The 445995-nt window shown below is 46.2% G+C and overlaps 11 protein-coding genes and 1 non-coding gene across 22 annotated transcripts; 3 read left to right on the top strand and 9 right to left on the bottom strand.

Moving 5' to 3' along the window:
• Window positions 1-12264: 12264 nt before the first annotated feature.
• Window positions 12265-52242, bottom strand: CD151 (CD151 molecule (Raph blood group)). 3 transcript variants are annotated; one of them, XM_065635021.1, is made up of 9 exons: window positions 52120-52242; window positions 33391-33510; window positions 26887-26990; window positions 25530-25721; window positions 20791-20865; window positions 18038-18142; window positions 16962-17117; window positions 15064-15150; window positions 12265-14283 (listed from the first exon to the last, which is right to left on the bottom strand). In XM_065635021.1, exons 3-9 carry the CDS (start codon window positions 26968-26970, stop codon window positions 14224-14226), a joined length of 759 nt encoding a protein of 252 aa, XP_065491093.1. In that variant the 5' UTR covers window positions 26971-26990; window positions 33391-33510; window positions 52120-52242; the 3' UTR covers window positions 12265-14223. The 3 variants fall into 3 exon arrangements, with proteins under 3 accessions (XP_065491093.1, XP_065491094.1, XP_065491095.1); XM_065635022.1 differs by having other exon boundaries at window positions 52130-52242; XM_065635023.1 differs by lacking the exon at window positions 52120-52242 and adding an exon at window positions 42693-42822.
• A 5148-nt stretch (window positions 52243-57390) lies between these two features.
• Window positions 57391-105959, bottom strand: CRACR2B (calcium release activated channel regulator 2B). The gene is made up of 18 exons (XM_065635024.1): window positions 105892-105959; window positions 85840-86092; window positions 84185-84296; window positions 81028-81199; window positions 78721-78867; window positions 76370-76460; window positions 76147-76239; window positions 72506-72693; window positions 71731-71802; window positions 71261-71315; window positions 67056-67135; window positions 64143-64434; window positions 63828-63969; window positions 63520-63601; window positions 61166-61280; window positions 59395-59502; window positions 58577-58653; window positions 57391-57552 (listed from the first exon to the last, which is right to left on the bottom strand). The coding sequence occupies exons 2-18, from the start codon at window positions 86047-86049 to the stop codon at window positions 57468-57470; spliced, it is 2121 nt and encodes a 706-aa protein (XP_065491096.1). The 5' UTR covers window positions 86050-86092; window positions 105892-105959; the 3' UTR covers window positions 57391-57467.
• Window positions 105960-107038: 1079 nt separating this feature from the next.
• PNPLA2 (patatin like phospholipase domain containing 2) lies at window positions 107039-139299 on the bottom strand. The gene is made up of 9 exons (XM_065635090.1): window positions 138914-139299; window positions 122482-122714; window positions 122248-122313; window positions 117933-118142; window positions 116936-116996; window positions 114678-114845; window positions 114098-114230; window positions 113329-113451; window positions 107039-112479 (listed from the first exon to the last, which is right to left on the bottom strand). The coding sequence occupies exons 1-9, from the start codon at window positions 139098-139100 to the stop codon at window positions 112215-112217; spliced, it is 1446 nt and encodes a 481-aa protein (XP_065491162.1). The 5' UTR covers window positions 139101-139299; the 3' UTR covers window positions 107039-112214.
• A 5738-nt stretch (window positions 139300-145037) lies between these two features.
• RPLP2 (ribosomal protein lateral stalk subunit P2) lies at window positions 145038-171640 on the bottom strand. Of its 2 annotated transcripts, none has more exons than XM_065636760.1 (5): window positions 171636-171640; window positions 149096-149219; window positions 147313-147361; window positions 145572-145670; window positions 145038-145155 (listed from the first exon to the last, which is right to left on the bottom strand). In XM_065636760.1, the coding sequence occupies exons 2-5, from the start codon at window positions 149216-149218 to the stop codon at window positions 145079-145081; spliced, it is 348 nt and encodes a 115-aa protein (XP_065492832.1). In that variant the 5' UTR covers window position 149219; window positions 171636-171640; the 3' UTR covers window positions 145038-145078. The 2 variants fall into 2 exon arrangements, with proteins under 2 accessions (XP_065492832.1, XP_065492830.1); XM_065636758.1 differs by lacking the exon at window positions 171636-171640 and adding an exon at window positions 149773-149869.
• LOC135989963 (small nucleolar RNA SNORA52) lies at window positions 147026-147158 on the bottom strand. Its single transcript, XR_010606355.1, has one exon. It is a non-coding gene; the product is annotated as a small nucleolar RNA SNORA52 (small nucleolar RNA).
• On the top strand, window positions 151200-170658 carry PIDD1 (p53-induced death domain protein 1). The gene is made up of 16 exons (XM_065635770.1): window positions 151200-151294; window positions 153035-153406; window positions 155153-155566; window positions 156258-156461; window positions 157314-157368; window positions 157573-157774; window positions 158445-158573; window positions 158889-159068; window positions 160433-160580; window positions 161595-161730; window positions 161962-162112; window positions 163653-163776; window positions 164946-165064; window positions 165463-165570; window positions 166491-166696; window positions 167428-170658. The coding sequence occupies exons 2-16, from the start codon at window positions 153133-153135 to the stop codon at window positions 167651-167653; spliced, it is 2676 nt and encodes an 891-aa protein (XP_065491842.1). The 5' UTR covers window positions 151200-151294; window positions 153035-153132; the 3' UTR covers window positions 167654-170658.
• Window positions 171641-176297: 4657 nt separating the features above from the next.
• On the top strand, window positions 176298-232501 carry SLC25A22 (solute carrier family 25 member 22). 3 transcript variants are annotated; one of them, XM_065635696.1, is made up of 10 exons: window positions 176298-176381; window positions 201540-201655; window positions 205716-205841; window positions 208930-208985; window positions 214792-214882; window positions 225453-225571; window positions 227414-227585; window positions 228400-228554; window positions 229416-229491; window positions 230389-232501. In XM_065635696.1, exons 2-10 carry the CDS (start codon window positions 201636-201638, stop codon window positions 230540-230542), a joined length of 969 nt encoding a protein of 322 aa, XP_065491768.1. In that variant the 5' UTR covers window positions 176298-176381; window positions 201540-201635; the 3' UTR covers window positions 230543-232501. The 3 variants fall into 3 exon arrangements, with proteins under 3 accessions (XP_065491768.1, XP_065491769.1, XP_065491770.1); XM_065635697.1 differs by having other exon boundaries at window positions 176338-176381; window positions 201544-201655; XM_065635698.1 differs by lacking the exons at window positions 176298-176381; window positions 201540-201655; window positions 205716-205841 and adding an exon at window positions 208708-208717.
• A 2657-nt stretch (window positions 232502-235158) lies between these two features.
• Window positions 235159-238830, top strand: IRF7 (interferon regulatory factor 7). 2 transcript variants are annotated; one of them, XM_065636185.1, is made up of 11 exons: window positions 235159-235269; window positions 235363-235525; window positions 235631-235790; window positions 235881-235948; window positions 236132-236177; window positions 236281-236394; window positions 236476-236634; window positions 236794-236904; window positions 237051-237431; window positions 237544-237662; window positions 238326-238830. In XM_065636185.1, the coding sequence occupies exons 1-11, from the start codon at window positions 235247-235249 to the stop codon at window positions 238470-238472; spliced, it is 1491 nt and encodes a 496-aa protein (XP_065492257.1). In that variant the 5' UTR covers window positions 235159-235246; the 3' UTR covers window positions 238473-238830. The 2 variants fall into 2 exon arrangements, with proteins under 2 accessions (XP_065492257.1, XP_065492256.1); XM_065636184.1 differs by having other exon boundaries at window positions 236281-236634.
• A 215-nt stretch (window positions 238831-239045) lies between these two features.
• On the bottom strand, window positions 239046-246864 carry LOC135989740 (malignant fibrous histiocytoma-amplified sequence 1 homolog). Its single transcript, XM_065636773.1, has 11 exons — window positions 246846-246864; window positions 244951-245830; window positions 244071-244362; window positions 243448-243634; window positions 242068-242258; window positions 241477-241964; window positions 240704-240861; window positions 240064-240223; window positions 239544-239614; window positions 239331-239437; window positions 239046-239100 (listed from the first exon to the last, which is right to left on the bottom strand). The coding sequence occupies exons 1-11, from the start codon at window positions 246862-246864 to the stop codon at window positions 239083-239085; spliced, it is 2571 nt and encodes an 856-aa protein (XP_065492845.1). The 3' UTR covers window positions 239046-239082.
• A 2148-nt stretch (window positions 246865-249012) lies between these two features.
• PHRF1 (PHD and ring finger domains 1) lies at window positions 249013-281339 on the bottom strand. Of its 2 annotated transcripts, none has more exons than XM_065636103.1 (18): window positions 281258-281339; window positions 275190-275304; window positions 274738-274860; window positions 272982-273208; window positions 272172-272255; window positions 271042-271169; window positions 266989-267086; window positions 266265-266437; window positions 262251-262380; window positions 261752-261891; window positions 260744-260931; window positions 259829-259948; window positions 257728-257882; window positions 254072-256867; window positions 253297-253373; window positions 252418-252678; window positions 251175-251303; window positions 249013-249975 (listed from the first exon to the last, which is right to left on the bottom strand). In XM_065636103.1, exons 2-18 carry the CDS (start codon window positions 275278-275280, stop codon window positions 249841-249843), a joined length of 5055 nt encoding a protein of 1684 aa, XP_065492175.1. In that variant the 5' UTR covers window positions 275281-275304; window positions 281258-281339; the 3' UTR covers window positions 249013-249840. The 2 variants fall into 2 exon arrangements, with proteins under 2 accessions (XP_065492175.1, XP_065492174.1); XM_065636102.1 differs by having other exon boundaries at window positions 281188-281287.
• A 10916-nt stretch (window positions 281340-292255) lies between these two features.
• On the bottom strand, window positions 292256-311969 carry RASSF7 (Ras association domain family member 7). Of its 2 annotated transcripts, XM_065636487.1 has the most exons (6): window positions 311876-311969; window positions 297840-297993; window positions 296708-297612; window positions 295540-295708; window positions 294808-294918; window positions 292256-292466 (listed from the first exon to the last, which is right to left on the bottom strand). In XM_065636487.1, exons 2-6 carry the CDS (start codon window positions 297940-297942, stop codon window positions 292435-292437), a joined length of 1320 nt encoding a protein of 439 aa, XP_065492559.1. In that variant the 5' UTR covers window positions 297943-297993; window positions 311876-311969; the 3' UTR covers window positions 292256-292434. The 2 variants fall into 2 exon arrangements, with proteins under 2 accessions (XP_065492559.1, XP_065492560.1); XM_065636488.1 differs by lacking the exon at window positions 295540-295708.
• Window positions 311970-358231: 46262 nt separating this feature from the next.
• On the bottom strand, window positions 358232-426561 carry LRRC56 (leucine rich repeat containing 56). Of its 3 annotated transcripts, none has more exons than XM_065636207.1 (14): window positions 426500-426561; window positions 425069-425222; window positions 414333-414497; window positions 402404-402491; window positions 394892-394952; window positions 373301-373397; window positions 372700-372897; window positions 369217-369394; window positions 366918-367106; window positions 365383-365447; window positions 364103-364236; window positions 363186-363379; window positions 360244-360610; window positions 358232-359507 (listed from the first exon to the last, which is right to left on the bottom strand). In XM_065636207.1, exons 3-14 carry the CDS (start codon window positions 414486-414488, stop codon window positions 359315-359317), a joined length of 1920 nt encoding a protein of 639 aa, XP_065492279.1. In that variant the 5' UTR covers window positions 414489-414497; window positions 425069-425222; window positions 426500-426561; the 3' UTR covers window positions 358232-359314. The 3 variants fall into 3 exon arrangements, with proteins under 3 accessions (XP_065492279.1, XP_065492280.1, XP_065492281.1); XM_065636208.1 differs by having other exon boundaries at window positions 425069-425225; window positions 426500-426534; XM_065636209.1 differs by lacking the exons at window positions 402404-402491; window positions 425069-425222; window positions 426500-426561 and having other exon boundaries at window positions 414333-414407.
• Between the last annotated feature and the right edge of the window lie 19434 nt (window positions 426562-445995).

Below are 445995 nucleotides of genomic sequence, written 5' to 3'. Positions count from 1 at the left end.
CCCCAGATTATATCCTCCCGCCTGGAAACATTCAAGACCAGGCTGGACGGGGCTCTGAGCAACCTGATCTAATTGAAGATGCCTGTGCTCACTGCACAAGTGTTGGACTCAATGACTTTTGAAGGTCCATTCCAACCAAAACTATTCGATGATTCTATGCTTCTAGCTTTGCTCCTGCCTGTAATAAACCCAGAGGCTAGCAGCAAGTGGTCTTGCCCAGGAGACAACAAGCATCCTTGAATCCTCTGTCCAGGAAGGACTCTGAATCCAACAGAATTGAAACAAGAGTCACCTTTGGAAAGTCAGACTCCAGACAAGCTCCAAGGCCAAAAAGGGACACCCCAGCCTGGGAGAGGGGCCAAAGCAGGTACCTGAGGCGGCACAACAATAGCCACAGATGGGCCCAGCGCATCTGGGGCTACAACTCCTCGAGACATAGGAGAGGGCAGCAGAGCAGAGCTCGAGATGCTGCTCGCGACGCGGGCCGAGCTCCAAGGCTCAAATGGGACATCCCGCCTGGTGTGGGATGTGCTTGCAGTGTGCGGGGGGGAGCCAGGGAAAGGGTGTCCCTGGGGCAGGGAGGTGCTGGCTGCTGCGGGGGTCCCTGCAGGTGAGACAGGCTGCTGCCCCGTTCCTGCTTGTCAGCACCTGCCACAGGGACATGTAAGGTGCCTTGATCATTATCTGCTCTCTCAGCCCTTCCTCTTAGGAGAGGTGCTTCAGTCCACTCAGCATCCCTGTGGCCTTGTGTTGGACTCGCTCTAGTATGGGCACATCTCTCTTGGACCAGGGAGCCCAGCACCAAACACAGTACTATTGCCAAACAAGGCTTTCTTTCCTCCCTGCGGCTTGTGTCTTCTGGGGGTGATCCCCGAAAGCCATGTGATGTCACCAGAGAGCCACGGTGACCCCCCAGGGACATCGGTCCTTTTGAGGTGTGGGGCAGCCCTGAAGGGCCACAGTGCTGTCCTGGAGCATGGGGGACAGCCGTCTGCAGGTGGGGGGACAAAGAAACCCCATCCCATGGGCTTCCAGCCGAGGGCGCAGAGAGGATTTGCTGGACGGGGACAACGGCAGGGCCCCGGGGCACCAGTCCCGACCTGCTCTACATGCATCCTTGTCCCACCCTGCCTGAGAGGCCAGGAGCCGCTTTCCTGCCTTCCCGGTTCCTGCCTACACGTGTCGCAGAGGTCAATCACCAGCCTGCCCTGAGAGCAGGAGCACACAGAGATGCCCCTGGCGCCACTCACCTGCCCCGGGACGGGCCCTGGCATGTGCGGCAGCACAAGCACAGCCCTGGGGCAGAGCAGGCACCTCTTTAGCATCTTGGCTGCTTCCTGCAGGTTGCGTCTCCAGCACAGGTCATGAGCTTTGTATCTCTTTCTTTTGCAGCGTGAGATGGTGTTGGAGGAGGACTTGGCAGAAGAGGGCACCTCTTCCCTTGCAGCCAGCACCAGCCAGGTGTGTGAGGCTGTGCTGCTGGATGCCTCTGAGGACTCAAACTGCCCAATCTGCCTGGACGCCATTGACAACGAAGCCTCCGTGAGCTGGTGCAGGCACCGTTTCTGTCTTGCTTGCATACAGCAGTGGGCCCGCATAACACCCATGTGCCCCCTCTGCCGGGGATCTTTTCAGCACATCTTCTGCAAGCTGGGACCCCTCAAATATGAGGTACACGAAGTCATGCATTGCGATGACAGGAGGAGATCTCAATGCCGCTCTCTACAAAGGAGATGGCGTCGTTTCCCCGGCCGCCAGCATCGCAGCTCTTCCAGCAGAGGTGGTGGTGGCCATGCCAGGGCTCCAGAGAGGGGCCAGAGCAGGTCCCTGGGGCAGCACCATGATGGACACAGGCAGGGTCAGCATGCCCAGAGCTACGACTCCTCAAGAAGCAGGAGGCAGCAGCGGAGCGGGGCTTGGGTTGCTGCTCATGACGAGGGCCGAGATCCAAGACCCAAACAGGACGTCACGGCCTCCTCGGGAAGGAGCAAGCACCACCAGCAGGCAGACCGAGGTTCCTCCCAGGACAGCCATGCCACAAGGAGCCGATCCTGGCAGAGGTCCCTCAGCACGCGAGGCCGAGCTTGGTGGAAGCACTCTGGGGCCCACCACAGCAGGCAGCGGCGGCGGAGCAGGGACAGGGAGCATCCCCGTGCCTGGGATAGGCAGTGGAGCAGGTCCTCCAGGCGAGGCTGGGAAGTCCACACGGGTCACCCACGCACCACAGCCCATGACCCTCTGCAAGGCAGAGGCAGTGGAGCAGCGGGGATCCTGACGAGGGGCAAGCTCTAAGCCCCGAACGGGACACCCCCTATGCCTCTGGGAGAAGACAGTGCCATCAGCGGGGAGGCCGCGCTTCCTCCAGAGAAGGGCGTGCAGCCAGGAGCCGATCCCGGCAGAGGTCCCTTCTTACCTGCTGCCTTCCTTGCACACACAACTCCTTGCAGTAAAACTGTTTGGATCTCTGCCCTTTGCAGTAGGGATTGCATGTGTCGTAGTTTAACCCCAGCTGGCAACTAACCACAGAACTGTTCACTCACTCCCCGCAGTGAGGTGGGAGAAAGAATCAGAAGGGTAAAAGTGAGAAAACTTGTGTGTTGAGATAAAGACACTTTAATAGGTAAGCACAAGCCACCCACACAAGTAAAGCAAAACAAGGAAGTTATTCACTCCTTTCCATCAGCAGGCTGGTGTTCAGCCACCTCTGGGAAAGTAGAGCGTCATCCCACGTAACAGTGACTTCAGAAGACAAATGCCATGACTCCAAACATCCCTGCCTTTCCTTCTTCTTTCCCCACATTTATATACCGAGCATGACAACATATGGGACGGAAAATTCCTTTGGTCAGCTGGGGTGATCTGTCATGGCTGTGTCTCCTCCCAGCTCTTTGTGCACTCCCTGCCTTCTCATTGGCAGGCCAGTATGAGAAGCTGGAAAGTCCATGACTGCTCAGCAACAACTAAGACATCAGTGTGTTATCAACATTATTCTTGTCCTAAATCCAAAACACAGCACTATACCAGCTAGTAGGAAGAAAATGGACTCTATCACAGCCAAAACCGGGACAGCACGTCATTGGGCACTACTCTACTGTCTGCCACAAGCAGATTGGAGCTCCAGCTTTCGTCATAGTACAGACCACTCGGTGGACATTGCTGAAGATACTGAGCAAGTATGGATAGCTGTTTACCTTCCAGACAATATAGCTCTATGAACTAATGAAAAGTGGTGTCTTTGGTTCTCTAGCAATGTAAACATATATCCAATCTAAACCTACTCTTGGACTCGAGGCAGGATGACCCTTTTGAGCCTTGGAGCTCAGCCCTCATCATGAGCAGTGTCCGAGCTCTGCTCCACTGCCTCCTCCTCCGTCTTGAGGAGTCATAGCTCTGGACATGGTGGGCCCGTCTGTGGCTATCATGGAGACCTGCTTTGACCCCTCTCCCAGGCAGGGACATCCCTTTCAGGTCTCGGAGCTCATCTGGATCCCAGCTTTCAGGAGGTGGCCTGTAGCCAGAGACAGAGAGCTGTGCCACAGGGCCCAGGTCCCGCACCACTTCTTTGCCCGCCATCGCACCTGGGGAAGGGGAGTGGCAAGACAGCAGAGAGGCTGAGGGTCCCCACCACATCATCCTGGGGCACACAGGAGCTTGGTGCTGAGCTCTGGAGTTTGCATTCCAAGGTGGGCATTGATCCTATCTGTCCACATCATACTCTGTTAGAGACACTTCTTTGCTTAATCAAGTTTGTTTTTCTTCCACAGAAACCTGCTTCCAACAGACCTTGAATTTACCCAATTATCCTCAAAGTTGGGCTCTTGCTACTGAAAACTCCCCTGGAGGACCATAAACACAGCATCAGGTGAGAGGAGGAGGTAGCTTTTAGAACATTTGACATCCATGCACATGAATAGAGCCATCATATCTCGTTTTCCCTGTATAAACTTTTTTTTTTAAATGCAAAACATCCCATCTGGTATAAGTTGATGTTCGTTTATGTCCTATTCCAGAAAATCCACGCTCTCAACAAGGCAGCATCTTTGCACATGGTGCCAGGGACCTGGAAATGCTGGGATTTTCCCACCTAAACGCACACACACAAACTTTTCATTAGAAAATCCCAGGAAATATACAGGACAACATTCTTTGTGGATATATGTTTGTTCCAAAGCTGTATTTCCACTATTTTAGCATAACAGTGAATAACAAGAGATTAAAACAATTTATGCTGAAATTACAAAAAAAAAAAAAAGTCTTAGAGAAGTGCAAATAAGTCGAAATACTCTCAAGGAAGAGTGAGCACATTTGGCCAGTGGTGGTCTGAAAAAGGTCAACTGTCCAAAAGCTGTGGCAATTTGCAAATTTAAGAGGACTTTGCAAAAAACAGCATCTCTGCAAGGCCAGCAGAGTAATTTCTGAGGATGGTCTCTCTGTCAAACACACAGGCAGTGTTGGTGTCCGTCCTCCAGGCAGGTAGATACCTCTCCATGTTTACCCTTTTTCTGTTATTGGGGCAAACAAGACCTGCAGTGAAAAAAAGAAAGAAAAAAGAAATTTAGCACTTGGAGGATTAACCAGGACATACCACTAGCTGCACCAAGCAAACCATGAGGCTGAAGGGACAAGCAAGCAATGACAGAGAAGATCAGGAAGTCTGGCTCACAGCTTGAGAGTATCCATCCATGCAAGCAGGAGAGGCCAAAGTTGGTAAGTGCAAGGCTTCCTGAAGTGCGGTGAGAAAAGATGATGCAGTGGCCTTCATTTGACTGGGACTGGGATCATCCATACCTGCAGTGGCGCATGGAGAGCAGAAGTTATTTGCATTCACCTTCCAGAAACCTCTGCCTGCAAGAGCAGAATCAAATTTACTTGAAGGTCCAGGCCATGCAAAACTAGACAAAAATTCTGATGCTAAACCAGAGGCTGCAGTTTGACACCAATTTGAATTTCTTATTGTTGGTTTTGGAAAAGGAGTGCCACCAGAGTTCAGTGGTTTTGTAGGGTCATAACTCCTTTGGAGCAATACTTTTATTTTTACTTAGATTACAGGCAGAATTCAGTGGTGCAGCTGCAACCAGGGCTGCATGGAGCTTGGCACAGCTTGTACACACACTAAAAGGAAGTTTTCAACCTAAGAAGACAAGGAAAAGGAAATATGATTAGAGGGGGAAAAAAAAGCCCTGATAGGAATGAATTTGTCTGCTGTGCTTAGCAGCTTCTGGCAGCAGCATTGCAGGTGCAGAGGAGCTCAGCTCTCACTCAGGCAGGCTCAGGATGGACTTCTGTGCTGCTGTGTGCTCATCTGCTCCTGTCCAGCACCAGCACCAGTAACATCTGAGTATCTGGTTGCTTTGCTACAGCGGTCATTGAGCTCTGCCAAAAACCCCAATGTAGGAGGCAAACTGGGGATGCAACATCAAGCTCCTGTATTCCCCGTCAGAACCTTAACTATACCCCCAGCAACCCACTGCTCTGCTTGGGAAATGCTGCCTCTTTCTTGCCCACGTTTGTTTAAATTCAGTTCATTTCCAGAAGGCACCGTTGTTTATTGGTTTTGGTTTTTGTGGTTTGCTTTTTTTGTTCGTTTGGATGGTTTGGGGTTTTTCTTTGTTTGTGGGTTGCGATTTTTTTTGTTTGGTTGATTTGGTTTGGTTTTGGTTTTGTGTTTTTTTGTTTAGTTTTGTTTGTTTGGTTTGGTTTTTTGCAAAAATGGCACCAAGAGCCCACATTTGTTGGGAATGTGATTATAATAACTCCATCCAGTGCTATTAACTATTGTAAGTGAACATTTGGCTTTGGGGTTTTTGTGGGGTTGAAAAAAAATGTAATACATACACAGCCTTCTTTTCTGTCCTATAATCTAGAGCTCCATTCCATGTTCTGGGGTTCAGGATTCTTCAACTTGGTAGTGCGGGCAAACCTCAGAAATGTTTGTTTAGTGTAATTCTGCCACAGTTGCCAGCTAGAGCCTAAACAACTGAATCATTCATGAGCCCATCCACAGAGCACGAGGCATTCAGCAAAGGAAAGAGAAGGTCAGCCTTCAACTGACTGCTATTAAAAACATTAATGAAAGTCCTGGAAGAGAGCAGTGGGAGAGGGAGAAAGGAGGAAAAGGAAATAAATTATAACGTTGATCACATCTGTTGATTGATGGAGGAGGAGCAATGGAATACACAAGGAAGAACAAAATGTGAATTTGCCTGGGATATCTTAGAGAGTCATGCATGTTTAAATGGGCCAAGATTTAATTTATATAAACATAAAATAGTACCTGACAATGCTCAGCACATAACAGAGGAATAACATAAAAGAGAGGTGCTGTAAGAGCTGGGTGTGGAGGAATGTGCCTTTAGATGTCATTTTGTAGTTATATTAACTGTTATTTTGGTCTAGGGGCAACTGAGCTGACATCCTCCAGGTATGGAGATATCAGTTGAAGTTCTAGTCCCAAACCCCGAGCCTGGTGCCTCACATATCAGGCCATCATTGCTTAACATTACATCCCAGAAAGGGCAGCAAGAAATCGAAATGTGTAAAACAACCTGGGAAAACAACTAGTCAGTGACGACTGCACAGGAGGGTTGAAAGCCATTAAATTGGAAGCTCTCTCAGGAAAGAGGAGGCTTTGCCAATGCTTAATATGTGCTCCGTGTACAGTGTGCTACTGAATGGCACAGGCAGCTTCATGCCATAGGTCCCCCCAGCATCCATCACACACTTGCTGTATGAGTGTGGATGAAACAGTTTCTCCTGTAAAACAAAGCAAGCACCTTAAACTTTTTGGTAGTGCCCTGTGTTCCCCCGAGGATGATGGCCATGCACTGATGCAGGCATCTGCCTCTTGCCATCAGCCAGGTGCTGTTATGCAGACACCTGTTTATTTATAGCCAGTGGCAGGCAGAAGACATGCAGCCGAATGTTGGTGGGGCACTGCTTGATTAGCAAGAAAGCCATTTGCTGTGTGGTACAAGAGTTTGCTTTGATCCCTTGCTAATCCGGGGCTGGGGAGCCCTTTAGAAGAGGGGAGGCCAAGTCTGTGACTGCTGGCAGGTAGGGAGCACCCCTGGCTGCAGGCTGGCCTGGCAGGGAGAAGACGTCCCTGCCCTGGGAAAGGAGTGGGACCATGACTCTGGAAGAACCAAGCACACTTCTATGGTGGCAGGTTTATGGGGTGAAGGGGTTCCAGCATTTCTAAGCAAAAAAAGAAGCAGAAACCTCACCTGTAAATGTTCCTGCAGGCAGTGGAAATCCTCCAGCATGGCAGAAGGAGATATATAGATATAGCTATATGTACATACAGACATGGTCAAAGTTGTGTGAGCCAACACAGGCAGGTCACAAGAACAACCAGAGGCCACGAATGCATTGCAAAGAGCAAATTTATTTTTGTTACCTTGCTACTGGGGGATCTCCAAAACAGCACCTAAGCTCCTGGGCAGAGGGGACACAAGCGGAGACACAGGCACTGCAGAATTCAGCCCTGGTAGAAGATCACTGAGCCCGCTCATTTCAGCCTGTATATAGGGGTTCACACAAGGGCAGTTTACCACACTGCTTTGATCTTTGCCTGCAGCAATCTCAAGGAAGTATAAGGTGCCTTTACAACTCTTTTCACAGGCCTGTTATCTAAACACAGAAGTTCTACTTGTGATTTATGTGTTTTTCTACACCCCAGCTGCAGTCGCTTGAGTGTATTTACAATTATCCTCCTCGCTATTCTTGCGCTATTCCCACACAGTTGTGAAGCGTTGCTCCGCGCAGCCTGCACCCTAGAGTCAATGCCTGGTTCGGGTTGGCCTCTAACCACAGAGGCTAAAAGGGGCTCAGTGTGACCCTCATGCTGCCCCCATAGCTGCCGGAGACACATGCTGCAGCCGTGGAAGCCACCTCTGGGACTGCAAGGGGGAAGGGGTGGGTTTTGCTGTCCCAATGTGGGGACACAGCAACTGTTGGCAGGATCAGACCCTGCTAGGGCACTGGGCTCTCTCTACGCTCTGTGTAGGCAGAAACCGCTCTTCCCTTGTCAGCAAGACAGTTCACTATTCAAAAAAATGAAGCTTGGAAATGCCTGATGTTCAGCACCTCCTCTTCTGCTGGCAGGAGCAGCAATCAGGAGAAAGCTGCTGATCCTGATGGCCTCAGCACGTATAGCATCCTCTCTGCTAATGCAGGCAGCAGAGAAAGCAGGAGGAGCAGCCTCCTTTGCGGGGAGTAAAATGACTGCAAAAACTTGGTGCGCCTGATGATGTGCTGTGCTGGAATGAGTCACTGAATGAATTTGGTGACCACCAGCACCCCTGCTGTTCATGTGATTATAGCTCATTTGAGAGCATCATGCTCTCTCCCTACAAGGAACTTGTCATTTCTGAAGGCACCACAGAAACCTGCTCCTTTTTGCCTCCTTGGCCAGCTGGGTGGTGCCACTGGTGCAAGCGCCACCCCTCCTCCTGACCAGACCTTGGCACAGAGAAGCAGCAGGCAGACGTGTTCCTCCTGCAGAAGCAGCTTTCCAGGGAGACAGAGAGCAGCAGGGCCAGCAGCCCAAAGAGCCACTCTTTAATAGCACAGGACCAAGCCCATGACTCCCACAGCAAAACCAGCCACTGCAGAAGAAGCTGTCAGTCTCTGTTCACGCACCCATGCCCAAATCAGCAACAGTGCTGTTTGAGGCATCTCTCGTCACTGCTCAGTGCTGTGTGATTAAGAATATACAGAGCACCCATCATCTTCTCTCAGGGGTGCAAGCACACACAAACACATGGCAACTGGGGAGGTTTCATGGCAGGAAAGGAGAGAGCATTCCCCTTTGCAATTTCCCAAGCAGGGTGTGTTTGTTGTAGCTTGCCAGGGAGGAGAATATCACTGCCTGCTCCTCGTCTTGCTCTCTCCACTGCTGCAGCCCTGCTCAGCCCCAGCCCAGCAGGAAAAAAATGTGTATTGAGTTTGCATAGAAAGATTGTGGTAGCAGGGGGGCTACAGAGGTGCCTTCTGTGAGAAGCTGCTAGAAGCTTCCCCTATGCCTGATAGAGCCAATGCCACTGGCTCCAAGACGGACCAGTTGCTGGCCAAGGCCAAGCCCATCAGCAACAGTGGTATCGCCTCTGGGGTACCATATTTAAAAAGGGGAAAAAACCTGCACACATACAGCTGAAGAGAGGAGTGAGAATATGTGAGAGAAACGAGTCTGTGGACGCCAAGGTCAGTGAAGGAGAGGGAGGAGGTGCTGCAGGTGCTGGAGTAGAGACTCCCCTGCAGCCTCTGGTGCAGACCATGGTGAGGCCAGCTGTACCCCCGTAGACCATGGAGGTCCATGGTGGAGCAGATATCAACCTGCAGCCCATGGAGCCCACACTAGAGCAGGTGGATGCCCAAAAGAGGCTGTGATCTGGGAAGCCCACACTGGTACAGGCTCCTGGCAGGACCTGTGGCCCTGTGGATAGAGAATCCCAGGCTGAAGCAGATCCGCTGGCAGGACTTGTGACCCCATGGGGGACACACACTGGAGCAGTCTGTTCCTGAAGGACTGCACCCCACAGAAAGGACCCCTGCGGACCAGTTCATGAAGAACTGTAACCCATGTGATGGACTCACATTGGAGAAGTTAATGGAGGACTCTCTCCCATGGGAGGGACCCCACGCTGGAGAAGGAAGAGTGTGAGGAGTCCTCCCTGAGGAGGAAGGAGCAGCAGAGAGAATATGTGATGAACTTACCTCAACCCCTGTTCCTCATCCCCTTGCACTGCTGTGGGGGAGGAGGTAGAGAAAATTGTGAGTAAAGTTGAACTCAGGAATAAGGGAGGGGTGCGGAGAAGGTGTTTTAAGATTTGGTTTTATTTCTCATTACCCTACTCTGATTTGATTGGTAATAAATTAACCTAATTTCCTCGAGTCTGGCTTGCCTGTGACAGTAAATGGTGAGTGATCTCTCCCTGTCCTTATCTTGATCCACAAGCTTTTATTTTTGTCTCCCCTGCTAAGCTGCAGAAAAGGAGAGAGCGAGCATCTTGGTGTGCGCCTGGCATCCAGCCAGGTTCAACCCACCACACAAGAACATGACAACTGCAGCCAAAGGGAGGCTTTATAAATGGGCAAAGGAAGGACCAAGGCCTCCCTGGGGGGAAACTCCTCTCAGTTAAAGGGCAGGAGCATTTTTGTGAACTGATTTAGGGTTAGAAGGAGCCCTGCAGGGGAGCATGAAATACTTGTGCCTTGTTTGAAACTGCAGGAATAGGGTGACTGCCCCAAAGCTAGACCCCTGCAGAAACTATTTACTGCTACATCTTCTTTTCCTTTTATTCCTGAGCAAAGTGTACTGACCATCTGGGCACCCCAAGAGAGCAGACCACCAGCTGAGCTAATAGCTACAAAAGACACTTAGCACAGCCCAAAACTTCAGGTCCAGAGAGGGAGAAGTCCATGATCCTACCTCGAGAAAGGCAGCAGCACCCCAAGACCTGAGGCTGTGCAGTCTGTGGGGATGCTGTAAGATGGTAATTGCACCCTGATCACAGACACTGCGAAAGAAGCCAATTCAAACAAGAGAAATTGCTTTTAAGCAATTGCTTCATGCTGAAAGACACTGTGTTACAGATTTCATGGACTCAACCCCATGACAGTCTTGCAGAAGCGGGGGGCTAATCTTCCCTTGAGAGTAGGAAAGTGTGACTGGAGCCACACTGCACCCCTAGTGACACAGAGCGGAACTGGACGAGCCACGAGGTAGGGAGTTGCAGCCATTCCTTTCTGCCAAGGCAGAACAGGCAAGGCAGCCTCATGGCTGTTTGGAACACAGTGTTAACATGGAGCCATCCATGCCACCTCCCGCGCCTCCACTGCAAGCGTGCGGTCAGAAGCCCAGCCTGCCCCACTGGTCCAGACGCGCCTCTGCAAACAGCCCTCCAGGACAAGCCGTCCCTTCTTCCTTCATGCTCCACCTTCAACTCACCGCTCCTGAAAGCAGGCAGCCAGAGCTGCACGCAGGTCCTGGGACAAGGTCTCATGAACGGATGTGACTCCACACCTGTCTTACACAGTGCATCTCAGGAGTGCTTCTGCCCTCCCACAGTGGTACTGTAGCAGCAGCTGGCCCTCCACTGAGCCACCCAAGTTTGTCTGCTCAGCATATGCCAAGACACTTGTGGGGGTTTTTTAGCAAGAGACCCTGCCCTGAACTGAGTGCAGGCCAGGTCAAGCCCTCAGCCTCAGTCCTGCATGATTAGTGCCCTGCTGCAGTGTGAAAATCAGGCACATTTTCAGGGCTGGAAGGAGCGACCTGTACTGCGCTTCCCTGGGGCTTGGTGACACGGTGGCCTTGCTGCCCACAGCCAAACAGCTTTAATCAGGCTCACTTGCATTAGAACAGCTGAATTCACAGCACACTCTCCTGAGCCCCAAGAGCCATCAAGTGGCCGTGCCCACTAGCTGCAGGCAGGTATTTCCATCTGGCCGGACAAAGGCATATTTGAAATTTGTATCATTTTCAACCTTAAATCCCAAAGTGTAATTAAAAAAGGGACAAATCTGCTCCCTCTTGTTTGTGATGCAAGGTGGCTACAAGCTACTCTACATAACAGAGAGCAAATACTCAGCACACACCAGCACATAGCACCCACACCCCATTATCCCAGTGGGAGAAAGAGGCAGCCCCCTCCAGTAGCCCATCTTTATAGACAAGATGGAAAGGGGAAACATTTCCACTATCTTTGGGGAAAGTGTGGGAGACCACAACAGAGCCCTGAGCTGATTTGTGCCCTCAACTGGTTGTATTAAGCAGATCTGATTGGTAATCACAGGCAGCAGCTGGGCCAGCAAGGTGAACATAACTCACCTGATGGCAAAGGCCCTGTTCTGGCTGCTTCAGCACTCTGTATGCAATGAGAAAGTGCAGCCTGCGTGACAAGGCAAAGAGAGGTCACTAAGTACCCCAGTGAGTGCAGCTCGGTGTACCACAGACCCTGGAGCAGCACTGACTGCGCACACCCCCATGCACAGACCATGGCTGACGTGCCACACCTCGTACCCTGAGGTTCTGCAACTTCAGCTCTCAGGGTGCCACACAGAGGAGCGGTCCACAGCAGCAGGTCATAACCAGGCTGGCAAGATCAGGGATGTGAAGTAGATTCTTCCCCAACTTCCTTCTCAGCCTGGTGCCTCAGACCAGCTTCTTCTTGAGGAACTGGCTCCTCAGCAGCAGGATCTGCAGAATCCATATAACCCATCCAGCCCACGGTATCCCTTCAATTTTGCTACACGGAGTAAGTATAGAATCTTAAGCTTTATTTTTCTATTGGCCAGCAACTGGGTTAAAAAAAAAGGCAATGTATATTATTACACAGAGAAAAAGTATAAAACAACAGACAAAAGCCAACTTACTGTTCATATCTCATTCTTCCTGGCCTCTCCCAACCCTGTACAATGTATCTGAAGGAAATGGGTAAAGGCAGCTACGAAGATATACTTAAGAAACTAGAAATATTGCTTCAAGCAACATGCTCAATATTTTCCTCTTAGTTAGTAGTCAATACTTGTCAGGAACTTGACTATAAAAGAAGAAATAATTTAGAAATTTCTCCTTTAGATCATTACACAATAATTTAGATTTCCCCTCTTTCCTACTGCTGTGGAACCAAGGATACACCTCGGTTCCTCCAACACTCCTTCTGCATTAGTTAAGGATTATTTTCTGGGGCTGATGTTGATGGGGGAGTTTCAGATTGACCTGCTCTGAATTTTAACTTGTCACCCTTTAGTGCCAGTCTAAGATTTCTGCTCTGTGAACTAAAAACCCCATGATGCTGCAAGACCCTTCAGGGGTCTGGGTGATTTTGCTCATGTTAACTGTCTGCTGCCAAGGGACATGGCTCAGCCAGCACCACTAAATGGCCAGGAGAGGGAATAAATTTGTTTATAAAAGGGTTTGTCTTCATTGCTTAAAAACACCAAAACCCCACAGCCCTTTCTGTTTCATGGGTGGAATAGGCATATCAGGAAGGTGAGAACAAGAAAAGAGGCACACAAGATTCTATGAATCAGGCTAAGCCCCTGTTGGCATCATGATGGCACTAAGTCCACAGCAACGGGGATGTCTTTGTCCTGTATGTATTCAGGATCCCAATGCAGAAAGAATATTTAATTAAAACCTATTCCTCTGCAGCAAACAGGCAGTTAACCCAACAGTACCATTTACCAGGTACACTGTGGCAGCTAGTTGAAGCTGACTCTCCTGACCTTCTCAGCAGTAACCAGCAAAGTGGGCTTCCAGACTTCAATAAAGTCAGAAAACCCTCAGCTGATTAGTGAGCTCTTTGGAGGCTAATAAAACATTTGTATGTATTCACTTCTTGTCCAAGAGAGACAAACCTAGATCAGCTCTTCCTCAAACCTCAGCAGGCGATACTTAAGAGGAAACAAAGTCTTCTCATTCATACTGGAAGCCACTCAATAAAACAGACCAGACCCAAAAGAATTAGAAAGTAGCACATCATCTTTGCTCCAGAATCGCTAGGAGCCAAAAGGCCTCCTGGGGCTCCTAATGGCACTGTGCTGGGGGAAGCTTCAAGAAGAGGAAGGATTGCTGAGAAATCCTAAGGCACCCACATCTTGGCAACATCAGAGTGATGACAAGATTTCAACTGCACCAAGTTGTGCTCTCAATCAGCAGGGAGAGTAGGTCCTGACCCACGTAACCAGGCAGACATCCTCTTAGGTGGGAACAGCTGTGTTAGGACATTGGTGCACACCTTGGGAGGAGGGAGAGAGATCTTCCACATATGAGAGACTCAGCTCTGGCTCCAGCTCAGCAGAGAAATGCCATCTGTCCTCAGAGTCAATGCCTGCTACTCCTGAGCCACTTCTCAGAGACCAAACCATGGTTCTTGTATAGCATCCTGATACCTTCATGTTGGCTCAGGAGAAATGGCTCTGGATAAATCTTGCTTTGTAGTTATATCAAGGGACTGTTTAACTAAAGTTTCTAGCAGCAGATCAACAACTCTTGTTTCTTGACAAGGGAGAGAACCTGCTGAACTCCTGGTGCCTTGTACACATCAAGGAGGGTGACTTTCCCCTAGAGGGGCAGGTAAAGTGGTGCATGGTTTGAGAGGCATTTAATTACAGAGCCAAGTCCTCAGGTTACAGACAGTTCTGTGGTGGTGGTAGTGAGTGGTCAGGTTGGCAGGCATAAGGGAAGTGGCAGAGGGTGAGCAAGAGTTCCTGCAGCTATTAATATGGTTCTGGCTTTAAACTCTTGTACAAGCAGCAGGTGAAAATCATCCCGAAGATCTACAGGGTGTAAAGAGAAGAGAGAAATGCATGAAAAACCAGAACAGAAGCAGTGGAGGCAGCAGCTTGCAAACCAGCAGTCTGGACCCAGACTGTGGTGCCAGCTAGCTCCTACCTGGACATACTGCACTCCATGTTGCAAAAAGCAGCAGGAGAGAACATAATCTGTGCTAATCCTCGTAATTAATTACCAGCATCTTCTCTGGGGTGTAATTTGGCTACTTGCCAGAGACATCTGCATCTGGAAGAAAATCCTGTGCCCTCCCCTCTAAAATAGGAGTCGGGGGACATCCATATCCTACCCCTTTATTCATCACCCTCTCCCAAATCATTTGCAGACCCACAGTGCCATTCTTCAGCATGACACAGCTGAGGGAGAAATGACGGATGATTTAAAATAATCCTAACAAACTGGGATAGATAACTCCTTCAGACCCACCCTTCAGCTGTGCAAGCAACCATGGCACATTCCCACAAGAGGTCTCTCTCAGGTTGCCAAATGGCTGGCCATGGCCAGCACTGCCTCTCCCACAGCTGGGGAGCAGAAGTCTCTCCCCCCGGCCCAGCTGGTTGCACTCCTTCACGAGAAGCAAATTTTACAGACTGGCAGAAGAGACTTTTGCTTTGGAGCTAGTGAATCCTCAGGTCCCTGAAGTACAGGGCGACTTCTCTTTGCCAGGTAGGGAAGAACCTAAACCATTTGATTTCTCTCCATCCTGCAGTTCTGGGGTTCCTTTAATTTCTGCCCAGCAGCTCCAAAATGCCTCTCAGCCCTTTTACCTGCACACAAGCAATGCTGATCCCCACTGCCCCGATAATTTTCAGATGCTCTTGAATGAAGTTTTCCAGTTTGGTAATGCAACCGCTCTGCAAGGTGAAAGGAAGAACATAGAAAATCAACTTCATTTTAACCTCTTGTTCACTTTAATCCAATGGTTGTGACCCTTGAAAGCAATGCTATAAAAAGCAGTGTCTGTGAGCAATCTCTTCACCCAGCATCACTGGAAAACCTACACAGATGATGTAAGCAGGATCATGTTTTGTAGTGCTCTGGACCTACTGGCTCAGGAGCCACTGAACAAATCCAAGGTGGCTGCTAGCTGGGCAGGAGAAATGCAGAAGAAGAACCAGCCACATCACACAGGAGTGTGTAACTTTTCTCTGAGATAAGTGGAGAAAGGTTCCCTCACTCACTGCCTAGCACATGCCTGGAGAGGGTGTTTACTCCCATCAGGCCAAAAGGCCAAGGAAATGCTGCTGAGTGGATCCAGTACCAAGAACTCCAGCATGACAGGACCCTTTTAATAGTAAATTCCTCTCACTACTATTTATGACAGTAATGAGTTTCAGTACGAAACTGGAAAGCCAGGCTCTACCTGCCTCTGCCTTGCTACTACATCCTTGGCTGGCAACATGACCTTTCCCTCCCTGTTTCAGGCCCAAGTTTTTGTTGTCATAAGGCAAAAATAAATCACTAAGAGTATTTTCTGTTGGCGTTGTGTTTGGGTTTTTGTTTGTTTTTTAAGAGTTCGCTTTAAATAATTAAACTCTTGAATCCATTGAAGCAGGTTTTCCATGGTAACATCTGGGCATTTATTGTGTAGGCTACTGTAGTGCCCCAAGGGTGCTGGGCACACTCCTGCCCCAGGAGTTTAGAGTGAACACAGACACCTATGCACGTACAGGCAGAGGGAAGGACTGAGCACACAGCCCTCCAGGGAGGGACAGCAAAGGCCTCACTTTTCCCATGACAGCACTGGGTTTTATAGTCAGCCCCAGCTACCCTGATATGAAATGAGTTACTCCTGTTCCCTGATCTGACCCTTTTCTAGCTTTTTCTTCCCCAAAGCTACTAAAATCCTTTCTGAACTCTGAGACCTCATATCATGATATGCAGCATCTGGCTGTGGATCTAAACCTCCCCTTACAGCTCCAGCTACTGCTCTCCAGGCTGAATACAGCCAGCCAAGGTGCTGGTTCCACTAATGAGAAAAAGGACTATGCTACCCCATAGAGAACATCACAGTGAGCAAGTTAAAGCCAGGTGACAGGACTAGATGGTGCCAAAATAAATGCAAGAACTTTTACCAGCCTTACACAAACTGGATGAATAAATGGTCTGAGAGCTACCTGTTTACACACTCAGCCAGTCTGGCATTCAGTTTGCTTCTAGAAAAGAGATAAATCCCTTTATCTCAACTTCAGCCTTTTTTTCAGCCCAAACTGCAGCCCACTGGAACTGGCCAAATTTGTCTGCTACAGGGCCCTCTTTCTTCCTCATATGCTGTTTCTTCATGCTGTAGGTCAAATCCCACTATCTCAATCAAGGGCCAGAAGTATCTCCATTTGTACCTCAACAAGTAATTCCAGCAACAGGAAGCTGCGTCAAATGTACAGCTCACATCCAAGTCTCTTGCCAGATTCCAATAACCTCTCCCACTTTCCCCATCACTAGCATACTCTGCGGTAATAATATATTATTTTTCTCTATATCCACAATAAAAAAACCAGCCTAGATGGCCGAATGCTGAACCAGAGAAATGAATTCTGCCTTCTAAGGAATCCTACTGACTTTGAAGCATACCGACAGTTTGCAGTAATAACCCAACACCCACACACCCTGCCCACCTCCTTTACATATGTTGTGACAGCAGCTCTGAAGCCCTTTTGCTCTTTACCTCCTTGTAGATGTTGGAAGGATGGTCTCTTCGGCCACACAGGTCGGTTATCGTCTTACAGCAGCTGTCTGGGACTTTCCGTCCATTGGCCTCCGGAGATTTGATCCACTGGCTGTCAGCCCAGTCTGTGTAGTTGTTGCTCCCACAGCACTTGAACTGCATGCACAAAGAGCAAAGGCTGAGCCTGGCAGCACTGCAACCTCCTTCTCCCTCCAGCCTCCCACACCAAGCCCTGGGCTTCACTCTCTTTTGCAGAAAGACTCCAGCTATCTCATGGGTTTTTGATTGGGGTTGTTTTGGGCTACTATAACTATTGTTGTGTGTTGGTTTAGGCTACTAGAACTACTTTTGTGTTAAAGTGCCCAAAAAGGCCATTAAATAGCAGCTTCATCTATCTTTCAGCTGCTGTGACTTTTGGTTACTGTTGGGATGAACTGTAATCAAAAGCACACCTGCAGTTGCCTCAGCTCTTAATCACTGGATGGAGAGTGTTAATGTTGGTAGCCAGGTAAGTTTAATTACCAGTTACTACCACAATTGCACCTGCTATAGCGGTACACACATAGTAGGCCCCATGTTTTGGAAGTGTCTGTGCACAAGGGTCTTTTCTGTGGGAAAACCTGTCAGAACTGCAGCAGCCCTAACTTGAACCACCTCTGAGCCAGGCACAGCTAGCAACAGCGGCAGGAAGGCTCTTCCATGACATCTTGCTCTCTAGAGTACTGATGAGCTTAATGAAACATGTTAGCAATTTCTCCAGAGCTTTGAAGCAGGAAGTAAAAATGGCTGTGAAAGTGATTTGACAGCTCCAGTTCACTCTGGGAGTAATTCAGATGTTGTTTCCCCAGTGATATTGGGCATGCAATTCAGAGATCATACCGTGCAATGCTGCCAGTTGCATGGCCCAGGCCCTGCACCTCACCCAACCTTGTTCTGAATCAGAAGCAGCAGAACATACACTCAACATACAGAGGAAACTTCTGTATGTTGGATCTCTAGAGCTCACGATACCTTTTCTGTGTTTGATTTTAAGCCCTGCAACTGCATTAATTCTCCCTGCCTCTAGAGATACCCGCCTCCTGCTGCAGTTTGTCTACTGCGCTGGTAACACTCTCTTCTCCCGCCTTCCGGTACTTCTGGGTCATGGTGTTCTTCAAATTTTGCTTCAGCTCCATGCTCAGCTGAATGGAAGAGACAAACAGGATAAAATCACAAGGCAAACTTACTCCTCAGTGACCCAGAACCCTGCACATGTTTTATTGCCTTTGCTCCAAGAGACAAGTAGAGAGCACACAAAGCACACCTGCAGTTGCCTCAGCTCTTAATCACTGGATGGAGAGTGTTAATGGTGGTAACCAGGTAAGTTTAATTACCAGTTACTACCACAAGTGCACCTGCTATAGCAGTACACACATAGTAGGCCCCATGCTTTGGAAGTGCCTGTGACCCAGAACCCTGCACATGTTTTATTGCCTTTGCTCCAAGAGAAAAGCAGAGACCCTAGTGGAAGCTACAGCTTCCTTCAAGATCATCCTCCAAGGCTGGACTGGACAGGCTTATTTCCAACTGATTACAGATCATGCCTCCATTTTAATAACTGGAAGAAGGTGCTTCAGGACCAAAGTTCAGACATATGAGTCCTCACCTTGAATACATAAAATTGCCAAGACGTGCCTGTATCAAAAAAGAACACAAAACTGTGCCTGCTTAAATATGAATATGCCTATGAGACCATGTGCAGTCTTTTCCTCCTGAAGCCTGTGACAAAATACTAAAAAATATATCACTCTGTCCAGGAGCAGGAAGAAATCAGAGCCCTGGGCATGGTGGACTGAGGCCACATATTCTGAATAGCTCTTGTATCAGCACCAATAAGGGTGCCAGAGGAGGGAATTAAGTGTGTGATTGCAAAAGTACTGTGAGGCCTTTCTTGATAACAGTCACAGAGAGATGAAATCTGAATTTGCAAGTACAAAATTTCTGGAAGCATCATCATAAACCACTGGCATGTTCAGATTATTTGATTCAAACATTTATTCCTGTGGAGACCCTTTCAATCTACCTGAATTCATCTCACCCATCCAGGTGACAGCCAAAATGCAACAGAGCTGCATCTTTTTCTTGTCATCCTGGTTCATATAGCAACACTGCTTTAGTCCAACACTTGTGAAATTCAAGTTTCCTATACCAGCTAACAATGTCAACAGGCATTTTAGATAGGGTTAATGAATGAAACAGGTGGGTAGCCTCTCTATACACCTTTTACTCTACACAGTAAGTAGTAAATGAGAGGTCAAAAACATCTGGTTATGCTGAACTGTGCAAAATACAGTCTGCAGTTTACTGTCCCTTTGAAACACTGTTTTTTCCAACCCCATGCATCCAATGGGGACACCCACCTCACAGAGATTATATGAGGCTTCATTCATTAATATTTGCAAAATACTTTGAGATCCTGGGCTGGGAAGCTCTACAGAAGTGCAAAAGACTTAGTGTAATAAAAAGAAAGGAAAAGGTTCGGCAGCTGAGAGGAATCAGAGGCAAATAAAGAGGAGAGTCCATTAGCAGAATTATTGCTTGGGAGAAAAGCAGTTACCTGCGGGCTCACGGGGAAGAACTGCAGCATGGAATAGAGACATCAAAAGAAACAGTTTAGACACACACACACAAGCCTTAGACACCAAAGCAACGGCTGAAATAAAAACAGTGGCAAACAGAGCAAGCAGCCTGCAACCAAGAAAGATGGGGGATTTGTCAGCCAGAGGGCAAGGGGAAGCACAGCTATTATCAAGAGACGCCCTCAAGTGATCTAAGGCACTCAAGGGTACAGCTCTGAATATGTTGTCCCTTATTTCAACCTAAGGATCAGCTCCTCTTCGTCATCATTTATGAACCTCATGCCTTTGCATGGAGGGATGAACTGACCCTGGCTTCCTGCCAGGATAGATACTTCCCTGTTAAATACGCACACTCATAGCACTGATCCCTCCTGGTAGGAGCCAGCATGGTTATTTGGCTCCTCGCAAAACCACCAGTGCCCATTTTAGGGAGGCAAAGCACAGGCGGCCTAAGAGGAAAAGGAATGGCAAGGTATTCTGGCAGTGAAGCCAACAAGACGAGATGTCCAGCTGCTTTTCAGACTACCGCTTGACAACAATCCTGATTTGCCATTTCAAATCAATTTCTAGACATGAGAGCAACTTTGCAGGCTGTTTGTGCCTTGGTGGGTAAACTCCCACTGAAAACAAAGTGATGACTTAAGCCTCTGTTCTCTGCAACTGCAAAAAGTGCCAAGCTAGAACTGCAGCTGTTGGGAGCCCCCCAGCTGGAGTACAGGTTCTTAATCTGAAAGGACCTCTTAGCTGGACCATTCATTACCTTTCCCAGTTGAAAAGTATAGCAGCTAGTTTGCTGGATGCAGCAGGAACTGTTCCTATGTCATGAATATACTAAGTGGCACTAACATGATTTCAGTTGCTTGCACTATGCCTTGAAGTGTGTTAGGAGAGTTCCTATATCTACACAGCCTCAAAAATTATCTTCTACAAAGTTCTTCAGAAAAACAGTGCAGAAAGGTGAACCACAGGAACAAGCTGAGCAGCAAGGCTGATCAGCCTCCCTAGAGTAACCACCACCACTTTGTCAAAAACAGTAAATAATCTAAGGTCTTCTGTATGGGGAGGGAAGTGAGTACAGACATGTGGAAAGGTGCACCACAACCAGACTCTAGGTCTCATGCCCCCAAACCCAATTCTGGCTGGAGAAATGGGATGATAACCAGCTGTTTCCTCTCCCTGGTTTGAGTCTCTAAGGACCAATGTCCACTCACCTGCTGGTAATAGATATAGGCCAGGATTCCAGCAATGATCTCCAGGAGAAAGATGCACAGTAACAATATGAAGTACTGTAAAATAATGGGAAAAGGAGGACATTAGAACAGAACGTAAAGAGATGCCAGGAGCCAGCTTTTCATTAGCAGGTAAAATGTATGACTCTGTCTTCATCAATGCTTTTCTGCAGCAGTATTCAAAGGCAAAGGCTGGGATTAATACCTCAATAGGGTAGGAAAGGAACAATCCCACAGGTTAAAAAAACCCCACCAAACCACAGGATAACTGAAGACAAGCAGCAGCAAGTGTGAGTTTAACTCAGAGTGCCAGAGGGATGTAGAAAATGGAAAAGTGCAGGCAACTGAGATAAGATCACTGGACAAAAGAAAGTGGTTGCTGGATAACCTGATGACTACGCTCAATATCATAGAAAACATCTGATTCTGACATCAATACAAAAAAAATTTAAACTTTTTGTTTTGATACTGGTTAAGGCATGTCACCAAGTTACGAAGGAGCAACGTATGTTGTAATGATGATTCAGTAAAGCAAAAAAGGGCTCATTTCACCAAGGATATAGTACACCAGCATAAACCACAGATTTATGTTCCCAGTGACTTCCATGGGGCTCAACCACAGGCTGAAGGACACTACTGAAGCAGATAGACTTTAGCACTGATTCACACTCAGGATTGTGACTATATGTTCTGCTGAACTAGGATCTAGAGGGAAATGCTTGGTATCTCAAAATCAAAGTGAGAAGAGCTCTTAGAAAACTAAGAGGAGAATACAACTATTTCTTAAAAGGGCTTAATGGCAGTGAAATGGAACGGGATGTGCTCTGCTTACCACAAGGAGAATCAAATGGAAAGTACATAAAACTGTTTGGGGGCACTGTTCCTATACATAAACACGAAGGGAAGCGAAACCTATGAGGAGGAACATGTGTACTAGATTAAAAGGACTAGGCAGACTTGAAGATAGAGGGTGATGTGGCCACTTCCTTGTTGGGGTCAAAGAGAGCTTTTCAGGTAGAACTCCTGTCCTGACACACAGCCCCTGCCTTGCTCCTGGTCAGTAATGAACAGTTTCTTTAGAGATCCAGGCTGTTCTATGACTGCTATTAAATTCATCTTTCTGTAGACAAAGCTGAAGAGACACCCATTCCAGCCATAACAAGGACATCATGCTAAGTCCCTGTAAGTGCTGGCCTCCCCAGGACAGAACAAACAAAATATCTCCTATTTTCTGTTCTACTCCTGACTTTAAGAAATGGCTCCTCCCAAGGGACAACACAAATGGCTCCCTACAAACGTAACTGGATATCAAACCATCTCTCTCTGGCACAAATAAAGAGAGTGAAGACCTGGACACTGCAATGTGACCTACACAGCACAGATGCCTTTCGTTTGCACAAGGGTTACACTCCCACTGTGCACCCTTCTTCACTAGGTATTTCCAAGCCCCTTTGCAGAAGTAAAATGATACAAACACTCAGGCTTCCCCTTTCGCCCCTGTTGGGACTCAGCAGCTGTGAAGGATGAACAGCTGGGTTTTATCTGCAGACCAGGCTTTAATCTGAGCACACAATCTCAGGCTTTTACTCCCCAGGACCACATCCTCCCCCACTGCCGAACACTGATGGTCTCTGCAGATGCCTGTACAAGGTACCCATTCATACCAGGGCAATGAGTCACTCAGCGGTGTGTCAGACAGCTAAAGGCTGGTCCCAACACTTGCAGGAGGTTGAAAGGGAACAAGAAATGATTGACAAGCCTTGACACAAAGGCTGGCTTTCTTTTGTTGTGACCTAGTTATGACCTAACTGCTCTGACATCATTTCTCTCTATAAAGGCGGGGGGGGGGGCGGGGAGAAGGGTGGCAGGATGCTGAGAACAACCAATGAACTAGAAAGTTTATTTTATTTATTTTTTCCTTGCTCTATGTCATCATGTCAGAGGCATTCAGGTAGAGCTAAGTTGTGTCACCATAGCTTGGCTTGTTGCGCTGGCTTATGGTGTTGACAGAACCATGAATCCAGCAGACCTTACACAATTTGAGTCACACGGCCTTTGTAAAACCTTGTAAGGGAGGTTAGTGCATCTGCCACCCACACATCCAACCTGTCTCTGCTGATACACTGCATCATTATCCTATCCAGTCTCATCATTCCCTCAGGGCTACTTTCAAGTATCATGCTGACATAAGGGGGCAGCAGCTTTCACTCTGGACACACACAGAGCAGAGGGTTGCTCTCCTTGGTTCTCGTTAGGAGTTGCAGAGGTGCTCCGGGAGCAGGAGGCCAGCTCTGGCATGGAGCTGCAGGGACATGCCCTACTCGCTTCCCAAGAGGCAGCAAAATAATCAGAAATGTGGCATCACCCAACAGCCTGTAGTAGACACATGCCTGGACCTGGGTGGGTTCTGCGCAAAATTTACTCTTACTCTGGCTCCAAGCCAGGGTCAGGGCTATCTGGTGTCTCCTCAAGACTTACAGGATCCAGATTTCTTCCATCCAACTTCAAGTGTTTGACTGAAGCACCAAGCATTAGTGTGTTTTCTCTGAATAAGGCAAAGAACAGTTCAATCTGTCTATGATCCAAATCGCTCTCTGGAGAGATCCTTCTACTACTTGAAGAAGAGATATGTAACAACTATACGGCTAGGTCAGCAATCTCACTTCAGTGGGAGGGCTCCAGACTAAAATGCTGCAGGAACAGAAATCATAACCCATTTGTGTTCCCTTCTCCCTGTCCAAGGTAGCTAGCTAGCTGGAGTGGCAGTGTGAGAGGTCAAGCCTGAAGAAAGTCACCTTCTTTCTTTACATGTAAGGTTTTCTATTTGATCGGTCCTTTCCTGAGACTCCTGCTTGCATACTTTTATGTACGAAGGCATGCACCTCGACCAAAGTATAATATAGTAGTGGTATATGTGCTTGTGAAGAGCTGGACTGTAGCATCACAGCCAGCCAGGCTGCAGATCCACTGCCACGTCTGTTCATGCAGCCAGAGAAACTCCACATCTGCTGCCCAAGCCTCAGCGCATCACCTGGCTAAGGAGGCACACAGGAAAGTAAATAAGCAATGACAAAAAAAAAAAGCATAGCTGTGGGTGATGAGCAATGAAATACTATGAAAAGCCTTGAAGTGGGCCCATAAAACTCATAGTTAAATAGAAAGGTAGCAAAAAATTTCACAGCTTCCTGAATCTTCAACAGAAAAACAAACTCAAAACCAGATATGAATTTTACGAACAGCAGCCAAAGCTGTCAATAATTGATTTTTAAAAGCACCAAGGAAGCACTGGCAAGAGCGGATAGCGCTGCTTATGGTGCTTCCTCACATATTTACATAGGCCTCTGGTACAGACAGAAATTGGGACAGGCTGGCAGAGACCCCAGGGCATGAACCGTGAAAGCTGTCAGGACTACTGTCTGAGCTCAAAGCTGGCAAAGGACTCCAGCCAGGCCCACCCAGCCCTATCTCTAGTGCAGATTACTCACTGGCACTCAAAGCAGAGCACAAGCAAGAAGAAACAATAGGCCTGTCACAACCAGCCACTCCGAAAGGATGCGTGGTGTAAAGAGACAGAGTGACCTTTTGTTCCCAAGGGACAATTATTATTTTTCCATGGCAGAATAACTAAGAAAACCCCACCAGATTTTCATCCATAGCTTCTGGCTGAGGCAAAAAGAAAACGGGAGATCTTTCTAGAACAGAGGGTAAGTAAAGCAAGGCCAAAACAGACTGCTACAGACCAGGAGGCTAATGAACAAGCACAGCAATGCACTCACTGTGTCCTCTGTGTTTTATTCTCCCCTCCTGGCCCTACTCTGCCTCTCACGGGGATTACCAGGCCTTGCTCACAACTCCTATTTCTCCTCCTCTATCCAAACAAAAGAGGGGAAATGGGACAGGTGAACAAGGATTTGCAAAGGAAGGACCTGGTGAAGAGTTGCTGAAGTATCCTTTTCTGTAACTGTGAAAGCAAAGAGCCACTGATTGTTATTTCAGTCACTGCACTCACCACAGTAGACCAGATACTGAAAGGGACTACTGCCACACTCCAGACTGAAAGGGAAATTTGAGAGGGAGGAAGCAGAATAGAATCCCTAGGGCTGGTCGAACACTTCAGTGTAGGTGGGTGAGCAGGAAGTAACACAGGGAAAGGCACGCAAAAAAGTAGCAGATTATCGAAACAGTGTGGCTTCTTTTGTGGAAGCAAAACTAAAATTTTTGCAACTGAAGAACATACTCACTGGAAATGTTCTGATTTTTGACAAGCAAGTGAAAAAGCATGTTAATTTGGCTTGAACCTACTGTCATTAAAAGCCAGTTTTGTCTCTCATATTTTCCTCTCTCTTCCAGTTTTCCAGAAGAGAATATGGGATGGGCAGGAAGAAGGAAGAGACAAAAGCCACAGCATCTTATTTTGAATAGTTTCAAATAGACGTTCTTACACAAAGTATAGGTATTACGACTACACTTTGTACTTTTGAACCATGCTGTGGTAAGCACATTCTTTGGGTAGATGAAAGGAAATGCTCTCCAGTAGAACCTGTCCCCTAGGACAAGGACAGCACTGCTGTTCAGAGCTGGAGGCCTTAGTGGTATTTACTCTAGGACAAAAAAATAAGGTCGGTGCAGAACACAACCAAGATGTTTCCCTCCTTTCCAGCATGGTTCAAGAGAAAACGGGGTGAATCCTCCCCCAAACAAAATAACCAAGCAAAACTTACCACTCTTAGCAAATTCCGACGCTCTTTGAAGGTAGCACAGCAACCAAGGATACCGGTAACCATGACAACCACTCCAGCCACCACCAGAATATAAGCAGTTGCCGAATATGTGCTGGAGGAGAGCAGGCTGATGTAGTCACTCTTCTCAGCAAGGGTCCAGGCACCCACGGCCATCACAGCCCCGCCAGCCAGCTGGGTAGAGAGAATAGCAAGCAAATGAAGAGCATTTGATGCATGAACTTGCTCACCTCCTAGAGGGACTGGACTGGGATACCAGAATGTGCCTCAGCTCTGTAAGCAGAACCAAAGACTATCCACACTAAAGGCACGACTCCCAGGGGTCTCGCAGGGACAAGGAGCAGGCCCCAGTGCTCTGGGAGGGGCTGGGCTTCAAGGCCACCAACTGAGCACCCCAGGCATCCCGAGATGAAAACTCTCTGAAGCATCTACCTCTTCATAGCAATTCGTACTTGGACCAGAGTCTTTCCAAATGTAGCGACACTGTTATCTGGGCAAATATGAAAAAATGTCAAATCTATTGGGGCGCCTCCTAGCAGCAGAGGGCAAGAAAACAGCTTTACATCAGCAAGCTTTCCACTGTTTGTCAGGCAGCAATACTACCCATAAATGACAACCACGCTCATTATCTCCTTCCTAGACTATACATCTGGGGAGAAAGCAGTCAAGGAGCTAAACAGCCTGGCTGGTTAACTCTAGCCCTTGCAGCAAACTAACAGGGAGAAGCCAATCAGACTCCTAGCAGTCCCTACTCTCTTTGCAAGTCTTGTGTTTCTAGAGGGTTTTATGCAGCTTCTAGTAAGTTCAGACAGTTCTCCTTAAAGGTCTGACCTGGACACTCCAATGCTCTGTCCCAGGCAGCAAAGGAAAGAACAATCCCTTGGTATCAGTAACTTTCTGATGGAAAGCACAACTCTAGAAAGCTCTAGCATGGACCCAGCTGCAAGAAGGTGTTTGTCATCCTTGCTCTAGCTGTCCCACTCCATTGCCAGGACTCCCTCTGTCATTTTGACAGCAGGAATGGCAAGACAATGGAGTCCTAAGGCTCCCTGAAAAAGCGAGCCAGGTGAAAAAACAAAGCATGTTTTCAGGCTCCCTATTATTTTCTATAGTTGGCAACATAACCTAGAAACAGCCAGAAACTACAGTGCCAAGCCATAACTTCTGCAGCCTGGGCAGGCAAGCCCAAGGGATGAGATTTCACCCCACAGGATGAAATTTGTGTCCTACTGACATCAGCGCTTTTTGCCAAAGAATTAATCAAGCCCAAGATTTCTGCACCCAACACCAAAACTACAGTGCCATCTCAGTGCCTCTGAAATAGACTGAAGTTTCTTACCCAGAAAAAGAAGTTGAAGATGAAGAGCAGGTACTTGAGACAGATGGCCCCACATGTTTCCTTCTTTTCCGTATACTCACGCATCTTTCTGGCTCAGCAAGTTCCTGAAAAAAAAATCAGAAAAGCCTGAGTCAGTCAGTCATCGCACCCTTTCTCCCAAAAGGCCAGCATTACTACCCTCCTCCTGCAAGAACTCACACTTCTGACCTTTTGCTGAAGTAAGCCAGTGAGCAAGCCATTCAACTGACTTCAGGGATGCTAGACAGTGCTTGCTTAGATAACGAGCTCTTGCACCCATTTAGGTGACCTACACAGCACAAGACCTCGCACAGTGTGAAAGGGAGGCAGATGGTACCAGCATGTGGCCTTCCTGTACTGCCTTCACCCTCCTCTCTCCCCATCTTGCTGTCACTTTTGGAGACTCATTTTCCTTTAGATCAGTACTTGCACTGGAGGGATCAGACCTATCGTAGTAGTAGTCAAGCCAAAACCATGAATTGTGATCAATGTTATGTGAGGAAACTTCAGTATAGTTCATTCTCACTTCTTCCTATTTGAACTCAAATAAACGAAATCCCAAACCTGTTATCCAGAAAATCCCAATATCTGGCTCCTGTCTGCAGCCTGTAAATGCTGCGTCTGAAGGCAGCAACAGAAACCTCTGTCTTTGACATTTACGGATAATCTGTCTCCAATGAATATTCTTTACTCACTGGCATTAGTTACCACTGCCTTAAATAGACCCCTCTGTAAGTTTGGGTTATTTTTAATCTTTACAGCTGTAGCTGGGAATGTACTTGTTATCCACTCAAATGCCCTATCCTTTTTGAACTGCAGCAATATGTTGTAGTAATTAATTCTCTTCATTCTCCTTTTTTCTCATGGCCATTCCACTGGCCAGCTGTCTTCCCTGCTAAGTGGAAGAAACATAACCATTGGCTTCAGATGACCTGACACAGTAAAACACCACTGCAGATACACAGCAAATGGGAGTTTGTTGTGGTTGTGCTGGTTTGACTGAAAATCAGTTCGTTTTCTTCATGCAGTTAGAAACCTTTATTTTTCATAGCTAGCACGCTCATTATTTGAATTTAGTTTGAGAACAAGCAGATAACACCCCAGCACAGAGGTAATGTTTTTAATTGCTCTGGTCTGAGAGCCAAGGACACTCTGAGTGCTCTGCCCACAGGTGTGAGGCATCAAGGAAGGGGGGCATGGGTGGGGCAGAGCTTGACTGACATCCTGACTGATCAATGAGAGTATTCCATCCCATTGCATCATGATTCAGATATGAGGAGACTTGGGCCTTCCACTTGCTCTCTTGGGCACTTTCTCTTGCGTGCATTATTTTTTTTTCTTCGCTCTTTTTTGTTGGAGCCAGGGGAGTTTTTAGCCCGGCCTCTTGCCATTTTGCAGAGGCCTCTGGGCTTTTCTGCCTTTTTCCTCTCTTCTCTCTCTCTGGGATCAGATTTGGGACCAGGTGTGGCTTGCTGGGACTGGCTGCTCAGTTGTGGACAGAGCTCATGAAGAATTGTCTTGAGTATCTTTTATTTCTATTTTATATATATATTTACTAGTAATGTATTAGTATTCTGTTATTTTATTAAACTGTGTTTATCTCAATCCAAGTTTCTCCTTTCCCTTGCAATTTCTCTCCCCTGTTGGGGGGGATGGGGAGGGGGTGAGTGAGTGGCTATCATGGTTGTATTGCTAGCTCGGGTTTAACCACGACAGTGGGTCACTCCTAGTGCAGCGTTATAGATCTGCTACACTCTTGAGCAGGTTTCTCAGAAGTAGGTCCGCAGCAAGTGCAGCTCCATGTCACTTCACTGCCTCCTGTTGATGCCAGAAGGTCTGAACCTCTCAAAAAAATTCTCACCACTGACTGACCAGGCAGACGGGATAACGGCACTGCCCAGAGCATCACTGCCAGCATCATCTGTGTGAGGGAGTTTGCAGAATTGCAACCAAATCCACACCACCTCTCCTGCATTCACTTAAAAAAATCATCCCTTTTCTCCCCACTACCAGCCAGCAGGGAACGATGCAAATATCTTGCACCCATATCAGAGCAAAATGTTTTCCCAAAGCAGCAATTTCCCTGGAAGCAAGGAGGCAAACAGCCTCTCCCCTTTTCCAGAGGCATTCAGTTCATGCTCACTTAGATTACGAAACTTCTTCCCGCAAGTGATGCGAGCTTCCTCTGGGGACCCACTGCAGTTGCAACCCAGCCATGCAGTACAGACGCTCATCTACTTTGGTAAGCCCACTGCAAAACACCTGACAGTAAAGAAAGTGAGCAATGGGTACGCACAGCCAGGCTGCACATCAAGTGCCTCTCAGGCTGAATCAGTCAGTATTATCTTTGCTGCTACATTGCTAACATATGGCTTTAGAGCTGGATGAACCAAGACTGGGAACAGCAGCTGCTCATTCTGCAGCATAATTGTATTTTATTTGCAAGGGAACTGTTTCTTTTTGCTTCATGCCAGCCCGCTCAAAAACCCCAGCCAGGCCTGTGCTTTAGAAACTAATAAATGAAGCTAACAGGGAAGGCAAGGGTGAGAGTATGCCAGCAGTCCCACTCATGTCTGTCCCCCACCACCATTTCACAAGAAAACATTTTTCTCTAGAATAACATCTGGCAACAACAGTTGGCAGCAGAAGGCTGTTTCACTGGCAAAGGGAGCAGCTCTGAGATGATGGCATCTATCAAGGAGAATTACTCTTCAGAATTATCTTCAGAAGAGATCAGAACCTCCAGCAATGCTCAGATTAATTACCATGTTGCAGCACAAAAAGGCCCAGGGCAGCAGGGAGGAATGGATGCTGGTGGTCTGCTGAGTAGACAGCCTGTGAATGCAACATTCATCGAAGGTGACAAATTTACAGCTCCCAGAGGCTTCATTTAGCCACAGAACAGGAATGGCAGCAGCAATGCAGGCTCTCACAGCCACACACACGTGCAGAACCCAACATAGGTACCTCAGCCCAGACCTGAGAGATGTGTTCCAGTAACAGACTCTAAGGGCTACACTTGGCTTTTTGCCCACCCCTTCTAGCATCAGGGCCGTATGCAGAGGAAAATGCGCCACAGGTTTGCTGAGACTGACTCTGGTTCAATATCACTGACAGCCAGGAGATGGTAACAATGCTTATTGCCCTTGTGTTGGTTCCATGGCCCAGTTTCCCTCTTGCTCCAGAGAATTTCAAGAACCTTTCCCATCCCCCTGCTCAAAAAATAGCCACTACAGGTATTTCCATGTATCACCATTCAGCAGGTGCTGGGCCCTAGCAAGGGATGCTAACTTGTCCTTCCTTCCAATCTGAGAGCTCAGAAATCACAGACGAAGCTGCACCTTGTTCTGGGTGAGGACTGGGCAGACACACATCTGAGACCACACTTGCACTGATGACAGTCAGTCTGAAACCCCCCCAGAACGCACGTCCTGCTCTGCCGAGCATCGCGTACAGGCCTTTCAGGCAGCTTGGCTTTGCTGCTGGGAGGAGAGGATCTGTCTGTTCCCAGAAAGCTGGCAGAGAACAGCTGCACGTTTATAAAGCACAGAGATTCATGCTGGGACGGCAGGCCATGAATCAGAAAGCAATCAGGGCTGTCTCCTGTTTGATCTGTCCTTCCCTGCCAGGAGCAGAGCTGATGGCACTGGCTGCCTCTGCATGCTTATTGACCCACCCAGCAAGCTATTTGGGGAAAGGCAGCTCTCTCCAGATCCTCTTTTTGGAAGTTGTATGTTTGTGCTCCTTGCCTCACACAGGGTGGCTTGCTGCCTCCCGTCACCTGCAAAGACTGGGTCAGGCTTTAGGGAGCTACGCTGGTCATCAGGGAAAGCAAGTGAGGGCAGGAGACAGCGGTGAAATGCCTCTGCCAAAGAGCCCAGGCAGTGGAGAGGGGAGCCACAACCTGCCTCGCAGGCTAAGGGTGACTTTAGGCTCTGAGCCTCGTGGTCCCAAAAAGCACAAAGGTGTTGATATGTGCCACAACACCGGGATGAACAATGGGGAGGCCTCATCCCAAATTCACTGGCGTGACCAGGGTCTCTTGGCTTTAGTCATCTTCATAACAGACCCTCACAAGTACACGAATCGCTCTTGAAACCAGACAAGAAGCAGCAATGTTAATTAACACACACGGTTATATTCTAGAACACCAAGGCAAAGGTCTTATTGATAATTACGAACAAGCTCTCCAGTGGACAGAAAACTGCAAGCTATGCCACAGAGCTGTATTTACAAATGCATAAAAAAATATTAATTAGACATGAGCTTCATAATGGGAAGCACTTTACTAACTGAAAAAGTGGTTAGAAGACCAAAAGCATCTCCAAAAGGAAGTTCTCTTGGTTCAGTCCAATAGACAGTAGCTTCATCAGCAAGTTAAATTTAAGCAAGCAATCATAGGATACAAGCTGTGAAACTTAGTCATACAATGAAGAGAGGTATTTTTATGTAATTTGCCAGAAATCAACAGCAGGTTCCTGCTATGCCCACACATACTGCAATATAAGCAACAAGGAGAAATAATGCTCTAACTAAAACAAAATACACAAAGAAGCGAGTAAAAACAAACTCAGTGTGACAGAACTCAGACAAACTCAGTGTAACAGTTTGAAGATTAATTCAAGAAAGTGGAGGTTGAACAGTTTGAATCCAGTTCTCCACTCTGACACAGACTTTGTGCATTGCCCTGGGCAAGTCCCTTAGTCTGCCCCTTGCCTCTGCTCTTCTTCCCCAACACAGTACCCTCATCTTTCTCTAAACCCAGTGATGCTGTAAGGATCTTCACTGAGTACCCCTGCTGACAGGAATGCCAGCTGTGAGGCATGACAGGCTCCAGGTGATTGGTGTATTGGCAAAAGCCCTACGCAACTCAATTGCACTGCCTCAAAAGCGCCTTTGCCAGTATAGGCTACTCTGGCCAGTGAACTGGAATAACCTATTTTGGGGTTAGTAAAATTCACACTTACAATGACAGGATTGTCTGGTAAAGTGATTCTGGCAACCATTTAGGAGCCATGCTGGCTAAAATACTTCAAAGATTGCAAGACGCTAGTAATGAAGTAGGAAAGAATGGAGCAATACTGAAGCACCTACTTGACAAGCAAGAAGAAAAGGATGACCCACCTATACGAACATCGAGAAGGAGAGAAGAAGGAGAGAAGGAGAGAAGAAGAAAAAAAAAAAGTGAACTCCTCCTGCTCTGACTGCAAGCCACAATCTCCCAGCTGGGTAAGAACACACGGTGCATGACTATCAGGCAAGGCAGGGGTCACTCCAAAAGTGAAAACATTCCATCCCATTTTCTTGGGCTCTCATCCTACTGAGACCCCCTAAGGACAAACGGGACAACAGGAACGTAACGGAAGTTGAGCAGTTTGGCTCCAGTTCCCAATGGTGAAGACCTGGGAAGACAAGCACTGCACAAACAGCTGCTTCATTGTGCTGAGCCACCTAAAATCTCAATGGTAGGACTTGGTCTGGTTATCCCACATCAGACCACTGTATTTTTATTTGCAGGCCCGAAGGCATATACAGGCACACACCCACATCCCAGCTCAGAAAGCACGTGGCATGCACAAACACACACACTCCTGCTGGCTAGACATTCATTGAGTCATCACAAACGTTGCTTGGTACATTTGCCTCAACTTGCACAGTAACAGTACTTAATTAAACAGCACAGAAAGCCAGGCCTGCAGGCTTTTTCTGCACTACCTGCCCGAAAGCAGCATCTGATGGATGGGAAGAAACAATGCCAAAGCAAATGAAATAGCTCCCAGTCCATTAAAAGCATCATTATTTTTAAGTACTGAATTTTTAATCCAATGCATCACTGATGTCTATTTCTTAGATAACTTGTATGCCAGAAGTGAGATAACTTCTAACATCTTTGCCAACACACACCAGAAAGACAAGCTGCAGGAAATTCTGCTGCAGCTATGCTGCTATGAAAGTGCAGCTCCCAAAGGGCTGCAAGTCCAACATCGTCAGCCCGCTGCCAGTACAGCCACCTCACGCACCCAGTGGGCACACTACTGGCCTGGAGGGCAAGGTTTGGCTACACTGCAGTCTGAGCTAGGCCAGACAACCCTGACCCTGAGGCAGCTCTTAGCAAACAAAGCAAGGAGATGTATGTGGTATCTGCAACGCAGGTGTGGGCCAATCACCTATTATCTTCAGCAAACTGACTGAAAACCTCGTTCTCCAGCAAGGCTAAAGTCCGATCTTTGAAAGCATGACCTCTCTAAGTTTCCCCTCTGTAAGATGAAAATACTACCACAACCACTTTACCTGCCCCACTGAACATCCTCAGAAAAGGCTTTCAGCTACTTATCAACTTGCCAGCACACCTCATACAGCCCAGAAAGCAGCCAGAATTCATTAAGTAAAGCCTTCCCAGGAGAGGACCTCTGATTTACGCAAGTACTGAGTGCCTTATCCACCTCAAACCGATGGCCAACTTGGGTCAACACCCTTCACACTAACCTTTCACCACCAAAGCAGCTCACAGCACCAATGCAAATGTTCAGTCCTCTTCAAGTGCTTTCTTCCACCCCTCTCTTCTTGCTGTCTCTGGTCCTCTGCTGGATTCAGGAAAGCGGAAAGCTGAAAAAGAAAAGAGATGCAGAAAATCATGAATCATAGAATAGTTCGGGTTGGAAGAGGGCTTCAAAAGTCATCTAGTCCAACCCCCCTGCAATCAGCAGGGACATCTTCAACCAGATCAGGTTGCTCGGAGCCCCGTCCAGCCTGGCCTTGAATGTCTCCAGGGATGGGGCATCTACCACTTCTACAGGCAACCCATTCCAGTATTTTACTACCTTCACTGTACAAAATTTCTTTCTCAAGTCCAGCCTGAATCTCCCCTCCTTTAGTTTAAAACCGTTACCCTATCCTAACAGGCTCTGCTAAGAAGCCTCTCCTCACCTTTGAACTATGTCAAAGATTATTCTGGAAATCAATATTTGATAATACGCTTTGCCATCAAGTCCTCCTTTTAACAGAGTGTGCACGATTTCAGAATACAACTTAATGAATGCATTTAATGAAACTGTGCACTGGATAACAGGGGAGAGCCAAACTGTAGCAGAGGGGAGTGTGAAGACCTTATGATAACAAGCTGTCAGAACACATTTATATTCACTGCTGCATACTGCAAATGCTGCTATCATTTCTGTCAAGGCTGTGTACGCACCACAACAACAGCTCATTCTGGCGCAAAAGGCCTGAAAGTAACCCCATGAGAAAGCTCAGAAAGAAGACCCTCTGTGCAGTGTGAAGCTGCACTAGCTGCTATCAGTACCTCCAAGTGATCTTTGCTCCGAGCCCTCCCATGGGAGCTTGCAGGGAAGAGGCAAGAGGTGGCCAGAGAGTACCAGAACTCAATGGATACATCCATCCTCTGCTCCCAGGGCTTACAAGCCCCAGGATATAAAGCACAAACCAGAGCAGGGCCCCTGCAGAGAAAAAGCACACTAGGAAGTCATTGTGTTCTTCAGCCTCTATCCCTGGTGAAGCATAATTAAGACACAGGTTCTAAGCACCACAGCAAGCTCTTCTGGAGAACAGCTCCCCTGAATCCATTGTCACTGCCAGCCCTCCTAGAGCAAGGCTTCAACCTTCCAGTGTAAATGCACAATACTTGCCTCAGATAAGCAAGAAGCCACAGGAATGTGCCTTCAAACTTAAGAGGAGTTATTTCTCTGCAACCTTACTACATTTATCATAGAATGGTTTGGTTTGGAAGGGACCTTTAAAAGTCATCTAATACAACCCCCCTGCAACAAACAGGAACACCTTCAACTAGATCAGGTTGCCAAATCCAACCTAACTTTGAATGTTTCCAGGGACAGGGCATCTTCCATTTCTCTGGGCAATCTGTTCCAGTGTTTCACTACCCTCATTGAAAAAAATTCTTCCTTATATCTAGCCTGAACCTACGCTCTTTCAGGCTCTACTAAAAAGTCTGTCCCCATGTTTCTTACAGGCCTCGATCAAGTACTGAAAGGCTGCAATAAGGTCTCCCCAGAGTCTTCTCTCTTCTCCAGGCTGAACAGCCTCAACTCTCTCAGCCTGTCCTCACAGGAGAGGTGTTCCAGGACACTGATCATCTTGGTGGCCTCCTCTGGACTCTCTCCAACAGGTCCATGTCTTTCCTGTACTGAGGGCTCCAGAGCTGGATGCAGTACCCCAGGTGGCATCTCACCAGAGCAGAGTAGAGGGGCAGAATCACCTCCCTTGACCTGCTGGCCACACTCCTTTTGATGCAGCCCAAGATACCATTGGCCTTCTGGGCAGCAAGTGCACATTGCTGGGTCATGTCCAGCTTTCCATCCACCAGTACCCTCAAGTCCTTCTCTCCACATGACTGCTCGCAATACCTTCAACCCCTAGGCTGTACTGATACCTGGGGTTGCCCTGACTCAGGTGCAGGACATGCTGCTTGGCTTTTTTGAACCTCGTGGGGTTCACACAGGCCCAGTTCTCGAGCTTGTCCAGGTCCCTCTGGATGGCATCTTGTCCCTCAGGCCTGTGAACTGCACCACTCAGCTTGGTGTCATCTGCAAACTTGCTGAGGGTGTGCTCAATCCCACTGTCCATGTCATTGATGAAGATACTCAACAGTAGTGGTCCCAGTACAGACCGCTGAGGGACACCACTTGTCACTGATCTCCACCCGGACCCCGAGCCATTGACCACTACTCTCTGAATGCGACCATCCAGCTAATTCCTTATCCACCAAACAGTCCATCTGTCAAATCCATATCTCTCCAATTTAGAGATAATATAATGTGGAGGGCTGTGCCAAAGGCTTTACAGAAGTCCAGACAGATGACATCCACAGCTCTTCCCTTGTCTACTGATGTAGTCATGCCACCATAGAAGCCCACTAAATTGGTCAGGCAACACTTGCCCTTGGTGAAGTGTGGGGGACTACGGTGGGTCCGTGGATTCCCTGACGGAGGGTATGGGAACAGAGATCAGCCTTGAAGATATTAAGGCCTACCCATGAGAAAGACGGGAGTAAAGGAGTATCCAGAGATATTAAGGTGTACCCGTGAGAGAAAAGGGGGTAGAAGAGTAACACTGATGACAGCAAAATTAGCCAATGAAATGTTACTGCTGTAACTTGTAACCAATAGTGAAGAGACACATGAATTGGTAAAACTGTATAAAAATGCACTTGTGGCAATAAATGGCATCTACTACTTTCATCCTGGAAGAACTTGGTCTATGTCGTTCGTCCGTCTCAACCGCGACAGTGAAGCCATGCTGGCTATCTCAAATCACCTCCCTGTTCTCCATGTCCCTTAACATAGCTTGTAAGAGGATCTGTTCCACAATCTTCCCATGCACAGAGATGAGGCTGACAGGTCAGTAGTTCCCAGGGTCCTTCTTTCTACCCTTTTTTAAAAATGCGTGTGATGTTTCCATTTTTCCAGTCACTGGGGACTTCACCTGACTGCCATGACTTTTTGAATATCATGGAGAGTGGCTTGGCCAACTGCATCAGCCAATTCCGTGAGGACTTTGGGAAGCATCTTATCGGGTCCCAAAGACTTACGTATGTTCAGGTTCCTCAGGTGGTCATGAACCTGATCTTCACTTACAGTGGGAGGGACTCTGCTCCCGCAGTCCCTGCCTTGAGGTCCATCCACTTGAGAGACGTAGGAAGAGAGCTTGCCAGTGAAGACTGAGGCAAATAAGTTGTTGAGTATCTCACCCTTCTCCTTGTCCGTTGTTACCACTTTGCCAGTCTTGCTCATCAGCAGTGTGGGGTACACGATTTTTGACCTTCCTTTTCTGGCAGACAAATAGAAGCCCTTCTTATTATTCTTTGCGTCCCTGGCCAAGTTCAGCTCCAGCTGTGCCTTGGCCTTCCTGATGCCATCCCTACACAACCAGGCAGTGTCCCAAGATATCTTCCCGGGATACCCAGCCCTTCTTCCACTGCCTGTGCATTTCCTTCTTGCCCTTTAGTTTGACCAGCAGATCTTGACTCATTCGTGCTCATCTCTTGCTGTCTTTTCCCTGTTGGCTCCTATTACCTCAGGAGCCTCTGACTCATCTCTGTAAGACTTAAGTGTGCTCTAGCACACCCACCACATCACAGAGCAACAGCCTGAGGGCCCTTGCTAGCACTTCGTCCCTCTAACCTTGGCTTGTTGTCCCATGGCTTGTCATTTCTATGGAGGCAGCTAGGCTGCATAAGGCTGCTGTACTGGAAAATGGCCTCAAATATCCACTCCGTCCCCTGATATTCTAAGACAGAGAGTTCCAAACTTTTTGTAATTGTTTGTACTGCCACATCATCAGCCATCTCACCCTCATCCCACAGCAGGCAGGTTCAATCCTCCCTGCAATCTGTTTCCATTGCAATTGCAGGCAACAGGATGGCAAGAGGAAGAGAATAGTAATTCTTCCTCCCTAACATGTCTGTTGGGATACTGAACTAATGATCACTTGACCTACACCCTGACACTAACTTAGTTCACAGCCTAAGGCTTAAACTCTTATCTATTGCCTGTACCAGGGTGTGGAAGCAGTAATACTTCCTGACTTGCCTGGGTGGCATAATGGGGTATTTACAAACCATCTGGGAAGAGAAAAAAGTCACTTTTTATTAGTGGATCAAATCTAACGCAATTCATAACCATTTTAACTTCCTGTTATCTTTAAGGGGAGGTTCCTTGCAGGCCTTTACATAGCATAGTATTGATGACACACCTTCATTTATAATCAGCTTGGATTAGCCCTGCTTCTATTCACTATGGAAAGGAATGCTCTGGTAAGAGCTAGAAACGTGTTGATTCACATTACTATGTAGCCTCTAGACCATAAAAACACCTCTTGAGAGAAACAGTGGAAATCCCAGCACTTGAGCCATTGAGAAGCAGGCCAAACAACGTCCTGGAGACACCAATTAAAGATCAGACAAGGGGCCTTTCTGAGTAACTGGAGAGAGGAGGGAAGGCACAGGCAGTGTGGTCACCTGCAAAGCAAGCAATAGCTCTGAAGCATCTTCAGACCCAAAGGCTGGGCCCAAATTCTTCTCAAGCAGCCCCTGTGCCCTACCATTTATCCATCTGCTTCATGTTGCTCCCATACTCTTCTCCTTTCAGAAGAGGAGGCGGAACCAGAATGCAAAGCTCAACACTTTGCCTTCCACCTCAGCATGTCTGAATGTGCTGGAAAGTCAGAGTACTTGTGCATCTATGGCTGGGGAGATGGCGAAACACAAGCCAGACATCCAGCGAGGCAAGGAAGCTGTTTCTCAGGAATCATCATTTACATTTGGGGCGGGGCAGCCACACAGAACAGATTTTGGTCCAAAACCCTCCTCCTTGACCGGTCACATGGAAGTTGAAATGATTTGGCACTGCTGAATGAGATTCCCCAGACCACAGATTGGAAACTGCCTTTATCTTCTTCTGCCTGTTGTCTAAACTGATTACATGCTCCTGAGGGCATGGAGTCATCTTCCTTGACTGTACAGTACCTAGTACAAAAGAAACTTGCCCCAAGCATTTTAGGGGCTGCTGAGGAGCGAAGAATACAAAGCAATGTTTTCCAGCCACTACACCTACTCCTACCAGGAACGTGCAAGATGGTTCTAGGAGAGGTGGAGACAACTTAGAAAGCCACCTACATTCAACAAAAAGATCTCTTGGCCATCTTTGGCAGACCCTGCTTGGCTCTACCTCTCAACTGGGAGAGGACCTTTCTGAAAAACTTAAGAGAGGATAGGCCAAGATCCCATCCTGGGTGTTTAGGAGGGTCTCACCTCAACACCCTCTGGGTCTAGGCATCATCTCCACAGGTGTATCACAATCCTGCATCGCCCCTCAGGACGCTTGCCAAATCCCTCCTTTCTTCTACCCTGTCTCAAGCTGCTGTGTTTTGAATAGACCCCTCAAGAGCGATGCAGACCCTTAACTCCTGCTAATTTTGATGATAGTCAGGTATCCAGTGAGGAACAGTTTGCCTAATACACCTGAGGAGCCGGCTGCTCTTTGAGACAAGAGCTGTCTCTCAGGAGAAGAGTACTTAGGCTTTCTGCTCATTTTTTGTGACTGCTTACTCTCCAGGGGAAGGACTTACTGAAATGAACATAAATTTCAAACTCGGCAAGGATTTACATGTTTAGCATAACACACATGCCTGCAAATTAAGTGTTTTATGAGAGGGTTAGTCAAACCTGGGTGAGGTGACGGCTGGCTTAGGGATCCTCGAGGATAAAAGGGACTTTAGTGTAGAACCAGCTTCACAACCATTAAGAAAAAAAAGGCATGAGAGAGAAAGAAAGAGGGATCAAGCACGCCCAAGACTGCATATGTGTGTGTGTGTGTGTGTGTTCTAGCACTGTTCCACTACAAAGCAAACAAAAAACCCTTCACAAGGCTTGCTGGTCCTAACAAAATATACACAGCCAGCCACCTCCTGAAAGCAGAAAGCCCGGGAACACTGCTCCCAGAAGTGGTATGTCAGGAAAGCAAAGGGCCGCTCCAAGCACCCGGTCCCCACTGGGAGCTGGAATGCAGCCAGAGACCAGCACACACTGCAACCAACGGGAACTCCGTCAAACAACATCCTCTTGTATCTCATAAAGGCCTCCTTTATCCTGAAGGATCCCAAAGTGCTTTACACTATTTATATACAGGAACCACTTCGCTAGTCATTGAACCGAGGAGAGGAACAATAATCATCTCTTTTCTCCCACTCAGAGCACCAGAAATCAGTGCCTGGTGTGTGTTTCCAGAGAGCTCACAGCAATGAGGGTTTGCCATGACGAGGAACAATAATTCAGATATGTCAGGGTTAGCCAACAGACAAGACAAACTCTTCAGTGCAGCCTGCTATTAGTATTTTAAATTCTATTTTACCAACTCTGTTCATGGGCATTGCAGGGTTTATAGATGTTTGGTGTTTTTACCCATTTTGGTTTTTTTTTAAAGCAAGGCTTTGTCTGCACTGGAGAACTTACCAGTAGTATTAAACCACATTTCTAAACAAAACAGTTTGTGCAGAATCAGCTTTCTGCCTGATCCCTTCCTATTCATTACATTCATTTTCAGTTCAGCTCTCAGAAAAGCAGCCACTGCATCCTCAGTGTTTTCAGGGAGCGCTCACAAAACTCCTTGCCCTGTTGCCATGCCAGGCCAACAAGCACTAAAAGTCCTGTGACGATAAAAATCCTCCCAGCCTCCACAAAGCCTATCCAGGTAATTCTGCACATGAATTCAAAGTGCTTTCCAAATAATGCAGCAGTGTTAACCATTTATTCACTCCCTACAAATAGCTGGGTTTTTACACAGTGGTTTGAGCTTAGGGAAAGATTAACCTAAGAACACGCTCTGTGTTGTAGCTGGCGCACAGTCACTCAAAATTTGACTGCAGTCTCACTGCAGAGGTACTTCCAGCTTCATTCCCTACAAAACTCTGCAGGGAAAAGGTAACTAGGTAAAAGGGAGCAGATTTTCTACCTACCCAGAGTATCAGGTGCATATCCCATGGCAAGCCAAGATCTTCACCCCACTGAGCTCACGAACAAATCACAGGACGTTAAATCTGTCAAAAACATGTGCCGCAGTTTTTGGAAGACAGGGCAGGCAGCTGGTGTGTCACCATGTCGTGGTTAACTGGAGCTAGCAATATAACCACGATAGCCATTCGCTCACTCCCTCCACCCCCAAATAGGGGAGAGAATTGAAAAGGGAGAAACTCGTGGACTGAGATAAGCACAGTTTAATAAAACAATACTACCATGCTACTAGTAATAATAATGTATATAAAATGGAAAATAGAATATAAAGTAAAAGATACTCAATGCAATTCCTCACAAACTCTGTCTGCAGTGAGCAGCAAGTCCCAGGAAGAGAGAACGCTGTGTTACAGGGAACTAACAATTAAAGGGTTAACCATGTAGCAAGGGCCTAGAGTTTTGTGTACTATGTTAAGACACAGAGCCTCATTGAATGCAAAGATAAGAAGTTTTACAGAACCCAGATGTAACCTGGAGGAGACGAGACAACAAAGATTTACAGCAGAAAGGAGGGCATCAATCTGGTTTCAACTGACTTGGCAATTTAGGTTTAAGTCAATTCAGCATACCAAACCAAAGGTAAAAAGTTCACAGTGATGAAGCTGAAGGAGCCTTCATCCAAAGACCCTTCCTCAGTGATGAAGCTGAAGGAGCCTTCATCCAAAGACTCCTCCTCAAGACCACCAGGCGACACTGCGCAGGCGCAACAGGGAGGGGTCAAGGAGGGGACTATGGAAATGATTTCCTGGGACTCATTTTAATAAGAACCGCCTTCTCGGGGAAAGGTTATGAATATGTATAGCCGTACCTGGGTTTACTATGAATATGTAACACCTTGCTGTATATAAGCACACCTTCTATTGTTAGAAGGTGCGTGCAACATTAAAGGAATGATCCTTCATGCACCCGACGTCGAATAAACATACCACTTTATAACCTTGCAAGTTGTAAAGTTTTATGACTTTATAGGTTGTAAAGTTGTTTCCGCACGTCAGCTGGTCCTGAACAGCCAATCCCGGAGGAAGAAGGAAAAAGGCAGAAAGGCCCAGAGGCCTCTACAAAACAGCAGGATGGCAACAGGCCGAACCAAAAGAACTCCTGAACAGAACTCCACTGAAATGGAGCAGAAGCGGAAGGGGGTTGGTTCTGTAGCCAGAAAAACCAACTCTCCTTGAATATGAAGCATGACTGAAATGGCATGGCATATTCTCATTGATCAGCCTGGATGTCGGTCAAGGCCTGTCCCATCCATGCCCCCTTCCCAGCTGCCTCGAGGCACAGGGGCCAGAAAGACCTTGGCTCCCAGGCAACACCTAAGTTCTTACATTATCTTTGTTCCAACTCAAAGACACTGGCAAGGTACTTGAAGAAAAACATTAACTCTGTCCCAGGGTGCTATCTTAATGTTCTCAAACTAAATCAAAACAAAGATCATGCTAGCTACAAAAAAGAAAGGTGTCTACCTGCATGAAGAAAATTAACTCGCTTTCAATCAAACCAGCACACACCATGGAGTACATTTCTAGCCTCTAAATGACACAATGTTCTGCAATCTCACTGCCTGAAAGATCCTTTGCCTCCTCGAAGCATCCCAACAAAGAAAAGAATATATCATATTATAATACAAGCACAAAGAGATCAAGTGACTCTCCCAGCAGAGAAGGAGTGGATTCGCTCTCCTCACATCTCAACATCCATCCTCCATCAGCTGAGCTGTTCTGTCCTCTGGAATAACATTGCAGAACACAAAGCTATAAAATGCCAAGTTTTCTAGCTACTTGTTAGCACTGCCCTGTCTGTGCCTCAGACAGATAGCACAAAGCAAGAAGTGCACAAAAAGATGGCACCAGCTTTACCTTTGTACAAAACTTGTTTTGCTTTGAATAGGCTGTTCCTGTTCCCACTTCCTGAGGTGTAAACAAGCAAAGTAAAAGTCACTGGACTCAGCCCACTGATCTCTCCCAGGCAGGCTGACTCAGTTTCAACTCCACAAAGATCACATTTTAAAAGCAGCTGAGAAGGGATTTGACCATGGAAAATAAGGTTAGTGGTCTTATCGTGTCAGCCATGTTGCTGATCAGCTCAAGACTGGAGCCAGCCACGCCAGAGAAATCCTCTCAGTGTGTCAGTAACGGAGCTGGTACCTGCGGTCCTAGGAATGGGGCAACATACTCTGCAGCGCCCCAGTGCATGGACAGAAAAGGGACCATCATGCAGCCACAGAACGGGCGACAGCAGCTCTTACCTCAGCATGGCAGATAGAGAGATACCGGTGACATCTTCAGGAGCCTTCCTTCCTCCCCAGGACAGCCACCTCATGTGGGAACACTCGCACCTGGAATTACCCTCTTCACTAACAGCAGTGCCGGGAATGGCCAAGAGGTCTCTTCTGACCATCAGTCCTTATATATCCCTGACATCCGTGTCTCCAAGCGTGTTTTGGAGTCATCATTGAACGCTTTGAGGAATTATATTCCTCTCCAGAGCTAAAAACACTTTACTAGAGTCAGATCAAATATCAAGCATAGTCAAGGGCAAATTAAATGACATTTCATTTCCCAGAGCTGTAAGTCCAAGTTCACAGGAGCTGTCTCTTTCCTGTTGCTACAGGAGCAATGCTGGAAACAACACTCAATCCATGCTGCTTAAGGCTGCCTTGAAAAGGATCATTCTTCCAGTAAAAATCAACCCCCCAGCCAAAAATAAAGCATTCCTCCCCCTTTCCCCTTGCTCTTGTGTAGCAGGTTTTAATGACTCTGCTAAAACCATTTACACAGCTGTTTTTAGACTAGCCTGCAAATGTGACAGGGAGGCACCAGCATGTGAATAAATAACTAGGAGGCAAGGGCTGTCTCAAGGGAATTATGTGCTGGCCCTTTGCCAAGACTGGGGGCAGGGGAAAAGATAAAAAGGAGTCCCTGAGGCCAACCAACGAGCTCTAAAAAATCCCACAGCCCCAGGCCATCAACCACTTCCCTGAAACACCTCGCTCCACTGGTCTGCATGCAGAGGCACTGGGAGCTGGGCTTGCTCAGGTCCCCTCCACCGCTTCAAACAAACAGAGGCAAAGGGCAGCTCTCCACAAAGGGTACAGAGCTATAACCAGTACAGAAACTTTGGCAAGTTTGTCTCAGAGTATCATCCACTCCACTTTGAGCTGGCAAGAATAAATAACTGGAAAAGGGTTCCTTTAACAGATGTCAGCATAAACCAGTTTGACTTCAAAGGAAGCCAGGAAATCCTGCAGGGTATTTCTCCACCAACCCACCCTCAGGTTACCCTAGCACTACCTGAACAAACTTCACTAAAGGAAAACCTGAAAGGAGTTTGAAACTTAAGCCTTCCCACACCCCCTAACCTGCCCTGGAGGTCAATTTTCAAGTCAAGAGGGACCATACCATCTCATCTGGTCTCCTGTTATTTTAAAGGTTAAAATTTTAAAGGCTAAAAGTAGTTCATTCTACAACTCTGGGAAACCCTAGATTAACCCTCACGCATCAGGAAGGCTCAAGATGACTTCAGGCGATGGGACACACCACATACTTTGTTCCCTCCAGAGCCTCTCCAAACATTACTGGCACGTAATGGCTCAGTATTGAGACTACTTTGAGCTCAGCAGAAAGCAGCAAAGCATTTTGCTCTGCATCTAAGAGACAGAGACACGGCAAACATCTGGCTTTGAGCAGACCCATGCATCCCATGCCATTAGTGAGCAGGAGGGGAAAAGCAGTCCACAACAAGGTGTGCTTGTAGGTTAAGACACTCATTAAGTTCTTAAATATTAAAAGAAAAAAATACTCAGGGAAAATCCAGGAACAACACAGCCAAAAGTTTCTGAAGAAACTGAATACCTTCACTTTGACCTGAGTTTCACCAAATACTAAATGACCACTGTGAAAATCAGGTCCCTCTAGGATATCAAGGGATAGAGGAACCCAGAAAACAAAAGTCACTTACTGCTTTTGAAGAATTTAGATAAAACTAAAATTAATGCTGGAAGTAGCCAGGGCAATTCTGGCACAGAAAATAATCCTCCTGGTAATGACCTCAGACAAAAGTGTGTTTCAGCACTGACCACTCTGGTTGTCAGGACCACCTTCCTGACACCCAGAAAACCCCTCACTGCAGTGGTATATTTGCATCCAGCAGCAGCATCTGCCTTGATAACCACTACCATGTGCACAGACACAGGAAAATAAAAAGGACTATTTGGTCAGGGTGATGCAGGGAGAGGGACCTGGGCTGACCAGACATGGTTATCAATGTCAAAAATTGGGAGGATACTGCTGATCTGCAGCAGTTATGCCCTTCATACACAGGGAAACCAGCTTCCCACTTACACATATATAAATATACTGTTGATAAGAATTACGTTGATATAACTACAATAATTTAATTTGGATACTCTCACTGCTCTCATCTAAGTTGGCTTCTCTCTCCCTTTTTCCTAAAAATTTGTTGAAGTTCCTGATGAAATAGCAAAGAATAAAACTCATTTTTTATACAAGGGAGTTTTATTCCACAGGGAGACAGATGAAGCCAAAGTAAAGCTAGTGACATCAGTGAAAGAGTTTTTCCTCTGCAACTGTGCTTGCTTTTTCCTCCTTCCAGGCTTCTTGCAGCACACCTGTGATTCAGGACCCACACTTCCCCTGTGTCTGATGAACTGTGAGAGCAAAAGGCTCAGGGACATCAGCAACCAGGATTTTTTGCTGGTGTAAGCATAGTGGTCTAAATTCCGTTTCCTATTTCAAGATACACTGCACACACGGGAGGTAAGGCCTGGGGAGTGCACAATGGACAGAGCAGGCTTTTGTTTGCCTCTCCAGAGCCCATCTCTGAGGCTGAGCGCAGCCCCATTCCCCAGGTACTGCACAGGAGCGCAGCTGGGTGCTTATACTCTTTCCCTGCTCAGGAGGAGGAAAAAAAACCCAGCAAACTGGGACTTAAAGGTGCAGAAACCAGCCTGACAGTTCCTCCTCCTCAAATACAGGAAGTCCTCCCCATAACAGGAAATTTGTACCTCCAAAAACCCTCCAAGTGGACAAGGTAAAATGGACATCACATCAAATCTCTCATCTTGGCTCTGGCAGACCTTTCACCTAAGCCAAGTCTCCCACAAAGATGGGACAGGGCTACTCCATATAACAAGGCAGGACCTGCAACTAATCACAGCTTCCAGCTCACTGGCAGCTCCACTCCTCAGCAAGTTGTACTTCCACACAGGACTGGACTCATTCCTTCCATGCTACAATTGCCAAACCCACAAGCACAAATTCCAACACTTTCCCATATACACAGCACTGAACACACACCTGAGGTCTCTTCTTGCTCCAGAGGTGGCTGCTCCAAGGCAGCACCTGCCACACACACGTCTGTGTGCCTGCAGCTATGCTGGCCGTACACCGCTGTGACCGCACACACAGCACCCCACCATCTCCCTGGGAGCTCTGCGTGCAGCTTACAGCCACCACGGAGAAAAATAACAAATCACCTCTGTTTCCAGGGAAAGGTGTGGGAGCAGATATGGGACATGAATTCCTCCCTTCTGGATTACACCCAAGCTAGGAAGACATAACTGACATTCACAAGCTGTGACTCACGCCTGCCTCGTCCGGCACTCCGTAAGTCCCACTCACTGGCTGGCATGCAAAAAATGCCAGCATGGCTGGCATCTGCCTGCTGGCTCTGTTAGAGTATAAATTTGACCAAAACTGTCCTTCCCCTTTATTTCCTTTATTGCTGTAGTGTGGTGGTCACTGAGGATCAGAGCACTCCCTGAAAACACAACCACGCAGGCATCACGGCTGTTGCTCTGGCAGATAACAGGTCAGCGAGGCCCAAAACATGATACACTTCACACAAAACAGAAACATCTCCCCAGAAGTTACTGCCACTCTCAGTCCCAGTTTTAACTGGATTTCATCAGTGAAGGAGCCTAAGAATTCTTTGTTCATACTCCAGCTACGCTGCTCAGTCATACACTTGTACTGAAAAAACTGCCAAGGACCCCTTCATTAACCTTCACAGAGCGTAACTCCTGACTGCCCCTCCTTCTTCCACTAGACCAGTTTCCTGCCCCTACTAGCAGCTACTCATGCTTACGCCCTTCTATAGGAGCCAGCTACACTTTCAGTCCCGTATAAAACTTAGTCCACTACTGTCTGAAATGCACCTACCAAGCTGTACAGCACTTTTCCAGATCAGATGGGAGAGCTTTAACCACCCCACAAGCAAGAAGAACTAAGGTTGGAAACATGGACAAAGCTGATAATACCTAAACATGGCCCAGCTCCCAAAATACATCTCTTACTCTGCTGTGCAACATCAGGAATGCAACATAGTAATTACCTGCTTGGTCCTTCTCCTGTCTGCTTTGGGGCAAAAGCCTTCCAGGGCAAGGTACCAGGACATATTTTCACCTTACTCATTGGTACAGCACAGCCAGATCTTTCTCCCACAAAATTTCCAGGTTATGTTTGTTTCTCTCAACCTGTCCCTGTCCTATAGTGGCAAAGAAATTTGGGAAACGCATTGCAGATTTCAGCCTAACTCCACAGCTTCTTAGGAGCATGCACCTTCCACTTTGCGGCTACAGGGACAAACTCCACTGCAGCATGGGCACTTAGGTAGAACCTCACAACACTTTCCACTGCCCCAGATCCCCACTGCTCTGTTTAAAAGCAGCTCACTGCTGCTCTGTTTCCTTTTCTACAAAAGGAAAGAGAACCTGAGTTGGAAAAATGAACTTTGCTCCTTTTGTGTTCAGATCCGGTACCAGCAATAGATAAGAAACAACGGTCAGTGCCAAACATTTTATGTCACCTATTTATGGCTCAGTTTTTCCTTACAAAGCCTCTTTACTGCTGCCAGGAACACGTGGGTCTGAGCAATATCCCCTCTTGCACCTCCCACATGCCTCATTTCTACCTCTCTTCAGACACCGTGCCACATCCCACCTCTTCCATGCTCCCTCACTCCCTCTCATGCACTCACCTCTTACACACATGCTCAGCAGGTAGAAAAAGCAATGCACACTGGGCAACTCCCTGTGCAACTAAAACCACATTTGGTTAGCTAGACCCTGACAACAGCAGCTGTGGGTCAACACCCAAATCAATTTAAATAGTTGTCAAAGGCCCCTTTGTTAACCTTCACAGAATGTAGTTCCTGATGTCATTCCTCATCCCACTAAACCTGTGTCCTGCCTCCACTAGTGTCCAGCACTGCTGGCATCAAAACTACGCATGAAATAAACACAAATATATATATATATATAACACAAATATATCATTGTGGTTTAACCCCAGTCAGCAAATAAGCACCACAGAGCCACTCGCTCACTCACCCAAAGTGGGATGGGGGCGAGAAACAGAAAAGTGAGAAAACCCATGGGTTGATATAAAGACCGTTTAATAGGCAAAGCAAAAGTTGCACAAAAGCAAAGCACACCATGGAATTCCTTCAATACTTCCCATCAGCAGGCAGGTGTTCAGCCATCTCCAGGAAAGCAGCATTCCACCACACGTAACGATTACTTGGGAAGACAAATGCCATGACTCCGAACACCACCCCCCCCCCGCCCCCATCCTTCTTCCCCCAGCTTATGTACTGAGCATGACATCACGCGGTATGGAATATCCCTTTGCCCAGTTTGGGTCAGCTGTCCTGGCTGTGCCCCCTCCCGGCTTCTTGTGCACCTGACATGGTGTGAGAAGCTGAAAAGACCTTGACTACTTCACACCAACTAAAACATCAGTGTTTTATCAACATTATTGTCATTCTAAATCTAGTCCACAGCACTACACCAGCTACTAAGAAAATTATCCCAGTCGAAATGAGGACATATAGTTATATATTGATAAATCAATACCAATAACTTTCTGAAAACCCCAGCTGGCATGTGTCATGGCAGCTACTCATGTTTACATCCTTCTATAGGAACCAGTTACACTTTCAGCAGGTCATACCCAAATGTGGCCCAGACTCCAAAACACACCTCTTATTCTGACATGCAATACCAGGAATGCAAAATTGTAATTATCCTCCTGCTCACATGGCCCAGTTTTTACTGTCCAGCAGCCAGGACAGAGGACTAATAAGGCTGATTGAATTAATTCCCTGGGATGCCAGCCTGTTGAGATCACAAGCAGAGGAGTCTGGCAGGCGGGACAGAGCAGAGCACTGGCAGTGCTGCTATTACAGTGCTGATCATTGCCATGAGGACCTGGCAGTGAATGTTTTTTGTGCCATGGGGAGGGATGGTATGAGGTGCTCTCCACAGAAGTGACAAAACACCTCATCTCCATCCTGCAGCCCTGCTGTTCCTCGCTTCTCCCTGCACCCTCTGGCTTCAGGCATAGGGTGCCAGGGAAAAGCACATTTCTCACAGATTGGGAAGACTGGCACCATCCCGGGATAAAGCTCTGCCAAAGTGCATGTACAAAAAAGAATGGGAAAAGGGGGCTATTTTACAAACAATGACACTGTTCATTTTGGCTTTGCTGAGGCAAAAGTAAAATAATATTCAGGGTCTGGAAGGAAGGATGAGCAGGTGAGACAGAAGACTTGGCCTTCAACTTCAGCATCTTGAAGGTTTTTGAACAACAATGGAGACTACGGTTTCTGTTCCTCACAGCCTGTAATTTCCAGGAGTCACCCTCCCTCAGGCTTTCCATGGGCTTAGCTGTCGGTGTACATGCTCAGGGAGAGCTGGAGATAACCCAGTGTCCCACCCAGAAGCAGAGAGCAGAGGTGGGGCATAGGAGAGCATCTTCTCAGGAGGTTTCAAGAGCAAGACTGACTAGGCCACTGGGGATGGTAGTAGTAGACTGGGACAAGAAAAATCAAAGCTCTCCCTTTTTCAGAGTCAGTCCATCCACCTTTTATCTTTCTAAGCTTCTGTCTTAAACAGAAGGCACGAGAAAAACAGAGTTGCTTTATAAGTGGCCAAATCACCTGGAAACATAAACCAGGATAGTTTGCCACATACAGGCATACATTGTGATAGTTACATGTACAAATAAATGTATAAATGTATTTTCCTCCTATGCATAAGAAGTAGCCCAATGCACTCCTTGAAACAGAAGCCAAACTTTGTAGAAGCAACAAGTGAATTTACCTGTGGGACAACCCAACTAGAAGAGACACAGCTCAGCAGTCAATCCCTTCAGGGCTGTCTCATGAGGAAGGGAGTTGTTGCTTGATCTGTGTATGTGCAATGGGAACAGCCAGAGTGGCACTACAACTTTTATTAGCTGGGAATAATATAATAAGCCTGCTGGAAACTTCCTAAAGGGGATAGATAGCACTCCATCAGCCACTCCCACCTAGTGTTTTTGCTTGACAAGGGAATACCAGCAGCTTTCTTCCACCCCCTTGCTGAAGAATCTCTCACACCCATTGACACAAATTTTCAGGGGCTGCACTGAAAATACCTTTTGCAGAGCCAAGATTTCGGCTGTCTGTGCCCTACTGTACTTCAAGAGAAGCCTCAGTGTGCTGCCCACTTCCAAACTGGCATAAGACTTCCTTTCTGCACAATGGGGCTAGGAAGCTAAAGCATCGGAGAAAAATCTTCTTGGGTTGGTACTCGCTGCTAACTCTTCTGATGATTTTTGTATTAGATCCAAGAGAGCCACAGCCCCAACTGGATTGTCAAAGTTCCTCTTACTCAGTGCTATGCTCTCTGCACTAAGAACAAACCCTCCTTTAACACACTTGCCTTGAGCCAGTAGAAAGAAAACTTGACTGTTAAGCTCCCACAAAACATACCACTGGACAGACTCCCTCCCTCAGACTCCAGAGTAAAATGAGATGTCATATACGGCACATTATCTCAAGCACATAGAAAAGGCATGTTCTTATTGTTTACTGGAGTCAACATACAGCAGGGACTGCCAGGACTTTGACCAGGCAACTGGGGGAATCATTCTTCTCCGCTGCAGAAGGACTCCACCAAGAAGATAAGTCATTATTTAAAAAACCAAAACAAAACAAAGCCACTGGACAATTGATATATGCAACAGTTTGGAATAAAACATGCTTTTTACAGAAATACAGCATATAGACAGAAAGATAACCAGGTCGGGAACTCAAAGACATCATCGATAAACTACAGAGCAAGGATGTGATCTCAGGATAGTTCTGTAGAGGAGCTCAAAAGCTGCCGACTCCTCTGACTCACAACCCAAGCTTTCAGCAAGGATATCTGACTCAAAGTACTGGCACCTAAGAGCAGTTCTAGCAAACCAGAGACAAAACCCACCTATGCAAGCCAGCATTATGCCTTTGAGAGGGACCTGTCACCAGATGCCTCGGGTAAAGCACAAGCGATGCTGCCCCCAACATACCTACACTGAAACTTCTGCACCAACTTTTCTAGTTTCAATTGAGCTCAGTCACCTTTGGCAGCAGTGAGAGTCGCACAGGAGGACTGGGATGGACCTTTGTCTGACTAATGACACAACAAGAGATTCTTCAGCTTCAACAATACCAAGCGGCAGATATCTCAGCACACCAGAAACTTCCCTAAGAACCTCGGCGATGGCCTTGCCGATGGCAAAGGAAATGCATTTTGGCGGAAGATATCTTTTTCAAAACTGTTTCAACAAAATGGCCACCACTGGGCATTATCTCTGACAGGTGATGCCATTTTAATTAACCCTTATTCTAGCAGACACCATGTGAACTCTAAGAGCAAGCCAGGAAGTGCTGCAGGACAATGAAAGAACTGAAGCAGCATAATTTAGTGGATGCTATAGAGCAGCCTGGAATAAAGATATGTCATTGCTAAAATTCATCAGGATACTGCAAGAGGTTGATTACAGAAGCCCTCAGGAAATGTCAGGACTTTTTAAATTTACAACAGTTTACGTTCATGAGATGACACGGAGCAAAGGCTACTGGGAAAGATTCCCGATGGCAAGTAACACCATGGTGCAACAATAACCCATCACCTTCAGCTTCCCATCTGATCCAGCTTCCAGAAAATGAAAGAATTTGCAGTAAACAAGGGCTTGCTCTGCCCCTCCTCTGCCTCACATGGTCCTAGAAGCCCAACATAAACACCAAGTCTCACTGGTGCAACAGGGAGACTTAACTGAACAAAAAGGCAGAAGGAGATAAATATCATTTCACAAAACTACGGAAACATTCAGAACACCTTTCCTAAGGCATGCACAAGGCAAAGCTTCTGACACCACCCATCAACCCCCGCCCGCCTGCAACAGGTTAAAACACTTTAAAAAAAATGCAAAAGCCAAGCCCTGTGAAGTTGTACAGTGCCACTGGGAGCTGACGGGGAAGCGAAGCAGCGCTGCAGTCGAGCTGCCCTTCGGTGACTGCGGCCAGGTACGGCCGGGCCGCCTCAAGGCCCAGCGCGCCGCTCGGGAGGCAGCGGCGGGCGAGGAGAGCGCCAGAGCCCAGCTGCAACAAACGGGGCCCTGGGGCAGCACTCAACCTGCCCCCGCCCCGGCCGGGCTGCCGGCAGCACCCACGGCCACTCCACGCCGCCCTCAGCCCCTTCTCCCGCCGCGCCACAGCCCCTGCGGCCGCGTTCGCGCCTCGCCAACGGCCGCGTAGGGGCCCGCCCGCCCCGCCAACGGCCGCCCGCGCCCCCCGCCCGCCCTGCCCCCCCGGTCGGCCGCCATTGTGGGGGCGCCCCGCCTCACCCCTCCGCACCGAGCCGTGCCAGACCGGAGCTCTCAGAGCCGACTCACGCCCCAACCTGCCGCGCTCTGAGGGAGGGAAGGCACCGAGAGATGGCAGGCGGCACGGCCCGCCCAGCCCGGCCCGGCCCGGGACGCCCCGCGGGGCGGTGCCTCGGCGGGGGGCGCCTCCCTCCGGCACGGCCCGGCCCGCGCCTGGCGCGGCGTGGCCTCGTGCCTCGTGCTTTTTTTCGTTTCCTGCAAAACAAAACGCCCCGAAATCCGGCGGTTTGCGAGGTCTGCGGGCTCGGCGGTGCCCGCGGCAGGGTGGCGGAGCGCTTGGCGTTGCCGGAGCTGTGCACGGCTGCCAAACCATGCCTTGGGTAGCACCCCCGGCTCCCACCACCTGGGCCTCACGCTGGCATTTCCATTGCCGCAGGCAGCGCATTACAGCTTTTTTTTAGGCACCAGACCTGCTTGTTAAAAGAGTTTTCCATGAAACATCGTGTAAATCTAGCTCAAGCCCTGACTGGCACATTGCCTCATACATCCATTACCTCATTTTAACTTCAGCCCAAATACATCTGTGCTACACAATGGTCCCCCCCCCACAGGCTGGGATCAGGAGAAAGCCCCTCGCCTGCTTCCTCCGCAGGTGAGCAGCTGTGCATGCTTTTTTTAGAGTTGGGTGGGAAGAGAGGAAGGGAAAAGGACAGTTTAGTACATTCTGGGTGTTTGCTTCAAATATTACACTTAACCTCTCCTGCCCACACACCCAACTCAAAAATCAGATCATCCTTCCCAACTCCTCTCTCCTCAGCCTTCAGGGTTCCTACCTAAACTTTAGCTTAGAGTTCCTGCAGAGCCAAGTGATTAAAAAGAGCCTTAGGGGACCAGCTTGCACACATTGAGAGGTTTCTTGCAGTGTGTGGCAGAGCCAGGAGGCAAAAAAAAGAGACACAGGGGCCGCCACGTCTGCAGATTTCATGTACAAACAGGAAAGAGCATAACCTCCCACCCTGGCAGATTTGGGTCAGCAAATGGGCATGATTAGACACAACTGCTGCCTGTGCAGCAGTCGCATTCCTGGGAAAGCCTGCAGGTAAAGGTGAAATATGCCACAGGACCCTTTGCACCCCAGTCCTCGGCTTATTACTGGAGTAATATATATTTACTGTACATACATGTTTACCTCAGAAAAACTAATTTTATGTGGTCAGGTCTCCTGTGAACTAGTTGTTTCAGAAGAAGCACACAGCTACGCTTGTGTTTGCAGGATCAGGGCCTGTTTACTGCTTGGCTTGATAAGCATATAAATCATGCCTTGCAGGCCTGAAGAGTCTGGAGCTGGATTATTGTAGCTGTGCCAACCAAAATTTCTGTGTGATTCATAAAACAGCCAGATAAGTAATGAGCAGACTGACACTGGCTCAAAGAGTTGATGAAGCTCTGAAGTGCAGGACTGCAGATTTATTGGTGCTGAGCCGAAGATTTCCAAATAAAGCATTTAAAGGTATATAGCATGAACTATGAGATGCATTTATACTTGGAGCTTAAGTACTTGTCAATATATTTACAGACTAAGCAATAAACAAGTAAAAAGAGCAAGAAAAGACACAAACTGAAGAAGGTGACAGGACAGAAAATAAAGCATGAAAAACTGCATGATCCCCGTAGCAGGAACTGATTAAATCAATGTAAATGAAAACTGTCCCTTGGAGTTCAGGCTGCTGGAATAAAGAAAACCAACATCCCAAACTTTTGCAATTCCTGCATTTATCCTGTGGAAAGCTTTCAACTTAACTCTTCAGCCCTGTTTGAATTTTCAAAGAGATGCGGTCGAGCTAACCCTGTTATGCTTATCCTCAGCATATTAACATAAAAGAGACAAGTGAAATGCAAGGCAGAGTGGGGTCCCTTTTTGCCTGTGTGCCGAGTTTTGTGGGACTGTGGCTGCTTATCAGAGCAGCTGATTTTTTTTACCTTTGCCCCATGGTCTGATTCTATACACAACTGCACTGCTGCATATGCCAGGATAGGCTTCCTAGGCTGTAAGAGAGGTACTTTCTTGTGATACAATTCCAAAATGCCTTACAGATACATGCAAAGAGTCACTTGCTCACTAAGAGACTGCAGCCGATACAGCACAGGAATAAGCCCTCAGGCAGAATCTATTTTGCATCCTTCCTCATCTCATGCAACCTCAGGATATGCCCATTATTTGATTTTTATTTATGCTGCAGTTTCTAGCAGTTGCTTGCAGAGGGTGGCTGCTCCCAGGCCTTCCATTTAGAAGCAGGAGAGATTCTGACAAATAGGTCTTCCAACGGGGCTTTTAAATATTGTGCAAAGAGACAAAGACCATCCAGTAATAAAACCCATCCTGGTGCTTACTGTCATCCAAGCGTGACCTGCACAAATTCTGTGCAACTTTGTCATGGTTGAAATAGAAGTCCACCCTGTTCCTGCTGAAACAGAGATGTTACAGTGAACTATTTCCAGTGCTATCAATTTATAGCAGAGGAAATGAGTAATAATTTCTTTGGTGAAAGCTGCAGAGAGATTAGTTCTCTAATGCACAAACATACCACCTGGAGTCATGCCAGGGCATGAAGATTAAAAACAACCAAATTCCTGACTCTGGTGAATTGGGACATTACTAAAATGTTTAGTTCTACAAATCTAGGTACAAGGTGACAACATGTCCTCTCTGACAGCATTTCCCATCCCCAGACACTGGGGAAGCATTTCCCATTTTTCTCCTCCCTGCTCTGCCTTCTCTGATCAGCCAGACTCTGGCTGCTTCAAAGAGGAAAAAAAAAAAAAAAAGACTAAAGATGAATTGCTCCTGTGCTGCCCCCAAAACGTGGGATCCTGATCAACTGACTCTCTAATAGTAAACCTCCCATTTGTACCACCATGTGGGACAGGCTTCTCAGCACTTCCTGCGCAGCGAGGAGGAGAGGTCATGCTACAGAGACTGAACAAAGGAGGCTGAATCTCCTGCAATGTCTGAAAAAATATCAACACAACCATTTGTAAGACAGCATTTCTTTATTGGCTGTACTGTGCACACTAAGAAAACATGCTTAAGGTTGTACATTAAAAAAATGCATGGTAGTTCTTGCCGTTGCAAAATGACAGCACTGATGAAGGTAATACATAGACTGGTCTGTTATTCTGTCAGCTGTATTTCACACCTTTCTTTCATGTGCTCTGTACACAGTGTGGGAGATGCGCATCCTGACCATATTAGCAGATAGAATACTGCTCTCTCATCCTTCTGCAGTGACTTCCCAAATCCTGCTGCTGCTGGCAAGTAAATGTAAGCATTACTGATGTGTCCTGACCAAAGATTCCAGTTCTTAGTCAGCGCCACTCCTAATTAACCTGCAAGTGGAGCATGATGCAGAGGAATCATTGACAGCAGCTCCCCCAACTCAGGTAGTGGGTTTGACCTATTCAATTGGTGATAATGTCTGTGCTCCTTCGCAGCCACATTGGCTAGAAAGCCAGAAAGCCATGTCTGTGTTCAGGTGACACGTGCTTTCTGAAAACAGAGAGGGTTTCCCCTTCCCAAACATCACTTCTTGCAAACACAAGCAGTTTCACTGGCAGCACGGCTGGTGTTAACTCTAGACTCCACACCAGCAGCCCTGGTTCTTTCAGGACTGCTTCTAACTTTCTGATTCCTAGTCTCTGGAAGGTGTTACTGCAGTTAAACACTGTGAGAAGCACAGCCAGCCAGCAGTAAGGACTGAACAAGAGCTTATTACTTTTAGCTATTCCTCTTAGTCAGGAATCCTGTACTTCCAGAGAAAAGCTTCCTCTTTCAGGAGTGAATGGCACTGGGAGGAACCACAGAAATTCTTTGTAACAGTGATGGGCTGTAGGTGACTCGGAGCACTTTTCCTGCATATTCCCAGGTAAATCTGTGTAATAAACACACAGACTAATTGCCTTATCCCAGGAGAGGAAAGACAGTGGATAAACATAGGCCTTCCCTGTGCTGCAAGGCTGGGCAGACTGCTTCACAGCTGCAGTATCACATCTTGCACCTAAAATGTCAAAGTGACGTACAGAAACAGGCTCAAAGAAGAAAAGGAACAGGGCTTTAAGAGCAACTGAGCTACAAAACAGAAGGCATCACACCCCAGAGAACAGCAGAGACTTCGTGCCCCAGCACAGCAGCAGCAATAAGAGGCACACTTTTGGGGCCAGCTCCTACCTCAGCCTGTGCCTCCTCTCACCCTGCTTTGCCCAACTCCTTCATAACAAGAAGGCCCCTTCCCAATGGCAACAGGTTCAGTCCTGCTCTGAGGCACTTCACCAGGAAAGTGACATTATTGCACAAGGTGACCACAAGAAAAAAAGCTTCACTAGGTATGTTTCACACAGGCAGCTGCCTTGTGCTTCCAGCACATGTACGTTAAAGTACTGTACTCAAGCTAGCAGGGTGGGATCTTTCAGTACTTCAGAAGAGTCACTTCCTAATTGCTGGAGATTTTTCAGGAAAGGATAAGAGAATGTGAGGAAACAGGCAGCCTTAGAACAGGCTATATATGGCCACCTTACTATGTACAGCACAGTTTCTGCAAAAGGTTATGAATCAGCAGCATGAGCCAGCGCCTGCGAGTTCTATGGCAACTGCTCTGTGTTCTGTAAACAGGAAGAGAGGGACAGTGACAAGGTCCGTTAGGGTAACAAAGTGAAGAAATCCATTGGGATGGCTTATCAGTTCATACTATTTCCACATATGGCATCAGTTAACTACAATATTGGCAAGTCAAACCAAATTTTGATGTAAATACAGGGCCTGATCCAGATCTAACAAGAACTTATGGAGGATTTCCTGCTGACCACAGCAGGCTTTCAGCTGGGCTTTGCTGTTACAGAACTGAGAGGAGATACTGCTCTTTGAGACAGATGGATCACTACCTAGAGTTAGCCCAAATTTAAAAAAAAAATTCTCTCTTACACTAAAGGTCTATTTAATACAGCACCCAATGTGTCCTCCACTCTCTGCTGCTAGACCACTTCTTTGCCAGAAGAAAAAGGAACAAGACTTTTAGAGGGAAGCAACCTCTCCAGAGAGAAGGCCCAGTTTGTGCTATTAGCCAAGACCAGCTGAATTCCCCCAAAGAACCAGAGGCATCCAGAGACTAGGGCTGCATGCAGAGTTGGGAAACTGAACAGCACGAATCATATGTACATTTTGGTCTGATTTAGTGCCTTGAAATTCCCAGATGGGGAAAAGCTGCAGCTTCCCCAAGTCTCTGCAGAGCTGATACCATCAGATTTGGCTTGCTCAGAAAGAACCCCAGCTTCATGGAACAGTGTTGGCACGTCTCTTTCTGACACATTGATGTACATTATGTGCAGCACCCTTTCCTCCTGCTGACATCTTCCAGCTGCAGGGCATTCTCTCTCTGCCTGTCTTCTTGTGCTGTCAGCAACCTGGAACAAGCAGCACAGATGAACAACACAACCTGCTTACTGAGATCTTCCTGCCAAGGCATTTGGCTCAGCCTTTTGCTCCCCATCAGCCAGGGACACTTAGAGTTGTAAAAAGTGACTGGCTCAAAGACAGGACCTCTCTGGAAGTTGGGCTAGATAAAACCACACATAGAAAATGAGCACGAATTTCCAGGGAACAAGGAAAGAAACTGGACACATACAATAGGGGACAGCATGGCTTAGTAGTCAGAGCACCAGACTGGGGCGTGAGTGGCCTATGCCTTATTCCCAAGGTCCCACACTGATGGCAGAATCTCAGCTGTTTGCTTCACCTGTCAGACCATCTCTGGCAGCGGCATGGTAATAAAACACACTGAAGGCATATGCTATGGCAGACATGATTTACCTACCAAGTAAGTAAATCATCCCAGCTAAGTCCTGCTGTGAATTTAACAGAGATGATGCACCAGGAGGTAAAAAAGATAAAAGAAAACAAGAGGATATTCTCCTTGCAAAATTTCAAAGACTTTTTTCAAAACTACTTGTTTTCTTAAAAACTAAAAATCTTAGAGCAAACTTCTTTCAGCCTTACAAAATGTCAGATCTCCATTTAAAAATATTGCCACCAAAATATCACATTCTGTATAATGCTTAATAAGATAAGGAAGATAACCCTTAGAAATGCATGCAGTCTTCAAACTGGAAATGCCAACTTAAATTCTGGGATAGTGCACAAAGTTTTTTGCAATGAAATATTCAAATTAAACTCCCAATATTTCAATAGCCAGCTCTGACAGATGAAGCTTTGCAGGCAATAACGTCCCATCTACACTTGGTGCTCTCCTGGAACAGGAGACAAGGACTTGGAGTCAGGGGGAAGAGCACGTTGCTCCATGTCTTTCTTGTGACATGGCAGAAAGCCTGTCTCTGACAACCTCCTCTTCTTGCCCATTCCTCAGGAGACCCCACACCAGTCACCTACAGCTGGGGAAATACCCCGGGGCAACTGTTCCCATGCACTGACCTGGCCATGTGCAGCATGGGCTCCATGATGTTATAGCCAGTCATCGCGCTGCACTCATAGAAGACAGCCTTGTATTCCTGTCAGAGCACAGCAAGCATCCATGTTGGCTGCCAGCTCTCGTCCCGCTTCATCCACAGCCCTGGGAGCGGGGCCACCCCCACCGCCAGGAACTCTGCCGAGAGCAGCTGGGTCCAGGAGGGTGGCTGTTACCGCCCTGCTGGGGCACACACCCTGCTCACCAGCCTGGGCAAAGGAGATGCTTTTTCAGCATTGGGGGCCCAGCCAGAGTGTCCAAAAGGAAATGCTGGGGGAGTTATTCGTGAAGAGAAAACGCCTGCCCAGGGTACTTGGATTGCCTTACCGTTGTGCTGTGCAGTCCAGAAGATGGGGAACACCTCTGACACCCTGCTTTCTCCCACCCAGAGGCCAAGGTACTAGTAAGCATGCAGGTGCAGAGAGTGAGGAAGGAGGCAGGATGGTTTTGCAGAGCATGCCTTAGGGAAGTCCTCAAATAGGAAAACAGCCATGCATCCTCTCCTCAGAAAGAGTGAACATCATGGTTAAGGAGGCATCAAGCCTCAAGAGAGACGTAAGCATGCCTCAAGGGCCACTATCTCCCACATGCTGGCCACAGCCTCATCCTCCCTGGTACCAGAAGGACCTCAATACATGTCTGCATTGGAGAAATGAGGGGCGGGGAGAGGGAAGGTACCATAATGGGAAATAGCTCCCAGAAGGGCTTCCTGCCAGCAGGCTGCCCTCCTCACAGCTGGAGGGAGGCTGCAGAGTAGGTCGAGCAGCAGAGCACAGAGTCACACCTTCGCCAGCCTTTCTCCCTCCACCTTGGGCACATTTCGGGTCTCTCTTTGCACAGCATCCATTTTATTTCCAAGCAGAAAGACCACTGCTCCATCATCGATACCTTCCTGCAAAAAGAAACAGAGTAAAGCACCCTAGAGGTGCTCCCTCAGCTGAGGGAGGAAAAGATCTTGGAGCAGATCCTGTTCCAGCTCATGCAAACAAGACCTTCAGTAGCAGCAGGATCAGGCCCTTTAGCTCATTAAAGGGCCATTTCTCAAATAGCCCCAGGGATTTTTGGAAGAAAACTTAAACTATGGGAATGTATTTCAAATGTTTGGTATGTACAGCTGGCATACTGAGAGAGGCGAGACAGGACATAAGTTCCTCTCTGGGAAATAACAAGCCCAAAGAAAGGAGTTTGTCCCACAGACTGTTGAGAATTTAAGTTCAGTCAGAGCCTCTTATTAAGTTCAATTATTTTTATGTGTATGTGCAGTACTATTTGCCTGATGTGCTGTCCTAAACTCAGCCATCCCTTGCTGCAAATCTACTGGCCAAGCAAGCTAAGAAACTTTCAACTCTTGTATAGGATGTCTGTAGGAACTGTTATTCCTAGGCGATTCCTGGAGCCCATTACCTTTTCTAAAACTCCCTCTAGTTCTACTGACTCACTGGAACATCACCAGAGTAAGAATTACAGAACAGGGCTCAAAGTCATTTCCACACTTGACTGCACTGGGTGACTTAGAGTACGTGAACGGCTTCAAAGCAAGATAAATACTAAGAGGGGGAAAGGAAAAGAAGATCAATTATTAAAAGTTACAGATGTTGGGTGCTTTGATTTTCTTCTTCTTAACCTTCCTGAAAGGAGCCTGATTTTCAGAGGATGGTTAGTTTTGAAAATCTTAACCCTGGATCTTTTAGGGTCCAAAGAAATAGCTAAGTGGGTTTTTTTTACCCCCAAGAGGCCTGTGGAAGCTAATAATATTAGAAACTTCCAAACTATGCTTATTCATTTCACTTAGATCTTCATTTTTGAGACTTAGCACAACCAAAACAAAACCACCCTTGACAATTTCCCTTCAGCTCTGAGTCACCTATATGCAATTTATTTAAATTATACAGACAGGTATTTTCGTCTCCCCTCTCAGGTAAAAGCCTCTCTTTTATCAAGAATTTGGAAATAAAAATCAGGGGAAGAGACTACAGTATTAATATATAGTGACCAAATAAAGAAGAAAGGAGAAAAAAAAAATCAACTGGTAAAGTTGAAGCAAATGAGGAAAAAAAAAATAAGGTATTACTAATATTTCAGTTTCATCTAGAAATCTCGAAGCAGAGTCAAGATGTGATCGTGTGAAGCACTGTGTGTGCCTGCTGCAAGTCTGAGCCTAAACGCATGAGGGCCATCTCCCTTTCAGTGCACAGGCTAGACACCAGGAAATCTCCTTGCCTGAGTGCAGGTGTGACATGACCACATTTGGGAGATGCTGCTTAATAACATACGCTACTGTTTTGGCAGGTCCCACCACCTTCTGCCATAAAAACAGCTGTCCCTCATTTAATGAGCTACCACAGGCTTTGGTATGTTCAACGAGAAGCCCCTGGTCCCAAACTGACTACCGCAGGCAGTACCCATAGCATCTGCTTTGATAATTCATCTTCCAAAGGTCAATAGGACCTCCCAGGGCATCACAGAATATCACTTCCAGACCAACTGTTGGATCTGGTCTGGAGTAAGGCAGCGGCAGCACCACCAGCCTTAGAGAGCCGAGGCCCCACTCTTACCTGGACGCTGCTCATCCAGTTCCGCACCGCCATGAAGGAGCATTCAGCTGTAATGTCGTACATCACAAGAATCCCATCCGCCTTCCGGAAATACTGCTTGGTAATGCTCCGAAACCTGAGCCCAAACAAAACCAAAGGCACTCTCAGAACCATAGCTGTGACAAAAACCAGAATGGGATTATCTGTTTTTTAGTGCAGGCTCTCTGCAAGGCCTGGCAGCCCCTGTGTGCAAGATATGTCCCCTGGGGCTGGTGTGTACAGACTGGTGACAGACAGGTCTAGTACTTGCACCTTTGAGGCAGGCCTGGCAGCCATGAGTAAGCAGGAGTCATTCCAAATGCATGGTGCTGAGAAAGCAGAAAGGAAGACAATTGCAGGTCAGGAGGAAGGAAACAGAAGAGTCCATTTTGGTGGGATAGAAAAAGGTAATTGCCTGTAACAAGGGAAATGGATGGGAAAACCATGACCATTCTCTAGAGTCTGGAAGAATCTGCAGACTAAGCTGCACCACAATATAAACTAGGCATGCATAAAGTCTGCCCCACTGCTGCCAAAACAGCAATTAAGATCTCAGCATCAATACAGTGTGTTTCCACTTTTAAATCTAAAAAGCAATGCCATCATACATAAAATCAGCAGTTAGACACAATTTCCAGAAGAAACTCCCACCAGACATCTACTTTGCCCTGTGGGTACCAGTTAGAATCACAGACTTGCATTTTGGGAATAAATTCCAACCAAAAACAAACAAGCAAACAACGTTAAAATTTGTAAGCAGTTTGCGACAAGGCCATGATATAACCACATGGATGGCAAACTGATGGAGTTAAATGCAACACGAGTACTGAGATCTCATTAGAGAGCTGTGTATTTCAGCCCTGCACAGGATAACAAGCTCTCCTATTAAGAGGCAAGAAACCTACAGGAAGTAGTGATCCTCTTGAACTCTTCAGATGATTGCCTGAAGCCTGTTCTTTCTCACTACAATAGCAGCATGGCATTCAGGCAACTACCCAACTGACAAAGCACAGACTCTGGCAGTCAGGGTGCACCTCTGGAACTACAGGACAGGCTAGATGCTCCAAAAGAAACCACAAACGTAGCATGCACTGGTCTCAGGGAAGTCACCAAGGAGTTCTCCTTGCACATTCCAAGTGGTTTCTCTCTCTCTTCCATAGGATATTCATAGTTGGACACCTCCAGTTAGAAGTAATTAATATTTCTTGAGGGGTAAGAAAAGCTTTTGCTTATTCCCAGGTCTCCTATTCCGTATCAGCATTCAGCCAAGTTCTTTCTTGCAAGTACCAGGTCTGCACGGTCTAGCTGACTGATGTAGACAGCATCATTACTCTGTTGGCACAGTTCAGGATTATAATATTCCCATGGCCTTGGCTGCCTCCTGAAGGCCTGCCCCCATAACATATTTAGCTCAAAATACCCAGTACTTATTTTTGCCAAGCTCTTGAGATGAACAGCCCCCTTGAAAGAGCTTTTCCTCTTCAGCTTCAAAGTGCATGCTAAATAACGTCTAATTTACATGGAGGCAGTGGTGGGCCTTCATCTCGAGCAGCAGATGAGGGTCAAGTGTGATCTCTGCTACTCTGATCCTCACCAACAGTGCTGGTAACATCTAGTGATGGCCCAGGCTTTTGAAACTAGAGGCCTTCAAATGCAGAACCTGTATTCACTGACACAAAAAGTTACACTGCCCCTCTACCAAGGATTATCACTTCCATGAATCTGCCAGCAGAAGGGACAGTGGAAGGGGCCAATAACCTCACTGAAAGAGTCCAGCAGGGTAGTTGAAATCACCTTCCCCACAGGCCAAGCTAATTCAGCTGGCTTTGTCTAAATCAGACTTTCCACTCTCTGAATAGCAACTGGTGGTGAACCGCTGGGGACAGCAGGAGCACAACCGAATCTGAGAACAGTGTGTCTATCCAGAGCCTTTATTTTTACTCTAATCTGCAGCCCTGTCCTGCAGCTTTTCCCAGAAGCAGGCTGATGCAGGAGAGCTTTGAGAGCTAGAGAAACTTCAAACCTCACACCATACAGTAGTTTATAGATAGACTACCTGAAACCACAAGCATGCAGGTCAGATATATGGAAAACTAATTTTCCGTCAGTCCTCACAGCAATCTCCTGAGGCCCTGCTTCACAGCCACAGCTTCTAGAAATCTCTGAAACAGACCTTTGCTGCAGGTTCAGCACTGGATTAGCTGCTGTGACCTCTCTGGTCCTTCTGAAGCTAACAGTCTTCCCAAAGACAGAAATGAGGTGCACACACTCCTTCCCTTTCCTCCTGTTTCCTATGCTGAGCCTGGCAGTAGGGCATCCTCAAAGAAATTGCTTACCTTTCTTGTCCAGCTGTATCCCACAGCTGTAAGGCAACCTGGGTGTTATCCACCATAAGACTCTTCACCTGATAATCAATACCTGTCAGGAAGGTAACAATGGTCATAAAACAGGATGGGGAGAGAACAGGTTGCCATTGCAATGGCCAGAATCAACACTATTTAATTCAGGGACATTGCAAGATTGATTTGAAATTGAGAGGGAACATCTTTACCTTTAGTTGGGCTAAAATATGGGCAAAGAGCATGTGTCCAGGCTGCCTTTCCCACCCTTCTTAGCCAGATGAGTCAGGAACTCTGTTACTCACCAATGGTTGCATTGAGTTCAGCCAAAAACCTGTCATAGCAGAAGCGGTGGATGAAGGAACTCTTCCCAACGCCTGAGTTCCCTATAAACACCACTTTAAAAATGCAGTCTGGGAAACAGCTGGCTGGTTCCAGTGCCTGGAGCTACAACGGGAGAAAGGGATGCAGTTTTGAAAAGCCCAGCTGCAGACTGTGCTTGGATTTAGTAATTGCACCCCTGAACTATAAACCTATGGAGCTGGAGTTAGGAAAAGAATCAGAAACTCTCAGGTCCTTGATAGCAGGTGTTTGAGGGAACCCCAAGTAATTACACTCACCCTGGTTTCAGTGCCAACAGGCTGTTCTCTAGGAGGCAACAAAGCATCATCTAATCCATCTGTATTTTTTCTGTCAGCATCACCCTTCAAAGTCATCTTCAACCACTCAGCATCTGCTGCCAATGACCATCTCTCCTTGTCTCTGCTCTTCTCTCCGAAGTTTGTGCTGCCTCCTTCTCCTGTCTTCAGCCTTGTCCTGTTGCCTGGGAAGTATTTATAGTTCTTCCTGTTGGGTTCTTCCACAGCCGCATCCACTGGGAAGGTGAAGGGAAGGTCCACAGAGGCCAGTTGTCTGTGTTAAAGCCCATAGGCACCACAAATAGGGTGGGAGAGAAGGGGGCAAGGGGAAGAGGAGGAGGTTGCAAATTCCCAAAACAACCAATGTGATCCAGTTAGTGCATATGCAGTGCTTGCAGGAACTCTACTTCATACATACACTCCCCATACTCCCTGTGACTGAGGCATCAGCAGCACCTCTAGGGAAAGAGAAACAGCTCACCTAAGCTACACTGTACTCACATGTGCCGACATATATTTCATTAATTTTAATAAAAATTCCCACATTCCATATTTTTCAAGGATTCTTTGCCTCCCATTTCCCCCAGTACTGAAAAATGAGGCAAAGCATACCAAGGCAGCAACAGGAAAAACCTTTTTTTTTAAAAAAAAAAACACCACCCCCACCACCCTCCCCATTTTCTTACCAAATCCAACACCAAAAGGTAACAAAGGTTTTGAGGTTAGCAAGAAGGGTTTTGACTGCATGCTGGGTGGGCAGGGCTGGCTAATGGTCATTGGGAAGCCACACGCAGTGTGCACGCATGTTACTGCCCTTTGCTGAAGGCACACAGCCATGCTTCAGGGAACAAGCCCATCACTTCCAAACACTGCTGTAGCAGAGTCTTGCTGAGTTTAGGCAGCAGAAACCTGCTACAAGTGTGCAAAGTGCAGTGAACATGCTCACACCAGGGTCACTTTGCCTGGTGTCGGCTCTGCTCTGGCCTGCATCTGCACCTAGCCTGAGGTAAGGGAGCCAGGACGTTTATTTTTGCAAGCTTCTAACCAGCTGTGGTAGTGTGGAGTAGGTGTTGCACTGACTGTACCTACACAAAAGCAGGCTGATGCACTTTGCTCATGGGGGTAGAGCTGACATGGTTAAGTGGAAGAATAATCTTCAAAACAACAGCTAGAATAACCAATTTAAACTACTGGAATCATTGCTGAGAAGCAAGACAGCATCTTAGCTCTACCTTGGCTTTCCATAGTTAAAGAACTAGACAAAGGGAGTGAGAAAGCTTAGAACTCAACTGAATGGCTTTATCCACCACAGATATCTACATTGCCTTAATTGGCCAACAGATTGCATTTGGAAGCAAATTAGAGAGGCTTACTACAGTCAATCTCTTCAGAGGCAGCACATCCCACCTCTCTCTGCAACATTTTTCTCTTGCTACTAGTGCAGGAATCAAGGCAACAACTCTTCTCACTCCTCCAAATACACCCCATCAGGGCTGCAAAACTCACCCATGCCTAAACTTTTTCCATGAAAGGGAGCTCACATTCCTGGTCGTCATCCCTGCATCTACCCCAAATGCCAGCCCAGAGCCAGGCCAGCTGGAACCTCTCTCCATGCAAAATAGACACATCCTCCCAGTCTCAGGCTCTGGGGAACAGCCTCCAGCTCTCAGGGCTGGCAGGAGTCACAGCAATGAGGGGCTGAGATTCAAAGGCATCTTTGAGAAAGTGGGAGGCAAGGGACAAACACAAAACTTTCTGAACAGTGACTTCAGATCTAATGGATTCTATTCATGTTTCTCAAGCAATGTGGTGTGACACAGCACTGGGACAGAGACAGGATCAACAAATACCTCTCTCCTTTTCACATAACCCTCTCTGCCAGACTTCTCCACCTGTTAAGCCTTTCCAGTGGGTTTATGCCAGCAGCAGCTAGCAGAATCTTTGCAAGAAGTAGCTGATGGGGCAACTTGATTGTCTGATCCCATGGACAGAATGTCTGCTAGTCACACAGCTATGACAGAGCTCTGCCTCAGACCTATCTAAGCAACCTCCCAGCCTGGGCTCAAGAATCAGCCCTGTTCCACAGTTTACCTGGTTTTCCATCAGTCCATGAGCCAGGCTTTTGGCCACTACTGATGTGCTGGTCACACAACCAGTTTGCAAGGACTGATTCTTAATGCCAGCACAGTTCAGGCAAGCAGGCGTACATGAGTATTGAAACCACTGTGCAGTCTGCATGTAGGGTGAAAAAAAAAAAAAAAAGGTCTTGGTCACACAGACATGTTCACCTGCCTTGGCTGAAGGGGAGGCCTGGTGTGCCAGGTAAGCATCTGCATAGGTGTGGAAGGAGAAGGGTAGGATGAACCCACCTGGAGCCGCGCCCTCTCCTTGTGGCTTTCAGCTGCCAGAGAGAACACTAGCCTTGTGCAACTCCTGCCCTCTCCCATGACCCAGGGATATGGGCTCTGGCACAGGATGCCAGTGGACAGGATTGCTGGCCAAGGAGGAACTGGCACACTTGGGAGATGATCCAGTCATTTTAATGGAGCTGCCTGACTCGATCAGAGGCAGCCTTTGTGACTCCCACGCTATGAATGCTCCCATCGCTTTTGATGGCATTTCGGTTTGCTCCCCCATTGCTACATGTAGAAGCAGCCCAGAGGGGAGCCACCCTGCTGTGGAAATTAGCTAGCAGTATCCTCAGCTTCTCACTGAGCCAACACCACCTGATACCAAGAGACAGCTAGAGCCACAGTCAAGCTGCACCCCCCACCATGCTCCCAAAACCAGCCAGCACCAAGGTGGGAAAACCAGACACAGGGCACAGCTTGACTGACAGGATACTCCAGTGGGCACAGACTGACACCACAAACACAACACAGATGCCCATCTAACCGTCTGACCGGCTTGTCATCCAGCAGGTAACTGCCTAGCACTGACCCTTTCTTCAACAGGAGCTTTCTGCTCTGAGGTGCCTGGAATTTGAAGAGAAAAGGAATGAAGAATGTGATTAGGATCCAGGAACCTGACTAGCCCCAGTTCAACCACTTGCCACCCATGCAGATTGCTTCAGGAAGGCAATACCAGAGCCCTGGCAGCCCCACACCATGCAGCAGTGCCCTGCTGGCAGGCTTGAACAGAGGTGAGCACAGGGCTTGCTTTTCTCAGTTCAGCTCATTTAACTCATGCAAGAAGGCATCACTATTGCTGCTTTCCCATTTGCAACAAAATCCAACAAAACTCATGGTGCCCCAAACTGAACTCTTCCTTTAGCCAGCCAGAGCTTTTATTTCTGTGGCTTGTTCTCCACTTGGTCTCACAGCTGAATCTCTTATTTCCCCACCTGCCTTCTTACTATGCTGATGTTTTGTGGGACAGACCAATTGCTCCTTCCTCAGAAGGCACTAGTACCCTCCTCCGCCACTGGTACTCACCCAGAGGTGCACATGGACCATAAGAAAGGAAGACCACCTCTCTGCAAAGGCCAATGCACATGCTCCGCTATACATGAATGTCCCTCTCCAAGCTTTCCTCCCACTTACCTCAGACTACACACTTCCTACAACAGTGTTTAACAGCTCCCCAGAAAAGCAGAAAGCAGGACAACTCCCCTTGCAACTCTCTTTCTCCCCTACAGCAGCTTTGTCATCCCCAGCAGAGTCAAAGATGAGCAACTTGCCTGAGATCATGCAGGAGACCCTGTGGCAGAGAGAGGATTGACCTGCCAGCTCCTCCAAATGCCACGCTAAAGTCTAGCCCTCCCCACTCCCAAATGGACTAATTGCTCTGGCTGCACACACAAAATACGAAGTGAGAGACAACATGGCAAGGTACCCACCACCTCAGCCTTGAAGGAAACGGAGGTGTACTAGCTCAGTAAGTCTGGAGATTTCTGACACATCCACACAAGTTATTTGTGGGGGTAAAGGTGGGAAAAGAAGTGTTTGTAGCCTGCCAGATCTGCCTCTGGCAGCAGTTTTGAACTGACCACGTGCAGACAGATCTGGACAGCTCTTCCTTTGTGCTGCCCACAGCCCAGGGGAGGACTACGAAGACTATTTATTTAATAACCCCTGGCTTATTTTAAAAGGCAAAAAATTTAAAAGCTGGTCTGTTGGAGAAAACTCCCAGGACACCTTTACCATAACAAAGCCTAACAAAAGGAGACACTCTGGATTCCACAAAGGACCTCACCCAACTAGGAACTTTGAGGTAAAAAAACAAACAAACTTTTTTTATTTATAAAACTGGTGTTCAGGAGACACTCTAGCCACAGAAGCAATCCAACACTGAGAGGCTCACAACTGTGGAGCGCATGTCTTCCAAGGCAAAGGACTGCCGAGTGCATACTGACTCTTTGGTCAACACTGACATCAGGCTGTGGTTCAGCCAACCAGTGGTTCTCCAGCGAGAATGGAGGAGGCAGTTTGCAGGGTTTGAGCAGGTTCACTCAAGGGCTCTCTCTAGACACACGGGAACAAGGAAATTGTGTTATAGCCCATGGGAACTGAGGCATGACCTTCAAGTCACCTGCAGTGCAAAGGGCCTTCCAGGCAATCTGCTATGGAACCACCCTACCGGGGGAGGAAACAGCCTGCAGAGTACGTACCTGGATAAGAAAGGAGAAACAACGGGGCATGTTTTGCCATTGGTTCTGCCATGCTTTATTGGCCTGCCACGTTTGTGTAACATTTGGCTTTTCACTGGGATGGTAAAGAGACAGACATGACATCACAGCTGTAAAACACAGTGGCAAGGATTCCACAACAGCAGCACACATACGAGCATTTTGGATGGGGAAGTTTCTAGTTTATCAGTGAAATACAAATACATGTGCAATGCAGTCAAACTCCCAAAACACTCTTCATGGTGAGCAGACATGAAATTTGCACTGTCAACATACAGCATGCAAGCATAACTCCATAGCTAGATGGGTCATGGGTGTGAAACTGAATCCGCTACCCCTGGGTTTTAAAAACACCCAGCAGTAGTTTGCACACAGGCAGAAACAGCCACACATTGTTATCTGACTCTGACACTGTGGCAAAACAGTGCCCCACAGTGCAGTGGGGCTAGGGTCTGTCCACCCTGGCAAGACCAAAGCTCTTATGAAGAGCAAGGTATTACGCTGGGCACTGAGAAGTGCAAAGGAGCAGCAGCTGGGTTGCTATCAGCTGCGTACAGCCCAACTCCTCCTTCCAAGCTATGAAAGAACCACTGTTCATCACACCTTCATTTCACGGAAATAACTAACACTAATAACTAGCACTAACAGAGGGTATCAAGGCCTTGGGTTTCTTTTTAAGCCTATAAAAGCAGTGATAGCCTCTGGCAGAGAGAGTGTCACACACTAAGGATCCCCATCAGAAGGCTAGACTCTTCTTTTTGCTGCTGCTGGGAAGCGTTGCTATTTTCTCTACCCCTTACAGTGGGACAGGCTGGACAGCAGATCTTCTGCAGGTGTATGATGATAGCAGCATCTCTGCAATCCCCTGGAGCCCTGCTTTCCTGCGGACTGAAATGGGAGTGGCCAACAAGATGTCCTGGCTGACCCAGGAAAACACCTTATTGCAATACAGGCTTCATCTGCTCAGCATGACCCAGGCTTGCCAGATGAGCAATGATGGTAGGAGGAGTTCACCCCGCTGCCCCCTCCCTACTGCCTGCACAGAGAGAAGAAAGTGGCTCCTCCGTACTGTGACTCTCTCTGCTAGGCTCCAAAGAGAGCAACTGCAACTGTCATGTTTCAGAGCAGCCCTGAGCAGGTCCTAGTGGGGTAAAAGGAGAGGAGAACAGAGTAGAAGCAGATAAGCTTTGCACGCCCAGAGGCACATACCTGAACCGTGGTCTCCACAGGCCACCCATCCCACCCACAGGAACCCAGAAGCTGATGAAGCACTACACACAGAAAGCAGAGAACAAACCACTTTCTTTGCCTGCTTGCACTGGACTCTGCTACAGAGTGACTGTGTTTATTATTTTTCTATGAGGGAGCAGGGAGCTCTGGTGCACACACACACCTAGCAGCTTTAAAATATATATATATATATATATATATATATATATATATATATATAAAAAAGTCTTCCTTCAGATTTCAGAAACACACACAGCAAGGCACACACACACCCCTCATCTCCATCCAAAACAGTTATTGAACTTATTTTACACAGTTGCTAGTCCACTTGGAGAACTCCAGCCTCTCCCCTAGCAAGGTATCTCATCCCCTAGCTGGGCACCATCCATGTGCTTCCTTCCATGTTCTCTTATGCACCAGCCAGAAAATCTCTCACAGCCTACCACTGCTTACCCTCACTGCAAGACAGCTACTTCCAGATCTTCAAGTGGGGCATGGTGGCAGAGCAGGGAAAGACACACGGTGGCAGGGAGGGGTCCAAGAATAGTGCAGAGCAGCCTTGCCACTGACATTTGGCAACACAAAGACTTTTTCATGAAAAAAGAATAAGATCACATATTCATACTTATCTTGGAGACTGGGGAAGGCCAGAGATGGAGTTGACTATTCCAGATGTCAGAGGCCCCCTGCTTTCTCCTAGCCCTTTGACACAAGGCTCACTGCTGCACCTCCACCCCAGCAGAGTTCACAGGAATGGGGAGCTGCCCCACATGAACATCTGAAAACATCTGCTACAAACTCAGAGAAACTCTGAAACCCTCCTATGCCCCTCCATGCCCCGTCAGCTGGCAGCACATCTGGGAATCCATCTTCTTCCTCACCACCCAGCTCCAGGGATGCATGCAGCTTCACTCCCCTCCTTGCATGTGCCCGGTGTCTGTCACAACGCACAGACCCCATGTGTGCAGCAGGCAGCACTCACTGCAGCCCTGCACGGGGCTGCGTGACAGTCACAAGCTAACACGCCTTGGGTTAAACCCAGGTAGCTGGCCACAGCAACCAGAGCAGCTCGTCTCTAGCACGGGCAGAGAGGTGCTGTGAAGTCTGTATTAAGCACCACATCAGGCCTCGTGAGCTCAGGTCATTGTCCCCCGTGGAAGTGACAGGCCCCTGAGTGGTAACAGCAACAGCAGCAGATGAAAGGAGGGTGGCTGGGAATTAGGATTTTCTTTCTTAGACTAACCAGCTTCTTGGCTTCAAAAGCATCTCGCTCATCTCGAAGTTTCTTGTTCATCTCTCTGTTCCAAAGGAAGACACAGGAGAGACACAATGAAGTACTCATTCAGAAATAAAGACCAACATTTGAAAGCTAGAACAGAAAAGGAGCTTGGGACACAGAAAAAGATGTTATTTATTGCCAGACATGTTGGGATTTCCATGTAACACAGCTCAGATAATGGGCTCCACATGGTCTCCTTAGCAGGAAGGACTAAATTCCTCCAGTGGAGGGATTACTTGGTGAAATAACACAGCCTGTACTCTGCCAGAGTTGGCCAGATTGCACAACTCTGTCTGGACCTAGAAAAACAAGCAGTGTCTGAGCACAGCTTGAATACACTCCTATAGCTTTCTGTGGGAGAAACAAACACAGTGCTTAAACCTCAGCCCCTTACGTGCATAAAAGCTCAGCACCTCCCCCAGCTCTGTTCGTACCTGAGGAGCTCCAGCTGCCGAAGGAGGCTTTGTTTCTCCTTCCGCATGTTCTTGGAGACTCTATACACATCCCTGGGCATAGGGGATTTTAAAAGGGGAAATAAATTAATAGGAGAGGAAATACTAAGATCCCTTTCTCAGAGACACTCCTCGTATTCTCAAAGGTAAGGGCCTGCTCTGTGCTAGGAGGATTCAGAGGAAGCAGCACGGCCACAGGAGCTGGGTTGGCTGGGTTGTACTCCAGCTCTCCCACTCTCCTCCAACGTGAGGGCAGGCAACTCATTTTCTCCTTTCACACTCCAGTTTCCACAGCTTCTAGAGATGGGAAGGATGCTCACTGCGATCTGGATCTGAAACATCCCAGTGTTTCAGCTAAGTATTGTTAGATTAAACCCAAAACCAGGAATGCAAGTGATTAGAAGAGTATCTGCAGGAACTTCATGGAGGCAATGGCGAACTGGAAAACACATGGAGCAGAAGCCTCCTTAACGCTGAGGAATACCTGTATTTTTTACAGTGCTTTTACAGCCAAATATCAATGAACATATTCACTTCCCACTAAAAGCAGGTGGGAGGTAACAATATCACTCCCTGTTTAGGCCCATAAGACCACTAGGGTGCTATTTCTTTTCCTCAAGAAGAGACAAGCAATCCTCTGATGAGACCAAGGTTCTAATTAGAGATCCTTTTTCATCAACTACTTGCCCACCTTTCCTCTTGCCCACTCTTCCTCTTCACCCTTGCCCACCCCGCCTGGGTCCCTGCCCATTCCCACCTGTCCTTCTGCTCTTGCTCAAGCTGGGCCTCTTTCTGGAGCTTCTGTAATTGCCCCTTTACTACCTCCAGCTCCCATCTGCTTTTCTCCAGCTCTTCCAGCAGGTTTTCATTCAGGTGTCGGAGCCTTTCATTCTGCACACGGGTCTCCAGTTGCTCTGAGTTCAGAGACTGTAGCTGATGTTCCAGCTGCAACAGAGAGAAGGAGGGGTTAAACACAAGAGAGGAAGGGGTTTGTGCTACAGTCATGCCTGTAAAAACAGGCTGAAAAGGCAGATGTAAACAATGAGGTGGAAGGGAGGTAAACACAACTGAGGTCTACAGGACCACCAGTGGCATCGAGAAAGTGAACTGGAAGCAATTATTTCTCATCATGCCAGTAGTGGAGAGCAAGCAATGCAATTAGGCATAGCTGAGGAAGCGCTTCAGGCAGCATGAGGAGCTTGCTGCTATCAGGCACTGTAGAGATCAGAGTACAAATGAGGGTCAAAGGAGGACTGGAAAAATTTGGGTAGAAGCAGGGGTGTGTCTGTTGGGACTTATTAAGCAGAGTTGTTGAAATGTATCCTTTAGTTTGGGAGCTTCCTGAGCCCATGGCAGCTGAAAGAGGGATATATTGAGGTGCTGGGGGTATCTCACACTACATCTAGAAAGTCAGGTGATTGGGTGGCCTTTACTACCATTGGAGACAGGACCTCAGGCTAGAGATGCTGTTTAAATGCCATTGGGGCACAGTTGCACTCTAGACAGCCCAATTCCAGCACAACTAACAAGCCTGATTTGGGAAGTTCAAAGCCTGCTGTCATGTACTCAACCAGTGACGTGATTCCTCACAAATGTTTGGTGTAGTCTGGGAAAGAGTCAAAGACAGATGCAGCAGTCGAACCTGGCCATCTCAGATGACAAGTAGGGCATCTCAAGAAGGATCATACTGACACTTCAGTATCTAGCCAGCCATACCAGCTAACCAAGGCCCTATGCTGAAGCTGGTGCTATGCAGAAATTGTGGTAACCACCTGAGAACTTACATCACCAAAATGAAATTATACAATCCATGCTTCCAACCAGAGGAGAGCACCAGGAGCCAGTTCTGACCAGCATAATAGGTAGCAGGGTCAGCTTCCACAAGGTTCAAGGCTAGATGGCTGTGTTAGAGACAGCAGCACAAGCAGAACACAGGACAGGAGATCACAATTCCTAAAAGTCCCCGAAAGTGTTGAGTACAGAGGCAAGGTTAGCCCTTTAAATACCATGTGTGACAACTTCTTGCCACCAGCGACAAGGCTGGTGAGGGGCCTGGAGCACAAGTCTTATGAGGAGCAGCTGAGCGAACTGGGGCTGTTTGGCCTGGAGAAAAGGAGGCTGAGGGGAGACCTTATCGCTGTCTACAACTGTCTGAAAGGAGGTTGTAGCATGGAGGGTGTTGGTCTCTTTTCCCAAGCAGCAGTTGATAGGACGAGAGGAAACGGCCTCAGGTTGCACCAGAGAAGGTTCAGATTGGACATTAGCAAAAATTTCTTCACAGAAAGGGTTGTGAAGCAGCGGAACAGGCTGCCCAGGGAAGTGGTGGAGTCACCACCCCTGGAGGTGTTTAAAAGGCATATAGATGAGGCTCTGAGGGACATGGTTTAGTGATAGATTTAGGTTATAGTTGGACTTGATGATCTTAAGGATCTCTTCCAACCAAAATGATTCTATGCTTCTATTCTGCACCTTCAGATAGACTCTCAAAGAGAAAGTAAAGCAGGACACTGTGGCACAAGATGAAGTGCGTTTTTTTCTTGCTACCCTGCCCTCTGCCAGCACACGCATACAACAGTCATGAGCAGGAGTGAACAGAGCTGACCTTTCCTAGGTTTCTTGAAACACAAGCCCCACGTCTCTCCTCGCTGAGGCTACAAGCACAAGTCACATCCAGCTTTGTCTGCAGACTTCCAGTCCTTCGGACATCAGGGAAAATTTGAGCGTGACCACATATGTTGAGAAGTGGAGTTGAGACTAAAAACCAGAAATGTCTGCCCACAGCCCTTGGATCTTTCAATAAGCCAGGGGACAGGCTTCAAGTAAAGCACACATGCCCCTCCTTAAGAAATCTCTATCACAGCTTTTTGTTTGTTGTCTGTACTTGAAAGCAATACCATAGAATAGCATGATCACAGTACTGGTCTTACACCACAAGAGGGACCTGATTATCCATGTAACTCTGAGGCTTGTACTAAGCTAAGAATATCAGAAATGGCCATTCAAGTAAGAATAAGTGTCCGTGTAGCTCAGTACTCTGCCTTCGCCCATGACAAGAGGAGATGCTACGTAGGAAGAGCATGCCTGGACACCTAACTATGGTCCATTCCTTTCATACATCCCCAGCATCGATGGTCCCCAGACTAGGGATGATAGAGGCCACATCCCTGACTGTTCCTCCTTTTAATAAACATTTGCAAGCCTGTTGTCCATTTTTTTTGTCCAATCTGTTTTTGAACTGCTCAGCACTAATCTCTGTGTAAAGAAGTATGTTCTTCTATTTAAAATTCATACTGGTCTCATTGAGTGTCCCTCATCTTTGCTGTTGCAGGATTTAGGGAATAACAGTTCTATATGGACCTTATCCACTACCTTCCCAAGTCCATAAAGCTCACTTATATCTTCCTTCAGTCTCTTCCTCTGCAAAATCAAGTCTAAGCTTTCCTAGTTTCTCTTCCTAAGGTAGATGCTCCATTTCCTTAATCATATTCGTTCTCTATAACTTCATACTCAAGAAGGACACAGTGGAGTTAGAGGAGACCAGAACTGCACACATCAATTGAGGCATATCAAGGGTGTGGGCAGCAGGAAAATTACATCCTCTGTCTTATTCTCAATATCCTTCCTGATGGCACCTAAGTTTTGCTGGCTTTTCCAGCTGCTGCACAACGAGCTGATGATTTTGGAGAAGTGCTGTTTCATCTACATCACAGCTAGGTATCCAACTTGGATCCACCCAGTCACCAGCATCTTACAGGTACCTCCCATGACTTGTTTCTGTGGGGGTCTCAGTTCTTCAGACAAAAAGGAAAAAGACATCCAGAATCGACAATCCCATACAAACATCCATGCCAGGGCCAGCAGGCTAAAGGGAAGTTTCCGCTTTGTTCGTTTCTGTGACTGGTTAATCAGTATGCCATTAGGTGCTGAAATGCAAATATACAGTAGGTACAGCTCTAAGTGTCACAGAACTGCTCACTCTGGGTTATTTTGGAGCAGTCAGAAAACACAAATTAGAGAAATTTGGCTCTTTTATGTCCATAGGCAGCTTTCTTACACACCACAAAAGGTTCCAAACTCAAAACTTCCGAATTTTTACTCCATCTTCCTTGCCAAATAGTTATTGTAAAACTGATAGGAAGATTGTGCCAAAAGAAAACACAGGAGATAAGAAAATGCACGGCCAAAACATTCACATGAAGACATTACAGTTGAAGACAAACCAATCACTTGACAAACCACTTCAATACCTTCAGAGACAGGAGAAAGCTAGACTGACTAGTACCAGATTTGCTAGTACCAACCCTCAGCAGATGAAAACCATTCTCTGTCAGAAAGGACCTTAGCAGAAAGACAGTAGAAAGAGACGTGCTTCTATAGAAAGGATTTGGGTCCTGTTACCTTCTTCTGGTGGGAGAGGATTTTCTCCAGGTCCTGCTCTTTGCTGCGCAGTTCCTTCTGGAGCAGGTTACTCCTGTCACGTCTCAGTGCTTCCTGCAGAGGTAAAGATACACAGCTGTGCATGCAGCACCCAGCATGGTAAGAGCTGTTCTTTAGCCACATGAGTCACTACCTCTGCTTCAGACCAGAGAAAGTTTGACTTCAACCAAGAGAGATGAAGTACCTGGCAGATCAGCCTCTCCCTTTCTGCTTTGATCTGTTGCTCCATTTCTTCATAAAGGCACCTGACTTCTCGGTCATGGTCTGTCTCCTTCCTACAAAAGGCAGAGTGCACACAGGTCAGGAGAGAGAAAAAGAATACAGAAAGAAAACAGGAGAGGAGGGTGGAAACAGATTCCCACTAACAACCATAAGGCATTGTCGTAGTTTAGCCCCAGCTCTCCCCAGCCAGCAACTATTATAAAACCACATACCTCTCACTCACCCCTGCCCCATCCCCAGTGGGATGGGGAGAAGAATCAGGAAATCAGTGCGGGGGAAGGTCATGGAACAGATCATCCTGAGTGCCATCATGTGGCACACACAAGACAACCAAGCAATCAGGCCCAGTCAGCATGGGTTTATGAAAGGCAGGTCCTGCTTGACCAGCCTAATCTCCTTCTATAATGAGGTGACCCACTTAGTGGATGAGGGAAAGGCTGTGGATGTTTTGTACTTAGACTTCAGTAAAGCCTTTGATGCCATTTCCCACGGCATTCTCCTGGAGAAGCTGGCAGCTCATGGCCTGGATGGGCGTACTCTGCGATGGAGAAAGAACTGGGTGGATGGCCAGGCCCAAAGAGTTGTGGTGAACAGAGTCAAATCCAGTTGGCGGCCGATCACAAGTGGTGTTCCCCAGGGCTCAGTATTGGGGCCAGTTCTGTTTAATCTCTTTATCAGTGATCTGGATGAAGGGATTGAGTGCACCCTCAGTAAGTCTCCAGACGACACCAGATTGGGTGGGAGTGTTGATCTGTTGGAGGGTAGGAAGGCTCAGGATCCCAGAGGGATCTGGACCAGCTGGATAGTTGGGCTGAGGCCAATTGTATGAGGTTCAACAAGGCCAATTGTATGAGGTTCAACAAGGCCAAGTGCCAGGTCCTGCACTTGGGTCACAACAACCCCAGGCAGCATTACAGGCTTGGAGAAGAGTGGCTGGAAAGCTGCCTGGAGGAAGAGGACCTGGGGGTGTTGAACAACAGCTGACTGAACATGAGCCAGCAGTGTGCCCAGGTGGCCAAAAGGGCCAACAGCATCCTGGCTTGTATCAGGAATAGTGTGGCCAGCAGGACTAGGAAAGTGACTGTGCCACTGTACTCGGTGCTGGTGAGACTGCACCTAGAATCCTGTGTTCAGTTTTGGGCCCCTCATCATAAGAAGGACATTGAGGTGCTAGAGAGAGTGCAGAGGAGGGCAACGAAGCTGATGAGGGGCCTGGAGCATGAGTCATATGAGAGCAGCTGAGGGAACTAGGACTGTTTCCCCGGAGAAAAGGAGGCTGAGGGGAGACCTTATCGCTCTCTACAACTATCTGAAAGGAGCATGGCGGGTGTTGGTCTCTTCTCCCACGTAGCAAGAGACAGGATGAGAGGAAATGGCCTCAAGTTGCACCAGGGAACGTTCAGACTGGATATTAGTAAAAAATTCTTCATGGAAAGGGTTGTCAGGCATTGGAACAGGCTGTCCAGGGAAGTGGTGGAGTCACCATCCCTGGAGGTGTTTAAAAGGTGCATAGGTGAGGTTCTTAGGGACACAATTTAGTGCTAGATTTAGGTTATGGCTGGACTTGATGATCTTGAGGGTGTCTTCCAACTAGAATGATTCTATGATTCCACGAAAAGGCAAAACTCGTGGGTTGGGTTAAGAACAGCTTAACAGAACAGCAAATAAAGGGAAACGAACAAACACCACAATAACAATAATATTGAAAGAATATACAAAGCAATAGATACACAGTGCAGTCTCTCACCACGTGGTAATCATCCACCCAGTATCATCATTCGCCTTTTCTGAAGCAGCAATTGTGCATTCCCGACCACAGCCCATGCAGTAACCTTCTCCCCCTCCCCCACCCCGGACAACAGCTCATGCCTGACCCACAACAGCCCCGAACCACACAGTCCAGAGAGAACCGAGAGGGTTCCAGACAGCCCCGCCCCCAGCAGCAAGAAAGACAGAAGGTCCCACTGGCCAGCCTCCCTTTTATAACTGAGCATGACCTTCTATGGTATGGAATACCCCTTTTGATAGTTTTGGGTCAGCTGTCCTGGCTGTGTCATCCCCCCAGCTACCTGTGGACATTAACCCTATCTCAGCTGACCCAGCACAGGCTTTGAGTGGGATTTTAACCAGAACAAATGTTATGAGTGGGAACTGAAGCAAAACAAACCCATGGGGATCAGATCAAGATAAAGAGTCATTTTAATACAGCAAGAAAAATCTGTGTGTCCTGTAACCCACTCTCTCCTTGGATTTGAGGTAGCATCCAAGCACCAGCTGGTTCCTGAGAGCAAATGGCCGTGATGTTCTCCTTACCGCTTCAATGCCTGTTCCATAGACTCCTTCTCATGATTGACCTCCCTTACGTATGATGAAACACGCAACAGAAACTCTTCAAAATTAGATAAGAGCTCCGGACGCTCCTTTCGTAGCCGAGCCCAGAGGTCCCGAATCTCACGTGGACTGGAGCAAGCATATAAGAGAGAAGGAAAGCAAATGAGATTCTATGTCATCTTACGGACTGATATACCAACTCCAACATGGACTTGGGACAGACAAACTGCCCTTCTCCTGTGATGACCTCCATTACACCATCATAGGAAACAGGGAAATTGGATGGTGACAGAGCGTGCATGTGGAGTCAGATCTACTGCAAGGTTAAAATAAAGGAAGCCACCTGAAAGAGGAAAAGAAAAGTAATATAGGAAGCAAATCTGGAATGATTATTTTCCAAGTATTCAGCAATAACACATTTGGTGTCTAAACCAAGATTCAAACTGATGAACCTTCAGCAAATTTGCTGTGAGCTATGCTCAGGCAGAAAAATGTTATGGCCCAGAGATTTTAGCACACATCAGATAGGTGGTGTTCTCACATCAGGACTGTACTGGTGGTTTCTACTGTCCACCTCATTTATTTATTTGACAGGTTTGGAAGCTGAGACACAAAAAAAGAAGCAAATTTGCCCAGGCATTGCATCAGGATAATAATGGAGGAAGCCCTTGAAACCCAAAGTCTTCTTTTTCTTAACCTGCAATAATGATCACTGTTTTGGCATTTAATTTGTCACAACGTGAACACAGCATTTATAAGCTTACACTTTCCCAAAGAGACTTATAAGCCTGCAGACATCACTTCATGTTTCTTTTTAGAGAAGAGCTTTTTTTGTTTTGTTTTTAAACCCATGAGGTACTTTGGAGGAACTGCCTTGAAATATACAGAATCATTATGCCTATAGACCCTACAGACATTATCCAAATAGATATTTTTCTTTATCTATGTATTTGTTTCGCTTAATATTCTTTATGAAAAAAAAAAAAAGCTCTTCATTCCTCCTGCCACCATTGCGTAATAGCCTCCTTTTCCTGTCCCAAGTTGAAAAAGTTGCTAGCACTTCATCAAAAGTTTGTGGTTTAGATAAAAGAACATATTGAGTTCCGTTAAGAAACAAATCCATTTCTTTCTAGCAAAAACGGTGAAGATAGTTCAGATGCTTGCTCTGACCCCAATTAGGTTCTGTTATATATTACTTCTTTACAACAGCTGGTGTGGCGCAAAAGCACGACATGAAGTAGCTACCGAACTCATTGCATAAAACTGCAAGTAAGCGGTCAAAATAAAACACAGGATAACTCCACTTTAAGAACTGATGTTTCTCAAAGTAGAGTTATATACAGCAGAGACTGTTTTTCCAGAACAGTAATATGGCTTTTCACAGCGTCATCCTGTTATTTGAGGCATAACAGCTTTCCAGAATTTTTCAGGACAGGAGAAATTGTTTAGCATTAAAAGAAACATGCAGGTGCTTTGCATCACAATGCAAAAACATCTGTTTCAAGATAGATGCAGCTCTGAAAGCAGCAAACTCCTTCCCTCTCAGCTTCTGTCTCCAATCCTGTGCACCTCCTGCCCCTACCTTGGCTGTTCCCGGCAAACTGGCAACACTGTTGGACTACAATGCCTGAAAAAAGGCTGCCACAGATGCTGTTGGGCAGCCCAGCCCCAGCAGATGTGCATCAGTAAGAACCAGTTATGCATAACACTTCACTTGGGAAGGCCCTAAAAAAGGCTGGATGACACTGGGGCCACATGCAAGAGCATTAATATCAAGTTTCAAGGCTCAGGTGAGCAACCCTTTCCCAGTTTAGCCTTTCACATTCTTCAAGATCAGATCAGTCCCAAGCAGCCCCTTGAGCACAGATCTTTCACAGAGACTCTTAGAAATAAGATTGCCTGAACATAAGTGAACAGTCACACACCATTTTGGAACAGCCAGCACACTCATCCTCCTTACCTTGTCTAACCCTCACATGCTTCTTTTTATTTGCTGTGTGCAGATGGGCTTTCATGCTACTGTTGTATTTTACAGCTGTGGTATGAACTCTAGTTTGGGAAACTCCTTGAGAAAAGCACTGTACTAAAAGTAACTGATGAGAAAACCCAGACTTCACTCCATTTGTTACCAAGCATAAGAAAACCCAAGACAGCAGTACAGAAAGCCCAAGCAGTGCTTCAAATAGCAAGCAGCTCCATTCACCTCTTTGGTCTTTGCTGGTACTTTGAAGCTTGGTATTACAAGATTAAAAAAGGGTAGAAGTAATGCCATGCAGCTCCCCTACTTACTCTTCAAACATCTGGGCTGCTCCAAGCTGCTCCATCATGGAACAGAATCGTTTATCTTCATCGTCATCTGCTGGGTCCAAGTCATCTGACCAGCCTGACTCAAAGGTCTCCTCATGTCTGGAGTGATCCATTCTCCCAGCCCCTTGACACAATTCAATCCCTATTAACTTTCCTGGTGGAAGGAGAAGGAAAGAAGGAGAATAAAGAAAAGTCAAACTGAATACCATTTAATAAGCTGCTATTTAAATGGCAGCCCGACAGAGCTCCATGAGAAGCTACCTGCATGCTACTGATGTAGAATACAGCTCCCAGACAGTAAAGAGCCTCTGTTCTGATGTCCTGAGTGACGTTAGCATCCAGTCTGCAATGCTGGGACTGAAACTGGCTCCCAGCCCAACAACAGGCTGTTAGGGCTCTGCTCACATCTGCATGAAGATGATCTACCACCCACGGCCTTGGATTCTCAGCATATGAAGCATGTGGCATTAGGACACTTCACTCCCATGGCGCAGCACTGTGGGTTCAGTTGCCACTGATCCCACAATCTCCCTCTGGGACTGCAAGCCTGGCACTGAACAGCACCGTGCCTCAGGTCCCCAGCTTAAAAAAAAGCGAGGAGGAGATCATTACCCCTCCCTTCTCATGTGCTACATCTGTTCTGATTCAAGTACTCCAGGACAAGGACCGCCTCTTGCTACAATTGTGTAGCATCTGAACAAAATGAACTCACCCTCTGAGAACGCCCTCCCACCCCATCCCACATAGAAATGGCTTCCAGCTATCTGGATCCTGCTTCATGCTGAGACACTAATGCTATGAGAACTTCATGCTACGCAAGACATAACAAATAATGGTGTTGGGAACAAATTCTTCTCAGAGAAACAAATCGAGTAATCCTATCCAAAACGCAGGCTCCCCATTCTGTATACAGAGGTCAGACCTCTATCAGCAGCCACTCTTCCTTTCTAAAACATATCTGCTAGGTTCAAAAGGCAGAAATGACATCCCAGCTGCAAGGCCAGGAGCCAAGGATGTTCAGAGCACAGATGAGAACATGAAGCTGCTCTAAGGGGGAAAATATCCACTATTTGTGTAGCTCAAGTGACTTAACCACTTCTTAGCTCCATATGTCCAGAACCTAACCACTTCTCTCCCACTCTTAAAATGTGCTGTAAAATAACTTAAAGTGTGAAGATATAGGCTCTACTCAGATTAATGCCTGAGGCTCAGACAGTTAGTTAAGAAGGTAGGCTTAGATTAGGCACTTTGGATTTAAAGAAAATCATCGTGTCTCATTATCTCTCTTTTACAGCTGGGAAAATTGAGGTAGAGAATGATCTGAAGATTGTTTTGACATCCTAGCAGGATCTCAGATTGCTTTAAATAGAACATTTTAAACATATGCTCTTTTGTCAGTTGTGCAGATGCACCCTTTAACCTCTCAGAGACAATGCAAAGAGCCTCTCACAAAAAGCAGACTTGATCGCAGCTTGAACCGCTTCTCTTGATTTCCCCCCTGCACACTCCAGAGGGAAGACAACAGTATGTCAGGCCAAACTCTTGAGTTAGGGGCAAAGTCTGAAAATGGTTTTAATGAAGTCATACACAAAGAATGACCATAAAGAAAGGTAGAAAGGAAGTGGTATGCTTAGACTAGAGCAAGTCCCATGGAGCCAGGCTGCCAACACAGCATGGTACCTGACAACTGGTGGCTGACACAAAGAGAAATCTTGTGTACCTCTGTCAGCAATGGCACTGAGGCAGGTACCCTCATGATGCCCTCTATGGCTATAACTGGGACAAATAGCTCAAATAAGGAGATTTGGGAATAACCAAGTCATAACACAGATGACACTGTGGATGCCAAGGTGCCCAAATGGTGCCTTTTCACCTTCTACACAGTGCTAGGCAAGAAAGCCCACACTCCCAAGGTGACTCTTGTTTCTGGTCAAGGCAGCAGAACCAGCCAACAAGGCTTCAACCCCCACAGGCAGGGGCACAAGGCAGAAACAGGCATAGGCAGCAGGCACTTAATGGGTTAACACATTTCCCTGAACAGGCTGGCCCAAGATACAACTTCCCATGTTTATTTTGAGGAAATCTTTGCGGCTTCTCTTTTCAGTGGTAGCTGTTTCTTGCCCTTCAAACTGAAGCACCAAAAAGGATGACCCTCTCCAAGTTGTGTGAAAGCCATGAGCAGCCACAATTTGAGCAATCAGGACACTGCAATTCAGGAGCCTCCTCAATCACTTCTGGAAACCCTAGACCATCTGTGTTCACTTGCTTTGACCTGCTCCAATTAACACCTCTACATGTTCAAGGAAGGTGCTAACTGGGTGCAGATTTTCTAAGAATTCACAACCAGCTAAGGCAACCCACGTGGATGCATTCCTGTGCAATCTGCTCTAGGTGAACCTGCTTTAGCAGGTGGGTTGGACTAGATCAGGGGTGTCAATCTCATTTTCACCAGGGGCCACACCAGCCTTGCAGTTGCCTTCAAAAGGCCAAATGAAATCTTAGGACTGTATAAATGTAGGTGTAGTCTCCACAGGTCCCTTCCAACCCCAACCACTGTGATTCTGTAACTAAGCACCTATGGCAAAGGTTATTAGTTCTATGGTCTTTCCTCCTTCTTAACACCTCTGCACTGCTTATGCTGCTGTATGACAACTCTGGTATAGAATTAGCATTCTCCTAGTGTTTAGAAAATACAACAGTAAGAGGAAAACAAAAGCATATTTGCCTGCTAACAGGACTCCTACTAATATCCTTGAACAGCACTGCATAAACCAGCTGGAGACAGTTGCCAAGAGGCATGTTTCTGTTCCCTCATCCAACAAGGGCCCTTATCCAGATGATTGTGGATCACATGGCCAGATACAGGCTGCAGCATGTACTGTCTCCAGTAGGAGATGTTCAGAGCTGGCTCTACCAGGTAGGCAGGTAACAGTTGAGGAAGAAGGCAACACAAGGCCTCAGGAAGGGGGATAGCAGTATTGCACACCTACCTTCTCCAATGATATTCACATAAGCATGGGGCATTGCCCTGCATAGCTGGTACAGTTTCATCAGAATCACTGCACTTTCTTTCTTACCAACATAAAACATCGTGTCATAGGTGGGCATTCTCCTTCTTCTGCCTCTGTGCAGTCCTTACCTAGTCCCATGCTGAACTCCACAGGCGTCAGGTATCCGTTATTGTTCTGTTCCAAGCTCTCGAAAACAGTTTCCAGCTGCTCAAGGGTTAGGGGGAGTTCACTCTGGAGCCGCTGCAGCAACAAAAGAACAAACAAAATTAAGACATGACTCAAGTCTTCCCTGTGACTAGCTCCTGTCCCTGCCATCCTCAGCACTGGCCCACAGCAGTGTGCCCTTGCAGCACGGCATCCTGGCTAGGATGCAACAGTCTGCCAGTACAACTGAGTGATGCCACAAACGCCTGTTTGGACCCACTGATATGGCAACACTTTCCATTAGTGAATGATTCAACCAGGACTGCAGAGAGGGAACTTCGGGTCATTTTGTTTGGAAGGAGCTCAACCCTCTTCCTCCTCCACTTCAAAACAACTGCCTCTAGTCCACTGCTTGCCTCATCCCTCCACCCCTGCCCAAAGGTGGCTGTCCCCAGGGCACTGCCAGCCTCCTGTGACCACTGCTGCTCCCAGGAGAGCTCTCTATGGGCACATAAGGTACCAGCTCTGTCTCTTTGGCCAGTGAGAGAGGACAGACTTGTGCATGTCTGGATTCAGTTCCCGGCTCTTGCAGGAAGTCTTGCAGATCATTAACTTTCTGTTATGGACTGAACATTTTGTTTGCTTTCTTCTGTCAACTTCTGCCTGTTGGGACCGTATCATGATTCCCACAACATAGGCAAGGAGCAGAGAGATTGCCCTTCACAATACATGCACAGAGCACCTAGTGTGAAGGGGCACCCAAAGAAGCTTCCAAACACGAGATGTAAGTTAAAACTTCATTACTGTCTGTTAAACGTGTAGCTTAGATAAAACTGAATAAATATTTTTTCATGTAACTATACAAAATTAGGCATCACGCAACCCAAAACAAAGTCAAATAATTAAACCGCCATGGACCTGCCAAGTGTTAATTATAGATGGAGGGAGAGATAGGACAGCAGAAAAACAATCCACATGTAAGCTTCCTGATAAACTATTCAAACAAAGGTCACAAAGATCTATAGAGATTCTGTTAACAAATGCTGTTTTTAAACAGAAAGCAGCAAAAAATTATTCTAGGCAAAAGTTATAGTTCAGGCCTAAAGTGATTTTTTGAAATCAGGCTTTAGCTATGATTGAGGCAAAAACAGTTATACAGCTTTTTTTGCTGAGAAGTTAGTGGAATTTTTTCACTGTTGATTGTTTTGTGGGGGTGGTGGGGGTTTTGTTTGGTTGGTTGTTGTGTGTGTGGGGTTTTTTGCTTTTTGTTTTTCTTTTTTGTTGTTGTTTTGTTTTTAATTAAACCAAAGATCCGCTCAGCTCCCCAGTTTCCCATCCACTGCATTAAGAGTTAAGAGTTTTTAGGAACTGTTGCAATTTTTGTTATTTTATGCATTCCTTCAAAATTTTGAATTGCAGTCCCACTTGTCCCAGGAATTCCCTAGAGGTCCAAGACTCTCCTGGGATTTTCAGTTTCTAGAAGCTGGCTGTGGCAGAGCTGGGCTCCCAGAAATCTGAATAAGAGCCCACGTGCATACCCACACTTATCAAAAGTAAAGACATGCCACATTCTCTTCTCTTCTGCCAGCCATGACTTTTACAGCTTCTCCCAGGAAAGGGGAGGGATTTTTTCCCTCACCTGCATGTCCACCTTGGTGATAAAACCCTTCTCATCCTTGTCACACAGCTGGAAGAGCTCCCTTGCCCTCTCGAGCATCTCCACCTGCACATCTTCCAGTTTGCTCATTTGACTAGAAGGAGAAGCACCAGGAGCCACCCCATCCTCCTCATGCCCTTCCTCTTCTTCCCAGTGGACATATCCCAAGAGTGCTCCCCTCTGGTTCTCCATCTTCTCAAAGTCTTTTACTCCAGGGCAGGGCCAAATGGAAGAGCTGCGGGGCAGGAAAAAGAGAAACCCCAGTCAAATACGACCCTTCACTTCCACTCCACACATCAAGTTACATGCCTTGTTGGTTCAAAAGAACAATATTCAGCATCCTTATCTGGACTAGATGACCTTTAAAGGCCCCTTCCAACCCAAACTATTCTATGACTCTATGATCTGTTACTGAGGGGAGGAGAGGGATGAAGGGAGGAAGTTTGTGTCAGAGGTACACACCATACGTAGGTACACACTGTACACAATATGGGTGTAACCAAACCTACCACACAGCCAAAACCCTCCACATTGATGGGCTCCAGACCCTGCACCAAGCAAGGATGCTCTTTCACCATCTCTCCTCCTCTGGCTCAGATCTACAGGGCAGTCACAGTTCTCTGCTGGTGAATTCCAGGTGCCAAGGGAAGGTTTCAGTGGAGACAAGAGGACAGGAAGGGAATATTAAAGTGTGCAGATAAATCTGCAGGGAAACACAGTGACAGTCCCACATTAGCTGAGACAGGAGCCTTGAACACCATGAGCAGGGCCAGCTCCCAGCTCTTGTCCAGCTCTCTGGATGCCCTGACCAGCTTGTTTCTCTCTGGTCTTGGTTCCTCTGATAATAACACGTGCTTTTTCTCCTCCTGTTGCTTTTCTGCACCACCTTTCAACACCAAACCTGCATCTCAACTGCAAGAACCCAGAGCAGGACAAAGGCAGATAGGAGGAAGATCTGTGCAAGTGACAGAGGAAAGAAGGAATGTCTCTCCCCATTCCTCTCCTACCCAGGTCCCCTGGCTGGCCTTCCATCTCTGACATTCTCTTGTTAATGCTTCCCAAATAGTAACTCCATCTCCTTTCATGTTATTACAGCGCAAAGAAAGGTCACACAATTCCTACACTGGGAAAAATTTAATAAGCTGGGCACTCCTGTCCCCCTTGCCTTCCAGCCTCTGTTTTGAGAGCTCATAAGCTGCCAAACAGAATTTTAATCTGAAATGTTCACCTTTATAGGAAGGAAACCACACAACTGTGGAGGCATTGCAGAGGCCAAAGAAAATAATTCCCATTACTTACAAGTACCTAAACCAAAAAGGCTAGGAATGAGAGCACCCCTTTAAGGACAGCACTGTCATTGTAAAGATGCACACAACATATCCCTACCCCAACCCACCTTCCAACTTACTGATGCCACATAACGTCTTCCAGACAGCTCTTCTTCAGCAACACCACCACATTTTTAAAGCCTCGTTGCACTGATTGCTTTAGACTTCTCCTTCTGCAGATGTGTGTTCTGCATTGCAGGGCAGAAGTGAGCTGCGCAAGCTGGCTGTGCAAGCAGGCTGAGAACAGATTTAAACAATGCTAGACAAAGAGGGCTTGAAGGTTGGGTTCTTTTTGATCCCCAAGAAATTAAAAGCCATGTACAGATGCCGTGATAACAAACAAGTTAATTCTGTTTGCACTCTTAGTACAATGAGTGAATAAAGAGTGTGATGGCCAGGAAGAATGTCACATGCAACAACTATATGAAGCTGACACAAAAGGAGAAGGGAATTATGCACCATGCTATTTGACTCCATTTATTACTGCTGGTTTGTGAGCCAGAGGGTGGTTCTGCTTCAGCAAACAAGCAGAACACTTTGCTCCCCTTTTCAAATCAGTGTTTTTTCAGGGCACCTCCGTTTAGTGTCACTTGCGAAGATATGTATTTGAAACTTTGCAGAAGACTGCCTATAAATGAGTACTATTATATGTTTCTAGTCAAGGAGACCTCCCTGGCAAGCAATGGACACAGACCTGGACCCAGGCTTTGGGAAAGGAGGAAAGAAAGCATGAAAAGCAAGAAAGCGGGGGTATCTTTCTCTCTTGCTCTTTTTCAAACAGATCCTTCTATCAATCTTTTTACAGCACAATTTGGAGACTAAAGCTTGATTTTATCCATTAGCTGGACAGTCAGCTTGCTTCTGATGGCAAGTCTGTACGTGTTAGTAGTAAAGAAGTCAGAAAGAACCCCAGCTTACTTTTCACATTCAAGTAAAAGTTGCAAATCTGGCCTTGAAAAAAAGAAAAAGACCCAAATATCTTATGCTGCATATACTTTACAGGTGATTACGGTGAGGAATCGCATAGCCACACTGATGAATGATAATTATTGGCTGCTACAGGCCACCTTGCTGAAGCTTTTTGCCAAACACGTTCCTTCTGCAAAGACAGAGTCTCAGCACAAGCAGCACCCTGTACCAGACGGTGAGTGCAGGTGGCAGCACAGGAGGAAACGACATGGGAGTTCAAAGCAAGAGCCATGACAGGATTGCAGAAAACATCCAGAATAAGAAAAAGTGCAAATAAGAAATGTGTTTTCTGAAACAACCCTCTAGCTGCCTAAGAGACACTGAGATTCCCAGAAGTAAAGATCTTACTTTCTTATTGTCAGTTTCATTTCTATTTCAACAGCCACAGAAGCCGGTGCTGCTGCAGCAAACAAAAGGTTGTAGGAGGACGATGTTCTGTTCTCTCTCTCAGACACATTTGCAAGCCGAAATCAGATGTATTACTTCCCTACCTCTAGCACCTCCTCATTTTATCAAAAGCCCAGCTGTACTGTAGCTCTCAAACACTGGCTGAGCTAAAAGCTTCTTAATTAGAAGAGCTGGGAGCCTGACATGGACAAGAGTATGAAAGGATTTCACTCACATGTAAAAATATCAAGCCCATTAATTCAGCGTTCAGAGCACAGTGTTTCTTGTTCAAGCTGCTTCTAGTGGCTTCAAGCCAGATGTGGCTCCTTCAATGGCAAGACAGCACTTGTAGAGGAACAAAGCAGCGAATAAGAGAGAGCCTAAGTAAGCAAAATACACTGCAGCTCTGGTGGACTTCTCTCCCAGAGGCCTTTGACTAAGAAGCTCTTCATCTCCATCCCCGTTTGTAAGGGCATTGAATGGTACAAATGCAGATGAGGTGCAAAGCAGATCTCAGTCTAACAACTGCTGTCATACCTTCCCCACTTACAGATCATCATTGCAAACTACTGGGGAAGCGGCTTCATCAGCAAGATGCAGAACAAAACTGAAGGACAACTTTAAAAGAGGATGAGGCCACTAGAGTACTAAAACTGTGGACTGGTTCCCAAAAGTGAGGCCAGCAGAGCTGGCTTGGGTGCAGAAAGATCAGCTTGGGAAGAGCCATGCTTGCCTGACATAAGTGGAAAAGGCAGAGAATATAGGTAGAGGCAGCTAATGCTTTTGGTCGGGCAAACCTGCCAGGATCCCCCAGCAAGACGTAGCCAAGCCACCTCCAGTGACAAAGGCAGGGAGTGTTACTAAAACTTCCTGACAGGATTGATTTTTCCAGGTCTCTCCTGGCAGGACAAGGAACTGATTGAGTCAGCGCCAGTTCAGAATCAATTTCCACACCTAGCCTGGAGTGAGGACAATCTTTGTATCTTGGGCTGTTGATTTCCATCATAAGAACATCTGCAATGGGTCACGGCAGAGTTCATCTAGCCCAGCATCTTGCCCTCTATAGGAGCCATGAATGGCTGGTAAGGGAGCACGGTAAGCACAGAGAAGACTTCCCCACAGAGATCTGTCAGCTTCCAGCCACTGTCAGCCTGAGGCAATTCCTGAGCCACATGGTTCTTCCCTCATTTTCCCAGACACTTGTCCAGCCTCCCTTTAATCTGCATGAAAACATTCACTGTTCACATGCATATACTGATAAAACAGGGTGCCTGCTGCAATCAGTGGGTTCTGACAGCACTCAACAGGACTATTCCAGTTTTCTGGGTACATGGTTTGACCAGCACCCCCTCCATAAAAGATGGAGTCCCTGCTTCAGCTCAAAGAAGTGTTTCCTGCCACCTTCACATCTGGGAACCATGGCAGAGACCAAAACCTCCTCTCCCAAGGCCTGGGACATCTACCAGGAAGATGGAAGTGCCAGGGACACAGAGGCACCAACAGGTTCCAATCGCCCTGGCCAGACTCTGTGTGTGATGTTCCTCTGCAGCCCCCTCTTCCTCCATCCCAGAGGTTTGGCTACCTGTGCTCAAGGTCAGCTCTGATATTGCACAGTCCAGATCTGGACTGTGTCCAGCATCTGAACAAGCTGATACAGGGCTCGAGAGAAAGCCAGTCTTCCGGACCTGTGGATTACACCAGGTATCTCCTGCCACGCAGTATGCTGGGGCCCAGCAAGCAAAAATTCACCTGCTCCTGCAAGACAACTTTCCCAGAGCCTGGAAAGCACACACAGATCTCAGACATAGCACAGAATAGGAAATTAAATGGCCAGTAAAGACAGCTAACACCATGTCTTGTATTTCTACACAGAGGTAACTCAAGACAAGTCTTACGTGCATATTTTAAGCACCTGAAGCATAAACTACAGTTTGTCCTGAGCAAAGCTGTGTCAGAAAGTCAGAGGGATCCCATGGGCATAGCATTCTTTGGGGAAATCATAAGGCCTGAATTTTTATCCTGATTCAGCTTGCCATATGGCCCTGGATAAGTCACATCACCTGCCTATGCTTATAGATTGTCAGCTCCTCCAATTTCATTCTGATGCTTGTGACAGCTGGCACTTTTATTTTAAGACTCAGTTCCTGGAGACTGATGATTACATGTGAAACTCAAGCATCAAAATGCTTTCAAAGACTCAAAGCTGAAGAATGAAAAACTCGAACACAGAACTTGAATAAACTGTAAATTTCAACAAATAGAACAGACCCAAGGTGCTTTTCCTGCAAAGACGAGATACTACTTTCAAGGTAGTTTTACAGGGTCATGGTTTCCAATTTATTGTCTCAGAAAGCTTCTTATTGTAGCAGTAAGCGGTGTTAAAGAGGTAAAGTCATGGCTAAAATGCTATCAACAGCCAAGCCCTTTATCTATGTGACAGGGACCACCATGTGCACATAACAACTTTGGGTTGTTGGTGGTTTTTCTTGGTCGTGTGTTTTGTTGTTGTGTTGTTTTAGTTTGTTTTTCCACAGCCTGATGACAAGGAGGAAAGTGGGGAGTGCAGCCAGATTTTCCACAGCTGGTTCTTAGATGACCCCAGTCACCACAGGGCATTGCGCACACACTGAATACACAACATTCCTAGCAGTCCTGCCCCAACACAAGACAATGAATCAACAATTAAGGAAGGAAGAAAAAAACTAAGCAAAACTGGCTAAATGGCTTACCCAGGATTACAGAGCAAGTCCAGTCTTTGAGTCCTGTATGGCTATAAGGGACAGCAGGTTTTTGCTTTCCTGTACCACTAAATGTTTGGTGATGTGGTGGTAGAAGGGAATATTAAAGAAGAATCATTATAGATACATAGTAGTTGTCCAAGGTGCACCAAAAACTAAAGTGGTCAAATACTTGCTAGGAAGTTTCCTAAGACATGCTCCTGTAGCTCCGCCTAAGACAATATTATCAGAAACAAGAATACCTCCATACTAAAGCTAAATATTTAAGCCATTTATTTAAACAGATCAGAAGAACACACACCCTTTCCTTTCTACTGCTGGTGTGGCAAAAGAGTCTTAGAATTTTAAAGGAAGGCATTCACTGAGTCTTTAGGTGTGCATTGATCACGCTCTTTGACACACACGCTGGATGAGACAGGTTTGATCCCATGCACAAGACGACATCACACAAAGAGAAGGAGATGAAGGACTGGGGTAAGAGATCCCTGCAGCAGAAGTCCATTGCTTTAGCACAGCAAAAGCATGCCAAGATGTACTAGTACAAAGCATTTGTTTCTTGCTCATGGAATGGAAGCATCGCTCAGAAGCAGCTGAGTAACAGGTATGTTTTACAAGAAAAGGGCAATAAAAGCTTCACAGGTCCTTATACAATTTTATATCAAACACATGCCACTTGCTCTGTTTGTTCTACCTTTCTTTCCCTCCCAATATTTTGAGAGCCAGTTATTACTATAAAAACTGCTCATTGTAGGACACGGTTGCATCTACACATCCCAAATTTTATAGTACTGTGAAAATCAGTGATTAAATTCAAATATTTATAGTTATTACCCTAGCTGCATGAAAAAAGCCCATATTCTAAATGTATTGACAAAATTACAGCCATACAAATCTGACCAGATGAAGGTAAAGGACAGGTCTTGCCAGTGAATTACACTGACCCCCATGTCAAACTGGCTTTCACACAGGCTGAATTTCCAAAAGCTGGTCAAAGGAACTGGTGGCACTCATTTGGTGGAAATTATTTTAAAAGACTCTGCTGTGATGCCTGAAAAGGCTCGGAGGAGAGCAGAAAGAAAATAGTTATTTCTCAGTGTACTTTGTTCAAAGTTAATTTTGCTCTTTTCTTTCTCTAGGAAATTTGTTTCCGTTGTTTGGAATTTGTTTGGGTGGTTGTTGGGTTCTCCCTTCCCACAGGGAACAGCAGGAAAAGAAATACACGCTAAAAAATTAGGAAAGCATCAATTGTTTTGCAAGGGCTTTTTTTCTTCTAAAAAACCTAAGAAACCCATACACACCCTGGGCAGAGAGCCTGCAGTCAGGTGTATTCAGTCTAGAGCTACACTTCACTCACTCTCTCTTTCTTTTAATTGCCTGCACTCGATTGTACCCCGTTAAGGAAACAGGAACAAATCCAGGAACCTTTCTGTTGTTTACTCAGCAGGAGATTAGCCCTGCTTGATGGCCCTGAGCTAACCCATGCTGCAGTATTGACGGATGACTTCATCGTGAGATATGCCAGTACCATACAGAGATACCCTAGAAACATGAACAGCTGTAAGGGGCTCTGTCATTCTGAATAACATCTTTAAAAAGGTGCTCTGCTGCCAATTCACCATTTCTCTCACCGAAGTTCAAAGCAGAACACTTTTTTACAACTTATCACACCAACTTCTTGATCTTTGCTAAAAAAATCTTGCCACAGATAAACTTGTTTAATGCAGATTCTATGCTCCTATTGGCAAGAAACTTGAGATTGGTAACAGTTCTCTTATTTCAAGAGGTGAACAAATAAATTTCTTAAAACTGCACTCGCTGATGCTTCCCAATTCAACAGCACAACAGAAAGCACCAATATGTGCCAAGAACCACCAATATAATAAGCCTTCAACACAGATTGGTATCCACAACATACTAAACTAATATTATTTCTCCCAGAAATTGCCACAAATCCTCCATTACACCCACACGCCCTTCCCCAGCTATACCCATTGCAAGCCAGTGACACTTTGCAGCTCTCTCACATTGGCACAGTGTCACAGCATTGGCACTGCAAACACCAAGGGCGCATGTTTGCACTGGAACCACTTCTACTAATTGAGGTTTTGGCTTTGTTGAGTTGTTTTGCTTGGGGAGTGGAAAGAGAAAGCATCAGTTTTTCCTCTAATGATATTAAGTCCAAGAGTTAATTCTCAGCAGTTAAAAACAAAATCCAAACCGCATTTTTTCCATAAACAGCTAATGGTCTTGGATCTGTCAATGTAACTAGCACATGCCTGATTTTTCAGAAAATGAAGCGCATCATTGCAATAAGACATGACAAATAGCAAATGCTAGTTTAAAAACAACTAATTTTTACAAATTCTTTCACTTTATAAAGGCTTACAAGTTTCCTGAAACTTTCTTTTTTAAAAGAGACAGAATAGAACGTTGCAACATCTCATACAATGCAACATAAGGATTCATCCTGTGTACCACCGCAGCAGAGGAATGGAAAAACCAGCAATATTGTACCCTTTCAGTTCAAGAAGAGGAATTCGTTGTATCTTCATAGGTTAGAGACCATGCTGCACATCCACAAAGGACATGGTTAGCCAGGAGTAAGTAAATATCATTCACTTAGTCAAGTAGAGAAAGCCTTGAGCAGTATCAAGTTCTCCACTGATACCACTGCTGTTAATGTTCTACCACAAACACACGGTTGTTAGAGGACAGAGACAATCAGCGGAATAATATAAATAAGAAAGACAGGATATTTCAGCTGTGAAGAGATAATACAGCCTTTATTCACATTAGCTGAACACAGCTAACAGTGTTGCGAAGTTGGAGGCAGATGCTGCTTTGAGTTCAGGCATCAGTAGGCAGATTATGCCTGCGTAACACCAAACATGTCGACCAGAGCGCAAGTACTCTGCTGCTGATACCTACAGGACAGGCAGGTAGGCAGCAGGCAAACAAACTTTCTTTGCCAGCCCAGATGTGGTAAAAGGAGGAGAGAAGACAGAGGACTTTGCACTTGACATCAGACACGCTGGATCATTTTTGATTCAAAATAAAAGCCAAGCACTGGAAGCCCAGGCAAAGGAGATCCCTGTTCTCTTCTGTTTCTCTTTTCCAAGGGCTGGCATGGCAGGCATGAATGCCCCCTAAGGAAAACAAACTCCAGACCTAAGCTGGCATTTAAAGCTCTTCAAATAGTATTTACAGGAAATTACATAAATCCAGGGCAGCTCCTCAACTTGTTTAATTGAACATCACTGGCAATTTCCTCTGCTTTACTTGCCCCTTTAGCAAAGAGAGCACTTATGTGCAGAGCAGGTTGTACCAGAGACAACAACCAGAATTCAGCATGCTTCTGCTGGGCTCATGCCTCTAGTTATTGAACAGCTAAGATGTTGTGCTGGTTTGACTGAAAATGAGTTAATTTTCTTCATGCAGTTAGAAACCTTTCTTTTTCGTAGCTAGCATGACCATTGTTTGGACTGAGTTTGAGAACAAGAAGATAACACCCCAGGACAGAGCTAATGTTTTTAATTGTTCTGGTCTGAGAGCCTAGGTCTCTGAGCTCTGCCCACAGGTGTGAGGCAGCTTGGAAAGGGGTACAGATGGGGCAGACCTTGACTGACATCCAGACTGATCAATAAGAATATTCCACAGCATCATACTTCATATTTAAGGAGAGTCAGAGCTGGGATAGAAACCTGTTCAAGAGAGTTCTGTTTGGGACTTTATTTAATTCGGCCTTTTGCCATCCTGCTGTTTTGCAGAGGCTTCTGGACATTTCTGCCTTTTTCTCTCTTCTCCAGGATTGGCTTTTCCAGACCAGGGAATCATCAGCTGTTCTCTCTTCCCAGGACTGGCTGCTTGGAGTGGATGGAGTTCGTGAGGAATTGCGTTGAGTATCTTTTATTTTATATTCTATTTCCATTTTATATATATTATTACTACTAGTAGTATATTAGTGTTATTTAGTTATTGTATTAAACTGTGTATCTACAAGTTTCTCACTTCTCTTTCAATTCTCTCCCCTATTCAGGGTGGGTATTGGGGGGAAGTGAGTGAGCAGCTACCAGGGTTATATTGCTAGCTCAGGTTAAACCACAACAGATGTCATCTAGGAAAACTCAACACATGACGAGCACCACCTTGGCTGCTGCAGCTCAGCGAGGACATGTCAGCAGAAATGCTGCTGCAGAGCCTCCTTTAACACCCTGAGAGCAGCAGAGGCACCAGTACACAAGGTTCTTCCTCAGCCCTCAGGAATGCAACCATGCTTGGTGTCCTGCAGAGAAAATTCAGGCTGAAAGGAGGCACACCTCAGTCCTGTGCTGGTGGAAAGCTAGAAACACTCCATCAGTGCCCTTGAAGTACTTCAAGGGCAAAATTATATTACACAGAAACAGCCTTTTGTTGAATAAATGGATAAAAGGTTCTAATGGATACACAAAGCTTCAAATGTAAAAAATTGGGTTTTGTGGAGTTGCCTGCGTAACTGCTTCCTGAATGGCAGAGATGATTAGTTGTCCACAGTCACTGTCTTCTTTAGAAAAATAATCCAGAAGCCTCAGATAAAACTGGGTGGTGGCAGGTGCACATCAAACAGGATGAAGCACTTCTCTGCAAACCATCATAGCGTGGGACTCCCTGACACAGGATGCTGAGGATGTCACAGGCATCCACGGGCTGCAGAAGTGGCTGTTTTTTTCTTCCCTGAGTTTGTCAAAAATATCTGTTTTGGTGAAAATTTTATGAGCCACAAAGAGCCAAAAGAGTATACTAGGAAAGTATCATTACACATTTATGCTGGGAAGAATGAAAGTATCTGCCATTAACTGCTGTTGGAGATGTATTGCTTGGTTAAGCCTGGCCATTCCTCAGCATGAATAGAGGCTGCTTTCCCATCAGCAGGAACCACCCTCGAAGTACAGTCTCTCACCAAAAGATTCTCAGCATTTGCTGCATTTTCACGAAGGACAGTGCTATGAACTAGGCTTGGTACTCCAACAGCCAAAGGTCAGGCCTCACCAGAGCCATAACTTGGGTGCCAAACTCAACTCAGACCTCCCTTTGAGTCCTCAGGTTCTAGCTCTCTGTATAGTACCAGAACAAAGACTTTCCTTTCCAACAACAAGCTGAATCTTGTCTTAGCTCAGCAGGAGCTCTCCTGGACTGCTTTATCCATGCACGCTCATCCAGTAATCACTGTTTAAGTCAGTTACCCTCTCTAGGCATCTTTTCACTTGTTCTCACCTCTGTTGTAAGAGAGAGAAACAACTGGTGTTAGCTTCATGGAAGATGATCTTTCTGCCACCCAACCTCAGGATGCTGAACAAGAAAGCGGTTGACTGCTGCCTCTAGTTGGCTCCCATTTTTTTTCTGTCATGGCTTAATTAAATTTCCCAACAGCCACCTACTGTCCTGAGAAGAAGCCCCTCCTGGCCAGCTGCAAGTTTTCCTTAGCCACTTCAGGGTCTTCATTGCACAAAGGCTAAAATCCTGTGACAATCACATCTCTTCTGGAGTACCGCAGGTGTAAGCTCACAGAAGTGGGCAAGCGCCTTATCTTTGTTGATCAGGATCCTTGATCTTGAAATCAGCCTCATGCAAACAAAAATTCATAGCCTTATGCTGTCCTCAAACAGCTACCCCTCCACCCCCAATAAAATATCAAACCAGAACATCAGATCGCCCAATCCCCCTTCAAAGGAGAAACTTCTTTCTGGTAAAGCACCCACTCACAGTGCTTACTGAATGCATGTGATGGACTGATTTCTTCTCCAGCTGAGACAAGTTCTCTGCAGCACTTGAAATGTGCTTATCCAGAGAGCTGTAACTGTAGGGGGATGCATGAAGTTCAAGCATCTTTTCCTCATCCCAGGAAATTCACCTCCAGTATCTTGACAACTGGACATGGTGATCTCATCCCCATAATCTTTTCTGGGCTGTATGTTAGCAATGGGACCAGGGTGAGAAGCTTTACCTCACTACTCTGAATCTGCAAGATGCACTTAAAGGACAAAAGCAGTTTGCAAAGATTAACAAGTAGGATGAGTATGTAGAGGATTTCTACAGCACCACAACTCCCTGGAGAAAGCTTTCTATGGCTAGTACTGTATTGGTTTTGCCCAGGAGCAATATATAGGACCCATGGACAGTTTGACCTTTCTGCAAATGCTATTAAAACAACAGAGCTGAGGCAGCTGGGTGAAGTCAATTTCCAAGACGACAGTTAATGCATTTTCTGCCTCACAGAGATGAAAATGGCCATATGCACAGGTGAATAACACTTGGTTACCTCTCAGCTAAGAATCTACCCTAATAACAGTGGGTGTAAAGTACAATTGTTCTGGGAAAGATAAAATTACTGGGGAGGGAGGAATATTCTCCTCTTTGCCAAAGGCTGCCACTGAGTCAGAAGCTCACAGCAGCAACACTGGTGTAGGACTACAGAAAAGGGCAGAGGGGAGTGGGGAAGGTAGACAGGTGTGCTTATGAGAGACAGTGGAAAGTTTCCTGACAAATGTTTTTAAAGAAAAATTTCTAAGTCTTCACAAAGTATGTAGTAGAAAATACTGAGCTTTTAATCTAACCATCTCAAGACATTGATTTCATAAGAAAACATCACAATCCCACATATTCTAAGCATGTAGTTTTTCCTCTTTACTTCTGAAAACGTAACCATTGCGACTTTTACTCTAAATCAGCAGTTTCCCAAATCAATGAGTCACTAGAATTAGTTAAGCAACCTGCAGAACCACATCAGAAATAAGAGCGAGTTTCTTCAGTTCAACATTTGCAAAGACCTTGCGTGATCCAAAGTGAAGCATTAACCATCTGTTAATTAAGCACCACCAACTCTGGAAAACCAATCAATGAATTTTCCTCTGTCCATCATGGGAATAACGACCATTTTCTGCAGTGATATACAATGCTACTGCACTCAGCGAGTTCTACGCTCCTGCTTTAAACCAAAAGCAGGAAGTCAGAACAGAAAGTTCCTTGGGAGAAACTCTGCTGAGACACAGCAACTCACAAGCTTGTTCAGACTTCCTTCTCAAATAATTCCTTGCCTAAATGAGAGACTTCCCTCCCCTCCACCCCGTTCCACAACCCTATTTCCTCTCTCTGCAAGTGTCCCCAAATACCTCGAGTGGCAGGACAGTATTGCTCCCCTTCCCTGGAACCGTCAGTATATTCCACAGCAAAAAGCCAGCAGAGAGTGAACACTGCCACTGTAGAGTATCAGAGCAGGGCCACGCTAGGAGGTGTGGTTTGCAATGTTCCCTACGCATCTCATCCCCTTTCTAGCATAGGCTTGTAGCCATCAGTTCAGAAAGCAGCTATTAAGCTCCCAAGGTAAATTCCTTGTAGTCCTTCCTTATGCACAGCTGTGAAGGAGAAGGGCTTGTTTCTGAGCTGCCTTAGGCAAGAGGGAAAGAAGTGGTAAGCAGACAATCCCTTGTCTCATGCTGAACTTCCCTGAGAAACTCTAGCTGTGCTCGTAGGTAGCTTGCTGCCTACCTCCCATCTGATTTCAGCAACGGCAGGGCTGGAAACTACCCGTGAATCCTGCCTCAAGCTTAATTCCACTTTTAGATAGCTGGCAAACTGTTTCACAAAGAGAAATGCAGAGAGCTTAGGAAAAAAAGAAAGGCAAAGCATAAGATGACAGTGCAAGGAACATCCTTCCAAAGTACCTTAAAACACACTCCAGAGGTGGTGTGTACACCCCAGAACTTCCTCACTAAAGCAGCCGAAGATGCCACCCTCTATCCTGCCTCCGACCAAAGCACCTCTCTCTCTCACAGCACCACCAAAATGAAGTAAAGCCACACCTGGCTGCTGACAGCTGGATATGCTGATGGGGATTTATCGCTCAGTGGCAGCTCCAGGGCCTCCAGGCACCATGAAGTTGCCCTAGGCTGTGTCAGGTCCCACTAGTTAAGCCTGAGGACCTCTTGGAAAGTGACAAAGAAAAAAAAAAAAAGCATGTTGAGACCCTGGCAGGCTGGCTCTTCATCACCTGGTATGGCTTTGTCCTCTTTGCTCACCCTTGCCCCAAATGCTTGTGTCAGCCCTCAAGGATAATATTTGCCCAGCAAATAAGCCTTGCCATACAAGCCAGAAGTGGGCAAGCCCAGCCTCTACAGAGAGCAAAAAACACTCTTCCACCAGTTCCACTGAGAAGACTCCAGCTGGTATCTGAACAGCAGAGACCTCATGAACCTGCAAACAGAGGAGCTCCAAATAGCTCCAACCTCCCAGCAGCAAACAATAATGGAACCTGCAGAAAGCAAAGGTAAAGGCAGGTCCTTCTCCATGTATTTTAAGATTGTCATTTCAAAACCCAGACTAAAAAATGTACATGAAGACTACTATAAATGATCACATTTGTCTTTAATACAGGTTTAACAGGGCCAGCAAGCTCCCCTGAGCCATCGGGGTGGGGGGGTGTGGGGTGCTCTGAGCTGCCAGAGGGTGACTCTGCTCCATTCAGGTCAGGATGATCACCTGTCAGGATGATCACCTCTCCTCACCGGCTCAGCTTTTCCTCAGCCCCAGGACCACACATCCCTTTGGAACAAGCTCTAGCACTGTAGGTGAGGCAAAAAAACCCAAATAAGCCCATAACAAGCAAGGTACCTGCCTCTGAACAGAAGAGTTTACTCACCATTTTGTTTATCATTGCTGCAGAGGTGATGCTTATCGCTGAAGCATGGTCTTGGCTGGGATGCTGCTAGAACAGCACAAGAAAGGGAGCAAGCTGCTCTTCTACACCACAGCCTGTACTGTCTCTAATCTCCTCCTGGGGTCCTTTATAAAGCTTCTCTTAGTATTGACCAGAACAAAAATGCTTATCAAACACAAAAAAATAGCATTTTGGAGCCACATGAAAGAATCCTTAACATTACATGGAAAAGGTCAGGAAATACAAGAAGATACGGTTCCCATAGTAATGCTAATTCAACCATACTGCACATCCTGTGTATTCAGTGGTACCTGTTGAAAAGAAAAAGGCTTCATGCACTGATCCCGAAAAGGTTTTTGATTTAGTAAAGACACTTGAATACCACCCTCCACACACATAATTTATTGTTCAGAGAAGTGGATTTTCAGATTGAATTGGATTAAACCAATCTAAGCATCATTACAGCTCCCCATTTCTAGGGCAACAGCAAGAGCTCTCAAGCATGATTACAGACTGAACGTTATTTGCCCAACCTGAATAGAGGAAAGGGATCCAGGCATCAGAATGAGTTGACTCGCCAAATTGCAGTCAGCACCAATTCTGCACTTGGATGCAGCAGGGAGGTGGTAAGGAGAGAGGGGAGAGAATAACCGACCAGTCCCCACACACCCATAACTAGTAAATGTTAATCCATTTCTATAAATGCTTGTTTATTTGATACTGGCAGCTTGAAAGATTCCCCTGCCTGGTATCCCACCTCACGAGTCTGGAAACAGGTTGCGAATGAATTACAGCCATGCTGACCTCTCTCCAGCGCAAATCTGTGTGTTGCTCTGCTCTCTGAGCTCTTATCTTCATGCTTTACATAAAGCCCACACCGCTTTTCCTGGAGGGAACAAGTGGTCCACTTGCATTTAGCAGCTTCGCCTGATTTGCATTGGAAGCAAAAGACTCTTTTTGTACCATAGGAAACACATTAAATCAAAGGGGTTTGTGCATCTGTACTGGAGCAGAGGATTACTCCTCTGGCTATGTGTCTGGGAGGAAGGAAAGGTAGAGCAGAGACCTTGCAAACTCCTTTAAGAGGCAAAGAGAGTGGGGAAGAGGGAAGGCAGCTCTCAAGCCCAGGAGCTAAGTGTGCAATAGAAAAAATATGTCCATTTGTGGGGGTATTTGCATGTGTCCTTTTTCCCCTCCCATAAATCTGAATTGTTTTCCTAGTTCCCATAATCTCAGACAGAAGGACAACAGACATCTTTGAACTCACAAGTGAAGAAAGGATCTGGCAGCGCTGCTGCTGAAGAGGTCCTCAGCCCTGCTAGACATCAAGGCACCCACACAGCCCTGCTCAAAGGACATCGAGCAGATGGAACTGCTCATGCAGCAACATCAACCCCAGAGTCCACAGCAGGACACAGGTATAAGAACATACAGCAGAAATCCTTCTGCACACAAGGTTGCTGGGTGACTCTTCCTTCACTCACATCCCTCAGGCCCTTGCTGTCACATTCCCTTGGGGTGCACCCACCTTCCCTTTTGGGCTCCAGCATCAAGTCTCCATGTTAAAGACACTTTGCAACCCTGCCCACAGTTGCAATGCCTGGCTATTCCTTGGAGCTGCACAAATTCCAGCCGGCATTTAGCTGCACCTGCCAAGGGTAACAAGGATTTGTTCATGCTTTATCTTATCTAAGCAACGACGACACTCGTCCTTCTTGGGCAAAGCTCAACAGCTCTGCACCTGCCAAGGAGGAGAGCTGGGCAGGGGCCAGGAGCTTCAGCCTGCAGTGATTCACAGCAGGGCGGGATGGCTCTGCTGCCCTGCCTGTTCCACCCCACAAACAATTGGGCACCTAGTCCACAAGGAAGAGTTATGAGGAAAATAAGACTCAGCAATATTTACACATCTCATCCCACCTCCACCTCAGCTGCTGGCATGGGGCATACAGCTTACCTTGCCTAGACACAGTACAGCCACACTAGTCCTTGCCAATACATAAGCCAGTTGATTTTACTTTAGGAGTTAGACCATTTGTCCAGAGAGAAGACTTCAACATCCATCGTGCTGTCAACCTACAGGTCACCTACAGCTTAAATTCCCAACTGGAGATGAGTTCAGTTTCCTCCTCCTTATTTTACAGAGAAGAAACTGAGACAGATAAAAGCACTACTCTTACTCACAGATGTTTTGCTGAATAAGATGAAGAAGCATTCAGCTACTATAACAGTGAGGGCCACAAGGTTTTCCTGTATTACATTTCATATGTGCCTCCCTGCACCTCTCCCAGGCTCCCACTATACCCAGCCAAGGAATTACAGGTAGCCTGTGAGCCTGCAGTCTGCTTCTAACCCTCCTTTTCGAGAGGCTGGACTCACCTAGCTACGCCTAGACATAGCTGGGTTTTTCCCATAAGGTTTGCTTTCCATAGCCAAAAATGGCATATTTAGACATACCACAATTCTATTTTTACCACCACACAGCTACCAGTTCTACTCCTCCAAAGGTCCGCAGATACCCTGCTTGTTATTCTTGTGAAGAACTTGAGACAGGAATGAATAAACAGCTAGATACTGTTACCTTGATGGCACAGCTGGAACAACTGACCTGGACATTTTCTAAGCCTTCGCTGCATTGCTTTAGCCTTCATCCACCACATGTGCTAAAGGCTAATTCTTTTCAAAAAGCTGCAGGAGAGGTCTTAAGAGGTCTCCCCTTATTCATACTCATCTCCTTTTCAAAAATGCAAGCTGCCTCAGCCCATGATACATCATCTGCTGTGAACAGTGACATCTTTGCATCTGCCAGGATCTTACCAGCATCAAAAGCTTGGGCCAGCTCCATGCCCAGATGGCACTGGACCACCACAGCAGATCTCAGGAGATTCAGAACTCCCCATCACATTTTTTAGAGGTCTCCTGCCATCCTCAGAACAACAAGGTGCAAGTAATCCTCAAACGTTCTTCTGAAGCAGGCAGTCCCTTCCACATAGATGGGGCCATTAACTGGTGCAGAAAAGTGATACAAAGTCTTGTACCAGTACAGAGATTAAAACTACAGATGCAGGGACAACAGCTCCTCCTGCAGATGACATCTCTGCTAAATTAACTGCAGTCACACACTTCATTAGATAGAAAGCTGGGATGTTGTAAGACTCTGCTCTCAACCTTATTACTTGACAGATTTTCCTCCAGCTATGCCAACCAGATGAGAGCAGTGTACCCTTCCAGAGCATTGTATCATACTCCATTTCCTCCAAAACAAACCTAGGATTAAAGTCTCAGTCTCTAAGAGCACAAGACAGTATTTGTTTCTGCTTTAATTTTCTATGACACATGGTTAAGAGAAAAACACTTGGTTAAAAAGCCCATAGTGCTTTCCAATCATGTTACCCCAACCTAAATGAAGCACAGAAGGGCCCGCCATGGCTCCAGACTTCATTTGAAAGTTCACAGTACCACAATCTATGCACAACCCACAACAGCTATTAACCTGAGGTTTGGCATTTCATTTGTTATTCCACTTGAGGCCCCTCAGTCCTGCAATCAATTGAAAAACTGAGATTCAAGCATTCCTTGTGGCTTAAACAGACATGCAGAAATCTCCAAGACAATCAGAAATCAGCATGAGAAAGCAAATTAAAAACATCTTTTTAAAAAAAACCCCAAACACGTATGTCATCCCATAGCACTTTTTCTTTTTAAAGTGTCTGGCTGACGTTTTTTAAAAGGTACGGGCTGACAAACCTTTTGAACATACGGCCTGAGAAGCGCACATTGTGCTCCTTGCCACAGCAGAAGCACACAGGAACACTTAGTGAATCCACCCCAGTGCTCCTTGCATGGCTGCAGAGGTCAGGTTTGCTAACCAAAATGTGCAATTAAGTCCCTGCCTAGGGAAATCCTCCTCAGCATCAGCCAAAAGATCAAAGCTTTAGGATGCAAGATGGGGAAAAGAGGACACTGCTTGAAAAGTATTAAGAGGGGTAATCAAAATATCAACAGCATCTCCCTTTCAAGCTGCTGGGCTATCCATACCTCAAAGGATACCAGTGACAAAGGACAAAAAGCCTTACTAATTGTAGTAATTCTGCTCTTGTGATGCAACAACAAAATGGATCATTCCAGTAAAGGAAGTATTTCCACCTTAGACTTTATATGAACATCAAGCAAAGGAACCGGGACAATGCTGCTCCACTCAGTGGAACATTTGCTACAGCTGAAGTTTCTTGTCATTGTCTTTATATCCCAGATGAGCTCCTGCGAGCAGGTGAAGAGAGGCAGAAGGATTTGGTCCCCAGAGCAGCCTTATCAAATAAAAAAGATTTAGACCAGGGGTGTCAAACCCCTTTTCACCCATGGCCACGTCAGTCTTGCGGTTGTCCTAAAACTACATCCGGCCCTCTGAAGGTAACTGCGAGGCTGACATGGCCCCGGGTGAAAAGGGATTTGACACCCCTGGTTTAGACAGCTAGTAACATGTGGGCTGTATTATGGAAAACCAAACCTAGTTTATAAGGATCAATATCTGAAAAGCTCTCTGACCATGAAGAACATTGTGCATGGAGCTATGCTCATATGATGCGTGTTATTGTCAATTGTCCTCATTCCCTTAGTTCATTCTCTGAGGCTGCCTGGCAAAGCCACGAGTAACAGCAGGCCTCCAGCACTGTCTGTGTGTTGCTAAAGACAGCCCCACACGGAGTCCTCCTTTGCAATACAATCTTCAGATCAGTAGATGGTAGGGTCTTGATTCATTAGCTGCATCAAATATGGGTGGGGGGAGAAATTTTCCTATTTGAAAATTAGATGCAATTTCCGCTGAACCTGGGTAGGGCAAGGCTAGAAGTTACCCGTTTTCTGAGAGCCCCTTAATGCAGACCAGCCATCATCTCCATCAGAATAAGCAAGGACTCAACAGGTCACATCTAAACAAGCAAGCTGTTTGGATTATCCTGCCTTCTCAGGACATTCCTGAGCACGGCCATCTCCCTGTGTCTGAGGCTGGCAATGGCTGTCCTCTTTTCCCCTCGGCTGTTTTCAGGAAGTCCTACAGGAAGGACCTGAGGTTCAACACACAAGTTCACTGAAGTGCATCACATGTGCACGGGATGTTAAAGAGAAAGACGCTGCAGTCTCAGGAGAGGGAAAGTTTTGGAATTTTTCCCTTCAAAGAGAAGGAGAAGCAGCACTAACACAGGTACTACAGGGTCCCACAGTATCTTTACTGCACAGTGTCATCTGCACCTCAATTGTGGCAAGAAAGAACATTCCCTGAGCAGAAGATGCTGAAAAAAAGCAAAAAGAAATTTAAAAAATCTCCATGCAGGTCCACCATGCAAAACCAAAGCCCCTAGACCTCATCCCGAAGGAGTCTGCAGGCTTCAGAGCAACAGAGGGCAGAAGGTGGAGGGGATGGCAGCTCCCTCACCCGCACCGGAGCAGGGCAGTGCTCCTACCCACAGCCACAGCTACGCCTCAGGAGCAGAGCGTGGTAGAGGACGTGGCTTTGCACAGGAACGTGGATCCTCTATACCTGTCCTTCGCCAGCAAGGGACCACCAACAGCTGAGGACGAGGCAGGTATGATGCTCTGGAGAGGCAGGACCCCCGCAGCACACAGAGCCCCCCCAGCCCTCCGCTCTCCTCTCCCCACAGCCGCAGCGGAGGGACGAAGGAGGCCGACGAGGGGCAGCCGCTCCCCAACACCTCGCCTGCTGCGTCCTCGCCGGCTCCCCGCTGCGGGCTCGGGCCCCTGAGGGGTCCTGCCCGGCGGCCCGGGCACCAAGGGCCGCACAAAATGGCGGGGGGCGGCCGCCCCGGTGAGAAGACCCGTCCCCAGGGGCAGCGCGCCCTCAGCCCGCCCACCCCGCTGCTGCCGGTGCCGCCGGCGCCGCCCGCCCCAGGGAGCCCCTCACACCACTTACCTGCTCCTGGAGAGCGGAGCGACGCGGGCACCTGCGGCCGCCCTGCCTGGGGGAGCGGGCGAGCGGAGCCGCCGTTAGCGCTACAGGCGGCCCCGACCCGGAAATGAGCGGGGCGGCGGGCGGGCAAGGGAAAACCGGCCGTACGGCCGGGCCGGGGCGAGGGGCGCCCGGGGACAGCTCCCAGCCGCCTCCTCCTGCCCCTCGAAATGAGCGGCAACCCCCACCCACAACCATCGCCCACAAGACACGAAACCCGCAGGCTGGGGCTGGCGCACCCAGCCCTGCTCGCAGCTGCTCCCCCGGCAGAGCCGGAGGCATCGCCCGGCGCCCGGGCTGATTTATGGAAGAAAGATCAATTCGGCGATTAAAGGCACCAAGTTGGGACGTTTGGGTATTTTGCTGTCCTCAGAAGTGAAAAAGCTGTTTGCTTTATCAGCTGAATGATTTATTAATTACAGCACTTGCACCTGTCCTGTGATAGCACATAACAAAGTATCTTTGTACAGTTCACTGCTGTCAAAAGACTAGAAAAATAATTTTTTTAAAAAAGAGCACAAGCCCCACGGCACCTAACAGACACCTGCAGCAACAAACCCCAACCCATGTGGTGGTATTTTCCCTGTCCCCAGGGTCCCCAGCCCCAGAACCGGAGGAGCGATGCTCATTTCCCAGAGCCTGCAGGCTTCCCCGAGCCCCAGCTGGAGGGAACTAGGGCAGCCCTTGCATCTAACTGAAATGCATCACAAGCCAGTATCATCCACTTCACCAACTGGTAAACAGGCATAAGGGACAGGGTTCAATTTCCCCAAGAACTGAAGAAGTTTTTCCCTGCATTGAGAAAGTTTCAAATTTTGAATGATTTTCTACTAACCCTTTCACAGGTGCCAACCACCTGCAATTCCTACAAGATGTTGCTTAATTCCCCTTGGAAACTAGGGTCTACACAGAAGCTCCAACAAAAAAAAAAAAGAGGCTAATATCATTTGGGGCATTTTGGCTTGTGGAAGTAAGAATTGGGCCAAAATGCACCAGTTTTTCACTTCTAGGTCAATGCCCCATTCATCGCATGCTGAAGCATGTTTACCCTGAGCGAATTTTGAATGGGATGAACAGGATAGGGCCCAGCAAAACAAACCCACATCATACAGTGCATTCAAAAAAATCTTTAATAAACCTTTAAATGGCAAGGCAAGCAACCTACCACAGCCAGGTAAATATATTGAGAAAGTTTTTATTAGAAGGTATCTTTCTGCCAAAATAAATAGTTACATTTTCTTCAGCAAAATATTAGAAAAAAAGAAACAGAAGGAAAAAAAAAAATCAACAATTTAATACTGAACTTTTAAAGTGACTGTGAACACTACTTAGTGACATTGCCATGTAAATACATAACTTGCGTATGCTGTTGCTGCTAATTGCTGCTCTGACATCAGTAATTGCTGCTGTCTAGTTGCTGCTCTGACATCAGTGATTTCCACAGGATCTCCACATGCATTGTGTGCTTAAGGGTCTTCTCAAACTCAGCAACAGCAGCAGAGTCCCAGCACACATTTAGCTCGAAGAGCTGCTTTAGATGCTGTTTTCAAGAGCAAGAGAAAACCTCAACCAAAAGAGGTATTTATTTCAAAGTTACATTTCTAAGTCTTCTGTTTGGAACTAGAGGATTCACCTCCCTGTGCAGGAGGGCTGATGTGGATTCACACAATGAGATGGATGCAGTTAAGAGACTGCCCCAGTGGAGCTGCCTGCAGATTGGAGACAGAGAGTGTCCCACAAGTAGGCAAGGGGCAGGAGGGAGAGGAGGTGGGAACAAGTCCTGCTGCACTCACTGCAGGGACACGGAGGGCATTCAGGCCAGACCCCACTGTAAAGGCACACAGTGTGTTTGGCACAAACAAACTGGCTAACATGGCAGCCAGGTGAGGTGGTCCATTTTCTCATTGACTTAAGGAGAAGATAGAAACAAAGCTTGAGAAAACTGCTGGCAAGGCCCTCTGACTTTGGCAGCGCTCAGCTCTGCCACCCACCACATCTAGCATGCGTTTAGCAGAAATGGACCCCTACGAGAAACACACAGACAGGTTTCAGCTCTTCTCTCAGAGGAAGGCGTGAATTACTAGATTCATTTTTTAAAATCAACAAAAACTCTGGGGAATATGCAAGTAGTAGGGACACTCCAGGGCTGGCAGACAGCAGATCCTCTTTTACTCTCTGGTCTGAGTGTTGCAGGTACACAGGCCCCCAAAAAGTCATGAGAAAACAACTCCTAGGTCCTACAGATAGTGGTCAGAAGTGAAGTATTTTCTCCTATCCCTTGAAAATCAGCTTACAACAGTATTAACAGTAGGGCACGCAGCAAACTAAACCCAACATACCACACACACATTGTGGCTTACAGAGCATGTAATAGATATGGACTGTTGTATACAACAAAAAACAGCTCTACAGTGTTGTACAGATTAGGGTCTAGTTAGATGCACAAGAAGTTCACCATTAGCCTTGTTAAAAGCAGCAAGTAGTACCTGTATCATAGGAAGAAGGGGAAAAAAAAAAAAAGTGGATTCCTGAATGCACAGACCCTTCATGTGAAACAGTCAAACAGCAAAGGTTGGGACCCTTGCAGAGTTCAAGTGAATGCTATAAGAACAATTGGACATGGACTGCAAGATGAACTTTTGGTCCAGGAACCTGACGTCTCAACTATGACATACTGGAGAGCGGACAGGCCCTGGAAACTACCCACTGAGCAGCTCAGCCACACATTTTGGTAGAGATTATTACCTTGTTTCTATGAACTTGACAAGCACAGTCTAATCAGCAGCCGCTGCCCAGAGGACAACACAAGCCATGAAGTACACCTAGAACAAAGACTTGAAGAATTCCAGTTATCTATCACAGTAAACTCCTCCATATCCAGTCCAGAGCCTATCAAGAGATTTCCAGGGACTTCAAAGGAGTGGGGTCTGATCTAGACAAGACAGTATTGCATAACAAAAAAGCTATTCTTCAAAAACAGCCACAGCCCTTTTTGTGGATCAGTGAGCAAGAAGATCTTCCCTACTTTCTTCATCCTCTCCAATCTGTGATGAATGAGCGGAAAGAATTTCAAGCAAATGCATGAAACCTCTTACAGAAGAGGAGGGTAGTCTGAGGTATTTTTGACAGATCTGCAATTTCTTTAGAAGAGGTTAAATCTATAAAGCCAATGAGCAATCACACAACAGCCATAGCATTACTTGGGGAATAAACACAGGCAAAGAAAGGGTTAATATGAAGTGGTGCTTTCCCAGTATCTGTTCACACTCTGCAAATTAGCATAGGGAAAACAGGAGTTTCCTCCCTGAAGAGTTAGACCTTTATATTTAAAGCCAGACTTTGGTTTGTGGTTACAGTTTGAAGTGTACAAAAGATTCTCTTTGAGAGGTTAATGTAATAAACTGAGACAAATGAAGTGAAACACAGAATGAAACTCAGGCCTTTTACCAGAAACTGTGGTTAGTCTCTTGAAATACATGGACCACAACCAACAAACCTTCTGGATCACAGCACTGGAAGACAGTCGCACCAGCCCAGTCAGTTCTGATGCAGAGGAGATCTGAGAAGAGAGGAAATCCAGGGGACAAGGGTGCCAAGCTGCAATTTCTTAGCACACTCTGTTGCCAAGATAATTTTGTTTCATAGTTTAGTGGTTTATATAATCATTTGGTGGTTTTACCAGTCCAGGAAGAAGGGATAATAAAAATAGTTGCGTCATTTTCTCCACCTGTATATTAAACAAGGCAGAGTCAAAAGGGCAGCAGCTTCTAAGCACAAGATTTTTCTTATCCAGCTTTGCCACCCACAGATGTTTTGCTTCTGGATGAAATGCCTTCATTACTTGCCACTAAATATCTTCATGTTCTTGTCAATTGCTCTGTGTGCATGAGGGACAAGAGACATGCATTTGACAAACTAAGTAGCTGTGCATGTGGTATTCCCACAAAGAAGGCAGCCCAAAGCAGTAGAAGAAATCCCACATCAAACCACAAAATAAACACCTTTTCTCAGTTCCAATTTTCATCAAATTAATCATGCTCCCACTGACAGTAGCTGGTTGCTGGTTTGATTAGAGTTATACCATCTAGCAGTAAGCTTTTTCTGCAGGCTTTAGACAATCACAAGATTGACTTGTTTTACAACCCAATATTCCTATTCTGGTTTCAGAATCCTCCAATTTTTTTCTCTTCTTATAGCGACTTCCCTGTTCCCTAACTGCCTTAACTACATGAAGCTTAAGACTAAATCTGACTGCGTAAGTGCAGGCCTGCTTCATAAGCTGTGCAGGCCCTTGTGTTAAATAGGTAGGTTATATCCAGGAAGGGCAGTGGGGTGACACCCTAAGCCACAAATTCATATTTGCACTTGCATCTCTCGGACAGGTGGTTAGCACCACAGCTGTCCAGTCTATTGCCTCCCAGTTTGCAATGGCCACTACAGAAGAGTCCTGATACTTATCACAGTCTCCACGACAAACACTCAAACCCATGCCCAGTGCACAATCATGCTGGTAGGAAAAGGCACCCACCACCTCACCCACACTCGTCATACAGATGTGATCAAGCGGATTCACTATTTTCTCCAGCCATTAGTAGAACTTCTGGGGTTACTTTCCCTTTCTAAATCAAAGGTACAAAAGAGAATCTATTATAAACCACTATTCCACATATAGGCTATGTAATCAACTTTAGATACCCTGTCCTGCTCCCCAGCAAAGACAGCGCATGTTTGCTTTGGCCAGTTGCATACTGTTTGTGCTAGGAGAGGTAGGAGATGGCTCATAGAGCTAGACACACTGCAGAAAAAGATACAAGGAGCTGGTTTTGTGTCAGTGTGAGGACTTAAGTACATGCAATCCCCACAGGAAGCCATGTCTCTCACCCTGTGAAGAACAGAGTTCATGCTTCTGCACGGCAAGTCACAACCAGACCGCCACTGAGAAGGCGGTACCTTACAAGGCAGAATGCTGCACTGCTACAGACCCACTAGCTCTGGTCTTTGGAGGGACAAGACTAAAGCAGTCTGTTCCAAGCAGGCTGCTTGTGCACCAATGCTCTGAACTTCACTTCTACTTCTCATGCTCCTGCTATTGCCAGCTGCAGAATTGTACTTGTGAGCCACAACGTGAGACAGGCAAACTGTGAGGATGGTATAGCTACAAGCTTACAACCTTCTCACTCCAAAGCCTCAATGTCCAAACTATTTGAGCGAAAGAGCCAAGCCTCAGTTCGGCAGGAGATCCCTTCTGAATCACCCACTTGAAATTTTCTTCACTTGTACTGTCCCTTAAGGAACACAGCCCTGTCAGAGGCAGCCACTTCCCCAGCACTTGATATGACACTCCACCACAAGCCACTCAAAAAATAACATGCTCTGCACAATCTCACCTTCCTACAAGCACTTCACATTGCTTCAGCTGCTAAGCTGATCCCAAGATAGTCAGGCTGAACTTTTCCAGGGCAACCCCACACTAATTCCATTCACAGTGACAGGAATGGGTCTGAAATTCAATGTTTCCCTGGAAAAAAAAATCTGTCTAAATTACTTCTTTAAAATAAGCTCAATGACTTACTTAACACTCATGAGTTCAAGCTGCAGCAGTTCCACAAGGACAAAAATAAAAAAGGGAGAGACTATGACAACAAGAATCAGGGTAAATACATAAGTCTTCTACACTTATTCAGTCCCAGTGCAGTCTGCAGCAGGGCCAGCTCTGGCTTCCAATGGGGATGCAGTTAAGGGACAGGGGAAAGGACATAGCTTCAGCAAAGAAGAAAGTCAAGAGGAGATTGGGAAGCCACGAGAAAAATTGGTTTGGCAAGAAGCTACTCCATCTTTCAGTAGTACAAAAAGCTAAGGGATGTCAAATGATTTAAGAAAAAACAAGATTCGTGCTCTAAAAACCGAAGGAAGCTAAAAGCTGTATGAACTCGAAAGCATAATCTACATCCTAATTATTTGGCGGTAAAAAGCCAACAGTAATTCAAAGTGCATTATTTGAGAGAGCCCAGCTGGGTGAGCATCAGCCTGGCCACGGGCAATGGCCAGGCCTCAACACAAGTCTAGAGCAAGGTATCAGCCCACATGTGTTTGTGAACACAGAGATCCCTTGCCTAGCCCCATGGGCTGCAGATGGCTAGAGTCAATTCCACCAGTCTCTATCCCAGGGAAATCCCCTTTGCAGCATATTCAGGAGCACAGGGCAGCCTGCCACTAAGGGATAAGCCTGGTCCCACCCTATATCCACTCCCCTTCCCACCCACCCTCATCCCCTCACGGCAGCAGGCTCAGAAGAGTGGCAGGCACTCTCTTGCACAGTCTAGAGATGGAAGCTTTATCTGAAACCCTTCCCGAGGGAAGAGGGAGGCCTGCATGTCCACATTGATGCAGAGTAAGCTCAGCATGAGCTGGCGCTGGTACTCCTCCCACTTCATCATGACATCAGATAGGGAACGGTTGCTTCTTATCCACATAGGCAGTGCTTCACCACAAGCTGATGCAGAAGAAATCGGCAGGCTCTTGGGCCCTCCAAGTTCAAGGTGATAGTAAAGCCTGAAAGGCAAACACATGCAAAGAATCAGTACACAGAAAGACTCAAGCAGGTCACCAGACCAGAGCTCCAGAACCACAGAGATATTTTGTTCAACCACTGACTGCATGATCTTAGCCAGAAGTCTCTCTGTGTGCCCATTTTCCGCCTCGCATCTCTTGATTACTCAGACCACGAGCTCTTGTGGTAAGAATCACCTCCTTGTACTAAGATCCGAATGACAGCTGAGACCCTCTGCCTACTACTGTAACACAGTTTCCACTTCTCATCCAAGCAACACAGTCTTGCCTCAGCCTCAAGCCCTGGCCTACTACAGGGGTTCCAGTTCAGAAGCACAGGCACACACACAGACCCAAAGCACTCTGTCTCATTTGGAAACCCTCTGGTGTTTCCTGGCCACCCTAGTGCCTCGCCACCCTAAACCAGGCCTAGATCAAGGCAGAACAGTAATTTGAACACAAATACCTCTTGGAAGGAACTTTTAGGGGACACTGGGCCAGAAAATGCCACACAGACAAGCACCTCTGTCTTATACAGGTAGCATGGAATAAGGTGGCATGTTGTTTTAATAAGATCTACATCATCTGCCCTATTGCTACAGAAACAGCTTCATTACAGGGTCTGCCCTGTAATGTGAAGAGGGAAGGAGACCATGTGCTGAGTCTATCCAACAGTTAAAGAATACAAGAGACCATGGACAAGATTTGCATTTTAGGTTGGGCAGTAAATCCTTCTGGTCAATTTGTGCCTTACTTGCTCTGCTGCAATGGAATAGAGTCTGTAGACATCAAAGGTAAAAGTGGAAATGGAGGGCTCCTCCAGAACAGTGCTGTGGAGAAAAGCGGCCATACCTGGCTGAAAGATGGCTACCAAGTTTTTTCTTGGCTTTCTTCACAAGATAGTTGTAGATTTCAGTCATCTGCTCCCTCATCCATCTGATATCCTCAGGGATATCTGGGAGCCATTCCAGCAACCTGGGAAGAGACAGGAGATGAACATCAGCTGGGCCACACAAAGGATTGGATGGAAAGAATGCCAGTTTTGCATCCTATCAATGGTTACTCATTATTTTAAGCAACAAATGCATTAAAAGCCATTTACACCACCATTCACAGCATTAAGGGAGAGAAGCTGTGAAGGATGAGAACAGTCCAGGAAGTTTTTCTTTACATTTTGTAATGATAAGACTTTCCATATTTTTCATCCATTTTCATATTTTGAAAGTGTTTTTCCCTAAGCCTTTCTATCACAAACTATCCCCTTCCAGAAACTTTTCATAGGATACAAGTTTGACCTGTCTTCCCAGCCATTTAAGCATAGTGCGGGAAATGGCCGGGACTACTCTACCCCCAGAAGTCTCTCTCTGGGCTCCAAAATTTATCACCATTTTCTAGGGCAAGTTACAGTACACAGCCATCTTCCTTCAAGCTGGAAGTTTTGGCTGTAGCTAAATGCCACATGCAGACAGAAAAAGTTTGGTTTTTTCACACTTCTGGTAAGTGGCAGGAACTCCTTTCCCAGGAAGGCTGGCACTGCAGAGTTAGAGGTTCCTACTCTCTGTCCATTCATGCTCCACTGCACTGGGAAGAAAATGACTGAGGGAACCAGCTGAAAGCCTACCTGACAGTGAAGGAAATTGCAGACTCCAGAGGCAGCATATAGGGGACCATCATTGCTGTGGCCACACGTATAGGCAGCATGTTGGTGATATCAGTCAAGAAGCTTCTTCTTTCAGCACAAGCCTCCAGAAGAGCTGGAGACAGAAGAGAATATGGCTGAATCCCCTCAGTGGGACTATCCCTTTCCTCGCCATACCCCAGAAGCTACCCAGACTGAGGTCTCCCCTCTCCACCCTCCACTTCTTAAGGAAGTCTTGCTCAGGGTAGCACTTCTCTGACCACTCCTGAGAACAGCAGCTTTTAGCTTTGTCAGACTCCCAAAGCAGTGAGCAACAAGATCCCCTCCTCTCCTTACCATGCAGAACACTGTCAAATGAGTCACCCTCTCCCAATTCAGCCTCCACAGGGCCAGCCACATCTTTATCTAAGAGGCTCCAACTCCTCCTAACCATTAGTGGGTGCCACTTAAATCCCTGAGTATGGCCAAGCTCAGCCACAGGCAATACCCACATCCCAGTAATCCTCTGAATGGACCAGGCAGCACAGGAAGACTGTTTGGGCTCTCTCCCTTTGGGTCATACCTTGGTTCAGTTTGGGAGGCAAATGTTCAAAGATGTGCTCCTCAACAACAGCAAGAGCAGTATTGTCATCTAGTTGGTCTTCAGCTTCTGTTTCTTCCTCTTTCTTATCTCCTGCAGGGGCTTCTATGGCAAGGAGAGAACGGGCAGGACTTGGAGGATGAAGGAGACCTGAAAAGAGAAGTCATACAACAAGGATGATACAAACTAGCTAGCTAGCCTTGCCTCACCTTTAGAGTGTTACCTCTCACTTAACCTTAACTCCCCTCAAACAGACAGCATACCCAGCCTCTTTGGTTTACATCTATTGTAATGTTTACCATAACAAGTTAGAAACTTTGCTGCTTGAAGATCATCCTCTCCCCACCAGAGATTCTAACTTTTCCTCTTTAAGTACCACAGGGTGCTGACTGGCAGTGTTTTATTGCTGTAATCTGCCAATCACCAGTCTTGCAGGCAAGATTTCCCTCCTGCAGCTTAATCCAGATACACAACTGCATGACTGCTCTTCTCCCAGTAAGGTATACCTTGGTCTACCTTGACTTCAGCAAAGCATTTGACACCGCTTCCCACAGCATCCTCACGGCAAAACTGAGGAAGTGTGGACTGGATGATCGGGTAGTGAGGTGGACTGCAAACTGGCTGAAGGAGAGAAGCCAGAGAGTCGTGGTCAATGGGGCGGAGTCTGGTTGGAGGCCTGTATCTAGTGGAGTGCCTCAAGGGTCAGTTCTGGGACCAATACTGTTCAATATATTCATCAATGACTTGGATGAGGGAATTGAGTGTACTATCAGCAAGTTTGCTGATGACACCAAGCTGGGAGGAGTGGCTGACACGCCAGAGGGCTGTGCTGCCATCCAGCGAGATCTGGACAGGCTAGAGAGTTGGGCGGGAAAAAATTTAATGAAATATAACAAGGGGAAATGTAGAGTCTTGCATCTGGGCAGGAACAACCCCAGGTTCCAGTACAGGTTGGGGAATGACCTATTAGAGAGCAGTGTAGGGGAAAGGGACCTGGGGGTCCTGGTGGACAGCAGGATGACCGTGAGCCAGCACTGTGCCCTTGCGGCCAAGAAGGCCAATGGCATCCTGGGGTGTATTAGAAGCGGGGTGGTTAGTAGGTCGAGAGAGGTTCTCCTTCCCCTCTACTCTGCCCTGGTGAGACCTCATCTGGAATATTGTGTCCAGTTCTGGGCCCCTCAGTTCAAGAAGGATAGGGAACTGCTGGAGAGAGTCCAGCGCAGGGCCACAAAGATGATTAAGGGAGTGGAGCATCTCCCTTATGAGGAAAGGCTGAGGGAGCTGGGTCTCTTTAGCTTGGAGAAGAGGAGACTGAGGGGTGACCTCATCAATGTTTATAAATATATAAAGGGTGGGTGTCACGAGGATGGAGCCAGGCTCTTCTCGGTGACAACCAACAGTAAGACAAGGGGTAATGGGTTCAAGCTGGAACACAAGAGGTTCCACTGAAATTTGAGAAGAAACTTCTTCTCAGTGAGGGTGACGGAACACTGGAACAGGCTGCCCAGGGGGGCTGTGGATTCTCCTTCTCTGGAGACATTCAAAACCCGCCTGGACGCCTTCCTGTGTAACCTCACCTAGGTGTTCCTGCTCTGGCAGGGGGATTGGACTAGATGATCTTTCGAGGTCCCTTCCAATCCCTAACATTCTGTGATTCTGTGGTATACATCACAGAGCAAACAAATGTGCTCGATCTGCTGTAAATTGACACTAGGTGGCATTAAACACAAACTCAACCTGCTACAATGGTTGGGAGGCAAGTCCAGCACTCGCAGGTAGAAGAGTGAAACAGTAGTGTCAAACTACCAGGCATAGGGGGCTGCTGAGGGCATGCCTGCCCTCTTCACTACTGTGCCACATTAGGCAGACCCTAGCTGCACATAAAAAGGAGCAGGGAATCTCCAGGGGTCCAAACAGCACTGATGCCTAACAACTGTGTTGGTATAGCACTGAGCATGTACTAAGTAGCTTCAACACCCAGTTGTGCCAAAACTACTGCTCTGGTATCAGAGTGGTTAGAGTCCTTCTGCTTTTCACTGGAAGTGTGTCCACTCCACCTCTGCTTCCTGAAGTGCTAAATTAGACTTATTAAATGGAAATTCCATATTTCGATATCTGACACACAGGTCAGTTCTGCCTTCCCAGCTTTTATACGGATCATTGAGTATCCACAAAGCCAAGCCAACCAGCCTGGCATAGAGAAGCAAGTCAGTGCACCATACATGCATTCAGTGCCTTACCATTCTTCTTCAGGAAGTGCAGTGCATCCCGATAGCCCTGCTTGCACATATCCCGCAGCACCTGTGGGCAGAGGAAGGCAAGAGCAAGTCATCTGGAGATTGCCTGGCTGAGCAGAGCAAACAACCAGCTCACTGCTGGCTTGAGAGGAATTCTCCCAACTCCTGAGCTACCTCAAGGCCAAGTCTCATCCCTGCCAGACTCCCCAGGCTTTGAGCAGGAATGGGAGATATGATATAAATACATTGGATATGGGAATCACAAGGTAATTCAGATTAAAAGGGACACCTGGAGTCCTACCCTACCAGCTTAGAGCTGCAGCCACCTCATTTCCCCATCTAGAGCTGATGCTGCTGTGGGCAGCCTTCAGCAAGTCACTCTGACAAGCAGCCCAGAATATATCCAGCAGATGCCAGGAAGAGCCACTGTGTTTGCAGATAAAGCCAGCTAAGACAAGAGAAGGGGCAGAAAAAAAAACTTGTCCAAGTAATTCAGCGCATGAATGCATGCTTATTATGCCCAAATGCCAATGCTATCTGAGGCTGCATTTGCTCAGAATTATGCAAAGCTGTTTGCAGTACCACCTGCTCTACTAGCACTTTTCTAGGAGACAGTCAATGTCTTCAGGCTGGCACCTCAAACCTGACCTTAAAACACTCAAGAGCACATCGGTTCTGATGGCTGATACACCCTTGTTTACAAGTGAGCCTGACTTCCTGGCAAACACTACTCTAAAGAGAGCAACACAGGAATACTTTCCAAGCAACTGCTACCATCTAAACTCCAGATCTTCCAGCAGTGAAAGAAAGCCAAGCCACATATACAACCTTGTGCAGATGGCCAAGATTTGCCAAGTCACTGGGTTGATAATGTCAAGGTTAAAAAACAGACAAACGAGATACAAAACTAGCAGTTCCTGGAATCTTCTTCTGCTAAAGTGCACAGTATAGCCAGTGCCTATCTACTGTCCCCAAGTTCTGATGCTGCCAGAAAACTCACGTGCGGCTCTGGAGGAAACAGGGCCTTTGAGAGGCGGTACAGGTTGCGAAGGTTGAACTGGATGCTTGTATTGGTGACTCTTAGCTCATGCATATTTGTGGAACCGTCCCGTGGACAAATATCACTCTCTCCTGAGAATGGAGACACCGTGATTGTGTTCTTCAGCTCATATCGTGGCAAGTTGTCAGAAATCCCTCCATCGACATACCTCTGAAATCAAGACAAATTAAGCACTCAGTATTCTTAACTGATCAAGCAGCTTTTTTACTGTGCCGCTGTTCATATTTATGCCAACAACTTCGGAAGAGAATGGAGTACACCCAGCAGCACTGGAGAAGTCAAACCCAGTGATAGCACAGCGATCTTGTCTATAATCTCCTTTTGCTATGTGCCTTTCTTCCTACGGCCAAGTTTTGTTGGTCACAAGTGTTCAATGAGAAAGGCATATTCATTCACTTGTCTGACTGCTGACTTACATCTCCTATGGGGTTTGACTGCTGTCCAGTTAAATAATAAGACACATCAACAGCTACCTGCAGTGCAAATTAGAACTGATCTAAGCTGTCACACTGTGACAATGTGCAATTTTTCGCTTGTGTTTAAAATGAATAAACTCAGACACAAGTTGTCACTGGCAGAAGATTTGCTAACCAAAAGCAAAACCAGCTGATTTGTTGCTAGCAGCAATCCCAACACATGCATACGCATTTGGAATCTACTTGCTGTGGTGTGATAACAGAGTACAAGGGACTTGGGTTTTGCTTCTAACAGGTACCCTCTTATCAGAGAATGTTCTATATCTATGTACCATAATCACAATTGTGTCACCCTTGCAGAAAAGGCAACCCTAGCAGAATGTACTCAATTCAAAGCATTCGTTGAAATACTAAAATTGCACAAGGAGCTGAGCAAGACAATCTCTATCACAGGCCTTTGGCAGAGCAAGCAACATGCAGAAGATAAAAAGAAGGTCAAGCCAAAAGAACAGGAAGTTTGAGACCTTTAAGAGCAACAATGCAGGCTCTTGTGAACTCAGTTACAGAAGACTGTTGCTAATTTTGTATCAGGGTTGATCCTGCCATTAGCTGCCCGAAACCCATCCTTTTGGATGGGTTCACATGCAAATCTTCATACAGGAGTTACACGGCCTCATAAGCAGCAGCTGTAACATCTTCCAGCTCTCTGCTGGGTGAGGAGCTGACCTAGTGGAGCCTGAACCCAGGCAGACCATGGAAATGCTGATCAGAAGAGGAGTTGCTCCATTCTGCAACATGCTTTGCTTTGTCTCACAGGGAGACTGACCATCAACATCACTCTTTCGATACACAATACCTAGGAAAATGCCAGCTGCTTTGCCTGGAGGGTGCTTTGCACTTTGTTCTCTCATGAAAGATGGCAAACAGGCAGAGACCTCTTCAAGGAGCTCCTCTGAGACTAGGGAACAATTCATAGGCTCTTAGGCTGAAAGCAATCAAATTCAGCTGTAAGAACCCAGCTCCCATTGAGGCAACAGGGTCAGGGTGCACTGCACAGCAGGTTTCTTGGGGACAAACTAAACCTTGGGAATACCTCTGAATACAGCCTACAGGTTCAAGGGAAATGGCTTGTGATTACAGTGTAGAATACAGCAGCACTAACTCATAGCATAAGGCATTTTATCCTCATGTCAGGCCTCGTTCATTAAACACAATATCAAGACACACATAGTTCAGAGACTCCACCACCTACCTGGGTTTGGGCACTGAAAAAAGAGGAAGGATAGGATAGATTAATCTCAGGGAGAAGTATACCCTGTTGGAAAGAGGAACACTCAGCTTGCTTAAGGGTTGCTTTCTAGACAATGAGGTGCAAAAAATCAGTTGAATGCTTCCTCCCTTTTAAAGTGGGCATTAATTTTCCCTAAGCCAAAAGCAATCATATAGCAAACTGTGATTGTGGTCATCTCCCCAAAGCTGTTCTACTGAAAGCCATACTAGGTGCAGCTAGAGTTGAAGATGGCTGACTCTGTCTGCAAGGACGAGACCATGACAGGCTGAGTGGGAAGAGGACAGAGGCAGGCAGGTAGCACCCACTTGGTACAAAGAAGATGGAGATAAGATTTTTGGCCACTTAGTTCTAAGACAATACTAGCATTACAGTAAGGATGCAGAAACATACATTTACCTAAGGGTGGCAGCATGAGTGCAGGGATGCCATTAGAAAGAAGGCTTAACTACAATAAGGCTGTCAGGCAAAGACTTCTCACTGCATGAAAATCTTGGAATACATGTGCAGACCCCGCTCTCTGGTCCACTATTCCCCAAGCAATGCCAATTACTATTCCTTACTAAAGATCTGCTGCCACTTCTTTGTATTTGCCCAAACCTCCAGCAAACCAAGCCTAACCACTTCCCAACCTCCTGCAAAGCCTCTAACAGCACAGAGCCAGAGGCTGGAGGCCCCAGCTGCTTGCAGGCATGAGCAGCTGCAGCTTTTGGGAATGGTTCATGGGCTGGGGTATTTTCTAGGGTGCCCAGTTCTATTCCCTTATCGTGTCCTCCCATGCACAGGGCCCCTTATTCACATGAGCTGACAATTAGCTTTTTGATGCTTGTTAGGGGTTCATCTCACCCATATGCTACAGTTCACAGCTAGAGTGTGTGTTGACAGCTCAGTTATTGACCCTTCCATTTCCTGGTATTTGAGGTCCTTCTCAACCAACTTGATCACCTTCTATAACAAGGTGACCCACTTAGTGGATGAGGGAAAGGCTGTGGATGTTGTGTACTTAGACTTCAGTAAAGCCTTTGACACCATTTCCCACGGCATTCTCCTGCTCATAAGCTTCAGCAGCTCATGGCTTGGATGGGTGTACTCTGCGATGGATAAAGAACTGGCTGGATGGCTGGGCCTAAAGAGTTATGAATGGAGTCAAATCCAGTTGGGATGAGGCCAATTGTGTGAGGTTCAACAAGGCCAAGTGCCGGGTCCTGCACTTGGGTCACAACAACCCCAGGCAGCGCTACAGGCTCAGGGAAGAGTGGCTGGAAAGCTGCCTGGTAGAAAGGGATCTGGGGGTGTTGATTGACAGCTGGCTGAACATGAGCCAGCAGTGTGCCCAGGTGGCCAAAAAGGCCAACAGCATCCTGGCTTGTATCAGGAATAGTGTGGCCAGCAGGACTAGGGCAGTGATCGTCCCCCTGTGATCAGTGCTGGTGAGGTCCCACCTTGAATACTGTGTTCAGTTTTGGGACCCTCACAACAAGAAAGACACTGAGGTGCTGGAGCAAGTTCAAAGAAGGGAAATAAGGCCGGTGAAGGGTCTGAAGTACAAGTCCTATGAGGAGCAGCTGAAGGAACTGGGGCTGTTTAGCCTGGAGAAAGGGAGGCTGAAGGGAGACCTTATTGCTGTCTACAACTACCTGAAAGGAGGTTGTAGCATGGAGGGTGTTGGTCTCTTCTCCCAAGTAGCAAGAGACAGGACGAGAGGAAATGGCCTCAAGTTGCACCAGAGGAGGTTCAGATTGGATATTAGGAAAAAAAATCTTCACAGAAAGGGTTGTCAAGCACTGGAACTGGCTGCCCAGGGAAATGGTTGAATCACCATCCCTAGAGGTGTTTAAAAGACATATGCATGAGGTTTTTAGGGACATGGTTTAGTGCCAGAGTTAGGTTATGGTTGGACTTGATGATCTCGAGGGCCTCTTCCAACCAAAGTGATTCTACAGTTCTATTTACTTGCAAACAAACTGCCTTTTAACATACACATTAATCTATGTAGCACAAGGGGAGTCCAAGCTCAGCTGAGGCCCCTAAGCATGACTGCAATATTCAGAGACGCTCCAGCTCTGCACAGCCTTCAAATGTTTTCATGCAAACACAGAAGGGAGAAATTGATCAGGCAGCTTTGGGCAGGATGTTAAAAAAAGCTCTAGCAGGCAGCAGAAAGTATCAGGCATGTAGGAGAGGGACTACACTCATTATTTCTATTCTGAATGCAAGTTCTTTCCACACGCAGAGTTGGAGCCTCAGTGACAGAGAACATTGTACCAAGAAGGCAGGAAAACCATCTGCTAAGTCAGCCAGCATTTGCCCAGATTGTTACTATCATGTTAAATCCTCTAGTCTTCAGGACATTTATAGCCAACTGCAGACAGTAGTGGAAAGAAGACACACTCACTGTTGGAAGCCATTACCTGGGAATTTCTTGTGCCTCTTCAGGCTAATTGCTGCCAGCAGACAGACAATAAGACTGCCAAAACTGAGTACCAGCATTTCTGCCATCTTATTCCTTAGTACATGATTTAATGAAGGAGCATCTTAGAGTCTTACTTACCACTCCACGCAAGGTTGGAGGTATCAGCCCACAGTAGACAGGAATAAAGGTGCTGCAGACACAGGCCTGAGGGAGAAAGAGATCCAGAATATAAGAAGATGATCATACCCTACTGAACTTCTCAGAACACCACACTGGCATGTGCTGACAGTTATACTCCAGTACTTGGGGACCAAGGCAAAACAAAACTGTATGCAGTTCTTGTCTAGCCCTGTGCAGTAATTTTCCATTCACCTGGATCAGCTCCTCCTTGGAATTGAAGTCTGACAGTATCACATTTTCTCCATCAGAGACTCGCGTCAGAGAAATACCCAAACGTCCCGCTGCAACCTCATGCCCATTCTCTGGCACAGTTTTGGACAGGCACATCCGAATGGTCTTCACCAAGTTGAAAGATGGGTGGAGTGGGCCCAAGAACCTCTTCCGGGCTTCTTTTGACACTCGAATAATGCTGGCACCAGCCTCACCTGCAACAAGAGAAAGAAAAATGCACCATTGAAACCCTAGTAAAACCAGCCTCCTTTACAAAATAAGGCACAGAAAAACCTCATTCACAGCTTTACTCAGAGGTTTCTCCCCACTCGCTGATATATAACTCAAGACGAGAAGCTATTGTGGGCAGTGTTATACAAGTCATGAAAGTTTGCTATCTTGGCCTTCACACTGCTCCACTGCAAAGAGCTACCGTCATCTCACATATGTTTTATAAAGGAAAAGACCACATGCAACTGGTCAAGGCCTCACACTTTTTCTTAGATCCTGTTTCACTGGCCAACGCAGGGCTGATAAAAACACAGGCTAACAAAGAAAACAAGAAAGATGCTTTAACAGCTTTGAGCTTATGGCTAAATTCACTTCAAAACATCTTCCACTAAAACTTTTCTAGTAAGCATCTTCTTTTTTCTGACATGAAAAAACATCATCTGCCTGTAAGCAAAAGTGCCAGTAAACAGGAATGTTGGTGCTTTCCAGCTAAGTGATCCCAGCTCTGCTGTGAACGTCAGCCACATCTCAGGTGAGCAAGTCAGACACTATACTCCATTAGGGAATCAGTGACTTAGTGCCACCTAGAGAGTCTTTGGCATCCCATCCCTTCTGTGTCTGATTCCACAGTGCTAAACTGGTGGCAAGCGGGACTCACGAAGGCATGTCTGCTTTACCCTTTCACACAGTGACCCAGCTGGGTTTGGAGGAGAGGAGACATCCCATCTGCACAAAAAGGAAGGCATCTGTTAAGCCCATTATCTCACAGTCACTAGGAGCTGGCTCTGGCAAGAACATCAGAGCTCTCCAGTGGGAAAGCAGGGAGGGGAGAAAACAAAACAAAAACATCAACCCAAGCCAAACCCTCAGCACCCAGCATGCTGCCCTTTGCACACACTGGCTGCTGCTTCCACACACATCTAGCCATGGTGAGATACATGACAACAGTTCCTTTAAGTACCAGCCAATCGCAGCATTCCCATGGGCATCAGGAATATATGTGCGAGAAGAATGTGAGGGGATGAATTAAAGAAACCAGGAGAAAAGAGATGTGTTTTCACAACTTCAGACTTCTCTCCAATCAAACTGAAGTTCAGTCCCTGGAGAAAGATGAAAGACTATCAGTTCAAGCCAACTTGAAATCCCTCTATTTTGCTTTTGCATCTGGTCTTGCAATTGCAGAAAGGAGGTAGCAGAACCCAAGTTAGACCCAGGCTAATAAATACAATGGAGATAAGAGCAACAACATTCTCAATGCTATGTTGACACATCCCACTCTTTTGCAATACACATGTGCCAGCAACATGTTTTCTATGAACACAGCCTGTGAACGTGGTTCTGTGCTTAGGAAACCCATTAACACCAGTAGCTCAAGCACACACAGAACTGGACCCTTGAAGATAAACCATGACTCTGGGGACAGGACTTTAGGCACTGTGAGGCAGCAACTTAGAAGAAAATCTAAGTTCTCCTCTCTGGAGCAATTTTTAGCACTATAATCCCAGTCTTTTGCTCTGTCCTAGAGCAATGTTTAGCAGTCTAATTCTGATCTTATTTACTCAATTAGCAGTAAGCCATTGAGCCCAGCCTGTTACAGATAGTAGCCACATGGTTCAACATCCTTCCCAAAATGAAGTCAGCCTCCCAGAAATTACATTTTATCAGCACCAAGATATTAGCACTCATAATGCTTCCTAAGATACCTTCACATCTGACAACGGGAGGAAACGCACACAAAGAAACTGCAGAAGAGCCAAAACCTGAATGAATCCCAGCCCAGCCCCTTGGTCGGATGACCCCAGGAAACTCCACCGAGTACACTGCAGGGAGTTCCTGACTTAGCTGAAAAACCCAGTGGGAAGGTAGGTGTTGAGCCAAGGGGAGACACTCTGTGGGCACGGGCCATGCTGGGGGGGTGTCACCCTAGAGATGGTGTTTAGCGAATGATCCTTTCAGACTTGGCATCTCAATGCGCAGAAAGATTTGACAGCAATACTGAAAATAACTGCAATTAAATTGAGCTTATGACTGTTTGAACTAAAATGTGAGCTAGAAGTTGCTTAAGAAAAACAAAACAGCTAAGTCCCCAATATGCCAGGAAACAGACTGTTTCAGCATTTGAGGAGAGACTTCAGTTGCAGCTGCCTGCTCTATCACTATTTCACAGCCAAGTGGGGTGGGAGGCACAGAAGAGAATAGAAGAAAAAAAATAATTATTGCTAAATAGCTGTTTTGGTCTTTGAATACTTTCTGGGTGTTCGTTGTTGTTTGTGGTGGGTTGTTGTTTGTGGGGTTTGGGTGTGGGGTTTTTTTTAATACACATGTGAATACTGGTCAACATACAGGAGCTTCTGATGTATTTCAATTTAAGGGCAGCTGTGGTTTTGTTGGACTTGCTGGCTCACTTGCACTAAAGCTGAGTGCAGAATGGCTCTGTGGGAAGAGACAGGCACAGGGCGATCTGAAGAACCACCACTTTCCTGGAAACAAGGCCAGCTAAGACTTCAGCCAAAGGAGTCACATTTATGCAGCTAGATCTATGACAGACAACAAGCCCTCTTGGAAATACATTTGGGAGGAGAGAGAAGAGGTGAAAGTGTTTTAATCCTGTAACTACCAGAAGTGCTATTCCAGGAAAACCAGCTCAAATTCTGCTCATAGCATGCCAGAGGGAGCAGCTGAGTGAGAGGTGTTCAAGAGAGACGAGTCCTATAGAGGTCACCTACAAGCTGTTAATTATTACTAGGGCTAGTCCTGTGCCAATTCCAGTCCTCAGAAAAGTTTCCCATGGTTTTTGATGGATCTAGTGATTCAGAACACAGGGTCATGTGAAAAAGCTAAATTAAGTTCCTCTTCACTTACTGAGGTATGTACTGAGGAGCAGAGACAGTCTCTAATAGTTGGTATTCCTTTCTGGGAAAACACTTCATTCTTCTCCCACCAACCAGTACATTCAACACTTCTCCCTGTACAGATTTACTACACCTTTTCCTCTAAAATTGTATTAATATGTGGAATATTCCACTTTCATTAGAAAAGCAATATTCCCCTTCTTCTCTGCCCCCACCACTGCCCCAATGGGTGTTGAACCCAAGTACCGCAGGGCCATCATCCTCATCTGACTTTCAGCTGTGATGACACAAAGGAGCACCAGATAGTTGTGTCCTGAAACACCCCAACATGTTCCTTGCCAGACAAGGGAGGCCAACTGCTCCACCTCTGCTGGTTCATCTGTGATCCTTCTACAGCAGCTACAAGAGGCAAATTACTGTTGCCTATGGGAAAAGACCTGAAGGCAGTTACTAGTTTGCATTTCATTTTTAAGCTATGTCAAGCTAGCTTCACATTAGCTTATTGGCATAGCAAGATCGTTCCCTTGAAGAACTGTCTTTCACCCCCACCAGTCATGCTCAACTCCAAAATAACCCAGTATCTATGTCTACTGCCTCACATGCCTTAAACTGCCCTTCTCTAACCTGAAAAGCAATCAAGCAACATGTGCTATTTATAACTGTATTCAAACACCTCCAGCCACAGCAGCCTGGTGCTACTCTGACTCTGGAAAAGGAGAAGAGCTGAAGATAAATCACTAAAATCCATGTCTGCCAGGCTGCTGAGAAGACCCTTAACTGCAGCCAAGAGTTCCCAAACGAAACAGAAAGGCTACTTCAAGTCTGTGCAATGCATAAGGATGAGGACCATTGCAAAGCTTAAACACCCCACAGCAGAAGGAGTGACTAGTAGGGAAGAAGGGCCTCTTTGGACCCATATCTGCAGGGCTTTTGCACCAAGAGTACCATGATGCTCACCTGTTATTGTTCGACCACATTGATATCCATCTGCCAAACAGCAAAGGCATGGTTGACCCATAAAGTATTTCAACTGGGAAAAAAAAAGAAGCCTAATACACAAGCAAAAATAGCAGAGCAGGCTGAAGAGGGAGAAGGGCATTCTGGACATTCCATCCAGCAGCTCTTGTGACTATGGCTCACCCGTGACACTACAGCTCCCTCTGGAAGAGCTCCACGTTGACACAAAGATCACCCTCTGTGCCAGGGACATTCCTGCTCCCTGGCTAGGGCAGCAGTAAACAGGATGCAAGCTTAAAGGAAAGGCTCTCCAACAGGGATGGAGAACAGAGGACAGCACAGACAGTGGGTGGGTGTAGGGATAGCATCTCCTGTCCCTGCCAGCAGGAGGCACAGACAAAGGTCACACCCCAGACTGCAGATGTCATACCTCAGCTGGACTACTGGGGCAGGCAGAGAACTGTGCAGATCCTTGCTAAACCTGCTTCTCACTCCACATCAACAGGAATTCAAATGGACTCCTTTCTACACATCAGCAACACAAGAGGCACTGCTACTCTCTCCTCAGTCCCATTAACCAGCTACAGCTCCAGACTGGCCAGACACACCAATACAAAAAGATCTGAAAGGAAGCCAGCTAGCAGAAGGAAGTTCAGGTGCTTTTGACATTCCTCCAACACCCTGAAAGCCCAACGCATGTTAGTCTGGGATGGCACGACCAAGCTATTTTGACTGCAAGGTTTTCAGGACAAGAGCCAGCTCCTGTGTACTGTAACCAGGGACCTCATTCTGGAGCTGCTTAAGTTCTGCTTAGCTATCTGTTTGAGTGATGTTTGTGTGATGCTCAGCACGGATGCTCCCTGCAAGAGTCCCCAGCTACAATCTTCACATCATTTTCAACTCAGATGGTTGCTGAGCATTACTGGAGTTCTCATGTTTCCCATTAGTAGATCCCAGTCCAGCTCTGAATTTAGGAATAGCATGAGTCAGAAGAAATTGACTAGCATGATCTCCCTCAAGGTTAATTTAGCTTGGTTGCCTGTCCCTTGCTAATTCAGCTGTGCCTGTACCTCATCCATAGAAGAGCTAAAAGCCAGTCTCTAATGGCAAGCATGGGTTTACAGAGAGCTGTCCCACTTTCTTGCTGGGCACAAATCCCCAGGCTGCTCCAGCTCAGCACACACAGCTCCTGCACCTGCCTCTTCTCTGAACATCGAGAGAAAGCAATGCACATACTTTACCTGCCTGGTCTCTCCCAGGAGATTATACAGTCCTATTATAACACAGTCCTGTTACCAGCACACAAACATAAAGCTGTAAACAAGAGGCACCAAAACAAAAGTTTGCAAGCTGACATCTAGAAAATAATTACCAGAGAACTTTTTGGATGTTTCCTCACAGTTAGCTCAGACCGCCAGAAAGTGCTCATTTGTTCACCCCAGGGAGCAACGCATAACAACGTGTCCATGACCCAAGGACAACCCCAGTTCTTGTGGGCAGTGACCTCAGTTTGTGAAAGATCCCACTGCTCGGCTGGACTTCTGTTCCCCTTCCCCCACTCTAACGCTGAAGCAACCTGGTTTCCACTCATTGTCCCAGAGGAGCAAAAACCAGACAGACCTTCAGCTGAGCTAAGCTAAACAAGGGTTGACTTGTGCTGAATGGGAACCTGACCCAAGATGTTCTCTGACTATCAGCAAGGCTGGATGGATGTCAAAGGGGGGCCCAAAGACAAATTAATGCCAGCAGGAAATAAAGTGAGAGCAATGTCTTATGATCTGCCCTTATAAGCTATTTCCAGGTGATAGGTGTACCCTACAGCTGGTGATAGCTCTTTAGTTTCAGTGTGTGTGGAAAAGATATCTATCCCTCACTTGCCAAAAGTTGTATAACCCCTACTATTTAACACTAAGAAAAAACATCCATTTTTAAATATTTGAGGCTGGAAGATGGCAGCTGGCAATGGAGCCTCTAAAGGCACCAGTTCTTTCCACATCTGTACACATCTTCCTATAAGCAAGTAACACTGAGAAACTCTGTGTACCAAAACAAGCTGTTCTTCTGGGACTTTCCTAACTTTGGTTGTTCTGATGTATATTTATTTTATGGTCTTCTCTCAATTCTTCTACTATTTTGCCATCAGATAGGAAACAGCTCAGCTGAATGGGCTCCAGATAAGAGATACAAGAAGGAAGCTTTTCTGGTTTTTTTGGTGATACATAAATAGCAAACAACTCCTCCACCAAGACACATCCACTAGGTCTGCAGACAGCCCTACTGCTTGACCAGCTGTTCCTGTAGCAGGCAACCCTTCCCAACAGGGTTGGGATTTAACCCGAACTCAACAAGCAAATTATTTTGCACAGGAGATTGCTTAGAAAGCCTGGCCACTGGCTGTAAATAATGGTCTTTCTCCCCCTTCACTCAAGAGGGCATTGATATATAGGAGTAACTCCTAGGGATCCCTACGGTAAGCAACACCTATTCTGACCTTACAGGTGAGGCAGGTGGAAACACCAAGAGGAAGAGACGGCTTTTCAAGCACTTCCAGGTCTCACAGCCAGAGACAGATGCTGAAGGAAGGGCTCAGCCCACAACACTTTCTGGCTCAGATTCTCAGTGCTCAGCATTGCAAAGTCTAGACACAAACAGTGCCAAGACGCAGCCTGTGGCAGGAGGGATAAGTAAGCCAGATCATCTGCAACTGCTTCAGAGCCAGAAGCCTCCTTCTTAACATTTTTGTCCCCAAGATGTTTACTTCTCCATTTCAAGTAAAATTTGGGGAAAAAAGTAAAAAGCTGTTGGTCACTTCATCTGTTCAAATAAAGCCAAACCAAAAGGAGCCATTTTTCCCCTTTGAGCCAAAAGCAATGGTTATTTTGTGTGCTCTGGATACCAGTTAATAGATGAACCAGAACTATTGCCACGTCCTGGATGTGGGGAGCATACGGAGAAGATCTACATTTAAGTTGCCCCAGTTTTTTCCCTCTTGCACAGAGCAGCTCACCATGCAACCCACAGTGACTGTTACTTGCCTGTCCACCCACTGGTACCTACAGGGTAGTAACCTTGTGCAAGCCAAAGTGCAAGATGCACAATTCATATCCCATCTCACCTTAAGGTAGGTTGCTCTGCTTTGTACAGAAGCAAAACGGTTTTGCGAGAACAGGCACAGGAGCTGCCAGGCCTGATTATGTCTCTAAGCTAAACCTTTGCACTGAACTCAATAGTGTTGGCACACCAAAGCCTCACCAGGCAACTGATGTTCTGCAAGCTGAGGCCCACTTTGTTTCTGCAGCCAGGACTGGAGCATTTACTCTTGCAACACAAATCACAAAACAGCGCAGCTGCTACTGTGAAACAGTCAATAGGAAGGCCAAGAGGCAGCTCAGTTCAGGCAGGCAGCCACGATCGTTCTCTGTCACAACCACAACAGCAATCCCCACTAGCTTAATCTTTCTTCACTGTAATTTCCTAATATGAGGCTTAATGCCTCTGTTCATTGCATTAGAGGGAAATTAAATGGCATAACAGCATGAAAAGTCACTCAGGACCCCAGTTGTACTGAAAGCCATGTCCTGTCCTCATCCATCCATCAATCCGTGCAAATGCTACAGTGCAACGCAAACTGCATGAGGTGAAAAGAAATGGGGATTCATAGAGTAAGAGAAGGTGCAGCTCAGACCCCTGCTGCTCATTCTGACCCAGAGCAATGCTGGGTTTTAAGTCACTTTTTAAAAGCAAGTATTCGGCAAGAAAAAGCTAGTGAGGGGAGAAACATGCTGTAATAAAGCAAAATTGCCTTTTTCCTCTGCCCTGCATAGAGGCAGAAGTGGAACCACATCCAATTCTTGCTTTATTCATCTGATTGAAAACCACTAACACAAAGCCTCCAGTGGTTGTTATTCTGAACAGGAACTGGAGCAGAAGGATTAAGCCTAGCCTACACACACAATGTTACACATGCCCCCTCCATACTCATTTCTCAGGGTAAGTCTGCAGGATGGTACCACACACCTAGAGAAAAGGCGCAGTTTCCACTTCACAGCGGAAGTATCACTAGAGAGGCAAGATGCTTTGGAAGAAGAGAGACCAGTGCTACAGGACAGTAGATACCTTTGCCGGGCACCTGCACCACAGACTGATGAAGACAAAGTGGAGTGAGCAGTCATCATTTCTGTTTCCAGAGCCTGAAGAAATAGTTGCCATGTCAGCATCACTTCAGCTTTATCACACAAGAGCTATTACTCTCAGCTGGCTCATCAACACCAAAGCAAGGCCCATATATAGCTTTTGGTGGCTTTCAGTCTAACACCTGCAAAATGCCCTCCTGCATGCTTGCAGGTGGCAATTGTTTTGTGTTCACCAGAGTTGTTACCAGAGACATGGCTGGCTCTGTCATGCAGAAAAGAGGTGTCCATCTCCCTTCTCCCCTGTCCTTTCTCATTGTACACTTGTGTGGCTGCTACAGCACTGTCTTGCTCTGACACAGAATAAAAGGAATAGCTCTGCAGTCCTCCACAGGCCCTCAGCCTGCATCATGCCCAGTTCCCTCATGCTTGCGGTTAGCCAGCTGCTCCAGTCTGTGCCAAGTACCTCATCATGCACCTGTGAGTACACTGCTTGCTGTGTCCTTCCATCTTATATAGGCATGCTAAGTGTCACCTTACACCCCTGAACTTTTCCCCACTAGCCATGGCATGAGCATAGCCTGCTACCAGCAAGGAAGCAAGAATGAGAAGCTTCGTTCCAAAGCAGTCCTCAGAAAAGGCACGGGCATTTTGTTCTAGAAGGAATCTAATTTTGATGAAGAAGCTTATTTGGGAAGCATCTTCAGTCAGACCACAAGGCAGGATGCATTCCTTGGGAGCCATGATACAAGAATATCTGGAGATTGACATTACCTTTCTTCCATGGACGTCAGCAGCAGTCTCCCAACCACAACTCCCAGGCATCAAGATGATTCCAGTTCTGGAAGCAGTCATGTGAGCAGGACAGGAGCTGCTCACAGAGGGTTGCACAAACCCCTGCAAGGGACGAGCCTCTGCTCAACCCTTCCTGCAAGGCTGAGCAAGTAGAGCAAGCAAGTAGAGCAGCAAGACAGATGTAGCAATGTCCACCTGAAGATCACACACGCAGAATGAGCTCTCTGTGTGCAGAAGTATAGCTAGTAGTTAAGTGGTTAGTTTGTTCCCATAAAGAAGTTTTTACCAGTTCTACTATGTAAGAACACTGGACTAGATAAATTAATGGAACTCCCTCTATGCTGACAGCCCACTCCGAAACAGGCCTCTAACTTTCTCCGTGCCTGACATAACTATGGCAGCCTGAATCCACAGCCTGCTTTCATGATACACTGGAATAACATTCTTGCCACGTCCAGCCCTTAATCAGCGTTCAATGAAGCCAGCAAGAGCAGCTCTTGTAATTAACATACATTAAAGGCTCCTGGATTTATTTACACCCTCAGATGCCACCTCATCTACTTCAGGATGCTAAATTACACAAGCCACAAGAGTGGCAGCTCAAAGACACCGCCAGAGCCTCCAACACTAAAATGGTACTCAGTCCTTTAAATCCTAACCCAAAAGGCTTCCAAAAACCAGTATCCATCCAAACAAACCACACCGTACGAAGACGAAGGTCCACTCTCAGAAGAAATCCTCCAGGCGCAACATAGCCAAAAGCCTGGGAAACAGCTGCTGAAGACACTTCACGAAGCTTGCTCATTCCAGAGGACTTGTCAGACAAAAGCCACCAATATAGATTTGGCCTAACAATAGAGATTTATCTACACCAGAAAGCACCATAGTTTCAGGTTTTGGCAAGTGCCGGAGGGCAGCACAAAGCCCTGGGTTCTACTAAAACTACCAGCTTCTACACCTGACGTATCCCAAACAGTGAGAACAAAATGCACACCACCCACCTGGACACATCATGGAGCTTGGCTTGTTCTGAGCCTTTCAGCTGCAGAGAGTCCCCTTCTCCAGGAACACTGAGGACAGATCTTCCAGGCACACTGTACCACAGATCAGCACAACCCTAGGGACAGTATCAGGCCTGCCACAAGCAGCAATTGTATCACAAGTGTCAAACTCTCCCCTCCCTTCCTCCAGCCTTTGCAGCTAAAACAGGTAGAGCCACAACAATCTCCAGCATCTTTTCTACACTCTCAGGCTCACCAGTGCCCTCCCTTCTACGTGCTCCTTGGAAGGGATTTTCTACTACCCCAGGCCCTATCACCTCCAGGACACATACTGCCTTTTCCCAAGGAGATGGCCTTCTACATGGATGGAATCACTTCCTCTACCCCTCCTTTTCATCAGCTCATACTCTCTCTGATGCCTTATGCCTGTTTGACAAGGAAGATGGCCCAAGGCAAATATACATACCTGGGATCCCTTGATTGCTAGATTTTTGAAGACACATCCTGACTTTCACCTTAAGTCCAGAAAGAAACAGACTGAGTATTCGAGCTGGGCAATGGAAGTGCAGAAGTGCAGAAAATTCAATGAGAAAGTGGTGGCCAGTTTGGAATTCAAACAGCAGCAGTGTCTGCCTTGTGGAGAGCGTGGTGGACAGGAATTACCCACCCACATTGCTCCTCAGACTGGGGGACTTCTGAGCTTTTGCAAAAGGCCCTAGAATTAGGAGGCTTGTCCATTCCCAACTCTGGAAAGAAGGAATGCTGAACAAATTATCATTTCTACAGCCCTTGCATGGTCCTCTTCAAGTACAATACAAAGCAAGCACAGCAGAGTTGAAAATCCACCCAACCAGGCCAGTGAATATTTCACCCCTGCTTCATGGAGGCCACAGAGGGAAATGTGTGGAAGCCAAAAGCAAGCAGGGGGCTGGCAGCAGAGTACAGTCACTCCAACAGGCAGGAAACAAACACCATAAGCTACTGGACACACAGACAAAGCTCTTCTAATCACTACTAGCAGCAGGAGTTTGGAACTGAAAAACAGATCAAGGAATCTGAGGGAGGTTTTTGATTTATCAGGACTAAACTTAACTTGCAAACATAATCAATAACTGTACACAGGCCCCTGAAGAACACATGACAGCTTCTCATGTTTTATAGGGAAGACTTGCAGGTGCCTTTAAGAGTTTTGGGAGATGAGAGACAGAAAGAAGTAGAACAGCCTGGACATGCTACAAGTTCAAGAGAGAAGCTGAAATCATGGGTCAGAAGAATGACCATGCAAAGACCACTTGTGCTGTTGCCACTGACTCTGCACAGCTGCTGTGGCAGCTGATGGAGCAAGGCTGGGCACCAAGCTGTTCTGCACACCTACTGTCCACGTGGGCTGACAAAAGAATAAACACATGCATTACTATGGCTATGTTTTTTGCTAAGAGTGGCTGCTTGGCTTCCCTTGCACTCATCCAATGAGATGCCTGCAAGAGCACCTTTCCACACAGGAACTTCTTCATTAGAGCCAGGCAGACAGCAGGAACAAGCTCCTTCCTTCCCAGCAAAAGCTATTGCAGGCTACTTGGCTGCTAGCTTACTCATCTAGACACCCAAGCCTGCAGCACTGTGACTGCTGATGACACTGATCCAGGCACAGCAGCTTCTCCAACAAGCCAGTGAACATTTCTGACTATGTCAGCACATGACATCCTCCCACCCACCTCTATTTTCCACCAGAGAAAGAAGCAGTAACTTTACTGCTTCCAGGTAGTACCAGGAGGTTCCAAATGAATTACACCCAAGTATATACATAAGGGTGCCTCTCCTTCCATTGATTGGGCTGGGGCTGCTGAGCTCAACAACTTTTCCCACAGCTACGGCCTTTGCAGGAGATGCAAATGACAATCTCTTGTGCAGGGAAGGACCTGAGTTTTGAGAGGCCACAGATGCTATGAAGCTTTTCTTTGTGTACCTGGGGAGACCTATAGATGTCTCCACACAGCCAGGCAAAACAGCACCACGTATACTTCCCCTAGGATAAGCTTCATGATTCACGCTCTGGCCAGCACAAAGTGGCATTGCTCTGAGGATTCCATAGAGACTAAGCTGATTTATTTCCCTCTCTCAATCTAGGATTTGGTGTTAGACTGCACACACACAAAGAAAAATAACCTCTGTGACCAGTCCTTAAGCCTTTGCATGCACATAATCAAATTTCAGGAGCACAACATTCAAGATGCTGCTATTATTCATCATCTCAGTTTCAAAAAGTAAAAAGAAGGTTTGTTAGATTGTTTCTCTTCCTGCTACCCAATGGAAAATCTCTGCAGGTCAGCAGCATATTTCCTGGTAGTCATATGGTGACAGCTGTCAAGCAAACCTGAATGTCAAATAACTGTTACTTCATCTCAAGTCGAGCCTGAGACAGAGTCCTGGCTAAGATACTAGTTAAAAACAAACAAACAAACAAAAAACCCCAACACCACCACCACGCACAAACAAATCAACTAAAAAAACCCAAACACCCTCCTTTCTACATTCTTAGTACTAGAAGCATCCCCTCAGCTTGCTTTACTAGTTTCTGCTGACATCACCATGCTTTAGGGTAACAGCTAACTCCCAGAGATGGGGGTTTGATATCCAGCTTTGCCTCTCACAGCAGAACCTACCTTTTCCCCCTGAAAAAGCAGCAATTCAGCAGTTCCAACCCACCCTCAGATGAGAGCTATATAGGACAATACTCACGTGCTACACAGACAATAGAGATGCTGTTGGTTAACTGAGTCACAACTACAATCTGGGACCTTAGCATCAGCTCAAAACCAGCTTTTCAGCGATTACAGATTCACATCCCATCATTCATCCAGGCTGCTATGCTTCAAAACAGGCACACCAAACCCCATACAGCTCACCAGAGTGAGATGATTCAAGACCCTTAACAAAAATATATCACCTACCCTGTATTAAAGGTTTAAGAATCCAACGTCGGCTGCATTTTAATATTACTTGTGAATGAAAAAAAGGACAGCCTCATCATATCATAAAAGCCAGTTTAACTCATCCAGGCCCAGTAACTTCAGGATTTATTCAGACAGGAAAGCATCCTCAGAGGTCCAGGCCTAGAGTTTGTGAAAATCTGCAAGATTTAAGGTATGCATAAGCAGAAGACTGCAACTTCTCAGTTGCTTGGCATATAAAGGTGCATTTCCTGCTGTGCTAAACTCCAACAGCCTCAAGAGAAGACACAGGTATGTCAGAAAGCCACTTCCCAGAAAACCATCAGGACAAGAAGTGATTCATGCTACAACACTGCAGTATGCACAATCAAATAACTTGTAAACACGTGAGACTTTGCCTGACGCACCTTTGATAGCCACGCAGACTATTCTAGTGGAAAAATAGCAATGCTTTTTCATGCCAGTGAACAGAAGAATGTCCAAGCTGCAGAGAGTGCTTCAGATGTAGGACAATACCACCATTGTAGTCCTGAAGAATAAATCCAAGATCCCTACAACTTACTGGTAAAGTGCTTAAGAAGAACTAGGCGAGATCATTTCAGACCATAAATACCTCCTGGCCTCTTATTTAGAAATAAGGTCCTCTCTCTAGCTAATACAGGTGCCCAATATTGTTTTATTTGGTATTCTCAAGTTCAAAGTGAACTCTCAGGGCTGCAGATCATTTGGTCAGGGCTTTCAGTTCAGTGTTAGCCCATAGCAAAGCCTTACTGACATACAAAAGTTATGACAATGTGGTCTTAATTCAGGGAGAATGCAGAATCAGCTCAAAGGCAAGCTAAACAGATGCAAAGTCCAGAAGGGAAAAGCTGGAAAAGAAACCATTAAGTGGGGTCTTACCCTCTGAAGTCCAGAAAAATTTATGTTCTCTCCGATCAGGGTCTCAAAGGATTGGAATAAAAGAAAAACCCCAAAGTAAGAGGTTTTTTCATTTCTCCCCAGGAAGAATTTATCTTTGCATAGTAGAAACTCATTGAGTTCAGAACCAAGTACACATGTGTAAAGGCACTAACCTTAATCTACACACAGTCAAATAAGCAAGGCTTCTGCAAAATTTCCCTCTGCCTGTCATCCATCAAGGGACAGTATTTAGCATTCCAATTTGACTAACATGGCAACAGACAGTGCAGGGCAACAATTGCCATAAGATTCAAAGCCCACGGGCTATTACACCTACTCTCAGGCAGAAACAAGCTGCACAACAAACACATATGCAGGATCCTACACCAGACTGTACTAGGATGAACTGCTCTCCTAGTACAGGTTGCAGCTGTACCTTCTGCCCCATCCCCTTCTTCCCTATGATTTCATCCAAACCCTTGAACCTCAGCCTGGAGTATGCATTGCCTGGAGGTTTTATGACAAGGACAAAGTGCAGAATTACCATGCCCCACTCCAGCCAAGCACCCTGTTTGCTTTTACTTTCAGAAGTCAGCTCTGTTGCCTTAGAGCTGCTCTCTAACCAAGATACATGCCAGCCATACAGGCCGAGTCAAAAGAAAACTATCCCAGAGAAGTGAAACTTAAGACAGAATTTGAACACACAAGATCAAAGCCTTGGCTGGCTTTAAACAGTATGGCTTGCCCTCTTTCAGGAGCGGGGTGAATCCTGCCTAGAAGGTGGCCCCTAACTCAGGCCTCTTTATCCTGCCTCTCCTGGTACCTCATAGGAAGTGGGAAAACCTACTCCTGATTCACAGAAAACTCTCTACCAGGCTGTGTAACACCCTGATGGCAACACCAAGCACACCATGGATGCTCTGGACATACAAATAGCAAGAACAAGGTAGACATGATAATCAAATGGCATCTGTGCAAGGCAAAGGATTTGTGCACTACCACCAGCCTGTCTCATGTTCACACCACACTTCCAAGTAGAACAGGGACCACCCAGGCAGGAAACTAATTGTGCGGTCACCTCTTCAACAGAAGCAGCAGCAAGCAAGGTATCAAAAATCCATGATAGCTATCACCAAATGGATCCCTGCAGAAGGGATTAGAGGAGGCTTTTTCCCTTGTCCATGACAAAAGCTGGCACCATGGCATGACTACTACCTTTGAGATCCCAGACTGGGGTTCGTACAGCTGCTAAGAGCTTCCCATGGAGCTCCAGAAGCAACGGTTACACTTCATTAGGCATTTCAGTAAACAAAATGCTTAAGGAGGGGAAAACTTCAAATCTACCTACACAGAAAAAGCTAACTTTTGCTGCATGAAGGCTATATCTCTAAACTCTGCCTGTCCTCAAAGAACAGGGAGTGCCATGGAAAGACACCTGTGATCAAGGCGAGAAGAGTTCAAGCAGTAAACAGCTCTGGTTTCACTTGGCTCTAGGAGAGGTTTGTAATTCTCGGAGACTAAATAGATATACCTGATTCTCTCACACCACATTCGCCTTCCAAGTTTAAGATAGTTTTCTGCATTTGTTATTCTCAAAGTAAAAGCTTCCAAATACAGACTCTAGCATGTGTTTGTTGACTTTCCCCCCATATCCAAAACAGCTGAACTTCCAGACAGCAAAAAAACAGGAGGCACCACACACACCATTCTCTTCAGCGGCTCCCCAGACACGACCTAAGCAGGAACAGACTACATTGTGTGCCTGCTTCAGAGATAACTTTTTAAGGCTTTTTCTGTAACTTGAAAACAGAGATCTAGCTCTTGCAGATACCAAGAAAATTCCCCAGTGCGCTACACCCCCAGGAATAAACCCTCATCCAGAAGATGCTAAGAAAGAATAAAGCGAGTTTTCCTAGTTACTCAGAGATGCTTTTCAACTCTAATTTGAACATGCAACAACACACTGATGTGTCTATCTCCAGCTGCTTTGCCTCCCATTTGCAGCCACGAAGCTGGTGCCTCCTGTCACAGGCTGGCTCCACTCCTCACACACAGCCCGGCCAGACCTACATTCAAGCAAGCCAGACCCAAGAACTGAGCCCTCACAAGTCCACGTTAGTATGGCAGGCGTCAAAACCAGGACCCCTGCATTGACTTCCTAGTATCGGGTGCCTTCTTGACGTGTGGCTCCAGTTCCCCCTGCAGACACCTGCTCTGTGGGGTGCAGCGACACCCACCCGCCATCACACAGGGATCAGGGGCCCATTTTGGACACGAGCTTCACCACCTCACAGGGCTGAGGTCCCTCCAACACCCCCTCGGGCCTCAGCTCGAGGCATGCAGCCATGAGAAACTGGGCCGGGGAAGGTGTGTGTGAATACCGAGGTAAAGGCCTTAAAAACAAAGCGCCACACGCACTTCAGAAGAACGGCGAGGAGGGCGGCACGATATTTCCATCCCCCCATTCTGTTGTAATCACAACAGGGAAGGGAAGACTCGAAGGAGCGCTCGGCCCCGGAGGCCGGCTGGCCTCGCTGTGACAGCGCCGGCAGCTCCGCCCGCCGCCGCCGAGGGCTCCGCGCCCGCCCCGCGCTTACCAAGGCAGGCGCCGCTGACGAGGGCGGTGGCGGTGAGCGCCCCGGCCGAGGCGCCGTAGACCTTCCTGGCGTTGGCGACGAGGAAGGGGGCATGTTCCTGCAGGCAGCTGGCTACTCCGACGTGGTAGACCCCCAGGAAGCCGCAGCCGGCGAAGGAGATATTCCAGGTGGAGTCCGGGGGGAACATGGCCTCCGTGCCCCGCTGGAGACGGGGGGACGCGTGGGGAAGAAGCAGCCGCGACGGGGAGGGGAAACCGCGGGGCTCCTCTCACATCACACCGCCCCTGGGCGGGTAGGACGAAAGACGAGAGCCGGGGGACGCTGCTGCCACAACCAGACCCTGGCACACCAGGATTCGCCGCTGGGTTATGGGCGGCAGTCGCCGAGCTTATATGAAGCGGCCCGGCCCCCAGGCCCGCCCTCGGAGCGGCCGAGCCAGGGGGCGGCGGTGCCGGCCTTGGGCGGGAAGCACCCGGCCCCTCCTTCCAACCCTTCCCCCGGTGAACCCCCGGTCTGTGCCCAGGGAGCCCGGCCCCCGTGGGCATTGCGGTTATTCGCCGCCTGTTGAGCCATGGCAGCCGTACCAGCGCTTCGCTCCAGCGTGTGAGGCTAAGCCGGTTCCTTCAAGGAGGAGGGAGAGGAGAGGATCACTGCTCCTTGCAGCGCCCCAAACCTTGCCGTCTGCCGGGGCAGCAACCCGTCATTCCCACACAAAACATGCTGTTTCTTAGAGGCCTCTGCTCCAAGATCTTGGTGTTTCCTGCAGGTACAGTCCTTCGGGTTTGGTTTTTTTTTTTCAGATAGGCAAGAAACATGAGAGGAAGGGAAAAGCTTTGCCGTTTCATAAAAATCTGAGGAGCCAGAGGGAGGCAAGGCTCAGCACAGCCACAGCACAAGAACAAAGGAAAGACAACCCCTCTCTCTTGACAGCTCTCTGCCTCTAAACTCACCAGAACACACACAGGTGCTTACCTTTGCTAACCTTCTCTTAGGCATTTTCTCTAGATGCCTCTAAGCTCACCAAAATGCTTACCTTTGGTCAGGGCAACCGCAATTTCCAGTAGTGCTTCTGCACAACCTTTTAGCACTGGTAAGCCCATGGCATATCAGGTTGCCACAGAACAGCACTGGGTGGGAGGCCAGTGCTATTAGATCAAAATAGATTTCAGAAGCTGGAAAGATATCCTTGTCATAAACAATACAGACTATAGTCATTCAAACAATTAGATAAGTCTGAAAGTTTACGGTGACATCAAAAGGATCACCATAGTGAGAGAAGCAGCTGTTCAAAGCAAGGAAGCAAAATCTGCAGGAGGGAGATTTGGGAAGTACAAACCAAATAGCATCAGTAGTTTTTTAGTAGAATCAACAAGGGATGAAAGCACTTTCTACCAAAGTTTAAAAAAAATACTTAATTCATCCCGGCATAAGTCTGTTTGCATTAGTTTTCTTATAACTGGTCAGAAGTTTCTCAGTTGGGACACTGTTATACCTGTCCTTAACAGCTCTCAGACTACGCAAAGTTAAGCCTTCCTCCCCAGAGGAGTTTCACGAGTTATATTAGCTGAGGTCGTCCAAGCAGCCCCTCTCCTGTTCCTTCCATTCCAAATGTCCTTGCAGAGGATACAAGAGAAGCTGGTACCCTCCTCATAGAGGGGCCATCCAGGTTGTAAGAACACCTGTCTACTGCCTCGATCAGCTGACCAAAGCAACCAAACTCAGCAGGTAACCCATATATAAATCCAATATTCGAGGTCAAGATAGGCCTCAGACTCCAACTGCTACAAACAGAGTGCTTTTTTTATTAAGTGTTTGCACTTTCCTTCCATCAGACTGGCAGGAGTCCAGCTTTACCTTTCTTCTAGGCCCTACCCTGGAGCCCACCACCTCACCTAACAGCCAGGAAGTACCCTTGATATGTATTAGCTCTATCCTGGAGCACCTAAAGAATTAACCCTACTTATCTCAAGTTCTCTGTTTATGCCTTATACCCACCCTTCTTTCTCTTCCTCTTGTAGCTCTCCTTGCTTTTGTAATTTCCTTCCTACCTTGCATTTGATACGGTTCCATAACCTTTGTTAGCCTTCATCTCCTCCACCTGAAGAGGTAAGCCTTGGTGCACCTGAGCCTTGACCCTCTTAAAGGCCCTTCACATCAAGATGATCATAGTCCTTTCACTCCATGCTTCTGGTGATATGGAAAGGTATTTCCATGTAGCCAAACTCAAATAAAATGTTGTGTCTTGCATTTTCCAGAACAGGGATTGTACTGCAGAAGAACTAGTCAATGGGCTATAATTTCAGCAAAAATGTGTGGCAAAACTGAATACTGAACCTGGTTTGCAGATACTTCCCTAACACTTGTAACCACAAGAACAGCCTCATTCTGGAGCCACCACTGCTTCCTGTTTCTTCAGCATTTCACAAACGTTAAGGTTCCTACTATGTCTGGAAAATAGAAACAACAGTGCTGCAACAATGCTGCAGTTAGTTTCACTTGATTTCTCAACAGCAGTCTCATCCTGAGTTGTTTATATCACTATGCCTTGGCTCTCAAGGTTACCCATTAGAGGAGGTTAATGAAAAAAATAATGTGACGAGTGCTGCCTGGGTACTGGCACTAGCAGTCTGGTAAACAACTGCGTTTTTCTGAAAAAAAAATTTTCCCCCAAACTAATGTTTTTCTCCACAATAAGAAAGTACTGCCATAATCCTGCACTTGCTCATAATCGTGCAAGAAGCCGGGCCAGCATGATTTACATGGGAGCTTTTCATGTGTATCAAACTCCTATCAGAACACCGCAAGTTCAGTCATGTCCTTACATGTTGTGATGGCACTGAGACACCTTCCCATGCTATTTCTCTTTGTTGCATTTGTTTTCTAGTCTAATGAATGGTGAGCAGCTAGTACATATAATAATGTTCAAGCAAACGATGTTTTTTCAGGTAAGACCTTGGTTTTTGGCAGCCAACTGAATTAATTTTAAAGGGAATCTGAGGGGCAGTCTGTTACACTGTTGTCTACAGCATGTCATTGTTCATTGTTGCCTGTAGTCAGCTAGACTAGGGCACTGGTCATGAAGTCCAACCCAAGTGCTGTTAACATTGCCGGAAAGCCTGACTTCAATGTCTTTTTCTTACCTATGATGTTTGTATATATCAGACAATTCCATGGCAAACACTTGGGACTTGATTCATAGGAGCATCTCCTGAGGCAATGGAGCAGTGCCCTTGTCCTGCTCTCTTGGGATTAAATTTTCGAAAGCTAATACAGCTGTCTCTGTCCTACATAGTTCAAACCTACTGAGTTCAGCAGGGCTGCCTGTGTGTTAGTAGCTTGCAAAACTGGGCCTTAGTAAGAGTGAAACTAGTTAATTTGACAGGGGCCCCAGGGAGCTATTGCTTATTGCTTTCCAGTAGTGTCCAGTACGTTCTCCCTGCTTTCCAAGTAGTGAAGATGTCACGTCACTCTCTGTGCCCCATGGTGTTTGTAAGGAATGATTTTCAGTTAGAACTGGTTTGAGATGGCACAGCATTTGTGTCCCAGTGAGGAAAACTTGTGTGTTTCAACGTCAGGCCTATGACTAAATCACTATCCCTTACTGTCATTTTAACAATGATGAGTTAGCAGTGTAATCTCCAGGCACAAGGCTATCCTTTCCTTTCCCTTCAATGCCTTTGAGCCTTTCTTTATGAAGGAGTCAGGAAAAATCTGTTCTAGCTAAAATTGATTCTGCAAGAAGAGAGACTAGACCACTGCTCCAAGTGTTTGCAGGCACTAGTTTTCTCTGAGAGCACCATGGAATGCAATGCATCCACCCCACCACTACCCTTGCCTTTGGAAATCATTGCTAAGTCTGAAAAGGCATCAGTGACACCTGAAAATTCAGAATAGTGTCCACAGGGTAGGAGAATGGATCCCAGCTCCTTCACAGCTGAAGCTCATGGAGATCAGCAGAACAGAGAGTGGTGAACTCCATCCAGAGCACCGAGCAAGTCTGCAACAGACTTACAGGCACATCACTGCTCATGTACAAAGCCATCAGGTGACAACTGTTTTGTAAGTAGGTACAGGGCGAGAAAGCTTAACATACTTTGATTTTGCATTTGGAATAAAATTTTACTGTGCAGAAGTTTTAGCAAATTCTGTAAAACGCATGTGAAACCTTGGAGCAGACCTATCCTCTAACCTTCACATGGAGTACCTACAAGGTAGTTACGTAAATTAATTGGCTCCCTGTGACAGTGTAACAAATGCTGTATTTTCAGCACTTTCTCAGAAAGCTGCCCGCAAAAGTTTATTCTCTAAACAGGTTACCAAATGAGCCATCCTCCTCTTTGATCAAAACAGATTGAGTGACCAGAGTTTTCATCAACATGCTGAACTTCAAGAAGGAATTTAAAGGTGATAAGGGGACATCTAGCACAGGATCAAGTCTTTAACTCATTGGAAAAAGATGGAGAAAAATAGGGAAAGAACTTGGTCTAGTTGTAGCTGTAATCTCCCTCACAGTAGCCAGCAGCTGGCACCACAGGTTTCAGTCTCATCCCACAGGCCTGGGCACACCAAAACTCATGGAATAGCTCAGTGCCACTGAAACAAATTCCTTAGTGCATGAAAAACCCCTGCTGAGTGGTGACAGGGCAGTTCCTTCCTGTGAAAACATTGATTTTGTTACTGCAGCAGCCAAGCAAGGCAATACTGCAAGGTTGGGGGAGGGGGTACCTCTCAGTTTAAACCACATCCAAGAACTACTCTTTTTCAGTGATCTGAGATGGAGAAATCAGCAAGGACAGAAACACAGCTATATACCCCCACCCCTTCCAGTGCAAAACTGCAGCCATTACAAGTCTGACAGAGAACTGGTGCAAAGACAAGCAGTTTTTGTTGCTACCAGAAAGATCACCACGCTAGGACTTAAGAGACAAAGTAGATGAAAGGTATTGGCAGTATGCCTGTTACTTTCTTATAGCAGGCACAGAAGGGCAGCAAGGGTTAGTTGCTTAAATCATGGCCATTTTGAAGCCTGAGGATCTAACTTTAAACTGCCCTCTCCCTTGGCTGCTCTGAAATAATGGGCGTTTTCTCTCAGGGTACCACAAGGAGATAAGTTTTTCCTACTTGCATTTCACCCGTCTCAGAAGTACTTGCCATGCTTTGTCCAATGACTCATAACCAACATAGCTCTATCAGCTATGACAGTTTTGGGTTTTTTTTCTAAAACAACACTATCTGTGAAGACTTGGCATGGGAAGATCATCACATGTGCTAATTGTACTCTACCTACATGTAGTGACAGCCAAAGACCACTGCAGAAGTCAGGGGAAGTTGCCTGCCAGAACTATCTCCCAGCAGAAGAGTTTATAAAAGCAAAATTTACTGTCCTCCCAAACTGATGCATTCTGCACACACAAGAAATCGGTTTCAGATCTCCAAAAATACCATTCTCCTCATAAAAGTTTATTTCTGTTCAGATCAAGGTGATTTATGTCCTGATAAGTTCAGCTACCCCCAGAACAGCCATTTGGTATGAAGAGCACCTTTGTATTGATCTCAGTGTCCCAGCAGGATGCAGGGGTTTTTTTTTGTTACCAATTCTATGTAACATAAAATCCAAGCACAGTCAAGCATTTTATGGTGTTGTTGCCAGATCTTGGAAATCTGATGCAGCAATGAAATTGGTGCTTTTGGATATTTACAAAAACTAATTACTGCAACTAGTTCTGAAATCATACTACTTCTGGACTAATTCAAACCTGCTGTCCATTCAATTTCATGTGTTTTGGAATTGATTAAAATAGATCCTTTTATTGCTCAATAGATGGGACTCTCTCCTAGTCACTGAACAGCAAATAGTACGAAGAAGGTGAACTTCCATTCACATCAGGTAGATTCAGCTTCTATATACTGTTTAAAAAATAGGAGTGTCATAACAAGCATCCAGGTTCACAGAAGCTTAGCTATTCCCTAAGTACTTTAACATGGTTGAGTCCCATGGCTTGTAATAAAATTCACATACCTGTTTTAGACAGAGATAAAAATCAAAGCTTTACCAGAGCTATTTTAAGAACAGCTGTCTCAACCCAACAGCACTTGTATGGTTATAATAATAAACTCAAAAAAATTTAAACCAAAGAATTTTAATAATTTCTCTACAACTAATAATTAATCAAATAGGCCGAATCCCATGTCATCGTCAGATTCTTCAGATTCCTCCTTCTTCTCTTCTTTCTTCTCCTCAGCTGAAGGAACAAAATTACAAAGCCAATGGTTAGTATGTACATTTTTTGCACCACAGATTTTTAAGACACACGTTTTGGTGTTCTCAGCTCCTGTATTATTGGTATTTCAGCCTCCGTGGTTCACCTCATTCTTTTTCAATAGCCAAATACAAACACTGAGGGGACACAGTTGTTGAAGGGATGTGCTTTAACACAGTGAAGTTAGTTTGATTTTATATTTTAAGGCAGACCAATCTTAAGGTGGATAAAGAGCAAATGCCTCTGATTGCCCAAAGGAAAAGTAACTGTTCAGTTTACATTTCAATCACATAGTGAACTGCTGAAGTGGAAAAGCCTTGCAATTTGGACTCAACTGTTAAGATTTTAACAGAGAAAACTGAACTGCCCTGTAACAATGCCTCTCTGCCCATACTCACCAGCAGCAGGGGCAGCAGCAGCAGCGGGAGCAGCAGAGCCCCCTCCAGCAGAGACTGCCACAGCTCCTCCAGCTGGCATGCTGGCAAGTTTTCCATTACCTGAGTGGAACAGAAGAGGAAGTATTTACATGCTCATCACAAGCAAAGAGATAAGCTGAAAAGGAAGACAGAGCGCAGAAAAAGAGATACTATACCTCATGGACTGAACCTGTCACTATTAGCTGAAAGGACCAAGAGGCTGCACCCATAACAAGTATAAACTGTTCTGTGAAAAACACCTCAACAGTTTCAGATTCACAAAGGCTTATCCTGAGAACACTGACTGCACATTATTAGTAATTTTTCTTCTGTACACAAAGTCCTGTATTTTTTTCCCAAAACTGTCATATAAAAATAACTGCAAACACATCCAATTTCACATATACAGAAAAAACTGTATGTTTTCTCAGTACAGCATAATAGCCCAGAAATTGATAATACACCTAAAAAATAACATACAGCCAGGGCTGGCTTCCTCCACCACCTTTTTAAACAGTATAGAGAACTGTGAGGGCATGACTAGATTATACTTACAGGAGAGAAGGGGATGGGGACAAAAATGTATTTATGGGAAAGAGTACAGTATTTTAAACAAATTCTCTAGCACCCTACTGCATCTCCTCTGAGATTAACAAACTGACTTCTGATTTATACTCATCTTAGGAAAGCAAGCTAATTCTCTGGCATCTGCCTTTCACATACCAAGGCTCCCTTGGCATTCAGAGGTCATGTACACAGCATGTTTGCCTGTATTCCAATTTCTGGGAATCAGTTTCTAAATAATTCTGTTACTTCAAGCTCTAATAAACTAGCCAAGTAAACAAACATGTCTCATACGCATGTCAGTATGTTCTAGGAAACAGTTTATTTAAAGAAAAAGTATTACAGAAAGATAGCATAAGTGTGTTAAGCACATGCGTAATGACTCTCTTAGGTCTTCAGACCACATGGACAGAAATGTCCAGTTACTGCTTGTAACAGCAAGGTCAGGCAAAGTCCTGGCAACCTTTAAGCAAATATATGCCTAAGAGCTCCCTTGTGCCTATGCAGTGGCAAAAAAATAGAAATTAATCAGTCAGAAACCTTTGCTCTACCTCAGCTCTGTTTTATTTCAGCCCTACAGCCGAGTCAATGTTAAAAGTTCCAGTTCTGGTAAGAGCCAGCAGTTAAGAGCACAAGCTTCTACAGAAGTCAGCACTCAGAGTCCTGTCTTAGGGAAAAGGAAACGCCAGAACTGGGGAGCTCTAGAAGAGGTGTGTACTAGAGAGGCTTGTATTAATTGCAGAAGGTGTAACTGACACCAATTCACATTTAAGTCTGTTCTTCCTCTTTTACATAATTGGTGCATCCAAGTGGGTAAACACAAAGAAAAAAATCTCCCTGAGAACTTAAGGACAGCTTATTTTCTCTGAACAACATGTCCAGAAAACTACATAATGAGCAGACTACCAGTAAGCTCACACATGCTTAAGTTTTCCAGTTTAATGTGGTCCACAAGCGAAACCCAGCAGGTACTGGCACCAACCTGCAAGGAATTAGAATGGACCTGGACTTCAGTCATTTCAGTTGAGAGCCAGCATCAAAGTCCTCAACTGCAAAGCTAAACTGATGAATAATCAGAGAGTTGGCAGCAATTCTACTCTCAGGTCTAAGTTATCAAAGTAGCAGAGGCAATGATCTGTGACACTCAGAGACTACTTACCCTGAGCAATTACATCCTCAATGTTTTTTCCATTCAGCTCACTAATAACCTGTGTAAATTAAGTTTAGAATGTTAATAGTTCCAAAACAGCAGGAATATAAGCTACATTTAAACAAGTACTGATTAATTATCATGTCCAATGCCTCCATCCTGCTGATTATACAGCCTCAAAGGAAGGAACAGAACATTGAAATGAAAACTTCAGATGAATCTTTAACACTTTTCTGTGAAAGCTTTTTCCATGAAATCTGTTACAATTAACTCATAATGAATCCAAGAACCTTGCAGAAAGGATACACACATATTGTGGAGCCAATTAGGAAATCCCACTAATGGTCTGTTAGTCACTGAGGGACTGTTAACATATCTTGCTTAATACCCACTGGGAGGCTCTGAAGCACCAGGCCCCAGACCAAAAACCACAGGGTCCTGTTCCCAGCCTTACCAAATGTTACAGCCAAGCTGGCTATTGTATCCTTGCACTGGAACAGAGAGTCCCAACTTCAATGTTATTACCATTGTTGTATAACCAGGGATGAGGGGGGAAAAAAAAAAAAAAAAAAAAAAAGAGAATGCCACAAACCTTACTGGTGAGTCTCTGCTACCTGGAGTCAGTGCTGAGCACTGCAGAGTAGAGCAAAGCCAAAGGGCTTTAACCCAAGAGATTTTCAACTGGCACCTCCTGGTTACAGTGTGACCTGTGAAATGCCGTGCCTGTGTGCTTGCCTCACCCAGAAGGAAGGTTTTTAAGACTTCACTAGATTTACACTGACGTAAGATACAGCAAATGCAAATAGAAATGAACTAATTAATCACGACCAAAAGAAATTCCAGAGAAGCTTTCTAGATACTGGAGGATCAGAGAAAACAACTAATTTATGAAGGTATTAAACAGCTGTAAACAAGCCAAAGCTGAAATAACTGGTGTTTAAAAAGGAGCACCACAAGTTAAAACCAACATCCCAAAGCATGATAAGGATGCTGTCAGTTTAGTCAACCCATTGTTTGTTTGGGCCTATAATAAAACACTGTCTCCACGTGGGAAAGTAACTTCTTTCCTCCACCTCTCTGGAAACACTCTGCATACAAGTATGAGCCAGGTGATAACACCTTTTTTTTTAATGGCCATTTATTTTTAAGTCCAAGAAACATCCCAATTATGATACTCTCTTCTTAAAAAGCCTGTTTTTCAACACTTTTTCAGTATTAATTTCCAAAAACTTCCTACATATTATTACTGAATACATATATATTGAATAACTTTAACAACCATGTTATAATTTCCCTGTGTTTCTTGGTGAAGGAACAAATGCTTCTTTGCAGTACACTACATAAGAATTTATTACTGAATATCAGGCCTTCAAAAGTGTTAGCTTTGAATCAATACTGACCAAAAGCCAAAACAAAACATTAACCGTAAACTAAAAATTATGTCATAACAGAACTTATTTTCAATACATACTTATCTGTAGCCACCATCCCACTGAAAATTCTCAGACTGAGTAGTCAGAAGTCAGCAACAACTGACAGATGTCTTTGCAGAGGACGTGTTAAATAAGAAAGCCCGACTTCCACAAAAACATTGTAAAACTAGTTCTGACTGGTTAAACAGTGTTTTAGAAATCACACAAGCAACGATAAGTTAACATATCAACAAAATAAGGCTAGATCACCTTGCTAGATCACCAGCAAAGCAAATAAAGAAACACTGAAGCCAAGGAAACAGCTCCAATGTCTGGTGCTGACTGGGATGTGACTATCTGGCATTAGGAGGCAATACCACCTTGTTCATGCGTTCATCGTCTGTCTCAATGCCAACGCTGTCGAGGATCTTCTTCAAGTCCTTTGATGTGGGAGACTCATTGCCACCGAGGACTGCTAGAAGGTAAGCTGCGACGTAACGCATCCTGGAAAACAGAATTAATGGGGTCTTCAGTGTTAACGATCTAGTTACACGATCAGGGAAGCTTCTCTCCTCACTGCGGGAAGCCAAACTCATCCTCCCGGCTACTACTGCTTTGCTCTACTTCAGAATGAAAACCCACGACCTGCGAGGCCGCGAACCGGCCCCGCACACGGCAGCCCGTTACGCACGGCGGAGCCGCAGCGACCCCCGCCCCGCGCCGGGCTCTGCTGTCTGCAGGCCCTGGCAGCCAGGCGGCCTGACACCGCCGCCACCGCGCACCGCTCCCGGCCGAACGCGGCATCGCGGCCTGCCGAACAGCTCTTCGCGCCCCAGGCAGCATCCCCGCCCCGGCTCCCCGCGGCGTTCGCCTGCACCTGTCCCGTTCCTCCACAAGTCCAGGCCTGGGCCCAGGAGGGGAGAGCACATGGCCGCCACCTCCCGCCCCCCTCCCGCCCAAAGTGGTCTCGCCCAAGGCCCGCTGGCGGCAGCGGGTGGAGGTGTCGGGAGCGACCATTCCCGCGGGAAAGGGGAAAATGGGACCGCCGCGCACTTACTTGAGAGGAGGTGGCGGCGCGGGAGACAGGCCTGAGACGTGCACTCGCGATGGCACCTCGGCAGCGAAAAGGAAGGGGCAGTACGTCAGCAACGCCTTCTTCCCGTCACCCCTCAACAACGTGCGCTGCCATTGGGCCAGACCGGGGACGAGTGGGCAAGCCAATGGGGAGCTGCGGACTTTCCTGCTACTGCCGCGCGAACAGACGCCGCGCAGGCAGTGGCGCATGCGCAGAGCGGGGCTGGCGGGGTCGCGGGCGCTCAGTGTCCGTGGCCAGAGCTTTCTTGTTCCACGCGAACTGCCGCTCCGGGCGGCGCCACTCGCTGTGCCCTGCCGGGGTCGGCGTGGCCTCCCGGGACGCCCAGGCCCCTCCGCAGAGGAAAAGCTGCGCACAGGAGGGAGCGGGCAGCCCGCCCTGTCCCGGGGAGGCCGGGGGTTAGAAACCCAGCGGCAAGGGCTCGCCGTGGGATTAACGGAGTTACAGGCCGCGCTTGGTTTGCTTGGTTTCTTCCTGGACTAGGGAAATGAATAAAAGTGAAAAGTCGATGTTGTACCAAAATGAACTGGACCCAAATAAAGCAGAACTGCGGTGTTTGGGCCGCGAGGAGCTTTGGCTATGGCCGCCGTGCTGCCCTGGGGGCTCCGCAGTAGCCGCCTGCGTGGGTGACAGCGCTCTGCTGCTCTGGTCGCTTTGGTGCCATCACAAAATGACCAGGCTCACAGTTCCAGAAGTGAAGCAGTCAGCAGTTAGTGTTTACTCCCTGTGAGAATAGATATTTCTGTCGGGGCGCTGTGGAGCTTGTGTTCAGTTTTAAGCAAGGGGCACTTCTCCAGGGCATTAACGCGGCAGCACCGCCATGGCACAGTGTTGTGGCACCAGCCAGAAACTCATTGTTACAGAAAACCCCAGCTTTGCCCTTCTGACCAAAATGGAGAGCAGCACAAATGCTGTGGGGCCTCACCAGGAGGCAGTGTTAGACTAAATGGCATCCCGTGCTGCGAGGCAGCTAGCTGGAGGCCTGTGCCGTCCTGGAGCCCAGCCATGGCAGAGCCCTGTGGCTCTGGCTGGACCGAGGGCTGGATCTGCAGCACCCAGCACTGTGCCCTTCCAGCCTTGCAGCTCCAGCTTCCGCTACATTTCTCTCCTCGAATTTGCAGGGAATGTGCACAAGACCAGGAGCTGCCTGTACCTCCCGCTCCCTGCAGGCTGAGCTCAGGTTTGAGCCCAGGGGAGCCACACCAGGGCCAGCTAGGGTTCCAGGCAGTGTTAGGAAAATATCATTTAGTGCCATTTTTGTGACAGTGGGATGCCTGGGCCTCGTCACCCAGAGCCGCCTGCCCCATGTCTCACTGCGTCTGGCACCTCCTCCGGCTTGTCCCGCCCCGGCAGCACTGCTCGCCCGCAAACTTTGCAGGAAGTGCCTGAGCTGAGCCGAGCTGTGCCGCGCTAAGCCGAGCCAAACGGAGCACGGCCGGGCTTTCGGGACCCAGGTGTTGTGTGCCAGGGACCACGTGCAGAGGGGGTGAGATACGCGCAGCCGTGCTCAGCAGAGCGTGGTGCATGTGGCCTGGCTGCCCTGCTGTCCGTCCTGCTGGCGGGGGATCCTTGGGGGCTGAGCCTCGGCTCAGGGGCCCTGGGGGGTGTGGGGTAGTGGGGGCCTGGAGTCGCCAGAGCTGGTGACAGGGCAGGCAAGGACAGCAGGGGCCAGTGTGTGTGTGCATGTGCATGTGCACCTGTGCACGTGTGCATGTGTGCATGCCTGCGTGCCTGTGCACAAAGGTGCCTGCCCATGTCCTGTATGCAGCTGATCCTGCGTTTGTGGTCTCCGAGCCTCTCCAACCTGGCCGGTTCAGAGCTGCTCTCTGGTTCTTTCACCATCAATAGCTTTACAAAGCTATAGCAGATGGTCTTTTTGCCTACACGCATCTGTAAGAAAGCTGTGTATCTGTTGTGTACAGCCTTTTTAAAAGAAATGCTCACCTTTTTATTCAAGCAATAGTTTCCATTTACCTGTTGTTGCTGTCCTTACATGTCTGTAAGATTTCTGCTCTTTCAGGGACCCAGGTGTGACGCCTCCCCCCAGACTGTGCTTCAGGAACATCAGTGTTGCTGTGTTCCACAGGTTGACAGTAAAAAGTACTGCTCCTCAGAGTGTTGCAAAGACATTAGCTTGCTTCTTCTGGCCTTAAACATTAGAGCTGTTACAAGTTTTCTGTAGTTCTGCATCACTCACTCAAAAGAAACTTCTATTCACCTATTTGATCCATGGCAGGGTTTCAAAAGAACCATACGCTCATTTAATTGCCAAGTTCAGGACGAGTTGCAAAAAAAAAATGGAAAGATCAGGAAACGGGCTGCTTGGAAGTATGGACTAATGGTATAAGAACAAGTGTGGTGCCTCTCTACATTCAGTACCCGTGTGCTATGATGATAGTGGCTGATTTTGAAAGTCCTAGGTGGATAGAGGCTTCTTCACACTAAGAAGGCAGAGGAATAATTAATTTCTTCAAATTCCATACCTCTGCTCCTTTAGGTTTAAATCCTTCGTAGCATGCACTATGTGATATCTACTTTTCCCTTTTCCGTCAAGGGTGCTGTGAGGGGAGGAAACAAAGACTAGCTCGTATCTAGCTGGCCATGGCTTTGTGCCCAGTTTGCTGCATTAGAGCATCCCTACAGAGGCCAATCTGCAAGACCCCTAGTCTCACTGCACAGGCCAGTGCTCCTGTCCCATCGATGTGCCTTTTCTATCCCCTTCCCTGGCCTTGCCATGTTTGCTCTGCTGCCCTTTGCCTGTTTTCACCTATGCTCACTTTTATCCCATTGGCACCTGGTGTCAAAACTGTGTTCAATGAACACCCATCGCAACCTGTAAGCAGACTCTGGGCTCTGCTTCTGGCTTGGCTCTCCCTGCCCCAGTTTCCCCCTCCGCTTGCAAAGCTTCTTGCTAAGGTCCTTTGAAATCTGCATAAGGCATAGGAATTTACATTTGTATCTTTTAAAGTTAATGTTGCTATTTATTCTGATGGCGGGTAATTGCTCCATTCCCTGCTGAGTTGTTGGCTGGGAAAACTCAGAGGTTTTCCCTAGGAGGAGAAGCATCCGTGGCATCTGTCACCCTGCATTTCTGTGCTCTCTGCCCACAAAGCTTTCAGTAACACGCGTGTAATCCCTCCTGCCCTCTTGCTGTGATTATAAACTACTTCCAGCCACACTGGGCTGGGGCAGGAGGCCTTCATCATGCACTTGTGTTCTCTTTCAGAGCCATCTTTCTGCCTCCTCCTTGTCCCGGCTGCCTTGTGGTGCCGCTGGTGCCTGCCTGCCTGGCAAGTCAGAGCATGTCCAGACCCCGTGGACAAGATGCAGAAGATGGCAGAGCTGCTGGGGCTTGGGGACGAGTGCGGGGAGGGGGCTCCGGGGGCTCCTGCTCTTGCTGGCTCCTGCCTTGCAGACAACAGACTGAACCTGGATGTTTATCCTGATGGCTGCCGCTGGTTCCTCCAGCTGTTCGAGAGGCGACGGGGAGAGGTGGTCCAGGTGGAGTTCCTCCGTCTCAGCAGCAACGATCACCTCCTTGGCACTACCCTGGGCATCCTTCCTCATCTGAAGCACCTGAAATCCCTGGTGCTCAAAGGTAAATTCCAGGGCCTGTCACCATCCAACTTTTCTAGGCTCAGCTTTTTTTTTTTTTTATCCTTCTGTCCACATCTGCAGGACAAACTGCCCTTGGTTTTGTTTTGTCCTAGTGCCCCTTACTATAGCTTTGTCTCTTAGCCTTCCTCAGAGCTGTATGCAGATTTCAACAAGATCCAGCTTCCTTCCTTTGTTTCTACAGTTGCCTGGGGACTAGTTTTTGAAGTCTGGTTGGGTTGATGCTGCAACATTTTCTTTAGCCATCCTCTAGAAGAAGAGCATTTTCTGCACAGTTATACAAGGAGAGGGGGATTGAAAGGTGTTGGATTTTTTGGTAAATGTTCAGCCTCTCTTTCATTTTTGGGAGTATAATGAGGTGTTTTTGCTGCCTTTCCATCTGAATCAATCCTAGCTTAGTCCTTGCTTAGTGTCAGTGAGTGTAGGTTTAGCAGAGTTCAAGACAGACCAGAAGAGGCTACTCAGCATTTTATCAAAAGTATGACTCAGAGCGTACACATAATTTGGCAAGCTGTAATAACAGTGAGACCTATAAATATTAGATCATTCTTTGAGTTTCTCATCTTTTTATTGTAGGAGGATCTCAATATAAGTGGTGTCATTTCTGTATCAGACTGAATCATTTGCTCTTTGGGAGGTGGAATTTTAAAAAGAAATGAGAGAAAAAGGGGGAGTTTGTGGCCATAATTCAGGGTTCTAGCTAAAAACTGAAAAGGTTGAGGTTTGTTTCTATATCTGCCACAGATTTCTTATGTGAATTATTTCATTTGTCTTTTCCCACTTTAGTAAGGTGAGGAGAATGGCAATACCTTTTACCAGGCTTGTTTTGTGAGATGTACACACAAACAACCTGAGCATCCTGAAGTGCAATAAAATAGTCACTAAGATTTTCTTATGTATGAAGTGTGATGTGTCTGTTAGTTTGATCTTATTTTTTACCATTATGCAGCATAAAAAATGTTTGGTGCCCTCTGCTGTATGTATATACAAATAGACAACAGTGGAAGGGGAGTAGGAAAAGGTGAAGAAATGGAGTTTTGGAAGTTTCCTTTTGTTTGCTTCACTTATTTTCCATGGGTGCAGCCCTTCTCCCATTCCAGTGTCACAGGCTGGGAGGGGGACTTGCACCATTCCCTCTCTGTGCTATCTGGCCTACACAGTACTGAATTATCTGCTTTTTTCCCCCCACATTTTCACTGCTTTCCTCATGTCTGCTCTGCAGTCTTGCAAGGGCAGGTCTCAGTCCTCAGGGCTGTTTGTCTCTCAACAGCATGGAGAAAGCATGGAGAAAGCCTGGAGGCTGAGGAATGTCTTCTTAGTCCATAAAGTGTTGTGTGTTGGCCACTGGTGCTGGTAGGGAAGAGGTGGGGAAGGAGAGTGAGAGGCTTGGAGGGGTATGGGCGAACCTGCTGAAGGATTTGTAGATGTGTGGAGTGGCCTGGCTCTTTCTGAGCTTTGACTTGAGATGTCTTTAGCAGAGCTCTACTGGTTGACTGTGGCATCTCTTGATTTCATAACAGGTCTTCACCATTATACTCCTTTCACTGATCGGGAAACTGAGGCAAGGAGCAGAAACCCCACTTGTCTATGAGTACTTTGTAATCAAAACTGCTCACTATGATCAGTAGCTCCCCATCTTCTGGGTTTCTGTGCTAAGGCATCTCATGTGAGGCTGGTGAGGTATCCCTGTAGCATATTGACCTCTTCCTCCACTTACCTCCACACCTAGGTGGCCATGCCAGGGATGAGTTTGGTTCATGTCAGCATGGCTCCCTGACAAGCTTGCCACCAGATGTTGGGAACCTGAGGTGTCTCACCCACCTGGATCTCAGCTTCAACAGTCTCTCTACCTTGCCCAGCTGCATCCTCCACCTCCCTAGCCTCTGTGTGCTTGTGGTGAGCCACAACAGCCTGGTGGCACTCCCCAAGAACTTTGGCTCTCTGAGCAAGCTGACTTTCTTCTCTGCTATGAAAAATCAGCTGAAGGACTTACCTCAGAGCATTGGGGAGCTGGCAGTGCTGCAGGACCTGGATCTCTCAGAAAATGCTTTGGAATTCCTTCCTGAAGAAGTTGGGAATCTGCACAACTGCACAGAGCTGGATCTCTCTGGGAATCGTTTATCGAGCATCCCAGATTCCTTAGGTAAGTATTTTCTAGCGAAAAAGGACATAGGCTTGCCAAGCTTTTGGTACAGTCTAGGATCCCTGAGGTCTCTGCCCCCAGAGCTGTTAGCACAAACCATCTATTACATTAGAGATAAGTGGAAGGAATATCCAGAAGAAACATACTTGGTTCAGTCAGTCCCTTTGAGCATTACTGACACTCTGGACCCCACTTTCTGCTTCTGTGGGTCAGCAAGACTGCTAAGGTTTCAATAACATTTACAATAGCCAACCATCTGACCTGGCTCGTTTTGGGTAGCACCCAGGACTGGAAACAGAAGAGCTGGGGTTTAATGGGGTGCAAATCTGGACTTGAAATCTCGCTGACCAGTGTGGATCAGTCAATGGAACCAGGCTCTGACTTCTGCTGCCCAGCTTCCTGGCTCTTGGGTCCTGTATTTGTGCCCAGGGTTTTTACTGATGCTGTTACAGAAGCATCTTTTATTCATTCTCATAGCTGAGCACTGAAAAGCAGAGGACAGAGGAGGCTGCATTGCCTCTCAGCTAATTCCCTGGACCCTTTTATTTTGTGAGCTAAAGAGATGTTGGGCTCTTGTGCTTTTCCCTTATTGTGTGTACATGTGATGAGGGGAGTGGTGGGGGAGCTTAGAGCTGATGTGCGATGCAATTAACAGCATGGATGGGGGGTCACTTCTTGTTCTAACCTGCAGCCAATTTGAAGTCTCTGCGGCGCCTGCATCTCCACAGCAATCTCCTGGTGACAGTCCCTGCCTCGCTTGCCAGCCTGCCCAACTTGTCTAGACTTGATCTGCAGAACAATTGCCTCCGTGCTGTCCCCCCTGAGATCCAGACCTCACCATTCGTGCACCTCCGAGGCAATCCCTTAGGAGAAACTGAGCCATCCCCACAGGCTGGTAATTGCAATGCTTCTGCTGCTGCAGGTTCTGCCCAGCTGTTCCCTCACTCAGCCCAGCATGGTGTGGATGGATTTGGATTAGCGAAAACAAGCAGAGGGGAATCAGATCAGTATTTACTTGTCTGGAATAATTATTAGGTTGTAAGGATACAGACAGTATTAGTTCTGTTTTTATGAGCCCAAGCCTGGCCTGAAGGGCTCAGTGGTCCCTGGAACTGGGCTTGCTAGGAAAAGTTTTATAGTGTAAGTGAAATTGGGATTCACAGGAAATGGATCAGAAGAGGCCCCTGAAGGGGTCCAGCCTTTTTAGCAGAGGCGAGCACCAGTTCTTGGACTTGCTGCATGGCCCTGAGTCTGCAGTGGCTCATGCTAGAAGCACAGAGAGCAATAAGAGGTTATTCTGCTGTGCAGTTACCTCCTGCTTTCCTGTGGTTCCCAGGAGCAGCTTTTTGTCCAAGATGAAGGTGATGAATGAGCAGAAATCTGAGCAGGGTTTCCCAATGGTGCCCACGTGCACAAGAGCAATCTCTGATTTCCAGGGGTGGCCCCAGGTGATCAAACATGGCCCTGAGAGCTGTAGGGGTGGTAGGTTGAAACATTTTCTAATTTTCCCTGCTTCTGAGTTTTCCTGGGAGAGAGTCAGCATTTCCAGTGTTTGCTGGGACCTGTAGGCCTCTTCACATCCTCCTGCTGCTTGATCTGAAGCCTGCTGAAGTGTGAGCAAGGTTCTGTTAGTGACTTCTGTCAGATTAGGATTAAGCCAAACCTGAAATGCAAGTTCAGCCTTTCTTGTCTACCCTCATTTAAGTAACCTCTGTATCCTCCTACCCAAACCTTCTTATTGCATCAGATGAATCCAGTGCTGGAGGGCTACGAAGACTTTTCCTTGCATCAGGAGAGGACAGGTAAACCTCTGTTATTGAGAACTTACATTACAGTGGTGTAACAAGGTCCCAAGCAAGACTGGGGCATGGTGGGTATTGCATGGTTGTGTAGGAGCATGTGGCCTCAACAGACCAGTCAAACACAGGGTAGGAGGTTCTTCTGTTGGTTTTTGGAGTGCTGAAGTCATTGCACAGTGTCATACATTCACGTATTTCTTCTGGAAGGTTTACTGTCACCTCTGAAGGCTGCAAAGTGGTCCTGGCCTGTGGCATCCGTTTCTACTTTCCACCGGGGGCTGCCTCTGACCCTCTACAGATTTACTTCCGAACCTTGGCACCAGACCCTCAGTGCGTAAAGCTGAGACACCATGATGTCCTGCTAAGTAGAGTCCTGGAGCTGCAGCCTCACGGTGTCAAATTCCAGCAGGTGAGGACACATCCAGGCCACCTCCTCATCAATCTGCTTCTGCAATAGCTCAGCAGAGTCTTCTTAGAGAGTCTTTTGGGACTTTTGAGACAGCTATCCCAATCACCGGTGCTTTTGAGTACCTGCAGGACTGCCTTTCAAACAAGTCCTGCTGCAAAGACTCAGAAAGGACACAGCCAGTTTCTCTAGCACTGTGCTGGTTTGGCTCCTTTGCCTGCCCCACTGCTCCTGCTTGAGCTGAGCTCTAACCTTACTTGCTCGCAACCCTCCTCCTGTGCCAGAGTTGTTCCAGCATTTGGTCTTAGCCTGCAAGGAGAATGGTTTGCATCCTTCTCTAAAAGTCTGATTGTGTGTTTTTTATTCAAGCTGGTGAGTACTTACACCATCAGCCCTATCGTGGCTGACAGCAACTCACTGCAGAAGTTTCTTTGCCCTTTCTGCCCACAAGCTGCTGAACTTTTCCTGCCGTTACACTACATAGTGGACCTGATATCTCTTGTCACCTCCCTGGAGGCTGCAGGACAGAGCAGGTTCCTATCTCCTCCTCCACTCCCTTCGTACAGGCCGTGCTTTGCCCTTCCCATTCTTGTCTGCACAGGAAGTCACAGAGCAGAGCTAGGCTTGGCTTTATCCTTTCTATTGGTATCTCATGGGAATGCTTTTTTGCCAGAAGGTGCAGATCTGGATGCCATATGCCTCCCCTCAAACCCTTCACCAGCGTGAGGTGGTAGTTCGGACCTTTAGTGGGCAGAACTGGAGTGATCTGAGCACGAGAGTGAAGCAGAAGAGAAAATCAAAGGTAAGCAGATTGGAACGACCAGTGACATGCATTGTTCCTGCTCCCCTCTTTGATTTTGCCCAGCCAAGAGTGAGCCCATTTGAAACATCTAATGAGATGTGTTTTGACTAGCTGCTCTAAAATGTAGCGGATTTCAGCTCCAGGTTTCCTCTGTCATGGAGGGGTGTCTCCTGAAGGTGATGAGTTGAAGCCTGCCATGCTTCATCCCCATTCTAGTGCTTTCATCTGCTTGGCTGTTATTGTCACTTATTTTCCTGCCTTTATTGTATTATGTTATATGCTTATATGTTTTCTCTTCTCTGTCTTTTGTGACAGAAGCATGTGGCTCACTGTAGTGTCCTTCACTTCTCTTGGTTCCTCGTTGTGTCTCGACTTGTGCAAAATGAATGCAAAGTGCCAACAGAGGGGACGTTGCTCTTTTCCAGTGTGGATCCAAACATCAAAGTGATCTTTCCTCCTGGAGTCACTGAAGAGACTCGCAATGTCAAGCTGCAGGTATGCATGCTTTCAAAAACAAGCTTTGGTAAGCCCTAGTGCAGGTGTTGTCCCATGCCAAGTGGTGCAGCTGAAGGTGAGATGTCCACCCTAGAATAATTAATGTCTGACATGGATGCTTCATGGGCTGACCCATCTCAGATCACCTTCTGTCTTAGCTTCCCTGCCTGCAAAATGGGCTGTGCTCCAAGCTGCCCTGTGTGGGAAAGGGATCACCTCGCAGCTCTGCCAGTGCTCCCTCCATCAGATCAGCAGGTAGCTGCTGTGAAAGGAACGCAAGGAGATTTTGCCTCTTGTTCCCTTGCAAAATCATAGAATCATTTTGGTTGGAAGGGATCCTCAGGATCATCGAGTCCAACCATAACCTAACTCTAGCACTAAACCATGTCCCTAAGAACCTTGTCTAAATGCCTTTTAAACACCTCCAGGGATGGTGACTCCACCACTTCCCTGCACAGCCTGTTCCAATGCCTGACAACCCTTTCCGTGAAGAATTTTTTACTGATATCCAATCCAAACCTGCCCTGGTGCAACTTGAGGCCATTTCCTCTCGTCCTGTCTCTTGCTGCTTTGGAGAAGAGACCAACACCCTCCATGCTACAAACTCCTTTCAGGTAGCTGTAGACAGCGATAAGGTCTCTCCTCAGCCTCCTTTTCTCCAGGCTAAACAGCCCCAACTCCCTCAGCCGCTCCTCATCAGACTTGTGTTCCAGGCCCCTCGCCAGCTTTGTCGCCCTCCTCTGCACTCTCTCTAGTATTTCAATGTCTTTCTTATGATGAGGGTCCCAAAACTGAACACAGTATTTAAGGTGTGGCCTCACCAGCACCGAGTACAGGAGGATGATCACTTCCCTGGTCCTGCTGGCCACACTATTCCTGATACAAGCCAGGATGCTGTTGGCCTTTTTGGCCACCTGGGCACACTGCTGGCTCATGTTCAGCTGGCTGTCCATCAACAACCCCAGATCCCTTTCTGCCAGGCAGCTTTCCAGCCCCTCTTCCCTGAGCCTGTAGCCCTGCCTGGGGTTGTTGTGACCCAAAGATATTGAGCCTGAGCTCAGTGAGTGAGACTTGAGGGAGGTTATTTACATGGATCTAATTCTAAAGCCACCCCACTAAAATTAGTTGTTTTGTAGAGTTGCTAGATAGTGCTAAATGCTTTTTTAATACCTTGACTTGTCCCAGCTTGCCAGGTTGACACCAGTATTAGAGTAGACTTCAACCAAAGTGCACTGTCCTTCCATTTCTCACCAGGCCCTGAGCAAAGAGCAGCATTTGCCTGCTGGGTGCTGGGGAACTGAGTGAGCAATGCATGAATTTGGGTGCCTGACTGTTCTGCTCACCATGCTGTCTTCCACATCCAGGTGCTGCCCATCTCTGCAGAAGAGATTGAGGAAATCACAGCCGATGCAGGGTGCAGAGCCAGTCCCTTGCTCCGCCTCTCCCAGGACTCCCTGGTGGATTTTCTCAGGCCAGTGAGAATTCAGCTGCCCCTCCCACCTGGGGTCACAGGTCAGTTTATTCTGATGACTCGCAAAAAGAAACGCCATATGTGGAAAAGCACAAATGGCAAGCTGGGAATTTTGTTTGCCTCTCCTGTTAATAATAAAGCTTGCTGCTTTACCTGCAGGAAGAGCAAGGTGTGTCTGCTGAGTGAGTAGTGGTGCAGGGTGGTGGAGCTGACGGTAGTTCAGGTCCACAGACCAGCGCTGGGCTTCACAGACCAGCAGCACAAGCTGGGCCTTGGCACATGAATTTCTCTGCTGAACTGCATGTGTATTTAGACTGCTGGGGTTGATATGATGGGTTGGGGAGGCACTCCTTCCAACTGAGGAGATATAAAAGGGATTTGATTCATGATTGGGAATAGCTTGAAGCAGGTAATGAAGATGCTGCCTCCAGGGGTCTGCCTTCTCTCTTACTTCCTTGCTCGTGAGTCAGGTGCTGAGCCACTGCAGTTAAAAGTGTGCGATCACACACTAAGCAGTCTCCCACTCTGAATACTGCTATAAACAGCCTCAGCCTTGACAGGTATTCATCTGTTTGGGTGTTGAGTACCCTGTATCTCCTAATTCTTATTTTCTTTGACCTTTCCTGGCTTTCTTGTGAAGAAGTAAAATCTTTCTGGGTAGGGCTTGGCCTTCATTGTAACACTGCCTGGTATTTGTATGTCTAAAGTACATCAGGACTGGAAAGTCTGTGGCATGTACATTTAGAAAGAGATAGAACTTAATAACCCTAGATATTGCTGATGGGAATTGTCTAATGAATCTTGGTGGAAATCAGCTCACTATCAGTTTAAGTCTGCATGTTCTGCCCGAATAGCCTCGAAGCATTAGGGTAGCCTCATTCTTTTATTGCTGCTCTTCTTTCACCAAAGTTCAGTCCTGGATGGTGAAGAGAAGGCCACGAGCCTTAATTTGGTGCTTTTAAAAAGTGAATCACCCCAAACTGTGGCTGGGTTTGTAAAACCATGAATAAAGGCTTCCGCTGCATATAGCATCTCTTGATCATTGCTGTCTTTAGGGCTAAATTTGGATCAGTCAAGGCTGCATCTTCTCCGTGGCGACCTGGAGGGCAAAACCTGGGATGACATTACCAGTCAGGTGGTGCTGGAATTCACTCATCTTTATGCAATATTTGAAGTCACTCACTTCTCATGGTAAGTGCAGGATTAGTCCTGAGGAGAAGATGGGATGTTCCTCTGCCTTGCTTTTCCCACTCTCTGACCAGGGGTCATGCAATTAACCCTACCTGTTCCCTTTTCTCTTTGCAAGTCAGGCCCAGGTAAGCACTTTGTCTCTACTCATCATTTTTTACAGTCTTGTGGGTGTGACACTGGCTCCTCTTGCAAGGCAGGATCCCTCCTTTTTCTTAATTCCTTGTCTGGCAGGTACTGGCTGTGGTACACCACCAAGACCTACATTGGAGGCATTGCCAAGAAAGTCTATGAGCGGCTGCGTATGTACCAGGTGAACTTCATTGCGCTGCAGAGGAAGAAGGACCCCGAGCAAGTCCTACTACAGTGTGTCCCCAAGCACAAGGTCTGATCTGTGTTGCATTGCCTTGCTTCTGAGCTTCCTTGGGCCTCCCTTTGCAAGATGCAAGGGCAACAGTGCACCAAATGGTCCTGTTCACTGCCCCAGGGTCACAGCTGGGGTATGCTGTCACCACACTGGGTTGGTAGTGTGATACTGGCTCACTGGGAGCTGGGGGAAGAAGGCAAATTCATTCTACGCAATGTTGGATGCCATGCAGTGCTTTCCACTCCTGCAAACCTTGAGGACTGGGCTGCTAAAATCAGATGAGCCACAATAACTGGCCATGTGTGTGCTGTTAGCATCCAGCAAACATGAGGCAAAACATCTGGCTTAAACTTCAGTCAAATATATTAAAGTTAACATGTAACTTGTCTGACATGGGCTAGTAGTGTGGGCAGAAACACTACTTTGATTTCAGCTGGAGTGGTTAGAAATGGTACTCTTCCTGATGTTCCTTACTGTTTACAGTTCAAGCAGTGGAACACAACATATGAGCCCTCCTTAATCTGCTTCAGTGCAACATCAGATTAGTTTGTGCTATTAGTTTGAGCTAATCTGGCTGATTTTGTACAGAAGGGGAGGGGAAGGAGATGGGAGGTGCTCACACATTCTCTTCTGCCACCTCTGCCCTAGGGGTATCAGCCTTCATCAGTGTTGCTTCAGATTTTAGCGAAGTAAGCGTGCATCTCTGCTTGTAGAATGTGTGTCTTGACAGACAGTGCAGCTCGGTGATGTGAGGGTCATTTTATCAGACTGCCAGAAGTGGGCTGCATATCTAACTCTGCATAATCCTCTGGTCTGCTTGATCCTTTTTTTCTTTATTTGTTCTGCTGTATTGAAATGACCTATGGGCATAACATCTGTAAGGATTCTATGTATCTTGGGTTCTGGGCTAAAGTTGTTTCCAGAGGAGGCAGCAATGGCACTCACAGTGAGATGGAGACTTGGGGGTGTCTGCCAGGGATGGTCATGGAGTGAGACAGAAGGTTTACTGTTACAAAGAGAAAGAAGAATAGACACCTCTGCTCTAGGCTGACTCTTGCACAGCTTCTGAGACCCGAGGTCTGACAGTGTGATCACAGGCTGCAAAACCAAAATGCACTTCCTGGTGTTCTCAGCTGTGTGCTATTGTAGCATGTGGGGTTTTTTGCAGAGAAAATGTATTTTAATGGCATACTGTGAATGGGATAAAGTAGCAAGTAAATCCCTCCCTGTCTTTTGTCTTTACTGACCTGTTAAAAAAATAGAGACATTGCTGAAAATGCATTTTTAATGGCAGTTTTGGGGTGGCCTATCTTTTTCTGCTTTTTACTTGAGAAGAGAAATAGGGAAGACACAAAACTCAGAGCATCACTTCCTTGTCTGTAGTGAATGTACCTGGGATAGGAGGGGGTGTTTGTTCATTTGTTTGCATCCTTTCCATGTAAAATAGACTTTCCCTGTTGAAGACGAGTGAGAGGAACATCATGGGTGTAGAGACATGGGTCAAGGGACAGACATGCTTCACACCAAACATGGGGTGCTGTGTTGTGTTCCTCATCAGGTTGATCCAGTGCTGAAGAAGCTTCAGGACCGCTATCGAGGACCTGAGCCATCCGACATGGTGGAGATGTTTGAGGGAGAGCAATTTTTTGCAGCTTTTGAGCGAGGCATCAGCATCGATATGGGTATGTTAGTACTGGGCTCATTTCTGCTCCTACCTCTTGTGCTTGTCTAGCCCTACGGGTGTTTCTGCTGGGGGCTGTACTCCTCCATGGCATTCCTCTCTGTCTTCAGCTTGCCCACTACTCACAGCAGCCAGCCCATGGACTTGTGACATTCTCTGGTCACCCAACTTTTGTGTCTACTTTCCCTATTAAAGTGCTGTTTGCAGGCTGTCATTTCCTCTCATGCTGTTGTAGCCTGCAGAGGGCAATAGTCAAGTGTGTTTGTTTTATGACTGATCTGCTTCTTCAGCCAGCTATGCCCTGGCATCTTAGACTGGAATGCCCATGGTGATCTAACTAATGGTGCCCATTTCTGAGAGAACACATACAAAGATTTTGTTTTTTAAAGGTATTTCTGAAATAATCCAGACCAAAGAATTCCTCCTATTGGAGCCATTAGAAGAGAACGAAAGAGGGAGCAGGACCAAAACTCAAGATTATGTTTTATGCCTCAATGTGTCTGGACCTGTTACAGCTGCAAACAGAGCCATTTTCTGCAAAACCTGAATGTACAGTTTTATTGGTGTAAATTAAGCACAACTCTATGGAGAATAATAAAGTGCACTGGTCTTTCAGTGGAGTTCATGAGGCCAGAGTCTGTCCCTCTGTCCTTAAGTTAGGCTGGACTCTAACTTAATTTCTAGATAACTACGTATATGAATGTTGTACCTGATTATATTTTATGCCCTTTAGCTCTATTCTTCTTTCTGCACCCAGTGCAGAAATGGTGAAGAGATAGGTGACCTATTTTTGTGCATTATAGGATGCTAGTGCAGCTGATTCTACCCTCCAAGAGGCAGAATGGACCCAGGATGGAAGGGAAGTGCCAAGGCTGGACTTGACTCCATCTGAATGTCTTGCCCTGCCTTGCCTTCCATTCTTGAACTTGATCTCCAACTTGTGGCCATTCTCCTTTTTTACCTGTAGGACCTGCTTTCTCCACAGCCAGTGTTTTCTGCTTTCCTGTGTCACCCAGCGAGGAAGTGGGGGTTACAATCTTTGAGGCATGAGTAGAAGGAATAGATAGTATTATAGCGTGGAGGCTGCTAGTGCATGACGGGCTGTTGGCCAGGCTTGAAAAGCTGCACACTTTTCTGCACAAGTTGAGTGTTTGCCGCTTCTCTGCACAGATCGCCCTGACTGTGTGGATGGACGTCTCTCGTTTATTTTTTACTCCCACTTGAAGAACATGAAGGAAATCTATGTGACCTCCCCTGTAGACAGGAAAGGCCAAGCTGTAAAAGGCCAGGTGAGCAAACAGTTACACTGACTTCTTGTTTCCTCCTTCATCAAGATCATTGCTCTCTGAGTGCCAGGCATGACTCTTTTTCTCCCTTCTTTCCCTGGGCTTTGCATTCCACTGACTAAATTCTGAATAAACAAGAAGAGTAGTCTGGAAGGATCACTCGTCACTTAGCTCTCTGACTTACATTCCTGCATTAACTCTTTGGGTGTTGGCAGTGGGTCCAGCCTTTACGGCAGAAACTCAGTGCTCTTCCCAGTTGCACTTGAGAATCCATATTTATGGACTGAGAATAGGTCACAAATGCTAAATTCATTGTTTCCCAGACAGAAAAGGCATAGTGCAAACAGGCTTGGCCATTGTGCTTGAATCTGAGCCTCACTGCATGCTTTCTGTTTGTAAAGGTCTCTTTCTACCGAGGGGCAGTTCCTGACAGCATCCCTGAAGATGCCAGCAGGAGGAGGAAAGGACCAGACTCCCTCTGGCTTGCTACCTTGCCCATCAAACTGCCTGTGAGTTGTTTTGTCTCCTACTAAAAAATGAATCTAGATAGAGTAAAAGCACAGCCTTCCTGCTCAGCTAATTTTGTCTTCCTCCATGAGAACGGATGCAATGAATGACTGCAAGAAATGGCTGCTCCACCTCATCATGGTGGAGAGTTCCTACTCCCCTGAGCTCTCCTGAAAAGAGAAACATGAATAGCTGGGAGTGGTCTCCATCTCTCCTGCTCATCTAGCCAGACTTGTTGGATGGGTGGTCAGAGAGGGTGGATCCTTTGAATGAAAGAGGGATGTAGAACAGGAGGAAGCTCTCTGTAATTAAGGGAAGCGTTTGTTTTGTTCATAAATTTCTTAGTCACACAGCTCACATAGCAGGAAAAAGGAAAGATCTAGGATGGGGTAGTTAGGCTGGATTTGAATACAGGTGTTGACTATAAGTATTCTGGTGTGAGCCACTGGCCTTTAAGGCTAGGCTGTATGTTACAGTGGGAAATGCAACTTTTGTTTATTGAATTTAACTGATTTTTGAGAAGCTTAAAACAATAAATACCTTTGTAGGCTGAATGCTTCCCTTCAGATGTTCCATGATCTCACATCCCTTTCTGACACATGTAACCTCAACTACAAATCTAGACGTAAGTGCTCTCTTACAGCTGAGGCAACTATGCTTTGGGGAAGTGGCTCATTGAAAAATGCTCTGTAAAGACAAGAAAGGAAATTTCCAGTGTGAGCTATGACTGTGAACACTATGATTTGATATTTTTCAGAGGCAGTGTGAGTGCTCCTTGCTTCTTACAGCCTGACTCTTCAGCCCCAAGATCTTCCTCCCCAAGAGAAAGGAAATTTCAGCGTGGAGACTGAATAGCCAGATGCTGTCTTCTACAAAAACAATTTGTTTAGCGTGTTCTCTCTCTCCCTTCTCTGTGATACAGCGATTGAAACCCCGCTGGGGTGAGAACCTAGGTCCCCCGAATGGCTTCTCCTTCCCTCCCTTGAACCTGGGCAACGCTGAGACTGGCTACCTGACACAGACAAACCTGCTGAGCATTGCCAGGCGTGTAGGAGCTGACTGGCAGACCATCGGCCTGAACCTCGGCTTGACATACCAGCAGATTGAACGCATAGGATACAATAACAGGTCAGATAGGACACAGAGATCAATAGTGATGCGTTATGTCCATCTGGCTATCTATCTATCTGCAGTGTAATAGTATAAATTAATGATTGAGTGGTTTAAAGTTTTCTCACTGGAATTTTTTCACTGCATAAAGGATGGGTTGACTATTTTTTCTTCTCAAAATATTACCTTATTTATGGAAAACTGATTGTTTTCTCATGCCGTTATAAAACAAAGCTTTATGTTTGAAAACAAAATTGGGAAATAACAAACTCGATGAGCTCTGTAGTTCAAATGAGCTGCATTCCTGTTTTGTTCTGTGATCTGGATTCCTGGCCAGACTCCATCTCTGACAATGAGCAGTAGTCTATGGCATTAATTTTGAATATAATCTTTATTCAAAAAGAGCTTGTGGTGCATCATGGGACATTCCATCTGACCAAAACCCAGAGCAGCAGGAGAGAATGAGACTTGTTATGACCAAACTACTGTTCCTATGGGGAATTTACATTCAAAAGCAGAATGCTTTCATTTGATATTTCAATTAGGAAAAAAAAAATCTAGAGAGATTCTAGTGCAGGAACTGCAACTCTTGTGTGATGGGTGGGGAAAAGGCAGGCCCACTGAGTGCTTTTTGTGTCTGGATGTCTTCTTTGGGGCTCCAGTCATGGGCTAGGGCTCAGGCAAGGCCTCTTTGGGTTTCCAGTCAGGAAGCGTGTGTTTGTTACTTCTGTGTTTCACCCTTTCTTCAGAGAGGACCTTGATAAGCAGATCCTGGACATGCTTTTCTCATGGGCTCAGCAAAACTCAGAGGATCCTGACTGTGTGAGCAAGCTGATTACAGCCATGAAAGAGAGTGGCCGCCAGGATATCGCTGATGAGGTTGAAACCATCATTGAGCTGGGACAGCAGAAATACAGGGAGTCCATCCGCCGGGTGGGCTTGGAGCAGGAGAGCAGCACTGAGGACTCTGCATGATGTAGCACCTAGCAGAAAGAACTGGGTTTCGTACAGGATCCCTCTACGTACCTGGAGTGACACTGTCTTGGGGCTGCTCCCAGCTCAAGGACCAGTGTCTTCCTGAGGAGCTGGACGTTGATTTAATTGTGAGCAAACTACAGAAGTCTCTTGAGTCTATACTCACACGCTATGTCCGCCAAGCCCAGCCAGTTTAGAGTGCATTTATGAGCCTTTTTTGTGCTTCTGCTTCTTGACCTTGAGCTTTAAATTTCAGAAATACAGAGAAATTCAGAGGCTGAAGTGTCTGTCAGTTGAGTAGTGGCTAAAGTGGCCTTTAATGAATTAATACTCTTGTTTGTTATGTGTATTTATTTATAACTTAGCACTGAAACCGTGTTCTGCTAGAAATACTGGATGTGAGTATTTGGGTCTGTTTATGCTCCAGTGCTTGATGGGAAAGTGGAGGTGCAGTCGTGTTATGAAGGCCTGTGGTGCGGTGGAGAGTATTCAGCTATTTCTGTTAATGATGTGTTTTGCTCACATGAAAATGTGAACTATATTTCCCATGAAAATGTTTTCTATTTTCTGCCAAATCTCTTCCGGTTCCCCCAAGCCCCAAACAAAAGCTAAGTATTCATGGGGGAAAAATAAGAAACTAATTTATAGCAAAACTGCTCCTGCTTTTTGGTTTTGCTCCAAAAGCTATTTTGGAACAAATAAAATCTCACATTGTCCCTAGGCTGCTGCACCTGCCAGGCTTTTTAGATGAGAGCTACATGCTGCTGGTCTTTGACAGAGTTCCAGTTTTATTTTACAAATAAGCAAAAATCCATAACCCTGCTGTTCTGGGAGAGACTAATTGAAGTGAAACTAAAATTCCCTTGCAGTTTCAAAGGGATATTCCTCACATCCTTCCAGTGAAATATGCCTGTGTAGTAGTGAAGGTGTGACACCTTGTGAAGTTTGGTGGAAAGCATGACTTAAATTTGCATTTAAAAAACTGGTCTGACCAGCTGTGAAATAGGCACTGTTGTGGGATTGGCATGAACTGCGCTGAGCTAACCTCGCGGTTTTGCAGTCTGAACATCTCGTATAAGGCTGGAAGTGTTTATTGCTTTTTAATTGCACAATCATTGACTACTGAGGTGCCCTTCTCTTCCAGCTCCCTATCTCATAATGGGCCTCAGCTAATGACCCACAAATGCCAGTGGGAAATTTCATGCAAGATTTTTGAAAGGCTACTGTCATCTACATAAATTCAACTCTTGAAAGACAGGTTTGGATTTCAGTATATGCCACACTCTAAGCAATATTTAAAGGGCTGATCTCAGTCTGGAAAACAAAAATCTTTATAGAAATGCCAAGTTGCAAACACTCAAAGTCAACCTGCAGCTGCAGGTCTGAGAAACCCTGATGTTCCCCCTGTGAGGAATCACCTGTGGTTTCCCTGATGCTGTGTTTCAGACATACCATCAGTACTATTGAAAGAATGGTATAAAATCATTCTGCCTGTTTGTTTGGTTTTTGGTTTATTTGTTTTTAAGGCTATTCTAACATCTCAGGCCACAAAGTGATTAGTGTCCAGTTCAGAGCACTGGACAAGGACCTGCAGACTTAAGTTGTTGCCTTAGCCCTAGGGACTTCCTCAGATCTGATTTCTTAGGCCGAGCTGCCCCTCAAGTCTCATGTTGTGTTCAAGTCAGCAATTCTCTATTGAATGTATGTTTTCTCTGGTAGTCTGTGTCCTATGTTCTTGTCTGTAATTTTGATGCATACCAATGAGGTATGTGTTCCTTCCTTCAGTTTTGGAGAGATGCATCTGGGCATATTGCTCTCACTGGGAATAAAATAAGCACTTAACTGTTTCACAGCATAGTCTGCTAGTCCATAAATGCTTCAAGGTATTAAACTGAGACAGGTCCCTTTAAACCTGCTGGCAGAAAGACATGGGTGAATTTGGCCATGCTGCACAGAAATGGGAAAAGAGCTCTTGTTTGGGTACTGCTGACTGCAAAGCACAGGACAGATTGCAGCTGAGTTCATGATATCCCTGTAGCTTGGCTTTGCTGCAGTGGGGCTAATCTGGGAAACTCAACATTCGGGCATGGGTTTGACTAGCTGAGCGTATGACTAGAGGTCAGGTGGGGTAGGTCTAAGGAGCAACAAGGTTAGTCTAGAGGTGACAGTGCATAGGCTTAGCTTGGCCCCCGGCAAAGGTGCAGGAGGCTTTTGGCTAGGCAAAACTAGGCTAAGGAAGTCTACAGGTAGCATAAGATAGCATCCACAGCTACAACAGGATGAAGCTAAGCTGCACTTAGCTTTCTGTTTGTGACGGCCATGCAACAGCTCAGTTAGGCAATGCCCAAATAAGGGTTGGTGGGCTGGGCTCTGTGGAAGGCTCATCCAGGCATCAGCAGAGCTACAGCTCTTCCAGGTAACAGACTGGACTAGGAGAGAGGGAGGTTAGTACTAAGGTGTTTAGCTTACTCTAGGTATGGGCTACAACTAGGGCAGGCGACAGGAGATACCAAACCGTAAACAGCATCATCATTAGAACAGCTCTTCAGGATTTGGGCTGATAACTTAAGTAACTACCACAGAAAAGTATTGTTATCTCCAGTCTTTTGCTGCCTAGTGCCAGCCACTGGGCTGGGCTGCCTTTCTGGCATCTGTTTTTCTCCTTGCAGTGACACCAGAGCAAGCACCTAGCTGAGGATACAGAGGTGCTGGTGGGCAATCAGAGCAACAACCTGACTGCTTTTTCCTTCAGCTGACTTGGCAGCAAATATCTGAGCTGGATGAGAGTCAACGGAAAGCATGTTATTTTCAGGTGTATTATCTTTATCAATAAACTCTTTGAGGCACAGTAACTCCTTTGTAAGCCTGTAGTTGCTATGGCTAGGAAACACTGATTACAGTTGCAGTAGATGGTTGAAGCAGCAAAAAAACACACAACATGGCATTTATCTTTTGAATCAAAGTAATGCTTTCCTTTCTGGCTTCTTTCACGATGTTTAGTGACTGATGTGGGAAAACAGCAAGTTAATATTCCTTATCTTTTAGTTGCTCAAGCTGCCGTAAGTTTCCAGGCAAGTTGCTCAAGCTGCCGTAAGTTTCCACCCTGTCAGCCCTCTGCTTGAACCAGCAAGAGTAAACTTTGGTATTTCTAATAAAAACACAAATAGCTTGAGAAATTTTTGAGTTTTCTTCCTTCCTAATGCAGAAAACCTTTTTTCCTGATAAAAAAGGTGCCAGAGTGCTGCAGTTCCACCCATTGGATGGCTCCAAGGCAAGCACCAAGAGCTCAGACCTTTGGGTATGATCAGGAGATGGCAATACACAGCGATCTCAGTAACCACAGATGTGTCCCAGCCAAGCCAGCTCTGCCAGGTCTCTGCCATGGGCCAGACCTGGTCTTCTGGAGGTGTTTAGCATCACCAGGTTCTGAAACAGCAAATCTGCATGTCCAGCAGAGAGTGAGGCTCATGCAGGGAGTGGCTGCAGCCCTTATGGAGATGCCCATTTCTCCCCACCATGTGAAGAAGGGACCTGGCTGATGAACCTGGGTGCTTAGGCTGCTGATTTTGCTTTGCTGGGCTGATGAAGAGAAGCTTTAGATTACAGTGAGAAGTAGGACAGGAGAGCTGGCTGAGGGAAGGTGGTAACAGGATAGCTGGGGGAGGACATGAGCTTAGGTATGAATCTTCACCTTTCTGTTTCTTCAGCCCAGTCCTCAGAGGATTTCACTCCTGGAAGCAGCAACAGCTCGGGACAAATGTTTTCAGTTTTCTTTCCTCCACTTTGGAGGAAAAGGAAATCCCCGTGATTCTTAGCTTTTCCCCAAGGCCAGAGCTGAGAACAAGCACAGATTGTGATGCTGGTTGTAGCTGCTCCCTCCCAAGACTGCAGGTTACTGGCTCCTGGGGCCCAGCACATCCTTCATGTGCTGCAGGAGCATCAGGCTGAGCGACAATCCCAGTGAGGCTTTCATCCTGCTGCATTGAGAGGAGTGAGAAAACAGTGTCTCCCTCTCAAAAATACCTTACATCAGATGATTTGGTCACAGCCCAGGCAGGGAAAAGAGGATCCTGCTCCTTAGACAGGCTATTTTGTGACAACTGCTGTGCATCAACGATGGCTGGAGGGCAGAAGCAGTCACAAATGGATCCATCAGCTTTTTGCGGTCCCAAAATAACATGGTCCTGAAGGAGCTGGCAGCAGCTTTTGGTGAGGCAGTGACACTGGGAAGCTGTGACTCTCCCTGTGAGTCAGGCCATTTCATTTTCACCCATGGCAGGATGGCATTGTCCTCAGCGTCCACTCCACCCTCCAGCCTGGCGGCATGGAGCCATCTCACGTTCCTGCTCCTGAGAAGCAGCAAAGCAGGTTAATGTGGCTGCAGATTTCCCTTAGTTGTTTGCCAGTGCTGCAAGGGCAGATGAATGAAGGAGCTGTGGAGAGTGGGGAACACTGTAAAATCCTGGAGCAAATGGCACTGTTTGGCATTGCTCAGCCACATACTCCAGGGAAGGAGAGTGGTGCTCCCTGTCCTGCAATGCCCATAAATCCGATGCCATCTCTCTATGAGGGCAGATGTGGATGGTGGGATGCTGTGGGGTAGTTTCTCCCTGGCATGAGGGGATAAGCCCTGCCAAAAGGCTCCCGTGGCAATAGGTGACTGCAGCTGCAGGCTCCATACCAGCAGCTGTGCCTGAAGTGGGATCTGGAGGCCGATCTCGCAGCCAAGACAGCACCATTCATCAGCACTCAATAAACAGAAGTGACTTGCTGTTTTATCTGGGAGATAAGCACACAGGGCATGAGATTGCTTTCCCTTGCACTTTCTGTGCTGAGCGTGGGAGCCTGTGTTGGTTGCCAAAGGAGCCAGGGCACCCCTGCTGGGGGACACGCTGCAGATGGGTACACAGGAACAGGGGCTGCTGGAGGCCAGGCAGCCCTGAGGCTGGAGCCCCACAGGTGCTAGGCATGACGAGATGCTGGTGCTTACTGGAGGTTGCCAGCCCTGTGGGGCATGTTGCATGAGCTGGGTCATTTTGCAAGCCAGCTCATTACATATTACCTGTTAGCACTCCTGCAGCTCTAAAAGTCACTTACAAAGGGAAGAAAATGGTACTTTTATGTCTTTTTGGCTTTTTGATAATCAATGATGGAAGCCTGGAAGCTTTTTTTTTCTTTTTTTTTCTTTTTAGAGACTAACATTGCTAAGCCTTGATTTCCCTGTTTTTGCTGGAGAAAAGTGGCTGGAGAGTTTGCTGGTGGGAGAGGAACATTTGCGTGCCTAGAATGTCAGGGACTTCCCTCTCACTATTTGCTAGGCATTTGAACCAAACAGCCACTAAGAAGATGTCTGCAGCCTCCTTCCAAGGAGTGATGGCCAGGAGGGACAGACAGACCATGTATGCTGGTTCACCTGTGTGATCTTGCAGCCTTGAGCTCTCAAGGACAACCGAGCTGGGCTTGGGGTAGAGCTGTCCCCTTCCTGCACCCCCTTCACTCTTCAGCTGCATCCACATCCCCTCTCACTTCTGCAATGTCAAGTATCCGCACAGAAAATGAAATGAGACCTGCTGGGTCAGTGGTTTCTGGGTGATTCCTGGCATCCAAGTCAACGGCCAGCTGTGAATCTGTTCATTTTATTCATACTGTTTAGTTGTACTCTCAGCAGCCAGATGCTGGATGCCTCCTCTGCTATCACCTCTGTGCCATTACCTTTGGCAACCCATGCTGTAGTTGCAATGGAGAATGAGATCAGGCTCAGTTGAGATTGATTTTTCTAGAAAACTACGTCGAGTGGTGCTAATTGTATGTTACTGCCTCTTCAATCTTTATCAGTTAAATCACCTACCAGCGCTCTGATAATCACATCGACGATGGCTGCCAGGGCAAGGGAGCAGTGACCAAGCTTGCACGATTTGGCTTTTTTAAGTGTTGGTTTAATATCCACACTCATCAGGCACTTGGGGATTTCATCAGCACTCCACGATTTATTAAAACAGAAAGTAATGCAAATGGGGAAGGAAGCTGAAAAATGCAGCCTTGCAAAAGCCTGTTTCTTTGCCAGCAGGCTGAACTTGACCTGTGTCCTTGGCGAGGCTAGATCAGCCCATGGCCCCTCTGACAGCCAGGCTGAAAGCAGCCCAGGATTTTGAGATTCTTGCAGGGGGAGCTTTGTGACAAGCTGAGCACAAACCTGGTGTAATGCTCCCTTGTGTGCCATGATGATAAAATTGCCTCGTAGGTCCTGAGCTCTGTTCTTCACCTTGTGTTAGATGCAGACATTGCTGCTTTTGAAGCTCCACTGTGTACCAAATGGTTTTAAATCTGTCTTGTGTCTGTCAGAAGAAAAAAAATCATGTCTGAGAGCAGAGGAAACCTTGACAACCTGGCACTCTCTGAATGCGAAGTTTCTTCCTCTGCTTTTTTTTAATCCCCTTTCTTAAAGGCTGCCGGAAGAAACGGGTCCTTTGCGCTGTGCAAGTTACAAAGAGCAGTTGTTTTTGTGCAGTAGAAGCAAAAATAAAAGTAGGTGATTGCAGTCCTCATAACACTCAGTGCAAAGCTGGATAACATGAACCTCTTCATTGGCAAGGGACAGTACAGTCCTACTGGGACATCTATGGGATGGCACCTTATCAGTGCAGTGAAACTCACCAAAGCCTTGGCAAAACCAGGCAAAGCAGGGACCTGCCACCACCAAGGAAAGGGGCGGGAAGGAGTTTCACAGCTAGGGAGTGGGAAGGGGATGACCACAGCTCCCACATGCTTTGTTTCCCTGTTCCCCAAACTGAGGGGGCCCCATGTCAGTGCCCACCAGCATTTTCCCAAGGATGTGGTAGAGACAAGAAAATGGCTGTGGTACAGAAGTCTCCTTCCTTGGTCAGGCACCACCCTTCTGGAGTGAGATTTGTTACCTCCTGTGCTGTATTTTCTCATGCTTTGCCCAGCCCAGGATGGAAGTGCACAAGCCCTTTTTGACTTACATCCAACTCATCAGCATTGCCTTCTGATGCTTCGCTGACCTCTGGTTTACATTTTCTCACCTTGGGTTAAGGGTCCCTGACTGTGATAACAAGTTCCTCTTGTTTTCAGGTGCGTGCCCAACTCTGATGTTTCTGGGCTGCTCATCATGACTCCATGTAATTGTTGCTCCTGTGCACAAAATGTCCTCATGACACACTCCACCATCCTTGTAGCAGCTCTTCTCTGATCATCTCTGATTCATTGCACAGGCTTGGTGCATACATGCTCTGCCAGCTCCTGTGAGCCTTTGGTGCAGAGCTGGTAACTGCTCACCACGTCTGTTATAGTGTAGTGCCTGATGCACGTGAACAGTGAGGGATGCTCTTATATATGTATTCCCCTGGAGACCTTTCCCTTTTTCCTTGGTGGTGTCACACCTGTGGGTGTTATCCCAAGAGGTGCAGAGATCTGGCTGTCCTCCTCACCTTCTTGCTTAGCTTCCAAAGCCCACTGAAATGATCTCCATGGATGTTTTTGTGCTAGGACTCAGATGCCGTTATGTACCTGAAACCACGACAGAGCCTATTAAACACAAAAGCAATGCCCATCTGTGGCCTGGAGGCTTTCCAGTGGAGCAGCAGGCAACACATGGTGACCCAACCTACCACAACCAGCTTTGTCTTTATTTTGAAGGGAATGACAGATTTGTGCAATTGCAGCCCAGGCGGTCAGTCGTATCCTGGGCTGCATCAAAAGGAGCGTGGCCAGCAGGTCGAGGAAGGTCATTCTGCCCCTCTGCTCCGCTCTGGTGAGACTCCACCTGGGGTACTGTGTCCAGCTCTGGAGCCCTCAGTACAGGAAAGACATGGACCTGTTGGAGAGGGGCCAGAGGAGGGACATGAAAATGATCAGAGTGCTGGAACACCTCTCCTGTGAGGAAAGGCTGAGAGAGTTGGGGTTGTTCAGCCTGGAGAAGAGAGAAGACTTCAGGGAGATCTTGTTGCAGCCTTTCAGTACTTAAAAGGGACCTATAATAAGAATGGGGACAGACATTTTAGAAGGACGCATTATGAAAGGACACTGGGTAATGGTTTTAAACTAAAGGAAGGGAGATTCAGGCTAGACACGACCAATTAATTTTTTTACAGTGAGGATGGTAAAATACTAGAACAGGTTGCCCAGAGAGGTGGTAGGTGCCCCATCCCTGGAGACATGCAGGGCTAGGCTGGACGGGGCTCTGAGCAACCTGACCTACCTGAACGTGTCCCTCTCATTGCAGGGGGGTTGGGCTAGATGACCTTTGAAGGTCCCTTTCAACCCAAACTATTCTATGATTTATTATTTTTCCCCCATTTTCACTTGTTCAGTTGTTCCCCCCTGCCCTGTGTGCTGCCTCTCCAGGTGGCTGCAAGATGGCTGACGGGTGGGGTGAGGGAGAGCGCACCTCGCCCTTTCGGAGGGGAGGGCAGGACTGGGCACAGCAGGACACCTTCCCGTTCCCGCCGTGGCTCTCGTCGCCCGGGGACGCTTCAGCGCGGCTGTGGCCCAGGCCGGGGAAGGCCGCGGCGAGGCCTAGCCGCTCCCGCCCGCGTTGCCATAGCGACGCGGCGGCCGCCCGGCGGGGAGGACTCGGCGGCAGCTGTTCCTGCACCGAGCGCGGCCGGAGGGGGCAGAGCTGAGCCGGGCCGGGCCGCGCCGAGGAGCTTCTCACCCTGCGCCGCACCGGCCTCCGGCCCCGCCGGGAACCCGCCGCCGCCCCGGACCGGTAAGTGCGGGCGCGGCTCCTCCCCGGCCTTCGGGGGCGCCGCCGGGGGGCCCAGCGCGCCTCCCGCTGCCCATCCGCGGCTCGTCTCGCCTCCCCCGGCCTGGCCCCTTCTGCATGGGCCTCTTTCTCTTTCGGACCGACCCCGCATCCCAGGGGGGTGCCGGGCCCCCTTCGTGCACCCCTGGTTCCTGGGGGGCCAGCCCCTTACCCCGGGGGCTGCGGGCTCCTCTAGCCCCCCCATGTATCCTCCCCGCCCCGGGAGCAGGCTCCCCCGCTCTCCCACTTCCCACCCCAGGGGTTGTAAGCCATCCCGGCCCCCCACCTGCCCCCCGCACCCTGGGAAGTGCTGGTTCCCCCAGCCGCTCCTCTCATCCCAGGGGGTGAGGGTTCCCCTGCCCGAATTTGGGGCTGGAGGCGCAGCTGCCCGTGTGTCAAAGCCGAGCCTGAGGGAGATCACCCCGTGCTCCCCGCGGTGCTGGGGTTGCCCTTGCCGGGCATGAGGGGCCGTAGCAGCGTCGCTTTTCCTTCCCCTGCCCGTGCTGGGGAAATTGCGGTGACACGTGTGTGGTTTCAGCCGTGCCCCTTAGTGTCCCGGAGCTGCTGCTTTGTATAGCAAAAGAGATTTTTATGTTTCTCGGGGGTTTCTAATTTCTGGGGTGATTTGTAGGATTGTGGCCTCCAGGTGCCCCAGTCACAGGGCAGGGTCCTGCATCTAAACCCCTTCGAGCTCCTTCCAGGCGCTCCTAAGCCAGATCTTCGCCTCTTTGAGGTAGGTCAAGGTTGTTGTGCTCTTTCTCCCCTGGATGGGGAACGTGGAAATGTGCATAGGCTGTGGGATTTCCTCAATGTCACACTGGGAATTGAACCTGAAGCATCCTCTCCTCTCTTGCTGCACCCTCTGGAGCTGCTGGGCTCCTGCTGGGTGAGAGTGCAGCTGTGGAAATCAAATCTTCTAGTGTCCCGGGCCTCTTTCCTGCAGGGCTTCTCAGCTTTTAGTTTCTACACCTTGCCAGGCTGTCAGAGTTAACAAATGTCAGAGTGCGATCCCAGCTATATGTATTTGGCCTTGTATATTTTCAATATTAGATGTTTACAGTTAAAGACTGGGTGTTTTTACCATAGCATGTAATCTCTGAGAGTCTTGCTGTCATTAGGATCTGAGCTCTTGTGGTGCAGCTGCTGCTCTTGGGTTTGTATCTGCAGTGACTTTGATCACTGCAAGTCACTGTGGCTTTGCCTCTCAAGAACTCGCTTCTTGGCAATGGCAAGTAGAAGGCAATTGAACTGGAGTGGTACTGATAACGATGTATTGTGTGGGACTTGGATGGCAGCTGTCTTGTCCTTGCCTTGTGTTTTGCTTTCTAGGCTGTTCTAAATAAAGGTATAGATGAGGTCTAATAGATGGAGTTACACTAACCTCTTCACCAAAAAATAAACACCAGTATTTAATGATTTACCCTTTTGAATGTCTTGCCTGTAGGATTTTTAACTGTGTCCTACTACTTGTCATGCACACAGGTACAATTTTTCTCCTGATGTTGTGCCCTTGGGCTCATTTATACACTGAGTGCCCGTCGTAGTAAGGAGTGTTATGTTTTGAAGGCAATGGTGACTGGTGGCAGAGATGGATGGCCAAGTTGGAACAGCAAATCTGTGTCACAAGTTGGGGCCCAACATTACTCTGGAAGAAAGTCTCCAGTCTTGTTTGATGCCCAGCAATCTTGTTAATGTCTTACTAAGATGCCAGGGCTGTAGCAGATCCTCCTGCTGCCATTTTAAGAAGGGCTAGTGTGCTGTATTAAGTTACTGGGAGTTAGAAATCACTGTCAGCTTGTCATTTGCTCCCCTTTTGCTGCCAAGATTTAAATTAGCGGGCAAGACAGGGGGAAATCTCAACCTGGCTGGCCAAGGTGACAGCAGCATACACACATGGAAGCAGTGCCCCCACTTTCTTGTGTGTCATGTTTTGTGTTGTAGGTCTCTAGCAGGGCAAAGGTGTGATGAAGAAAAGGGACTGAGGTGCAGTAGCTGGGATTTGGTGTGTCTCACAGCCTGGGAGCTGTGAGGATTTGGAGCTGTGCTCTGATGAGGGTGTTATAATATGCAAAGTCTCCCTTAGGAACTGTAAGCATTCCATGTGACTATACTGTTGTTCTTGCATAACTGTTGTTATATTGAGAATTGTGAAATAGTAGGAGGGAGAGATTTTCTGGAGTAGGGCAGCAGCGTTTTCAGGTGGGAAAACATTGTGCTGTGTTTAGCTAGAGTAAAACACATCTAGATCCAGCATCCCTCACCAGCGGCCCAGTTTTGCACATTTCCCTAAGCAGAGCTTTTCCATGAGTGGTAAAACTTGATCTAGGAAACACCCTCATTGCAGCATATGTGATGACCATGCAGTGCTGTGAAAATAGTTACTTATCCCTGGCACTCTAGGTTTTATCTGAATAACCTGCAGCCGGGAGGCTGTAAGACAAGTGATTGATGGAGTTGCTGCTTCTCCCTCAGCAAGGAGTGCCTAAGTATGGTGCATCATTCCCATCTCCAGTCCTCTAAAGTCCTGGACTTTGGGTTTCCTGCTGGGCTGGGGGTTACTTGTTTTACAGTTGTTGGCAAACCTCTGGATTCTCTTTCACCCCACTGTGGAAATAAAATGCCAAATTCACACTAGCTGCTGGAAGGTGGTATGTCCTTGTGAAATTTGAGAGGTGAAAGGCTTGTGTGGCAAGAAGAAAAGTTCAGCTGTGTTGAAAGTAGATGCGAACGGACACATGTCTTTTGGTGCTCTTGCAACACATCTGCCTTCTTTTAGCATGATGCTTTCCTTTGTCACTTGATCCTTGGGCTCACCTGGGGGCAGGGAAATGCCAGTGTTTTGCCATGTCAACTTTACAGTGCCAGCAAGATGCCCTATACGGGGTGTATCTCATAATGGGCTGTTTCTATCTGCCTAAAATCATATTGTGCTGCCATAATATATTATGCTGCCATAAAAGAGCTTGAAACTAGGCCCCAAGGGGGAAAGAAAAGGCTGGGAAAATGCAAAATATTTTTGTTTGATTGTTAGGAGATTCTGCACTGGCAAGATGATGTGCAGTCAAACCAGGTTTGGAATGGCTGGGACAAATTAGTTTCCTTGTGATCCTGAGTGCTGCAGTTCATGTGTATTACAGTAGGATGCTAATGCCCTGTGAAGGGAGTTTCTACAATTTCCTGTTTTCTAGGCTATTTCAGAACAGAGAGGCTTTCCTTGTTCTTGGCTGTTCTTTTTCAGAGTGGATCTTTCTCCTGTGTTTTTTTGTTTTGTTTGTTTGTTTGTTTGTTTTGTTTTTCCCCAGAATGAAGTTTCTACACAGCTGCTGGCAGGTCAGCAGTGTCCCAGAGCTGTGCACTTTGGCCCTTGACTGAAGTAAGCTGATGTAGCTCTGCAGAGCAAATTAGGTTTGCACCAGCTGAGGCTGGGCCATCATGTGGGAGCCCTCGAGCCACAGGAAGAGCCTGGGCACACAGCCTTTTAGCTTGTCACTTACAAGTTTGTTAACATCCTGTTAAGCTTCCAGTTGGACACACTTATCTCCCAGCTGCCTCTGCTCCATTGTTTAAATCTGCAATACTGTGTAAAGACCAGTGCCTGTGTTGTTCCTTCAGCAGCAGTGCAGGATGGGGAAGGATCTGCCCAGTCACAGTATCCTGCCTTCTGCTACTGCAGGTACATAAGGGCTGGTTATTATTCCTTTTACATCTGTGTATATGTTCATCTAAATCCTTAACTGTGTTTTCAGGAAATGCAAAAGCCTGCTTTGATGCCCACATTTGCACATTTGGGCATTCTTAGAAGTACCCAAACAGCTGCACTACCAGAAAGTCAGGAGAGTTGGAATTACCAGTTACTTATCATGGGAAATGAGCTATCGATACTGCCTAAGCAAGCCAGTGCATTGTTTTTATTTTTTTACTTTTGAACATGTCATACACACTGTGTGATGTTTCATTGTGCGTTTCTCATAAATGAGTGCATGATGGACTCCAGCCTTGCTGGAGCCAGTTGCCTTGTCTGTCTGCAGTGAGACAGCGAGATGTGACTGCAAGCACCTTTTCTCCTCTGCTGAAGAAGTGCCTGAGGTCTAACAGGATAGTGTGTTTTGGCTTCCCTGGCACTATGATTTGATGAAGCCTGCCTTCTTCTGCAAGGCTGAGTCCTCTGGCCTGTGCCTGATTGGAGTGGGAATTGTCATTTGGCCATATGCAGCTAACAGCACGGCGGGTTGCTAGAGCTAATGCTGTGTTGCTCCAACTAATCCTAACAGCAGATAAATAATTTTTTCATGTCCTCTTCTGTTTGCCTTCCAGTGCAGCAATAGCAGGAAGGATGGGTGGACTGAGCTGTCCAATGCAAAACTGGGTGTTACAGTACTGATTGCTGGTTAGTTGCGGTTGTGAAGATAAAGTAACAGAGGGTACAAAAACTTCAGGAAACAGGGCAAAACACCACAGAAACCCAGGGAAGAGACCTTGTCACTCTGGGTGGTTTGAATTTCTGTCTGGCAGTTTCCTCTTACATATCTGCAAATATAAAAGCTTTGAATGCTTACTGTCTTAGGAGGGCTGCCCACATGGAGATTATTTGCTTGGGGAAGGGAAAGGCACCTGGGCAGCAATGCTTGTTCTGTATCATGAGAAATGTGATGGGATACCATTTTTTTTATTTGTGGGGTCTCTGTTGCTCCTGATTTAATGCAGCCTGTGGTGAGCTGCTCACAGGAATGCAGTCTTATGTTTATTTTGTTAAACCTTTTCATAACTGATTCTCATTTTGGTGGTGCTGTTGTGGGTGGGTGGCTATGTGCTGTCAAACCTCCATGTGCCCTGCTCATTCCTTTGGTGCTGATGCTAGCATGTGGTTTATCAGGAGAGCTGTCCAGATTTTTTTTTTTTTTCCTGGGTCTGCAACCTTTGTCCAGAGGCCGGGAGGAGAGACGTTAATCTTGATCCAGCTGAGTTTCACAGAACAGCATGAATTTGAGCAGCTAGAGATGACTGAAGTCCCATCAAAGACTGTGCACGCCCCACTTGGAGTTTGGCTCCAAGGTTGGGGCTCATGCTCTCAATTTAAAGGCTGTCCGAGCTATGAGGAGCTTCATGGACAAAGTGGAGAGGAGGAAGGAGAAGAAAAACTTCCCCTCTTACACAGGACAGTGGTGCTGCTGCACTGAGTGACTGTCTTGGAGAAGGCCATTGGGAAGAGAGAAGGTGTGTGCTTTTCTATTAGAGCACAAAGATATGGGACTTCCAGCAAGTCATTTTAGTAGGAGAGAGATACTGTGCAGGTGAGCTCTTAGTCTGGATCAAGCCAGAAGCCAGTCCAGTAGCCATGATCCTTCATTTCTGAATTCAGCTGCAGCTTCCAGTGAATCCTTTTTGCTTCAACAAGGGGCTGTGCTATGTGATGTGAAAGCTCCTAGCCAGGGTGAGCACTGGCTTTGCATAGAGAAACGTGTGGAAGGAGGTGGTAGCATGTGGTGTGCTTAGCCTGGACAAGCACATCTATCATTTCTGTTGCTACTGAGTAGTGTGTCCTTGTCATTGGTGTGTCTGACCTCTTGCTGCCTTTAACAGCTGTGCTGCCTGTGTGTGTTGGCAGAGGAGACAAGGGCAGTTCCCTGTTGCCTGCTGGGTAGGAGGCGATGGAAATGCCTTCTCCAAGGCCATGTGCAGACTGGGAGCTTGTTTGGGGCCCTGTTCAGTGCTGTGCTCTTTGCTCTGTGATTGTTAGGGATTTATAAGAAAAGAAAAAAGAAGGGAGCGTGTTTTAGGGTCAGGATATGTCAGGGCTAACTGTGAATTTGGGTGCTGCTTTCTCCTTTGCCACAGATTCAGAACACAACCTTGGATAAGCAGTAAAATGTCTGTTTCTGACCCTGTTCCTTACAGCCAAGTAGGGACATAGGGACAGCAGCATTTCCAGGGTTTTTCCATGTGTATGCAGTAGCAATGGCAGCTGTTGCAGAAGGTGTTATCTGATGTAGTAAATGGTCTCTCCTTCTGGGGGCTTCATTTTCCTTTTTCATTTCATGTTGTCTTTCTCAAGGATGGGGTTAGCTTTCTCTTCCATGCTCTGGGTAAGCTGAGCTCTTCTCTGTAAGGCAACAGTAGTACCGTTGGTTCATCTCATCCTTTGGGAGCAGCTGTCGTTCATGAAGGCTATTTTCTAAGGGTACTATTTCTTTTAAAGGATATAAACCACGTTGTGTTGGCCTGACCCCCTTCCCCTGAACTGTCCCATTCACTTCGTTAGCAGCTGTGTACATGAACTGAGCAGCTGTTTTCTTTTTTATGCCTTTTTTTTTTTTTCCCAGAAACTTACACTGGAGATTCATTGGTGCCCCACTCTGGTTCTTCAAAACTAATGGAGAGCTTGAAGGAAATATCTTGGATACTAAAATGATAAGTGCTATGGAAATGCCAGACGCTATATAAACAACTAAACTCAGCCCCCGGCCCTTCCTGAAAGAGGGGTGATTTGCAGAAATACTTCAACAAATGGTCTAAATTTGGTTTTGGAAAGGGGGGAAGAAATGCCTGGCTGCTGCTGAGTTGTGTGTGGGCGTGTGCCCGAGTGCGCTGTGCGGTGTGCTGCCTGCCAGCACGCTCCCGAGGAGGCTGAGCAGGCTGCTCCCGCTGCCTCTGCATGCTCAGGAGGCATCTGCGCGCCGCTGACTCAGGCTCTGCAGCTCTGCCAGGTCCCTGGCGTGGAGCGAGCTCCCACTTCCCTTGCGGTGAGGTTCGGCTGCGCCTGCTTGCAGGGCTATTCTGGTGGAGATGAGCTGTGGCCAGTTTGCAGAGGTGCAGGGTCAGCTTGTGGGTGTGCAGCTTGTGAGATGTTGCTTGGCACGTTGGTGAGATTGTGGGAAGGCCGTGGCATGATCTAACACCGGGTTGTCTCTCATGTTGGTACAGTTACCTGGACCTGGGGCAGTGCAAACTGAGGTAGTCTGAAGCTGGAAGCAAACAGATCAGCCATGACAAAGGGCATGTGCTATTTGGACAGACCTGTGCATATATATGAGGTGACAAACATGCTAGTAGCCTGAAAAGACATGGGAGAGCATTTACATGTCATGGTCAGGGACCCTGATGAACTCTGGCAGAGCTGGCTGCTGTGGCCAGCCTTCCCTCTTCCCCTCCACTTACGAGGTTGCTGCTCTTGCAGGGGAAGGAGAACATTGTTTCCCCAGCTGGTGCCAGACCTGGGGACCTAACATCAGCTGTGGCAGCAACAGAGTGCTGCAAGACCTCTTGTGTGGGCTTTGCTGCTGCACAAGCAGGTTCCCATGTCAGTAGCCACAGCTGACTCAAATGGATGGTGGATTGGAGCCCAGAAGCCCTTGTTAGAGGACCTCTGGAACAGAGCAGTGTGTCTGGTTCCTGCATTGCCAAACCATTGTTAGTCTCCCAACACAAAGCACCTGTTACACTGCTCACTGGCATGACAATTTGTTGTCTCTAATGCTATTTGCCATTCCTGCCATGCATTCTTTGGCAAGACAGTGTTGGTTGGTAGTTAGAGCAGGGCTGTGAGGTGTGATGATTATTCAGTGGTGACTTTTTTTTTTTTGAGAACTTTCTGAAAACAGGTCAAATTCTTAAGCAATGCAATATGAATTGCTTTTCTGAGGATGCTTAATGTGTCAGGTAAATTCTTGTGGATCCATCTTGTAGGTACCAGCATTGCACTGTGTGTGCAGAGTAGCCAGGTAAGACATTTAGTGTCCAGAGAATGACTTTCTAAATTTGACTTTTTCACTTTTTTCCTCTCTTTTTCCTTTCTTGAGTTATCCATCTCCTTTTGCTCTGTTTAGGTGAGCAGAACTGTATGTGATATCATTTGCCTGTAGCCTCCTAAATACATTGTTTTCCTGCTGGGAGTGCCTTACCTGCCTTGCAGCCCACTGATTGACAGCACTCTGGGTGAGCAGGAGCGGGTGGATGGATTACGCCACAGACTCCCAAGCCATCAGACGGTGGTTTCAGTCCCCTTGAAAATTTTTCCACTTGTCACAGAGCACGTATGAGTTTCCCTGGAGGAGCTGCTACCTTCTTTGGCAGTAACATGACCTGTGTGGGGGCGCTGACGTCTGTTTAGCAAAGAACCATTTTGCCGTGATCTGAACAGCTTTGGCGTAAGTGAACAGCTGAGCTGGGAGGAGAGAAATGCTGTTTGTGATGCAGGAGCGGAGCAGGTACATTCATGTACTCCCACAGCAAAGGGACTGGCAGCAGCAGTGTCCTGTGTCACCATTCCTGTTGCTGAAAGGCAAGGGATATTGATTAACGTGACATTTAACTGGCATTTCCTCTAGTGTACTGGGAGCATTAGTCAAATTTTGCCTTCAGCAATGGTAAGTAATGAGATAAGCTTCCTTCCTTGGTAAGGTCTCTACCTGCTGTTGCAAAGCATTTGGGAGGCTGGGAGATGCCCTTTTGTTATTGTGTCTGCTCTTCCTGTCTGGTCTCTTGTACAAAAGGCACCTGAAATAGAGTCTTGGGTCTAGCAGTTGAGGTTGCAGCCTGTACACCAGTGATTGCACACCTACATGGTGGCTCCTGCTTGATGCTTCTCTGTCACATTGCCTTAGGTGGAACCCAGCTCCTAGCTCCAGAGGTTGACACAGGAAGGTTTACATCCTTTCAGACCCTGGGGTTCTGTTTCATTAACCTACAATATTTTAGTGTTGGCACCCACATTGGCAGCTGGCTGTCTTGGGACACTGTGGCCTCGCTACAGGGGCAGGGTGGGGGGTTGCTGGACGCATTGCTGTTCCAGCTGGGCTTGTGCAGTCAATCTTTGGGACTCCAAGTGACAGCTATCAGTTGATGTACAGCCTCACAGGGCTCTGGATTTCCAAGTCTTTAAAATTGTTTGTTCAGGGCCAGAAGCCCTTATCTCCCAAGCATCCCTGGAGGGATTCTTGTTCTATTTTATCACTGTCCGTTGTTTATTTTGTTTTGTTTTTCCAGTGCCCGCAGCAGTCAGGCTACAGGCTGCTGCTGAGAGGGGCAGCCCTGCTTCTCACTCCCGCCTCTCCTTGTGCTGGCCAAAGCATTTGTGTGTTCACAGCTATGCACTGACCTGGGAATAGGCCTGGTCCAAAATAAGTTCCTGTAGTTGCTGTGGGAAGGAAAAGCTCCCTCCTTTTTGGCAGTAGCCTGAAGTTATGCTGGACTAGTGGTTAAGTAACCACAGTGTCTGCTGGGAAGCAGAATCATGTGTCTTAAGAGAGGTGCAATTTCCAGGAGCTAAAAATCCCTAATATGGTTTTCTTCATGAAAATATTTGCATCTTCTCTGCCAACCCACTGTCAAGACTGCATTGAGCCTGTACCAATGCCTCTTTGTGCAGGACAAACTGCATTGTACTATCATTCCGCAACCTGGGGTCTTGCCTGGTGCCTGATTTTTGAGGGGAAAAGTCAGCATCATGTCTTTAAAACACCCTGCAATTCACATGGCATAGTCCTTGCTGCCAGGGAAAGGTGATTGCTTTTCAGGCTGCCTAAGGATGACCCTGTATATTGCCAGATGCACACTGTATGGGAAGAAGTGGAAACAGAGTGGAAAAAACCCCCCCGCCTTTGCTTTGCTCTGGCACAGTCCCCTAGTGTTCACAGGAAAAAGCGCATGCTGCAGAGAGTGCTTGGTGAGCACGTGTCCTTGGAGATGCAAAGAAATACAATCAACTTCCTCTCCTCTTCCTCTTCCTCTCTCTCCCTTGCATGCCAGGAGGCGGTGGCAGCGCCCAGCAGACACCCTTATTGTGAGCACAGCTGATGCTGAGGAAGGCTCCTTGCCAGGGGTGGCAGAGGTGAGGGATCTGGTTACCCTTGAGCTGGAGAGATGGGAGGCTCCTCTCTGAGTGTATCTGAACATTGCTGGAGTTGTGTCTCTCTCTTTTCCTGCTATTCTTTTGCTTGTCCCTGCCACAGTCTGTCCCTTACCGTTTCTGAAGGCTCTGTTCTCATTTTGACATGGGAAGTGCTCATGGTCCTACCTGCCTGCCCCCATTGCCAGGTAGGTGTAGGGAGCCAGTTGGGATTTCCTAACGTGGTTGAGCTCCCACTGCAGGTTCCACGTGCTGCCTGTCTGGCCGAGCTGTCCCCGGCTGACTTTGTGGATGTGGAGGAGACAGGGCCACGTGAGGAGCGGTGTGTGGCAGGATGCTGTGTGACTTGCAGCCCCTGGTGCTGCTCTGTGGCTGGAGGCTGCCAGTGCCATGTCATCCCAGTGGGAAAGGGGGTGCCAGCGGGGTCCCAGGCTCACGGTCACTAAGCAACAGGGTGTCATCCCAAGGCCTGTGATGTGCTCTGGACCACAGAGGTGGGAAGGGACAAGCCAGCTAGCCCTTTGGAGAGGAGATCCCGTGTCTATCATTACACCAAGCACTAGGTGAACAAGCAAGGCTTTTTGCACGTTAAGCAGGCAGCGGGGCTGAGGCGAGCTGTGGGGTGAAAGCTGCAGCGCTTGTGTACTTCTCTGAAAGCCGTGTCAAGGCAAGTACTTTCCTCTCTCACACAGCTATTATGAAAGAGCCAGGGTTTACTGCACCCTTCTCTCCCTTTGCCCTCAGGGCATGCTGGGCTTGTTTGAATTAATGTAATTAGCACATGCCTTATTAGCTCACTAAGGCACAAAGAACTCATGTATATTTGTAGCCAGGTTAAGCAGCTCCTATTAATTTAATAACCGTGTCCTCCTCAGTGCATGGCAACAGTTAATCACTGGTGGTGACTCAGGATCAGCCAGTATGGAGGGAATATGGGCAAGGTATATACGTGTGCGGTTCTCTTTTATTGCATTGTATTTTTATTAATGAGCAGAGCTGTGGATAGAATTAGCAACAGGCACAGTAGACAGCAGGAAGCTTTCAGGGTAGGTTTGCTAAATAGCCAGCCCTGGATATTTCCTGCGCTCTACACTATCTGTAGAAAAGGATCTATAGAATGAATCAGTGTGATATGACACAGACTGGGAGGCAGAAATATACAGAAATAAACTTTAGCAACCTGTGCTTGAACTCTGCTCCAATTGGGTTATGAACTAGGTACTGATAGTGATTTTGCTTAAGTTGTCTACCCTGTTTCCCCTCAGTGAATCCTGGGGCAGAGGAAGTGGTGCTATATTCTGGTACTGCTTGTAACTGAGACTGCGAAGTTCTCGTGAAAGGACATGAAACAGTTGCAAACAGTTTCATTCTCTGCAGTGCTGTGATCCTCCGTCCTTTTTGCTGGTCTGGTTCTTGCCGTGCACAGAGCTTAGCCAGGTCCCATGGGATGCTGCCAGGATGCTTGCCACCAGGTGTGGTTGTGGTTTTGGGTTTTTTTTGGTGTGTGTGGGTTTAGTTTGTTTGTTTTTGTTGTGAGTTTTTTGGGTTTTGTTTGTGTGCGTGTGGGTTTTTTTGTTGTTGTTTTTGTCTTGTTTTTGTTTGATGTTTTATTTTGTGGGCTTTTGTGTGTGTGGTATGTTTTTTGTTGTTGTTGCATTTTCATTTTTTCTTTTCAGAAGATGCAGGTTATGGGGGTAAATGCCAGTTTGTGCTCCACCACCCTGGAATGGTGCAGCCTGTGAGTCCAGGATGGTGGCATCTCTTCCTGTAGTCCTGCACCTGGGATAATAAGATCGTGTACTGCTTCTAAAACTAGTGAGTTATGCATTTCGGAGGCTTTTTTCAGCCAAGATCACTACACATGCAAAGGAGGCTTCCTGCTTTTCTTCTCCCCCTTCCTGTAATAATCATAGGTCATGCTCTTTGCAGTGAGCATGAGCTGGAAAGAGCAGCTGGAAGAGTAGTGCTGGAAAGCAGCTGATGTGATTGCACAGTTTTGGTCAGGTTTTCTGCAGGTAGCTGTTGGGGTGAGATATAGGTATCCTGCCTGGTCCCCCTCCCTCTTTTTCCTTTTCTCATTTGCTCTTTCTCCTCCTTGCCAAATAAGCTTGGGCTGTCAAGGCCTGAACTGTTCTTCGTCATCATGAGTTTATGCAGGAATGTCATTGAGAAGAAGAGGCTGTTACAGGCAGACAGGCAAGGAAACCCTGTGAAATTGGACAGAAGTGTGTATGTGTGTGTAATAATGTACGCTATCGCTGCAGCTGGTGGGGGAACAAGTCAGAGAGGCTCCAGCAGAGACAATGAGCTCTTCTGGCTTGTATCTGCTGAGGACCTGGCCCTCCTGGGAGGCATTGCAGGAAAATAAAAGTCTCTGTGAGATCTCCATGGAGTGACAGGGGATGCACATGAGTTGGTCTGCAGCAGGTTGGAGCAGATAAATTTATTTCTTCTTTTTTAGAGCCTGTTCCTGGAACAGCCCAATGCTTGGCTGAAGGCACTGCGAGTGGTTAGTGGGGTGAGGAGCTGCAATGGTACATATTGTACTGGGAAGGGGAAAAAAAAATTTTAAAGTCTATGGGAAGAGAAATGGTTGCTGAGGCACCTCAGATGCTTGCTGGAGGTGGGGATTTGTTTTTTGGTGGTTTTGGTTGTTTGGTTTTTCCTCCTTTTTTTTTTTTTTCTTCCTGTTTCAGAGGCAGGGAGGGATGCTGCTTGGCTTTGGGTAGGAGGCTTTGTGTGCTGAATCAGAGCAGCCTGCTGGCTCAGAGCTGTGGGCTGCTTGGCACCCACCAAGATGGGGCATTTTCCAGGCCACCTTTTTTAGCCAGTGAGATTTGTTTTTTTTTTTTTTTCCTCTCTCTTATCATTGTCTGTTCACTGGCTTGGACAAGTTTGGAGAAGGAAGGAGCAGCCTTGATGTGGTGGAGCTTAACCCAACTACTTCATTGGTCTTCCCTCGTGCTGTTCTGGTGTGTGTCTTGTTCTACATCTGCCTGAAGGAACATGACATGGGGGAATCAAACTTGGATTTGTGAGTTGTTTTTCTTTTTAAAAGAAGAACAGTTTGTATTTCCCCCCCCGGGCTCCTTTCAGAGAGAAAAAGCCTTTTCTAGGGCTGTAGGCAACATTCTGAGAAAAACATACTCATCTTGTGACACTGTCATGGTTTGATTGCGGGGTGACAATAAAACTGTGGCAGATGTATTGTTAACCCTCTCTTCTCCCTTCCCACTTCAGCCCCTCCCTCTCCCCCCTTCCCACTAAGGACAGGCGATTGGAAGGGAAAGAAGGACAGAGAGAAGAGAGTTGGAAAAATTAAAAATGTTTTACTAATGCTACTAATAGAAATAGGGAAAATAATACAAAATATACAAAACCAATCTTGAAAGTCCCGGCAACTGCTCCGGCAGGTGTAGGGCCGGCACCCGAAGTCCTGGACTGGACTCTGCAGCCAACCGGAACTGGATTCAGTCTGTCACTAGGCCTCAGTTCACAGGGACAACTCGCAAGGTCCTCTCCCAATGTCGGCCGTAAGGAAAAGGGACGAGATCCTCGTGATCCCCCACTTTTATAGGAAGTATGACGTGAATGGGATGGAATACTTTAGTTGGTCAATTTACAGTTCACCTCCTGCTTGCACATCTCGCAGGATGCATCATTATCAATGACCTTGCATTCCATCGCTATGTCTACCAAAACATGTATCTAACTTCCAGGAAAACTGCAGTTAGTAAGAAGGCCTTAGCTGACAGGGAAATTCACTAAAAGAGAAACTTGTTTTTAACAAAACCAGGACAGACACAAAGGTGGTGGTCATCCGTAACAGTCGGTCCTTGACCCAGCTGCTGCCAAACTCTCTGACTTGGGCCATTACCAGGGTTCTGAAGACTTTGAATTGCATCATGTCCATCCTGTGTGCCCCATGCTAGCCCCGGGGCAGGACGGCCAGCTCACAGCAGGGGCTCACAGTGGGCACAGCACTGATATGTACTGGCAGTCCTTTCCCTCTGCAGCATCAGGTCTGGCTGCAGCAAGCCGGTGCTGTCCCAGGAGGACGCACTTCAAGGCATCTAACAGGAACAGCTCTGTGGGTGTTTGCGTGTTGCTCTGGTGAGGTACTGCTACAATTTGGCCTGAAAAAGATGCTTATTCCTACCAGCAGGGCCACTGCCACTCCTTTCTTTCAGAGGAGATTGGTCTGCTGAGAACCAGGAGCCCTGGTTTTGTTGCTTGTGGGGAATGAATGGTCGCTTTCATGCCCCAATACCTCAGCTCAGTGCTCTGTCTCATTCCTGCCAAGTGAACTAGAATCCAACCGTTGCTTTCTCTTGGGTTTCTTAGTTGGTCGGTTTTAATTACTGCTTTATATGTGGTGATTATTTTAAATTGGGAGGGGGGAACCTTTTTTCTACTCTGCTGGTCTCTTGGCAGAGCACCAGAGTGAGGAATTTGCACCATTCATTTTCTTGGTGGTAAGTCCTTCCAGATCAAAGGGTTGGCTCTGCCTTTTCTCGACCACCACAGATTATTGAAGATGAAATACTGTATATAAGTTCTCGTTTGTCTGTCTCCCATCTGCCAGACTCCAACTTCCCAGTGAAGCTGTCTTCTTTCTCCAGCTAATGGTGCATGTCTCTGAAACTGTAATTTCATAAAAACTGGTATAGAGAACTGATCCAGAAGAAGGTGGGTTTAAAAATAGCATCACACCAGTTCGATGTGCGACTATATGATTTCTTAAGTGACATTTGGAAAGGGGCATCATTGACAATAAGCACCCACTTATGTTGAGCAAAGATGTCCAAGCTGCAAACTTTCTTGTACACCAGCATGATCATGTGTGGGCAGTTTTACTATCTGTCAGTTAGCCTGTGCTTTCACTGGCTCTTCAGCTGCAAAATAACGTAGGCCATTATAAACTTAATTTAAATAATCATTTTCTCTAGAACCTGCCACATATATTTAGTTAATTGTATTTGCATATGGATTAGTTGTTCTGTAGCTAGTTTTTACAGATCCTTTTGAATTGGTGCAGGGACTTCCAGGTCAGTATAGACCAAAGGCTGGGGCCCACCACTGTTTTCAAGCAAAATGCTGGGCCTGAATTTTTGCTGCAGCCGTTTTGTGACCTTGTACACTGTATTGCTAAAGATTTTATAAGAGACACATGGAATTTCTGAGTTTTTGGCCCTCTGGCTCCGATACCTCTTGGTCCATGTTTCTGTAGAAGCCATGAAGAACCAAGACTGAGTTTGCCTTTGAGCATGAGTAGTTCCCCATAATTTAGAGGCTTGTTACTTGCCTTGTGAGTGTTCAGAGAAATGAGAGGGGTGTGGGACTGTAGCGTGCTTGATATGGCATTTGTGCAGGGCAGAGGAGCCAGGTCTCTTGAGACTCTTCCACTAGACCAAATTGCCTCTTTGAGAACTTAGAGGAGGCAGGTTGAGATGGAAAGAGCACCAGCAGCTCCCATGGGTTTCCTTTGCTCCCCTCAGTCTTGCCAGAGGTGCTGAGGGCACTTTTAGACCTGTTGTGTCTCTCTCTTGTGAGGGAAGGTACTGCAGTTACTGCCTTGTGAGAGTTTTATTGTGTTGCCCTCCTATGGAGCAGGACTCTGCTATGTGTTCTTAGTGAGACGACTGCAAGCTCATTTGTCCTGCTGAAACCTTCCCTCTGGCTCCTTCAACTTGGCAGCCCCGATGTCTTGGACAGCAAGACTTGCCATGTGAGCCCTGGATGAATGACTTCTAATGGCTGTCCTCACTCATCCCACCTTGCAATTCAGCTGCAGAACCTCCAGGACTGTCCTTGACTGAAGGTCTGTGCAGCCCCTGAAATAGCAGATCCCAGATCTTGATCAAGGCCTCTTGGTGTGCTGCAGTGCCGATACCCAAGCCCAGTTTCAAGATGAGCATCAGCTTTCTGGCTCTTGATCCAGGGCAGTTTCCCAAGACATGCAAAGTCAAAGGGCATATCTGGCATTTGTTCCAGATCAGCACAGGCCTGCTCCTCCAGTCTTTCTATCTGACTTGAGTGCAGATGGCTTAACATCAAGCAGTTGACCTTTGCAAACCTTTGTGCCCAGCCAAAGTGGGATATGGTCTGGTAACTGCAGTGTGATCTTGTTTTAGGACCTGTGAACTGGACTCTGGTTCCTTAGCTGTCCTGGAGTAGAGCTGAGGGTAGGAGACTTGTCAGGGAGAGATTGTGTTGATGCAAGGAGAGGCCTCTGTGGGACTCCTCTTTTAAGCAATAGGGCAAACAGCTTCTGCACTAATCTAAGCAAGTTGCCGGTTGTTTGGCCTGGAGAAGCTTTCCCGATCAGGAAGGCACTTCTCTTGCTGCTCACAGTGCCTTTTGGAGGCCTTTCTCCAAGCCTTAGCTATCACAGAAGTAACGTAAGATGCTTGTTGTCTTAATGCTTAAGGTCTCTCAGCCAAGCAAAGTTGCATGATGCTGTACTGGGAGTGGGGAGCCAGCCTGTCGCTTCCAGCAGGATGCAGAGCCCAGAGAAGAGAGCATGGGAAAATTGGGTGTGTTCCTCCTGCTCCTACTGTGCGGAAGCAGAAGGATTCCCACCTCCTTCCCTGCTCTTTTATCCTCTTCCTTTCCAGTAATATCTGCTGCTCTACTCACTCCTATCCTTGCTTTGGAGTCGGCAGCTAGGTTGGCTTTTACCAGTGCGGCTGAGGCCAAGCAGACAGAGGGTCTGTTGCTAGGTGCAATGTAGTGTCTGATGTCTTTGGTAACTCTTTTGCTTTGCGTTGAGGTGGCCCTGGTGACTGAGGCCAGCAGGCAAATCTGGAGAGAGAGAGCTGCCTCCAGCACATGATGGGACTTTTGTCCCTGAGGTGGGAGTGTTGCTCAAAAAAAGCTCTTGAGTGCTGAGCCCTCCCCATCCTTGGAAAGTGGTGGAGGTCGCATTTCCAAGGTCAGTATCTGCTGTCTCTATTTTGTTTTCTTGACTGCTGCTTGTGAAGGTAACTGAGGCCTCTGAATTTCCTGTAGTCTCAAATCAATCTTGGAAAATATAGTTGCAACACTGTGCATGCAGTATCAGAATATTAGGACATTGCTGTAGTCCCAGGGGATTGCAGGATTGCCCCTTGTGACACTTGCACCACGGCCCTGTTGTGTCTCTGCTCCTATCACAACATTATGGGTAACTACAGTGGTCTGGATAGGTAAAGAATGTGGTGCACAAGTACCGTTGCTAAGATGCGGGACTTTTGTTCATGCCTTGTTTTTTCCTAAGCTGGAATGTTGTAACGGGAGGGTGTGGGTGTTCCTCAGACTGCCAGTTGTGGCTGGAAATCCTGTCTGAAGGTGAAGACCAAGTTGGTGACAAAGCTGGAATGAGAGCTGAGGAGCCTTTGCTGCTAATCAGTAGTTTTGGTCCTCTTTTTTTGCCCTCTGTGGGCATCTAGGTAAATCTATACTGGCACTACATGTGTTTTGCAAAGCCAAGTGCCTCTATAACATGTCTTCAGCCTGAGAACAGTCCTGCACCTCCAGGGATCTTGCCTATTTGTGGCATGAGGGAGATGTTTTGAGGCATTCTTCTATCATCACAAGGTCTCACAACATGGAGAGTTAAGGCTCCGCAGACCGAGGCCAGTTTGCAGATACAGAAACAAAGTTTACCTGCTGTTCTGCAAGGATGCCAACCCAACTGTTGTCACCGTGAATGTGCTCTGGCATTTTTGGCTGTAGATAGGAGAGTGTTGGGCGGGGACACCCATCCTGAGCAGGCAGCAGGAAGCTACACAAGGCAGAGGTGAGTCATGGAGGATGGAAGGGGCTGCAGGAGCTGAGAGCTCTTGCGAGGGGCTGTCAGGAAGGAGGAGTGAGTGCCCTGCATGCTGAGGCTCAGCATTCCCACTGGCTTACAAGCTGAGTAGGCACTGTGCCATGGAGCCTGTCCCCACAGGGGTTCGAGCAGCCAGTAGTGCAGGCAGGTGGTGTAGCACCTCCTCAGTGAGCCTTTGGCCTTTTTCCACCTGAGGCAAGGGGAGGACCTGCCCTGGGTTTGGTGCTTTCAAAGCCCAGTGTCATATGGGGACAGTCAGACACTGACCACAAAGCAGGTGAGTTTGTGTCTGCAGCCCCAGGGCTTCTGCCTGATGGCAGAATGGTACGAAGGGGCCATGTTGTCATGCTGTGCACCCTGAGAGGTGATGCTTTGTGACAGTGGAGGAGTGTCCGCCAGTGTGTTTGAGAACTACTTTGCTTTATTGAGAACTAATGCCCTGCCTGGTGGTGCAAGGAAATTCATAGCAGTTTCTGCTTTTGAGAGCCTAATGGCAAGCAAGCAGCAGAGATGAACCTCCCACTGATTCCCTCCATCCCCTCTATCCTGAAATGTCCTGAGCAGGCAAGAGCCAAGTCTACAGCTTGTCCCTGGATGAGATGTCCTGGTGCTGACTCCCTCATGTGCTTTGTGACCAGCACACACGCATGGCCTCCTTAGAGTTAAACCTGGCGAGAGGGGTCAAGGACAACAGGAAGAGGTTCTTCAAATACATGGCAGATAAAACTAACACCAGAGGCAATGTAGGCCCACTGATGAACGGGGTGGGTGCCCTGGTGACAGAAGATACAGAGAAGGCAGAATTACTGAATGCCTTCTTTGTCTCTGTCTACTCTGCCAGAGGCTGTCCTGAGGAGCCCCGTACCCCTGAGGCCCCAGAGGAAGGCAGGGCAATGGAGGAGTCTGCCTTAGTTGATGAGGACTGGGTTAGGGAGCAATTAAGCAATCTGGACATCCATAAATCCATGGGTCCAGATGGGATGCACCCGCGGGTGCTGAGGGAGCTGGCTGAAGTCATTGCTGGACCGCTCTCCATCATCTTTGCCAAGTCTTGGGAAACGGGAGGGGTGCCTGAGGACTGGAGGAAAGCAAATGTCACTCCGGTCTTCAAAAAGGGCAAGAAGGAGGCCCCGGGTAACTATAGACCAGTCGGCCTCACCTCCATCCCTGGGAAAGTGATGGAACACCTTATCCTTGGTGCCATCTTAAGACATATCAAGGATAAGAGGGTCATCAGGGACAGTCAACATGGCTTCACCAAGGGGAAGTCGTGTTTGACCAACCTCATAGCCTTTTATGAAGACGTAACAAGGTGGATTGACGATGGCAGAGCAGTGGATGTGGTCTACCTTGACTTCAGCAAAGCATTTGACACCGTCTCCCACAGCATCCTCACGGCAAAACTGAGGAAGAGTGGACTGCATGATCGGGTAGTGAGGTGGACTGCAAACTGGCTGAAGGAGAGAAGCCAGAGAGTTGTGATCAATGGGGCGGAGTCTGGTTGGAGGCCTGTATCTAGTGGAGTGCCTCGAGGGTCAGTTCTGGGACCAATACTGTTCAATATATTCATCAATGACTTGGATGAGGGAATTGAGTGTACTATCAGCAAGTTTGCTGATGACACCAAGCTGGGAGGAGTGGCTGACACGCCAGAGGGCTGTGCTGCCATCCAGCGAGATCTGGACAGGCTGGAGAGTTGGGCGGGGAAAAATTTAATGAAATATAACAAGGGGAAATGTAGAGTCTTGCATCTGGGCAGGAACAACCCCAGGTTCCAGTACAGGTTGGGGAATGACCTGTTGGAGAGCAGTGTAGGGGAAAGGGACCTGGGGGTCCTGGTGGACAGCAGGATGACCATGAGCCAGCACTGTGCCCTTGTGGCCAAGAAGGCCAATGGCATCCTGGGGTGTATTAGAAGGGGGGTGGTTAGTAGGTCCAGAGAGGTTCTCCTTCCCCTCTACTCTGCCCTGGTGAGACCTCATCTGGAATATTGTGTCCAGTTCTGGGCCCCTCAGTTCAAGAAGGACAGGGAACTGCTGGAGAGAGTCCAGCGCAGGGCCACAAAGATGATTAAGGGAGTGGAGCATCTCCCTTATGAGGAAAGGCTGAGGGAGCTGGGTCTCTTTAGCTTGGAGAAGAGGAGACTGAGGGGTGACCTCATCAATGTTTATAAATATATCAAGGGTGGGTGTCACGAGGATGGAGCCAGGCTCTTCTCAGTGACAACCAACAGTAAGACAAGGGGTAATGGGTTCAAGCTGGAACACAAGAGGTTCCACTTAAATGTGAGAAGAAACTTCTTCTCAGTGAGGGTGTCGGAACACTGGAACAGGCTGCCCAGGGGGGTTGTGGATTCTCCTTCTCTGGAGACATTCAAAACCCACCTGGACGCCTTCCTGTGTAACCTCACCTAGGTGTTCCTGCTCTGGCAGGGGGATTGGACTAGATGATCTTTCGAGGTCCCTTCCAATCCCTAACATTCTGTGATTCTGTGTGATTCTGTGATCTAGAAAACAGCTTTTCTTAGGAAGTATTTGCAGTTCAGTTGGCACTCCTTAAACCTCATTGTTGCGATGGCAGCTTTGCTTCAGTCCTTAGCAAAACTTGGCAGGGTATGCACACCTTCAAATATGTTCACACTGTGAAAGAAAGCGGTGTGCTGATCCCAGAAAGTTTCTCCTGTTCCAGCAGGTCAGAGTTGCTGATTGCTTGTCCCCCCGCCCCGCCCCACCCCCCCCTCCTTGACTGTGAGTGGTCACATGGATGTGTCCTTTTGACACAGGGGATACTGGCATGGCTTTGCTCCTTCCTCTCAACCTCTGAGCCCTGCTTCTTGATATTGGCTTCTCTGTCTGGGGCACTGATTTTGTCTGCTCTCAAAACAAATGGAAATATGTGGAAGGGAATCCTGTCTTTTCCTTCTGCTGTTTGTTTTCGAATCGAGGTTGTAGTTTGAATGTTTGCTTTCAGTGACAGCTCCAGCATGTGCTGGCCTCCAGTTCTGTCTCATCCCTGCCTGACCGCTCTGCACAAATGTTTGCACTGGCACGAAAACAGGTATGGGAACGCATGTTCCGGTGTAGGGAGGGGATGGGATTGCTTCTTTCGGCCACAGTGCCAGCTGATGTTGGCTAAAGGTCTTAACGTCAAAATGGCAGCCTGTGTGCACTCAGATAAATTGGCATGTCTGACGGTCTGCACCCGAGAGGAGGGGAGAGCCTGGAAATGGGAGAGCTGGCAGAGGGCAGAAGCAAAGAGGTGGCCTCTGTGGGGGGCTGATGGCAGGATTTGGGGGAACTGGTGGACTGGGAGCCCGTGGCTAGCTTGCAGGATGCCAGTGGTGGCTCTGGCAGAGGGAGAGCAGGAAGAGAAGGGTGCTGAGCTGTGGGGACCCCCAGGGTCAGACTGCAGGCTGAGCAGTGGCATCTAGGGGTAGAGGTGGTGACCCACAGCTGTTGGCAGTGCAGTGGCAATAAATGCGATGCGCATGGTCGAAGAGGTGTGGGTAAGCTTAACCAGTTCCTCCTTCTGTGATGTCTCGTCATGTGGAGATGTTAGGTGCCTGTATCTCCATTCAAGCTTGCCAGCAGCACACAGGGCATGTGATGAGACTGTGTGCTCCTCTCCATGCCCCAGTCTGGGCTGTGATCTTCTGGTAAGCACTTTTCCTTCAGGTGATAAGATGAGAACCAAAGGTTGTGAGTCCAGCCCTGTGCCTCAGGCTGATCAGGAGTAGGCAGGTCTGCAGGAGGCAAAGGCTGGCCATCCTGCAGAAAACCTTACTGACTGGATCGTGTAGCTGGATGAGTGTCTGTGATGTGTGGTAAGGCAGGGGAGCAAAATAGCCCCATTTTACCAAGGGCTTGGGCTATGAGGACCACATACATCCACAGCTGGCTAGGTTTGCATTGTGGTACCCCCAGTCTGTTCTGTTGTGTTGCTTTCTGATGCTGGATTTTGGGAGCTGGGAAAAGAGAGAGGCTGGGTTGGGGAAGCTCCTGCGCTATCTGTGTGCAGCAACATGAGCTTCAGGCCATTCACACTGCTTATCTGCCTAGCAGAGAGGTGGTTCCCCGTGCTGCGGTGTGTGAGTTGCTCTGAAACTAATTTGCTTGATGATTTTAATAAATGTAGAAGGGACATCCTGGTGTGTGAGTAATGGGGCATTAATCCATGCCTAGCTGTGTTAACAGCACTCTAGGAAGGAATTAACTCCACATAATGCATTGCCCGTGCAGCTCTCACTTTCTTAATTATGGGATGTTCGATTTAGGACCTCCATTCCATGAGGACTGCTCAGCCTTTTCAACTTTGAAGTGGGTCTCTGGCAGCTCTCATTTCCTCTGCCGACCCGCTACTAGTTTCCTCTTTGCTCCTCTGCTCCTCATGCCATGCAGGTTCCCAGTTCCAGCAGTGCTGTTGCCCGCCAGGCCATGGAGCTTAACCATACGAAGGCTTTCTGAGGCATTGGCATGTTTGGGTGCTTCTGGCTTGTCTGCTGCCTTGGTGCAGGTGCTGATGGGAGGTTTCCTGGGAAGATGCAAGCCCTGCTCCCTGACCCTGCTCCCATAGGAAGCCCTGGAGCTACACCCTGCTTGGCTGCAGAAGTTTTGCTTGCCTGCTTTTATTTGCATTTTTCGGCTCCTGAGAGCACCGTGTTCCTAGGGGGGTACATAGGACCTTTCTTAATCTCTTTCCTTTCTAGGTTAAACGTATAATGTTGTTCTGGATTTGTTTTTTAAATATCCTATAAAATTACCAGCATTCTCTTCCCAGCCAGTGTTTTTCCTCCTCCCAGACTGCAGGACAGCAGCAGCTATTTTCCTGCCCTTGGAGGGACTGGGGTCTGGCTCCATGGCCAGGACACTGGAGGTTTCATCATTCACCATCTTTTAAGGAACTCAAAGTTCTGTAGATTACGGCAAAGTGCTCAGGTAGAGTTTGCAGTGACTTTGGGTTTGTTTTGCAATTGGTCATTCGCTGGAGTTCTGTTTAAAGAGGGCTCAAATAAGCTTTCCACTTCAGTGCATTAAAATCCCTTAATGCATTAAAATCCCCAGCCACAGACATTCAGGCCTCTGCTGTGCCAGATGCTGTGTAAACAGTTATCAAGTGCTGGTGTCTGCTGTAAAATGATCACATTGTTCACTTCCCCTCGCTTGTCTGTGAGTTGAGTAGCTTTTGTTAGGGGAGATGATACTAGTCCTGGCATTTGCCATACAGCCAGTACTAAGGAAACCTGTAACTTTGCCCAGTTTTAAACCCAGGAAGATTTTTTTTTTTTCTTTACTCCTTCCTGCTGTGCAGTAGCATCTGTTCCCTGGTGGGAAGCAGCAGCAGTTTTCCAGCTGGGTCAGACAGCTGGAGAGGGCTTTGCAGTTACTGGGCAGGTGGAGAGCTGAAGCCAAAAGAAAGAGAGAGCTGAAGTCAAAAGAAAAGAAGAGAGAGCTAAATCCAGCTGTCCCAAATCTCTCTCGGTGCAGTAGCATCTTCTCCAACCCCCATCATCTTAACTTGTGTCAGCAGGTAAGGAACAACCTTGTGATACATTTGTGTGTCTGTCTCAATCTCTCACTCTTTCAGCTGCCTGTCAGTGGTGAATATGAGCAGCCTTGCTGTCTTCTCTTGTGTTGCCCTTTGCAATGGGTGCCAGGCCCCCTGGGTGCCCGGCCCCCTGGGTGCCCCTCTGCAGGGAAGGGTGCAGCAGAGGCAACAAGGAGGGAGTTTGCCAGAGCTTGTAGTGGGGTGTAAGGACTGCTTGGTGCATGTATTTTGTCAGAGCTGCTGCCTCAAACAGAAATATCCTATTGAGAGTATAGACATTATTGAGTAAGTTTTCATGGTTCAGGGCTTGTTTATTCCAGGGTCATGGGCTTTCAGCAGCTAGTCTCGCTATATTTTTATATTTTGGTCTTATTCTGGTTAAATTGATGAAGAATTAGATTAACTTGAAAGAAACTACTCTTGTGAACATGCATGTGAAAGCACATGCAGCAAAAGATGTAAGCAGTTTTCACTCGGAAAGTGCGGTCATAGTTGATCTGGAGATTTTCAAGGTCTGCTTCCATGGATTAGTCAAGATCAGGTAAACTGTCTGAAGAGGGGTCATGGAAGGGATAGAAGGTGTAATATTCTAGTGTAGTGGGTGAGGTTCATGGCAGTGTTTTGGAGAGGAGCCCTTTTCCTTAGTGAGCTCCATGTGCTGGTCTCTCATGGTTTTGGCTGAATGTGGGACTCCAGAAAAGGTGGTTTTAGCCTCATGTTGTTCAAGTGTGGGACTGTGCAAGTGCTTTTGTGGTGCCCTGTCCTTCGCATTTGATACAACAGGGAGGGGGGCAGGGTAGTGCTGAATTTTGTGTAACCTCACCCCCTCTCCTTCCCGTACTGTTTGTACTATTACCAGTTCTTTGTGCTTTCAGGGACCTTTTATTCTCAAGAGCGCCTCTGGCCCTCAGGTTGTATCTCCAGAACAGAAACGTTACCCTGAAAGCCACCTTGTTGGATGTGAGATTCTATGTGGCTTAGGAAATTTGCAGTTAAGGGTCAAATTCCATTCCAGAGGGAAAGGGCAAAGGTATCTCCTCTGCTTCTGGCTTGCTACACAGGTGGCAGCTGGAAGGGGAGAGGGAGGAGAGTGGCTGAGTACTGCTGAGATGCCTGCTGAAAGCATGAGGAACCTGATTCCTAGGTTGGAGGGAAGCAGAGGACAAGGACACCTACAGAAAGCTGAAGGTTGTGGCCACTTCTGAAATTTTCTCCAGCATCCAGGTTTCTTTGTGTGGTGACTTCTGCCAGCTCTCATTAAACAGTAGCAATTAGGAGTCCTCTGAAAACCATTTCCTTCAGACTTGGACCTTCAGTGCTGTGCCAGTAGGAGTGGTCCGAAAGGCAAAGTCACATCAATAGCTTGGGGAGGGGGAGGCACTACTTAAAAGACAATGTTGGCACAAGACTGAGCATGGGCTCTCCATGTGGGCTGGGAAATAGAGGAAGGATTGTAACCACTGGAGAATCAGGTTTTTGAAGACTGTCCTTTAGAAACAGCATGCATGTGTTGGAGGGAAGTGCTGAACAGGTCTTGTGATGGCACATGATTGTCTTGGAGTGGCTGGGTGAGCCTGCAGAAGGTTGGGGGTCCACATGGTGTGGTATGAAATGCTCCTTGGAGTTCGAGAGAGTTGTGATGGGTACTGCTGTCCTGGATGCTGCCCTTCCTCATGTGCTGCTGGAGCCTGATGACTCTGGCAGCTTTTCCCTCCATATGTGCTAGTATATTTACATACACACACACATTTATAAGGCTCCCTCTGGAGCTCAGTCTCCTGTCTGAGGAGACAAGGTGCTCCCTTAAATCACTTGTTTCTCAGCTGGCCTAACCCTGCAGCCTGCTCAGTAGGGCCTGAGTTTCAGGAAGAGTGTGTGTATCTCAACTTTCTCTCCTTGGTGTCTTTCTCTCCTTTCCTAGGAAGAAACTGAAGTGAAAAAGAAGTGACTGAAAAAGAAATTAAGGAACGGTTTGAAGGAACAGGTTCATTTCTTAACAAGATCAAATTTGAATTAAATGGCTGATAAACAGATCAGGTAACTGTTTTGAAAATTTTTGAGTTTTTGGTTGTGCTTCAGATTTTTGTTTTAAAGTCTTTCAAACTTAATCCCTTTTGTGATACAGGAGGTTGGAAGAAATCACCTGATTATCTCTTCTGGCCTTAAACAGTTCTGATTCTTTCTCTGTTCCTTTCTTACCTGCTTTTTCTCAAACTTCTCCTGTTTTCTGTCTTTGCTATGTTGTCATATCTCTGCTTTCTGCAGTTCTTTTTTCTCACTGCCTTTTTCTTTTTACCCCTGTATGTCTGTTCCTTTTTGCTTCCTCTTTCAACGGTCAGCTTGACCTGCTGACTTCAGCTTGCTGACATGAAGGGAGCAAAGCCAGCTCCTTGACCAACATAGGATACAGTGCTTGTAATTACGAAGTCCACATAGATGCAGTCTTGTGCCCTTCTTCTAAAGCCAGTCAGCACTTGGCTGATCACAGGAATATGAAGTACCAACAAGAGTGACACTTAAGTGCACAGCAGGAATTTAAGAGCGTTAGTCCTGGCATATGCAAAAGCTAGATTTGAGTCCTTCCTGGAAATGAATGGGGATACATTTTCTGGAAAGATAGAGTTGTATCCTTAGCTTCTCAAGAACTGTGTCAGGTGGATCTGCACAGTCCTGCGCGTGGGTTTAACTTTCTGCTGCTTGTAAAGTTGCCCCAGATAAATGACTCCTATATGCTGTGGGATTCCTGTGGAGTTTTTTGTGGTCCTTTTCTAACATTTTCTTTTCCAGGTTACCAGCTCAAGACAGGAGGGGTGAGTGAGTGAATGAGACTTGGTGACAGAGAACCAGGACTTGGCAATGCCTGAATGCTGCAGACAAGAAGGCTGCCCATTCTTAGCATTTGTGGTGATTAGGATATCTTTCTCTGAGCCTACCTTCTGCAAATGAAAACAGTCCTGAGCTGCACTGATAACAAGACAGCATTGTGGACTGTTTATGTGCCTAGATCTGCCTGTCATCAGTTACCCAGTTTGGAGAGTGCTTGGCACTCTTTACACCCCTGAAGGGCACGCTGAGATTCACTTCCATGGAGCCTGACGGGTGTATGTCCCTGACAGTTTAAGTGGAGCAAAAGAACCAGATATCTGTGGCCATTTTAAGCTTAGGATTTTGAAGAAAGGGCAGATGCATCCTCCAAGATCTTCCCCAGCCCCTCTGACTGGAATAACTTTCCCTTCCCATGTTAAACTGAGCAAATGGCTTTATTTGTATGTTAGTCTGTGGTGTCCCCGTTTCACTGAGTGTTGCACACCTAGGTAGTGAGAGGCAGTAGCTGTGCAGAAGCAAAATAGGACAGAGAAACTAGGCACAGTGAATTCTCATCCCATGAGAGAGCAGGGAGCACTGAGGTGAAAAGTGGGATGACTTAGTCACAAGGCAAAAAGCTTTTGATTCAGATGTGGTGCCCTCTGTCTCAGGTTGTTCTCTGTGCTCCAAATCCCTCACCTCTCCTCCTTAGGTCATCTCTCCCCCATCTATGTAACCGCAAGTCTGCAGTGATCACAGGCAGCCAAGCCAATGAGATCTGTTTAAGCTTGGAGGATCTACCAAACCACTCTTCCCCTGTAGTGTGCATCTGCCATCCCTTAGCAAAACAAGATTGATACCAAAAGGCTAAAATCCACAGCAGTGGTTTGTGCCAAGGTGAGATCAAGGGCATTGCATTTCTGCAGTGGTGCACGTGGAACTTGATCTCAGCATCTCACCAGATACTGCTGCATAGTCTGTCTTTACCAGTCTCCCCCCACAGTGCACATGGGGGAACCTGGATGATTGGATTCAGGTGAGATGGGAGTGTTGAGCAAGGGTTTCTCACTCACAGAGTGAGAGGTTCTCTGCAGCCCATGTTGCCCAAATTTTTGGCTTGCCCAGGCATATCAGACTGTTCCCCTTTATTGCTGGCATCTGTGCTGAAATCTTTTGCACTTACAGTGCCAGCAGGCAAGATGTTTGCTACATGTCCCTGTCTCTCTCCCACTTGATATAAACCCTGTGATGATTTCAGTGTTGGAGCAGATTTCAAGAGGCAAGTGTCTGCCTGCCCTGGGTGTTTCAGGGACACTTAGAGAAGTGATGACAGTGTTGAGGCTAGAAAGGGGCAGTGGTTGTGCCTTGCAGTCTGTGACCTGCCAGCAGTGACTTTGGAGCTGAATTTGGGGAGGCTGATGTGATCCTGTCTTGAAAAACCCTCCTTCTCAGTGGTGCCTCCATCTTGACATGCTTTTGTCTGGTTTCTAACCTCCTCTTTCAGTGTGACTATGGTTTAAATAAGGAGAGAGAGATGATGCGAAGCTTACTGTTTGAAATTTTCCCATGTCCTGAGAACAAGTTGAGCATAGAAGTTTGCAGGCAAATCTATTCACTTCTCAAACTGTGGTGCAAAGGTCCGTGAGGCAACAGAGTTTTGAGCTGGTGAGATCTTGCATTCTGGCCCTTGAGTTGAGCTCATGCACTGATTTGGGCCTGCCTTCCTAACATGCTGCACTTGATTTGCCCTTGGTCAGCACAGTCTTGTTTGGGGATGTGGGCTGAGCTCAGGTCTGTCTGCCTGTCCTTTGCGCCTGTTCTTCCAGCTTTGCCAGCCCTGGGGCTGCGTGTGTGTGTTGTATCAGTGTGGCTGTTGAGGAGGGAGGAGCTCTGGCTGCAGGAGAGCAGAGGCTGAAAGGAGTTTCCGGGAGTGTCCAGGACATGCTTAGCACCTGTGGGCAAAAACTTCTAATTTTTTTCCACCCCTTTTTTAACTGCTTCCAACAGGGAGACCTCAAGTTGAAACTCTGAGTCTCCATATCCTGCCTTTCCCTGGAGCTGAGAGGCAGCTATTTCAGCATGGCCACTTGTTGATTCTCTCTGCAATTGCCCCTTGATGCACAGTGCTCTGCAATGCTGCTGGAGGAGAAGGTGTTTGCAGAACTTCACCCCACCATGCCATGGCGAGCCTCAGTGCTACTGCTTCTAGTGGATAATGTGGTCTCTGTTCCCATCCAGAGCATCATGTCACTGTCATGAAAGGCAGCGTGTCTGTTCCCTTTGTAGGAGGACTCAGCCTCACTGGCTCACTCAGCTGTAGTCTAGGACTGCTGTCAGCCATCAATTTAATATCTGACACATCCTGTGTCAGGGAGCCGTATCCTGGGCTATATTGGAGGGAGCTGACTCAAACAGGCTTCCTTTGTCTCTGTGTGTAGTGGTTTATTGAGCATATAAGTGCTGGACATTTTTCATAATTGAATTTGCAGGGAGCTCTTGTTTAGCTGATCTGGCTTTCACTCAGCACCACTTGCCAGAATTCCCAGTGTGGAGCACGAGGGTGAGCAGAAAAAGCCCTACACTTTGGAAGTACATGCTGCCAGCTAGGTTTTTATTTCTCTGAGAGGCATGAGCTCACATCTCTTTATCTGCGGCCCTGCAGGCTGCCAGTCCAGTGGTTTCGCTGAGCTATTGGTTTGTGTGTGTTCCCTTCGCCCCAGGCGGTGGCTCTGGAAACAGTTTCCTGGAGCTGCAGCCGTCTGCTCCTTGGCTGCCAGCTGGGCGCTTCTGCTGGGCTTGTTCCCACATGATGGTAGCAGCTGACGTGTCACGAACCTCTCATTAGATTCATATCTGATTGCGGTGCTGAAAAGCATTTGCCAGTAAACCTGCTGGCTTGGATGCTGTCAGGCCCTAAATGAAGTCTGTCCACGTTGTAGATGGACAGTGTCCAGCACTCTGTCTGTTCTCCTCTAGGGACAACAGAAACGCTCGGGTCCTGGGTAACAGGGTTTTTTCCTGCTCTTAGTGATGTGTGGCTTAGCTGTTTGGCTCCACTCATCAGCAGTTTGTCTTGATGCTATGAGCTGCTTTCCCCTCCTCCCTGGTGTGTACAGCAAGGGCCAAGTTTTGCCTTGAGGCAGAGCTGCCTTCATGCTGTGGGGAACAGCCTTGTTGCACAGTGATGTGTTAACTCTGTTCATGCAAAAGAGCTCCATTCATTCCTCTTTCCATCCTCTGACGTTATCCCAGTGCTAAGACATCTGTTTCTCTGCATCTCATTGCCTTACAGTTTACCTGCCAAGCTGATCAATGGAGGGATAGCTGGGCTGATTGGGGTCACCTGTGTATTTCCCATCGACTTGGCGAAAACTCGCCTGCAGAACCAGCAGAATGGCCAGCGGATGTACACCAGCATGTGAGTACCACCCGCATGGGCAGCATCCCCCAGGGTTTTTGGCAGGTAATCCTTCCACTTTCTTACCTCCTTCAGGTGAGTTCAGCATTTCTAGGAACTGGGCAGTCCCCAGGAAAGCCAGGGAACAATCTTGAACCAAGCTATACTAGAGCAGATAAAGCAAATAAAGCAGCTGTTCAGGCTCCTGAGCCCAGCAGGTGAGATGTCTGCACATCTGGTTGCATCCCTTGCTTGGGAGCAGTGTGTTTGCTGCTATCAGAACTCAGGACCAAAATGCAAGGAGCCCTGTTTGGTGCTCTGCTGGGCCACAATAAGGTGCATGAGGGTATTTCTGCCTCTCTTCTGTTTCCATGACACTCATATTGGAGGTTACTACCCCTTTCTTTGCTGTGTCAGTTTTGATAAGAGGAAGCAGTCACTCATTCCCTGGCTAGAGCACTACATGCAGACCTTTTGAAGGATCACAGGTTGACACATGCTGTAGTCACCCCAGCAGTCCGTCCTATGTCCAAAATAATCAAGTGGCAATAGGAAGGAAATGCTCTCTATGTTGATGGTTTTAGTCTCCAGGCTTCCTTGCTCTTGCTGATGACATGTAATTATGCATGAACTTAGGTTGTAGGCTCTGGCATACCGCAGCAGACTGGTGCTTCCCTCGACACTTACAATGCTCTCTGTTCCCTGTGTTGCTTGTGTGCCTAGGCATGCTGGCAGGACACAGCCTCTTGTCTTGCCTTGCCTCTCTATTTTGTTGTGTCCTGCTCCTGCCACTGCTGTGGATTGCTTCTTCCCCCGGAGGATCACTTCTCCCCCTGACCTGACAGATGACAGCAACAGGAGTTGCTGTTCCCTTGGGAATGCATGCTAGGATGCCTCATCTCTGCAAGAGAGCTCAATAGGAGAGAGGCTTTTAACCTTCAGCAGTCAAGTGCAGATCTGCTCCATAGCCAGGAGTTGTTGTGGGATGAGGTGCTGTTAAGGAATACACAGGATTTACCCTTTTTATTTGAGCTGGACCCTACTAGGGTCTGTGACAAAGCCTGAATGTGCATGAGTAATGCTGGAGGTGTTCCTCTGGCATTGGAAGTAACTATAGGGAAGGTGAGCTTGGGCTGGTGGAGATAAATGAAAGGGTCTTTTGGAGGTTGAGGGGACAGCAGGAACAAGGAAGTGATAGGGATAACATCCTCCAGATAACATCAGGCCATCCTGTGTCCTACCTAAGCAAACAAGGGAAAGCCACTAAGAGGATGCTGTTACCATGTCTTCAAAGACAACCTTATGTTAGCTAGGGATTTGAGAGGGCTTGTCTGAGGTCATCGGTTACAGAAGCTTAGTTTTTGGGAAATACTGCATGCCCATCAGTACCAGATCTCCAAGGTATCTGCTGAACACTCAGGAAGGCAGCAAGTCAATTTAAAAGTTTGGCTGTCTTGCTTCAAGATAGCATGCCTTGCTTCAGCTCAGCTTGAGAGACCTTTGGTGTTAGGGAAATGTTTCACTTGAGAAAGCCAAAGACACTTTGGGACATCGCTGAGGGCTGGAGAGATACGGGCTTTTGGGATGTGCTGCCCCAGGTATGTTATGTATGATTTTAGTTGGCTGTTGGCTCCCTTTTTCCAGGGTGAGAAAGGAGCTGGACCTGGCTCTGGCTCCATCTGCTGCAGCTTGAGGGGCTGGGAGTGATGTGCAAGCCTTATGGTGAGGCGGCAGGGCTTCATGAGCATGGTGGGGAGCAACTTTTCCTGCTCCCCTCTTTGCTGCAGCTTGTTCAAAGCAGCACCACTGGCTTGAGGAAAATGCCTTGCCTCCAGCATTGCGGTGGGATAGGAGAAAAATACCCAAGATTTCTGGGACTTGCAAATGTGTTGGGGGCACTGCTCCCAAGGAGATGGGTGTGTGCAAGCTGCAGGAGCTGAGGTGAGGTGTATGAAAGATGGGGTCCCAAAGGATGTGGGGAGTCCCAGCAGAGAGTTGAAACTCATTGCTGTGACTGGCAGCAATGCAAGATGGGCTCCTCACAAATAACGCGAGGTAGCCTAGAGCAGTCTTGTCCCAGGTCAGGCCATAAAGCCCTTGAGGAAACTCTGTATTTCCTTCTCTCTTACCTCAGCACTACTACAGAGTGGAGACGAAGTTTACTCCTTGTGTTGCCAGATCCCTTAGAAATGTGTTCTTGTTTTCATCAGTTACACTTCCCTTATTACTAAGAGCCTTTTGTTCCTTTATTATGTACACATGCATGCATGTGCACCTCTCCCTTCCCCTATGGCCATGGAAGTGCCAGTCCCTTCCCAAAGACCCCAGTGCCCAGGCTTCAGGCAGCCATGGTCCAGAGTGGAAACTGCCAGGGGATCTGTGCGCTGCCTTCCTGAACTGCACATCTGGATTCGTTAGGTGTGTGTCTATGCCTTTCAAAGGCTTTGAGCCATTCTGGCACTCTGTACAGTTTTCCCATTTGCAGTAAACATAGTTGAAACAAAGAAGGCAACACTTTTCCCCTTGGAGTGGACCTTTGTGGCTCCCTGACACGCTCTCCCCAGGGCAGGAGCCTGAGTGCTCCCTGCCTGCTGTGGGACCCGATGTGTTAAAAGTGTGTGCTTTAAGCTGTGTGGGAGGTCACAGATGACTGAGTGTTCAGGTCATCTAGTGTTTGTATGCCTTGTGTCAAATTTCATGCAATAAGTCAAGCAAGTCAGTACTGGGGGTTTTGACCCCGCTTATTTCCCTTCCAGATCTGGATTTAAAAACATGTGCCTGGGGATCTGCTTGTTAGAGCATCTCATGTACATTTGCCACAGAGGAGCCTGGATAAACAGCCCTTGCAGTGACACTTCTCCCTTTTGTGTTTCCAGAAAGCAGACAGCATGTGCGGGGTGAGCTGGGGGTTTCAAAGCCCCTGTGAATTAGGGACTGAAATTGAACTCAGTTCTGAACAATGGCACATTCAGTGGCTGACGCAGTTCCCTTCTCAGCTCAGGATTTTGCTGACAGATTGTAAATGAAAACCACTGCAAAAGATTTGATTTGTTTTTCTCTGTTCTGACCCACCTTTGAGCTTTTGTGGCTTATCTCTCTGTGTTCGCAGGTCTGACTGCCTCATTAAAACAATTCGGTCAGAAGGCTACTTTGGCATGTACAGAGGTAAGTAAAGCTGAGTCAAGCGCGACGCAGCTTTTACACTGGAAGCACTGGTGCATAAGTGGGAGGAAAATCCCATGTTCTCTGGCTTATAAATTGATAACCTAGCAATATCTTAAGAAGTTAAAAGGTGCGGCTGTTTCTGAAAATAAATTCCTCCACGTCAGATGTCTGCTCAGCTCTCCACCATTGAGGGCGTGAGTCATCCCTGTGGCTGTTTTGGTGTTAAACTTCACCGTTTACTGGAGTTCGTCTTTACTAGGAGTTTAAGTGAAGCTGCTGGACTTGGTTTCAGGACTTTATGTGTACATTTCTCAGCTTGGGCATGGTAACTTTCATCAGAGGGGCAGTAGAAAACCTCTTGAAGTGCCTTATTTGTGGTTGATGATTGAATTTATGTCAAAGCCCGTCACCAATGTGGTCAGGCCTGCTGTCCCATCTAAATGGTAGCTTGTCTCCAAAACTAGCTGTCTCTGAAACATACCCGAGTTCAAATATTAAGACAAGATGCAATTAAAAAAAAATAACCTGCCCCCAGAAGAAACTTAGGATGGTAAGACAGTCAGAGGTTGGCTCATGGTGGAGGTTCAGCTGTTTGGCCGTTGTGCGCTAACCTGCTAGAAGTCTCAATGAAGTCGCACAAATATGGATCATTCTTTTCAGTTGCCAGTTTGTGCAGCTCCAACAGTGGCTGGTTCACGTTCTTCTCCATGTTCTGTTGCAGCAGTGACTTCCTCAGTTGTCACTGTACCTTTTCTAGTTTAAAAACTTCCAAGGATTTTGTGTTTAAAGATTTTGAAGAGAGAGGAATAGCAGGCCAAATTCTGACTTAACTCACAGCAGAAGAAAATGTGGAATGCCTTCCTGGCTTTCAGGACAGTCCAACTGGCTTAGTTGACACTGAACTCCAGTTCATTTTATATACTGGTATTCAACTGCCTGAATATGCAGTTTTTATCTGAGGCATTCAGACAGCATTCTTTGTGGCACTCATTCACTGATAAAGCCTGATTAAAGTACTGCTTTAAGTGAATCCTCGCTCTTTGTTTTTTCAAGCAGGAGTCCGGAGATGCTGGCACCTTGCTTTTGGCAGCAGTAGCATCTCTTGCTGCTTCTTCCGTACCCCCTAAGGAAACACAGAGGCTGCAGCCAGCCGTCGTGGGAGGAGGCACTGGCTGTTGAGGCAGTGTCTCTTGCCCTACTTGCTGGTGGGCGTTCCAGGGGAGTGCGGTGGATGCCGGGGGTGGATTGGCTGCTTTGCGCCAGCTCCCAGGAAAGGGAGCAAGCAACAGGACAAATAACCCTGAGGAACCCTGGCAAGCTCCATCTTCAATGCTAGCAGTGATGTGTTTCCCCTTGATTTTTCCCAAGAGCTGGCTGCTTCTGTGTGCCTAGCCAGGAATGGAGCCTGCATTAGCTTTGTCTGTAACTATGCAGTGGCAGGCTGATTGCTGGGGAGCAGAAGGAAGAAGCTGCTCCTGGAAAGTTACAGGGGAGACTCTAGGACCTGTCAGGGCTTTTGGGAGAGACAGCTCAGTCCTGTGAGGCTTAGGATGGTAGAGAGGATGTGTATCTCCATGCCGCTTTTCACTCTCAAGCAGAAATCTCGAAAGGTGTAGAGGGTTTTGCATAGTTTTTGCTTTTCCCAGCCATAGCGAGTCTGGTCAGCTTGGTCCATGTCCCACTAACTTTGTACCCACTATATTCAGGGAACTGATAGTGGCTTGAATTTACTTGTCACCTCTGGCTATTAAATGAGAAACTGGGTTTGGAGAGGGCTTTTGTGAATAGCTCCAGCTCCTTCTAGAAATTTGTAGATATTTCAGCATGGCTGGAGTGCAAAAGTGAGTCCTCCAAGTCCTGGTTTCTGTGCCTCAGTTCTGTGAGCTGACATTAGCAGCCCCTCCCTCTCAGGGAAAGGATGAGCGGGTAAAATACATCACAAGATTCGTGAAGAACGTGAGTACTTTTCTGGGAAGAAGGTAAAGAGATGGCTCAGCCTTGCAGACAGGAGAAGATGGAAATCAGATGGTGGGATTGGTTCCTGCTCCCTCCATCTGTCCCAGTTCCCCAGCAGAAGCTGCTGTATGACTCACAAGCTCTTTATTTTCAGCCTTTAAGGTGAAATTTGGAGGATTATGTGTTAATATGCTGAAGTGGCAGCTGCTGTGCCCCATGGAGGAGCCAGAATCACGTCAATTGTCCCTGCAGGGCACTTTGCTTCTGTTGGAGAACAGAAAGGTTCTGTTTGGGTGTAGCCATTCCTACTGTGTCACTTCAGGTTTCCTTAATGTGTGAATCATAGCTCCTCAGTGCAGACAGGAGAGAGGCTTGAGCTTGTAAGGTGCATTTCTACAAATCATCTCTTAAAGGGGTGCATGTGGGCAGTCCTTGTTCTGTATGAGTAGCCCATAGTGAATTGTGTGATGTACAAGGCAATCCCAACATTTCCTTGGAGTTCTTCCCCAAAAGTTACAGGGATTCTTGGGTTTGTTTGAGGGAGGAAGAACAGGAGGTTATTTTCTCATGTTTTTTTTCTGTAAGATCTATGTAGCAGTAGTGCCTCAAAGCTGGGTAATGCTGTCTAGCCCTGTCTGTGCTCAAGGGATGACAGTGTGCTACTTTCAGACATGATGTCAAGTGAATGAATCCATGGTACCTGTAGGCTCCTGGAGCATCTGGACACCAGTGGAAGGGGACCTTGGAGAGGTGCTCTCTCTGTTCCCTGCTACAGTCTATCCAGAAGCGACCTGTACATCGCAGCATGTGTACTGGGAAGTTCCAGTGCTGTTTACAGACCAGCCATTTGGCCAAGCTGGTGGGAGCCAAAGGCCTAGATCAGGCTGGGGAAATGCCCTTTGCTATTGATGATGTTTGGACGGTAGCTGCAGTTTAGCTGCAGTAGTGTGTCAGTATTCCCTGGGCTCTGCTGATAGTACCTCCCACATGCACCAATGCTGCACTGGGGGTGACTCAATCCTCCTGTTATGTCCTGCATGCTGGTGGTGTATAAGGGCTTCTGTAATAAGTGTGTTTTAATAACAAAACCCAAGGCTTGGTGACAAGAGGGTGCTTACAAGTTCAGTTGGCAAACAACTGGTTTTGTCTCTACTGGATTTTGTTCTTTGTAGTGCTTCCTTACTTCTTTTCAAAATTCTATTTTTAATGATTGCAATTTATTTTTGCATTCTGTTTGTCTGTCATTGCTTCTGGTACATGTAGCACTGCCTGTAGGCCAATGTTAGGATTAATCTAGGAAATAGAGTCATTGGCATAGAGTATTGGCATAGCTAGAATTGAAGATTTTGTAAAAAAGTAGAAAACACTGTGAAAAGCAGACAGCCAGCAGCTGAAGTATCTGATTTCTCCTACTGCAGTGGATTGAAGCTGTTACAGATTACTGAGGACAGGGATTATACATTCTCTGCTAAGCAGCTTTGCTGAAAATATCAAAGATGTAGGAGAAAACCCGGGTTCATTAACTTTTCTCTGTATATTTTGTGGTTTTACCCTTTACTTTATTGGCAGTTGAAGGAGGAATTGCTGTGAAAGCCTCTTGGTTCCTGGAGGAGGTCAGCACATGGAAGCGTACTTCTTGCTTATCTTTCTTACTTGATGGTTTGGAGTTTGTTTCCTTTCTTTCAATATATTCTTTGCACTGGTGTTAGAGTAGCAGGTTTATTCTTTTTTTCTTTCTCTTCTTGTTTTTCCAAGGAAATGGTTATTCATGCTGCATGTCAGTAATGTACAAGTGTTTTACTTTCCAGCTGTTAGGAGTGGGGTTGAGGCTGTCTTCAACTTGGCATTCAAGAAAACACTTCATGGGTAGCCACTTCCACTTAAAAATAAGGCTGTGTGGATTTGCTTTGTAGATCCTGATATGACTGACATTAAATGGTAGAGGTAGAGCATGAGAGTCATGGCCACGTGACTTCCCCTGCCATGGCTCTTGCATGTGATGAGGACATGATGTGTAGGAAGCACATCAAGCTGAAGAAGAGCAATTACTGGTACACTTAGAAGTTTGCAAAAACCCAAGAGTATGAGAATGCTGCCCTTCTGCCTGGCTAGTTAATTTGGCTTCTGCAAAAGATGAAGGCATTTGTTGGATGTCATGGCCAGTGTGGAATGAATGCATTGGCTTAGCTTGCTGCTTGCAGTTCAGCATTACTCTGTATTTTCTGAAAAATCTGAACATGGCAGTTGGAAGGAGGGAAAATGTGTTGGGCTGCCCAGCCCTGCTCAGCAAAGGCTGTCTGTTTTCTTGCTGTGATTTCCCACATAATGGACATGTGTCCTCTGAGCAGAGGATGTGGAACCAAGGATTCCTGTGTCCTGGTCCCAGAAGTCCTAGTTACGACTTTGCTTCCTAATCTGAGGAAAGTCCCCCTAAACCTATGTCTTTCTATGTTTAATTTAGGAATTCTTTAATAATTTTTGGAGGGAGTGGAGTCCATCCTGATGAACAGAGGACTGAGTTGCCTCTCTAGCTGTGTTGAGCACTTACAGATCCTGTCAACTTGTGTTCAAACCTGAAAATGAACCCTGCCACATCTTCAGAGCGTAGCGTGAGTGCAGGCTTTTATGTCTGCTTCTCTTTGGAAAACTGAGCTTTGGGACAAGTTGTTTAATCTCTACAGCAAGCATAAATGCAAAAGGTATACCCTAGTATTTGTGTTGTCCTTGCAAGCCATTAGCAAGTCTCAAGCGAAGCTCCTCTGGAGGGCCTGGGGCTCACTAGGCTTCAGTGCAGGTAGGAAGAGCTTGCAGTCATCTACTGGAGGACTTTCTTAGCCGTAAGATTGAAAGGGAAGAGAATATTCTAGAGCATTAATGGTGCAAACCCCGTATACTCAGAAGGGACTAACCCTCCCCTCACTCCATTTCCCCCAGGACAGCTTGAAAGCTGCCTCCAGGCTGCTGTGTTGCACCAATGCTGTTGTCCATGGCCCACAGCAGCTGGCTGGGCCACTCAGACCTTTCATTGTGGCAGGCGCAATACAAGGATTTACTATTTGCTCCTGACAAAAGGGCACTCCAGCGGGTGGTGGGGCAGTCAAGGCTTGTTTACACCTCAGATCCCCCAGCAAGCCTTGCCACGGTGCTCAGAGAGGAATTTCTGCATCCTGCAGCTTGTGGTGGACAAAAAGCCACTTCAACGGTGGCTGTTCTGAGAGTGACATCCAGTGGTGACACACAAGTGAAGCCACTTAACTCCCAGGGTTGGTCTAGAGCTGGCTGACTTCTGTGCAGATGAGCCAGTTGATTTCAACCAGCCTCCAGGTCTTTAAATGGCTCTGCCTTTTCTGGGCTGCCTGATAAGCAAGCTGCTCTGCTTTTGGTGGTGGTGGGGAAGGGGTACTAGCAAGAAGGTGGGCAGGGGACTTCTGCTTCTCAGCATCACAAAATATTTGCAGAGGAGTTGGGACTGGTTATTAATCCAACTTGTACTCCTATCTCGAAGGTCTGATCTGCATCCTGGATTCATAGGAGTGCATCCTCGGGTGAGAGAAAAGGATGTATGTATGCATGGTGGGAGGTAGTAGTGAAGCTAAAGAAATTACAAAAAACATTGCAAATGGTGTAGAAACACATCAGGGGATGTTTTAAAAATCCCACGATGTTGGGAGGAAGAAATCCTATTAATTTCCAGTGGTGTTTCAAGTTTCTAAACCCTTTTTTTGCACTGGGAGGTCTCCTTCATCAGTCCTTGGTTTTGAGCAGGAGTTATAACACATTCCTGAAAGATACAGTTAACAGTTCTTTTATTCTTATTCTGCAATGGCCTTTTCATCTTTTCCTTGTTCAGGGGCTGCAGTGAACCTGACTCTAGTGACACCAGAAAAGGCTATCAAACTGGCAGCCAATGACTTCTTCCGGCATCACCTCTCCAAAGATGGGTGAGTAGGGGGTGCAGACCTTTTGTGTTCAGCTTAAAAGACACCAGCTCTTGGGCTGAGTCTGGTGAGATGTCAGAGCAAAGGTGGAATGGGGTGATGTAATGACTGAAATACAAGTTTACCTTGAACAGCTCAACAGTGATTACATGTGAGCTAAGGATGTAATGTCTAAAATGGGAAGTAAAAAGGACTCCACAGCATGACTGCTTTTATTCAAGCTTCTAAAAATAGTCCGAGATCTAGGTTAGCAGGTTAGCCAAGGTTAGCAGATCCAGAATTTGCAGGCGGAACCAAATGCCACTGATCACTGCTCAAACAGCTGCTGGGAAGACCCTTGTTCTCAGCATCCTATTGGATGCTGTTATGCTCTTTCTGGCTTGAACACATGGCAAGTCAAGTTCTGTAGCCCCCAAACTTAGCATCCCTCTTGTCCTTTTGTAGCTTGAAAATAGTTTTAAACAGGTGATGAATCTGAATTGACAAAAGGCACTTGCAGTCTTGCCTAGCAGCTGCCCTGCAAATAAATGCTGAAGAAATAAAATTATCTGTTTAGCTTGCAAGTGGGGGTTGGTACATGTGAATTAAATGTAAGTAAAGACACTAGCTGATCAGCTGAGAGGGGCTGGACCCTGAATATTTAATGCTGTTTTCACCAGCACTTGCAATTCAGAGAACACTTGTGTCTCCCTTCAGACTGAGACCTTTCTCCAGAGACAGCCAGTGAAGGTCACTGTCCCCACTCCTCAATGACAATAGTTAGAAAACAGCCTGCTTGCGATATGATCCTGACTTATCTCCTCAGCAGTGATGTGATGTGGTGGAGGCTCACTGAAAATGCAAAGCTCTGCCATGATTACTTGGTTTAACAACTTCCCATAAAGTACCACATCAGTCTCGGCTGCTGCAGATCCGCAGCTCAACAACTTCAGTGGAGATTGTGGACTGACACAGGTTGAGGATCTAATTTTTTTTGTGTACCTAATTTTTTTGTTCTGGAGTCTTTTAAAGTAAGCAACAGACATATGCCTGTGTGACTCATCGGCTCACAGCTGTTCGTGATTTTCTGTCTCTTCAAATAGTGCTCAGACAGTGGGAGGTAATCATGTCCTCCTTGCTTCTGCCAAGCAGTGGGTCTGATCCCTGCAGCAGACAACACAGCAGGTCGTGGCGTACTGCAGTAGACAGGAGCACAGCTAGCTCTTTGCCACCACCTACAAAGTGAGGGCTTAGTAGGTCATACAGGGAAGACCAAGCTGCCAAGCTGCCGTGCCTTGTACCATCACTGAGAAAGTGGCCCATGGAAGAAATCACACCAGCGTTGCAACATATTTAATGTTCTGTGAGAGTAATCGCTGCCGTGATGTTCAAGCTGTTAAAACATGATATACCTGTCAGTAGATGTCCTGCACCAGGACAAATGCGTGTATCTGCCTCTAACTGCTGAGGCAGGCTTTGATCAGGTATTTGGGTAAGTGGGATGCAGCTATTTCCATGAGCAGCTGAGGTTGTCACCCAGACCTCTTCCAGCTTGACTTCTGGGTTCTGCCTGATCCATACATGATGTGCATGATATGCTGTGCTTGATTCAGAATAAAGGAGCTAGAGAGTTTTGCCAAAAGAAGACAGCCTGTTGTCCTAAAACATGTGCACTGATGGGACTGATACTACAATCACCTGGAGCAGGAGTGTGATACCACTCAGGTAGTGGGGAACCTTTATGTCTTGACACAAAACATTTTTAATTCCCTTAGAGAAAGTTTGGGCCACAGTTAGGTGACAAGAGCTTGGCAGCATGTGGAATCAGGATCACTTAACTCATTTGACCACCATGGGGTCCTGGATTAATGAAATCTGGTTAGCTCTGCTCATAAGCATTAGCCAGCATGAGCTGGACAGAGAGGCAGAGCCTTAGTACTGCTGTGATAGATGGTTTAAGTTGTTTCTAACTAGAAATGTCACTCCAAGATAGATGAGAGAGAAAATTACTTGCAGGTTGGCTGTGGCTGGTATAGGCTGGGAACCTGGGATCTAGCTGAAAGGTCTGGTGCATGCTGTGACCTGGCCTAGTACATGGGGATCAGGGGGTGATGGAAAAGGCCATGATATTACCAGTGAGGATAAGGGCCCTTAGAAACTGCAGGGCAGCTGCTTATTGTGGGATACTTTTCCTTCATGCTAGGGAAATCCGAGGCCTGAGAATGGAATATGTAACCTGCCAGAGGGGTTGTACCTGGCTGTGCTGCAGTCATTGCATGCTACCTTGCCTTTGGCAGTTCACAGGATCTTTTCCCACATGTAGCAAGCGTGGCAAATAGGAGTGATGGTGAGGAGCCGTTTCATTGACTCACAAAGCTGTGTGTCCCCCAAGGGTTTGCCTTGATCTTGCTCCCTCTTTCCAACCCATTTGCAGTCTGCAGATTTCTCACTTGAGATGCTTCCGTGCCCTCCTCTCCAGTTGTCTTTGTAAAACAGGATTAGCAGTGCTGGAATCCAAACACCTGTCCTACCCAGGGCAAACAAGGTACATAACTGCTAGCAATTGCAAGGATGGGCCACCTATTTCACAACTCCAGTCAAAGCCTAGGTATGAACAAAAAAAATAGCCCAGGGTTAGAAAGGTAAAGATTGAAGCTGCCTGGAATGTCAGTGTGGTTTCATTTCTGGATATGTAAATTGCAACAGTCAAGGTGTTACATGGTGTAAAGTGCAGCTGAGCGAGTCAGGCTCAATGTAAGGCTGGGGATTGGTTTTTCATGATGAGCCACCAAGATCTTCATTCAGCTCCACTAAAGTCCTTCTTTGTACAAGCCAGACTATCCGCTATGAATTCATAGTATGCTGTGCTCTTACACCAGCATCCCAAAGGAATCTCTCGTGCTATTCTGACTCAGAGCTGCAAGTCTTCTAGACCTGTTTGACATTTAATGCCTTTGTTGCTAAGTTTCTAGCACTCGTCTTTCTTGAAATGTGTTGTGTGAACTGGAGATCCTTGTGTAATAAAATGTGCATGTTCTATCAGTATTTACTGATTAAAATATGCTGAGTGTGTCCTCTATGTGCAAGTGGAAGAAGTGTGTGTGGACCAGTGAGAGTGTGGCAAATCTAGCATGACCCAAAATAGCCTAAAGTTGCACAACTTTTAGTGTGCATTAATTATTTTTTATCCTTTGAAAAACTTAGTGTTGACATGAACTTGCTTTTCAACTGTGTCATGGTTTAACCCCAGCCATCAACTAGGACATGCAGCTGCTTGCTCGCAGACCCTGCTCAGCCCCTCGCTGCCAAGTGGGATTGGGGAGAGGATTGGAAAGGGAAAAAAAAAAACCTCATGGGTTGAGATAAAAACAGTTTAATAGGACAGCAAACAAAGAGAAAATGATAATAATAATAGAATATACAAAACAAGCGTGTGCAATTCAGTTGCTCACTGCCTGCAACACCAATAGCCCATACGTTCCTGAGCAGCAGTATTTTCCCCCCCAGCCAACTCCAGTTTATATACCGAGTATGACATCATATGGTATGGAATATCCCCTTGGCTGGCTTCAATCAATGCTCCCTCTCAGCTTCCTGTGCACCTGGTAGAGCATGCGAAGCCAACATTCTTCTGGTACTAAATACAAAGCACAGCTACTAGAAAGAAAATTCACTCTATCTGGGCCCAAACCTGGACAAACTGCTAGGAAAAAAAGTGGCTGTGCTCTTGGATGTTGCTGGAGATAGCATACCAGGGCAGCAGGACCTCATGGGACCTCATGCTCTTGTTGGTGCACCCATATCCTTGGGCCTGAAGATGTCTATTCCTGCAGCCTTGTCCACCCTGGGACTAGCTCAGGGGGGCACTCCTGCCCCTATGATGATTTTCCTATCATTTTGGTGCAGGAAGGATGTGTGCTCACAGACTAGGGGACTTGATTTCTGCTTCTTTGCCTGTTTCGATTTTGATGTTGAGACTGATATGAGGGCCTACTGCTACAACTTCTTGTTTCATGAGGAAACAAAACTGCGTTGGTCTTCCCAAGCTGTCCTGGGCATTTACCAACAAGGGGGGCCTGTGTGAGTTGCATGAGTGCTGGAAACCCCCTTAGTATGCCATGGAGGAAAGGAGGAAAACAAAGATACTGAAAAACCTGAAGAGCACCCTATGTTCCTCCTTGAGAAAGGCAATAAGAGTCAAACATTGTCCTGTGATGATTTTGGCCTGAGGGCCTCTGCGGTTCCCAGGAGAAGAGGTGACCAACAGAAGAGTCTTCAGGCAGGTCCTTGTTCCTGTGGCACTCTGTGCTGGCTGGACCACATGGCTGGGAAGGCAGGACGCGAGAGAGAGGGGAAAATTCCAGCCTTCAGGCTGCTGGAAACTGATGGGATTTTTTTTTTTCTCTGGATTTCTGAAGCTGGATGTGTTGCGAGACCCGTAATCTCAGAGCTGCTGTTAAAATAGCAGCAGCTTCATTGTCCAGAACAGATAATGTGAGAAGAGGAGTTACTAGGGCTAAGTGAAGCACTTGGGTATGAAAGCAACCTAAATCAGTAGTATACCAGCATGCATTTAAAGTACATTGTTAATTTTGAGGTGCTCAGTGTATGAGGCCTCTTTGATAGATGTGTTGCCTACTTTTTATGTCCTCTTTTAATTTGGATGTTAAACACTTCATAAAAACCAGTCCCTTTAAAGTGTCTTGCAGGGTTTCATGTTTATCTCCAAAGTGCTGAGCACCAGACAGCTGTTGTGTTTGGCATATGTTTGCCAGGTTCCATTGTTTATTTTTCAGGTTCTTGGTTAAATACTTTGCCTTGGCTGTGGTGGAAGGTGTCTCATGGCTTCTTATAAAAGCAATTCCTTGCTCATAAAAACTCTGCAGTGTCCCTAGATGATTATCCTGCTGCTCTTCTCAAGGGAGTGTTATTCCCGTACATCTTCTGTCCTCTTTTTAGTCTTGACCTTCATTTTGTTTGCTGTTCTGGAGCAAAGACTGGCAATCTGCTGACTTAGAAGCTCAGATTCCTAGGAAGACCAGCAAGATTGCATTGACTGTGTCCTTGCTGATGTCAGCAAATGTTCTTCCTTTCTGCTTCCTCCTTACTTGTATTAGGTTGGTGCAGAAGTAATTGCAGTTTCAGACTGTGAATTTTAAATCATTATAACTAAGCTCAAACACATCTTTATTAGTCAAATTAGGAACCATTACAATCAACATATTTTTGCCAACAATAAATAAGTTTGTTTATTCCTGTAGCATAAAAATCTGTGCTTCGGGATTTGACGAACTCTTAGAAAGCATTTTCTTCATCCTGCTGGTTGTGGAAGCATTTTCCCTGCAAAAAGTTGTCAAGATGCTTGAAGAAGTGGTAGTCGGTTAGCAAGAGGTCAGGTGAATACGGCAGATGAGGCAAAACTTCGTAGCCAAATTTGTTCAACTTTTGAAGCGTTGGTTGTGCAACATGCGGTCGGGTGTTGTTGTGGAGAAGAGTTGGGCCCTTTCTGTTGACGAATGCTGGATGCAGGCATTGCAGTTTTTGCTGTATCTCGTTGATTTGCTGGGCAGACTTCTCAGATGTAATGGTTTTGCCGGAATTCAGAAAGGCGGAGTGGATCAGACCACCAAAACAGTGACCATAACCTTTTTTTGGTGCAAGTTTGGCTTTGGGAAGTGCTTTGGAGGTTCTTCTCAGTACAGCCACTGAGCTGCTCCTTGCTGGTTGTCGTATACAATCCACTTCTCATTGCACATCACAATCTGATCGAGAAATGGTTTGCTGTTGTTGCATAGAAGAGAAGACGACACTTTAAAATGGTGGTTTCTTTGATTTTCAGTCAGCTCCGGAGGCACCCACTTGTTGAGCTTTTTCACCTTTCCAATTTGCTTCAACTGCCAAACGACCATAGAATGGTTGATGTTGAGTTCTTTGGCAACTTCTTGTGTAGTTGTAAGAGGATCAGCTTCGATGGTTGCTCTCAACTGGTTGCTGTGAACTTGCGATGGCCACCACTACACTCCTCATCTCAAGGCTCTTGTCTCCTTTGTGAAATTTCTTGAACCACCACTGACTGTACGTTCACCAGCAGTTCCTGGGCCAAATGCGTTGCTGATGTTGCAAGTGGTCTCCACTGCTTTACGAACTCTAATAAGAAAAACACTCAAATTTGCTTTTTGTCTACCATCATTTCCAAAGTCTAAAGTAAATATAAAATAAACAGCAAATAATCATTAGCAAAAAAAACATAAAGTGAGAAAAGCACATTGAAATGATGTATAACCTAACCGTGTATATTTAAGAATCTGTCCAATATGAAACAGCAAATTTCAACAATGCAAAAACTGCAGTTACTTTTGCACCAACCTAATAGCTTTGCTCAGAGGAGAGAAATAGCCAGCTGTAATCCTGAAAGAAGCAAGGCACTTCTCCTTCTCTCCCATGCAGATGGGGAGACTGGAGCTTGTTCTCCATTGCCTTCTCAGCTGATATGTCTCCCCAGGGCTCCTTCCTTCATCTTCTCCTCTTTCAGGCTCTCCTAAAATACTTGGACCATCTCGTCTGTGGAATTTGTTTAAGTTGTCATTGCATGGCCTGGTTGATCCTTGAGCTGCAAAATGCTCATAAACAGGCTGTAAAGTGATGCTCTTGATTTAGGAAGGAGGAATGCTGCTGCTAGTCCTGGTGCTGAGCTGCTGTGTCACCTTGTGTCACCCACTGTACTTTGGTCATTGGCTCAACAGGAACCCTTGTGGGCCAAGGCATCCTCTCCTGTAGCTATCCACTGGATGTCCAAACACTTAATGCAGATAACCCTCATCCAGCCCACTGGGACTTGTAGGTCAATCCAGCCCTTCCCCTAGAGAAAGAGTCAGCTAAGACCTGATAATCTCACTGTGCCCATGCAGGGATAGCTGCTGGGAGGGGGCACTTCTGTTTAGCACACAAAGGCTCAGGGAACTGCAGTGGGTTGAAGTTGTAGACATCAAAGTTCAGCCGGAAAGTAAATGCACTTTCAGCTGTTAATCTAAAGGGAGCTAGAGACGGGGTGTTTAGTCACAGAATACACACCTGAGAGGAGCGTTGCCCTTGTCTCCATTGCCAGTGCATGTCTTGGGACAAAACACAGGTTGTGCCTGTGCTCAGTGTGTCCAGACCTGTTGCCCTGTCCATTGTTCACTTCCTCAGACATTTGTACTGGAACAAAACACTTAGGATCTCACGCCAGGGCAAACCTGATGTAATGTGTGCCCGCACAGAGTCACCATCCTCGTGATGTAGTCAAAACGTGCAACACAGAGCTCCTGCAGCCAGAGTTGTACTGTATCTGTAGTAATGTCTGCCAGAGCAATGTTTAATCTACTTTGAGGTAGATCTGGCTTACATGAGTTCTTTGTTTTGCTTGTCTGAGGCATTTTTGAGCTGGCACTAGAAGCAAGAGGGAGTTTGTAATGGGAACTTTCTTGCTTTTATATTTCCCAGCATCATAGCTCCAGCTTTTCTGAAGTGTGATTGCAATAACTTGTTCTCTCTTGGAAGATCAGGGGTTGAGTTAAAGGGACTGACTGGCAGTTTGTGTGCATGTCCCTGTGTGGCTGTGGCAGACAGGTTGCCCTCCCTTTGAAGGACGACTTCTGTATATTGATCTCCTGATCCATATCACAGACCCACTATTTAAATTGTTTGAAAGCAGCTGACTCTGGTTTGAAACTCTTGGGGAGCTTTCTACAATCTGTTGGGTTGGCAGACTGGAGGCAGAAGTTATTTTATGTGTGAGGAAAGTGACGTCCAAGCTGATGACAGTAGCTTCTTAGGTAGCAAATAGAAACATGGCGTTGTATGGATGTTTTCATAGTTCAAAGATTTCTTGTCTTTGGAAATCTTGTCATTCTTATTCCAGAATGTCTGGTTTTGGTCCCTGCCCAAGCACAGTCAATTCCTACATGGTCGAGATTTTTCAGAAACTTGAAAAAAATCCTGTTCTGCTCCCATGTGACATCAATATACCAATGCTTTCAGAGATTCTGACTTTGGACTGATGCATTACTCTTGAAAAGGCCTCCATAAACCTTTAATTCCTGCTTTTTTACTTTCTTACTTTTCAGCTCTAGTTTGAAAGTTTAATTTTGATTGAGCATGAATCTTCTCCCCTTCCCGTTTGACATTGTTGATTTGGCACTAATAAATTGCATGTCAGTTAAAAAAGGGGAACAACTGATTTCTGCCAGTACAGAATTTGGGGCTGTTGTGTATATGTTATGTTTAACATCCTCTTGCTGTGATAAAAGATGGTTTCTGCTTTTATAGGACCAGATCCTTGCTGGTGTTGCAGCTTTTGAAGTTAGTTGAGACGTGCCAGTTTTTAAACCACTGAGGATAAGGCCTGTGGTGCCTTAAATATTTAAACCCCTTTGTCATTTAGAGATGAACTGTTTTCAAGCTCCTCTTATATGAAGACTGGTGAGATTTTGCAAAGGGAGTTTGACCCCTTTATTGCAAATTTTAAACCTGACAAAAGAGTTGCTTATCTTAGGTTATTTTTTTTGTTGGACTCCCCCCATTTCCCAGGATATGCAAAATACAAGCTGAAAGCTCTAGTTCTAGGTGCTTTTGATGTACCCATTTGACATCTCTAAAATACACCCATACACATAAATCCTTTGCTGGGTCACACTGGCATAGCTCCATGGAGTTCAGTCAAGCCAGACTGACTTTTGTTGGCCTGGATAATGGTCCACAGATAAACATGGTGTCAAAGTGGTCGCCCCGAATGAAAGCTGGGAGACATGTACTCCAGGGATGCTCCAGGGCTCTTGCTGAAGTGGGAGATGTTCTGCTGTGCTGTAGAGGGCACTGGCAGCCAGCTCCTTTGGGTGATTTGCTTCCTTCCATGGCTGGGCTAGGGATTGTGCAGCCTTGCTGCTGACTGTATTGAGCCGTGCAGAGACTGGCACTGTGTGTCAGGCTGCCCAGGATGCGCAAGTGGGCCACCTCCAGGTGTCAGTGCCGGGAGGACCTCTGGATTTCCACACCCTGATACCTGCATGCCTCCAGGAAAGCTTGCTGTGCACACTTCAGTGCCTATGTGGGTAACTCCACAGGAGGGATTGTTTTTTGCAGCTTCTCATCTATGGGGGAATTTGGAAAAGGGAGACTGTAAAATGTTCCTCTGTTTAGCCTCATGGGAGAGCTCTATATTTAGTCACTGGTAATCTCTTTCATGGCTCTGTGCCTCTAATCCCCTGCTCTCATACCCTCCCTGGAGAAGATGAGAGGTGGTGAAGTCAGCCCAGCTGACATGGTGGGCTGGCAGGATTTCGGTACATCTCCCCTCCCTTTCCTATAGGGCTGGCATTGAAATTTCTTTGCTGGCCCACAGTGCCACAGCTGTGCTCTGTGTGTGTCTGCATATGAAAACCCTGGTAAGGGAGCATGGGTTGGTTTTTGAAGGGAATAGGGTATATAATTGTGGGACTGCTTTTGCCGTAGCCTGGGAACTTGCCTTGAGTAGGTTAAGATGCGGTATTGCTGCAGGAGCAGAGATGGAGGGAGTAAAAATAGTACTTGTATTTCAAACAGAAAAAAGAGGAGGCCATTTCCCTCTGGATGTGTGATTTATAAATGCTTCTTTTCCCCATCCTTTTGGAAAATAGCAGATCAAAGGCACTTTTCTTTTTAATCAAGTCAGTATTTTCTGGTGCAAAGGGTTGACATATACTACAGGGTGAAAACTCGGTTTCTGAAAATTGAGGCTTTCCGAGCATTTGCATCCTAAGTTCCTCTTTTTAGTCTTAGCTGGGCTGTTTCATGGCTTTGGGATTGGGGGAGCTATGAAATCCTGTGTTTCATTAGGCAAGAACATGTCGCCGATAATCCCTGCTCTCTAGTGAAGAGGATGCACAAAGTTGCGGTGCTGGGGGTCCATCCCATCCCTTGTCCCTCAGGCAGGACCAGTTTAGTGCCAAAGCTACTTTTTAAGGTTTGGAAAGGCTGGTGAGGCGAAGAATCACCTAACCACGGGGAAGCTGCCTCCCTGACTCTCATGTTCACTGTTTATTTATTTTGCTTTTGTCAGAGAACTCCAAAGCAGCAACTCAAATGTTTTCCTCCCTTGATTCTTGCTCTGTTCTCTCTGTTTGTTTTCGGGGACGTTGACAGTGTCTAAAGGACTAGGCTAGCAGAAGGAAAGCAGCTTATGCCCCTTAATGCTCAGGTCCTCTGCTGCCCTCTGAAGCTATACCCCCCTGATTGGGGGCAATGCCAGGCTGGAAGAAAGCTGCAGCCCTCTGTTTTGGGATGAATAGAATTGTGTGCTCCTGGCTGGGGCTGTTCTGGCTGGGCTTGTGGCTTTTCCTGAATGTTCTGTTTCTGGGGCCAAAATGGGTCTTTCCCTCCAGATCAGGTGATGCTGGCACCAGTGCCAAGCCTGGTATATGCTGAACTGTCAAGCCTAGCAGGTTTTCCCCGTCCTCTGGGCTGCCTCTCCTGTAACCCCCAAGGTCAGAGGTGTGCCCCGAGTCCCTTCACTCAGCTGTCCCGGTGTTACTTCAGGCCATCTCCTGTGACTGACTCTTTCGCTCTTTTCTCTGGGCAGGAAAAAGCTGACACTGCTGAGGGAGATGCTGGCAGGCTGCGGTGCAGGTACCTGCCAGGTCATTGTCACCACTCCCATGGAGATGCTCAAAATCCAGCTGCAGGATGCGGGGCGAATTGGTATGTGGTTTTCTCTTCCCTGTGCACTGGGCAGGCAGGGGGGAAATGGCTAGGTCTGGGCTGTCATGGCAGCGGGGGAGGGAATGAGCAGAGAAAACCCTTTTTCTTCTCCCTGCTCTCCCAGGTCAGAGCTATCTCAGGTTGTAGCAGAGTTTCTCCTCCCCTTCCTAGCTCATTTCCCCCCACCCTCACCTGGCTTTTGTCCTGGTTTTGGATAGGATAGAATTAATTTTTTTTTCCTAATAGCTGGTATATTATTATTATCTCTTTCCTTGCTGTCCTGTTAAACTGTCTTTATCTCAACCTACGAGTTTTACTTTTTTTCCATCCTCCTCCTCATCCCACTGGGGAAGGGGGCGTGTTGAGTGAGTGGCTGTATGGTGCTTAATTGCCAGCTGGAGTTAAACCACAACATGTTGCAGAGGCCCTTGCAGCTGCAAAAGGTGATGATTTTTTTCGCTCAAAGCAATAGGCTTGGCAAGTGAAATGGCAAATACTGCTGGTGGACAGAGAGAGACAGGAGAGATGACTGGATGGTTAACTTGTGCGTGATTAAAACTTGTTAGTTACTGTGCACCCAAGAAGGAATTGGCATCCTTCAGTGCTCTATGTTTTCTGATACCTATTTTCTCTCTTCTACCTGCCTGTAGCATCTCCCTAAAAGCTTCCCAAGGGGATGTGTCCTTTCCAAGTGACTCATCTCCCCTCTTACTCTCTCTTTTTTGCTTCCTGACAAAAGCAGCAGTTGTCTTGGCTGAAACAGTAGATAAAATTCTCCCAGTGTGCTGGATTTGGAAGAGCTTTGGGGTCAGACTCTCAGGACTGTGGGCAGGAGCTGGCAAGCAGAAGCAGGAGGGAGTGTGAGCCTTTTGTCTGAAACACTGTGGGGCATATCTGGTAAGAATGGACACCAGAGTCTGGCATGGAGGGAAAGAGCAGTTTGCTGTCACCTTAATCTCTTCCAGAGGTCAGCCCGGGCTATGGTCTCATTCCCCAGGAGCCCTGCATGACATCATTAGATACCATGTTTGTGGCCCTTCCTGGAATATGGGCTGATTGGTTCTGTAATCTCTCCTTTGATGTGGCATTCCTGAATAATCACAGATTTACTTTTGCTTTCCTCTGTTTACTGTTTTTAATGCAGATCTTATCCTCTTTGTGCATATTATTTTAAAATGTTTGAAGGAATTAAGCCATGGTTTGAGGGTTCAGAAGAGGTTTTTGCTGCTCTGAACAGCCTGTTCTCTGTGTGCCAAGAGACCTGTGGTGTGCCGGTGGCAGCCAGAGGATTGCCTCCACCTTCTGGCCGAAGAGCAGAAATACATCAGTTTGGAAAGGTTGGGAGAAACCAGGTTGCATTTATAAATGTGACTGAGGAACTCCCCAGTTTAATGATTGCTTTCAATGGAAGGAAACACAGAACAGAACTGTTGAACCTATTTCATTTATGAATATCTTTAGCTTGTCCTACAGGCAACTCAGGGATGTAGCTGGATGCAGGTATGTCACCTGCCTGCTCACAGTAGCTCCTTCTCTCTGCACCGCGGAGGTCATACATGACAGACTGCTCCTGCTTAGGTAAAACCACTCAGTAGGAGAGTTCAGCAGACAGTGTTGTGGTGTGGCAGCTGCCAGCTCTGAGACTGGGATAAGCTGAGTTGTCTCAGGCTGAGGGAGATGGACAGGCTGGGAGCAACATCTTGTGAGGCACCTGGCTGGCCTCAGTCTGCATGTTTCGGTGCACCTGGAGATCTGCCTCTTCCTCCTTGTCCCATGGCACCAGGCAGCAAGAGGCTGTTGTTGAGCATCCTGCAGACCAGTGCTCTCTCTGCTCCTTCCCAGCGGCACAGAAGAAGCTCATGGCAGCACAGACCCAGCTCTCCTCTTCCTCTGCGGCGGGGTCAGCAGAGCCGGTGGTGGAAACGCGCACCACAGCAACACAGATAACAAGGGAGCTGCTGAGGAGCAAAGGCATCACAGGACTCTACAAGGGCCTGGGAGCCACGCTGCTAAGGTAAGATGGCATGGGCTTGAGTGCAGGGCACCAGTGTTCCAAATCTTGAATCTAAAGCACCAGCCATCCAGGAAATGGGCCTGCAAAGGAAGTGTTGGCTTTGGGGCATGTGGGTTTGATTTGGTTTGGTTTACATGCACAGGTTTTGTGCATTGAAGAAGGGAAGGTCAGGGAAGCAAGAGAGGCTACCTTATTGTCACTGAAGGATTTAATTCTGCTTCTTTTTATGGAAAATTTTTGTCTCTCTAATGGTCTGTATTTTAGTGCTGTAGAGAAGTCCTTGTGAGCTAGCAAAGCAAAACTGTCAGCCTAAGTCTTCAGAGTGTGAAATGGGTTCTGGCCCGTGGAGCACATTGGATGCAAGGACCAGTGCCTGCTCTGACACACTTTACCTGGGATTTCAGAGAGTGACTGTCCTCTATCTTTAACAAAGGCAGAGCTAAAACAATGCCCGGTGGGATGTGGGGGCAGGATGCAAACCTCTTGTAATTAACAAAAGTGGACAAAAGATTGACCTTTGAATGTGCTGGGGTCTTCAGTTTGCATGTTGAAAAATCAGGGGGAGGCCACTGACTCTGCAGGGCTGCATGCTTCCTGTGGACCCATTGTCCTTTGTGCAGTCAGTTTTGCCCCTGCTGAGTTTCAGCTCCTGTCTGCATTGCAATCACAGAACTGGGATATCTGCATTGCACTTGTGGCTGTGCTGCCAACCTGTAATGCTTGCAGCCATTCCCTTGCTCAGTTTGCTGGTGTCGCACTCTGGCTTGACTCATCCTTGTTCTTCTTTCTTCACCTTTGTTCCTCTCCACTGCAGGGATGTCCCATTCTCCATTGTTTACTTCCCGCTGTTTGCAAACCTGAACAAGCTGGGCCAGAAAGACCCTAATGTCAAGGCTCCATTCTATGTGTCCTTCCTCTCCGGATGTGTGGCTGGCAGTACGGCCGCGGTGGCTGTCAATCCTTGCGATGGTGAGTCCTGAGTAGCCTGTGCTGGTGGCCTGCTGCCGAGTGGCAGGAGTCAGAGGCCCACAAGCGGGCTAGGTGAGGAGGAAGGTGACCGTGGTGGCCTCTTCACAGCACAAGCACACAGAGGGAGATCTCTGCTGTCTGAGCTGCCACCAGTTCAGGTGATATTTCCTTCAGCTGAGCTATACCTTTCGCCACAGGTTACACAGAGGTTTGCAGTACTCACTAGGTAAGTCAGGAAGAGGGCATCATTCATTTCAGTCATTCTTCACAGGAATGACTATGAATATTCCCCTGGAAAGACACGTTACCATGTGGAGTCATAGTATGCAGACCATTTACATGCATATGGTCATGGACAGCCATGGGGACCCTCAGATCTGGGCCTTTTCTCCTGCTCCACAGCACCCGCCTAAAATACACCTCGGCTTCTCTGCTTTGAAAAACACCAGAAAGTAACTTCTCTCTCCCAAATATTGCACATGCTCCAAGGTGTGAAAAAGTGTAAGACCAGCATTGTATATTTTAGATAGGTGTTCCAGAAGGAGCTGAGTATTTGAAAATCAGTTTCTACTTTGCAGAAAGATATCTGAATTTGAAAGCGTTTAAAGCTTAAGTCAGCCTTGGAAACGTTGGTCACAGCAGGGGAAGGGGGTTGTTTTTTGGGTGGCTCTGTCTTTCTTTTATTCGTTTTTAAAGGAATAGGTTTGTTTTCCCATTTTGCTGATTAAATATATGAAAATGGTCTGTGTTCTTGGTGATCTTCTTTTGGCTGTGTTTCAAAGACATTACTCTCAAGGTGGTTTTTACCTGCTGAAGAACATGCTACATTCCCAGTGCTCACCACTGTCTCTCTCTCCCCAGTGATCAAAACACGGCTGCAGTCCTTGCAGAGAGGAGTGAATGAGGACACCTACTCAGGAATCCTGGACTGCACCAAGTAAGGCTCCTTGTGAAGCAGGCACCACATCAGATGTACGGCATCTGCTACTGCCCACTGCCAGCCAGTCAGTGCAGCTTCTAGATGCAACCAGTAGCTTCTTTGTTGCAGGTTCTCTCCAAACCTGTGCTTTTATCTGCCTATCTGTATGGAGAGATACATAGATATATGACCAGATGTATACTGTTCATATATATAGCTATGTAAAAGAGAACAACTTCCTACTTTGAGCAAGATAAAGATAGCATTTATATTTAGATGCTTCTGTCCAAACCCCAGCAGTCAAAACACCGAGATTTGATTTATGCAAAGGGAGGCAATGCTGTGGTTGTTTCTCACAGGGCCCTGTTGTCTGAAAATCCTACAGCATTAGGTCTCATATTCCTCCCGGGACTGCCCTGAACAGCGACTGTGGGAGTGCTGTCAGAGGTGGGCTGTCCCTACCTGCTCTCTCCTCTGACCCTTTGCTAAACTGTGGTCTGGCTGCTTTAAAACATGAAGGGTGTTTCAAAACACAAGCACTCTGCTTTTGTATTGCTGTTGTAGCCTGAGTCTCTTGCCAACTGGATCTGCCCCATACCGAGGCTGGAGTTGGCCCCGACTTTTGAATGGGAGGACATCTTGATGCAAGCATAGTGTCATCTTAGCTGTACATTCAGACCCCGGCAGGCACTCCTGCTCCTGACCAGACATAGCGATGGGGCATGTTCCTGCATGGCCATTCACAGAGCACATGGGGGATGGTGGATGATCTGCTGTGGAGGTTGTGCCAAGTGACAGTGCTTGCCTGGATTTAGTCTCTGTAGGGAGGCAGAAAGCCAGGGCATGACCAGAGGCTCTCCTGGCATGGTGGAGGGGTGGAATGGACACTTACCTGTCTCTGCCATTTCTCCCCAGGAAGATCTGGCAGAATGAAGGGCCCATGGCCTTCCTGAAAGGGGCATACTGCCGAGCCCTGGTCATCGCACCTCTCTTCGGCATCGCTCAAGTCGTCTACTTCATTGGCATTGCAGAGTTCCTGTTGGACATGCTCCCCAAGCACCGGGCCTAGCCTTGGTGCACCTGTGTGCACCCTCCCGCCCTCTGCAACACTGAGTTCATCCCTGTGTTCGTCATCCATGTCAATAGATGTCAGAGTAACAGCACAAAGGGTTTGCATAGGGACGCCATGGAGATGTGATCTACAGACGAGCAGATGCAAGGAGGGAGAGAGTCCCTTTTCTGTCTTGGTCTGGAACCTGTCTCCTCCTACTCCTTCCATGGATAATACCTAATTTTGCCCTTTTTTTCTTTTTTTGGGGGGGGTTGGTTTTTAGTTTGTTTGGGTTTTTCGTTTTGATTTTAGTTTGGTTTGGTTTTAGATTGTCATTCTTAGGGACTGGTAAGCACAGACTGGGCTTGCAGACCCAGAAGTCTCCTCCCAGCCCTGTGGAAGAAGAGGGATGGGAAAGAAAGAACCTGAATCCTCATCCACTGCAGTCTCCCTCTTTCTTCCTGGAGTTGCTAGCTGTCTGAGGTGGAGCTGGAGGGGAAGCTGTGTCCTCTCAGCCGCTCCTTGTCTCTGCTGGCCTCAGGTGGAGAGCAGGCACTGCATAAAGGGGCCTCATCTCATTGCTGCTGGAGGCACAGCAGGGGGGATGCTGGATCTGACAAGTTCCTTGGCCTGGAAACCTTCACCCCTCCCTTCTCCCATTCTCAAAGATGAGTTGGGCTTAAATGGACAACTTGTAGATCAGAGGAAGGGAAAGGAGATCATTACTGTTGATTTTGTAATTAAATTTTAAAGCAAAGGGATGTCACTTCTAAGCAGGTGTCACAGGCACATGCAGGTGAGGTGCAGAGACAAGATGTCTGCTCTGCAGGGAACATGTCTGTGGGATCACACGAATGTCCAAAAGTGCTTCACTGCTTGGTGACAGGCAGGAGAAGGAGAGGAACTTGGGATCAAGTTATTTTTGTTCAGGGTTTGGTTGATTGGTTTTGTCTTATTGTTTGATGGTGGGGGTTTTTTGGTGTGTTTTTATTTTGTGGTTTTGTTTGTTTGTTGGGTGTTTTTTTAAATACAGAGGTTGTGGGAAGGGAAAGCCAGTCAACAAAAACCCACTTACATTCCTTCAGCCTGCCCACCCCTGGGATGATAAAGTGGTGGTTGCAGGTGTAGATTAGCCGATTTTTTTTTTTTTTTTTTTTTTTTTTCTCTAGCCTGGCCCGAGGTGCATGAAAGGAGGTATCTGCTCCACTTCTGCAGTGCCCAACCTCGGGGAGTCACACTAGAAATACTGCACCTGTGTGCTTGCCTTGCAGGGTAAAAACACAGTGTCTGGTTGTGCATAGATGTTTGACTTTGACTTGGGTGTGTTTGTGAGCCAGCCGGTGTTTAAGAGGCGGAGGGTTCCCGCGCCCCGTGTGAGGTGTTTCCATGTACATGGTTACAAGGTAGAGTCCTCTGGAGCACAAAAACTCGTCATTCTGCTCTCCTCTGGGGTGGTGATCATTGTTGGGTGGCAGGGGGCAAATCCACACCTACAACCCACTATCAAAGGGACACCGCCCCAGCTAACATCCCTTGTCAGAGGACTTCCTTGTTCAGTACTCTCTTAGGCTGTGTAATGAATTCTAGTTTAAGTGATCTTAAGCGTGAGATCTGCCAACCCAGCATGATCTTCTCCATTATTTATTCCATTTGGTGCAATCCACCCAACTTTGGTGTTTAAATTAAACTGGTCAAATTCACTTTTCATTCCTCCTCCTTTTTGCTTTGTTCCCCAGGTGCTTCCTTGGTGTTTGTGTTTCAAAAGTATATTTAAATTCATTTTAAAAAATTTCCTTGTTTTTAATGTTTAAAGGAAAACCACCTCTGTTGTAACATTCTTGGGTTAGGTTTTTGCAAAACCTGTATGTTGAGGACCTTCTTCTCTGACGCATCCTTTTTCTCCTCAAAAACATTGTTCTGTGGTTGGTTTGTTACTTGTTACTTTGCATATGTGAATAATTTTCTTTATTTTTCTTTTTTTGTTAATTACTTCTCTGTGTATCTGGGAAGGAATATGTGCAAAGATGATGATAGATGTCTGTGCTGTGTGTAGTGCTGTGATGCTGCTCTTGGTCTGGATTTCCCTTGGGTGGATTAAAACAGTTTTTTTTTTTTTTAAGGTGCCCCATTCCTTGCTGCTTTGTGATTTACAAGGAGGGTCTCCTAAACAAACCTTGCCAATAAAAGTAGTGGGGTTTCTGCTTGCCCTTCTCCCTGCAGGAATTGCCCCCTGAAACTGGGTGGCTTGCAGGTGCAGGTTGGTACTGTGGGGTTGCATTTGGAGAAGAATTTGGTGCAGTCAAGGGCTCTCCTTGTCCTTTTGAATGTTTTTTAAAACTACTTTGTAAAACTGACTTTTCCTCTTGAAACCTCCAGCTCTTCTTTCACCATGTTGGAGCTGGTGGCATGAATGGGGCTGCTTTTTGGCTGCTTGGACATGTCCCTGAGTCAGGAAGACAGGGAGGTGGGAGGGGATAGTGACCATGGCCCTGCAGGACCCCCCAAAGCAGGCAGGATGCTGCTGGGCAAAAAAAGTAAGAGTTTAAAACAGAATTCCTATCAACTTAATTAACCACTGATCAACAGAAATACTGATTGCAGTATTGAGGAATAAAAGTAAATAAATACACTTACAGAAACACACCTCTGCTCCCCTCCCCGTGGGTGACACTAGTCCCAGGAGGGGGGGACAACAGCCAGCATGGGGTCAGCTTCTTGTGCATCCTACCTGGTCCCTCTGCCATAGAGTCCTCCCCCATCCCAGGCCCTTTCCAGTCATACCTTGTCCCATGGCAGCCCTGTCCCTTCCTCCTGTCCTGACTGTGGCTCTTGTGGCTCCAGTTTATTTGGGTTTTGTGGTGTTTACTGACCTTAAATACAATTTTTTTTTTGTGGAGGTGATATACACCCCTGTCACATGTTCAGGTGGGTGCGTTGGTTTTGGCTAGTGCAATTTCCTGGAATGCAATGAGAAAATCTCCTAAAGGCCGGGGGAAAGTTCTTACAAAGCAAAAGGGAAAAATCATGGAAACCAATAGGGGGATTTCTGGAAAGCAAAGTGAAACCATCCTAGAAAGTTACAGTAAAATATCCTGGAAAACAAAGGGGAAATTTACTGCAAGACAGTGAAGGAATTTCCTTGAGAGCACTTGGAGGGAATTCCTCAAAAGCAAAGAGGGAAATATTCAAATGGAGTCAAGAAAGAGGGGCAGCACTAGGGCCACATGACCTGCCTGATATAATGGTTATTCACTAATTTTGCTGTAATTTAATTCAAAACTCTACATAACCTGCCCCACAATGGTCCAGGGCATGGGGTGACCATTTTCTATCACGGGCAGCCGTGCCTGGACCCGGGTTACTAGAAACCAGCTGTAGCCCTGGCTGCGAGCTGCTTCCCCTTTCTGGGGTGGGGGGATGTGCTGCCACTGGGCACCGGCCATGGGACCCTGCTCCCGCCCCTCCCTCCCCTTGCTTTGAGGCCCTGGCATGGCTGGTGGCAACTCCCACAGGCTTCATCCCTTTGCAAGGGTGGTGCTGGCCCTGAAACACACATTCGAGGCCAGTGCACGAGTCCAGGGTTGATATTCCTTCTTTTTTATTTTCCTCCTTTTTTTGCATAAAACCGTGGTGCCGCCACACTGGGCAGCAGCGCCAGCCGGAGGTGCTCGGGATGCGCATTAGCATCCCCAGGAAAACCAGATCCTGCCAAGGCAGGTGCAAGGTGCAGAAACCATGTGCACTGGCTCCCAGCCCCTCTCCTGCTGTAGTCCAGGACAGCCAGGTGCTCCGCTGCCCACCTTTGCAGATGTTCAACCTGAGCAGCCGGGAGCAGGCGCAGTGCCAGGCAGTGGGGCCAGGCCCACAGGAGTGCTTGGCTTTACGGGAAAAGGGTGCACCGGGAAACTGGTTCTTGGATGCAGGAAGCACAGCCAGCACCTGCTGCCCTACTGGATTTTGCTTGTATTTTTAATTTTTTTAGCAGCAAGCCTTTAGTGTGGAAACTAAGGCAGCCTGAAACAAGAAGGATTAAAATAAATATAATAAATAAATAAATAAGTAGAAAAGGCATGGGAGTTTCCAGCTCCAAGGCTAAGACCTGCGTGCCTGGGCTGTGCTGCTGGTGCTCCCCGGAAAACCCCAGCAGTGGTGGATGCAGCTGCTTTCAGGCCGAGCCCAAGTATTTCAGAGTGTCCCTACCACCTGCCTGCCGTTTGCTTGTTGCAAACCTGCGTTGTTTAATTTCAGAGTGCAGCCATCCTGCACCAGCACTTTTGGGGCCACAACAGCCCGTGGGGATCGACCCTAGCGTGGGGTCACGGGCGATTTGGCCCCGCAGCTCAGGGGCTGATCCTGCCTGTTGCCCCCCAAGGTCTGCGTCCCACGCCGGTGCAGCGGCAGGTTTACATCTGCACGGTGTTTTACTTGCTAGGAGTACGGGGAAGGGGCTGCGCAGGGCTCCGCAGCCAGCATCCCCCGGGGGTGGCTCAGGCTGGGGCCAGCGCGGCCGCCCGGGCGCGCCGGTGGGACCGCAGCGTGTGACGCCCCCGCCGCGCGGGGGGCCGCCGGCGACACTTTCACTTTCGGAAGGGTCACGTGGTTTCCAGGAAACTGGGCGCGAGTGGAGGGGGCGGATAAAAGGGCCGGGCGGGAGGTGGCCGCGCCCCGAGCCGAGTCACCCACCCGCCCCGGGACCTGCAGGACTGGGGACCCCGCGGCACCATGGCAGCGCCGCAGAGCGAAGGGTAAGCGGCACCCCGGCGTCCCCCGGCCCTTCCCGGCTCGCCGTGCCCGGCTGGCCTCGGCCCGCCCCGCGGCTGACGGCCCCGCGCCCGCAGGGAGGCCCAGAAGCTGCGGTTCGGGCCCTGGCTGGTGAGCGCCGTCAGCAGCGGGCGGTACCGGGGACTGCGCTGGATCGATCCGGCCCACAGCGCCTTCCGTATCCCCTGGAAGCACAATGCCAGGAAAGATGTCACCAGCAGCGACCTGGAGGTCTTCAAGGTGGGTGGGATGGGGGAACTGGGAAGGGTGGGGATACCAGGCAACTCTGAAACCTCCGTGTTCATGGAGCCGAGGTCCCCATGGTCATCCCCCCCGCCCCGCCAGGCCTGGGCAAAGGCGAGTGGTCGGTATGAGGACCCAGAAGACCCCGCCAAGTGGAAGACCAACTTCCGCTGTGCCCTGACGAGCACCCGCATGTTTGTGCTGCTGGAGGACCACTCCAAGTGTGGTGATGACCCACACAAGGTCTATGCCATCGCCCCAGGTAAGCCTGGCCCCATGGGGGATGGTGTTGGGGGTGGGGTGGGTGATCTCAGCGCACTGAGAGCCCCCACTCACACCGCTCTCCTTCCAGCCACCCGCTGTCAAGGCGAGGAGGGAGATTTTGGCAGCCCTGACCCTGTGGTGGACCAGCAGGTGCAGGTAGTGGATTGGGCACAGCAGAATAGGGGAGTTCCCACTTGCACTGCTCAGGCAGTGCAATCACCCCGATGTCCTTGGGGTGCACCCAAGTTGAACCTCAGCACCTGGCTGAAACACAGGGCAAGTGGAGGTTGGGTGTCCCTCATCCACAGTGGTAAGACCCCATCCTGCTTCCCTTCACAGCTGGAGCTCAACACCCAAGACATGGCTCCAGAAATCGCCCCCCCAGGTAGGCACTTGTCCCCCAATGTTTTTTGAGGGGTACCCTGGTAGGCTCAGGCAGGGCTGCTTTTGAGGTTGTGAGACCTCCTACCTGCTGTGACCCTTCTCAGGCAGCACTGACCCCACACAGTCCTCAATGATGGAGGACCTGGAGTGGGTGCTGAAGCAGTGCGACATCTCCTCCCACAACGTGGGCCCCCCGAACCCATCCTGGGTGCCTTCAGGTGAGACTGGCCCTGTTTGCAGGGTGGGTGATGCTATGGGTGGGAGACCCCAGTCCCTTCCCAACAGGGATTTCTCTGCAGGGGAAGTCCCCCACCAGGACACCCTGCTCCAGCCTCACCCAGACCCCAGACAAAACAACTGCATTGCCCCACCAACATTTCAGCAATGGGTGCCCGTGGCAGAGCAGCCTCTCTTGGGCACCTACAGCCTCCCAGGCCCCATGTTGCTGGGGGAGCAAGGTGAGTGCTGTGGGGCAGGATCCAGCCCCAGGTGTGTGAGTGCCGTGACGAAGTGGGAAGAGGCTGGGATGCTGCCGCATGCATCCCATGCCAATGCAACCCCCCCACTCCACTGCACCCCCAAATCGCAGTGCTGATGCTGCCTGTCTCCTGCCACAGGGGCCATGCCACCGCCATGTCACATTCCAGAGGTCACGGTCCCTGTGCTGTCCCCAGGGGAGGTGATGCTCTTCACCTCCACTGCACCGCCGCCACTGGAGGATAACACAGGTGAGCATTATTATTAATAGCTATAAATTATAGTTATAATATATAATTATTATATATAATTATTAATAGTTACTAATGCTTGGAGGGTGTGGGGAGGGAGAGCATTTGGGTTTGGGGGTGCAGCTGCTGATCACTACCTGGTGCAGATGGTATCATCCCCAACCTGGATGTCAGCATCTACTACCGGGGGAAGCTCTTCCACCAGGAGGAGGTGGTGAACAGCCAGTGCCTGCTGGTGTACCAGCCCTTCGACCCAGCGGTGGCCGGGTGCCCCGGGCACCTGGTGCGCTTTCCCAGCCCCGCCGATCTGGCTGACAGCAAGCAGCGGCATTACACTGAGGAGTTGCTGGGCAGCGCGGGACTGCAGCTGGAGCAACGTGCTTGTAAGCTCTTTGCCACGCGCCTGAAGAAGTGCAAAGTCTTCTGGGCGCTGTCCCAGCAGCTCGAGGGCATAGAGGACCCCTCACCCAACCTGCTCTGCCGGGGCCAGGAAACCCCCATCTTTGATTTCAATGAGTTTTGCACAGGTGGGCAAGGGAGTGAGGGGGCGGGGGGGAGGGGGGAGGGGGGCGGTGTCTCACACAAGCATCTGTAGCCTCCCAGGCTCGCCACAAAACTGAGCCCTGTCTTCCCTTGCAGGGCTGAGGGACTTCCGCAACAGACAAAGGAAGCGGTCCCCTGACTTCACCATCTACCTCTGCTTTGGGCAGTCCTTCTCCAAGGCCAAGCCCAAGGAGTCCAAGCTCATCTTGGTCAAGGTGCAGGAATCAATACCCACCACTGCTGCCCAAGGAGGGGGTAGACTTTAGGGGGCCAGGGGAGATGGGGATCTGAGTACTCAAGGCGGGGGGGGTCCCTCAGGGTCCCAGAGAGATGGGGGCGTCTGGGTACATCAGGAGGGGGGACCCCTGCAGGCCAGGGGAAGATGGGTGTCTGGTAGCCCTAGGAGGGGGACCCTGTGTGTCCAGGGACATGAGGATCTGGGTACCCAAAGAGGGGATACTTTGGGGTCTGGAAGAGATGGAAGAACTGAGTGATGGGGAGACAGCAGAGGCTGGGCGCCAAAGGAGCAGGACCCTCTGGGGCTTGGGGATGTGGGAGGGGCTGGGTGCCCACAGAGGCGAACCCTTGGGGAGTAGGGGAATATGGAGGGGCAGGTGCCTGGGGAGGAGACCCTTGCGGGGACAGGAGTCCAGGGAGGGCCAGCCTAGGCAGGGAGCAGCTGCCTGGGCCAGGAGACACTCAGGGTGGGGTGAGAGGCAGCTGCCATGGTTGGGGACCCTCAGGGGCTGGGGGAGGTACAGGGTTCCATGCACAATTCCTTCCTCCACTCCAGGAGGATGGGGCTGTGCAGGGCATTGCAGTCACATCAGGCAGCTGTCCCTAACCCTGCCTGTAACCCTGACGGTTTGCTGCCACAGCTGGTGCCCAAGTTCTGCGAGTACTGGCATGAGCAGGTGCTGCGGGAGGGAGCCTCCTCCCTCGACAGTGGCACCATCAGCCTGCAGCTCTCTGACTCCTTCAGCCTCTTCGAGCTCATCGAGCAGTACAACATGCAGATGGACTGACCCCCGCTACCACCCCCTGCTCCCTGTGGCCGCACCAGCTTGCAGGGAACCACTGGGCATTGGGGGCTGTGCAAACCAGCATCCCCCCAGCAACACTGTGGTGTGATACCAATATTGGGGACCTTTCCTCCCTGGCTCCCCGCACCTTCACCTGCTCGTCCAGGACCTGACACATTGCTTTTTCTCTCCATCAGCTGCTAACGTGGTTTTGGGGAATGCGGTCATTCTACAGATTTATTTTCTTAAGTTTTCTAAGTTTAAATATATATGTATAGAAAGGTGCTTCCTGCTTGCTGATGTTGCCTGGACATCTGCTCCCACTATCAGTGCAAGACATTCACCATTCACACCCCCCATCTCCCAGAACCTTGGGGATTTGTCCCAGCAAAGCCCCTGCTGGCAGCAGGCTCATACCAGAACGCTTGCCAGCATGTTCCCCCTCTTACATTTGTGTAAACAAGGTGACTAGCCATGCATGAAGGGATGTATTTATTTCTGTGTCTTAAGGCTGCAAACATGACTTGCAAGCAAAGCATGTTGAGGACAGCTAGGCTTTGGCTAAACAAAAATAATTCTTCTTTCTTCAGCAAGTGCTTCCCCACTGGCCCAGTTACTCACTTGAGATGTTCTGGAAAAATAAGGCAGGAACTACAATATGAATGACCCAGAGCTTGGCTCTGGGGCACAGAGGTAGTGCTATCTCAGGGAGGAGCATGGTAACCAGAGCTTTGCTGAGAGTTGGGGTGTCCCTCCCCAGGCTGGAAGTAGCTGCACTCCCTCATTTCAGGAACAAGGGGAGAGGATGAGCCTGGCCACCAGTGTTGTACCCTGGGCAAGGGGAGGTGGCAGCCTCCTTACCTGCTGATTGACATGGATGCTGCTGTGCCCAAAGGTTGTGGTCCCATAGCTTGTCACATAATACTGAGCAGAAGTCTGCACCGCGGGCTCCTCCAGCTTCCTGGGCACTGGGGCGATGAGATGACACCATCAGCACCTCAGCTCCATTAAACCCTCAGCCCTTTTCCCACCCTGAGCACTGTTGCAGTGTAAACCCAGGACTATTGGGCTAACCTTTGGGCAGGAGCAGCTCTGTGCCAAAGCGGTGCCTGCACGTCCCACAGGTTTTGACATCTTCCTTCGTCCTGTGGAGGAAAAAGCCCTGAGAAGTAGAAGGAGCAGGAGCTGCCCTTGGCACTTCCCATGGAAGATGATACCAAGGTGATGGAAGACTCTTTCCACCCTGACATGAGGTCCTGCCATTAGTGGGACAGCTGCTGCCTTCCCAGGTGCCTGAGCACCTGAGCATATGAGATAGGCAACATGTGGGTACCTTGCCAGGATGGATATCACATGCCTGAGTCCCAGAGTTTCAACTTTTTCACCTTTCTTTCCATGCTTGAATTTCCCACACAAGTAAATGCTAACACCATCTAGTACAAGGGCTGCTGTTGTCAGTAGAAAGGAAACATGGTGACCAGCAAGTTTCACAACAAATTTCACATGGCTTTTAGAAGCTGGCCAGCCCCACCAGCATTGCAGCAGCACCACCCGGCTCCAGTCCTCGGCTTGGAGGGGCGTGTGGTATACCTACATGGCATTTGTGCCATCCATGTCTGGCCAGATGAGCTCTGCAGGACAGCCGGCTGTTCGGCACGGGCTCTTCATGCACACATGCAGCCCTGGCCACCCCTCGGCGAGCTTCTGGATGATGAACACAACTGCCATGAGGAAGTCCCAGGCAACCTGGAAACCTTCCAGGCAAAAGAAGAACATTTTGCTTACTCACAGCCACCTGACTGCAGCAGCCCAGGAGATGCTACGGTGACGCATTACTTCCAGCCCACCAGACCACAGCCAGAATGGTTGTACCAACTCCATTTCTGAAGGCTCACTGGCCTCCAAAGGGAATTAAAAGATAAGTTGGAAGAGGTCCACAACTTGGAAGGCCTTTTTGCCTATCACTTGGAGACCCAGCCTGAGACTGTACTCTGCTGGGATCTTATGGGAAAAGACGACCCATTTGCTCCATGAGAAGACTGAAAACTTGACTTTTTTCTTTCATGACTTTCTCTTTCCTTGAGAGGAAGCCTGAACTGCTGGTGGACCCTGGCTGGATCAGAACATATGTCAGAGGCTTCTGGGATGCTCTAGTCAGAGGAGTAGATGTGACAGGGGGAGCTAAGGAGAGGCATGTGATTGGGAGTCATGAAATAAGGATCAGGGATCCTTACCCATCCTTCCTGCTGGCTTTCTGCAGCGAAGCTCCAGGTAGCTGTAGGCCCTCTGGTTGTTCTCTTTGATCAGCAGAGGTTTGCCATTGCATATGAGTAAGCAGGTTGCCTTGGCCACCCAGTGTGTGGAGTAAAAGGAGCAAGCTTTCACCAAGAGCCTGAAAGGAGAGTGCCCACAGCTTTCACCACCATCTTGCCTGCTTATCTCTTAACACTGGGAGAAAGTGTGGCACCAGGTAGACTTGAGAAATATGAACCAAATTTCAGTAGAAACAGATGCAGACACTAAATGAGGACCCTGCCCTACCAAAAGCTCAAGCAGCAGGAGCTGCCTCTTAAGCCAAAAGCTGCTTCTGGAATTGGCCATCAGATAAATCTCTTGATGTAAGTTGAGAACCCCACAAGGATGGGATACGTTCCAGAAACTGGAACAGTCCCAGCACTTGTAGAAACTGGACAATCCTCAGGTGGGACTGGGAGGCCTCTGACTGCCTGGATGGGCATAGACTAGCCAAAAACCACCTCAGATGAAAGATGAACCAGAAGAAGCATGGTCCTTGCTCAGGTCCAGGCAGTGAACATTGAAATGGCTCATCCAGGGCTTCACACGTCTGTAGCAGAGCTCAGAAGCTGCCCTGGTCTCCTGAGTCCCAGCCTCATGCCTCAGCTGATATGGTCTCAACAGCCAAGGGCTTGCTGATAGTCATACTGGCACTGCACTGAGCAAACCCTGAACCACACAACATCATTGAGGGCTGGAAACCACTACTTACCTCTGGAAGAAACCCTCAGGTATTTCAGGTGAGAAGTAGGCACGGATGTGGAGGTCTTCAGGGTGATCTCCTCCCCACACCTCAGAGACCTCTTCGGTCTGGTTGAGATAGGTTGGGAACAAGTACCAGGACTCGCCTTGGCCTCGCGTTGTCTCCCATGGCTTTCCAGGCACAAACTCGCTGGCATGTGGGTTGAGCACTTCGGTGTGCCTTACCTCCAGACAGAGCTCAAAGTGCTCCAGGAGGCTGAAGAGCTTCCCTCTCCCTCTGTAGGGCCTGTGTCCCATGATTTCCTCAAAGACATCCCGCATCCCTTCTGAAGAGAGCTGGTGCTTCACCAAGGCACGCACAGCCCGGTGGCACAGCATTGCCTTTGACTTGAAGGTCCACACCCAGTTGGACCTGTCTCTGATGGTGGCATGTTCCCCAATCAGCGTGTCCACAGAGATGCTCTCAAGCTGCTGGGCTAGGCAGTACCTCACAAGGAGCTGGGTGGGAAGAAAAGGAGAGACAAGACAGCAAAGAGAGTAGCCCAGTAAAGCTGCAGAGCTTGGGTCCTGCAGAGAAAATCATCTTGATCTGTACACTCACCTTGAACATAGTTATTAGGAAGGTAGGCTGGAGAAAAACAGTGCTTTCCAGGTGCTTGATTTCCTCGTACCACACAACAAGCCCAATGCGGTGGAGGTACCGCAAGATGTCCTGGAGAAGCTCTCTGCCCAGGCTGGCCAGGTGCTTACACTGGGAGAGTTTGCTGAGCAGGTGCTGGAGGTCCATCATACCTAGAGAGAAATGTGGGAGCTCAGCACACATCTCTCAGACACCAGCATTCCAAGGCAGATACCTCAGAGAGCCAATAAACACCAGCAGCACCCAGCTTCACCTATGCCATTCCTGGGGAAGCAGCTGGGACCAGCACAATGCTCAGCGGCTGTGGCCAAAAATGCTTTTCCCGTCCTCAGCTGTCCCACTGCCACCCTGCAGCTCCCATAGTCTTGCCTTGCCTCAGCGATATCAGCAGCCTGCCAGGACCTCAATGGAGCAGCTGAAAAACAAGGCTAATACTGTGTCTGTTTGTTTGTTTTCTTCATTGAGACCAGGTTTGTTTCCAGCAAGCAAACCTCGGACTGACAGTTAAGACTCAGATTATCATTGTCCTGGTTTCAGCTGGGACAGAGTTAATGTTCTTCCTAGTAGCTGGTATAGTGCTGTGGTTTAGATTTAGTATGAGAAGAATATTGATGCTACACTGATGTTTTCGTTGTTGCTAAACAATGTTTATACCAAGTCAAGGACTTTTCAGTGAGGAGGCCGGAGATGCACAAGAAGCTGGGAAGGGGACACAGCCAGGACAGCTGACCTGAACTGGCCAAAGGGATCCCAGAATGGTTGGGTTTGGAAGGGACGTCTGGAGATCATCTAGTCCACCTGCTTTAGCTACATAAATGAGGAGCCAGGCCTGCCTGCTTGTCCTGCTAAAAGCACAGGAGACACAGGGAGGGGCTAGCTAGGGTAGGGGCAATAAAATTAAGTTAGCAGGACGAACATTTGGAAACCACACAGAAGCATTAAAGATGTGGAGCTCCTTCCTGCAAGATTTTTTAATTGCTTGTACAGGGCAAAGAGGAGAAAAGAAAAATGTTACTGGAAAGAAACAAACCAGACAACGTGGCCAGCTCAGGGTACCTCCAGCCTCTGGCTGGAAAATGTTGGCAAAGCCTTCTGGTGAAGACACACCTGGGCTTTTCCTATGCTTTTCCATAAGCACCTGCCTTGAGCACAGATGCTTGTAATGACAGAGCTGGGTAGTAGCAGTAAATGGTCTAGCAGTAGCACTGGAAGGTCTTCAGCAGTGACCCCAAACACCACATGAGCAGGACCAGAAGGTGCAGCAAGCACTGGGGAGCCTGTCCCAACCACAGGACAGCAGGTCCTCCCAGGAAGGTACAGCAGGGGTGATGGATCACTCACCATGGTTTGCCATTTCCTCACTCTGTGCGATATCTATGATGGCAGCTTCCACCTGCCTGTAGATAGGCGGCAGCACTCGGACAACCTCAGGGAAGAGCTCCTCATTCTTCACATGCTTCAGAATAGCAGCCTCGAGCTTTCTGATATCATGGTGATTCGTGCAGTTGACAGCAACTAAATTTAAGATCTGGAAGAGAGAAAGCACACACCTGCCAAAATCACATCCAGAAAAATCTTTCAGCATGCGACGTAAAGGGGGGACATAATGCCAAGGAGGTCACCAAGGATGGGATGCACTGCTGGCCCAGCTTGAGAGGGTGTTTCCCTCACACCTTTGCTCTTGCAACAGTTCCTGGAAAATCACCTGTGAATGGTAAATTATCCTCCCCACTCCTCCCCAGGTACTTGCTGCAAGCCACAGGAGGAGATGCCCATCACCGAGCAGGGACAAGGACCCAGCAGGTCACAGCCAGAGGTTACCATGGCCACCCCAGCCCTGGGGAGCAGCTGCAGCAGCAGCCTGATGCAGTAGCACCAGGTCACCATCACCAGCGGCACACTGGGCTGCCAGAAACAACACAGTGGCCACAAACAGCAAAGAACCATGATAATCTCAGCCCTACAGTTAACGTGCAGCTCTCCATCTCCTTCAGCTTCTCCCACTGGTCCACATAAAACTCAGGCTCCTCACTGCCCTCCAGGTTGTTGATAAAGTGAGCGAGGTTGCTTTTTCTCTCCGCCAGCATGGCCGAGATCTTGGTCATGATGTCACGCCTTTTCTCCTCCACCTCCTCCTCCTGGCAGCAGTCCACATGGGTTCCCACAGGAAGCACCACCGAGTTTGGAACTCTCATGGACAGGTTGTTGATCCAGAAACCGACGAGCTCCTTAAAAGTCTTGTCATTAGTTTGGTACCTGAGGAGGGAAAGAAAATCCCAAATTCATGTCTAACCCTCCCGATCTCCAGCCAACTTCCACCAGCACAGGCCTGACCATGCACCCCGTGCTGTCCCAGGGCTTACTGGAGAGGAGCTCAGATCTCTTAAGCCGTCATGGGCCATAGCCAAGCTCATATTCAAGTTTCCCATCCTTACTTAACCTAAGCCAGTTAAAGGTATGGGGTGCAGCGGAGTCTGTCTGCTGTGGATGGGAGCACAAAGCCCAAGCCTGATGCTCCCTCCACATTCAAGGAGCACCACAGGATACAGGAGGGCTCATAGAGGTATTTCCAAGGCAGAAAGGAAAGCTGTTTGTCACATAAGGAGTTAGTGCTCATCTAACCCCTCAAACCGGATGACTTTGGTAAGGTGATGACAGATCTAGTGGCTTAATTAGGAGAGTGATCCTCAAAAAGGGAGAGAGGGAGAGCTAGCTACTCCAGAGGTGAGAAGACCAGGCATTGAGGTCCAATGGAAATGGTGCGAACCCGTACAAGGAAATGCTTCATCACCCCCTTTTTTCTTCTCTCACTCCACTTTGAATCAAAACCAGCTCAGTACTTACATGTGGAGATTGATGACAAGGATGACAAGTGCCTGTGGGGTTATGAACACATGGTGAGTCATGTAGTATTCTAGCTGGCCAGCAAAGTCCCAGAAGAGAAACGTGAAGTCCTCGATCTGGAACTCACTGATCTCTATACCAACTGTTCGCTCTTCCTTGGGTACTAGTTTTGTTTGCCCTTGCTTCAGGCTTTTGCATATAGTGGACTTCCCTGCCAGTGAGGCCCCCAGGAACATGGCCTTGACCCTCTTGTCCTCCTGCCCAGAACTGTATTGAAGCTGGCTGAAGTAATTACGGATCTGCTGGATGCCACCAGCACACACTTCACTAGGTGGCTCCCGGAGGGGGTTCCCATTTGCCTTGAACATTTTCAGGGATTGCCCTTGGAAGATCTCCTTGGGGAGCTGACGAAGGGCATTATTCTGAACATAGAGCTCCTTTAAGTGTCCCAGCTGCAGAACAGGCCGGGGGAAGGTCCGGAACAGGTTGTTGGAGATGTTGAGATACTGGAGGCTGCCTTGACAAGCTGCCAGGTCCCTGGGGAGGGCACTGAGACGGTTGTTGTTCAGCCGCAAGTGTTTAAGCCTGGGGAGATGGGCGAAAACCCCCTCCGGGATAACCCGGATTTGGTTCTGATTCAGCTCAAGCTTCTCTAAACAGACAAGGCTCTGGATTTCATTGGGAAAGTCCACAATCTCATTCTTGGAGAGCATCAGCTTCTTCAGGTTGCAAAGTTTAGAAATACCAGTGATGCTCCTGAGCTTGTTCCTGTCGAGGTCAAGGCTCTCCAGTGCGGGGTTGCTCAGGACTGCTGAAGGCAGCACACGCAGCCTCTGCGTAGAGAGAGTCACGTCACGCAAACTGTCCTCCTGCTCCTGACCTGGATTCATGGGACAGGGAAGGTATTTAAGAGACACTTTCAATCTTTGGATTGCAGACCATTTTTTCCCTTGAACTCAGCACAACTTTGAGATCATTTCAGCCAGCAAGGAAAAACAGATGCAAACCACAGGAGCTGGTTGAACAGCATGACCACAGCTGCTGCTTGAGCAGATCCTGTGCCCTCTCAAGAGAGGAACCAAAGCCAAGGCACAAGGATTTTGGCTGGGCCTGAAGACACAGGAAGAAATGGTGCCCACCAGACGTTGCCCAAGCACTCCCTTAACAGCTTTGTTCCCCTTAAAGCACTGCAAGAGCTCCAGCCACAGATGCATCTACTTGGAAACTGGCAGGTTTCTAATCCCAGCAGTGGGCTGGCAGGGCAGAGCCCACGTCAGTAGTAGAACTGCTCTCCAAATAACTTGTCTAGCCTGCCCTCAGCTCTCAACCACAGCTAGTGAGATGTGTTGAGGCCAGGGCTATTGAGTTCAGACACTTCCTCTCTCACATCCTCCCCAGCTCCAGATGAACACTGCAATTCCCACAGAGAAGCTCCCAGCCTCAGAAGACGTGGGGAATAACGCAGGGACAGTGGGATCCCCTACAGAACAGGCCACACAAAGAGGTACTTGGTGATGGCCAAGAACATCCCCAAAAGAAGGGTGTTTAGAGCAGAGAGGTTTGCAGGCAAGAAGAGCACCAGAGGGGTGCGGGATGGGGATCACACGATACTAGAACAAAACATGGTCAGATTTGCTTTCCTTTCCCTCGTTTCACTTCCTCACCAGACAACACCAAGTGCAGCATTCCCTTGTGCAAGGCACCCTGCTCAGGACCAACTCATCATCAGTTCTCAGCATCACCACCTAAACCTGAGACATGCATGAGCCCAGCAGGAAAGCTTTCACCCTCTCCCAAACGCCTGGTCTCTCTTCCAGTGCCATCAGAGAGACAAACCAAAGGCCTCCCACCACCACTCTCGTTCAGAGCAGCAAAGAGCCAGGGCAGCTACTCACAGGCTCTGGGCTGGGTCATGGCCCTGCTGCGTGGCACCAGCTGGATCCTCCTGGTCGCTCAGCCTCCCCCTTTCGCTTCCTCCTGTCCTTCCGCTCCCCGCCTCCCCAAGCTCTGCCCAGGAACCCCACCCTCTCTTTCTCCATCCCATCCATCCTCAGAGCAGCTCTCAACAACCCAAGCACCTTTGACCAGATACAAGGGCCACAGGCATGTCCCAAGAGCAGCTCTGGAGGTCACCTATGAGACAAGGTGGCAGAGTAGCTCCTGAGTCAACTTCTTACAGCAGCATCCCTGTCTTTGATAAAGGAGCTTTTGGGGTTACCACTGTTGCAGAGGAGGGAAAGGACACTAACAAGAGGTTATTATGCTGGTATCAAACTACTGCACCTGTTGAATAAATAAGATTTCTTACCTTTAAACAGGTGGCAGCATCTCATCCAAGAGGGTCAATCAGAATGAAAAACAACAACAAAATGACAAGTAGTATACACAGTATACTAGAAAAACTGCTTCCTAGAGCATGCCAGAAGAGGCATTTTTAGGTATGCTTCTCACTGCCTCTCCCAAGTGGCAGCTTACAATTTGATGGATTTCTTTTTAATGGTAGACAGAATGAAAGGAACCAGCATTCTTGTTCATGTAACTTCAGGGGAAAGCATGTGTGGAAGGTATTTTTTTCAGCTTCATTGCTCTCCAGGCAACAGCAGGTACAGAGGTAACTGAGAATTAACAGTCCTTACAGTACATGTACTCCTAAGATATCTTGCAACAGGCTGTTACATTTACTGCTTATTTACAGCTAACACCAGCCAAGAATTTAAAGCAGTGAATCAGTCTGAGGAACAACACAGATGGACATTGTCTTCCTGGTCAACAGTGTAGTCACTTCTATTATTTGGTCAAGCTTTGTTTTTCACATCACCTACTCTATTTCACTCATGCAGGCAGCTTATTCCAGAACTGTTCCTCTGATACCTCCGAAGGTGTCCAATTTCTAGGCTAAGTGTATTCACAACTAGATCATGTTCTCTCATTCTTGTGCCAACAGTGCAATAAGTTTCTGAACTTTATTTTTTAAGAAATCTATCAGCAGTGTTCGCACTTAGAACCCCACGCCCATCTGCTAGGTATATAGTCAGGTTCAGCTTTTAAACTAAAGCTTCTCTTCCAGCTATTCTTTTGCAGTCTTAGTGAGTCTTTGTTCCAAAATCTTCAAAGAAAGGCCAAAGTTATCAGTCACTGATATTCCATCCAGACTGCACTTTCACACAGTAAGTAAGTGGAGACAAGGAAGATCAACTCCGAAATGCTCAGGGCTCACCCATAACCAGTTCTGTAGGATGGTGAATGATAGGAGTGGAGCATTTTGCCAGTCCAGACAGTACTGGTATATGGGCTCATTTAAAAAAAAAAAAAAAGTCCCCAAACCAGCTAAAATTACAGTATGCAACCCAAAATCTTATGATCGAAATTAGAGTCCACTGAGAAGTTAGGAACACCACCAAGAGATCAATGATCTTGTTATCTGCAAGTTTTCCTATGGTCACCAGGAATTAAAAAAAAAAAAAAAAAGCAGTTACTTGCTTTATAAAACTCATCCCAGCCAGCCTGTTTTCTCCTTGAAGCCAAGCAGTAAGGCTGCCTTCAAAGAGGGCAGTTTCCAAGCACACTCTGAGAGCTTAGGAAAGCCCTCACATAAGATGCATTGCTGTCATCTGGCCCAACATGTGCATTCAGTTCCCATTGAAGGGAAAGTCAGTTTCTAAGTTGTAACTTACTGGTTTTCTCTTCAGCTTCTCTGTTAAATGTCTTCTCCCTATCATGATCAGATGGGGAATTATGCTTTTGTCAGGTCCAAGGGTGCTAAATATATTTGACTCTATTTCAGATAATCACTTAAAAGATCAGTTGCTCTGCAGTACATGTGGACAAAGAATGCTTTTAAAGAAAGCAAGATGACATCAGTATGTGTGCTGGACTCCCTTGCTTCTTGATAGGAAAACCAATCCTCCTACAGAGGAGGAGGAACAATTACTTATCCAACTCCAACCCTTTTCTAGAAACACAGTATTCCTCACACAAGAGCAAAGTGTGCAGGTTTATACAGAGTAGCCAGAGCAAGAAGCAGCTGTAAGACAAACAAATGACACCTATTTTAGAACTAAAACCATTCAAAATAACTTTATAAATTCTGTCACATTTCTGCTTTGTACATCAGTTCAATGTTATCCCTCCAGCTTGTTACTGAGAATTCACAATGCTTGCTTTTTGTTTTGTGTGGTTTTTTTCCTGAAAGGCAGACAAAACCAGCCATCAGTGCATTATTTACAGAAGTGCAACACAGTCTCCCACCCCAAAATTAAACTTTTCACTAACAAGATACTTCCAACAGAATGTAAATAAACACCACAGCTTGAACAGTGTTTCTGAAGTCAGTTTATAAAGGTTAGCTCATTTCTGCAATTCCCAAATGACAGAGCGAGTAAAGCTTCACTCACCATCAAAGGGGCTAAAAATAAAACATTTCAAGTATTAAATCAGAAGTTTCTAAAGACAATCCATATTTTGATAAATAAACACAAGGGAAACAATATACAGCTCTCAACATACTGTATATGAAAAGTGGTGTCCAGTTTCAAACTTTCAGTAAGACAGGTGCGCAGACCAAAAATGTGATCAAAGTAACCCTGAAAAGTGTAGCAATCCGGGACTCCCAAATATTAATCTCTTCAGCGTTTCCCCTCGAATTACTCTGCTGGTCTGAGGCATTTGATTGTTATTTAGTTCTACATCTGTAGGTAATCAAAAAAAGCCCAGGTTTATTCTCACATGGAAAAAATTCAAAAGAACATTCAGCAGATAGGTCCTATTACAGTCTTGCTTCTCTGCACTTCATTTTCAATGAGATGCAACTGCAGATCTATTATTCCCTCTTCACATAGTGTTCACAGCCAAAATAAGTTCAGTCCAAGTCATGCTTGCTGTGGCTTGCTTTCAGTTTTCTGCTTCACGGGTATCTTCACCATCAGATTTCTTATGTTTCCTCATATGTTTGTATTTTTCCACATACGCTTTCACCAGATTAGCCACCTTCATAGGGTTGATCTCTCCACTTTTGCTGTGGCAAATCTACAAGGGATTAGAAAAGGCATTTGGTCAGTTAACAGTATTACAGCACTTCAGGCAGGCAACTGACAAATGATAGAGAAGTGCTAAGCCTCCCAGGAGAATTGATTCCTGCATAGGCCCCTTGAGCCTCATAGCAGGATACATAAAGTAGAAAACGCAACAGGGTAAGAGTAGTATTTTACTTCAAGTATTCCAGAAATGGCCCGTGGCTTATCTACTGAGCACTAACTGAATGCAGAAGGACCTCTGAAAGCAGAATTATTCATTTTTACTACAGGCTTTTCCATCCAGTTTTGCACAATACACACTAACCAAGGAAGTGTTAATTTCCCATTTTTCTGATCATTTTGAGGAAGTGATTCTCAGATTTAAAGAATCTGGCAGTTTTGAGGGCCCATTTTGAGATACAGGAGAGAGAATGGACCCTACAAATAACTTTCAGTGTTCAGAGAATAGTTCACGTGACTTCAGCAGCAATTTGTGTTGCTCAACTCTCCTACAAACCACACCTGAGGTTCATATGGGTCACATAGAAGATGTGAAATTGCAGCCATTATCTAAGGAATTTTGATTTATGATGGAATTTCTCAGTAACAGCAAGAATGCAGAGCAGGGAGAGAATACTGTTCCCCAGGGTATCATTTAACTGCCTTGACCACAAGGGCATTATTTGGCAGGTGGTGGCCTGTGAGAGCAATCAGGTGGTTTTTTGAGCCACAATCTGGTCAGCACTAATATTTGAGATAAAAGTCAACATCAGTCAAATTGCAAAGCCCTCTTCCAAAGTTCAAGGATACCACAGATGCTCAAGGAATTACTGCACAAAGTATTTTCTCACTTTATCAGAAACAGCTTGATGATTCTGGCTGAAGTTCTTAATGAGAGAGATTTGACCATCCTCACCCAAGGCACGAACCATGTAACATTTCAGCTCAGGCAGCTTACTTTAGCAATATTCCAGACCCCCAAAAACATGATCTTCTAAAAGAAATGGTCTGACCATTCTCATCAATGGCACCACTCAGTCCTGCTTATAGCAACTACTGCTTTACCACAAGACTGTACAGCATGAGTCAGAGTCCAAAGATCTGCTGCTCAGTTACAGCATGTAACTGCTGAAGTTGGTAAATGCAATCCAAAGTACTGCCACTTATTTAATGATCTGCACAGCTCCTCATCTTAATTTCACTGTCACTTACCTTTTGCACTGCTTTTCGAAGAATGTTCTTGTACTCTTCCTTTGTAATCTCCCTCTTCTGGTAAAAAGGCTTAATAGCAAGTTTCACTTCTTCCACAGCCCTTTCCTGCATGTGAAGCTTCTTCATGTACTGCACAGCAAAAAGAAGTTCATTACCTTGTGCTATCTTGGGAAAGGTTTCTGAGTCTATTTTTCTTAGAAATGTTCTAACAATGAAAAAGCTCATTACACAGTTTGAACAGCCCAAGTTACAGCTAGCCTCAAAGCGAGATCCTCTATTGTAAATTGCAGTCTTGAAACAAATAACAGGTGTCAGTACAAGGAACCCTTGTTTTACGTAACACTTATTCTATATTTTACAGAATATGTTTTAACCAAGTGACTACAATGTCCACTTATCAATTTTGGTCTCCTCCTTCCCTTCCAACAGCTCTGAAGTAAATATACATCCATCCAAAGGCATCAGATTCTAAAAGCAGCGAGTCATAGCTGTGAATATAAAGCTTCAGATAGCTCTAAAGGCATTCTGAAAACTGCAGAGTTGCCTACAAATTAAGGACTAGAGATGACATCAGAACATACTCTATGAAAACAAATTCATAAAAACTGCTGCTCATAAATGGAGGTTCAGTGGGAAACTTACCTGTTTTGTTTTGTGGTACAAAGTAAAAATAATTGGCTAAGAAGTTTTTGTTCTTCTGTTAATGTCCACTATGCTTAGAGCAGATGGTCTGTACAGCACACCCAAAACTCAGCAGCAAGGGACTAGCACTGCAGAATCTCCAAAGTATTTAACTATCTCAGTATTTTCAGTGCTGATGAGCAGCAAGATACAGTCCTACCTCTCTATAGGACTGCTATGAGAATTGACACGAATTTCAGAGTTGGAGGGGAAAGGAGCAAACCAGCTGTTCAGAGAAATTTGAACATCATGGTATTTGGAAAGTGCCAAACATTCATGCAAGAAAGTTTCAGAACTTTAAGAACGTATTTTAGATGCTTTAATCCTTCTCTGTCTTATTGAAATGAAGCAATAGAAAGTGGAACCAGCAAATAGAGACAATCCCAAAAGAGTTCAAAGAAAGGACTGCCTGCTACTCCTGGGTTAGCACATTAAGTCAACAAAACCAGAAGTAGACAACAGGGGTTGGGAGAATACAGTACAGAGGAAGTTAAATACCCCCAAACTTTAAAAGTTCAAATAAACAGCTCATTAATGTTATGCATTGATAGCATTCACTCACTTCTTCATTTTTCATTTTATCCACTGGAGGTCTAGGTGCTTTGGTCTTTTCTTCTGTGTTTCCAACAGAAGCAGTTTGGATCCCTGGTTCAGATGCAGTGGCCAGGGTACCCAGCTCTGGAGTCAGGCTCTGTCCTGCCATGCAGCCAAGTGCTGGAAGACTACCCTGCATGATAAACTGAACCGTGGGCTGGCTGACAGGGGCATAGGTGGGAAGGCTTGAGGGCAGAGGTGGTGTCAAAGGTACATTTTGACAGTACACCTGTGAAACAGATATAATTTTGTAAATGCTTGTACTTACAAGACAGAGCATCAGATTAGCATTTTCAGAGCACCTTTTATCCACTCAAACAGTCAAGCAATTATTAGTTTAAATCAGGGGGGCTCACATCCCAGCCCTCAACTAGGTCTCTGTGCACCAAGAGCTAGCACCAGCCCCGCTCACCTTACAACTGGTGGGCAGCACAGACTGATGGCACAGATCAATGCCATCAGGGCAATTTTTACAGCCTGATCACAATCAGGGAGAAGCTCACAGCTTCTCAAACAGCACCATCTTTCCACAAATTACTGCTGAAAACAAAGCCGCATGTATACAGCAGAACTGAAAGAAAACGTGCTTCTTCAACTGCAAGGACCACCTGAAGAGATTAAATGACTAGAGGACTGCTGAGGTGTATGGGCTATATGAAATGTACCACACGCAGAGGAAGGCAAACTCTGCCATGAGAGGATGTTGCACAACAAGGGCACAGATGAGGTGGGATGCCTTCCATGATACTCTGCTGCCAGAAGAGGAACCAACCTGAGAGGAATCTAGATCAGGAAACATAGGCTCAGGAATCATATAATTGGTTGGAGGAGGCTCATTTAACTGCACCTGATTTAATGTTTGGCTCGAGTCCTCTGCTTTCCAGGCCCCATCTTTCGCTTGCTGAAGTTTGTAAAACGGCATCCCTAGGTTCCCCAAGAGAAAGACAACATTTAAGAACAAAATAAAACTAATGGGTCAAAGATTCAAAGCCAATTATATTTAAAAAAATAAAAAGGATCTAACAACAAGACTAGCTATAAAAGGATTTTGTTTAGCAGTCATCAACGTTTTAAAGCCTCTGATAATAGTGGACTTCTCATCCCCTTCAGCAATTGCTTTTTACTGGGTTTTCATAAGAACCAATGAGAACCACACAAGCAACTCTGTCAACACACATAGCACAGGGTCCCAAGCCAGGCTGTTTCTAGCAGCTTTGGCTTGGCAGAGCTCTCAGGAGCAAGCTACAGAGATTTATCACGCTCCTTGGTTCTGAGTAATATTTATAAATTCTGAAGGCAAAGCAACCATTCTAGTTAACTGCAGAAAGGGTGGAACGCAGGCTGCTAGTTCAGAGATTGGGTTGCAATACGTACTTCATGGCTGAACAAGCTGCCGCTGGCTGGCTGAGTGGTGCTGACAGCATGTCCTCTCCAATTCATTAACACAACTCACCTCATGATTTCAACAAGTGCAAAATGCTAGCTCTCATTGGAAACCACAGGATCACCCCAGCTCAGATGACAGAGCTGCTACACTGCAAACAGGTATAGCTAAGCACCAAAACCCTAAGCCTTATACAACCTGCTTCAACTGCTGTTTGTTTTCCAAAAGAGATACTTACTTGGAGCTTTTCCAGCAGACAACATGCTGCTTTCTTCCTCTTGAAGATTCCAGGTAACTCTTTTCACTGGTGCTTTTGATTTCAACGCAGGACCCTGAGGTACCATCTCCAGTTCAGACTTACTGAAATTACTCGTTTCCTCATTTGACACAAGGCACTCTTGTTTAACCTCCTTCACACAATCTGTTATTTTGCTTTTGGACAAGCCTTGAATTGGCGTAGCCTCAGTTGGAGTGTGCATGATAACTTCCTCCTTTGAGGGTGGTTCCATCAGAGACGGATATAATGCAGTATTTTCTATTTTAACTGTAATCTCAAGGTTTGTATTGCTACAGCTACCAAGTGCTGCTGGATCACTACTATTCATTAATTCTGTTTCAGCAAAAGAATCCACATTGCCAACTGGAACAGGGACACAAATGTTTGTGATCTCTGGCACAGGGAACACAGTTTCACTGGTCACTTCCTGACAGATGGGCTCTACTTTTACAGTTTCTTGGGCCTCTCTCAGTTGAACTGGGGTCTCAGCCTGTATTTCCTCAAGCTTGACATTTGGTTGGATGATTATGGAAAGCTCTTCTAGTACTAGCTCCTCCTTTGGGTCTTGGTTAAAGGAATGGGGTTGCTCCAGACACCTGGACACATTTTCAACTAAAGGCTTTTGATTCTTTTCTGATGGAGAAGGAAGCGATGTCTCTTTTGATCTGTATTTTCTTTCTTTGGAACGTGATCTCGATCGTGGTATTTTTTCCTTTGATTTGCTGCTTTTGCATTCCTGGGACCCAGATGCAGACTGCGAACGAGACCTCCACTTTCTCCTCTCCCGAGACCTGGATCTTGATCTTTTTCTGTCCCTTGACCTTATGCTACTATCTTTATCATACCTCTCATAGCTTTTGTCTCTCCTGTGTTTCCGCCTTTTAGTCCTCTCAATGCTACTTGATCGGGAACGTTCCCTCCATCTCGATCTCAATGGAGACTGTCTCTTCCTTTTTCTATTTTCATAAAACTCAGAAGTACTTCCAGGACTACCTGAAGGTGACCTAGATTTCCTTCTCTCTCTACACCAAGAAATTTTTGTCTTTTTATCCTTGGTTTTATCCTTCATTTTCTTTTTCTTAGATTGTTCGCGACTGCTAGAACGGTCAGTAGAAGACCTCCTGCGTTTGGGTTTCAATGTGTGTGTTTTGCTATGCTCTTCTCCACCTGACCAAGACGTAGATCTGGAGCTTCGGTCCCTTGAGTGTCCTCTATCCCTAGACCCTGATCGGGATCTCTTGTGCCCTTTGACACGTGCCTTTTTCCTTTTCATCTTCTTGCTTCGGGAGCTGGAGTTTGAAGAGGATCTGGAACGTGACTGCCTCTCTATTTGTTCTACCTTTTGGACTTTCTGCTGCCCATAACTCTTCGAGGGAACATCTGGTTCTAATTTCACATTAATATTAGGTCTAATCAATTCTTCAGCATTAAAGAACACATCAGGGCTCTCTCTGCTTTCCTCCTTTAAGCACTCTGCATTAGAAATTTGCCTAACAGCAGATGAAGTGCAAGGACTGCTTAGAAAGTCTTCCTCATCCATATTGTCTCGTTCCTCTGTATCAGAGATCTGTTCAACAATCCTGTTTTCTACCGTCATGTCATCATGAGACTCTGTGTTACTAGATGGTACATCAGAGTCAGCTCCAGATCCAAATACATTTCCTACCATGTAAGGGGTGAAACGACGGACAGTTTGAAACGTTTGAACTTTTGGATTTTCAATGGAAATAGTCCTGGTAATATTAGTTAGCGGGATTCCCGAGCCAAGCCTTTCAGGACTGCTGCTTGCTGAACTCGAGTCCGATCCTGTTGGCTCAAAGGGATCATATATTTCACTTTTGACTTGCTTTTTCTTAACTAAGAGAAGAGGTGAAGGACTCTCTTTCTGTTGTGCTTTGTCATCCACAGGACGGAAGGTGTTACAAAATCCTGGGTTAGACAGTCTGCTGGAATGCCCTGCATTTCCAGGAATATTGATTTTAAAACTCTCAAAAGAGCTTGGGCCTTTGCTCCTCGAAGTGCCCAGTAGCGATGAACTGCTATACACACCTGTACTGGCAGAAAAAGACACCCCGCTTGTATGTGTTTGTTGCTGAGATTCCTTGGCATTTGACTTCTGACTTTCCACCTTGCTACCCTTTCCCAGCTGATGAGTGCTCTCTTTGCCTGTCAGCTGGGTTATACAGGAGCTGGGGATATCACAGCTTCGGCTTCCTGCAGGTTCTGGCTCCACCTGCTTGCTGCTGGTTTCCTTTTTAATCTTTGGTATCCTGGGAAGCTCAAAGACGTCAATTCTCTTGGGAGGTGGTTTTAATGGCTGCTGGACAGTTACAGCTTTTGAGCCAGAATTCAAGTTACAGCTCAGGGGCTTTGAAGATGAGTCAGTGGGTGCAAGGTTTTTAGAGTTTCCATTAAATCTAGGCATTTCATCTAAATTGGAGCTGTGCCTGCTCAAAGCAGGTATATTCTGAGTCTGAACAGATCTAGGTGTCATTGAATATTCCGATTTTACAGTTGCCTTTTCTGATGTACTCTGTGCAAGGTTTGCTGCAGGCTCAATCCTGCTCAGTGAGGGTGAAGGTGATGAAAACAAGCTTGAGGAGGAGGGTCTAGCATGAGCATTCAGCGCCGAGGAAACTGAAGGTCCAGCAATTGAGCTGCTTGCTGTGGTCCCTGAGTACACTGTACTCAGTTGGGTGTTGTGTCCTGAACCATCATCCACTCTTAAGTCACTTGCTGATTTTCTATGAGGTGGAGCTATGGCACACAAGCAAACGGTTAAGCTTTTCAGTACATATGTGGACATTTTCCTCCAACATTAAAAGAAGTACTGAGCTAACTATTTTCAGTTCCACTTTGGTTTGCAGACATACCATACAGTGATAAGGCAGTCCAATAGTTCTTCTGGTCATCTGACATCAAGGTTTACTGCCAGACAACTGCATCTTTGACGTAAATGCTAATGTTTAGGAACTAAATTATTCTGTTCTGCAGATATCACCAGATTTGTGTTTATTATCCTGTAGCCACTGACTGATAAAAATGCCTATAACAGAGGATGTTATATGTACTTATTTTAAGAATAAAGCTCTAAACTTCAATTTGACGAGATTCTTCCCAAATAATACCACACCAAGGGAAGACACAGCTGAAGATGCTAGCACGTATTCTAGAGTTCTACTTTTGCAAAGAAACTTCTTTCTGAGGCCCTCATCGCTGCTTTTCAAACCAAAATACAGTTCATAAGCACGGCAGCGATACATGAGAAATGCCAGAAGAACTGGGTACTAAGATATCTCTGCTCTATCCAATCCTCCATTTTTTACAACAAAGCATGAAACTACACTGCAGTACTTTTGACAGAAGAAAACTACTTATTAAAACTAAAATCCTCCAGTAACATCTCGGCTCTGCAATTAGAACAAAGACAACACTATTTCAGAGCATATGTAAGAATTTGATTAGAATGACTACTGCTGGCAATAACCAAATCTATCCTACATATTCAAATGCTCAATAAGAGTATCCCTATGTTTGAAGCTATGTAGCTTGTAGGACCAGGGCAGACATGGATGAAACAAAGAGGCTAACTGCACTGTGAAGTGCCAAACCCTTACCTGCCGCCTTTGCCGTCAGCGAACCATCTCTGTTGATGACCACATCTGAACTACTCATCATGAGAAAGCTCTGTCCAGATAGGATACTTCCCAACAGATCAGGCACAGGAGCAGCTTCTGCTTCTTGATCAGGGCTCAAGGCAGGTACACTGCTTCTGCATGTTCAGAAGGGTTATATTTCCTTTACTCTTACAGCACTTGTTCTATACACACACATTACATCAAAAAGAAACCAAAATCAATGGCATAAGCAGAGGTCAGCCAGGGAAGTTCACTTGTAGTTTTGGTTTCACTAAGTCAGCCCCTATTCTCCCTCTGACAAACAGAAGGTGAAGCTTTTACTGACTTCCTACAGGAACACAACAGGATAGGAAAGCATGTAATCATACCACAGACCTTGCCATGCTCACTGTGTTGTGTATCAAGATTCACTTTCCAGTGCATTTTAGAGGCATTTTTGAGGCATAAACCACTGTTTAGCTCTTCAGAAGTATTTCTGTCCCAGCTACCTCTCTTCCCCCCACCAAATCACAATCACAGACGTATTCTTCAGGCTGACACTGCTATCTGAAAAAACTGATGCAGCTTGAACCAGTATTTAGCATCAGTCAGAATACACATAAGTGGCTACTGGCAGGGTAGCTAAGAGCATGGCATAGAAAGAATTATACTGAAAAAAACCAGCAATGCTCCCACACATGGGACAACAAAAACATTCCCCTTTTTTGCATTACTCAATCATATGAAAATGGTTTAATTATAAGCTCTCTGTTCTTGAAATATGGGCCAAAAAGGTTTGAGTGTTTTTGGTGTTGGGGTGTGGCTTTTTCTGTCTCCTTTCTTTGCTTTTGTGTTGGTGTGATTTTTTAAAAACAAAACAAAACCAACCACCTCAAAAGGGACCAAGAGACCTAGCTCTTCAAGGGAGCTACATTTCATTTCTGTAGGAGAACAAAGCAAGACTTCCAAATGCAATGTACACCAAAAACCTGTGATAACATACAACAGAAAGACAAAATGGGAAGAATAAAAGAATTAGCCACCCAGGCCAGACAAGGAAACTCACTGCAGTCCAGGCAAAACAAGCCTTTAGAAAAGCTGAATTTCAGTTAAACAGTTCTACCTTCCAAACAATGTGCTACTTGCATAACTCCGAGGACAAGAAAAGCTTCCTAAAAGGCTTACTTCAGGACTGAGACGGGAAAGGTAGAGAAATATTCCAAGTTATAGAAATATACTACCTTAAACCTGAGAAACTAACCTCTGCCATAAGGCAGGTGCATTACAGGACAGGTATGTAAACCTCTCACACCTTTAATCATTTAAGCTGAGCTCTATTTCTCCTATTCTTCAGCTCCCTCAGCCTTGCAGTTTTCTGTGACATGGCTGGTACCTGCCTCAGTCACTTTCCCCATCCCTTTTCTTCTCGTTATGCTCTTGCTCCTTGTGTCCTACCCCTCTGCACTGCACCCTATCCTGGACCCCAGTCCTGAAAACCCACTGCGGCTGCCAGTGGGAAGCACCCAGTAACACTTCCTGGCCATGGCAGGCACAGGGGCACACAATTTGCACACACAGAGACATCTGTCAGACAGCAAAGCAACTGTTAAATTGCAGGATCAAACAATGTTTTCTGTAAATTTTCTGAGCTCCAACAAATGGCAAAGGAATTGGGTGAGACGGGTACATCACTCTTCTCCTCTGGATGTGCAGTTAGATTTCCCAGCCCTCTCAAATAAGCAAGTGGTTTTTTTTAAAGGTTAATGAGACGGGGATTGAAAACATACTAATGCGGTTACTAAACAATCTCAAAAAAGAAAGCAAGAAGAGCCAGATTAGGGTGAAAATACCAATTTGAAATTTTAGCACGAGAGCTAGAGCTATTATGAAAGAGTGTGTGTCCATCAACATAAGAATTTTTGCATGAAATGCTGTGATTTTTTATCTACACATATGCAAGCATGTGTGCATACACACACACACTTTCAAAATACACAGGGTAAGAAAACAATTAAGCCAGGATGATCACCCAGTTCGCTCTTCTGTTAGGTTCATTAGACAATTATGAAAAATAAAATAAAATAATTTGATAGATTTTTACCTGGGCAATCCCACAGAAATGGGTCTAGCTACAGGACGGTGAGACCTCAGTGCTGACTGGGAGAGAACTCTTCTTTTGGCACTCACTGGTGAATCTGGATTTGTTGAAACCTCTTCGTTACTGTGGGTAAAACACACACACCCTGAAATTGTCTGAATGTTTTTCACATCAAATAAATGAAGTAGATAATACTACTAGGACAGATATGGTTAGTGAGCATCACTTGTTTTATTATGATACATTTAAAAAAAGATTTGTGCAATATACTTATTTTCTGTGGCTACATAAATAGAACAGCCACCAGAGATTCAAAAGTAGATTTTTTATTTTTAAGATATTAAATGAGTAATTTCCTTTTATGAAAGGATCAACAAGACTTATTCAGTGGAAAATTAAATTTCATCAACAACAATTTCAGATACCCCCTCCCCAAAATCCAAAGCTTAAGAGTGACACAAACTATGGCATAGTAAGATTCCTCCTTAATTTAATGTGTCTGGAAAAGTGAAGATGGGAAAAGGAGAAACATGGAAGATTCCACAGGTCCACTTAATTCTATGTGAAGCCACTGTTTATTGTATACCAAATACGCTAGCTATCTTCACTTAAATAGAAACTGACTGATTAGGATCCAACTTCTTTAGACTCTAGCCTTTGAATAACCTCATAGATCTTATTAAAGGTTTTAATGAGGCTTATTATTTCCATAAACCTCTTTAAAGAGGGCCGATTCTTTAAGAGCTCAGCAACTCTGCCAAGAAGGAAAGAAAGAACAGGCCAATATGTTATTACGACCTGTGTATCTGAAGCTGTCTTTGGGTGTGAGCTCTACAGTACACAAAAAGTTACATGTACAAACAACTCGACACTTATGAAAATTACCAGGCCCCTGAAAATAATCCAGAGATATCTTGCCTTTCATAAGGATCAAATGCATATGGATCTCCAAACACAGAGAGAGAAGCTGCACCAATATCTGCTCTCATCAGACCAAGTGAGGGCTCCGTTGGTTTGTACACAGAAGGCAGCGAGGCCCCATGCACAGGTTTACCAAGACCAAGAGTTCTTGCAATACGGGAGCGAGTAGTAGCCTCATTTTTCACCTGGACAGATAAAGAGATTGGGTTATTTTATGTTAGCACAGGTGCATATCCTGGGTTTAAAGCCCCAACTTCATCACTTAGGCTAAGTACAGTCATGAGGTTACTACTATTGGTAGTAGAAGTGGTATGCATTTATTGTCTATATTTGTTTTAAAGCATTTATTAAACTTCTAACTGTGGCCTACATGTCACTTCATACAGAGACTACATAGATCAGATTTAAGTGACCAGATAAGTTTCTAAAAATCCCTAATAGTATCATTCAAAATGGTCAATTCTTTATTATAGGCTGGAGGGACAGTTCCAGCCGTAGGATGTAAACTCTAGTTAAGGTAGCTAAGGAGAAAAGTCAAGCTGGTGCAGAGTGCTCAGTATAGTTCACATGCAAATCCTATCCACAATTGAGAGGGATTTTGAGAGTCCTTAGGGCTGATTACCTGGGTTTGCAACAGCACAAATATCCATAGCCTATTAAAAAGAATAGGTGGTGGAAATTTTAACTAAGCTTGCATTAGTACCAGATAAACACTACAGCTGAATGGCAAGGCATAACAGAAGGCCTGCAAGACATGCTTTAAAGTGTAATGCCTGCAGTTCAGGTAACGAGATTTGTCAGCAAACCCAGCAGGCCTGCCTGGAAGTTGCAATTCGTTTCCATGTACAGCATCTTTCTGGAGTACACATCCTGTACATATTCCCACGAGAAAAAAAAAGTTAGCTGCTATCATTGCAAAATGGTATTTCTTCCACTGAATGCCATGTTATGATACTTTTACAGATGACTGAAAAATGACAGATACTGACACTGGCAAAAACTCACATGTGATCTTACTCTCATCTTTTTTCCCCGTCTCTTCTTGATCAGATGCTTGCGTCTCTTCAGCTGTGTCCCTGAACTCTTCTTCCCAGCAGAAGACTTTGTCCGAGTTCTTTTTTTGCCTCCTACTTTCCGTCTCCTACCTGATGGGACAAAAGACAATCAAGTATCTGGCTGTGCACTGGCACTGCATTTTACCCTGTTCTCCCCTTTTCATTCCCCCATGGCACACAAAGCAGCTCAAAGAGACCTACAGTGTGCTGAAACAGCAAAACCAGCAGAGCTGAAACAAAATCGTTAGGATTTATTTAAAAGCAACCTTCAAGACACTTCTGGGCAGAGATGGCAGAGGGAAAGAAGAAAATGCATGTGGTGTACTTCTGTAGCTGCACGGGTGTAGCAGCATACAGCTAATTTAGAGTATTTTGTATGATTCAGGCTTATCTTCCCAAAGCTTTTATTCTTGCAGATAGGAACCACAGAACGTGTCCAATTCCCTTACCTGTTTTTCTTTTCTGCCTAGTAGGAGCTCGTGGTGTAAGAGGACGCTCGTAGACGGCTGTGTTTAGGCCTGCTACAACTGCCTCAATTGTTTCATCCAGAAGAGAGGAAGTGAGGTACCTTGGCTCGTGCTGCATGGAGGATTAGAAGTTACATTATATAGGTATCTAAAGATCAGCAACAAGTTAGTTACAAAAGTATTTGATGAAAAATGGATTTGAGATTCAAATGAGACACACTCGTGTCACCAAGCTGCCAGTTAAGCAATTATGTCACTTATCTCACCTACTGACTGTCATATTAAAGAGAACATGACCTTGCTCTTCAGCCTCCCTCAGTATTACAAGTCATGGCTAGCCTAACTCTGATTCTTTAAATAAGAACAATTCCCAAGACTGACATTTCCTCAATGAAAAAGTTAACTTTAAAACTTTCCCAAATCCAGCTAACTGTTCTCTGGCTCATGACGCAGCAAAATGCAATGAGCAAAAACTGAAAAGCAAACAGTACAGGTTCCCTGTCTTAAACTCCTCATTCTTTAGGTCAGACTCACCTAATGCTGTAAAACATGTCCAGAGGCAGCATTTCAAATGCACACCTCAAGGTACTCAATGAAATGGCAGGTGTGAGTTCCCCTGCAGAGCATCGCTTCACCAAGATAAGCAGGGGCTGCTCCTACAAAATTCAAATTCGTCTTCCTCTCTATACTCAAGGGTCAACCACATTTGAACAATTTGAAGCATTTAGATTCTGAATCACCAGCCTCAGAAGGTGAACTCAAAGCCTTCTTGCTGGACTTTCTGTTGGAAAGATGTTAAGAGCAGATTTCTCTCAACAGCTGTGCTAAGTTGGCCATGGCCACACCAACCATATTCCCAAAGTGTCACAGAACCATAAAATGGTTTGGGTTGGAAGGGACCTTTAAGGTCACCTAGTCCAACACCCCTGCCATAGGCAGGGACATCTTCCCTATCCCATCTCCCTTCTTCAAGGAACTACAATGCATCAAGAATTGATAAAGTTTCATTTGAGGGTAGCAGATGTAAAGACACCTCTGACATTACAGATTATTCACTACATGTACATTCTACCAGAGCATATTCAGATCCTTGTACATTTACAAAATGTGTATGTGGCACAAACACTAGAGGAGAACGGCTTTAGAGTATCTTGCAATGGCAAAGCAGCTTCAAATCACAAAATGTTTGAAAATAGAATACGCCAATGGAAATACATGCCAATTCATCTTACGACAGAAGTAATTTTGCCAGGCTTCTCTGTGTCACAAATGCATGCTCCAAACTATATTACTGAGCTACTTTTATTAGAACGCCATTGTTTTAAGTATCGTGGTTTCCAATAAATATTACACAAGGTTCTCTGATTTGGAAGAGAACAGGATGGAGTAAGCAAAGCCCTAAACATTAGTCTGAACATATATATTTTCTAGAAGGACCTAAAATAGTGCATTTAGTTAACCACCACTAGTTTAGGCACCTACAGAACAACAGATGAATTACAAAACAAACTGCCTCCCTGAATACTAAAGCTTTCCAAGGATCTGAAATCAACATCTCTCTATGCTTTGAGGACAAGAGCTTATATATTCCTTAACCAGTGGAATTAAACTTCAGTAAACTCAAGGTACAAGCTAGTGCATCTTAGACACACTTTTATTCGGAGACAAAGGGAATAAGCAGTAGTGGCTTTCTAGGTATGGTTTGTAATGACCTCCGCAGACTGAGAAGTGGAGCAAGAAATAGCTTCTTTAATGGAAAGTATTGCACTCCCAGGCTTACAATACTATGCAATAGTAAAGTCCCCAGGCACCATCTCTCTCATCTGCAGGAGACAGCTACACACTATTTCTAAAACAATAGGTAGGGGAAGAAAGAAAAGCACTAGCAGTTACCTTGCACAGCCTTTCACCTCAAGTAACACTCTTCTGCAGTTTTTTTTTTTTTTCAAAATATAGCTCTGACAATTCAGATGTAATTGCTTAACAACAACACATCAAATCATTCAGCACGTTTATTAATTCTTTTAAAGTTGAAATTAAAAGGTCTGGGTTTGGAGACCAGGAGGTTGGCAGCCAAACAAGATGACCTCCATCACAGAGAACAAAATGAATTTAAGGACTGCCACAGCATTCTGGGAAGTCCTTAAATCAAGGGAAAACAACATGATAAAAACTTAAAGTGAGCTACATCTTTGTTAATGGCACCTATTTCAAACTGCACTTACTGCTGTAATTCAGTTCATCTGGGATTTGCTAGAAGTTTCTCTCTTCCCACTTACTATGATTTTGGTGAGAAATTTAACAGGTAAACTCTGGGGAGTTAATTAACAGTAGACTGTTCTTCCTAACCAGCAGGAAGTTAAGATAATGGCAAAACTTCACTTTTTCCCCTAGATTTTGGCAGTTTGTTTTTCTTCCTCTTAAGCCTGTTTTTATTTACCTTTATTTCTTCTGCCTGAAGTTACAGAATACAGAACTGTAGCTCAAGAAGTTGAGGCACTTCACTATCCCAAGTGCATTTCCTTTTTCTTTCACACCTGACCTTTACAACTGTATTATAAAAGAAAGCTTAATCTGCCAGACCTCCTACCTCGTTTTTTCCCAGTCTGCACTTCAGACTCCAATGAGAGCCTTTATAGTAGACCCAACCTGAAATCCACAGCCAACTGAATGACTCGAAGAAATACTTTATCCACTCTTTCCTTCACCCTCCTTTCTACATTTTCCTATCTTTGGGGAAAAAAAACGACAACATAATCAAAACCAAAATGGCCTGATATGTCAGAAAAAACCAAGTCTATTTCCATAGAATCATGGAGTAATTCAGGTTGGGCAGGATCTCAGGGTGTCCTTCAGAAGGGTCTGATCTTTCTGTTCACTAGTCAACACTGCAGTCAAACCAGGTTGGTTAGGCCTTTCTTCAGGTGGCTGCTGAAAGCCACCAAAGAGATAGATTTCAAAAACTGTCCCAAGCAACCTATTCCCATGGTTGACCACCCCCAGAGAAAAAACCCCCTATTTTCCTTCTGTCAAGTCAGATCTTCCTCTTCCTTTCAAAAGTTGTACAATTTTACACGTCTATCAAATTCAACAGCAGCATTAAAGAACCACCAATTAACATATTACTAGTCCCATGGAGGTTATTTACAGGCTCTGCTTCCACACTAAGTCACCATATGCTCCAGTGCAATTTAAGACTCTTTATAATTATGCAAGTGACAGGCAGAGTGCTCTGGCTAAAGCCAGAGGGCAAAGCAGGCAGGAGATCCAAGTTTGAAAGTTCTCAGTTTGAAGCGTACCAATTATTACCTAAAAGATCATAACTATCCCAGCCAGCAGAAAAATCCAGAAATATCTCAGCAGTCACCTTTAGTAAACAGTTCAATTAGTAAAGGATTTGAGGGACCCCAGGTATTTGGGATACTTTCTTGCACAGATTCTCTGGTACCTGTTAATGTGGTTTAACTCACAGTGCCACATCACTGAGAACAGTGGCATCTGGGTTTTTTTCTCTTAAATAAGAGGCTGATTTTCACAAACTTGGAAGCCTTAAAAATACCACATTTTTCTCTTCAATTTGGCTGAAGGTGGCCAACAGGTTCTACCGCTATGGGAAGCAGGGGTAGGAGGACAAACAAGCAAATACACAAACGTTAAATAAACACGCCATGTCTCTGCAAAAAAGCATGATGGAAAAACAGAAGCGGTGCACAAATGTGCATTAACGGCCACTGGGAATACAATTTTGCCCACAGCTCAGGTGGTAAAAATGCAGATTAAGAGAGGAAGCTAAAGCAGATTTCAAAATAGAGAGTCTTGGTCATGTGCTGCACTCAATTTGCACATGTTCTACATCTTAATTTAAAAGAACTCCACAACTGCTAACCATTGTGCTATGGACAGTCAACAGAGATACCTGAGCTACTTAAGGGGGGACTTATTTCAACTCTTCCACAAGGTTCTTCCAGAGTCTCATTAGCAAATATTCCTAAATACCTGAATTTGTTGTGCTGTTGTTATCCGGATTCTATTCACTGTTTCTCTAACTCGTTCGCTCTGACGAGTTCTGGCTATAGCTCGGGTTCGGACGTGAGGGCGTAGCCTACTAGTGGTAGGAATATCATCATCCACAAGGGCAGCAACCTCTTCTTCACTGACATGATCTGTATCTTGAAAGAAAACATGCCCAGGTCACTTTTCTTTCTATAGATGAAAGCATTTCAAGAATTTTGGACAACAACAACAACAACCAGTATTACCTTTCTTAAACCAATCACCTTCAAAGGCAGACATTATCCTCTCAAAACGAAATGAGCAGACACCACTGCTTCAGACTGTTACACAGAAATATGATTTTCTAGATAACAGGAATTTCTGCTACCTTGGCAATCTGAGGTCAGGATACTAATAAATTCCTTCCAATGTAATACAATGCAGTCACACTGAGGTGCTGGGCTTGCCTCAGGAAGGTTAAAGAATGGTTATAATAAGAAGCAGCTCCACAGCTTGTAACTGCAGATGAAAACCTTAATAAACAAGATCCTCTTATCAGTCAAGAGTTCAAGTTAACTCTTTAGGTTAAAGAGAGAATGCCTATCAAAACAATTATTTAAAACAGATAAAACCAGGGGTTAAACATCTCTTCAAAACAACACATGCTTCACATCATCTAAGTCAGGAGAAAAATATTTACTTTGACTGGATACCACAAAACCCTTACCTGCAGCCGCACTGACTTCCATGGGGGCACAGGCTGGACAGAACCATTCATCTACAGGGACTTCACTCAGAGGTGGATTAAGGCATTCCATGTGATACCTTGAGAAAATAAAAGGAAAAAAAAAAAGTAAAATAAAAATCAAACAACGTGCTCCTTACAAAGGGAAGAGAGCCTTTTACCTCTATCCGCACGCTACATAAGGCATATATTTTCTTAAGCTTGAAACTATTATCTACGCACCAGCTTCTACTAATCTCCAGAGAAACAATGCCACCTGATAGCTATATAAGGGTCTTCCATTCTAGATGGTATTTTGGTCACTTCAGGCTCAAAAAAGTGAGTGTTTTTCCCTCGCTGTGTGGTGTTTTGCTTGCCATTTGAACCCAAGCTGCAAGAAATGTGCAGAGCCAAAACTGATGGTGGCAAAGAGAAAGGAGACAAGTATTGAGGTGCCGGGGAGACAGGCAATCAGGAAACAACATCAGTTTCCTGCAAACCAACAAAGTATTATCATTACTGGTACTCACAAACATTTTATTTTGCATGACTAGACACAGGTCAAGTACAATGCCTTGTTACATTGAATAAATGCATTGCATCCCACATATACCTGGCCTGATTAAGGCAATTGGTGGTGAGGATTTCTGCATGACTGCATAAGGCAGGTTGCAGAGCGCTGGTCAGTCACTGATTCCATACAGCTGCTTGCAGGACTGGAGAATAACCACACTTGACTTCCAAACACCACTTGACTGAGAACTGAACTGTGCCTGTCTGTATCAAATCTCAAAGAGAAAGAAGACAGCATGATGCTCCCTTAGAGAGGCCTTTTGAACTGTTCTCTACCCAACAGGCTGAGCAGCTAGCCTGAACAGTCTCACCAACCACTTACAGAGAAGCTACCCATGAAAGCCTTTCAACATTACCCAACTTGGTTTCTAAAATTTGTTCAATTCCATTTTCAGCAATTAAAACCCAGCCAGAGTGACATGTGTTAGTAGCACAGAATTTTTGAAGCAACTCATGTTCATGTTACACTAAAACAGATTTCCCAAGTAAATGAGATGCTTTCCATGAAAACTAAGTACTTAGACCAAGTTCCTTAGACAAGGAACACAGGGAGACCACAGCCTTACAGTCTTCAGCTTCAAATTAGCAACATTTCTATGACCAATTCTGTTCTTTTTCTAAAAGGGGAAACCCTACTGTGATTTCTGACGTAGTACAGTGTTTAACTCTGAAATAAGTAAAGGAAAAAGAGCTAAGCTCTCTGTTTCATCTTCCCATGCCAAAATTCACTGCCTGATAATACACCTCAGTGCCTGGCCACAGAGTAAGGTAAGGGAAGGAACATCCATCTGATGCTCTAACCCCATTTTATAACAATACAAAACAACCCCAGAGAGACTACAGCTGCTAGTCTACCTTCCACCCATCACTCCAACTTCAGATTGTGTCTTTCAAACCTGTTCCCAACCATGCTGTGATAAACTAAATTTGCAGCTAAACTGTCAAATCCACCAATATTGTGTTTACACTAAAATATATTAATTATCAATACAAAATAGAATATCATGTCCTTCTTGCATGAAAGAGTACCACTCAGCAGATGGGACTTTATGCTCTTTCAGAGACTTAAGATGAAGTTGAAAAACAATGTTTGCAATAAATCATTACTTTAAAATTAGAGTAGCAAAGTATTTTCCTTCTCCAGAAAAGAAGAGTTCATTCTTCAACTGCTAGCTACCAGGAATGAGATCATTTCCCCAAAGTAGTATCCTGACAAGTAATATTGTTAGCTTCAGACCAACGCCGTAACAAAAGTACTTGTAGCAAGAACTTCACTACATACCTTTCAAATTATCTCTGGCAGTTCTGAAGACACATTATGACCTGCCTGACAAGCAAGGACTTTCAGCCCTAAAACTTTGGACACTGGAGAGCCTATTGCAACAGCTATCTAGAGTCCCCTGGATAGGGAAAAAAATTCATCACACAGGAAATCATCATAGCAAAACTCAATACCATATCTTATAGAAGGATAAGGTGATACTTGTTTTACAAAAAAAAAAAAAAAAAAAAAAAAATCCAAAAAAACCCCAAACCCACAAACACTCGGGAGCAAATGGATTTTATTCAAACTTATTTTCCCAGGTCCATTTAATTGCACTCTTGTACCCAACCACACATAAGCACAAAGACTCTGTGTGCCGAAGCAGTCTGGCCAAGATTATTTGTGTGCAACCCACAGCGCAAGAGACACTGGCCATCAAGTCCTCAGCACATCTCTTGGGCTCTGTGACTGGCAGTGAAGAACTGATTTCAGACTTCTTTCTTGTGCCTTTAAGGAATGAATGGACACTTTTGGGGACCTTCTGCCTCATTATTTTGTCTTAGTCCTCACAAACAATAAGAGAAATTAGAGCTATGAAATTAAGGAATTTTGGTCATGGATGTAGCCCTGTTCTTCATCTTGACACCTATCTGTATATCAGTATTACTCTCTTCTTGCTATTTGGTAACCTGAATGAAGTCACACATTAATGTGCCACGCCACTAATGCAATTAACACTTTTTCTACTGTTTGTTCAAGTGTCTAGACATGCGCACTTTTGTATTCATACCAAACTTAATGCTATTGTTACACAGTTCAGACAGTTAGTTTGTCACATTCCAACAAGTCTTACCTGAAAATGGTTTCAATGGAAAAAGATTTGATTACTTAAACCATAACTTAAATTAATAAAAGGATAGCATTACACCATGCCTTTTAAACATTGTGTCTAGCTAAAAGAAATGGAAGTACAGGATGACTCCACTGACTTAAGAATTGTTGGCAAAAATAGCTGATGAAATTTTCACTCCTAGTGTCAGGTCACACAGAGAATGTAGAGGAATAAAACTAGGATTTGAAGCAACCTATTCTACATTTTTCTAGCCATGGAAAGACAGTAAAGACTCTAAGTTCTTTCTTCTGGAAGTGCTACCTCTAGAAGTCAAGCATTTATAAAGAACTTACTTTAGAAAAATGTAATAAAAAAATCAAAATACTGTATCAGACTTGGCGGGGGGGGGGTGGAATCAGAGGAACTATTGAGAGACCACAAAGGAAAATCTGAAGCAATACCCTGAGTTCAGATAAGGCTTATGAAAGTTCAGGAAGAACTGAAAGATGTGACTTCAGATAAGACCTATGAAACACTGGTTTTGGTTAAGTATTTTAAACTTAGTTTTCTGACGACATGCTTAACAATATTTAGTGTTCCTGATTTTGTCTATTTTCCAGAAGGTAAATCAGTGTATATGGACACTACAGAACATAAAGCCAAAACTAGACTTGGCAGATGTCTAGTTAGCTTGCTAGAAGTAATTTTTGAAAGATCATTTTACATATTTATTGCAGGCAAGTATCTCCCTTTGTTCAATGGGTAACTTTTGACATCAAATTGACAACGCTGCAAGACTGATTAAACAGTAAAAGAGCTTTAAATTCTAGCAGAAGATTGTAGGCCCAAAGTTGTGTTCAAGTATCTTGATGCCTCTACTTAAACACTTATTTTATTAATCTAAGAGGGGGAAAAATACGTTACAGATAGAAGTAAGCAAGAGTAAGGGAATAATTTAATAGCTCTGGCTATAAAGAAAAGCCCTCAAAACAAGCACTCCTCCCACACAGCACTAATGCTCATTCATTTGGGACAAGTCATGCACTCTCTCAAGGAGACATAAAGGGTATATATTTTTCACCCTTCTTGCACTCAGATGTTGCATGGATGAGCACAAACAACTTCATCACCTGTTCGGCGGACTGCAGCACTGACATGTGCAGGACTTCCCACACGTACGCTGCTACGTGACCAGAAAAGGTTCTATCACATCATGGGGATGTCTGCACTATAAGGACATGGATACAAGTCTGGCCACACGATGAACCTGAAAAGAGCTGTGAGGGGCAGCCTACAGACCAGATAGTGCCTGTGGACCAAACACTGGCCAGCCCCGCAGTGCCATCTGCAATCATGCAGGTGCTGCATTTGTTTCAACCTTTCTTACCCTGCATCACAGCCATCACACAGCAGCAGGCGATCCTCACGGTCACTTCTGCCACACACCTCACAGAAGGTTGGATCATCCTCATCATCATCATTATTACTCTGAGTTTTCGTGTTCTCAACAGGAATCTAAATAAGAAGAGGGATTCACATTTTATACAGAACGTGGCACTTTCTAAAATCCATTGTCACATTAGCAGCACCTGCAACAAAATCTAGAAGTGAATGAACCAAACTTGCTGTTACATACCAGAACCTTCATTTAGTTCTTTCAGAACATCAAGGACATGACCAAATGCTTGACAGTATCTACTGAACTTGTCTACTCTCAGACACCAACAACTACAGAAAACTGCATTTTAGGAAAAAGCAAAACCAAAATTAAACCAAAAATAAGATCTGAAGTAGTCAGACAAAAAAGAAAGCCCCAAAACCAAAAGATAACAAAATTAGCGCTTTTTTATTCCTAAACATATTATTTAAATGCTAATTTGCACTTCCGTTAAAATGCAAACACTTAAAAATAAACCATCAGCTTATGAAAACAGAGCAAACTCCTAGATATCCCCCGAAAACCAACATGTTCCTGATACTAATAAAGAGCAATGACAGCTCTTCAATATTATTTTGCGAGAGACTACTGGCACACTCAACCTGTGCATTCAAGAGCTCTACTATTGCCTTGCATCTCTCTCCCCTTACAAACCCAACTGCTACACAGTGTAGCTGACTGCAAGACATAAGGAAGAGATAATGCATAACCTTGATTATTCCTATTCTTATTTTAACAGCACATGCAGTATACGGGGCAACTTCCCCCATGTGGACAGGCTTATCAGTGCAGAACAGCTTAGAGTCAAACATCCATTATGCAAAAGAGGCAGTTACGAAAACCATCTTTTTGCCATCAGAAACAATGCCACACTTCAATCCACACACAATACTGCAGGAAACATGATTAAAGAGGAATAAAAATTGTAACAGTTCCTTAGAAGGCCATCTCAAAATAGGAAAGAAATAATCCATCAAGATGCCAAATATCAGATAAACATGCTAGAAGTATAAACCTTCGAATGGGTATTTTTAAATTTTTTTAATTGGCCTTGTTGCTTGGTACAGTAGAAAGCTTACCTTTTTTAAGATTTTACCACCAAAATGTGCCCGAATGCTAATGTACTTAAAACGGATTCGATCCACTGGACAGGAATTTGCATTCTAGAAAGAAAAAAAAAACCCACACCATTCAGTTAATTAATACATCTCTTGATTTCATTTTTAAAATGGAAATATTAAATTACTAATGTAATAAGCATTAAATTAATGTAGTAATCATTTTAGCAGCTACTGGTCTTGATACTTTAAGTACTTAAATCTGATTTATCTGGTTTACAAACAACCCATTGTATCAGAGAAAACATGGATTTTTAGAAAAGCGATTATATCAGTCATTTAATTATTATTCAACTGCCAAAGCAACAAAGTTCTTCCAAACATTGCCTTGAAATAGTGCTCATGTTTTATGGCATTTTCTTTCTTTTGGACAAATACATTCAGTAAGAGCGATATTTTTTTAAATTTAACTACCACTGGTACTGCTGCATGTTTAAATGTTCACTGTCAGGAGACGCCCATCCAACAGCCACAACACAGAACTCAACAAGACATAAACACGGGTATACAGAGAAATATATACACACAGAGAAAACCACTTGCTTATGACATTACAGCTTTCAGAGAACAGGATAGATCAGAACAGGTACAAGAAAAACAGATCCACGCTTCACAAACATGAATCCTGCCAAATAGAGAAGTAACAGAGGTCTGTGTAAAAAAGCTTCAGCAAGCAAATATAAATATTACAGTTCTCATTACAGCATGATCAGAGGTGAGAGAGCAAAGCACACTGGAAGGCCACATGACATCAGGGACAAAACAGCTCACCTTAGACCACTCCACAATGCAGTCCAAGCAGAAGAAATGGGAACAGTTCTCAGGAGTCCCAACAGCCTGATCCCGAAACGTGTTGAGGCAAATGGGGCAGTTTTCACCATCTTCATCAGAGGAAATGCTCACTCTGCTTACGTGTGGCTCTAATTTCAGAGAATCAGCCAATCCCTCCACAGCGGCCTCAGTTTCTTCCTCCTCTTCTTCATCATCATCTCCACAATCTTAAAAAGTGAGACAAACAGCTCTTGTGTGCTGCAGGGCTTCAGCAGCGAGGACAGAGGGGGTGGGCAGGATAGGGTACCCAGTTCACACAAAATTCCAAGTAAACTTATTTTATGGGTCTACAAGGGCAAAGCGCAGCCTCTCCAATTTGAGGCAATATTTTTTGCTGTTTTCTTTCTCCCAAATCCCTTCACTCAAAAGCAAGGGACTACTCTAGCAGAAAATAAAGCCTGATAATGTAACTAATCTTGCAAGAGATTTAAAGGACAGACAGCAGAAAAACAAACAGATTATCAAAACAAGAGAGTAGGATACGTCCGGCTACCACTGAAGTAAAAAAAAATAAAGTTATACAAGAGCCATTATGTATCCAGGTTTGGTTTGTTGGTTGGTTGGTTTTTTTTTTTTTTTTTTTAATAGACACTCCAGAGAACAAGCTGCAGCAACATGCTCACCTGCAGAAGAACAGATTAGAGATACCAACAGTAAATCATTATTTTAATAGTCAAGGGATTCAGGTGCCCAGCTGAAGATTGCATAAAGAAGCTTGGTATTGAGTAAAATTATTTTAAACACTCAGCACACATTGCTGAAAGGTGTTTTTATTTTTGGTACAAAATACAGAAACGTGTGTTAGTCTTTCCCTAAAACCCGTGAAATAAGTTGACATTTTCAAGATGCAGTGAAAAGTTACCTAAGAAAACCTCCCATTTATTTTGGTTTTTTTGGTTGGTTGGTTTTTGGAGGGGTGGAGGGTAGCTTTTTTTTTTTTTAATAATGAAAATGGAGTCCTTGTATTTTGTCTTTTCTGTTGAATTCTCCTGTCTGGACACAGCAGAGAATACTCTAAATGATGGATTAATAAAGCTTTTTGGCACCTGACATCAACTTTTTAGTCTGTGTTCAAATCAGTCTAACTAAACTTGGAAAACTGTGCTCTTGGCTTCCCAACAAGCTTTGAGATGTGACAAAAAACTCTATTTTTTTCTATCCAAATAATAATTTGAGTGCAGCAGTTTCAGAAGTACATGCATCTACAGAGTACGGTTTCAGTAAAATGAAAAAAATCCAAGTAACATCCACACTCCTTTTTCAAAGAAAAATCAGTCAAGTCTTCTTCCCTCCTCCCTAGGCTTAACAGCAATACTGATTTATTTCCAAAACTCTCCATCACAACATTCATTTTAGAGCTCTATGCCAAAGCAAACAAACAAACATGCTTTTTAGAAGTGAAAAAATAACATGAACCATTGCTGTGATTTTGACTTTTCTTCCACTCATGCTGGGGCAGGTTCACTTCTACTGACTATAACTACATCACTTTGGCTAGCAGATAGTCTTCAAACATACAAATGATTTAAAAACCTAGAAACTGGGAAATATTCCTTGTTTGTTTATTACTGTAGGATTTGGGCACTGGCCTGACACAGCAGCATCTGTGGATTTACATTTCATGGTTAATTTCTGGAGGAAAGCTTTCATTCAATTATTTAAAAAAATGCCTGTTAATGAACATTAGCAGACCTACCTTCTAACTCTTCATCTTCACTTTCTTCCTTGTCGTCATCACCTCCCTCTTCCTCAGTGCCATCTTCTTCCTCTTCACTTCCAGTATTGTCTTCTGAATCACAGCTAGTTCCACCACTGCTTTCTTAAAAAGAAGAGAGAAGAAGAAATATCTATTTGATGCAGACAGACAGGCAGAACAGTGAAGGACACACCAGGATTCCTACTCAAGATGTTATATACGAAGTGAAAGCCCAAATTTCCTCAGTGGTATCAAAGCTGCCTGTTCTGAGAAACTCCAGGGAAGCATGTCAGCAGTCTGAGATGCAGAATTTATAAAGCAAACAACAAAAAATCTCAGAGAAAAATAAATAAATGGTCACAAATATATCTTTACTTCTCTTTGTAGGTTAAACCAATAGGTTCTCCCAACCTAGAACTACAAGTGTGCACATGCAGAGAGGCTGCATTTACCTGTTTCACTGAGGAGCACAAAACTTGGTCTTTTGCCCTTGCCTAGTGCAGCATTCTTGTTTATCAGTTCATCCTGGCTGTCATCATCCATGGCAGGACATTGGGAATCCACTCCCTGCAAGAAGGCAGACTTCAGTGAGGCACTGCACCACTTACACAAGCAAAGCAGGCATCAGCCTGGCAAAGAGCATCCAATGCATCTGTGGAGACGCAAATGGTAGAAGGGACATTGCTCTAAGGGACATTGCTCTACAGCAAAGGATCCTCACACCGATTAGTTTTCTCAGTTTCAAGTCAGAGGTGTCTACAGGTAAGCCGTTATCGTTACCTCAAGTTTCGCAGCCCTGCTGAGCTAGATCAAACCAGCTGCTTGCGAAACTCAGTTTAGGTGAAAGATTCAGCTTTATCTTGGGCTCCTGGATGACAGAAAAATATATAACCAGAACTCCCCACTGAAAATAGAAATAGAAAACCAAAACCATCCTGTAGACTAGCAATAAAATGCAAAACTGAAAGGAACAGAGACCGTTTGACCAAAGCCTAACAGCATGACAATATGTGTTTCAAATCAAGATACTCTATCTTGCTCAACTTAAAACAAACATTACATACTTTAAGTCTTTTGAAAAAAAGGCCTTTTCACAGCTCTGTCACGAAATAAAGAAGTCTCAGACCTCACAATCATTATTCTACAGGAAGGAGACGACTTGATTTGATGCATATTAATTATGCAATCACATTAATTACTGTGAATTAGCACAGACTGGCAATAAAACTGACAGATGTCTAATGATCCAAATTCAAGACAATCAAACCATAGCTTATAATATATAACATTACGAAGCATTAAGACAGACAGATCCCTGCAAGCTTCTATAAGTAATGGGAAAATGTAATTAATTGACACTTATAAAGCTAGATGGCATATCTCAATACAAAAAAAACCAAAAAAAAATGGATTATTCTATAAGCATGCCAAAAAAGTTTCAATCCAGCATTCTTATCCCACTCTTCCTGCTCCACATTATATATCTTGCATATTAAGAGAATTTTTGGAACAAACCACGTTTTGTTCAAGTGCTCTTGATGTGTACCTTTACTTGCACACTCTGGTTTTGAGCCATATAGCACAGCTCTGCACTTAAGACCCTTAAAAATGTAGGTTTCGCTAAACTAGACTAAACTGCAAATGGAGTATTCATTAAATGTTCAGCGTAAAAAGAAAAAAAAAAGCTAAAAAGAAAACACAATTGAGCCCCAACACAATCAAGTTCTTGGTAAAGATTTCTCCTAACTTCAGTAAGAATCTTGCCTAGAGGTTTAAACCTTTAGATAAATTTGTGGCTGTTAACAGTAGTGTGTTTAAAAACAATTTATGTTGGTTGAAAACGCACAAACTCATCAAAAGCCAGTCACTCCATGAGGTAACTGAAAAAAAATAGGAAGAATGCTATTTTTCAAGCTTCTGCAGTGCGTGCATATGAATTATTCAAACAAATTCAATTACATAATATCCTCCCAAAAGCTAAGCTAACCATGCAAAACTTGTGGTGACATTAGAGCCAGGATACATGAGGGCAGAGATTGGCTGCACCAGTCCCAGAGCAGGACAGCAGCAGGCCTATTTGTTATGAACGTAGCAGGAATTTAAACACGGTATTTAGATTTTATGCAGAACCTCTGCCTGTATCACTTCTCCACTGGCAGGCTGTGGGAGCAGAGCGGGTTCCTGCCCAGCCATCATTGCCACATCCAGCCAGAGACAGCACCCTGAGGCCAACCACAGCCGCTGTGGGGGTAAAACCCAGGGATGAGTCTCCACTTTGCAACTGCAATGACCTTAATTCCCCTGCTCCCTAGTTCTCCTTAAAGCAAAGCAATAAAAAGATCCTTTCCTGACTGTGCTTATTTTTAAAAGTGATTCCCACAAACCATAGTTCTGACCAGCTTATAGTAAATCACATGTGCAAACAGCATGCATTTCTTCACTGCTGTGGAATAAAACAACTACCCACGTTATTTTCGCCCTGCTACCCCACAGAAGGATATCCTTTAAGCACAGAGGCAAACAAATCACCACTTGTGACGTGACAATCTGAACTGACATATTTATGCTGCAAATGCAGGCTCCTACTTTGCTCGGAGGCAAAACTCAGAGTTAAGGAAAATCTGGTATTGCAGCGAACAATCAAGTCTTCAAATCTTGTCAGTAAAAAAAGCCTCTTTTGTGGACAGTTGGGAAGAGTCAAGGAGAAACAAAGCAAAATGAAGTGAATTTGAGATTTTAAGCGCATCATAAATCTTACTTTAGGAACAATCTCTTCCAAACTGGGCAGCTGCTCTTAAAAAAACAAACCAAACCAACCCGAAAACAAACAAACAAAAAAAAGGAAACCAAAGTTGACCTAATGAGAGCTTTTTATCCTATTTTTTAAAGAACAATAAACAGTATTTCCAAGTTTGGGGAGGGGGGTTTGTTCGGTTTTTTGTTCGGTTGGGTTTGTTTTTTCCTTATGGAAGGTGAAACACAAACATTCATTATACACTTCAGAGAGCTCACCCACCTACCTATACAAAAGCCTAGCTTTCGTTCAAGCACTCACCACATCAGAATTTTTCTAAGTCCTCCCGAGCTAGAACCAGCAGATATAAAATAGATACGAAGCATTTTTATTACTATTACACAAACCAAGGAGTTTGGTTAGAAGGAGACTGTAGTCATTCCTCTGAGGCAAACCTTAACTACACACTTCCATAACATAAAAGCCCAGACTGAGGAAACGACAGTTGCTTTCAGTTCCGGAGGTACCAAGAACCTGCCCTCTGGGGGTACCAAGGACCTGCACTCACCACTGTACCCAACCCCTCTCTGCTTGCTCACTTGGAATATCCGCGATGTGCAGAATTCCCTTTGGCAGTGGAGGCTCTCACGTCTGCTGATCCTCCCTTCTGCATCCCACTTAAAAGACTCTATTCAGAGTAATTGAGGTGCGTTCCCAGCAGGCAGCTCACAAATGCAGATGCAGGGTAACCTGGCCAGAGATCCCTTGTCTTTGGGCTCAAAACCACTAACACAAGGTGTCACCACTTACAGCAAAGCCCATTTCAATTCCCTGGGCAGGTGAATCATTTACACATTTGTAGTCTGTGCACAGCACATCCAGTATTTGAATTACAGGTTGTACAATAGGTCTGCCAAAGGCAGACACCATAGTCCTTAACATCTGCCTGTTTTCAAATTCTCATTTAAAAAAACATCACAATATTTTACTAAAATACCAAACCACAAAAGCAATGAGTGTGTGACAGGTGTTTAATCACTTTACATGTACAAGCACATTTTCCCCAGCACTAGGTTCCCTGTCCAAGGGCACAACCTCACAAGGGCCAAGCGGGGTTTGCACCAAGCGCTGTGTGCCTACTGCAGCACGGCTGTTGCTGCAATATAAATTGTAAGCCTGGGCTTTGCTATTAAGACAGATTACATTTTTACAACGAGCTGCCTTAAGTTATTTTAATTGTACAATCACATAGCAATTACAAATACTTTCTTCAAGCCACATTAGCAATAGAGTTTTCTGTTGGCTTTAAGAACAAAGATGATTATTTCCTCCAGAATAAGTGTTTATCAAACAAGCACTTCAGTAAACACGTAGTTTTCTTTAACCAAGATCTTTATGCATTACCACGAATCAGTATTTTAATGTATTTTGAGTATGTTCCAGCTAGAAGGGAAGTGCAGGTTTCTAACCATAAGAGGAGACATGGTCTGTAAAACACACTCAAGCTCCATCTCATTCTGACATGAAGCTGACAGACCCACCTACAACAGGGAGTGACTCTTTGAGTCAAACGCACCTTCCTTTCCACCACCGATTCCCTCCATCACCAACTTCTTACCATAGTTTCTAGTTTTCAGAAACAGAAGAGCTACTAGACAAGGCATTTATTTTAATCTGCTTGGGTAACATTCAGGGTAACGTTCCTCCCGCTCTACTCTGCCCTGGTGGGGCCTCATCTGGAGTACCGCATCCAGTTCTGGGCTCCCCAGTTTAAGAATGACAAGGAATTACTGGAGCGAGTCCAGCGGTGGGCTACAAAGATGATTAGGGGGCTGGAGCATCTGAATATGGTGTGACCAGTATCTGCCACCACCACATTCCAAAGGTAAAAGAGGAAGTAGTCAGAAAAGTATTCAAATTAACAAGAGGCTCCTACAGCTTAAAGTCATGCAATGCGAATCTAGTGTGCACAGGAAGCTTTAAAAAAGCCCTCTAAATCTGAATTTAGATCCAACCTTCCCCTGTTTAAATTACAAAAATATTAATTCTTACATACCGCTATCAGAACTCTCCATGTAATTATTTAAATAATGGAAGGCCTAAGAACCTAACAAATAAGGCACAGAAAATTAATCCCAAGGTAGGTAAGGGAGTACTTATCCTTCCCTCATCCTGGTCCTGCCCTAATTTTAGCCACCCTAAATTCCAGGCCCAAAACTGTCCACCAAAGCCATCCCAGAAGCTGACACTGCACTCTTCAGGGAGTTCGTAATGCAAACAAAGCAACACACGGGTTTTGCAAAGGCACCCTTGAAGTGTGGCATCTCACCCAGATGAGCAGCTGAGCGTTTTGTACCTCTGTATTCAAAACAGCAGCCAAGCTTTATGCAACTCCCAGCCTGCAATTCCCTGAAGCCACTGGCTCCATCTCCAGCTGTGAATCAAACACTCTCCAATACTGCACATCCTCCTCTTTCCTAACAGGCTTATTTTCTTAGAAAGAGTCACCCTCACTGGTGAGTTCCCTTTCTGCATCAGTCTTTCACACCGTTCCCATCTTTAAAGTACAGCTTTCCTTGCTGTTTATGGGCACAACTGGAAGAAAAAACCAAAACACCTCCCCCCTCAAAACCAAAAACCCAACAACAAATACAACAAAAAACCCCAAAACCACAACTAAACCGAAACAAAACCAAACAAAAACTACCACCACCAACACCACCCCACAACACAAAAAAACCCCACGCAAAACCAACCAAACAAAAATTCAAATGAACAACCCCCCCCCCCCCATACTTAAACGACTTTTTTTCTGTTCATAAGCATAACAAAGGAACCAAGATCTACTGACCTAAAGGAAATAACACAGCTAACACCTCTGCAACGCATCAGCAACGCATCCATGCAACGACCAGCAAGGGACTCGATGGTCCTTGTGGGTCCCTTCCAATTCAGGACATTCTATTCTATTATGAAAACGCACACCCGCTCCATTGTTACGCAGCTTAAAAACCTGTCAGTAAGCACAAGGCCCTCAAGGAAGTTTTTAAGTCCAAACACGTTTTTGCAATAGGCTAATGTGTGTTAAAAAAATGCTTGCACAAAAACTTCGTTTCTACTTGTTAGCCAAGAGGCCCATCGACGTCACTGTAGAAAGCTAAAAACTACTAACTTCTAACGCACTCACCCGTGCACCGCAAACAACGCGGCGGGGGGGTGGACGCCAGGAACACTCGGTTTTATTTAAGAAATCTCCTTTGCAGAAACAAATGAAGCTGCCTGCGCCACCGCGCCGGATCGCTCCCCAGGACGGGGCGGCCGCCGCGCACAGAGACGCCTCCGCGCGCTCGGCAACGGCGCCTCCGCGCGCTCGGCAACGGCACCGCCGCGAGGCCGCTTCCCCGGGAAACGCGCCTCCGGACAGCCCGGAACACACTCCGGGCCGGGGCAGCCCCCCGCACAGCGGCGCCGCTCCGCCGCATCTCCCGACAGCCGCCAGCGATTACTCAGAGAATAAATGAATAAATACTTTTATAGGAACAAAACTGAATAAACAATCCCGAGCGCGGCGGGGCAGTTTCCCTCCGGAGCTGGCAGCCCGCCGCGCGACTCGGGCCCTCGGCCCGCTGCTGCCGCCGCCCGGCCTGGCCCACCGCCGCTGCCGCCCCCCTCCACCAAGCAGGCCCCGGTAGCCGCCCCCGTCCCTGGGCACTCACGCGAGGAGAAGGGCCCAGCGCTCACATAACCGGCCCGCGTAGCGGGTTGCCCGGCCACAAGCCCCCTTACCCCGGCAGTGCTGCCAGCACACTTCCGGGTCACGAAAGTGCCGGCGACAGCAGGACTGAACCACTACGCGAGCGTCGGCAGCAGGGGTCGGGAAGGAGACAGGCGACGGGATAAACCATTCATGGGAGGGGGGAGAGCGGCCGAGGGAGTGAACCATTGGAGGAGGTGTGCACCGGGTTGTACCACTGCGGAGCCGCGAAGGGCGGGTCCGCACCGCCCTGAGGGGAAGGAGCTCAGACCTAGCGGGCAGCGCCGCGCAGGGCGGCTGCGGGGAGGAGTGTGCCCGTCTTCCACCGGCGTCTGCTCGTTGCCCCTCAGAAGCAGGCCTGAGAGGGGCGTCCGCCCTGACATCCCAAGGGGGCTAGCTGTCCCTTCGGCCGGTGGCCACGGGCTTTGTGGGGGGGAGGGGGCGCAAAGGCCACCGAGCTGCGCGGGTGTCGAGGCCGCGAGGACTGCGGGGCGCTGGGCCCGCGTGGCTGCCCCTGTGTCCGGCCGTGTCACTCGCTCACGGAGCTCCGCCGGGGCAGCCCGCGCGGGCGGGTGGGTGCCCTGCGGTGGCACCTCAGGCTGAGGGCTGGGCTGCCGTCGTACCAGCGAAAGCCGCAGGGAAGGCCGGCGGACGGGGCTTTCCCAGCTCCTGGCGGCGGCACCGCGGCAGGGCGGGCTCATCCCGGCGCACGCTGCTCTCCGGGAGGGAAGGCGTGCGGTCCGTGAGGACACGGATCACTTCTGAATACCTCTTTAAAGCAGCACAGATCGCGGGTAATTTTTTTTTCCCCTCTAACTACGCGTGGCTGATCCCAGCCCAGTGTTCCCGTTCTTCATGATGATCGCACGCACGTAACGGAGGAAGGGGTGTTTTTCCCGCCGGCACTGTTTCCTCAGCTGTGGTTCTCTGCCCAGCCTCGGCTGTCCGCCGGCAAGGGGACCACAGCCGCTCCACTCGCAGGCGGACGTGACGTAACGCGTGTGTCCTCGGAGACACTCGGGTCATTGTCAGAAATCAGAGGGGGGCCGGGGGCAAAAAACAAGGTGCTTTTCCTGAAAATAGAGAGCGGACTAAAACCTTCGCCAGCCGTGCTGCTGCGTGCCTGCTCGGGGCTGTGGGAGCGGCGAAGCGGGACGGCTGAGGCTGAAAACCCTGGTGAAGCCGCAGCCAGGAAACACAAAGTGCCCCGTGTTTGGAAAGACAAGATCTGCGCTGTTAAGAGACGAGTTTCTAATTGCACCTGTGTTGATCCGGCGTTTGCCGGCCCCCGGGGGTAGCACGGGGCCTCCCGCACGACGGCACCGGCGCTGCGCTACGGCGTGCCAGGAGGGCCGGCGGCGGAGGGAGGGCAGGCGGGGCGGAGGGCAGCCCGCGGCACTCTCGCATCAGCAGACGCGGGTTTCTGTCACCGCGCACATCGTGGCTCTGGCAGCGCCGCACCGCCGCGGGGACTGAAAGGCTGCTGGGAACAAAGAGAAGAGCTGCAGGGCCGGGATGAGGGGAGGCTCTGCCGGGAGCAGCCCCGGCAGTGTCAGCAGGAAGTTTCATCCCGGAGATTAAGGGCTGAGCCACGAGCTCGTTCGGAGCTGGAGCGGGGGCTGAGGGCCAGGAGCATGCACCGGCATTGCTGCAAAGCTCCCAGTCCCGGCGGCTCGCCAGGGTGATGGCAGGCCATCGTCTGAGCCTAGGGGGCCTCACTGTTCGTTTAAAGACACACGCGATGGTACCTCCAGAGCGAGCGCCCATTGCACCCTTCGCTTGGGCTGTGGGCTAGCGCTTTGCCCTCCACCTGCCCACCCGTCGTCGTGCCACTCAGCTGGTGCTTCTCCAGCCCCGTTCCGTGCCGGATGGTTTAATACATCGCCCAGGGAGGTCCGACCAACATGCACAGCCGGACTGTGCAGGCAGCCAGCTGTACAAGCAGTGCATCAAAACACACTCCTTCCCTGCACACTTACAGTCAGAGAAGAATGATTATTTATATTTTTAATATAAAACATGAAACGTAAAGCACCGCCTGGAAGAAGAGGTGAGGGACTTGGCAGAGCAAAGCAGCCGATGGCAAGGATGCCCCGCGGAGCAGTTCGGCAGAAGCAGCAGCGCCGGCAGGGAGGTGTTGGGGCAGTACCCAGCCATGTTACTCCACACAAAATACCTATTTTTAGACAAAGCGAGTATTTTCCATGGCCGTGTCTTGCTTTTTGTGTTGGCTCACTCCGGCATGCTCCACAGCAGATTTCGCTCCAGCCTGAGTGCAAGCCCTGTGCTGGGGACATAAAATACGTGATTTTTTCCCTACAGCTGCTGGGTGAAAACAAAAAAAAAACCCCACATGGTGTGCACACAAAGCAACAACACAGGCTGTCATTGTGCGGGCTGTCACGCAGAAAAGGGGTGACCCTTGCCCCCCCTCCCCTGCCCCAGCAACGGGAGAGTAGAGCCACGGGTGACTGGTAAGCACTCCAGCAGAACACGCAGGGAAATCCTTTTGGTGGGGAATTGCCACCAGCTATCAGCAGAACATGTAGGAAAATCCTTTTGGTGGGAAATTGCCACCAGCTATCAGGGAGCCCGTGCTGGGTTTTGCTTCCAAATCTTGCACCACACCTTGCAGAAGGAGCACCAGATTGCAAAATACCTGTCAGAGCCACAACAGCTGGTGCTCAGGAAGTTTTCACAAGAGATGATCAGAGCTCATGTCTTTTGCTAGACAGTGTGCAATATCAATTCAGCAGGGATGTGGTGTCTGGCCACTGTTTGGTCAGTGGCCACGTTTCCACCCAAAGTGTTTTTTTCCTGAACATCAGTGGTATGGATGAAGCAGGGGTCCCACCAAATGCGCCCACTCCCCCAGACATGAGCCAGTCTGCTGGCTCCATGTCCAACTCTGCGTCTCCAAACAAGGCTCTTCACTTCTGCTGGACAGCGCTGTGCCCTTCCATAAAGCATTATCTTTGGTGCTCAGCAAATCCTCCTTGAGGTGCCCTAAAATTTTCAGCATTTCGACCTTGCTTGGCTGCCGGCTTGTAGGTTGATGGGCAAGAGCAAGCCCTCCCAATATGAAGACCTGCACTGTTAACTGAGAACACACAGGCAGCCTTCAACTGCCCATCCTGTTTTCGGGAAAGTTACTCCCGGGGTGTCTGGGCTCTTGCCACTCGAGGCCACCTGGGCACAGTGGGACCTTCCAGGCTGCGGTACCCCAGTAGCACTCTTTGGTGCGAGGAAGTGCCTTCATCCCTCCACACACGCAACCTCGCGGGGAACAACGGGAAAAAAAAAATATTTAAAAACCTAACATAGCAACGTAGAATTGAACACACCGAAGTGAAAGGCAGGCGCTGCGGACGGAGGCCAGCCGGCGGCTCCCCGCCCCTCCCAACCGCGGCAGCGGCTGAGCGGTGCGCGCCGCCAGCGGCTCCGCGTGCGGCCAACCGCCCCCGCCCCCCGCGCGCCGCCTACGTGCGCCCCGACACTGCCCTGATGGCACGGCCCTGGCGGGCCGTACCATGGGCCGGGCTGTGGTGGGGACGGGAAGGGGACGGAGGCGAATGGGAGAGAGAAGAGAGTGGGCAACAGGGCTCCAGGGGGAAAGGGGTTCTCCGCGGGCTGCGGCGGGATAGGGGGGTACCGCTAGCGGCCACCGGCGTGAGGCGAAGCGGCGAGGGCGGGGAGGGGTTCGGCGGGGCGGGGTGAATGGGAGGCGGGCGGCGTTTCAACAGGTACAAATGGTTCCTCCCCGCAGCAGCGACGTGCAGAAGTGAACGCGCCGCGCCCGCCGCTGTCACTGGCGAGGGGGCGGGGGGGGCTGCATGGCCCGCCCCGCCCCGCCCCACAGCCGCTGCCGGCGGGCGGTGATGGAGCCGCCATTGGCCACTGCGGTGCGGGGGCGGGGCCGGCGGGCGGGCGGGCGGGGTCGCTATTGGCGGACCCGGTGGAGTGGGCGGGGCGAGGGGGGTCGCGGCGCGCGGCGTGGGCCGGGCCGGGGCAGAGCGAGAAGTTGGCAGCGGCGGCGCCGTGGGGAGCGCGGAGCAGTGGGAGCGCAGGTGAGCAGCGGCCGTGACGGGGAGAGACCCCCCCCGCCCCGGGAGCGGGGGAGTGCCGCCGGCCCTGGGGCGGCACGAGGGAGCCTGTTCCGCGCGGAATTGCAGCCCTCCGTGCCGAGGCGCGCCGCGGAGCCCGGGCATGGCGCGACCCCCTCGCCCCATCACTCACGCTGCCCGGTGTCTCCTGTGCTGCAGGTGGGCCCCGCCGCCCCCCGTCACCCTCCAGGAGCAGGTGAGCCACTGACTAACGCACATTGTGCTCTCGGCGATTCCACTGTGCGTGTGACAGCGGCTAACCTGCTCCTCGGACATCGCTGTGCGGCCGCCTTGCCTCCATGGAGCCGTGCCTCGACGCCACGGTGCCCCGCTGCCCAGGTGAGGGGCTCCGGCATGCAAAGGAGTCACCCTCCATCCAACGCCACTGTCCTGCCTCCAGCGGCTTCCCATCCTTGGCCTGACGGACCCCCGACGTGCACTTGGTAGCGCTGTGCTGCACGTTGGAGTGTGAAAAGATTGAACGCTTCTTGCGGTGGGTCTCGGTGTGTCTGGCAGGAACAGAGGTGAGCGAGTGGGCTGTGGTGGCTCGTGGGCATGAAGTTGCATGGGAGGGATGGCTTGCCCCCCTCTCTCTTCTCTTGCTCTTCTCCAAAGTACATAAGTGCTAGCGCACTCTGTAGCGAGTTAGAGACGCTTCATGCTGGCTGCTGATGTCTTGATACCCAGTCAGTGACTAACTGAACTGCTATTGCCAAGGGTGTGTTAAAAGAAGAAACCATGCCTGGTATTGCCCTGGATGAGTCACCTTTAAAGAGAGACTCCCTAGTCTGTTAAATGAAAAGCAAAAATGAGCCTCACTTTCCTTTTTTGTTGCTGTTTTGTTTCATTCCTCATCTTTTCATTGTTTCATTCCTCATCTTTGCTTGCTGCTTTCAACTTCTTGTGCCAGGGCTCTATTGGACCCTCCGTCCTGGCCGGGTGCTGGCAGAGCTGCCTTGCGTGATCGTGCTGTGATGTCACCGGGGACTCTGACTTCATGGCACCGAGGAACAGGAAGGCAAGCTGGGCAGGGATTCCTCCAGCTGCCCAGGGTGGCTCTCACTAGAAACGGAGGAAGTGACGAAGCAAATTGCTTCTCCTACAAAGTTTTTTCTTGTGATTTTTTTTTGGGCTGGCGAAGAAGCTGGGTAGTTGAAAAGTGCCCCGTTTTGGAGCATAGTACAGCTTTATCAGCAGCTTAAGCTCATAATAATGAGATAGGATTCGCTGCAGCTTGCCGAGGTTCCCTGAAAGGGCTTAGGTAGTTTCCCTCTTGCTTGCACTGCTCATGTGTAGCCCTGGACCGTTGTAAAGGCTTGATCTGAAGGAATCGGCAGTGCTCTGGTCAGTAAGTAGTTAATTACATGTAAGGCAGAGAAAAGTCCTCTGCACAGAGAAATTTTGCCTGTCCCTATCTTTCCTGCCTGTGGTCTTTTGTCATTTCTCCCTCTGGGTCCCAGAGGAGCTCTCCCACAAGAAAAATCAGCTCCCTCTGTGCCTCACACAGACTGCTTGAGTCCAGGGTGCTCAAACATGCTGGAAAGAGAGGAAAAATGCCTGAATTTATTGAGGCTTCTATCACACTTATTCGGAAGCAAAATGGGTCTTTTTTTTGATGGGGGGAGGAACAAGTTCACGGCTTTCACAGCCCCAGGAAGCTTTCCCCTCCCTAGCTGAACCAACAGCATCTTCCTACTGCTGGTCCAGAGCAGGCAGGAGCATAGTGTAACCATGTGGAGAGCAGGGAACCTGGTGCAGAACACACCTGTGTATGAGTGTGTCTGCAAGCTAAAACTGAAGCTTTGCAGTCCCCTTACCACCCTGTTTCGTAGGTGACCGCACATGTAACAAACACATATCTGAAAATGAAGGCACTTTGTTTCTCTTCGAAGAAATTGCCCTGTGTTTGGGACTGTGCTGCTTGATGACTAACCCCTGGAGATGCCACTGGCAGAAGCATCTCTGTGGGTCACCTGGCCCAGTTCCCGTGAGCAGCACTGTGGTATGAACACTTCCAGCTTCCCACTACCTAAGGAATCATCCTGTCCAGTGACCAAAGGCAAGAGGTTGAAGTGAAGTTTGTTTGGTTTTGCCTTTTTTTTGTCTCCAGTAAGTGGGGGGAGAGGGCGGGGAACATATGGCTCAATTCCTGTTTTTAACATTCTTGTGGCATGATTCAAAACTAACCTGCTGTGGTGTCACCTGAAGTCTTCAATAAATAGTGCAAAACCAGTGTTTGGGTGCTTATTACTGTAATCCGGGCACCAGACCAGCTGAAGAGGAAGACTGTGCCTTCTCAGTGACGTATCTGACATGCGTTGCATGCCCCATTCCTCCCATCTCTTGCCTCTGTAGCCAGCAAAGGTGGTTTGAAAAGGAGAGCAGAGGGGCGCAACCTGCTTGTCCCTCAAGCAGAAACTCCAGCATCAGTGCCTTCACCTCGCCCTAGCCCAAGAGCCCTGGAGTGCTCCCAAGTTATGAGAAAATACACCAGGGCTAATATGGCCCTTAATTTCATGTTCTTCAGTAGCTAATAAATAGATGCATAAGGTGATACTTAACCTGGTAACAAGAGTAGCTAGGGTGCTAAAAGCTCTTGTTCAGAACTGGTGCTGTAACATTTTTGGGGAGAGGCGGGGGTGGGCCTTACAGGAGGGGAAGATGGTGAATGTTAAGCTAAAAGGACTTTCTGTGCTCCTCAAAGATTTTGTTCTCTTGTTTCAGCACTTCACAGAGGGAAGCGAACAGGCCTAATGCTTCAAGCATCATACTAGGAAGTGCCCATCGTGTTCTGTCTATAATGTGTGCCAGTGGCAGGTCCTATGTGGTGAACCTTGCTGAAGGAGCAGGCTGGCCTGTGAGAAATAGGAGGAGTATATAAATTGTTTAAGAGGAAGTCAGTTAGTTAAATGCAAGTGGGGACTTACATAATACATCCTAAAAAAAAAAAAAATTCTGCTGGCAGGAGGTTCCGTTGGGAGAGAAACTTGCTCATCCATAAACAAGAAAATTTCCCAGCCTCCTCTAGTGCTTTATGATTTTTTTTTTCCCAGGGTAAGGTAGAATGCGCTCAGTCTTTACCCTGAGACAGAGAAAGGGAAATCATCCTAGGGAGAGCAGACAATGCTCCCTGCACAGACATGCATGCCAGTTCAAATAGTTTCTGTTCTCCATCTGCAGTGAACTACCCTTGCAGGAGCTGTGTGCCCAGGAGCAAGCAGCAGAGCATTTGTACACCACTTGGGGAGCAAAACCAACAGGCATTTTCTCCTCCAGTCATTCACATGTTTCCTTATGTAACTGGTGCTGAAGCTGCTTGCCAAATCCAGGAGCTGGGAGACAGCACAAATGCTTCTAGCACTCTAGGTGAAGTTTAGGGGGGAAAGCCCAAACCCAAACACTGAAGAACTTGTACAAATCCATGACTGCAAATTGGGGGTGTTTCAAGTATATGCAGCTGTGCTGCACTTGAGAACCCATGCTAGCCTGGGGCAGCACTGGTGCCCTGACCACCATCTGCAGAGGATGTCTGGCCTAATGAGCTGACACAGTCCAGGGTAGAGAAGCTGGGAGCCATTTTTCTTATGAAATATTAAAAAAAAAAATGGGTAGTACAGAGAGAAGAGCCCCTGGGAGGCTGGAAGCAGCTGGATTACTCTCCCGAATAGTGTTTTGTGCTGACAGAGTCTGGAGGTAGCTTGCAGATTTCTGGATGCTGGGACAAGTGAAAACCAGTTCAGGTATATCCTCTGCTTTGTGATTTTTGGGTGGCACTGGAGCTGGCAGTGAGAAGCATCCAAGGAGGGAGAAGCCCTGAAGCCCATTCCCACCCACTGCAGGGAAAGAAGAAGCTGCACCCACAATGTCCAAGGGACACGACTCCCTGCTCACCCAGGCACAGCATCCTTGAGCCACCTGGTACACTTGGATCCCTGCTTTGCCCACGAGGCAGTTGTTCCCTCTCCAGTATGTGCCATACACTGGGCTTTTGGTTTGTTTTTGAAGGGAAAAAACAATCATATATTTGCTTTGTTTTAATCTCATGAGTAATTCCTTCCTATTGCTCTGTAGTGGCCTAGAAAAGGACAGCATCATCTCCACTGTAGCAAGAAGGCTTCTCCCAGGGCATAAAATTTTAATTAGGAACAATCACGCAGCCTTGAAATGGGAATTGTGAGCAGCAAAAAAAGTCAAACCATCAATAAAATATTCAATGGTAGAAATGTATTATTGACACAGCCTTTAGAGTGGATAAAAGTGGAAAGGCAGGGGAGCCAGAACGGGTATCGAGCCTTGCTCAGTTAAATAACATGCAGGGACCTGCATGCTTGCCATGCCATTGCACGTCCCCTGTACTGGGAGGAATATAAGTCACCCACAGGTGGGGAGTTTCCTAAGGTAATGAATGAGTTTGGTTAATGCCTCTCCACAGACCATGGCATCCACCACAGCAGGATGAGAGGTGCTAATCAAACTAATTTTTTACCTTAGGAAATGCCACTGCCTTTGCAGCAGCTGGGTGACAGTTTACAGGACACAAAATGGAAAAAAAAAAAAAAAAAATCTGCAAAGTGCCACAGCCTTAAACAGAAAAAAGCTAGCCCCTGGCTACGGTGCTCTCCATAACTCCACATCTGATTCTCAGACCACAGTGGCGGAGAGGGCTGAGTTACACTGTCCCCCATCCCATGCAACAGTTCCAAATCCTGCATCCCAGTCAGGTGGCACCAGCTGCAGGGTCTAATCTGCTGTGATATACATTTTTTAAAAACTTATTTCCACACCCCCTTGCCCCCAAGAAAGATTTGTGCTGGTTTAGCCCATCAGATAACAGCTGAACAGAAATAATCTGCAAAACCAATAATCAAGTAATGTATAAGCACAAGGCAAAAACCCCATGCCAAAATCAGAGATTCAAATTAATTTTCTGCCCCCTTTTTCCTTGTGGGAATTGCTGTAAGTGATGACCCTTTTCACTTTATTCCCATTTATTTTGCAGAAAGCAAAGTTACAAATGTATCCCCAAAAATGAAAGATCCAGTTTTTAACCTGCAGGGGTCAGTTTTCAGGACATGCTGAGGACTTCATGTAACATCCCAAAATCTGGCCCTGTCCAAGGCAAGCAGGTTTTCCGAACCCACTTTTTAGGTGTTTTTCTACTAAGCAGCACTGAAATGCTCTTTACAACCTACATCACCCTCTGCTTCTCTTCTTAGCAAGGTGGAGTCTCATTTTAAAAGCAAGAGAGTCAAAAAAATGAGCACAAGAAACCCAAAAAGGAAACGAGCAGGAGAGAAACTTGATACAGTTGTATGGAGCAAACGTATGTTTAATGAATTTTCCCCCAAGATATGTGATTTAAGAGGGAAGTCGGGGCAAGGACCACCCACCACCTCCCCACAGTTCAAAAAAGACAACTCTGAAATTGCATCTCCCTGCTGCAGCAGCTCTCCAGAGCAGCTAACCAGAGACACAGGATACAGCTACACCAGCACTCTTCCAACAAAGCAAACTTTAATCCTTCAATATAATTTGGACAACCTGCTCAACTGTGGTGGCACCTTGAACATTGGCTTTGAGAGGAGCACATCCCTGAGAACCAGAGCCCCGCAGAGCCTCAGGGAAGATACAGATGGAGAGCAAGAGCCAACTATCCTGTTTGAGTTATCCAGGTACAGACAGAGGGTCCTGAAGGCAAATGGAAGGTTCCTCCTTACCTGCTCCTATCTGCAGCTGAGCACCATCCCCTTCGCCTCCTGTCCTAAAATACTCTGAGCTGTTGCTGTGCATTATTAAAATGCTGCCATGTTTTATCCCAGAGATGTCCACCCTCTCACCAGAGACAAACTTCATCTGCTGGCTGTAAAGCACTTTGTGATTTAAAAAAAGAAAAAAAAAAAGAAAAAAGAAAAAGAACAGCATGTGCGTAAGATGCTTTTGGTCATAAAATACTTACAGCTTTAATTCAGCAAATGGAAAGAGATGGCTTGGAAATTAAATAGGTGGCCATGAGGTACGAAAACTGCTTGGATGTACCCGTTGGGTACTGGACCAGGAGCTGGTGGAGCGGCTCGCCCTGGGCCACAACAGCACACTCATACTCACTTTGCTCAAATCCTTCCACAAAGATTTATTGAAAATTCAGACCGCAGCACACAGGATTACATTTGTACGTGGAAAGCGGGGCTTTATGGCAAACACTGTGCTCAAGTAACTTTTTTTTTTTTTTGCATATGATACATTGAAAACAGGCTTGGGGACCTCCTGGACAAACCCATCCCCTCCCCAAACCTATTTGGTTTTGCAATTAAAACACTGGGACAGGTGAATAAAAACTGAGAGTAACTACTGGCCATCAAGTAAAAAAACAAAAACAAAAAACCAGTGAAACATCACCAAGAACATTTTGGTCCTGCTTCCCACCTGTGCTGCCACCACGGAAGGGCTCATTCTGTGATTTTTTTTGTTTTAAAAACAAGTTGAAAAGTTAAGTGGATTTAAGCAAAACAAGCCCCTGCCGCTTGTTGCCTGCTCCCTTGAAACCTGGTTTGTGGCACCATGGAAAAGTGGTTTTTACTACAGGTTTCTTATAATAATAAAAAAGAAGATGGGAGCAGAAATTTGTCTTAAAGCTACTCTTGAGCCTCCCCTGCAGCCAGTGAAGAGGCTGTTTGCCATGGCTCCATTTGCTGCAGCAAAATGCTGTAAAACCTGTTAACTTGCTCCGTCCAGGTGAGGCTCCAGGCAGGTGTCCATGGCAGCTTTGCTCTCCTAGTCAAAGGAGCAAGGACTTCTCCAAATGCACAATGGATTTTTTGAAGAGGCTACACAGAACGAGAGCACTGCTGTTTTCTGTTGAATACAGAAAGTACTTTAAAAAAAAAAATAGAATGAGGGGGTTGCATCCATCCACGGGGGAAGCGGGTCACTTTGTGTCATTTGTCTCTGGTTTTATTTTACAGTCTGTAAAAATACTCTGTCTGGTTGTCCACATCCATTCATGATATAAAGGAGTAAAAAATAAATAAATAAATATATATATAAAATATGGTTTATTTATACAGTTACACTTGGAAGGCAATCAATCCTCCACTGGCTGGGCCCTTCTACCTCCAGATGCTCTGTCTGGTTGATACCACTGCAAGACAAGACAAAAAAGAACCTGAGCAACCTCATCATGGCAGGCGAGTGCTCGTGAAAAAAAAGGAGAATGGGAAACAGGACATATGCAAGTGCAAAGCCTGGGATGGAAGATGACGACACAGACGCTGCAGCATCTGGTGAGATGGGGATGGATGTTTTGGGCTGTGAGGAGGACAACAGTAGGGTTTTGCTGAGGGGATGGTGGCCGAGGTGGGAAGGGCATGCAGGCAGTATTGCTACAGTGGGCAGGGACATCACAGCTTTCTTTTGGTGCACCTGAAAACATGGTGCAAGATGCAAAAGGGGTTGCGGGAAGTGGAAAGGGTTTTTGGGTGAACCAGTCCCCAAGCTCTCTTCCCACACCTCAAGTGGATGAACTGCAAGACAGGGCCTGGGGGAGCAAAGTCCTTCTGACTGTGAGGATCAGGTGCGTGACCACTTAAGGAGCCTGAACATACATAAGTCTATGGGACCTGATGAGATGCATCCCAGAGTCCTGAGGGAATTGGCTGATGTAGTTGCCAAGCCACTCGTGATGACATTTAGTCATGGCAGTCAGGTGAAGTCCCTGGTGACTGGAAAAAAGGGAAACATCACACCGATTTTTAAAAAGGGTAGAAAGGAAGATCCTGGGAACTACTGACCTGTCAGCCTCACCTCTGCGCCTGGGAAGATTGTGAAACAGATCCTCCTAAAAGCTATGTTAAGGCACATGGAGGACAGGGAGGTGATTCAAGACAGCTAGCATGGCTTCACCAAGGGCAAGTCCTGCCTGACCAACATAGTGGCCTTCTACAATGGAGTAACTATATCAGTGGACAAAGGAAGGGCTATGGATGCTGTCTATCCGGAGTTCTATAAAACCTTGACACAGTTGGCCACAACATCCTTCTCTCTAAATTGGAGAGAGATGGATTTGATAAGTGGACTTTTCAGTGGATGAGGATCTGGCTGGATGGTCACATCCAGAGAGTAGTGGTCAATGGCACAATGTCTGGATGGACACCGGTAACAAGTGGTGTCCCTCAGGGGTCCACTGGGACCAGTACTGTTAAATATCATCTTCATGACAGACAATGGGATTGAGTGCACACTCAGCAAGTTTGCAGATGACATCAGGCTGAGTGGTGCAGTTGACATGACTGAGAAACAGGATGCCATCCAGAGGGACCTGGACAAGCTGGAGGAGTGGGCTCATGTGAACCTCATGAGGTTAATAAGGTCGAGTGCAAGGTCCTGCACCTGGGTGAGGGCAACCCCAGTATAAATATAGGCTGGGGGATGAAGGGATTGAGAGCAGCCCTGTGGAGAAGGACTTGGGGGTACTGATGGATGAGACTGGACATGACCCAGCAATGTGTGCTTACAGCCCAGAAAGCCAATTGTATTTTGGGCTGCATCAAAAGGAGCATGGCCAGCAGGTCAAGGGAGGTGATTCTGCCCCTCTACTCTGCTCTGGTGAGACCCCACCTGTAGCACAGCATCCAGCTCTGGAGTCCTCAGTACAGGAAAGACATGGACCTGTTGGAGGGGGTCCAGAGGAGGGACATAAAAATTATCAGTGTCCTGGAACACCTCTCCTGTGAGGAAAGGCTGAGAGAGCTGGGGTTGTTCAGCCTGGAGAAGAGAAGGCTCTAGGGAGATCTTATTGCAGCCTTTCAGTACTTAAAATAATAAGAACGGGGACAGATGTTTTAGAAGGGCGTGTTATGAAAGGTCAAAGGGTAATGGTTTTAAACTAAAGGAAGGGAGATTCAGGCTAGACAGGAGGAAGAATTTTTTTTACAATGAGGGTGGTAAAATGTTGGGAGAGGTTGCCCAAAGAGGTGGTAGATGCCCCATCCCTGGAAACATTCAAGGCCAGGCTGGACAGGGCTCTGAGCAACCTGATCTAGTTGAAGATGTCCCTACTTGTTGCAGGGGAGTTGGACTAGATGACCTTTGAAGGTGCCTTCCAACCCAAACTATTCTACGATTCTATGGAGAATAAGTGACTCCTGTAAAAGATAGGAGCCAAATCCTCCCCACCTTAACCTTAGCAAGGTCTTAGCCCCAAGGGATGTGGGGCCACAGGAGAGATGAGTGGCATCCTCCACAGCTCCCAGCAGGGTGGAGAGCCAGACTTGCCAGCATGTGAGCCCCTGAGCAGCAGAGCGGAGGCTGCCAGGGTATAAGATTCACTCTTTCTAATGGCATCTATGAATAGCTCCGGCCTCCTGCTTCCAGCACACGCTCGCTCTCTGCACCCCATTTTGGGCAGCAAAAGCCTCTCTCTTCTTCCCATGCATCCTCCCCATCCCAGCTTGCACTCCTGGGGCCTGCTGGGATGTACGCACCCTCAGGGTTCAGGCTGGACACCAGGGGCTCCGGCAGAGTCCTGGGATGGCTAACGAGCTGCTTACTGCTGGCTCGGGGAGGTGAGTCAGTGCCGGTGGTGAGAGGAAAACCTACAGGATAGGAAAAAACACCTGGTTCAGGCAGGGCTTGTGCCTCCTGTGCTCACTGAACACAGCCACTGCAGTGCTGCAGGGCAGCCACATCATCCTCCCAGTGCTCTGGAAGAGAAACAATTGGGTCCCTGTTTTCCCCCATCCCCTTCCATGAGAAACCCCCACCACATTCTCTTACCCCTTCAAGGATGCAGATATGGCCCCAGGCACCACACTTGCCCTTCCCTCACCAAACACAAAGATGCTGACCCTCAGCCACCTGCTTTTTGCTGCTGCCTCTGTAGTGGCATGCAGCAATGCTGCAAAGGAAAGCTCCCAGCAGCTGCCCCGGCCCCAAAAAGCAGCAACACAGGATCCAACCCCTGAGCATGGCTATGAGCAGTCCTGAGGCTTCAATAGGGAGGAGGAAGGAGCCCCAGGGCTGGCAAACCTCAGAGACCCCCTGGGGTGGTGAGCAACCATCATGCCAGCAGTGAAACCTCATCCTGCTGCCTAACCTCAGTACCCAGGGCAGAACTGGCCAGCTTTGGGGCCAACCCCCTTAGCTAGGGGAGGTAGGGAGTGGGCAGGGGTCCCGCGGAGCAGCCCCCGCGGCCGAGCCAGCGGCAGCGTGCTGACCTCCGTTTTTCCGGCAGGCTGGCAGCTCGCGCAGGCTCGGCTCCGGCTGGGCATCCTCCTCGGACCTGGCCTGCAGGACGGTCACCGTGGCCCCCGTCTGCTGAATAAACTGCTGCAAATTACACTGCCTCAGCTCCTTATTTAACTCCTCCAGCTCTTGGGTCTGGGCCTGCAAAACACACACCAAGGGGGGAGACAGGGTGAGCTGCGTGTCCCCCCCATGCTCCAAAATCAGCTGGCAGACATCCCCCAGGGCTGCTCCCCTAGCTGGGGCTCACCCTGCCAGAGTTGGCAGAGGGGACCTCGGGGGTACCACAGCTTAGCTGCCCCTCTCCGAGAGCCTGCGGGAAGTGGGGTGCCCAGGTGGCAGGGATGAGGAAGGCCTTGTTTTGGGAACAGATCTGCTTTGCTCTGTCTCCACAAGAGGGTGCAAGCGGTCGCCACATGGCAGCCGCCCCCAGAGACGCTGGATGCAAACGAGATGCTTAAGACGAGATGCTGCAAGGAAGGGGAAGGGCAGCGGCAGCTACCACTGCCTGGCTGGGCAAAAGCTTTTCCCTTTTGCTCCACCAAAGGGGACCCGGTGGGTGGAGGGCAGGCGTCACACAGTGCCTGGACACCCTGATGCTGGGGGCTGGGACAGGCATACCAGGGGGCATCGTGGCTCAGTCCCACGGCTGCCATCAGTACACTGCACAGCCCCCTGCCATGAGCTTGAGGCCCTGCACAGCTTGCATGGTCAAAAGACTTCATGCACAGGCACCATGGGGACCTATGCTACCCGCCTCTGTGACTCCTTTATCCAAGATGACATTTACCCACTTACCAACCCTTCACAGGCACCATTTGCTCAGCACCATCAACTATTCTGGAGTGGGGCAATGCCGTGCTCCCCATGTACCAGCCAGCAGGAGCCCCTGCCCAGACACAACTTGCACAGAGAGCGATGGGTGTTGGACCCTGCACTGGCTGGGTAAGAGAGGTGGTGCCCCCCTGACAGTGGTCACTGCTGCTGAGACACCTCCCTGCACCCAGCCTCAGGTTCATTGGCCAGGTGGGGCAGGACCAACCCCACTCAACCCATTAGCCCCATGCCACTAGACACTGGTCCCATCCCCACCTGAAGGTCCCACCACCCCATGGGGCTGCTCAACCCCATCTTATCTACCTGCAGATTCCTTTCAGCTTCCTCTAGGGCTTTCTCCACGCTGGCCAGGTTGCTCTCCAGCTGGGTGCCTTGCTTGACCTTGGCCTCCAGGTCTCTCTTCATCTTGGCAGCCATGTCCTCCAGCTCTGTGGGGCTGGGCATAGGAGTCTCCTTCCCCCTCTTGGCCCTCTCAGCCATCTCCCACTGGATCTCCTCCTGCAGGGCTTCAGTCTGGGCACTCAGCTCATAGATCCTCTGGGTGTACTCCTCCAGGCTGGCCCGCAGGCTCCTAACCCGCTCCTGCCGCTCCCGCTCACACTCCTTCTCCAGCCAGAGCTCACTCTGCCAAAACTCCTCCTCGCCCAGCTCTGTCTCGTTTCTCCGCACCAGGTGCTCCAGGTAGAGGATCTCATCCTCCTGGCCAGCAAGCCGGCCACACTCCCAGAGCCGTAGGTCCGTCTCCAGAGTGACCCCATGGGCCTCCAAGGAATGCAGTTGCTCCTGTTGCCACAGCACCCTCCTAAACAGTTCCTCCTTGGAGGGCTGGACAACTCCACTGCCTTCCAAGTCCATCCCTTCCCGCACTTGGTGCCTCCAGCGGCTCATGGCAAATGGGTCACTGGAGCCTGTAGGACCCAAGCTGAAGGTCATGGATTTTTTTGGCTCCCGGGAACGGGGTGCATCTGTGCTGGCAGGTCTGGGCTTGATGGGCAAGCTGGCCCGGATGAATGTCCTCTCGGGAGCTTGGGGAGCACCCTCTGAGGAGGGCCGCTCGGCCACACTGGGGCCCGTCCGCCGCAGGACAAACTGCACATCACTGGCATACTGCCCACACTTGGCCAGGGACTCCAAGGGGCACTCCAGCGGCAGCAGCTGACGCTCCTTCTCCCGCAGCTTCTGCACCAGCACATAGCGGCCCGTCTGACCTGCCAGAAGGAGGTAAGCACCTCAGATGGGGAAAGCCATGGCCAGCAGTGGTGTGCCAAGGCCGCTGTCCCACGGGCAGTGGCTGGTGACATCCCCACCACCCTGGAGTAGGACCCATACCCACCCAAGGTCTCTTCTTCCCAGTAAGCACCTGCAGATGGGGCATCCCCTCAGCAGATGCCTCCACCCACAAAGGGCATACCCCCAGCAGGTGGGGATGGCTCACCGATGGCCCGCGCCAAGGCAATAACCACTTCTTGGCAGGTAGTTTGTTCTGAGACGCCGCAGACGACCCTCTGGATTCCATCCACCCAGACCTTCAGCTCCATCCCACTGGCTACCAGGCCTCAGGCACACTGGTTCATCGCAGGACGGGCTGCCTGAGAGGAGAAAAGAAATCAGGTTTTCATCTCAAGCCACTAACAAGGAATACAAGATGCTTTAAGAGCAGCATAATTACATCATCTTTAATGCCAGCACCCTGTAATGCCTAGCCCAAGCAATGACCCGCTGCCACCATCCACCCATCTCTGCATCTCCCCCTGCACATAGATTGCATTTTTGTTGATATTATTAAAACAATGATGTTAATCTAAAAAACCAAACCAAACCAAAACCCAAAAAAACCACCAAAAAACCCCAACACAACCAAAAAAACCCAAACAAACCAACCAAACACCCAAGTTTTTATCTTTTGCTCTAGTCTGGGCAGCAGGTTCAAATAAATCTTCCCATAGCAGAAATGGTTTGTGCGCCTGCATGGTGCCCAGAAGATGCCCAGGTTATTTCTGCCATGAGTGCAGACTTTTAGTGGGTTTGCTGGACTTTCACTGTGATTTATCTGACAATTTGGCAGCACAGCACCATGGGATTTTCCAGACCATATTGGAAAAGGCAGAGAAACTGCCGGCTGCCCACCCTTGCAACGGGATACTGAGAGAAGGTGCAGATAATGCACATTTTAATCTATTTACCTCCATCTCACTTTACCAGAGAGGGATTAAGAAATTAAAATAAAGCCCCTTTCTGCACAAAAACATGACCAAAGGTGGGGTTTGGGAGGGGGAGCTAGGCACAAATGCCCGCAGCGAAGCCTGGGCTCACCAGGGATGCTATGTGCAACACCGAGGCCCAGCCTGGCTCACATCTGGCAGTTACTTCTCCTATGTTAAAATAAAACCTGTTAGTTTGGTTTCACCTAACTCCTGCCTCTTCCAGCAGCTCAACAATAAAATTGAGCATAAGCTGTAAAGAACTCAAATATTTGAGCTTATAGTGTTTTCAAACACTGTGCAAACAAAGATGGATCTTTTCCCCCCCATAACACTGTTTTTTCTAGCATCAGGCTTGTCTGAAAGCTCCTGATAGAAGAATGTATATAGGAAATTTCCAGGCTCTTGGTCCAGAGGGTCCCAAACCACTTTCCCAACTAATCCAGCTGGTCACAGCCTCTCTATCCCTTAGCTCCAGCTCTCCCAAGTTTGCAGCTGGGCTGCGAGAAAGTTTCATCTTGGGTTAAACACCACTTCTTGCTTACTTTTTGCTGCCTGCTTGAGTAATCGAAGCAGGGGCTTAAACGGTCCTGCCTCCGGCAATGAGGGATTTTAATCATGGTGCCAGAAAGGCAAGGAGAAACCGGGGAAGACACGGTTTGGCGAGGCTGTTGCCCATGAGTGCTGGGTCCCATCAGTGTCACCCTCCTTCCCACCTCAGAAATGTGGGCACGAAGCAGCTGCCACAAATACCTCGATGCTGAGCTCATGTTTGTCTTGGCTAGGCAGCTGGGGAAAACAGGTGGGGGTAAAGAGCACCTTGGGCTCAGTCGACCTCTCCGTGAGCCCAAAACCACTAAAATTTGCAAGGTTTAGCCCAATTTATTTTCAAAGCTGGGATTTGGTACCGCTCCCCCCACCCTGTGCACTCAAGGCTGCAACTGGCCCAGCACAGAGCAAAGTCCAGGTGCTGCCATGGCACCACCCAGCTCACACCCGTAGCCACCGACCCACCCCCTTCCACTCCCCCCCCCCGCCCCGCACTCTAATGCCAAATTTGGGATGGCAACACATCCTGGGGAGCATTGCCTCCACCCTAGCCAAGGACCCAGCTAGCATCGAACCCAGCTTCCCCTGCCCTGACCCTGCAGGGAGCCCAGGAGCCTAAAAATAAATTAGAAAAAATAACCCAACTGGTTGAGTCACATCACACAGCCTCACCCTGATGAAAAAAATCCAGTGGCTGCCAAACGCTGCTGGGTGCAGGAACAGGATGGCTGCCGGCACACCAGTCCTAGGTACCTGTTTGGGTTCAAACCTGGCACTAACCTCCAGCCCCACCTCCACTGGCCACCCTGGCAATCATTTACCAGCAGCCAGCACACAGCACATCACTGCCAAAAAGCTGGGAGCGGCTGTGGCCAGCTTTTCTTCTGGTATGGGGCAAACCCCCCTAAAAAGCAGCCAGTGCATCCCTCTCCACTGCATTTCTCTGTCACATCTCCCAGCACCCCAAAATCCCATCATTTTTATTATTATTTCCTTAAATCCTTGCAAGTGCAGGGGTCCCTGTTAACCGACTGCTCACTGTAACCGCTTGGGTTTTTGGGGGTCACCATCCCCAGCTCACTGCTGGATACAGGATATTTTCTGCTCCCTTGCAATGGGGTGGTAAATAGGGCTGGGAGCTGCTCTTTCCTCTGCCTACCCTCTCCACTCCTTCCCAGAGCAGAATCAGATCCCCCAGCCCACCCAAAATTAGCCCAGCTGCCCCTCTTCCCCCATAGCCCTCATGGAGGAGCTGATGGGATGAAGGCACCTCATCCTCATCTCAGGGGCCCAGCGATGCTGTTCCCACCCCCCCAGTCCCTGCTCAGGGCAGGAGGGACGCAGACCATCACAAACTACACGTGGCATCTCACCCCCTATATCCCACCATGGCAGCATCACCCTGGTTCAAAAAAAAAACAAATACACCACAAGCCACCAGGCAATAAACCCCAAAACATTCACCTTGCCCCCAGCATCATCTCTGCTGTTGCACCTCCTGGCTCTTTACCATCGCTCCTAAAAAAAATCAGCAGCTGAGGGGCAGTCTCATTGCACCACTTGCAAATATGACCCCCCCCTTTCCCCAAGCTTCACTGCCCACCCCCTGCTTTAATTAGTAGGTGCCTTCACCAGGTAGTAAAAAAAAGGCCTTTTTTGGGGGGGAAGAAGCACTTCTCAGCAGGAGGCCAGTTTCCAGCTTCCTCTGTTTGTATTCACCCTAGGAGGTCACTTTGATCATGAACCAGAAGTGCAGGCAGCTGTCAGGCCCTGCCAGCCGCCCCCAAAACAGCACAGGTAAGTCTGCAGGTGGCTGTGGGCACCACGACATGTGATGGCTGCTCCCACTTTATTTTTATTTCCCTCTCCACTATGGATTTCTAAATAATTTTTATTGGAAGCAGATTAACAAAGTGACTAATTTTCTGCTCTCTTCTCCATGTGATGAGTCCTAAAATTGAGGGTAGGGATGATTCATACTATGACTTCAACAAATATCCTAACTGGGAGCTGGAATTTCAAATGCTGACACACACACAAAACCAGGAGAAAAAAAAAAAAAAAAAAAAAAAAAAAAAAAAAAAAAAAAATCACACAACCCCCCAGAAAAAAGCACAGAACAAAAAAACACACAAACAAAAAAAACCCCCAAACGATCACCAAAAAAACCCACCAAAAAACCCCCACCAAACCCCCCAAACCTAAAAATTAACAATCTCAGATCTTGCAGATTTATTTTGTTTCCTGGCACTGCCGTCTCCTAGCCTCCCCAAAGCTGTTGGACTAAAGGAAGAGCAGATGAAGGAGCATTTCTGCACGTCAGGGAGGACACATATTTTGTGCAGCTCCTGCAAACTGCCATCCTGATAGCTGCCAGGCCTTGCAAGGGTTCAGGGATCTCCTTGGACCTGAAATAACACACATCCAGCCAAGAAAACTGGCCAGTCACCCTCCTTACAGAAGAGAGGGCCACCACTGATTTGCAGGTACAGCTCCGGTGTTTCCTACAGGGGCTTCTAAAAGCTGAGACAGCACCTTCCAGCCAAGGACTGCAAACACTTTACCTGTGCCTTTCTCCCACATCTTGCCACACACAAGGAAAAAAAAAAAAATCTGGTAGGAAAATAACCAACAATTTTACACCTAACATCAAGGCCAGCTGCAACCCAAATCCCTCTGCAATCCAAACCCCTCTGTTTAACAAGCTCTAAACAAGTACCATCTGGGACAAGCATGAAGGTTTTGAGTTGAGCATCCTGCCAGTGCTGAGGTTTCACCCATTCGGGGAGTTTTGCTCTCTTTTCTTACTATGGCCACCCCCTGCAGAGAGCTGGGTATAGGGCTGGGCAGACAGGAGAGCAAAGGCACAGGGAGAACTTCTCAGCAAGCCTAATTAAAACTGCAAAAAGCCAGAAGACTAGCCTTTTGAGTCAGCGTTTGGGCTGGAGGTAGGATAATAAAAACTCAAAATTGATAAATAAAGATGTATTTGTACTTGAGAAGAAGGACCAAGGTGTTCATGGGGACCAGTGGCTCTGCATCGCTTTGGATGCATTCTAGGCAGATGCTGGTGTACTCTCGATCATTTTATTCCTGCTTTGAACCCAACTCTCTTGCTCCTCCCCAGTGCTGGGGGTGATGCTCATCACAGGTGCAACGCAGACACAAGTTAAAAAAAGCCCAACACATGAGTAAAGAGCAAGCAGTGAAGGGAGGTAAGGAGTGGCCCTGTGCCACCATGTGACATGCCACAGTGCTGGCAGGCTGGCTGTGACTCACTGCCCCAGATCAGCTGCTGCAGTGACACATCCAGAAGCTATTTAGTGTTTCCAGAGGTCCCTCCCTGCCAGAAGCACTGGCCTCAGCTCCTGGGCACCAAAGGGAAGAGATGGTACTTGCCCACATGCTGAAACCCTCTGGTGGGAGAGAAGCCTTCCCATTACTCAGGTGTGGAGAGGTGACCCAACATGGAGAAGATCCACAGAGGACTGTAGCCTCCTAATGGTGCTCACCCCCTCCTGTTGGAGGGGTCTGCCTGTGGTCCAGCACATCAACACTCTCCTCCTGCCTCAGGTCCTTCTTTTGGAGCAGCCTCACTTGTTGGGTGTTGCAGGGGAAGAGCTGCTGGGTGTTGCAGGGGTAGAGCAGCTCTGCTGGGTTTTCCGTGCCATGTCCATCCCAGGCCAGAAGTTGATGGCTGCAGTCAAAGGTTGAGGCTGTGGCCAAGGGTTGATGCCACTGACAGGTCCAATGCTGGGCAGAGATTAGCCATGGCAAGGGTTGAAGCTCCCAGGCTTGCAGTTCCCACACTGGGTGGAGATGATCACCCACAGCTCTGAATGAGCTGTCCATGCAGCAGACTCTGGCAACCACCAATGGCCACCGCCACCACAGCAAGGAGCACCAGGCAAGGCCTCGCCTGCAGCCATGTGGTACAGCACCTTTCCACAGTGCCATGCTCAACCTGAGGATGCTGGCCCTGGGATCCTGAAGGGACACCATCTCCTGGCCCCATGCAAAGGAGCCAAGAGGACCACCCACCAAAGAGGTCATTGTCGTCTCCTGCCGTGTGGGGGCAGGATGCAAGCACAGGGCTCCAGCCCAAGGAAGCAAATGGGTTACTTCATCCCAGCGCAAAGAGCTAACAGGGGTTAAACAAACTCAAGAGGTGACAAACTAGTCTTACCAGAGCAGTCACAGCCCAGAGAGGCAGCTCTTCATCCTTCTGCCATCACGGGGAGGGTGTGCAGGCGTTACTCACCTCCCAGGCCTATCGAAGCCACCAGCTCTTACGCAAGGCGGCCGCAAGCACCCAAGAGCAAGAAAACAGCAAGTATAGGGCTCTAATTCACACCCCAGTGGCTTATTTAGGGGTGGCCATAATAGTCTTCATATCCTTGGTGCACCAATCATGCTCTGTCCAGCTCCCTGCTCGGCCATGGCATGCCTGACGGCAAACTCCAAAAAAATCAGCAAATTACTGATACCAGTAATTTCAAAACCACATGAGGGGTTTGTGGATTCCGCTTCCCTCTCCTCCTTCCACTGGAGAAACCACAGCTGGGGACAAGGAAAACCACTGCAAATGTATCCTGAAGGTGCAGCTTTACCAGAAATGTGCAGATGGATCCCATCCCATGTACACCCCTGGGCTCTGTTGCACCTTGATAGCAAGTGGCTTCTGCTGGTGGCATCTTATGATGCACAATGCACACCTGGCATCTGAAGAAGTTAAGTCTATGTTTCAAAGGCTTTTTGCACCCAAAGGAGATCGAAGGGCCAAGACCAAAAAAGCTAAGTCCCATAGCACTTGCACTGCTCAAGAGATGAAGCATCACTTGTAAACCTGAAGCCACAGATCACCACCTAAGTTCCCCGGCACTCCAAAGGGGACATGTCCCACACAGTAGGATCTTGCAGGAATTGCCCAAAGAGATGGATTTCTGGAGAGCCATAAGTACCACATCAGCAACTCCCCATTAAGAGCCAAACAGAAGCTTGGACATTTTCTGCTCCACTTCCTCCCCAAAATTACAGACCCACACTAACATGCTTAGGGTGTACTGGTGAGGCTGGATGATGCTGAACAAGGCAGGAAAAGCCAGGGACGAATCCTGCTGAGGGCTGCAACAGAAACCCATCCGGGTCTCAGGGTGACAGCCTTCAACAGCGATGTAGGGAAGGGAGGCTCACATCCTGGCTGATATAGAAGAGCTCACCCCATCCCAGCTCCACCTATAGAGATTTCTCTCACCATTTCTTTCACTCAAGCTTTTGGTCTGCTACAGCATTGGACCCACACAAAGCTTTCAAAAACAGCACTGGGACAAAGCTGGGGAACATTTTTTCCCCTCTCAAACAAGCCAAGATTTGTGGCCACGGCAGGCCATCATTCAGAGCCATGTTGAAATATCAAGGATTATGGGCAGTGATGATGTTTCAGGGGTGTTTACTAGCCAGTCCAACTCACAGATGAGCAACCAACTGAAAGCTCATTATAAATTAAAATATGCTCCCCCCCCCGCACTGCACACACTCATGTTACAGCATTTCAGCCTGGAAGCGATGGATCATCTTCACCTTAATGCATCGTATTTCTCTCTTGCAGCACTCATGTTTACTGTCCACGGCGGCAGAAGAGCTGGCAAGGCTGGCATAAAGATGAAGGTTTGCAAGGGAAACATTAGCAGCACCTGCTATTGCTGTAACCATTGCCATCAATCCCAGATGCATAGGTGAAGTGCAACTTCTCGAAAGCAGCTAAGAGTAATTTCATAGTTTCTTCTCAAGGGGGTGAAGCAAAATTAGCAACAATGTGTAGATTAGATGGGAAAGAGGAAAGGCTCTTGCACTACAACTCTCCTTTTTCTCTTGAGCAATTTAACTCCCCCAGATGCCAAGCCCAGGAGAGGCTGGGGAAGTATTTAGGTGTTTGGCTCCCAGCACAGGGGCAAGGCTGGGTCTCTTTGGGCTCTAGGCTGACCAAAATCAGCCTTGAGGATCAGGTGTTGGACTTGAAAACCCTTCAGGATTGCATCCATCCCTCATTTTTTCCCTAAACTATTGCCTTTATTTTTAATAGAAAATTATTTGTTGCTTGCTCTTTGGCTGTCACGGCACTGCTGTACAGCTGCAAGCCCCAGCGCAGCATCACCGGGATGCCCAAATGCCTGTTTGTTTTCAGGGGGTGACTCACAATCCAGCTCTTAAAAGCCAAGCTCTGAGGGGTATTTGCCAGATCATCTGCACAGAAACACAACCCTGGCACGCATCTGCCAGCAGGTCCAGCATCTCTGCCGTGTTTGCCTTCCACAGCCGTCGCCAGTGAAAGTATGATTCAATTTGTGAATATTACTCCATTGTTACACACAGCCCATTCCTCAAGTCAGAAAACAGCTTATATTTCTCATCACATGGGACGCAAGAGGAATGCTGCAAATCTGGAGACGCAAAAACCAGTTCAAGCCTTTGAAATACTCTGAAGTACCCAAAGTACCTGATTTCTCTTCTACAGCCAAAGAGGAGGAAAAGTGTTACCATTTCCTCCAGATTTCCAATTTATACCCCTTCTAATGTCAAGACCAAAATGGTGAAAACCCAACCAACGAGCTACTTCTCCCAATGCCTCCAGAAGGCCCAGAAATGTGCAGCTTCTTCATAATGCTCATCCAGTGCAGCCCAGAGGACAAGATGCACTTTGGCCACCTACAAAGCAAGGGGAGAGAGGCACTGACCTGCTGCCTTCCCTGTCTCATCTCAAAGTGATCAAGGATGTAATTTTCATACGATTACAGAAAAAAAAAAAAAAAATCAGGCTCCGCTGAGTAGAACCAAGGACGTGAAAAAGCCAAATTTACTACAAATATTCTCCCCCAACCTGCCTTCCAGCCTCCTTCAGAAGACCTGTCATCAGCCACCAGCAATCCTCTTTCCACTCCAACTCTCATCCTAAGGGAGACAGTAATTAACAAATTAGCAAATGCAAAACGGGGGATAAACCTTCTAGATTTTATTTTTCATTTCCAGAATAACTCGCAGTTTCTGATTCTGCTTTGGAAAGTGGCCACATGCCAAGGATGCACTGCTGGGTCCCACAGGAGAGGATGCACTGATGAATATGCAGGCACATGCTGCCACATATGTTTATTTATAACTTTGTAGGATTAGAAAGGCCTTTAATGACCATTTGCCAAGAGCTGAAATCGCTCCACTCTTTCTCTTTTACACAGAGATGCAGAGTCAAATAAACAAGTCACCCAGAATTAATCCAGGCTGAAACCTTTGATAAAACACTTGGGTATTTTAGAAGTCTCTGCTTTCACACTACCTGACACATGATTAATTAGGTGGGGGTGCTATCAATCCCTGCCTGAACCCATCCAGAGATAATAAGCTCTTTAAAGCACTAAAATGGACACGCATCTCTGGAGAGGCACCTCAATCCCCTATCTGGCAATAAAATGCAAAGGGCCATCCATCGGGTGTACAAGTCACTGTCCTTCAGTAAGCAATAAAGATCACGGCTGCATAACCAACTTTAATCCTCAAAACCTCCTTGCCAGGTGGTGGTGAACCTCTAGCTGAAGGGATTTCAATGCCAGCAAAGGGCTTCATCTCCCCCTCCAGAGGTAGGTGTCCTTCTTCTAAACACTGGGGGTCAAGGGCTCTGCTGGCGCTTGGTGATACCTGAAGGACCAAAATGTGATAGGAACTGCACCAGCCCTCCCACCTGCATGGAGAGGGAGCTGCAATAAAAAAATCTTGGGTTTTCAGCAGCATTTAGGAGCTTAATCCTCATGCAACTCATGCTCACCTAGGATCACATTGGAAAAACTCCGCCTTTTGAACCTTCTACCCCAACTTCTTTATACTCCTAGCAGGCCATTAAAAAGCCAAATGAATTCAAAGAGGAGAGCACCAAGTCCAACATCGCAACCTGAGCAATCCGCAAACTGTGTTAGAACACTAAAAAAGTTACTTGAGGCAAAGTAGACTGGACGGACAACTAGTCCTTGGCATGTAGCATCTCAAAGATGCAAAGCAATATTGTTTCTAGTGCATCAACTCCTGTGTCTCAGGGATATTTCCCTGCCTGAGTGGGAGCACAAATGTCCTTTCACAACATAAGGTGCTGAGTTTGTAAGATTTTTAAAAGACTAGAAAGAGCAATGAAAAAGGACTTAAAAAAAAATCCCCAAAAACTGCACCAAAACATACAGCAATCATTTCCATGGGACAAATCCCTGTGCAGATACAGCTTTTTCCCCACTGATGATGGGGCAGGTGGGAACACCTTGGACTAGGTATGATGTGGTACCACCTGGTGCCTGGGCTGGGTTAGCCCCGGGAAAGCCTCGCAAAGCCACCCCTTTGGGATCGGACCCAAGGACTCGATGAGATGCCCTGAGAGAGCCCTGTCCCAGAGAAATCAAGGTGGTGAGAAGGAGGAGAGACATCCTCAGAGCAAGCCTGGGAAACACCTAACTTTCTACAGGCACAAACCATTAAGCAAAGACCTGGGTGTATTGGTCAAGAGCCCAAGGAGACCACAAGCTGCTTTCTGACAATTAGTTAAGCTCATGTTGTCCCTCAGAGAAGCAGGGGAAGTCATGTAGCAGGAACCAGCCAGCACTGATCATGACATGCAAAGAGGTAAAATCCCATTCCCTGGTCCACCCAGCCTTCCCACTGCAAGTACACTTGGGTCTTTGCAGAAAGGAGCACTGCCACCTCCAAATACTGCCAGAACTTGGAAAAGAAAATAAATAAAACCCAGGAAGTGAAAATAGCAACCACAAAGCCTTCAAAATAATAATAATAATAATAATAATAATAATAATAATAATAATAATAATAATACCACCAACCCATCTTTATCCTCACCTAGAGAGGTCTGTGGTGTTCATACAACCTGCTGCACACCACCAGCCACCTCAGGCTAGCATGCAGGGGCAGAGATCAGCTCCTTGCTGCACACTTGTGTCTCCCAAGAAAAACGATATTCCCAGCAGGAACCATCAGACCAGCAAGAACACTAAAAAATGCCCTCCCTGCAATCCCTCAGCCAGACCACTTCACAACATTAGCTGAGTGCTCCCACCCCTTGCAAATGGCTTCTCCAGGTTGGCAGGAAAAACAGGGAGCAAAGGGGAGGCTGCTGCTCACTGGGCTTCTCTGCCAACTCAGCTGCTTTCCTATCAGGCACTACAGATGCCTCCAAAGTCCCTGTGCTTGGGAGCACAGTGCTACATATAACATGGAGGATGCTGGACCCCAAAATGCTGTTGAGAGCAGCATAGCATCCCATCACCAGTCTTCCTGGTACACATGAGGCACTTGAGGAAGTTTGAGCATGTGGCTCCTAAGACCAAGGAGCTCCAGCAGGTCCTGCACTGCAACAGAGGAAGCTTTTCCAAATTCAGGCAGTGCTCAACCGCCCCAAAGTTTCCAGCTCAGGGCTGACCCACTCATGTCTTCAGGTAAGAAGAGTTGCCTCCCCTCTCTTTTTTTTTTTTTTTTTTTTTTTTTTTTTTTTTTTTAGAAACAACAAGTTATTCTAGATGACTAGCATGGGGCAGCTGGAAGCACCCCAGCCCTCAAGAAAGTGCTGAATCCAGTCCATAAAAAGCCAGATAATCAGCTGCTTTTAAAGGCTCATGAACTTGGCATCTGAAAAATGGAAGGACATCAAATTGTTAGCAATCATGTACAATAATAGGATTTTGTTAAAAACCTTCTGTGGAGACACGCTTATGCCTTGATTTGACTACACAAGTTTACAAGGGCACAGACAAGTTGAGACAGATCAAGGAACATCCCTTAATAGGATGCTCTTAAAAAACAACACATGCACACAGAGCTAATACTTAAAACATCTCTCATGCCTTTAAACTCAGGCACAGAGCAACCCATCATCAAGCAGCACCTGGACTTCTTCCTACCTCACCACAGCACCTGACATCACACAAATTGAGGAAATATGCTGCTCCGAAGCCTTGGCATGCATATCATGGCCTCCCAGGCAGGTAGGGCCAACTCCTCCTCTGGATGTGGTCCCAAAGCATCATCTCCCCCAACACATACAGCAGAACATGGGCCTGGGTCACTTCCAAGCCACCACTGGAAGTTTTTCCCATAGCAGAATTCACAAACAGGGCAGGGTAGAAAGACGTTGAAAAACAGAGATGAGATGAACCAGGGGGGATGCTAGCAGATGCACTCAGGCAACATTTCTCTGCAACACATGGCTTCAGTGAAGACAGCCGTGACACAAGTCTCCACTCCAGAGATGAACAACACACGTTGCCAGAGCAGACCAGCTCCCACCCACGCTCCTTTTACATCCCATCCCCAAAACACAGGGTGTTTCAAAAAGATGGATCAAATTTCAAAGCAATAGTGATTTCAAACTGGGTCCATCTTTTTGAAACACTCAGCACAGAAGCTCCTCTATTTGCCCTGGTGCAGTAAGTCCCTGTATCTTCAGCAATTACACCACACTACCTTTTTTCATCAAGTTGTATTTCAAAGAGCAGGGAATGGAGCACCCTGGGATGACTCAGAACAGCTGTTGCTGCACTGCTTCAGCCAGCTGCCAGCCACTGCCGAAAGGTTTGGTCAAGCCTGGCAAGCTCCCCAGCACGCTTGCTGGGGCCTGTGGGTATCCAAAGCTACCAAGTGCCTGACCACAGCCATAACTCACTTTTCTTAAGCATGAGAAAAAAAAAAAGAATTCAAAATAAATCAGACTTAGTTCTTAAGTTGTTTTATTATCTCAGCATCAGACTGTTGCTCAGGTTCCCCCCCCGCTTCAAGCCCTCAGTAGAGCCTACTCCCATGTCTCTCTCATACTCACTTGCAAGGAGTATTATTTTTTTAAAGCAACTGGCATGCCCTTGCTAGGAAATTTCAGAGTGCAAGACCCCTGTACCCACAGCGCTCAATGCTTCAGAGTGCCAGCCACCAACAGGCACTGCAAGCTCCCTGGCCTCACAACTTTCTATGAAAAGGTAGAAGAAAGGCTTTAGGAAGATGTATGTACTTGGGCGGGCTTCTTGATTTCCATACTATTTCTTTCAAGAGGGAGTGGGGAAGCTAGCAAAGCTATGCAGAGAGGGAGGCCAGGCGCCTGCTCAGGCTCTTCCAGCAGATAACCAGGGTGCAGGAGGATTCCTGGCATTCCAACAGCACCAGCAGAAGGTAAGAGCATGCCCCCTTCCCCACAGCCCCTTCTGGAGCAGACACCACTGGCACTGCTCACTAAGGAAGGCGGGCAGCATTCAGATACACTTCCTGCTCGTAACCACTACAGATACAACATGTGCACACACACATTTTCCCTGTTCTCCCCAAGAAGAGCTGCAATTCTTGCTGCATGAGGAGCACGACCCCACACAACTACCCTTCAACGGAAGCAGATGGGTACGTGTAGCACCACTGCCCCATCTCAGGCAGATCCAGCGTCCCACCACTTGCCAGCTGAGCTCTGGTGTTCCTGCTGCCACACATTCCCGGGACCCAGCACCTGCCTGGCAAGTCTCAGCAGAGCACTGAGCCAGGGCCTGCAAGCATGCCATTAGCACTGGTATCCCTGGGAGCCAGCCCTGGCTTATTGTGAGGAGCAGCCAAAGCTCCTGTCTCGCCTCTTTGGATCATTTCTCACCTGTTTCCACCTGTCTCTTCCCAATTTCTCCTGAAATCAGCCATCCCAAAGGGAGTGCCACAGGCTGTGCCGGAGTCAGCTGCTCTGTTTGAACAAGAGGTGTGTGGCCATGACCCCTTCCTCCATGCAATACCACCCCTGAACTCTCATTCGGTTTTTTAATCTGCAACTGGGTTTTTAATGTGCAATAAAGAAGTGCTGTTCCAGGGCAGGGAAAAACCAGGGAGAGGAGTTTGTTCTCCCACCTGCAGCAGGCCACAAGTGGAGTTACAAAACAACCTGCTGGCAGAGTTCACAGAAGGCATCAGAAGCACGCAGCAAGGAGCCAGGCTCTCATCGAGGAATTTAACCCCTTTCTTCAGGGAGCCAGAGATGTCTCTGAAGGGAGGAAGGACAGACAGCTTTGCCCCGTGGGTACAGACCACCCAGTGAGGCCTCTGGAATGGGTAGCTGAGACCCCACACCACCTCAGCTGTTCCTCCACTGTGGGCTCTGGACAGCATTTTCAGTGCAAAGCGGGACTGCAATGCTGCTCCTTCAGGCGGAGCTTGGGTGGGTCATGCTGGTGACAGGTCTTGCTGGGGTGCCCCAGGCAGCTGGGAGGCAAAGCCTGATCAGCCCGGACACAACCAGTACAGCACCAGGCAGGTGGCAAAGGGGCTCGAGGTCTTGCCAGTGCCGAAAGTCACTCCCAGTCATCCTGCCTTGGCTCTCATTAAGGCATTTGGAGTTTCTGCAGGCACTCTGCCCCCAAGTCACCTCCTCGCCGTTCCTGCCTCACTCTGCACACCCGGGAGGGTCGTTACACTGCGCAGCCCCAAAACAGCGGGGTTATCCCCCGCTGACGGCGTGCCCTGCCAGCCCGGCCAGGCGCCGACTGTCCCGGGGGCGGCTCGCTCCTGGGAGACCCGGGGCCAGCGGCCACGCCGCCGCCGCCGCCCTCCCCGAGGGTGCCGGCCCAGCTGCAGGCAGGGCCGCGCCGCACCCCGCTGCTGCAAAGCGACGGCGGCCTCTCGCCAAGAGGCCCAGCCTGGCCCCACTGCCCCGGTGCGCACTCACCTGCCGCCGGCCCGGCCACAGCGGCACAGCCACGGCTCCTCCCGCCAGCAGCGACCGCTCCAGCCCGACCCCACCGCTCCGCTCAGCAGCGGCGATCCGCGGCGACCTGCAGCCCCGGCGCCCCGCCCCCTGCCGGCGCCCCGCCCCCCGGCGCCCCGCCCCCGGGCCAGGTGAGCCCCGCCCCCCGCGCCCTCAAGTCTTACAGACTGCTCGGTGCTGTGTGGTGGGTTTGTTGGTTTGGTGGGGGATTTTTGGCTTCTGTTGTTGTTGTTTTCCTCAAATTATCAGTTTTTAAAAGAGGCTTAAAAAAACTCTTATTCTTTTTTTAAAAAGTCTTAAATTATTTTCAAAAAAATAAGTTCAAAATTCTCCTTGCAAAAAAAAGCCTTAAATTCTCCTTATTTTTTTAAGAACTCTTAAAATCTTGTTTGTTCCCCCGAAGTCTTAAGTTCTCCTTTAATTTTTAAAAAAGTTCTTAAATTATCTTTTTTTTTTTTTTAAGTCTTAAATCATTATCATGTTTTTTTAACGAAGTCTTAAATTCTCCCTTTTTAAAAATAAAACAAGCAAAACTGTACTGTCCTTCTCTATCCCCAGCTACCAGCACTGCAGGGGCCATGTGCATGGGCTCATTCCCAGCTAGAAGCACTCAGCCTTACCTAAAAGCCTCTGCCCCATCCACAGGTCCCCAGGTCAGATGAAGGAAACAACCCCTTTTTGGAAAGGAAGAGCTTGGCTTGGCCTCGAAGGTCGGCACAGGCCCCACACCCCCCAGCTGGCTGGGGGTTTCGAACTCCTTAAAACCACAGAGAGGCAACGGGAGGGAGACAGGTTTAGCCGGTTTGGGAAGGAGCAGGTGCCTGCTGCCGCACTGGAGGCTTTGGAAACTCCTCATCTCCTCCCCTCACCTGCTTTTCCCATCGTACCTCCCAAAAACCCCATCTGAGAGCTCCCCGCACTGTGCATGCTGACACCCTTCCTCCGTGGCATGCCGAGCAAGGAGGATGGCTGTGGTGGCACCAGCCTCAGTGCCCCATCCCGGCAGTCTTCACCGGCGAGGGTGCTCCAGCCATGCCCACGCTGGTGCAACCCCAGTGCCAAGCATCTCCTGCAGTAGGGCAGGGGGACAGTTAACTTTATTTTTCTTTATCCAGAAACTTTTGTGAAATGTCCTGCGGCTCATGAGAAAGGGTAACCCACCCACCCATCAGACTGAGGTGGCTGCTGTAAAATGGATCTCAGTGCTGCTGCTCCATCATGAAATGTGCGTTCATTTTTACTTATAGTCAGAAAAATCTCCATCTCATGTGGACTTCGTCAGGTTTACAACATTCTTAACTACTCGCTTCTCCGCATCTGGGCTGCTAGGATTAGGAGGTGATGCAACACACGAGTATGCAGCTATCACTCAGCAGCTTTAATTGGGTTTTTCAAAAGAAGTTTTCTGTTGTTCTCACATATTCCTCATAATTGTGATCTCCTAAAATCAGACATTACATCTGGCACTCTGTAACATGGGCAATGCCTTGAAGACCTTACAGTACAGGAAGAACAAAGATCTGTACAAGAAAACAACAAAAGCTGTTCTCAGGAGATATGTATCTTATTTACCAGCTTGGATACTCTTCTGGGATTCTAATCACACACGAACCCAGCAGAGGTTCATTTGTCACTAGTGAGGACAGTTGTCTTTTCTTTCAATAAAAAGATTTTGAGTGTTAAATCTTTCTATCCTTAGCAGCTTGTAAAAAGAATGGAAATAAACTTCTAAATCTGTACCTGCACATCTGCGTGATCCTCCACCCTACAAAGAGTTCCTCATGCCTTCCATCAACTGGGATGGGTGAGAGTGTCCAGAGGACAGATTCCTACTGGTGACCCCTTCCAGACTGGCTACTCATGGCCCACCTCTTCCAACCCTTGCAGCATCTCAGCTCACCTCTAGATTTACTCCCAAAGCCAGATTTTCGGAGTTGCCCCACATCCACTGGTCTCCACAGGAGCTGGATGCGGTCAGCATCATGGCTATCAAACCTTCTTGTTGGCCTGCGGGTCATCTGTTATTTTACCATCTCCCACCAGACACTGCCAGAGGCAGGAGGCCCAGTCCCCTTCCTCCTGGGGGCCAAGGGCTGCATGGTCCCCATGGTGTTTCCTTTCTTTCTCCCTTTGCCGTGAAGTCCTTGAGACCTTGGGAATGTGCTTCCAGACCCTGCAAACCTCAGGAAATTTGTCAGTCTCTATCCTTTCCTGACGCAGATGTGATGTTTCATGTGCCACAGAGAAATTATTCAGAACATCCCTTTCCTGGCTCAGCACACAGAAGGGCATATTTCCCCAGAAGACAAGCTTCCCTCTCAAATAAAGACAATCCCCCCCAAAATTCTGGCATTTCCAGGGAAGCCTCGGCACCAAGAGAGAAAAGGGATCAGTACCATATGGCATATTGACTTTCTCTTCCAGCAGACCCCCTGACCTCAAGAGCTGTAATTCAAAGACAGAAGTGAGGACCTATTGTGTGTATATATATATAATACATACAAATAAGATATATAATTCCAGAGATATAAATATCAATTAAAAATACAGATTTTTATACGTATACACAGGAGTACTGCCTTCTGTTGCTCAGCATATACTTGCAGCAGGGTTGGGAAGTGTCAATCGACCCTTTCAGCACTCTTAGGACTTTGGGAAAGTTTGGATGGTGTGAAGTTTTTCCAGGTTTCTTTAGAAGGTTTTGAACACATCATTGTTTTTCTGGCAAGGGTTTTATTGTGCAACTATACACCATTTTGCTAAGAAACAGAAGATGCTGCCTGGAGTGTAACAAAAGGACTTGTCTGGAAGAGTTTTATCCTCTGTTTCTACGACAACAAGAGACATGAGAAAGAAAGGATGCTGCAGCATCACAGGAAAGCCAAATCAGGGCTCAGTACTGCAGAGCCACTGCAGCTGACAGTACCCTGCCATTCCCACCCACAGCCCTGCTTGGGTTAGGGCTTGCAGGAAGGAGACGCCTTGGTCTGGTGCCCTGTCATTCTCCTTCAAGGGCAGGCCTTCTGGCCTCCAAAACGTGATATATTTCCTGTCCTCCTTCTTTGTTCAATGAAGTATTTATTCTGCTTCTGCAGCAAGCCTGCAAAAGTTGCTGAGCACTTGTGTCCTATGGCTGCAATAAGAACGGGGATGCTCAACAGCATCCTGTGGGACTGCAGTCCTAGACAGTAAACTTTTTGGCTACATTGGCCTTCTTATGTATTTTGATTGCACCTCGTAGGCACACAGCACTTTTCCAAAAACATTAATGGTAGCTGCAATGTCTACGTGTGCCCATCTGCTTTCTACACCTATGGTGGTGGGAGCTGTGAATGGAGATGACCTGCAAAGGGCGTCCTGAAAAATGATGTCCAGGAAACTCATGGTGCAGAGGAATGGGCCAAGTGGAAGGGCAACATTGTAAAAATCCCCAATGGGGTCAAAGCCAGATATCCCAGGTCCCTACACCCTCCAGAAACTTGCGTTGCCTGTTCTTTGTTAGAACAGCTCTTGCAAAAGGTCAAAACCAGAAAAATCTACCTTCAAAATGGAAGTGAATAACTTAAAATACAGAGCAGGTCTCTCACTCACACCTTTTGAAATAAAAAGTAGAAAAAAAGGGATGTAATTACGTTGGAGGGCCTGCATCCCCAGGGGAAAGTATGGCTGGGTCATTACAGCTTTACCATCTTTCCCCAATTCAACAGCAAGTTGAGCCATGCAACACCAGGAACAGGGGAGGAAGAAACAGCCAAAACAATGGTGGATGGAAGTGAAGAGCAAAAATGCATGGGAGAAATAGAAAGGGGAAAGGGCATCAGAGAAGAGAAAGGATCCTGCAAGCTTTTATTTCCCATCCAGGTGCTGGGTAGGATTTTCAAGATCTGCCTTTCACCTAGGAAATAGAGCCATTAATTGTGGCTATTGAGTATGGGAATGCAACAGCTCTTCACCACTCTGCTGCTGGGGGAGCCTGTGACCTGAGCTATCCGGGTTTCCCAAGCATTTAGAATGTGGTCATGCTAATTTAGTTCAGGTTTTTCAAAGCCTTTTTCAAAGTCCTCTCCTTCCCAGGGGCATTGAAAGTTTTGACCTCCTGACCCTCCCTTTTACTAAGTGGTTCAAAACCAGGATTGAAGCTGTTAGAGTTTTTCTTTATGCCTCAGTGATTGTCTGATGGGGGACCAAGCTGGTGTTTATCTAGGCTTGACTTCTCTTCTTCGAGCCCAAAGACGTCTCTTTCTTATGGTGCTACAGGCAGGGTAATGCTGGAAACCTCCCTGCCTTGCCATTGACTCCTTTCTTGTGTGCAAACGCACCCGTACCCATCACTAATCCATCCCGCACCAGGAGCTGGGGTTGTTAGCATTGATCCCATCTGTACATCAAGCTGCAGAGTCATTTACATTTAATCCACCATGACTTGTCTACAGAACACGACCCTACTCCCACTCTGATGCTGGCATCCCTTTGGCTTCCAAAAGTCAACTGTTAGTTTTGAAAACAAACAAACAATAAACCTTCCAATAGGCTTCCACTGGCCTTGCATGGACTTTGGGTGTCTCATCCTCCTCTCTGCTGCCACTGCTCATTATTTTTATAGGACATCCTCCCCTTAATTTACATCTTTGTCATATACTACAATCATGGTGCCAGACTCCCTCTTCCTCAAAGACCAAGATCCATCAAAACACTTGAGCACAGGTTTAACTCCAAGTATCTTGTTTCAGGATGCCACTATGTGTCTCACATTCTGGAGCTAAGAGGATGGACATGGATGGCCTGATTCTTCACTGTTGCATCCTGTTTCTCATAGCAGCCCGATTTCCAAGCCAGGACCGGGGTTGGTACCTTCTGCTTTGCACAAGACCCACCAGATCATTCTGGTGCTAGAGCATTAGATTAGGATGCAAAGTGAGGTGTGAAGAGGGAGGAGAGGAAAAGTTTCTGAACTGACAGTCCCTAGAGCTGTGGGATTAACCACATTCACACCAACAGATTAGGGTCATCAATCCAGTCATTAAAAAAGGGAGAGACCTGCTGCAAATAATGACAGGTGCTTCATACTGGCAGATGCCTGGTCCCCCGTGGTGGAGGCTTAAATATGGTGAGATAGTGATGGCCACCATTGTTGCAGACATCTCCAAGGCACGAGCAGCCCTCACCCTTTTTACACTTTTCCTGCCACCTGAACACGGTGATAACCATAGAAATGTGCATGGTTGAGGGTCTGAATTACCCCGGATTATGTCCCCAACACTCACACTGCAGACCCCTCTGAAGAAAGGTGCTTGTGGTAGAATATGGGGTAGAGGCCTCCTTTCTGGGCTCCTGCATCCCTGCTCAGTTATTATCTCCTCAGGTGAGCTCAGCTTCCCTAGCTGCAAAATGAGGATAATATTTACTTTGCTTACAGGGGTGTGGAGGAATAATTAATTAATGTTTATGAAGTGCTTTCAGATACCCAAACAAGAGGGGTGAGATAAGCAGTGAGGATTCATGAGATAGGTGCGAAATGTTATGATGAATTATTGCCATTCAAAGGTAAATGATTGTTATTGGTGCCTAATAAGCAGATACAGCCATTAGCCTCAGACAATCTGATTTGTAACTCTGTTAGCTTCATTTTTCCTCCTTCCCAACAAAAGCATGGTTTCAGCCACTCACACCTAGTTGACTGTAATAAACTGATAGATCATATGGGCCTGACCCATCTGCCTCAGCTTCTGGTGGGAAGGAGAAGGGTGGTACAGCCACCCCCAGTCCTAGCATGGATGAGACCTGCAGTGGAGCAGCTTCAACTCGCACCACTGCCGTGAGCTTCTCACCCGCTATGGCATTGAGGGGAGGTCAAACACACTTCCTTTGCAATGGGAGGCATCCCCAGAAGCTGACTCCCATCCACCTTCAACTAGCAAACTCACTGGGTGAGCTTCTTCAAAGCCTATTGCTGGTCAGGAAGTGTGAGCACCTGGATGAGATCCCACTGCTCGTGGATTCCGCCTCTCAGATGGGCTGGGGAACATGCCTGTGTGCATGCCCCTAGCCCAGCCTCTGCTTAGAAAGGCTTAAACCCCTGGTAAGACCTTGCACTGGCAATGGGTTAGGAGAGCACAGGGGCAGTGACACAGAAAACAGGCACACAGGAGCTCAGACCTTCTCTAAGCTGGGCTGAAAACAGTCTTTAGGCAGTTCAGCTGTCTCTGCCTTGAAACAAAAGCAAACATGACCTGTTCTAAACCAGTGCAGTGTGAGTAACGTGAATCCTGAGCTTGCATGAACAGGTTTTTCCAGTTTTTGCTGCAGCCTTTCCACCTCCTTCCCTGCCTGGGCTCCCAGTTTTGCACTGGGAGGGCAGCTGGGACTGGGGACGAGCATGGCTTCCACTCTTTGGGACACCTTTTTCTGCTCCCTACCCATGCCATTCCTGTTGGTCGCAAACTGCTTTTCCAACACTGTGCTTCAGAAGCCACCTGCCAGCCTGTGCTCTCAGAAACCCCCATGTTACACACAGCCAGCCCCACAATCCTCTCCCACCACCCAAAGCAGAGGTCCTCTCCCAGGCCCTGGCTCTGCTGTGGTTGATGGTGCCAGACATCAGAGCACAGCACAGTCCTGCACCAGCTCTGTGCTGTGGCAATACACAATGGGGACCTTAGGCAGAAACAAGAAGGGTCCCAAGCATGAACTGTTTGGAGTACTGACTTGGATATCCCAGCTAGGAAGACCAGGGTTATGCATGAAGACCCCAGTTCAGCAAGACAGTTACACTCATCGCTAAAGACTTAAAGACCTGAAGGATAACAGCAGTTATCCTTGGTTATTTTGAGTCCTAAGTGGGTCCTATAAGCATCTGAAACACAGAAAGAATGATACCTAAATAAAGAGGAGCAGAGATTTTTTTTTCTATTTGACTAAATTTTGCGGTTTTTCTTTTAACTTTAAAGATAAGTTGTTATTATCCTCAATGGACTAATTTTTTATTAGCTATTAATTTTACACAAAGATACTATTCGTCAGGATACTTTATTTGCTCTCCATGTCCAGAGTACTTGAGTAGGTTAGGTGTTGTATCTCAGTCAACTGGAATTCACTTGGAAAGTCAGAGAGAAAATAGATTTTATTACCTACTAGGCTAAGAATAGATAATACCCAATGCCTACAAAGTATTGCTGTATTCTTAACCCAAGGTTTTCTAGTAACTAGATAAGTCATGCAAAAAAATCATGCTTTTCCATTTGTATGTTGGCAGCATGCCTGAAATAGAAATATCATCCAACAGATGCACATTCAGCATGTATCTTCCTTTCTATTGGAAAGTCAGTAAATTGGCTTTCGCTTCCATAATGCTGAGATCTTGGCAATTTTTGTGTGCAGCCATACTCAGCACATGGCAGGCGGCTTTAATAACAGGCAATCTAAGCAAAAAGGAGGGTTTAGGCTGTCCTTGCTCACTGAGATTTTCCACCTCTTATTAGTCAAGATTTGCCTTCAGGCAAAGAAGTCGGGGCAACCCAGCACCAAGGAGACTCTGCAAAGAGCTGCTCATCTCATGCACATTGTGTGAACCAGCATAGCCCCAAAACAGGCAACAGCCCCAAAAAGGACATGTCATGGAAGATGTTGGTGCCTCCAAACGACTCTCCGGTGGGTCCTGTTTTTCCCACGAAACATCCCTGCTTTTCCCACCGGGGACGGGAAATATGCCTGGCTGGCATTCAGAGAAAGTGGAAAACAACCAGAAACTTTAGACTGGATGAAGCCTGGAGCACATCACCCTCAACAAGGGGGAGTTTTTGAAAACACCACACTTGTGAAACCAGAGAGAGAAGACAATACAGAGCCTGGCACGGGCAATGAAATATGTATGTACCTAGGACCTCATCCAGCTCTCTCCAGCCACTGTACCTCTTGCCTTTGCATTCAAGGGGCACGGGATCCCATCCAAAAAAGATGCAGGGGAACAAATGTAGCCCTAGCAACCTCACTGAGGGCAGGGAGGAACAAAGAGGACCCCCTGGGCTGAGTTTCTTTCCACTTTTAGTCCTTATCTATACCCATCACTCCCATGCATGGAAAGAGGCTTCTCAGCTGTATAGATTTGCATTGCTATGGGCGTTTGAAGTGATAAAACTTTTTGCCTGCCTATTCAGAAGCAGTTAGTGATTCAAAGCAGCCTGAGAATCTTAAAGGGTCCTGGTTTTCCAAGAGACAGGTGTTCTGAGCTGACTTCAGGGGAAAATGGAGATTTTAAGAAAAAAGAAGTCACTGGTTCCTTGAAAATATAGTTTCTTAAAGTTTTAATAGGGAAAAAATATTGCACAGTTTAGGCTGGTAAAATCTGGGTGGAGGTGGGGAGAAATGTCTTAATTTACAGTGCTGGTAGAAGTAATGCTTTATCTATCTATCGAATGCATATAATTTATATGTTCCTTTTCCAGGTTAACGATTTCCCCTACACCACCACAAGTAACACAGGCATAGACATCTCCCACTAACATTGCCGTCGTAGCATCCCTGTCCCAAAGCAACGTCAACTCTGAGCCAGAATTTCTCACCCAGATCTCCTGCCAAAGGAAGAGGTATTTTTGAGGTATTGCTGCTTTTAGGCTTTTGAATCTACCTAGGCAAAAGGGAAGCCTACCAGCCTGTAGTTTGACTGCAGGGACCAGCACATCCTTGCTGTCACCAATGCAGGGCAAACCCAGGGAAGGAATGAGACCTTCACCACAGCTCATGCTGCTATGGTCTCTGGCAGTATGAAAAGTTCTAGAAAAGCAGCCCAGGGCTGGTTAGCTCTCTGATTCCTTGCGGAAAGGCAGGAAAATCCACGCCAAGGGAGATCTTGCCCATGCAGAGACACCGCGGCAGGGCAAGCTGGTATAGATATGTCCAATGCAGTGGAGAAAGCATCCACCTCCCCCTGAAGGAATTGTCCTATAGTGTCCCTCCATGCAGCTCCTCTTCTCCCTCCATAACCAGGACACATAAATAGGTGCCTTCAAAAGGCATCTATATGAGAATTGTGCAAGAATGGTGAGGAGGTTACATGTAAATACACTCAAGTGACTTGCCCCTGTGGTGTAGAAAAGGCACATACATCACACTGTTTTACCGACCTTGTGTGCTTGATGAGTAGAACCTCTGCGTTAGATAACATAGGCCTGTGAGAAACTCTAGGCACCTTATCATTATGCCTGAGATTCCTGCTTTGTTGTGAGAAAGAGCGGGACGCTGCGCCTGCCTGAAGCCTTGAAATACAGGTGAATGCAGCACGCTCAGTGATCTTCTACCAGGGCTGAATTATGCAGCACCTGTGTCTCTGCTTGTGTTGCCTCTGCCCAGGAGCTTAGGTGCTACTTCGGAGATCCCCCAGTAGAGAGGTAACTAAAATAAAATTTGCTCTTTGCAATGCATTCGTGGCCTCTGGCTCTTCTTGTGATGTGCCTGAGTTGGTTCACACAGCATCTGAGGGCAAAGTGAGGCTTTTGCTTGATGCAACGGAGGCTCCAGCTCCTCCCTGTCCCCACGCTGCTGAGTTATGCTGACACAACTGCTGAATTGCTGGATCCAGGAGAAAAAAGGGAGGAGGAGGAGATCTCTAACTTCCATCCGGAGGCGTGTTCTCCTCCCCACTGTACTGTGTACAGCACCTGGGCTCCCTACAAAAGCACCCCAGTCGGCCAGAGTCATTTCCTCTGCACGTGCCATGTTGCTCGGGGGCTGCTGCTGGGGCTTTGCCAGGCAGAAAACAGCAGGAGAAGACTGCAGGAAAAGGTAGGACTGAGTTAAAAAAGAGGGTTTCTTCAAGAAAGCACTTGAAAGCTAACAGGGCAGAGGGCCACACCTGGATGGGGATGCATTTTAAACAGCTTTTTAATCCAAGAGCAGATATATCCATCACCGTCTCTAACATCTGTCTGGCAAGCGGGATGAGTGGGGCAATAATAACCCAGACTGTTACCTGCAGAATAGGAGAGAAACTAGGCAGCATATAGACTTGGCACCCCTGAGGTGTTTCCAGGGCGAAGTACCAGTTGTGAGTGGGTGCTGCCCGGCCCTGGCGAGCGATGGAGGAACACCCAGGCAGTGCAGATATCCCCCTCTCCTAATAGCACTGTGAGAATCAACCACTCAGCTGGGAAAAAATACCCTCCACTACATGTAGCTCTGCAAGGCTTAAAGAGCATCTTGGGCTGCTCAGCTCCAGAGCTGGTTTTGTGTGATTCAGTACAAGTCTCCAGCTGAGACCAGGGCCTGCAACATGCACTTGCACACATATGGGGACATCTGCTACCCCAGAAAGCTTTCAGGATGGAGCAGACTAACAAAAGGATGGAGAAAAGATACTTTTTCCTGTTTCCCAAATGGAGAATGAAATTCTCACAGCCAGCTTAAAAGCAAAGTAAACAGCATGCAGACATCAACCTGCATTTTTAGGTACCTCTATGTCTTCACACAGCTGGTCCTGGATGATTTTTGACTAAGCTACAAAGCATCCAAGGCAGAGATGCAAATTGCAACCACTTTCCTTAGTTCCGGCCTGCTAAACCTGCACTTCCCTGCCCATGCAGAAAACAGCTGCTGTACTTGGCCAAAACAAGGGGCCAGACTTGCAAACCTATCCCAGGTAGTCTTCAGGGGGTGCTATGCCTGCAAGAATAACCTAGATTTAGGGCAAGGTCATAAGCGTGTGTGAGATGCAAGAAGCAGCAGTGAGGAGAGAGCCACAGGCATTGTGGAAGAGGACCAAGGCACCTGGCTGGGACTGATCTCAGAAGATCTGTCAGCCCTCGTGGCCTCTGACGTGTTTCTTGTTGCTGATTACATGGATATGTCACCTCTCCTGGCACATACACATGCACCATCAGGTTTTAACACTCGCTGTTGTGAAGATAAGTTAGAAGTGTGACCCAGAAACACTGTGAAGGTTCAGAAAGCAAAGCATACCTACAATTTACTGCTTCCTTCTTACACTTTGGGGCTGTGCCACTTTCTTGCATCAACAAACTGGTGTGGGACCAACAGAGTACAAAAATGTCAGAGGTTCCTCCCCAAAATCAGGTGTCAGAGAGGATACATTGAGACCAATGGCAGCTACAGGAAGGACTTTCCTAAATCTTATGAGACCCTCAAGACCACATGGCAATTACTTGAAAAAACTCACCAGCCAAGAAGCAAGAGGAGATAGAGCAGAACCAGTAGGTCTGGAGGTGGTCCAGGAAACGATCTCCAACCCACTGCCAGCACCCGCTGCTTACCCCTGTCTTCCCAAAGAAAATTTCCAGCCACTGTGGTTCAGTTGTGTGACCAGTTTTTCCTCCCTTACCTTTGCTCAGGGGTGACCGTGTCAGCTGTTTTTCAGCCAAGAGGATGCTTTGCACTGAAGGGTTCCAGAGACAAGCCTTGTAATTAGGAGGTGGATGCCATCCACCAGTTAACCCCTTGTCCTTCCTCATTTAGACTGGGAGACGTAGACCCAGGTTTGTTTATATTGCCTGTACAACTTATCATTTGTGCATACCGCTTTCCATCTTCAAAACACTTCAGCAGGTGTTTTGCAAGCTTCTCTCCAACCCTCATGTGACAAAGGTTTTGGAAAGGGGATGGAAAGTGAGTGGGGCAAAGGAAAGCTAAATAATTTGCCCCAGGACAAAAAGATTCAGCAGTAGATCCAGGATGAACACTCAGCAGCTCCTGCCTTTGAATCTCATGCTCTGATCTTTGCCTGTACCTCACTACCTTCAGGTTCAAAACCAGTGTCATGAAGCCTGGTGCTCATCTTCACACCAGAGCGCAGATTTCAAGGGATTTGCTTCAGCTCAGCACTCCAGTGGTCACAGCCACTAGACTGAGTGGTCCTGGACCAAAAGTTAAACTAAATAATTTCAAACATCTGACAGTGGTTAGTAAAACCACGATCAGCATATGTTTCCCTTAACAGCCCACAGGAAAGAGAAGGGAAAGGATCCATCTATGACCTCTCATCCCAGCTGATATTTTGGACTGGTTAAAGCAGGCAGTGGTGGCCTGACAGCCTGTGTTGCCCTCTCCATCATGGTGGCACTACTCTTGTTGCACAGAACTGGATCAAGGACAGGTCCAGCTGTAGAAAAACCCCAGAGGGGAAAATGGTTATTTTTTTTCTGCCAGACTGGTACCTCTGACTCAGGCAGTCATGGAAACTCTTATGCCAACAAAAGAGAAGGTGGAGGAATGAGCGCTTGGATCAGGCTGGGGACTGAGAATAGCTTAAACCACTTTTCCCATCACTAACTGTAGCAGTAGAGCAGCTCCAGGCATGTCGATGGAGCTATAGCAACCTGTCTTTTGTATCAGCCTGTACCTGCGAATATCTGTTCCAGTTGCCCTAAATTCATAACATACTGATAACCCTGCCACAGCTTTACTGTTGGCACTTCTGGCTTGCTAAACCCCTTAAATCACTGTTGAGCCAAGAGCAGCCCCTCTCCTGGGTGGTCCTGGGCCCACAAACTACTTATTTTCTCGCCATCGCCGGAACAATCTTGTACTGAAGATTGTTTTGCTGCATTTTTCTCTCTTATTACACAGGGAGAGGAAAGCTTATTAAAAAACAGAGAAGAGACACACTCCCCATCTTTGTTTCTTAACAATGAGGCAAAATGAAAAGGCTCTAGCAGATAATGAGCCACTCAACTAGAGAGTTCCCAGTACCAGAACCATCTGATGAGCTGCTCCCTTGGGTGAGGTGAGAGCAACACTGTCAGCTTCTTGGCTCTGCTGGAAGAGCCTCTACCTAAACCTGCTCTCCTCCGAGCAGTGTGTGTCAAGGCTCTGCCCCCCACTTTTACCCTGCCAGTTGTAAAATAGATGCAATGCTTACAGCATCTTTCCCAAACCCCTCCAGGACCTGCTGATGAAGACTCCAGAAGCATTAGAGTACTATAGCGTCACCATTGCTTTAGGGATTTCTCCTTTCTGGAGTAGGAGAGGGTGGCAATTACAGGAATTGAGTCTCCAGCCCTTTCCTCCACCAGCAGAGAGAGCAAAGCAATTTTGGCTTCTCCACTGATGGCTATCCAGGGCAAACAAACAAGAAGTGAAAAGGCTGGAGACTGCAGGTGTTGGAAATAGCTTCAGATGTAAGGGCTAGGTGAGGACTAACAGCTCTACATATATTCAGGTTGAGTAACACTCTGAGGAGCCCAAACACACACAGAGATGGCTGGGACTTGGGAAATCTTGCCCAAGGGCCAGTGGGGCTTTAGCAAGTGATCACACTAACTCCTGCAGATCCCACATTCATTAGAAGTAAAATTAATGTCTACCTTTAAAAACCTTGTTCATGATGTCTGTTCTCCCAGGAACCAGGATTGCTTGAGGCTCATGTATATGGAGAAGATCTGAGCTTATGCTGAAGCCTTCCGGCAAGCGAGCTTTGCCAGGGTCCCTCTGCTACAAGGACTCCCGGTGCCTAGCAGAGGTTGGGTCTATGCTGGGCCTTCATAGGCTCAGTCAGTGAGTCTTTCTCTTTCCTCCCCTCAAGATCCATTCTTGGCATATCAGCAGAGCATCTCTACTTCTCAACAGTGTTTAAAGGCTCTGAAGAGAAGGAAGGGGCACAAGTCTTACCATGAGTGTCTCTTCTTTACGAAAGCAAGAGGAAAGAAAACAGATCAAATGTTATTTTTCTGGGTAAGGAGAAGGGATAATTTCCTGGATATTTCCTGGGATAGTTCAGCCCTGTCAGATGGAGTCACTGACTCCTTTGTACACCTCACAGCTTTGCCTTTAAATCACCATTCATGACAGCACACATCTCCAGGTAAGGTACAATTACCTGTGAGTTCACTAGCTCATTGCTAGCAATTACCCAACTGCTTTGTGTCCCATCAACCCACTCTAATCACTACATCATCACTACAGCCCTAAAACTGGTAGCTCCTACTCTCAACAGTAAATACCTTCATTAAACATCTGAGAGTGAATTTACTACCAGTCACAGAGTGATTACTTGCTGGGATCACTGCAAACATGCAAACTGAGCAGAAGGATTGTTCTAAAATATGATCCCACTCAAACAAAAGCAGATGCTATTAGTGAGCAACAGGCAGTGTTTACTCCATAAAACAGCAGGAAAGACAAGTTATTTAATGGGAAAGTCCTGGTTCACTGGGGCTAGCGCTCCCAGTTCATAAACTGCCTCAACAGAACTGTTCAGGAGATAGAGAGCTGAATTTATTTCTGTTTATAGCCTGCAAGGTGTGAGTATGTTTTCCTCTCTCTTGGGTTTTGGACTGGCATTACTGTTCATGGGTTTAATAAAGCCTGAAAAATGTACTTGGCTTAACCCTTCAGAGAAACAAGGCTCCTTTGAGCTAACTGGATCAGGGAAAGCTGTTGGTCCAAGTAGGAGCAGCATCACCCAGCCTCAAGTTGCTGAACTTTAAACATTGGCTCAAAACCTATGACTGTTGAAAAAAGAATTAAAATACCCAATTAAATTCATTCACCTTTAGGATTCTGAATTTCCAGGTTCATCTAGGTCAAACCTCCTGTAAGTACATGGCTGAGATGTTTTTCCTTAACTTTTATTTAGATACCAAAAGCATCGTTGATTTTCACAGATCCAGTAACTGGGTCTTCTAGGCAAAGCTTATACTGTCGTAAGGCTTCCCCTAAAATTGTAAACTTTAGCAACACTGCATGATGCAGGTTTTTTTAAAAACTGACAACTTGTGCTACATATTCCCATTTAAATAGTAAAAATGATCTATGTAACAGGCATGACTCTTTCCCTCTCTCTAATTCCCCACTCCAGCCCTAGAACAGGCTGGCTGTGCTAATCTTATACCTACAGGTCATCATTGCAAATTCAGGTCAGCAATAACAAGCAGTTTGCTTCCCATCATGAGGCTACTTGGTGATTACACTGTTGGTTTGGGGACTCCTTTGGTAGAGGAGTCCTTGTTGTGTCCTGCTCCCAAACTCCCCGTGCTTCTGAATGGAAAATGGTCTGGGATGGCTCCTATGCTCTGCCTCCTCACTCCAGTGACAGATCCAGCTGTGATCTGGCTGGGGGATGGAGGGAAACATCTGAATGGCAGCAGTCACTTTGCCTGAGCATGTGCCCTGTGCCAGGCGTGCTCCCAAGGATGTCTGGACAAGGCCTCCGAATGCCGATTCAGGGATGGGGCAAATGAAATATGCCCACGCCTGAGGATCTCCCGCTTCTGCTCCAGCTTTGTTTGACATGCTGTCAGCAAAATCCTCTCTGCTAATTTCATGATGTTCCTCTGCCTTTGCTTGCCACCAGGATGCTGAGGGATGGCTCTTTTGCTACAAGCATGAGGCTAGAAGGGATCTCCAAGTCTCCTCGTGTCTTTGGGTCTATGGGAAAGGCCTGTTCAGGCAGCTCCCTGCCCTGTGCCCTGGCAAATAACATAAGCCATGAGCCGAAAGGTCTTGGCATTGTGAGCCCAATCCATCCCCCACCTGGGGCACTGTGGCTTTTCTGAGTTGTGGCACTGTTTTTCAACATGTGCTCTGAATCCACGCAGGTCGTCAGCCTTTCTGCAAGCTCGTGACCTTCCACTGAACCAGGAGGCTCCTCTGGGATGGATGTTACCATGTGGAGGGGGTTTCTCATCTTGGACAGCTTAGACCTGCCCTGTCATTAGCGGCTGGCACATGGTTTCACACCTGTGGCTCTGTCAGTTTTAATAGGTGCAAGATTCGCTGTGCTGAGTGCTGCCTCCCTGTGCAGGCAAACGTCCTCATCCTGCCACCTCCTCACACCTCTGCTCCCATTTCCCAAGTGCAGGAAAAAGCCCTTTCATTACAGCATGCCCCCTCCAAATTCCCCTTGCTTCCCTGCACACAGATGGGCCTGGGGGCCCTTCTTTCCCCACAGCCCCAGCTCCAGGGGGGTGGGCATGCAGGCGGGTCATGCTGAGGCAAAACCAGAGCAGCTGTCTATCAGCAAAAAAAGCTCTTTCATTTCAATTTAAAGCCACCTTCTTCTAGCACAACTCCTAGCCCTGGGTGTTCTGTAGGGCTTTTGTGAGTTTGTGTAATCAGGTGAACCCAAACCTACCGAAATCACCTGCTCTGTCCTCTTGGGGCAAGAGAGCTGACCACAAGACCATCTGAACACCCCTCGACTCCCCTCTGCCTGCACAATTTCTCCCCAAGCATCCCTCCTGCAAGCACGACTGAACTGTCACTTTCGAGACCCCGCAAAAAACAGTGATTTCCACATCTCTCCCTGCCCCACCACCTCCCCTTTGAAACAAGCTCCCCTGTTGCCATGTCTGTGTGGGAGCACAGGTGCCAGCTGAGCAATGTGCAAAGTCAACACTGACAGCAGCCACCTGACACCCGCTGTGCAAAATGGGTGAAACTCATCCCAACTCCAGAGCCAGGGCTGGGGTGTGGGCTGGGACCGCGCAGGGGGTACCTGGATGAGTAGGGCCAGTGGCTCTGTGAGCTGCTCCTTTTTCCACGGCACCTGCCTTTCCTCAGCACCCACCGCTCTCCCAGCACAGGGACGGGAAAGTCTGACTCCTCTGCTTCTGGTTGCCAGGACACCCCGGCGTTCAAACCCGAGCTGGGACCAATCAGCCCTGGGGCTGGGAAGCACAAGACCCACGTCATCCACCACTGGCATTTATTTGAGTGAAAAAGCGTGACAGCAGTCACACAGCCGGTGGAGAGCTGCCTTTGTTCGGGTGGGCTCTGCCCCCACCCCTGCAACTTACTGTCGGGCTGTGGAAAACAAAAGAACTGTGGAGAAGGGAAGGGAGAAGAGCTCTTCCCTCCAACTGCCAAAACCAAGTTTGAAAGCCTGAGGTCTTCTGCATATCCTCTCTCTCCACCTCCTGGCTCCAGCCCAGACTGCAGTGGTCACCTCACCATGGAAAGCCAGCATCTGGGTCGCATCTGTCGAGGAGCAATGGAGCTTTCCCAGTACTGGAAGGGTGCTCCTCATGCCTCCAGTGTGTCCATTTCCATCTGCCTAGCTCTGCCCCGAATCACACAGTGTGGGCACAGACTTACAGACTCACAGCTGCAGGGTTGCTTTCTAGCTTGGATGTGGTCATAAGGGCATTTTTTTCTCCTAGCTATATCCTGCAAGATGTTTTCTATAGAGTCTAGAAGTGGAGCCCTAAGCCCCTCATGAGCATGGGGGACTCGGGTGCACAATGCAGACAGACCATTTTTAGTGCTGGCTTCCCTGCCCAAACATGTGCAGCTGCTACCAAGGAGCATACCTGAGTGAAAGAAGCAGCCATCGTCTTTGCTCCTTTGGTGTCAGTTGTGGGAGACGGTGCATTTCAGTTGCCCACACAAGGGGAGGGTTAGATCCACCAAGGCTCCTTCCCAAGGTGGGGTAGGTCCAGGTGCCTGGGTAGATAATGAAGAGAAACCTCCACATCACCTTGGTGGTGGTGGGAGATAGACAACGGAGATGACGACATGGACCGAGGTGTTCTGGCAGAGGTCCTCCCCTTGAGCCCCTTAGACCCTCCAACCCAGGTATCTATGTGGACCTCCTTCCTGCTCATGGGATGAAATCACAGGTTAACATCCTCCATGCCCAGAGCAGATGCTGAGCCTCTGGGATAAGCATAACTGGTTTCTGCTAACCCTGCCATCTGTCATTTATTCTCCCCAGCAAAAGACGACTGAGGTTTTGCCAGCTTCCAAGAGAAGAACACCTGAAGCACGTTCTGAGCATACTGGAGGGAGGAACTATAGGATCAGCTTCATGTGGTGCCATGCTGTCGTGGTTTGATTGCAGGGTGAAAATAAAACCGTGGCAGACGTATTGTTAACCTCCTCTCCCCCCTGTTTCCCCTTCAGCCCCTCCCTCTCCCCCCTTCCCACTAAGGACAGGCGATTGGGAGGGAAAGAAGGACCAAGAGAAGAGAGTTGGAAAAATTAAAAAGGTTTTACTAATGCTACTAACAGAAATAGAGAAAATAATACAAAATATGCAAAACCAATCTTGAAAGTCCCGGCAACTGCTCCGGCAGGTGTAGGGCCGGCACCCGAAGTCCTGAACTGGACTCTGCAGCCAACCGGAACGGGATTCAGTCTGTCACTAGGCCTCAGTTTGCAGGGACAACTCACAAGGTCCTCTCCCGATGTCGGCCATAAGGAAAACGGATGAGATCCTCGTGATCCCCCACTTTTATAAGAAGTATCATGTGAATGGGATTGAATACTTTAGTTGGTCAATTTTCAGTTCACCTTCTGCTTGCACATCTCACAGGATGCATCATTATCAATGACCTTGCATTCCATTGCTATGTCTACCAAAACATGTATCTAACTTTCAGAAAAACTGCAGTTAGCCAGAAGGCTTTAGCTGACAGGGAAATTCACTAAAAGAGAAACTTGTTTTTAACAAAACCAGGACACATGCCTGACTCACATCTCCGTTATACCACCTCCCAAACACTCATTTCACTTCATTAATTAGCCACTCCGTCGAGGTGCAATCCACTCCCATGGCTGCAACTCGGGCTGGTTTACTTGCCACCCAGTGCTGGCAAACACTTAACAAATCCAGGCTGGCTCCTCACCTGGCTCTGCTCTGCAGGTGGATGTGGATGAGCTGTATCAGCCTTTTCCCAGTGGACCCACATGTTGCCTGTACAGCACCAGGCACCCAGACTGCCCTCCTTGCCTTTGGGCTCAATACAGCACCTCATGAATGAGGTATGACCGAATTATGGACTGTTTCTGCAGAAGCTGGTCCATGCGGGACTCTAAAGGACTTTAACTCATTAACAGTCAGGACATATCTACAGTTAATTTGTGGTGACTTTAAGGAGTAAACAAGTGCACAAGGAGGTGTCCATGTGGCTCTGAGGTAGCTCTGCTCATCCTTGGCATCAGCTTCCAGCAGTGCTGGTAGGACCATAGTTACAGATGTCCCTTGTTTGACTCAGATACCAGGTTGCTCCATTGACTCAGTGTAGAAGGAGAAGGGCAACAACAATCACAGAAAGCAATGGGATGGATTTCACCCCCTCATTAGCTCCATCACCCCAATTACTAATCTTGGGGAGGGTGGCAGCCATCGGGAAGGGCTGCAGCCCCACTAGAAGACACAGCACAGGAAGAGGAAAACAACAATATTTCTGGGAGTCTTCCCAAAGGGGCACGAGAGCAGGTGTGTATCATCAGCATGGAACCAGTTGGATATGAAAGGACAAGAACAAGATTGCAAAGCAGCAAGATCTGGCTGGTTGAACATCGCCATAGTGTAGCAACACATGACAGTGAGCTGCAAAGTTGCAGCCATCCAGTGGTGGGGCTTGGAGATGAGGCAGTCAGAAACACTGAGCTGGCATTGTACCAGCATTTCTCCGGTGGAGAAAGAACCATTTCTGCACTTCTTGCACATGATTTGGAAATGTTCCTTTTTATTCTCTACCTATCTGTTCTCACTCAAGCCAGGAGTGAACTTCCAGCCACCTAGGTCACCATCTTCTATCTCAGGTTTTATTGTAGGCAGCTAATCTTGTGTCCCAGTCTCCTGAGGAGATTTTCAGTGAATGGAAAATAAACACCTCAGAGTGACTTCTCTCTTAGGTGGCTGACTCAGCCCCTGCATGTGCCATCTCCCTCCTCCACACAGGCAGGAGCCAGGTATAACCAGGCATAGTCAAGTGCCTCTTGTTAAATAGGAGATGAGACATGCCTCCAGGCAAAATCAAAGGATGTGAGATACCAAAATACTCCAGAGGGCCTGGGTCTCACTCCTTAGCTAGTAGCCACTGCCCACCAGCCCCATGCATTTTGTCCAGGCATGGGCTCAGCTCCCTCCGCTAGGACTCACCAGCTTCTTGCAGAGCTGAAGATGCTGCTGCTGCCAGCATGGGAAGGGAGCACAAAATCCCCTTTTGCACAGCTTTCCTGCAGCTGAGCTGTCAGCAAAGCTTTTGTGTCGCAGGACAACAGACATCTGTCCAGATACTAATATCTCAGCCTGATACACCAAAGCCAAAAACTCTAAAAGTCTAAACCCCAAAGTTTTTGCAATTACTTTTATCTGGACAAGAATAGCCTACAGGAATGTGTCAAAGACCCAGTTCCCCCTCTCCTCCTTACCTTGAATAAATAATATTATAAAAGAAGAACTCCTTTAGCACTTAGAGCAACCAGAGCCTGGGAAAATGCCAAGGGGGAGGAGGAAGGTTGTGTTGGCACTGTCAGTGTGAAACGGTGTACAGAGAGGTAACCGTGACCCTCACTTTTCCACATGGGCAATGCACCCTTAGAATAAACTCATCTTGAACTTGTGCATTTTCTCAGTCCAGTAATACCTCCAACAAACCTATGCCCTTCTTCCCCCTCCCCACATCACCTGCTCTCAGGTGACCGTCTCTTCTTTCCCATACTTTTGGCTCAGCCTCTGACTTCCTCAGAAAAACTCCCGCAAGGTAGCACTCTCCTTTTCTCCCCATTTCCCATGAAGGGTTTTTCTTCTCCATTAGATTTGTTTTTCCATGTGCCCAGTGGGAACTAGAATGAGGGTAAACGTGTATTCATGCACATCTCCATCTCTATAGCTATCTGTCTCACAGGTAAGATGCAAACACTGCTGTGAATAACAGTGTTAACATGGCAATGAGCTCCAGCATTAAAAACACAAAGGCACCAAGGTTGTAAAAGTCTGGGAAAAAACAACAAAAGAGGAGGGGGACCAGGTCCATTAAGGCCTGTGAAGAGCCAGGCACCTGGACCTGGGCTGAGCAGCCTTTTTCCTCCCTTTGTACTTAACATCTCAGCATCTTGCTAAGAGGAGGTCCACCACCTCTGCCACCACTGGGCTTGATTGACCTGGACTAGAGTTTGCTTCACTGTGCTCTGAGCTGTAATAAAGATACGCTACAAGTGAAGATCCCAACTGCTTGAAAGTCACAGCACTGCATTACTGTATGGCCTGATGGAAAAAACAGACCATCGGTGTGATGCCATCATCTTGGCTCCATCTTCTTTCATGGCTCAGGCTATGAAACCAAACAGCCCCTTCTATGGATAGGGGGTACCCAAGTCCCCTCCATGCTAGATCACATCTAACCCATGCTCATGGGACAGCTTCAAGCTTATCTGCTGGCTGGATAAATCGAAGAACAATTTTCCCAGGTTTGCACTGACTTACTTGTAGAGAGGACAGAGATCATTGCAGCTCTATAGAAATCACCTGCAATGCAATTGGATCATTATTGGTGTGCCTGATGCCTCCAGTGAAGACCCAGCCCCTGTTACATGAGGCACTGCATGGGCAAGACCCTGTCCCATAGAGCTTGCAAGTCAAAGGGTCGAGATTGGTGTGAAATGGAAGAAAGCATGTTTTATGATCTGCATTTTCCAGAGAGGATGTACAGGAGTGGAAGGGTTGAGTGACCTGCCCACAGTCAGCACAGATGCCCATGGCAGAGTCAGAAGTGGACACAGCACCACTGCTGTACCACCTCTCTTGTGGTTGCTAATACTCTTAAGACACAGCCAGAAATATGGGACTGACACCTGGTCTTGCTGGACTGGTCTCTGTCCTCTGAGGTGAGAAGTGAATCTGGATGAAGCCTTTTGTTAGCCACAGCTAAAATTTCAGCATTTCTGGAATATTTTGGCCTAGAGTGACCTCAGACTTCCTTTTAAAGGGTGATATGGATTGTTTTGCTTATTCTTGGTTACAACTCAGGTTTAACCCTTGGTTAAAAGTTGCAAAGTGTAAAGAAGATGGTGATGAAGCATGCTATCTACAGACAGTGAGACTGGAGATGACAGCCATTGCTTAGGAAAGCCGTACCCATGCAAATCAGGGAGAGGAGATAAATCAGAACAGCGTGGGGAGAGGAGAACCTTCACGGGCAATCGGTTAACAAAGTGGAGGGGTGCCAAAGGGTTAAAGGGTTTTACTGAACGCACAGAAGAGACTAAATGGATCAGAGAGTAAAAATCCAATTAGGAGATCTAACAGGAAGAAGCCAAGCCCTGAAACAATAAAGATAATAGTTTTAGCTGCCGAAGAAAAGATTAGTGCTGAGTGGTGAGAGCAGATTTGTAGTGGGGCCAAGAGGAAGGAAAAAAACTGTAGCAAAAAAAAAAAAAAATTAAAAGAGTTATTGTTCCTCATGACAGATTCACATTACAACCTCACCTGCAGCAAAGTTCATCTTGGAACTCAAACTGTGCATCTGGTTCTTGCTGTTATGAGAGGCTGAATGCCTTCAAAGAAGTTTGAAGTTCCAGTTTGAGTCCATCGCTGACTTACCAGCATGAAATAAGCCAGGAAGGAATTGACCACAGTGAGGTTTGTTTTCTTGCTTTGCTTTTCTATGTTGTTTTGTAAATATGTTTTACCTGGGATAAATGCAAAGGGAAGGAACTGGTACAGCACTAAATGCATTCCCTTAAGCTCTCAGGCAGCACCAGGCTCTTGCCTACAGTCCCTTACACACCGTGGGGTCTCTGTAGGAAAACCAAGCAGATTTAACACTGAGAGGATGGCTTTGCTGTCAGAAAACAGTCCAATGCTCATAAAAACACCCCGATGTCACCTCTGCCCTTCAGAGGAGGAAGAGTTCTGCATTTAAAAAAAAAAACCCACCACGAACAAAAAACCCCAACAACAACAAAAAATAAAACCAAAACCAACAAAAAATCAACCAAACAAAAAACACAAACCAAAACCAAAAAACCAAACAAGCTGGTTATGCATGGTATGCAGTGCCAGTTACTTAAGCAAACAGGATCACAGGAGCTGGCACAGTCCGAGGCCAAGAAACAGCAGCATCTGGAGGGAGCGAGAGCTGCAGGGCAGGCATGCTTACCAAGCTACCACACTGACCTGTGCCCCAAAAGGCACCTCTTTGCAGCCTCAGACCCAAAATATTATAGGCCAACACAGAGAATGGGATGCAGGAGGATCAAAGGTCTGAAGGAGCTTCCCTGCAAGCAAGGACTTGTGCACACCAGGACTACTCAGTGTGGAAAAGATGTGACTGAAGAGGTTATGGTAGAGGGCTATGAAATCATGCATGGCCCAAAGGCTGACAGGGATGGGCCTTGCTGCCTCTTCCCATTGCAAAAATTCAGGTGGATATCAAAGCACACGGGTCCTTGTGCAGTGGGGCACAGACCTGGGAAACTCCTCGCTCAAGGATGCTGTTGGATATGAGCATTTACATGTGTTCAAGATGTGGCTGGACTAGTTGATCATCTGGATTAATAAATACAGACACGTGCAGTTTAAGAAGCATGTGGGGCTATGCTCTTGACCTGTGTCAGTAGAGAATGGTGAGGGGATATACAAGCCACATTCTACACACGTGGCTCTCACTCCTGGAGGAGATGACAAAGGGTGGGAATTGAGTGGGCGCCAAGCAACATGCCATTGGGAGCTCCTACTGCTCCCTGAAGGCTTCCTAGGACACTCAGCAATTCAGACCCTTGGTCTGACCTACTACAGGAGTTTCTACTTACTCATGGCTAAGCAGCCATATGGATCCCATTTGTCTCATTAGGTACCCCAGGATCACAGATGTCCTACAACTTATCACCAAGAAAGTCTGACAGGGAGTGATTTCTCCCTGTAGTGCGTGTCCTCAGCTGCTAGCCTACATCAAAGAAACCAAGCTGCAGCCTCAAATGACTTGTTGCTAAAGGGTTATTGTAGTCAGCAGAAACAGAGGTCCTTCCACTGAAGAATCCCACCAAGCCTATAGAGGATCATCCATCTCTTATAGGGTTGGAGCTCTATTTCCAAGCGCACACAACCCTGTTCAGCTGGTGGCTGTGTTTCTCCACCACCAAAAGCACACTGCTCATGTTAGAAAGCATAAAGCCACCCACCCACCTCCTCCAGCTTGCTTGTCAGGTGGAAACATGTTCTTACCAGCGCTGTCTCCCAGCTGGGAAGAGAAAACCTTTGCTAGCCCCATGCCAACACCTGGGGCAGCAGGTCCCCTTGCCAATTTCATGTGTGCTGAACCACATGTCATATTTACTAGCTCAGGAAAGCACAGAGCTTTCGTGTTTAATGAAGTGAAGTCTGCACAGGTGTGGGGGCAGAAGGTGGCAGGCTGAAGCTCAAATCCCCATGTGCTCCTTGTTGTCCCTCCCATGGTCTTCTTTGACCATACCTCTGACCTTCTCCTCTGCTAAAGATACATCATGAGGGATGTGATGGCAAGCCAGACACTGTGGTCTGGCTTTTATGGCCTTGTGGGATCGCCAGCCCCAACAAGAGGTGCCAGGCACCAGCCAAACCCATGTTTGGTGTGTGTTTTGTGCCTATTAGGAACCACCTCCTCTTGGCCAAAAGCAGGACCATGCAACCTCACAGAAAGGTCTTTTCAAGTTCTCATGAAGCCAAAAAATGCCAGAGCCGCTGCCCAGCTTACACTTCACCAGGTGTTGATCACCTCAAGGATCCCAGCCCCAAAGCATGGCCCTACAGAAGCCACGATAAGCCCGTACACCACCGGAACATTCTACAAAGGCAATGGCAGAGGAAAGTGCTATTTAAACTGCAGCCACTACACTTGCAGAGCAGGACAAAAATCTTATTTAAGCCAAATGTTAATGAGATGGCACAGGCTCTGGGCAGGCTTTGTACTTTTTTTCCTCCTGGATTAAGCAGCAGCATGTGAGGATCAGGGAGCTGAAGGGCTGACAGCTGAAGGTTAACATCAGGTCAACAAGGCTTTTTATCTGCCTTTCAGGCCTCTGAGTTGGGGGGGGTTACCTAGAGCAAACATTTTTTAAAAGGCAGTTCTGGTTTCTTCCTGTACTCTTTCCCTTTCTTGCAGAGGAGCTGCGTTGTGTTTGAAAGCCAGCTTGGATGCTGCTTTGCCCTGAGCTGGCAGGATGTGGGAGCAATGGCAAGCCATGGCTTTTCTCCCACCTAAAGTCCACCAGTCTTTCTCAGGATGAGCTCACTCCTACACATCTGCAAACACCTGAGTTGTCTGCAGAAAAGCAGGCTTCAGCTCCTGGCCCTACAGCTGCTTTCTTGGGTGATGCCAGGCAGGTTCACAGACTGACTCAGCCACCCTAAGGTTTCCTTGTATTGCAGAAATATAACCAAGGTCTGGGCTCCAGAGTCTCTTCTCCAAAGCAAAGGTCATCACCGCTACCCTTGTCACCCTTGTGGTGTGTGCTGAGATGGTGATGTCCCCAGTGAAGCAGTGGTTTCTGTTTGATCATCTGGGTGGTACCACAACTCAAATACAAGTGGGTTGTTTCCCTGGGTCCTGCTGTGCAGAGGACTGGGGACTGCCCTGGCCTGCACTCAAAACCACCCAGTCTCATGAACGGCATTAAGGACAGTACAGCAAAACACTGTTCCTTAAAGATTTTTTTTTTTTTGCAATGCAGATTTTGATGAATAAAATTACTAAGCACCTTTTGAAGCAGCTGCACTGGATGGGGGGCTCTGGAAGGGCTTCCCCTGCACAAAAAGTGACTTGTGAGGGCTGTCTCCTAAAGGCATCCAGCTGGGCAGTGTGGGAACTTCAGCAGGGACCATGGCTGTCCAAGCTAAACATGGTTGAGTGTGCTATGGGGATGAGAAGAGGTTCCCTAACGCTTTCTACTGTCTCTCCCATCGATGCATCAATCCTGAGCAGTCAGAGAGTACTGAGCAGCTTCGAGAGACCATTAATGCATTGTTTTTCAAATGAGACTGTCAATACAGCTCTTGGCTAATTTTATATTGTCTGTCATAAGTACTCCAGAATAGAAACACCTGGGAGTTTCCCTGGGGGCCCAAGAAATGCTCAGGGTCTATGATGGGGTACTTGGGTACACTAATAATACATCCAAACCTTTTCTTCAGCCCCACTGTTGCGAACAGAAGCATGACTGCCTGAGCAGAGAAATGGCCCTTTCGGGATCTTGAGTCTCTAGCCTCAACATCTTCCCACCTCCCTGGAGCCTGCTGTCCACTGGTGGGGCTTAGGAAGGGAATCACTCACTCCCTAAGGGTGTGCGGGGAGGAAGCCCCCCCTGCATGTTCATGGGGAACCAGACCCACGGGGATCAGTTGTCAAAGCTTGTTCACAAGTGCACAGGTGCATGTGCCCAGTGATGTAGTTTATCCTGCACACAGAAGATATGGACCCCAAAATTGTACCTTGCCAAGTGACAGCTAGTTGCCCCTTGTCGCTCATGGGGCAATAAAGCTTCTTCCCTGAAGCAAGCATCACTTCAGAGTATTTGGGCACCCCATCCCAGCCAGAAACAGGAATACAGCAGTGTCCCATAATGCCAGAGAGGAGGAAGCATGGCTCTGCTCCAGCCCATCACCCCACAGCAGAGGTGAACACAAGGGCAGTGAGCACCAGCCCCAGCTCCTTGCACGAGCCTTTGGGCTGGCTGAGGGCAGAGGACAGCCAGAAAAAGGGCTGAGCCCAAACTGGGCCACACAATGGGCTGCAGGGACTTGTGAACCACCCCTCTGCCCATAAACCTGCATTAATTGACTCCTCTCTCTTTTTTTTTTTTTTTCCTAGTGCCAAACAGGAGTCCCAGCTGAGAGTCAGGGTCTTTCTGTCAGTCTTTCTCTGAAGGTATTTTAATGAGAACTCGTTTAGGCTTCTCAGCCTAAATTGCTTTTCACTGGGCTTCCTTCCATAACTATTTTGCAAAGCCGGTCTGCTCCGCGTGGGAAACTCTCAGGAGGCTGAAGACTAGGGTTGAGCACCCGGAAACTGTACCGAGATGATATGTGTCAGCTTTTCCCTGAAAGAGCCAACCTCTGGGGGTGGGGGGGAGATGAGAGTTATTGATAACCAGCAGTGATGGCTGGCATCTGGCAAGAGGCTGGGGACAAATCCAGAGGGATGGCCAGGTAGAGGATAGCCTTTGTCTCTGCTCTTCACCTGGGATACGCTTTTTTTTTGAGATCACATACCAGTTTTGTCTGGCAGGGAGGTGCTGGTGTTGCAGTGAAAAGCACGGGACACTGAAGGGAGATGCAATCCACAGCATATCTCCTTATTATCACACACCATTAGCAAGACTGGGTGTGACAGACTGGGCTTCTTCACAATGCAACCAAGATGATACAGTGAAATATTGGATGGAAAGCAGCCCTCATAGCTCATCTCTTCTGCCCAGTTCTTGCTTTTGCTGTGGTGAGTGGAGCAAGCGTAAAACTATACCCTGTCATCACCAACTGGGATTTGTTGAGGGTAAGCTGTGTCAAACTCATCCAAACATCCTCTGTGGGGCCACCAGCTTTGTGGACAGGGAACAAGCAGGAGACAACTTATTTTGATGTTAGTAAGACTTTAGGCATTGTTATGGATAAAACATTCTCATGGGAAAGTCTGGGGAATGATTGTAGAGATGAAAAACACTATACAAGGAGTGAGCGGAGCATATTTACTGGTTGCTCTGGCCAAAACAGAGAGGGATCAAAATTGTTAACCCATTCAGGTATTCAGTCTGGAGATAACAGCAAATGGGAGGAATTGCAAGCACACCTGACAAAGGGATAATGATTCAAAATGGTCATGAGAAACTGGAGAAAGAATCTGGAACCCCTTCCTGAACATAACTCAACAGAAGTGAGGGTGAGGTAAGATGGGATAATCAGTTGGACAAAGGGAGGACAGAGAGGAAGAATCTCTATAGAAAAGGTGCTTTTGATCACAATCCATGAAATGGGTTAATAACGCTGTGTTGAACAGTGCAAAACAGTTCCCTTGCATGGTTAACTCTGCTCTGTGCTGGTAATGCTTTTCAAGAGTGGTAAGAAGCCCTTGAAGAGAGCTGAGCAATGGGATGGGCAGAAAAGCGATCAAGGAGTGGTTGGTAAAGGAACTGGGATTGTTTTGTCTAGGAAAGGGAAGACTGAGGAGATGTTTCAAATACAGAAAGGGCTGTGATGACCTGGGTTTGTGTAGGCAGAAGAAAAGTCAATGTGGTGGAGGCAAGGGTAGTCTGGGCTAGACAGGAGGAAACACTTCTATCCCAGCTGTCAGGGTAGCAAAAACCAGTGCCGGTGCTGCACTAGTGGGATCTAGCAAGCAAAAAGTGCCAGGAGAGCCAGGACAGGGCTGGGCAGCACCATGTCACTTCCTCATGCTCCTTCCACTTGCCTCCTTGCTCTCAGCCCACTAAAAACGCTTTACCTTTGACTCAGGCAACGAAACAACACTGGGGAATAGCTGCCTGGTATCACATCGTGGCAGGTGACAGCAAGCACTGATGAGGTTGTAGACAACTTGTCACGGACTTGTCTTTGTGTCCAGAGCCCACTGTTGCCAGCTGGTTTTCAGGCATTGACCATGGTGGTTTATAGCATGCACCTTGCAAAAATAAATGAACAGGGAACAGTGATGGCACCCAGGACTGAGTATTTCCATTTACGTAAGTTCCCCTTAGCCTTGCACAGTGGTGTTAGCTGTTCAAGTGATGAAGGCTTTTTCTAGAGCTACCAGTGTGGAGATCAGACTGCAAAATTATTCCATTCCCGCATGCCAAAGGCACAGACGATTACGATTTCACTTCTGACTCCTACTCATCCTGCCTCATACAGATCAGATTAATTGTGGCACATGATGAAAGACATTGAAATGAAGGAACCAATAACCAAATGGCTGCAGTTACTCTGCTGCAAAACTTGGATGGAGATAAGGAGTGTAATTTTGTTGCGAATTAGCTTGGGCTCAGAGAGAGGAGGAGTAAGGAGCTAATCCCATGTGTTTTTATCCTAACAAATACTCCAGCTTCCTGTTTTGATGACGACTCAGCTATTACATCACTGGCCTCAAGAAAAAAATCACCGCCTTTTGGGAGAGTGAGAGCAAAGTGGGAGACCTGGGAAAATGAGCAGAGCCGCAAAAAGACTTCACTGTATGTCAAACACACGTGGTGGCTCAGAACATCTGTTGGCTGAACCTCCTCAGCACAAAGCCCAGTATGTCCCCAGGGTCACTGCATATGGGTCAGCTGCAGCCCCTATAGCACCTTCCCCTCCAACTGAGCACCAGCAACACACCGTAAATGGGCACCTAAACCCACCATCCCTCTCATGGGGCAGTCTGGTTGCTTTAATGAAGGGTTAGCACCCTCCAAGAGAAACTTGTGTGGGGCACATGTATTCCACCTGCTGCTCCTCCTCCTCACACTCTCCTGGCACACCACCCACAGACCCCACCAGCCACCCTTGGCAGATCCTCAGAGGGCTCCACCAAAGCAGAGCCAGATGGAGCTGCCAGCTTGCCCGTACGAGACAGCACAGGCTTTTCAAGCCGCCTCTTCCTGAGGCTGCCTACTCCCTCGTGGGAGGTGTAAGCGAGGCATGTGTTGCTTCCCTGGGCGAACGATCCTCTAGTGTGTCCCAGTGCGACCAGTGCCAGCACTGAAGCCTGTGCTTGGTGGTCCTGCAGCGCTGCTAAACATCAAAGCCAGCTCAGATAAGCACCATGTCACCTCTTCAAAATGCCCTCTGGGTGGAGAGTAATTCAAAGCAGAGTATTGCGGCTGCCGACCCAAAAGCAGAGATATGCAATTTTTGTAGTCACCCTGTGTGTGAAAAGCCTCTTTGTGTACAAAAGCCCTGGCCATGGACCCTGACCTTGCCCACCACTGCATTGAAGTGAGAAGTGAAATTCATGGGAAGTGAAATTCCTGGGAAGACCCTCCTCCTTGCACATTCCCACTTTTTATTCCCACATACAACTCTGAGAGGACCATGAGAAAGAGCATGCACCCCCATCCCTTAGAGAGACCTGCCACAGGCACCCTGTGGGAACTACCGCCTGTGAGGACAGGCTGGCTGGTGGCAGGGAAAGATGTTACCTGCTGTGGTATACCCTCATGAGAGAGGAGCCGCGTCCACTGCAGGCTGGTGGCTCTGGCAAATCCCACCCTTCTGCAAAATACTGTCTTTAATCCCCAGCATTTTTCTTTCTCAGTAAAACCAAGAGCACTCAAGGGAAGAAGAACAGGTAACCTGCCTGCACCACAGCTTGCCAAAAGTGAATTCGGGTTCTGGCCACGCTGTAGACACTTGCCTCAGGTTCCTGCAGGGCTTTGTTGCTGCCCTGAGCCTGCTGCAACCAGTGGTGCTGGGAACGTTGCCTTTGGAAGACGGGAAGCAGCTGATACTGGACCGTACAGGAGCAAGCAGGCAGGCATCAGATTCGCACTGCTTAAGAAGCGAAGCACAGCCTTTCGTGGGCTTGATGAGCCAGCATGAAGCAGAGACTCACACGTCTCGCTACCACTTCCGTGGATCGGGCTGTCTTGACACATTTCTGTGAAGCTTCATCTGTGCTGGAGATGTGCTTCTGGCCTTGGCAGCCTTGCTGACTGGGAAGAGACTGGGATGATCTGAAACGCAGTGCTTCCCTCGAGGAGGAGAAGGCAGAAACACCTTATCCTGCCATAGTTTCATGCTGGGCTTTCAGCAATAGGATAAGCTGTAGGCAAAAATCTCTTGTAAAGTGAGAAAAAAACCCTTCCACATCCAAAGCAGGAGGACTGGGTGCTGCTCTGGATCCCAGGTATGCTGTGTGGGGAAACTATGATCTCTCTCATGTTCTCTTTGTCAGAGCTGGGACAAAGACCTGTTTGGGGGAGTTCCATTTGGGAATTTCTTTAGTTTGGCCTTTTGCCATCCTGCTGTTTTGCAGAGGCCTCTGGGCCTTTCTGCCTTTTTTTTTCCTCTCTTCTCTCTCTGAGATCAGCTGTTTGGGACCAGGTGCTGCTTCCTGGGACTGGCTCCTTAGCATGGGTGGAGTTTGTGAGGAATTGCACTGAGTAGCTTTTATTTTGTATTCTATTTCTATTTCCATAGTGGGGAGCATGCCAGGACGAGATGCAGCATGGTGCAGCGCTGAGGGTGACATGGCATGCCCAGGGGAACTGTGGGCTACGTATGCATGTGTCAATACAGCTGGAGCAGCATGCAACACAGGACAGCGAAGAGGACCTCCAGGCCATGGGCAACCTCCTTGTTTTTCCCTTATCTCTTTAGCAAAGGCCTCTTTGGGATAAGCCCAGGCCAACATGATACAACCTTTAATTACATGAGTCTGGTCTTGCAACTACCATTCTTCACCACTGAAAAGCTGCATTTGACCCTCTCAGCTCAGCTCAGCTCTGTTCTCCATCTCTGCACCATTTTTAGCTCAGTTGGTTGCAGCCTGCAGTGTTGGGCTGCTACCAAAGCAGCTGGACCAAAGAAGTTTTTTTAGTGTAATTGCTTTTGCATTGCCACTGTTGCATGGGAGAAGGGAACAGCACTGCATTCATCTAAGGGGTGTGGACTTAGTCCACCAGCTGTGACGGTGGTATCTGCCATATCATGTCTAAGGCTACCATCTACCCACCAAGATGGCTTAGGAGGCCCTGTCCATTGTGAGCAAGGGTGGTGGTTGTCACCTGCAGCAGACCTCACAAGTGACACCAGACACATGATAATAAAACAAATATACAAGAAAATTCCTCTCACTTCCTCTCTGCTGGCCTTCACCCTGGATGTGGGGCATGTCCCTTTTCTGGCTCAGCTTTCTTCATGGTAACAGATGGATGTTGCAGTCCCATCCCCCTTGGCAACACTGGCAGGCGGAGGACAGATGGTGACTGAGGGGAGAAGGGTCCAAATTCTCCAGAGTGGCAGAAATTGCAGGAATCCCTGATTGCTGAAGCCAAGTCGCTGACCTGGAGCCATGGGAGGGGGAAAGGCGGAGGTGCATGTCTCTGCTGAGCCTGGAATAGCAGAGCAACTGTTAAGTTACTGCTTGTAATTACTACAGCATATGGGAGGGAAAGAATAGTTCTCAAGGAAAGAAAAACAAATAAAGAAAAGGTGGGCTGCTGCAGGGAAGAGTGGCACTGGGCACTGCGGCAGGTCCCTGCTGGGTAGCAAGGGCATTGGGAGACACAGCTGGGACAGTTCTTCCCTTCTGCAGACCTGGCAGGAATTCGGGTGTATTTGCACCTGCAGAACCAGGTGCTCACCCATCTCGCGTGGTGCCTGCTGCCCACTCAGGGGCATGGGTATGCTAGGGAGAGGATGACACTAGCTGCGATGTTACAGAGGGATGGAACCTGGTGTGCTCCCTCCTGGTCTCTTTTCCTATGCGCAGTGCTGCTACTTGCTCTGAAATCTGGCAGGGGCTGTCAGCTTCCATGCATGACCTAGGCAGTGGGGCCATGGACAGCAGGTGTTAACACTGGAGCACCAAGTGCCTGCATGCCATGGTTTGCCAGGAGAGCACCCAAATCTAGGGATGCTGGGAGCCCATGTCCAGTGCTGCACAGGGAGACAGGACCCGCAGCAGGAAGCATCACTGCTCACACCGGCTCCTGCAAGACAAAGCAGGAGACCGCAGAGCTGGAGCCAACATCTGCCCTTGACTTCAGGATGTGCCAATGAGCCCCAGCAAATGAAAGCAGAGCTGAAGGGTAAAGCCTCAGCAATGAACCCTGTGTAGGACAGCCTGCTCCAGGTGTAAGGAACGTTTAACAAAGGAATGCTATTTTTACAAAACTGAGGAGCTGGTGCCTGACCCCAGCCAGGGGGAAGGACCAAGAGACATCAGACTATGAAACCTTAATGTAGAACAAAATCTCTTTGAACTAATCCTGGAATGTATACTGATACCTGTATTTACAAGTTAAACTAGGGGGAAGGCTAGCCAAAGAGCCAGGAACCCATATTTTAAATAGATCGATAAGGGGAAGGGTATTGTTTGGATTAGATGAATAAAATATGTAAACTGAGGCAGGAGTCGGGTGGTCTGTAAACCCTGCAGGAACGGGAGAGGGAAATTGCAGCTGGGATTTGGAGGGATATAAACAGGGGCTTTTTGCCCTATTATATGTGCCTACCTTTAGGTAGAACACCTGATCTTGCAAAATCATTATTAAAACATACTTTGTTGAGAGATCCTGCCTGGGCCTATTATATTTGTAAGGTAATTGTTTCCTACACAGGGAAGCCATGGAGAAGGGGAGAGGATGGACTCAGCAACAGCACAGGGGAGAGCAGGGAAATTCGGTTGATTAACAGTCTGTGAATGAGGAACAATGACAGCCTCTCTTCATTTCCTTGCCAGCTGGAAAACAAACATTGCACCCTCTCGTGGCTCTTATTATTCTGAGCTTTCATCACGAAAAAAATATATATGACAAGTCATCTTTGGAAATGTGGAGCCATTGGCAAGTCTTGCCAGCTGCATCCCAGCTCTGGGCTGCAGTGTGGGGACAGGGACTGGTAGGTGAGGAGCACAGCAGCTGCAATGGTAAGTTCTGTGGCTGAGCACGTGTTGAGGAGCAAAGGGGGATCCCAGAGCCAGGGAACCCTGCAGACCTGCAGAGAGACCCCCCACAGCTGACAGCTCTCGCGAGGGGGCTGACGCAGCAGACGTGTTGCCAGGAGCCACCGCAGAAGGGTTAAACGGCCTCTGGGGAGCTTGAGCAACCAGGACAGGCAAACGTGGCGTGGCGTGGCGTGGCGCAGAGTTTGGGCAGGCAGGGTGCTGCAGGCTGCTCGTTAGTTCACAGCCCAGGGTAGTGCTCTAGGTCTCTGCCATAGTCGTGAGCACTCACCTCAAGAATTAAAAACAGTGCTACTGCAGGGAAAGCCCCTGACACGTCTCATGCACCCACACAGAACCTGCAAGGAAGGAGACTTTGGTACAGGTGGTAGGTGCCTAGACCCTTCTCCCAGTGGGTGGCTGCATAAGGTGTGTACAGGTTGATGATCTGATACATCAGGTGGCTGAGTTACAGGAAACAGTTAAAAGGCTCCACTGTATTAGAGGAGCTAAGATGGAGATAGGCAGTTTCAGAACCGTGCTCCTGCAGAGGGCACCACTGAGAATGAAGCATCTTCAACCCTGGTGACCCACAAAAGCAGGGCTCAACCTCCATCTCCACCGTCCAGTATCACAACCAAAAAGAGATACGAAGCTTTAACAGCTATAGACACCAACAAGCAAGGTCTGCAAGGAGAAACTGTACCAATAGCACACAGTGGATACCATAAAAAGAAACATAGGGCGTTCATAGTGGGTGACTCTGTTAAAGGGCACTGAAGTGCCCATCTGCCGTCCTGACAGGGAGTCACGAGAGGTATGCTGTCTTCCAGGAGCTAATATCCGAGAGGATGCCACAACTTGCCAAGGGCACAGACTAGTATCCACTTCTACTCTTTCATGTGGGTGCAATTGACACCGCAAGCCAGAACCTGGGCAGAATCAAGGAAGACTATAAAGCCTTGGGGGTGCAAGTGAATGATATTGCTGCCCAAGTCATCTTTTCCTCCATTCTGCCAGCTGGAGGAAAGGGGGCAGCCAGAAATAGACAGGTAACGCACATTAACTCCTGGCTTTGTGGCAGGTACCATTGTGAGGGTTTTGCTTTTAATGACAATGGGACATACTTCTATGACAATAACCTGTTAGGGAGGGATAGAATCCACCTGTCTAAAAGAGGTGTGCTGGTTTGTCTGAAAATGAATTAATTTTCTTCAGGCAGTTATAAACCTTTCCTAGCTAGTTTTCCTAGCTAGTACAGTCATTGTTTGAATTTAGTTTGACAACAAGAGATAATACCTCAGGAGAGAGTTGATGTTTTTAATTGCTCTGGTCTGAGAGCTGAGGACGTTCTGAGCGCTCTGCCCACAGGTGTTGGGTGGCGAGTAAAGGGGGCATAGATGGGATTGACCCTGACTGACATCCAGACTGATCAATAAGAATATTCCATCCCCTTAGCATTATGCTTCATATTTAAGGAGAGTTGGGATTTTCCAATCTCTCTCTCTCTCATGTTCTCTCTTCTTGTCAGAGCAGGGACAAAGACCTGTTTGGGGGAGTTCCATTTGGGAATTTCTTTAGTTTGGCCTTTTGCCATCCTGCTGTTTTGCAGAGGCCTCTGGGCCTTTCTGCCTTTTCTTTTTCCTCTCTTCTCTCTCTGAGATCAGCTGTTTGGGACCAGGTACTGCTTCCTGGGACTGGCTCCTTAGCATGGGTGGAGTTTGTGAGGAATTGCATTGAGTAGCTTTTATTTTGTATTCTATTTCTATTTCTATTTTATATATATATTTACTAGTAGTGTATTAGTGTATTGGGGGCGGGGGGCAGTGAGTGAGCAGCTATCGTGGTTATATCGCTAGCTGGGGTTAAAACACAACAAGTGGCAAGGGAATCTTTGGCAGTAGACTGGCCAACTTGGTAAGGCAGGCTTTAAACTGGTGGGCTTGAGGGGAGTGAGGTCTGAAGTGGCAATGCTCATGGAATCTCATCCAACTGGGGAATAAGCCAGACCAACCAGGGCAGCGACAAATATTCCTTACCTGCCTTGCAAGATGAGAACCAGAAGGCCAAGCACCTCAAGGGTATGTATGGCTATGGTGGATCCTTCTGCACCCCCCAGGAGAAACCCTGTGCGTTCACAGGGCCATGATCTCATTGCAATTACAGAGACATGGTGGCACAGCTCACATGACTGGAATGTTGTTATGGAAGACTATGTGCTTTTTAAGAAAGACAGGCCGGCAAGGCGAGGTGGACGAGTTGCACTTTATGTGAGAGAGCAACTTGTATGTACCAAACTCTGCCTAGGGGGTGATGAAGAACAAATCGAGAACTTATAGGTAAAAATTAAGGGACAAGCTAACAAGGGTGACACTGTTGTGGATGTTTACTACAGGCCACCTGATCAGGAAGAGGAAGCTGACAAGACCTTCTACAGACAGCTGAAATCGCAATCACAATCACAAGCCCTGGTTCTGATAGGGGACTTCAATCACCCTGACATCTGCTGGGAAGACGCAGCTAAGGGGACACAGTCCAGGAGATTCCTGCAGATTATTGATGACAACTTTTTGACACAGATGGTGGAGGAGCCCATGAGGAGAGGTGTGCTGTTGGACCTTGTCCTAACAAACCAAGAAGAACTGGTTGGAGATGGGAAGGCTGGGGGCAGCCTTGGCTGCAGTAACCATGAGATGGTGGAGTTCAGGATCCTGTGTGGAGGAAGCAGGACAATAAGCAGGATTACATCCATGGACTTCAGCAGGGTGGACTTTGGCCTCTTCAAGGTCCTGCTTGGAAGAATCCCATGGGATATGGCTCTAGAAGGTAGAGAGGTCCAGGAGAATTGGTTAATATTCAAGCATCACTTCCTCCAAGCATGAGATTGATGCATCCCTATAAGCAAGAAATCAAGTAAAGGGAGTAGAAGCCCAGCATGGATGAGTAAGGAACTCCAGTCAAAACTGGAACTCCAGTCAAAACTGGAAGCAGGATGTTTGTTATGCAGAAAAAGGGACAGGCCACTTGGGAGGAATATAAGATCTCTGTTAGAGTATGCAGGGATGTAGTGAGGAAGGCTAAGCTCCACTTGGAATTAAATCTGGTGAGGGATGTCACGGACAACAAGAAGGGCTTCTTAAAGTACTTTGGCAGCAAAAGGAATATTAGGGAAAATGCAGGTCTGCTGCTGAATGAGGAGGGTGTCCTGGTGATGGATGATACAGAGGAGGCAGAGTTACTGAATGCCTTTTTTCTTCTGTCTTCACTGCTAAGAGCAGCCCTCAGGAATCCCAGAACCTGGAGGTAGGAGAGAAAGTCTGGAGATAGGAAAACTTTCCTTTAGTTGAGGAGGATCAGGTTAGAGATCATTTAGGCAAACTGGACGTCCACAAATCCATGTGCCCTGATGGGACTCATCCACATGTGCTGAGAGAGCTGGCAGATGTTATTGCAAAGCCACTCTCCATAATTTTTGAAAGGACTTGGAGAACAGGAGAGGTGCCTGAAGACTGGAGGAAAGCCAACATCACTTCAGTCTTCAAAAAGGGCAAGAAGGATGACCCAGGAAACTAAAGGCCAGTCAGCCTCATCTCCATCTCTGGAAAGGTGATGGAACAATTCATTCTGGTTGTCATCTCTAAGCATGCAGAGGAAAAGAACGTTATCAGGAGTAGAACATTATCAGGAGTAGTCAACATGAATTTACCAAGGGGAAAATCATGTTTGATCAACCTGATAGCCTTCTATGATAGTATGACTGGCTGGGTAGATGAAGGGAGAGCAATTGATGTTGTCTTCAGCAAGGCTTTTGACACTTTGTCTCCCACAGCATCCTCATAGGTAAGGAAGTGTGGGTTGGATGAGTGGACAGTGAGATGTATTGAGAAATGGCTGGATGGCAGAGCTAAGAGGGTTGTAGTCAATGGTACAGAGTCTAGTTGGAGGCCCATAGCAGGTGGAGTTCCCCAGGGGTCAGTACCGGGTCCAGTCTTGTTCAACCTGTTCATCAGTGACCTGGATGAAGAGACTGAGAGTTCCCATAGCAAGTTTGCTGAGGGTACCAAACTGGGAGGAGTGGTTGATATACCAGAAGGCTGTGCTGCCATCCAGCAAGACCTGGACAGGCTGGAGGACTGGGCAGAGAAGAACATAATGAAATTCAACAAGGGCAAGGGTAGGGTCCTGCACCTGGGGAGGAACAACCACATGCACCAGTACAGGTTAGGGGCTGACCTGCTGGAAAGCAGCACTGCAGAGAAGGACCTGGGAGTTCTCGTTGACAACAGGTTGACCGTGAGCCAGCAGTGTGCCCCTGTGCCCAAGAAGGTCAATGGTATCCTGGGGTGCATTAAGAAGAGTGTGACCAGCAGGTTGAGGGAGGTTCTCCTCCCCCTCTATTCTGCCCTGGTGAGGCCACATCTGGAGTACTGTGTCCAGTTCTGGGCTCCCCACTTTAAGAAGGACAAGGAGTTACTCAAGAGAGCCCAGAGGAGGGCTACAAAGATGATGAGAGGTCTGGAGCACCTTTCTTATAAAGAAAGGCTGAGACAGCTGGGCCTGTTCAGCCTGGAGCAGAGAAGGCTGAGAGGAGACCTTATTTATGCTTATAAGTATCTCAAGGGTGGATGTCAACAGGATGGGGCCAGACTGTTTTCAGTGGTGCCCAACAATTGGGTGAGGGGCAATGGGCACAGACTGAAACATCGGAGATTCCATCTAAACATGAGGAGCAGAAAATTGGTTCTGCCGTGCAATGAGACCCTTGGTCTGCTGAAGGGGGAAGCACTGAGAGCTACCCACTACCAGAAATGTGATTCTGCAAACACACCTTGAATCTAACTGGGTTGCCCAGGAAGGTTGTGGAATCTTCAGCCTTGGAGGTATTCAAAAGCTACCTGGACATGGTCCTGAGCAACTGGCTGTAGGTAGCCCTGCTTGAGCAGGGGGGTTGGACTAGGTGACCTTGAGAGGTCCAACATCAGCCGGCCTGTTATTCTGTCAAGGGGTCATGCTGCTTGCAGGAGAGCTTCAACGTAGGAGCAGAAGCATCAGAGATCTGAGAGAAAAGGGGCAGGACTACAGGGGGAGCAAGAAGCTAAGGGCAGAGGAGAAGGCAGAGTATCAAGCGCTCAAGAGGGATATTCAGCCTCCACATCATGCTCTGTCAGGTGAGCCAGCACATCACGCTGGGGAAAGTTGCCAAGGAATAGATCCGTTGGGCTGAGTTCAAATACTACCCATCTCTGCTATGAACCTACCTCCTAGCACCTTGCATTCCACCAGGCAGAAGAGGTGAAGACGACACCAAGGAAAAGGCAGGGTCCTGTTGGGCACTTAACAGCGATTCCAACTCTTACAACCTCCCTGCTCCCCTGCCTGGGCTTGTATCCTGCAGACGGGGTGGTCATTTTCCGTAGTACCATCATCAGTGCCCAAGCCTTCTGCTGGGGACTGACAGAGGAGAAAGCCTTGACCCAAACCTCAGCCACTGACAAGACACTGGGGTTTTCTGGAAGCTGGAGGCCAGCAGCTTGGCTCTCTGCCAGTGCAGGCAGGCCTTCATCCAGCTGGGTTACACCCTTGGGGTCTTCACCCACCCACCTATGTGCTGAGGTGCAGTGCATAGCAATGGAGATGCCTTCTGAAGAGGCAGTTATAAAATCCAATGTGAATTAGCTGCAGCTGACCCCAAAGCTGATCCCTCCCTTCTGCTCATCTCCCCCTGCAAATCACTCACAAAGTTGTTCAATCTCATGGTAAAGTTACCACTTTTTCTGCAGCAGCAGGGCCTCTCCTTTGTTTTTCCATGCCACTAGTCTAATCCAAAGGTTTGTGTTTGAATTCCTGCTTCCTCTGGACTGTTCATAATCCAGAAAATCAAGACTGGGCAATATCAATTGAAAGGGGAAGGCAACATCTCTCTTTTTCTTCTTTGAAACCACTAAAACTGACACTAGATAAGATAAAAGAGATAGGACAAATCAGGGAAAATACAGGTTTTTAGCTTAGATTTTTTTTCCTCATTTAAAAATTAATTCATTAGTGATTGTCCAGGGGAAAAAAAGTAATAGATTTGTTGCTTTGATCCCACAAGACCTATGAATATTTTTAATTCCTGGCTATCCCTATGAAGCCCCACCTGGGGAGGCAGCAGGAGACAGTCCCCGGAGGGTCCCAGCAGCTCTTGGGACTGAGCTTCTGAACAGGGGAAGATTTGATTATGAATCCAGGAAATCTCTTTCTCCTGGAGAAGATGATCCTGTTTTGATCCTGGCTGTTGTTCCTGGTGTGCAGCCTTTTTCTCCTAAGGGCTGAGAGGTCTGTACCCCAACTCAGGAAGATGCTCGTCTTGGGAAGATCATGCAACATTAGCAGTCATTTGAGCGGTCTGGAAACACTATGCTCTGCTCTAGCCCCTCTGCTCTTGAGGGGGCAGTTACTTCAAATGGCCATCCATCACCCCAGCCTTGTTACTAGCTCCACGTCTGCTCCAGCAGCACGTGCTTCTCTGCCTGTGGCAGGATGGCATGATGCTCCCAACCTGACTGCTGTTGCCAGCATGTCCATCTTCCCCTGTGCTGCCCACCACAATGTGCTTCTTCCACTTCTCAGTGAGCGCCTTCCTCCTGCGGCAGATCTCCTGAAGGTTTCCATCTTTTGCGCTCACAGCAGTTTCACTTTTGTTTTCTCTCTCTCTGAACATGACAATGATGAAGCTCCTTTACATGTCAGATGGTGCAGCCACGATTGCTCATACCATTGGTTAGTGCATGCCCCGGCACAGCCCAGGTCCATGTGGGCTTGATCAGCCCAGAGCATGACAGGAGATAGCACATGTTCAGCACCATCCCCACAGGTGGCATGGCTGGGGATGATGTGTTTTGGCTAGTGGAGAGAGACCAGGTACTGAGGTACTCACCGTTGGGCCCCTGTCAGCTGTAGTTGCCCCCTGGGGTATGGATGATGTTGATGACAGAAGTCTGCCCAGCAAGGTGGCCCTGGGATGGAGAATGGACTGAGTTGGTGCTCACTGTTGGGGAAGAGGGGTCTGCTCCTGCCCACAGAGCAGCAGTAAGGATTTGGGCATTGATTTTGCCAGGCTCCACGTGGGGAAAGGGCTGGGACAGAAGTGATGTGGGCTGGGTGGTGGCAGATGTTGAACCACCCTCATGGTCACTGCTGTGAAGCCCCTTGCAACCCGACAGACTCTCCTGGTGCTGTTCTGCCATCAGGAGGAGGGCCAAGAATCCTACAGGGGGAAAACCATGGAAGAGAGAAAAGCAGAAACAAATGCAAACTCTGCCCAGCTTGCACTGCTCTTCCAGTGAAATCCTGCCCAGGAGGTACCAGGATGCCAGCAAGTGCTCACAGGCAGTGGGCTGAGCTGTGTGACAACCAGGAGCAGGGAAGAAGGAAGGAAGATACGAGTGTGGGGATAAATGGGAGAGAAGTGGCAGAGAACTTTAACATGGCTGGGCTGGGAGAGGACTAGTTCCAGACTGGTAGACCTGGCATCAGGAATTTGCCCAGCAGCACTGGGGAGCACAGCCCCCAGGAAGCTCTGCCTGCTCTGCCAGGCTCCACAGATGAGAAGTCTCTGGTCAACAAGGGAAGAGAAACTGGAACTCAAGTCATGCATGGTCTAGAGCCTGTTTACATCTGCCAGTTATGGCCTGTGACAAAGATCACCTCTTTAAGGCATGCTGGGATTGCATGTAGCATCATCAGATGCTCTATAGCACCACTGATGACCTATAGCACAAAGCTTTCTAATGCTGAGGCAGGGGGTCAGGGAAGTTCTCCATTATATTTTGTGGGCATTGCAGGTTTCCTAAGGAAATATTTCCAAATGAAGTTGTATGCGATACAGCAAGCTATTACCAGCATAGCGCATTGCGGGGCATCACACTAGGCCAGCACACTGGATGCTGGAGAAAGTAAAAAATAAATTGTTGAGCCCACTCTGTGCTGAATGCTTTTCAACCGCTCTGCAGCCGCTTGGGTTTGGTTTCCGAGTCTTTACTTTTAAAAGTTACACTTAGGAGACTCTCTTCTCCCCTCTAGCGTCCATTTCGAGATGTTCCTCTTGCTCTTCAAATTCAGCCAAAGGAGCAGCTTGCCTGGTTGCATGTGCAGTCACTCTCTTCCTCAGGTGCCGTTTTTACGTTGATAAATGATACTGCAACTCTTCATCCAGGAATCTGACACTTTATTTTTCTGGTTTATGCTGTGCTGTGCGGGAGGATCCCATTGCAAGGCTGTCATCCCCTGGCATGCTTAAAAATTTATCTCAATTAGTCCCTTAATTTTAGCACGATCTGCTGATCTCCAGCTGGGGATGCACAGGCACAGTGAGGTTTTTGATGGCAATGGGGAGAGGAAGTGTCCATGGTGGATGTCTTGTTTGAGGGACAGGTCAGAACAAGGCCCTGCTCCTGTTGTCTGTGTAAGACCACAGTACACATCCTCTCAGATCACACTATTTTTCTTTGCGCCATATGAAACCAGTGCAGAGCTGAAAAATTACTCCACTGCCCCAAGGCTTGATCCGGCTTTACATCCTGCAAGGTTATCTTTCTTCTAGTGACAGCGAGAGTCTTCCCAGGTAGGTTTTCCACTACCTGGGTTACCTCCCAGCTAGCTGGACTGGGTTCTAAAAGTGCAGCCAGCATTTCCCTTTTTGGGGACAGAGATGACAGACATCCCCCTCTTTTGCAGACCAGGCAGCAGACCTGCCCTCCAAGATGCGTCTGCAGCAGGCCAGCTCTCTGCCTGCAGCACCAGCTCACAGTCTGCAGTGGCACCTGGAATTCAGTCCAGGACAAGCCCTCCTTGCTGTCCCGCAGCTGCTCTGGCTGGCCTGATCCCTGCCTGTGTCTCTCTGCAAGGTCCAAAAGCTTTGCAAGGCTACTCAAGGAGCCACGTACACTGACAAGAGGTGTGCTGTCCCCAGTGGTCACACGCTCCCATGCTATCTCCACTCTTCAAGGCTTGCCTCAGCCTAGAGAGGATGTTTACCTTCACATTTCCAGTACCCCCCAGGGGAATTTTTGAGAAGCAAGATACTGCCAACAATAAAAACATGGCAAAAATACTCTGGCATACCAAGAAAGGTATTGCAGGGCAGGATTCATCTCGCCTGGCACTGGATGGCACCAAGCAGACATCTAGGCCATCTCAAACCCTGTTTTATCAATGGAGAGTCTGTCACTACTAGAGCATGAACCATCTGACTAATCATACCCCAAAAGTGTCCATGTCCTACCACGGGAGCAGATACTGGCCATGGCAATAAGCCTGAGCACATCGGGCTCTGAACACAGTGGTAAGCCAAGGAACCATGCAGGAAATGATCCTGAACTGACCTGTCATTTGTATGTATTTGAAGAGGAAGTGTGTAAGAGACTTTCCCTTCTGAATGTCTCTTGGACTTTCTCCTCCTTGGCAGCCAAAGACTGACGGAATCATTTTGGTTGGAAGAGACCCTTAAGATCATCAAGTCCAACTATAGCCTAACTCTGGCACTAAACCATGTCCTGAAGAACCTCATGTATATGTCTTTTAAACACCTCCAGGGATGGTGACTCAACCACTTCCCTGGGCAACCTGTTGCAGTGCCTGACAACCCTTTCCGTGAAGAAATTTTTCCTAATATCCAATCTGAACCTTCCCTGGTGCAACATGAGGCCATTTCCTCTTGTCCTATCACTTGCTGCTCTAGCAATGAAGATGAATTTGTTCAAAGTCCAAAGCAACCCCAAGCCTTCAGTGTGAGTACGTAACAGCTGCGATAACAAGCACGACAGCCATGAGCTCTGTGCAGGAGGTGGGCTGTGCACACAGCTGCAATGGGGACACTGGACAGGGCTACAATCCCCCCTCTGGCTTGTCCACAAATGGGACACTAAGGTCCCCATGATAGGCTGGGCTCTGCAGTGCTGGGAGGTGCAGAACGCAATCCAAGTCTGAGAAGGAGCTGCTGTCACTTCTCAGGGCCCATTTGTTTGGGTGTGATGCTGTCCCAGACATGCTCCCTTCAGGAGGAAGAAGGATTTTTAGACACTGAAATGACAGGCTGGCTGGCACACAGCTCTCTGCTTCTTTCTCCAACTATTTTTTAAATCTCTGGCTGAGCAGAGAATTTCAGTGTGCTGGGCAGCACCAGCAACTCAAGCAGAGCTGCTTATGAGACACCAGCTAAGTGATGTTGAGAGGCCTCCTGGATGGGCCAAAGCATGGTCGCGTTGGGCCAAATCCCTTTGCTCCAAGACCTACCCTCTGCAGGGCGGCTGCCCCCAGCTAACCACCCCCTCCCTTAGCAGCATGTGCTGATGAGTCTTAGCTTCTAGCAGAAAACTCTTCCCCATGCCACTGATTTATTAATAATAGGTGAGGAGGGAGCAGTTTTTGCCCTTCTCTCCTACTTACACACAAGATAGCAATTTGGCAGCTGGCGGTAAATCCCATTAAGGCAGCAAGATACTTAAAGGCATCAGCAGCTCCTGGCCCATTATAGAACAAGGCAATGGACCCTGCTAATGTACATCTGAAACTGGCTGCATCCAACTGGAAGCAAGGATCTTACTAAGTATTAAAGGAGACTGCAAAGGCAGGGATGGGAATAAGCTCATTCATTAATATCTTTGTCCATATTCAAGGGACAAATGCAGGATTTTAGCAGAGGAAATAGCGACAAGAAAACCCACATTGAAACTCCCCATATATTTCTCTTTTGGGCCAAGAGAATCAAAATCATGGGTAGCCTATCATGTCTGACATTTCCTAATCAGCCTATTAAAGCCATGGCTGGCTTTTATATTTTCTAGATGAAAAAGGCAGAAAGTGGACGAGCAGAGGCTAAAACCAGAGCAATAAATTCCTCTGTGGATCTGTTACAGCTGTGCAGATCTGGTCTGCAACAGCCCTGTTTATTTGGCTGGAAACTGGTCCTGCAAACTGTGACAGAGAACACCGAGGCAGCTCTGGGAAACCCTGAGGTGCACCCACTACTGGCAGAGAGGAGGCTACCAACCCTTCTTCCCCGTTAGGTTGGGCTGTGACTGCAAGCTAGCTCACTTAACAAGCCTCCCTGCTGCTTCATGCACAACAGCCTGTCACTGGGTCTCATCACATATTTAGCTTCAGAGCACATAACTCTTGCACATAGCACTCAGCAGGTCAGATCGCCCACAAAGGACACAAGGAAGGTGTCGCACAAAAAACTCATGCCTCTGATACAGCTGTCCACCAGTGCTTGGCTCTGCTACCTGCTAAGCTCTCATGTGCTGAGAACTAATTAGTCTTCCTCCACTCCCTCTGCCAAAACCATTTTAAAAAGATGTGTGCATGATGGAGGGGAGTCAATTCCTACAGGTGCCACTGCCCCGCTGCCAAGTCATTTTGCCTTCCTCTCTATATGCATGAAAATAGCCTCTGTCCTGCTGGGTAACACAGCTGGAGATCCACCTCAGAAAAGAAATGCCTGAGAGCTAAGCATTGTTGCTTTACTGAGCATGGGAGCATCCTTCTCTGGACTTTTGCCCTGTGCTCTGGGCATGCGGTCAGTAGTGCAGCTTGAGACTGAGCATGTCTCCCAGATAAGCATGGGGTATCCTGCCCACAAGGTCCGTCTGAGAGCAGAGCTTTTGCTTTCTTGTACATAACCCAGAGGTTCAAATGAGGACAGTGGCATTAAGATGCTGCTCTGTGAGTGCCCCAGGGCCTCCAGCATCACTGCTTTCTGCTGCAGGACAGTGCCACTAAAGCCACAACACTCACACCAACTGCTTTGCTCCTCAGGTCTTCAAGTCAGTTCTGGATACTAAATCTTCATGGTGGCACCGCCAGGACACAAGAGCACATGGCTTCAAGCACATCTTATGCCCATCCTTATCAATAGGCCCCTCAGAAGGTGCTGGGTCACCAGCCGATGCAGTGATCAATAGGTGGAGTGGACATCTCCTGTCTCTGCACAAACATGCCACACCACAACATGGCATGTGACAGCCTTGGTTAGGCTATTGAGACAGGGGGAGTTCGTTAGCAAGGGGTGGGGTGGCTGTTTCGAAGGTCACACACTGCCTGTACCCCTGAGAGTTATCACTGGGGTTAAAACAAGAAACCTTGACTTAAATGGTTTCGATGAAGCCCTCAGCGACTCTTACTTCCCACACATGAGGGCAGAACTTCTAAAAATTTTCTTCAAGCCCTCTCCACCACGACACAGAAGCTCCTTGCCCCATGCATGTACAGAGTCAAGTTGTGTTTGCTGCAAGACAAATTCACAGGTGCTTTTGAGAGTACTTTCCAGATCTATACCTAGAGTTTTGCATCTGCAGATGCACATGTGCAGACTCATCTAGCTGCTCCAGTTTCCATGCACAAAAACTCACTTATGCTTTCTTCCCTCTGCCCCTTTGAAATCAAAGATGAAAATTGTGAAGGAGTCTATGAACATTTGGAGATGACAGTCCTACCCATCACCCACTGATATGACCCTGGCTATAGAGAAGAGCTTGATTGCCAACAGTGCTGGCTGCCAGCAAGGGCTGCAGACTTTAAGCAGGCATGGTAGGCACAGAGCATTTTTGAAAACTATGCTGCCACTTTCTTCTTTATTTTACAAGATTAGATTTTTTTTGTGATTGCCATGGTCAGTGACACTGGCAAAAAGCCAATTTTAGGAGCCTCTTTAAGGACACAGGCACTGTTGTTGGGTGACATCTGACAGAAATCCTGCCTGCAGCCGTGGTATCACATAGAATCACATGCCACACAGTTTTAAATGATTTTTGATAGATTGTTTCCTCTAGGACTCACCAAACTGGGCAGTTTAGCTTCAAGCTCCAGACTGTTTTGTAGGAGAAAGTGGTGCAAGTATCACCATGACAAACCGAAGCTTTGGGACTTTATTTCTCTATTATTCTGTTGCCCTATGTTAAGCTGACTAATAGAGAGAAGACATAAACTAATTCATTAACTCATCATACAATTACTGTTTTATTAACTGATTTAAAAACATATATCTAGCATAGTAACTTAAAGTGGAAGAAAAAGTGACGATGCTTGGTTTCAGATTGCAACATCAATAAAGTTGTAAGGCACAGTCATTTGGATGAGCATCTCTCAGTCTGCAGTCGCTAAAACAGATGTTTTGAATCTCACTTGAATATAAAGCAAATGTCCTATTGAAAAAACAAGAGATTATTCCCTTATATTCCTGCCTTGTCTTTGCTGCAGCATTACTTAAAATTATTCAGTCATATGAAATTGGAAAGTCTATTCAATCTACAAAAACCTAGAGGTGACTCTAAAGGCACAGGCAGGGGATACTCTGACACCTGCTTGCAGAGATCAGCTCTGCTAATGAAATTCCAGTATGCAATGTTTATCCATAGGAAGGGAGAGAAATCCTTCCAGGTAGCTACAGAGCAAACAAACGTTAATATTGGGATGAGCCGCTCAGTCAACATTCATAGCAATGCAAGCAACAAGAACCTTGGATGCCTGTGAATGTGGTGAGCTCCTGTGGGGGCATCGGCTCTGAAACCACTCAGCCTTCCTGGGCTCTTCCTCGGGAAACACACCCGTCACTCACAACCCACTCCAGCCAATGCTTCCTCTCAAGCCCTTGGCTTTGTCCCTTGCCTGTCAAATATCCAGGTCTGCAAAAGATACACTGTGGGGCTGCTGCTAGGTCAGGTGGTTGAGCATGAGAGGGAATGCCCTGTGTCCCTCACCTCCTTCAGTCCACAAACTGCCAGCTCCATGCTGTGCTTGGTTCAGTGTTCCTGCCTGATGCATGGAGCAGGGCATGATGTGGGTGACAGGAAATACATTAGGATTTGTTCTGTTTCAGTGCATGAAGGCTGCAAAAATAACCACTTTTTCTGTAATAAGAGGTTGATTAGCTCTTCTGTTAATCAGCGGGTGCTCTTTAAAAAAAGCATTTCTGGACCAGCTGTAGCCTTAATTGAGGGAAATCAAGTCACTTGTTTGAACTTCTCTACTTGCACAGCTCTGCGTTTAGCTTGCAGAAGAAACTGAAAGATAGCACTGATCTTTCAAGACTGTGCTGTGTAAATGGCTCCAGCACATGCTGCCACCTGGGTATCTTCTAGGACTGGAGACTTTTGTTCTGAGATGTTATTGAGACAACTGGTCTGTCTGGCAGTGACTGCAGCACGGCCCTGGCAGTCAGAGGCCAAGCAGCATTCATCAGCCCAAACCTCTCAGAGGCTTTTGTTGATGAGCTGACAGCTGGCTGGTGGTGGTTGATCTCTCCAGAAGGGCTCTCATCCATGATGGGCCTGAGGAAAAGAGAGAAACACTGTGGTGAAATTGCACTCTAAGTATCTGCATTCTCCTCACAGCTCTGCTGTCTCCCACTCTGAAATCTTAAACAAAAGCTGCCAGACCTGGGAGCAGCACAAGGCACACCAACTTCCCACACAAGACATGCACTCTCCGCCTGTACTGCTCTATAATGACTACGTTAACTTCAAAATCAAGGTGTCGTGTCCCAACTCCTCAGTTTTGTTTCTTCAAAGAAGCAACACGATGCTAATCGTACAGTAAGTGGGTACAGAAATAACCATGTTTTGGTGCACGTGATACCTAATGCCTACTTTATTTTCCAAAGCTCCTTCTAACATGAATTAATATGTTTCAAGGGAAAAAAACCTGAAATGGATGTCAGGAACTTGTCCTGGTGTTTACCCAAGGGAAGTCTTGAACAAGCACCACTACAAGAGGTCTACAACAGACATGGGCATTGTCCCTGTGTGGGGAACACGGGAATGGAACAGTAAAAACACAGGAAAATTCTGGCTGTTAAAAAAATACAAAATTTTCAATGCTCAAGCTATAAGGAACATGAGAAAACGTTTCATTTAGCATTATATGTCAGCACAAATAAAAGGAGTTCTTTTTACAGAACAGGTAGGAGACTCCAGAGACAACACAGAAGTCTGCTTTTTCCTGCCATGAAGTCACTTCTGTTTTCCCCAGACACACTGCAGGCAGTGCTGCCAACAGCACACATACCTGGAACTTGTTGATCCAACAGCTGCTGGATCTGAAATAGGCCTTTGCTGGCTAATGCTCCCAGCAGGCTGGCGCTGCGCTTGGGATCCGGAGGCAGCTGGCACACCGTGTTGGCTTAGGAGAGCAAGTTCCTTGCCCAGAGGCTGGGCTGAAGTTTCTTGAAGACTCCTTGACTGGCAGCGCTGTGTCCACTGCGTGTCCTCTTCTTGACTGGGTATTTTTAGGTATCTTATCCGGTGGTTTCTCGTTTTCCAAGGTCTTGCTGCAACACCCATTACAGATGCAGGTGAAGGGCTTTTTGGAGGGGTCGGAATTAGACAGTGGTTCAGGCTGGAGAACACTGCACCTTCCTGAGCCTGTGATGAACCTGAAACAGGGGAAAGCACAGTGATTTACCAGTTCATCTTACTCCTAAATGATCAACCCAGTGAATGAAATGTTTTGGAGAATGCTGTGTAACGGAGCTGGGTGGGGAGGTGTGTCCTGGGGCACACAGAGATGCTGGCCTTGTCGAATTGCTTCCTCTGATAGTTGGGGGTTTGGGTTACTTGGCAGCCTCCCTTCCAGTACTGCTGGTGATGTGCCAAGTGCTAGAACTGCTCACGAGCCATGCACAGCTCAAGGGAAAGACCAGCTTACTCATCCTCCTGTTGTCAGGCAGGATCACATCTGCATCATTCCTGGCCGGTGTTTGCACTGACTTGTTTTAAACACCTGAAGACACAAGCCAGTGATCTGAAATTCAAGGCACATGAATAATCACAGATGAGTGGATTCACTTTTTATTTTTTTTAATCAGAGGCAGAGGTGTAAGAATAAGATCTTGAGATTAACCTTAAAATTACGAAGAGTGCCTGACTGCTAGTGAAAATATTGCACTATATGCAGGGCTACTATCTGGCTGTTCATATTTTAGCCCATGTAATCCTCAGGTGCAACAAACTGAGAAGAAAAATCTTGTTCCTGATTTATGAATGTAACATGCACGCATATATGCTTAAAACCATTCTATATATAGCAGGGATCCGATTCCTCTTGTCTATTAAAAGAACCAAATATATCTAAGCACCTGCTGTGCAAAGTCCAGGGCAGGAACACAATCTAAAGAATGTGCCACCAAAACCCAGGCCCAGAAAGTTCAGTGTTACTGTTCCTAACTGATGGGGATGCATTTCACTGCTTAGGTAACCACATAAATTGATATAGAATTTTCACTGAACAGTTTCCATCATACTATATGCTTTAAAAATGTCATAAAAATTTCATAGGGTTTTAAATTTGTTTTTAAGTAAAGATACTCCGAAAGACTGGCATGTCTGCCTCAAGAGCCTGAAATAACACCCAACAACTTCCAAAGGGTGCAAATTCTATGGATCTGATGCTGCAAACGCTTTTACATAAGAGCAGTTTTGCTCAGATGACATGTTCTTTCCTGGTCAGAGGATTGTTTCCGGCAACAAGTTCTTCTGTGAGAAAATCACACTGGGTAGGACACAGTTCTGAAGTCAAGTTTTAAGGCATTTAAATACCTCTCCAAATCTTGACACGGTCCCAAGTCACAGAGGTCAAGTGTATTTTTAACTGCCTTGCTGAATGAAGTCTATCAGTTGCTAAAGTTTTATCAGGTATTTGCTCTGCAAAACGTGTCTTTTAGTGACAACAGGCAAAGGCTACTGTGTTTGTGATTGGTTATTATGGCCAGCTGCTTGTGATCTGCGATCTGGGTCATCCCTGCCCCTGCCCTCAGGTAATAATAGATTTCAAACCACTCCATCAACCTTGTAACCAAATCCTAGCAAGTTTGGTTACAAGATGGTCAGATCTATGTCCAATCATTCACTTTTATAGTCCTATAGGGCATGACACTGGTACACTGTGAGATGTTTGGGGCATTGTCTACTCATTTTAAAAATATGATAATAAGAAATCATACTCAATCTAAAGAAATAATATTAAATCTAAAAAAGATCAGATTAAAGAGACCACGAGATCATAATCTAATACTTCTGTGGTCACTGGAAAATAGGCCATTCCTTTAGATTTTTCCAACAGCTTCTGTTCTTGTTAATGAGATATTGTTTATATTGCTGTTAATACACAGAGGCTTTGAATAGTTTAATTCTGTTTTTTTCCAAAATATATTATATTTTTCTAAATTTTAATAGATCCCTTTTTGCCCTTGAAAGAAATATAAAACTAAAACTCCTATGCTGATATTTATAGAGGCAAAAAAAAAAGTAATTAACAACAGAAATAGATTAAAGTTGTCCTTTTGTAAGCTCCTCTACTGGATATATATTTGGAATAATGATTATTAATGTTTCTAATATTCTTAAATATGATATTCAACAAGCAGTGAAGAGTGGGAATTCTGCTTTCATTCATGTAAATGCAGTTCTTGAGAGGTCTTTGGCTTTGTTCCTGAGTAGAAGAGCATGTTTGATTTTTAAACTTTTTACTGAATGCATCCCTTTGGTTGCATATTGTTCCAGAATTCCCAGTTGCCCAGTTAAACCGTAATCATTAGCTCAGCCATTATTTCCATCAATGCCAACGGGGGTAAAATATAGCTCAGTTGGAATAACAATATTATAGACCCATCTAGCACTGCCATAAATTAGTGACACAAGGTAAAAGACAGAGGCACATCCTCTAGACTTGATGCTAAGCTGGTGCAAGATCAGCTTGTTCCTCTTAATTCTACAGACCCATGCTGAAATATATCAACTGATGATCAACACAGCTGGCCACCATGTCCTGCTTAAAAACTGGAATGGATTACTTAGAGTCTGGCTCTGCAATGATATTTCCAAATTGCTGCTAGAGAGCACAGAAGCCACATCTCGTAAAACACTGCAGTTACTCATACACCTGTTTACAAATGGTTAGTAGTACATGTCACTACCTGAGCTAACCCTTCCCCAGAGGTTTAGGTCCGGTACCTGAGGAAGACTTGGAGAGACAGGAGTGGCAAGAAGAATCAACAGAAATTCTTTCAATGAGGTCCTCATCACTGGTCTCCCTCAACTCATCTTCACAGCTGTCAGTCAGGCGGCAGTCTTCACCTTCTTTCTCATCACTAAGAGTGACCTTCAGTGCTTGGGTGGCTTTTTCTTGCTGATCTGTTTGCAGGCAGCTGGACAACATCAAGTATCACACCTGTAGTTAGCCTTTGAGCTGTCAATATGCAGCCAGCCAAGTGCAGCTTGGCGTGGCCTCACAGGCAAACACCCAGACAGTGATTTAGCCACCCTTTGTGATCTCCCACTTTCCTGGAGATATGGAAAATCATTCTAAATGGATCAGCCATCTAAGCTGCCTGTGTCTGATTAGCTGAAAGTTTCCTATACACAGTGAAGAAAGCTCAGAGAAATAGAGCCATTTTTACTTCCAAAACAATCATTATCTGTCTATGATATGGGGGAATCTCAGCATGGCGTTATTTTCCTTTCAGCCTTTCATTTGGTTTGGCCAATGTCATGCTTGCAGAGAACCTCATCCACTTTCACTTCTTTCACCGTCTGAAAGCAGACACTGTCCGGGCTAAGAATGGCCTACCAGTTATGAAAAGTAACTTCCTTGCTCTTTCTAAGCAAGTGAGCCCACCCTGCCTATGCTGGTCATCAGCCTGCTCTAGAGAGAGGTCAGAGCTTCCTGCAGGTTTCTCCTCCCTTGCCCACCTGGCAGAAGCTCCAGCCAGGAGCACTGATAGAAGGATTGCCACCACAGGCACAGGAAAGCAAGAGGCCAAGACTATCCCTTGAAACAGCCTCCAGGTGGCCAAAGAGTTTATTTTATTACTACAGCAGAAAAAGATTGCCTGTTCTACTCTATGATAAGATTTCTCCTATGGTCTCACCGCTTGTGCTGCTCTCTTCGTACTCTCAGCTCAGAGAACACATCTTCCTGGTGCAGATCTTTTCCTCCTCCTCCAGAGCCATAAAGATTTTCTGTCCTCAGACTGCAGAGTTTCAAAGGGCTCACTGCAGGTGCCTACAAAAATGACAGAAGTTATCTTGATAACCTCAGGAGCTCTCCCCAGCTCTGTTTCTAGATTGTAGATTTTAGAAGGTATCAAGTCTGCTGTTACTCCTGAGTTTTCAGATCATACCTCACAATTCTTTTTGCTCTTCAGTTTTAAGAAGTCCCATGCTCCAGTTGCGTGCACTGTTACAGTTTGAGGAACCCAGAGTGGCAGTAACAAAAATGCTGATTTATATCTCACTGGTATGTAAGCCTGTAGCATCTATGCCAATGAGCATATTAAGACTAGTACCACAGAAATGGCATAATTCAGCATATGACCACAGTCCCCTTCCACAACCTAGATGATAAGACACAGTAATTCATGCGAATGTTCAAATTAGTTTTGGAAAAGCTTCCAGTGCTTGGGCAGTGGCAGCAGAGAGACAAGGGAGGGGCACATTTTTTCCAGTGGTACTTCAACATCTATTATCAGCATTAAGTGAGGCTGCAGACAATCCAGAGATGCAGGTGTCCCATGCATGCTGTTTCCTTGATTTAGCACAGCCTGTTTAAACGTACAACGATGCATCTATGCCGTGTTGGACCTCAGGGCCCACAAAAACTAACCACAATGAGCCAGACTGCATCGTCTTACACACATGGGTATTCTCTCACTAAGTTACTGCCAAAATGAGCAGGCTTACCTGCAGGGCTGGGGTACCACACTCTTGCCAAGAGGAATAAACTTTAGCTTTGTGTTTCTTTAGTCAACAGGAATGACCTTGCAGCATTAGCAATCTGATTATTTATGCCAACATCAAAGCCACTGCTGAAAAAAATACTTTGCTTAATAGCTGCTGTAGAAATACCATTAAATTTTGCAATCCTGCTTTGTGCTTTGCTCAGCCAGAATGATAGGAAATGCACTGCGAGCAGCCAATATGTGATTTTCATGTGTTCCTTTACAGCTGATAGTTAATTGCCGCTAGCACATGGGCACTTCGTAACATCAAGGCAAAAGACTCTATGTCCTCCTCAAGATGAATTGCATATTGGGTGGCTTTTGGGCTACAGAACACAGTAACCTGCCACAAGCCACAGCGTGAATTCAGTTTATTCCAGGATTTATGGAGGTCACCAGTCAGGAACATGAAGTATACAAGAAAAACATACACCTAGCTTTTGCCTCCTTGCACAAAGGGCCTTGGTGGGGTTTCCACATATAACTTGACTGAATCCTAAGAAAAAAGGAAAAAAGAAAACATTTTACTCCAGTGTTTAAAAAATTGTGTTGTCTTTGAAATCAGTTAATATCATTTCCCATAGACAGAAGGATGTAATATTTCATGGTGTAGGTTCACAGTGTCAGCTGGAATGGCCTGACACTGCTGCTAAGAGGCAGTTCTCTGTTTTTACCAGAATCTGTCTCCTGCTCCTGCCCTGTGTCCTCCACTGTGCTGGTGCAAACATTTGCATGGTCACATGGTGAGTCAGATCAGGGAACTGATCCAGACAAAAAGTAAATATGTGGGGTTTTTGTTTTGTTTTGTTTTCCTGTTTGTTTGTTTTGCTGGGTTATTTTTCAGCTGGATCTCAATCAGAATCAGATTCCCCATGTAGCTATGCAGATGCTCTTGCCAAAACAAGAGACAAAGCAGCAAAAGGGCAGGAAGAAGGAGTGAACATTGGGTGAAACTGTCCCTGTCAGTAGTGCTAGCTACCTACAGGTGTATGTGAAATTATGGTCTCATTCCCTGGCAAGCTGTACTTGGTTTCCACATACTTTTCCTAATGCACACTCAGCTGTTGACACTGCATTGCTTCATCTAGTTCATCATACTGAGTCCTACCTACAGCAAGGAGCTGAGGGGAGACTGGCACCTGAGAGCAGCAGCCCACAATTCTGAGAAGACAAACACTACCTTCCTATCTGTGGGCTGGTGGAGTTGCACCATCAAGGTCTTTCCAGGAGGCAGGGAAGGATGTCTTGGGAAGTGCCCAATATTGTACCAGAAGTGAACTCCCTTTCCACCCAGCTGTCCTCAGGAGCTGCTAACTTGGCAGTACTTCCAGGTGGCCAAGGAATGAAGGTACGCCTGTAGATCAGGTATGTGAAGTCAAGGAACTGACTCCTTTTGCTGAGGCACCCACCACTGGAAAGCCAAAAGAAAGTGCTCTTTGACAGCCAGCAATGCTGCTGCAGTATGAGACTGCACTACACATAGTTTGAGCACATGATCCAACAGGGAGTGAATGTGCATCACCATGCCTTTCTAGAGGACTGCCTTGGACCACATTCCTATGACTGAACAAGATGTGCCCAAGTGTGACTTAAGTGAGCCCAGCTAGCCTCATGTGTAGTTTAGAGGACTAATCCGGACAGCTTTTGATGAGGTGTGAAAGGCAACTTCAGCAAGGGAACATCATTGCAGTATAGGGCTGTCAAGAGAGACAGCAGCACATAATGCATGGGGGTGAGGGGCTGAGGTGGGGGAAGCCCAGATAACTTGCACCTTCTGCTGTAGGGTAAAATAAAGGAAAGCCCATGCTAGAGCAGGTGAGTCCCATGGATGAAAACATATGCTGAACCTGATGTAGCAGTGGCATGGGTGGGTGGTATTCAAAGCGCCCAGGCTTTCACCAGCAATAATAACATTCAGAAGAAGGTGGAGGTGTGGGAAAGAACAGGATTAAAAAACATACATTACCATGTGTCAAATCACTGGAGTCATCTTCTGGGAACAGCTCATCAGAAAGAAGAGGACAGCTACCGTACAACAGGTGGGCATTGCTAGATCTCCCTGCATCAGCAGACCACTGTGCAGTTCTAGGTCTGGAAGCTGTCAAGGGTCTTGGGCCACATCCAGACTGCCTTGCTACTGCCTCAAGATGTGGATCTAAGAAAAAGGTTTCACAAGGTTTTGTGCGAGGCTTCAAACCACACCATCACCATACACATATGGTGACTGCTGCTGCACACTTGAAGCTGTAGGGGACAGAAAAATCTGCCATTGCATTTACAACATGCAGGAATGTGTCAAGCCTAGGGACAGTGGGCTTTCTGGTGCTGCATGCAGTCCCTCGCGGCTGTCCTTTGCAGATGGCAGAACCTGGGGACCCCCAAAAAAACAAAGGTCCTTCCCACCCTCCTTTTGCTCCTGGGCATCAGGGACAGGCTGCTGGCTGAGGATAGGATCCAGGACCGCTCTGTGCTCATCACCTGCCTCTGATTTCCCCATGGGCAAGCCTGGATGTTTCCAGGGCTCTGCTACTTCCCCTGCCAGCATGCTTAGGGTAAGAGCAAGCTGCCTCTCACTTGCTGCCCACCTGCTTGGCGGGGGTAACCACTGCAGGCTTGCCACAGGTATAGTTCAAGCCCTGAGTCTTAAAATATATTGCTTAAATGCCCAGGCACTACATAGATGGTGACAGCCACCTTACCAGGGCTATTAGCCAATCAGGGCAAAGCACATACCAGGAGTTATGGAAATCTGGGAATGGCAGTGACAGATTTTTCCTGTACTGCCTCAGAAACAGATACTTCTCTACCACAGAAAGAAAGGTGAAAACTGTATTTTTGTAATGCTACAGGGCAGGGTGGATTTTACAAAAGCTAGAAAAGGCAGACAGGGCTTTGTCCTCTTACCTACCCAACCTCTGGCTGTCCTGGGATACAGCACAGCTGTAAGAGTAGCATATGCAGCCAACAACCCACAGGAAAGCAAATTTCATTGTGGTGCCTAGATGAACAGCGTGCTTTGTAAAGTGTTGAGCATCTACCAACTCCACAGTGGAGCAATCAGCTCTGCAATAATATGGCCATTTCCTTAAGAGCTGAGTGTTAGGAAATTTAAAATATCTGGGCCATAGTTGTTAATATAAACCCATGAAATACACAGTGCATGAAGAGTAGTCGAGTCAACTTTACTATAGGAAAGAAAAACACATGGTAATGTCTAAACCTGACCATATGAGCTCATCAGTTTAGAGCTGAAGACAAGAATATAAGTCTGGTTACACTAGAAAACAATAAAAATTCACAGTTTTGTGCTCTGTCCTTACTGTTTCAGTCAACCCACTTTAACTAGTTTTCTGAACCATAGCTGATGTTGTCAAAGCAGGATCACCGAGGGATCAGATTTTAATGTATTTTTTCCCTACCATAACTGCTATTACAATTAATGATTTGGACCAACTGGGATTAAATAAATGACAAACTTATGTACTTATTTCTAAACAAACTAAATTTTTAATGGAGTACAGTTGGCAGGCAAACCACAACTGGAGGGGCTGGGAAACCAACTGCATTGCCCACACTAATGGGAAGCAACAGCAGCAATTATAGGAAGTACTTGGTAATATTTAATGGTACTTAGTAAAGTGCATGTAGCATATGTAAAAGCATGGACATCTGAACTATAACCAAGGCTACAGGCATGGGGACAACAGATTTACTTTCAAACCATTTACTCTCTACTAATGAATGTAATGGATTTAATCACAGAGGCAAAGAAAATGGAACAGATCTATTACAAGACCACTCAATCTCAGTTGCTAGGGTGTTGCTACCATTGAGAGGTGGTGACCAAATTGCCTTTCCTATTATGAAACTAGAGCAGGAAATCCTGCTACATCCATGCTACATGGGATTGACTGCTACCATGGAAAAGGCTGTGAACAACTGTTATTGAAACATGCCTTTCCAAGCTTTGCTTCTTCCCATCATGCAGAATGAATGCTACATACAGACTCCCAGCTACTGCTAGATTTTCTTGATGCTCTTGAAGTGCTCTGCATTTTTCTGATATTGATGCCCAGCTTAGGACAGCTTTCATTTATATCTGCGCTGTGCTGAATTCCAGCTTCCTCAGTTCTCATGTGAAGAAGACATCTTTTGTCCCTTCACTATAATTAAACGTTGGCTTTGAAGAGGCCAGCTTGGTCTTCATCTTTCTTTTTCACACATCATAACCTGTAAAATAAACGCTGACAGGAAATCTGACATACCTAACCATGAAATGTCTCCAGTTAAACCACCTTCCTTGATGGATTCCTTGATAATTACCCAATCTTCATGCATCTTCTTGGAATGAAGGAGAGCAGTCTGGCTTGCTGGTATTTTGTCCAAATACTCCAAGTGGGGAATGAGCTTTTTTATTTCAGCTCTGTAATTATAATCTGGCTCCTGGAGAAATTGAGAAAGCAGTCAGTTGAACAGTTTATTTAACAGACTGTGGACTTCCACCACCAGCACAGCAGCGTTCAGTTTGTATGACTACCATATAACTTTAAGTGCCTTCTATGAGGCAAACCTATTCATCCCATTCAACAGAAATAAACACAGTCAGGAGTTTAAATTCGCTGTGCTTTCTCCTCACATAATTTCTACTCAAATTAATTGTGAACATGTCCTGAGCAGTGCAAACTCATGTCCCTCATTGAAAGTCTCCTTTGCTGTTTACCACTGACAATTTTGGCATTTGTCTTCATTGTATTATATATAATGTACAAAAGCATAGAAGGCCACTGATGTGCATGGAAAGCCCAAGCACCCTCAGTATTTGGCCAGCCTCTCTCCTTGCTTTTGTGATTCTCTGGTTGCTGCATCAATACTCGGGTGATACAAATACTTGAAAACACGTTATGAGTGTTACTACACCTCCTGATGGAAAAAGAAAGACCATTTCCATGGATGGTGTCTTTAGGCACACCCATAAACCTGCTACAGCGAATGAACTACACTGATTTTCTGGAGCAGTCTTCAGGGGTACGGTGTGTCATTTTATACACTGTTAGAAGCGATGGCTTACTGCAAAGTACATTTTCTTCTGCAACACGTTGCATGCCAACAGTAGGTGCACAGAATGCTAAAATGGACTGCACTTGAGTTTCTTTTCTGTGTGCTGGAAAAACAATGCGATTGCACATGGAATCAGTGTGACAGCCATGGGGGAAAGCACAGGTGGAGGCCCCTTCTGCATGCGTGGGTGGAGCTGACATATTATAAAATGGTTCACGATCACATGCCAGTGTCTGGGACCTCTGAGCAGAAAGGCCAATCCAGAACAGTTACAACTATGTCAGAGCACACTGTGAATCGGGCTGTTTTGGTGGGTTCCAGTGGTAGAAAAACACCTTCATGTGGCACTTTCATCTTTGGGAAAACAGCATTACCTCAGGGCTGACTGGGTTGTGCTGCTTTGCAGTGGAAATACTTTTGGACAAAATAGTCTCAGATTACAAAAGTAAGCAAATAGTGATGGCAATGTTTTCTACTTCAAGTATAAAGCAAGAGTCGACTGCTAGTGGCAGAATATGAATGGACAGCTACCTACAAATCAGTTGCTTCATCCAAATAAACGTCATGCTTTTCAAGACATTGCATGGAATATTAGAAAACCCCACAAAACCTCATTAAACATGGAGTTGTCACAAATGGAAATCTTTCTGTGGGACTTGGCTGGCTGTATACTCCCTATCCCCGCACAATGCAGTGCTGAGGCTGGGAGAGGGAACTCACAAAAAATGCGTGTTTGTTGTTGTTAAGAGGCAGACACTAAATTTCTCTAACTAAGCCTTTAATCTTAATTTAGCAAATGAGTCAACCAATTGCCATGCTACCCTGCACATGTACTCCAAACAGTGTCTCGGCTACAGCCAATTTCCAGCCGTGTCCTGTTGGAGAGAAGAATTGTGTTATGCTCATGTTACATTACTATAACAGGGGCTGCAGAATTTATCATCAGGTTTTTGCTTTTGATCTAGATAACAGGGAAAAGATGAGCTCATCTGGAAATCAAATCACAGAGAGCAAACAGGCTGTCTGAAGAAAGAGCAGTAAATTTAGCTGGACCATTCTGTAGATTAAAAGTAAATAAATAGGAGGGCTTTTACAGAGCTGTAGCAAGGGTCAGATTAAAAGAGAGAGCTTGAGGAATTAGAGCTGGCCAGCTAGGGCACACCAAAGTAAGCCCACATCTATTCTTTTCTATATTTCAGGTGGCTTTTCTATACCCTGAAGAAGTACAAATATCATTTGAAACCAAGAAAGCGACAAAGCCCATGGAGAAGCTCTTGGCAGGTGATGGCAGGGCCAGTTTTGTAACCAACCCAGGGCTGCGCAGCTTACCAACATGGAGAACTAGGTGGGAGAATACAGCGAACTTACAGTCTGCCTCTTTCACAGCTCAGTGTAAAACACACCATTGTGCAGACTGACTCACCAAATTCCAGCTGGCATTTGAATGCAACTACTTGCACAGGAGTAGAGGCAACCACTCAATGTGGAGAAGAACAGTAGAGCACAACCCCACATACCACTCCTCTTTGAACTCCCGTTACGTGACGACATGGAGCAGCATCCCAAGGACTGATTTCCCCAGCTAAACAAACCAAGGGCAATCTGACATTTCTCCATTACAAGTATATTTAAGGACAAAAGATGCCAAGTGAAAACTATGTGCTCCAAAAATACCACTTTCATTGAGCAGGAATGACAAGGAAGTAGAAACAGACTTTCTATGCTGTTGGGATATACTGCACCATTTTCATGGTAAGAAGCTATGATAAAGAAGTGACAGAAGTTTGTCTCCATGAGAGTAAAAGAGTAAGTATGCATGCTTTGTCCGTCAGAAGCAGGCAATGCTTCCTTACTGTAGGAATATGTTTTTTCCTCTCATTATTGCATCTTCAGTAAAGGAGAAGTGTTGATGGAGAAAGCATTTTGGTTATACAGGGTGTTTAAAAAAGGACCAAATTTGAAGTCACTATATCTTTGAAAATGGGTCCATCTTTTTGAAACACCCTGTAGTTACAAGTGTGGGCTCTGAAGTATACTTCTACCAGTTCAAAACAGAAAGGGAAATGTATAATATTTTATTTTGGATTCCAGCGAAAAAAATTATGATAGCTAAAGCGCCACCTTCTGTGGTTCCTTTTGCTGAGGGTTATGATCAAGCCAACAATTACATCTGAAAAATGCTAATAACTCATGAATCTGAAAACAAACACAAAAGCCCAAAGACAGATATCTAATTGACACATTGCAATTGGCACATCTTGTAAGCAAAATACTGGCTACTTTCTAATCTGCTGCAAGATCCCTACAGGCTAGAAGGATCCATACAGCTGGGGTCCATGCTCTCCTTGGTATTCCTTTCAGATGCTTGTTTGCACTGCAAACTGGGAGAAGACAGAACAGCTGTCTGGATCAGAAAAGCTGATTTCTAGCTTAATCCCATTCTCACAGGTAAGAAGGAATACACTGCTAGGAAACAGGCCTGAGTCTTTACTAGCACTCCTTGTATTTCACTTGTGCTCATCTTTGAAACAATACCCATGAGAGGACAAAATCAACAGAAATGGGAAATGCATCCCATGTCATCACTCAGAATGATACAACAGGAAGATGCCGAAAAATTTCCCATTTCCAACTGGAACTAAAAAAGCACTGCCCAAAATTAACACAATACGTGCAAACCAAGTTCTCACCTCTGCAGATTCTGCATTTGGCTTTAGACAAATAAGGTTGCCCTCAACTGTCAGGTGGCTCAGCTTGCAACAAAGTCCCAGGTACTGCATCTGGTTTATGTCCTCAATATCATTCCCTTCCAGGTCCAAAACCTCAAGATGATCCAACCAGGTCAGCTGGCTCAGGTCAGAGATATTGTTATAGGCTATGTAGAGCTCCTCAGCAGAAGGAAACAGAATAAATATGTAAACCACAGGCTTGCACATGTAACAGTCAAGCTTTGCAAAATATTTTCTTATATTTCAAATATCACATGAGACAGCATGAAATTAGCATGGGAAGTGAATATTTTTCAAGTGTGGCTGTTGCTGCCTTAAATAACTAGGGGTAATATGGCAATGAATGCTATGCTGCATTGGGCATCTTCAGGATCAGACCTGAGAGTTACACCTCATTTAAAAAAAATAGTGTAGTGTCTTTTGAACTAACACATGCAATTCAAGGGATCCAACCAGACTCCTTTAGAAAAACAAAGGGTAAGAGGAGAACAAAGATTACAAGTAGAGTTTCAACTGAAGATAGTTTTGAGATTGTCATTTGGCAGGACACATCTATACTTACTTTTAGAGAGCTGCAGGAAGAGATGCCATCTAAATCTGAGAGCCCACAGCGAGCCATCCACAGGATGTGGAGATGGGACAATGTTGTTCCAAGATCCCTTATAAAAGAAACAATTCCAGCTCTTATTAGAACAGAAGAAGGAACTCGAGACTTGTTTTCATTTTCCTAAGACTAGGCCACTGCTACTTCCCCCAAATCTCACATTGTTTACAAGAAATGTCATTAAAATGTTCACCTTCAAAGGTGTAGGATTATACCCCTCTCTACCTCTCTCTCCCACAGACATCTTCATTCTTGTATGACAACATGTCGCCCCAGTTCAGTTTGATTAAGATTCTTCCAAGAGCTGCATCATGGTAATTCTGTCATAAATTGCAGGTAATAGCTAAAAATTAAGTCAGGTTTGCTTATGCCGGCATCATTTGCTCTGTACACATAACCCAAATTAAAATATCCAAACTGACTGCAAAGTCTTCTCACTCTGTCCTCTCATGGAGTTACCTTTCTTCTGATTTTGCAGTTGAAAGGAATAGCAGTCTTGCCAAATAACATTTTTTGAATGAGCAGAAAATGATAATCCTTTCTATCCTATTTTCCTACCCTTTTCCTACCCTTTTCTAATATAAATAAGGGATTATTGGTATGAATTACAGACTTTCTGGTCCTAATCCAGAAAAGCACCTACTGACCTGCTTAACTCCATGCATGTGTAATATCCCACTGACATTGCAGCAGTGCATAATACAAATATAATGTAAAAGGCAAAAATGGTGGCAAATCAAATTGGGGACTTAACCTTCTTCCATCTTTGGTAACATTAAATTGCATAACACTTTATCAAATCCCAAACCAACCAAAAGCACAGTGTTCTCTCCTGTAGCCATGATATCACACTAACTGAATAATAAAGAACTAAACACTGGCAAACTAAATACAAGGACAGTTTATCAGAGGAGGTAGAGACTTGCATGGAGTTCACAGAATCACAGCAACGGTTGAGGTTGGAAAGGATCCCTGGATATTATCGTGTCGAACGCTCATGCTCTAGCAGGGCTAGTTGCCCAGGATCACATCCAAACAGCTAAAATAGTCCTTAAATAGAGATTCTTGGACTTCAAAAATGTGGATTAGCTATCTTATATAATATACATTTTTATAAGATACATTATAATAAATAATATATACTTTAATGCACTGTCTAGGAAAAATCACAGAAGATAAAAATAATATGGTTATGGGGTCCCTTCTGATCTTGGAATAGAAGTAACAGTTCTCTTGAATGTCTTCTCTTTATTGATCATGGGAAAAAAGAGCAGCTTTGCACTGCCCTCTGAGAACCTCCTGCAGCTTTGATGCAGCTTTGCAGAAAAAAACCTCTATAGCCAAATTGCCTGCTTTAGGGATACTGCACAGCCGGCCAGTCCAAGTGGTCAGGAAGGAGTGCTTTTACAAGTGGGGATAGGTGTGTTCTTGTCTGTGTTTTTTGTTGTTTCTCCACCATCTGAACGCTTGGGAAGGGTCATGTCAGGAGAAAGGAGACTGCATAAGGCTGAATAAAGGATGGATGCAAGGAAAAATAACCCCAGATGCCTCTCTTCTGTGATTTGCCCAATATAGGGTTGAATAGGAGTTCCCAGGGTGAAATCAGGAATTTTCACCCTTCTGCAGCATTGTTTGTCCACAGGTGTCATTCAGACCCATCTCACTTCATCCATTCTCTACCACTGCAGGTCCCCCAGGAACTGGGTGCCTCTGATCATCTCTTCCCTGAATGCTGCAGATTTAAGTAAACTCATGATGGATACACGATAGAATGTGTTTACATAATGTTTTATAGCCTTTGAAGTACCAACAGTGCAGCTGACCTAATGGCCTCCACTAAATTTTGTGTACCTAGGCTGCTTGCTCATACCGACACAGGACGGATGCCACAAGGATAAAGAAAGCCACACACACATGGAAACTCCCTTCATACATAAAAAATATGGTTTCTCCTGCAAACATGCTGCACGGTTACTTTACTTCATCTCTTAGCTATCAGAGCAAGAGGGAACACCTGCCATTGTGTCACTGTACCTATGGCCAGATAAGCCCCTAAAAAGAAGGAAGTTTGTCGCATTTCTTTCCAAGTACTCATTCAGATTTGCCTTGCCTGGAGGATTGTGATGTATGTCATCACATCCCCAGCCTTGCAGAATATCTTCCAGTGACTATTTACATCATGCATATTTTATACATAAAACAAACACCAGTTCTAATGCTTCCTTAAAGAACAGATGCCTCTCAAAGTAATATATACAGAAATTTATTATTAGATTTGCAAGCCGTGTGCCTATAATAAGAAATAAATTAAAATTAAATTACTAAAGCAGAACCTGCCATCAACCAAGGCCAACATATCCATAAACACAAATATGGCATTAGGAGAAACGTGAAGGAACTACATTGCTCATTTCATGACCTACTTCAAGCACTGATGAGTTTTTCAAATTCCAGAAGTTTGGTGCAGGATTTTCTTTTCTGTAAACCACTGAACACAGGTAAAGGAAAGCAGTCACTCTCATTTTTGTACCGTCGAAACTATTGTTTCTGATAGACACTCTGTTCATTAGGCCAGCAAAACTGAAGACAATCCTAATCTGATTACTTTACATATGGTATGGTAAGGTATGATTCATGACTGTTATTTTTATTTTTTCTTTGTCTTGTACTTCCTAATGGAAGGTCTTCTGCCACAGAAGGATCTTTCAGTAATATGTTTGTTCCTACCATTTCTCTGCCAATATAAAGGATGCCAAAACAAAGTAATGGATTAATTCCCATGCAGTTTTCACACAAGATGCTGAGAAGAAACAGCTATCTCCCCTACTGCTAAACCCTTGATTACTTTATGCATTGTGAAGAAGCAATCCCCTGCTCCTGCTCAGAGGTCAAGTGTTCCCAGAGTTAAATCATATTTGCCTCTGTGTGTTATGGTTTTTAATTCCAGTGCTAGCTATGGCTAAACCCAGCGCACATGAACATGGTTAGTCACTGCTCACACCATCTGCTAAGTCACACACAGCATGTATTCACTATGTATTATTAGGTAACAAGCCTTCAAGCATTCTTTTCCTGCCGACACCATCAGGAGGAGACACCAGTTTAAATTACTTCTAAAACCTACTTAACTTACTCTTCACAATTTAAGCTGCCAAGTCTCAAATCCGTTCCAGTTTCATTCATGGGTTGCAGCTCTGACTCTCCTACAGTGCAGGTAGCATGTTTAAGGTCAATACTAATCAAAATTGATTAGTATTAGTATTCCAGACAACAGAATTAGGTTGTACATCCCATGTCCTAGGTACTTGCAAAATGAAAATGCAGAACTGCTGCATGTTTGAAATGCAACCCAGTGTTTGATAACAGGGTCTCATTATCAAAAAATGCTTATGCAGACACTTCAGAAAAGGAAAAAACCATGGAAGCTAATGGGAAATGGTTTCTTCTGAGGCTAAAGCTGGCTGTCCCACACTCACCTTTAACCCATGACACAAGACACTAAGAAAGCATAAACTTTGTTGCACTAAGTGTTTGGTATCACTTGGCCCACTTTTGCTCTCTATTTCAGGAAAGGGAGTGAGCAAGCCAAGATATTTTCGCCCCTGCCCCCCAAGAAGATCACTCTAGCTCTTATGGAGAGCAAGTGACTGCTGTTCTTCCTTCTGTGCTACCATAGATGGGCAGCAGTGAGGAGAAGAGGCAAAAGGACTCCTTCCTTCGCTGTGTCCCAACTGCAGAACTTCGCTGCAAGTTAAAGCCAGGAACAAAGTTACCCTTCCTGACTCTGGGGTCTTGCTAACTGCTGGAGAACCTAAAATTCTGGGTCATGCCGTCACATTTTGGGCCTGCAGATCGTTGCTCCTGTGTCTGTAATGAGTCATCTGCAGTCAGAGATGTTATCACAGCAAAGTACATCTGCAAATACCGGGTGTTTCAAAAAGATGGACCCAATTTCAAAGCAGTATATTTCATGATAGCAACATGTTAAAATTACACAAAAAATTACAAATGCCCTGGGAGAAGCATCAAGTGGTAATCATTTGAAACTCTATGCCCCATCCTTTCAAGTGGTAAGAGCTTCATTCATGGGCCCTTTGTGGTTGCAGAGATTACAGTGGTTTCAAATCGGATCCATCTTTTTGAAACACCCTGTCTTTTATTCGGTAACTAGCAAGCTAATGTTTTGCAAGCTGCGTGAATCCCGCTGCAGCATCAGAGAAAACTCCCTCATTAATTACTACACAGATAATTGCCCCTGAGGGCATGGCTGCTGTAACGTAAAACAGCAACTTAAAGCAAGCTGCTCCCAACAACCGCATGCACCTGCGTTTCTGAAAATACTTCTGAAATACCCCGGCTGGTGAGAAGAGCTTGCAAGAAATGGAAATACCTCCAGCTCTACTGCATCTGGCATGTCCAGCTTGGAGTGGGTCAGAGCAAAGCAAGGAGTTATGTGAGTACTCATGACTGCTGTGTGTGTGCAGCTGTGCACATGGGTATGTTTTCATTTATTTTAAGTGCAGAGGGTCAGATCAGCCCAAACTCAGGACATGCATCTCATGACTTTTTAACAAGAAATTGAATTAAGAGGGGTCTGCACTCTGACAACAATTTACCAGGGTAAATTAATGTAATAATAAAGTCTTAATTCACCAGGACAGTAGGAGAGAAAATCCACTATAATTATACACATAATGTAACAAAACACCCCCTCAAAAAAAACCACCATTGACTGAGACTAAAATTAATGAGACATGTCAGAGACCAGAACCCTCCTGTATTAGGCATGATATAAACATATACAAAATGTCAGCATCTATTCCAAAAATAGGGTAGAGACTATGACTGAGAAGTTTGGCAGCTGAAATTGGAAAAAGATGAGACATTGTACAAAGCTGGTGGCAGCTGGTTGAATGATGCAGCACAGGAGCAGCACAGTGACGTGCAAACAAAAAAAGAGCATATAGAAGGAACCAGAGGACACTGTAGAAGGAACATAGCTCTCATTAATATACACAGTGGTAATCGTTCCAGTGGACAACTGCCCCAGCCCAAGCAATGTGGAAGATGGGAACTTTACAGAAACCACAAGGAATTAAGAGGCAAAGCAATTACATGGTATGGTTCCTGCAGGTCAGATTTGAAGGAGAGAGACAGAGCGTGGGGTGAGAATGAGTATGTCATATCTTTGGTTGTGATAAACAGAGGATCACAGCCTCTGAGGTTGCCAAACCAGTGTCCTCCAGAGTAATTACTCCACACACACACCTACGCACTTGCATGCAGAATATGCACTGAATACCAAATAATGTTTTTAGTACCCCAAAGTGCCAAGAAACCAAAATAGATTCCCCTAGTTTCACCTTGAACCCACAAACTTGCATTTCTAATTAAAAAAAAAAAAAAAATATTAATAAACTGAAGGGTTTGAAACCTGGGTTCCAACTATCTCCAGATACTGCTGCAAGGATAGGGACTTATCAAACAGCTCTGTGTTTCTGTGAGGGTCTTGGCAACACCTTCCCCACTTGTACACAACCATTTAGGATTTTTTCCCATGAAATTTGATGCTCCCATCTTGTCATCACTCCCCCAGAGTAGGGGGAGAGCACAGGGGCAAGGAACAGTTTGGCTCACAACACTTAATAACACGTTTGAGAAATAATAGCATGTTCTTCCATTAATCCAACATCCTTGTTCTTCAGGGATTGATTTGCTCCAGCCAAAATTTTACTGGATGGAGACCAGACCTACAGAGCCAAATCACGCTCTTGGTTTCACTACAATAAATCTTGAATAGCTCCACTGAGCTCAAGCTACCCAGTAAACACAACAGCACAACCCTGAACACATTCATCAGCTTGAAAACCATAGTTTCTTTTGGAAGCTGGTTTTGAATCATTTACCTAGAAATAACACACTAAATCCACTGAACTTGCAAACAGTATCTCAAAACACACATGCATCTGTTGAATAAATCTGCAGCAGAAATACATCTATAATAGCCATTAATGCAGGTGTTAATTATTTTTAAACGTTGCTCTGAAAACAAATGTACCAGTAATTGGAAAGATTTAGATTTTTAAAAGAGCGACCAAACTAAAGTCTTACAAAACTAAAAAAAAATACATATCTCATCTCTGGTCTACAGAAATCAAGCTGAACTGTGCTAACAATGATCCAATCCATATGTCAGCACACAATGGTTTGGTTGTACAGATAATTCTGACATCAGAAGCAAAAACTTTTAAAGCCTGAATGTTATTTAAACCAGTAACATATGTCCTAATAGGAAGCTTACATAATAGTTTCATTGTATTCTCAAATAGCTGTAAAGTATTCAAAATGGTAAAACTGACTGTATGCATGTGTTGCTCATACTTGATCAAATCCATGACACAGTGTCCAACTCTGCAAGGAGCACTGAGGCCATGTCCTTATGTCCCTTGCAGTGTCCTTTCACAGTCAAACAAATGTCCTTTGAATGTGAAGACCTGTCTTGTTTTCCAGTATTGCAGCCTTGGTTGGCTTTGTACTTACTCTTCCAAATTCAGGTAGCAATATGCTGAAAAGCATTGGCTTGGGTCTCCTGTGTCTTGCACCTCGCAGAGCCATGGCACACTGGTTGCCTTTAGCATCTTCTGCTCCCTTGGGCATGTGAACTGCTGCCCAAGGTGTAAGATAACAAGGATCATGTCCCATCTTTTGCTGCCAGAAGCAGCAGTCTGAAATGCTATGGAAATGTAGCATCTAATACTCTGGCTTCACTATTCCTTCTGAACTGTGCATCTTTTTCACAGTAAGGGTTCCTAGCCCTGTTGAGACATGTTGTTGGAGACTTCAAAAACTAAGCAAAAATAGAGTTTGCTAGACAACTCTCAACCCATAAGCTTAAACACATCCAAGGAAGGCAAGTGTGTTTTAGGCTGAACAGAAAGCATGCATCTACCAAAGGTCTTTTTTAAAAACAATTGTGTCTATGAAATTCTGTTTTCATAACTCCCTTTTACATGCAAATGAAGAATTTCTGTATGAATGAAAAGTTATTGTTCCTAAAGGTCTCTGCAGTAGGGTGTCTCTATTGTCCCATCTTTCTGAGGCAACCTTTGCATGAATAAGGTGTTTTCCAAATGGGCTGCACTGCTGATGCCACCCGCAGTATTTCTTCCAACAAAAGGATTTCACTATGTTATTCTATATTTTATTCCAGTTTTGTTGTTGGTTTTGTTTGGGTTTTGGTTGGTTGCTTGCTTGCTTTTAAGCTTCAGGCTTGGAAAGGGGCAAAGGTCTGGCATATTGCTCTTTTTTACCTGTGGATCTCTGCGACACACTTTGCTGACAGCAAAATGGATCTTTGGGGAGGAAATGCAACTCCCCTCATGCTGCACAAGGAATAAATTGGGGAGAGGGTTCAGGGTTTCACACTTTGTCCAGCCTCTGACTCTGCCTTCTCAGCTGCATTATGCCCAAGTGAGAGACAGCTGCTGCAGCTTTTGTGGGCTTGCTAAAGCAAATTGCAGTTATCAATGAGCCACATGCTTTGGCCAGCACTTTCTCTAAAGTAAAAGCCTGAAAAGAAGGACAGCAGACTACCAGGCTACAGCAGTCAAAAACATGAACCGTTCAAAGCAGTTCAGTTGTTGTCCAGAACTGGAGCCAGAGACCACACTAGTGGTAGAGTACTTGAGTTCTGCCATGGACACATCTGTGACCAATGCTTCAGTCAGAGACACTGCACAAAAATCCTTGTTCCACTAACATCAGTGCCAAACCTCCCTCTGACTTCACTGGAGCTGAGATCCCCTGCTCCAGTGCCAGCAGGCAAGGATGGCATCTGAAGACAGGAGAGGACAACAGAGGAAGAACCCAATCCCAACAAGATACATCTTTGGGCCAGTCCTGACTTACAACATTTTCACTCATCATTGTTGCTTCTCATTGCCTCATTGAACTCACTGCAATATTATACTAAGTGATATGCTACTTGCAAACACTTTCTTTTCCATGTCAGATTATACCTTGTTTAAACCAAAAGTGCTTGCTGAGACCAGGAGGAGAGAGGTATTTGTAAAGGAAATTGAGTGCTGATACATACACCTCTGTAACTACTCAGAATGGTGCATAACTTAACCCAGATGCTTACTTCTATTAAGGTTAAGACACATGAAATGCAGCTTTAGTTTTAAGTGCTCTCATTTTTAGTTGCAGAATAATGGGCTTGATCGATGTTGATGTACTCTGAGTCAGGAACAGCAATTCCCTAACACACAAATATACAGCGTGCTTGTCAGCTTAGTTACTGGTAGAGTTTTAACAAGAAAAGGTAAGTTGCTCTAACTCAGCTTCCACAATTTGAAAGGAGTAGGGGTTGCCCAAGTGCAGTTCTGTGGGCCAAGACATGCCCTTGATTTTTTTTTTCCCACCTTACTCCAGCTCTCACACTTGGCATGAAGCTGTGCCCCAGAGATGCTGTAGAAACCCAACACACCATGCTGCACCTCACTGGGTGCATTGCACCTTCCACAAGAGCAAGTGAATTTTCAAATAGGATAAAGTTGAGAAACACAGCAAATAAAACTCTCACACCCACATATCCATTGCCCCTGAATTTAGCCCCAGAGCTACTGATAGTTCCTACAGGTTTGGCAATTGTTCATTCTCATTGTTGAAAATTTATAATATATATAAAGAAACTAAGGATAACAAATTGTTGTTACAGAATGAATTATTTATATTGAAGGAATGAATCCCACGGCACTTTAAAAGTGCCTGCATGAATAACTTTTAGTCTCCCACATGCTGTGTGCCTGTTTCACAGTATGTTCCGGCTCTGAGCTTTGACAGAGTGAGGCAGATATATTGCAACTTCGATCTTATCCTTCAAAATCAACACTTAAAACTTTTAATGCTGCAGGGCAAGCAAAAGGAATATTCTGTAAAAGATCCAAATCAGCCAACAGATTCACTGATGTTAAGACACACACCACAAAAAAAGTCCCCCGAACTCCTTTTTCTGTGTACCAGAAAAACCGGAATTCTAGATTAATCAACCCGATGGAACTAAAGAATTGGATCAGTTGTGAGTTGCTATTCAACTTTTTTCACAGTAATGGCTATAGAGTTTCCACTGGAAAAAAATACTTGAGATACTGCAGAAATGGCTTGATATGAAAACCTAGAGAGAAAACATAATTTAAAGTGATTTAGTCTGAATATATAGTGGTGGGAATGCAGGTTCTTGAGACTCTTTAAATCTCACACATTTGTATGAGACTAGTGATTTTCTCCTGTCACTGATGGTCAAATGGTCATTTCTTCTTTTTATTTTTATTTTATTTTTAATCTGTGCCTATATTCAATAAGAAAACCGAAAAACTGCAGAAGCTTGTGAAGAACAGGTACAGGTACAACTTGGGTCTGTGAATGGCTGGCAAATGCCAGTTGATTTCCTCTGAATTTCTTTTCTATCTCAGCTTCCAGTGCTCCCTCCAGAGTTTGCATGATAGACTTGTCTACATATGCCCCAAGTTAAGGCTTTTTCCTTAAATGACAGCTTCAAAGGAGACTTTATCTGCTTGCACTGGCCTCCACATGTTCTTTTGCAACAAGAAGATGCAGAAGAGAAGTTTGTGGGACCTGAGAGCCCATCAACCTGACTACTGAGGCAGATGAGACCTTACAGATTTCCATACTGAGGTTGTTACTAAACACAGAACCTCGGCATTTATTTCAGAGTACACCAATAGACATCCCAAATCTGGTGCAGGTGTGCTAACTGGATGTATAGCAAATTCCACACCCCATCTTTGACTTCTTTCAAACAAATGCCCACTCCAGGGGCATCTAGCAGTAGATATTGTAATGCATCCTCAGTAATGGAGATGAGCCTCTCAGTTGCCAGAGATGCGACTGATCAGCTTCACTGATCAATCAAGAAACTTGATCACATGTGGTTGAGCACCCTCCTGCCAACACAAGTCTCAAAAGGCCTACATACACTACTTCAGAGGAGCTTTTGACTGTGAAGTAAGGGAAAATATTCCCCAAAACAGTTGCAGAAGAGTTGTGTAACCCACATTATTCAAATGGGGACACTCTCACCATGAAGTTCAGTGGCTCTCTGGATCCAACCAGTGAAAACAAAGCTTTCTAAATTGACATATCTATACATTTTTACATAAGCTAACTCAAATACATTGTACAAACAATCCTGTATCACTGTTAAGTACAGACTGTAGGAAATGAAATAACTGTACTTCACAAGACACTAATACATAGATATATGGTTTTCTTTCAAACTGTCTTGAGAATGTTTCTTCTGCACCACTACATTAGCTTGAGAATCCAAAAGGAAAAAATCTCAGTGAAGATGGCAATGAGTGGTATTTAATATTGATGAATGTATAAGGTAGAGAGAGATGACTCCCTCTAATTATAATGCCTTGTGAGTTTAAAGGAAACACCAGTTAACCTAAACTATTTAATAAAAAAAATTTCTTGAAAACAAAAAAACTCCAATCCATTCAGAAATAAACTGGACTTTTACCTTAAAGTAGTGGGAAGAATCATTATATATTGCAGATTACAGAAAATACTCAAAATATACAGAATTTTCTTATTCACATACATGAACTTTACAGAAGGTCCTTTCAAAAATGGTGGCTGTACTGCTTAAACATATAAGAGTGACAAAATAAGACTCATTATACAAATAAGTGCATTTTTAAAATCTTCCAGTATGATTTAGCGACCATATTTTAATGTATTTATTCTATAAAGGATAAAATTTATGCTACTGATTCTTATTATTTCTAGGGTCAAAATTTAACATGTGGCAACAAAACTTTTTTTTCCTTTAATTTAAGAAGTTCTTATGAAACAAATGTTATGTTTTAAAACGGGGTTTACCTTGGGATGCTGAGAGCGAGAACTTACAAGAAAAGCCTGTGGGACCTTAATAGGGGTAGGTATTATAATTACAAATAAGGGCAAGATCAACTAAACAACAATAAGCAGAGTAAACTAAACCTCTGTAAGTTCTTGCCTATGGTGAGATGAAGCAGTAGAACGTGGAGTGGTAGGACTGTGAGGCTGATGAAGTTCAAACTAGGAGATGCCACAAATGGTCTTTTGAGCATACAGTCTTTCATAAAACTTCTTGTTACCAAAAGTGGGTGGTAGGTTTCCCTATCAGTCCTTTGTGTTCAGGTTCTCACAAGGAACACGCAGTGCAGTTTAAGGCAAATGGTGAAGAATGTACATGCATTATACCTGCTGATGGAATTGCATACTTCATCTTGTAAAACATGAAGGCATTTCTCTGTTTCTTTTTGCAGATATTAATCCATCCTTGAGAGACCTGATGCATCCTTTAAAGATCTCATGACAGAAGGATAAAACTTCACCAAACAGCAAATTAGAAATAAATCTTGAGAAAAAGAAGTGTGCATGTATTTTAGGAAAAAAATAACCACAGGTCCTCTGTGTGCAGTAATGTGTCCACAGAAAATATGAACAACTTAATCAGCTCCTGCATGGAGAACAGCTTAATTTTCCCCCCAGTGTGACTCCCTTCCTTTTTAAAAATCAGCACATACTTTGCATTCCAATAACATAATTTTCCACTGAATGTAATTATTTTCAATTAAAAAAAAAAACACCAAAAAACCAACCCAAAATAAAGACCCGCACATAACAAAAAAACCCAAACAAACAAACAAACCCACAAAACAAAAACAAGCTGCAGACAAGCAACTCTCTTGAAGGAGAGAATCAAAACAACCTACAAACCGACTGTGGCAGTTGCACTTTCCCCCACACACACCCTGAGAACTGGTGTGGCAGTTGCACTGGTAGCTGCCCGCCCCCCTCCCAGAACGGGGCCTTCAATGGGCAGCTAATGGCTCTTTGTGGAGACCCAGAGTCGGTGGGCAGGGTCGCCAGCAAAGGAGGGGCCAAGAGCACCCACAGCCCAGAGAAGCCAAGAAGCTTCTGGAATGCCCACAGCCAGATCTGATCAGACTATAAATGGGGTTCCTGCCAAAGATTCCTTTTGTGTGGTCTCCTCGGAGCTGCGGGTCTGCCGTGCTGCCAGAGTCCCTTCCCTTAGATGCAGAAGCCACCTAAGGTAACCTCCCGGCATGGGGAGTGCCTCACCTCTGCATGTGGGTGAGTGATAAATTATTGAATATATGCTTTAACAAGTCCTCGTCTGGGACAGACGAGTGTAAATTCCTTGCCTGGGGCAGGCAAGCGTAAGTCCTGGCTGCAATAGGCTAGTGTTTATCTCTTATGGGCAAAATGGGGCAGAGGGGGCTCTGGTTTGTTTTCTGATGAGTGTGTGTATGCACGCTGTGGATCCTCATTCTTATTTTGCTGCACCCCAAATAATTTCCTAACCTAATATCTGAACCTTTGTCTTATGTTATCAGAGTGCTAGTCTGCCCAAACTTATATTTGGGGTGCCTCCATGACACCCACTAAATGAAGGCTAAGATTATGTTCCTACATATTTTCATGAAGACAACCCTTCCACAGCTGGATAGCTCCACTGGTAATGGTCTAATTACTACTGCTTCCCAACCCAGTTCTTTGGGTTTTCTCAGATGATGATTATAACCATTCTTTCTCATCGCTGACTAAAATGAACATTTAGGTGTAAATTTTCATAAGTGATCCCTGACATTGACAGCTGAAACAGAGCAGCTGCAAACCCTAATAGCTAAACAAGTAAGTACTTATTTGCTGGCAGAAATCAGCTAGTTATTATCAATGTTTTTATTTATCATATTATAGTAACCACCCAGAGCATGTGAGATCATGATCCCATTAGGCAAAGTCTTGTACATAACTCATTCAAAAGTGTCTGCCTCAGAGTAATATATAAAAAGTAAACAACTGAGACTGAAAATATGGCTAATTCCTACCACTAACCTGGAATACTGTAGAAAAAACAGCTAACCCAGGAAGCGAGTCATATTTTTGAAGTCCTAGGCCAGTGGCTCAGCTACAAAGCCTAGTCTTGCCAAAGCCTAGTCAGCCACAAAGCCTCTAGTCATTGCCATTGCTACGTCTAGTTGGTTCAAAAAGTAAAGCTGCCCTTTAATCCCAGACACTGGAATCAGCTGAGCTTGTAGGCCCCTAAAAGGTTCCTTACTCACCAAAAGCAATTGGTGTGTCTTAAGTAATTACTACGTGTAAGCAAACAGTATTTGTAAGACCAAAACACTGATAAATACAGAATTTCAGAGGTTTCCTTTGGAAATGACAAAAGCTTTTATCTATGCGTTTTCTTGATGAAGGAAAGGAGAAATAGTGTACAGAAGGTGAAAGTCAAAGATGTGGCTTTTGCAGGTGTGGATGCATGCTCTCTGACTTCAAAAGAGTAAGGGATGGATTCTTCGCATGGGACCAAACAGTCTACCCTCAAGCACCAGAGAAGGAAGGCAGGATGCCTGTATCCTCAGGCCTTCTCACAAGAATGGAAAAGCTGAGAAGTGTCCAACATTCCCCCTCTCGTCCCCTAACCCCCTGGAGCACACCATACTATCAGCACATCTGCAGTTCAGGGAGTCCTCACTTTGAGATGAGCCGGATCTCCTGGCTGGACAACACTAAGTGAAGCTGGACCCCAGAGAAAATCGTATATTGAAAAGTTTTGAAGGCTTCATATCAACAAGCCCAGGCCCCCAGCAGAGGTATTTACTGCCCAAATATTCAACAGAGCTATGTTAGCAAGGTAGTGGTAGAGGCAGCAGTAAAGAGAAGCTGAACTCTCATCTCACATGGGTGCATGGCACAACTCATCCTGAAAGGAAACGCAGCTTTTTACCCAATATACTCAAAGTGGTGTGTTTATTCAGATGTCAGGCAGTGAAGGGGCACGATTATTTATTAAATGATGGGCTTACCTTATGTTGCAGGTGTTGACTGGCAGACTTGCCACACACATTATCTATTATGTATTTACTTTGCTATTTCACTGGCCACATTCACACTGCAAAAAGTGTTGTGGTCTTTGATGATCCTCTCATGGTTTTCATGCCCTGTACTATACCACAGCTTGGATCACAAAATAGGAACATGATAGCCCTGCCCCGGGGGAAGAAACCTCTCTCTGTGGAACTACTCAGGTCACAACAACAGCAGATTCTCTGTGGTCTAAGATGAGATGAATGCACTAGACCCTTCCCATTGACCCTATCGTGATCAGAAGACTTTTAAACCTGAGGCTGTAACGGTAGGACTTGCCTCATAACCCTGTTGCTTACAGGTACACTCTGTACTTGACAGCCTGAAATAGGTGGCAGGGGAGCTTCAGCTAGGGAAGGCTGCATAAAACAGCATGCTGAAGGCAAGAACCATGGAACGATGCTGCAAGGCCACAAACTTGTTTTGATGTCCTCCATGCTTGCTGCACAATGGGGCCCGAGCTCCAGAACCACAACAGTACATTTGTACAGAAAACAAGTTCAGCTTCCCTTGCTGGTAAATCAGCCCATCAGACTCCCTGGTATCTAAGGTCATAACGGCATTCACGCTCTCTACTTTGGACACCTAATGTGTTGAAATTAAACCACGAAAAGACAGAAGCATTACATTACCTTCCTAGTCAATGAAGAGCTAGGCATCTCAGAAAGGTCTACCCAGAACTGATAAATGGTCAAAGCAATCAGATTCCCCTAGGGCCTCATATAGACAAGCTGATGGTTCTTTACTGAAAATAATCCACTCGACTAAAAGTAGCTGTATTTCTGTCCCAAAATCATGATATTTTATCAATAATATGAATGTCCTTAAAACTGTAAATGCTAAATAAAACCTGAGGTCACAGCAATTTTGCCAAGGTTTGGAATATTCCCAGGGATCTGCAGGCATTAGTACAGAGAAGACTCATTAACACTGAGATTAAGATTAAACTCAAATGCTTTCCTAGCTCCTGGTAAGCACCCAAAGTCCTCAAATAATATGTTCTTAAGATAGACTTCATAGCAGTCTTAACTGATTAAGGACTTCCAGGCTGGCTACAAAAAAAGAAACAACAAACACTTCCTAAAGAAACTAGCTGGAATTTGAAATTAAATGCTTTCCCCATCCAGAAAGGCAAATGTCAGAGCAAACAGTGATGCTCTGGGCACTGAAACATGGAAATGAAGAGTCATGAAGACCAAATCAGAGCAGTGCTTCTCTGAGTGCATGTGTAAGTACAACATAGAGCAAGACCACCCCGATCCCTCATTAAACACTGTAATTAACTACTGTAATACAAATAAATAATCTGTTGACAAACATTTTCATCTTTAATGCAAACTAAGTAACTGAATTGATTTTAGAAAATATTTTGAGATTGTATCTAACATAAAAGCAACACTGATCCTTGTTGCCCAAAACTCGTGGTATTTACATGTAGTACCTACGTTTCCTGCATCAGATACAGAAATCCAAGTGCAAAATATGAGGAATGACAGAACAAAAAGTAAACTGTAGGGAAAAAAAAAAAAGAGTAAGGAAAGGAATAAGCAAAAATGACAAGGAAAAAGCAAATTTAGGGGAATGATGCCCATAAATCTCTTACATTACAAAGAAAACAATCCAGCAAATGGTGCCTAGATACACACTATCAGCAATACATCAAATTTTGGGCTGATCAGCATCACAGTTCAGTCTTAAACAAAATGGTGGAACTTGGTCCAGATCTGGCAAAGCACTTGGACTAATGTTCAATTTTCAGCTTGCGAGCAGTTCCACTGAAGTCAAATTTATTGTGACTTTAAGAGGTGAGCATTTCTTTAAACTCTTTGTTGGATAAGTACAAAGGACTAATAGTGTTAAGTTCAAATTCCTAAAGATCCCAATTCGGGTCTCAATCATATTTTTAAACATTGGTTTAAAGCCCTTGCTTTCAATTAAGAAGGATTTTTTTTGGTTCTGGTCTCTTAAAGTAATGAAATAATCAGCAAAAAACTCAAATACCTTGGCTCACATTTTCAATTACTTTTTCACAGTCCAAGTTTCATGTATTCAAAAGTAATGCAAGCTTTGTGAAGGTTGGGGAGGGACCATGAATTTACAACTAAAGTAGCTCAACCACATTCCCCATCAAAGGAATCAGAACTCCTCCAGGAACTACCCAGAAAAGCCAGTACCCAAACTCACTGACCTAGCAAGCCTTGCTCTCCTACAGAATATTGTAATACATGAGTGCCTTAACTCTTCACTGGCAGAACATCTCTCCTTGATTTCTGTTGAACAGCGAATGGCAATGCACACCTCAGCATCCTCACAACTTAAGCTCCTTTGTGAGGTAAACAGGAGCAAATGTTTTTAAAAAAAGAAAAACCAAACAAAACACTAACTAAAGTCAGGATCACACATCTGTATTTTGACATCTCTCTATATACAGTTTACTGTCAAGAGAATTCTTCCCCCATTTTCAAACTGAAAATGATGTTTTAATTGGTGTTTGGCTACGGTATCCACTCGGTGCAAAGTTATGTCCTCTGCACTCGCCAGGAAGGACGTAGCAACCCAGGCAGAGCTCCCATGGAAACATGCAGCCATCCAAACCTCAGGCTGCAGAGAGTGCCAGAGCCTTTCACTGGTATGGGCTGGCAGTAGAGATAACAGCTGCGTGAGATGTGACCAGGTGGATGACCTGCTCAGCCTGGTGGCAGAGCTAAGAGAGGAAGTAGAAAGGTTAAGAAGCATCAGGGAGTCTGAGAAGGAGATAGACTGGTGGAACCATGCTCTGGCCACCCTGAAACAGAAAAAGGAATGGCCATCAGAAGAAAAACAAGATCAAGGGGGTCCTGAATCCTCCCCCCACCAGACTGAAGGCAGTAGCTCAAGGGAAAGGAGTTGAATGGAGGCAAGTCCACACTTGCAGTGGCAGGTGAAACCCCCTCTTGCCCACCTCACCCTCCCAGGTGCCTCTGTACAACAGATATGAGGCTCTGGATGTGGAAAGATGAGGAGGATGAAGGTTCATATACACTGGAGGTGTTGACAGGATCAGAAAGGCCTACTCCCTGTATTATGATGACCTCCATGAGGAAGATGGGTTATAGTTGTAGGTGACTCCCTTCTGAGGGGAACAGAGGTTAAAACATGCTGGACAGACCCTCCTCTTAGGAAAGTCTACTGCCTCCCTGGGGCCAGAGTTAAGGACATAACCAGAAAACTTCCTAGCCTGGTACAGCCCTTGGACTACTACCCATTACTGCTCTTCCATGTGGGTGGCGATGAAGCTGTGACCTGTTGTCCAAGGGCAATCAAAAGAGACTTCAGGGCCTTGGGATGGTTGGTAAGGGAATCAGGAGCACAGGTGATTTCCTCCTCTCTCCTTCCAGTTGTGGGCAGCAACATTAGCAGAAACAGACAGACCCAGACTATTAATACATGGCTCTGTGGCTGGTGTCATCACTACAGTTTTGGGTTTTCTGATAATGGGATTGCCTACATAGCACCAGCTTTGCTGGTGTCAGGTGGGATTCACCCTTCTCAAAGCGGGAAGAGGGTCTTTATTCATGAGCTAGCGGGGTTCATTGGCAGAGCTTTAAACTAGACATGATGGGATAGGTGGATGATATCAGGCTTGCCTGTGACAAGCTGTGGGACAAGGTGCCAAGGTTAGAGGGGTGGGGTGATAGCAAGGACCCTCAGCCAGTGGCCCTGAGATATGTTGGCCACACTGGGGCACACTTAAAGTCTTATGGAGATGAACCAGGGGCTCCTGAGGTAACAGGAGCCAACAGGAAAACACCAGTGAAATACTTCAGAGGAATTAAGGGGTGTTGCTCTAAGAAGGTGACATGGCTGACAGCCCAGCTGAAGTGCCTCTAGACCAGTGCATGCAACATGGGCAAACAGGAGGAGCTAGAAGCCACTGTGCTGCTAGAAAGCTAGGACCTAGTGGCCATTATTGAAACTTGGTGTGACAGATCCCATGACTGGAATGCAGCAATCAATGGCTGTGGCCAGTTCAGAAGGGACAGGCAAGGAAGGAAGTGTGGAGTGGCTGCCCTCTACATCAAGAGAGGGATAGAGTGTGAAGAGCTCCCTCGGAAGAACTAAGGCTGCCCTGTCGGGGAGAGATGACTGACAAAGCCTTCTTACTCCAGCTACAGGAGGCATCACACTCACAGACTATTGTCCTACTGGGGGACTTCAACCACCCCAACATTTGCTGAAAAAGCAGCACAGCGACCTGTAGGCAATTCAAGAGCCTCCTTGTATGGGAATATAATGGAAGATTGGCGAGGAGGTTGGTTAAATGTAAATACGCTCAAGTGACTTGCAGCTGTCTGTAGAAAAAGCACATACATCACACTAATTGTTTTACTGACCTTGTGTGCTTGATGAGTAGAACCTCTGTGTTAGATAACATAGGCCTGTGAGAAACTCTAGGCACCTTATCACTATGAGATTCCTGCTTTGTTGTGAGAAAGAGCAGGAGGCTGCTCCTGCCTGAAGCCTTGAAACACAGGCAAGCTCAGCAGGCCCAGTGATCTTCCAGCAGGGCTGAACTTACCAGCGCCTGCGTCCCCGCTTGTGTCACCTCTGCATGGGAGCTTAGGTGCTACTTCGGAGATCCCCCAGTAGAGAGGTAACTAAAATAAAACTTGCTCTTTGCAAATGCATTCGTGGCCTCTGGCTCTTCTTGCAACATGCCTGCATTGGTTCACACACTCCTGGAGTACATTGAGGACAACCTCCTAAGCCAGGTAATAGACAGCCCTACCAGGGCAGATGTGATACTGGACCTGATGGTCATCAATGCAAGGGAGCTAATCAGTGACATTAAGACTGGAGGCAGCCTGGGCTGCAGTGATCATGCACTGGTGGAGTTCGCAGTCCTGAGGGATGTGGGACAGGTGAAGAGTAAAGTCAAGACCCTGAATTTTAGGAAAGCCAACTTCCAGCTCCTCAAGGAGTTAGTCAGTAGGACCCCCTGGGAAACTGCCCTCAAGGACAAGGGAGCAGAACAGAGCTGGCAGATCTTTAAGGAGGCTTTCCACAGAGCACAAGAACAGGTTGCCCAGAGAGGTCACAGATGTGCTGTCCCTGGAGACATTCAGGGCCAGGCTGGATGGGGCTCTGAACAATCTGATCTAGTTGAAGATGTCCCTGCTCATTGCAGGAAGGTTCGACTAGATGACCTTTGAAAGTCCCTTCTAACCCAAACTATTCTATGATTCTATGAGTTCCATTTCACCCTAAAATAATTAGGAAATTCTACTCTGCAAGACAGAACAAAACACAAATAAAGTGACAAAAAGCAAGTTTCCCATCTTATTACCCACGCATGCATACTGACTGACAGTCTTTTGTTCATAATGATTCACCATAATACATTTTTTCACATAGTATACAATGAAAAGAATTTCAGCTTTTAACATCCCAAGTATATATGAAACACCCTCTATCTTTTGCCTACTTTTCTGTCCTTACCTTCTTTTCAGTAAACAAACCAATCTTCCAGTCTGCCCTTATGAGACATTTCCTGTTATCTGCTGCCTATTTTCAAATTACAACCACAATGATTCTGACCTTATGGCTGAGAAAGTCTGTGGGAATTACTTTTTGTAAGAAGGAAGAACATTTTTTCTATCATCCTGAAAACCCCAGTTGCAAGGATTTGAACAAATACAACAAAAGAATCACTTTTTAGACAGAATTCAAACATCAACAAGTTTAATTCAGAAATAAGATTTTGAAATATTTTTGAGTAAATGGCAACAGCCTGCTAGAATGGAAGCAGGTATGTTACATTAGCTATAGCAGACATCGCTACTGATGTGACAGCAATGTTACTTTAATGGGCATTAAACTGACATGATGCAGACACCGTAAAATAAAGTTCAAGTACCCAGGCTGTGCTTGCATGTGCTGTACCCTTAAGTGACTTGTGTTTATCAATGACAGATTGTCAAAGATGGGAATTAATAAAGGAAAGCTACTGCTGCACTATACTGAGTGAGTTCTAGTCTGGGAGGGCTAAGAGTCATCTTCCTTTATCTATTCCCAGACAATTATATTTAATTGGCACACAGAAAGCATGTTTATTTAAAGGAGGAGTGGGTAGCTTCTTCTGAGGTTTGTGTGCCTGGGAAACATCACAATATTAGACTTGATAACCAAGCCAAAACATATTTATGTTATAGCTGATCAAATCAAAATTCAACTTGAGACCAATTTTTTCCATGCACTAAGGACCACAAGGATGCCAGGTAATAGAAAATCGTTTGCCAAAACTTTTCATGGCAGAAGTTAGATTCTCAGAATACAATGGGATGTGCAAAATCCTACTAAAGCTGTAAGTCAAATGAACTAAACAGTTTAACTTTCCTGAACTGCATCTTGTATTCAATACCAACAGAACAGGTCAAAACATTTTTCCATCGACATGTTTTAAGAGCATACGTTTTTTTGACCAAAAAAAGTATTTTTTTTCTTTTTAATATAAAAGATCTTTTGATATTGTCAAAAAATACATTTTTTCCACCCACTACTTACTCCTCCATTGCAATAATGGAGCAGCTTCATGCTTACAACAGTGGTTGGTTGCAATTAAAATAATTGCAGCAATGTAGAAATACCACTTTTCCATGTTATGAACTAGAAGGTGGAAAAAATATTTAGACTGTAAATACTTCATCTCATCACAAGAACAAGGGAAAATAAGATCAAAGTGTGACAACATTAGCTACCTTAGTGACAATGCACGAGATAGAGAAGAATTTACTGCCATTTCCCATCAGGGAACATGTTCTCTTTAAAAAGAATTAGCAAAATCACTATTTTTTTCCCCACAAATTTAATGGATAGCTATATAGAGCCAGAGAGCACTCCTGTTTAACATAAAGATGGCCTTTTACACAGCCCTTTACTGAAATGTACTGTATTTTTCCATTATGTATTAATTACCAAGGGTAATACAGATATCAGCACAGGAGAAAGAAGACAGCTCTGTCTCCTCATTGCAATAATTTTCACTTCTACCTTCCCAACCTGCCAGACCCCAGTTCTCTGGGAAGAAATTTATGATGCTTTCATGGAGCTCAGCAAGCCAGTGACACGCAGTCTTCATAGCAGCTCTCATAAACCCAACTTCATTGTCATCAATAAAGCCAAAGTGATTTTCATCAGCTGAGGAACCTGTCTGACCTGTATAGAACAGGCTACTGTGCACAATAAAAGCCCAAAGGCTGAAACACTCTGAAATCCAAGTGCCTAGACATAGATAAGAGGGAATTTCTAGCTCCTTTCAAATTGGCAAAAAATTGCCATGGACTTCATCATGGCAGGAGCTTCCCTGGTGGCAGACTGGGGCTAATTCATGGGCATCACTGCAGCTACACTGATTTATTCCAGCTCAGATCTTGTCCTTAAACTTATGTGGCTGCAAAGCATATATTCATGACCTAACCCACTATCACAGCATGGGGAAATGGTAGAAATGAAAGTAGCACAAATGAAGATTTTATCACTTAAATAAAATTGAGGGCTGTTATTCTTTAATGTTTATTTCAGTTATCTTTCACTTCTTACCTTACAGACACAAGCAAGCTATTGTTCAACTTCAGTTCTCTCAAATTAGGTAGATAGACACCTATGGGAACAGAATAAAGAATCACTTTGCAGATCTGGGAGTAAAGGAAACTTCTGACAATTATAGGTTGCAGCACCTAATTTTACATGCATTTCTTACCTGTTTCTGCCAGATGTGTGCTGGACCTCTTCTAAGAAAATTAGTAAGATAATTTCACTCAAAATATTTCACCCTTTGCATTTTTGCGATATATACATACTGTCTGCATGACTATCCAATTATAATTTTTGGAACCCCTCTCTGACAATTCTGATAGAGCACCTTTCCAGACAGACAACAAAAGAAACTGGCTTGATGGGCAACTGTTTTCTTTGGTCTGATTCCCAGGCCTTATTGACTACTACCTGAGAGAGAGTCTGAAGAGGTAGGGGATGCTTTAGACCATGACCTCTGATTTCTACATAATTCTCTTGCTTCTCTCCCCAAAAATCTTTTTCTACCTATTTAACAGCATGTAGTGATGGACTTATTTGATACACAGCTAAGAAACACTTATTCAAAATGTAGTTTTGAGTCAAATAACAAAAGCATAATTTCCCAGGTCACAGATTCATCTTTTCTAGGTCAGAGGTCCCCCAAAACACTACTTACATTTTGCTAAGCATTGTCTTCTCCTTTTAATTTTCTGGATGTGACCCACTGTTTACTCTTCAATTGTCCAAGTTTCACATCTATGAAAACCTCAGTATTCTGTTGTTATTACTTTGATAAATGCTTTTTTCTTTTTCCAAGAGACATTTGCCTTTTTGGTTACCTCTACAGGTACATCTGAATCAAAATCATAGACCAAATCCCTCCAAGCTACAGAATAATTTGGGTATAAGCTCAAGCCCCAGGAAACATTCACTATTGACAATAGTAAACTTTTACCCATCCCCACTAGCAGAGTTTATGCATGGCTGGTGAGCATCCTCCAGTATAACATGTAACCATGCAGGGGTAATATCAGTTTTAGACAAACCGAATCATTGCTAAAACATTAAAATCTGTTCTCAGCAAATATTTTTATGAGTTCTCTGAGTAATCTCTCTCTGCAAGAGTGATTCAGCAGTGTCCAGAAGGACATCATTCTAGCTCTTTGCAAAGGATCGAAAGAAAAAACAACAAAAAAGTATATATTAAAGAAAAAAGGAAGGAGAGAGGGAAGGAGGAAGGGAGAAGGAGGGAGAGGATCTCAAAAGCAAATAAAAGAGGTTGTGGTGTTCATTCCATTTCCCCAAACAGAACAAGAGCATTTATTGCAAATAATTTTAATGAATCATGTTTTAGTAGAAGCATTATCTATATCTAATGCTATCAAAATTTGGGAGTGATTATAATCCACATATTGATCTTCATGCTACATTGCAAATATTTAACTTCATGTCTTTGCAAAGCTCTTTGGAAAATATTAAAAATTCAAAACACATGCAATTTTTTAGCCAAATTTTTAATAATTTCCCATAATCCATAAAAATTGTAGTACAAATTATAACACACTATTCTTATCCTGCAGGGCATACTTTCTCATATCAAACAAGTTTTATAAAGTATGGCAACAAAATAATTTGGAGTCCTTACAGAGGAGATACTAGGATCTCTGTTAGTTATTCACAGCAGTCATACTTGCTAGTGAGCAAAGGTTTCCTCAGATGTAATCCATGCACTAAGAAAACACCCACAGGAAAAAAAAGACAAACCAAAACCAAACCCTAAAACCAAAACACCAAACCAAACGAATAACGACAAACAAACCCCCCCCCCCCAAAAATGCAAAACCAACCAAAACAAAAGGGACAAACAAACAAACAAAAAGCCACAAACCAAAAAAACCCACCAAAATCTAGATTAAAAAAAAAAATTGCTATCATATTTCTGATAAGAAACCTGAAGCACAGAGATGAAATGACTTGCCCCAAAGTGTTATAGGAAACAAGAAGAACGGTGCAGTAGCCTCTCCAGTCCCAGCAGAGCAGTGGGTAATAGCCTTGCCACAGGTTCAGCCAGAGAGATTAAACGGTTACCAAGCACAGGCTATGGCAAAGCATTACAAAGGAAATGGGTTTGAAAAACTCATATTAAGCAGAAGATTTGAATGATGAGTCAAGAAGACCAGCTCAAGAGAAATGGAGATATTTGCTTGAGACAAAGCCTTCCACTGAATGCATTTAGGGTTGGTTCAGGAAAAAAACAAGTATTAAAGGATTCAAAGAGGCAAAGTGACAGGCTGATGATACAATTTTTGCATCTCGTTATTTCATTATTGTAATCTCAGACATTTTTTCCCTGTGACCTTGTAGATGTTAAACTCTAATGTGCTGTTTACTAGACTGAAATAGAAGTATACTCGGTGCAGTGGTGCAAAATGCTGCCAACAAGACTGCTGTGATACATTTCTCCAGTTCTGCAGGTTCTTCCTTCCTTTAAGTTCTATATTCAATATGTAATTGTTCTTCGGTGCTAAGAACTCATTGTCTATTTGATTTTACTGTTTTTATAGTCCAAATTCCTTATACATAGATTAGACAATGGAAGATTAAGAAGAGAAAATTGTAAAATTCATATGACAAAATCAGAGATCTATCCAAACATAACAATATACTTCTAATTTTCTTAATTTTAACCTTCATGGCATCTTTCCTGAGAGCAAGGACACAATTTATTCTGATATTAACATAAAAATACTCTAAAATATCAACAATATTAACTTCTAATATTAATTTTTAAAGTACAATCAATGTACTTCTCCTCCTGAAACTGCTGTCATACTGTAGAATTTTGATTTTTAAAAATTAGAATGGTCCAGAAAAATGTTGCTGACCACAGTACAAGGCTGAGAATTCAGAATGGCGAGCAATGTTATCTCCTCTGTCTATGACTCACTTTCACTAAATACCATTTTTGTTACATGGTTATAAAATTACTAATCACCAACAATGTACTAGCATTAACTAACCTGTTTGTTGTGGTTTAACCCGAGCTAGCAATATAACCACAATAGCCGCTTACTCATTCACCCCGCTCCCACCCCTGAATAGGGGACAGAATCAAAAGAGGAGAAACTCATGGATTGAGATAAACACAATTTAATAAAATAACAGAATAGGACAGAATCAAAAGAGGAGAAACTCATGGATTGAGATAAACACAATTTAGTAAAATAACAGAATAGTACTAATATACTATCACTACTACTAATATATATAAAATAGAAATAGAATATAAAATAAAAGCTACTCAATGCAATTCCTCACAAACTCCACTCATGCTAAGGAGCCAGTCCCAGGAAGCAGTACCTGGTCCCAAACAGCTGATCCCAGAGAGAGAAGAGAGGAAAAAAAAAGGCAGAGAGACCCAGAGGCCTCTGCAAAACAGCAGGATGGCAAAAGGCCAAACTAAAGAAACTCCCGAACAGAACTCCACTGAAACCGAAACAGGTCTCTGTCTCCCTCCAGCTGGAAAATCCCAAATCTCCTTAAGTATGAAGCATAACACTAATGGGATGGAATATTCTTATTGATCAGTCTGGATGTCAGTCAGCGTCTGCCCCATCTGTGCCCCTCTTACTCACCACCCAACACCTGTGGGCAGAGCTCTCAGAATGGCCTTGGCTCTCAGACCAGAGCAATTAAAAACATTAACTCCATCCCAGGGCGTTATCTTCTTGTTCTGAAACTAAATCAAAATGACAACTGTGCTAGCTACAAAAAAGAAAGTTTTCTGACCGCATGAAGAAAATTAACTCACTCTCTGTCAAACCAGCACACTATTCTACTGTATTGGCTCAGTGGAATAAAACTTAATGAAGAGCAGAAAGAAATCAAAGTGCAAGGTAGGTGAATAAAAGTGATAAAGCTATATTGTTGTGTGTGCATGTAAGTGCAGCAGTTCACAAGCAGGGTAGCAATGCAGATATCTTTCTGAGCAGCCTTGGTATAGCAACTGACATTTAAATAACTGACTAGGAGTAAGGAAAAAACAGGCAAGATGCTGGTTTTATTATATTCTAGAACCTACAACGCTTATGCTTATAACACTTGTTGCTTCAGTACGCTCTTACGACTCCTGCAAAGCCTGCCCAAGCCCTGCTGCAGTGGGCGCTGTGGCACCTTCTCAGAGAGACTTGTCAGTACCAGCTAAACCAAGACCAGTGTGGGCAGGGATGCACACACTGGATTCACGCATCCAGCCTCCGCACTGGTTTCCTGACCCCACAAATATCTGCTGCGGCAACGCTGGCTGTCAGCAAACGTCTCCGGGCTTCACATCAGGAACACCGACAAACAGATGAAGAGGAAAGAGAGATGATGACCCCATGTGAAAAACAGCACATGCCTACTTCTAAACCTTTAGCAGAACTTTTCCTTGATGAAATGCATGCAAGGGAAGTGCCAGACTCCAGGTCATAATCAACTTAGCCTGCCTACCAGCAGGCAACAATTCAATAAGTACCAGCGAACAGCACTGTGGGTAACTTGATTTGTAGCTATTAAAATCACTTAGAAGTAAGACAACTATATAGTGTCTTAAATGACTCTATCCCACCATTACTTTCAATAGGAATCTCTGAGTCAGTTGTGAATGCACAGATCTGTCAGCAATCAAAATTGAAGGGATAAGCTAATGAAATAGTCCACCTGTTTGAGTATGAACTCAAGCCTACAGGCAGCTGAAGAGCACAGAAGTCAAGTTCAAGATTTGCAAAGCTGGATACAAGACTTGCCAGGGTGCTTCAGTGTTTTGCCTGTCACTCAGCAAGGTGCACTGAATACAGCTAGAGATTTTAATAATTACCCAGAGCCCCACTAAGACTCAGATTCAAGCTCTGGTATGAAGCCTTTCCTTAATTTTAAAACTGATCACAAGAAAATATTTTAATATGTCTTTTCATGTTTTAGCCCTACACCCTGTCCCTAAGAAACATAACTGTTCCTCATCACCATGTCACTCCATTGTGTAAAGGCTGACCTGCGAAACTGGGAAAGATTAGCAGGATGGTGCTTTAAAGATTAGCACATCCCAAAGTGGAAAGCTCATAAGAAAAACTCAAGCAACATGCTTTAAATCGCTCTGGAAATCTTGCCTAGCATCTCCTTTATGAGATGTAGGCCCTCAGTGCTTGTGTTACAGTCTATGTGTGGCTGCAAAGATTGAAATGTTTCTCAAGTGGAAATTGTGATATAAATTTGGGATTTGAGTGCTGCAAGGTTCCAGGTGACCCAGAGTTATGTGCAATCTAGCAACCTGCAACTCTTTCACCTTGCACAGCCTATTCTATCTTTACACATAAAAACAGTTAAAACAATATTGTTTACTGAGAGCAAATGGGTCATACAAACGAATAATTCCTTAAGGATAAAGATGCTCCTACCCACCTGCAACTGAGGAATACAGTGAGAGAAAAGTTAAGTGATTTAATATGGCTATAAAGAAAGCTAATTAGCGAACTTTGGAATGCAAACAGAAACACCAAATTGCAGAGCAGTCCAAGTTGGAGAGGACAGCCAGAGGCCTCGAGCCGTTGAGACTTCTGCTCAGAGCCAAGTCTTTTGTGAGATCAGACCTGGGTGCTCAGGGCTTCACTCAGCCAGGTCTTGAAAATCTCCAAGGATAGAGAATCCAAGCATATTTGGATACCCCTATTGCTCAACGGTCCTAATGGTGGAAAAGCTTTTCCTCCTGTCACACTGGAACTTCTGTCATTCTAGTTCGTCTGGTTCTTAACCCTACTCGTTCCTTCATGCTATTTATTCAGATGCCTGTGACCAGAGACCAGTTCAGCAGCAGTTTCAGGGGCAAGCAGCCACTGAGGAGCATGCAATGAGCCTAATACCTTCGACAGCAGCCTTGTTTACACTGTTCACATTGAAGATGCAAACTGCCCTGTGATACCCTTAAAAATATAGGCCTTACTCCATGCACCTAAAAATCAGCTGTCATGTGAAAAAAAAGACCTGCAAGGAACTGATGATCACTGGAAGCATTAAGTGGCAAACTTTTTGCTCTAGCCACCTGCTGACACTTGCAAAGAGATTTTCACAGGGAGGAAATTCAGAAATGCACAGAAGACAGAAGAAAATTCAGGATAGTCTTGATGTTCTGTTGTTTTCAAAAGCAGTTGGGATCTGCAGCTGCTGGTTTTTATAGCCCTCAAGGGCCAACTCTTCAGGCAAACGGTGGGACATAAGATGGGAATTGTTTGCAACATGGGGTTAGTGCTCTGTATTCTGTAAAAGTTGCAAAAGCCTAACCATGGGGAGCAGAAAAAGATTTATTCCTGTAATGGAGAGGAAAGGGAAGTACAGAGTGAAAAAGGTGAAACATTTTGCTAGCTTCTCACAGCTAATGTAAAATGGCATAGGAACGGGAGCACCACTTTTGAGCATTGAAGAAAATGGCATAATGAGATTTTCTTATCAACTGGAGGAAACATGACTGAATAGATTATGATCTCTGAAAGAAACAGATGTAATTTACCTTAAATTATCAAGTCTCTATCAGAAAGAGGCCTGTTTATAAAATAAACAGAATAAACAACACAAAGTGGCTATATAATTCAAGGCAGAAACTCCCTTCACTGTACTTGCTTAATAATTCTTGACAAATCAACATCAAAAGACCCACTAAAACTAATCGGCTGTTACGTTACAGTCACTTGCAGATGAAAATTGACAGCTTGTCCGAAAATACAAGCACCCACTTTTGGGGACATGCCTCCTTTTGGCACAGAAAATATTGCCCTGCAGTAGTTACTCAGCTTCAATGTAGCAGAAGATGGCCTTGGTTGTAATGGGAATCCATGTAACAGAAAATGACTGCCAGTACTGGAAAAAAGGAAGGTTTCATATTCTCAGTGTTAACTCAGCTACAGAGGGGATTCCTTTGGTACTTCCTTACTTCTCCAGTGCAGTAATGATGACAGAAATGAATCACAAGCATTAGGGCTGTTTGGGGCTCATCAAAATGACTTATCTATAGGACCTTCCTCAAGCACATCATCCAGGACAACAAAACAGGCAGTACAGGATGCAAAGCCAGGCTGCTGGCAGCATGAGCAGTGTTACACTATTAGTGATTTCTCAGCCACAGGGAAACCTTACAGTGGAGGAAAACTGAACTTTGGCTACTGTTTCACTAGAGCAGTGCCATACACTCTAGAGGGCAAGGTTATCAGTAAACCCTCATTTACGGCCTAGGGACATGTCATTCAAGACTAATTTGTTCAAACTAATTTGCTTCAGACAGAAGTGGTGTCACTCATCCCATTGCCATGGTTTTCAGCCCTATTTAGAGCCTCACAGAAAAAAAACAGAGATCAAGATGTTGAGAGGTACCAGGGAGATCATGTTTCGAGAGCTCTTGACCAGGACAGTACTTTACACTGGCTCTTGATTTCTGAGTCCCCAGTCCTGCTTCAAGACATGATAAAGGAAAATTTGAGACCGTCAGCAGAGCATAAAGTATTTTCTTACCAAAGTTTCCCAAGCTGTTCTCTCTTGTATCTACTTGCATCTCTAGGACCTTCACTTGCTGCAGATCATCTACCCCTGTCAAAACTTTCTGTAAAAATAAGCAGAGATATATGTGTACTCTTATGTAACAAACCAGATAACACAGGAGCAAAAAGGTGTAGAAAGGTTTTCGACTATTGCTTTGTCGATATATACTCAGGTATATGGCTAGACGTATGATCGCATTGAAATAAACTTAGTATTCAAAGATCTTTCTTCCTCGTCGTTCCAAATTACTCTGGTCTCACGTAACTTCTATTATACATTGCTTAAAGAGTCAAGGCTGAGGGTTACATTCAAGCTGCAAATCAACAACAGACCTACATGCCAATTAACTTAATCTAAACAGTATGTCTATGCTTTAAGATTTGTATAAGTCTTGTATTAACCCTCAGCAGATAGGAAGTGTTACCCTTAAGTGTCACCCATAATCAAAAAGGCACTAGGTAGTAAAACTCAACAAAACACACTATGAAAAGGAAACATGATTTTAGCTCAAGCAGCTCAGTTGTCTGAAAGAAGACAACACTTACTACAAGAACTACAATTTCCTTTGAAAAGATCTAGGCAATAGAAATAGAATCCTCCAACACTTTTCATTATTTTTGCAAAATCTTAGTAACAGGATCAACAACTGCATTAAGCAAGAGTGTGTGTGTGTCAATGCAAGATCTTTCCTATCTTATCACAGGATCTTTCCTAATATTCTAAAGTCTTTGTTGATACATACAGGTAGATTTTACCTTGGCAGAGGTAAGCAGGAAGACAGAAACAAGCAGAAGCTACAGGCTGAGGAAAGAGGTAAGCTCTAGGACAGCCAGTGAAAACTACAGCAAGGCTGTGAAGTCCTAAGAGTCCAGACTGCAATTCCACAAACAGCTGAAGCAATCTCACATTACCGCTGCTCTCATCCCTTGTTCCTTCCTGCTATGACCCAGCTCCTCTCTGCCCAGCTTCCCTCATTCAGGCTGTGTGTCCAACCACCTCCTTTGCATCAGCTTTGGGTGTTTAGCAGATCCTTCCATGCACAAATTCAACAAAATAGACAAGGAGGGAACTCTATCCTTTCTTCCTGATGGGTTAGTGCTTCATGGAAGGGTCTGAAACACTCCTTGAGACATGAGAAACAAGGTTTTTGTGTCACAATAACTGCCTGAAAGAGTTGCCGCCATGCATAGTGATACAACTGCTAAATTTTCACCTTTCTATGTTAAAAGAGATAGGACGTGAGGCTAAAAAAATCCACTTCAAAGAAATGGCTTACCCTGGCATCAGAGTCTCCTCCTTAATGATGCAATCAACATCATGGGTTGAAAGAAGTATTGTCACCTGCCTTTTGCTCCTCTATTTAAGACGAAGGCAGGAAGTCATTCAACAACATCCACATACAGGGGACAAGTTTTCTCACTATTACAGAATCACAGAATCATGGATTTGCAGAATGTTAGGGATTGGAAGTGACCTCAAAAGATCATCTAGTCCAATCCCCCTGCCGGAGCATGAACACCTAGATGAGGTTACACAGGAAGGTGTCCAGGCGGGTTTTGAATGTCTCCAGAGAAGGAGACTCCACAACCTCCCTGGGCAGCCTGTTCCAGTGTCTGTCACCCTCACTGAGAAGAAGTTTCTTCTCAAATTTAAGTGGAACCTTATGTGCCTATGTTCCAGTTTGCACCCACTGCCCCTTGTCTTATCATTGGTTGTCACTGAGAAGAGCCTGGCTCCATCCTCGTTACAATCACCCTTTATATATTTATAAACATTAATAAGGTCACCTCTCAGTCTCCTCTTCTCCAAGCTAAAGAGACCCAGCTCCCTCAGCCTTTCCTCACAAGGGAGATGCTCCACTCCCTTTATCATCTTTGTGGCTCTGCGCTGGACTCTCTCCAGCAGTTCCCTATCCTTCTTGAACTGAGGGGCCCAGAACTGGACACAATATTCCAGATGCAGTCTCACCAGGGCAGAGTAGAGGGGGAGGAGAACCTCTCTGGACCTACTAACCACCCCCCTTCTAATACACCCCAGGATGCCATTGGCATTCTTGGCCGCAAGGGCACAGTGCTGGCTCATGGTCATCCTGCTGTCCACCAGGACCCCCAGGTCCCTTTCCCCTACACTGCTCTCTAACAGGTCCTTCCCCAACTTATACTGGAACCTCGGGTTGTTCCTGCCAGATGTTCCTGTCCCAGATGCAAGACTCTGCACTTCCCCTTGTTATATTTCATAAAATTTTTCCCTGCCCAACTCTCCAGCCTGTCCAGGTCTTGCTGGATGGCAGCACAGCCTTCTGGTGTGTCAGCCACTCCTCCCAGTTTGGTGTCATCAGCAAACTTGCTGACAGTGCACTCCATTCCCTCATCCAAGTCATTGATGAATATATTGAATAGTACTGGTCCCAGTATCGACTCTGGAGGGACTCCACTAGATACAGGCCTGCAACTAGACTCTGTCCCATTGACCACAACTGTCTGGCTTCTTTCCTTCAGCCAGTTCACAGTCCACCTCACTACCCAATCATCCAGATGACACTTTCTCAGTTTAGCTGTGAGGATGCTGTGGGAGACGGTGTCAAATGTTTTACTGAAGTCAAGACAGACCACATCCACTGCTCTGCCATCATCTAGCCATTATATCCTCATAAAAAGCTATGAGGTTGATTAAGCATGACTGCCCCTTGGTGAGGCCATGCTGACTGCCTCTTATTGTTGATATGCCTTGAGATGGCACCAAGGATAAGTTGTTCCATCACCTTCCCAGGGATGGAGATGAGGCTGACTGGTCTATAGTTACCCGGGGCCTCCTTCTTGCCCTTTTTGAAGACCGGAGTGACATTTGCTTTCCTTCAGTCCTCAGGCACCTCTCTTGTTTCCCACGACTTCGCAAAGATGATGGAGAGTGGTCCAGCAATGACTTCAGCCAGCTCCCTCAGCACCTGCGGGTGCATCCCATCTCACCCATGGTTTTAGGGATGTCCAGATTGCTTAATTGCTCCCTAATCCAGTCCTCATCAACCAAGGCAAACTCCTCCATTGCCCTGCCTTCCTCTGGGGCCTCAGGGGTACGGGGCTCCTCAGGACAGCCTCCAGCAGAGTAGACAAAGGTGGCATTCAGTAACTCTGCCTTCTCTGTATCTTCTGTCACCAGGGCGCCCATCCCGTTCATCAGTGGGCCTACATTGCCTCTAGTGTTAGTTTTATCTGCCATGGATTTGAAGAAGCTTTTTCTGTTGTCCTTGACCCCTCTTGCCAGGTTGAAGTCTAAGGAGGCCTTAGCTTTCCTAGTTGCCTCCCTACATCCTCGGACAACAGCCTTATATTCTTCTCAAGTGGCCAGCCTATCCTTCCATGATCTGTAAACTCTCCTCTTCCACTTGAGTTTGCCCAGCAGTTCCCTGTTTAACCACGCAGGTCTCCTGGCTCTCTTCCTTGACTTCCTGCATGTTGGGATGCTCTGATCTTGAGCTTGGAAGAAGCAGTCCCTGAATGCTAACCAACTATCTTGGGCCCCTTTACCTTCAAGTACCCTGTCCCATGGGATTTCCCCTAGCAATTGTTTGAAAAGGCCAAAGTTTGCCCTGCTGAAGTCCAGGGTTGCGATTCTGCTTGGTATTCTGTTCCTGCTACATGAGATCCTGAACCCCACCACCTCATGGTCGCTGCAGCCAAGACAGCCCTCAACCTTTACTCCTTCAACCAGACCCTCCTTGTTAGTGAGGATGAGATCCAGCAGCACTCCTCTCCTAGTTGGCTCATCCACCATTTGCGTCAGGAACTTATCATCAATGCACTGGAGGAACCTCCTGGACTAAATTAAATTAAATTAAATGTCATTAAAAGGTTACAACATTCTTTAGTTTGTTTAATAAGGGGAAAATTATTCATTAGAAGGGAATGTGTAGGACCACCTCTGTTTATGAGTTTGGGGGAGAAAAAGTAACTACAAGAAGAACACACAATTCATTTTGCAAGGAAAAATGATGGTTGCAACATTCCTACTCGTCAAGTAAAATTCGTATTGTGAACAAGCAACTGCAACTTCATTCACTCTGGTGGTTCTACATCATCTTACAAAGGCCCAAATGTAGTCTAATTGAGACGACAATTTCAAAGGACATGGTGTCCTGAAAAGGCTGAGCATCCCTCCTTGAAAAACTAGCTCCCTTTGTAAGGTCTTGACTTAGACTCCTAAGAAACTGAATTATCCAAAATATTCAACTGCTTTTGAACCGCCTTTAAAAAATTGTGTTTAAAATTATTTTTAATCTTATTTTTTTAAACTGTGCCTTTAAGCAGGCTGAGCCTAAGAGAGCTTCTAGACTTTCTTGCCTCCCCACCAGAGTATCAGAAACAAAGGTTTAAGGTGAAAACTTGGGAGTCCCCAATGGCATCCGGAAATGTACTTTCTCTGCCCAGATGAAGCCACCACATAATATGGTTTCGCTCCTGCAAAGGAGGCAAGCTTAACAACTACAGATTGCTTTCTACCACCAAGTAAACACAAGATCCCTCACTGCGACACACATTTTGCAGTAATGTTCTTTAGCAGATGACACTGTCTGTCATATAGCATGAGGCTACGTGAGAAATAAGAGCTAGCTGACATCCTGCCACAAAGCCAAACAGATTGCTGGACTTGGACACAAGCTTATTGTTATTAAAGGAAGCTTCTTCTGAAAACTACCTCTCCCTTCCCCATCAAAATAGTCTTAAGAGCCTACATGATTAGAAGACAGAATGAGAAGAGGTCTCAGAACAAGTAATAAGCTTGGGGTCATACACCTTGTCAGTAGAGTAACAGAAGGTCCTGGCACCACAAAGAGCCTTTACCTTTCTCTTCTGCTGTCTGCAAGTTCCCTGCACTCTGTCCTTCCCCCTGCTGTATTCTAGACAGCCTCCTTTCATCGTTCTGCTCCTTGTTCTCCTCTTTCAAAATCCAAACATAAAAGCTGCATAAAGATATATTCGCTCCTCTTCTAGGGTTCACTATTCCTTTTCCTCATACCAGGGGTTGCCAGTGTGCTTCTTTGCCCTCATTTTCCTCTTCCAGATCCACCATTTTTACTTTTTCCCCTGTCTGAGAAATGAGCTGCTTAGCACATCCATATATTGCACTGCAACAGCCAGAGCTGTGGCTCTACTGCAGGAAAGGATTATTGGCTCTCATGACCAGCTCGTTGAACTATAGATAGCTGCCTTGAAGCATGTGCTAACCAGATGCAACAGACTCCATGTGTTCTCGGTCCCCACTCCCTCATTCTGCTTTTCCAAGAGTCTCTGTGAAAATGGCTGTCCTTCCATCTGCTGATGCTAAGATGCTTGGAGAATTTAGAACTGATTTGCCATGGGATGCAAAAGCTATCATATTACATGAGGGAAACAAGAAACACTCTTGCGTTGAGGATATGAGCTCATTTAAAGGCACCAGAAGCACAGAGATTCAAGGTGTCCACTGCAAGCTAGTTAGCTAGCAAAAGGCCAGGGTAGCAGTTCAAGAGAAGGTTACATGGTGAGTTATTCTACATCAAAAAGAAACCTTGAAAAAACTAACTATAATTCCAGGCTAATTGTTGATGTCCAGAGAGGATTTTGCTTGCCACCCATCTACTGCCCAGCAAGGTAGGTATTGGTTAGATAGAGGAGGAGGACGTTTTCTGAATAATGAAACACCAAAATCTTTCTGGCACATGATGTTCAAGAAGGTGGCCTGACAGCTTGATTCTGGGCAACAAGTGTTATACTCCACCCTAAATTTGTTTATTTGAAAGGATAAATTTCCATGGTAAAGCACTGCACAATTCTTTGAAGATGAATAAATGCTAAGCAAAACAAAGATGGACAAAATTCACTTTACATTTTCATACCTCCTTCAAAATAGGAGTGAAACTATTTTCTGTGAGACCATGCAGAAGCTATTGGTAAACAATTTAGCCAGTATTTTAAGCAGCAGCTCCAGGATGGCTTGCAAACCATTCCTGTCATACAAAACGTCTGGCCAACATCTAACTGGAGAGCATGCACTGGTGTGGAAAGCTTTTACTCTGACTGACAAGAAGAGCCAATAAGTATTCTGTAAAAAATTGCAAGTGAAAAATACTTCACTGCTTGCAGAGCTTCCCAGCTGGCAGAACAGTCACCTGGGGATGCTGAGAAATCCAGTTCAAGTCCCACTTGCAGCTCTCTGTAAATTCCTTAATTGGCAAATAACATCTGTTAAATTAAAGCTGGTGTATATGACTGATTTCTTCTCTCTTCCCTAGATTTTTCACATACTCTAAAAAAGTAGATATGCTGCTGAAGAGCATGTTGCATGCAGCTGTCAGAGAAGCATTTCCAGCTGTGCCTTTATTTTGCTGATCCTGGTTAATTTGGCTAAGACGGGAATTACTGAGTGGGGAATTTATTTTCTTTTAATACTACACCTATATGCAAATACTAGATTCATGTCAATTCATGTGTTCATTACTTTTTGCAGGGATTTTATTTCAAATTCCCAACTGGGATATAAACTCTCTCTGCACTAAAACAAACAAACAACCAACAAAAAAACCCAACACAAAACAACAACAACACAACCAACCAAAACCAAACCAAAAATGTTGCTACAACTGAATATTTATTCTAGGAAGAAAACTACTAAAACATTAACAAGGTTTTGAGTGATTCTAAGTCAAGGGATTTTCAATGAAAGGGAACAGAACTTCCCTGTGGTCCCATATGTAATCTTCCTTTCAAAATGGCTACATTCTGCAGATTCCCATAAATACAACGTTTGGCTGTATTTCACTACTTTCTGCATATACATATAAAAACACTCTTCCCTCAGCTCAGATGAAGAGATTAGCTAGGCATTCAATCTGTGATAAAGAAAGATGTTAGATGAGGGCAATAATTATGACATTTAAGTGGTGGTGGATGTATTAGTTAAAATGTCTTTATTCTCACGTGGAAGCATCCAAGTAATGCAAATGGATCTATATGGACAGGCCCCTGCCTAGTCTTGCCATCTCCAGTTCAGCTTTCCACTGACCCATACATACTGGGGATTCACAGTACTGACACCTTCTCTTTTTAAACCAGTATCAAGGGTCTTGTGCTGCAAGATGCTGGGAGACCTCCTAACTACCGTAAACTTCAAAGGGCATGTGGGGCATCAGAAAACATATGGGAGTTTGCTGATCTCCCAGAAATAGCCTGTATCACTTCTGTAGGAGGAAACCAACTCAGTTTTAACTATGCACTGAATTAACACAGAGGGCAGGAGTGGACAGGATAGTAGATATTCTTAAAACAAATTTAAAGCAAAAATTGATTTAAGGATTTACTTTCCCTCACATAGATATAAAAAACTCATACCACAATAATAATTTTTTCTATCTAGCAATTAGGTGCATAATAAGTAGCTACAATCATTGCGCAGTGTTGTCACTGAACATCCAAAACTCAAGACTGCAATCTGCCACTTTATGTTAGCTAAGCAGCTATGACTATATGCAAATGAAAATCTGTTTTTTTTCATTAAAGGCATGCATATGTGTGTGTATGCGTGTAAATATAAAGATTTGTGATGTGACAATTTGAATGCAAAACATCAGATGCCTAAGTAGCAAGATGAACACTAATGTAAGAACTATAAGCCTTCACTGTAGCGAAGGCATCAGTCTTAGGAAAATAACATATAAAAGGAAAGTTCTGAAAGTAAATGAGGCTTTGTAATTTTTTTCCTGTTCACAGTATTATGTTTACTACTATCTGCTACCTTGAGCAATCTGATTTAACTTTGAAACTAGCTGTGCTTTGAGCAGAAGAGGGAACTGGAAGACCTCCAGAGGTCACTTCAAACCTTTCTTTTTAATTATTAATTTTTAAATAGTTGTATAATCCTAATGAAGGATTCAGCAGATCCAAATTCAGTTACTTCCATCTCCTTGACTCCACTTAATTTATCAAGATTTTGCACTTGCTTCCTTGATTTCCACTTGTGGGTTAGGTTTTGGTGGTTTTTTTGTTTGTTTGTTTGGTTGGTTGGTTGGTTTGGTTGTTTTTCCCCTCAAATCCATTTAGCTTACAACTGAGATGAAGCCTTCCTGCCAAGGAAAAAAGGAAATGATTGAGTCATTTCAGCAAGAAGCCAATCTGTTGTTCCAGGGCCCTCCAAGATTTTCTTCTCCCCATGAGGATGAGTGCATACCATGTGAAATACACTCTAAGCTCCTGAGCAACAAAACTAAACACCACTTCTGAACACATGTTCTTAAGTTTAGAAAACATGATTAATTGGTGCAGGATCAATAAACAGTGAAATAAGAATACTTCCTTTCTTCTCTAAAGATCAGACACAAATGTGATTAGTTTTGATAACGTGACAATATTTGGAGGACATTTGACCTTGTAAAATGAGTTTATGCTGAGAAGTGAAGTGCTTCCTGTAGAAATCAGGAAAACATCCTTTGCAAATGGTGGGGAGGGGAAGTGTGTTAATAGAACAACATAAAAATCTGATTCAAGACAGATGGACCCCTTAATTTGTGTTCCTTCATACTTAAGTGAGAAATCTGCGCCACAGCCCTAATAAAGTAAAAAAATAATTGCAATGTATTTCCCATTAATAGCCAATTTTCAGAACAAAAGAAGAATGTGGAATTTGCTCACCTTGGTATTCTACAACATCCAACAACAACACGTAAGCACAACACAAGTACAGGCAGAGCAGGGAGCTGGAAATAATAGGACAGGTACAAATAGAAAAGCAAGAACGCCTATTCACACAGATGAAGATTAAAGATTACAACAGAAAACTGAACATTGATACTAGCAGAAAGAATAAAAAGAAAATCCAATTATACAAATCCTTGCACCAAAAGCTTTTGACCTGTAGCTTGGATGAAGACTATTCAAATATAAAAGGGCATTACATGTCATTGCCACAAGAGAGATGGCAGCAAGCAGAAACTACAGAAGATGTGATTAATGTAACAGGGATATGCGATCACACAGGATTTCAAAGTGAAACGAGGCCATGAAAGACCATAAACCCTCTAGTGAGCTAGCATAAGATTTAAGTGAGATGAGGATCTGCTATGGAGAGGAAGAGAATGGGTAAGCAATCAATGGTTTTGTAGAAGTTGTCTTATGTGCTATGGGGTCCAAGGAGGCAAAAAGGAAAAAAAAAAAAAGAAAAAAAAAAAAGAAGAATTTTAAGCCAAACTTTCCTCTCTTTGGAGGAAAACAACTCAGTAACTGGAAAAAAAAAAAAAAGTGAAGGAATACAAGTATCACGCCTTTTAGACAGTCCTTAACAACAAGGACTGCTAATATTTTCACTACTAAATAGACCGCTGTCTCCCTGGAAAAAGGACAAAATAAACAAAAGTGCAGGTACGGACAAGGCTACAGGCTGCAACCCAAGGCGCCCAATCTTCACAGATTCTTCACAGCTAGACATTCCAGCCTCCCCGAGCTCAAATTGAACTGGTGCAAGACAGCAAACTGCAAGGGCAAAGAATAAAGCTGAGTATACATCTCAGAACAAAAACCTTCCTCAGGAATGTCCATCAGGTGTACAGAAATCTGCCTATGCAACACTGCAAAACTGGAGCTATGCCCTTAATTGAATGGAAAATAATTTAATGAGCATGTATTTAAAAAATCTATTAGTTTACTTCTCAGAGCACTTCAGTGAATACAATCGATAACTCCTAAAAATATTCACAACTAAAAGACAATCTAGAAGATATTGCAAATGTATTGATTTAAGCAAAACAACCTTTCAAACAATTTGGTTATCGATGGCATGTGGTTCCTTAAAAAAACATGCATGCAAAAACTTGTTTCAGGCTAAATGTTTGAACAGTGTCTCTATTTTTACATTTGCAAATTCAGAGGAAATAAATTTATGGAAGGAATGGTTTCCATTTGATCAACATAAAGGTCACAGAATAGACAGATTGGATATGTTAATAAAACAAGCTATAAACATTGTTTACGTTTCCTTGACAATGTCATATAATTTTTGCTCTAAGCAGGAAATATCCAAGCTATGCTAACACAAATGTTGGGTTCCAGGGCCAGGAAATAACTGTCTACAGAAAAATTAGTAGGACAGTATGCATCCATTTAAAGGAGTCTTTGAAATGGAATTCCTTACAAATATTAATACACATAATCTTAAATAGGCAAGACTCAGTTAAGTTCAATAGGGTACACATGAATAGTAAAGCGGGTTTTCCCCTTTTTAAAAATAGCCCAAAATTGTGGGAGAATAAAACTTCTGATCTGTATTAAAAAAAAAAGAAAAAAAAAGAAAAAAAAAAGAAAATAAAGAAAAAAGAAAAAGAAAAAAATAAAATAAAGAAAAAGGAAAAAGAAAAAAAGAAAAAAAGAAAAAGTAAAAAGAAAAAGAAAAAAAGGAGAAAAAAGAAAAAAGAAAAAAAAGAAAAAAGAAAAAAAATAACTGCAACTTAATGGGATGTGGACAACATTGCCTTACATACACTCTTCTGCTTACAATTTACTGTGAAATAAAAGCAGCACAGCTTCAGAAAGAGAAGAATTTCATGCTAATGAAATAACTTCCTAAGGGTTTAATTCAGATTTTATTGAAGTCAGAAGGCAGCTGTTTTAGTTACTCCAATGGGCCTTGGTTCATGCCCTAAGAAAACAGACTAATCTGAGAGCTTCCCATTGGATTTATACATGTGTAAGACACAAACACATTAGACTGGTCAAACTCTATGCCTAATTTTTAAAAAGGACCAAGAAGTTGTCAGAGCCTTACATGAGCCAAAGGAAAGTGAGTGGCATAGATCATAAGATCATATATCAATTTTTCTCCAGAAAGCTTAAAATATACGCTCTGCAGAAACTGATGTTTGGAGATGCAAACATCTTATAACACCAAAAGACTTAGCTGCTAAGGGAAGAGTAGTTCCGAGAACAATTTTCTGTCTAATCTACAGGGTGCAGTCAAAATTGTGACTGGTATATAGTTAGGGAGTGGCATAAACCTGCAGCTGGAATCTGCCCCCTGCAGAAGCCAGTGTCTCTCCACCATGCACAGAATACTACAGACACCGCGATCACCACCCTACCTGCTGGCAGCATCTGAAACACAGCCTTGGACACATCTTGAACTAATTTCTATCCAGCTCTGCAACACTGAAAGATGTAGCTTCTCTCCTAAACTTCTGCTCTCAGCTCTTGCTTCCTTTAGCAGGGAGAAGTGAAGGTATTTTCTCAGCTCCTACATGTCCCAAAGGATTTCACCATTGATTAGGCTTGAGCAAATACATCACAATATGCAACCAAATATTCCTTCATGAGACAGTTCAGCGTGCTACTCTCTTTCAACAGGCTGCACGCCGCATTATTTTCCATTGGTCAAAAAGGAACATGGCTTTCAAATGTGTCTTGAAATTTCAACACACCAATATATAAAGAGCACTTGCAGAATTTTGTAATTGGCTTCTTAGTAGGACAGAGGATTCCACTAATTCAGAAAAAAGTTGTGCTTTTAAAGTTACGTTTTCAATCTCTAGTACAAGGTTAATGTAAAAACCTTTTTCTAATGCTCAGATTCAAGGTACTTCAGATGGCATCAATGAAATCTGTTTAAATGATAATTATACTACCTGTACTTTTCTTCACGGTGCTTCAAGAAAGCTGGCAATAAAGACAGCAGCATTCATGCTGGGAATGTTTTTGATATGAAACAAGGTGAAAGGTGGACAAACATTTGATCAACTTCCATAATACAGAATCTACTTTATGCAGAAGTCCAACTGTCAGATATGCAACAATCTGCAGTCATTACAAGAGCAGTTGGAAGGTTAATACAGCTCTGTATATGCCAGTCTTCCTCTTCTACGTCATTAACAAGTTGGATGTCTACTCACCAGTTTACTGGGTGAAAGGTATTCATCCATAAGTAGCTCTTCATCACCTTTAATCAGTGGACTGGGATTTAGGTTGCCACGCCAACTCAAATCAGTCACCCGGACTGCAGTTGAGGCCGGACAAGAAACTCTGCCAGGATTCCACATCAGGTCCATCTCAATACGCTTTGAATAAAAGGATAACAAGCAGTCTGATTTTTTCCTTGTATTTATTATTTTCCCTTTAGCAGAATCTATTTTGACTCCCATTGCAAGTGAACAAGTGCCTATGGAGATACAGGTACCTCTAATCAGAAAGAACCCAAAGCAATGCATCACGTAACATACATTCTTCCTTTTTGTCACCCTCAAGAGTTATCACAGATTCATAGATTAGTTTGGGTTAGAAGGGACCTTCAAAGGTCTCCTAGTCCAGTGCTGCTGCAATGAGCAGGGACATCTTCAACTAGATCAGGTTGTTCAGACCCCCATCCAGTCTGGCCTTGAATGTCTCCAGAGATTTCAAAGCTATTCCCAAAGCTATTACTTTTACAGAAATATTAACAATTAACTTTGAAATATAAGAATAAGCATATGTACACTCATTAGAGTAAAAAAAAAAATCAGCTGTACCCAAAGGGGTAATGGGTTCAAGCTGGAACACAAGAGGTTCCACTTGAATTTGAGAAGAAACTTCTTCTCAGTGAGGGTGACGGAACACTGGAACAGGCTGCCCAGGGAGGTTGTGGAGTCTCCTTCTCTGGAGACATTCAAAACCCGCCTGGACGCCTTCCTGTGTAACCTCACCTAGGTGTTCCTGCTCTGGCAGGGGGATTGGACTAGATGATCTTTTGAGGTCACTTCCAATCCCTAACATTCTGTAATTCTGTGATTCCGTGAAAGGGCACAAGCATTACTATGATTTATACAGCTACTGGTACTTGGCAGCAATAAAGTATCCTAGCTGGTGACATTGCTGTAACAACAGAAGGCTAGACTAGAGAATAGCCTTCTTGCTCTGCTGAAGGGACACCTGCAGTTTTCCTCTGTTCTCCACTGTGAAGCAATGCTTATTCTTAGTGCTGGAGAAGTAATTAAATAATCAAGCTATCATAACTGGCTGACAAGGATTCAGTGGTGGCCAAGATCTGAGAATTACCACTTCCTTCCCCCTCACGTTAATAAACAGTTAAACACGGGAGTGATTTTTGTTAGGAAAAACAGAAGTTCTGACTGCTCAGCTAGTCACCTCTACTTGAGAGAACCAACCAGTTAGCTGGTGAGAGAGCTTTACGCCGGAGACGGTCCTGTCAGAAGTCTTCATCTTGCTCTAACTAGTACTGTCTGGTCAGAAGTCTTCATCTCTGAACTAGCAAAAGAAATTCTAAAGACTCTGTACTGTCATAAAAGATAGCAGTCCTTACCCGAAGAAAAACAACAAAAACTTAACAATCCACCAAACCTCTCTCTGCAGATCTCCTTGCACTAGGAAGAAAGGAACCAAAACCTCACACTTCTAAGTGCTCCTTCCACATGTGTATCAGGGGAGAGGCAACCCACGGAAAGCAAAAACTGTTTTCCCCAGATCACTGCATGTACCTGTCAAGCATTCCTAGAAAAGAAGCTGCTTTCTCAAATGTGCTGCCTTTGAGCCACAATAGTGTTCAATGCTTAACAGACATATTCAAGAACAAATTCTTCAGTGACACATTGCTCCTTTCAATCTTTCTTAATGTCTTATAAAAGAAACACTTGCAGCTTCTAAAACTTCAGCATGCTCATAGTTGTATAAGGACAATTGTCATGCTTCTGCCCATTAAAAGGGAAAAGTGATCTCAAAAACACTGTGTGTTTTTGGAAGAAAAACTACAGCCTGTAAATTTCTATTGTTTCATTTTCCAAAGAATTATAAAATTTCTCAGGGTTTTTTCCTCTACTTTCTTTAGAGCAGGTCAGTATGATTTAGTCAGTAGATTGAGTTGCAACAGTCATCAGTGGTCCAAGGAAATTCAGGAATTGTGTGTGATATGAAGGTCTTCTGGTGTTGTCTTTATTTTCCCAAGAAAAAATTTTTTTGTCAATAACTGACTTTTAGAATATCTGCCATATAAATGCTGAAATACTTTGACAGTTGCACAAGAGTTCTGTTGGATCACATGCAAGAACTGGTGGTTCCTTCTAGTTCAAACAGGGATCGTTATTATCCAGAGATAATCCTGTATGTTATTGGAGCCAAGTGGAACAATAGTCAGAAATCACTGATGTAATGTGTGAGTGCAAAACATAATGAGATAATAGGAGGACTGTGTAGATTTGGGCTGTAAACAGTTAATACACTTGCATAAAACAAATTATTGCTTTCTTTTCTTCAGTCTACCACTATTACATTTCAGAACATTCTCTAATCTTTGAAATATGTGTTGATACAGCACTTACTTAAGGTTTGACAAGGAGATCAATTTGTGGCTTAATATCTGAAGTAACACTTCAAATTCCATACTTCCTGCTATTGATCTGCTGCTTGTAATCATTGTAACATTGGATTAGTGAGAAGAAAAGTATTTTCATTATAAATTGTCTGAGATCAAATTGAGTTATTGTCAGCAAACAAAACTATTTTTTACATGCTTCCATCACTTCAAAACTTTCTCCAGAGAAGAAAGCATGTTCTCCTGAATATCGATCAAAATAACATCTTCAAAATGAGGAATATAGAAAACCCAGAAGTGCAGGAATCCTAGTGGTGAGGAACTTTTTTTTTTTTTTTAATAAAAATCCATAAACCTCTGAAATCTTCAGCACCATGTAGGAGCAAGAAGGGGGCCTGGCACAACACTTGCACCCATACAGATACAGGAGTCAGATCACTCATTTTCATCAGGTCCACCTGAATTTCTGAGACAGGTAAAATCATTCCAGTAAACCCACCTCACCCACTCATTTAAAATACTAAAAAGCAAACGAGAAATCTATGGCTCTGTCAAATGCACAGGACAAGCAATCACAAACCTAAACTAGCATTAGCCTCAGTGGGACAGTTTACAAGGATTAGAAAAACTTCACTGTCATTAAAGAGGTCTGAGAAATCACAAACCTGAAGATTATTCCACAGAGAAGATTATTATATTGGTTATGTGTTGGATCTATATGCTGAATGGTAATGCAGATCATTCCTACAAGAATTTGCGGGACCAACAATCATGGAAGCTAACTACAGCTAACACAAACCTTCAGTGAATTCAATGGGAGAGAAAAGCAACACCAGTAAGCAGATGAGGGTATCAGGGAAAGAGAAAACAGCTGAAAAAAAAAAATAGCGTTTTGTCCTGCGAACACTGAGAAGCATAAAAGAATGAAAGAAATCAATGAGTTACTTTCTGCAGGATTTGCATCATAGGTCTTGACTTGGCAGGCTCTTACACATGTGAATAACTAGAAGCAGATAATCAGTGAGAGCAGGAGAAATCAATGACCAGAACAGTGAGATGAAAGATTTTGAATTTTATCAACAGTTAATCTGCCAACTTTCCCCACTGCTGCCATGCTCCTGCCCAAAACAAGCATGATGATGGTAAGCTATTCAATTAACAGGCATGTGGTAAAAGTTCATTAAAAACTGCATGACATTTTCAACATATATAAGAGTAATACAGCTAATAAAGATCATTATTAAAATTCAGCGACCCTTGGAACAACATGTTATTCAAAATCCCTGCAGAATACTGTAATTTGCTCAAAGGAAATTGTCAGAGAATTGTTATTTGATGTTCTTAGGGTCCAAAAAACTGTTAAAAATCCAATATTTTATTTTCCTGCTACAAGATTTACAAAGAGTCAATGATAGGATAATGTATTCTTCATTAAATGTATATTAGTATGCATTTCAAATACAGCAATTCCCAGGAATGTTTGATTCCATATTAATTATGGCTTAAGTCTGAGAAAGACCCTTTAAATTTTGTGACTAGGTATGATATTTCTTATACAGCCTTCAAGACATTACCTAAAGAGCTTGTCCAAGCAAGTAGACTACCGTTTAAAAATTAGAAAACCCCAAACTGCAGTAATCAATCCAGATTTACTCTAGGAAAGACATATAACTCTATATATTAACATCCCATGCAAAACTGAATCTCTACTCCCTCAGGCCAGCTTCTTGACCAGCAACCTCTCCTGCTCTGTGGTTAACCATGCCTTCTAAAACCTCCACTGGGTGGGGAGGAGTGCCATTTCAGGTAGGATACTGAAATGTGTACACTCTTATCTTTATGTCACCAGTCTACAAATTCTCTAGAAAAAAACAACAACAACAAAATTAGAGAACCATTGTGCTCTCTATCCCTTCATGACAGGAAGCTTGCACTGCAGATTTCCATTTTTCTTGCCCTGCATAATGTAATTTTTGTTTAATCCAGAATCACAAATTACAGTAGTGCCCATGCTGTTACCACTGCTGCAGAAGGAAAACAAAGAATTCTGTGTTTACTAAGGATTTGAAAAAAGGTTTGGTTTATAAGTCTCAAGGGAACTATAAGTGCCCTTTTAAGCGTAATTTTGTGCAAGTGCACTACAGATAACCTCTTCTGAAAAATAACTGTTTGGGCAGCTGGAATTTACTATGAAGTCATCAGGAAACTAGTGTTACAATAATCCACCCCTAATGGCAAGAACAGCTCCTGCTACATTTATTCAATATAAAGCATCCTGCAACAGACCACTCTATTTCAGCAGGTGCAACTTCTAAAAAGTTGGAAAATAAAACATCCAACCTGATATTAATGGGAATCTATTTTTTCATACACGATTAAATGATCTTGTTTCAATCTTCTGTTTTTGTTAAGCAAAAGGAGGTAACAACTACTTCAGTAATGCTACTTTAATATCAAGGGATCATAAAGACAATTCATAAACATTCCACTTGTGTGCCCCACTAAAGAAAAAAAGCTTTCATGGGAATGCTGAATTATCAAGATATCAATATCCTGTTTAACATAATTAAAAATTCACTGGCTGCAACTACATTGAAAGACTAAAATGCTTACAACGATGGTTTTGTTTAACTGTTCAGCCAATTTGAACCCTCGCTTCAAGCACTCAAATTTGCACATATAGCAAGTGTACCGACTTGCCTCATTGTCTACCTTCCTTATTTATGGTTTTACAATCTGTAAGAGTGCCTGATGGTCCTTTGGTATTACGCATATGTCCTGCTCTACAGTTGCCAAGACCACTTTAAGTAAGCCTCAGGATCTATGTCCCACGCAGCTCTCAGGAAAAGTTCTTGGGAGCTTTATGGACTTTGTATTACCCTCATGCACAGAGTTAAGTTCAAACTGTGCTGTCGTCCAAAGCAGCAGGGATCCCAGAAAAAAAATGCATGCTACAAACCCGGACTAGGTTTGAGCCAACACCCTTGAGATAAAAGGTGTTTCAAAAAACATAGCAGTAATAAATAAAAAGGCAATGCATTTAAATGTCACCCTTTTCTCCTTTATATACAGGGTGTTTCAAAATCATGGACCCAATTTCAAAGCAGTATGCCTCTCAAATCGGGTCCATCTTTTTGAAACACCCTGTATTGTTGTGGTTTAACCCTAGCTGGCAACCAAGCACCACTCACTCAGCTTCCCCTCCACAGTAGGATGGGAGAGAGAATTGAAAAAAAACTTCTGGGTTGAGATAAAAACAGGATAGCAAAGGAAGCGATTATAATAATAACAACAACAATAATAATAAAAGAATATATAAAGCAAGTGTTGCACAATGCACTTGCTCACCACCCCGCTGACTGATGCTCAGCCCATCCCTGAGCAGCAATGTGCCTGGCCAGATTTTGCCTCCGTTTATATGCTGAGCATGATGTCATATGGTATGGAATACCCCTTTGGTCAGTTTGGGTCAGCTGTCCTTATGTAGGGGTCCTGTCATGGATAGCTAATGCCACGGTACACAAGAACCAACATATCTGTGCTTGTCACACACACAGATCCTGCCTTTAATGTAGATGCCACTAGAGCAGAAGATTGAGGAAAATAATTAGTTTCAGCAATTCTAACATAATTTCAGCTTTTTTAAAATTAAAAGTATTCAACTATAATGTTATTCTTTTCAACTATTCCCAAGGTAGAGATACTAATTTAAACCACAGCACCAGCTTAATGAAGTCTTTTGTCAGGAAATGCTTAATATCCTTCTTTTTAGGCCTTATCTCCAATATCCTATTCTTACTTCAGAAGACAGATGTACAGGTAAGTGCATCCAGCTGGGCTGAATTAAAATTTTATCTCATGTTTAATACTCCACAGGTTATCTTAATAACTACTGGATTTTCTGCTAACCTTCAAAGGACAATAACACAAACAATCAGTTTTTCTAAAAAATATCAGCCAGGTCACTTATTTACCCTCTTTGCATTCAAAAGGCCTAACTCAGAAATTACTTAAATTGCAAATGCTAGGCATGTTATTGGACACACAGAGGAAGGACACAGACAAAGCAAGGTTTTGCAGAATCAGTATCTTTTTAGGATCAACAGATGCAGTTAGGAAAACAAGACAAGCTTTAGGACACAGAAAACCTTCTTTGTGTTGCGAACACATACGCAGGCACGTCGCAAGAAGAGCCAGAGGCCATGAATGCATTGCAAAGAGCAAGTTTTATTTTAGTTACCTCTCTACTGGGGGATCTCCGAAGTGGCACCTAAGCTCCTGGGCAGAGGTGACACAAGCGGGGACGCAGGCGCTGGTAAGTTCAGCCCTGCTGGAAGATCACTGGGCCTGCTGAGCTCGCCTGTATTTCAAGGCTTCAGGCAGGCGCAGCCTCCCGCTCTTTCTCACAACAAAGCAAGAATCTCAGACATAGTGATAAGGTGCCTAGAGTTTCTAACAGGCCTGTGTTATCTAATACAGAAGTTCTACTCATCAAGCACACAAGGTCAGTAAAACAATTAGTGTGATGTATGTGCTTTTTCTACGTACAGCTGCAAGTCACTTGAGCGTATTTACATTTAACCAGCCTCCTCGCTAATCTTCCCCTACATTCCCATACAGTGTCATGGGCACTTATCCATACTGTCCAAGCTCAAAGAGGAAAGTAACTCAGCGCCAGGGTTTCAGGTCCCAGTCTTGAAAAGACGTATTCACATGAACAGCTTCACACAGAGTGAGTAGGGGGAAGACCCAAGTACAAAGCTGTATTTGGCTAATGCAAGATAAAAGCATCTGCCAGTATAATTTAAAGTATTAACAAATACTGGCAGTATATTTAACATCTGGAAAAAGAAACAATACTATTCAGCACACAGCCTGCAATGTATATATTTAAAAAGAAGCAGCATGATGAAATCATATTTTAGGGAGGAATAAAAAAAAAAATCAAGATTTGAGTGACTCAGGGTTAATTCATCACCCAAGCAATAATCTCCCGGAGTTAGTGTTTGTGGGTGAGGCCTTTGGACATATTCTGTTATCAGTGTAAAGATACTCAATAAAACTTTTGTAAATGAATAAACTGATTTGTCAACGGATTTGCATAGGTTCTACCATATTCAACTGGTGGTCACACTGCACAAAAGGTTTAAGATTAATTTTCTTTAAGTGATGAGAGCCAAAGAATAAATTAATATGTCCCACATAGATTCAAAATTTTACCCACTTTTAAAAATATCATATACATGGCAGTGTTAATTGTTGCGAAGATGGGACAATACAAAAAATGTTCCCTCTCTCACTGCAAACTTAGTTTTGCTTTATTGTTGCCTTTATTATCCTTTCCTGTCACACGTAAAACCTTCTCACCCAGCACAAAAACTGCTTTTAACCTAGCATTGCTGTCTTTATCTGGGACTTAAGGCAAGAGCCTTTCACATCAGTTGCCACTCTCCCACCTTCTTATGAAGAAGCTGGGTAAGGCACCTGAATACTGGTCTCTCTCCAGCACCCTCCTCAATTTCTCCCACATGCCCAAAGGTCTCGCAGGCTCTCTCCATTCATTAGGATAATAATATAGTGCAGCTCAGTTTCCTGAGACACAAAAAGATGCAGTGTCTCCCTGCACAGGTGAGCACAGTCTCAGATCAAGCTTACAACAGTGCTGCTCTTTCACAGGCTATTTTAACCCACAGATTCAGGACTGACTCTCCAAAGCTGCAGAGAAGAAAAACTCTACGTCTTCAAAGCATTTTTTAGTATCCCCCACTTAGAAGTATTTCCAGATTCCAGCTAAGAAAAGGGCAATATAACCAGACTTTTTTTTTTTCAGCTACTGTTGCATTGCATTTGAACCCTTTGAAATCCAAATTTCTGTGCAGAATGAAAATGCACCATACATGCCACTTTTGAGTTGCAAAGTGCTCTGTTGTCCCCAGACAATTTTCAGTCTGTTTTATTAGGTAATTAAGCTGATTGAAACAAGATATTCCATGGCCTGCAAAGCCATTTGAAGAGTCATTTTCAATGCTGGGATGTTTCCCATTTCAAATATGTTGCTCACATGAGATACATTGTCTTAAAATGAGATGAATTACAGCTGAACACATAGGAAAATACTATACAGTGCAAGGTTGCACAGGAGCTTATTTGTAACAAACACTCCCAAAATTTTAGCTAGGATAGAAAACTAGCAGTGAAAAGGACTTTGCAAAATCAATTTAGGCTACTGATGAGGTTGCAGTATAATAATCCTGCTGGGTTGAGGCAAATGTCCAGCTAGCTGCTGTAGTCAGAAACATGCCTAAAAAACAGTACCAGAAGCAGAGCTAGTCCTAAGCAATCCTTTCCTTGACATATTGTTTTAATTTCTGGCAACCAGCTGCTCACTAATTTCCCAAGCCAAAAGGTGCATTGTGTTTGACAGCCAAGGAGATATATAGGGAAGCAATTATTTGCATGTCCTAAGATATGACTAATAGTCATCCAATGACTAAAGAAGCCAAAGGAATTTTATCAGGAAGCAGCTTTTAGAAAGGAGAAAGTGCATTTTTGCTTTGTATTTGTTTAAATTGTGGAAGACACTGGCATAGGTTGTTGTGGAAGCTAAAATTATTACTGAGGTCAAAAGTAGTTAGATGGAATTATGGAGGATTCATCTATCTGTCCATACTATTCCTTAATGTATAGCTTTCTTTTGCATAATCTCATTTTTCATCTGCTCTTCTAGATGAAAAATCTAATTTATTTTTTCTGTTTTCTATTTCTCATCTTTCTTGTATTTGATGGAAACAATTTCAGTTCTGCCATTTACCCTCCAGGATGATGATGATCAGAACTGCACATAAGATTCAAGATACGGCCACAGAGACAGTACGTGAATTTACATTGTTTTCAGTTCCCCTTCTTAGAAGTTTTAACACTTTGTCTTTTTGACTAGCTGCAAGATATTTTGAGAGAACTACCACAGGAGGTTAATGCTCTTTCCCAAGTAGCAATAATTTACTTAAAGCTCTTCATTCTATATATGCTTCCTTCCCCTATGTTCATCACTTCGAACTGGGTGGATACCCTATTAAAATAAAGCAAAATATACCCAAGAACTACTTATGCTAGTAGCATTTAAGGAGAAATTATTTTTAAAAAAAAAAGAAAAAAAAAAGAAGTAGCATTCAAGCTCAACTCGAAAAAAAATTAGAAGTCAAAATGCAAAAAGATGCAAAATGTAAGATAAACAGATGACATTATGCTATACTTCAAATATTGATTTCTGACATGAGGCACTACAATCAAAGGAACGAGTGCTTCCTGAAATCTTAAAAAAAAAAAAAAAATCAGATAATGCTGCTTTGAACTGGCCAGGGTCCACAATCTTTTCCTTTTAATGCAGAAACATTATCCTTTATTACATCTGCCATGGAAAATCTGGTCTTCTGATTTGTAGCATAGCAAGTACTTGTGGTCCTACTGATATTAGATAGGTTTTGCTCCCAATTGGTTTTCAAGCCAACACATGAATCTACAGAAAAACACTAACCATTTTACTAGCCAATTAAAATCATGCAGATGTACCTAAATTAATTGATGTGAAAAGCTCATGAGTTTCCTGATTTCAGAAAGAACCTCTTCGTAATTCCTCTTGAATAAACACTAAGCCATTCCCATTAGTGACAAATGTAGCAAACCCAAATTTATGGTATATTACATTATGTTACTATTTTGTAGCACTAAAATTTTATACTACTTCAAACTTAGAGAAGACATGTTGTTTCTTTAACTATGTCCCCTAAGGAGCTTCAGTTAGATAAGCACATGCATCATCATCATAAATAACAATAACACACTAGTCCAATGCTAAACTGAATCCTGATCTGAATCCTGCTTTTATACAGGATCAGGTCCTACGAGTTGTGTAAGAACAGGCTGATGGCACCCCAGGCCACGTGCAGAGCCTGTTCTCTCTTCCGCTGACTGTTGTGTACGATTAAACCAACAACTGAACTGCCCATAGGTGAAGGTATCCACACATCAGTCTCTCGAGAGATCAAACCTACGGGAGCGTAGTAATTCCCAGTGTTAAAGCCAAGAGAGAGAACACAAATGCCACAAAAAAACCCCCAACACATTCCTGTCCCCCAACAAAACCTGTTAATGACAGCAACTCTGGGATCTGACATACGCGAACTCTGCATGTTTAACCCAAGTTATTTCAGACAAATTCAAATCAGACAAAATAACACAGAGCAGAAAAACAAAATGAAATGAGAGAGTAAGCTAAAAAAAAAAGTTCTGAAACCTTTTCAGTCTTTTGTACAAGTGAAATTATTTTACCTTTTTTTTTTTCCAATGCCACTGCTGTTATGGATCTTTAGTTTTCCATCCTTCTCCTAACAGAGATTTTCATTTACTAGTCACAGCCATTCATCTCCATATATCTTGAATTATGCAGATGCTCATAATGCAATTTCTTCGATTGCTCCATACCCTGCTAAAACAACAGTAAGAACACAATCTTCAAGGGAAAAAACAGACAAACAAGAAAAAAACGCAACAAAATTATAAACCAAACCCCACAAACCCAGAGACTCTGAGCATTCCACAATTAATAATAAAATAGTACTTTATCTACTGTAACAGCAGAAGTCCATGCTCAATAATTCTTAAAAGTATAACAGGACAGGAAGCAGTACAGCCTAGAAGAGCGTAATGAAAGTGTAACTGAAAATAATTTCCCAAGGAGATAATGAGAAAGTGAAGGATTTGGTACAGAAGAATCTACATATTTGAAAAAAAAAAGTTATTTACTGAATAATTATTTACTCAGTCATTTCATAGGCTGTAGGTCTAAGTTGAATCTGCATTAGAGAAAACATCACCATCAGGCTCACACAAGGTAAAAGGCTGAAGTCAACATTTACTACATTTTCACTGTATCACCCATCAGAAAAATTTGCTTTGTAAAAGCAGTCAGAATGCAGAATAATAGGCAGGAACATTTATATCAGGAAACAATGACTACAGAAGATGGGTGCAGAGCCAGGAAAGCACAGGCCTCACAGATAGGCGAAGGGAGAGTTTAGGATATCCAACTAACTAATTACTGTTTGCTAAAAATTATGGGCAAGTATTGCGAGTCTCTTGCTGATAGTGGGTTCATCTCCAAACCATTCTCCATACCACAAAGGGGCCAAAAGTAGGACAGAGCCCTTCCTGCAAGAAGCTGACCAAAGCTTAAAGGCTATAAACCTGGCATTGGCAAGTCTCTTCAGTTATTCAAGAGTAGCTGAGGAGATGCTGTGTAGGGGTCACATTTTCTCAACAAGGAATACCCAAGGACACTTGTACAACTTGCAAGTGCCTGTGACTATATATTCAACAGCACTCTTCTCCTCAGACCTCCACCAAAGCGCACAATTTAAACACACCATTAAACTTCCTAAATTAATTATCAACACCAGTATAAACAGAGACCATCTGTGTTTCCATCTCCAAATAGGTCTTGCTACCACAATGCACACTCTTGGGGTCTTCAAGCCCCGGGATGTGTTATCCATCTGCCACACCAGTCAACGTGGCCACAACGGCCTTTTTTAAAGGCCCTTGAACTTACTGTGCAAATACCGGGTAACAAAGGGGAAATCACCCCTTACTGCAGCTCCCACACCCGCCACACACACAAAGTCCCCCCAGGCTGGCACCCCCTCCCTCCCACGGCCCCCCCCGCGCGGGCCTGACTGCTGGGCTGGGGCGGCTCCTTCCTACCTGCCGGCCGGGCCGCGCGGGGCCCGCCCGTCGCCCAGCAACCGCCGCCACCGCGCGGCCTCGGCGCGCGGCCCGGCGCTCCGCCCCCTCCCGCGGCCCCGCCCCTTGCCGCGCCCGCCCATCCGGCCGCCGCCTTCCCAGCGAGAGAGCAGCCCGAGCAGCCGGAGACACGTTCCGCGGGGCGCTGCGGACAGCGAGCAGAGACGCAGCCTCCCCGCTGCCGGGGCGAAGAGGAGGAAGAGCGTTTGGGGGTCTTTCCGAGGCAGGAATGGATCCTGGCTGTAAAGAGCAGAGAAGGATGCTTGCGGGGGAAGAGTGGAAATGTAAGCAGCAGGAGCAAAATGAGGAAGACGGGTGGGCGCGGCACGGAGGACAGGAACCGGGCGGAAACGCAGCAGGGCCCTGCGTGGGATTTGGGCCACTGAAGGAGTCAGGGTGACAGTAGAGGGGGGCGGGGAGGGCATCTCTGTTCCAAACAGCATCTCAAACCTTCTCTGTGGGCTGACAGATAACTAAGAATACCATCATGCACAAAGGTGATCGCACAGCCCTGCGGTTAGCCTGCACACAGGGAACAGCCTCCCTGAGGCAATCACTTCATTAGCTCAAGTGGTGAGTGGCTATGTTGAGGACTGAAAAAGATGACTTGTGACACATAACAAGGCTGGTTTCACCAAATCATTTTACATTTAAAAAAACAACAAAAAATATTAAAAGACTAAATTTCCAGACCAGAGCAATCAAAAGATTAGACACAGCAGAATGAAATTTGTCATAATCTGGATCCAACAGATGTGGTTCAGCTTTTTTTGGAGACATGGTCAGACATTTCTGTTGATGCAAGAGTGCAACTTCGGTGCAGTTCTGTGAGCAGCAATGTTCTATTCTTTCCCCATTCACCATCTCCTGGTTGGAGATTGCCATGGCATCATCCTATTCCTTTTTCACTATTCAACCACAATATGAATAAAGAATACTTACTAATTTCGGGGGCGAGGAGGTGGTGTGGAATTTTCTGGGACATCAGAAAATCATGGTGCCATCAGTGCCAAGTGTGCGCCCAGGGCACAGACAGGCTGGTGTATGGGATTAACTTCCTGTGGTTTAATGAGTAACTGTGCATCTGGAGAGCCATTTTAACTGACCACGTTAGTAGCCCTTCCACTCTCCCAACCAAACATGTTTGCTTTCCTGTAATGTGATTTATTTTTAAAAAGCAAGGGACTAAAGCACAATGCAGTCTGTTTTCACAGCTCCACTGAGAGGCAGTAATTCATTAAACCAGGTTAATTCAATCATCCAGACTCATCTGTCCATAAATTAAATTTGCCTGTTTGAACACACGCATTACTTGATCTTTTAAACTTATCACAATATATTTATTCAGAACATTGCTTTTACCATTCTCACTCACACTTAGGAGAAATCCACATTTCCACACTTTAGATATAGGATTCATAAAACAGGCACATACAAAAATGCGAGCATACTCTCAGTGGTCCCACATGAAAAGCCTGCTTTTTTAGGGTGGTACTCTGTGTTTTCTTGGAAGCATGCCCTAGCGATGTTTCTCTTGGGGGCAGGAAGGTAGGAGGTCCAGAAGGAAGATGCAGAGTCCTGCCTGCCATTTAGGCTGGGGTTTTGAATACCCTACTGGCATGCACTCACTCCCTCCCTCACACCTTCAGTATATACTGTACCTTTGTGAGGATGTTGGAGAGCAGCAGCTGCTGGTAGATTGCATCAGCATTTCCTCTGAAACAACACTGAATTTAGGGTTTGAAAATACTGTCTTAGACCATAGGGTCTGACGGTCAATTAACATCAGAGAAAATCACCAGGGGCCTGATTTTCCAAGGTGATGAGCACACTCAGCTCCACCTGGTGTCATTGCAGTCCAGCTGCCCACCTTCACAGGAAAGAAGGCAACAGGCCTTGACATGCTCCAGGAAGGTAGTGTGATTCAGTGAAAACAACACTGAATCAAGCATCTGCCTCTTGAATTTTATTCCCAACTCTGCCATTTATCTTCCAGGTAACTAGCTAAAGTCACCTTGACTCAATTTCCCCCCATGCCTCTTTTTGGGACACATTTCCCAAAGGTTATCTGTGGAGCATGTCATGTATGCACACATCTGCATGGTAGTTTACTTCTTTTCCTTCTTTTGCTGGAAATAATCTTGTTACAGCCAACCCAGTCTGAATCATTTGAAACCGACCAAAGAAGAAACACATCTTTCCATCACTGAGCAAGAGAAAAATCTGGCACAGTGTCAGGGTAAATACAGGAGCTTTATGTCTGCCCTGTTCAGAGTTACTGTAATTGTGCTGGCACCATTCCCAGAGCTGAGCTGAGGTCAGTGAGAAACCTGTAAATTAATAACTGTGGAGCTGATGTGATCATTATCCAGGAATGACGTTGAGCATTCATGAAACTTTATAGGAGAGAAAAATTATGTTTCAGTTTTGAAAAGAGATGTTTGAAATTTTTAATTCTTAATATGGACAGTTAGCATACCCTGGACCGATTTGGGGATGGTGGACTTGACTCTGATCTCACCATCACAGGAACTCCACAAAACAGGTTAGTGTGTATTAATTATATCGGTGTTACCCAAATGAACAGGAATCAGGAGAAACCTTCTCTGAAAACCAAGCCTAGATGGAAACACTTTTCCTTTGGGGTCTTTAATATTACAAATAAGAGATTCATCTGTCCTCCTGGTTTTATCCAGTCACAAGCAACATCCAGTCATCCCAGTCACTAATTAATATGATTAATAGCTAATTGCTGTTGCCACTTGCATTATTAACATTTAGGAATTCAATTGTACTACAACCTACAGGACCAGAAGGGGCTTTCTGGTCAGAGGAACCAGTTTTCTGCTATTGTGGGTAACCACATCGGAGTCATTTAGGTACCTGTCAGTTTCTTCCTCCTCCTTCTGAAAGACTGGTCTAATGCCTCTCTCTGAAGATTACAAAGCACCTAATTTATAGACTAAAATTATTTATTGCCAAGTTATACCTACTTGTCCTTTTGCCAAATTATTTTTCAGCTTAAAATAACTCTTCCCCTCTGATACTTCCATTCTTGATATATTTACAGGGCTCATCATCTTCTCTCGACTTTTATTTTGTTAAGTCATACAAGCCAAGCTCAAAATCTCCTGTCATTAGACAGGCTTGCAATTCTTTTTATCATGCTTGTTTTTCTTTTCCAGCTTTTCTTTCTTGAAGATGGGTGACCAGAACAGTATAATTTACTCCAGTTCTCTTGTGTAGTAGAATAAATACTCTCCTTTCTGTACTGTAAATGTCTGGTATACCCTGGGGTCACATTATCGAAGTCATATCAAATTGATTGCTCATAAACATTTATTAAGATGGGGTTCCTCTCTTTCTTTGTCCTCCCAGCTTGCAAAAGCAAGCAGAATGGAAGTCCCCACATACGTGACCCTGCACTGTGTACCACTACATTTTATTGTTCCTATTGCCCCATCCCCTTCTCCCCATCTTCCTCTGATGATACCCCTTAGACATCAGCAAATGTCATTAGCATGCTTCTGTTTTTTTCCAAATGGCACCAACAGAAATTAAGGTTAGCCTGATAGTCCGCCTTGCAGCATGATCTCTTCTCCCCATTAGCCAGCCCTCTAATCACCTTTTTGTCTTGTGAGAATTCCTTTTCTGGCAGAACTACCAATTTCCTTTGGGACATAGTACTGAAGGCAGTCCTAAACTCCCAAACTAGTAGTATTTTTTTCATCTAGAAGATGGGTCCTCTTACTAGAGTTAGGTATAATCCACTTCTGGTAAACTCTTGCCACATTTTCCCATATCTTTACTTACGCTTGCAGTCAAAATTTGCTCTAAAATGTTACATAGTGTTAGGGGTCAGACTGATGGGTGTGTGTTAACCTATATCTCTTCTCTCTTTCCTCTCAGCTTCCTCAGAACTAGCGTGCATTTGCAGTCCTCTATTTCTGTAGCATCATCCCAAATGTGACAATTTTGTTTAAGATGTTCTTTCAGTACAGGAAGGCAGAAATTACTCAGTCCCCAAGTAAAGTGTGTTAAACTACTGAAATTTTGTGTTCCCCTGGATAACTTCCTTTTCTGTGCACTTTTCATTAGCCATCCTACCACTGCCACAGCGTTATACATCTCTATTGAAAGCAGAGGAGCAGGAATTACTTTAGCTGTAAGTCCACACCTAGGTGATCTTCAGGCTTGCTCCATTTGGGTTTGATTTCCAACTATTCTTACACTTTAGACAAAAAGGTGTCAATACAGCTAACACTACCAGATGAATACCATGCATGGTTAAGGATGTGCCTCCAGAAGCTCATTATTCCATGTAGATAATACAGAGTAAGGATATTCCTCCTCATTTTATACAACAAGACAAAAATGAAAACTAATCTGACATTATGTGAGGAATTCATATTATGGTGCTGCCACCCCCATCCAGACTGCTACTCTGCTGGAAAACTCTCCCATCTTCTTGTATTGCATGATAAGAAGAACACCAACTACCTTTGGTAATTCCTTTATCGGTTAAGAACTAGCAACCAGCATGGCATTTTCAAAAAAATCAACTCAGGTCTGCCAAAAGAGCTTTGATTGAAGTCTTGACTATGGCATTCACTTCATGATTTCAGGTGCTTAAAGTAACTGTGTTCAGAGGATGAGGTGAGAACAGTTTCAACCACGGCAGGTGCTAGGACTATCCTCAGAAATTATGAATGAGGTTGGGAGGGATTAAGAACAGGTCCAAAGATCTGGAGGATGACAGGAGTCTATGAATTGAATTTATTTTTGCTGTCACAGCACCTGGCATGAAAAGAAAGGGTGAGAGGATCCAGTTAAAAAATGTCTTCTTTGACTCACTGAATCTGGGCATTTGTTTTTGTTCCTTTTCACGGGCTTATGTGAATTCATAAACTGCAATCTGAAAGGAAAGCTTCGTCAGGCAACATATGGCATTTTGTACAAAGCTGTATCTTTTCAAGGTGAACTAGACCTAGAAAAATTTTTGCTAACTGTTTTTATAGAGTATTTTAACTTGCTCTGAAAGATAGGTGATCATAGTTTTAATTTGTCCTTGCTTCTGTGAAAAAGTAAACCAAGCTACTGATGTCACCAAAGTCATACAGAAAGCATGTGTCACGTCTGAAGATGATCGTGTGCCCCAGAGTTCCTGAGCTAGTTCTGAGCCTGTTTCCTCTCACTGCTGTATGCTCTCTTAAGGGAAACAAACCCTCTCCTTGGCTTGGTAGAGTTTCAGGGTACTAGAAGGCAATAAAAACAGGAAATGGCACCTTCTCATGGTGAAAGGTCTCTTAGAGAAAAGCTAAGCTTAAGACAGGCTTCAAATGTGTTGGAATATCTCATTAGCTTAAGCCCTGGTCAGATTCAGCTCTGCTGTAAGGGAAGAAATCTGGTGGAATCCCACTTACTTTCAAGCAATACCAAGTGCAGATGCCACACCAGAGGGCTTTCCTTCCTTCATACTATTGCTTTAGAAAGGCAGGTTTGGGTTCACAACAAAGTGATTCTACCCAGAAGTGGTTGCATTACAGTGTAGTTGAGATAATTGATCGGGACAAAAGATATGAGGTAGCAAAGGTTAGATAAGCCCTTCTGGAATTAGGAAATCCTGGCTCTATCTCCTAATTCTGCCTTAATTTTAATGAAGAGTTGTAAATAAATGAATAAACAAACAAACAAACAAATAAAGGTAATATTTCTCTCCCTACCCATTTTTACAGGAAAAAAGGAAATAAAAGCTTTCTTATCTGAAAAAAAAATTGAGAGCCAGAAAAGCATGCTTGCACTCCCTTGTTTATATCATTCCTGACTCAAGATGAATCAATGGTAACTTGAAATGCCTGTGTATAAAATAAAGATTATTGTTTTGTGTCTCTTTTCAAGGCCATCTACCTTTCTCAGTTTCTTTTGTGTCAAACTATTTCCCAGTTTTGGAAAGCTCAAGGATGCTATCTGCATGCATCTGCTCTTCCAGGATACGGCACTCTGTCCCACTGTATGGGACGGGTTTAAAGCTGCCCTACAGCTGCCGGTTGGTCACTTTTACTAAAGAACTGGTAGGTACAAAACCCACTGTTGTTAAAACTGTAGTACTGCTACAGGGGTTACATTTAGTTTAGGGGCATCACAGTGCGTTGTGTGGTAGAAATCCTCAGCAAGAGAAGGTCTTGCTGAGAGGGCTTAAAAATGGCAGATTTAAAAGAAAAATATAAAAGGAATAGCACTGGCTGTGGCATTAATGTCCCTGGGACACAGAAGGTCTCTTGCTGATGCTGTTTGTAATTCACACCTGGTCCACATTTTTGGTGGTCCTTACATTTCTTCTGGGATTAATTCCACGGTCAATGATTGAGTTACAACTTTGTTTTCGACATTAAACTAAGAGAAAAATTAATTCATGTTGGAAAGGAGTTAAGGTCAATGTCTGTTTTGCCATAGTTTTTTCAGGAGCATCACTTGTTCTTTGCAGTGTAAAGAAACCTGTGGCCTCACTGTGCTTTTAGGTGTATTTTGCCAAGCAGGTATTAGCTGCGAAATTCAACTAGCTGTCTTCAGGCAAGGGAACCAGGAGCTTTGCAATGTGTACTTGCTTTTTCTGCCAATGCAAAGCCACCACAAAATGTTACAAAATCAGAGTGGTGTTGATTTATATTCACTTCCCATCAGTGTAAGTGACAATATATAGTGTAAAGCAGTGGAGAAATTTGGGCTTTAAAAAAAACTAATAAGGGCAAAGCACCAGTTTGCATGCCATTCATCACTAGTTTGCATGCACTTTGCACAGTTCTACACCAAGGCTTTCAGGCATCACTATACCAGCCCTACTGCAAGCCATGCTATAGACAACAGCAGCTTTTGCTGCTTGCAGACTGGATTTGAGTCCATCAAATACTACACAGGTATGAAAAGTGATGCAACACACCACCATCCTATACTGGGATTTTCACCAGAATTTAAGGAGGTCACGTTGCCTTTTCCATATATAGTCTCTTTGGAAAACCTTGGGATTCATCTGTATTTGGGTCATTGTCATGCGTAACTTCTAGACTACTAGAAGGAATCCTCTCCTCATAGAAAGGGAAGGATGTTTCCCTGTCTTCAAAATGACAGGAGAGACCTGATTTCCAAATACTCTCCTTACAGCCCTGGCTCTGATTTTGCATAATGTGTGCTTAGAAAAAGGACTATGTACTTTGTATTCTAGCAGCTAAATTAGATTAGTGATGAGAGAAGATGGAGTATGGGTACACTTCTGCACTTTTTATGCACTGTCTAGAAGTTTCAGTACAATTTAGCTCTGTTACCTCACTCAGCATGCTGGGTAAGACCAAGACAGATGCTCAGGTAGTATTTCAAAGTATTGAAAACCATAAAACACAACCCAGTCCACACAAATCTTACACCTACCTCAAATGCCTCACTTTGCTGTTTTCAAGGCTCGATCTGCCAGCAGCCCTGCTGGATGGTGACAGCACATGACAGTGAGCATGGCATGTTTTCTGCTACAAGGGACTCCAGCCATGCTCGTAGGCCAGCTCTTTGGCCATGGAAACCTGCACTTTATCACTGCATGCTTGGACTTCTGTTTAAGCACTCCATCACAGTATCCTCTTTTCTTGAAACACCTTAGGAGAGATCCTGGGCTAAACCCTTACAGTGGTTTAATAGAAACTCCTTGTGTCTGAGCAAATCTCTTCAGCAGAAGGCAGAAATACAGAATGGGAATCCTCTTGTGACCACAAACAGTTATCTGTAGGAGTCATGCTCCTGTAGTACTATGACTCATCTCCACTTCCTACAGTCTGAGCAAAGACCTTGCATTTCCAGACTTGCCCACCACTGTTAGCAATGGAGATGGACCTTTGACAATCTCTGTTTCAATTTGGATCTGAACTTTTGGAAAACATAAAAGGGGCAAAACTAGTACTGGATTTTTACCTGCTCTTTTCTAATATGACAAGATGCAGACTTGATTCATTTGAAAGTATTGCTGTAATGAGATGAGCAGAAGTTCATGCATTGAATTAGCATCACACTGACACAACTCCGGGCAGTGTCTGGCTCTTGCTATTTTGTAGTCAAGGCCAATATAGACAGATATGTCTAAAATACTACCAAGCAGTGTGGTGAAATATATGTCCTCCCAACATCACCACTGCCAGAACGTGTCTTCCTTGGAGTGCATGCAAACCTCCCCTCTCCTGCCCTACACTGGTCACTCCCTATGCCATGCTCTGGATGTGCTAACACAAGGACATTAATTAACTGACCATTCACAGTAATCTTGTTTATCAAACGCTGGCAGCTGGCTAATTTCTAAGTTGTCAGTTGATTACTCCCTGCGCTAGCAGATCAGGGTAAAAGTTAAACTAGTGTTAAAAATATATTTCCTTCTCATTCTCCTTAAAAGTCAGTGGAAACACAAGTGTGCAGCACTCAACTATGTATTCAGTGTTTACCAGCTGTCTCCTGGTTTGTGTATGGCAGATTGTCCAGGCACAGTTCATACCTTTCTTTTCTGGAGAACTGAGCAAATATGTATGCCTACAGCTGTTTGCACAGGACATGTCTTTATCCTTTGTGTACTTGCCCCACAACACATCCAGCTCGTGGCAACCTGGAAAGTAAAATATAAAGACTGGAGGGTGAAATAAAAAAACCAAAAAAATAACGAAACTATGGGTGTGATCTCAAGCCCATTAAAGATAAAGGAAGTAATTTCAGATCACATCCACTATCTAGCCCAAAAAGAGGTGTGTCATGCGTTAACCCCAGCTAGCAACTAGGACCATGTGGCTGCTTGCTCATGCCTCCTCCCACCCTCAGTGGGATGGGGAGGAGAATCAGGGAAAAAAAAGGTAAAAGTTGTGGCTTGGGATAAAACCAGTTTTACAGAACAGCAAAGGAAGAGACAAACAACAATAATAACAATAAAAGAATATACAAAGCAAGGGATACACAATGCAATCACTTGCCAACCCAGAAAACTGATGCCCAGACTGCTCCTGAGCAGCAATCCCCCAAGCAGTGATACCCTGCCCTGGCCAGCTCACCCAGTTATATACTGAGCATGATGTCATATGGTATTGAATATCCCTTTCGCTTAGTCTGGGTCAGCTGTCCTGGTTGTGTCCCCTACCAGCCTCCTATGAAAATTAACTATCCCAGCCAACGCCAGGACAAGGTGCCCAACTTTTATCTATTGGGCTTTCCAAAACTACCACCTCCACAAAGACCATATTTATAAAATGTTGTGTTGATTGACAACCACTGTGATAACTCCTGGTCAGTGATCATTAAAATAAAATCCTTGTTCCAGCAGCATGCTTGGCTGCAGCAAGAGCTCAGTGAAACTGTTGCCTGCTGCATGCAATGAGTACAGGATCTTAAAACACAGAGTGAAATATCCTGTTATGACAGAGTCAACATCCCAGCAAGGGTAGATCCTGTATCACACCAGACACCTCGCTTGAATTGCTTCCTCATCATTTATACAGCAGCTATCTAGGAAATAGGTAGTATCCTAGTACTTGCAAGCATAACTTTCTGATATGCCCGTTTTTTAACCAAATGTTAGACAAACATCCTAGCTGCTGAGAAACAGAGGTCCCTGGGACCACCCTATTCTGTGGATAAGTCTGGAAGCCTTCCTGCTGTGTAGCATGTTGCATGGCCAAGTCCCAGATACATGAGAACCAGGGCTGCTTGTTCTAGAGGTGTGCTCCCTGTTGATGCAATAGGCAGGACTGCAGAGCAGAAGGGATTTGGTGCTTGGGGGCTTGGATAACTGATCAAGATACCCAGAGACTAGGGCTAATGACAAAGCTCTGTCTGGATGGAGAGATAAAGAAAAGAAAGTAAATAAAAAGCAGGAATTAATCTGAGCAATATTTCAGCCACGGTGCCTGAAATGCCACAGGTGAGGAAAAAAGGGTAGAAAACATCTCAAACTTGGACATAGCAAATCTAAGTACCTTTCATCCAGCAAATGTGTAAGACTCTTTCTGCAGGAAGTTTATATCATCTTCCCTGCTGCAGCATAATATCTGCTTAAGCCTGACATTTTAAAATACCTCTGCCACATGGAGACAGGCAGGTGACTCAGTGCAAACATGCAGACCTCAGCTTGGTCCTTTGATAGGTGCTGTCATATCACAGTACAGCTTGTGAAATGAACAGCTATAATATGGGGTGCATTAGGAAAAGTGTGACCAGCAGGTCAAGGGAGGTTATCCTCCTCTGATCTCTGCTCTGGTGAGGCTGCATCTGGAGTACTGCATCCAGTTCTGGGCTCCCCAGTTTAAGGAGGATAAGGAATTACTCAAGAGAGTCCAGAGGAGGGCTATGAAGATGATGAGGGGTCTGGAGCATCTTTCTTACAAGGAAAGGCTGAGAGAGCTGGGTCTGTTCAGCCTGGAGAAGGCTGAGAGGGGACCTTATTTATGCTTATAAACATCTCAAGGGTAGGTGTCAAGAGGATGAGGCCAGACTCTTTTCAGTGGTGCTCAATGACAAGATAAGAAGCAATGGGCACAGACTGGTTCCATCTAAATATGAGGAGAAACTTCTTTACTTTGAGGGTGACAAAGCAGGCTGCCCAGAAAGATTGTGGAGTCTCCTTCTCTGGAGATATTCAAAATCCACCTGGACACATTCCTGTGTGATCTGCTCTAGGTGAAGCTGCTTTAGCAGGTAGGTTTGACTAGATGATCTCCAGAGGTCCTTTCCAACCACAACCATTCTGTGATTCTGTGAATATGCTTCCGAAAAAAGGCATGCCAGCCAGAGCGTAGATTTGCTTGCGTAGTCACTGCACCTAGCGTTACAGCTTATGTTACCATCTAGACTATCTACAGGTATCAACTCATCTACGGTTGAGCTGCTCAAGGGTCTGGGACAGCCCTGAGGAACTGTGGGCTCAGGATGGGGTGTGCTGCTCCCTGCTGTACGAAAGCCAGCTGAATGACATCTCAGAACAAGGTGCATTTTTTGTGTCAACAATGGGATCATTAATATGAGTTTCAGCAGACCTCAGATCAAATCCCTTTCTTGGAGCAACACATAGGATGTAAGGAGGTATTTTTTGCTGAGCTCCCCTGCTTCAGACTGCAGCATAGAGATGGTGGGAAGTGCACGCAGACAGAAAGGTCTCTGCTCTCTAAGCCTGCCTGGCTCCTTACCTGAGCTTCAAATGCAGCCCATGAGGGTTTGATACAAGACAATTTGATGGATACTGCATGGGTGCTAGAGGCAAGAGAAGCTAAGAAAATGAGGGACCTATCAGCTGATCTATTTCCTCAGATTTTTAATGCAAACCCTTCATTTCTGTAAATATACTCTGTATGCTGCTATAGGTAGGGTATGGGTATAAATGTGATACAGTGAGAAATTGGCATAATACATGAACTGAAACAGAAGAGATTTTCATCTACAGACCACATTCCTTATATGTGTTAATAACATCTATGTGATAAACCCATTTATTTCTGCAAACAGGTCATAAATTACATGTCAGCATAGTAATCCCCGTTTATCCCATTCTTTGACCTACCCTGCAATATGCCTACTGAATGTTCTCTACTTGCACTGCTTTTAACTTTACCAAGTGCCTTAAGCCCTCTGAATTTTGATCATTGATTGCCAACAACTGCAGTGATTAAACTGAAACCTGAACCATCTCTATTAATAAAAACTCACCACTTGCCTTTTGTGCAAATTAAATTTCAACAGCAGTCCTCTCCTGGTTCCCCCTTTTTTGGCTCTGTCAAAAAAAATATGCGGGACCACTTACCAGAGTTAAATTTTAATAGTGTCCTCACTGCTGCAGCGAATGAAGTAATTTATTATCCAGCATGCAGCATGCTAATGTGCTAGGCAATAACAGATGCTAAAGGAGGTGACTCAGGCATAAGCAATCAGGCAGAGTGTTACATTCCCACCTGTTGGATTGCTCAGCACAAAGAGCTGAGCATGGCAAGCCATGCAGCCAGCAAGGTTTATTTGCTTCATGGTTACGTGTGGAGCATGTATGTAAACAGAATCTGTGTGGCCAGCCCTCTCCTCTGCCTGGGCACTCGTTTCCTCTACAGAAGGAGGTTAATATTCCTCCTAGGCAGTCATCCCTGCTGTGGGAACATGTCAGCCCAGGCAGTTTAGCCCTAAATAATGCTTTGTGATCTCAGGCAGACTGGAGCTCAGCCTACCCACCTGTAAAACAGGTTTAATGGTAGTCAGCTTTTTTCTAGAAAAGCTAGGAGGATTACTTCATGTCTGAGATTTCTAGATGAGAGCATTTTAAAAGAGCAACTGGAAATCAGGGCCAGAGCAGGCTGGCAGCCCCATGAGCAGGTAGGGATGACCACAGAAGCTGCACTGTTCTTGTCTCATTACCCAAGATCCTCAGAAAGGCTGGTATGTAGATGATTCACAAACCAGAAAGTGCTTTTGACTTACTTAGTAAGTAGGATTCATGTTGATTTTACTGCTCTGGTACACACAGCACTGGGCTGCAGAATCTCTTTTACCATCCATTCAGAGTGAAATGTGGTGGCAGAGTCCTCTCATCCATGTATCTATTGCCATTGTATTTTTGCCTCCACAGAGCAGACCAAAGGCCACTGAAGAAGTCCATGAATCTTTCCTGTATCTGCAGTAAGCTTTGGATCAGACCTCACTAAGCCAGCAAGAACATGCTGGTGAACATGCTATAACAAGTTCACTAGCATGTGCTGATCACTGCAGAAAAGTGTGTCCTCCTGAAAACAAGGAAGATCTTCGCTAAGGAGGCAACAGCTTCCTGCTTAGTCCTAACTGGAGCACACTAGTGCTGCTTAAATGGAGGAATGGAGAAGCTCTGAACCCATTCCCTGCCTTGTGTGCTATCCCGGAGAAGCTAGAGGGAGGGTATTATATTACTCTTATTTCACTCTGTGATCATGTAAATCTCCCAAATCCCACTGCCAGTAAGCTCCAATGATTAAACAGCTTACTGAAGGGAAACTATAGCTAACACCTCTACCCTTATCAAAGCCTATTGTTAATGAGGACTGGGAAATCACTTAGTGTTAATACAACACCTGCAGATGAACTTTAGCTTACTCATGTTTTCACAGTCAATGGCTGAAATTCCATCAATCACTTGGATTCATATAACATTTCTGATCAGTGTTTCTGTATGTCAGCCTCAGTATTTCCCCAACTGATGTCCACTGACTGAAAGTGGAAAAGGCAAAGTCAAGAGTCTGAGGCCAGAGAAGAAATTTGCAATGTGTTGATTCAGGCATCTCATCTTAGGAATCTTGCAGGAGGCCTGACTTCAGAAATGTTCAGCTTTGGCTCTCTGAAAGCCATCAGACCAATCTGACTGATTTGCACACGCACACACACACACACTTACATGACTGCTGAGCTCACGAACGCTTGCCTGAAAAGTTACCTAGAAACATGCAGTGACTCTGCACCAGTCCTGCAAGATGCAAGTGACTGCAGGTCCTGCACCTTCACCTTCCCTGATGGAGAAGCAGTAGAAGAAAGAGGATGACTGAACAGCAGACAAAAAAACTTAAGCTGGTGGTCCACTTTACAGCTTCGGGGTGAGAATGTTCTTTAATAAGGAAGGAGGCAACTGCCACCAAAAGAGAGAATCTGTGTGAAATAGGTGTAGAAGTAACCTGGAGAGATCAACTATGCCACCTCTCTGAGTGAAGGGATGATTTCTACCCCTGTGCTGCTCTTAAAGGCATTTGCATGAGAGGACTATGCCCTCACCATTACTACGGCTCACTCAGGACAGCCTAGATAGGATAGTAACACAAGAGGATAGTTTAAGTGTTAAGGTGATCTTCCAATATCTAGTCTGAATTTCACTTGATGTAGGACTACTGCTACCACCATAAGCTTGCAGGAAGCTGTATAACTCAAGATCTCTAGCTCTGATGGCAAGTGGCTGCACTGCAGGAGAGTCTACCTTTGCTATAAATAACATGGAGGCTGAGGTAACCAATGGACTTCGGTACTATAGCAGTGCAGATTTTAGGTAATCACTGAAAGGTATGAAGGAGAAGCTGGAAATGTCACACAAGAGCATCAGGAAGAGGCTGCCACAGAGGAAAGCAGCTGTCTGTAATGGAAAGGGACCAGGTTACTAAGGTTGGGTAGAACATGCACTGGAGACTCAAGAGCAACAAGAAGCAGAGGGATGGTGGGAAGGATGGATTCTACCCTCCTGTCTTGCCTACAGAGTAGCTACATTTTATGAGTACAGCTTTGCATCGGCTTTACTTGCTTGCAAAGGTGGGAACAAGGGTTCAGGGCAGTCCCTTACAGAAGGAAAACCAGAATTTAGTGAAGGACTTGACAGAAGAGAAGGCTCAGCAGCTTGAGTCTGATGATGAGAAGGAGGGCTGCGTGGCAAGGATTAATCAAAGGAAAAGAAACCACTAGTTTAACTGGATAAACACAAATGTCTTTAATTCTATCTAGTTCTACCATGTGTGCATGCCTGAATCATGCTGCACAACACCGCTTTGAAATTTCTGCGAGAAACAGATGTAGTTAGCAATTGTTCCTCGATGCTGAGGGGAAGAAAATCAGCATTAGCTGACAAAGAAGTAGGAAAATTCTTTTTAAAAGAATAAGAATAATCTTAGCGTCTCCTCTAGGAGAACACATGGGATGTTCTGAGATTTCAGTACAAACTCATCTGGTACAGAAAGGCCTTGAACTACACAGGTAAATCTGTTGCACATCATTGAATGCAGAAATGACACAGAGCGCAAGATGTCCCTTTGCAACTCATCTGGTTTCCACTCCTGGAAATCTGGCTCCTGCCAGCAAAAGTGACAGAGATGACCCAGAGCACAGTAAGTGATCCAAACTGTCCCATAAAGAAACTGGTAGTGTGCAGGCTGCAAAGTGTTCATACTTTTCTGTAGAGTTTCAAAATGAAAACCACACAAGGGCTTGTTAACAAAAAACAAGGCTTTCAACTTCCAAAGACCTGAGTTACTGCTGTATGAAGACAAAGGCAAAAACCTCCCTCCGAGTGCACTGATCTGAGGATCAGACTCCAAGGGAATGATTGACATTCAATTCAAGCTGACAGCTAACAAAAGCTGCTGTACATACACGAGCAAACCACTGCCACGAAAATCAGTGTGGCTCCCAACTTGCAGATTTCTGCATTACCAGGCCTCCTACCCTATGGGACCCTCACTGATCTACACTGGCAGGCTCAGCAGAGAGTGGAAGGAGACAGGGAACCTTGCCAACCCTGGTCACTCATGGTCAGGTCGGAGCATTTCATGAAGGAATCAGTGTGTTTTCTAAGTAATTCAGGTTCTAAACCCATCACTTGATCAGCTATAACTCCTGGGAAAAAGCACAAGAAGTCAAAAAGAACATTTGTTGGGGACTTAAGGACACCCACCAGAATAAATGGGACACTTTCTGTAGAGTGTAGCATGCTTCACACCAGACTGAAACTAGCTGGCAGTTGTAGAAAGCGACTGCTTGTGAATATAGTCTCAGAGATTTAACCTATATCTAATCTCTCCCCCCACCAGCAAAATCTGAAGTCCAAACATCCCACCACCCTCACTTAGGTGAGAGCTTCGTGTTACTAACTACTGCATATCATTTATAGGGAGATACAATTGTTGTTCATCTCTACAGTGCCTCTACAAGGATACTGAGTCAGTGGAAATGACTAGTCTTTGAATTATGTCTTTTGTGCGTGTGTGTGTGTTTGGCTTTTTTTCTTCCACTTCCAAGCTCTCATTACAAAGCTTTTCTCTTCTGTGATTCCAGAGCATCTCGTCTCTGCAAGTTTCTATTTTCCGTTCATTATTGATCAAATCCAACTGGTAGCAGAATTAATTTCAGTCAACAGGAATCTTTCCTTTCTCTAGGTTTGGTGGAGCTTGGGCCAGGCACCTGGCAAGGCACTGCCTGGTTTCCTTGCTTATTTCAAAAAGGAAATCCATGATGAGAAAGATCCTGTCCTGGATCAGATAATCCTCCAGGACTGATGATTTTGCTCTGCCCACCCAGGAGCTTCTGCAATGTTTCAAATTATTTGCTTCAAAGAGGCCTGAGCACTCTATTTAGCATATTTTAATCCAATCTTAATGCCATTATTTTGGGGATTAAAAACAACATGGTCTCAATCACTGGTCGGGTCCACTCATTGGTTGGGTCATCTGAAGCAATGTGATGTTTTTGGAGATGATATAGAGGATGATTTTGTTGATTGATTGAGGCTTGAGTAATTAATTCAGCATTTTGTTTTGTTAATGGATTATGGCAGGAGATCCCTCTAGTCCAGTTCAGCATCTGTCTTAAAAAACCCTTTGAAACCAACCCAGGACTGACTGGTCTTCTTTTTTTCTCTGTGTGGACTTCTGCTTCAAAGTCTTAGGTATCTCTGAGAGTCCCAGGCCCTTGGGATGATGGTGCACGTTTGCAGAATTTCACAGCTGTGATGCCTCTTGTGGCTATGTCTCTCTTGGTGCCATCTGTGGTAAGGATTAGCCCACAGACTTTTCTGAGTCTCTAGGAGACCATGTTAAATGATGGTATTGAATAGTTTTAGGATGGTTTCCTTCAGATGACTTTCATTTATCTCATGGTTTCTTTGTACTGCAGAAGACTCAGATTTTCCCCATAGTCTTTTTATAGTCAGTCATTCACAGTATAACAATTCATTGTCAGGAGTAAACTCTAGCCTTGCATCTCCACACAGATTTATCTAATACATTACGAGCTTCTTTCAAAGGCTGCTTTCCAAGTTCTATTGTTTGGGCTTGTAATCTAGCAGTATTTTCTCTACAGCCTCATCAGGAAGCCAGAATAGGATTGTCCGTGAGTCATAATAATTTTACCTGTAAATTCAGCTAAGCCCTCAGGCAGCTGAGAAGGTTGGCCACTGTTCCTCCAGCCTGATATTACTATATCAACAGCCTAAACTTTAACTCTGAGTGTTTTTAAAAATAGAAAGGGGGAGCATACACTTCATTCCGTCACACAGTTGGAGCTGTGTTACTTGTAACTCATATTGATAGTCTAGGGCTTAAGAAACTTTCAGTTTTTCCTTCACTTTTCAAGACTATCCTGCAGAAGGCATCCTTTCCAGCTCAGGAGTAAAGCAAACATTTTGTGTACGTCCTAGACCCACTCCAGATTTACAAACGAGCTTCTCTTAAGCACAGAGTAGTTCTCCATTGGCTTCTGTGAGTACTTGCACATAAAACAGTTTTCAAAATTGTACTCCTCTGAGCTAACAAAGCTCAGTTTTGATTTCCTCCCACAGCGATAATTATGAGGGTTTGCCCTCTCTGCCCTTAGCCAATTCTCTTTGCCATTTCTAAATTCTCTCACTAACAGAAGAAAGCTGTGTAGCAATGAGTGTGCCCTTCCCAGAAGCATCCCTGCAAAGAGAATGGGTTTGGAGACAGACTCCGTGAGCCTATTCCATCCATCTCAGGTAACTCCAAAATACTCGCAGATCTGTAGAGATTTATTCCACTTAAAAAAAAAAAAAAAAAAAAAAGGACAGTGAGGTAAGAATGGAGACTGTCAGAGAATGGAAGCCAAAGTAATTTCAGAAGGAATTGGTTCATCCCTTACTGGCATCTGCAGAGTTGCATCAGCTTGCTGCGGAAATGGATTTGGCCTCGTATTTCTGAGAATCCAGTCTTGTTTCAATTCTTCTGAACACTTCCTTCTTTCCTTCTGACTGCACTTCAGTTTTGATCCAAGTATCAGATAGGCCCACAAGGCAGATGACTTGCATTGAATCTAACATAAACTTCTACTGACAGGTTCAGCTACCTAGATGATGCATGGCCCACCAGTGAACAAAAAGGATAATTTCTCAGCTTCTTTGCTTGCTATAGCAACAAAGCACCTTGTGATTATAATTTTTTTTCTGTTTCATAAGCTTGTTGCCATGGCAAGTTCCTTGTGTTGCATTGTCAGATACTAAAAGGAAACAATTTGCACCCTCCAGAAAACTCAAAATTGTAAAAGTTTATTGCCTATCGGTTTGCTTTCTGCCGTGACACTACTCAACCTCTAAGCTCAGGGAGAGATGAGCAAGAAAAACATCCCAGTATGAGAAAAGTACTTGCAGATTTCTTAAGTCTGGTGTATCTGCAGGAGGAATAAATTAGAAATCATTAACTATATGGTACTTTGGGAAAGCAAAACTCATGGGGATCTCTGCTTTTCTCAGTACGCTCTTATAGACAATGTTAAGGAGAGCATGGTGATATAGTCTTAATTCCAAACCTTTCAAGAAAATTTCAGCTACAAAGAAAAAGTATGCATTCAGGAAAACAGACTGAGTACAGGGAGAGCTCAAAAGCTATCAAAGAACCACAAAGTAGTTTGCATAATAAAGGTCAGGTGAACTTGTAGATACAGCGAAGTAGCAGGAGACTCAAAACAACTAAAGCAAGGGACATCACTAATCAAATATGTATCAAATATATATATCAATATTATATTGATATATATTCAACATATACCAATATCGCAAAAATATATGACGTATATTTGGATGTATTCAAGTACATATCCTTGTGAAGCTAAAAAAATTACTGTTATTTACTTCGCTGATGATTTTGATGATCACAAGAAGAACTTTTCATGTTTTTGGGGGGTATTTTTGAGGGAATGAAAGAATAGCTCAACTTGGCCATTGCCTGGGTTTTTCTACTTGAAATAACTCTAAAAAAGATTAATGTTTCAAAAATGTTGGGGATAGCCTTGATCTGTAGCTGATGAGCAAGTTTGGTTGCTAACTAAACTCTTGCCGTAAGTTTGTATGTCACATAGTGGAAAGCTAAGCTCACTCCTTTGTCTGTGACTCCCATCTTGCAGAGGTTAAAGACGGAATGACAGTATCAAGAAGTTATTTTCTGGGTCACAGCACCTACAAAAATCCATGACCTACCTTTCTGAGACTGAATTTAGAGTGCTGTTACAAAAAGTCATGACAGGATAAGCATGTCTATGAGTTATGGCCTCCTACCTGCAAGCTACATACAGTTTGGTGAAGACAATCAGGAAAACCCGAAGGCATGGGAATGACAGAACAGCTCTTCAGCCGCACTACCGACTTTGTTTTGGCAGTATTGCTGGGGCAGTAAGGATCTTCTGAGATTCTCTCCATTTCCTTTTTATTGCTCTGTATGCCAGCGGGACCAGTATTTGACTAGCCTTCCTCTCCTGTCAAACAAGGCTTGCAATAGTTACTAGCACTGCAGGATTTCTGTAGAGTTCTGCATTTCTCTTTACCTGCCTTGAGGTTTGCTATAGAGCACAGGAGCTGCACTGATGCCTGGTAGGTAGCTGGAAGAGTTTGTTGGCAGCCCAGCTGTAGACACCATGGGATGAGTTAGCAGAGTAGTTAGTAGACTGAACTACCTTGTGTGATGGCA

Source organism: Caloenas nicobarica, chromosome 5 (genome assembly GCF_036013445.1).
Source record: "Caloenas nicobarica isolate bCalNic1 chromosome 5, bCalNic1.hap1, whole genome shotgun sequence".
Taxonomy (NCBI): Eukaryota; Metazoa; Chordata; class Aves; order Columbiformes; family Columbidae; genus Caloenas; species Caloenas nicobarica.
Note: the sequence above shows the minus strand (reverse complement) of the source record. Positions and strands in the feature narration are given on the sequence as shown.

Excerpts from the sequence above, each read along its gene's own strand:
- PIDD1 (XM_065635770.1), top strand. The coding sequence starts at position 153,133 with ATGCAGAAGATGGCAGAGCTGCTGGGGCTTGGGGACGAGTGCGGGGAG. Across the intron at positions 156,462-157,313 it reads TGAGCCATCCCCACAGGCTG|ATGAATCCAGTGCTGGAGGG; the intron begins GTAATTGCAATG and ends TTATTGCATCAG. Across the intron at positions 165,065-165,462 it reads GCCAAGCTGTAAAAGGCCAG|GTCTCTTTCTACCGAGGGGC; the intron begins GTGAGCAAACAG and ends CTGTTTGTAAAG.
- LRRC56 (XM_065636207.1), bottom strand. The coding sequence starts at position 414,488 with ATGGACCTGATGTGGAATCCTGGCAGAGTTTCTTGTCCGGCCTCAACT. Across the intron at positions 394,953-402,403 it reads GAACAGCTTGGGAAACTTTG|GTGTCTATCTACCTAATTTG; the intron begins GTAAGAAAATAC and ends CTGTTCCCATAG. Across the intron at positions 360,611-363,185 it reads TCTCTCCAAGTCTTCCTCAG|GTTCATCACAGGCTCAGGAA; the intron begins GTACCGGACCTA and ends CCCCTGTTTCAG.
- PHRF1 (XM_065636103.1), bottom strand. The coding sequence starts at position 275,280 with ATGGATGATGACAGCCAGGATGAACTGATAAACAAGAATGCTGCACTA. Across the intron at positions 257,883-259,828 it reads ATTTCTGTGGGATTGCCCAG|AAGCAGTGTACCTGCCTTGA; the intron begins GTAAAAATCTAT and ends CTGAACATGCAG. Across the intron at positions 253,374-254,071 it reads GTCTGCTGGAAAAGCTCCAA|GGATGCCGTTTTACAAACTT; the intron begins GTAAGTATCTCT and ends TGGGGAACCTAG.
- CD151 (XM_065635021.1), bottom strand. The coding sequence starts at position 26,970 with ATGCGTGAGTATACGGAAAAGAAGGAAACATGTGGGGCCATCTGTCTC. Across the intron at positions 18,143-20,790 it reads CCTATATCTATTACCAGCAG|CTGAGCATGGAGCTGAAGCA; the intron begins GTGAGTGGACAT and ends TCTTCCATTCAG. Across the intron at positions 14,284-15,063 it reads TCAGCATTGCTTGTGTGCAG|ATCTTCGGGATGATTTTCAC; the intron begins GTAAAAGGGCTG and ends TACACCCTGTAG.
- PNPLA2 (XM_065635090.1), bottom strand. The coding sequence starts at position 139,100 with ATGTTCCCCCCGGACTCCACCTGGAATATCTCCTTCGCCGGCTGCGGC. Across the intron at positions 122,715-138,913 it reads CGTCAGCGGCGCCTGCCTTG|GTGAGGCTGGTGCCAGCATT; the intron begins GTAAGCGCGGGG and ends CTCTTGTTGCAG. Across the intron at positions 112,480-113,328 it reads GGTAGCCATCTTTCAGCCAG|GCTTTACTATCACCTTGAAC; the intron begins GTATGGCCGCTT and ends TTTGCCTTTCAG.
- RASSF7 (XM_065636487.1), bottom strand. The coding sequence starts at position 297,942 with ATGGAGCTGAAGGTCTGGGTGGATGGAATCCAGAGGGTCGTCTGCGGC. Across the intron at positions 295,709-296,707 it reads AAGCTGAAAGGAATCTGCAG|GCCCAGACCCAAGAGCTGGA; the intron begins GTAGATAAGATG and ends TGTGTTTTGCAG. Across the intron at positions 292,467-294,807 it reads GTCCAGCCTGAACCCTGAGG|TGGTATCAACCAGACAGAGC; the intron begins GTGCGTACATCC and ends CTTGTCTTGCAG.
- LOC135989740 (XM_065636773.1), bottom strand. Across the intron at positions 242,259-243,447 it reads TGAGGAAATGGCAAACCATG|GTATGATGGACCTCCAGCAC; the intron begins GTGAGTGATCCA and ends ATTTCTCTCTAG. Across the intron at positions 239,438-239,543 it reads AGAGCTGCTCCTGCCCAAAG|TGCCCAGGAAGCTGGAGGAG; the intron begins GTTAGCCCAATA and ends TCATCGCCCCAG.
- RPLP2 (XM_065636760.1), bottom strand. The coding sequence starts at position 149,218 with ATGCGTTACGTCGCAGCTTACCTTCTAGCAGTCCTCGGTGGCAATGAG. Across the intron at positions 147,362-149,095 it reads ACGATGAACGCATGAACAAG|GTTATTAGTGAGCTGAATGG; the intron begins GTGGTATTGCCT and ends TAATTTACACAG. Across the intron at positions 145,156-145,571 it reads TGCTGCTGCCCCTGCTGCTG|CTGAGGAGAAGAAAGAAGAG; the intron begins GTGAGTATGGGC and ends TTGTTCCTTCAG.
- SLC25A22 (XM_065635696.1), top strand. The coding sequence starts at position 201,636 with ATGGCTGATAAACAGATCAG. Across the intron at positions 225,572-227,413 it reads GCAGGATGCGGGGCGAATTG|CGGCACAGAAGAAGCTCATG; the intron begins GTATGTGGTTTT and ends GCTCCTTCCCAG. Across the intron at positions 227,586-228,399 it reads CTGGGAGCCACGCTGCTAAG|GGATGTCCCATTCTCCATTG; the intron begins GTAAGATGGCAT and ends TCTCCACTGCAG.
- CRACR2B (XM_065635024.1), bottom strand. The coding sequence starts at position 86,049 with ATGGAGAACCAGAGGGGAGCACTCTTGGGATATGTCCACTGGGAAGAA. Across the intron at positions 81,200-84,184 it reads GGAGTTCAGCATGGGACTAG|GAAAGTTAATAGGGATTGAA; the intron begins GTAAGGACTGCA and ends TCCTTCCACCAG. Across the intron at positions 76,240-76,369 it reads GGGAGAGGCTGATCTGCCAG|GAAGCACTGAGACGTGACAG; the intron begins GTACTTCATCTC and ends TTACCTCTGCAG.
- IRF7 (XM_065636184.1), top strand. The coding sequence starts at position 235,247 with ATGGCAGCGCCGCAGAGCGAAGG. Across the intron at positions 236,178-236,280 it reads TCCAGAAATCGCCCCCCCAG|GCAGCACTGACCCCACACAG; the intron begins GTAGGCACTTGT and ends GACCCTTCTCAG. Across the intron at positions 237,432-237,543 it reads TTTCAATGAGTTTTGCACAG|GGCTGAGGGACTTCCGCAAC; the intron begins GTGGGCAAGGGA and ends CTTCCCTTGCAG.